The sequence below is a fragment of the Hemitrygon akajei genome, chromosome 4, assembly GCF_048418815.1.
Source record: "Hemitrygon akajei chromosome 4, sHemAka1.3, whole genome shotgun sequence".
Classification (NCBI taxonomy): Eukaryota; Metazoa; Chordata; class Chondrichthyes; order Myliobatiformes; family Dasyatidae; genus Hemitrygon; species Hemitrygon akajei.
The window spans coordinates 189,375,594-189,952,309 of record NC_133127.1 but is presented as its reverse complement, the minus strand read 5'-3'; the positions used below and the strand labels follow the sequence as shown (position 1 = coordinate 189,952,309).

General features: G+C 43.4%; 1 protein-coding gene and 1 non-coding gene across 5 annotated transcripts; both read left to right on the top strand.

Annotated features, from left to right (window-relative positions):
* The first annotated feature begins 7,860 nt into the window (after positions 1-7,860).
* On the top strand, positions 7,861-7,932 carry trnap-agg (transfer RNA proline (anticodon AGG)). The gene has a single exon. It is a non-coding gene; the product is annotated as a tRNA-Pro (tRNA).
* Positions 7,933-158,446: 150,514 nt separating this feature from the next.
* nlgn4xa (neuroligin 4 X-linked a) lies at positions 158,447-501,708 on the top strand. Of its 4 annotated transcripts, none has more exons than XM_073044237.1 (7): positions 158,447-158,468; positions 190,791-191,501; positions 317,856-317,915; positions 319,452-319,601; positions 423,504-423,689; positions 495,219-496,008; positions 498,597-501,708. In XM_073044237.1, exons 2-7 carry the CDS (start codon positions 191,042-191,044, stop codon positions 499,435-499,437), a joined length of 2,487 nt encoding a protein of 828 aa, XP_072900338.1. In that variant the 5' UTR covers positions 158,447-158,468; positions 190,791-191,041; the 3' UTR covers positions 499,438-501,708. The 4 variants fall into 4 exon arrangements, with proteins under 4 accessions (XP_072900338.1, XP_072900336.1, XP_072900339.1 ...); XM_073044235.1 differs by lacking the exon at positions 158,447-158,468 and adding an exon at positions 159,160-159,552 and having other exon boundaries at positions 190,795-191,501; XM_073044236.1 differs by lacking the exon at positions 158,447-158,468 and adding an exon at positions 161,201-161,609.
* Positions 501,709-576,716: the final 75,008 nt, after the last annotated feature.

The following is a 576,716-nucleotide window of genomic DNA, read 5'->3' as shown; positions in this document are numbered from 1 at the left end:
GGAAAGTTAAAATCACCCATCACAACAACTCTATTATTATTGCACCGTTCCAGAATCTGCCTCCCTATCTGCTCCTTGATGTCCCTGTTACTATTTAGGTGTCCATTGAAACACCCAGTAGAGCCATTGCCCCCTTCCTGTCTCTGATTCCACCCACACTGACTCAGTAGACAATTCCTCCATGACTTCCTCTTTTTCTGCAGCTGTGACACTATTCGTGATTAACATTGCCATGCCCCCACCTCTTTTGCCTCCCTCCTTGTCCTTTTTGAAATGTCTAATTTCATTGGCCACAACATCATAGTTCCACATATTGATCCATGCTCTAAGTTCTTTGCCTTGCTTATGATACTCCTTGCATCAAAATAGACACCTCTGAAACCATCTGGCTGAGTGCATCTTTGCTCTATCATCTGCTTATTCTTCCTCACAAATACCCTGCAAGCTGTCTTTACTTGCGCACCAACCATCCCGTTCTCTGCCTCTTCACTTTGGTTCCTACCCCCCTGCAAATCTAGTTTAAATCCTCCCCAACAGCGCTAGCAATCCTCCATCCCAGGATATTGGTTCCCCTCCAGCACAGGTGCAACCTGTCCTACTGGTACAGGTCATCCTTCCCCAAAAACGTTTCCAATGATTCAAGAACTTGAAACCCTGCCCCCTGCACCATCTCCTCAGCCACACATTCATCTGCGCTATCTTCCTGTTCTGTCCTTCCCTAACTTGTGGCACTGGTAGTAATCTGGAGATTACCACCTCGAAGGTCCTGCTCTTCAGCCTCCTTCCTATCTCCTTAAACTTACTTGCACAGGACCTCTACCCCTCTCCTGCCTATGTCATTGTTAACAACATGTACCACGACCTCTCCCCTTCAAGAATATTCTGCAACTGTTCAGAGACATCTTGGACCTAGAACTCAGGAGGCAACATATCATTCTGGTGTCTCCTTTGCTGCCACAGAATCCCCTATCTGTCCCCCTAATTATTGAGTCCCCATGACTATTGCCCTGCCTGATTTCACCCTACCCTTCTGAGGCTGAAAGCCGACCACGGTGCTATTGGTCTGGCTGCTGCTGCCCTGCCAGCTAGGTTATCCCCCTCAGCAGTGTCCAAACGGGCATACCTGTTGCTGAGGGGAATGGCCACATGCCTTTATCCCTCTCAGTGTTCACCCATCTACTCCCTGAATTCTGCATTCTGGATGTAACCACCTGCTTAAAAGTCTTATCTATCAATTGATCTGCCTCCTGGATGATCCTTAGTTCACCTAACTCCAGCTCCAGCTCCTTAATGTGGTCTTTCATGAGCTGGAGTTGTCCTGCAGGTGTAGTTGTCAGGGAGACTATCCAGTTCCATGAATTCCCTCATCCTGCAGGAGGAGCATTCCACTGCCATATCTGCCAGTTTGCCCGCAATCGAGACCAAATCAGCAATAACGAAAGGAGAAACCTACCCCTATCTGTTTCTTTGACCTCAGCCTCTTCTCATCGAAACCTCTAATTTCCCACTCTGGCTCTTGCCCCCACTCCAACGATGGCCACTCTATTGGACTCTGTAACTCTCACTTGGGGTAGCGGCTAAATATAGGGGGTGATAGCCCCCAGCCCGGCTAAACTTAAGAAATCTCATTTGTGTGGATGCTGCGCGATGTGTCCCCTGTTACAAATCAGTACCCCAAAATAACAAACAGTACACAATATGCGATTAAACGATTAAGCTATATAATTCTTACTTTGACTAGATGAAGAAAATGAAAAAAATGAAAAAGGGCCCAATCTGATGAAACAGACTACTGCGCAATGATGGAGCTCACTGATAGGCCGATTGTCCACCATCGACCTCCTCCTATCATCACTGCCCTTCGGACCCTCGCTGCAAGTTCACACCCTCCAGGGGTCCACCAACTCTCTCCATTCGCGTCTTCTCTCCTCATCTCTCCCCGGCAAAGACTGTGAAAACCTCTCTTCCAGATTCACAAGAAAGAACAACAGCATTCCAAACCCCGTTATCTCTCGTCATAACCCAAACATTGCTGCAACAGAGAAACCCTTACATTCGCAGTGAAACCCTACAGCATGTCACACTCTCCCCCACACCAAATTTAGTCATGTCCTCATGACGTTGAGATAATTTGCCAACACTTCCTGAAAAACACAAAGCCCAATTCAAGTGTAAAAGGCAGTGACATAGCTCCCCAACACGGTAGGGGTCACACTCTGTTTCCCTGGTGCTACATAGGCCAACCTATCTGGCAGTCTCCTAATTCTCTGAGATCTCTGCACCCCATCATCTAACTCTTCAGGTTCCGACTCTACTGGGGATACTTCCGGTCTACCTGGCGAGGCCTCCCCCTGACCTATCACTCGTGCCCATCTGCAACTCGGAGCCCTCTGCCCCGCTTCCTCCCCTGCAGAACCCCGCTGCAACCAAGGAACCCAGGCTGCCCATCGGACTGCCCCCCCACTTCACCTGACTCAATGGGAGAAGGGCCGGGAGTCTCTTCCTCAATCACCGGAGAGTTAGAGAAAGGCAGCATATACCACACATCCGGGTTCTCATCCTCCGAATCAGTATCCCTCTCAGGGGTGGGGGCCGGCCTAACCTCACCTGCTGGGGGCCCAGTAGTCACCCTGCGTTTCCCAAGAGTCCTCTCACTAGGTGTAGGCTCCAAGTCGGGCTCTGGGTCTACCTGCAGCTCTTGCCCCGGGGCAACAGGTGATTCCGATGGAGAATCTTGACAGGCCCATTCCCATCCTCTGGTTTCATCCGGAAAACTGGTAGGTTTGGCATCTGACTCTCCACCACATACAGCGTAGCCGCCCAGCGGTCAGCCAACTTATGCTTTCCAGGTAACCCCCAAATTCCTTATGAGGACTCTGTCTCCTGGCAGGAGGTGGGAGAACCTCACCTTTTGATCATATCTTCTCTTATTCCCTTGATTCTGCAGGGCAGCTGTGACCTCAGCTAATTCATAAGTCCTTTTCAACTCTCTTCTCATGTCAAACACGTACTTCATATAAGACTTCGGTGGTAAGTCACCCTTGTCAGTTCTAAAACAATGGGCAACCTTGCCTCCTGCCCAAACATCAGATAATATGGTGAGTACCCAGTAGCTTCAGTTCGTGTACAATTATAGCTGTGAACCAGATGCCCAATATGTTGGCTCCACTTGCTCTTCTTGCTGATCTCCAGGGTCCTGAGCATGTCTAGCAAGGCCTGATTACATCTCTCTGTGGATGATAGGACTCTGAACAGACGCACCGTCCCTGACCAGTATACTATCCTGAGGACTGAAGACGCGCTGGCCTGCCTGAGTGGTGCGAAGTGGTTCAGTGTGCTGGACTTGAGGAGTGGAAATTACCAGATCCCCATGAGTGAGGCCGACAAAGAGAAAATAGCATTTGCATGTCCCCTGGAATTTCTCCAGTTCGAAAGGATGCCCCAGGGCGTCTCGGGAGTTCCTGCAATTTCCAGCGGGTCATGGAGAAGACAGTGGGGGATGTGAACTGCCTTGAGGTATTGGTGTATCTGGATGACCTGATAGTATTTGGATCCACCTTGGAAGAACACGAAGTGAGGCTGCTGAAGGTGCTGGGCCGCCTGAAAGCTGAAGGGTTAAAACTTTCCCTGGACAAGTGCCAGTTCTGCCAAACATCTGTTAGCTATGTTGGGCACATAGTCTCATGACCGGAGTAGCTACAGACCCAGCTAAGATGGAGGCAGTTACCACTTAGCCAAGACCCCAGACGGTGAGCGCTCTGTGCTCATTCCTCGGGTTCTGTGGTTACTATCGGAGGTTTGTGAAAGGCTACGCAAAAGTGAGTCACCCTTTGAACCAGCTTCTGTGCGGTTACCCTCCCTTGGGGAAGAAAGGACAGGAAGATGGACAGTATCTTAGCCTGTCAGAGCCCTTTGGACTGAGGTGGGATGCAAACTGTGAGGAGGCCTTTCAGGTGCTGAAGGATCTGCTGACCCAGGCGCTCGTGCTGGCTTTTGCGGACCCCTGATTACCGTATATACTACACACGGATGCCAGCCGAGGGGGTTTAGGGGGCATCCTGTATCAGGATCATGGTTCTGGGCTGAGGCCCGTTGCATTTGTCAGCTGGAGTCTGTTACCCTCCAAGGAAAACTAACCCATGCACAAGTTGGAATTTCTGGTGTTGAAATGGGCAGTGGTGGATAAGTTGAATGACTACCTTTACGGGGTCAAGTTTGAGGTGCAGATAGACAACAACCACCAACTTACATCCTGACCTCGGCGAAACTGGATGCCACAAGCCATCAGTGGTTGGCGGCGTTGTCTGCCCATGATTTCAGCCTGAAGTCCCGGCCAGGAAGCAGGAAAGTTGATGCTGATGCTTTATCCTGGACAAGCCCCCACAGTTATAACTCTTGCTTCAGCTAGCAGCTTAATATATGTTGCCTCCTGAGTCCTAGGTCCGGCCAAACTTAAGAAATCTCATTTGGGTGGATGCTGCGCGATGTGCCCCCTGTTTCAAATCAGTACCCCAAAATAACAAACAGTACACAATACGTGATTAAATGATTAAGCTTCATCATTCTTACTTTGACGTTATGGTTGGTAAAGAAAATGAAGAAAAAGAAAAAGGGCCAACTTTCATGAAATAGTTTATTGTGCAATGTTGGAGCTCACTGATAAGCCGATCGTCCACCATCGACCTCCTCTGATCATCGCTGCCCTTCGGACCCTCGCTCCAAGTCCACCCGGTCCGGCGGTCTACCGGCTCTCTCCATTCGCGTCTTCTCTCCTCATCACTCCCCGGCAAAAGACCGCGAAAATCTCTCTTCCAGACTCACAAGAAAGAACAACAGCATTCCAAACTCCGTTATCTCTAGTCATAACCCAAACATTGCTGCTGCAGAGAAACCATTACATTATCAGTGAAACCCTACAGCTTGTTACAACTCTATCTCTCTTTTATGATTTAAAATTTTTTTAAAAAACCCACGCGAGGAGTAAGAACTCAGCATGTTTGGTGGTGCTCCACCTGCCTTCCACTGCCGCCGTTGCCTTTGTTCCCTCTTGCACCTGCACACTGTCTACTGTTTTTAAGGGAAAAAAACCCACGCAAGGAGAAAGAAGTCACTGTGTTCGGTGTTGCTCCGCCTGCCTTCCACTGCCGCTGATACCTCTGACGCTTCTCGAAAGATCATTACTAATCTCTCCATGATCTTTTCAGCCACCTCTCTCAGAAGTCTGGGTGTACACCATCTGGTCCAGGTGACTTACCTACCTTCGGACCTTTCAGTTTCCCAAGAACCTTCTCTCTAGTTAGGGTAACTTCACACTTCATGAGCCCTGACACCTGGAACTTTCACCATACTCTTAGTGTCTTCCACAGTGAGGACTGATGCAAAGTACTCATCCAGTTTGTCTGCTGTTTTATTGTCTCCCATTACTACCTCTCCAGACTCACTTTCCAGTGGTCCGATACCCACTCTCGCCTCTCTTTTATACTTTATGTATCCTGGACAGGCAATACAAACAACCATCAGCAAACACTCCAGGTCACTTCACGGTCAAGATATCCTGGAAACATTCGCTCACCCCATGTTAGGGCCATAGAGCCATAGAGCACAATAGCGTAGGAACAGGCCCTTCAGCCCATCCAGTCCTTGCTGACCCGTTTTCCTGTCTCAACCCATCTATATTCACCCAGACCATACCCCTGCATACTTCCGCCAACCATGTATCTACCCAAGCTTCTCTTAGATATTGCAGCTGAGTGCACATCTACCACTTTCACCGGCAGCTCGTTCTATGCTCTCACAACCCTCTGAGTGAGGATGTCCCCTCTCAGGTTCCCCTTAGACAGTTCACCTTTCACCCTTAACCTATGATGTCTAGGTCTAGTCTTACCCAACCACAGGGGTTAAAACCCGTATGCGTTCATCCTATCCATACCCCTCTTAACTAGCATGCCTTTATAAGATCACCCCTCGTTCTCCTGCACTCCAGGGAATAAAGTTTGAACCTGTTCAACCTTTCCCTATAACTCATGTCCTCAAGTTCCTGGTAAATTTTCCCTGCACTCTTGTGTGATCAAAGTCAGTGAAGGACTTTGGAGAGATCAAATGTGATCCAGTGAGCCATGTGAAGTATGAGTCTGCTGATGACACTAAACTGAGCGGAAAAGCAAATTGTACAGAGGATGTGGAGAGTTTACAGAGGGACATAGGTTAAGTGAGTGGGCCAAGGTCTGGCAGATGGAATACAATGTTGGAATACAATGTTGGTAAATGCGAGATCATCCACTTTGGAAGGAATAATAGAAGAGCAGATTATGATTTAAATGGTGAAAGATTGCAGCATGCTGTTGTGCAGAGGGACTTGGGAGTGCTTGTTCATGAATCGCAAAAAGTTGACTTGCAGGTACAACAGGTTATTAAGAAGGCAAACAGAACGTTGGCCCTCATTGTTAGAGGGATTGGATTCAAGAGCAGGGAGATCATGCTGCAACAATACAGGGTACAGGTGAGGCCACACCTGGAGTACTGTGTGCAGTTCTGGTCTCCATACTTGAGGAAGGATATACTGGCTTTGGAGGCGGTGCAGAGGAGGTTCACCAGGTTGATTCCAGGGTTGAAGGGGTTAACCTATGAGGAGAGATTGAGTATTATACTCAATCTATACTCTGGAGTTCAGAAGAATGAGAGGGGATCTTATAGAAACATACAAAATTTTGAAAGGGATAGAAAAGATAGAGGTAGGAAAGTTGTTTCCATTGGTAGTTGAGACTAGAACTAGGGGACATTGCCTCAAGATTCAGGGGAGAAGATTTAGGATGGAGATGAGGAGAAACTGTTTTTCCCAGAGAGTGGTGAATCTGTGGAATTCTCTGCCCAGGGAAGCAGTTGAGGCTTCCTCACTAAATATATTTAAGAAATAGTTAGATAGGGTTTTATAGTAAGGGCATTAAGGGTTATGGGGAAAAGGCGGGTAGATGGAACTGAGTTTATGGACAGATCAGCCAGGATCTTATTGAATAGTGGGGCAGGCTCGATGAACCGGATGGCCTACTCCTGCTCCTATTTTTTATGTTCGTATGAGCATTGGTTTATTTGTGTGGGGTGCACTGAGATACAGTAACAATTCTTTTGTTTGCATGCCATTCAGACACATCATTCCATACCACGAAGTTACAAAAGGAAAACAGAGTTCCGAATATGGAATTGCAGATACAGAGAAACTGCTGTGAAGGCAGACACATAAAGTGCAAGGGTCACAAAGAAGTAGATTGGAAGATCAAGAGTTCATCTTCAGCGCATGAGAAGTCCATTTAAGAGTCTAATAACAGTGGGATAGGAGCTGACCTTGAACTTGGTGGTACATGTCCTTAAGCTTCTGTACCTTCTGCTACAGAGTGGTAAACTCAGCCAGCTGCATCATGGACATTAGCCTCACAGCCATTGAGGGCCTATTCAAAAGACGATGCCTCAAGTAGATGGCATCCATCCTTAACATCCAGATCACAGGGGTTCTCAACCTTTTTTATGCCATGAACCCTTACCATTAACTGAGAAGTCTGCAGTTCTGAAGCTGGGAACCCTGATTCCAAGACATGCCTTCTTCTCATTGGTACCATCTGTGGGGAGGTGCAGGAGCCTGAGGATACACACCCAATGTTTCAGTAAGGCTCTGTCATCAGGTTCCTGAATGGTCCATCAGATATGAACACCACCTCACTATTTTGCTCTCTTTTTATTTATTTTTTATATTTCTTATTTTAATATAGTAATTATAAAATGCGTTACTCTCTACTGCTGGCACAAAGCAACAAATTTCACAATATATGAGTTAGTTTGTTGATCTAAGTTGGTCCATTGGTCTTAGTTGGCTCGTTGGTCTAGGGGTATGATTCTCACTTAGGGTGTGAGAGGTCCCGGGTTCAAATCCCGGACGAGCCCTTCCATATGGGTGTTTTTTATAAACCACCTAATAGTAACAGGGACATCGAGGAGCAGACAGGGAGACAGATTCAGGAAAGGTGTAAAAATAACAGGGTTGTCGTGGTGGGAGATTTTAATTTCCCAAATATTGATTAGCATGTCCCTAGAGCGAGGGGTTTAGATAGGGTGGAGTATGTTAGGTGTGCTCAAAAAGGTTTCTTGACACATTATGTAGATAAGCCTACAAGAGGAGAGGCTGTACTTGATCAGGTATTGGGAAATGAACCTGGTCAGGTGTCAGATCTCTCAGATTAGGAATAGTCAGCATGGCTTTGTTAAAGGCAGGTCGTGCCTTACGAGCCTGATTGAATTTTTTGAGGATGTGACTAAACACATTGATGAAGGTAGAGTAGTAGATGTAGTGTATATGGATTTCAGCAAGGCATTTGTCAAGGTACCCCATGCAAGGCTTATTGAGAAAGTAAGGAGGCATGGGTTCCAAGGAGATATTGCTTTGTGGATCCAGAACTGGCTTGCCCCACAGAAGGCAAAGAGTAGTTGTAGACAGGTCATATTCTGTATGGAGGTCAGTGACCAGTGTTGTGCCTCAGGGATCTGTTCTGGGACCCTTACTCTTCGTGATTTTTATAAATGACCTGGATGAGGAAGTGGAGGCATGGGTTAATAAGTTTGACACAAAGGTTGGGGCTGTTGTGGATAATGTGGAGGGCTGTCAGAGGTTACAGCAGACATTGATGGGATGCAAGACTGGGCTGAGAAGTGGCAGATGGAGTTCAACCCAGATAAGTGTGAGGTTGTTCATTTTGGTAGGTCAAATATGATGACAGAATGTAGTATTAATGGTAAGACACTTGACAGTGTGGAGGATCAGAGGGATCTTGGAATCTGAGTCCTTAGGACACTCAAAGCTGCTGCGCAGGTTGACTGTGTGGTTAAGAAAGTGTATGGTGCATTGGCCTTTATCAATTGTGGGATTGAGTTTAGGAGACAAGAGGTAATGTTGCAGCTATATAGGACCCTGGTCAGACCCCACTTGGAGTACTGTGCTCAGTTCTGGTCGCCTCACTACAGGAAGGATGTGGAAACCATAGAAAGGGTGCAGAGGAGATTTACAAGGATGTTGCCTGGATTGGAGAGCATGCTGTATGAGAATAGGTTGAGTGAACTTGGCCTTTTCTCCTTGGAGTGATGGAGGATGAGAGGTGACCTGATAGAGGTGTAAAAGATGATGAGAGGCATTAATAGTGTGGATAGTCAGAGGCTTTTTCCCAGGGCTGAAGTGTCTAGTATGAGAGAACACAGTTTTGGTACAGAGTAAGTTTTTTATGCAAAGGGTGGTGAGAGTGTGAGTGCGTCGACGGTGGTGGAGGTGGATACGATAGGGTCTTTTAAGAGACTCCTGGACATGTATATGGAGCTCAGAAAAATAGAGGGCTATGGGTAACCCTAGGTAATTTCTAGGGTAAGGACATATTCGACACAGCTTTCTGGGCCGAAGGGCCTGTATTGTGCTGTAGGTTTTCTATGTTTCTATATGTCAGTGATAATAAACCTGATTCTGATTCTGATGCTGTCTGATTGGAGGGGGCAGGTGAGGGAGAGAGAATGGCTGGGTGGGAGGGGTTCTTGATCGTGTTGGCAAGCAGTGGGAAGTGTGCTGTAGACGGAGTCAATAGACAGCAGGCTGGCTTGTGTGCTGAATGGGGCTGTGTTCATAACTCTCTGTGGTTTCTTGTATTCTGGGCAGAGCGGTTGCCATACCGAGCTGTGATGCATCCTGATAGGATGTTTTCGATGATCTATAGTGCAATCGATCACTTCTCCAGTTGAGAAACTCTCAGGCCCGGCTCTCACTGAAGCGGCTCGCTATTGTTGCCGGGATTACAACTGAGCTCGAATCCTCTCTCCCTTTCATCCTCGACATGGCTGCCCCCTCCATGACTGTGTGCTGAGCTCACAGCTGTACACTCTGTTCTCTCACTTCATAGCCAGACTCTTTACTCATCCAGACTGCTGTCCCACATCGTTCAAACCCACCACCATCATCCCTGTACCAAAGAACTCTACACTTTCAGAACTAAATAACTATTGCCCAGTAACAATGACATCAATCATCATGAAGAGCTTTGATAATGTCATATATCTCAAATTCCATTCCTGCCACATTGGACACTCATCAATACGCTTACCAGCAGAGCTACTCTATGACAGATGCCATAGCTTCTAACACACCTAGAAAACAAGGACACTTATGTCAGAATGTTGTTTCTGGATTTCAGTTTGGCATTCCCTCTTGTGAACTAACTCCTACTCCTTGGAATAAATACGCCATTGTTTAACTGGGTATTGGACAGATTTTAGATAGTCAGGATCTTCACCTGCTCCTTCCCTCCCCAATGTCCTCAACACGGTTGCCCTGGGGGAGCTGTGAGAGCTTGGAGGAGCTGAGCCCATTGGTGTACGCTCTGCTCACACATGACTGCACTGCCAAACACTCGAGTAATCCCATTGTCAAGTTTGCCAATGACACGACAATGGTGGGATCATTACCAACAATGATGAGACGACCTATATAGAAGAGCTTGAAGAGCTCGACACCTGGTTCCATGGAAGTAACCAACCAGAGGAAATCTGCAGACGCTGGAAATCCAAGCAACACACACAAAATGCTGGAGGAACTCAGCAGGCCAGGCAGCACCTGTGGAAAAAATTACAGTCGATGTTTCGGGGCCGAGACCCTTCAGCAGGACTGGAGAGAAAATAGATGAGGAGTCAGAGTTAGAAGATGGGGGAAGGGAGGAAGAAACACAAGGTGATAAGTGAGGCTGGGGAGGGGGAGGGATGAAGTAAAGAGCTGGGAAGTTGATTGGTGAAAGAGATACAGGGATGGAGAAGGGGGAATTTAATAGGAGAGGACAGGAGGCCATTGAAGAAAGAATAGGGGGATGGAGTACCAGAAGGAGACAATGGGTGGTCAAGGGGATAAGGTGAGGGAAGGAAAAGGGGATGGAGAATGATGAAGTGGGGAGGGGGCGGGTTGCATTACCGGAGATCCCACTTGTTCTGGTGGACGGAATGTAGATGCTCAGTAAAGCAATCTCCTAATCTATGTCACAGGTGAAATGTTGCCTCACCTGGAAGGTCTGTTTGGGGCCCTGAATATTAGTGAGGGAAGAGGTGTAGGGGCAGGTGTAGCACTTGTTCCGCTCGCGAGGATGTGCCAGGAGGGAGATCAGTGGGGAGGAATGAATGAACAAGGGAGTCGTGCAGGGAGCGATCTCTGTGGAAAGCAGGAAGTGGGGGGGGGGGGGTGGGATAAGGAAAGATATGCTTGGTGGTGGATATGTTGGAGATGGTGGCAGTTACAGAGAATTATGTGCTAAACGCAGAGACGAGTGGTGTGGTTGGTGAGGACAAGTGGAACCCTATCCCCGGAGGGGTGGCAGGCGAATGGGGTGAGGGCAGATGTGAGTGAAATGGAAGAGATATGGTTGAGAGCAGTGTTGATGGTGCCCTCATGGAAATAATATTTTCCTTAATGTCAGCAAGACAAAGGGGATGGTTATTGACTTTAGGAGAACTTACACCAGTCACACTCTCATTTATACCGGCAGCACATTGGTGGAACATGCGAGCAGTTTCAAACTCCTGTGAGTGCACATCATACACAACCTCTCATGGTCCCGGAAAATATCCTACACAGTCAAGAAAGGTCACTAACACCTCTGCATTGTGAGGAGGCTGAAAAGAGCCAGTCTTTGCACATCCATGCTCACATCATTCTACAGACGTGCAGCAGAAGGGATCCTAACAAGCTACATCACTGCTTGGTGCAGAAGCTGCTCTGTGGCAGACAGGAAGGCTCAACGACTGCTACTCAACACTACACAATGCATCACTGCCACCAGCCTACCCACCGTCAAGGATAGATATACAGGAAGGTGCTGGAAAGGGGCTAGTAAAATCATGAAAGATTCTACACACACTGCTCATGGACTGTTTGTCCCTCTCCCATCAGGGAGGAGGCTACGAAGTATCCACACCAGGACCACCAGACTCAAAAACAGTTACTTTCCCCGAGCAGTAAGACTGATTAACATCTCCACTCAGTAACTTCACCACAACTTTATTATTTCCTGTCAGTCACCTTATGTACAGCCTAGCGCCACTTTATAGACGTACAAAATAATCTATGTATATAATCTATCTTATGTGTTTATATTTAATGTGAGTTTTCAAATTATTATTATTGTGTTCTGTATCTTTTGTGCTTTTTTTGGTGCTGCATCAGAGTTGGAGTAACAATTATTTTGTTCTCCTTAGTCTTGTGTACAGGAAGTGACATCAAACAATCTTGAACTGATTACTAATTCACTTTAGAGCAGCAGAGGTCGGGTAAGGAGGTGTCTGTCACCTGTTCTTTCACTCACTAGAATCATGGCTGATATTTTATACCATTCCCAATTTTCTGTAGTAACCCATATCCCTTAAAATCTTAAAAAAAATATATCAAAGTCTGTCTTGAATAAATTTAGTTACTAAGTTTCCAACACACTCTGAACCAGAATTCCAAAGCTTCCTGGGTGAAGAACTTCCTCTTCTCGTTTCTACCATCATGAAGGAGGTACAGGAGCCTCAGGTCCCAGAACACCAGGTTCAGGAACAAATGTTACTGTTACAACCACCAGGCTCCTGAACCAAAGGTCAAAATTCAAAGTAAATTTATAATCAAGGTACACCATGTAGAACTGTGAGATTCATTTTCTTTCGGACATACTCAATAAATCCATAATAAAATAATAACTATGATAGAAACAATGGAAGAGCGCATATTCAAATATGAAAAAAGAAATAATAAATAAACAATAAATATCGAGAACATGAAATAAAGAGTCCGTAAGATGTGAGAACATTTTAATGATGGGGCAAGTGAAGTTGAGTGATGTTATCACCTTTGGTTCACTGGTGTGGATAACTTCACACACCTCAACGCTGAACTGACTTCACAACCGATGACTCACCTTCAAGGTCTCTACAACTCATATTGTCAATATTATTTATTTACCTTTTTTAATTAATTGTACGACTTGTCTTCTTTTGCACTTTGTTTGTGGTCTCTGTTGTTTATAGTTTTGCATAAATCCTACTATGTTTCTTTATTTTTTCTGTAAATGTCTGCAAGGAAATGAATCTTAAGGTAGTGTACGATGACAGTAATAAATTTAGTTTGACTTTGGCTTTCACGTTCCCAAACGGTCAGCCACAGAATAATACATCATTGAAACAGACCCTTCAGCCCATCTTGTCTGTGACAACCATGGTGCCCATCAAGCTCATTCTATTTGTCCATGTTTGGCCCATATTCCTCCAAATCTCTCCTGTCCATAAACTCCTCCAAATGTGTTATTGCACCAGCCTCAACCTCTTTCTCTGGCGACTCGTTCCATGTATGCAGCGACTTCTGTGTGAAGAGGTGCCCCCTCAGGTCAATCATTCTCCTCTCATCCAAATGTCTGCCATCTAGTTTTTAGCCCACTTTCCCTGGGGATAAAAGATTATGCGCATTCTATCTATATCCACCCCACTCCATGATTTTACCTGACAGGTGAGAATAAGAGTCTGCACGGGAGGTAAGAAGGGTTGTGGAACTCATTGCCAGGACAGAGAAATGCACTCACTTTGAGTGAAGGTCTATAAGATGATAAAACGCATAGATCGAGTGGACAGCCAGAGACTTTTATCCCAGGGCGGAAAAGACGAATATGAGGGGGCATCACTTTAAAGGGTTTGGAGGAACATTGAGGAGGGGAGTTAGAGGAAGGGCTTTTACACAGAGAACGATGGGTGTGTGGAACCTGCTCCCAGGGGTGGTGATAGAGGCAGATGTATTAAGGACATCAAGGAAACTCTTAGATAAGCACATGTATGAATGAAAAATGGAGGGTTGTGTAGGAGCGTAAGTTAGATTGATCTTCGAGTAGGTTAAAGGGTTGACACAACATTGTGGACTGAAGGGCCTGTACTGTGCTGTACTGTTCTAGAGCAGGGGGTCCCAATCTGGGGACCATGGACCCCCTGCTTAATGGTACTGGTCCATGGCATAAAAGAGTTTAGGAAACCTTGTTCCAGAGCAAAGAACACGACAGCACGTAAGACTATTACAACACGTAAGCCGCAAATCAGCGGGGGCAGACGGCATCCCAGGGCGAGTACTGAAAGCTTGCACGGCACAGCTGGTTGGTGTGCTCACAGTCATTTTTAACCTTTCCCTCTCCTGGAGCGTAGTGCCCTTCTACTTCAAACATTCACTATTGCCCCTGTGCCAAAGCAGACCAAGGTAGTGAGTCCAAACAATTGGCGCCTTGTATAATAATAAGCAAATGCTTTGAAAGACTGGTCAAGGACTACATCTGCAGCATGCTACCACCCAGACTGGAACCCCTACGATTCCCCTACGACACAACTAATCAACAGCCGATGCCGTAGCCACAGTACTACATACTGTCCTCACTCACCGGGAGAAGAGGGATGCTTATGTGAGAATGCTGTTCTTGGACTACAGTTCAGCGTTCAACACCCTAGTTCCCCATAGGCTCAACAAGAAGGCCAGAGACTTCAGCTTGCACCCTGTCTTGTGCTGTTGGATCCAGAACTTCCTGTTGGATAGCCAGCAGATGGTAAGGATGGGCACCCTCACCTCTGCCCCTCTGACCCTCAGCAAAGGAGCCCCACAGGGCTATGTCCTGAGCCCCCTCCTCTATCCCTACACATGCACGACTGTATTACCACACATAGCTCCAATCTTCCGATCAAATTTGCCGATGACACGACATTAATAGGCCTTATTTCCAACAACAATGAGACAGCCTACAGAAGACAAGCTAACGCCTTGACACACCGCTGTCAAGAAAACAACCTCTCCCTCAATGCCAAAGAAACAAAGGAGTTGATTGGGGAATACAGGAGGAATGCAGACAGGCTAACCCTATAGTCATCAATGGGACTGTAGTTGAGTGAGTGAGTGGTTTCAAGTTCCTCAGTGTACACATCACCGAGGATCTCACCTGAACTGTACATATCGCCGTGTGGTGAAACAAGTACAACAGCGCCTCTTTCATCTCAGATGGTTGAAGAAGTTTGGTATAGGCCCCCAAATCCTCAGGACTTCCTACAGGGGCACCATTGAGAGCATCCTGAGTGGCTCAATGATCGCCCAGAACGGGAACCGTACAGCCCTCGATCGCGGGGCACTACAGAGTGTGATGCAGGCAGCCCAGCACCATCTATAGATGTGAACTTCCTTCAATTCAGGACATCTACTGCAGCAGGTGTGTAAAAAGGGCCCTGAGGATCATCAGGGACTCCAGCCACCCCAACCACAAACTGCTTCTGTCTGGCAAACGGTACCGCAGCATTAACGCCAGGGCCAACAGGCTCCAGGACAGCTTCTTTCACCAGGCCATCAGATTTACCATTACACATTGATCTGATTGTATATCTGACTGTACATTGTATCTAATTGTACATACATGCATACAAACAATTATGTATACAATTTTTAGGCAATATCCTCCCATATTTCCCTTCCTTATTTTTTTTAATTAATTTATGGGATGTGGGCCTCGCCAGCTAAATATTTATTGCCCATCCCTGTTGCCCTTGAGAAGGTGGTGATGAGCTGCCTTCTTGAGCCGCTGCAGTCCCTGAGGTGTAGGCACCCCCACAGTGCTGTTAGGGAGGGAATTCTATGATTCTGACCCAGCGACAATGAAGGAACGGTGATATGTTTCCCAGTCAGGATGGTGAGTGACTTGGAGGGGGATTCCCAAGAGGGGTTGTTTCCAGGTATCTGCTGTTCTTTTCCTTCTAGATGATAGTGGCCGTGGGTCTGAAAGGTGCTGCATTAGGAACTTTGGTGTGCTGTTGGAGAGCATCTTGTAAATAGTACACACTGCTCCAACTGTTGGTCGATGATAGAGGGATTGGATGCTTGAGGAAGGGGTACCAATCAAATGGGCTGCCTTGTACTGGATGGTGTCAAGCTTCCTGAGTGTTGATGGAGCCACACTCATCCAGGCGAGTGGGTGAGTATTCCATTACACTCCTGACCTGAGCCTTGTAAATGGTGGACAGGCTTTGGGGAGTCAGGAGGTGAGTTACACGCTGCAGGGTTCCTAGCCTCTGACCTGCTCTGGTAGCCACAGTGTTTATTTGGCTAGACCAGTTCAGTTTCCTGTCAATGGTGACCCCAGGATGGTGATATAACCATATAACCATATAACAATCACAGCACGGAAACAGGCCATTCCGGCCCTCCTAGTCCGTGCCGAACTCTTAATCTCACCTAGTCCCACCTACCCGCACTCAGCCCATAACCCTCCACTCCTTTCCTATCCATATACCTATCCAATTTTACCTTAAATGACACAACTGAACTGGCCTCTACTACTTCTACAGGAAGCTCATTCCACACAGCTATCACTCTCTGAGTAAAGAAATACCCCCTCGTGTTTCCCTTAAACTTTTGCCCCCTAACTCTCAAATCATGTCCTCTCGTTTGAATCTCCCCTACTCTCAATGGAAACAGCCTATTCACGTCAACTCTATCTATCCCTCTCAACATTTTAAATACCTCGATCAAATCCCCCCTCAACCTTCTACGCTCCAATGAATAGAGACCTAACTTGTTCAACCTTTCTCTGTAACTTAAGTGCTGAAACCCTGGTAACATCCTAGTAAATCGATAGTAGGGGATTCAGTGATGGTGATGCCACTGAATGTTAAGGGATGCTTATTGCTTGTACGTAGTGATGGAGATGCAACATAAAGATTTTTACTCCCTCATGTTGTGAGATGGATGTAAGAAATAAAATTCTAATTCGAATGCTAATAGAGCAGTCTATGTTCTATGGTGTGCACTTGATGTGCCGGGATCCTCAGGCTATGGACCCTATGCTGGGTAGGGAATTTGAAGTGTATGGCTCTTTTTCAGCTGACATAGACATGACCTCCTTGAATGGCTTCCTCTCCCTACATAAATTTTACATCTGTGCTGCATTTCCTCTAAGGTTCCTCTGAATTTATGCTGCCGACCAGGAAATGCCCTCGTCATCGCTGAGCACAGCTTCAGGAGGCGCTGTCACTGGAAAGCAGCATCCTTCATCAAGGACCCCCAACATCCAGGCCATGCTCTCTTCTTGCTGCTGCCATCGGGAAGCAGGGATCAGAGCCTTAGGAACTCAGACCACCAGGTTCAGGAACAGTTATTACCCCTCAATCATCAGGCTCCTGAACCAGTGTGGATAACATTACGAACTTCAACTCTGAACCGATTCCGCAACCTATGGGCTCGTTATCAAGGACTCTGCAACTGATATTCTCTGTATTATTTATGACTTACTTATTTATTATTATTAGTATTTGCTATTTTTAGTATTTGCACAGTTTATCTTCTTTTACACATTAACTGTTTGTCCCTCTTTGTGTGTAGTTTTTCATTGATTCCATTGTGCTTCTTTGCATCTACTGTGAATGCCCACAAGAAAATGAACCTCAGGATTGCATTTTGGTGACATATACTTACTTTGATAATAAATTTGCTTTGAAGCTAGAAGGGCCAATTATTTTTCAAAACCAGGATTTGAACCCACATACTTACAGGCTCTCACACAAAATACCTCTCAGTTTATTGGTCAGGATTAGATTACCTTTATTTGTCGCATGCGCTTTGAAACATTGAAGCACACAGAGAAATGTGTCCTTTACGTCAACAACCACTGCAGTTCAAGGATGGCCTGGGAGGGTTGTGAGGCTTCAGGCACCAACATAGCATTCCCACAACTTACTAACCCTAACCTGTACATCTTGGGATGTAGGTGGAACCAGAACATCTAAAGAAAACTATTACAGGAAAGCTACTGGCATGGATAGAGCAATGGCTGATTGGTAGGAGGCAGCGACTGGGAATAAAAGGATCCTTTTCTAGTTGGCTGCCAGTGACTAGTGGTGTTACGCAGGGGTTGGTGTTGGGACCACCTCTTTTCATGCTATATATAAATGATTTAGATGATAGAATAGAAGGCTTTGTTGCCAAGTTTGCTGATGATGTGAAGATTGGTGGAAGGGCAGGTAGTGTTGAGGAAACAGGAAGGCTGCAGGAGGATTTAGATTAGGAGAAGGTGCAAGAAAGTGGCAAATTAAATATGATGGTGGAAAATGCATGGTTATGCACTTTTGTAGTAGAGATAAATGTGCAGACTATTTTCTAAATGTGGAGAAAATCCAAAAATCTGAGATGTAAATGGACTTGGGAGTCCATATCCTAAAGGTAGAGTCGGTGGTGAGGAAGGCAAATGCAATGTTAGCATTTGTTTCAAGAGGTCTAGAATACAAGAGAAGGGATGTGATGCTGAGCCTTTATAAAGCACTGGTGAGACCTCACTTTGAATATTATGAAAAGTTTTGGACATTGGAGAGGGTTCAGAGAAGATTCATAAGGATGATTCTGGGAATGAAAGTGTTGTCAAATGAGGAACATTTGATAGCTCTGGGTCTGTACTTGCTGGAATTTAGAAGGATGAGGGCGGATCTCATTAAAACCTATGTTTCCCATGGTACGGGAGTCAAAGAGAAGAGGGTACAGCCTCAGGTTAGAAGGGTGTCCATTTAAAACACAAATGCAGAGAAATGTCTTTAGCCAGAGGGTTGAATATTTGTGGAGTTTATTACCACAGCCAGCTGTGCAGGCCAGGTCATTGGGGGGATTTAAGACAGAGCTTAACAGGTTCTTGATTGGACATGACATCAAAGGTTATGCGGAGAAGGCTGGGGAATGGAGCTGAGGAGGGGAAAAAAGGATCAGTGATGATTCAATGGTGGAGCAGTCTTAATGGGCCAAATGGCACAATTCTGCTCCTATGTTTTATGCCCTTATGATCTAAAACTCACATGGTCACAAACTCCATACAGATAGCCGTGGGAATTGAAACCCAGTGGCTGGCATTGTAAAGCGTGTGCTACTGTAACACTATTGAGTCACCATTACGAATCTAATTGATGATAGCTTTCAGATGGTGTGCTAGATACTCACAAATTAAACTAATGCATGAAATTATTTAAAGATGCATGTCAATCCTTACGCCATTAGGCACCAGGACATTTTTGCAGGATTTTGTGGGTTTCTTTCAAGGAACCTTTACAACTCATGTTCTCGGTACTATTTTTATTTACATGGTTACTGTCACCTTCCTGTCGGCTTGAACCAGTCTGCCCATTCTCCTCTGACCTCCCTCATTAACAAGACATTTTCGCCCACAGAACTGATGCTCATTGGATGTTTTTGTTTTGTTTTTCACTCCATTCTTCGTCAACTTTAGAGACTGTTGTGTGTGAAAATCCCAGGAGATCAGCAGTTTCTGAGACACTCAAACCAGCTCGACAGGCACCAACAATCATTCCACAGATAAAGTCACTTAGGTCACATTTATTCCCATTCTGATGATTGGTCTGAACAACAACTGAACCCCTTGACCATGCCTACATGCTCTTATGCATTAAGTTGCTGCCTCATAATTAGATATTTGCATTCGCGAGCATGTGTACAGGTGTACCTGATAACGCGGCCGCTGACTGTACGTATTTTGATAATAAATTAATTGGAACATTGGGTTGTACAGTCCATAAGATTGTCTAGAGAATTTGAATATGTTACATGAATAAAATGCCTGGCTAAGGCTACATTTGTTATATATGTAATCTATGCTTGATTCCAAACGTAAAACTGGATAAGATTGTGTTAACGTATGGAACAAAAGGCCACAGTAGGTTAAAAGTCAAAATTAATGTTGGATTTTTTGTCTTATACTCAATACACACGTACTGAAATGCAATGGAAAGCCTTCACACTGCGGCATTATAGACACATCATCATTTTTATTATCTGCCATGTCAAATGCATGACATAGGCAGTCATGGTCTCATGACCACGGCTGTTCTAGGCAAATTTCTCTACAGAAGTGTTTGCCATTGCTTTCTCTTGGCAGTCCTTTACAGGAGCAGTGACCTGTATTGAATTCATGCTGCAACTGAATTGAATGATTGAATTCATACTGCAATTTGAGAGGGAGAAGCACAACTCACATGTATCAGTATCACAATGGAATAAAGGGAATTACGGAGGCATGAGAGAGGAGCTTGCCCAGGTGGATTGGAAGAGGATACTGGTGGGGATGACAGCAGAGCAGAGATGGCTGAAGTTTCTGGGATTAGCTCATGAGAGGCAGGATAGATAAGTTCCACAGAAGAAGAAGTTCCCAAATGGCAGGGCTGGGCAACCGTGGCTGACAAGGGGAGTTAAGGACTGCATAAAAGACAAGGAAGGGGCATATAAGGTAGCAAAAGTGAGTGGGAAGTTAGATATTTGGGAAGCTTTTAAAATCCAACAAAGGGCAACTAAGAAAGTGATAAGAAGGGAAATGACGAAATATGAGGGCAAACTAGCCAATAATATAAAGCAGGATACTATTAAGGATGATGATTTTGGGATGCTTGGAGACTAATGATAAAGTAAGTCAAAGTCAACATGGTTTCTGTGAAGGGAAATCTTCCCTGACAAACCTGCTAGAGTTCTTCAAGGAAGAAACAAGCAGGATGGACAAGCCAGAGGCAATGGATGTCATTTACTTGGATTTTCAGAAGGTGTTTGATAAGGTGCCAATCATGAGGCTGCTTAACAAGATAAAATCCTGTGGTGTTCCTTGAAAGATACTGACATGGATAGAGGAGAGGCTGACAGGCAGGAGGCAGTGAGTGGGTATAAAGGGAGCCTTCTTTGGTTGGCTGCCAGTGACAAGTAGTGTTTGTCAGGGGTCAATATTGGGACCACTACTTTTTCATTGTTTGTCAATGATTTGGACAATGGAATTGATGGCTTTGAGACAAAGTTTGTGAATGATATAAAGATAGGTGGAGGGGTAAGTAGTGTTGAGGAAGCAATGCGATTGCAGCAGGGGTTATATGGGCAAAAAGTGGCAGATGAAAAACATTGACTTCTCTAACTTCCATTAATGCCCCTCCTCCCCTTCTTACCCCATCCCTGATATATTTAGTTTTTTTCCCCCGTCTCCTTTTTTTTCTTTCTGTCTCTGCCCATCACTCTGCCTGTTCTCCATCTCCCGCTGGTGCTCCCCTCCCCCTTTCTTTCTCCCGAGGCCTCCCGTCCCATGATTCTTTCCTTTATCTAGCTCTGTATCACTTTCGCCAATCCCATTTCCGGCTCTCAGCTTCACCCCACTCCCTCCGGTCTTCTCCTATCATTTCACATTTTCCCCTCCCCTTCCTACTTTCAAATCTCTTACTATCTTTCCTTTCAGTTAGTCCTGACGAAGAGTCTCGGCCCGAAACGTCAACAGCGCTGCTCCCTATAGATGCTGCCTGGCCTGCTGTGTTCCATCAGCATTTTGTGTGTGTGTTGATGAAATATAGTGTTGGGAAATGTATGATAATGCATTTTAGTAAAAGGAACAATAGTGTGGACTATTATCTAAATGGGGAGAAGGTTCAAACATTAGAGGTGCAGAGGGACTTAGCAGCCCTTGTGCAAGGCTCTCAGAAGGTTAATTTGCAGGCTGAATCTGTGGGAAAGAAGGCAAATACAATGTTGGCATCTATTTCAAGGGTAATAGAATATAAAAGCAAGGAGATAATGCTGAAGCTTTATAGGGCACTCGTCAGGCTGCACTTGAGATATTGTCAACAGTTTTGGGCCCCATATCTCAGAAAGGATGTATTGTTATTGGAGAGAGTCCAGATGAGGTTCACAAGAACGATTCTGGGAATGAAGAGGTTAACATATGAGGACTGTTTGGCAGCTTTGGGCCTGTACTTAATGGAATTTAGAAGAATGCATGGGGATCACATTGAAACCTACCGAATGTTGAAAGGACTAGATAGGGTGGATGTGGAGAGGATGTTTCCTATGGTGGAGTATCCAGAACTAGAAGGCCATGGCCTCAAAATTGAGGGCAACCTTTTAAAACAGTGGTAAGGAGGAACTTTTTTCAGCTGGAGAGTAGTGAATCTGTGAAATGCTCTGCCACAGACTGCGGTAGAGGCCAAGTCCGTGATTATATTTAAAACAGAAGTTGATAGTTTCCTGATTGGTCAGGGCATCAAAGTATATGGTGAGAAGGCAGGTGTATGGAGTTGAGTGAGATCCGGGATTAGCCATGATGGAATGGTGGAGCAGACATGATGAGCTGAATGGCTTAATTCTTCTCCTATGTCTCATGGTCATATGGTCTTATGGACCCCAGCCATGATCAATACTCTTCAGAGATTGTCTGCCTGGCATCAGTGGTCACATAACCAGGACTTGTGATCTGCACCGGCTGCTCAAACGACCATCCACCACCTGCTCCCATGGCTTCACCTGGCCCTGTTTGGGGGTTGGGGTGTGGCTAAGCAGGTGCTACACCTTACCCAAAGGTGACCTGCGGGCTAGTGGAGAGAAGGAACGCCTTGTACTTCCTTTGATAGAGACGCGTCTCCACCCCGCCGCCCTTAAGTGTAGGCGGATGGTAGGATTGATGGGAATGTGAGGAGATTAGGTTACAGGAGAAGTAGTGGAGATTTAGATAGCCCTGAGAGGCAGCATAAATGGGCAAACTGACGCCCCACATCATAAGGATGTAGTTCAAGATATAGTGGACTTTGAAAGGTCTGCTAAAATTCAAGCTGTGTGTTTTGTTTCTATGAACCATTTGCATCATATAACCAGCGATAATCCAGTCCCTGAGGGCCATGTCACAATCAATTTAGAATGCATTTCTCATTGTTTTTTTTCAACACACCAATGCACTACACAATTCTGATGCTGATTGGGTGTTTCTAAGAAGGGTTCAAAACACAAGCTCTCTGCAGTTCATGATGCAATGGAAGACCTTTTGCCTTCTAGAATCTGTATTGGCTCCCTTCCTTAGACAATCCAAAACGAATGAACTGAACTATCTCCCTCACACACTATACTCTTCCTTGGTTCCCAAAACTGTACAGAGCTCTGGTCCTGTTCAAATGGCCATCATCATTGTTATGTGCTGTGTCATAGGATGTGGGCAATCATGGTGCTGACCAGATTGGCAAATTTTTCTGCAGAACTGGCTTGCCTTTGCTTTCTTCTGGGCAGTGTCTTTACCAGACAGGTTACCCCAGCCATTATCTATAGTCCTCAGAGATTGCCTGCTTGGCGTCAGTGGTCACACGACCAGGGTTTGTGATACGCACCAGCTGCTCATATGACCATCCACCACCTGCTCCCATGGTTTCACGTGACTCTCATCGGTGGGGTGGGGGGGTGCACCTGCAGGCTAGCAGAGTGAAGGAGTGTTGCACACCTCTTTTTGATATCCACTATTTATTAGCATTGTGTATTTTTTCTTGCAGTTCATGCTTCTTTTCGAACTCTGAAAATTGATATTTTTAAACAACTTTGGTCACACTTTCAGGTAAGTGAAAATTTCCACCATTAGCCTCCTGCACCTGTTGTTAACCCTTCTTTGACTAACTAAATAGTGAATCACTAAAGACATAGTACAACAATACTCAGCTGCTGACTTACAGGCGGCCAGGAAGATCATTGTACCATAATAAATGGAAAGGTTGGATAAGTTAAGACCTTATTCCCTAAAGCATAAGAAAATGAGGAGAGATTTGATAGAGGTATTAAAAATTATGAGTATAGATAAGGTAAATGCAAGCAAGCTTTTTTTAACTGAGGTTGTGTGAGATTAGAACTAGTGGTCAGGGTTAAAGTTGAAAGGTGAAATGTGTAAGGGGAACATGAGGGGGATTTTTTTTCACTTGGAGGGTGGTGAGAGTGTGGAACCAGTGCAAGTGGTGAATGCAGGATCAATTTCAACACTTGAGAGAATTTTTGGATCAGTACATGGATGGGAGGGTTATGGACGGCTATGGTCCTGGTGCAGGTTGAATAATAGTTGGACTAGGCAGAATAATAGTTCACCATGGACTAGATGGGCCAAACAGCCTGCTTCTGTGCCACAGAGTTCTATGACTCCATCATCTGTATGGATATCATGTTTAATAAAGTTTTTCACTGACCCTCAGTACAGATGACAATAATAAATCAATTTATCATGTACAAATTTAAATCTACACAGTCTTCACTTTCCTTAAGAAGCAATAATAAAGCAACAGACTTGCTAGAAAACATTGGAAACACTGAACAAGTCAGGCAACATCGGTGGAAAGAGACACTAGAAACTGCATCTACTGCAATCTGGAGCTACATGCAGATAATGAGTGACACAAAGAGCCAAGATGCACTCTTTACAGAGAGGGAATTTCTCTGCCCTGTAGTCCCTCTTCCACCTGCCAATCACACCTCCTCACCAGGATCCACCTATCACCTACTAGCTCTTATTCCATCTCTTCCCCTCACCTCTTTATCATTATTATTACTTTATTGTCACCAAACACTTGATACTAGAGCGTACAATCATCACAGCGATATTTGATTCTGCGCTTCGCGCTCCCTGGAGTACAAATCAATAGTAAATATAATAAAAATTAAAATTATAAATCATAAATAAAACCGAGAGACAGGTCCGGATATTTAGAAGATACGGCCCACTTCCGGGTCAGGATCCGTTCAGCAGGCTTATCACAGTTGGAAAGAAGCTGTTCCCAAATCTGACCATACGAGTGTGTTGGCTGGGTGGGTCGAGTCCTTGATTATCCTGGCAGCACTGCTCCGACAGCGTGCGGTGTAAAGTGAGTCCAAGGACAGAAGATTGGTTTGTGTGATGTGCTGGGCTGTTTTCACGATCTACTGCAGCTTCTTCCAGTCTTAGACAGGACAACTTCCATACCAGGTTGTGATGCACCCTAGAAGAATGCTTTCTACAGTGCATCTATAAAAATTAGTGAGGGTTTTAGGGGACAGGCCAAATTGCCATCATTTATACAATTCCAAATTTAAGGTCCTCAAGTCTCTCAACAGCAAAATTCATTGAGAAAACGTGACAGAAAATGACGGACATTCTATTAATTTGTTCCATCTGTTATGTGGAGAAAGCATGAGAGTGGGGTTGAGAGAGATAATAAATCAGCAGTGATGGAATGGCAGAGCAGACTTGATGGGCTGAATGGCCCGATGTTTTTCTGTTCAATTTTCTCTGCTATCTTTACCAGAAGCAGGGGACAAACCCAACGAGCTCGGCGGTGAAGGAGTGAGACAGACAAGATGTGATATGATGATTTATGCAGTCAGCAGTCAACCTGTCTACTCCACAACTAAAATAGATGATATCAGCCTTCAGGCGGTTCAATAACTAATTTAACCTTCAACCTGACGTTTTAAATTATACATCAGCTGGCCGCTTCCAGATTTGGAAGAATTTAAGCTCAGCTGCAGAATACAGTGATTTTCTATTTTCTATACACCAGCAGAATGTGAGTTGGATCAGTGTCAGCTTCTTAAAAGACCTCTGATCTACGTACTAATTGTGTGATATGGTATTATTTGCCCAGTCTTCTCAAAGGATCATCATCTTGTTGTGGGGGAGAGGCTTGTGAGCTCCTGAGAGTGACGCCGTTTGGTGTTTGGTCACCTGGTGCTCAGTTCCTGGTAGGGTCACCCATGGAGACAAGATCAAGGGTGGTGCTCCAGACAAAGAGCGATCGAACCAAGACCTCGATGGTGGAGCTGGTGGAAGATCACAGCACAGCAGAAGTGAAGGCAGAGGGAGGTTGCAGGAGTAAAGGGTTCAGATAGATGTGTAACCACCAGGAGAAGTAAGGGGAGTAAGCAGTCAGAGTGGAGTTCCCTTGACGCCATTCCCCTCAGCAACAAGTATACCCTTTGGATTCTGCTGAGGGATTGACCTATCAGCACACAACAGCAGCAGCCAGGCCAGAGGCACCGTGGCCAACTCTGAGGCTCAGCAAAGAAGGGTAAACTCAGGCAGGGTAGTTGATAGGAGACTCTATACTTAGGGCGATGGACAGAAGTTTCTGTGGCCACGAAAGAGAAGCCAAGATGATGTGTTGCCTCCCACGTGCTAGGGTCCAGGATACCTTAGAGTGGCTGCAGAAGATTCTTAAGAGGGAGGATGAGCAGTCAGAAGTCATGATGCACATTGGCACCAATGACATGGGTAAAAAGTGGGAAGAGGTCTGCACAGTAAGTACAGGGATTTCAGGAAAAGGCTGATGATCAAAACCTCCAAGGTAATAATCACTGGATCTCAAGAGAAGTAATTTGTAGAATACTTATGAGACAGTATTTTAAAGCAGCTTGTGACTGAACACACTAAGGGAAAGATAATTCTAGATTTAATTAGGGAGCTTAAGATAAAGGAACCATTAGAGAAACAGTGATCGTAATATGATCGAATTCACCCTACAATTTGAGAAGGAGAAGTATGAAGGAAAGTCAGATGTATCAGTGTTACTGTTTATTAAAGGGAATTACAGAGGCATGAAGAGGAGCTGGCCAAAATTGATTGGAAGGGGACATTAGCAGGGATGATGGCAGAAAAGCAATGACTGGAGTTTCTGGGGACAAATCAGATAGGATAGATACATCCCAAAGAAGAAGAAGTAGGATTCTAAAGGCAGGATGATACAACTATGGCTGAAAGGGGGAAATGAAACACAGCATAAAAGCAAAAGAGAGGACGCGTAATAGAGCAAAAATTAGTGGGAAGTTAGACTATTGAGAAACTTTTAAAAACCAACAGAAGGCAACTAAATATGGAGAGAAAAGATGAAATATGAAGGTAATGAGGCCAATAATATAAAAGAGGATACTAAAGATTTTTTTCAGTTATATAAAAAGTAAAAGCAAGTTGAAAGTGGATATTGGACCTATAGAGAATGACATTGGAGAGTTTTTAATGGGGGAACAAAGAAATGGTGGATGAACCTAATAAATATATTGCTTCGTCTTCATTGTGGAAGACACAAGCAGTCTGTCAGGGGACAGGTGTGAGTGTCATTGCTATTACAATGGAGAAAGAGCTTGAGAAGCTGAAAGTTACCTGGACCAGATGGATTACACTCCAGGGTTCTAAAAGAGGTAGCTGAAGATTTTGTGGAGGCATTAGAAATGATGTTTGAAGAATCACTGGATTCTGGAATGGTTCCAGAAGACTGGAAAATTACAAATGCCACTCCACTCTTTATGAAAGGAGGGAAGCAGAAGAAAGGAAATTATAGACCATTTAGTCTGACTTCAGTGGTTGGGAAGATGTTGGAATCGATTGTTAAGGATGAGGTTTTGAGGTACTTGGAGGCATTTGATAAGATAAGCCAAAAACAGCATGGTTTCCGTAAGGGGAAATCTTACCTGACAAATCTGTTGGAATTTTGAGAAAATGACAGGCAGGATAGGAAAAGCAGAAGAGGTTGCTTAACAAGATAAAGCCCATGGTAATCCAAACACAAACAAGAGAAAACCTGCAGATGTTGGAAATCCAAGCAACGCATACAAAATTCTGGAGGAGCTCAGCTGGCCTTCCAATCCTGATGAAGGGTCACAGCCTGAAACATCGACTGTTTACTCTTTCCCATAGGTGCTGCCTGGCTGGCTCAGTTCCTCCAGCATTTTGTGTGTGTTACAAAGCCCATGGTAACACAGGAAAGATACTAGCATGGGTAGAAGATTGGCTGATTGACAGAAGGCAAAGAGTGGGGATTAATGGGGTCTATTCTGGTTCACTGCCAGTGACAATCGGTGTTCCACAGGAGTTGATACTGAGACTGCTACTTTTCACAATATATATCAACAATTTGGAATGGGGAATTGATGGTTTGGGCCAAGTTTGCAGATGATACAACTATAGATGGAGGGGCAGATAGTGTTGAGGATGCAGACAGTTTGCAGAAAGACTTGGACAGATTATGAGAATGGGCAAAGAAGTGGCAGACAGAATATAGAGAAGAGAAATGTATGGTCATGCACTTTGGTAGAAGGAATAAAGGTGTAGACTATATTCCAAACAGGGAGAAAATTCAGAAATCAGAGGTGCAAAGGGACTTGGAATTTCTCATGCAGGATTCCCTGTAGGTTAACTTGGTGGTGGTGAGGAAGGCAAATGTAATGTTAGCATTCATTTTGAGAGCAGCAGAATATAAAAGCAAGGATATAATCCTGAAGTTTTATATGGCATGGTCAGACTAAGCTTGGAGAATTGTGAGAGGTTTTGGGCCTGGTATCTAAGTAAAGATAGGGTCTAGAGGAGATTCAAGAGAATGATTCTGGGATTGAAAGGATAATGTATGAGGAGCTTTTGATGGCTCTGGGTCTGTACTTGCTGAAGCTTAGAAGAATGAGGGGGGATCTCATTCAACCCTATTAAATATTGAAAGGCCTAGATAGAGTGGATGTGGAGAGGATGATTCCAATAGTGAGTCTTGGACCAGAGGCCACAGCCTCAGAAGAGAGAGACATCACTTTAGAAAGGGGATAGGGAGGAATTTCTTTAGTCAGAAGGTGGTGAATCTGGAATTCATTGCTATAGACAGCTGTGGAGGCCAGGCCACTGGGTAGAATTGAAGTGAAGGTTGATAGGTTCCTCATTAGTAAGGGTGGCAATGGTTACAGGGAGAAGGCAGGAAAACGGGGTTGTGAGGGATAATAAATCAACCATGATGGTATGGCAGAGTAGACTTGTTGGGTTGAGTAGCCTAATTCTGCTCCTATGTCTTATGGTCCCAGTCAACTTGTACACCATGCCACTGACCCGGATCTGTCAAGGACTGTGTGGTGGATGCCTGTGCAGCAGCCTTCCCAAAACAAATTCATGCATAGGAATTTCTCTACTAAGGGAACCCCCCCTAACAACCCAACCGTTGATCCACCAATTGGCAACCCCTTAGGAGGACATCATACTCGACTCGAATGATCACACTGGTATATTTTCCCAATGCAATTTAGTTTTGAAATTTGACTCTAATTGCTGATTGCCATAGCAGGAGCTGATGACCAACTTCAGGAGAAGGAAGTCAGAGGAAGTCATCCTCATTGGGGAATCAGAGGTGAAAAGGGTCAGAGATTTTAAATTCCTCAGTGTTATAATTTCAGAGGATCTATCCTGAGTCCAGCACGTAAGTGCCATTACGAAGAAAGCCCAGCAGTGCCTCTGCTTCCTTAGATGTTTGCAAAGATTCAGCATGATGTCCAAAACTTTGACAAACTTTATAGACGTGTCGTGGACTTTATATTGACTGGCTGATTTATCACCTGGTATGGAAACACCATTGCCCTTGAATGGAAAATCCAACAAAATGTAGTGATATGGCTCAGTCCATCACAGATAAAGCTCTCCCTGTCATTGAGTACATCTACACGGGCACTGTCAGAAGAAAGCAGCATCCATCATCTGGGACCCCCCTCTACCCAGGTTATGCTCTCTTCTTACTGTTGCCATCAGGAAGAAGGTACAAGAGACTCAGGACCCACACCACCAGGTTCAGGAACGGTTATTGCCCCTTGACTATCAGCTCTTGTACCAAAGGGGATAACTTCACTCCACTGCTCTCCCTCCATCACTGAACTATTTCCACATCCTGTGGACTCACTTTCAAGGACTCTTCATCTCACGTTCTCAATATTTGTTGCTTTTTTTTTGTTTTTCTTTTGTACTTGCACAATTTGTTGTTTGATGCACGTTAGTTTTTTTTATCTGTCTTGTTGGGTACGGTCTTTCACTGATTCTACTGTGTTTCTAGAATTTATGGTGTATGCCTGCAAGAAAACAAATCTCAGAATAGTACATGGTGAAATACATGTGAGAATAAATTTACTTTGAACTTTGAACCAAGTCTCTTACAAATTTCTATAGTTCTTTTATGTCAATGATTTGGAAAATGGTTTTGATGACTTTGTTGCAAAGTTTGCAGATGATATGAAGATAGGTGGAGGGGCAGGTAGTTTTGAGGAAGTAGAAAGACTAGAGAAGGACTTAGACAGATTAGGAGAATGGCCAAAGAAGTTACAAATGAAGTATAGTGTTGGGAAGCGTATGGTCATACACTTTGAAAGGGTTGACTATTTTTTAAATGGAGAGAAAATACAAAAATCTGAGGCGCAAAGGGACTTGGGAGTCCTTGTGCAGGATCCCCTAAAAGGTTAATTTACAGGTTGAATCTGTGGTGAGGAAGGAAAATGTGACATTAATATTCAATTCAAGAGGACTAGAATATAGTGTCTATAAAAATTATTCTTCTCCTCTTGGAAATTTTCATGTTCTATTGTTTTACAACATTGAATCACAGTGGATCTAATTTGGCTTTTTTTGACACTGATCAACAAAAAAAGACTCTTCTTGTATCAAAGTGAAAACAGATCTCTACAACGTAATCTAAATTAATTATAAATATAAAACACAAAATAAATGATTGCATAAGTATTCTCATATAATTGTAGTTAAATGGAGATCACTGCGTACAGTGAAGGTGTTTCAAGTGATTGTAGTTAATATACACCTGTATCAGGAAGGTCCAATTGCTGGTGATTCAGTATCCTGCAAAAACTACACCATAAAGACAAAAGGACACTCCAAGCAACTCTGCGAAAAGATTATTGAAAAGCACAAGTCAGGAGATGGATACAAGAAAATTTCCAAGTCACTGAAATTCCCTTGGAGTATAGTTAAGTCAAATATCAAGAAGTGGAAAGAATATGGCACAGCTGTATATCTGCCGAGTGCAGGCTGTCCTCAGAAACTGAGTGACTGTACAAGAAGGGGACTAGAGAGACAGGCCACTAAGAGACCTATGATATCTCTGGAAGAGTTAGAAGCTTCAGTGGCTGTGATGGGAGAGACTGCACATACAGCAAATGTTGCCTGGGTGCTTCACCAGTTGCAGCTTTATGGAAGAGTGGCAAAGAGAAAGCCACTTTTGAAAGAAACTTACATGAAATTTAGGCTAGAGTTTGCCAAGGCATGTGCGAGAATCTGAAGTCAGCTGGTAAAAGGTTCTATGGTCTGATGAAACCAAAATTGTGCTTTTTGGCCATCAGACTAAACACTATGTTTGATGTAAGTTAAACAATGCATGTGATCAAAAACACACTGTCCCTACCATGAAGCACGGTGATGGCTGCATCATACTGTGGGGATGCTTCACTGCAGCAGGCTTGTGAAGGTAAAAGGTAAAAATGAATGCAGCTAAATAGAGGGAAATCCTGCAGGAAATATTGACGCAGTCTGCAAGAGAATTGCAACTCGGGAGGAGATATGTTTTCCAGAAAGACAATAACCCCAAGCGTAAATCCAAAGGCTTAAAAACAACAAAGTTAATGTCCTGAAGTGGCCAAGTCAGAGTCCAGACCTCAATCCAATTAAGAACTTGTGGCTGAATTTGAAAAGGGTCGTCAGTCATGATCCCTATTCAATCTGATAGAGCTTAAACAGTTTTGTATAGAAGAATGGGGAAAAATTGCAGTGTCCAGATATGCAAAGCTGATAGAGACCTATCCACACAGACTCAAGGTTGCAATTGCTGTCAAAGGTGCACCTACTAAATACTGACTTGAAAGGGGTGAGTAATTATGCAATCAATTATTCTGCATTTAATAATTGTAATAAATTTAGACTAATTTGTAGAAATTTGTTTTTACTTTGACATGAAAGAGTCTTTTCTGTTGATCAGTGTGAACAAAGCCGAATTAAATCCACCATGATTCAATGTTGTAAAACAGTAAAACATGAAAACTTCGAAGTGGGTGAATACTTTTTATAGGCAGTGTAAATGCAAGGATGTAATATAAAGCACTGGTGAGGCCTCACTTGGAGTATTGTGTGCAGTTTTTGACATGTTATCTTAGAAAGGATGTGCTGACACTGGAAAGGTATCAAAGGACACTCACTAAAATGATTCCAAGATTGAACGGTTTGTCATATGACAAGCGTTTGATGGCTCTGGGCCTGTATTCACTGGAATTCAGACGAATGAGGAGTGACCTCATTGAAACCTTTTGAATGGTGAAAGGCCTTGATTGAATGCCTTTCTGACAGGTGCATCACTGTCTGGGATGGACGGGCTACTGCACAGGACTGAAAGAAGCTGCAGAAGGTTGTAAATCTAGTCAGCTCCATCTTGGGCACTTAGCCTACAAAGTACCCAGGACATCTTCAGGGAGCGGTGTCTCAGAAAGGCAGCGTCCATTATTAAGGACCTCCAGCACCCAGGGCATGCCCTTTTCTCACTGTTACCATCAGGTAGGAGGTACAGAAGCCTGAAGGCACACACTCAGTGATTCAGGAACAGCTTCTTCCCCTCCACCATCCGATTCCTAAATAGACATTGAAGCTTTGGACACTACCTCACTTTTTTAAAAATATAGAGTATTTCTGTTTTTGCACATTTAAAAATCTATTTGATATATCTAATTGATTTATTTGTTTATTATTATGTATTATTTTATTTATTATGATTTTTTTTCTCTGCTAGATTATGTATCGCATTGAACTGCTGCTGCTAAGTTAACAAATTTTACGTCACATGCCGATGATTATAAACGGGTCTTGGCCCGAAACGTTGACAGCGCTTCTCCCTATAAATGCTGCTTGGCCTGCTGTGTTCCACCAGCATTTTGTGTGTGTTGTTATTATAAACCTGATTCTGATTCTGAGAATGAATGTGGAGTGGATGTTTCTTATGGTGGGAGAGCATAAGACTAGAGGACACAGCCTCAGAATAGAGGGGCATACTATCAGAACGCAGATGAGGAGGAATTTCTTTAGCCAGAGAGTGGTAAGTCTGTGGAATTCTTTGCCACAGGCACATGTGGGGGCCAAGTCTTCATGTATATTTAAGACAGAGATTGCTATATTCTTGATTGGTCAGGGCATCAAGGGATATGGGGGGAAGACAGGAGTTTGGGGGCTGAGAGGAAAAATGGATCAGCCATGATGAAATAGTAGAGCAGACTCGATAGGCCGAGTGGCCTAATTCTGCTCCTATGTCTTATGGTCTTATGGTGTAAGTGCAGTGAAAAGCATTCTGACTGGAAGCATCACGGCCTGGATGTTGAGGCACAAATGCATGAGATAGCTGGTGGTCTCTAGAAATGGTGGACGCATTGGTAATCATTTTCCAATGTTCTATAGATTCAGGAACAGTTCCTGCTGATTGGAGGGTGGCTAATGTTGTCCCACTTTTCAAGAAAGGAGGGAGAGAGAAAACAGGGAATTATAGACCGGTTAGCCTGACATCAGTGGTGGGAAAGATGCTGGAGTCAATTATAAAAGAGGAAATTACGACACATTTGGATAGCAGTAGAAGGATCAGTCCGAGTCAGCATGGATTTATGAAGGGAAACTCATGATTGACTAATCTTCTGGAGTTTTTTGAGGGTGTAACTATGAAAATGGACAAGGGAGAGCCAGTGGATGTAGTGTACCTGGACTTCCAGAAAGCTTTTGATAAAGTCCCACATAGGAGATTAGTGGGCAAAATTAGGGCACATGGTATTGGGGGCAGAGTACTGACATGGATTGAAAATTGGCTGGCTGACAGGAAACAAAGAGTAGCGATTAATGGGTCCCTTTCGGAATGGCAGGCTGTGACCAGTGGGGTACCGCAAGGTTCGGTGCTGGGACCGCAGCTGTTTACAATATACATTAATGATTTAGATGAAGGGATTAAAAGTAACATTAGCAAATTTGCTGATGACACAAAGCTGGGTGGCAGTGTGAAATGTTGGGAGGATGTTATGAGAATGCAGGGTGACTTGGACAGGTTGGGTGAGTGGGCAAATGTATGGCAGATGCAGTTTAGTGTGGATAAATGTGAGGTTATCTACTTTGGTGGCAAGGACAGGAAGGCAGATTACTATCTAAATGGAGTCAAGTTAGGAAAAGGGGAAGTACAATGAGATCTAGGTGTTCTTGCAAACATGCAGGTACAGCAGGCAGTGAAGAAAGCTAATGGCATGCTGGCTTTTATAACAAGAGGAATTGAGTATAGGAGTAAAGAGGTCCTTCTGCAGCTGTACAGGGCCCTGGTGAGACCACACCTGGAATATTGTGTGCAGTTTTGGTCTCCAAATTTAAGGAAGGACATTCTTGCTATTGAGGGAGTGCAGCGTAGGTTCACAAGGTTAATTCCCGGAATGACAGGACTGTCATTTGATAAAAGATTGGAGCGACTGGGCTTGTATACACTGGAATTTAGAAGGATGAGAGAGGATCTGATTGAAACATATAAGATTATTAAGGGTTGGACACACTGGAGGCAGGAAGCATGTTCCTGCTGATGGGTGAGTCCAGAACTAGAGGCCACAGTTTAAGAATAAGGGGTAGGCCATTTAGAACTGAGATGCGGAAAAACTTTTTCACCCAGAGAGTGGTGGATATGTGGAATGCTTTGCCCCAGAAGGCAGTGGAGGCCAAGTCTCTGGATGCATTCAAGAGAGAGTTAGATAGAGCTCTTATAGATAGCGGAGTCAAGGGATATGGGGAGAGGGCAGGAACGGGGTACTGATTATGTATGATCAGCCATGATCACAGTGAATAGCGGTGCTGGCTAGAAGGGCCAAATGGCCTACTCCTGCACCTACTGTCTTTTGTCTATTGTCTATTGTCATGGTAAGAAGTTTGTACAGTACATTCTCCCCATGAGTGTGTGGGCTTCCTCCGGGTGCCCCTGTTTCCTCCCACGCTCCAAAGACGTACGGTTGGTAGGGTAATCGGTCACATGTGTGTAATTGGGCAGCAAAGGCTCACTGGGCCAGAAGGGCCTCGTACTGCGCTGCGCCTCTAAATAAAAACGGCAAGAGGCTGCAGAAATCTGTGGACTCGGCCAACTCCATCACGGGCACAACCCTCCCCATCGTCAACAGGCAGTGCCTCAAGAGTGTGACATCTATCAAAATTCTGAGTTAAAAGTTCAAAGTATATTCATCAAGGTACATATATGTCACCATAGACTACCCTGAGATTCATTTTCTTGGTGGCATTCACAGGAAATACAAAGAAATACAATAGAATCAATGAAAAACCATATGTCAGCAATAATGCACCTGATTCTGATTCTAATTCTGATCCTGACATAACTAACAGTTCCGTTGCTGAGCAAACTGTTGAATGACTCACCTTCCAACTTCCCAAATTCTTTGATATTGTCAAGGAACAAGCCAGGAGAGGGGTGAAATACTCTGCTTCCCTGGATCAGTGTAGACCTAACACAAAGCTCAATGCTCTCCAGACAAGTTACTCCTCCACAATGGCATCCAGTCCATCAATCCAAGCATTCACTCCCAACCCTCCCAGAATCATAATAACATTTATTATCACCGACACTTGTCACAAAATCTGTTGTTTTGCGGCAGCAGTACAATGCAATACATTAAAAAATCACTATAACTTACAATGAGACAGAAAAAAGATAAATAGGTAGTGCAAAAAGAGAGTGAAATAATGAGGTAGGGTTCATGTGTTCATTGTCCATTCAGAAATCTGATGGTGGAGGGGAAGAAGCTCTTCCTAAAATGTTGAGTGTGTGTCTTCAGGCTCACATACCTCGTCCCTGGGGACACATCCAGAAAAAGACACATCCTGGATGCCGTGGGTACTTAATGATCGATGTTTCCTTCTTGAGGCATTGGCATTTCAAGATGTCCTCCATGGTGGAGATGGCTGAGTCCACCATCTTCTGGAACTTTCTCCAAAGCTGTGCATTGATGCCTCTTCACCAGATGATGATGCAACCAGCCAGAATGCTCTCCATAGTTCACTTGTAGAAATTTGCTGGAGTCCTTGGTTAAAACCAAATCTTCTGAACCTTCTGGTGAAATATGTCCACTGGTGTTCATTCTTCATAACTGCATCAATATATTGGTCCCAGGATAAATATTCAGAGATGTTGACACCCAGGAACACGAAGCTGCTCTCTCTCTCCCCTGCAGACCCCTTGATGAGGACTGGTGTGTGTTCTCTCAACCTCTCCTTCTTGAAGTCCACAGTCTATTCCAGCACAAGGTACCTATCAGTTGCAAAATCCACTGCTTCAACTCAGCTAGGCTACCGTATCAGCAGATTAGACTATAAAAGGTAGAAGCAGAATTGGGCCATTCAGCCCACTGAGTCTGCTCTGTTGATTTATTAGCCCTCTCAGCCTCCTTCTCCTGCCTTCTCCCTGAATCATTTTGCCGCTTTACTAATCTTATCAATGTCCACTTTAAATATACCCACTGACTTTGCCTCTGTCATGGTCCGGTCCGTGAATTCCACGTTCCGGTTCACGGTCCGGTCTGTGGACTCCGGACTCCGGGTCTTCTGGCTGTCCGTTGTTTCAGTTGGGCTTAATCACAGGCACCTGATCCTCATATTGGGGCTGGAATATAAGTGGCCCTGGGTTTGAGTGTGGTTGCTGTTTGTCTTGTTGGTACCCTGTCCTTGCCTCTATGGGGGTAAGTTAGGCTGTTTTTTTTGCTGTTACCCTATGGTGGGATCTGTCCCTTCCTGCCCTTGCCTCTGTTGGGTAAGCCAGGCTGTCCTTGCTGTTACCCTATGGTGGGACCTGACCCTTCTTGTCCGTGCCTCTGTTGGGTAAGTCATACCCTAAGTCATACTCAGTTGGCTATTACCCTAAGGCTGGACTTTTCCCTTCCTTCCCTCTGAAGCCTGGCTTGTAGCCCTGCTGGCTACCCAGCCTATGTCCTTGCCTGTATCACTGTCAAGTTCAGCTGCTGGAGTGAGACCAGAGCTTTGCCATGCCAACAGAAGGAACTATCTATTGTTGAGCTTGGAACTGTCTCTTTGTGTCCCTGTGTTTAGTGTCTGTGATGAGTCCCAGCCCTTTGTCCAGTCCCCAAGGAGGGGTCCTGACTCTGTGTTCCTGTGCTCAAGTCCAAGGCCCCGAGGAGGTTCCAGTCCGTGTCCAAGGCCCCGAGGAGGTTCCAGTCCATGTCCAAGGCCCCGAGGAGGTTCCAGTCCGTGTCCAAGGCCCCGAGGAGGTTCCAGTCCGTGTCCAAGGCCCCGAGGAGGTTCCAGTCCGTGTCCAAGGCCCCGAGGAGGTTCCAGTCCGTGTCCAAGGCCCCGAGGAGGTTCCAGTCCGTGTCCAAGGCCCCGAGGAGGTTCCAGTCCGTGTCCAAGGCCCCGAGGAGGTTCCAGTCCGTGTCCAAGGCCCCGAGGAGGTTCCAGTCCGTGTCCAAGGCCCCGAGGAGGTTCCAGTCCGTGTCCAAGGCCCCGAGGAGGTTCCAGTCCGTGTCCAAGGCCCCGAGGAGGTTCCAGTCCGTGTCCAAGGCCCCGAGGAGGTTCCAGTCCGTGTCCAAGGCCCCGAGGAGGTTCCAGTCCGTGTCCAAGGCCCCGAGGAGGTTCCATTCCGTGTCCAAGTTGTAGCCTAGGCCCTGAGTCCTGGTCTCATCCAGGGCTAGTGTCCATGTCCAGCTACGCCTCTCCCTGCTTCTGCTTTGCTCTCCCTCGACCTAGGCTCTGCGTTCCTGCTCTCTCTCGATCAAGACCAAGTCTGAGCTTCATGTCCTTGTCCAAGTCTGTGTCCAATTGTTTAGTCAGGACATCAAAATGTACAGAGAGAAGGCAGGAGAATGGGGTTGAGAGGGAAGATAAATTAGCCGTGATCAAATGGTACAGCGAACTCAAAGGGCTGAATGGTGTTATAATGCAGCTGGTGGAGTTTCTATCTCACAAAGGCAGTGACCTGAGTATGGATAGATTGATATTGTTTGAGGAGCAGCCTGGAACAGGTCCTCCCAGCACTTTGAACTGTGCCACCCAGAAATCCCCAATTTTAAATCCTAGCCTAATCATGGGATAATTTACAATGATCAATTACCCTACCAATCAGTACGCCCTCGAGCTGTGTGGGCGGAAAGCGGAGCACCCGGAGGAAACTCTCAGTCGCACAGAGAACACACAAACTCCTTACAGGCAGCGGTGGGATTTGAACCCAGGTCGCCTGTACTGTAAAGCGTTGTGCGAACCACTGCACTACCGCACAGCCCCAGTGCTCGCCTGTGTGGAGTTTGCATGCTCTCCCTGTGACCACATTAGTCCACCCACATTGCAAAGATGAGCTGGTTGATATGTTAGTAGCATGGAGCTTCTGTGTGTCAGAAGAAACAATGGCAGACAATGACTCATGGACCGCTTAGACCCCTTGTCCAATGATTTATTATTGTCAAATGTACCATGGTTGGGAAATATATGATGTATTTTGGTAAAAGGAACAATAATGCAGACTATTATCTAAATGGGGAGAAGATTCTAACATTACAGGGGCAGAGGGACTTAGGAGTCCTTGTGCAAGACTCCTGGAAGGTTAATTTAAAAGGTTGAGCCTGTGGTAAAGAAGACAAATGCAATGTTGGCACTTGTTTCAAGGGGAATAGAATATCAAAACAAAGATAATGCTGGGGCTTTATAAGACACTAATCAGGCCTCACTTGGGGTATTGTCAACAGTTTTGTGCCCCATGTCTCAGAAAGGCTGTGTTGTCATTAGAGAGCGTCCAGGTGAGGTTCATAAGGACGATTCCGGGACTGATGGGGTTAAAATATGAGAAACGTTTGGCAGCTTTAGTCCTGTACTCACTGGAATTTAGAAGAATGCGGGAGTTGGGGGGGGGGGGGGGGTGGAATGGTGGAATGGTGGAACAGACTGGATAGGCCAAATGGCCTAAACTCTGCTCCTACCTCTTACTGTCAAAGGTACCTTTTTCAGCTGAAACATTAAATAAGCTAGATGCCAACGATGCTGCTTGTAGGGGAAAGGACAGTGAGAGCTAATAACTAGCAGATGGTGATATGGATTATGACCATGTGGAAACAGGGAACCATAGGCACAATTAGAGATGTGGAATGCAGCAGCAATGACACCCAAGTTTCAGGAACTTCACTAATGATGTTATACTGTGCGCCATTCTTGTATTGGAGAATTGTATTTATTTACTAATTTATTGAAATACTGCGCGTAACAGGCTTTTCCAGCTCTCAAGTCACGCCGCCCAGCAATCCCCAACTTAACCCCAGGCTAATCACGGCACAATTTACAATGACCAATTAACCTACCAATCGGTTTGTCTTTGGACTGCGGGAGGAAACCAGAGCATCTGGAGGAAGGTCACGGGGAGAATGTACAAACTCCTTACAGACAGCGGTGGAAATGAACCTGGGTCACTAGAACTGTAAAGCATTGTGCTAACTACTATTCTACCATCCTGTTAAGCATCAGAATCAGAATTAATATCACAGGCATATGTCGAGAAAGTTGTTAACTTTGCGGCAACAGCACAAAGGTGAGGTGAGGACCTCTGTCGGTCAGAATTGACCATGGATATTGTGTCCTAGCCGTCTAGTTACACAAGGCAGGGCAGTACGAATAGGAGAGCAAGATGTTGCCTATGTAGCAGGCTCCTCCTCCCAACGCAACTGATGAACCCAAAGGAACTTTACAGGTCGATACTGTTTGGTATCAGCAGAGTTACAGGAGCTGCCAGTCAGCATTGAACTCAATGTAGGACTGCCTTAGGGACTTCAGCTCCCGATTTTATTTATATATAAAAAAAATTCCCCCCTCTGGGTTTACTCCCCAAGCCTTCCCCATGAGTGGGTATAGCTGCAAAGCAGTGGAGGTTTGAGACCAGCGCTCCTTCTAGATGAGCTGCCAGCCATGGCTGACAAGCTCCGTCTGCCCAAAGTGACTGATTTTAAGGCACTGGTAATCCGCCTTTGCCCCTTCTCCTGTCAGTAAAATGGTTCGGCTGGGCTTAGTAGCTAAGCCACGCGTAAAGGTCCGGAGATGGAGTTGGTTGTCAGAGGCTATTTGAGTTGCACGCCATTGGGAGCATTTAATAGGTTGTGGGAGCTAATCCCCATTACTGCCCCCAGCTATAACAGTACAATGCAATACACAATAATAGAGGGGGGGGGGGGGGGGGGGGTGTGTGTGTGTGTGTGTGTGTGTGTGTGTGTGTGTGTGTGTGTGTGTGTGTGTGTGTGTGTGTGTGTGTGTGTGTGTGTGTGTGTGTGTGTGTGTGTGTGTGTGTGTGTGTGTGTGTGTGTCTCTCTCTCTCTCTCTCAAATGGGAGAGGGGAAGGAGCTGTTGCTGAGTTGTTGAGTGTGTGCCTTCAGGCTTCTGTGTCTCCTGTAACAGTGAGAAGAGGGCATGTGCAGGGTCTTCAATGATGGATGCTACATTTCTGAGTCACCGCTCCTTGACGGTATCCTGGAAACCTACGGCAACCAGAGCTCATGATGGAGCTGATTAATTTTCAACTCTCTGCAGCTTACTTTGATCCTGTACAGTAGCAACAACTACCCCCTGCCCCCACCCCGTGATGTGACCAGTTAGATGTCCATGGTACATCTGTAGAAATTTGTGTTTTTGGTGACTTCTCAGATCTCCTCAGACCCCTGATGAAATATATCTGCTGCCTTCTTTATAGCTGTATTGATATATTGGGTCCAGGTTAGGTCATCAGAGATATTGACACCCTGGAAGCTGAAGTTCTTGAGCCTGTAAATGATTTTATTCTGTAATCAGGACCTAGTCTACTACTTAATTCAGTTATCGGAATGTAGTTTTAATGGTAATCTCAGCACCTGAGAATGTTAACATTGAAACAAATTCATGCTTGGGTAGACCAGCTTTGGCTAGTCTGGTGCGCCCTAGTATTTAATGAATTGCCTATTATTTGAACACCAGCTCCGCATGTTCTTTCAGTCTGCTCCTGCGCTGCATTACTGCTTTAAGCAGCATTTTTCCAGTTTGATATTGATCCATCAACCAACAAATGATCTGGTCTCTTGGGGTGAACATGTTCTTTGCTCATTTGTAAGCTTAGAGCTACAGAAATGGGGAGAGGAGCTTCCATTTCAGTTTACACACAGCTATTAGGCAGCAAGATCCTTCTGAACAACTTTCACCACAACTACTGGCATTACTAATGAATTAAATCAGACATACAACTAACAACCCAATTACAGAGAAAGGATTCATGTTCTGGTACAGACTTGCACATTATGTTGGGAATTCAGTAAACACCGTGTCGTGTTCAATAATCTAATGGGTCCCTGTAGAAATGGACGGACCTAATACTAAAGAGAAAGAGAAAAGAATAAGATAAAGCTTATAAAATGAGAGATTCTGCAGATGCTGGAAATATGGAATAACATGCACAAAATGCTGGAGGAAATCAGCAGGTCAGGCAGCATCCAGGGAAAGGAATAAAGAGTCAATGTTTCGGGTGAGGACTGGAAAGGAACGGGGAATCAAGCTGAAGTAAGAAAGTGGGGAAGGAGTACAGGCTAGAAGGTGATAGGTGAAGCCAAGTGAGGTGGAAGGTAGGGGAGGGTATGAAGTGAGAAGCTGTGAGGTGATAGGTGGAAGAGGGGGGATGAAGTGAGAAGCTGGGAGGTGATAGGTGGAAGTGGGGGTAAAGTGAGAAGCTGGGAGGTGATAGGTGGAAGGGGGGGCAAAGTGAGAAGCTGGGAGGTGATAGGTGGAAGAGGGGGAACGAAGTGAGAAGCTGGGAGGTGATAGGTGGAAGAGGGGGGATGAAGTGAGAAGCTGGGAGGTGATAGGTGGAAGGAGGGGGAAAGTGAGAAGCTGGGAGGTGATAGGTGGAAGGGGGGGGGGCAAAGTGAGAAGCTGGGAGGTGATAGGTGGAAGAGGGGGGATGAAGTGAGAAGCTGGGAGGTGATAGGTGGAAGGGGGGGCAAAGTGAGAAGCTGGGAGGTGATAGGTGGAAGGGGGGGCAAAGTGAGAAGCTGGGAGGTGATAGGTGGAAGAGGGGGGATGAAGTGAGAAGCTGGGAGGTGATAGGTGGAAGGGGGGGACGAAGTGAGAAGCTGGGAGGTGATAGGTGGAAGAGGGGACGAAGTGAGAAGCTGGGAGGTGATAGGTGGAAGGGGGGACGAAGTGAGAAGCTGGGAGGTGATAGGTGGAAGGGGGGACGAAGTGAGAAGCTGGGAGGTGATAGGTGGAAGGGGGGGACGAAGTGAGAAGCTGGGAGGTGATAGGTGGAAGAGGGGGGATGAAGTGAGAAGCTGGGAGGTGATAGGTGGAAGGGGGGACGAAGTGAGAAGCTGGGAGGTGATAGGTGGAAGGGGGGGACGAAGTGAGAAGCTGGGAGGTGATAGGTGGAAGAGGGGGGACAAAGTGAGAAGCTGGGAGGCGATAGGTGGAAGAGGGGGGACGAAGTGAGAAGCTGGGAGGTGATAGGTGGAAGGGGGGATGAAGTGAGAAGCTGGGAGGTGATAGGTGGAAGAGGTAAAGTGCTGAAGAAGGAATCCGATAGGAAAGGAATGGACCATGGGAGAAAGGGATGAGGAGGGGCACCAGGAGGAAGTGATGGGCAGGTGAGGAGAAGAGAAAAGAGAGGAGCCAGAGTGGGAAATTACCAGAAGATAAAAAGATAGCTTTATTTGTCACACGTACATCAGAACATAAAAGCATATAGTGAAGTGCCTCACTTGTGTTGAACACCAACACACTCAGGATGTGCTGGGGTCAACCTGCAAGTGTCGACCTACTTCCTGCACCTACCTAGCACGCCAAGAAATGCCCTCAAGGGGTTATGGTTCAGGTCTAATCCTAACCCGTACATCTCTGGAAACTGGAACACCCAGAGGAAACCCATGCTGTGGTGGGAAATGAAACCTGATTTAATAGCAGGTGCTGTGAAGCGTTATGCTAATTGTGATGCTCAGGATCAGAACTGGAAATTCACTCACCCTCTGAAAGAGTGAGAAAAGTCAAGTGGGATGGAGTGACTGATAATGAGACAAATTAGAATACTTATAATAATAAATTGGGTGGTGGGCTGGAGATACATCTCTACCAAAGGAAGTGTAAGGTGCTCCTTCCCTTCACTAGCCTGCTGGTCACCTTTGGGCAAGGTGTAGCACCTGCTTAGCCCATGGTCACATGAAGCCACTGGAGCAGGTGGTGGATGATGCTGGCTATGAAGAGAGGGAGTTTGTATAATGTATATGAGGCTGAGGCCTGGAGTTTCTGGGGGATTTTTGGAGCAGCTTGTAGTTGAGCCCACTAGTGGGAAGGCAATTCTAGTTTGGCTGTTGGGTAATTAACCAGATTTGATTAAGGAACTTACCTTTTAGGAGGTAATGATAAAATTCATCCTGCAAGTTGAGAGAGAGAAGCTGAAATCAGATACATCAGTATTACGGTGGAGTAAAGAGAATTACTGAGGCCAACGTTGATTGGAAGGGGACACACGCAGGGATCGTGACAGAACAACAATGGCTGGATTTTCTGGGGATAATTTGGACGGTGCAGGAAAGACGTGCCTAAGGATGTTGGTAAGACCTCAGAGAAAGTTATGAAGCAAAAAGTTGAGCAAGGTGTAACTCATGTCCTGAGCTGCCTATATTTCAATGCAAGAAGTATCGTAGGAAAGATGAAGTTGAGGCAGCTGGTTTACTATCAGAGGCAATGTGCAGCGAGGAGAGGCTTTTGATTGGACAAAATTGCAGTCAACAGGATGAGTTGCAAGGTAAAAGGCAGAGAAAATCGAAAAGGGTGAATACAGGACTGAAGTTGTTGTATCTGAATGCGCAAAGTATAGAGAATAAGGTGGATGAACTTGAAGCACAGTTGCAGATTGGCAGGTATGATATTGTAGGCATCACTGAATCATGGCTGAAAGATTACAGCTGGGAACTTAATGTTCAAGGATATACTATCGAAAGATTAGGCAGGAAGGCTGAGGGGGCTATGTTGCTCTGTTAGTAAAAAAAATGAAATCAAATCATTAGAAGAAGGCTGGAAAATTGTAAATGTCACTCCACTCCTCAAGAATAAAGAAAGGTATAAACGAATAAAGGGAGAAGTTCATCTGACCTCAGTGGTCGGGAAGATGTTGGAGTCGATTTTTAAGGATGAAGTCTCAGAGTACTTGGAGGTAAAAGATAAAATAGGCCATATTCAGCATGGTTTCCTCAAAGGAAGATCTTCTCTGACAAATCTGTTGGAATTCTTGGAAGAAGTAACAAGCAGGATAGACAAAGGAGAGTCGGTTGATGTTGTGTACTTGGATTTTCAGAAGGTCTTTGACAAGGTGCCACACACGAGGCTGCTTAACAAGCTACGAGCCCATGGTATTACAGGAAAGATTCTAGCATGGATAAAGAAGTGACTGATTGGCAAGGGGTAAAGAGTGGGAATAAAGGGAGCCTTTTCTGGTTGGTTGCCGGTGACTGGTGGTGTTCCACATGAGTCTGTGTTGGTACTGAATCTTTTTACATTATATGTCAATATAGATGATGGAATTGATGGCTTTGTTACAAAATTTGTAGATAACATGAAGGTAGCTGGAGGGCAGGCAGTTTTGAGGAAGTAGAGAGGCTGCAAAAGGTCTTAGATTAGGAGTATGGGCAAAGAAATTGCTGTTGGAATACAGTGTCAGGAAGTGTGTGATCATGCACTTTGGTGGAAGAAATGAAAAGGTTGACTATTTTCTAAATGGAGAGAAAATACAAAAAAAAAGCAGAGGTACAAAGGGTCTTGGGAGTCCTTGTGCAGGATTTCCTAATGGTTAATTTGCAGGTTGAGTCTGTGGTGAGGAAGCCAAATGCCATTTCAAGAGAACTTGAATATAAAAGCAAGGATCTAATGTTGAAACTTTATAAAGCACTAGTGGGCCTCACTGGGAATATTGTGAGCAGGTTTGTGCCCCTTATCTTAGAAAGGATGTGTTGAAACTGGAGAGGATTCAAAGGAGATTTACGAAATGATTCCAGGATCGAATGGCTTGTCGCTTGATGGCTCTGGGCCTGTACTCACTGGAATTCAGAAGAATGAGGGGTGATCTCACTGAAACCTATCGAATGGTGAAAGGCTGTGATAGAGTGAATGTAGAGAGGATGTCAAGTCAAGTCAAATCCCTTTTATTGTCATTTTGACCATAAACTGCTGGTACAGTACACAGTAAAAATGAAACTATGTTCCTCCAGGACCATGATGCTACATGTAACAACACAAAACTACACTAGACTATGTGAGACAACTCAAGGCTACACTAGACTATGTAAAACAACACAAAAATGACACTAGACTACGTAAAGTGCACAAAACAGTACAGGGCAGTACAAGAATAAATAAATAAATAATAAACAAGAAAATAGGCACAGTAGAGGACAAATTTCAATATAATAAATGATGTAGAAGTCAGTCTAGACTCTGGGTATTGAGGATTCTGATGGCTTGGGGAAAAAACTGTTGCACAGTCTGGTCATGACAGCCTGAATGCTTGGGTACCTTTTGCCAGATGGCAGGAGGGAGAAGAGGGGTGCGTGGGGTCCTTTACAATGTTATTAGCTTTGCGGGTGCAGTGTGTGGTGTAAGTGTCTGTAATAGCAGGAAGAGAGACCCCGATCTTCTCAGCTGACCTCGCTATCCGCTGCAGAGTCTTACGATCCGAGATGGTGCAATTCCTGAATCAGGCAGTGATACAGCTGCTCAGGATAGTCTTGATACATCCTCTGTAGAAGGTGCTGAGGATGGGGGGTGGGAGATGGACTTTTCTTAGCCTTCGCAGAAAGGCAGAAAGTAGAGACGCTGCTGGGCTTTCTTTGCTATTGAGCTGGTGTTGAGGGACCAGGTGAGATTCTCCGCCAGGTAAACACCAAGAAATTTAGTGCTCTTAACAATCTCAATGGAGGAGCCATCAATGTTCAGCGGAGAGTGGTCATTCCGTACTCTCCTGAAGTCAACAACCATCTCTTCTGTTTTGTTCACATTCAGAGATGGGTTGTTGGCTCTGCACCAGTCCGTTAGCCGCTGCACCTCCTCTCTGTAAGCTGACTCGTCGTTCTTGCTGATGAGACCCACCACTGTCGTGTCATTGGCAAACTTGATGATGTGGTTCGAGCTGTGTGTTGCAGCACAGTCGTGGGTTAGCAGAGTGAACAGCAGTGGAGTGAGCACACAGCCCTGGGGGGCCCCCGTGCTCAGTGTGATGGTGTTGGAGATGCTGCTTCCGATCCGGACTGTCTGAGGTCTCCCAGTCAGGAAGTCCTATGGTGGAGAGTCAAAGATGAGAGGGCACAGCCTCAGAATTGAGGGGCATCCTTTTAGAACAGAGATGAGGAGGAATTTCTTGAGCCAGAGAGTGGTGAATCTGTTGAATTCTTTGCTACATGCAGCTGTGGACACCAAGTATTTATGTAATTTTAAAGCAGAGATTGATAGATTTTTGATTGGTCAGGGTTTGAAGGGATATGGGGAAAAGGCAGGAAATTGGGGCTGAGAGGAAAATTGGATCAGCCATGGTGAAATGGCGGAGCAGACATAGTGGGTCACATGACTTAATTCAACTCTTATATCTTATGGTCTTAGGAAGAAGTATTCTAAAGGAAGGATGAGGTAACTGTATGACTATATAGAACCATAGAACATTACAGCACAGAAACAGGCCTTTTGGCCCTTCTTGGCTGTGCCAAACCGTTTTTCTGCCTAGTCCCTCTGACCTACACCTGGCCCATATCCCTCCATACACCTCTCATCCATGTACCTGTCCAAGTTTTTCTTAGGTGTTAAAAGTGAGCCCACATTTAGAACTTCATCTGACAGCTCATTCCACAGTCCCACCACACTCTGTGTGAAGAACCCCCCCTCCCCATGTTCCCTTTAAACTTTTCCCCCTTTACCCTTAACTCATGTCCTCTGGTTTTTTTTCTCCCCTAGCCTCAGTAGAAAAAGCCTGCTTGCATTCACTCTATCTATACCCCTCATAATGTTATATACCTCTATCAAGTCTCCCCTCATTCTTCTACGCTCCAGGGAATAAAGTCCTAACCTATTTAACCTTCCTCTGTAACTCAGTTTCTCAAGTCCCGGCAACATCCTTGTAAATCTTCTCTGCACTCTTTCAACCTTATTAATATCCTTCCTGTAATTTGGTGACCAAAACTGTACACAATACTCCAAATTTGGCCTCTCCAATGCCTTATACAACCTCACCAAAGCATTCCAAATCTTATACTCAGTACTTTGATTTATAAAGGCCAATGTACCAAAAGCTCTCTTTACTACCCTATCTACCTGTGACACCACTTTTAAGGAATTTTGTATCCTTATTCCTAGATCCCTCTGTTCTACTGCACTCCTCAATGTCCTACCATTTACCTTGTATGTTCTACCTTGGTTTATGCTTCCAAAGTGCAATACCTCACACCTGTCTGTATTAAACTCCATCTGCCATTTTTCAGCCCACTTTTCCAGCTGGTCCAGATCCATCTGCAAGCTTTGAGAACCTTCCACACTGTCCACTACACCTCCAATCTTTGTATCATCAGCAAATTTGTTGATCCAATTTACCACATTATCATCCAGATCATTGATATAGATGACAAATAACAATGGACCCAGCACTGATCCCTGTGGCACACCACTAGTCACAGGCCTCCACTCAGAGAAGCAACACTCCACTACCACTCTCTGCCTTCTCTCATTGAGCCAATGTGTAATCCAATTTACTACCTCACCATGTATATCTAGCGACTGAATCTTCCTAACTAACCTCCCATGCGGGACCTTGTCAAAGGCCTTACTGAAGTCCATGTAGACAACATCCACTGCCTTCCCTTCATCCACTTTCCTGGTAACCTCCTCGAAAAACTCTAATAGATTGGTTAAACATGACCTACCACGCACAAAGCTGTGTTGACTCTCCCTAATAAGTCCCTGTCCATCCAAATACTTGTAGATCCTATATCTTAGTACTCCTTCCAATAATTTACCTACTACAGACATCAAACTTCCCGGCCTATAATTTCCTAGATTACTTTTTGAGCCTATTTTAAACAATGGAACAACATGAGCTATCCTCCAATACTCCAGCACCTCACCCGTAGATATAGACATTCCAAATATGGCCCCTGCAATTTCAACACTAGTCTCTTTCAAGGTCCGAGGGAATACCCTGTCAGGTCCTGGGGATTTATCTACTTTGATTTGCCTCAAGACAGCAAGCACCTCCTCCTCTTCAATCTGTATAGGTTCCTTGATCTCACTACTTGTTTGTCTCATTTCCATTGACTCCATGCCAGTTTCCTTACTAAATACAGACGCAAAAAAAAAAACCCATTTAAGATCTCTCCCATTTCTTTTGGTTCCATACATAGCCGACCACTCTGATCTTCAAGAGGACCAATTTTATCCCTTACTATCCTTTTGCTCTTAATATAACTGTAGAAACTCTTTGGATTATCCCTCACCTTGATTGCCAAAGCTACTGTATGTTAGAGATAACTCCGATTCTGATGGTGACGTAATGCTTTCTGCCTACAAAATGTCCATACCCAGGTTGTCAAGAGGGTCACGTTCAAGTATAAGGGTATAAATACAATGGAAGTTGCTCTTCTGCAGCAGCTACTCAGTATATTACAAACATAAACTTCAATTACACATTAACTTACACAATAAAATACACAATGACAAGTTGAGAGGAAAAGAAATGTGATCCAAGGTATAAGTACAATACATAAAGGAAATGTAATCTGAAGATGTACAGGTTAGTAGGTTAATTGGACACAGAATGGATGATCTCACCTGGTCCTTCAACACCAACTCTTTAGCCAAGAAAGCACAGCGGCGTCTTCATCTCCTGAGGAGATTACAGTGAGCAAGGGTTCCTCTCCCCCCTGTTACCCCCATTCTAAACTATTTTTACAGGAGCATTATTGAAAGTGTCCTGACCAGCTGCACCATCATCTGGTACAAGAATTGAAGACGCCTCAACACAACACCCTACAGAGGATTTTGAGGACTGCCGAGAGGATGATCACTGTCTCTCTTCCACACATGCAAGATGTTTATCAGGAGCCCTATGTATGTAGGGCCCTTAGCATTGTCAATGACCATTCCCAATCATCCAACAATCTCTTTGACCCTCCCTACCATCAGGTAGGAGGTACCGTAGCATTAGAGCAGGAACTGTTAGGATAGAAAACAGGTTTTTTCTCCTGTATCACCACCCAGGTCTCACCATGTATGAAGCACAGGTAGTGTATATTGTTCACTTTTTGACTTGTGTCATAAATACATCTTTTCCTTTTTACGAGAGGTCATTGATAAGTTTGTGACCTAAGGTAGAAGGAGTCAATTTTAGAAAACCTAGCACAATTATTTTTCCTACATTTACATGCTTAGTCCAGCGGTCGGGGAGCATACGAATCCTTCTTTGTAGAAGTCGACGTCTTGGACCTCCAGAAGTGGTCCACAGCATGGGGTGATTGATAAGTTTGTGGAGTAAGGTAGAAGGAGATGAGTTATTAACTTCAAACTTTCTGCATTTTCACTCAGAGTTTAACTGCACGTGCATGTAACAAAAGCTGTATAACTCATCTCCTTCTACCTTAGGCCACAAACTTATCAATCACCCCTGCTGTGGACCACTTGGAGGTCCAAGACAGTCTTGTTACATGCATGTGCAGTTCAACTCTTTGAGTGATAATGCAATAAGTTTGAAATTAATAACTCATCTCCTTCTACCTTAGGCCACAAACTTATCAATCAACCCTGCTGTGGACCACTTCTACAAAGAAGGGATCTGTATGCTCCACGACCGCTGGACTAAGTGTGTACATGTAGGAGGGGACTATGTCGAAAAATAAATGTGGTAGGTTTTCTAAAATTGACTCCTTCTACCTAACTGATCAATCACCCCCGTACTGTATTTGTGGTAGTAAGTTCTGTGTGAGTTATATATACTGTGTTATGCTCCTTGGTCTGGAGAAATGTTTTGTTTTGCAGTATACTTGTATGAAGGACAATTAACTTGAACTTGTATTCATAGTGTGTCAGGAGCTCGTCAGGCCAGAAGGGCGTATCACCATGCTGTATCTCTAAATAAAGTTTTTGAAATAGTGTTAGTGTTTCTCGGGGCACTTCAAGATGGCAGTGGGGAGGAAGGTATTACTGAACTCTGAAGTGTGGATCTTCAGGTTCCTGTACCTCCTGCCAAATGGCAGGATCTGTCTGCTGTAGTTTTCTCCTTGGGCTGTTTGTTGTAGAGTGTAAAGACTCTTAAATAGATTCTATAGACAGTGGCAATCATGTTTAAAGATGCTTAAGCAAGCTCTTTAAAGTATTTGCTCTGGTATATAGAGACTCGTTAAGTACACACAGTGGAATCTTTTCTATATTCCATGGAGAGTTTCTAAATAGCCCTGTATGCTGTTTGCTATGACGTGCAACACTACTTCAAATAAAATTTATCGTGCATGTAAGTAAGCTGAAGGTTGGGTGATGCAGTTTGATGTTCATTTACTGAATAGGTAGGTGTTGCTTGTTGTAATGTAAACTGTCACTGCACATCTGTCCCGCATCTCCCCTCGTCGACCATCAGAGTGAGTCAAACATAACGGTAATTGGTCGCTGGTTTATTATTGTCACATGTACTAGGACACAGTGAACAGCTTTTGCTGGCGTGCCATCCAGATGGATCAACCCATGCATCTCTACATTGTGATCTTTTCTGAGAATCATTACCGGAAGAATCTCAGGTGGTGTCGAGAGGATATACAGGAGTAAGATATTCTAACTAGTGGAATGGTGCCACAGCAACAACCTGGAACTCAATGTCAGTAAGATGAAAGAGCTGATTGTGGACTTCAGGAAGGGTAAGACGAAGGAACACATAGCAATCCTCATAGAGGGATCTGAAGTGGAAAGAGTGAGCAGCTTCAAGTTCCTCGGTGTCAAGATCATTGAGGATCTAACCTGGTCCCAACATATCAATGTATTTATAAAGAAGGCAAGACAACGGCTATATTTTAGGAGTTTGAAGAGATTTGGCATGTCAACAAATACACTCAAATACTTCTATAGATGTACCGTGGAAAACATTCTGAAAGGCTGCATCACTGTCTGATATGGAGGGGTTACTGCACAGGACTGAAAGAAGCTTCAGAAAGTTGTAAATCTAGTCACCTCCATCTTGGTTACTAGTCTACAAAGTACCCAGGACATCTTTAGGGAGCAGTGTCTCTGAAAGGCAGTATCCATTATTAAGTGCCTCCAGCACCCAGGGCATGCCCTTTTCTCACTGTTATCATCAGGTAGGAGGTACAGAAGCCTAAAGGCACACACTCAGCGATTCAGGAACAGCTTCTTCCCCTCTGCCATCCGATTCCTAAATGGACATTGAACCCTTGGACACTATCTCACTTTATTTTAATATACACAATTTCTGTTTTTGCATGTTTTTTAATCTATTCAATATACATATACTGTAATTTGTTTGTTTATTTATTTATTATTTTTTATCCTATTTATTTTTTCTCTCTCTGCTAAATTATGTATTGCATTGAACTGCTGATGCCAAGTTAACAAATTTCACGTCACCTGTCAGTGATAATAAGCCTGAGTCTGATTCTGATTCTGATCCTGATTGTTGTGGTGGAGAGGCTTGGGAGATCCTGAGAGCGATGTTGTCTGGAGTTTAGCTGCTGGCAGGGTCAAGAGGGGAGGTTCCAGACAAAGAGTGATCCAACATAGACCTCAACATTGGAGATAGCAGAAGATGATGACACATCATCTTCAAGAACAGATTCTACCTCCCTGTATTGAATTTCTGAATGGACATTGATCCCATGAACAATACCTCACTACTTCTTTGCACTACTTATTTAATTTAACTATTTAATATATATGTATTCACTGTAATTGATTTTTTTTATTATTATGTGTTGTATTGCTACGGCAAAAAAAAAACAAATTTCACAACATATGCCGGTGATATTAAACCTGATTCAGATTCAGGTTCACAACAGCAGTAAGGGTGGAGGAAGGCTGCAGCAGTGAAGAGTCCCCAGTCATCTCGCATTCCATGCCTCTGGACCCTGACCCTGATCTGTCGAGGACCATATGGTGGCTGCCTATGCATTAGCCATGCCACATTCAACAAAGTCAAGTACAGTCTCCCTCTATTGAGGGAAAAACCCCTTAGGAGAACATCATACTAGACTTGAGTGATCTCACTAGAGCATTGAGGTGGTAAAAAGAAAAAGCAAAAAGTGTAGAATAGTGTCACAATTGCAGCGAGAGTGCAGTGCAGGCAGGTATGAAGTACAAAGCTGGTAGACACTAAATTTCTCTTCCTTCCCTCTCCACCGTTTCTGTGTAACGGGAGTGGTCACCAGGCTGGGTTTTAACAGATTGTTCTGTATCCTTAACGAGTGGACTACCAGGAGACAGTACATAGGGTGTCCAGGAAGAGGTAGCGCCTCTGGTGAAGGGATTTGTAATGTCCTCCTGGTCCCCACATGACACTCAGCTCTCACCTGTGGCTCCAAATAACGGTGTGCATGTGACAGCAGCCACACCCCAATACACCGTTTCGACAGGCAGGCTACACCAAGTGAGGATAGCTGATGGTGCTCATGCCCCTGGGAGATAGGGCCATGCCAGTCCTAGCATGCAAGGACAGTTCGGGTGGACTGGGTGGATGAGATTAACAGAGCAATTCAATGGCCAGGAAGGGATTCTGCAATGCTTTGTGGAAAGTAGACGGCGTTATAAGGCACAAAAGTAGTCATGGTCATCCACGGCAACCAAGGAAGACCCCAGCTGTGATGACTACTCTTACCATTGAACCTCAATTTCCGAGGTCAAGAGGGTGGAACTGCCCCAGTGCAATGGCTTTTCCACTTTAAAAATGTCCTTTTGTGCAACTGTCCCTGTCGGATACGACGGCCAAAAAAAAATCACTGGGAGAAACTTAGACCAGATGGACCCAAGTTCAGAGAGGGCCATTGATGAGGAGTTAAACAAGGATTCTTCACTTGTGGATTGGTTAGTGGAGAATCACTACACACACATGATAGGTAAATCAAAATGAGCAAAGACGCAGAAAACAAATGGAACTTGAATAGAGAAGCAAAACGAAGCACAAATGCACTGATAACTAAAACAAGACAGAGGTGAAAATGTTCAACTAATAAGCAGGGGAGAAGAGCATCAGAGTTCTGAGTCACTGGTAACCACCAGTGGTCAGACTGAGGCATGATATTCTGAAATATGTTAACTAATCATTCAGTCACATGTCCGATACAGGATAATAAATCAGTTATTTTTGCCAATGTGATGTGAAAAAAAAACTTTGTTTTCCATGCTATCTTTATAGATAATTTCATCCCATCAGTGCATTGAGGTAGAACAAGGGGAAATGGAAAATGAAGTGTTACCATTTGTCGTCAGCATCATCATCACATGCCGTGTCATATGACATCATCATTATGTCATGTTGTATGACATGGGTGATCACGGTCTTGTGATCATGATTGTTCTTGGCAAATTTATCTACAGAAGTGGCTTGCCTTTGCCTTCTTCTGGGCAGTATCTTTACAAGATGGGTGATCACAGACATTATCAATACTGTACTCATCAGAGATTGCCTGCCCGACATCAGTGGTCACATAACCAGGACTTGTGATATGCACCAGCTGCTCATACAACCATCCATCATCAGCTCACATGGTTTCATGTGACCCTGATCGGGGGCTAAGTAGATGCTACACCTTGCCCAAGGGCAACCTGTAGGCTAGCAGAGGGAAGGAGCACCTTACACCTCCTTTTGTAGAGGCATATCTCCACCCTGTCACCTGAAGTCACAGAGTAACACAGAAAATGCTTCAGGAGTTTGGCCTGTCAGGCAGCATCAATAGAGAGGAATAAACAGTTGATGTTTAGTCTGCGACTCTCTTTCTGTTACAGAGAAAGTGCAGTGCAAGCAGGCAATAAGGTGTAAGGCCATTTCAAGGTAGATTGTGAGGTCACGAGCCTACCTTAACATGTTAGAGGACTGTTCTATAGTCCAATAACATCAGGATAGAAGCTGTCCTTGAGCCTGGTGGTATGCGTTTTCAAGATTGTGCATCTTCTACCTAATGGAAAGGAGAAGAGTTTCAGGTATGAAGTACAAAGCTGGCAAACAGAAAACCCTCCTCCTTCTCTTTGAACAGTTTCTGAAATGGGTTAAACAATCATTCAGTTAAATCTCCAATGCATTGTCAGGGAATGTAGAGGGGAGCATGACCCACAAGCAGAGCAGTGGAGATGATTTAGCAGTAAACAATATTTTACCAGCAAACCACAAAATAAGGGAGAACAGATTCTTAACATGACAAGGCAACAAGGATACAAGGCCAAGAGCAATTAGTTGAGGCTAGCTGGTTCAATGGGTGAAGAAAAGACAATGGATTATATCCGGGGTTAAGTAGACTGCTGGTGATGAGATGGAAACGAGTGTTAGGGAGATTGCTCCCTGTGCAGGCCTGACAGGCCTTTACATCTCCTGATAGTAACACACGTTGTTGGTCTGTATGTGGTCAGAACCCTATGCTGCCTTTAGAATCGGAATCAAGTTTAATATCACCTGCAGATGTTGTGAAATCTGTTGTTTTGTGGAGCAGTATATTGCAATACATAATAATAATAATATAAAAACATAACATTGATGGTGTAGTGGCATCAGTGCCAGGACTTCGGAGTGAAAGCTCCCGAGTTCGAATCCAGCCGACTCCAAAAACCTGGAGAGGGATGGGCTCCGTCAGGTTTCAGATGCCCAGGACACGCTGTACGATGAGCAATCACCAAAAAAGATCGGTGCAAAAAGCTTATGACGGCGCCCCAACGACTCCAACAGGAGTTGGGGCGTACACACACACGCACACACACACACACACACACACACACACACGCACACACGCGCACACACGCGCACACACACACAATAACAACTGCGAATTATAGTAAGAATCATATAACTATAATTCACACAGTCCTGGGTGTAGAGAGAGCAGAGCAGTGGACTAAGAACACATCCTTGAGGTGCGCTAGCGTTGATTATCAGCGAAGTGGAGATGTCATTTCTAATCTTCCAGTGAGGAAGTCAAGAATCCAGTTACAGAGGGAGGTACAAAGGCCCCGGTTTTGGAGCTTTTAGATCAGACTTGTACAAATGATTGTACAGCAGACAATTGCTTACTCAATTCAGTACAGAAGCAATCCTTCAAGCTTTTGGTAAAGTTCTTTCCCAACTGTTTACAAATACTGGAGCTTCCAGTTAAATCTTGTTTGATTTCCTCAATCTATAAACTGAATGAAGCGAAAGAACCAATGGAAAGCTATGCAATGACATTGCATGTCAGATAGTTTCTACACAGCAAACTGAAATCTAAGATTAAATGAGAGCAAATGCAGTTTTCTTTGTCAAATAATGTTACTCCTGACACAAAATGAGATTAAGATGGAGCACATCTGACTAAAATAACGTTTGAAGTCAATCTTCAGAGTCCTATAGAGACAGAAAAAGGATTTGACTGCTCCATCCCCAGAAGATTAATTGAAAGTTATCTTACACTGGTTATTATTAGACTATTTTATTGTCAAATCACCTGTGGGTTTTTATATAACAGATAAGGCAAGATCTATTGATTCTTGGATAACTAGCAGAGGCACTGTCAGCTTATTAATGATCAATGCTCCATGATTGAATCATTGCATAACCACTCAGTGGCCACTTTATTAGGTACCTCTTGTGCTTAATAAAGAGGCCACTGAGAGGATCCTCCGCTGCTGAAGCCCATCCACTTCGAGGGTCGATGTGTTGTGTGTACGGAGATGCTCTTCTGCACACCACTGTTGTAACACGTGGTCATTTGAGTTACTGTAGCCTTCCTGCCAGCCTGAACCACTCTGACTATTCCGCTCTGACCTCTCTCATTAACAAGGCAGTTTTGTCTACAGAACTTCTCTTACTGGTTGATTTTCTGCTCTCCGCACCTTACTCTGTAATCTCTAGCGACCGCTGTAGGAGGTGGGGAGGGCTGATGTAACATTAGGAGACAGGGGACCCAAAGGGCTGGGGTGGGTTGAGGACGAGGAAGAAACCGAGTGATGAGAAGCTTGGGTGAATGTAGCAGGAACTGGGTAGATCAGGAGGAGGGAGAAAAGGGCTCTCCTGAAATTGGAGAATTCAGTGTTCATGCTGTTGTGTTGCAGAACATTCTGGTAGAATATAAGATGCTCTTCCTCAAGTTTGCATTTAACCTTACCCCGGCAGTGGAGGAGGCCGAGGGTGGACATCTTGGTGAGGGAATGAGGAGGGTAATTAAACTGGCCAGCAAGTGGAAACTCCAGTTCTTGCACCAGCTAGTCTATGTCAAAGACACTGAAAGAAAAGAACAGCATCTCATCTTCTGATTTGCTCTTAGCAGCCGTTCAGTCTCAATGTGGAAAGAACAATTTCATATATTCATCTGACCCACTGCTGACCCCTCAATGAGGACTGGTGTGTGTTCTCCTGACATTCACTTCCTTGGTCTTGCTGAAGTTGAGTGTGAGGCTTTTGTTGTGAGATCCACTCACAGACTTCTACCAAGAACAGCGGTGTCACTAGCATGGGACTATACGTAAGACCATTTTGTATCAAGTCCAAGTTTCAACTTTCATAGAGTCACAGAACACTACAGCCCAGAAACAGGCCCTTCAGCCCATCTAGTCCATGCTGAATTATTATTCTGTCTAGTCCCATCAACCAGCACCCGGATCATAGGCCACTATACTCCTCCCATTCATATACTTCCAATCTTCTCTTAAATTTTGAAATCTAGCTGGCATTCATCACTTTCACTGGCAGCTCATTCCACACTTTCAACACCCTTTGAGTGAAGAAGCTCCCCCTCCTGTTCCCCTGAAATATTTCACTTTCACACTTAACCCATGACCTCTAGTTCTAGTTTCATCCAACCTCAGTGGGAAAAGCCTGTTTGCATTTACTCCATTTATATCCCTTATAATTTTATATCCTTCCATCAAGTTTATTGTTATAGGCATGCACAATCAGATTATTGGGGCAGCACCGTAGCGTAGTGGTTAGCACAACGTTTTACAGTGCCGGCAACCCGGGTTCAATTCCTGCCGCTGCCCGTAAGGAGTTTGTACATTCTTCCTAAGTCTGTGTGGGTTTCCTCTGGGTGTTCTGATTTCCTTCCACAGTCAAAAAACATAGCAGTTGATAGGTTAATGTGTCATTGTGAATTGTCACATGATTATTCTTGGATTAAACCAGGAGATTGCTGAGCAGTGTGGCTCGATGGGCTGAAAGGTCCTACGCTGAGCTGTATCACAATAAATAATACATAAATAAATAAATCATAACTCATGAAAATTAGTTTTTGCATTGGCAGCACAGTACATTTAAATCATGAAAAGCATAAATCATTTTAATGTAAAATATACATAACTCTCATGACAAAATAAATGAAATTTAAACACAATGACATTAGCAAAAGGGATTCTGCATTTGCTGTTAATCCAGGGCAGCAACACACAAAATGCTGGAGGAACACAGTTGGTCAGACAGCATCTATGGAAAGGAATAAACAGTTTATTGAACTTCATGAATGCTGTCTGATCTGCTAAGTTATTCCAGCATTTTGTGCATGTTTTTTAAAAATTTATTCATTTATGGCAATTGGGCATCAACGGCTAAGCTGGCATTTATTGCCCATCCCTAGGTGATGAGCTGCCTTCTTGAACCACTGCAGTCCCTGAGGTGTAGATACACACACAGTGCTGTCAGGGAGGGAATTCCATGATTCTGACCCAGCGACAACGAAGGAATGGCGATGTGTTTCCAAGTCAGGATGGTGAGTGACTTGGAGGGGATTTCCAAGTGGTGGTGTTCCCAGGTATCTGCTGTTCTCGTCCGTCTAGATTGTAGCAGTCATGGGTCTGGAAGGTGCTGCCTTAGGAACTTTGGTGTGTTGTTGCAGTGCATCTTGTAGATAGTACACACTGCTGCAACTGTTCATCGATGGTGGAGGGATTGCAATCTTGTGGAAGGGGTACCAGTCAAGGGGGCTGCCTTGTACTGGATGGTGTCAAACTTCTTGAGATTTGATGGAGCTGTACTCATCCAGGTGAGTGGTGAGTATTCCATTACACTCCTGACCTGAGCCTTGTAGATGCTGGACAGATGGGAGTCAGGAGGTGAGTTACAGTCTGCGGGATTTCTTGCCTTTGACTTGTTCTGGTAGCCACAGTGTTTATATGGCTAGACCAGTTCAGTTTCCTGTCAATGGTGACCCCAGGATATTGATAGTGAGGATTCAGTGATAGTGATGCCACTGAATGTCAAGGCACGATGGTTAGAGCCTGTCTTGTTGGAGATGGTCATTGCCTGGCACTTGCATACAATGACATTCGCATAAGTTGAGGGAAATATAGTCCAAGGTATAATTATGGATTCCCAGGTCAGCTGAAGAAACTGATGGCAGTGGAGAAGAAAATGCTGTTGAACCTTGAGATGTGGGTCTTCAGGCTCTGGTACCTCCTGCCTGAGAGCAGCTTTGAGAAGAGGGTACAGCCCAGCCAGTGGGGGCCCTTGATGGATGTCATCTCCCTGATGTATCACCTCTTGTAGATGACTTCAAAGGTGGGGAGACTGTACCCATGGTGGAACTGGCAGTTACTGATCAAACTCTTGTTAGCCTCCTGCATAGGTTTGAAGATAAATGTCATAAGAGAAAATTGGGGGTGAGTTGTGGGAAAGAAGGGTAAGAAGTGGAAATGTTTTATTGGTTGCCGTAAATTGCTTACGTAGTTTGGTGTGTTTGTTTCTGGAGGGAGAAACACTTGAACTGTTTTAAACTTTTTAATGCATTTAAACTATGCATTAAATCCAGCCTGTGGAGTGTTTTACCAATGTAAGCATTATTTCCCCCCCATACACATAGCTCGTGCAGCATTCCAACCCAAGAACCTAACCTGCTTCAATCACGGAGTGAACAGAGAGTCTGTAGTCTGTGATTATGTGGCAGGTCTCGAAGTTCAGGAGAGGGTGGGAGAGGGAGAGGGTGCAAGAGGGAGGGAGAGGGAGAGAGGGTGCAACGAGAATGAAAGAGAAAGAGAGGGAGAGATGATGAGAGAGGGAGTGCACGGGAGAAGGCAAGGGAGGGAGAGGGGATGAGAGAGAAGGTGCAAAGGAAAAGGCAACAGAAAGGGAAGGGGGAGAGAGGGTGATGGGATGAGAGAGAGGGTGGAATGGAAATGCAAGAGAAAGAGGGAGAGGGTGAGAGAGGGTGCAAGAGAGTGGGCAAGAGCAAGGGAAGGAGGGGAGGGAAAGAGGATGAGAGAGGGTGCAAGGGAAGGGAAAGGGAAAGAAAGAGAAAGCAAAGAGGGAATGAGAGGGTGCAAGGCAGAAGGCAAGAGAGAGGAAGAGGGGGAATGAGAGAGGGTGCAAGGGAGAAGGCGAGAGGGAGAGGGGATGAGAGAGAATGCAAGGGAGAAGACACGAAGGATAGAGAGTGAAAGGGAATGAGTGAGTGGGTGCAAAAGAGAAGGAAAGAGAAAGAGAGGGAGAGGTGATGAGAGAGAAGGCAAGGGAGATGAGAAGAGAAAGGGAAAGAAGAAGAAAGAGGAAGAGAAGTAGAGGGAGAGATTGAGGGAGACAGTGGGAATGAAGGGGGTGCAAGGCAAAAAGCAAATGAAAGAGGGGAGAGGGAGGGGATAGGGGATTGGAGGGATAGGGGATGAGAGAGGGTGCAAGGGAGAAGAAAAGAGAAATAGAGGGTGAGGGAGAGGCAGAAGGAGAGAGGATGAGAGAGAGTGCAAGGAAGAAGGTAAGAAAGGGAGAGGGGACAAGAAAGGGAAAGGGGATAACAGAGGGTGCAGAGAAGAGGTAGAGGGAGAGGGAATGTGAAAAAGGGTACAATGGGATGCAAGAGAAAAGGCAGAGGGACAGGGGATGAGAGAGAGTGCATGGGAGAGGGGATGAGAGAGATGCTAATGAGAAGGTAAGAAGGGGAGAAAGGACAAGGTAGAAAGGATAATAGAGGGTGCAAGGGAAAAGGCAAGAGAGGGTGAGGGAGAGGGATTGAGAGAGAGGGCGCAATGGAGAATGCCTCTCAACCCCATTCTCTGGCTTCTTCCCATAATCTTTGATGCCCTAACTATTCAAGAACGTATCAACCTCTACTTTAAATATACCTAGTGTATTTTATGGCTGAATTGAGCCTCCTCCTGTCAGTCCACATCTAGATGCATTGGTATTGTCCTCTATTCTCCTCTCTTTTAAGGTCCTTCCCTTAACTGCCTCTGTACTGTTCACCTTGACCACTCTCTGGTGGGAGAAGATTCCCACTTTCTCAGATCTCTGAAACACATGTTGCACTTTTGTTTCTAATGAACATCTCTTTCTCCACCCTCCAAAGAAAAGGCATGCTGCTCTCCTACAGGTACGTAGTTGCCTTGGGTTTGTTATGAAACTTCCTCATCACCACTGTTATGTTTTGTAACTCCATAAGTTAATTAAAAGAAAACATAGTTTCTTTTCTTTAGTGGAGGGGGGGTGGGGTTCTCATATATGACATGGTCATAGAGTCATAGAAAAGTACAGCATAGAAACAAGGTCCTTTGGCCCATCTAGTCTGTGCTGAACTATTTAAACTGCTTAGTCCCTTCTCTTAAACTTTGAAATCAAAATCGCATGTACCACTTACGCTTCCTCGTCACTACCTCCAAAAACTAATTGAAGGAAAACTTACTTTCATTTCTTTAGAGAAGTGCTCACATATGACATGGTGGCATAGCAACATATGCCATTCACACACTTCTTACAAATAACCTTTAATGTATTATGTAAACAGCAAAGAATGCTTATTCAAACAATATATTTACAATATTACACAAATATTACTGAAACATTAGATACACTACACTCCTCCCTGCTTAGCTGTGAACTCCAACTCAGTATAAAACACATCTCAACTCAAGTGGTTGTTGGAGTTGACTCCAAGACGTGAAGTGGTTCTAACAGATCTGGACACCCTTATTCTCTAACAATTGACTGTTCTCCTCAACTGATTGACGTGTTATCTCCAAGTAACATCAGACACAATGTCCACTGTGTAGGAGAATGGTCCATTTATGTCCTTAATTTTTCCCTGTACCCATTTTTGATCATCTTTGTGGTTCCTTGCCAGGACTGCTTATCCAGGGGTGAAATATCGAAACATTTTGTTTGAGGAGCCCTCATTTGTCTTGGCTGATTGTCATTCTGCTTCCAAGATTGGGTTTGAGGAGATCCAATTCTGAGTGCAAGGGACAGCCCAGGAACAGCGTAACCAGTGAGATGTTGGTTGTGGAGTGTGCTGCGGTATGATATGTAAGGAGGAAATCGGCAAGCTTCTGATTCAGTGTCTGCAGATATTACTCGCAGTGCATTCTTTACCAGTCCCTGAGAAGAGGCTTCTCAACACGTCAGTAGTGTGCAGGCTTGTATTCGAGGCTATTGGCCACTTTTGGCCACTTCGTAACTGTATCCATTGTTACCAAGAGATTTCTGCCCAATCCACATGAATGCTCTGCTGTGACAATGTAGGCCATTCCCAGGGATGGAGAGGCACTGCTCTTGGTAACTTTTGAATGTGTTGGCATCCCAAACAGTGCATGGCAAGCAGCTCAAACTTTTGATCTATCCAAGGCCACCAGACAAAGCTTTTAAGACAATTCTTTCATTTTGACCACAGCTAGATGACCAACATTTAGCTCCTCCAACACTTTAGCACTCAGCTTGGATGGTCTAATAACTCTCAATCATTCTTGGCTACTGGGACCATGGACTCCGCTCTATTGCTGGAGACGGTGGATGCATCCCCAATCAAGGTTTAGTTTTATTAGCCAATCACAGCCTCTCCATGCTGGCCCTCCACCTACAAGCCTAATGTGGCTTGTTGGTTGTTGTATTTCACTATTGTAAATGTCATTCCCACAGCAGTTATCTTTTCTCTAGTATAAGTTCTTAATTGGATATCTTGAGGCTTCAGTTCAGTATCTTTGAAATGCCATTCAAACTCATTTTGAGGAATGACTGAAACAGCTGAGCCAGTGTCCATTTTAATTAATTCGCCATTCACCTCTGCTGTAAGCCATATTGCTTGTCTGTTAGTTTGCACATTGTAAATCTTAATGCTACCTTGTCCAGTGTCACTCTTAACACATTTTTCATCAACAACATACAGCTCTTTTTGAACTGCAGCTGGATTTAAAAAAATCTTTTTTGCTTCCCTGTGCTCTTTATTTACTGTAACTTGAACCTCTCGCTCTCTCTCTCTCTCTCTTCTCCTTCCAAAGAAAAATGTGCTGCACTTCAAACAGGTAGACAGTTGCCTCAGGTTTGTTTTAAAACTTCCTCATCACCATTGTTATGCTTTGTAACTCCAGAAACTCATTGAAACAAACACACAGGAGCTGAGGTACTTGTCAACTTATTTTTTTCTTTAGGGAGGTGCTCACATATGACAGTGTGGCATAATGAGGAATGTACTCCTTGTATACAATGCATAATGAAATATGTAATCAAACAATGTATTTACAATAACACTCAAATATTAAATACATTACAAAGACAATATTCTAAGCTTGTCCCACTTGCCTGCATTTGGCTCATATCCCTCTAAACCTTTCCAATACATGTACCCATCCAAATGTTACCAGTCTACTGTATATTGTCACAACTAAAGCACAAGAGAAGGAAAGTAGAGGCTCTGTTTTGTCCTTAGTGATTCTTCCGTCAATCGCTAACATCACAATTAATCTGTGACTTCAAACCATAAGATATAGGAGCAGTATTAGGCCATTTGCCCATTGCGTTTTCTCCGCCATTTCATCATGGCTGATCATTTTTCCCTCTCAGTCTCAATCTCCTGCCTGCTCCCCATATCCCTTCACAGCTTGACTAATCAAAAATCTATCAATGACTTGGCCTCCACAGCTGTCTGTGGCAATGAATTCCACAGATTTACCACTCTCCGGCTAAAGAAATTCCTCCTGGTCTCCATTCTGAAAGGATGCTCTATTCTGAAGTTCTGTCCCAGAGGAAACATCCTCTACATCTACACGTCCACTCTATCAAGGCCTTTCACCATTCAACAAATTTCAATGAGTTTGAATTCTTCCGAATTCCAGGGACTACAGGCCAGAGTCATCAAATGTTCTTCATATGACATGTCTTTCAATCCTGGAATCATTTTTGTGAACCTCCTTTGAACCCTCTCCAGTGTCAGCACATTCTATCTTAAATCCGAGGCCCAAAACTGCTCACGATACTCTAAGTGAGGCCTCAACAGTGCTTTATAAAGCCTCAACATTACATCTTTGCTTTTGTATTCTAGTCCTCTCAAAATAAATACTAACATTGCATTTGCCTTCCTCACCACCAACTCAACCTGCAAATTAACCTCTAGGGAATCCTGCACAAGGAAGTTTCTCTTCATTTACAAAATTGTCTGCCCTTTTATTTCTTCTGCCGAAGTGCATGAGCATACATTTTCTGGCAGTGTGTTCCAACTGCCATTTCTTTGCCCATTCTTCTAATCTAAGTCCTTCTGCAACCACCCTACTTCTTCACAACTACCTGCCCCTCCACCAATCTTTGCATCATCTGCAAACTTTGCCACAAAGCCATCAATTCCATCATCCAAATCACTGACATGAAACAAAAAAAAAGAATCTGTCCCAACACAGATCCCTGTGGAACACCACTAGTCGCCAGCAGCCAACTAGAAAAGACTCCCTTTATTCCCACTCTTTGCCTCCTGCCAATCAGTCAATGCTCCATCCACGCCAGTATCTTTCCTGTAATACCATGGGCTCTTAACCTGCTAAGCAGCCTCATGTGTGACACCTTGTCAAAGGCCTTCTGAAAATCCGAGTACATAACATCCACAATTCTCCTTTGTCTATCCTGCTCCAAACAGATCCAACAGATTTGTCAAGCAAGGTTTTCCCTTCAGGAAACCATGCCGACTACCGCTGATTTTATCATGCGCCTCAAATACTCAAAACCACATCCTTAACAGTCGACTCCAACATCTTCCCAACCACAGAGGTCAGACTAACTGGCCTATAACTTCCTTTCTATTGCCTCTCTCCTTTCTTGAAGAGTGGAGTGACATTTGCAATTTTCCAGTCCTCTGGAACTATTCCAGAATCAATTGATTCTTGAAAGATCATTACTAATACCTCCACAATCTCTTCAGCCACTTCCTTCATAACCCTGGGGTGTACACCAGCTGGTTCAGATGACTTATCGGCCTTCAGACCTTCCAGTTTCCCAAGAACTTTCTCCATAGTAAAAGCAACCACATGCTTCTGCCCACCAACACTTTTGAACTTCTGACAAACTGTTCATGTCTTCCAGAGTGAAGACTAATACAAAATACTTATTCAGTTTGTCTGCCATTTCCTTGGCACCCATTATTACTGCTCCAGCATCATATTCCAGCAGTCCAATATCCATTCTCACCTCTCTTTTACACTTTATGTATCCGAGGAAGCATTTGGTTTCCCCTTTAACATTATTGTCTAACTTACCTTTGTATTCCATCTTTTCCTTCTTAATGACTATTTGGTTGCCTTCTGTTGATTTTTTAAAAGATGATTCAACACCTTCTGATCCTATTTCACCTCTTTCTAAAGATTTCATTCATTTTTTTTTACCAGCGGAGCTACGCCACCCCCTCTACCTACCTGCCTGTCCTTTTGATACGATATGTATCCTTGGATGTTAAATTCCCCGTTATAATCTTTCAGCCACAATTCAGTGATAATCACGACGGCATGCATGCTACTCAGTAAGTGTTACAAGTTCATCTACCTTATTCCATATACTGTGCACATTCAAATATAACACCTTCAGTCCTTCTGAATTTTGTCTGCTTTTTACATTGCAAATCATCCTGTGATTTTGCCTTATCATCAGTTCGTATAGCCCCACATAACGTTTGGCATGTTACTCTCAATTCTTTGCTTCTTGTAAGCAGACCAATTTCAATTAATATATCCAAGTTCCACTGTTAATAATTGTTAAAAGGATCTAACTCAAACTAAATAATAGTGGTAGCAACAAATTGCATGCTTAATTCATTCTTGGTTTCTGTATTGGATACTTCAAGACATTGAACTTAGAACTCAGAGTTTATATATAAACAGGTGTGGTCACAGAGGGTGATTGGATTTAGTCCTGATGAAAGGTCCTGGCCCGAAACATTGATTGTTTATTCATTTCCATGGATGCTGCCTGACCTGCTGAGTTCCTCCAGCATTTTGTGTGTGTTGCTCTGGTCCCTGCCTCAACTGCTCCCTCTGGCACCTCATTCCACACACTGACCACCTCCTGGGTGAAATAGTTACCCTTCAGATTCCTATTAAATCTTAACCATGAGAAATTCTGCAAATGCTGGAAATCCAAAGCAACACACACAAAGTGCTGGAGGAACTCAGCAGGTCAGGCAGCATCTATGGAAATGAACAAACAGTCGATATTTTGGGCCGAAACCCTTCAACAGGACTAAGTGCTATCATTCTCTGAGACCACACCTGTTTGTGTATAAACCCTTTGTTCTAAACTCAATGCCTTGATTAATAATTGTCATCAATAGGGAAACCAAGAATGAATTAATTAAGAACATATTACTATTACTTAGTTTGACTCAGATCTTATGAACATGTATTGGCGTGGAGATACATATCTATCAAAGCAGGTGAAAGGCACTCCTTCCCTTTGGGAGCCTGAAAATCACCCTTGGACAAGGTATAGCAACTGTTTAGCCCTCGACCCCCAACAACCCCATCAGGATCACATGAAGTCATGGGAGCAGGTATCAGATGGTCGTATGAGCAGCCGGTGCATATCACAAGTCCTGGTTATGCAACCACTGACACCAGGCAGGCAATCTCTAATGAGTATTGATAATGGTTGGGGTCACCCGTCTTGTAAAGACTCGGCCCAGAAGAAGGCAATGGCAAACCACTTCTGTAGAAAAAAAATTGCCAAGACCAATCATGGTCGTGGAAAGACCATGATTGCCTACATCATATGACATGGCACATAACAAACAAACGATGAACATGTATTAACAGTGGAACTTGGTTATACTATATTAATTGAAACTGATTTGCTTATGTGAAGTGAAGTATTGAGGTTAACATAACTAATGTAATGTGAGGTTAAGTCACACAGTAGTCGTGATGTCAGTGAATGGTGACATCATGGACAAAATAGAACTTCTACTCCCATTCTCTTCGACTTTAGCTGTAACGACATACAGAAGACATCAAACTCACTAATGAGTCCAATAGTGACACAGAGACACAGCGGGTAGAGCTGCTGTCTCACAATTCCACCAAGCTGGGCTCAATCTGTTACTCTCTGTGTGGAATTTGCAGGATTCCCTGAAGGTAAACTTGCAGGTTGAGTCAGCGGTAATGAAGGCAAATGCAATGTTAGCATTCGAGAGGGCTAGAAGATAAAAGTGAGGATGTAATGCTGAGGCTTTATAATGTATTAGTCAGGAGATTTACAAAAGTGATCCCAGGAATGAAAGAGTTAACATATGAAGTGCGTTGGATGGCTCTGGGCCTGTACTTACTGGAGCTTAGAAGCATGAGGAGGATCTCAATGAAACCTATTGAATGTTGAAAGGCCGAGATAGCGTGGATGTGGAGAGGATTTTTTCCTATAGAAGGGGAGTCTAGGTCTAGAGGGCACAGCTTCAGATTACGAGAATATACCTTTAGAGCAGAGATGAGGAGGAATTTCTTTAGGTGGTGAATCTGTGGAATTCATTGCCACAGATGGCTGTGGAGGCCATGTTATTGTGTATATTTATAGTGGAGATGGATAGGTTCTTGATTAGTAAGGATGTCAAAGCTTACGGGGAGAAGGCAGGAGAATGGGGTTGAGAGGGACAATAAATTAGCCATGATGGAATGCAGAGCAGACTCGATGGGCCAAACAGCCTAATACTTCTTTGTTTTATGATCTTATGGTCTTCTCCTTGTAACCATGTGGGTTTCTCTGGAATTAGCTTTATTTGTCACATGTACATTGAAACATGCAGTGAAATGCATCTTTTGCATCCAATCAAAACGACAATGCTGGGGAGCTTGCAAGTGTCTCCATACTTCCAGTGCCAACATAGCATGCTCACAGCTTACTAAGTGTAACTGTACGTATTTGGAATGTGAAGGAAACTTACACAGTCACGGGGGAGAATGCGCTACTCCTTCCAGTTGACACTCTGTGCCGTGACCCTTCATCAGGGGCAGAACAAAAAGATCAAATGAGGGGGTGGAGCACAAGATTGCAGGTGATAGATAAGACCAGGTGAGAAAGGACGGTGGGTGGGGGAAGGTAAAAGGGAATGATGTGAGAAAATCGGGGGTGATAAGTGGAAAGGTAAAGAGTTGAACGAGAAGGAGTCTTATCACTAACCAGCTTGTAGTCCTCCTCCTTTCCCCTACCTTTATATTCTTAAGTCTGCCCTCCTCCTTTCCACTCCTAATGAAGGATCTCAGTCAGAAATGTCAAATGTTCATTTCCCTCCATAGAAGCTGCCTGATTTGCCTAGAAATTCCACCAAAGATTACCAGTTGACACATGAGTAAAATGAGTGGGGGGAGAGAGTTTGGGAAATCTTTACCCCACTGTTTCGGTTGTGTTAACCTTCCTTCTTATCTTTTCTAATTAACCCAAAGCACATTTATCAATGAACCTAAATTCATCAAGTTAATTAACAAGGTAACCCTGGTTAATTAAAGAATGAAATTTTCCCAGAGTTTCACGCAGAATAAAGCTTACTGCAATCTAATAAATGGAAGCCTTTTCTGGAATTAATTTAATGAGACCTGTAGGCTTAACAAGGAGATAAACTCCATCAACCAAATTCTGCTGGACTCCATCCTCAACAACAAGAATATTCTGAATTTATGTAACATCCTTAAATGCAGAATCTGAAGTCATTTGTGATTCTGAGTAGCAGCCTTCATCCAAAAAAATCAGGTGCATGTCGGATACAGACCATAATCTCCTCTTTATTCTGCTCAGGAACCCACAGTAATCAAAATGCACAGTGCCAGGTGATCTAGTGGACAGCATGCTGAATTCTTCAATGCAGCAAAGAATGCAAACAAGGTCCATATAGGCAAAGTGGTACAGTCAGAATGCATACAAGCAATGCTGGACATGCATAGAACAATGAAAGGGTTTGAATATGGCACAGAACTGGCAAAATTCTGGCTTTTAGCACATGTAATTTGAGAGTTGGACTATTGATCTGTGAATGTGAGTTTGTATTCAACTGTGGAGAATGGGAAATCTAAATAAAAAGAAGAGTTCTGGTATTAAACGTAAGTCAGTAAGAGCAAGGACAAAAAAAAACACAATAGGATTTTCATTAACAACTCATCTGAGTATGATGGTGGAGTGATTAAATTATCAAACTAGCAATCTGGAGACTAACTGTCTAGACACCTTAAGTTCAAATGCCACGGTGGTAGCTGTGGAATTTAAATACAGTTACACATCAGGAATTCAGAAGAAGAAGAATTTGTTATCGCTTATTATCTGGATTGTTGTTAAAACTACGACTGGGTCACAGGAACAGAAGACATCTTGTATTCCCCTCAGGTTGTACACACTCGGTGGCCACTTTATTAGGTACACCTGCTCATTAATGCAAGTATCTAATCAGCCAATCATGTGGCCACAACTCAATGCATAAAAGCATGCAGACATGGTCAAGAGACCCAGTTGCTGTTCAGACCAAACATCAGAATGGGGAAGAAAGGTGATCTAAATGACTTTGACCGTGGGATGACTGTTGGTGTCACACGGGGTGATTTGAGTATCTCAGAAACTGCTGATTTCCTGGGATTATCACACACAACAGCCTGCAGAGTTTACAGAGAATGGTGAGAAAAGCAAAAAAAAAGCTTTCAGTGAGCAGCAGTTCTGTGGTGAAAATGCCTTGTTAATGAGAGAGGTCAGAGGAGAACGGCTGGACTGGGGACAGTAACTCAAATAACCACATATTACATCAGTGGTGTGCAGGTGAGTATCTCTGAGTGCAGAACATGTTGAACTTTGTAACGGATGGGCTCTAGCAGCAGAAAAATTTGAACATGCACTCAGTGGCCAGTTTATTAAGTACTGATAGTATCTAATAGAAATGAATTAACAGTCAACGTTTCAGGCCAAGACCCTTCTTCAGAACTGTAAAGGAAGGGGGAAGATGCCAGTATAAAAAAGTGGGAGGAAGGGAAGGAGGATGGCTGGAAGGTGATAGGTAAAGCCAGCTGGGTGGGAAACGTAATGGGCTGGAGAGGAAGGAATCTGATTATAGAGGAGAGTGGATCATAGGAGACAGGGAAGGAGGAGGGAACCCCAGGGGGAAGTTATAGGCAGGTGAGAAGAGGCTAGAGTGGGGAAAAGGATAAAACGGAAGGGAAAACATACTGGAAGGAGAAGTCAGTATTCATGCCATCAGGTTAGAGGCAACCCAAAACATAAGTTGTAAGAAGTAAAAGCACCCTTGTTAGCACACTTGACCATATTTTGTTTTGCAATAGATTTACCATTAGGGATTTGCAACCCTTCCTCCAGCTCCATCCGACCACTTGGTCGACATGGATAAGTTAAATATAAGAGCCTATCCCCTTAGTTCATTCTAGTCTTCTATCAAATTCCTCCTTCTTCTGCCTTCAACTATTGCACTTATCACCTCCCAGCATCTCGCCTCATCTCTCTCGAAGGTTCATTTTGTTGTCAAAACATGCAAGTGTAATACAATCTTCTGCCACCCACCCTATCTTTCCCCTTCCCTGCCTGCTTGTCCTTCTTCTCAACCCCCGTCTTGTTCTGGCTTCTTCTGACTCTGAAAAATCTTCTCCTGGTTTACAATGAGAATGTTTTAACGTGATCCCAATGAAGGGTTTCGGCCTAAAACATTGACTCAATATTCCTTTCCATAGACGCTGCCTGACTTGCTGAGTTCCTCCAGCATTCTGTGTTTCTTTTTAATGTGATTGGCTGTTTAGGCAGCTTGTGGTCTTTAGTCATCAGACGCAAGTATTCTTGTTGAAGGATGGAGATCTTGCAGGAAACCTTTAATTCTACTCCAGTGTCAATGACAATGCATTGGTGTCATTGTCCCTAAGCAGTGGAAGAAAGCACTGTCTAAAAATCACACAGCAGGAGGTTAGTTCAGTATCAATCAAGGAGGTAATAACAGTAAGCCATCTTTTATCTGATGAACAGAGTAGGAATTTATTTGTTATTTATTTTATTCAGCAAAACAGCGTGGAACAATCATCTGGCCCAACAAGCCACACCACCCAGCAATCTCCCAATTTTACCCAAGGCTCAATTTTACAATGACCAATTAGCCTACTCATCAGCATGCCTTTGGACTGTGCGGGGTAACCAGAGGACCCGGAGGAAATCCACACGGTCACAAGGAGAATGTACAAATTCCTTACGGTGGCACCAGAGTCGAACCCTTGAAAAACTCCGATTGGTCTGACCAGTAATGGCGTCACACCAACACGGTGAATTGTTCCTTGATGGGTTAAAAAGGAGAATTAACAAAATGCTGTCATCATTTTCTTTAGATAGAAGGAAATTCATATTTCTTGTGCACCGAGCTCTTCGTCAACAACTTTGATTTGGAAGCAAGAGGGGTTGATTATTACCAAAGTATTGACTGTTTTATTAGTGATGAATGGAATTATTGACCTGAAGAATTTCATGCTGGTGTTTCTTTTGATGTATATCCACACTGCTGGATATTAAGGTGTTATGAACAGCCATATAACAGTGTATGCAAGGCCTTATCAGTTAGCTAGGGATGTCTATCCTGAGGCAGAAGGATAGAAATTACTTTTATAGCTGTGACACATATCACTATTAGCAGTTCTTCTTTGAGGGTTTATTTTGTAACAATGTATCGGCATATGTCCTAAAAATTGTCAAGTTGAGCAGGTTATGTTGTGTAAGACCCTGGTGGGGAAAATCTAATGTACCGTGTGTACCTATGGCTGCCTAGGAACAGGAAAGATATCAATAAGATTGAAAAATTACAGTACAAAGTTCAAAGTAAATTTATTATCAAAGTACATATATGTCATAACGTACAACCTTGAGATTAATTTTCTTGGGGGCATACACAATGAATACAAAAAACCATAATAGAATCAATGAAAGACCGCATCAACAGGGCAGACAATCACTGTGCAAAAGGCAACACACTGCAAATACAAAAGAAAAACAATATTGAGAGCATGAGATAAAAAGTACTTGAATGCTAGTCCCTTGGTTGTGGGAAGAGTTCAGTTATGGGGTGAGTGAAGTTATCCCCTCTGTTTAAGAGCCTGATTGTTAAGGGGTAATAGCTATTCCTGAAACTGGTGGTGTGAGTCCTGAGGGACCTGTAACTTCTTCCTGATGGCAGCCACAAGAAGAGAGCATGGCGTGGGTGGTGGGACTCTCTGATGGTGATGATGCTTTCCTGTGACAACGCTCTATGTAGATGTGCTCAATAGTGGGGCGAGCTTTACCCGTGATGGACTGGACCATATCCACTACTTTTTGTCAGCTCTGACGTACAAGGGCATTGGTGTTTCCATACCAGGCTGTGATGCAACCAGTCAATATTCTCTCCACCACACATCTCTAGAAGTTTATCAAAGTTTTAGATGTCACCAAAAGATGATAAGACTGTAAGATACAGGAGCAGAAGTAGACCATTTGACTCATCGAGTTTGCTCTGCCATTCAGTCATGGACTAGTCCAATTCTTTCAGTCATCCCCACTCTCCTGCTTTTACCCTATACTCTTTGATGCCCTGGCTAATCAAGAACCTATCTACCTCTTCCTTAAAAACAAATTTCACAGCTTTGCCACCCCCTGACTAAAATAATTTCTCCGCATCTCAGTTCTAAATGGACATCCTTTAACCGTGGAGTCGTGCCCTCTTGTCCTAGAATCCCCTACCATGGGAAATAACTTTGCCATATCTAATCTGTTTAGGCTTTTTAACATTTGGAATGTTTCTATGAGACCCCCCCTCATTCTCCTGAATTCCAGGGTATACAGCCCAAGAGCTGCCAGACATTTCTCATACTGTAACCCTTTCATTCCTGGTTTCATTCTTGTGAATCTTCTCTGAACCCTCTCCAATGTCAGTATATCCTTTCTTAAATAAGGAGCCCAAAACTGCACACAATACTCCAAGTGTGGTCGCATGAGTGCCTTATAGAGCCTCAACATCACATCCCTGCTCTCATATTCTACACCAACATTGCATTTGCCTTCTTCACCACCGACTCAACCGAGAGGTTAACCTTCAGGGTATCCTGCAGAAAGACTCCCAAGTCCCTTTGCATCTCGGCATTTTGAATTCTCTCCCCATCTGAATACCAGTCTGCCCATTTATTTCTTCCGCCAAAGTGCATGACCATACACTTTCCAACATTGTGTTTCATTTGCCACTTCTTTGACCATTCCCCTAAACCATCTGAGTCTCTCTGCAGGCTCTCTGTTTCCTTAACACTACCTGCTCCTCCACCTATCTTCGTATCATCGGCAAATTTAGCCACAAATCCATTAATTCCATAGTCCAAATCATTGTCATACATCTTAAAAAGCCGTGGTCCCAACACTGACCCCTGTGGAACTCCACTGGTAACCGGTAGCCAGCCAGAATAGGATCCCTTTATTCCCACTCTTTGATATTAGTTGCCAGCTTCCTTTCATAATTCATCTTTTCCTTCCTAATGATCTTCTCAGTTTCATTCTGCAAGTTTTTAAAAGATTCCCAATCCTTTATCTTCCCACTAGCTTTGGATTCCTTGTATGCCTTCTCTTTTGCTTTTACTTTGGCTCTGACTTCACTTGTCAGCCACGGTGGTGTCCTTCTTCCATTTGAAAATTTCTTCTTATTTGGTATGTATCTGTCTTGCACTTACATCATTTTTTGCAGGAACTCCAGCCATTTCTGCTTTGTTGTCCTTCCTGCTAGAGTCCCTTTCCAGTCATCCTTGGTCAGTTCCCCTCTCATGCCATTGTAATTTCCTTTATTCCACTGAAATACCGACACATTGGAATTCAGTTTCTCCTTCTCAAATTTCAAGTGAACTTGATCATATTGTGATCACTGTTCCTTAAGGGTTCTTTAACCTTAAGCTCTCTTATCACCTCTGGATCATTGCACAACACCCAATCCAGCACAGCTGATCCCTTATTGAGTTCAACAACAAGCTGAATCTTGCCAAATCTTCACAGTTTCTAAGGAAGTATAGGTGCTGCCGTGCTTTCTTCGTAATTGCACTTGCTTGCTGGGCCCAGGACAGATCCTCAGAAGTGATAACACTGAAGAATTTATAGAGTATTATCAGAATCAAGTTTAATATCACTAGCATATGTAATGAAATTCAGAATCACAATCAAAACATATCGATGCAGCTATAATGAAGGCAAGACAGCGGCTATATTACATTAGGAGTTTGACGAGATTTGGTATGTCACATAAGACACTCGGCCACTTCTACAGATGTACCACGGAGAGGGTTCTGACAGGCTGAATCACCATCTGGTATGGGGAGGGGTTGTTACTGCACTGGATCAAAGGAAGCTGCAGAGAGTTGCACAATTAGTCAGCTCCATCATGGGCACTAGCCTCTGTAGTATCCAGGACATTTTCAAGGACCGGTCCCTCAAAAAGGTGGCATCCATCACCCAGGACAACCCCTCTTCACATTGTTATGATCAGGAAGGAGATACAGGAAATTGAAGGCACACACTCAGCAATTCAGGAACAGCTTCTTCCCTGCTGCCATCTGATTCCTAAATGGACAACAGTGAGCCCATGAACACTACCTCACTACTTTTTATATTTCTAGTTTTTGTACTACTTATTTAACTATTACATATATAATAGTTTATATATTTAATAGAAATAGTAATTACTGTATATATAATAGAAAAACACTAAGTTATTGCGTGTATATACTGTAACTTAGTTATTTTTCTCATTATTATATTATGACACTCTGGGGGGTATGGTCGACAGTCCAACTCTGAATTTCCAATGAGTAGCACTGTTAATTGTTCATGTGTTAAAATTCTTTTGTGGAATTATGGTGGGAAGTTCCAGTTCATTTATCACTATATTTTAGCTTGTGTAATACAGTTATTCACTTGTGTATTTGTGGGTCACCCTAACTGTAACCGGGGTGTGTTATGGTCACGTCCCCCGTCTGTATGAGACTGGCTGGGTTCAATCTCCGGGACATGGTGCCCAGTCTGTCTCGTGTTTATCACAGTAAAACGGACAGCAAAGGAGCTATATAAATGCAGGTGTCTCCATCAGTACACTCAAGCTTTTCTGAAGTACAGTACTGTGCAAAAATCTGGCAGGAGCAAAGGATGTTGGGAATGGTGAGGGTGGAGAGCCGTGGGAGGGGTGTGGGACAGGTGGCAGCAAAGGAGTGCCACGTTGAGAGGGGTGTGGTGTGGGTGCAGGCACACCCAGTCCTGAGATACCAGGCAAGGTCATTTGATTCCTAACAATTGGTTTCTGGATCATTATAGAATGTCTCTTTGGTGCTTCCTGCTCTCTCCCCTCTCCCTTTCCCTTTTCCCAATCATGATTCCCCTCTCCCTGCCCCCTTCCCACTCTCAGTCCACAATAGAGACCCATATCAGAATCAGGTTTATCATCACTCACATATGTCATGAAATTTGATTTTTTTTTTGTGGCAGCAGTACAGTGCAATACTTAGAATTACTATAGTACTGTCTTACGCTCCCTAGCTATAAATATCTGCCTCTTGCATGGTACTGTATGTAATTAGGGAGTTGAGTGTTCATTGCTCCTCAGGAGGAACAAGGCCATGTTGGAGCATCAGTTATAACCTCCTCCCTGTCTCTTCCCTACAGAAGACCACAATGTTAAACTTGGACTTTGATATTTACTAAAGTTGAGGAAGCGACTGAACAGCACCAAGCATCCAAATTTCAGCACTCCAGTTCCCTGAAGTATGGTTAGCTGCCTCTCTCCCTTTAAGACTCAGTCTGTACTTAAAGACTGAAGCAGTCGTAGGAGTTCTGTTTCTAGAACTACTATCTGTGATTTCACTTTTGGATTTTGTTTGTGTTGTCTTGTTAATTTCAAGTCTGAGTCTGCGACCTTACTCTGCACCTGGATTCATCAGACTTCCAATATAACTCGGAGTCCTGCCATGTGCAGAAGTTCGCTGATGACACGGCCATAGTGGGGTGTGTCAGGAATGGACAGGAGGAGGAGTATAGGAAACTGATACAGGACTTTGTGATATGGTGCAACTCAAACTACCTGCGTCTCAATATCACCAAGACCAAGGAGATGGTGGTGGACTTTAGGAGATCTAGGCCTCATATGGAGCCAGTGATCATTAATGGAGAATGTGTGGAGCAGGTTAAGACCTACAAGTATCTGGGAGTACAGTTAGACGAGAAGCTAGACTGGACTGCCAACACAGATGCCTTGTGCAGGAAGGCACAGAGTCGACTGTACCTCCTTAGAAGGTTGGCGTCATTCAATGTCTGTAGTGAGATGCTGAAGATGTTCTATAGGTCAGTTGTGGAGAGCGCCCTCTTCTTTGTGGTGGCGTGTTGGGGAGGAAGCATTAAGAAGAGGGACGCCTCACGTCTTAATAAGCTGGTAAGGAAGGCGGGCTCTGTCATGGGCAAAGTACTGGAGAGTTTAACATCGGTAGCTGAGCGAAGGGCGCTGAGTAGGCTACGGTCAATTATGGAAAACTCTGAACATCCTCTACATAGCACCATCCAGAGACAGAGAAGCAGTTTCAGCGACAGGTTAATATCGATGCAATGCTCCTCAGACAGGATGAAGAGGTCAATACTCCCCAATGCCATTAGGCTTTACAATTCAACCGCCAGGACTTAAGAACTTTTTAAAAGCTATTATTAATGCTTTTTGAGATAGTGATTTAGATGCATATCATATTTTTTACTGAGTTAAGTATTGTATGTAATTAGTTTTGCTACAACAAGTGTATGGGACATTGGAAAAAAAGTTGAATTTCCCCATGGGGATGAATAAAGTATCTATCTATCTATCTATCTATCTATCAATTCATCACCATCCACAGCGTGCGTGCGTGTGTCTGTCTGTGTGTGTGCGTGTGTGTGTGCGCGACATGGATAGGATAGATGCAGTTCTCTAATTAATTTTTTAAAGAAATTTTATTCATTTATTGCATGTGAATATTGTTGGCCAAACCCACCATTTCTTTGCACAGAATTAATTTCCCCCGAGATACCTGTATAGCTTGAGAGAAGGTGCAGAGGAGAACTTACCTGGATTAGAGACCATGTCTTATAAGGAAACATAGAAACATAGAAAATAGGTGCAGGAGTAGGCCATACAGCCCTTCAAGCCTGCACCGCCATTCAGTATGATCATGGTTGATCATCCAACTCAGAAACATGTACCTGCTTTCTCTCCACACCCCCTGATCCCTTTAGCCACAAGGGCCATATCTAACTTCCTCTTAAATATAGCCAATGAACCGGCCTCAACTGTTTCCTGTGGCAGAGAATTCCACAGATTCACCACTCTCTGTGTGAAGAAGTTTTTCCTCATCTCAGTCCTAAAAGGCTTCCCCTTTATCCTTAAACTGTGACCCCTCGTTCTGGACTTCCCCAACATCAGAAACAATCTTCCTGCATCTAGCCTGTCCAATCCCTTTAGAATTTTATACATTTCAATAAGATCCCCCCTCAATCTTCTAAATTCCAGTGAGTATAAGCCTAGTCGATCCAGTCTTTCTTCATATGAAAGTCCTGCCATCCCAGGAATCAATCTGGTGAACCTTCTCTGTACTCCCTCTATGGCAAGAATGTCTTTCCTCAGATTAGGGGACCAAAACTGCACACAATATTCTGGGTGCGGTCTCACCAAGGCCTTGTACAACTGCAGTAGAACCTCCCTGCTCCTACACTCAAATCCTTTTTTCTATGAATGCCAACATACCATTTGCCTTTTTCACCGCCTGCTGTACCTGCATGCCCACCTTCAATGACTGGTGTACAATGACACCCAGGTCTCGTTGCATCTCCCCTTTTCCTAATCGGCCACTGTTCAGATAATAATCTGTTTTCCTGTTCTTGCAACCAAAGTGGATAACCTCACATTTATCCACATTAAATTGCATCTGCCATGAATTTGCCCACTCACCTAACCTATCCAAGTCACCCTGCATCCTCTTAGCATCCTCCTCACAACTAACACCGCCGCCCAGCTTCGTGTCATTCACAAACTTGGAGATGTTGCATTTAATTCCCTCATCTAAATCATTAATATATATTGTAAACAACTGGGGTCCCAGCACTGAGCCTTGTGGTACCCCACTAGTCACTGCCTGCCATTCTGACAAGGTCCCGTTTACTCCCACTCTTTGCTTCCTGTCTGCCAACCAATTCTCTATCCACATCAATACCATACCCCCAATACCGTGTGCTTTAAGTTTGCACACTAATCTCCTGTGTGGGACCTTGTCAAAAGCCTTTTGAAAATCCAAATATACCACATCCACTGGCTCTCCCCTATCCACTCTACTAGTTACATCTTCAAAAAATTCTGTAAGATTCGTCAGACATGATTTTCCTTTCACAAATCCATGCTGACTTTGTCCGATGATTTCACCTTTTTCCAAATGTGCTGTTATCACATCTTTGATAACCGACTCTAGCATTTTCCCCACCACCGATGTCAGACTAATGGGTCTATAATTCCCCGGTTTCTCTCTCCCTCCTTTTTTAAAAAGTGGGGTTACATTAGCCACCCTCCAATCCTCAGGAACTAATCCAGAGTCTGAGGAGTTTTGAAAAATTATCACTAATGCATCCACTATTTCTTGGGCTACTTCCTTAAGCACTCTGGGATGCAGACCATCTGGCCCTGGGGATTTATCTGCCTTTAATCCCTTCAATTTACCTAACACCACTTCCCTACTAACATATATTTCCCTCAGTTCCTCCATCTCACTAGACCCTCGGTCCCTTACTATTTCCGGAAGATTATCTATGTCCTCCTTAGTGAAGACAGAACCAAAGTAGTTATTCAATTGGTCTGCCATGTCTTTGTTCCCTATGATCAATTCACCTGTTTCTGACTGTAAAGGACCTACATTTGTCTTGACCAATCTTTTTCTTTTCACATATCTATAAAAGCTTTTACAGTCAGTTTTTATGTTCCCTGCCAGCTTTCTCTCATAATCTTTTTTCCCTTTCCTAATTAAGCCCTTTGTCCTCCTCTGCTGGTGTCTGAATTTCTCCCAGTCCTCAGGTGTGCCGCTTTTTCTGGCTAATATATATGTTTCTTCTTTGGACTTGATACTATCCCTAATTTCCCTTGTCAGCCATGGGTGCACTACCTTCCCTGGTTTAATCTTTTGCAAAACTGGGATGAACAATTGTTGTAGTTCATCCATGTGATCTTTAAATGCTTGCCATTGCATATCCACCGTCAACCCTTTAAGTATCATTTGCCAGTCTATCTTAGCTAATTCATGTCTTGTACCTTCAAAGTTATCCTTCTTTAAGTTCAGAACCTTTGTTTCTGAGTTAACGATATCACTCTCCATCTTAATGAAGAATTCCACCATATTATGGTCACTCTTACCCAAGGGGCCTCGCACGACAAGATTGCTAACTAACCCTTCCTCATTGCTCAATACCCAATCTAGAATGGCCTGCTCTCTAGTTGGTTCCTTGACATGTTGGTTCAGAAAACCATCCCGCATACATTCCAAGAAATCCTCTTCCTCAGCACCCTTACCAATTTGGTTCACCCAATCTATATGTAGATTGAAGTCACCCATTATAACTACCGTTCCTTTATTGCACGAATTTCTAATTTCCTGTTTAATGCCATCCCCAACCTCACTACTACTGTTAGGTGGCCTGTGCACAACTCCCACCAGCGTTTTCTGCCCTTTAGTGTTATGCAGCTCTACCTCTATCGATTCCACATCCTCCAGGCTAATGTCCTTCCTTTCTATTGCGTTAATCTCCTCTCTAACCAGCAATGCTACCCCACCTCCTTTTCTTTCTTGTCTATCCCTCCTGAATATTGAATATCCCTGGATGTTGAGCTCCCATCCTTGGTCACCCTGGAGCCATGTCTCTGTGATCCCAACTATATCATATTCATTAATAACTATCTGCACATTCAATTCATCCACCTTGTTACGAATGCTCCTCACACTGACACACAAAGCCTTCAGGCTTGTTTTTTCAACACTCTTAGCCCTTATACAATTATGTTGAAAAGTGGCTCTTTCTGCTTTTTGCCCTGGATTTGCCTGCCTGCCACTTTTACTTTTCACCTTACTACTTTTTGCTTCTACCCTCATTTTACACCCCTCTGTCTCTCTGCACTTGTTCCCATCCCCCTGCCACATTAGTTTAAAGCCTCCTGAACAGCAGTAGCAAATGCTCCCCCTAGGACATTAGTTCCAGTCCAGCCCAGGTGCAGACTGTCCTGTTTATACCGGTCCCACCTCCCCCAGAACTGGTTCCAATGCCCCAGAAATTTGAATCCCTCCCCCTTGCGCCATTTTTCAAGCCACGTATTCATCTGAAATATCCTCCTATTTCTACTCTGACTAGCACGTGGCACTGGTAGTAATCCAGAGATTATTACCTTTGTGGTCCTACTTTTTAGTTTATCTCCTAACTCCCTAAATTCACCTTGTAGGACCTCATCCCGTTTTTTACCTATATCGTTGGTACCTATGTGCACCACGACCACTGGCTGTTCACCCTCCCATTCCAGAATGTCCTGCAGCCGCTCAGAGACATCCTTGACCCTTGCACCAGGGAGGCAACATACCATCCTGGAGTCTCGTTTGCGGCCGCAGAAACGCCTATCTATTTCCTTACAATCGAATCCCCTATCACTATAGCTCTCCCACTCCTTTTCCTTCCCTCCTGTGCCGCAGAGCCACCCATGGTGCCATGAACTCAGCTGCTGCTGCCTTCCCTTGATGAGACATCTCCCCCAACAGTATCCAAAACAGTGTATCTGCTTGAGTGAACCAGGGCTTTTCTCTTTGGAGTAAAGAACAATGAGAGGTAACTTGATAAGACCATAAGACATGGAGTATGGTCCGAGGAATGATAGAAGTGTATAAGATAAGAGGCAAAGATAGGGTGGATGGCCAACACCTTTTCGCTAGGGCAACAATGGGTAATACGAGGGGTCAAAATTTTAGGGTGATTCGAGGAAAGCATAAGGGGATGTCAGAAGTACGTTTTTTTTTTGCAGAGAGAGTCATATGTGTTTGCAGCTTGTAGTGCTCTTGGGCAGGGCAGTTACCATACCCAGCCGTGATGCATCTGGACAGAATGCTTTCTATAGTGCAGCAATGGAAATTGGTGTGGGTCAAAGGGGACATGCCAAATTTATTTAGCCTCCTGACGAAATGGAGATGTTGATGACATTTCATGGCAGTGGCTTCTACCTGATTGAAGCAGGGCCAAGTAATGCTGACGTGTGTCCCAAGAAGTTTCCTGGTTTGACATTAGCAAGGACATGCCAAAGGTGTACCACTCTTATGTGACCAGAGTAGTGTTGAGAAGAGATGATCTCTTGTGTTGCTAGAGGAGTTGGTTGGGGTGGGTACAACAGTATCACTTAAGAAGCACTTGGACATCTACAGGGATTTGGGTCTGATGCGAGAAAATGGGACAAGCTGGATCGCACCATGGTCAGTATGGACTGGTTGGAACGAATGGCCTGGATCCGTGGTGTATTGTTCTGTGAAACAGAATCCAATCCACCAGAGTCAGATTTATTCCACTGGATGTATATTATGAAATGTGCTGCTTTGTGGCAGCAGTATAGTGCAATACATAAAAGTTAACATAAACTATATTAAAAAAATATATTTAAAAAGTGCATCAGAGAACAAAATAATGAGGTTGCTTTCATGAATCATGGACCATTCAGAACTTGGATGGCAGAGGGGAAGAAGCTGTTCATAAAACATTGAATGTGTGTCTTCAGGCTTCTGTACCTCCTCCCTGATAGCAGCAATGGGAAGAGGGCATGTCTTGGGCAGGAGAAGATCCTTAAATATGGATGGTGCCTTCTTATGACATCACCTTTTGAAGATGTCCTTAGTGCTGAGCAGCTAGTGCCCATGATAGAGCAGGCTGAGTTTATAACTCTCTGCAGCTATTTTTCAATCCTGTGCAATGGCCCCTCCATACCAGATGCTGATGCACCCAGTCAGAATGCTCTCCATGGTACACCTGTAGAAATTTGCTGGAATCCTTGATCACATACAAATCTACATAAACTCCTAATGAAATATAACCATATAACAATTACAGCACGGAAACAGGCCATCTCGACCCTTCTAGTCCGTGCCGAACGCTTACTCTCACCTAGTCCCATCGACCTGCACTCAGACCATAACCCTACATTCCTTTCCTGTCCATATACTTATCCAATTTTACTTTAAATCACAATACCGAACCTGCCTCTACCACTTCTACTGGAAGCTCATTCCACACAGTTACCATTCTCTGAGTAAAGAAATTCCCCTTGTGTTACCCCTAAACTTCTGTCCCCTAACTCTCAACTCATGTCCTCTTGTTTGAATCTCCCCTACTCTCAATGGAAAAAGCCTATCCACGTCAACTCTATCTATTGCCCTCATAATTTTAAATACCTCTATCAAGTCCCCCCTCAACCTTCTACTCTCCAAAGAATAAAGACCTAACTTGTTCAACCTTTCTCTGTAACTTAGGTGCCGAAACCCAGGTAACATTCTAGTAAATCTTCTCTGTACTCTGCCTATTTTGTTGACATCTTTCCTATAATTCGGTAACCAGAACTGTACACAATAATCCAAATTCGGCATTACCAATGCTTTGTACAATTTTAACATTACATCCCAACTCCTATACTCAATGCTCTGATTTATAAAGGCCTGCATACCAAAAGCTTTCTTCACCACCCTATCCACATGAGATTTCACCTTCAGGGAACTATGCACCATTATTCCTAGGTCACTCTGTTCAACTGCATTCTTCAATGCCCTACCATTTACCATGTATATCCTATTTTGATTATTCCTACCAAAATGTAGCACCTCACACTTATCAGCATTAAACTCCATCTGCCATTTTTCAGCCCATTCTTCTAACTGGCCTAAATCTCTCTGCAAGCTTTGAAAATCTACTTCATTATCCACAACACCACCTATCTTAGTACCATCTGCATACTTACTAATCCAATTTACCACCCCATTATCCATATCATTAATGTATATGACAAACAACATTGACAAACTAGTATAGCTGCTGTCATGCCTTCTTTGTATGTATGCATCAGTATGTTGGGTCCAGGATAGCTGCTCAGAGATGTTGGCACACATGGATCTGAAATTGCTCCCCCTGTCCACAGCTGAGCCCTCAATAAGGACTGATGTTGTGCATTCCCTCAACTTCCCCTTCCTGAAATCCACAATCAATTCCTTGGTCTTTCGAGTGCAAGGTTGTTGTTGTGAAACCTTTCAACCAGGTGATCTACCTCACTTGTGTACGCCTCCTCATCACCGTTCAAGATTCTGCCAGCAATGGTTGTGCCATTGGTGAATTTATGGATGATGTTTGAGCTGAGTCTAGACACACAGTCGTGGGTGTAGAGAGAGGGTAGAGAGGTGGGCTAATCATTCATTCTGGATGTGCGTCTGTGTTGATGGTCAGTGAAGAGGAGATGTTATTACTGGTCTGTAGTGATTATCAATAAGGGACGTAGAGAGGTACAGAGCTCCAGGTTTCAGAGCTTGTTGATTAGTACTGAGAGGATGATGGTGTTGAACAATGAGCTGCGATCAATAAACAGCAGCCTGGCATAGGTATTGGTGTTATCTAGAGTGCCATAACCAATTTGTTTAGGGAGGTACTGGTGTTCAGTTGAGTCTTTATTGAGTTTCAGATCTTCACTGGAGAGACCAAGGGAGGATTATTCATAGGAATCATTAATCATCATAATGTTATATTGGGTGTGAAAGATCTGGAACCTGCCAAGCTACCCATGGACTCTAAGGACCATAAATGCACTACAGAGCACTGAATTATATATTTCTCCAAAACAGAATACATACTTGAGATCAAATCCATAAATCAGTGATGTGGAGTTGGCTGTGCATGACTTCGGAGAGATTTCCTTGTTCCACTAATCACCGCAGGTTCCTCTGTGGCAATTTATATCTGTATGTATCTGCTGGGTGGAAATCTTTCTTGTTATCCATTAATAGTGATTTTATCTATTCTGTTCTTTCATATTTATGCAGTTCTAAAGAGAGGTCAAACCAACAATGTTGCTGCAAGAGAATCTTGTTGGCAGCTAACCTGATCGTGTTAATGTGTATTCAGATGTTTCCCTTCTTGGGGCCAAGCAGTTGGCTCTGTATGTGCCAACAGAAATTCTTTCATCCATTTACACTTAACTGTTTCAGTGCTTAATCCACAGGCAACCAGTCAATGAAATGACCATAAAACATAGAAGCAGAATTTGGCCAATTGGCCCATCGAGTCTTCTCAGCTATTCAATCATGGCCGATGTATTATCCCTCTCAACCCCATTCTCCTGCCTTCTCCCCGTAACCTTTAACACCCTTACTAATCGAGAACCTATCAACCTCCACTTTAAATACACCCAATGACTTGACCTCCACTGCCATCTGTGGCAATGAATTCCACAGATTTTCCACCTTCTGTCTAAAATATTCTTCCTCATCTCTGTTCTAAAGGGACATCCTTCTACTCTGAGGCTGTGCCCTCTTGTCTTGCACTCCCTCACTATAGAAAACATCCTCTCCACATCCACTCTATTTAGGCATAGATGTCTTTTCACCCAGATCTGTAACCTCTCCTCACATGATAAATTCATGATTCAGGATTCAAGATCTGTGGCATTCAAGACCGGTGATCCAGAACTATACAAGAAGTCCAGGTATGACCTACAGAGGGCTAGTTTAAGAGTGTAAAAACAATTCCAATTGAAGTTAGAGATGGCAATGGAAGCATGTCAGCTCTGACAGAATTTGAAGGCCATTGTTTCCAAGAAGGGAAAATCTACCATTCTGAAGGGCTATGATGCTTCACTCCTGTATGAGCTCAGGATGTCTCATGCTCGATTTGAAAGGGAGAATAGAACTATGTCTTCGCGAATCCCTGCAGCACCTGGTGACTCTGTGATCTCTGCCTCGGAGATTGATGTTAGACCATCTTTCAAGTGGGTGGTGATTTACTGTACCTGGTAGGGCACTGAAACCTGGGCCAACTAACTGGCAGGAGTGTTCAAGGACATCTTCAATTTCTCACTGCTGCAGTTGAAGGTTCTCACCTGCTTCATAAAGGCGACAATCATTCCAGTGCCCAAGAGAAGCAGACTGAGCTGCCTCAAAAACTGCTGTCCGGTTGCATTCATAGCATCTGTGATGTGCTTTGAGAGGTTCATCACAGTGAATTTCTGCCTAACTGAGGACCCGGACTCGCTGCTATTTGCCTGTCACCGCAATAGATCTACAATGGATGCAATCTCACTGGTTCTCCACTTGGCCTTGGATCACCTGGATCATAGCAATACCTCCGTCAGGCTGCTTTTTAATCAAAAAGCTCCACACCTTGAGCCTCTCTACCTCCCTGTACAACTGGATCTTTGACTTCCTAATCGGCAGACCACAGTCAATGCAAATCACAAATAACATCTCCTCCTCACTCACAATCAACACTGGCGCACTTGAAGGATGTGTACTTAGCCCATTGCTTTACTCTTTCTAAGGCCACGATTGTGTGGCTAGGCACTAATCAAATGCCATTTATAAGTTTGCCGGCAATACAGCTATTGTTGGCAGAATTTCAGATGGTGATGAGGAGGCATACGAAGCGAAATAGATCAGTTACAAAAGCTGATGCCTCAAAAAGGCTCTGTCCATCATTAAAGACTCCCATCACCCAGGACATGCTCTTTTCTCATTGCTACCATCAGGGAGGAGGTACAGAACCCTGAAGACACACATTCAATGTTTTAGAAACAGCTTCTTCCCCTCTGCCATCAGATTTTTGAATGTACAATGAACCCACGTACACGACCTCACTATATTTTTCTTTTTCTTTTGCTCTCTTTTTGTACTTCTTATATACTGCATAAAATTAAATAAAATTTAATTTTATATAGGCTATATAGGACCCTGGTCAGACCCCACTTGGAGTACTGTGCTCAGTTTTGGTCGCCTCACTACAGGAAGGATGTGGAAGCCATAGAAAAGGTGCAGAGGAGATTTACAAAGATTTTGCCTGGATTGGGGAGCATGCCTTATGAGAATAGGTTGAGTGAACTCTGCTTTTTCTCCTTGAAGCGATGGAGGATGAGAGGTGACCTGGTAGAGATGTATAAGATGATGAGAGGCATTGATCGTGTGGATAGTCAGAGGCTTTTTCCCTTGGCTGAAATGGTTGCCACAAGAGGACACAGGCTTAAGGTGCTGGGGAGTAGGTACACAGGAGATGTCAGGGGTAAGTTTTTTATTCAGAGAGTGGTGAGTGCGTGGAATGGGCTGCCAGCAATGGTGGTGGAGACGGATATGATAGGGCCTTTTAAGAGGCTTTTAGATAGATACATGGAGCTTAGAAAAATAGAGGGTGATGGGTAAGCCTAGTAATTTCTAAGGTAAGGACATGTTCGGCACAACTTTGTGGGCCGAAGGGCCTGTATTGTGCTGTAGGTTTTCTACATTTCTAAGTTTTTAAAATCTTTTCTTTTTGTAATGTATGTTTTTTTATTATTATATTTTGCATTGTACTCTGCAAAAGAACAAATGTCATTACATATGCCAGTGATATTCAGATTTATTTTTGACATGTGCATCATTGTTTGTAATAACAACCAGCACATCCAGGTGTAGTGTATTCAATATTACTATAATATTTGAGTTATATTGTAAATATATTGTTTGATTAAGTATTTGTTTGGTTACATAATAATAAATTTACAAAAAGTAATCAGCAATGGCTGGCTACATCAAAAGGATAGGTGCATCATGGGATTGCACAATGGATAACTGGATGATATATACTGAATGGATTGAACAATATTTTGAAGCAAGTGAAGAAGCCAATGAAAAGCGAGTGCTAGCATTATTGAGTATAATAGGTGGAAACGCATACAGTTTTCTTAGAAGTTCAACTGCTCCAACTAAACCAGCAGAAATTAGCTTTCTCTGTTCGTCCATCGTCGTCGATGAAGACCTCGACACCACTAGTCACTTTGAGACTGGATGCGGTGTGTCCAAAGATAAGTGATCAGGCCAATTTGGGCACGGAATATCCTGGCACATGTTGGGCAGACGTGTGTAGGCACTGCAGTTGTTGCGCTGGTGGCTCCGGACTTGCGCAGCTCGCGCTTATGTTGTGCTTCAGCTGTGCGCCTTGCTTCGTAAGCTTGACAGCCCTTGTGGAGGAGACCACACCAGGTAGGGCAGTTTTGTGCCAGCATTTCCCAGGAGGTCATGTCTATGTCAAGCAACTTCATGGAGGCCTTTAGTGTATCTTTGTAGTGTTTCTTCTGCCCTCCATGCGAGCGTCTTCCAGCAGAGAGTTGCCCAAAAAGAGCTGCTTGGGTATGCGCTCGTCCAGCATGCAGATGACATGACCTGCCCACCGGGTCTGTGCTCTCATCAGCAGATGGTGGACTTGCTCTAGAGAGAAATTCAGTGTCTGGTACTTCGTTTTGCCATCTATGCCTAATAATCTGCAAAGACAAGACATGTGGAAATGGTTGAGCTGTCTTGCATGCCTTTGATACACAGTCCCCGTTTCACAGGCATACAGGAGGGTAGTGAGTATCACGGCTCAATGTAGACCTTCAGTTTTGTTGCTGGGCTGATTCCTCGATGTTCGCACGCGGTGGAGCGCAGTCTACTGAGAGCAGAACTTGCCTTTGCTATTCTGCAGTTAACTTCTGTAAAAATAGTCGCTGCTCAGGAGAGGGTGCTGCCAAGGTAAGTAAACTGGTCCACTGCCTGTAGTTTCTGGCCTTTGATTGTGATTTTGGGTTCTGTGTACAGTGCGTGTGTTGCAATGAGCGGCTAAAGTGAACCCAAGTGCAGGACACGGGCACGGAGATTCAGTTTGGATGTTTTACACGGGCATAACCGCTGAATAACAAGCAGGAGGGATCTTGACATGAAGCCCTGATATGGAACCTTGACATGGAGATTTTCACTCAGAGACTTGACACGGAGCCTTGACTCAGAGAAACAGAGTCTCATAGGTAACCCTTGCAACTTGGAGTTAAGCTTAGAACGAACGGTTTTAAGCAGTCGGGAAACGTTTACTCACAGGAAAAAAGACCAATGAACTGGTGACTAGTGATTATGACATAGGGGTTCTTATACTGAGTCTTTGATAGAAACCAGGTGTGCTATCATTAACGAGAATTGGAAGCAATTAGGGAAATTAACAATCGGGACCATGGCATAATCAAAGAAAATTAGGAGCAAGATAGGGAATTAACTATTGGGATCATGACAATACCCCCCTCCCCCCAACGGGAGCCTCCGGGCCAATCTTGTCCAGATGGTCCCGATGGAAATCACAAATGAGGGGAGGGTCTGAGATGAACGAGCGGGGAATCCAGGAACTGGCATACTATCTGAATGAATTTGGCGGGGCGGCCAAACTTTGACATGATCCCCCACAGGCCTTGTCGGCAGACAGTGTCGAAGGCTTTCGTGAGGTCACCAGAAGTTGTGTAGAGTTCGCACTTCTGCTCCTGACACCTCCCCTGAAGTTGGCGGGCAGCAAAAATCATGTCAATAGTCCCGCAACCTTTGTGAAAGTCACTCTGTGACTCTGGCAGTAGGCCCATCTCCAGATGAGTGACCAGACGATTTAGCAGGACTCTTGCAAGGGTTTTTCCTGCGATGGGGAGCAGCAAGATTCCTCGGTGGTTGTTGCATACCTGTCGATTGCCCTTCCTCCTGTAGAGGTGTACGAGGGATGCACCTTTAAGTTCCTGTGGAATGGATCCTTGCTTCCAAAAAGACTGGGACAACTCGGCAAGCTTCTCTAAAAGTACAGGACCACTGGCTTTGTGGATCTCTGCAGATATGGCGTCTGCCCCTGGGACTTTGCCACTGGATAGCTGGATGACAGCTTTCGTGGCTTCGGCTGCTACCGGTGGGTCACCATGGCACTGTTGATGTCAGCCTGGGGAATCCCGTCTATCGCCTCATCGTTAATGGATGACGGTCGGTTGAGGACGACTTCGAAGTGTTCAGCCCACCTCTGCAGGATCTGAGCCTTCTCTGTAATGAGAGTTGTACCATCTGTACTCAGGAGGGGGGAGTTCTGAGAGACAGAGGTCCGTAGAGAGTGTTGAGGGCTTCATAGAATCGTTTCAAGTCGTTTCTGTCAGCGTATTCCTGTATTTCATTTGCCTTGGCGCTCAGCCAGGCATCTTGCATTTTACGCGGTTTGTTCTGGACTGTCCTGCGAGCACTGGTAAAGGCGTTTTTCTTGGCAGCTGATGATGGGTTGTTCTGACCGGCACGATGAAGGCGGTGCTTTTCAACAAGTGGAACCTGTATCTCCTCATCATTCTCATCGAACCAGTCACGCTGCTCGCGGGTAGAGAAACCCAACATCTTCAGTGCAGGTGAATGGACAGCATCCCTGAAGCATTCCCAGTTGTCCACGGCGCTACCTGCAAGGCGTAGGTCAGCAAGCTTGGTTTCTAGGTCTTCAGCCAGTGCTGAAGCTATGCTGGGGTTCTTCAGCCTGGCCACACTGATTCTTTTCATGGCCTTGCCTCCTTGTGGTCGCCTCTTGAGTCTGATGCGGAGCTTCGTTTTGGAGACGATGAGCCTGTGATCTGTCCAGCAGTCAGCGCCACACACGGCCTTGGTCACTCTGACATCCTGCCTGTCTTTCCTCCTGACAATGACATAGTCGATAAGATGCCAATGCTTAGAGCGGGGGTGCATCCAGGAGGTCTTGTTACGGGTGGGCAGGCGGAAAGTTGTGTTGGTGATGAGGAGGTTGTGTGCTGCACAGGTCTTCAGTAAGAGTAGGATGTTACTGTTACATTTCCCACTCCATGACTCACAACGACTCCCTGCCAGACTGCAGTTTCGTACCCTACTCTTGCATTGACAAAATCAACTTGTCGGTGCTGCTCCCTGCTGATTGTAGAATAACCAGCCTCACTCCCTCTTCCCAATTCCCATCTGGATCTCGTGGCAAGACACAGTCGAGATGGCTGGAGATGGGACTAGGCGAAGTGGATGACCAGGACATCTTCTGTGTCTTGTCATGCTCTTCGCATTCCACGATGCTCGCAGAGACCGCCTTCTTGACCGTTGGACCTTCCATTGGTCTTGTCCGTTCAATCCACTGGAGTGTGTCTTCACATGCTGGGATAGACAACTCCCTATCTCACCGAGGGTTTGAGACCCGTCGGCTACCCTCACCTGGTTTAGCTGGCTTGTCGAAGCCGTTGCCCAGGGTGTGGCCGCTGTCGCATGCAAACAGGTACGAGGAGCCCCAGGTGAGAGCTGAGTGCCAGGTGGGGACCAAAGGTGGACAAACCACCTGAGAAGGACGCGACATGTTCCCCCACCAGAGGTGCTACCCCTCCCTGACACTCCATACACCCCAAAAAAAATAGCTTTACTGATATCATGAATGTAATGCAGGGACATTTAGAACCAAAACCATTGTTGATTGCAGAACTCTTTAGGTTTCATAAGCAGAGTCAAAAGGATGAGGAGTCTATTTCAACTTTCGTGGCTGTACTGAAGCAAGTGTCTGAGCACTGTCAGCTCAGTGATGGGCTTCATGATGCATTGAGAGATTGTTCAGTTTGTGGCATTTTACGAGAACGCATTCAAAAATGAGCTCACATTGAAATGAACAGTTGAAATCGCTGTATCAATGGAAACAGCATGGAGAGGCGAAATTGAGTTACAGTCAGGAATGAAAGTGAATGTGGACAATGTCTAACAGAAACCTACATGGCCAAACAAATTGTGCTGCCATTGTGGCAGTGATATGCATCACCAGATCAATGCAGATTTAAAGACAAAACTTGCAGAAAGTGCGACAAAAAAGGACACGTACAAAGAGCTTGTCAGGCAGACAAAAATAAATGGACTACACAGTGAAGGGAAAAAAAAACTCAAGTTACAGTTTCAAGAAGAGCATTAATCTGAATGCTATTAATGAAAAAAAATCTGACAATGACTCGAGTGACACGGGACTGAGTAGCCTTCAGCTTTACAATGTGAAAACTTAACAACAGACCAGCAAAGTGGCTTACCGCAGAAATGAATGGCAAATTAATTAAAATGGAATTGGGCATTGGCTCAGCTGTTTTCGACATTCCTCAAAATGAATTTGAATTTCATTTCGAAGATTCTGAACCGAAGCCTGCAGATAACCAACAAAGAACTTATACTAGAGGAAGGATAACACCTGTGGGAAAGAGATTCACAATAGTGAAATACAACAGCCAAAAGCCACATTAGCTTACAAACACACTGGAGGAACTCAGCAGGTCAGGCAGCATCCATGGAAACGAGCAGTCAATGTTTCGGGCCGAGAACCTTCATCAGAACTAAAGAGGGAGGGGGCAGGGGCCCTATAAAGAAGGTGGGTGGAGGGTGGGAAGGAGAAGGCTGGTAGGTTCCAGGTGAAAGACCAGTAAGGGGAAAGATCAAGGGGTGGGGGAGGGGAAGCAGGGAGGGGATAGGCAGGAAAGGTGAAGAAGGAATGTAAGGGGAAAGCACTATGGGTAGTAGAAGAAGGCAGAATTATGAGAGAGGTGATAGGCAGCTGGAAGAGGAGGCAAAGTGAAAGTGGGATGGGGGAAGGGAGAGGGAGGGAATTACCGGAAGTTGGAGAATTCGATGTTCATACCAAGGGGCTGGAGACTACCCAGACCTGTATATGAGGGGTACCATTGATTTGACCACAGCATCTGCAGTGTACTTTGTGGCCACATTAGGCTTGTATGTAGAAAAACAGGAGGCCAGCATTGTGGGGTTGTGATTGGCTGAGCCAACAGCAACTTGATTGGAGATCCATCCACCATTTGCATGCCACATCCCCTGTAACAGAGTCAACTGGAAGCAAATTAAGAAAGGTACTGGATGATACCACAGCAATATTCAAAAATGGCATTGGAAAACTCATACATATCAAAGGTAAAATAGTGATAAGTCAAAATCCCACACCAAAGTTTTACAAAGCCTGTCTGGTTCCTTACACCATCTGTGAGAAAGCAGCCAGAGATCTAGATCGCATGGAGGCTGAAGGAATTCACTATGGGTAATATGTAAGAAGTACGTGAATGTTGTACGTCATTACACCACCACTTCATATGTGAGCACCTTACTAAAGAAAAGAAATTAAGTACACACACATCCCCGCTTCTGTGTTTTGCTTTCAATTAGTTTTTTGGAATCACAAAACGTAACACCAAAGGCGTGCTGGGGGCAGCCCACAAGTGAAGAATCCAGAGAGCGAGTGGATGTTTGTAACCTGGATTTTCAGAAGGCCTTTGACAAGAGAATGAAGCTGAAGTTAAATTGGGGATTGCTGCGTGGCATAGCTCGAAATGGCTACCCTGAGCTGTATCCCTATGAATAAATAAGCAAGATAAGTGCCCATGGATAAGATACCAGAACGGATCAAAGATTGGCTAACTGGCAGGAGGCAAAGAATGGGAATAAAGGGGGCCTTCTCTGTTTAGCTGCCGGTGACTACTGGTGCTCCACAGAGATCTGTGTTGGGACCACTTCTTTTCACGTTATACTGTATGTCATTGATTTGGATGATGAAAGTGATGGCTTTGTGGCCAAGTTTATGAATGTTACGAAGATGGGTGGAGGGACAGGTAGTGTTAAGGAAGCGGGGAGTCTGTAGAAGGACTTAGATTAGGAGGATGGACAAGTACCGTAAGTGGCAAATGGAATATCGTGTGGGGCAGTGTACGGTCATGCACTTTGGTAGAAGGAATAAAGGTGTGAACTATTTTCTAAGCAGAGAGAAAATTCAGAAATCAGAGGTGCAAAGGGACTTGGGAGTACTCATTAACTCATTAAAGGCTTGCTTGCTGGTTGAATTGGTGGTGAGGAAGGCAAATGCAACGTTAGCATTCATTTCGAGGGGACTAGAATATAAAACTGACAGCAGAGGGAAAGAAGCTGTTCCTAAAATGTTGAGTGTCTGCCTTCAGGCTACTGCATCTCCTCCCTGATGGTAGCGTGACCTGGGTGATGAGGGTCCTTAAGGATGGATTCTGACTTCCTGAGGCATTTCCATCTGAAGCTGTCCTCAATTACAGGGATGCTGGTGCCCATGATGGAGTTGCCTGAGCCTGCAACCCTCCGCACCTTTTCTCTGATCCTGTGGTCTCTCCGTACCAGAAGGTGCTGCAGCTTGTTAGAATTCTCTCGAGGGCATATCCATAGAAATTAGCTAGAGTTTTTGGTCACATACCAAATCTCCTCAAACTCCTCAAGCAAGATAGTCACTGACATGACTTCTTCATAATTACGTCTACTGTGTTGGGCCCAGGATAGATCTTCATGGGACATAGACAGGCCGGTCTCTGTAATGGCTCCTAATGGAATAATGTTACCTACTGATCCCTAATAATACTCCTACACCCACCCTGTAAGCCTTCACATGTTACCTTGTTGCCTGAGGAATGTTTATCAACTTTACAGAATAAATGTTAGTCTCAGGAATCAGGTAGTTTCATTCTGACTGATTATAACAGTTTTAAATATTTCATAGGGAATATTATAAGACTTATAGCTCCATCATTTAAATCCCTGGAGTACAGTTCCTCATGTTCTGACTAATCTGTGCAGGCAAAAACGTAAAGGTTATGGAATTTATTTTAACATCGCATGGAAGTTATTAAATATGATCTTCTTTGTCCTTTCATTTTATTTCAGTTTTAAGAGCCTTTAACATCTCTCAATGGAGAGAGTGTCAAATGATGTTTCAAAGGAACTCATGTTTCAAACGTTCTATTCCAAGTTTAGTTCTTGAGTGAAGGCAAGATGCCGCAAAGTCCAGTACTGTGCAAAAGCCTCACATACACAGCTAGGGTGCCTAAGACTTTTGCACAGTGCTGTGTTTGTAAATGTGGAGTGGAGAGCGAGTTTGTAAATCTGGAAGGAGCAAAGGATGTTGGGAACGGTGAGGGTGGAGAGACATGGGAGAGGTGTGGGACAGGTGGCAGAGAAGGAGTGCCAGGTGTGGTGTGGTGGCATGGGTGCAGCCACACCCAGCCCTGAGTCACCAGGCAAAGTCATTTGATTCCAAACGATTGGTTTATTGATTATTACAGAATGTTTCTCTGGTGATTCCTGCTCCCTTCACCTTTTCCCAACCATGATTCCCCTCTTCCTGCCTCCTTTCCACTCTCAGTCCACAATAGAGACCCATATAAGAATCAGGTTTATCATCACCCAAATATGTTATGAAATTTGCTTTTTTTCTGGCAGCAGTACAGTACAATACATAAAATTGTTACAGAGCTCTGCACAAGTGTTAGGCACCCTAGATGTATGTATGTGCCTAACACTTTTGCATGGTACTGTAGAAACTTGGAGATTTGTTTGATTTGAAAAATTTTGATATCACAGCCATGGCTTGGTATATTGGATTCTTCATTCTGAGTCAGAGATAGTGGGTTCAAGAGACCCTGTTCAGACACTGCAGTGTCCAAAGGTCGTCACTTTGTCATAGGGGAGAAGCAAATTTTTCTACAGAAGTGGTTTGCCATTGCCTTCTTCTGAGCAGCATCTTTAAATGATGGGTGACCTCAGCCATTATCAATCCTCTTCAGCATTTTACCTGGCGTCAGTGGTCACATAACCTGGACGTGTGATGTACACCAGCTGCTCGTACGACCATCCACCACCTGCCCCCATGGCTTTACGTGACCCGGATCGGGGGGGGGGGGGGGGCTAAACACCTTACATCTTCTTATACTGTGTCTTTATAGGAAGGATGTGGAAGCTTTAGGGAGGGTGCAGGGGACGTTGACCAGGATGCTGTCTGGATTAGAGAGCATGTCTTATGAAGAGAGGTTCGGCTAGCTAGGGCTTTTCTAGTATAGAGATATAGAGGATGAAAAGAGACACAGTGGATAGCCAGAATTTTTTTTTTTCCCAGGCAGAAATGGCTAATACAAGGCGACATAATTCTAAGGTTTTGGAGGTAAGTATTGGCGATGTCAGAGATAAGTATTTTACACAGAGAATGATGGGTGGTTTCACACCCTGCTAGTGGTGGTGGTAGGGGCATTTAAGAAGCTATTATATAGGCATATGGAAGAAAAGAAATTTGGGACCTTGCAGGAGAGAAGGGTTAGATTGATCTTAGAATAGGTGAAAAGGTTGGCACAACATTGTGAGCCGAAGGGACTGCACTGTAATGTACAGCAAATACATTCTAAGCAAAGGTTTATATAGTTGCACTAAAATGTTATTGATATGCAGTTCTAGGTGGTCAAAAGAACATGAGCTATGTGTAAACAGAAGATGCTGGAAATTCAGAGCAAAACATACAATATGCTGGAGGAATTCAATAGATCAGGCAGCATCTATGAAGGGGAATAAACAGTCATCGTTTTGGGCTGAGATGGGGTCTTGGCCTGAAATGTTGACTGTTTATTCACTTGCATAGATTCAGCTGAACCTGTTGAGTTCCTCTAACATAGCTGCGTATATTTTCCCGCACTGGCTAGATGTACTCCCAGAGCCCGTGAAATGTGTTAGTGTGTATGGGTCATTGCGATCAGGGCCCTACTCAGTGAATTGTAACCTTCAGACAAACTACAACCTCACTGGTAACTCTAAACTCTTGAGCCTGCAGAGCCATTTGTATTTGGTGCTGGTAACATGTTTGGCACAGTCTTAAAATTTGTCACCAAGATTTCAACATTCCAGAATCAATATATTGCATCCTGTTCCATCCAGGAGTGGCAGATGGAGATACACCTCTTGCCATCTTGTCATCTCTCATCCTCCTTTGCTCCAAAGAGAAAAGCCCCAGCTCGCTCTACCTCTCTTCATAAGACATGCTCTCTAATCCAGGCAGTATCCTGGTAACCCTCCCATCCACCCTTTCTAAAGCTTCTACATCCTTCCTATTCTTTAGGGAAGTTTGCCAAGAACAATCGTGGTTATTGATAGAAAAAAAGAATAAGAAGAGAAAGACAGATGGAGGACCGTGACTGGCCACATCATACGACACGGCACATAATGATGATAATTGCTCACCGTGTAATGAGTACTGAGTGCAATTCTGGTTGTTGCTTTCCAGGAAGGATGTAAAACCTTTGAACAGGACACAGAAGATATTTACCAGGATGCTGCCTGGATTAGAGGGTATGATCTATAATGAGAGATTGTACAAAATTGAGTTGTTTTCTCTGGAGTGTCAGAGCGAGAAGGAAGACTTGAAATTCGAGGCAGAGGAGGGCAGATAGAATGTTTAGCATTGAGTAGAGATGTCATGCACTGGGGGATATGCATTTAAGGTGAGGGGGGGAGTTTAAGAAAGATGTGGAGGGCAAGTCCAGATCCAAAACTTTGACAAATTTCTATAGATGAGTAGTGGAGAGTATACTGACTAGCTGCATCACAGCCTGGTATGGAAACACCAATGCCCTTGAATGAAAGATCCTACAAAATGTAGTGGATATTCCCCAGTCCATCACAGATAAAGCACATCAGACCACTGTGCACATCTACGTGAAATGTTGTCACAGTAAAGCAGCATCCATCATCAGGGAGCCCACCACCCATGACATGTTCTCTTCTCACTGTTGCCATGAGGAAGAAGAAACAGGTTCAAGAGAAGTTATTACGTACACAACGCTGGAAGAACTCAGCAGGTCAGGCAGCATCCGTGAGAAAAGAGTAGCCAGCATTTCGGGCCGAGACCCTTCATCAGGAATGGGGGGGAAGAGAGGACCGAAGCCCAGTAATAGAGATAGGGGAGGGGGTAGGGCCTAGAGGCGCCAGGTGGAAAACCAATCAGAGGAAAGATAAAGGGGGGAGGAGGAGGGGATAAGCATGAAAGAACTGTAGAGATAAAGAAGCAGAAAGTTGAAAGGGGAGAGAGGCAGAGAGTGACCTGGGATAGGGGGAGGGGGAGTGGGAGGGAATTACCGGAAATTGGAGAATTCAATGTTTATACCACCAGGCTGGAGGCTACCCAGACGGTAGATGAGGTGTTGCTCCTCCAACCTGAGTTTGGGCTCATCATGGCAGTAGAGGAGGCCGTGCATGGACATATCTAGATGGGAATGAGAGGCAGAATTGAAGTGGGTGACAACCGGGAGATCCTGTCTTTTGTGGTGGACAGAGTGGAGGTGCTCGATGAAGCGGTCCCCCAATCTGTGTCGGGTCTCGCCGATGTAGAGGAGGCCGCACCAGGAGCACCGGATGCAATAGACGACTCCAGCAGACTCGCAGGTGAAGTGTTGCCTCACCTGAAAGGACTGTCTGGGGCCCGGAATGTCCCAGAACTCCAGCACAATCCACATGGCAAGGTAGATTGTGAGCTCCTGGAGGTCGGAAGATCACTTGACATTTTGTATATTTAAATGACTTTATTAATAATTTTATTCTGAGTCTTAGAACTTAGATTTTAAAGAGTAGTGTGTGTGGTAGTAGTGTGATCACTTGAAATGATTCCTCACCCGCATCTTCTTCACTTCCCACACTTCAGCCCTTAACCCATCCTCCCGTCACTACCCATTAACCATCAGGCTCTTGAACAAAAGGGGATAACTTCACTTGCAACATCATGGAAATGTTCCCACAACCAATTGACTCACTTTCCATTACTCTTCATCTCATGTTCTCAATATTATTGCTTATTTATTTATTATTATTATTTCTTTCCTTTTGTATTTTGCAGTCTGGTTGAACGCCCATGTAACTGGGCTTTTATTGATTCTGTTATGGTTATTATTCCATAGGTTTATTGAGCATGCCTGCAAGAAAATAAATCTCAGAGTTGTATATGATGACATACTTGTACTTTGGTAAAAAATTCACTTTGAAATTTGAAGTCTTTGACACAGAGAATGGTAGGTGCCTAGAAAGGGCTGCTAGGGGTGATGGCAGATCAAGACACAATAGTGATGTTTAAGAAGCTTTTAGATAGACACATGAATATGCAGGGAATGGAGGGAAATGGATCATGCAAAGGCAGAAGAGCGTTATTTTAATTTGGTACCATGATCATCGAGGGCTAAAGGACTTGTTCCAGCACTGCACTGTTCTATGCTCCATATTTTAGGCCATCAATGATGATCACATTTTTTGTTTGATTATCATTTCTTAGGACAGTGTCAAAGTTACTAATTAAGTGGGGTGTTATGGTAGTGTAGCAATTAGCATGATGCTATTACAGCTCAGGGCATCAGAGTCTGTAAGAAAGTTTATATTGTGTGTGTGTGTGTGTGCGCGCTCGCGCTTCTTCTGGGTGCTCCCAAAATTCAAAGATGTACTGGTTAGTAGGTTAATTGTTCATTGTAAATTGTCCTGTGATCAGGCTGGGGTTAAATAGGTGGGTTGCTGGGCAGCGTAGCACGTTGGGCTAGGAGTGCTGTATCTCAAAATAAAATTAAAACAAAAATATTTAAGTGGTTGTGTTGTAAATTGGTAAAATGGTTTATTATTGTCACATGTACCATTCTTGCATATCATTCAGCTCAGTGCAGTTCAACCTAGTGCCGTTGTCATTCGCTATCTGCACGCTGTCCTGACCAAAATCATCCAAAATAGCAGAAAATAGGAGCAGTCAGAAACCAGAAACACATTGTGGTGTGAACCAGCGTCCAGTCCATAAACCTGGTCAATTAAACCTTGCCCGATTCCCAGAACTCCAGCACAATCCACGTGGCAAGGTAAATTGTGAGCTCCTGTAGGTCGGAAGATCGCTTGACATTTTGTATATTTAAATGACTTTATTAGTAATTTTATTTTGAGTCTTAGAACTTAGATTTTAAAGAGTAGTGTGTGTGGTAGTAGTGTGATCACTTGAAATGAGTACTAAGTGCTTGTCTATTTGTGCGTCTTGAGATGACCATAGAGCCAATCCAGGATCCCCGTATTATGGTTGATTCCCTTAATGGAGAATATCTGTGCATGACTTTGTTTAACGTGGGGAGGCTGATTTAAGAGCAGCCATTACACGGTCCTTGACAGGTAAGGATCAGGATCCAGTGATGTGTCATGGTCTTCCACCAGCTCCGCTGTTGAGGTCTTGGTTGGATCGCTATTAACTGGAACTTATCCTTTGACCCTACCTCCATGGGTGACTTGACCAGGAGCTAAGCTCCAGATCCCGGGATCTCAGGAACTCACAAGCTTCTACATCAAAGGAAATGTCTATTGGTGGGTCTTCGGGTGGCTGTAGCAGCTGATCATGGATCATCATAACCGGGGTGCTAAGGTGGATTTCCGTAATGGAGAACGCCTGTGTGTGGCTTTGTTTAACACGGGGAGGCTGATGCAAGAAGGCAACCATAAGATCCTTGAGAGATCGGGTTCAGAGTCCAGTGACATGGAATGCAAGATGACTGGGGACTCTTCACTGCCATGGTGATGTATCATCATCTTCTGCCAACTCCACTCTTCTCGGTTGGATTGCTCTTTGTCTGGAACTTCCCCCATGACCTTACCATCATGGGTGACCCTAGCAAGAACTAAGCACCAGATTGCTAATCTCTAGACGGCATCAGTCTTGGTCTCAGGATCTCAAGAACTTCCAAGCCTCTCTACTACAACAAGGTGACGATCCATGGAGAAGATTGTATTGTAGTACTCTGTGACTAATTGTTCAGAACACAAGCGATAATTGAAGTGTCAACTCTAAATCAAAATGTTACATCACATGTTTTTATGTGTTGTATTTAATTGCTCACTCTATGAAACTTCTCTAAACAGAATTATCAAGTGGAATAGATGCTGCCAACACATTACCATGACCCAGCTGTTACAAAATGCTCCGACCACACCATCTTCCGGGGTGTAGTAACTCCAACTCTCCAGAATATGGATTTCTGGCATTGCCCCTTTGAAGACTCGGGCCCGTCCACTAAATGGCGGCCATGCTTTGGCACCAGGATTTAAATATTTAAAAAGCACCTGAACTGAAGATTGGTGCTCAGTTGTCAGCCCTACTTTGGACTCTTGTCTAGTGTCTAGTTTTGAACCCTGCCCTTGTTTTAGTCTCGGACCGTGCCTCGATTCTAGTCTCAGATACTCCAACACTTGGATCCTAACCACCCTTGTCAACTTGAGTCTTTAAAGGGGCCATGCCAGCTATCCATATTTCGGAGAGTTGGAGCGTCTAAACCCTGGAAGCTGGCGCGATCGGGTGTGTATCGTAACACCAACTTTGCATTATCACTTGGAAACCAAACTCCCTTGCCACTCATTGAGACCTTGATGACCTTGATAGCTCTAGTGAGGTCACTGAACTTTTTCCTGCATTCCAGCCAAGCTCTCGATATTGATCTGCTCACTGACAGCAAATTCCCCATACCCATTACCATCTTAAACAAAATAAAAACATTGAATTCAGACAATTGAAGTGGAGGGGATTTTGCCCTGCTGTGCTGGCATAAATATTTATCCTCAAACAAGTGGCACTAGCTACTTCAAGATATTCTGGGAGGGACAAGGAAGGTAGTATAAAGGTGTAATTTTTGTTTTCATTTTTCAGTCCTCAACAATTGTCTATCTTAGAAACATAGAATCATAGAAAAACCTACAGCACAATACAGGCCCTTTTGCCCACAAAACTGTGCTGAACATCTCCTTACCTTAGAAATTACCTAGGGTTACCCATAGCCTTCTATTTTTGTAAACTGCATGTACCTATCCAGCAGTCTCTTAAAAGACCCTATCGTATTCGCCTCCACCACCATCGCAGGCAGCCCATTCCATGCTCTCACCACTCTCTGCGTAAAAAAAAAAACTTACCCCTGACATCTCCTCTGCACCTACTTCCAAGCACCTTAAAACTACCCTCTTGTGCTAGCCACGTCAGCCCTGGGGAAAAGCCTCTGACTATCCACATGATCAATGCCTCTCTTTAGCTTGTACACCTCTATCAGGTTACCTCTCATCCACTGTCGCTCCAAAGAGAAAAGGCCGAGTTCACTCAACCTATTCCCATAAGGCATGCTCCCCAATCCAAGCAACATCCTTGTAAATCTCCTCTGCACCCTTTCTATGGCTTCCACATCCTTCCTGTAATGAGGCGACTAGAACCGAGCACAGTACTCCAAGTGGGGTCTGACCAGGTTCCTATATAGCTGCAACATTACCTCTCGGTTCTTAACCTCAATCCCACGATTGATGAAGGCCAATGCACCGTATGCCTTCTTAACCACAGAGTCAACCTGTGCAGCAGCTTTGAGAGTCCTATGGACTCATATCCCAAGATCCCTCTGATTCTCCACACTGCCAAGAGTCTTACCATTAATGCTATATTCTGCCATCATATTTGACCTACCAAAATGAACCACCTCACACTTATCTGGGTTGAACTCCATCTGCCACTTCTCAGGCCAGTTTTGGATCCTATCAATGTCCCACTGTAACCTCTGACAGCCCTCCACACTATCCACAACACCGCCAACCTTTGTGTCATCAGCAAATTTACTAACCCATCCCTCCACTTTCTCATCCAGGTCATTTATAAAAATCACGAAGAGTAAGGGTCCCAGAACAGATCCCTGAGGCACACCACTGGTCATCGACCTCCATGCAGAATATGCCCCGTCTACAACCGCTCTTTGTCTTCTGTGGGCAAGCCAGTTCTGGATCCACAAAGCAATGTCCCCTTGGATCCCATGTCTCCTTGCTTTCTCAATAAGCCTTGCATGGGGTACCTTATCAATTTCTTGGTGAAATCCATATACACTACATGTCATTTTGAAAAATGACATCAAAACTTTCATTAAGTTCTAGAGTCATAGAAGACTACAACACAGAAACAGGCCCTTCAGTCCATCTAGTCTGTGCTGAACCATTAATTGGCCTAGTCTCATCAACCTGCATCTGGACCATAGCCCTCCATAACACTCTCATGTATGTACCTATCCAAATTTCACTTAAATATTGAAATCAAACCCATCCCCACCACCTCTGCTAGCAGCTCGTTCCACACTCTCACCACCCTCTGAGTGAGGAAGTTCTCCCTTATGTTCCCCTTAAACATTTCATCTTTTACCATTGATCCATGACCTCTAGTTCTAGTCTGACCCAATCTCAGTGGGAAAAAAACTGCTTATTTTTACCCTAGCTATATCCCTCATAATGTTGAATACATCTATCAAATCTCCCCTCATTCTCCTACATTCCAGGGAATAAATACTCAACTTATATATAACTTTCCCTATAACTCAGCTCCTCAAATCCTGACAAAATCCTAGTAAATTTTCTCTGTACTGTTTCAATGTTATTGACAACTTTTCTGTTGATAGGTGACCAAAACTGGACACTATACTCTAAATTAGCTCTCACTAACATCTTGTACAGCTTCAACATGACATTCCAACTCCTGTACTCAATATCTTCAGTTAAGAAGACTAATGTGTCAAAAGCTATCTTGATGATCCTATCTATCTGTGACAACCTATTCTAGGAATTATGGATCTCCATTTCCAGATCCCTCTGTTCTACACACTCTCCAGTGTCCTACCGTTCACTATGTAATCTCACCCTAGTTTATCCTCACACTTGTCTGCATTAAATTCCATTTGCTATTTTTCAGCCCATTTTTCCAGCTGGTCCAGATCCCACTACAAACTTTGGTTGCCTTCCTTGCTGTCCACTACACACCCAGTCTTCGTGTCGTCCACAGGTTTGCTGATCCAGTTTACCACACGAGCATCTAAATCATTGATATAGATGACATACAAAAACAGGCCCAGCACTGATCCCTACAGCACACCGCTAGGCACAGGCCTCCAGTCAGAGAAGCAACCCTCTAATCCGGTGTACTATCTCACCTTGAATGCCAAGCGACTGGACCTTCTTGACCAACCTTCCATGCAAGATCTTGTCAAAGGCCTTGCTAAGGTCCATGTTGACGACATCCATTGCCTTGCCTTTATCACTTTTCCTGGTAACATCCTCAAAAAAATCCCTTAAGATTGGTTAGTTGCAACCTACCATGCACAAAGCCATGTTATCTATCCCTAATCAGTCCCTGTCTATCTAAGTACTCATACATCGTGCCACTTAGAATATCTTCTAATAACTTACCCACTACCGATGTCAGGCTCAATAGCCTATCATCTTTGGCTTATTCTTAGAGGCTTTCTTAACCAATGGAACAGCATTAGCTGTCCTTCAGTTTTCTGGCATCTTATCTGTGGCTAAGGATGTTTTCAATCTCTCTGCTAGCATCCCTACAATTACATCTCTAGCCTTCCGTAGGGTCTGAGGAAACACTTCGTCAGGACCTGGGGTTTTATCCACCCTAACTGGCTTCGAGACAGCAAACACTTCCTCCTCTGTAATCTGTATATAGTCCATGACCTCTCTGCTGCTTTGCCTCACTGCTGTAGACTTTGTGTGTCTTCAGACTAAATGCAGATGTTAAAAAATCCATTTAAGGTCTCTCCCACTGCCTTCAGTTCAATGCATCGATGACGACTCCATTCTTTCGGAGGACATATTTTCCCTTGCTCTCCTGTTGCTTTAAGTATAGCTACAGAAGCCCTTAGGATTTTCCTTCACCTTGTCTGCTAGAACAATGTCATGTCTTCTTTTAGCCCTTCTGTTTCCTTCTTAACTGCTCTCTTATATTCCTCAAGAACCTTATTAGTTCCTGCCTGCCTATCCCTGCTATGCACGTCTTTTTTTTAAACAAGGGTCTCAATATCTCTCAAAAACCAAGGTTCCCTAAACCTGTCTTTTATTCTGCCAGGAACACAACAAACTCTGCACTCTCAAAATTTCACTTTTGAAGGCCTCCCACTTACCAAGTACACCTTTGCCAGAAGACAGCCTAGCCCATTCCACACTTGCCAGATTCTTTCTGATACCATCAAAATTAGTCTTCCTCTAACTTAGAATCTCAACCTGAGGACCTGACCTGCCCTTTTCTTTAATTATCTTGAAAATTATGGCATTATGATCATTAGATGCATCGTGTTTTCATACACAAGCTTCTGTCACCTACCTTAGTTCATTCTCTATAAGAGGATCTAGAACCCCTATTGGGGAATGAAACAGGGCAGGTGACAGAAGTCTGTGTGTAGACATATTGATCCATGGCCTCCTCTTGTGCCAAGATGAGGCTGCCCTCAGGGTAGAGGGGCAGCACCTAGTATTCCATATAGATTCCCTCCAACCTGATGGCATAAATATCAATTTCTCCTTCTGGTAACACATCTCCCCACTCTGACCTTTCACTTCTTCTCATCTGCCTATTACTTCCCCCTGGGTCCCCTCCTCATTCCCTTTCTCCTATTGTTCACTTGCCTTTCCTCTCAGATTCTTGCTTCTCCATCCCTTGACCTTTCCCACCTAGTTGGCTTCACCTATCTCCTTCCAGTCAGTCTCTTCCCCCCACAGACACCTTTTTTATTCTGGTATCTTTCCCCTTCCTTCTCGGTCCTGAAGAAGGGACTCAGCCTGAAACATTGCTCATTTACTCTTTTCTATAGATCCACAGATGCTGCGTGACCTGCTGAGTTCCTCCGACATTCTGTGTGTGTTGATCTAGTATCTCAATCGCTCTTGTTGGGACTTCTATGTACTGATTAAGGGAACTTTCCCGAATATATTGGACAAACTCTATTGCATCCAGCTCTTTTACAGTTTAGGAGTCCTAGTCAACATGTGGAAATTTATCACAACCTTATGTTTCTCGCAACTCTCTGAGAACACTCTCTACAAGTCTGCTTCTCTAAATCCCGTGGACTGTTGTGTTGTCTATAATATAAACCTATCAACAAAGTCACCCCTTTCTTACTCCTCAGTTCCACCCATATATCCTCTGTGGATGGGCTCTCCTGTCTGTCCTATTTGAGCACCGCCGTGACATTTTCTCTGACAAGTAATGCCAATACTTCCTTTTCAATCCCTCCCACTCTATCATGTGCAGCCCCCTCACCGGGCTCGCATTGAAACTTGGCTCATAGCCGGCCTCACTAACAGCCATGGGACTCAGCGGTGAGGAGGCCACCTTTCGTAAACAATATATGTCTAGGGTCAGTATGATTTGGGGTTCAACCAGACAGGAACATTGTGATGCTCCTATTAAAGAGACCTCGATTTGAGCAAATGCTGCATAAATAGTGCATTTACACAATTGTCGGTTGTCAAGAAATAACAAATTGTACACCATGTCAGATTATAAAGAAAGTATATTTACAAATTTCAAGTTTATCAAACAGTTAGTAGGAAAAAGAAAAGAGAACAAAATAAAAGGGCCCATTACAGTCTCCCAGCCTAAATGTTCACGTCGTTAGAGCTCAATCTGAAGTCGTCTTTTACTCATGCAGTGGAGCCACGGTCTGCGTGAAAACACAAACCACATTCCAAACGTCGCTCAAAATCCATCTCGAACAAATTGGCCCTTCCTCCTTGGAGCCATTCACAACAACAAACCACCTTGTGCAAAAGGAACACTCCTTCCCACAGTATCCTCAGCCATCTTCCCTCCTGTCTTCTCTGCAGCTCCTGCCAAAAAGACCACAAACCCCACCAGTATTCATCACAAATCTCTCTCCACCCAGCTTTCTCTAGAACCTTCTCCCAATTCTACCATCCTGCTTGGATGACTCAACATTCCTAAGTTGAACATCACAGCCCCTTATCTTAACCCAAACCCCAAGCATTCTTTCAGGACACACTGCTTCTACAGAAAGCTACTAAATGAAATACCCTACAGCATTAGCAATAAAAGTCTTAACCAGGGCATCATATTCTCCTCCACACCAAAAATAATCATGTACTCATGACTTCAAAATTTATCAAGCCACTATTAATAGCACAGTATTCAAATGAATTTTGTTATTTCCGGATCTCCATTTGTAAATAGAAGTTGTATATCTTACCATGGGAATGGACATAATACTCTGTTTCCCAGGTGCATCCTCTGCCAGCCTATCTCGGGGTTTCCTGATTCTGAGACCTCCTTATCTCATCTTCACATTCTACCACTCCTTGTGACCCTTCCTGTCTACTAGTGGGTGCTTCCACCATCTATCATTTATATCTTCTGCTGGCTTAGGTCCACCTGCTCCACGACTGAACTTAGCTTCCATTAGTTTAAGCAGGTGTGGCTGAGCCTCTTCAACTTCTGCTGGTGCCAACCGGCGAAGCCTCTCTCAGAAAGGAGTGTCCTCATTCGCTCTAATAGTGTGGCAAGTACTCTTGGAGCAACCCCAACATCAGACTTGTCAGTAGAAAAGGCTTCTTCGCGTTCTGACATCTTCTCAGTTAATTTCCTTTTCCATTCCTCAGGCATCGGGTAGTCCCCAAAGTTGCACGACTTCAATGTCAACTTCTTTTATCCAGGAGACTGGTACTCTTCCGTTTCCCCTGGAAAGCTAGCCATTACCATCACCGAATAAAAAGGGGCAGTCAGCATCCCATGTCTGAGGGTAACCTCTCTCCCCAAGGTATTCCTGATAATCACTGTCATTCTATTTGCGAAGACAGCTGAAGATTCCTGCAGTTCTGGTTTCACCAGCGCTCCTGCAGGTAGGCGTCACTCTTTTTCCAGATCATCAGGAGCATCCACCTGGATGGTTGAGGCATTGGGCATTCCGTCAAATTAGGGGCTTCCTGCCACTCAAGCTATTCCTCCAGAATGTAGCATGACGGGTTTAGACTGGGTGTACAACACAGTTCCTCGTTTCTGCTCTTCGTCCTGCTTAGGAGAAACTTGCACCTTCTCAAGAGCAGCTCTGAACACAGGGTGAATCGACAAGGTTTTCAAAAAAGGTCTCTCCATTTCTCTCCTTAGCAAACTCCCTTGAGCCTTCTCACAACAGAAGTATTTGTTCCCACAAGAATGGAAGCTCCACCCTTTTCTACCGGATCTGGGCTGACCAACACAGGTGTGTCAATAGTCTCAGTTACTCCAAAAACTCCAGTTTCAGCGACAACTAGCCACTGAATACTCATCAGTACAAGCCCCTAAATCTCAGGAGCACTGAATGGCATCAATTGTAAATGTGTCAAATACCAGTTGTAAAAGGTCTATAAAGCAAAGTAACTTATGGCTGTAGTATAAACACCGTCAATCTATATGGATACATCAGAGCTTGGTCCCACTAAACCTTCAGGCAGGAATAATGTTTTGCACTTTATTTCTCTTGATACACACATTGGAACGTACGCTCTCTGAAATGCCAGCCTGTTCCTTTACTGGTGCCCTCCATAGTTTTGCCTCTTTTCATTCTGTTTGATCAACCACCGACTTATTTTTCGGAGATTTTCCTGTCCCTCACAGTCTCACTTGAAATATCCATTTTCTCCCCAGTTGTAACAGAAAATACCCTTTGCCTCTCTAGTCAAGAGTCTCTTTTCAGTGGCTGTCCTCTGTGTCGTAAGTCCTACAGGTAGGTTGGGTTTCCTAGTTGAAGTACCACGTATAGCTGAAACACGAGCAGACGTGCATCAAATCAGCTCATCTCGAAGGGTTTCTACCTCATTCCTCAAAAGCTCTATCTCCGGGGCATCTGGGGCCACCTTAGCAACAGAAGTTACCACCGAAGACCCTATCGGCTTTTGGAAATGTTCCACTTCTCAATCATGTTTTCCTCCTCTCTAACTTCTCTGTGTAACTCGGTAAAAGGAGGAGGAGGGTGCATCTTGCAGGTCATCTGAATGCATAGAGCGATCGCGTCATGTGAAAGTGCGCCTTTAACAACTTGCTCCATCCTCAAGCAATTTCTCTGAGATTGTTAGACCATAAGACCATAAAACATAGGTGCAGGATTAGACCATTTGGCCTATTGATTCAATCATGGCTGATCCTTTATCCTCTCCTCAGCCCCACTCCCCAGCCTTCTCCTTGTAACCTTTGATGCCATGGCCATTCAAAATCCTATTAAACTCTGCCTTAAATGCACCCAATAACCTGGCCTCCTCAGCTGCCTGTGGTAATAAATTCCACAAATTCACCACCCTCTGGCTAAAGGAGTTTCTCTGCATCTCTGTTTTAAATGAACACCTCTTGATCCTGACTTCCCCACCATGGGAAATATCCTTTCCACAACCACTCTGTCTAGGCCTCTCAACATTTGAAATGTTTCAATGAGATCCCATCCCATCCTTCTAAATTCCTGCGAGTACAGAGCCAGATCTATCCAATGTTCCTCGTATGATAATCCTTTCATTCCCAGAATCATCCTTGTGAACCTCCTCTGAACCCTCTCCAATGCCAACACATTTTTTCTTAGATGAGGGGCCCAAAACTGTTCACAATACTCAAGGTGAGGCCTCACCAGTGCCTTATAAAGCCTCAGCATCACATTCCTGCTCTTGTATTCTAGACCTCTTGAAATGAATGCTAACATTGCATTTACCTTCCTCACCATCAATTCTACCTGCAAGTTAACCTTTAGGTTGTTCTGCACAAGGAGTCCCAAGTCCCTTTGTATCTCAGATTTCTGGATTTTCTACCCACTTAGAAAATAGTCTGCACATTTATTTCTTCTGCCAAAGTGCATGACCAAGCATTTTTCAACATAGTATTTCATTTACCACTCTCTTGCCCATTCTCCTAATCTGCCTAAGTCCTTCTGCATCCTACCTGTTTCTTCAACACTACCTGCCCCTCCACCAATCTTCGCATCATCTGCAAAATTGGCAACAAAGCTATCATCTAAATCATTGTTATACAGCATAAAAAGAAGCGGTTCCAACACCGCTAGTTACTAGCTGCTAACCAGAAAAGGATCCTTTTATTCTCACTCGCTGCCTCCTACCAAACTGCCCATGCTCTAACCATGCCAATAACTTTCCTGTAATACCATGTGCTCTTAACTTGGTAAGCAGCCTCATGTGTGGCACTCTGTTAAAGGCCTTCTGAAAGTCCAAGTATACAACATCCACTACATCCCCTTTATCTATCCTAAATGTAATCTCCTCAAAGAATTCCAACAGGTTCGACAGGCAAGATTGTCCCTTAAGGAAACCATGCTGACTTTGTCCTTTCTTGTCCCGTGTCTCCAAGGAGTCCGTAACCTCATTCTTAACAATTGTCTCCAACATCTTCCCAACCACTGAGGTCAGGCTAACTGGTCTATAATCTCCTTTCTGCTGCCTCCCTCCTTTCTTAAAGAGGGCCCCTTTGTGGCATAAACAATGCAGCAGTTTCAGTTTCTCCAACATGAACATGTAAGCAGACAGCTTCTCTTCTTCCTCCTGAAATGTGTGCCTAAACTTCATCATCACTTCCAGCAGTGCCAAAAACATCTTCCAGAGCTTGCAGGTAATTAGCTGACATGGCTAATGGATTTTCAGCCTTGAACCTCACTGTATCAGCTGCCAGGCCCTTTAAACTCTCTACCAGTCTCTTTTTTTTTCATATTATCTGAGCCCTGCCATTCATCTAGTAACCCAGATGTCCGCTCAGCCCAAGTCTCATATTCTTCTTTCCCATCAAGTGTGGACTTGACCCCAGCCTACAATAACTTTGGCTTTCTGCAGATATACTTCTGCATTTATTAACCAATGGTGATTCCCACTCCCTCCCCTCTCCCTTCCCCTTTTCCCAACCGTGTTTCCCCTCTCCCTGCCTCCTTCCCACTCCCAATGAAAAGTCTCAGACCAAAATGTCGACTTCTTCGTAGAGGCTGCCTGATGTTCTGAGTCCCTCCTCCCCCAGCATTCTGTGATTACGAGGATGCTGCTGGGAAACGAGGGACTGAGTTATGGAGTGAGGTTGAGCAGGCTGCGACTTTATTGACTGGAGCCTATGAGAATGCTGGGTGAATTTGTGGACTGTGTAAAATCAGGACCAGCATACTTAGATAGTGTCAGTCTCCATAGACTTTTCCCCAAGCTTGGAGAAATCAGTAACTAGGGATCATAAGTTTAAGGTGCGGTCAGTTAGTTAAGATTTGATAAGAAGCTGAGGGGCAATTTCTTTATCCAGAGGGTGTTCTGTACATCGGAGCATATGCCAGAGTAAGTGGCTGTTCAAGTGTAGGACCCATGTATCTATTTCCTGCCTGTATTGTATTTTGTGTTGCGCGTTTATTAAGGGGTAATTTGTCTGGTGGGTGTGGGTGTGGTAAAAGCAAATGAGTGTAGTTACATATTCATGTTTTGTCATAGTTAGTTTAGTTTATTTGAGGGGGAGTCAGCAGGGAGGGGGGTGGATGGTATTTTTTGTTGACTGGTTAATTATGCTAATTTGAATGCTAATTATTCTTATTTCACTGTCACTAATTTAGTTTCATTAGTTTTATATTGCTATATAAGATGTTTCGTCTTTGCTGGTTTCATAATAAAGAATTGAACGTACTTTTTTCGACTTGGAACTCAGTTATTTGGAAGCACGTCACACAGTGTCAACTGCCGTAATCAGCCCTGTTTGGTTTGTTTTCAAGCAGTGACTGTAGCAAGTATATTAATAATATTTGAACGGGTACGTGGATAGGAAATGTTTAGCAGCAGGCAAATCAGACCAGGCAAAATGGGAGTCAAAGTTGAAAACAAATTTATTATCAATGTACATATATGTCACCATATACAACCCTGTGATTAAATCATTTTTCAGGCTACTCAATGATTCCATAGAATAATAACCATAACAGGATCAATGAAAAGCCACGGCAACTAGGGCGTTCAACCAGTGTGCAAAAGATAACAAACTGTGCAGAAACAAAATGGAAAAAAAAAGCAATAAATATCAGTCACATGAGATTGAAGAGTCCCTGAAAGTGAGTCCATTGGTTGTGGGAATATTTCAATGATGGGGAAAGTACAAGTTGAGTGAAGTCTTGGTCACCTTTGGGTCAAAGGGAATTTTTCTGTGCTGTATGACTCTGTGACTCTATGTCACCAGACAGCCTTGACTCTGCCCTATGACAGATGCCCATTCTCTTCATCACTCCTCGACACTGCAACTTTAAACACGATCCCTTTCTCACTTCGCCGGTTCTGATGGAGGGTCATTGACCTGAGAAATGCTGGCACGGTTTCCCTCTCCGCGGAACCATGCCCGACCTGCTGTGCGCTTCCAACATCCTTTGTGCGGGATTGAGACCCGGCCAGCATGTTGCATGAATTCATTGACACTTCCTTTTTTCCTTCGCGTTTTCGGTTTCTGTCTGAAACGCTGCAGCCCATCAAAGGCTGCCTCTCAGTGCAATATCTCAGGTTCAGCACATTCGGAGAGAGCCAACGCCTTGCCAAGTTCTGTCACAACACAACAGTGCACTTCACAAGAGCTCATGATTTTTGGGAGAAGCATTGTTTCTCACAGAAGTTTAACTCTGAGTTACAGTGGCTGAATTAATGACTCAATGGACTACGACAATAGGATCTGCATGACAACTTTTATCAAACAGTTTATGGAAAATCTTGATTCCAGTGCAGTTTTAAATTCAGTCCTTGGCAAAGAGGCTGCATGTTTATTGAGGCTGAACTGAATATTATCCGATAATATTAATTCCTCACAATTTACCAGTTTCTTAAAGGGTGTAATGCAGGCATCTGGGAGAGTCTTGCATTCGAGCAAAGGTTTTTAACTGTCAACTTACTTCAAAGCAAAAAAAAGCAGAATCAGCCCACATTTATATGGTTTTTGAATTTATACGTTGAATTCTTATATAATTATTAAATAATTTTCAGCAGGAAAGAACCCATGAATCTCAAAACAGTACAAACACACAGAAACAGACCCTTCAGCCCACCATCAGGTATGCATATATACTATCCCATTTACTAGACCATCGATGCTGCCCTCCAGTGTTTAATTGGTGGAATGACAGGCTGGATTTCTGGGAACTGTACCATCAATTGGTACCATCGCATGTCACTCAGGGTCTTGGACTATATATATGTTTTCTTTTGCTTGTTATGTTGAATGTGTTGTGTCTATTTTGCACCCTGGCCCCACAGGAATGCTGCTTCATTTAGCTGTATCCATGTATGATGAATGACAATTAAACTTGATTTGATCCATAGCCGTCTATAGATTAAAGATTAGCTTCATTTGTCACATGCATGCTGACACACTGAAATATACAAATGCATTGTTTTGCGTCAATAACCATCACAGTCTGAGGATTTGCTGGGGACAGCCCGCAAGTTCGAAACACTTCTGGTGCCCAACCTGGCATAACCACAACTCACTGACATGAACATCTTTGGAATGTGGTAGGATACCGGAGTTCCCCGAGGAAACACACACAATCACAGAGGGGAACATCCAAAATCTTTGCAGACTGTGATGGGAATTGAACCCTGATCACGGATCGCTGGCACTGTAAAGCGAGAGCACTAACTGCTACGCTATAGCTCGTGTAGATTGGGCAAATACACACCGAGAAAGGACACCAAAAACTACGGGGAGCTTGACACGCACAAAAAAAGCTGTAGGAACACGTTGGGTCAGGCAGCATCTATGGAGGGATTTAAACAATTGACATTTGGGGTGAGACCCTTTACCTTGGGTCAGATGCTCATGCCCCTCATTTGCATTGCTCCATGTTCCAGCACCTGCAATCTCTTGTGTCACCTCATCAAAACTAGGCAATAGGTTTAAGACCATAAGAGACAGGAGCAGAATTAGGCCATTTGGCCCATCATGTATGCTCTGCCGTTTCATCATGGCTGCTCCATTTTCCTCTCGACCTCATTCTCCTGCCTTCTCCCTGTAACTGTTCATGTCCTGTCTAATCAAGAACCTATCAATCTCCGCCTTAAATAGACCCAATAACTTGGCTTCCACAGCTGTCTATGGCAAGGAATTCCACAAGTTCACTCTCTCTGGCTAAAGAAATTCCTCCTTATCCCTGCTCTAAACTGACATCCTCTATTTTAAAGCTGTGTCCTCTGGTCCTAGACTTCCCCACCAAAGGAAAGTCCCCTTCACATCCACTCTATCTAGGCCTTTCAACATTCAGTGAAACCCCCCCTCATTCTTCTAAATTCCAGCAAATTTAAGGTGAGAAGGGAAAACTTTAAAAGGGATCGGAAGGCCAGCTTCATCGTGCATATATGAAAGAGTATTTCAACAGCACATTAGTATTGTGGTTTTCATAAGGCTATTACAGTGTCAGTGACCCAGGTTCAGTTCTGCCGCTATCTGTAAGGAGCTCGTATTTTCTCCCCATGTGTTTATTGTGTGTGAATTCTAATTCATTCTATTGGTATTACCTAGTATTTACTGTAAATGCCTGCAAGAACATGAATCTCAGATGACATATACAGTTCTCAGCAAAAGTCTTAAGCACATATATATAGCTAGGGTGCCTAAGATTTTTGCACTGTACTGTGGTAATTTTATGTATTACACTGTACCGCTGCCACAAAATATGTACGTGATGATAAACCTGATTCTGATATGGGTCTCTAGTGTGAACTGAGAGTAGGAAAAGGACACGGTTGGGTAAAGTGGAAAGGAGAGGGGAGGGAGTGAGGAAGCACCAGAGAGACATTCTGTAATGATCAATAAACCAATTGTTTGGAATCAAATGACCTTGCCTGGTGTCTCAGGGCTGGGTGTGATTACACCCACACCACCTCCCACCACTGGTATCCCTTCTCTGTCGCCTGTCCCACACCCCTCCCTTGGCATTCCCAGCATCCTTTGCTTCCACCAGATTTAGAAACTCACTCTCCACTCCACATTGACAAGTACAGTACTATGAGAAAGTCTTAGGTACCACAGCTATATGTTGTATCTCTAAATAATTTGAAACATAGCAGGTATATGGATTCAGAGGGATGCAGGCAAATGGAATCAGCTCCGGTGGGCACATTGGTAAGCATGGGCAAGTTGGGCTGATGGTTGTGTTTCGGTGCTGTGTGACTCCCTGACTCTAAATCTGGTGAAACTCTCAGTCTGCATCAGTCCCTCAGGCCGGATGTTATAGATTCCAACCACTCTCAGCGGGAAAGAAAAAACCTCCTCCCGCTAACTTTAAAGCTATGGACATGGAGATAATGGGTTACCAGGAAATTAGAGGGGGATTGGGATTACTTTGTGGTCTAGCATAGTCTTGATAGGCTGCATGGTCTTCCACACTAAATGAAAGTGCACCCAGTGACCACTTTCTTAATAGATAGATAGATAGATACTTTATTCATCCCCATGGGGAAATTCAACTTTTTTTCCAATGTCCCATACACTTGTTGTAGCAAAACTAATTACATACAATACTTAACTCAGTAAAAAATATGATATGCATCTAAATCACTATCTCAAAAAGCATTAATAATAGCTTTTAAAAAGTTCTTAAGTCCTGGCGGTTGAATTGTAAAGCCTAATGGCATTGGGGAGTATTGACCTCTTCATCCTGTCTGAGGAGCATTGCATCGATAGTAACCTGTCGCTGAAACTGCTTCTCTGTCTCTGGATGGTGCTATGTAGAGGATGTTCAGAGTTATCCATAATTGACCGTAGCCTACTCAGCGCCCTTCGCTCAGCTACCGATGTTAAACTCTCCAGTACTTTGCCCACGACAGAGCCCGCCTTCCTTACCAGCTTATTAAGACGTGAGGCGTCCCTCTTCTTAATGCTTCCTCCCCAACACGCCACCACGAAGAAGAGGGTGCTCTCCACAACTGACCTATAGAACATCTTCAGCATCTCACTACAGACATTGAATGACGCCAACCTTCTAAGGAAGTACAGTCGACTCTGTGCCTTCCTGCACAAGGCATCTGTGTTGGCAGTCCAGTCTAGCTTCTCGTCTAACTGTACTCCCAGATACTTGTAGGTCTTAACCTGCTCCACACATTCTCCATTAATGATCACTGGCTCCATATGAGGCCTAGATCTCCTAAAGTCCACCACCATCTCCTTGGTCTTGGTGATATTGAGACGCAGGTAGTTTGAGTTGCACCATATCACAAAGTCCTGTATCAGTTTCCTATACTCCTCCTGTCCATTCCTGACACACCCCACTATGGCCGTGTCATCAGCGAACTTCTGCACATGGCAGGACTCAGAGTTATATTGGAAGTCCGATGTGTACAGGGTGAACAGGACCGGAGAGAGCACAGTCCCCTGCGGCACTCCTGTGCTGCTGACCACCGTGTCAGACCTACAGTCTCCCAACCACACATACTGAGGTCTATCTGTCAAGTAGTCCACTATCCAATCCACCATGTGAGAGTCTACTCCCATCTCCGTTAGTTTGTGCCTTAAGATCTTGGGCTGGATGGTGTTAAAGGCACTAGAGAAGTCCAGGAATGTAATCCTCACAGCACCACTGACCCCATCTAGGTGAGAGAGGGATTTGTGCAGCAAATACGTGATAGCATCCTCCACTCCCACCTTCTTATACGCAAACTGAAGAGGATCCCGGGCGTGCCTGGTTTGTGGCCTCAGATTCTGTATTATCAGCCGCTCCATGGTCTTCATCACGTGCGATGTCAAGGCAACAGGTCTGAAGTCATTCAACTTCTTTGGTTGTGGTTTCTTCGGTACCGGGACAATACAGGATGTTTTCCACTGTCTGGGTACGCTTCTCTGCTCCAGGCTCATGTTGAAGATGCGCTGTAGTGGTTCTCCCAGCTCAGTCGCACAGGCCCTCAGTAATCATGGGGAAACTCCATCCGGTCCCGCCGCCTTGCTGGTACAGATCTTCCTCAGTTGACCTTCCACCTGTGCAGCCGTAATCCTGGGCGTGGGCAAGGTCTCCTGTGAGTGGCTATTTTCCTGTGAGGGAAGTAAGCCTGGCTACTGAGTGGATGTTCACGGTCTTCTGCTGCTGCAATCCATCCACTTCGAGGTTCACTATATTGTGCATTCAGAGATGCTTTTCTGCACACCACTATTGTAACGTGTGATTATGTGAGTCACTGTCGCCTTCCTGTCAGTTTAAACCAGTCTGGCCATTCTCCTCTGACCTCTCTCATTAACAAGGCATTTTTGCTCACAGAACTTCTGCTCATTGGATGATTTTTTTTTTGTTTATCGCACAATTCAACTAGAAACAGCTTGTGCATGAAAATCTCAGGAGATCAGCAGTTTTTGAGATATTCAGACCAACACATCAGGTTCCAACAATCATCCCATGACCAATGTTACCTGGATCACATTTCTTTTTCATTCTGATGTTGAGTTTGAACAACTGAACCTTACGACCATGTCTGTATGCTTTTATGCATTGAATTGCCACCACATGATTGACTGATTAGATATTTGCTTTGATGAGTAGGTGTACAGGTGTGAGGCCGTAGTTGACTTGAGTTCATGATTATACAAGGGAGGAATACTGAAGTGGTTTCCCGTTGCCTTCTTCAGTTGCAGAGTCCATACTGGACGGGTAACCCTGGCCATTGATCAGCAGATTCATCTGCCCAGCGTTTTTAGTTTTACAACCATAAATTCCAATTTGTAGAATCTGCTTGTAAAAACCATCCACCACCTGCAGACCATGGCTTCACGTGACCCTGATTGGGAGGCTAAACAGGTACTACACCTTGCCCAAGGGTGACAATCAATGCAGCAGAGATATGGTTCCTCAGAAGAATGCTATACGGACAGGATAACCAACGAAGAAGTTCTACGGAGAATGAAAACAAAATGTTACTTTAAAAAAAAATCAGAAAACAGCAATTAAAATTCTTTGGACACATCATGCAAAGAGAGACATTAGAACGTTTAGTTACAACTGAAAAGCTGGAAGGAAAAAGAAGCAGAGGCCGACAGAGAATGAAAATGAGAGATGGATTAACATCATGGTTAGAAACAGGGGAGGCAACAACTACAATTCGGAGGGTCAGGGACCGTGATGGATGGAGAGACATAAACGGCAAGGCACCTGAACCAGTTTAGGTGTACCTAATAAAGTGGCCACTGACTGTATATGTAAACCTTGTTCCAACTGACAAGATCAAGATCTAAGATTATCTTTATCTGTCGCAAGTACATTGAATGATCAAAACACTGAAAAATGCGCCATTGCATTAACAACCAACAGAGCCCGAGGATGTGTTGGGGGCAGCCCACAGGTGTCACCGTGCCTTATCACTGAACTAGCCCTGGACACACCTCACTAAAGCTAACCCCTAAATCAACTAACACAGTCCAAAAATGTGCCGGGGAGCAGCCAGCAAATGTTGCCTTGCTTCCAGTGCCAACATAGCATGCCCACAACTCACTAACGTTAACCCGTATGTGTTTGCAATGTGGGAAGAAACCAGAGCACCCGTGGGGTCACAGGCAGAACGTACAGCCCCCTGACAGACAGCGATGAGAATTGAACCCCCATCGCTGGTGCTGTAAAGTGGTTTGCTGGCAGATGTCGTCCCAAGGTAATGTGCCTTACTCCAAAGCCAGAAGTTTAAAATCCCACCACGGCAGCCAAAGAAAAGAGATCTAGGTGTCCTTGTTCATCAGTCACTGAAAGCAAGCATGCAGGTACAGCAGGCAGTGAAGAAAGCTAATGGCATGTTGGCTTTCATAACAAGGCAAGTTGAGTATAGGAGCAAAGAGGTCCTTCTGCAGCTGTACAGGGCCCTGGTGAGACCACACCTGGAGTATTGTGTTCAGTTTTGGTCTCCAAATCTGAGGAAGGACATTCTTGCTTTTGAGGGAGTGCAGCGTAGGTTCACGAGGTTGATTCCTGGGATGACGGGACTGTCATACGTTGAAATATTGGAGCGACTGGGCTTGTATACACTGGAATTTAGAAGGATGAGAGGGGATCTGATTGAAACATATAAGATTATTAAGGGATTGGACACGCTAGAGGCAGGAAATATGTTCCCGATGTTGGGGGAGTCCAGAACTAGAGGCCACAGTTTAAGAATAAGGGGTAGGCCTTTTAGAATGGAGTTGAGGAAAAACTTTTTCACCCAGAGAGTTGTGGATCTATGGAATGCTCTGCCTCAGAAGGCAGTGGAGGCCAATTCTCTGGATGCTTTCAAGAAAGAGTTAGATAGAGCTCTTAAAGATAGCGGAGTCAAGGGATATGGGGAGAAGGCAGGAACGGGGTTGTTGATTGTGGATGATCAGCCATGATTACACTGAATGGCGGTGCTGGCTCAAAGGGCCGAATGGCCTACTCCAGCACCTATTGTCTATTGTCAAAGAACTCCTCTCAGTGCATGAAATGAATTCCAGAATTTAAAAGGCAGTATCGGTAATGGAACTACCCACTAGTGTAAAAATTCCAGCTGACACCCAATAGGTTTAATGATTAGCTGTCATTATCTGCCATGTGAATGTTGGTGATGCTTAATTGCTCTCTGAAACTAATCAAAACTAATTAGGAAATAACAATAGATGGTGATCTTGTAACCAATTCTCACACCAAGTACATTTCTTTTTCTTTAAAATGCTTCTTTGAAACTCTTTGACTGAGCATTCTGTCAATTACCCATGTATTGCTTTGGAAATGCTATTGTCATCGTCAATTAACTGGACTCTGAAAGCTCACACTCGTTAATCAATCACACGTTATTTATTTATTTTGCGATACAGTGCAGTGCAGACCCTTCCGGCCTTTCGAAGGATGCTGTCCCAGCAACCGCCAACAATCCCGATTACACTTAATCACGGGACAATTTACAATGACCAATCAACCCTACCTGGTATGTCTTTGGACGGTGGGCAGAAACTGCTGCACCCGGGGAGGACATTCCTCAGGGAGGACATCCAGTCACACATTAACACTTCACTTGCTCACAAGGCCAACAGCGTGCCCCCCACCCCCAGCACCAAACATACATTAACATATTTTATATTTTGTTACTTTTGTTGAGTCACTAAGTTGAGTCTGACTCTTCGTAACCTCGTAAGGTTTTCATGGCCTTTCTTCCGTACAGATACTGCTGCTGCCCAGGTTGGGACCTGGCTGGGCTTGAACTCAGAACCATCTGCCTTGAAGTCCAGTGCTGATGCCACTACACCACCACTTGGCCCCATTACACTCATTCAAGAGATTTGGGCCTCACAGGTTGAGGCAACATTTAATTGCCTTTCCCGTGATGCCTTGAGAAGGTGGTGGTGAGTTGCCATCTTGAACTGTTACAGTCCTTCAGTGTGGGTACACCTGTTAGTGAGGTGACCTGTTCAGGAGGTAACATAGTGCAGTTAGGGAGGGAATTTCAGAGTTTCAACCCAGCCACAATGAAGGAACGGCAATATATTTCCAATTGGATTGGTGTGTTGCTTGGACAGTAACTTCCAAGTGGTGGTTCTTGTTGGTATTTAATATTTCAATAATATTTGAACTATCTTGTGTATATATTGGTTAATTAAGCTTTTCTGTTTATTTCAAAGATTCAAGGTACGTTTATTATCAAAGAATATATAAATTATACAACCTTGAGATTTGTTTGCCTACAGGCAGGCTCAAAGCAAGAAACCCGAAGAACCCAATAAAAAAAAAGTAAAACCAAGACCACTGTGCAGAGAAAGAGAGAAAAAAGCACGCACATCATGAAAACAATAGAAGCACATGACAGTATTGTGAACCAGACGGAGTCCATAGATCTACTCTCTGGAGCATCCGGACTGGGCTCAAGCCTTGGTCTCCGATCTTAAACCAGAAATCTTAAACCATAATAAATAGTTCATTACAGATTATATGTATTACTATATGATATGTGGCTGCCTCGCTTAAACACCAAGTTAGACCCACCCACTTTTTGGACTACTTTCAATTAGTTTGATGTTTTGAAGTTTCAAAACACAACAGACCAGTTTTTGGTGGTTAGTGGGCCTCTGAAAACACACACTTATTCCTCAATCATTCCTTATTTTCTTGTGCGCAAGAAGAACAGCGTGGCTCCTGTCACCAGACTGTTCTGAAGTTGGAGAGAAACAAAATGTCATTTTCATATCAAAATTGACTAGTTGGAGATAGATATCGACCAATTGGTGACCTTGTGGAAGCTCAAATTCCTTATTTTCATCATCAGTCACCAATCACACTACAATAATACAGGTATTAATAAGCAATAGAATCTAGATGAAAAGGCCAATGATGTTTTTGAATTAGTGAAGCAATTGGACAATATTAAGTGTCAGCTTAGAATCCATTGTTTGCATCTTTATCTTTTCTTCCCATACCAAATGGCTCTGGTCACCTGTTGTGCAAAGGGAAACTCTGCTCTTCAAAGGCCTCACTTGCCTGGCTGACTTCACACTGTCTGTAAACTATCCTTACCCGGACATTATCTTAACCCTTGCCTTGCTGCAACTTCAGTTCTCATAAAGGGTCCTCAACTTGAAATGCTAACTCTGTTTTTCTTCTCTCTCTCTCTACAGATGCTGCCCGATTTGCTGTGTGTTTCCAACCTTTTGTTCCTGTGCTCATGTTAAACATACAGAGGTTTAAGATGTAAAGTAAACTGGAATTGTACACAGTACCTTGCAACAGCCTTAAGCAATGAGGGCCCCTAAGAATTTTGCATAGTACTGTATTTGTTAATGAGCTGTGGAGAGTGAGTTTGTAAATCTAGCAGGAACAATGGAGTGCTGCAGGAGGGTTGTAGGACAGGAGGCAGAGAAGGAATGCCAGGGGGAGGGCGATGGCAGGGTGCAGATACACCCAGCCCTGAAACACCAGGCAAGATCATTTGGTTTCAAACAATTAGTGTATTGATCATTACAGAATGTCAAGTCAAGTCAATTTTATTGTCATTTCGACCATAAACTGCTGGTATGGTACACAGTAAAAACGAAGCAACGTTCCTCCAGGACCCTGGTGTTTCTCAGGTCTCTCTGGTGCTTCCCCTTTCCCAAACCATGATTCCCCTCTCCCTGCCCCTTCCCACTCTCAGTCCACAATAGAGACCCATATCAGAGTCAGGTTTATCATCACTCATACATGTCATAAAATTTCTTTTTAATGAGGCAGCAGTACAGTGCAATACATTAACTTACTACAGTACAATACAAAAGTTTTGGGTGCCCTAGCTATGTGCCTAAAACTTTTGTACAGTACAGAACTTCCTGGGTTAGTTGGGACAATCACAGATCAGACATTGCAGAGTAAATATTTTGATCTTTCTCTGATGTTGGGCTGAAATTGTTTGACGGTTAAAATCTATTCATGAGCAATGGCAGTCACACATATCTTCTGGTCCCTTAACAAAGGAGAATTGAAACTGGTTCATTATTATCAGTTACACTGAGGTACAATGTCAAGTTTACATACGGACAGATCAATTAGTCATATAATCATACAACAACTACAGCACGGAAACAGGCCATCTTGGCCCTTCTAGTCCGTGCTGAACGCTTACTCTCACCAAACATACAGTGCATTGAAGTAGAACAAGGTAAAACAATAACAGGATGCAGAATAAAGTGTAACAGCTACAAAGAAAATGCAGTGCAGGTAGTTAATAAAGTGCAAGATCATAGTACGACATAGAACAGTATAGTGCAGTATAGGCCTTTGGCCCATGATGTTGTGCCGACATTTTAACCTACTTCAAGATCAATCTAACCCTTCTCTCCCACATAACCATTCATTTTTACATCATTTATTTGCCTCATTGAGTCTTTTAAATGTCCCTAATGTATCTAACTCTTCCACTGCCTCTGTCAGCATGTTCCATACACCCACCGCTCTCTGTGGCTTCAAAGGAATTACCTCGGGCATCCCATCTATACTTTCCTCCAATCGCTTTAAAATTATGCTCTTTTGCATTCATTTCTGCTCTGGGAAAAAGGTGCTGGCAGCCTACTCGATCTACGCCTGTTATCTTATCGCTCGGTTGTTATGTGCTGTGTTGTATGATGTGGGTGATCATGGTCTTGCATGATTGTTCTTGGCAACTTTTCCTGTGGAAGTGGTTTGTCATTGCCTTATGGGCCTCTGTGGCTTGCCGTAGAGCATTGGGCTTCTTGGCTTCTTAAGCACCTGTATTTACTAATTGTAGTCTTATTGAGAGTCATTAAGCTCTTGTGCTTTATGTTTAATCTTGTCAAGTTCATTGTGACTGGCACGGGTTTTCCACATTCTATGATTATTTAAAGGGGACTCTCAGTTAGTGCTCTTTCAGAGTCCAGATGTTTGTGGAGAATGATTTGTCTTATGGAGCTGGCTGGTCGTGCCACTGATGCTCTGTTGGTACTCCTGTGTATAATCTCTTGATTTCCTCTCTTGACGGGGAGTCAGCCATTCTTCTGTTCCAGGGCTAAATCATTGCCAGTGCTCACCATGACAGAGTCCACTGTTGCTCCACTCTTGTGACACTTTTCTGTTTTAGTATCCTTAATAAAACCTTTTAATTAAGATCATAAGACATAGGAGCAGAATTTGGCCCATCAAGTCTGCTCTGCCATTCCATCACCCAGAAATCCATTCTCCTGCCTTCTCTCTGTAACCTTTGATACCCTTACTATCAACAAACTATCAACCTTCACTTTAACTATATCCAATGACTTGGCTTCCACAGAATCGACACCCCCTAGCTAAAGAAATTCCTCTTCAATTCTGTTCTAAAGGGTCATCCTTGCATTCTGAGGCTGTGTCTGTGGTCTTAGATGCCTCCACTATAGGAAACATCCTCTGTACCTGTACTCTATATAGGCCTTTCAGTATTTGATCAGTTTCAATGAGATCCCATCCCCCCTCATTCTTCTGAACTCCAGTGGGTATAGACCCAGAACCATCAAATACTCCTGATACATTAACTCTTTCAATTCTGGGATCATTCCGATGAACCTCCTTTGGACCCTCTCCAACACCAGCTCATCCGTTGTAGGCCCCAAAACTGCTCTCAATACTCCAAGAGCAGTCTGACCGATGTCTTATAAAACCTTTGCTAAAAATGAGGCTTCTTTGGTCGAGCACTAATTGCTGATGTTAAAGGGAACTCCTATATCTACAACACCTTCTATTTACAGAGTATCTTTCACAGGAACACTTTCAGAAAAAGAATTCACACCAAATCACTTGTGGCCTTAAGAAGGAACCCCTCATGACTCTGGACTTCGTGCTGTACTTTACAGCTGAAGATGTACTTGTTGAAGTGTCTATTCTGCTGGAACATCATAAAAAGAAGCAGGAAGCAAGCTCTCCCACTCAGCCATGTGATAGTAGTCTATTATCGTTCATAGAGTCATCCGGTACTGAAACAGGCTCTTTGACCCAAATGGTCCATGCTGACAAACACTCGCGTCCAAAGTATTCCCACTATCTATGTTTGGCCTGTATCCCTCTAAACCAGGGACTTCCAACCATTTTTATGCCATGGATCCCTACCATTAACTGAGGGGTCTGTGGACCCCAGGTTGGGAACCGCTGCTCTAAACCATTCCTATCCGTGTACCTATCTGACTGTCTTTTAAATGTTATTAATGTTCCAGCCTCAACAACTTCCCCGGCACCTCATTTCATATATGTCAGAGTGTCTACTGGCAAAGTTGGAACCGAAGTGCAGGTAAAAGATAGACTCCGATGTAGAGACGGCGACTAGAGATTATGCATAATAATTCCAACAGGGCATTGGTGGCTCGCCGAGCAACACCGTGAGAAGTAACATTCTCGAAACTAGGACCCTGTGATTAGCGCTGATTGATTAAGTAATACAATAACACGGAATTCCTGAGCCTATCAAAATAAACTGAACAAGTTGAAACAGAAGGGCACAGGAGACACTATTACAAAGACCAAGTTGCTTGAGAAAAACACAAGAAATTCTAAACGATTAATGAATCTCATTAAACAACAATTAACCAATTCAGGTTAATTGATTAATTAAAAAAAACTCAAAGCCCAACGTTCTCCAGCTCTCCGCATGGGCCTGATACAATATATGTATCATCATCACGTCTTAATAAGCTGGTAAGGAAGGCGGGCTCTGTTGTGGGCACAGAACTGGAGAGTATGACATCGGTAGCAGAGCGAAGGGCGCTGAGTAGGCTACGGTCAATCATGGAAAACCCTGAACATCCTCTGCATAGCACCATCCAGAGACAGAGAAGCAGCTTCAGCGGCAGGTTGCTATCGATGCAATGCTCCTCAGACAGGATGAAGAGATCATTACTCCCCAATGCCATTCGGCTTTACAATTCAACCGCCAGGGGTAAGATATGTTAAAGTGCCGGGGTTAGGACTGAGCTTAAGTTACCATTCAATGTATTTTAGTAAACTATTTAAGAACTTTTTAAAAGCTATTTATTAATGCTTTTTGAGAGGGTGATTTTAGATGCATATCATATTATACTGAGTTAAGTATTGTATGTAATTAGTTTTGCTACAATAAGTGTATGGGACATTGGAAAAAATGTTGAATTTCCCCATGGGGATGAATAAAGTATCTATCTATCATCTGTATGAAAAATATACCCCTCAGATTCCCTTTTAAATCCTCTCTCACCTTAAATCTGTTCTCTAGTTTTTGATTCCTTCTTGCTGCATTATGATGCTGATAATTTCTAGCAAAGTGGATAAAGTTATAGTGGCCTAGAGCACTACAGCACAGAAGCAGGACCTTTGGCTCATCTAGTCCATGCCAAAATATTATTCTGCCTAGTCTCATTGACCTTCACCCAGACCTCAGGCCTCCATACTCCTCACATCTAATCACCCAGCCAAATTTCTCTTAACTGCTGTAATCAAACCCAAACCCACTGGCAGCTCGATCCACAATGTCACCACCCATTGATTGAAGTTCCCCTTCATGCTCTCTTCAAACATTTCACTTCTCACCCTTAACCTATGACTTCTAGTTCTAGCCTCACCTAACCTCAGAGGAAAAAGGCTGCTTGCATTTACCTATCTATACCCCTCATAGTTTTGCATACCTCTATCAAATCTCCCCTCATTGTTCTACACTTCAGAGAAAAAAAGTTCCTAACCTATTCAACCTTTCCCCATAACTCAGATCCTGAAGTCCAAGCAATATCCTTGTAAATTTTCTTTGTATTCTGAGAATCTTTCTTGTAGGTAGGTGACCAGAACTGCACACAATACTCAAATTAAGGCTCTCCAACATATTTTACAACTTAAACGTAACATTCCAACTCATGTACTCAATACTATGAATTAGGAGTCATAGTATAATACAGCACAGAAGCAGGCCTTTCAGCACAGCTGGTCCATCCTCAATGCTAGTCCCAGATGCCTGTGTTCAGCCCTTAACCCTCCAAGCCCTTCCTTCCATGTACCCATCCAAATGCCTCTTAAATGCTGCAATGTACCTTCAACAACCATTTCCTCTAGCAACACATTCCAGGAACTCACTACCCTTTCTGTAAAGAAGTTACCTCTTGCATCTCTTTTAAATCTCTCCTCTCTTATCCTGTATCCATATCCTCCAGCTTTGGACTCCCCGGGGTTGTGAAAAGATTATGACCTTATCATGGTTTTATACACTTCTGTGAGGTTATTATCCTGAGCTCCAGGGAATAAAAATCCAGAATAACTCAGGCCTCCAGTCCGGGCAGCATCCTCGGAAATCTGTTCTGCATCCTCTGCAGAATCTTCAATTGAACCACAGAGGCTTTAGACCCCACTCCCCACTATTCTGCTGGCAAAAGTACAGTCTCTGCAAAATATAATCAAAGACCTCAGAGCAAGATTGCTGTATCAGAGGGACATCAGGGACTGCTATGTACTTTGCTTCATGGAAATATGGCTGTACATTGCCATTTCAGATGCAGCATCACAGTTCTCCACAAAGACAGGATAGCTGAGCCTTTTAAAGGTAGAGGAGGTGGGGTATGCTTCATGATTAACTCATCGTGGTTCACAGACCTCATGGTTCTGTCTCAGCCCTGCTCACCCAACCTGGAACATCTAGTGGTCAAATGTCATCCATTTTATCTGCTGAGGGAGCTTTCTGTCATCATCTGGTAGCAGTATACATTCCACCTCTTGCCAACGTCAGGCAGACACTGGAAGAACTCAGCAACATAATCAGCAGTCACGAGACTGTGAACCATGATGCTTTCCCTATCATAGCAGGGGTTTCAACCAGGCCAGTTTGAAGAAGTCCCTGAAAAACTACCACCAGTATATCATCTGTAGAACCAGAAGGACCAACACACTTGACCACTGATGTGCGACCATCCCATGTCTGCGCTTTGGAAAGTCAAATCACCTGGGTGTGCTTCTACTCGCAGCATACAGCCAGAGACTGAGGACCGCAGCACCAGTGGTGAGGACCAAGAAGATTCGGTCAAGAGACACGGAGGAGCACTTACGGGACTGCTTTGAGTCAGTGCACTAGACAATATTCAAGGATTCGTCTTCAAGTGTGAATAAGGATACCACAGTTGTCACCAACTTCATCAAGACCTCAGTGGATGAGTGTTTGCCATCAAGAACATACAGGACGTACCCAAGCCAAAAGCTGTGGATGAACCAGGAGATCTGTAGTCTGTTGAGGGCTAGGTCAGTGGCATTCAAAACCACTGATTCAGAACTACATGAGAAGTCCAGGTACGACATATGGAGGACTATTTTAAGGGCAACCAGTCAGTTCCGATTAGGTTAGAGTGGAATCAGATGCACATCAGGTCTGGCAGAATTAACAGGCAATTAATTCTTACAAAGTGAAACCTACCATCATGAGTGGTTGTGGTGCTTCACTCCCAGATGAGCTCAATGCCTTTAATGCATGCTTCGAAAGGGAGAATAAGATTACTGCTGTGTGAATCCCTGCAGCATCTGCTGACCTTGTGATCTCCTTTTCAGAGGCCTCAACCTGCTGCAATTTGTATATCGCAGCAATAGGTCTACAACAAGATAGAATCTCACTGGCTCTCCACTCTGCCTTGGATCCGCTGGACAATAGCAATACCTATATAAGGCAGCTTGTTTATTGAATACAACTCAGTATTCAACACAATAATACCCTCAGTTCTAATCAACAAACTCCAAAACCTGGGACTCTGCAATGGAATCTTTGACTTCCTGACCAGGAGACCACAGTCTGAGTGGATCGGAAATAACATTTCCACCCCACAGACAATCTACACTGGCGCACATCAAGGGTGTGTGCTTAGCCCACTGCTCTACTCCCTCTACACCCACGATTGTGTGGCAAGGCACAACTTAAATTTCATCTATAAATTTGCTGATGGCACAATTATAGTTGACAGAATTTCTGATGGTGCTGAGGAGGCGTACAGGAGCGAGATAAATCAGCTGGCTGAGTGGTGTCGCAGAAACAACCTTTGCACTCAATGTCAGTAAGACCGAGCAATTGATTGTGGACTTCAGGAAGGGGAAGTCGAGGGAGCACACATGAATCTTCATCAAGGGATCGGAAGTTGAAAGGGTGAGCAGTTTCGCGTTCCTGGGTGTCAACATCTGAAGATCTACAGGACTGTGCAAAAATCTTGGGCACTTATCTATAGTTTGGGTGCCTATGACTTTTGTAAAGTACTGTATCTGTCAGCATGGAACAGAGAACAAGCTTGGATATTTGGCAGGAAGAAGGAATGTTGGGAATGGTGAGGATGGAGGGCTATGGGACAGCTGGCAGAGAAGGAGTGCTGGGATGGTGGGGGCGGGGGGAGGGGAGTGGTGCGGGTGCAGACACACCCAGCTCTGAGACACCAGGCAAGGTAATCTGATTCCAAACAACTGGATTACTGATCATTATAGAATGTCTCTCTGGTGCTTCCCTCTCCCTCCCCTTTCCGTTCCCCTCTTCCCAACCATGATTCCCCTCTCCCTGCTCCCTTCCCACTCTCAGTCCACAATGGGGACCCGTATCAGAATCAGATGTATCATAACTCACATGTGTCATGCAATTTGTTTGCTTTTGTGGCAACAGGACAGTACATAAAATTACTACAGTACCGTGCAAAAGTCTTAGGCACCCTAGCAATAGATACTGTATGTGCCTAAGATGTTTGCACAATACTGTACCCTGGGGCCAGCATATTGATCCATACTACAAGAAAGGAACAACAGTAGCTATATTTCATTAGGAATATTGAGGAGAATTGGTAAGTCACATATATACAGTATTTCTACAGATGCACCATGGAGAGCATTCTAACCATCGGGTATGGAGGGGCCACAGCACAGGCTTGGGAAAAGCTGCAGAGGGTCGCAAACTCTGCCACCTCCATCATGGGAACTAGCCTTCCCAACAACCATGACACCTTCAAAATGCCATGCCTCATAAAGGCAGCAATGATCATGTAGGACCTACATCACCTGGAACAAGTCCTCTTCTCATCGCCACCCTCAAGGAGGTGGTACAGGAGCATGAAGACGCACCCTCAATGTTTCAGGAACAGGTTCTTCCCCTCCACCATCAGATTTCTGAATGGACAACGAACCCATGGACACTACCTCAGTAGGTTTTCCTCTCTTTTCGCACTACTTATTTAATTTAATTTCACTTTTTATATGTACTTCTCATTATAATTTATGCTTTTTATTATGATTTATTGCAATGTACTGCTGCTGCAAAAAACAAATTTCATGACATATACCAGTGATATTAAACCTGATTCTGATCCTGCTGCTGCTGCATTCTTTCCTTCATTGAATTCGAGTGTAAAATTTTGTTTTTCTCAGGGTTTACTTTATCCTATGCTTACTCGTGCTTTCATATAATCACCTATATACACACTCAGGGGCCACTTTATATTGGGTACACCTGTATACCTGCTTGTTAATGCAAATACAAGGGGTGAATGATAAGTCTGTGGCCTAAGGTAGAAGGAGTCAATTTTAGAAAACCTGGCACATTTATTTTTCAACAGTCCCCTCCTACGTTTACATGCTTAGTCCAGCGGTCGTGGAGCATACAGATCCCTTCTTTGTAGAAGTCGGCGTCTTGGACCTCCAGAAAGTGTCCACAGCAGGGGTGATTGATAACTTCGTAGCCTAAGGTGGAAGGAGATGAGTTATACAGCTCTCGTTACATGCATATGCAGTTCAACTCTTTGAGTGATTATGCAGAAAGTTTGAAGTTAATAACTCATCTCCTTCTACCTTAGGCCACTAGCTTATCAATCACCTTTGCTGCGAACCACTTCTACAAAGAAGGGATCTGTATGCTCCACGACCGCAAGACTAAGTGTGTAAATGTAGGAGGGGACTATGTTGAAAAATAAATGTGCTAGGTTTTCTAAAATTGACTGCTTTCTACCTTAGGCAATGAACTTATCAATCACCCCCATACTGTATTTATGGTAATAAGTTGCATGTGAGTTATATATACTGTGTTATGCTCCTTGGTCTGAAGAAATGTTTTGTTTTGCAGTATACATGTATGAAGGACAATTAACTTGGACTTGTATTAGTAGTGTGCCAGGAGCTCGTCAGGCCAGAAGGGCCTATCACCATACTGTATCTCTAAATAAAGTTCTTAAAATAGTGTTAGTGTTTCTCAGGGCACTCCAAGATGGCAGTGGGGAGGAAGGTATTACTGAACTCTGAAGTGTGGATCTTCAGGTTCCTGTACCTCCTGCCAAATGGCAGGATCTGTCTACCTTAGGCCACAAACTTATCAATCACCCCTCGTATCTAATCAGCAATCATGTGGCAGCAACTCAATGCATATAAGCATGCAAACATGGTCAAGAGGTTCAATTGTTCAGACTAGATATCAGAATGGGGAAGAAATGTGATCTAAGTGACTTTGACCGTGAAATGATTGTTGGTGCCAGATGGGATAGTTAGAGTATCTTAGAAATTGCTGATCTCCTGGGATTTTCATGCAGAACAATCCCTATTGTGAGAAACTAAAAACATCCAGTGAGTGGCTGTTCTGTGGGTGAAAACACATTGTTAATGAGAGAGGTCAGAGGAGAATGGCCAGGCTGGTTCAAGCTGATAGGAAAGTGACAGTAGCTCAAATTTTCACGCGCTACTACAATGATGCGTAAAAGAGCATCTCTGAATGAGCATGTCAAACCTTGAAGTGGATGGGCTACAGCAGGAGAGAACTGATTATAAATGTATGTACCCCTGCACTTAACATATACAGTGACATGCAAAAGTTTGGGCACCCCTGGTCAATATTTCTGTTACTGTGAATAGTTAAGTGAATAGAAGATGAACTGATCTCCAAAAGTCATAAAGTTAAAGATAAAAGATTCTTTTCAACATTTTAAGCAAGATTAGTGTATTATTTTTGTTTTGTACAATTTTTGAGTGAAAAGAAGAAAAGGAGCACCATGCAAGAGTTTGGGCACCCCAAGAGATTTGAGCTCTCAGATAACTTTTACCAAGGTCTCAGACCTTAATTAACTTGTTAGGGCTATGGCTTGTTCACAGTCATCGTTAGGAAAGGCCAGGTGATGCAAATTTCAAAGCTTTATAAACATCCTGTCTCCTCAAACCTTGTCCCAACAATCAGCAGCCATAGGCTCCTCTAAGCAGCTGCCTAGCACTCTGAAAATTAAAATATATGATGCCCGCAAAGCAGGAGAAGGCTATAAGAAGATAGTAAAGCGTTTTCAGGTAGCCGTTTCCTCAGTTCGTAATGTAATTAAGAAATGGCAGTTAACAGGAACGGTGGAGATCAAGTTGAGGTCTGGAAGACCAAGAAAACTTTCTGAGAGAATTGCTCATAGGATTGCTAGAAAGGCAAATCAAAACCCCTGTTTGACTGCAAAAGACCTTCAGGAAGATTTAGCAGACTCTGGAGTGGTGGTGCACTGTTCTACTGTGCAGCGACACCTGCACAAATATGACCTTCATGGAAGAGTCATCAGAAGAAAACCTTTCCTGCATCCTCACCACAAAATTCAGCATCAGAAGTTTGCAAAGGAACATCTAAACAAGCCTGATGCATTTTGGAAACAAATCCTGTGGACTGATGAAGTTAAAATAGAACATTTTGGTCGCAATGAGCAAAGGTATGTTTGGAGAAAAAGGGTGCAGAATTTCATGAAAAGAACACCTCTCCAACTGTTAAGCACGGGGGTGGATCGATCATGCTTTGGGCTTGTGTTGCAGCCAGTGGCACGGGGAACATTTCACTGGTAGAGGGAAGAATTAATTCAATTAAATACCAGCAAATTCTGTACGCAAACATCACACCCTCTGTAAAAAAGCTGAAGGTGAAAAGAGGATGGCTTCTACAACAGGATAATGATCCTAAACACACCTCAAAATCCACACTGGACTACCTCAAGAGGCGCAAGCTGAAGGTTTTGCCATGGCCCTCACAGTCTCCCAACTTAAACATCATCGAAAATCTGTGGATCGACCTCAAAAGAGCAGTGCATGCAAGATGGCTCAAGAATCTCACAGAACTAGAAGCCTTTTGCGAAGAAGTATGGGTGAAAGTCTCCCAAACAAGAATTGAAAGACCCTTAGCTGGCTACAGAAAGTGTTTACAAGCTGTGATACTTGCCAAAGGGGATGTTACTAAGTACAGACCATGCAGGGTGCCCAAACATTTGCTTCAGGCCCTTTTCCTTTTTGTTATTTTGAAACTGTAGAAGATGGAAATAAAAAAGTCATCTTGCTTAAAATATTAAAGAAATGTGTCATCTTTAACTTTATGCATTTTGGAAATCAGGTTATCTTTTACTCGCTTAGCTATTCACAGTAACAGAAATTTTGACCGGGGTGCCCAAACTTCTGCATGTCACTGTACATATATATAATAATTTAGAATAATTTTTAATCCTTGTACAGTACTCCTACCATAAAGCAACAAATTTCATGACATATTGTACTATACAGAAGTCTTAGGCACATATGGTGCCTAAGGCTTTTACACAGGACTGCAGTAATTTTATGTATTGTACTGTACTGCTGCCACAAAAGAAACAGATTTCATGACATATGTGAGAGATGATAAAAATGATTCTGATATGGATTTCTGCTGTGGACTGAGAGTAGGTAGGGGACAGGGAGAGTGGAATTATGGTTGGGTAAAGGGGAAAGGAGAGAGGAGAGAGTGGGTAACACCAGAAAGACATTCTGTAATGATCATAAAAACATAGAAAACCTACAGCACAATACAGGCCCTTCAGCCCACGAAGTTGTGCCAAACATGCCCTCTATTTTTCTAAGCTCCATGTACCTATCCAAAAGTCTCTTAAAAGACCCTATCGTATCCACCTCCACCACTGTTGCCAGTAGCCCATTCCACGCTCATCAATAATCCAGTTGTTTGAAATCAAATGACCTTGCCTGGCGTTTCAGGGCTGGTTGTGTCTTCACCCATGCCACTCCCCCACCCCCCTCCCCAGCACTCATTCTCTGCCAACTGTCCCACACCCCTCCTGCGGCACTTCATCCTCGTCATTCCGAACATCCTTTGCTCCCATCAGATTTACAAACTCGCCCTCCGCTCCACGTTGCCTAATACAGTACTGTGCAAAAGTCTACCCTGCCCAAGACATTTGCACAGTACTGAATTTCTGAGGTATTAATCCAGGTTCCGATTCTGATAATTCTTCATGGCTTGTCCATCCTGGTGTGACTTTTGTTTCAGAAGTCAGAAGCATTTGGTGGCATGGCTCAAAGGGCTAAAAAGGCCTGTTCCACAATATACCTCTAAAGAAGGAAATAATATTAAAGAAAAGGATTGTGAAAAGAACAGAATGAAATTGCTCTCTCATCATTTTAGACACTTAAGCTAGAAACCAGCCCCTCCCCATTCTCTGGAGCCGAGAGGCAGTGGGTAGCACACAGTTGCAGAATCTCACTCAGGAACCAATGCAAAATGCTGCAAAAATGCAAATTATTTACTCTTTAATTCTCTTTTTTTTCTCTCAAACTTTCTTCAAAAATGGATAACTAAATGTACCTTAACTGTGATGAATTTTCTCAGTGGAAGTCAGACAGGATGTTAGATCAGTTTTCCCAAAATTGCAATTACAGCCTTAATTATTACATTCATACATGCTTAATTATTTTCATAAATATTAATGAGTGTATTCCTATATCTGTTTATTAAATACAGATAAAAGGGTAGGTGGTTTATTTATTAATCATTACACTCTGTTTCTTTTGGTATCTAGGGTGATTCCAGGCCAGATTAATGGAGTAAAAGTCATTCATCACTGTCATCATGATTTAAAGAGGGGCCAATGTGGGATTTGTTCCATAATTCATGTATATTATAGTAACAGTCCTTCCATACCTCCCCTTTTCAGTAACCTCTCTGTTCCGACAATTCTTTGAGATCTCTGGAATTTCATTTGCAGTTCTCCCAGTATCCTACGGTCTGCCACTGATGGTCATGGACTCAGACTCTGTAATTCAAATCCTCTCCACCATTTGGGACGGCATGGTAGCGTAGTGGTTAGCACAACACTTTACTGTACAGGTTCAATTCCTGCCACTGCCCATGAGGAGTTCGTATGTTCTTCCCGCGATGTATCAGTTAGCAGGTTAAGTGGTCATTAGCAGGTTAAATTGTCCTGAGATTAGGCTCAGATTAAATTGGAGGATTGTTGGGCAGCGTGGCTTCAAGAGCAGGAAGGACCTGTTCCATGCCGGATCTCAATAAACAAATTAAATAAATAAATTTATTTTAGGAGCTCGGCGATGTTGAGGCAAAATTATCGGGTCAGGTGAGCCAGTGAATCCAAAGACCTCCCTTCCTACTGAAGAGTAGATACCCTGGTTTCCTCGCACATGGCAGGCGAGATACGTTTGCAGATGCGAATTGGCCAAGGTAAATTGCCTCTAGTGTGTGACTGAGTGGGAGTATCTGGAAGGGGGGTGTTATTGATGAGAATGTATGGGGAATAATTGACAATAGACGATAGATAATACACAATAGACAATAGACAGTAGGTGCAGGAGTAGACCATTCAGCCCTTCTAGCCAGCACCACCATTCACTGTGATCATGGCTGATCATACACAATCAGTACCCCGTTCCTGCCCTCTCCCCATGACCCCACTATCTATAAGAGCTCTATCTAACTCTCTCTTGAAAGCATCCAGAGACTTGGCCTCCACTGCCTTCTGGGGCAGAGCATTCCACATATCCACCACTCTCTGGGTGAAAAAGTTTTTCCGCATCTCTGTTCTAAATGGCCTACCCCTTATTCTTAAACTGTGGCCTCTAGTTCTGGACTCACCCATCAGCGGGAACATGCTTCCTGCCTCCAGCGTGTCCAATCCCTTAATAATCCTATATGTTTCAATCAGATCCCCTCTCATCCTTCTAAATTGAGATTAATGTGGGATTTGTATGAAGGCTGGTTAATGGTCAGTACACATAGTGTGCTAACAGATGATTGAACCCAGGTCTGGAGGAACAACAGACTCTTATGTAGAGACAGAAACAAAAGTTTATTCATAGGAATTCAAACAGAACATTGATGGCTTGACTGAGTGACACCACGAGACCAATCATTTGCAAAATACACAATGACCCTGCGATCAGTGCTAATTGGGAGTCCACTTTAAATAATTACAGTGTGCTGAAAACCCGTGCCAATCATAATAAGCTTGACAGTGTTAGACAAAAACAAGAAGGCCTTAAAAACTCTGGATAAGGCAATAATTAACAAGTACAAAGACCCACAGGGCTCCTGGCAGGAGACATTTGGTGAGTTGAAAGGACAACCTCTATGCTATATCTGTATGTCTCTTCATGTCTCCACTGGCTCTTCATTTGATCACGATGCTCAGAGAGTCGTGAATGCACTCAGGTTCATCACACAAACCAGCTTCCCCTCCATTGTCCCTCCATCTACATTGTTCCTTCAAGAAAGCAGCCAGTGTGAGGGCATATTCTGAAGTTGTGGTATATAGCAAATAATAATTTCAACAGCAACCAGTCTTCATATCCGAATGTGGACTGTCGATTGAATTTAAGATGCAGCTCAGAACAATGGTCTTCCTGGAGCTGCAGACTGGGGTTGATTACAAACCAGGAAAGGCCCATTCACTGGAGATGTCTGCATTTACATGAATACGGCTAAGAGACAATAGTGACTAACATTCAATTTTGGGGGTTTGCAGTGTTGGTGTGAAGATCTAGGTATTTGAAAATTATATGCAACTCATATGAAGCATTGTCAACCCAAAATATTGAAGTAAATGATGTCATTGTAACTAGTGAAACTGTCTTGAGTTACCATTGGTCTTAAGGGTAAAAAATGTGATGTACTTTAAGTTTTTGAGGCCTCTTCTTCCAAGAGTGTCTCCAGTATGATGCCAGCTTGTTTTGCTGAATAAAGACATCTATATCCACCGGCTTCAGTGTCTCTCTGGAGACTTGGTTCACAGTCTCAACTGTCAGCATAATCAAAGATCTCTCCCATCTTCTTCTCCTCCCTTCCCATTGGGCAGAAGATACACAAACCTGATAATATGTACCAGCAGGTTCAAGGACAGCTTCTATCCCACTGTCGTCAGGCTGTTGAGTTGCCCTCTCACATGATGGACATGAACTCTTGATTCCTCAGACTACCTCATGTTGACCCTTGCACTCTGTCTACCTGGACTGTACATTCTCTGGATCCGTAGCACTGTGCAAAATCTTAGGCACTAATACAGTACCGTGCAAAATCTTAGGCACATATATATAGCTAGGGTGCCTAAGACTTTTACACAGTACTGTAGTAATTTTATATATTGCACTGTACTGCTGCCATAAAAGGAAACAAATTTCACGACATATGTGAGTGATGATAAACCTGATCCTGATATGGGTCTCTGTTGTGGACTGAGAGTGGGAAGGGGGCAGGGGGAGAGGAGGGAGCAGGAAGGACCAGAGGGACATTCTGTTATGATCAGTAAGCCAATTGTTTGGAATGAAATTACCTTACCTGGTGTCTCAGGGCTGGGTGTGTCTGCACTTATGCCACCCTACCCCTATCCCTGGCACTCCTTCTCTGCCATCTGTCCCTCACCTCTTCTGCAGCAATCCATCCTCATCTTTCCCAACATCCTTTGTTTCCACAAACTCACTCTCCTCTCCATGTTGATAAATACAGTACTGTGCAAAGGTCTTATGCACCCTAGCTATATCTATGTGCCTAAAACTTCTGCACAGTACTGTTTGCTGCAATCTGATTTATTTGTTTACTGTAATATTCAATGTATATAAATATGGAAAGATTTGTCTGAATGGCATGTAAGCAAAATTAACTATCTTGGTACACGTGGCAATAATAAACAAATTACCATTTTGGCCAAGTGTGACATTGTACCTCATTGTCTGCGAGCCCTCCGCTCTTCCCATATGTCTGAGGAAGGCTTTCTAACCTGAGACGTCAGATCTGCTTATTGTTATGTACAGCAGGATGCAAAGAAGGCCCTTGATCACATTAAGATCACAGATGAAAGAGTGCACATGAATCAGTTGCCACGAACAATCATGGTCATGCAAAGAGCATGATCGCCCACGTCATACGACACGGCACATCGTGAACGAATCGTGAACATGTATCAGGTTTATTACCATTGATAAAGGTTATGGGATTTGTTGTTTTATGTGGCAGCAGTAGAAGTTGAATAGGTTTGGACTTTATTCCCTGGAGTGCAGGGAGAAATCAGAATGAGAACAAGGATCAGGTTTAATATCACTGGTATGTGTTGTGAAATTGGTTAACTTTGTGGCAGCAGTACAATGCAATACATGATAGTAGAGAGAAAGAAAACCGTGAATTGCAGTCAGTATATATACATATATCAAACAGTTAAATTAAATAAGTAGTGCAAAAATAGAAATAAAAAAGTAATGAGGTAGTTTTCCATGGTTTCTATGTCCATTCAGAAATTGGATGGTAGAGGGGAAGAAGCTGTTTCTGAGTCGCTGAGTGTGTGCTTTGGGGCTTCTGTACCTCCTTCCTGATAGTAACAGTGGGGAGAGGGCATGTCCTGGGTGGAAGGGGTCCTTAATGATGGACACCGTCTTTTAGAGGCACTGCTTTTGCCTACTACAGAGGCTAGTACCTATGATAGAGCTGACTAATAGAACTCTCCACAGCTTACTTCGATCCTGTGCAGTATCCCCCCCACACCCCCATACCAGAAATTGATAGAGGTAAACAAAATTTTGAAGGGTATAGATAGGGTAAATGTCAGTAACCTTTTTCCACTGAGGTTGTTCACAGGTTTAGGGTGAAAGATGAACTGTTTAAGGGGAACCACTTCACTGGAGGGTGGTGAGAGTGTGGAATGAGCTGCCAGTGGAAGTGATGTGTGCAAGTTCATTTTCAATATTTAAGAGAAATTTGGATAAGTACATGGATGGGCAGGGCATGGAGGACTATGATCCCGTTGCAAGCCTTTGGGACTAGGCGGAATAACAGGTCAGCGTGGACTAGATGGCCCAAGCAGCCTGTTTCTGAGCTGCAGTGTTCTATGAATCAATGATGTGTATGGTTAAGATATGCTTACTTTATGTCCTGCCAGAGAATCAGCCGCCAGCGCACCTGTTCACTCCTCTCCTCTCTTGCGTGCTTGATAGACAGATGCCTGCTGGATAATATTCAGCAGCTAAACTGAACGACCATGCACTGGGTCTGATGTTTGACAGGAGGTTGCCTAATGAGTAGGGGAACTGAAGAAAGCTCAGTACCTTGTCCCCGAGTATTCCCCAGCCGTCAAAAGCACGTGTCACAGAATTAGCACCCTAAGCACTTACAATAGATTGGATTTAATCCAAAGCACCTAACAGACAAGTGCATGGCTAGGAGTCTGAATATGAATTTAAATTTGTTGTTAAAAAAATATAGCATTGGATATGTGCCAATGTGTTGCCTGAGCAGGTATCTTAGCTGCTTGGAGCATTTTCAAGTTCTTCTGAGATGCTGGCAGAAGCCTGTTAATAAGCTAAATCCCTTAGACCAGTTTCCATTCCCCAAGCGCAATTTCTCAGGATACATGCTGTGCTCCAACACTGACTGGGATTTTAATCTGGCTTTTTGCCCAGAGAGCAACATGATTTCAGACAGAGTGAGGGACTATATAGAGTCGGGCCAGTGTTTATCTGATGTCCTTTCTCTATTTCTTCGAGCTTGGCGGCCATGGACTTACATGTCAGAATAGGAATGGGAAGTCAAACTGAAATGGGTGACTCCACCTTCTCCTCGTCTGCCCATCACCTTCCTCTGGTGCTCCTCCTCCTCCTTACCTTTCAGCCATGCTCCGCTGCCCTCTCCTTTCCTATCCCAGCTTGTCTCAAACGTTCCAATAATAATTTCATGTTGGGAGCGCTGGTGTCGTTTGGGAGATGCAGTAACCATTGCTCAATGCGAGGTCCCACCAAGTGATCAAGTCGTGCGTTTTTTTTAGATGTTGTGAAGGGAATGGTAGATGTTGGTAGGGGAATGGATATTGGCCGGTACATCGGAAAAGTTCTCCAAGGTGTTCAGGGTCCCATCATCAGCTATACCGAAGATCAGAGTCTGAAGGTTAACGGATAGCCCAGTGATCAATACCTGGACACTAAAGGCTGGAGGTCTGTCCTGGATTTGGAGGACTCTAATTCTAGAATTAGAGACCATGGGTTTAGGGCAGAAGCTGAAATAACTAAGGCACTGACCCCTCAGTTGATGGTAGGGGTCCATGGTATAAAAAAGATAGGGAATCCCTGGTCTAAGGGGATTCCAAGGGGAACCATCTTCATGCAATGGGTGGTGGGAGTGTGAAGCGAATGTGCTGCCAGTGGAAGAGGTGGATGCAGAATTGATTACAACATTTAAGAGGAGAGAAGTTTGGATAAGTACATGGATGGGAGGGGTTATGGTGGGCTATGACCCAGGTGCAGATTGATGTGAGTAGGCAGACCAACAGCTTGGCTTGGATAAGGTGAGCTGATGGGAGGGAGGAAAGGGGCTTGTATTGCTGATATTTTGATGCTTGCTGTGTTCTGTGTTGTTCTGCCAAGTATTGCGGGCGTGCTACGTTGGCGCCGGATTGTGTGGCGACACCTGCAGGCTGCCCCCCAACAAGTCCCTAGGTTATATTTCCTGTGAACTGAAACAGCACAGTTCACTCCACATGTGATAAATAATCTAAATCAGAATCGGAAAGTTTCCAACAGAGCAGGTTGATGGAAGACCTGGTTTACCCCACCCACTCCGGAAATTCTCCCCTCTCTCTCCTCCCTTCAGCCAGAAGATACAAAAGCCTGAGACCTCTCATGATTAAAAATGACCTCTTTATCTCCCAATTGAACTTGAAATGGCCCTTCTAATTGCACTGAACTCTCTCTGTAAATGTGACACTCTATTCTACTCTGTCTGCCATCTTAATAGATTGATGAATTTATGCAAGGCATGATCTGACTAGATGGCATGGAATCAAAGGTTTCTCACCTTATCTCTGTATATGCTAACTGGTAATTAGTTTATAATTTATTAATTCCAAGATATAGTGGGAAGCTCCTGTTTCCATGCCATCCAGATAGATTATTCTCTACATTATTAGACTGAGGTAATGCAGAAAGGAAACAAAGACAGGATGCAGAATACAGTGCTATAGAGAAAGTGCGGTGCAGGTAGATGTGCAAGGGCTACAACAAGATGCACGCAGTGACTACTTATTAGGTGCACCTGTACACCCGCTCGTTAATGCTGATCAGCCAATCATATGGCAGCAACTCAATGCATAAAAGCATGCAGACATGGTCAAGAGGTTCAGACCAAACATCAGAATGGGGAAGAGCTTAGGACGACGATGGCACCTAATGGCGACTCCTTTGCTTGCATCTTCGGAAACAGCCCTATTTTTATCTTTGATAGCTCTTTTTTTTTCCTTTTCAAACTTTTTTTTGAAGATTCTGACTTGGAGTTACACACTGACTTTGGCTCTTTGCAGAAATGGGACCTGCTCTTGGAGCCTCACGACCGGCTGCTTTTTGATATGCCAAGCACACGGCCTGGAAGACTACTGCGCCGTCAGGGTGCCAGGTTTTCTTGGGCCGATTCAAGGCCAGTGTTGCCGCCTGATGCATCGTGGGAGACGGAAGATCGTAAGCAGCGAGCTGGCTGCTGTCTCTGTGTGCCCAGAGACCCGAGTTCTTTGAACACAGAGCTCAGAAAAAGCGACGCTACAGACTCTTAACACCATAAATCAGCAAGTTGCTTTGTTATGTCTCCCCTTTTGCTGTGAAACAGTGACATCTCTTTTTCCTGTATTAGGGAGAGAGAGAGCCTGTGGTATGTTGAATACCGGGTGAACGAGTAGTCTTTGGGGTACTGCAAGTCTGTGTCTTTATTGATGCTTTGCTGCATGCTTGAGTGCTTTGTGGGGGGGGGAGGTGTTGATGCTTTTTTGCTGGTGGGGGAGGGCAGACGTCGCTTTTCTGCCGCTAATGCATGGGAGGGGGGAGTTGGGGGGGCTTTGGGGTTCTAACATTTAAATGTCATTCAATCTTTGGGGCACTCCTCTGTTTTTGTGGATGTTTGCGAAGAAAAAGAATTTCAGGATGTATATTGTATACATCAGTCTGACATTAAATGTACCTATTGAAACCTATTGAAATGTAGTCTAAGTGACTTTGACCGTGGGTAGATTGTTGGTGCCAGATGAGATAGTTTCAGTATCTCCAAAACTGATGAACTCCTGGGATTTTCACACACAATTGTCTCTAGAGCGGGAGTTTCCATCCTTTTTTATGCATGGACCCAGACTGGGAACCCCTGCTGTAGAGTTTGCAGAGAATGGCGCGAGAAACAAAATAAAGCATCCAGCGAGCAGTAGTTGTGTGATCAAAAATTCCTTGTTAATGAGAGAAGTCAGAGGAGAATGGCCAGACTGGTTCAAGCTAACAGGAGGGTGACACTAACTTAAATAATTATGCATTACAACAGTGATGAACAGGAAAACATCTCCAAATGTGCAACATGTCAAACCTTGAAGTGGATGGGCGACCATGAACATACACTCAGTGGCCAGTTTATCAGGTTCACGAGGTGTCTATTAAAGTGACCAGTGAGCGTATGTGAGAACAATAACCCAATACCAATACTAATTTTTATCTTTATTCAGAGATACAACATAGTATCAGGCCCTTCTGGCTTAAAGAGCCCGCGCTGCCCAATTACGCCCATGGGACCAATTAACCTGCTAATCCACGTGTTTGGAAGATAGGAGGAAACGAGGTACAGAGAGGAAGCAGAAACTCCTTACAGACAGTGGCAGAATTGTCTATGTTGCTGGTGCTCTAATAGTGATACACCAACATCTATGCCACCACGTCACCCTTGTAAGTTGATAAAACCCTACGACATGTTAGAATGTACTAGAATGTTACCTGTTTTCAGCACTTAAGTTACAGAGAAAGGTTGAACAAGTTAGGTCTTTATTCTTTAGAGCGTAGAAGGTTGACAGGGGACTTGATAGAGGTATTTAAAATTATGAGGGGGACAGATAGAGTTGACGTGGATAAGTTTTTTTCCATTGGGAGTAGGGGAGATTCAAACAAGAGGACATGAATTGAGAGTTGGGGTGGAAAGTTTAGGGGTAAAATGAGGGGGAACTTCTTTACTCAGAGAGTGGTAGCTCTGTGGAACGAGCTTCCAGTAGAAGTGGTAGAGGCAGGTTCGATTTTGTCATTTAAAAAAAAAAATTGGTTAGGTATATGAACAGGAAAGGAATGGAGGATTATGGGCTGAATGCAGGTTGGTGGGACTAGGCGAGAGTAAGTGTGTGCCACAGCCTGTTTCCGTGCTGTAATTGTTATATGGTTATACATAGAGCAGAACTGGGCCATTTGGCTATCTGAGTCTGCTTTGCCATTCCATCTTGGCTGATTTATTATCCTACTGAACCCCTTTCTCCTGCCTTCTCTCCGTAACCTTTGAGATCCTTGATAATGAAGAACCTATCAACGTCCACTTTAAATATACCCAATGACCTGGCCTCCACACCCATCTATGGCAAAGATTTCCAGACTCACCACCTCTGGCTAAAGAAATTCCTCCTTACCTCTGTTCTAAAGGGACGTCTCCCTACTCTGAGGCTATGGCCTCTGGTTTATGACTCCCCCACTATTGGAAACATCGTCTCCACATCCACCCTATTTAGGCCTTTCAATATTCAGTAGGTTTCAATGAGATCCCCTTTCATCTAAACCTCAGGGAGTGCAGGCCCAGAGCCATCAAACTGTCCCCACACGTTAACCCTTTCATCTCCAGAATAATTCTTGTGAACTTCCTCTGGAACCTATCCAATGCCAGCACATCTTTACTTAGATAAAGGGCCCAAAACTCCTCACAATACTTCTAATGCAGTCTGACCCATGCCTTAAAAAGCTTCAGCAATACATCCTCACTTTTGTCTTCTAGTGCTCTCAAAATGAATGCTAACATTGCATTTGCCTTCCTCACTACCAACTCAACCGGCAAGTTAACCTTTAGGGAATCCTGCATAAGAGCTCCCAAGTCTCTATGGACCTCTGATTTCTGAATTTTCTCCCCGTTTAGGAAGTAGTCTACATCTTTATTCCTTCCGTCAAAGTGCATGAGTATGGTCCCAACACCATATTCCATCTGCCACTTCTTTGCCCATTCTCTTAATCTGCCCAAATCCTAAAATATCTTTCTAAGAGATTATTTTCCAGGTTGCTGTCAACACACAGAGGAATAAGGTGGAGGTTGCTAGTTTTTTGATTAGCGAGGGTGTCAAATGTCACGAGGAAAAGACATGAGAATGGGATTGCGAGGGATAATAAATCAGCCATGGTGGAATAGCCGAGGAGACTTGATGGGTTGAGTGTCCTAATTCTGGACCTATGTCTACTCATCATATGGAGTCCTTTGAAGAAGTGGGCTAAATAGAAAAGGTGATTACATAGTCTGAGTATTGAAGAATGGTTGAAAGAAACAGAGAAGAAGGATGTGAGCTTCGACTGGGTGCAGCTGAGAAATGGCAAGAGGGAGAAAGGAATGAGGGGACAGGTTATTTTAGATCAAGTACCGAGTATTGAGGAAGACTTCTTTGAAGGCCTGCAGTGAAAGAACCTTTAAAAACAATGATCATAATATGATAGAATTTTGCATGAAGACTGAAAGTGATTTGGTTCATTTTGAAACCAGGGTCTCAAGTTTGAATAAAATAAACTTTGAGAGCACGAGTTATGAGTTGGGCATTGGGAGAGCAAGAAGCTACATGGCACTGGTGAATTTTTAAAACATGAATACACAGCCTGCAATATTATCCCTATTAGGCAAGATGTGCAACAGGAGAAATGGTCCAGCCTGAGCTAGCAAGAGAAATGAAAGAGAATATTACATCAAAGGAAAATGGTACTCCAAATGCGCCTCCTCTACAGTGGTGAGACCCTTTTCTAAACTGGGGACTGCTTCATCGAGCACCTCTGCTCCACCTGCCAAAAGCAAAGCTTCCCGGTGGCCAAACATTTTAATTCTGATTTCCATTCCTGTTCTGACATGTCATTCCATGGCCTCCTCTTGTGCCAAGATGAGGCTGCCCTCAGGGTGGAGGAACAACACCTTACCTCCAACATGATGGAGTAAATATCAATTTCACCTTCCGGTAAAAAAAATTCCCTTCCCCTCCCCTCTTTTATTCCCCACTTTTGGCCTTTTACCTCTTCTCACCTGCCTATCAACTCCCCCTGGGTCCCCTCCTCCTTCTCTTTCCCCTATGGTCCACTATCTCCTCCTGTCAGATTCCTTCCTCTCCAGCCTTTACCTTTCCTACCTACCTGGCTTCACCCATCACCTTTTAGCTATCCTCCTTCCCCCTCCCCCAACTTTTTATTGGGGTGCCTTCCCCTTCCTTTCCAATCCTGGAGAAGGGTCTTGGCCCAAAACGTCGACTGTTTATTCATTTCCATGGTAGCTGCCTGACCTGCTGAGTCCCTCCAGCATTTTGTGCGTGTTACTTTGGATTTCCAGCTTCTGCAGAATCTCTCGTGTATAGGATTATTATGCAGCATGTTTCCTGTTTCTGCATGGGTTTCCTCCGGGTGCTGTGATTTCCTCCCACAGTCCAAAGACGTACGGGTAATTGGTCACAGGGGGTAACTGGGCGGTGCATACTTGTTGGGCTGGAAGGCCTGTATCTCTAAATAAAAGTAAATATTACAAAATATACTGGCGTGGGTTATGGCTGGTAGGTTGTTGGAGTTGGAAGCACGGCAACATTTGTGGGATGTCCCAGCACATCCTCGGACTGTGCTGGTTGCTGACACAAACGATGCATTTCACTGTGTATTTTGATATCTCGCTGTACACTTGACACATAAAGCTGATCTATGTCAGCACGGTTATATAGCAGTTATTGTTACGCTCTACAGCGTCTGTGATTGGGCTTCAGTTCCCGCTTCAGCATCTTCCTAAGGCAGCACGTTCCAACCCACGACCACTACCATCTAGAAGGACGAGAACAGCAGATACCTGGGAACACCACCACTTGGAAATCCCCCTCCAAGTCACTCACCATCCTGACTGGGAAACATATCGCTGTTCCTTCATTGTCGCTGGGTCAGAATCATGGAATTCCCTCCCTAACAGCACCGTGGGTGTACCTACACCTCAGGGACTGCAGCGGCTCAAGAAGGCAGCTCATCACCACCTTCTCAAGGGCAACTAGGGATGGGCAATAAACACTAGTGACACCCACATCCCATAAATGAATAAATAAAAAACAACAATAATCCCCACCGCTGTCTGTAAGGAATTTGTACATCCCCCTGTGGCTGCGTGCGTTTGCTCCTCCAACAGAACAAAGGATGTACGGTTAGGGTTAGTAAGCTGTGGGCATGCCATGTTGGCATCAAATGCGTGACAACACTAACGGGCTGTCACCCCAGAATATCCCCGGACTGTGTTTGTCGTTGACAGAAACGACTCATTTCACTGCACTGCATGTCTCGATGTAACTGAGACAAATAAGGTTAATCCTTCTCTTTGAAGTTCAGAAGCCTGACACTTTAAAGCGTCAGGAGTTCACGAAAGGTGGATAAGAGATTGATAAGGAACGGGAAAGCGGAATCCGCGAGTGGGTGAAAGAGAAACATAAGACCAGTTTGTAAGCTTTGGTTGAAGTCGGGGGTGGGTGCTTAAGATTAGCTTTATTTGTCACACGTGGAAACATTGAAATGTTCAGTGAAATGTGTCGATTTGTGTCAATAACCAATACTGTTCAAGGAAGTGCTGGTGGCAGCCTGCAAGTTTTGTCATAATTCTGGCGCCAACACAGCATGTCAGACTATGTTAACACACTAATGTCTCATGACTCAGTTTCACAGAACTGCCGAGGATATGGACAAGGAAGGGTGAGACATGGAGGACTGGGAAGATAAGGACGTCAGGTGGTCACCAGTAAAGAGTAAACTCTGATATGGAATACTTAGGCCAAATGTTTGGGAGAAGTAGCAGATGGAGTTCAATCCAGTGAAGTCTGAGGTGAGTCACTTAGGAAAATTAAACCTAAAGACAGGACAGGTTTAATGGCAGGATTTCTTGTGGTGTGGAACAACAGAGGGTTCTTGGGGTCCACTGAACCCTCAAAGTTGCCTTGCAGGTTCATAGAATGGTTAATAAAGCATGTGGCGTGGTGGCCTTTATTAATTGGGGGATTGAGTTCAGGAGCCATGAGGTAACATTGCAGCTCTAGAAAGCCATGGCTAGACCACACTTGGAATATCAATCAAATCAAATCAAGTTTAATAATCGTTCAACCATACGTGGATACAGCTGAATGAAACAGGACCAAAGACCAAGGTGCAAAAGGTATACAGCGCATTCAAAATAGTGAACAAAAAAGAACATAGTCATGCAGAAAATATCACATATATATAGTCCAAGACCCTGAGCAACACGTCCCATAAATTGATGGTACAATTCCCAGCAATCAAGCCTGTCATTCCACTGATCGAACTCTGGAGGGCAGTGCCGACAGGAGAGGCCAGGCCCCAACTGAGCACAGACGCCATGTTACGCCGTCTCCAGCGTCTCCTCACCTGAACTGCAGCAACAGGTAAACCTGCAGCTTGAAGCCTGGTCCTTGCTACAAGCAGGGCTACGCAGCTCCCACGCCACCTACCTCACCACCAAACAAGGGAAGCAGGCCTGCAGCATCTTACATTTTCAGTAAGGGTCCAGCAGGGTCTTGCGATTGCAAGAGAAACTTTCAAGATAGTGGCTCACGGTTACGCTACACGCCGCGATCGCAGCGCCAGAACCGATGCCTTCGGATTGCAGGCAGCTACGTTGTCTGCACCCGGTCCAACTCCTCCGACATCCAGTCCAGCTCCTCCACTGACATGGCGGCCTGCAGATCACTGATGCGGTAGTCCTGCTGTACCCGAAATGTTCAGTTCTGGTCGTCTCATTATCAGAAGGATGTGGTGATATTAGAGAGGGTGCAGGGGAAATTTGCCAGGATGCTGCCTGGTTTAGAGAGGGTGCAGGGGAGATTTGCCAGGATGCTGCCTGGATTAGAGAGGGTGCAGGGGAGATTTGCCAGGATGCTGCCTGGTTTAGAGAGGGTGCAGGGGAGATTTGCCAGGATGCTGCCTGGTTTAGAGAGGGTGCAGGGGAGATTTGCCAGGATGCTGCCTGGATTAGAGAGGGTGCAGGGGAAATTTGCCAGGATGCTGCCTGGTTTAGAGAGGGTGCAGGGGAGATTTGCCAGGATGCTGCCTGGATTAGAGAGGGTGCAGGGGAGATTTGCCAGGATGCTGCCTGGTTTAGAGATTATGTTTTACGAGCCTTGGTTGAATGAGCTTTTCTCTTTGGAGCCAAAGGTTATGAAAGGTGACTTAATGGAGATGTTCAAGATGATAAGATGACTGCCCCTACCACTTTCTCTGGCATCTCTTTACACTTACCCGCCTTCTGTGTGAGAACCTGCACATCAGGCCCCTTTAACCTTTCCCCTTTCACCTGGGATTGTGACCATCCACTTTATCTACGCCCCTCATGATTTTATGAGCCTCTACGATGTCACCTCCCAGCCTCCATCACTCGAGGAGAATGAGCGAAGTGTACAAGGTGATAAGAGGCAAGGATTGAGTGGACAGCCAGGCCGGAAATGGCCAGTCCGAGGGGGTGTAGCTTTAGGATGTTTGGAGGAAAGTATGGTGGGGGGGGGGGTATGTCAGAGGTAGATTTTTTACACAGATTATTAGATATCTGGTGCCAGGGATGGTGGTAGAGGCAGAAAAATCAGGGGCAATTAAGAAACTCTTAGATAGGAACTCGGGTGATTGACAAATGGAGGGCACTGTGAGAGGCAAAGTTTAGATTGATTGCGGAGTAGGTTAAAGGGTGACACAACATTATGAGCTGAAGATCCTGTACTGGGGAATTTATTGAGATACAGGGCGGAAAAGGTCGATCCATGCCATCCAGTGACCCACTAATCTAATCACAAAACAGTTTACAATGACCAATCAACCTAACCGCTATGTCATTGTGGGAGGACACTGGAGCACCCGGAGGAAACCCATGTGGCAATGGGGAGAACATACAAACTCCTTACAAGACAGCAGCGGGAATTGAACTGCGGTCACTGGCGCTGTAAAGCGTTGTGCTAGCCGTTACACTACCGCGTCATACGTTCCACTGTATGTTCCATTTGTGTACTGTAACAGTCCAAATAAAGATAAGTAAATGAGAACTGCTCATAAATCCGATGAATATTAGAGCACTAAGGAGTACAAGTGTATAGTTTGTTAAAAAGCAGGGTAATGTGGTGACAGGGCTTTGAGAAAAGCATCTGGTGTACAGGCCTTCAACAGTTAGGGCAGCAGGGACTTCACGTTGCAGTTGTACAAGTCATCAGTGAGGCCACACTATCGTACAGGCTTGGTTGCCCTGTTATAGGAAAGATGTGGTTAAACTGGAAAGAGTGCAAGGAAGGTTTATGAGGATAATACCAGGACTAGAAGGTCTGTGTTATAAGGAGAGATTGGCCAAGCTAAATGTTTATTCCTTGGAATGAAGGAATACCCAGGTAGATGCGTTTAAAACAGTGAGAGATATAGATAAGGTGGGTGGCACCTGTTATTTCCATAGTGTAGGGGAGACACCAAAACTACTGGACATAGATTTAAGGTGAGAGGAGAAAGGTTTTAAAGTGACCTTTTCACACAGAGGGTGGTGAGTATATGGAATGAGCTGCCAGAGGAAGTGGCTGAGGCAGGTACAATAGTATCATTTAAATAAAAAACATTTGGATAGGTACATAGAGGGGCTGGTCTTGGAGAGATATGGGCTGAGTGCAAGAAATAGGGTGGACACTGTGGTTAGCAGTGACTGGTTGGGCAGAAGGGCCTGTATCCACAGATGGGAGGTAGGTTCATCTCCCATCAGTTCTCACTGTTGAATGAGCATATCCCTCTGCTTCCCTGTGCGTACGATATACTCTCAATCTCCCATCATTTCTCACCGTTGAATGAACATGTCTCTCTGGTTTCCTGTGCATATAATACTCTCAAGTTAAATACAAGATCGGCTTCTTTAGAATATAACTGATGATTAGTACACACAGTTACTGAAGTCAGAGCATTTAACTCTATTAAACATATCATCATTTTGCCAAGAATTGTTTGTGCCTCCACCAAAGTTATGCATGGCTCAGAAACTCTATTTACTGTTAGGGGAGTTTAACAAATATTTGTGTGAGTCAATTTAATTCTTTATGCAGGACTTCAATCAAATTAAACTGAGATACAACAGAATAAAAACCCTCTGAGCCAAAATGGTTTTCACAATGGAACATAAACCATAGAACGGTACAGCACAGTGCAAGCCCTTCAGCCCCCAATGTTGAGCCACCTGCTGTTAGATCAATCTAACCCTTCTCTCCCACATAGACTTCCATTTTTCTGTCATCCATCTAGGATGTCTCTTAAATGTCTCAAATGTACAGTACTGTGGAAAAGTCTTAGGCACATATATGTAGCTAGGGTGTCTAAGATTTTTGTGCAGTACTGTATTTGTCAAAATAGAGTGAATTTGTAAATCTGGTGGGAGCAAAGGATATTGGGAATGGCGAGGCTGGAGCATCGCGGGGTGGGGGATGTGGGACAGGTGGTAGAGAAGGAGTGCCAGGGGCAGGGGGTGGCGCGGGTGCAGGCATACCCAGTCCTGAGACACCAGGCAAGGTAATTTGATTCAAACAATTGGTTTATTGATCATTACAGAGTGTCTCTCTCTGGTGCTTCCTGCTCCCTCCCCTCTCTCTTCCTCTTTTCCCAACCGTGATTCCCCTCTCCCTGTCCCCTTTCCACTCTCAGCCCACAATAGAGACCCATATCAGAATCAGGTTTATCATCAGTCATAGATGACATAAAATTCATTTTTATTTGTGGCAGCAGTACAGTGCAATGCATAAAATTACTACAGTAAAGCATAGAAACATAGAAAATAGGTGCAGGAGTAGGCCATTCGGTCCTTCGAGCCTGCACCACCATTCAGTATGATCATGGCTGATCATCCTGCTCAGAACCCTGTACCTGCTTTCTCTCCATACCCCCTGATCCCTTTAGCCACAAGGGCCATATCTAACTTAACTGTAACTGTGCTGTGCAAAGGACTTGGGCTTCCTAGATATATATATATATATATACATATATAAATATATGCACAGTACACGTGCACAGACTTTTGCACAGTACTGTTCTTGCCTCTATCACCACCCCTGCAGTACATCCCAAGCACCCACTACTCTCTGTATAACAAAAATGACCTTTGACATCTCCCTTAAATCTTCCTCCAATCACCGTAAAATGATGTCCTCTGGTATTAGTCATTGTTCCTGCACTCTATCTGCTTCTTATAATCTCATACTGTATTGGGTGGCAAGATGGAGATTTGTCTCTTCAACTACAGCACAGAGTCTTGCCATCTTCAGAAGTTTTCCGATGACTCTGCCATAGTTGGATGCATCAGCAAGGGAGATGAGGCTGAGTACAGGGCTACGGTGGGAAACTTTGTCACATGGTGCGAGCAGAATCATCTGCAGCTTAATGTGAAAAAGACTAAGGAGCTGGTGGTGGACCTGAGGAGGGCTAAGGCACTGGTGACCCCTGTTTCCATCCAAAGGGTCAGTGTGGACACGGTGGAGGATTACAAATACCTGGGGATATGAATTGACAATAAACTGGACTGGTCAAAGAACACTGAGGCTGTCTATAAGAAGGGTCAGAGCCATCTCTACTTCCTGAGGAGACTGAGGTCCTTTAACATCTGCCGGACGATGCTGAGGATGTTCTACGAGTCTGTGGTGGCCAGTGCTATCATGTTTGCTGTTGTGTGCTGGGGCAGCAGGCTGAGGGTAGCAGACACCAACAATATCAACAAACTCATTCGTAAGGCCAGTGATGTTGTGGGGGTGGAACTGGACTCTCTGATGGTGGTGTCTGAAAGGAGGATGCTGTCCAAGTTGCATGCCATCTTGGACAATGTCTCCCATCCACTCCGTAATGTACTGGTTAGGCACAGGAGTACATTCAGCCAGGGACTCATTCCACCGAGATGTAACACTGAGCGTCATAGGAAGTCATTCCTACCCGTGGCCATCAAACTTTACAACTCCTCCCTCGGAGTGTCAGACACCCTGAGCCAATAGGCTGGTCCTGGACTTATTTCCACTTGGCATGATTACCTTATTATTATTTAATTATTTATGGTTTCATATTGCTACATTTCTACACTATTATGTGGCTGTAACGAAACCCAGTTTCCCTCGGCATCAATGAAGTATGTCTGTCTGTCTGTCTGTCTGTCTGTCTCTACCAAAGGAGGTGTAAGGCGCTTCATCCCTTCACTAGCCTGCAGGTCACCCTTGGGCAAAGTGTGGCATCTGCTTAGCCCCACACACCCTCTCGATCAGGGCCAGATGAAACTACGGGAGCAGGTGGTGGATGCTCACATGAGCAGCCGGTGTATATTGCAAGTCCTGGTTATGCGGCCACTGACACCAGGCAGGCAATCTCTGAAGAGTATGGACAATGGCTGGGATCACCCATCTTGAAAAGACACTGCCCAGAAGAAGGCAATGGCAAACCATTTTTGTAGAAAAATTTGCCCGGAATAATCATGGCCATAGACCATGATCTCTGACTTATTATGACATGCGCATAATGATGATGATGACATTTACCTCTATATTGTGACCTCTCACCTTCCATCACTCCAAAGAGCAAAGCCCTGGAATGCTCAACCTTTTCACATGTGCAGTACTGTGCAAAAGGTTCAGGTACATGTCAAAAAAATCAGTAAAGTGAAGACACTTTAAAAATAATGAAATGAAACGTTTTTAAATATGAAAAAAATACTATTCAGGCAGTCCCCGGGCTACGAACGAGTTCTGTTCCTGAGTCCGTCTTTAAGTCGGATTTGTACATAAGTCGGAACAAGTACATCCAGTATTATTTAGCGTCAGTTAGTCAAACGTTTGTCTTAGTATATAGTATATATTTTACCTTTTTATGCATATAAAACACTTAAGAAATGTATGTATTCCAATGATTAAACCACTGCGTGGCTTAGTAATAATTGTAGCTTTCATTGGGGCAGGGCCTTTCACATGTTCCATTATTCTCACTTTATCCTTTAAAATTGTTCTGATCGTTGACCGACTGTAGCCTAACGCTTTTCTAATGACCGATGGCGTTTCAACTCTTTTCGATTGCTTTATTATTTTCACTTTATTTTCAATCGTGATCACTTCCCGTCAATGGAACAGAAACACTGCTGGTGGTGGGTCCCGAGGTCCACTGGGTCCTAAGGACCACCGCACTGAATTCCCCGGGTTTGAAAGTCCATCGCATTGAGACAGGTTAAATGGGACAAGTGGGGGCTGTGCTGGGTTTGGGTATTTGATCCTCCACAATATTCCGCGTGAGAATTTAAACTGGAGATGGCAGTGATTTTTTTTTACGATGTCGAGTTGTGAGCTCGGCACAAACCCGGCACGGATGGTACGGGAGTCACTGGATCGACATCAACCCGGCACGGGAGCGGTCTGTCACTGGATCGAACTCGGGAACCTCCGTTCTCCAGCCCGGCGCTGATCTCGTGCCACAGGCCGACTGGAACCGGGGGGTGTGGGGGGGGCGGGGTCAGGGTGAATCTTGCTAAGAAAAATTTAAGCCAAATACAAAGTTACACATTCAACATGGTGTCAACGGTGAGGACTTAAAATGGGGGATGGCATCGCGATCTGACTTAAAATGGTGGACAGCGTTTTCCTTCCTTGGTTTGTAAGTACGAGTTGTCCGTAAGTTTGACGTTCGTAACCTGGGGACTTGTAAAGAGCAGTAAAGAGTAACAGAAAGAAAATCAAATCAATATCTGGTGTGACCACCCTTTGCCTTTAAAACTGCATCAGTTCTTTTACGTACACTGTTGTGTGGTTTTCTAAGAAGATTGGCTGGTAGGTTGTTCCAAACATCTTGGAGAACTTGCCACAGTTCTTCTCCAGACTTTGTCTATCTCATTTGCTTCTGTCTCTCCAGGTAATCCCCGACAGCCTCAACGATGTTGAAGTCAGGACTCTGTGGAGGCCATGCTATTTGTAACCATACACAAATCTAAACTGCCTAAGACTTTTGAACAATACTGTAAGCGGGCAGAAGAACAGTCCATCTGGTCCTTCAGTGCTCCTCTGTGATCCATCCAGATAATGGTGAGTTCAAGCTGAGAAATAGCTTGCCAAAGCATTTCAGAAACACAAACCTTTAGCTTGTATTCAGTCACAGCATGTATTAAAATGTTTCTGGGCCTGTGTGATATTGTGCTCTCAAAATTGCACTGGAGTTATCAGAGTTTCCATTAGATGGAACTGTCTCTCCAGTTGGGTACTATAAAGCAGATCCCATTGTAAATACGAGCCAGATGGCCTTGGAGAATGATGAACATAATTTTTGTACAGTTGCACCATCAGCCTTTCAGCTTGTCTGTGTGCTTTCAGGCTGCCATGGTAGCGTAGTGGCTAGCACGATTGCTTTACAATGCCAGCCATCACCGCTGCCTGTAAGGAGTTGGTACATTTTCCCTGTGACTGCGTTGATTTCCTTTGGCTGCTCTGGTTTCCTCCCACTTTTGAAAGATGTACGATCAGGGTTAGTACGTTGGTGCAGAAGCGTGGTGGGCTGATTTTCATTTGACGCGATCATAGCATTTCACTTCTGTTTTGATGTCCTGATGTACTGCATGTTTAACAACTGAAGCTGATCTCTACCTTTTCATAAACAGAAAGTGATTATTTAATATAAAATTGATTTCCCACTCTAACTCAATCATTATGAGCAAGAGAATGGTGTAAGGCTGCATTGTTTGAAATCAGGTCCGCGGGTTCAAGTGATTGGGGACAGAAGGTACTCACCACTAGTAAGTATGTTTACTATTTACTTCCAGGACAAAACAGCCACTAAACATTCAGTAAATTCTTTAAGTTACACTCAGTTACAAATACTTATCTAAAGTGTGCGCTCGAACTGGCAGGATAAGACAGGCACTAAACATGCACACAGCAGCAAATAATTATCTAAACTGAGCTCTTAAAGTGGCAGGGTGAAACAGACATTAAACTGCAGCAAATCCTTACCAAAAATGTGCACCCAGGCCCCCTTTACTGCAGCACACCTCCACTGTTACTGATTCCATGGCACTGGCCCGTGGTGACTCAGAAAGCGAATAGAGAATGCGTGCTAGATTTATACTCGATCAACCCTGTGACACTATAAACTGGCAGCTAGTGGAAGGGGCTGCAATGCTCCTTAAACAAGTAGCTAGTAGGGGGGAGTGGTTTTCGATGAACAGGTGAGATGGTCATCTGCTGCAAAAGGTCATTCCTGTCCTGTCCTGATTAATCTTGGTGAATGTTGCTGGAAAGCTAGTCAAAATGGCTCATACTTCTTTCATTAGCGTATCTGAATTAAACTCAACCAAGCTCCCCATACGCTGGTAAACACTGCAGAGGAAACTGGAGCAACACACGCACAAAGTGCTGGAGGTACTCAGCAGCCCGGGCAGCATCTGTAGAGAGACACTTTGACGTTTCAGTCCAAGACCCTGTGATGAAGGTTGACGATGACAGGAGTGGAGAAGAAGGGGAATGAAGTCAGAATAAGAAGGAGAGGGGAGGGGAAGGAGTACAAGCTAGAAGGTGATAGGTGAAACCAGGCGAGGGAGATGAATGATGTGAGAAGCTGGGAGGTGTTAGGTGGAAGAGGTAAATGGCAGAAAAAGAAGAATCTGATAAGAAGAGACAGTGGACCATGGAAGAGATAGAAGGAGGAGGAGCAACAGAGGAAGGTGATGGGCAGCCGAGGAGAAGACAGGATCTCCAGGTGGCTAGCCATTTCTATTTGACTTCCCATTCCCATTTCTCTCTATGGCCTTCTCTACTGCCAAGATGGGCCAGACTCAGGTTAGAGGAGCAACACCTCATTCCTTCAGGGTAGCCTCCAGCCTGGTGGCATGAGCATTGATTTCTCTAATTTCTGGTAATTCCTGCCCTTCTTCTCCTCTCCTTCCATTCCACATTCAGGCTCCCTTCTCCCCTGCCCATCACCTCCCTCTGGCACCCCTTCTCCTTCCCTCTCTCCTATCGTCCACTCTCCTCTCCAACAAATTCCTTCTTCTTCTTCAGTTTTCCACCTATCACCTCCCAGCTTCTCATTTCATCCCCCTTCCCTCACCCCCACCCACCTTCTCCCCTTCACCTGATCTCTCTCTCTCTCTCTCTCTCTCACACACACACACACACACACACACACACACACACACACACACACACACACACACACACACACACACACACACACACGAGACTCTGTAGATGCTGGAAATATTGAACAACACACACAAAATGCTGGAGGAAATCAACAAATGAGGCAAATTTAACCGTCAATGTTTCGTAACACACACAAAACGCAGGAGGAACTCAGGCACATATCACACCCACTTCTTATTCTGGCTTTTTACCTCTTCTTTTCCAGGACCCATGAATGTTCTCAGCCCAAAACGTCAACTATTTCTTCCCCTCCATAGGTGCTACCTGAACTGCTGAATTTTTCCAGCACTTCGTGTGTGTGTGTTGCTCAAACATCCGTCGCTGGCTCAAATGAGAGAGATCTCAAATGTGGAGGCTGTATTGTACAGATGGGTTTCCGTTTCAGTCTAATTGTTTTACACGTATCAGTACATGGGATGTTAACATCAGTTATGTTATTGTTATAAAGACAACTCAAGCTTGTTTTAAAAGACGGCTCAAATTACTACTGAGCACAAATTACAACTTATAAACACAAGAGATTCTGCAGATGCCGGAAATCTGGAGCAACACACACAAAATGCTGGAGAAACTCAACAGATCAGGCAGCATCTATGCAGGGGAAACAAACAATTGACATTTGCCGGCCAGGGAGTAGATGAAGTGTCTCGAACAGAAACGTCAGCTCTTTATTCCTCTCCATAGATGCTGGCTGACCTGCTGAGTTCCTCCAGCATTTTGTGTGTGTGTAGAAAATTTAAGATTCCTGAGCAACACTCACAAAATGCCAGAGGTTGGGCAGCAAGGCAAGTGGTAGAACTTGACGGCGAGAATAGGCGAGGACGCAGGTGAGGCTTCAGCCCAGGGCTACAGAAAGAAGGGGAAGGGAAGGGAACGGTCCTACCTCAGGGTAACGGTAAAGACAGCCTGGCTTACCGAACGGAGGCAAGGACAGGAAGGGACAGATCCAACCGCAGGGTAATGGCAAAGACAGCCTGACTTATCCCACAGAGGCGAGGACGGGATACCGACGAGATAGACCAGCCCCTACACCCGAACCCAGGGTCACTTATATTCCCAGCCCCAAGATGCGCATCAGGTGCCTATGATTAAGCCCAACAGAAACAAGGGACAGCCGGAAGACCCGGAGTCCGGAGTCCACGGATCAGACTGTGAACTGGAACGCGGACTTCACGGACCAGACCATGACAGGGGTGGGTGGGGTGTCAGTGCTTCTGCTGGTATGGGTGTTGTTGCCTTTGTCGCTGTTTGTGTGAAGGGAGGGGTGTGACTTCGGGGCTTTGATGTTTCTATTGTTCTAGGAATCTTTTAAATTTATTCATTTACGGGATGTGGGCATCACCAACTAAGCCAGCATTTATTGCCCCTCCCTAGTTGCCTCTGAGAAGGTGGTGATGAGCTGCCTTCTTGAGCCGCTGCAGTCCCTGAGGTGTAGGTACACCCACAGTGCTGTCAGGGAGGGAATTCCATGATTCTGACCCAGCGACAATGAAGGAACGGCGATATGTTTCCAAGTCAGGATGGTGAGTCACTTGGAGGGGGATTTCCAAGTGGTGGTGTTCCCAGGTATCTGCTGTTCTCGTCTGTCTAGATGGTAGCGGTCGTGGATCTGGAAGGTGCTGCCTTAGGAACTTTATTTCATGCATGTCTGTGAAGAGGATGAATCTTGAGTATACAGTCCTGAATGTGTACTTTATATATACTCTGATAGAAAATGTACTTTAAAGCTTTGAAACCTGTCCACGGTTTCTGGGGCAGCAGGGTAGTGTAGTGGTTAGCACAACGCTTTACAGTATCAGCAACCTGGGTTCAAATCATGCCGCTGCCTATAAGGAGTTGGTATGTTCTCCCTGTGACCACGTGGGCTGCCTCCAAGTGTTCCAATTTCCTCCCACAGTCCAGAGGTGTACCGGTTGCTAGGTTAAAACGTCATTGTGAGGACTGGAGGGGCCTACTCTGTGCTTCGTGCCAATAAAATACATGCCATTTAAATTTCACCGTTCTACCTACCTCGACTACTTCCTCTGGCAGCTCGCTCCATATACCCAACACTCTCTGTGTGAAAAAGTTGCCCTAAGGTTTCCCCTCTCACTTTGAAGCTTTGCCCTTTGGCCTTGGTCTCTCCCACCCTGGGTAAGGACTTTGACTGTTCACCTTACCAGTGCCCTCCTCATTTTTCTTATTTGGTTCCACGCTCCACTTTCCCCTCCAGTCAGATTCCACCACCCACGACCCTTAGTTGCCTCCAACCCACCCCACCCTTCTGTCCTACCACGCCTCCTTCCATCCACCTATCACTTGCCAGATCATGGAACATAGCACAGGCCCTTCAGCCCACAAGGGTGTGCAGATCATTTAAGGAACACCAAGATCAATCTGACCCTTACCTCCTACAGAGTCCTCCATTTTTCTTTCATCTATGTGCTTACCAAAGAGATCTCCCTAATGTATCCGCCTCTATCTACGTAATCTAGTAACCATCATTCTTATTGTAAAAACCTACCTCTGACACTCCCCTCCATATTTTCCTCCAATCACCTTAAAATTACTTTCCCTTGTATTAGCCATGCCCCGCCCCTCTTCCTCACCTCTTTATTCAGTCCAAGTGAAGGGTCTTGATCCGAAACGTTGACTGTTCATTTCCTTCCACGGATGCTGCCTGACCTGCTTAGTTCTTCCAGCAGCTCACGCTTTCCCACAGGTGAATAGCAACCCTGTTTAGCTCTGATCTAAAGGATGCGAAGTTCAAAGTTCAAAGTAAATTTATTATCAAAATACTTAAATGGCACTATATATAATAGTGAGATTCGTTTTCTTGTTGGCTCAATCAATCTATAATAGAATCATTAAGGAACGTCCAACAAGGGCATTCAACCAAAGTGCAGAAGACAACAAAATATTCAAATAAAAAAAGAAAAAATAAATAAATAAGTAATAAAAATCAAGAACATAAGGTGAAGAGTCCTTGAGAGTGAGTCCATAGATTGAATCACGTTATCTACTTTGGTTTATGGGCCTGGTCATTGAGGAGAGTAATTGTCCCTGAACCTGGTGATGTGAGTCCTGAGGCTCCTACCCCTTCTTCCTGATGTCAGCAGCGAGAAGAGAGCATGTCCTGGTTGGTGAGGGTCTCTGATGATAGATACTGCTTTCCTGCAAAAACGCTTCATGTAATTGTGCTTAATGATGGGGAGGGCTTTACCCATGATGGACTGGGCACCTCCCTCTGACTGACTTCATGCTCACTGTGTCCAAACCCAGCCCACACTGAAAGGGCTTTCTGATCTGTAGCGGGCTCCAATGTGCAGCACCATAGCATAATCGTTAGCACAGCGGTTTATAGTAGAGGTGACCTGGGTTCAATTCCTGACGCCGCCTGTAAGGAGTTTGTACGTTCTCCCATGTCTGCATGAGTTGCCTTCACAGTCCAAAGACACACTGGTTAGTAGCTTAATTGGTCATTGTAAATTACCCCGTGATTAGGCAAGAATTAATTTGGGGGTTTGCTGGGCAGCGCTGTATCTCAATAAATATAAGTAAGTAATCCACGAGTCTGATGTGCCAGGGAGGACTTTATAGAAACATTTATCCAAAATACAGATTAAAGAGAGGAAGCAAGGTCTGTGTGAACTCTACAGTAAGTCGGAGAGAACAGAGAGCTCGATAAAAGATTCAGGTAGATAGTGGAAAGATAAGAGTAGAGAGAGATAGGGATGGCATAGAACATAATGCAGATATTGCTCATAAATCTACAGAGTCACAGATACTAGCATGGCAGATAATAGACCGAGAGCAGTGGAGTGATAGATATAAGGAGAGAGGCTGATAATGAAATAAGAGTGGAGGTAATCAGCATGGATGAAGAGAGATACAACATAAGGATAGAAACTGATAATGATGGAGGTTGATAATACAGATTAACACAAGAGATTCTGCAGATGCTGGAAATCCACAGCAACACACACAAGATGCTGGAGGAACTCAGTAGGTCAGGCAGCATCCATGGAAATGACTAAACGGTCAACATTTTGGACTGAGTCCTGGCGAAGGGTCTTGGCCCCAGACATTTATTCTTTTCCAGAGACACTGAGCTCCTCTAGCATTTTGTGTAGATTAACAGATGCTCAGCGGCCAGTTTATTAGGTACACCTGTGCACTTGCTCGTTAACACAAATATCAAATCAGCCAGTCATGTGGCAACAACTCAATGCATAAACACACGCAGACGTGGTCAAGAGGTTCAGTCGTTGTTCAGATCAAACATCAGAATGGGAAAGAGATCTGATCTACATAACTTTGACTGTGGAATGATTGTTGGTGCCAGATGGGGTGGTTTGAGTATCTCAGAAACTTGCTGATCTCCCGGGGTTTTCACATACAACAGTCTCTAGAGTTTACAGAGAATGGTGTGTAAAACGCAAAAAAGAAAAATCCAGTGACGGCAGTTCTTTGGGCAAAAATGCCTTGTTAATGAGAGAGGTCAGAGATGAATGGGTAGACTGGTTCAGGAAAGGCGACAGTAACTCAAGTAACAACAGAGGTGGAGCGTGTGTAGAAGAGCATCCCTGAACTCACAACATATTGGACCTTGAAGTGGATGAGCTACAGCAGCAGAAATCCAGGAACAGACATTTAAAGGTCTTTTTATTTGGTGCAGGAGGTACCTAATAAAGTGGCCACTGAGTGTAGATGCTGATGGGAATATCTGGAGGGGAGGGCATGATAGGGGAACTGGGTAGATGCTGATAGACTGATGGAAAGCAGATAACTAGATGGACGGACGTTGACAGGTAGGCACGGTCTGGGGATGAGAGCCAGGTTTCTGGTCTCCGCTCCCTCGCTTACAGTCAGCGGCATCGGGAACAATCTGTTGGAAGGAACGATAACATCTATTGGCTGGCGTTTTGTAAAATTCTCCCTGCTGCTGTCCAATGGCTGAAAGCGTTGTGGAGGTGAGGGGGGTGGGTGGAAGAGGAGGTGGGGGGGGGAGTGGGGGTGTTGGAGGAGGAGGGAGGGAGAGAAATCTCCTCCCGGCTCGCAGGCTCCGTTCCTTTGATATCCTTGTGTTCCACTTAATCTTTCTCTCCCTGCCTCTCGCTCACTGCTCTGGGCCAGAAAGCTAACTAGACACCGTCTCTCTCTCTCTCTCCCTCTCTCTCACACACACACACACCGGCAGATACTCTCCCCCCCCCCACAACCCCTTGTGCAGTTGTCCATCCCCCCCACCCCCCGCAGCGTCCATGTCAACCTCGCGTACTGTATCTTGCTCCTCTCTCTCTCTCTCTCTCCCTCTCTCTCCCCCTGTCACAGTGTGGCCAGTGACAGATTACACGTTTCATTTTGGATGTGGAGCGGAGAGAGTGAGTGAGAGTGAGTGAGTGAGAAAGAGAGAGAGAGCGAGAGAGAGAGAGAGAGAGAGAGACCCAAGTGAGAAACAGTTCTCAGAGAGAGAGAGAGAGAGAGAGAGAGAGAGAGAGAGAGAGAGAGAGAGAGAGAGAGACGCAAGCGAGAAACAGATCTCGGACATCGAGAGAAAAAAAACGACAGAGAGAGAGAGAGAGAGAGAGAGAGAGAGAGAGAGAGAGAGAGAGAGAGAGAGAGAGAGAGAGAGAGAGAGAGAGAGAGAGAGAGAGAGAGAGAGATACATTCGGAGAAAGGGGATGAAGATATTTTCCTAACGCTTCAACTCGGCGCCGCTGCGAGTGTGCTGTTAATCTGCTCTCATCTTCCTGCTCTGAATTATTTTTGGAAGACTTGGGGGAGAAGAGAGTTGTGGAAAATAAACGACAAGCCAGCGTGCAAACGAGGATCCGGGGCAAGTACGGAATCAGAGGACCGATGCCATCAGTCCCTCCGCTCCAAGGAAGGTAGGTCCTCTCGCCAAATATTGTGTCTCTGGGACCGGACAACCTCCTTTGGACCCGGCGGACTGAAGATGGGAGATGTACTAGTTTTCCCGAAGACTTTTTTTTCTTAAAATTGGAAATGATATCTTAAAAACTGTCAAATTTCTGTCTGAATTTGTAATTAATGAAAAGTACTAAATTAGCCGGCTGGGGAGACTTACAGTAGAGCGACGGGGACAGTGTGTGTGTGTGTGTGGACGTGTGAGCGTGTTTTTCAGTGCGCTTATGCATGGTGTGTGTGTGTCTGTTGGAGTATAATTGTGAGTGGTTCCGTGTGTGTGTATATATACAAGTAAACATGATAGAAAAGCAGACGATGTTAAAACAAATAAGGAATGAGAAAGAAAAATTAGAGATAATTGTTGTCTGGAACGTGGCTGGGGAAGGAGTGACTATGTTGCTTTCAATATACTTTGTCCGTTTGCTTGCTAAATTATATTATGAAATCGATTTATATACTGCAATCTAAGATCTGTACTCCGTTTGTAACTAGGTGTTTGTGAAAAATTAAAATATGTAGCAATAGGTTTTCCCCAGCCTTCAGTCTGCTAGAGTTGGACTGATTCCCCATCCTATCCCTCGGTTACAGAGTCCGCCTGAAGACAGTGTCGGTGAAACAGCCAGGCTTATATCATATTAATGACAATGTGTTTGGAATAGGAATGTAGCGCGCCTCTGGTGCAGAAGCATCGCCTTCTCACTCCATGTCTCTCTGCGGTTCTTTCTCTCTCTCTCTCTCTCACCTTCCCTTTCCCTCTCTTTCTGCCTCTCGCTCCGCTCTGTCACTCTCTCCATTTCTCCCCTCTCTATCTCTCTTTCTTGCGTCTGTTACACTCACTCCCTCCCCGTCCCCTCTCTCTCCCCCTCCGTCCGTCTCTCTCACTCTCCTCCCCTCTCTTTCTCTATCCTCCTTTCCCCTCTCCCTCCTCTCTCCCTCCCACTCCCTCCTCTCGCTTCCCCTTTACCTCCTTTCTCTCCCCTCCTCTCCCTCGCTCTCCCCTCTTCTTTCTCTCTCTCCCCCGTTTGCTCTCTCTTTTTATTTTCCTGCCTCTGCCTCGTTCTTTGCGACTTTCTCTCCCTCTCTTTCTCACCCTCTCCGAGTATACCACCCTCTCGATCTTCCACCGTCTCTTTATAATATATGCCCCTCTCTCCGAGTGAGTTCCTAATTCCCCTCCGCTTGTCTTTCTCCCTACTGCCTCACGAAAACATGTCTTAGTCTCTCTCTCCCCACTCCTGTTCTGACTTGTGTACCTCTTTTTCGCTCTCTCTCTCTCCGCTTTTTCCCCGTCTGTGTCTCTTTCTCTCTGACTCGTCACCTCAACCGCTCGCGTTCTGACTTCTCTCTCTCTCTCTCTCTCTCTCTCTCTCTCTCTCTCTCTCTCTCTCTCTCTCTCTCCCTCTCTCCCTCTCTCTCTCTCTCTCTCTCTCTTTCTGGCTGCGTCTCTCTATCTCCCCCCCCCTCTCTGCCCCCCCCCCCCCCTCTCTCTCCTCGTTCCAATCTGCCTGGTTTGCCCTGTACCACTGCGGCACTCCAACCTCCACATGAAAGCAGTTTTGGTGGCGTGAAACCCGCTGAAAATAAAAAGCCGCGCCGAGCGTGGAGAGCGGTGACCTGCTTTTCCTGCACACAAATAAAATGTTCCTTTCGGTCTTAGCGAAAATGACGATAAAACTGTTCAAACTTCCTCCTGCCGAGATGTCTCACGGACGGGCAGGAGATTCAGGATATCAATAAAGGGTGAAAGCATCCCATTAAGTGGACCCACAGCCCTCGCAGGGACCCGCAGGGGAATGGTAGGGGGCGTCGATTGAGGAGGGGAGAGTGGCTGAGAGGGAAGAGACGAGCAAAGCAAGACAGCATTTTGGAAACCCGTCTCCGAACCGAAGCAGCAGCGTCGGCGCCCGGTGCTTCCCCACCATACTGCGGGCAAGTTTAACCGGCGGTTGTGACCTCTCTGCGTGCAGGAACCAGCCTTTCGGTACTTGGGCTGTAGCTGGGATCTTCATCCATACATACAAGTTAGTCAGTCAGTCATGAATGTGTACGTACTGTGTATGTGTGTGAAAGAGAGAGAGAGAGAGAGAGATACACGTATATATCGCTGTCAATAATGTATCCTTTTCAGTATGCGTGGAGATATATATATAGTGCATATAACGTATACGTGTGTCTTCTTATTCACCGCCTTTGAATTTGTAAGTTTGCCTATACTCATTATATATCCACTATTAAATGTCCCCCTATTAAGATAAATTTGGATAGGCACATGGATGGGTCGGTTATAGGGGGCTACGATACGGCTGCAGGTGAATGGGGACTAGGCAGGTTCATTGCCCGGCCCGAGTAGAATGGTCGAAGGACTTACTTCTGCGTTATAATGTTCTAAGACTCACTCTCTCTCTCTCCACAAGGCATCGGGTATATTTTAAGCGGAGGCTGATAGACTTTTGATTAGTCAGGGCGTCAAAGGTTATGGGGTGAAGGCAGGTGAGAGGGATAATAAATCAGCGTTGATGGGATGGTGGAACAGACTCGATGGGCAGAATGGCCTAATAGTGCTCTGTGTCTTATGTCTTATGCTCGCTCTCTCTCTATACATATATTATATAGTGAATAAATGAAATATGTATTATATGTGTTTATGTGGACGCGTGATGTATGCTTCCAGTTTGAATTTATATATACAGCTTTCCTATCCATTCACCATCTATTCGCCGTATGTCAGAGGCACTGTTGAAATTTACGTCTTGTTCGCAGTGCGTGCAATATTGAATGTTTGAATTTATTTATTCATAACTTTTATACATCTGCGTTATATATTCACTGTGTGTGATCGCTATGCTTGGATTTATTTGTATATGTGGTTTTGATGCATCTCTGTTTTGTATTCTTGGTATCATTAGAATGGAGATAATTGCAGCTCTTACAAATTTCCAGCTCTAGAACATAAGAACGTAACATATAGGTTAGGCGTAAGGTAAAGGAAGTGAGGGCAATAAGCGGTACAAAGTTCATCACGAAATTAAAGGCTTTCCTGTCTTTAACAGTTAATACCCAAGATTTTTTTTTGCCTCAGAATGTGACAGATGCATTTGTCAGAACGGGTTTTGTGTTTTCCAAAACCTGATGTTGCGCGGGAGCTCCGCGAGGTGGCAGCACCTTCACTGTGATGCCGCGATCTCTCGGAATGGCTTCGTTTTATTTTACGGGCTTTTTTTGGGGGATGCGATGTTTAAGTTAGTGGGACCAGGATTCATTGGCGAACGTGCTAGTGGTGTTTAATAGGGGTAACGATTAAACAAATATCCGTCCAAATGTTGCATCAGGAACAAATGCAACATATGTTGTGTAACGGATATGAAATGCTGGTGGAACTCAGCAGGTGAGGCAGCATCTATGGAGAGGGCCGAGAACCTTCATCAAGACTGGGCCGGTTGCTTGTCTGACCAGCTGAGTTCTTCCAACATTTTGCAGAATCTCTTGTGCTTATAACATATTTTGTCCTGTGTTACTAATTATGATTTTTAGCTCTCTGTGATCACGCTGCATTTAGGGAATGAATAACACAATTTATTATTGTACTTTAAATGCAAAATGGATTACGCTGGTTCGGAAGTCAGATCTCTGACACGTTACATGGCATGAAATCGTTGCCCAGTTAACACAACAAGCTTTGATATTATGGGAAGTATTATAACAGGAGAGTTTGAGGTGAGGTTTACTAGTTAAAGCATTCTTCCAAATGGAATTCCGTAAAAGCATTTCAGCATCTCAGAAGCAAACTACATTAACATTGGTTGTGAGATTTAGATGAAGCTTTTTAAAAAGAGATTAACAAAAGAATACTGGAACTTCTTATGGCAAGGGTTAAGAAATCTCTTCCCATAAAAGGAATTTTATACACACACACCTCAGAATCAGATTCAGGTTTAATATCATTAGCATATGTCATGAAATTTGTTAACTTTGGAACAGTACAATGCAATACATACTAATAGAGAGAAAAAGAAAACTGTGAATTACAGTAAGTATATATGTATATATTTTAAATAGTTAAATAATGTGGTGCGAACATATAAGAGAAAGTAGTAGTGAGGTTCATGAATGTCCATTCAGAAATCGGATGGCAGAGGGGAGGAAGCTGTTCCTGAATCGTTGAGCGTGTGGCTTCAGGATCCTGTGCCTCTTCCCCGATGGTAACAATGTGAAGAGGGTATGCCCTGGGTGATGGAGTTACTTCATGGACACCACCTTTCCGAGGCACTGCTCCTCGACAATGTCTTGGATACTATGGAGGCTAGTGGCCACGATGGAACTGACTAATTTTACAGCTCTCTGTAGCTTCCTTCCCCATACCAGATGGTCTCACGCCAGACACACACACACTCGTGCCTACATACACACTTAAAGATACGTACAAATGTACATACGAACTGATACATACACTCAAACACATACAAGCATCCACACGAAGATTAAACATACTCATATACTTAAACACAGGTACACACATAAACACACATACATACACACAAACATACTTACAGATATGCACACATATACACACATAGACACCATCAGTACTTACAGACACAAAACATACATCTGCTTAAACACACACAAGGATAAAAGCATAGTTAAGCACACAAATAAACACACACAAACGAGTCACAGTCAGAGTGAAGCAGGTCGTGAACATTCATATCTGTGAGAGTCTTCTTCATCTTCCTGAGAAAGATTCCCTTTCTCAAGTTCTGAAGGCCAGAATGGGGAATAGAAGAAGAGAGGGAGGGAATTTGTTTAACGGAAGGAGAAATCGATGCTCTTATTGAGTTGGAGGCTGCCTGGACAGAGTATAAGGTGTCGCTCTTCCACCGGGAGGGTCAACTCATCTTCCCGCTGAAGTGGTCATGGACTGACTGGGAATGGGAATGGGAATTAAAATGTTTGCCCACCGGGAAGTCCCATTTGTTGCAGATGGTGCAGAGGGGCTTGAAGAAACGATCCCCCAATTTACCATGAGTCTCACCAATGTAGAGGAGGCTGCATCGGGAGCATCAGGTACTGTAGACGACCTCAGCAGATACGCAGGTGAAGTGTTGCCTCACCTGGAAGGACTGCCTGGGGCTCTGAATGGAGGTGAGGGAGGAGGTGTAGCACTTTGGCCGCTGACAGGGTTAAGTGCCTGGAGGGAGATTAGTAAGGGAGGGACAAATAGACAAGGGAATCACGGATGGAGTGACCCCTGCAGGGAGCAGAGAGAGGAGGGAGATAAAGATATGCTTGGTGGTGGGATCCCTTTGCAGGTGGCGAAAGTTGCGATGGGGTGAGCGCGGAGGAGGAGATGTGGGCGAGGGCAGCACCTACGGTGGAGGAAGGAAAACCTTGTTCTTTGAAGAAAGAGGACATCTCTGATGTCCGGGAAAGGAAATATATAACAATGCTTTACCCTGTGAACTTCACTATGGTTACAATGTCTGTCCAATCAGATTAGCAACAGAGTAGCCTCTTCCCAGCACCCTTCTAAATGGCCTTCCTCCCTCTCCCCCTTCGCAAGCACATCGAAACATTGCTGCCATAATCCTAATTCACGACAAATCCTGTCCATTATTTCCTCAGTGTTTGTAACTTGCCCAGGAGTAATGGCGTTGATTTTGACATTGCATTGTCCAGAAGAGAGCAGCTTCAGAGAAAAGCAATGGGCCGAGAAGGTGTTCACGATGCCTCAGTGGCTGGCTCGGGCTAAAGAGATGGAGGACACATCATGTGTCTGTGCATCTGTGTGTGAGAGAATTATTTAATGAGTTAGTTTCCATTTTATTATTTATTGAGATACAGTGTGGAGGAGGCCTTTCTGGCCCTTTGAGCCGTGCTACCCAGCGATCCCCCAATTTAATCCTAGTCTAATCACAGGGACTATTTACAATGACCAACCACCCTACCAACCGGTACATTTTTGGATTGTGCAAGGAAACCCGCACAGTCACGGGGAGAGTGTACAGACTCCTCACAGGTAGCAGCGGGGAATTAAGGAGTAAGATTGAGAGTTTTAAACTTTGCCGACTTAGGTAACAGGCTCCAGTGATGGAACACAGAAACTGGAGGATAGAACACAGAACAGTACGGTACAGAGACAGGACCTGCAGCCCGCAAAGCGTCTGCTATACCCTGTCACGTGGATTTGAGAATTCTGTAGGTTATAAATTCACACAGTGTTAAATGCCCAACTTGTTCATATCCTGTACAAAAGCTGGATGAACTCAGCAGGTCGGGCAGCATCCGTTGAAATGAGCAGTCAATCGGTCTCGGCCTGAAATGTTGACTGCTCGTTTCAACGGATGCTGCCTGACCTGCTGAGTTCATGCAGCTTTTGTACATGTTGATTTGATCACAGCATCTGCAGTGTCCTTTGTGTTTATTGTTCATATCCTGACCTACCTACCTGTCTGAGCTAATCTCATTTGCCCGTGTTTGGAGCATATCCCTCTAAAAGGGAGCCTTTTCTGGCTGGCCGCTAGTGGTGTTCCACAGGGGTCTGTGCAGAGACTGCTTCTTTTCCCTTTATCTGTCAGTGATTTGGATGAAGGAATTGATGGCTTTGTGGCTGAAATTGTGGACAATACAAAGATAGGTGGAGGGCAGGTAGTGTTGAGGAAGCAGAAGGACTTAGACATATTAGGAGAATGGGCGGATCGGATAGAGTGTCGGGAAGTGTACGGTCATGCACTTTGGTAGAAGAAATAAAAGCATAGACTATTTTTGAAATGGAGAGAAAATTCAAAAGTTTGAGGGGTAAAAGGACTTGGGAGTCCTTGTGCAGGATTCCCTAAAGGTCAATTTGCTGGTTGAGTCTGTGGAGAGGAAGACAAATATGATGTTAGTATTCATTTCCAGAGGACTGGAATATAAAAGCAAGGATGTAATGTTAAGACTTTATAAAGCTCTGGTGAGGCCTCACTTGGAGTATTGTGAGCAGTTTTGGGCCCCTTATCTTAGAAAGGATGTGCTGACATTGGAGAGGTTTCAAAGGAAGTTCACAGAATTGATTCTGTGATTGAAAGGTTTATCAGATGAGGAGCTTTTGATGGCTGTGGGCCTGTACTCACTGAAATTCAGAAGAATGGGGGGGGGGGGGGAATCTCGTTGAAACCTATTGGAAATTGAAAGGCCGCAGAATAGAAGGACGTCAATTTGAAACGGAGATGAGCAGAAATTTCCTTCCAGCCAGAGAGTGGTGAATCTATAGAATTTGCTGCCACAAGTGGCCGTGGAAGCTAAATCATTGGGTATATTTAAGGCAGAGGTTGATAGATTCTTGATTAGTCAGGACGGGAAGGGATATGGGGAGAAGTGAAATGCATGTTGAAATGGTGGAGCAGACTCGATAGGCCGAAGAGCCTAATTCTGCTCCTACATCTTATGGTCCCATGGTCTAAAACGTTCCTATCCATGATCTTGTCTAAATGTCTCCTAAACATCGTTATTGTAGCTGCCTCTACCACTTCCGCTGGCAGCTCCTTTCAGCCTCCTGGTGAAGACATTGCCCTTCTGGTCTTTCTGCTTTCAGCTTGAACTTACGCCCTCTCACTTTATATTGCCCATCACCGGGGTCACCTTATCTGGAGATTAGCTTTATTCGTCACATGCTATTGTTCTGGAACCTGGCAGTGTGGGGCTTCAGGCTTCTGTACCTCCTGCCAGATGGATTCAGGATTGACTGGGATCTCAAGATTGGGAAAAAGAAGTGTATCTGATGAAAGAAACAGACAACTTTATACTTAAAGATATCTTTAAGGTATATTTAAAGATTAAAGATCTTTAAAAAAAATTAGCTTTGTTTATCACGTACATTGGAACATGCATTGACGTGCGTTGTTTAAGTCAAATCAAATCAGCGAGGGTTAAGCTGGGCAGCCCACAGTTGCCACCACGTTTCCGACGGCAACATAGAATACCCACAACTCACTAATCCTAACCGTACGTCTTAGCAATGTGGGAGGATACCAGAGAATGTGGAGAAACCCACGTGGTCACGTGGGAGAATGTCTAAACTCCTTCCAGACGGGGGTGGGAATTGAACCCCAAACGTACAGTTGGCCCTGTAATAGTGTTACGCCATGCCCCCCCTCACTTCATGCACCTGCATAGAGTCACCGTCAACCTCCTCTGCTCCTTTACAGAAGGTTGTTGAGTGGGTGAGGTCAAGCCCGTGCAAAGGCCTCTGACTCAGCATTTCGTTATCAATTCCCGCCTCTCCCCTCTTCCTCTCTGCAGAGAAAACCATATTTCAGTGTGTGGACGTTGATGAGCCAGTACTCAGTGTACTACCTGTCTCTTTGTCTTGGAATTGATTTATTATTGTCACACGTATCGAGATACAGTGGAAAACCTGTCTTGCACACTGTTCATACAGATCAGATCATTACACAGTGCACTGAGGTGGAACGGCGTAAAACAACAACAAAGCATGCAGAATAAAGTGTATCAGTTACAGAGAAAGTACAAGCTCATTACCATGTAGATTGCGAGGTCAAGGTTCCATTTTATCATACGAGAGATCTGCTCAAGAGTCTGATAACAGTGGGTTAGAAGCTGTGCTTGAGCCTGGTGTTATCCTGAGTTAGAACATACAACATAGAACATTATAGCACAGTATAGGCCCAAGATACTGTGCTGAACTTTTAAACTTTTAATGAATTTCCATTGGTCTGAGATGGGAGAAACTGCCTGACCTGCTGAGTATGCACATAGAACATAGAACACAGAAGATTACAGCACAATACAGACCCTTTGGCCTATGAAGCTGTGCTGATCTATTAACCTACTCTAAGATCAACCTTATGCTTTCTTCCTACATAGCCTTCCAGTTTTCTATCACCCATGTGCCTCTCTAAGAGTGTCTTAAATGTCCCTAATGTATCTGTCTCTCCCACCACCCCTGGCAGGGCATTCCATGTACACAAAGCTTTGTACGTGAAATAAAAACTTACTTCTGACATCTTTTTCTATACTTTCCTCCAATCACCTTAAAATTATGCCCCCACCTTGAGAAAAAATTCTCTGGCTTTCTACTCTATCTATGCATCATCTTGCACACCTCTATCAAGTCATAGGGTCATAGGGAAGTGAAGCACAGAAAGCGGCCCTTCGGCCCATCTAGTCTATGCCAAAATCATTTGTGTCAAATCAAATCAGCAAGGCTTGTGCTGGGCAGCCCACAAGTTTGTCCACCTTCCGGCACCAACGTAACATGTCCACAACTTACTATCCCAAACCATTTGTCTTTGGACTGTGGGAGGAAACCCACATGGTCACGGCGGTAAGGTGCAAACTCCTCACAAAGTAGCAGTGGGAATCAAAGACCCATCTCACTGCTGGTGATGTAAAGCAATTGTACTACCTGCTATTCCGCTGTACCGTCCCAAGTCACTGGGTGTATTTAATACAGAGATTGATAGGTAAGGGGTTGAAGTGTTATGGGGAAAGTGGGTTTGAAAATAAAATAAAATCAGACATGATCGTAGGGAAAAACAGACTTGATGGGCCAAATGGCCAAATTCCTCTCCTGTACCTCATGGAGGAATTCCTCACAATTAACTAGATGTCACTGGAATTTATTGTCCATCCCTACATGCTCTTGAACAGAGGGTGGTATGGAGTCATTCATGGCGTGGTAGTGCAATGGTTAGCACAACATTTTACAGTGCAGGAGCATGGGGTTCAATTCCACCACTGCCTGTAAGGGGTCTGTACATTCTCCCTGTGACTGCGTGGGTTTCCTCTGGCTGCTCTGATTTCCTCCCGTGTTCTAAAGATATACCGGTTGGAAGGTTAATTAGCCATTGTAGATTGCCCTGTGATTAGGCTAGGGTTAAATCGAGGGTTGCTGGTAACACGGCTTGTAGGGTCAGAATGGCCTGTTCTGCGCCGCATCTCAATGGACAAGCAAATAAATAAATAAATAAAAGAAACACGTTTCTTTGTGTAGAGTATTCCTGAACCAGATGACTTTTTCTTTTACAAAATTCCCGTAGCTTCTTGACTGCTGTGGCTCCTTATTAGAATCATTTTTAAAATGATGCCGTTAGTTTAATATAACTCCCGGGGTTGGGAGGTCCTTGATCTCCTGCTGATGGATTAGTGGCGAATCGGAATCAGGTTTAATATCACTGGCATTTGTCATGAAATTTGTTGTTTTTTGACAGCAGTACATTGCAGCACATAATAATTAAAAACTCTACATTACAAGAAGAAATATTTATAAACAAATATATATAACTCCGAGGCCTCCATTGGTCAGGGTCAACCATGGACATTGCATCCTAGCTGTTTAGATACACAAGCCTGGACAGTACAGTGGGGAGAGCAAGCTGTTGCTCACGCAGTGGGCTACCCCTCTCCACACATCTGATAAACCCAAAGGAATGGCAGAGACTGACACAGTTTGGCACTGGTAGCATCGCAGGAATTGCTAGTCAGCATTGAACTCGATGTAGGACCGCCTTAGGGAACCCTGCTCCGGATCTTCCCCTCAGAGTTTACTCCTGAAGCTTTCCCCTTCAGTGGGTGTAGCTGCAAGGCAGCGGAAGTTAGATAGATAGATAGATAGATAGATACTTTATTCATCCCCATGGGGAAATTCAACTTTTTTTTTCCAATGTCCCATACACTTGCTGTAGCAAAACTAATTACATACAATACTTAACTCAGTAAAAAAAAATATGATATGCATCTAAATCACCGTCTCAAAAAGCATTAATAGCTTTTAAAAAGTTCTTAAGTCCTGGAGGTAGAATTGTAAAGCCTAATGGCATTGGGGAGTATTGACCTCTTCATCCTGTCTGAGGAGCATTGCATCGATAGTAACCTGTCACTGAAACTGCTTCTCTGTCTCTGGATGGTGCTATGTAGAGGATGTTCAGAGTTATCCATAATTGACCGTAGCCTACTCAGCGCCCTTCGCTCAGCTACCGATGTTAAACTCTCCAGTCCTTTGCAAGTTTGAGATCAGAGTTTTCCTTCTCCTAGATGAGCTGCCAATCATGGCTGACAAGCCCCAGCTGCCTGAAGTGACCGGTTTTAAGGTGCCAGTAACCCACCTTTGCCTCTTCTCCTGTCAGTCAAAGTGGTTCTACCGGGTTTAGTCGCAAAGCCACATGTGAAGACCAGGAGATGGACTTGGTTGTCGGAGGCTGTTTGAGTTGCACACCATTGGGAGCATTTAATAGGTAGTGGGAGCTTGTCCCCACTATCAACCCCTCCCCTGGCTATAATAAATGTATATATGTAATTTATAATCATACATAAATTAAATTAAATAAGTAATGCAAAAAGATAACAAAAATTTAAAAAATAGTGAGGTAGAGTACATGGTGCATTGTCCATTCAGAAATGTGGTGGCAGTGCAGATCGACTCTATGTCCAGTGGTTCAGAACACAGCGTACCACAGCACAGTTTGACTCGCCTCAGCACTGTAGCATTTGGACTCACAGTCGGGCAGTCTGTAGCTCATGTGCTATCATTATTTGTGTACTTTAACTATTTGTCCTCTTTGCATAGGGGATGTCCGGCGGTCTTTGTTGTGTGGGTTTTTCGTGGATTCTATTGTGCTTAAGACCATAAGACAATAAGATACAGGAGCAGAATTAGGCCATTTAGCCCATCCAGTCTGCTCCGCCATTTCATCAGGGCTGATCCATTTTCCCTCTCAGCCCCAATCTCCTGCCTTCCCGCATCCCTTCATGCCCTGACTAATCAAGAATCTATCAACCTCTGCCTTAAATATACCCAAAGACTTGGCTTCCACAGCTGCCCGCGGCAACGAATTCCGCAGGTTCACCATTCTTTGGCTGAAGAAATTCCTCCTCATCTCTGTTCTAAATGCTTCTTTGTCCTGTGGCTGCCTGCAAGAAGATGAATCTGAAGGTTGTATACTTTGAGAATAAATGTGAACTCTGTACGAGCCCTTTGGCCCAAGAAGTCATGCCAGACTTTTAACCTACACCATGATCACGATCATTCTAACCCTTCCCTCCTATACAACCCAGACCCCTCCATTTTTCTACCATCTGTGTGTCTATCTAAGAGTCTCTTAAACGTCCCTAGTGTATCTGCCTCTCCCCCCACCCTCAGCAGCATTGTCCAAACACCTGCTACTCTGTGTAAAGAACCTAGCTCTGAGATCTCCCCTAAACCTTGCTCCACTCACCATTAAAAAATGACGCCTCAGGGAAGAGGTGCTGGCTCTATCTGCACCCGTTATCATTCTATTCACCTCTATCAAGTCAACTCTCATTCTGCATCGCACCAAATTTAACCAATATCCTACCCCATGTGGTGATTTAACTAGCACTCTACCACATACAGTAATTTAACCAGTATTTTACCTTGAAGAGTGATCTGACCATTAGCCTGTCACACTTCACCTGCTTGGCGCAGGATGTGAACGCAAACCTCAAAGTCTAAAGTCAAGGCCAAGTTTACTGTCAGACGCAAAAGTGCATGTATACACAGGTACAATGAAAAACATATAGCAGCAGCATCACAGGCACACTCGTATCAAAAGTAAACATACACCCAGTGGCCACTTTTTAGACACACCTGTGTGCAAGCTCGTGAATGGAAATATCCAATCAGCCAATCATGTGGCAGCAACTCAATCCATGAAAGTACAGGGACATGGTGAAAGAATTTAGTCGTTGTTCAGACTAAACATCAGGATGGGGAAGAAATGTGATCTAAGTGACCTTGACTGTGGAATGATTGTTGGTGTCACACTGGTTGGTTTGAGTATCTCAGAAACTGCTGATCTCCTGGGTTTTTCACGCACAACGGTCTCTGGAGTTTACAGAGAACGGTGCGAAAAACAATCCAGTGAGCGGCAGTTCTATGCGTGAAAATGTCTTATTAATGAGAGAGGTCAGAACAGAGTGGTTAGACTGGTTCAAGTAGACAGGAAGATTAAACTAGCTCGAATAACCAGGTGTTACACCAGTGACAGACAGACAGCCAGACATACTTTATTGAACCCGAGGGAAATTGGGTTTCGTTACTGCCGCACCAACCAAGAATAGTGAAGAAATATAGCAATATAAAACCATAAATAATTAAATAATAATAAGTTAATCATGCCAAGTGGAAATAAGTCCAGGACCAGCCTATTGGCTCAGGGTGTCTGACACTCCGAGGGAGGAGTTGTAAAGTTTGATGGCCACAGGCAGGAATGACTTCCTATGACGCTCAGCGTTACATCTCGGTGGAATGAGTCTCTGGCTGAATGTACTCCTGTGCCCAGTACATTATGGAGTGGATTGGAGTCATTGTCCAAGATGGCATGCAACTTGGACAGCATCCTCTTTTCAGACACCACCGTCAGAGAGTCCAGTTCCATCCCCACAACATCACTGGCCTTACGAATGAGTTTGTTGATTCTGTTGGTGTCTGCTACCCTCAGCCTGCTGCCCCAGCACACAACAGCAAACATGATAGCATTGGCCACCACAGACTCGTAGAACATCCTCAACATCTTCCAGCAGATGTTAAAGGACCTCAGTCTCCTCAGGAAATAGAGACGCTCTGACCCTTCTTGTAGACAGCCTCAGTGTTCTTTGACCAGTCCGGTTTATTGTCAATTCGTATCCCCAGGTATTTGTAATCCTCCACCATGTCCACACTGACCCCTTGGATGGAAACAGGGGCCACCGGTGACTTAGCCCTCCTCAGGTCCACCACCAGCTCCTTAGTCTTTTTCACATTAAGCTGCAGATGATTCTGCTCGCACCATGTGTGTGGTAAGCTATGTATACCTGTCTGGACACGCCCCTCTGCTGACTGCTCCTGTGGCTCCTCCCACAGACCCCTGTATAAAGGCGGTTGGAGGCACTGCTCCCCCATCAGTCTCCGAGATGCCGTCCTCCATTTTGTTGCTAATAAAAGCCTATCGTTCGCCTCCCGTCTCCGAGAGTTATTGATGGTGCATCAATGTGACAAAGTGGTGTGCAGAAAAGCATCTCTGAATGCACAATATGTCGAACCTCGAAGTGGATGGGCTTGCAGCAACAGAAGACCATGGATATACACTCAGTGGCCACTTTATTAGATCCATGAGGTACCCAATAAAGTGCACACTGATAATATCTCATGCACTGTTTTCAAGAAAGAATACAATTAGAGCTAAAAAAAAAAGTCAAATTCAATGCAAAATGAACAAAGTGGCCACCGACTGATTTTTCTGTTGCAATCTGGTGTTTGTTAGGTTGCAATCTATTGATTTTTCTGTTGCAATCTATTGATTTTTCTGTTGCAATCGGGAGATTTTTCATTTGCAACGTATTGATACATTGGTAGCGTTCACTAAATTGCACCCAAAGAATCACTAGTGATTAGGGTATGCAGGCTGGTTCAAGAATCGAATGGTTGAAGGGAAGTAGCTGTTGCTGAACCTGGTGGTGTGGGACCTCAGGCTTCTGTACCTTCTACATGATGGTAGCAATGAGAAGCTGACAGAATTCTCTGTGTAAAATAACTTGTTGAACTCTCTCCTCTCTTATCTTAAACACACGCCCTCTAGTATTAGACATTTCCACCCTGGCTGTGGACCACTGTTGTGTAAAGTGGTCAAAGTGGCTGTTGTGTTGCTACTTATACTGAGATAGTGATCAGAGTTGTGTAGTTTGCTTTACGGTCACATATTCTGACAAACAGTGTAAAGCCTGTTTGCGTACCATTGTGCCAAATTTTTCCACACATAACTACATTAAGCTATAGTCGTAAAAAGGTTCAAAGGTTCACTTATTATCCAAGTATACAACTCTGAAATTCCTCTTCTCCAGATAGCCACGAAGCCAAGAAAGAAAAGAACGGCACCAAGATAATCAACTCCTAAATCCCTTCTGCACGCACAAAAAATTAAACAATAGTGGATTAGGCACATTAACGCCCCCCAATCCCCCCTCCCCCACATAACAAAATGAGAAACATCGGGCGCAAAACACAGTATACAAAAAAACCCCCAGAAGACTGGAAAAAGTCCACATTGAAAAGTCATAGAGCACCACAGCTTGAGAAACTGGCCATTTGGCCCATCTAGGCCAAGCCAAGCCATTATTCTGCCTAGTCCCATTGACCTGCACCCAGACTGTGGCCCTCTGTATCCCTCCCTTTCGTGTACCTATTCAAATTTTGCTTAAATGTTGACATGGAATCTGAATCTACCACTTGCACTGGCAGCTCCTTTCACGCTCTCACCAGCCTCCTCATTGTCCCCTTAAATATTTCACCTTTCACCCTTAACCTATGGCATCTAGTTCTAATCTCGACTAGCCTCAGTGGAAAAAGCCTGCTTGTATTTACTGTATCTATACTCCTCCGAATTTTGTCTGCAGTAAAAAGGCAAATGGAATATGGAATATCGTGAAACAGCACTACAGAGCGACACAAGGTGCAAGGGCCACTACAGTGGAGATCAGGAGATCAAGAGGATTGAATACCAGCAGAAGAGGAGGTGGAATCCCAGCAGCTGAGAGGATTGAATTCCAGCAGCATAGATACCTGGGTCCCACTAACAGAGGGAACTGAATCCAGCAGTGGGGACTGACACCCAGCGGCAGTGGTGACAAAGTCCCAGCAGCAGAGGGGACTGAATCCCAGCAGCTAAAGGGACTGAATACCAGCAGCAGTAATAAATGAATTACAGCAGCACTGAGAAACGAACCCCCTCAGCAGCGGGGACTGAGTCCCAGCAGCAGTGTGAACTCAGTCCCAGCAGCATTGGGAAATAAATCCCAGCACTCGAGGCACTGAATTCCAGCAGCAGTGGGAACTGAATTCCAGCAGCAGTGAAAGTAAATCCCAGCAGTAGGGTGGACTGCATCCCAGCAGGAGAATAGACTGAAACCCACTCTTTCTGACACACTCTGTTCATCGAGGCATGCTGGCTTTATCCCAGACCTGATTGCCAATTAATTAACGCAAACACGGGAAAATCTGCAGATGCTGGAAATTCAAGCAACACACACCAGCATTTTGTGTGTGTTGCCAATTAATTAGTCCTCTCTCCCTTCATGATAGAACCATATAGAAAACCTACAGCACAATACAGACCCTTCGACCCACAGAGTTGTGCTGCACATGTCACTACTTTAGAAATTACTAGACTTCCCCATAGCCCTCTATTTTTCTAATCTCCATGTACCTCTCCAAAAGTCTCTTAAAAGACCCTATCATATTCACCTCCACCACCGTTGCTAGCAGCCCATTCCACACCACTCTCTGAGTAAAAAACTTACCCCTGATATCTCCTCTGTACCTACTCCCCAGCACCTTAAACCTGCATCCTTTTGTGGCGACCATTTCAGCCCTGGGAAAAAGCCTCTGACTATCCACACAATCAATGCCTCTCATCATCTTATACACCTCTATCAGGTCACCTCTCATCCTCTGTCGTTCCAAGGAGAAAAGGCAGAGTTCACTCAACCTATTCTCATAAGGCATGCTCCCCAATCCAGGCAACATCCTTGTAAATCTCCTCTGCACCCTTTCTATGGCTTCCACATCTTTCCTGTAGTGAGGCGACCAGAACTGAGCACAGTACTCCAAGTGGGGTCTGACCAGGGTCCTATATAGCTGCAACATTACCTCTTGGCTCCTAAATTTAATTCCATGATTAATGAAAGCCAATATCCCATATGCCTTCTTAACCACAACGTCAACCTGCGCAGCTGCTTGGAGAGTCCTATGGACCCAGACCCCAAGATCCCTCTGATCCTCCACACTGCCAAGAGTCTTACCATTAATACTATATTCTGCCAACATATTTGACCTACCAAAATGAACCACCTCATACTTATCTGGGTTGAACTCTATCTGCCACTTCTCAGCCCAGCTTTGCCTCCTATCAATGTCCCGCTGTAACTTCTCACAGCCCTCCACACTATCCACAACACCTCCAACCTTTGTGTCATCAGCAAACTTACTAACCCATCCCTCCACTTCCTCATCCAAGTCATTTATAAAAATCACGAAGAGTAAGGGTCCCAGAACAGATCACTGAGGCACTCCACTGGTGACCGACCTCCATGCAGAATATGACCCATCTACAACCACTCTTTGCCTTCTGTGGATAAGCCAGTTCTGGATCCACAAAGCAATGTCCCCTTGGATCCCATGCCTCCTTACTTTCTCAATAAGACTTGCATGGGGTACCTTAACAAATGCCTTGTTGAAATCCATATACACTACATCTACTGCTCTACCTTCATCAATGTGTTTAGTCACATCCTCAAAAAATTCAATTAGGCTCGTAAGGCACGGCCTGCCCTTGACAAAACCATGCTGACTATTCCTAATCATATTATACCTCTCCAAATGTTTATAAATCCTGCCTCTCAGGATCTTCTCCATCAACCTACCAACCACTGAAGTATGACTCACTGGTCTATAATTTCCTGGGCTATCTCCACTCCCTTTCTTGAATACAGGAACAACAACCGCAACCTTCCAATCCTCCAGAACCTCTCCCATCCCCACTGATGATGCAAAGATCATCGCCAGAGGCTCAGCAATCTCCTCCCTCACTTCCTACAGTACTCTGAGGTACATCTCATCCGGTCCCGGCGACTTATCCAACTTGATGCTTTCCAAAAACTCCAGCACATCCTCTTTCTTAATATCTACATGCTCAAGTTTTTCAGTCTACTGCAAGTCATCACTACAATCACTAAGATCCTTTTCCATAGTGAATACTGAAGTAAAGTATTCTTTAAGTACCTCTGCTATTTCCACAGGTTCCATGAACACTTGCCCACTGTCATACTTGATTGGTCCTATTCTTTCATGCCTTATCCTCTTGCTCTTCACATACTTGTAGAATGCCTTGGTGTTTTCCTTAATTCTGCCTGCCAAGAATTATGGCCCTTTCTGGCTCTCCTAATTTCCTTTTTAAGCTCCTTCCTGTTAGCCTTATAATCTTCTAGATCTCTAACATTACCTAGCTCTCTGAACCTTTTGTAAGCTTTTCTTTTCTTCTTGACTAGATTTATCACAGCCTTTGTACACCATGGTTCCTGTACCCTACCAAAACTTCCCTGTCTCATTGGAATGTACCTATGTAGAACTCCACACAAATATCCCCTGAACATTTGCCACCTTTCTTCCGTACTTTTCCTTGAGAACATCTGTTCCCAATTGAAGCTTCCAATTTCCTGCCTGATAGCCTCATAATTCCACTTACTCCAATTAAACTCTTCTCTAACTTGTCTGTTCCTATCTCTCTCCAATGCTGTTGTAAAGGAGATAGAATTATAATCACTATCTCCAAAATGTTCTGCCCTTGAAAGATCTGACACCTGACCAGGTTAATTTCCCAATACCAAATCAAGTACAGTCTCTCCTATTGTAGGCGTATCTACATATTGTGTCAAGAAACCTTCCTGAACACTCCTAACAAACTCCACCCCATCTAAACCACTTGATTGGGAGATGCCAATTGATACATGGGAAATTAAAATCTCCCATCATGACAACTTTGTTATTATTACACCTTTCCAGGATCTGTTTCCCTATCCGCTCCTCGATATCCCTGTTACTATTGGTTGGCCTATAAAAAACACCCAGTAAAGTTATTGACTCCTTCCTGTTCCTAACCTCCACCCACAGAGACTCGTAGATAATCCCTCCATGATGACCACCTTTTCTGTAGCCATGACACTATCTCTGATCAACAGTGCCACCCCCCCACTTCTTTTGCCTCCCTCCCTGTCCTTTCAGAAATATCTAAAACCTGCACTTGAAGTAACCATTCCTGTCCCTGAGCCATCAAAGTCTCTCTAATGGCCACCACATCATAGATCCAAGTACTGATCTGTGCTTTAAGCTCATCCGCTTTGTTCACAATACCCCTTGCGTTAAAATAGTCACACCTCAAACCGTCCATCTGAGTGCATCCCTTCTCTATCACCTGCCTATCCTCCCTTACACACTATCTCCAAGCTTTCTCTGTTTGTGAGCCAACCGCCTCTTCCCCAGTCTCTTCAGTTCAGTTCCCACCCCCCAACAATTCTAGTTTAAACTCTCGCCAGTAGCCTTAGCAAACCTCCCTGCCAGGATATTGGTCCCCCTGGGATTCAAGTGCAACCTGTCCTTTTTGTACAGGTTACACCTGCCCCAAAAGAGGTCCCAATGATCCAGAAATCTGAATCCCTGTCCCCTGCTCCAATCCCTCAGTCGTGCATTTATCCTCTACCTCATTCTATTCCTAAACTCACTGTCATATGGCACAGGCGGTAATCCTGAGATTACTACCTTTGCGGTGCTGTTTTTCAACTTCCTTCCAAACTCCCTGTAGTCTTTTTTCAGAACCTCTTCCCTTTTTCTACCTATGTCATTGGTACCAATATGTACCACGACCTCTGGCTGTTCTCCCTCCCACTGCAGGATATCTTGGATGCGATCTGAAACATCCTGGACCCTGGCACCTGGGAGGCAAACTCCCATTCAAGTTTCTTTCCTGTGTCCACAGATTCGCCTGTCTGATCTCCTAACTATAGAGTCGCCTATCACTGCTGCCTTCCTCTTCCTTTCCCTACCCTTCTGAGCCACAGGGCCGGACTCTGTGCCAGAGGCACGGCCACTGTTACTTCCCCCAGGTTGGCTGTCCCCCTCAACAGTTCTCAAACAGGAGTACTTATTGTCAAGGGGTACAGCCACTGGGGTACTCTCTAGTACCTGACTCCTCCCCTTCCCTCTCCTGACTGTTACCTACTTGTCTGTCTCCCATGGTCCTAGTGTGACCACCTGCCTATAACCTCCTTTCTATCACCTCCTGGCTCTCCCTGACCTCCAGTTCCCTAACGCGGTCCCTTAGGAGCTGCAGCTCGACACACCGGGTGCAGATATGGCCGTCCGGGAGGCTAGGAGACTCCAGAACTCCCCACATCTGACAGTGAGCACAGAAAACCAGCCTCACAGACATACTACTTCCTTTCCACAATTAACACAGGTAGATGTACCTCGCCTCATTACTGCCTAAGCCCGTTGAGCCAAAGCCCTATCACTCTGCTGCCTCTCTCTCTGCTGCTCGCTGGATATGGCGGTCTTCTTTTTAAACTTTTCCCGCTCTACTGGCTGACATCACATGCCTGCGCAGTCTTGCCTCTCTTTTACCCCAAGTAGTAAAACTGTCTTCACTCCGGAAATTTGCTCTGAATCTTAAGGGTAAGCAAATTACTGAGGCCATTTATCTTCCCTCACTAAACCTGTCTTGCTCCTTACCATTACTGTACTTACATTAATGCATTAATTAGTTGTGGCTGCCACTGTAGCATTCTGGTTAGATATTACATAGAAACATAGAAAACCTAAAGCACAATACAGGCCTTTCGGCCCACAAAGTTGTATTACAGCTCAGGGTGTCAGAGTTCAGAGTTCAATGTCAGTAAGATGAAAGAGCTGATTGTGGACTTCAGGAAGGGTAAGACAAAGGAACACACACCAATCCTCATAGAGGGATCAGAATTGGGGAGAGTGAGCAGTTTCAAGTTCCTGGGTGTCAAGATCTCTGAGGATCAGACTTGATCCCAACATATCGATATAGTCATAAAGAAGGCAAGACATTCAAGTCACTTTTTATTGTCATTTTGACCATAACTGCTGGTACAATACATAGTAAAAATGAGAAGTTTTTCAGGACCATGGTGTTACATGACACAGTACAAAAACTAGACTGAACTACGTAAAAAACAACACAGAAAAAAACTACACTAGACTACAGACCTACCCAGGACTGCATAAAGTGCACAAAACAGTGCAGGCATTACAATAAATAATAAACAAGACAATAGGGCAGTAAGGTGTTAGTCCAGGCTCTGGGTATTGAGGAGTCTGATAGCTTGGGGGAAGAAACTGTTACACAGTCTGGTTGTGAGAGCCCGAATGCTTCGGTGCCTTTTCCCAGACGGCAGGAGGGAGAAGAGTTTGTATGAGGGATGCCTGGGGTCCTTCATAATGCTGTTTACTTTGTGGATGCAGCGTGTAGTGCAAATGTCCATGATGGCGGGAAGAGAGACCCCGATGATCTTCTCAGCTGACCTCACTATCCGCTGCAGGGTCTTGCAATCTGAGATGGTGCAAGTTCTGAACCAGGCAGTGATGCGGCTGCTCAGGATGCTCTCAATACAACCCCTGTAGAATGTGATGAGGATGGGGGTGGGAGATGGACTTTCCTCAGCCTTCACAGAAAGTAGAGACAGTGGCTATACTTCATTAGGAGTTTGAAAAGATTTGGCATGGTCTACAAATACACAAAAACTTATATAGTAGTACTGTGGAGAGCTTTCTGACAGGCTTAATCACTGTCTGGGATGGAAGGGCTACTGAACAGGACCGAAAGAAGCTGCAGAAGGTTGTAAATCTAGTCAACTCCATCTTGGGCACTAACCTACAAGGTACCCAGGACTTCTTTAGGGAGCGGTGTCTCAGAAAGGCAGCATCCATTATTAAGAACCTCCAGCACCCAGGGCATGCCCGTTTCTCACTGTTACCATCAGGTAGGAGGTACAGAAGCTTGAAGGCACACACTCAGCGATTCAGGAACAGCTTCTTCCCCTCTGCCATCTGATTCCTAAATGGACATTGAATCTTTGGACACTACCTCACTTTAAAAAAAAATATACATTATTTCCACTTTTGCACGTTTTAAAAAATCTATTCAATATACGTCATTGATTTACTTTATTATTATTATTTTTATTTTATTTATTATTTTTCTCTCTCTCTGTGCTAGATTATGTATTGCATTGAACTGCTGCTGCTAAGTTAACAAATTTCACGTCACATGCCGGTGATAATAAACCTGACTCTGATTCTGGCACTTTCCGAAAGGGGTTTGTACATTCTCCCCGTGACTGTGTTGGTTTCCTCCGGGTGCTCCAGTTTCCTCCCACAGTCCAAAGACGTATCAGTTGGTAGCTTAATTGGCTAAATTGTCCTATGACTAGACTAGATTAAATAGGTGGGTTGCTGGGTGGTGTGGCTCATTAGGAGTGGAAATGCCTTTTCTGTGCTGTATCTTTAAATTAAAAACAATCCAATGATTGCCTTTCATAAAAGGCTCTTCCACAGTTCTATAATTAGACCACATTTGGAATATTGTGTTCAGTTCTAGTTGCCTCATTACAGGAAGGATATAAAAGATTTAGAGAGAGTGCAGAGGGAATTTCCCAGGATGTTTCTTGGATGTCTTATGAAAATGGTGTAGTTGGCCATTTGCTTCCTAATTTAATTGGTTTGGCACATTGTAGGGCTTGTTCCTCTGCTGGACCGTTTCTATGTTCTAAGATAGGTTGAATGAACTAAAGTTTTCCCCATTGGTGTGAAGGAGGGTGAGAGGTGATTTGATGGTGTTGTACAAGATGTTAAGAGGCATAAATCGACAGCCAGAGATTTTTTCCCAGAGGGGGCATAATTTTAAGGTGATAGGGGGATGTCAGAGGGGGATATTATTGAAATCTATCAAATATTGAAAGGCCTGAATAGAGTGGATGTGAAGAGGATGTTTCCTGTAATTGGGGAGTCTAGGACCAGAGGGCACAGCCTCAGAGTAGAAGGACATCCCTTTAGAACAGAGATGAGGAGGAATTTCTTCAGCCATAGGGTGGTGAATCTCTGAAATTCTTTGCCACAGATGGCTGTGGGGGCCAAGTCATTGAGTGTATTTAAACAGAGGTTGAGAGGTTCTTGATTAGTCAGGGCACCAGAGGTTGCAGCGAGAAGGCAGGAGAATGGGGTTGAGTGGGATAATAATACTCATCAGAGATCGTCTGCCTGGTGTCAGTTGGCGCCTAACCAGGACTTGTGATATGAACCAGCTGCTCGTGCGCCATCCACCACCTGCTACCCATGGCTTCACGTGATTCTGATCGAGGGGCTAAGCAGGTGCTACACCTTGCCCAAGGGTGACCTGCAGGCCAGCAAAGGGAAGGAGCACCTTGCCCTTCTATTGATCGAGACGCATCTCCACTCCGCTACACACTTGCTTATCAAGGGTGTTAAACGTTACAAGGAGAAGGCAAGAGAATGGGTTTGAGGGGGATAATGAATCAGTCACAATTGAATGGCGGAGCAGATTCGATGGTCAAATGGCCTAATTCTGCTAATATGGTCTTAATCATGATTCAAGATAGTTTCAGAGTCAGTATCAGAATCAGGTTTAATATCACCAGCATGTGGCGAAATTTGTTAACTTTGCAGCTGCAATACAATGAAATATACGATAATTGAGAGAAAAAAGTCTGTGAATTACTGTAAATATGTAATCCAAAAAATGGGAAATAAAAAGGTAGTGAGGAAGTGTTTGTGGGTTCAACGTCCGCTCAGAAATCGGATGGCAGAGGGGAAGAAGCTGTTCCTGAATCACTGAGTGTGTGCCTTCAGGCTTCTGCACCTCCTTCCTGATGTCAGCACTGAGAAGAGGGCATGTCCAGGGTGATTGTCATTTCTATGACAGGATATAGGAGTGCGCTGTAGTACAGCGGTTTGCGCGACACTGTTACAGCTGGAGGGGTTCTGGAGTTTGGAGTTCAATTCCGGCACCGTCTGTTCGATCTCCCTGTGAGTGCTTGAGTGTATTCCGGGTGCTCTGGTTTCCTCTGACAGTCCAAAGATGTACCGGTTAGTTATTAGGTTAATTGTTTCTTGTAAGTTGTCCTGTGATTAGGCTAGTGTTAAATAGTGGGTTGGTGAGCCAGACAGGCTTGTTCCACACTACCTCTAAATAAAAGTAAAGTATGGTCTTGTAATAAACCAGTTACCATTACCAGTTATTCGCAGTACTCCAGTGTTGTTGTAGACTGATCTGTCACCTTATTCCCTACATGAACCCTTGTCCATTCAAATAGGCAACCTCCAGTTTGTGTCTTGACCCATGTGACAACCTCCCTACAGGGATGGTCATTGACTCTAGCTTCCCTACCCCACACTGCTTCAGTTTTTAAATTTACGTTCTCACTGATCCCTCACTACAGCTCCTGACAGATTTTGGCATCTTTCATTTAAGTTATTCTTGACGTTATTCTCTCCTTGGCAGCCTCTTGCGATCCTGTTCTCTGGAGCCTCCATACCAGGCTGTGATGCAACCAGCATTTATGATGCTACCATAAATCTGCAGTTGGTATTGAAATTGGTTTATTATTGTCACATGTACCAAGATACAGTGAGCATACTGTTTAGCACAAAAAACACGCCAGAGGACCTCAGCAGGTCGGGCAGAATCTATAAGGAGAGGAATAAAGACTGCTCACAGAGGGGGAGCAGTGAGAGAGGGTCTCATTGAACTTCTGGTGAAGAGCAATTTAAGCTTCTTCAGCTAGGCATACCTTGAAGAGACGTCATAGTGGGGCAGCAAATCGTCAACGCAAGGGATTCCGCAGATGGTGGAACTTATGCAGATCAGATCATTACACAGTGCAGTGAGCTACAATAAATTAAAACAATAACAATGCAGAATAAAGTGTAAAAGCTACTGGAAAAGTACAGAGCAGGTAAACGATAAAGTGCAAGATCATAACGAAGTAGATTTTGAGGTCACCAGTCTATCTTATCGTGCAAGATGTCCGTCCAAGGGTCTGGTAACAGCAGCATAGAAGCTGTCCTAGAGCCTGCTGGTACATGCTTCCATATTAAACACTTTTGTAGATTCTGCACAATGGGAGAGGGAAGGATTTGCAAGAGTCTTTGGTACCAAATCTCCTCAAACTCTTAACAAAACAGAGCCATTGGCAGTCTTTCCAAATGTTTGCACTTCTGCTGCCTACGCTCCAGCATTGTCCTTGTTAACTTTCTCCAGCTCTGTCTCCCTCTTCCCCCCATCAGAAAGTTCTTCAAGTTACTTGGACAAACGTTCACTGATCCTCCTTGATATCCCCATGCTCTTATTGATTGGTGTAAACATTTGAATAACAAGCTCTGAGATAATCTTACTCAACATAAAACCATGGGAAATAGGACAAGTGAGTGTAACTGATTTACACAGAACATGGACCAGTACAAGTACAGCACAGACCCTTCAGCCCACGATATTGTGCTGACATTTTAACCTACTCCAAGAACTCTTCAACCTTTCTCTCCTACATAGGCCTCCTTTTTACTTTCATCCATATGCCTATCTAAGAGTTTCATAAATGCACAGTACTGTATTTGTCAATTTGGAGCTATGACAATCTTAAGGAACTAAAACCCTTCCACAATGTCCACAACAACACCAGCCTTTTTGTTACCTGCATCCTGTCATTTTGGGCCTTTCAGACAGTCCCACCATTCAATATGATTGTAGCTTCTCACCTATCTCCTCTACGAGGACTACAACCTTGTTGAGGTTTGGAGGATTCGTACCTCAATGACCTGGAGAGCTAGGCTGGCTGGAGGGTAGGGTCACCTATACCAAACAGATGAAAAAGTAGAGGTCAGGCTAAGAGTCCAGGTTCAGGGGTTCAGCTCAGAGCTAACAATTCTGACTATTCAAACAGTCAGAATCAGCAATGAAGAATTCTTTTTTTTTTAAAAGATTTTTTTTTATTAGTTTTTCAAAACATTTTACAAAATTAAAAACCCCAAATCCCAATGAGGAGCATTAATACAGTGCAAGATTAAGCATACAATAACAATAGGCTACAAAGGAAGAGAATTTAACAAAAAAGCACCTAAATTAAAGACAAGTGAGCTTGTTGTGACAAGCCCCACAACACAAAAAAAAAACAACAACAACTCCAGACCAACCACCACACAGTATAAAGAGTATAAGTCCGGACAGTCAAACTCCCAGACTGTGAATACACTTAGCAACAGAGGATAATAATGCCTGCTACCAGAAAAAAAAGGGAGCTGAAAGCAAGGGACCGAAAAGAAGAAAAAAAAAGAAAAAAAAAAACCCTAGTCAAGAGGAAGGTTATGAAAGTACTCGATAAAAGGTCCCCAGACCTTATGGAACTTTAGATCCGAATTAAGAACTGAATAATGAATTTTTTCGAGGTCCAAGCAGGCCATAATGTCGTTAAGCCATTGCGCATGAGTGGGCGGGGCAACATCTCTCCATCTAAGGAGGATCAAGCGTCTCGCCAGGAGAGAGGCAAAAGATAGTATTCGGCATTTGGTCAGACCCAGACATAAATCTGTCTTGCCCCAAAAACCGAACAGAGCAATTAAGGGGTTAGGTTCTAGGTGCTGATTCAGAATACCCAATAATGTAGTGAAGACATCTTTCCAGAATTTCTCCAAGCTAGGACAGAACCAGTACATATGGATGAGAGAGGCCACGCCCCTCTTGCATTTATCACAGAGCGGACTAATGCCAGGGTAGAATCGAGATAGTTTAGATTTAGACATATGGGCTCTATGAACAATCTTAAACTGTAAGAGGCAATGGCGAGCACAAAGGGAGGTTGAGTTAACCGATTTGAGAACTGAGTCCCAGCTCTCCTCGGATAAGAAGATATTTAAATCCTGCTCCCAGGCCGTTTTAATTTTATCCACAGGGGCCCGTCGGAAGGCTGCTAGTTTATCTCGGATAATTGAAATTAAACCTTTACCTAGTGGATTAATGGAAAGAAATAGGTCCATAGCATTTTTCGCAGGCATTTCAGGAAAGTTAGGAATTAAAGGAGCAGTAAAGTGTCGGATTTGGAGATATCTGAAAAAGTGAGCATTAGGCAGGTTGAACTTAACGGAGAGCTGCTGAAAAGAAGCGAAGCGATTATCAATGAAGAGATCTTCAAAATGTCTAATGCCCTTCCTGTACCAAACATGGAATGCTGAATCGTACGTAGTAGGTAAAAAAAGGTGATTATGTGCGACAGGGCTAGAAACGGAAAACCCCTGGAAACCATAGCATTTCCTGAACTGAGCCCATATACGCAAAGTGTGTCTAACCAGAGGATTAGCTATTGATCTGGGCAGACTGCTAGGGAGTGCAGAGCCAAGAAGTGCAGATATAGATAATTCTTTAGTGGAGCTCAACTCCATTGCCACCCAGTTAGGGCACTCGGGTTGGCCGTGGAAGAAAGACCAGAAGGCAGCACAACGTATATTAGCTGCCCAGTAATATAAGCGAAAGTTAGGTAAAGCCATGCCACCCTCTTTTTTAGATTTTTGGAGGTGGATTTTATTAATTCTAGAGCGCTTATTCTGCCACAGATATGACAAAATAATAGAGTCTAAGGAATCAAAAAAAGATTTAGGAATAAAAATTGGGATAGATTGAAATAAGTATAAAAATTTGGGGAGAACATACATTTTAACAACATTAATACGACCTACCAAGGACATAGATAGAGGTGACCATTGTACCAGACTCTGTTTTATAGCATATGAAAGATTGACAAAGTTTTCACAAAAGAGATCTTTAAACTTCCTTGTGACTGTAATTCCAAGATAAGTAAATTGATTATGGACTACTTTAAAAGGGAGATCACGAAATATTAGTTCTTGTGCTTAGCAATGAAGAATTCTACTTCTGAGTCGTCAAGGACAGACAGAGATGGATGACCTTCATTGCTGCCCTAAATGCTAGTCGTGTAATGGGCAGTAAGTAAGTAAAGAAAGGTATAACTTAACTCAATACCACATTCCTACTAACCCCACCTCCATTCCACTTTAAGTGCTTTGGGAGTAAATGGAGATAGTATCATGTCAAGGGTACTGTCAAGTGCACAAGTACAGTGAAGTGTAGTTACAATGAAAACTAGCTTTCAGCATCATCTACTTATCAGTACTGATAACACAAAACATTAATGATACATAAATTGTAGTAGGCAATAAAAAGAAAAAAATCCCCTGCAAAACAAGATTTTAGTGGCGGGGAGCCTTGGACCCGAGGGTACAGCCTCAGAACAGAGGGATGTCATTTAGAACAGAGGTGAGGAGGAATTTCTTTAGCTGGAGGGTGGTGAATCTGTGCAATTTGTTGCCCCAGATGGCTGTGGAGGCCAGGCCACTGCATATATTTAAGGCAGACGTTGGTAGATTCTTGATTTGTCAGGGCGTGAAAGGTTACAGGGAGAAGGCAGGAGAATGGGGTTGAGAGGGAAATAGATCAGATGTGATGAAATGGCAGACCAGACTTGACAGGCCAAATGGCCTAATTCTGCCCCTATGTCTTATGGTCATATGGTCTTAGTGAAAAGAACGCAATCAGAGACAAGTCCTTGGTCGTACAATGTGTCGTCCATAGTGTTCTGATGCTGAGGTAACGTTAGGGTTGTCTAGGTCATTTCAAGAACCTGATGGTCATAGGAATGGAGCTATTCCTGAACCTGGTTCTATGCAACTTCAGACTTCTGCACCTCCTGTCTGATGGAAGCAGTGAGAAGAGATCTTGGCCCAGATAATGCGTATCCTTAATGATAGACTCTTCTTTCTTGAGACAGTGTCTCCTGTAGATGCTGTCAGTAGTGGGGCAGTCGGGACCAAGTTACCTGACAGGATTAAATATATTAATATTTGATTTGAATGGACTGTAAACCACTGAAACCTTTATCTGTTGGTAAGCTAGTTACCCATTAAAATCTTTTAGCTGAAATACATCTACCAAAACCCAGTAACAGGTGTCTTCATGATGTTACTTATGAGACATCATGAATGTCAAATTCAAAGTCAAAGTCAGGTATATTGCCACGTGGACAAGTACATGTATGCATGGGTGCAATGAAAAGCTTTCTTGCAGCAGCATTATCAATGGCGCATATGGTAGCATTTGATAAGGACCATTCACAAGGAAAAGACAACGTAAGCATAAATTATACAGTGCATATTTTTCTTTTCTAAGAGGGAATAAAGTTAGAACAAAAATCTAAACACAAGGATTTTGCAGATGCTGGAAATTCAGAGTAACACATAAAATGATGGAGGAACTCATCAGCTCTGGTCGCAAAACATAGATTCCTTTTTTCCTTTCCATAGACGTTGCCTGGGCGGCTGGGTCCCTACAGCATTCTGTGTGAGTTGCTGACAAAAGATCTGAATCTGTAATACTGCAAAGTGATCAAAGTGGTCATGGTTTTGCTAAACTGCAGGGATTAGGGTTGTGCGGGTTGGTTCAAGAACTAGATGGTTGAAGGGAAGTAGCTGTTCTTGAACCTGGTGGTGTGGGAACTCAGGCTTCTGTACCTCCTGCCTGATGGTCACTCTGAGAAGGTGGCCTGGCGTGCGTGGTGCAGACCTGTGATGGTGGATGTTGCGTTCTTGAGATAGAACATCATATAGATACTGCTGATGTTTAAGGTAGGGCATCCTTCATCAAGGACCCCCAGCACCAAGGCCATGCCGTATTCTTCCTGCTGCCATCAAGAAGGTGATACAGGAGCCTCAGTACCCACACCACCAGGTTCAGAAACAGTTATTACCTTTCAATCATCAGCCTCTTGAACCAAAGGGAATAACTTCATTTAACTTCACTTGCCCCATCAGTGAACAAATCCCAGAACCTATGGACCCACTTTTAAGGACTCCATCTCATACTCTCAATATTTATTGCTTATTTATTTATTACATTATTTTTCTTCATTTATATTTGCACAGTTTGTTGTCTTTTGCACTTTGGTTTGTCCATCCTATTGGATGTGGTCTTCCATTGATTCTATTGTGTTTCCTGGATTTACTGTGTATGCCTGCAAGGAAATGAATCTCAAGCATGTAAATGGTGACATAAATCTTTAATAAATTTACCTTGAACTTTGAAAGTCTAGTTGGGTCTTTCTCCTTGATTCCTTGCCTGCTGTATCTTTACAGAGGGCATTACACGTTATCCAGCATGAATTAGGAATGGGGACAAAAGAAAGGCGGTCACAGGGGGAAGATGCAAACTCCATTCGAACCACAGTAGAGGTCTGCAGATGAGAGACTCTGCTGACACTGGAACTCTTGAGAAATGCAGACAAAATGCTGGAGGAACTCAGTATGTCAGGCAGGACCTATAGAGGGCTACAAGCATCGATGTTTTGGGCCAAGAATCTTCAGCAGGACTGGAACGAAGGGGTCAGAAGCCAGAATAAGGAGGTGGGGGGAGGGGGAGGAGTACAAGCTGAAGGGTCATCATTCAGCCCAGATGAGGACTTTTCATTTTACGGTTGGGTCACCCTTTCACCCTTTCTCTTCTCCTCATCTGCCCCTCGTCACTCTCTAGTTCCCTTCTTCCTTTGCTTTTTCACGGTCCACTGTCCTCTCCTAGCAGATTCATACTTCAGCTCTTCACCTCTTCCACCTATACCCTCACATCATTCACCCCCCCACCCCCCATGTCCTTACCCACTCATCCTCCTCACCTGCAAAGATAAATAAGGTAAGAGCCCATGGCATTACAGGAAAAATACTAGCCTGAATTGAAGGTAGGCTGACTGGCAGGGGACAAAGAGTGGGAATAAAAGGTTGTCTGCTGGTGACTTGTGTGTCTAGACCACTTCTTTTCATGTTTTATGTCAATGATTTGGATGGAATTAATGGCTTTCTGGCCAAGTTTTTAGATGATACAAAGATAGGTGGAGGGGCAGCTAGTGTTGAGGAAGCCCTAATTTTGGCTTCTTTCCCCTCACTTTCTAGCCCTGATGAAAGGTCTCGGTTAAAGGCTTGTGGTCATGGGGCATCTGCACCCACTGCTTCCGGATGCTTCCTCCCTAACAGAGAACAGGGTATATTCAATAGATATAGGACCATAAGACATAGAAGCAGAATTAGGCCATTCAACTCACCAAGTCAGCTTTGCCATTCAATCATGGCTGATTTATTATCCCTCTTGACCCCATTCTCCTTCCTTCTCCCCATAACCTTCGATGCCCTTTCTAATCAAGAACCTATTAACCTCCGCTTTATATATACCTGATGACTTGGCCTCTACATCTATCTGGTTAATCCGGAATCAGCCTCTGGTTAAAGAAATTCCTCCTCATCTCTGTTCTAATGGGATGTCCTTCTATTCTGAGGCTGTGCTCTCTGGTCCTAGACTCCCCCACTATCAGAAACATCCTCTCCACAGACACTCTATCTAGTACTTTCAATATTCGAAAGGATTCAATAAGATTCCCCTCATTCTTCTGAACTCCAATGAGTACAGGCCCAGAGTTATCAAACTCTTGTATATGTTAACCCTTTCATTTCATTTGCTTCTTTTTCTTCACATGCTGCGAACTTCAATAATCAACTTGTTTTTCTTGATTGTCAGGTAGGATTCATCAGCTGTCGAACTATCTCCTACTCGAGGTCCAGACCAAGTGGACGATCTACTGGCAACATGGTGTTCTTGAGATTGGGTGGACACCACCAGAGGGTCTAATGCGATCGATGTTTTTCCCTCGGTTTTAAATGGATCTTCTGAGTCTTCCACCTGTCACAGCAGATAAGATTCAGTACCACTGCTGGGCCTGAGATCGGCTACGATTTTCCCCATTGTGTGATTGCTTTGGATCATAAACAATGTCCAACCCAAATGGCCTACCTTGGCTCACATTTGTTCTTGCCCCTGCTTTGAATGTGAACAACCTGCTCTGGATAACGAGTGTCGTCGTACGCATCGCCTTTCTCAGCTGTCAGGAAAACTACCCCATTGTCACCACAAACTATGGGAAGCTAAGGGGAGTAAGAATACCGCTAGTCAATGATATCTTGGGCCCTGTTGACCAGTACCTCGGAATACCGTACGCCTCAGCTCCCACGGGTGAGAGGCGCTTCCAGCATCCTGAGTCTCCCTCCTCCTGGACCGGCGTCAGGAATGCCACTCATTTCGCCCCAGTCTGCCCACAAAACATTCTCGGGTTTTTGCCTGATGTCATGCTCCCTGTTTGGTTCACCTCCAACTTGGATAATGTGGCCAATTTCATCCAAGACCAGAGCGAGGACTGCCTTTACCTGAATGTCTATGTCCCAACTGAGAATGGTAAGTCACAGAGAGATTCTTCTAATTCCATAAAAGAGAGAGGGAAGTGGGGGAGAGAAGAGAGTAAGTCCATTTAGATCGAGGTCCATTCCTTCAGTTGCACAGATTACCTTTACCCCTCTTTGTTGGAATTTATTATTGGAAGGTTGTGAGAAGTTGAATTAGATTTTGCGGTTAATTTACATGTTGGATAAAAGATGTCTATTTTATAGAGATTCCTCAGGAGAACTTTGTTTGGAACGTAAGTAAAAATATGCATAGACCTGAAGCATGAACTGATAAGCAATTTCAATAACCAAATAGAATTAGTTCCAACACATTATTTTGTTACTTACCCTCCAGAGAGCAAGTAATAGTTCGGTGTAAGTTTCCTGGTTTTGCTTTGGTCTGAATCGTTGTCTGCAACTCTTTAAGTGCCACTGACTACGGAGACATGCACCTTATTTTGTCCAGCCTGTGATGTCATAATCTCTTTTACCCAGATGTGGTTATAGTCCCTCTGAAATGTTTTTCTATTCTTCTACCAGTTTTCAGCAGACACAAAGTTTCTGATAAATTAAGTCTACTTCTCAGTGATTTCTACCCAGAATTCGAACTCAGAAAGCACTGTGATGGTTTTGGGATCCCTGTCAGCAAAGCACCAAACTCAAAAGAAAATTTTAAGCCCTAACCGATTTAGATATCTACAGGTACCCTCACTATAGGAAGTTATACAGTATCCACCTACTCTTCAATGACTAGTTTACTTCCCTGTCTAGCCTCTGTGGCAAAGTTTAATGGCCAATATGCTTTGGTTGAGTGATGAATCCTCTCCCTACCAAGGAGGAGATACTTCCAGCCAACAGGATTTAAACACAATTATTTTATTTTAATGATACCTGTTTAAATTTAGACAAATAGTTCTTGACACTCATTTAGCACTCACAGAGGGTTTATAAAATTTTATTAAAAATATCTGAGTTTAAAAAAAAGATTTACAAATTACGTAGGATTTCCAAACACAGGTACAATTATAAAAAACTAGAACATTCCAACGAGAATCAGATGAATGAGTCCTCCATCGCAGAAAAAAAAGATTGAGGAATGAATTCCAGTTCCTCTTTCTGTAGCCACCACCTTTCTGTTGTTCTCATCATTCCTAACATTCCCGAAACTGTGATGGTATTTATACTATTTTTTATTAGATGACATCATCTGCATGCGATGTTTTCTAGATACCTTTGCTGGGACAAAGTAACTCACACAGATGGCCTTAAAAGCTTCTGGTGACAGGGATCCAAAACATCCACAATTAACATTGTGAGGGCTGACTCCCTGAGTGCACAAGCATCACAATTTGTAACCAAGCTTGATGGTTAGTGTATCAAGGTGCATAAACCCAATTGTCTTGTGTTTGGTTAATGGAGACAAGTCTCCTGGTCACTTCACTTTGAAAAACTGTGTCTCTGACTTCAAACAGATTTCTGCTTGCAAGTTACATCAAGAACCAGGCACTGGTTCTTGCCTACAAGAAAAAGTTAAGCAAAGAATATTTGTTAAAAGTTTAAATTTATGGCAAACAATTTTGATTGTGCTGGAAAGTAGAGTTTAGCATAGGTCTTCACAGCACATCTGGTGTTCTCTGATTGTCTCTGGGAGCCACTTATATAATGTGTTTTCAGTTGAGAGCCCTAGCTGACATACTCTACTTTTATCATGAACAATCATAACCTTTCAAACCCTTTCCCCACTGTTGAATGTATTCTGAAAAAACCCCAGAAAGTATTGGAAATACTCAGTACCTGTAGAGGGAGAAAAGCAAAGATAATATTTCAGGTTGATGACAGTGTTAGGTTTATAAAACATTAGTTCAAAATTCAAAGTAATCTTATTATCAAAGTACATATATGTCACCATTTACAGCCCTGAGATTCATTTTCCTGTGGGCATACTCAGTTAATCCAAAAAACATAATAGAATCAGTAGAAGACTACCTCCAAAAAGATGGATAAACAGCCAATGTGCGTAAGACAACAAACTGTGCAAATAAGAAAAGTTGTGCTGACATTGGAGAGGTTTCAGAGGAGGTTCACAAGAATGAATCCAAGAATGATATGGTTATCATTTGAGGAGCATTTAATGGCTCTGGGCCAGTACTCATTGGAATTTAGAAGAATGAGGGGAGTTCTCATTGAAACCTGTCAAATGTTGAGAGGAATTCAACATTCAAAGTTAGATTGGATGTGGAGAAGATGTTTCCTATAGTGGGGAAGTTCAGGTCTAGAGGCTCAGCATCAGGATAGAGGGATGTCCATTTAGAACAGAGATGAGGAGGAATTTCTTTAGTCAGATGGTGATAAATCTGTGGAATTTGTTGCCTCAAGCAGCTGTGGAGTCCAGGTCATTGGGTGTATTTAAGGTGGAAGTTGACAACTTCTTGATTAGTAAGGGATGGAAGGTTACAGGGAGAAGGCAGGAGAATGGGGTTGAGATGGAAATGGATCAGCCATGATGAATTGGCAGAGCAGACCTGGTGGTGTGGGTCCCAAGACTCCTGTATCTTCTTCTTGAGAGCATGGACTGGATGATGGGTGTCCTTGATGATAGATGCTACATTCCTGCAACATTACTCCATGTAGACGTGCTCAACACTGGGAAGGGCTCTGCCTGTCATGGACAGGGCCATAATCACTACTTGTTGTAGGATGCTCCGTTCAAGGACATTGGTGCTTCCATGCCAGGCTGTGATATATCCAGTCAATATACTCTCCACTACATGTCTATAGAATTGTGTCAAAGTTTTTGATGTCATGCCAAATCTCTGTATATTTCTAATGAAGTAGAGGTGCTGCCACACTTTTTTTTGTAATTGCACTTACACGCTGGGCCCAAGACAGATGCTCTGAAATAGTAACTCTGAGCAATTTAAAGTTGCTGATGCTCTACACCTCTAATCCCCCAATGAGGAGAGGCTATTGGACCTCCACTTTCCTCCTCCTGAAGTCAATAGTCATCTCCTTGGTCTTGCCGACATTGACTGAGAGGCGATTGTTGTGGCAACGCTTAGCCAAATTTTCATTTCCTTCCTGTCTGCTGATTCCTTACCACCTTCAATCAAGCCAACAACAGTGGTGTTGTCAGCAAATTAAATATAGTGCTGGAGATGTGCTTAGCCACACAGTCATAAATGTAAAGTGAATAGGGCGGGGCGGGGTGGGGGTGCTAGGATATAGCCTTGTGGTGCACCTTTGGAGATGTTGTTGCCAATCCGAACTGACTGGGGTCTGCAAGTGAGGTAATTGAGCATCCAATTGCACAAGGAGGTTTTGAGGTCTTGGAGTTTATTGATTAGTTTTGAGGGGATGAGAGTATTGATTGCAGAGCTGTAGTCGATAAAGAGCATCCTGATGTTTGCATCTTTGCTGTCCAGATGTTCCAGGGTTGAGTGAAGAGCCAGTGAAATGGCATCTGCTGTGGACCTGTTGCTTCAGAAGCAAACTGGAGTGGATCCAAGTTGCTTCTCGAGCAGGAGTTAATACGTTTCATCACCAACCTCTCAAAGCACTTCATCATGGTGGATGTAAGTGCTATTGTATGATAGTCATTAAAGCAGGTTACTCCATTCTTATTGGGCAATGGTATAATTGAAGTAGGTGGTACCTCAGACTGCTAGAGCTAGAGGTTAGGGATATCGGTAAACACTTCAGCCAGTTGATCAGCACAGGTCTTTAGTATTCGGCCAGGTATCCCATTTGTGTTAGATGCTTTATGTAAATTCACCCTCCTGAAGGATGCTCTCACGTCAGACTCAAAGCCTGAAATCACAGGGTTATCGGGGATGTGTGATGGTCAGTTCATATTTTGATGGTTCAAGCAAGCATAGAAGGCATTGAACTCATCTAGAAGTGAAGCCTTGGTGTCATTTATGTGTATAATTTATGGCTAATTTATGATTTTTTTTCTTGTGAATGCTGTTGGTCATTGTAAATTGTCCGGTGATTAGGCTGGGGTCGAATTGGTGGGTTGCTGGACAGTGCAAATCTTTGGGCTGTAAGTGTCGCTGCATCTGGAAATAAGTAAACAGATAGATAAATAGGCACAGAGAAAACAGAGAATAGAGGGAAATGGACCATGTTGAGGTAAATGTGATCAGATAATACACACAAAATGCTGGAGGAACTTAGCAGGTCAGGCAGTGCCTACAGGAATGAATAAAAATTTTGGGCCAAGACTCTTCATCAGGACTGGAAAGGAAGGGGGAAGATGCTGGTACAAAAAGGTGGTGGGAGGGGAAGGAGGATAACTACAAGCCAGGTCAGTAGGAAATGTAAAGGGCTGGAGAGGAAGGAATCTGATAGAAGAGGAGAGCAGACCACAGGAGAAAGGGCCAGAGTGGGGAGTGGAAGAAGAGCAGAAGGGGAGGGAAAATATTTTTACCAGAAGGAGAAAACAATATTACTGCCATCATAAGTATAATCATAATTATATTCATGTGATTAAGTGTTATTAGGATAATTAGTATGGCACAATATTGTGAGCTGAAGGGTCTGTTCCTGTGTTGTATTGCTCTGTGTTCTATGTTATAGTGCTGGCAGAGAGAGAAGTTTAATGAAGGTAACGCAGAAGAGAAGACAGGGACAGCAGAGTAGAAGATCTACGATAGTTTGGAAATGCAGGGAGATTAATGATTAAAGAAATACACGATATTCAGATATTGAAAATCTGAATTAAGAAAAAAAGAAAATGCTGGAATCCGTTGACATTTTTAGATACTAAAGCACACCAGAGGAAAGTGACAGTGGATTAACAATCAGTCATATTGAGTGAGAGAACAGGAACAAAGGGCAGAATGGTCCACTGAAAATTTAAATGAATTTCCATTGGTTGGGCAGCATCTGAGATTGCAGAAACTTCCAGACCTGCTGAGTATATACATAGAGCATAGAACATTACAGCACAATACACACCTTTGGCCAATGATGTGCTGACCTTTTAATTTACTCTAAGATCAATTGAACTTCTCTCCTAAATCGCCTTCCATTTTTCATTCTTAAATGAAACATCCTTAACTGTTCCTAATATATCTACCTCTACCACCACCTCTGGCAGGGTATTCCATGTACCAAACACTCTCTCATTAAAAAAATTACCTCCTTATGCTCCATCCACTCACCATCAAATGATGCCCCCTCATATTAACTATTTCTGCCTTGGGAAAAAGTCTCTGGCTGTCCACTCTAACTACATTTATTATTATCTTACACTCATCTACCAAGTCACCTCTTATCCTCTTATGCTCCAAAAGGGAAAGCCCTTGTTTGCTTAAACTACCTCCAGGAGATATGCTCTCCAATCCAGGCTGCATCCTGGTAAATCTCCTCTGTACCCTCTCTGAAGCTTCCACATCCTTCCTATACTGAGGCGACCAGAACTTAGCCTTGAAAGAAAAATTGGAAGTAATGGGAAGGGTTAGACTGATCACTGTGTAGGTTAAAAGGTTGCTACGACAATATACAGCATTTTCTGTTTTAAATCTAAATTATGTAGGGGGGTATTTGAGCCTATCTGAGAAGGAAGTCACTTAAACAATAAAAATTGATTCTGAAAGAGAAGATGAAACAGAAGCTTAATAGCAGAAAAGAGAGAGAAAAGATAAGTTAGTTTCTAAATGTAATTCAGCTGGATCTGTGTGATGTGCACTCAGTGACCACTTTATTAGGTACACCTGTACACCTGCTCATTAATGCAAACATCTAATCAACCAATCATGTGGCAGCAACTCAATGCACAAAAGACACAATCAAGAGGTTCAGTTGTTGTTCAGACCAAATATCAGAATGGAAAAGAATAGTGGTGATTTGAGTATTTCAGATCTTCTGGGATTTTCATGCACAACATTCTCTAGAGTTTGCAGAAAATACTATGAAAAACAAAAAAAAAATCATCCAGTGAGTGGCAGTTCTGTGGGTGAAAATGTCTTGTTAATGAGAGGGATCAGAGGAGAATGGTCAGACTAGTTCAAGCTGACAGGAAAGCGACAGTAACTCAAACAACCACATGTTACAACAGTGGTGTGCAGAAGAGCATCTCTGGGTTGAACCTTGAAGTAGTTGGGCTACAGCAGCAGGAGATCATGAACATACACTCAGTTGTCCCTATATTAGGCACAGGAGGTATCTAACAAAGTGCACACCCAGTTTACTTCTGTTTGATTTCTGCTTTGTGTCTGTTCCATTCCCTGCCCTCTCACCACTCAACTGGTTGAGTTGAAGTAGGGGAAGAAGATTATAAACATAAGAAAGAACCAACTTCAGGTTTTTAAGATAATGTAGACATTTAATAGGCTTGATTACAATGTTAGGCCTTGTGGAGCAATGCAAAACTAGATTTCAAAAGATGTAAGACAGACCTTAATTAGGTTTTCATGAATAACCTCTTCTATCAAAGCTGTGCAACTCCTACAAAATGCTCAGGGAGCTCAGTAGGTCAGGCAGCATCTATGGAAATGAATAAACAGTTGATGTTTCAGGCCAAGACCCTTCATCAGGACTGGAAAGAAAAGGGTAACGCAGCCAGAACAAAATAATGGGGGGAGGAGAAGGAATACAAGGTCGAAGGTGATGGGTCAAGCCAGGTGGGTGGGGGAGGGGGGAATGAAGTAAGAAGCTGAGGTGATTAGAGAAAATAAAGGGCTGAGAAGGAATCTGATAGGAGAGGAGAGTGGACCATGGGAGAAAGGGAAGGGGGAGGGTCACTGAGGGAGGTGATAGATGAGGAGAAGAGGAGAGGTAACAGGGGGCCAGAGTGAAGAATGGATAAGAGGGAGGGAGGTGGCAGTAAAATTACCAACAGTTACAGAGGTCAATGTTCATGCCATCAGGTTGGAGGCTGAGATAGTGCTCCTCCAGCTTCCCCCTGGCAGTAGAGGAGGCCGTGGACCAACATGTTGGAATGGAATGGGGATTGGAAGTATAACGGTTATCCACTGGGAAATCCTGTTTTTGCAGATGGTGTTCAGCAAAGTAGTTCCCAACCTACGTCAGTTCTCACCAAGTGTAGAGGAGATCACATTGGGAGCACCGTTGGTAGACTCACAAGTGGAAGTGGAAGTGTCTCCTGGCGGTACTGTTTTGGGCCCTGAATGGAGGTGAGGGAGGAGGTGAATTTGGCAGGTCTACCACCTCTTCTGCTTGCCGGGATAAGTGTCAGGTGGAAAATTAGTGGGGAGGGGCAAATGGACAAGGTAATCACAGAAGGAGAGATTCATGCTGAAAGCAGACAGTGGGGTGGAGGTAGAGATGCATTTGGTGGTAGGATCCCATTGAAGATGGCAGAAGTTCCTCCAGCATTTTGTTTGCGTTGCACTGGATTTCCAGCATCTGCAAAATCTCCTGTGTTTTATCAAAGTTATGTTAGATGTTGAGATGCTGTGATTTTAAAGAAGAAAATTTAGCTCTATTTGTACGTCAAAATGATCATGAAAACATACAATGAAACAAGTTGTTTGTGTCAAATCAAATCAGTGAGGATTGTGCTGGTTATCACTTTCCAGTGCCAACATAGCATATCACGTCTTACTAAACCCACACAGTCCCAGGGAGAATGTACAAACTTCTTACAGATAGCTGTGGAAAGGTATAGAAGTATATAAGGACAGGGATGTGATGTTGAGGCTCTATAAGGCACTTGTGAGACCGCACTTGGAGTATTGTGTGCAGTTTTGGGCTCCTTATTTTAGAAAGGATATACTGACATTGGACAGGGTTCAGAGAAGATTCATGAGAAGATTCCAGGAATGAAAGGATTACCGTATGAAGAACATCTGGCAGCTCTTGGGCTGTATTCCCTGGAGTTCAGGAGAATGAGGGGGGATCTCATAGAAACATTCCGAATGTTAGAAGGCCTGAGCAGATTAGACATGGCAAAGTTATTTCTCATGGTAAGGGAGTCTAGGACAAGAGGACATGACTTCAGGATTGAAGGACGTCCATTTAGAACAGAGATGCGGTGAAATTACTTTAGTCAGATGGTGGTAAATCTGTGGAATTTGTTGCCACAAGTGGCTGTGGAGGCCATGTCACTGGGTGTATTTAAGGCAGAGATAGATAGGTTCTTGATTAGCCAGGGCATCAAAGGGTATGGGGTGAAGGCAGGGGAGTGGGGATGACTGGAAGAATTGGATCAGCCCATGATTGAATGGCAGAGCAGACTCAATGGGCTGAATGGCCTATTTCTGCTCCTATATCTTATGGTCTTAAGAATCGAACCTGAATCTCAAACAGCTGGCTCTGTAAAGCATTGCACTAGCTGTTATGTTACTGTTAGGTCAGAGAGTATGGAACCAAGAGGCAGAGTTTCTGGAAAAAAGGATCATTTGTGATTCAGCTGAAAAGAGATTTCCACACACACAAGCTTCTTCCCCCTTTCTTTCCAGTCCTGATGAAGGGTCTTGGCCTGAAATTTCCATGGATGCTGTCTGACCTGCTGAGTTACTCCAGCACTTTGTGTGTGTGTTATTCTACACTCACAGACACAGAGGCTTTAGAATTCTGTCTCAGAGGCCTGAGACTGCTCAGTCATGAGTGTATTCAAGGGAGATACTGATGCCCCTTTTGACATCAATAAGAGGATATGATGGATACGATGTTTGGGCGAGACTATATATCCTGAGGTAAAGAATGAATCATGACTTTACTGTGGTGATGCAGCGACTATTGCTTCCATTTGAATCAAATTGCCTGTTCCTGTATTGTAAATTCACCTCCCTTTCCCGTCCACCATGGCACCAGGGTGGTGTAGTGGTTCGCATGATGCTATTACAGCTCGGGGCGTTCTGGAGTTTGGAGTTCAATTCCGGTGCCACCTGTAAGGAGTTCGTATGTTCGTCCACGTGAATGGTGTGGGTGCCCTCCCACCATATGGTCAGTAGGCTAATTAGTCATTGTAAATTCTCTTGTGATTAGGCTATTGTTAAGTAGGTGGGTTACTGGGTGTTATGGTCTGTTCGGCAGAAAGGACTTTTTCTGGGCTGCACTTCTAGATTGTACCTTCTGATACAAGGGAATTATTAGTTAATTGAAGTTTCCAATGCGCTTTCATCATGAACAATAAATTTCAGATCCAAATCCATGATATTTTTCTCAGGGCGGCAATGATTCATATGAGGGAGCATAGTTTTGAGGAGACTGAAGGAAAGTATAGGGATGTCGGGGTAATTTTTTTTTAACTGAGAGAGTGGTGCAGACAAGGAGTGTGTCGCCAGCGGTGATGGTAGAGGCAGATGTAACAGGAATATTTAGATAGGCACATGGATGGAAGTAAAATGGAGGGCTAGCTGGGAGGGGTGGGTTAGGTTAATCTTGGCACAATATCATGTACTGTGCTGTAGTTTTCAATGTTCTATGTAAAAGTCTAAATCATATTATATTTATCATCAAAATACGTATACCAGCATTTTCTTGCAGGTGTTTACATGAAAATAAAGGAATACACTGGAACTTATATTAAAACTATATAAACAATGACTGACAAATAAGCAATGCTCAAAAGAAGATAAATCATACAAATGATAAAAATAATATGACCATAAGACATTGGAGCAGAATTAGACCATTCAGCCCATCTAGTCTGTTCCACCATTTCATCATGGCTGATCCATTTCCCTCTCAACCCCATTTTCCTGCCTTCTTGCAGTAACCTTTCACATCTTGACCAGTCAAAAACCTGTCAACCTCCACCTTATATACACCTGGACTCCATAGCCACTTGTGGTAATGAGCCCCACAGATTCACTGCGCTCTGACTAAAGAAATTCCTCCTCATCTTCATTCTAAATGGACCTCCCTCCATTCTGAATCCGTGCCCTCTGGGCACAGCCTCGGAATAGAGGGATGTAAAATAACACTCAAAATAATACTGAGAACATAAATTGTAGGCTCATGGGTTGAAGGGCTTGCATCATGCAATACCTTTCTGTGTTCTATGCTCAGTCTCTCTGCTTTCCTTTGGCACTGTTCTACTCAAGGAAGAGCCTCTCAAAGGGTGTTGGTCATCATTGTCACAGAAGAGAAAGAGTGAAAGGCACATTACTAAAGGTCAGTCATTTATACAGACAGCACAGTGCTCTGGAAGCAATGTCACAGTTATATGGGGCACTCTCAGCCGGACTGCACATGATGAGGTCTGCCCCTTGAGGCCCTTTGTTAGTCGGGGTGGACCATAGATGTTGCGCCCAGCTGTCTGCGTGATATGCCAGTATGCAAGCCAGGGCAGTACGAAATGGAGCACAAGCTGTTGCCTGTTGCAGCAGGCTCCCTCTCTCCACGCAGCTGTTGATTCCAAAGGAACCGCAGAGACTGATGCAGTATGGCACCAGTGGTGTTGCAAGATTTAAACTCAACGTGAGACTGCCTTACGGACCTCATCTCTGGATTTTTCTTCGGGTTTACTCCTAGAAGTTCCCCGTGAGTGGGTGTAGCCGCAAGGCAGTGGAGGTTTGAGATCGGACTTCTCCTTCTCCTAGGTGAGGTGCTGATGATACCTATCTGCCCAAAGCGACCGAATTTAAGATGCCAGTAAACCTCCTTGGTCTCTTCTTCTGTCAGTAGAAATGGTTCTGCTGAGCTTAGCAGCTCAGCCACATGTGAAGGCCAGGAGCTGGACTTGGTTGTCAGAAGCTGTTTGAGAAGAATACCATTGGGAGCATCTAATAGGTAGTGGGAGCTTATCCCCACTAATACCCCTGCTGTCCCATGCAAAATGATAGTGAACGTATAACCCATTTGTCCTGATGAAGGGTCTCAGCCTGAAACACCGGCTCTCTATTTGTCCACATGGAACCTGCTGAGTTCCTTCGGCACTGTGTGTGTGTGTGTGTGTCCATCTTGGTAATATTGATTGAAGGATAATCATCAAGTTCAAATTTATTGTCATTCAGCTGCTGAAGTCTCAGGCACACTAGATTATTACATAAATTTTGTCTTAGATGTTTATCTTTTATTTTCTGCATTAGTGTGTCAGTAGAAAAGAGTAAATTTTAAGTTTCCAAACATTAATTTTCCAAAACATTAAATGTTACAGAGAATTTTTTGTATTTTGTAAAAGAATTAAGTAATATATTATATAAAATATAAAATAATAATTACAATATAATAATATATAATATGTAATTATAATATCATAATAATATACAATATATAATTATAATATCATAATAATATATAATTATAATATTATAATAATTATATATATAAAATATTAAGTAATAGACCACTTTTCAAATAAAAACTTGATTATTTTGTAGGTATATAGCCCAGTACAGGATTAAACAAAGATAACTAACAGATACTAATCAATGACAATGAGTTAAATGAACTAAACCGATTAGCTGAAACTGAAACAGGTACAGAGGGAATCAGACGAGGCAAAGGACAGCCGATCTAAAAGGTGAGAGTGTGGCAAATGTTTAACCTTCAAATTATCAATGTCAACACCATGGCAAGAGTGAGTATAGCAACAAGACACAAGGTGGTCATCCTGCATCAGCAAGGTCTCTCACAAGCAGAAATTTTGTGGCGGACAGAATTTCAAGATCTGTTCAAGCTCTTCTGAAGTAGCACAAAGAAACGGGCAAGGTTGAAGACCAGAAATGTAGTGGTCGGCCATGGAAATTAAGAGTAACAGATGAGAGATACATCAAACTGATGTCCCTTCCAAATTGGAAGTCCTGCACTGCTATCAGCTCTGAACTCATAGAAACCACTAGAATCCAAGTACACCCCTCTACAGTTCAGAGACTTCTTGTCAGAAGTGGTCTTCATGGAAGAGTTGCTGCCAAAAAGTGATCTCTCCAAAGTGGAAACAAAGCCAAGAGACTCCCCTACACACAAAAACACAAGGACTGGCATGCTGAACAATAGCAGCAAGTGCTCTGGACTGACGAGTCAAAATTTGACATTTTTGTCTCAAACAAGAGGCACAATATATTGTCTGCAGAAGAGTTGGAGAGTGCTACATGGATGAGTGTGTGCAGCACAGTGGAAGTTCCTTGCAGGTTTGGGCTGCATTTCTGCTAAAGGACTTAGTGATCCGGTCAGAATTAATGGCATCGTCAATGCAGAGAGGTACAAGCAGATTCTCATCCCTCATACAGTATCATCAGGGAGGCATCTGATTGGTTCCAGCTTCATTCTACAGCAGGACAATGACCCCAATCACACGGCCAAGGTCATAAAGAATTGTCTTCAGTGAAAAGATGAACAAGGAGTTCTGCAACAGATGGTATGGCCTCCACAGAGCCCTGATCTGAAAGTCGTCAAGGCTGCCTGGAATTAGCTGGAGTGACAGAAGCAAATGAGACAACCAAAGTCTGCAAAAAGATCTGTGGCAAGTTCTCCAATATGCTTGGAATAACCTACTAGCCAGTTCTCTTAGGTACACTGTCATGCACTTTTATAAGAAAATTGATGCAGTTACATGTGCTTAAGACTTCTGCGCAGCACTGTAGGTTAAAGTTCAGAGTAAATTTATTATCAAAGTATGTATATGTCACCATGTATCACTCTGAGATTTGTTTTCATTTTCTTCCAGGCATTCACAGTAGAACAAAGAAATGCAATAGAATTAATGAGACACTGCACACACAGACTGACTAACAACCAATACGTGAAAGAAGACAAACTGTGCAAATTCAAAAAAACTAGTAATAAAAAAATGAAACTCATAAAAGAAACCATACCTTACAAGCCTGATTCAGTTTTAAAGACAGAGTCCCACAAATTACATTACAATCGATCCATAATTACAGATGGGACAGTCCGTAATCAACGTCTGGATATAATAATACAGGGTAAACAAGAAAGAACAACATACCTAATTGATATAGCCATTCCAAACAGACATAACACACAGAAATCAATAAGTAAAACAATAAAAAAGTAAAAAAATATGCCAAATTTAAAGAGGAAGTTGAAAGACTCTGAAACATGAACAGGGAAAACATTGTCCCAATAGTAATATCTGCAACTGGTATCACCCCAAAGTCACTACACAATTAGGGCTACACAGCAATATCTAAGAAAATCTTCAGATTATACTAAACACCACTAGAATAAGCCCAAAAGTTTCTAACAATTGAGCAATAAGTGTGCTTGGCTACGCCTACACCTCAGGTTTTACCAGCTTGAGCTGGGAAAGAATATTTTAATATAATAATAATGGTAACCTGTGAGGGTTTTTCTGTGCTTCATCAGGTGGTGGATTGGGGAAAGCTCTACAGATATGTAGGGCAGGTGGGAAGTAAAATACCATCCACGGACCAAATCAGAAACAAATCCAGGCACCTCTGCACCCAAAAGAGGGAGTGCTCTGGTCAGCGTCTGTTCTTCATGTTAGGGACGGCTGAAACCAAAACCTGTTGGTATAGAAAGCAATACCTTTCCCTCTAGAAATGGAGAGATGTCTAGAGAATAGGGTGATATGGCCACTGCCCGGGGAATGGCAGGGCATGCCTGGAGCTAGCACTGGGTGACTGGGTGTGACAGTAAGCCAACCGGCCGTGTTGCACTATTGAATAAGTGGGCAGGCACCGGGATACCCGAAAAAGATGCTGCTAGATCTCAAAGTAGCCCACCAACAACACAGGCTGCGACTGCTGTGGGTGTTTCTCACGGGAGCAGTCCGCTTACAACTGAGACCGCTCAACCAGTCAAGAGAAGAAAGGGTCATTAGATGTAAACACATTCATAATGTTTGTATATTAACGAGTAATGGAACTTGTGACTGACATGACAGGACACAATGACAAACTTCTTCAGCAGTTTATAGCACAATATCCCTTCATCTAGGTAAGTGCACAACAAACAGCAGATCAACATGGAGTGATAATAATAAATAAATAGTAATTAAATAACACTGAGAACATGAGTTGTACAATCAGAATCAGAATCAGGGTCAGTATCACCAGCATGTCATGGAATTTGTTGTCTTTGTGGCGGTAGGACAATGCAATACATGATAAAAGAAAACAACCTTTGAATTGCATTATAGATACAGAAATATATTTATTTATACTTTTATATTTATAGAACTATATTTATATAGGTGTATAGGAAGTTTGTACATATAGTTAAATAAGTAGTGCAAGAAAAAGTGTTAACGGGTTCAAAGTCCATTCAGAAATTGGATGGCAGAGGGGAAGAAGCTGTTCCTGAATCGCTGAGTGTGTGCTTTAAGTCTTCTGTACCCCCTCCCTGGTGGTAGCAATGAGAAGAGAGCATGTTGTGGGTGATCGGGGTCCTTAATGACAGATGCTGCCTTTTTGAGGTATCACTCCTTGAAGATGTCCTGGATGCTACAGAGGCTAGTACTCATGATATAGCTGACTGAGTTTTGAGCTCACAACTTTCTTTTGATCCGGTGCAGTAGCCCTCCCCCACCCCCCAACCTCGTACCAGACGGTGATGCAGCCGGTCAGAATGCTCTCCATGGTGCATCTGTAGAAATTTATGAATGTCTTTGGTGACATACCAAATCTCCTCAAACTCCTAATGAAATATAACTGCTATCGTGCCTTCTTTGTAGCTGCATCGATATGTTGAATCCAGGATAGGTCCTCAGATATGTTGACACCCGGGAACTTGCAACTGCTCACTCTTTCCACTTCTGATCCCTCTATGAGGACTGGCATGTGTTCCCTCATCTTACCCTTTCTGAAGTCCACAATCAGCTCTTTCGTCTTACTGATGGTGAGTGCCAGGCTGTTGCTACGACACCACCTTTCTAGCTGATATATCTCACTCCTGTATGCCCTCTTGTCACCGTCTGAAATTCTGCCAACAATAGTTGTGTCGTCAGCAAATATATAGATTGCATTTGAGCTACGCCTAGCCACACAGTCATTGAAAGTGAGTCTGTAGGTTGTGGAATCAGTTCAGCATTGAGGTGAGTGAAGTTGTGTCAATAAAAAAATAATTCCAATTAATTGTGAGTGGTGGAATCTGGTGAGAGTTGATGGCAATGTGGGAGATTAAAAAAGGAAAATTTGGAAATGGGTGCTTGATGCTGGTACGGACTCCCTGTACCAGTCACTGTGCTGTATAAATCTATGACTCCATGAGATTTGAAAGTTACCAATGTTTTATGGAGAGCAGGTCCAGAGCTCATAAGTGTGGGAAGATTTAAAATGTTATTTCTTTCAAATGAAGGATGCAATAAGTCATGTGGTGAGTCAGTTCCAGGACTCAGCAATTAATTACATTGATGTTGGTGCAATAGCAAAAGAAAGCCATTGATTTTGCTTTAGTTAAAAGTTATTAGCATTTAACCTTCAAAATTCTGGTTATTGCACAAAAGATTTACTGATTTTGTTTTATAAATTGTGCCTGGCATTATCATATGATTGCGTGATCCAAGCGATGTCAGGTGTTAATCATAGCTAATTTGTTTGGAAAATATAGAGCACCCAACATGTGAATCATTATGTGCCGTGTTGTATGACATGACCATGATTGTTCTTGGCAAGTTATACAGAAGCGGTTTGCATTGCCTTCCTCTGGGCAGGGTTTTTACAAGATGGGTGACACCGGCCATTATCGATGCTCTTCAGGGACTGTTCACCAGGCCTCAGTGGTCGCACAGCCAGGAGCACCTGGAGAAAACTCACATGCCCAGAAGGAGAACGTAAGGACCGAGTTGAACTCCTATCTCTGACAAGCCAAGCTGTAATAGCAAAGCACTAACTGCTACAGTATTGTGATGCCCTTTGGGGCAATTTACAGCAGCCAGTTGAACCACATACCTTCGGGAACCCAATTCGCCCTGGGAAAATCCGCTCAGTCACAGGGAGAACATGCCAACTCCACCGAGACAGCACCTGAATTCTGGATTGATGGAGCTGTCAGGCAATCTTCGTGCTAGCTGCACCACAGCACCATTCACAGACCTTGGACTGGGTATCATATGGGAAGCATCAGTCTTTCATCAACGCATGGTCCACGCGATCACCTAACTGGTTTCAATTGTCCTAGTACAGAACAAGCTTCACTCATGTGTTTTTAGCCCTCTGCTTCTGGGAGGATTGTGTTGACTCTACATTTAGCAGCTTTTCAACATTCAGGTTCTTGGGCATCATTATTTTGCTGGACCTCCCTCCCGTAGGAGAACCATATCCCTGACATTAACATACAAGAACCTGCACTGATGGCAGACCGCAGACAACTGCCAAGGCATCCTATTCTGCTGACTTGACAGTTTGCTGTAGTTTTCATATAATGTGAGAGACGGTAATGGCTGATGTGAGTTTGCTCTCTACGATGGCAGTGTAAAATGCCATCATAGAGGATGTATTTCCCGTGGCAGTTGGTAAAATTCCATCCTCCCCAGAGCATACTGGTGCAATTTTACACTGCCATCGTAGAGAGCAAACTGACATCAGCCATTACCGTCTCTCACATTATATGAAAACTACAGCAAACCGTCAGGTCAGCAGAAAAGGAGGCCTTGGCAGTTGGCTGCAGTCTGCCATCAGTGCAGGTTCTTGCATGTTTCCAGGACAAAGAAGTGGGCAGGAAAAATCATTGCAGGCACTATCCACCCTGCAAACTGTCATTTCCGAAAGCTCCCTTCTGGAAATAGCCATAGGGCTATTAAAGCAAAAACTTCACACCATCTCAAAAGTTTCTTCCTGCAGGCAGTTAATATGATCATCCATTCTGGTTACCGTAGTTCCCTTCCCCAATCCCCTCTATCTATAACCTCAGTCTCTGCACTGTAAACACTTTTTATAATACAGTTTACATTTAAATGCATGCTGGTATTGATGTATTTATACACATATTATTCCAGATCTGTACTCTAACCTACGACTTTCTTCGTTCTTTATTATTGTTGTCTGTTCTGAAGGAGGGTTTCAGCTCAAAATGTTAGCTCTTTATTCCTCTCCATAGATGCTGCCTGGCCTACTGAGTTCTTCCAGCATTTTGTGTGTGTTGCTCTGGATTTTCAGCATCTGCAGAATCTCTTGTGTTGATTGTTGTATTTTGTTGTTTTTCTTGTTGTATGTTGTGGCCTGGCTAACACACCGCAGAACATTTCCAATGCTTTTAAATGTAAATGGTAAGCAAAGTTGACCCTTGAGAAGGAGAAAGGTTGACGCAAAACATTACAGACGAGAAGAAGGTGGACAAGCGTGCAGACCTGTGGATCTGTTCATGTCTGGCATTTGAAAGTCAGGTAACAACACTTGAACAGCAGAGGCAGAAAAGGTCATAAGACTGAACGTTGGACATCAATTCTAAACTATACAATCAGCAAGTCCTACCAGGTCTGAAGCTACACTAATCACAGCTCATTGGAAAATGCTTGGACAATGGGCTTGTGAGGAATGAAGCCAAGTTTGCTTTCCAAATGCAGATGCTCAATCGCCTACACAGCACCTTTGGAGAGAGAGAAGCACCAATAACATTATAATTTGATGACCAAAGAAAATTAAAGAAAGATAAAGGTTAGAGAATTAAAGATTAGAGAAAAAAATTAGATTAGCAAATTTAAATTTGGAGGATTAAAGATTTATCAAAAGATTTAAAGATTACATTAGTATTAAAGATTCAAGGATTAAAGATTTATTAGAAGGCTTAAAGATTACATTATAGAATTAAAGATTATAGAATTAGAGAAAAGATTAAAGAAAGATAAAGATTAAAGATTAGCTTTATTTGTCACGTACATTTAAACAACAAAATAATTACAGGTAATTTATCTTAACTTCAGCAATAGACAGCTTTTTTGGAATCTATTCTATGGCTTGCGTAAATCTTCATTTGCAAAAGACACAGACTAATTGAATACATTTGGCATAGATTTATTAACTGTAAGTTTTGTATGAATAATGATTGAACTAGTCATTTCATAAGGGTTGATGAGGGTGGTGTTGTTGATGTAGTATACGTGGATCTTAACAATGCTCTTCCCAAGGTCCAACTTTGCAGACTACACAGAAGAGAAAAATAAATCCAAGTTTGGCACCACGAGAGGAAGCAAAAGGTAATAACTTATGGATGTTGTATGATCAGATAACTGTGTTGAGTGGTATTCCAGAGAACTTGGTGGTTACTGCTTTACTTTTAGTAATCTACACTCAATGGCTGCTTTATTAATATCTGCAAAAAAGCATGCAGATGTGGTCAAGAGGTTCAATTCAGTTGTTGTTCAGACCAACTATCAGAATAGGGAAGAAATGTGATCTAAGTGACTTTGTGGAATGATTGTTGGTGTCAGATAGGGTAGTTTGAGTATCTTGGAAACTCCTGGGATTTCAATGCACAACAGTCACTGGAGTTTGCAGAGAATGGTGTGATAAGCTGAACACATCCTGTATGCAGCAGTTCTGTGGGTAAAAATGTCTCCTTAATAAGAGAGATTGGAGGAGATTGGCCAGATTGACTCAAGCTCACAGGCAGGCAGCAGTAACTCAAATAGCCAAGTGTTATTCGAGTGGTGTGCAGAAGAGCATCTCTGAATGCACAAAATATTGAACCGTAAAGTGAATAGGCTACAGCAGGAGAAGGCCATGAGCAGAAGGCACCTAACGGAGTGGCCACTGAGTGTACAGTACTGTGCAAAAGTCTCAGGCACATAGATATAATGAGGGTGCCTAAGACTTTTGCACAGTACTGTATTTGCGAATGTGGAGTGGAGAGTGAGTCTATAAATCTGCCGGGAGCCAGGGATAGTGGGAATGGTGAGGGTGGACCATTGTAGGAGGTGTATGGGACAGGTGGCAGAGAAGGAGTATCAGGGGCAGGGGTGGTGGTGTGGGTGCAGACACATCCATCCCTGAGACAACAGGGGAGATTATTTGATTCCAAACAACTGGTTTATTGATCATTACAAAATGTCTCTCTGGAGCTTCTGCACTCTTCCCTTTCCCTTCCACTTATCTCATCATGATCCCCCTTTCCCTGTCTCCTTCCCACTCCCAGTCCACAATGGAGACCCATATCAGAATCAGGTTTATCATCACTTACATACGTCATGAAATTTGTTTGGTCTTTTTGAGGCAGCCGTATAGTGCCATACATAAAATTACTACAGTACCTTGCAAAAGTCTGAGACACTCCAGCTACATATATATGTGCCCAAGACTTTTACACAGTATGGCAGATTAATGATTTAGATTGAAATGCACAGGACTTTCAAAAAGTTCGTGACTGTGAGAAGGAGTACTTCAGACTGTAGGAAGGGATACATAGCTTGGCCCATGGGTTAACTCCAGTAAAATGAAGGGTATTGAATCTGGGGAGATGCAAGCGGCCAAGAAAGTGTACATCGCAGAGCATTGTGGAATGAAGGAACAAAGTGACTTTGGAGTGTATGGCCAAATCAATAAAGGCAGCAAAACTAGCCAATGAATCAGTTAAAGAGATATATGTGGTGCAGTCCTTTATGAAAGGAGACATAAAAGCTGTGTGGTTATGTGGAAACTGTATACAATGTGGATTGGGTGTTGCATAGAGCTGTGGAATTATAACTCTATAGTCCAGAGGACCTGAGGACCCACCAATGGACAACTCCTCAGGAGAACATCCCACTTGACTCTAGTGATTGCATCACTATGACTATAGAGTCATAGAACCATACTGAGTTACAGCACAGAAACAGAACCTTTGGCGCACATTGTGTATGCTGAATGTTATTGTGCCTTGACCCATTGACCTGCACCTGGGCCTTGGCCCTCCATACCCCTCCTGCCCATGTGCTTCGCCAAACTTGTCTTTTATGTTGAAATCAAACCTGCATCCAGCACTCTCTCTGAAGCTCGTTCCACACTCACCTCACCCTCTGAGTGAAGACGTTTGCTCTCAGGTTCCCCTTAAATATTTCACCTTTCACACTTAGCTATTGATACCTAGTTCTAGTCTTACCCAACTTCAATGGAAAAAGCTTGTTTGCATTTACCCTATCAACCCCTCATAATTTTATATACCTCTATCAAGTCTCTCCTCATTCTCCTACACTATAGCAAATAAAATGCTAAAGTATTCAAGCTTTCCTTATAACTCTTCTGGTCATCTTTACAGAAGAAAGTCTTGACTGTGCTGGAAAGGATGCCGAGGAGGTTGTACGTGGACACTGAAAGAACTGGAATATTGTAGCCAGGAGGAGAGCTGGTTTTATTTTCTTCAGAACAGAGGAGGCTGTTGGGAAGTTTAATTGAGGTGTGTATAAATATATGAAAGGTTTAGAGCAGGGGTTCCCAACCTGGAATTCATGGACTCTTTGCTTAATGGTATTGGCCCATGGCATAAAAAAGGCTGAGAGAATAAACAAGAATCAGAAGAGCTTGCTGATGCTGGGACCTGGAGAAAAAATCCACCAGACCAGGGGTTCCCAACCTTTTTTAGCCATGAACCAATACCATTAAACAAGGGGTATGAGGAGTCCAGGTTGGCGACCCCTGCTCTAGAGGAACAATTGGGAAGGCCCTGTTCCTTCAGGCACCCATTGGGAATTGAACTCACGGACCTGAGGTATTCATCAGTCTGAAGATTTGGATTGGTCCGTCCGTTACTCACCAGTGTTCTACTCTCTGTAGTCTGCACCAGAATATGTGGATCCAGGATTGGCTTCTGCAGCCACCTGAGAACCCACTAATAGACAATCCCTGAGGAGAACATCATACTCAACTCGAGTGATTTCACTACTATAGTCTGTCAGTTGCTGGGGAGGGAAGAAGTACAGAGAATGGGATGTTACCTATGTTGAAGTTGTAGAAGACATTCGTGAGGCCTAGTCTGGACAATTGTGTGAAGTTCTGGTCACCTACCTACCAGAAAGATATCAATAAGATTGAACATAGAACATAGAAAAGCTACAGCACAATACAGGCCCTTAGGCCCACAAAGTTGTGCCGAACATGTCCCTACCTTAGAAATTACTAGGCTTACCTATAGCCCTCTATTTTTCTAAGCTCCATGTACCTATCCAAAAAAGATCCTATCGTATCCACCTCCACCACTGTTTCCAGCAGCCCATTCCACGCACTCACCACTCACTGAGTAAAAAACTTACCCCTGACATCTCCTCTGTACCTACTCCCCAGCACCTTAAACCTGTGCCCTCTTGTGGCAACCACTTCAGCCCTGGGAAAAAGCCTCTGACTATCCACACAATCAATGCCTCTCATCATCTTATACACCACTATCAGGTCACCTCTCATCCTCCGTCGTTCCAAGGAGAAAAGGCAGAGTTCACTCAACCTATTCTCATAAGGCATGCTCCCCAATCCAGGCAACATCCTTGTAAATCTCCTCTGCACCCTTTCTATGGCCTTCTATGAAAGAGTGCAGAGAGAAAATTTACAAGGATGTGCCAGCACTTGAGGACCTGAGTTATAAGGAAAGGCTGAATAGGTTAGGAGTGTCAGAGAATGAGGGGAGATTTGATAGAGGTAGTCACAATTATGAGGGGGTATAGATAGGGTAAATACAAACAAGCTTTCCCATTGGGACTAGAGCTACAGGCCATGGGTGAAAGGTGGAATGTTTAAGGGGAACAGGAGGGGGATTTTCTTCACTTAGAGCGTGGTAAGAGTGCGGAATGAGCTGCCAACGAAGTGGTGGGTGTGGATTTGAAGTTATTATTTCGGAGAAGTTTGGCTCGGTACATCGATGGGAGGGGATGGAGGGCTATTCTCTGGATGCAGACCAACGGGACTAGGCAGATAAATAGTTCAGCATGGGCTGAAGAACCTGTTTCTGTGCTGTGCTGCTCTACGACTCAATGAAGTAAAAATGGACAGTATGGGAATGTTCCAAAACATTTTGTGATAGAAGCCTGATCCTCAACATAATTAAAGCCCTTGGCTCCGACTTTACACTTTAATTACTTCTGCATTCCGCTGCTTCAGGCCAGAGCCCACTTGGTGAATGCATCACGGAATATTGACAAAGGCAGCATTAGATTATATTGGTGCTTTTTCAAGGCCAGTGCATTTTCCGCTTATACTCGCTCTCTCCAGGCCAGAGAATGAGATACTCAAAAAGAGAAGTCACTTAGCAACCAGTTGGCAAGCAAGGACTCTCTTCTAATTTTCTCACTGAAATAACTTAGCATTCTGTTTTTTTTTGTTTCCTGGGGGAACATTTCTTAACGGTGGCATGATTTTTCTGGTATGGAGGGGCCACTGCACACGATCGGAAAAGGCTGCAGGAAGTTGGAAACTCAGCCAGCTCCATTGTGGGCACTAGCCTCCCCAGCAGTGAGGACACCTTCAAAAAGGTGGTATCCGTCATTGAGGACCCCCATTGCCCAGGACATGCACTCTTGTCATTGCTACCATCAAGGAGGAGGGTCATGAGCCTGAAGACACTCAACTCAATATTTTAGGAACAGCTTCTTTCCCTCCACGAGCAGATTTCTGAATCGAAAATGAACCGATGTATAATACCTCACAATATTTTTTCTTTTTTTGCTCTCTTTTTGCACTATTTATTTAGTTATATATGTATTATATGTTTGTGATTGTAATTTATAATTTTTATTATTAAATACTGTTGCAAAACAACAAATTTCACGATATATGCCAATGATATCAAGTCTGATAATGATTTTGATGATCTGGCAAGAAATTAAAATTGGGAAAGCACAAAATTGGGATGAACTTGTTGGAAGAAGTTGACAGACATACTGGTGACAAAAAGAAGAGGAAATCTGCAGATGCTGGAAATCTGAGCAGCACACACAAAATGCTGGAGGAACTCAGCAGGCCAGGCAGCGTCTAGGAAAGGAGTACAGTCGAGATTTCGGGCTGAAGCTCTTCAGCAGGGACTGGAGAGAAAAAGCTGTGGAGTAGATTTCAAAGGTGGGCAGAGGGGAAAGAGAAACACAAGGTGATCGGTGAAACCTAGAGGATGAAGTAAAGAGTTGGGAATTTGATTGGTGAAAGAGACGGAAGGCCATGGAAGGAAGTAAAGGGGGTGGAACACCAGAGGGAGGTGATGGGCAGGCAAGGACATAAAGTGAGAGATGGAAAAGAGGATGGGAAATGGTGAAGGAGGGGAGTGGGGTGGCATTATCAGAAGTTTGAGAAGTTGATAGGGTTGGAGGCTACCAAAACAGAATATAGGATGTTTTTTCTCCAGCATAAGTGTGGCCTCATCACGACAGTGGAGGAGGCCATGGATGGACATATGGGAATGGGAAGTGGAATTAAAATGAGTGGCTACTGGGAGATCCTGCTTTTTCTGGCAGATGGAGCATAAGTCCTCAGTGAAGCGGTCTTCCAATTGATGACGGGTCCCACTGATATACAGGAGGCCACACCGAGAGCACTGGATACAGTAGATAACCCCAACAGACTCACAGGTGAAGTGTTTCCTCACATGGAAGGACTGTTTTGGGCAATGGATGGTAGTGAGGGAGGAGGTGTAGGGGCAGGTGCAGCCCTTGTTCCGCTTGCAAGGATAAGTGCCAGGAGGAAGATCAGTGAGGAGGGAGAAAAGGACAAGGGAGTTATGTAGGGAGTGATCCCTGCAGAAAGCAGAAAGTGGGGGTGAGGGGAAGATGTGCTTGGTGGTGGGATCCCGTTGGAAATGGTGGAAGTTTCGGAGTGCAGGCTTTATATGCTTTATTCTTTCATTCTCTTCCCTCTAGTTTGAGAATAAATAATTCTCAGGGTAACACACACAAGATGCTGAAAGAAATCAGCAAGTCAGGCAGCATGTATGGAGGGGAAGAAACAATCAACGTCTTGGGCCGAGTCCCTTCACTAGAACTGGAAAGGAAGGGGAAAGAATATTCATGCTGTCAGAAGAGTGAGAACCCTACCAAGCTGAAGGTTGCGTATGCTTGGCAGTCGACGAGGCCGTGGACCGGCGTGCAGAGTGAGAATTGGCCGCAGGAGTTCCTGCTTGTTAAGTGCTGAGCGAAGGTGCTCGACAAAGTGCTCCTCCAATCTACACGTGTTACACCAATGTAGAGAAGGTCACACTGGGAGCAGCAGATACAATAGACGACCCCGACAGACTCACAGATGAAGTTTGCCTGTCCCTGTGCAGTTCTTTAGGGTGTTTACTGTCCATCCATAGTCTCTCTTTTTGGCTCTCATTCCAAACCCCCTTTCCTCTTCACTTTGTACTGCCCGTTCTATCAGACCAGATGAAGGGTCTTGGCCAGAAACATTGACTCTCCACTTCCCTCCTGATGTCCCAGGTTCCTCCAGCATTTTGTGTGTCTCTCCATAATCTCTCCTCATCGGGTTTGAAATGATCAAAGTGCTGCAGTCCATGGGTAATAAAGGTACTCCCACAACTGTTAGATAGTGAGACTCCCAGTATTTCTTTCTTGTTATTCATTAGCTTCAGCTTACTTACTCTGATGTGGAGGCTGCTGGCATAAATCCCTATTGATTATCCATCCTGAATTCTTCCATCAAATCAATAGCTCATATAAAGTATTTCAGAAGGCATTTCTGTGGAGTCCAGTATTACATACAGTCTACTATCAGAGTAAAACAGATGAGCTTACATAGTAATCCTGTAGTTTTATTGATAATAACATTGGGCTGCCATGGTAGTGTAGTGGTTAGCATGACATTATTACAGTTCGGGGTGTTGGAGTTCAGAGTTCAATTCCAGCGCTGTCTGTAAGAAGTAGGTATGTTTTGCCTGGGGTGGTGAGGTGGAGATATGTCTCTACCAAATGAAGTGTAAGGCGCTCCTTCCCACCACTATCCTGTAGGTCACCTTTAGGCAAGGAATAGCACCTGCTTGGCCCCCTGAACAGGGTCACATAAAGCCAAGGGAGCAGGTGGTGGATGGTCATATGAGCAGCTGGTGCATATCACAAGTCCTGGTTATTGCGACCACTGACATCAGGCAGACAATTCCTGAAGAGTATTGATAATGGCTGGGGTCACCCGTCTTGTAAAGACACTGCCCAGAAGAAGACAATAGCAAACCACTTCTGTAGAAAAGTTTGCCAAGAACAATCATGGTCATGGATAAGATCATGATCAGCCATGTCAATACGACAAGGCACATAATGATGATGATGATGAGCAAGTCACCTCTCACCCTCCTTCATCGGGATATATTCAATGATCATTACTGAAATGTCTTCATTAGATAACTGGCCATGATGTTGAGGCTGATGATGAAAGGAAATCTATTTTATCAGTTCATTGTAAGTTGTAAGCAATGTGTTAAATGAAGCTGATTCAACAGGAACTTTTGGGAGAAGGATAGTTAAAAGATACCAAGGCAATTGTAATGAAGCAGTAACCTTTCAGATTGCGTTTTCAAACAGTCACCACAGGCACAATAAATGTAAGATTTTTTTGATTAATCCCATGAACTCTTAAAAATCAACGGCTAGGGTCCTGGAGAGCACCTTGACTCCTTGGTTTCCTGTACAAATAGAGAGAATCAGAAAAACATTAGTTGCTACAAGGAATAGAGATGACCAAATAGTTGTCATGATACGGGTGCAGTCAGCACTGATGAAGCTGTGGAAACTAGCCTTGGAAGGCCAAAGATAAGGGCAAGTTTACTGCTATATGCACAAGTACATGAACAGTCCTGTAGCTAATAAAGTGGCCACTGAGTGTATGTTTGTGGTCTTCTGCTTCTGTAGTCCATCCACTACAAAGTTCAAGGAGTTTTACGTTCAGAGATACTCTTCTGCACACCACCCTTGTAATATGTGGTTATTTGAGTTACTGTCACCTTCCTGTCAGCTTGAACCAGTCTGAACATTCTCCTCTGACCTCTCTCATTAACAAGCCATTTTCATTTTCACCCACAGAACTGCTGCTCACTGCATTTTTGTATTTGTTTCTTGCACGTTTCTCTGTAAACTCTAGAGATCATTGCGCATGAAAATCCTAGGAGATCAGTAATTTCTGAGATACTCAAACCACCCCATCTGGCACCAACAATCATTCCATGGACAAAGTCAATAAGAACACATTTCTTCCCCACTCTGATGTTTGGTCTGAACAACAACTGAACCTCTTGACCATGTCTGCGTGCTTTTATGCATCAAGTTGTTGCCACATGATTGGCTGATTAGATATTTGCATTAACAAGCAGGTGTACCTAATAAAGTGGCCACTGTGTGTCTGGACAGATGCAATGGAAATCTTACTATCAGCAGCATCACAGGCACCAAGCAACCCACAAACAGCATCCACAGGTGAAAAAACACAATTCAAGCAAAAATTATACAAATTTTTAATAATATGAAACATTATAATATAATATGAAATATCCATGGTATTTCTGTGTCTGGCCAACATGTCATTGCGTTTGTTACACTGATAGCTAGGAGGGCCATCTTGTTGAAATGGAAGGATATATCAGCCCCTACTTTGTCACAATGGTTCTCTCAAGTGATGCTGTGTCTCAGCTTGGAGAAAATTAGAAGTCGAACCTTTGAACCTTTATTTGATTTTGAGAAGAGATGGGGCTCATTTGCTCGTTATTATCATTTCAGTTAACTGATAGATTTCCTCCATGATCTAAGTGTAAATTTATTTTGATATATCTTTCTTTCTTGTTGGCGGTTTGATGTTTATTTTTGGAAGCTTTCTGTACGACGCATGGCTCCGGGGTTGTACCCCCAATGGGGTTTTTTTTTTCTCTCACTTTTCTTGCTTAGTAGGGTTTTTTTTTATTCACAAAATTTTCAATCTTTAAGATAATTTCTTTTTTTTGAGGCATTGTAGGTGTTGTTACTTCGATGTACCTGTGTTATTTTTGAATAATAACATTAATAAAAAGATTTGAAAAGAAAGAATATCAAACACAATCAGAACAATTAAAACAGCATCCATTTTAGTGCAAAATGACCCCAGTGGTCATAGTGTTGCTAAGGTGCAGTGACTAGGCTCATGCAGGTTGGTTCGAGATGTTCAAGGGGTCTAGCTATTCTTAAACCTGGTGGTGTGGGATTTCAAGCTTCCACACCTCAGGTTTGACTGGGATCCCAACGATGGATAAAGATGAAAGAAAAAAGACAATTTTGGGGTATTTTTACAGATAAAAGATTAGCTTTATTTGCCACATGTACATTGAAACATCAAAACACACAGTGAGATGCATCAATGACCAAAACAGTCAGAGGAGTCCAAGCTTTGCCATATTTCGGTCCCAATACAACATTCCCACAACTTACTAATCCAAAAGACCATAAGACCTAGGAGCAGAATTAGGCCATTTGGCCCATTGAGTCTGCTCCTAAATTTCATCATGGCTGATTTATTATCTCTCTCAACTCCATTCACCTGCCTTCTCCCCATAACCTTTGATGTCCCGATTAATCAAGAACCTATCCACCTCCACTTTAGGTATATACAATGGCTTGGCCTACACAGCCACCTGAGCAAAGAATTACAGAAATTTACCACCCTCTGGTTAAAGAAATTCCTCCTCAATTCTGTTCTAAAGCCTGCATTCTGAGGCCGTGCCTCTGGTCTTAGACTCCCCAACTATAGGAAGCATCATCTTCACATTCATTCTATCTAAACCTTTCAGTATTTGATGGTTTTTAATGAGATCCCCCCTCAATGAACTCTAGTACGTACAGGCCTAGAGCCATCAAACACTCCTCATCTGATAATCCTCTCACTGCTGGGATCATTCTTGTGAATCTCCTCTGGACACTTTCCAATGCCAGCACATCCTCTCTTAGAAACAAGAGAAAATCTGAAGATGCTCGAAATCCAAGCAACACACTCAAAATTCTGGGGAACATCTCTGGAGAAGAGTACAGTCGATATTTTGAGCCGAGACCCTTCATTGGGACTTCATCCTCTCTTAGATAAGGGGCCCGCAACTATTCACGATACTCCAAGTGCAGTCTGACCAATGCCTTATAGACCATAAACTATTTGTCATTGGATTGTGGGAGGTACCAGAGCACCCAGAGGAAACTCACGTGAGCATGGGAAGAACGTACAAACTCCTCACTGGCAGCGGTGGGAATTGAACTCCGGTGTGTGATCACTGGCACTGTAACAGCATTACACTAACTGTTATGTTACTGTGCTGTCCTATGTTAACATATAGAACAGGAACAGGCCCTTCAGCCCACAATGCTGTGCCCATTCAATTAAATTAGTAAACAAATGGGCACCCTAATTAATCCTCTCTGCCTATGCCAAATATATATCCTTCCATTTCCTCACATTCATGAGCCTATCAAAATGTCTCCTAAAAGTCTCTAATGTATCTGCCTCTACCACCACCCCAGGCAGTGAATTCCAGGCACCCGGCATTCTGTGTGTAAAAAAAACTTGCCCCTCACATCTCCTTTGAAATATTAATCTTTATCTTAGCCAGAGTGGGGGCAGGGTGAGTCTGTGGAATTCATTGCCATGGTCGCCTGTGGAGGCCAAGTCACTGAATATTTTTAAAGAGGAAGTTGATAGGTTCTTGATTAGTCAGGGCATCAAATATTACAGAGAAAAGGCAGGGGAATGGGGTTGAGAAGGATAATAAATTATCCATGATGGAATGGTGGAACAGACTTGATGGGCTGAATGGCCTAATTCTGCTCCTATGTCTAATGGTCATGACGTCATTGTCAGATTCTACCTTGTTCCCAAAGCAGCTAAGACTCTGAGAACCGGAGTTGGCTGTTTAGCATTATAATCCTGTTCTGCCATTTAAAAAGACTGAATCTGTGACTCACATCATACTGTACATCTTCTTTCCATATCCTTTAATTCCTGTGCTGAATGCCTTCTGGATTACTAAAAATAAAATTGCCCCACTTCACCATTCTGGTCACCTCTTCTAGAGATCTAATCAGGCTTGTCATGCATGACCTACCCTTAACAAGTCTGTGCTGGCTGCTTCTACCAAGCTGACAATCGTCAAGGTGTATCGTCACTCTGTCCTTAATCACAGACTCCAGCATTTTGCCAGCGACAGATGTTAGGCCAACTGGTTTATAATTCCCTAGCTTCCCTATATAACCTTACTTAAATAGCAGAGTAACAGGTAATTTTCCAATCTAGAGAAAAGGTTCCTACAATTGTAGGGGTCAGTTGGCTGAAAACTGCTCGCATTTTCATTATGGTGGCTTGGAAGATTTCTCCATACGTGTTTGTGGGTTTGATTGAGAGTTGAATGTACACTGAGAAATGGGTCTGAAGTCGGGTGATCACATGCACGGTGTCTTAAACTGCCGCAGAGAATTAATAATTTTAGGGTCTTCTGTGAGAGTTCAAAGCTTCAAATACTTTATAAGACACTGGTCAGACCACTCCTTGAAGTACTGTGAGCAGTTTGGGGCCCTTATCTAATAAAGTATGTGTCGACATTGGAGACAGTCCAGAGGAGGTTCAAGCAAATCATCCCAGGAATGAAATGGTTAATGTCTGAGGAGCATTTGAAGACTCTGGGCCTGTACTCACTGAGGTTTAGTAGAATGAGGAGCTATCTCTTTGAAACCTACCGAATGCTGAAAGGCTTTGATAGAGTGGACATGGAGAGGATGATTCCTATAGTGGAGGAGTCTTGGCCCAGAAAGCACGGCCTCAGAATACAAGGATGTCTCTTTAGAACAGAGATGTGGAGAATTTGTTTAGAAAGAAAATTGAGAATCAGTAGAATTCAGTGCCACAGATGCCCGTGGAGGCCAAATTATTGCGAATGTGTAAAGTGGAGTTTGAGAGATTCTTGATTAGTAAGGATGTAAAAAGATGTGGGGAGAAGGCAGGGGAATGGGGTTGAAGGGGATAATAAATCAGCCATGATAGAATGGCTGAGCAACCTTGATGGGCTGAATGGCCTAATCATGCTTCTATGTCTTATGGTCTAAAAGTAACTTACTGCTCTAACTCTCCATCTTCTGTTTAAGAGAGTTGTATGTAGTCTATCAACAAATAGGTGGAACAAACTGACCTAATATTTACACAGAACTTTAAACATTTGTTTTCTGGTATTTTTCCTTCAGCGCTAATTTTTGACACAATCTCATTTGGCCATATATGATATTTGCCCTTGTGCATTGAGGGGAACCTGCAAGAAAAATTCCACCAAGGAAAGAAAAAAATGTTTTTTGTTGCAGTAAACAAATTCTGATGCCAATAAAAAGACAGATGTTCAAAAATTGAAATAAAAGCTGGGAAAGAGAAAGGCTGTGATAAAATGATTCAAAGTGGCTTAAATGGGACAGTTAGTAGCATACTAACTTACTAGATCTGTGTAATAAGCTGATGTTATTGGGACTTGCCCAACAGGAATATAGGATAAGAAAAAAGACAGAAAATGGGGAAAAAACTGCAGAAGCTAAGCAGGTTAGGTGGAATATGTGAAAAGAGAGATAGATAATGTGTCAGACATGGAACCCTTTATCAGAATCTCTTAACCCAGTTGTGAAGAGGGTTATAGACCTGGAATGTTGACTGCATGTTTCAGTAGGAGGGGAAGAAGTTGTTGCTGAAACCAAATGCAGGTTAATGGGACTAGGCCAGGAGGACAACTTGAATTGAATTGACTTTTATTACTTATATCCTTCATATGTCTACGTCTAAGTGTGCAATGTGCAATTTACAATAATTTTTAATAAATAGTATGTACAACAGGACAGTCAATATAACATAGAAATACAATTGCCTCAGCATGAATTAAGCAGTCTGATGGCCTGGTGGAAGGAGCTGTCCCAGAGCCTGTTGGTCCTGGCTTTTATGCTATCGTTTCCTGGATGGTAGCAGCTGGAATAGATTGTGGCTGGAGTGATTTGGGTCCCTAATGATCTTTCAGGCCGTTTTTACACACCTGCCTTTGTAAGCGTCCTGAATAGTGGGAAGTTCACATCTACAGATGCGCTGGGCCATCCGCACCACTCTCTACAGAGTCCTGTGATTGAGGGTAGTACGGTTTCCATACCAGGCAGTGATGCAGCCAGTCAGGATGCTCTCAATTGTGCCCCTGTAGAAAGTTTTTAGGATTTGGGGGCCCATACCAAACCTCTTCAAGCATTTGATGTGAAAGAGGCGCTTTTGTGCTTTTTCCACCACACAGCCAGTATGTACAGACCACGTGGTGGTCATGGAGGAGTTGGGCCTGCTTCCAAACTCTAAGACTTTGTGATTCTAAGAGATATAATGAAAATATAGTGGAGCTGAGGTCGTTCAGATCAGCAATAGTGACACATAATGGTAGTGCAGACTTGAAGCACAAATGGGCTATCTGCTTTCCTATGGACTTTCCTATATATCAGAATATATAAGGCAGTTTAAGAGCTAATTATAAACAAAAGAGATTCTGCAGATGCCAGAAGTCTTGACTAACAAACACAAACTTTGGTACCATAGCCTTTTACCTACGTTTCAGAGATCCTGACCTGCATTCCTGTCTCCAGAATGCTGCCCTGCATTTCTAAAATTGGCTGCCTTTTATCTGTTTACAGAGATCATAATCCCTCTTTAATCCTCATCTGAGCAATTTCTTCTTGGCAGAGGAGCTATGTTTATCAGGATTATAGAATAAATTATTGGCCTTTGGATGGAGCCCTTCTGAAATCATTGATGCACAGTAATTTCCCTGCACCTGGCATTGGAGATGAACATGCTGACAGTCGCATTAATAAATTCCTCCAGTATTTAAAGTTTAAAGTGAATTTATTATCAAAGTACATACTGTATATGTCATCATATACAACCATTTTCTTTCGGGCACGCCCAATAAATCCAAGAACCATAATAAAATCAAAGAAAGTCTGACAGACAAACAACCAATGTGCAAAAGACAATGAACTATGCAAATGCAAATGAATAAAAAGCAATAAGTATGGAGAACATTAGATGAAGAGTTCTTGAACGTGAATCCATAGGTTGTGGGAACATTTCAGTGATGGGGCAAAGGCGGTTGAGTGAAGTTATTCCCACTGGTTCAAGAGCTTGATGGTTGAGGGGTAATAACTGTTCCAGAATCTGGTGGTGCGGGGCCTGAGGCTCCTGCGCCTTCTTCCTGACGACAGGAGTGAGAAGGGAGCATGGCCTGGGTGGCAGGGGGCCCTTGATGATGGATGCTGCTTTCCTGCAACAGTGTTTCATGTAAATATGTTCAATAGTATGGAGGGGTTTACCTGTGATGGACCGAGCCACATTCACCACTTTCAATTGCTATTGTAAAATGGGAAATGAGTCTGGGAGATGGAACGCAATTGTTATAGTCGGTCGCCCCATTACACGATGGAGGCTTTGGAGCTGGTGCATAAGATGTTGATCGGGAAATGAAACATCTTGCATGAAAATGAATTTCACAGCAGTATATGGTGACATAAAGATAGATAGTAAATTTACTTTGAACTCTGAGGATGCTGCCTGGATTAGAGCGCATGTGCGCTAAAGAGAGGTTGAACAAACTTGGCTCGTTTCCTCTGGAGCAGGAGTGGCTGAGGGAGACCTAATGTGTTTATAAAATTATGAGAGGCATTGATACAGTGAGCAACTGGTATCTTTTTCCCCCGAGGTTGAAATGTCTAATACCGGAAGTGAGATGGGATAAGTTCAAAGGAGAAGTGTGGGGCAAATTTTTTCACATAGGGAGCAGTAGGTGCCTGGAGTGGTGGTGGAGGCAAATATGATAACGTCGTTCAAGAGGCTAACACACCCCACCAGCCCACATATGCATCACTAAGCATCATTTTATATACAACTGGTCTATGTATGTAACTATTACTTGTATATAAGATTACTTTTCTTTATATTTATTGTGTGTTATTTTATTGTGTTATTTATGCTCATTGTGTTTATTTTTATGTTCTATTGATCCAGACGAGCAATCATTTTGCTCTCCTTTTCACTCGTGTACTGAAGAATGTCAATAAGCAATCTTGACTTTTTGAATCTTACGGCTGGCACTGTAAAAGCACTATGCCACTGCAAAATGAGTAATAAAATGTTTATAAAATCATGATTCAAAGATTAAAAGTGCATTTACTACCTGAGTATGTATGCAGTATACAACCCTGATGTTCGTCTTCCCACAGACGGTCACAGAACAAATAAACACCATGGAACCCATTCAAAGAAAACATCAAAATTTGAATCAGGTTTAATGTCACTGGCATATGTAATGGAATTTGTTATCTTTGTGGCAGCAGTACAATGCAATACATAATAATAGAAAAAGTGTACATTACAGTAAGTATATATATTAAATAAGTTAAATAAGCAGTGCAAAATAGAAATAAAAGAAAGTTGTGAGATAGTTTTCATGGGCTAAATGTCCATTCAGAAATTGGATGGCAGAGGGGAAGAACTGTTCCTGAATCATTGAGTGTGTGCTTTCAGGCTTCAGTACATCCTTCCTGATGGTAGCAATGGGAACGAAGACTGACCTGGGTGATTTGGGTCTTTAATGATGGACGCCACTGTTTTGAGGCATCGCTCCTTGGAGAAGTCCTCAGCATTGTGGAGGCCTGTGGCCACGATGGAGGTGAAGTTTACAACTCTCTGCAGTTGCACACCTATACCAGGTGGTGATGCAGCCAGTTAGAGTGCTGGCCACAGTGTATTTGTAGAAATTTGTGAGTGTCTTGTGCCATAGTAAATCTCCTCAAACTCCTAATGAAATATAGTCCAAGCACCGAAAGTGCAAAAAAAAAGAACAAATCACACAATTGAGCGAAAAACTAAGAATATGAAACATCGAACCACAGAACCATTGAAACAGTCTAGGAATGTTCATTATTAGATCGAGGTATTGAAAAGAAAACAGAAGACATGATATAGTATATGAGACGAAGGGTCATGGCCCAAAATGTCGACCAATAGATGCTGCCTGGCTTGCTGAGTTCCTCCAACATCTTTTGTGTGCTGACATGATATGGTGTTCTAGTTATGGGGTAAGTGCTGTGCAGTTCAATAATTAAGAGAAAAATAAAGATATTCAGCAATATGCTGGTCAGATTAAACCCGACTCTCATTGTGATTCTGATATTTATCCATCTGACCATATTTGAAAGATGGCTAGGTATCAGAATAAGGATCAGGGGTGATGTGGTAACGTAGTGGTTAGCACTACGCTTTCCAGTACCAGCGACCTGGGTCCAAATCCCGCTGCTGTCTGTAAGGAGTTTGAACGTTCACTCTGTGACTGTGTGAGGTTTCCTCCGGGTGCTCTGGTTTCCTCCCACATTCCAAAGACACGTTGGTTGGGAGGTTAATTAGTATATTGTCCTTTGATTAGGCTCAGATTAAATTGGGGGTTGCTGGGCCACATGGCTCTTCAGAGATGCTGCCTGATTTGCTGAGTTCCTCCAGCACTTTCTGCATTTTGCTCAAGGACAGCTTCTACCCGCTATTATAACACTATTAAAACGTTTCCTAGTATGATAAAATGGACTCTTAGCCTCACAATCTACCTCTTTATCATCTTTCTCCTTATTGTTTACGTGAATAACCTGCACAAAATGCTGGAGGAACTCAGCATGTCAGGCAGCATCTCTGAAGAGGAATAGGAAGTAACCATTTTAGGCTGAGACCCTTCATTAGGATGGATATGTCTTGGCCCAAGATATCAACTGTTTACTCCTTTCCACAGATGCTGCCCCATCTGCTGCATTCTTCCAGCATTTTTGTGTGTTGCTTTGGATTTCCAGCATCTGCAGAAGTTCTTGTGCTTATAGTTTATCTCTGTAGCTGTTACACTTTAGAACATAGAATACAGATATCGGCAGCACATTACCGGCTCTTTGGCCCACAATATTGTTTCGGCTATGTAACCTACTCTAGAAGCTGCCTAGAATTTCCCTAGCGCATGTCCCTATATTTTTCTACGCTCCATGTACCTACCTAAGGGTCTCTTAAAAGACCCTATTGTATCCACCTCCACCACCAGCAGTGCATTCCATGCACCCACCACTCTCCGTGTGAAAAAATTAACCTCTGACATCCCCCCTGTACCTACTTCCAAGCACCTTAAAACTATATGCTAGCCATTTCAGCCCTGGGAAAAAGCCTCTGGCTATCCACACAATCAATGCCCCTCATCATCTTATACACCTCTGTCAGGTCACCTCTCATCCTCCGTCACTCCAAGGAGAAAAGGCCTGGTTCACTCAACATATTCTCATAATGTATGCTCTCCGATCCAGGCGACATAAATCTAAATTTATTGTACATTGTTATTGTTTTACCTTGTTCTACCTCAATGCACTGTGTAATGATCTGATCTGTATGGACAGTGTGCAAGACAAACTTTTAACTGTATCTTGGTACATGTGGCAATAATAAATCAATTCCAAATAACTTGCTGTGTACAAGGTAGGTTCTCACTTCACTTCTTACACTACAAAAGCTACATTTCCAACGTAGCTCTTTGATTGTAAAGTGTTTGTAAAGGGTTATGAAGGATTCTATAGGAATTCAAGTTTCTTCTCCTTTATGCCTCTTACTGCTTTAATTTATGACTTCCCTTTGGAACATTGTGACTGTCAGGAGCAGATTCAGATTCAGATTAATTTTCCAGATGAACATCGAAACATGCAGTACTGTGCAAAGTACATAGGCACGTATATCTAGCTAGGGTGCCTGAGACTTCTGCACAGTACTGTATTTGTCAATGTGGATCAGAGAGCAAGTTTTAAAATCTGGCAGGTGCTAAGGATGTTGGGAATGGCGAGGGTGAAGGGGTGTGGGACAGGTGGTAGAGAAGGAGAGCCTGGGGCGGATGGTGGAGCAGGTGCAGATACACCCAGTCCTGGGGCAGAAAGCAAGGTCTTTTGATAACAAACAATTGGTTTACTGATCATTACAGAATGTCTCTCTGGTGCTTCCCTCTCCTTCCCCTCTCCCTTCCCCTTTTCCCTACTATGATTCCCCTCTCCTTGCCCCCTTCCCCCCCTCAGTCCACAATAGAGATCTATGTCAGAATCAGGTTTATCATCACTCATATATATCATGAAATTTGTTGTTTTTTTTGCATCAGTAGTACAGTGAAATACATAAAATTACTGCAGTACTGTTGAAAAGTCTTAGGCACACTAATTATATGCATGTGCTGAAGACTTTTGCACAGGACTGTTCAGTGAAGTGTGTTGTTTGTGCTAACAGACAACACAGCTAAGGATGTGCTGGGAGTAGCCCGAAAGTATAACCACACATTCCAATGCCAATATGGCACACCGTGTTCAAATGAACCACACTAAACACACACAAAATGCTGGAGAAACTCAGCAGGTCAGGCAGTATCTATGGAAAGGAGAAAAAAGAGCCGATGCTTCAGGTTGAGACTCTTCATTGGGGCAGAACATAACAAGCAGCAAGTGATGCTCTACTCACTCTACGCTGACAACCAGGCACAGCTCAAACAGCATCGATAAATCTGACAATGACGCAGCTATTTTTGGCAGAATTTCAGATCCTGATGAGGAGGCGTACAGGAGTGAGACAGATCAGCTGGTTGAGTGGTGTCGTAACAACAACCTTACATTCAGTGTCAATAAGACCAAGGAAATGATTGTGGACTTCAGGAAGGGGACGTCGAGGGAACACACCCTAGTCCTCAGTTTTAAGTTCATGGGTATCAACATTTCTAAAGATATATCCTGAGGCCAACATATTGATGCAAGTACAAAGAAGGCACCAAAATGGCGATATTTCATTATGAGTTTGAGGAGATTTAGTATGTCACCAAAGACACTGACAAATTTCTACAGACGGACTGTGAAGAGCATTCTAACTGGTTGCATCACCCTCTGGTATGGAGGGGCCACTGCTCAGGGTCAGAAAAAGCTGCAGAAAGTTACAAACTCAGCCCGATCCATCATGGGCTGTAGCCTCCCCAGCATCAAACACATCTTCAAAAAGTGACATCTGTCATTTTAAGAACGCCCATGCCCTCTTCTCATTGGCTCCACCAAAGAAGAGGTAGAGGAGTCTGAAGATACACACTCAACATTTTAGGAGCAACTTCTTCCCCACTACAATCAGATTTCAAAATGGACAATGAACCAATGACCACTACCTCACAATATTTTTTTTCATTTTTGCTTTCCTTTTGCACGACTTATAAAATATACTTATTGTAATTTATCAGTTTATTTTATTATGATGTATTCCAATGAACTGCTGCTGCTAAACAACATATTTCATGACATATGTCAGTGATAACAAAGCCGATTCAGATTCTGATTCTAACAATCTGCCCTCCAGCATCCTTGGGGCAGAGAATTCCAGAAATACGTCACCATCTGTGAGAAAAAAATGTCTACGCACCCTCAGTTCTAAAAGATCAGTCCTTCATTTTACAGCCACGTTCTCTCATTGGGGACTCTCCCACTTGTGAAAGCAGCCTCAGCGATGTGCGGAATGGGATTACCGTGGAAATTCTTTTACTTTCGTTGAACCATCTGAAGAAAACAGAATCAGAATCAAGTTTATTATCACCGACTTAAACGAGGTGAAATTTGTTGTTTAGCAGCAGCAGTAGAACACAAAGATATAAAATGACTGCAGATTACCAAGATGAATAAATAGTTCATGGGTCATTGAGAAATCTAATGGTGGAGAGGAAAAAGTCCTTGAATCATTGAAGTCACCTTGTCACTTGCCTGTCAGTCACCTTAGGTACAGATACTCCTACACCTATTGTCACTTTATGTACATACAATCAGCCTACGTATATACACTAATTTTATGTATGTATGACACGTTCAAGCAGTTAATTGTACATTGTGTTTTATAGATTTGCTTTTAGATTTATATTTATTTTTTAATTGACTTCCTTATGCTTATTGTGCTCTCTTATGCTGCATCAGGTCTGGGGTAACAGTCAGTTTGTTCTCCTTTACACAAATGTACTGAAGACTGACAAACAATCTTGACTTAACTTGAATGTCGTTCTTTATGCTCCTGTACGTCCTCCCTGATGGTAGCAAGTAGAAGAGGGCATGTGCCAGGTGGTGAGGGTCCTTTGTGATGTATGCTGCCCTCTTGAATCGGAATCAGAATCAGGTTTAATATCACTGGCCTATGTTGTGAATTTTTTTGTTTTGTGGCAGCAGTACATTGCAATACATAACATAAAACTATAATTACTCAGAGAGTGGTGAGTGCGTGGAATGGGCTGCCGGCGACGGTGGTGGAGGTGGATACGATAGGACTTTTAAGAGACTTTCGGATAGGTACATGGAACTTAGAAAAATAGAGGGTTATGGGGAAGTCTAGTAATTTCTAAGGTAGGGACATGTTCGGCACAACTTTGTGGGCCGAAGGGCCTGTATTGTGCTTTAGGTTTTCTATGTTTCTATATATGCAGTATATAAAAAGCTAAATTAAATAAGTAGTGCTAAAAGAGAGCAACAAAAGAAAAAATAGTGTACAGCACTGTGCAAAAGTCTTCAATACGTAAGTACAGCTAGGGTGCCCAAGACTTTTACACAGAACTGTATTTGTTAATGTAGAGTGGAGAGCAAGTTTGTAAATCTGTTGGAAGCAAAGGATGTTGGGACTGGTGGAGGTGGAGTGCTATGGGAGGGGTGTGGGAGAGAAGGAGTGCTAGGGGCAGGGGGTGGCATTGTGCAGACACACCCAGCCCTGAGACACCAGGAAAGGTCATTTGATTCTGAACAATTGGTTTATTGATCATTACAGAATGTTTCTCTGGTACTTCCTGCTCCCTCCATTCTCCCTTCCCCCTTTCCCAGCCATCATTCCCCTCTCCCTGCCCCTTTCCCACACTCAGTCCACAATAGGGACCCATATCAGAATCAAGTTCATCATCACTAACATACAGTCATGAAAATTGTATTTTTTTGCGGCAGCAGTACAGTGCAATACATAAAATTACTGCAGATGTTCAAAAGTCTTAGGCACCCTAGCTAAATATATAAGAAAATCTTCAGATGCTGGAAATTCAAGCAACACACACACAAAATGCTGCTGCGTTCCACCAGCATTTTGTGTGTGTAGCTAAATATATATGTGCCTAAGAATTTTGCGCAATACTGTACGTGGGTTTATTGTCCATTCAGAAAACTGATGGCAGAGATATCCTTGATGGTGGGAAGGATATAATGGAGCTGGCTGAGCCTACAACATTCTGCATCCTTTTATGATCCTGAATCACATCCAGCATCCGAATTATGTACATCTTCTGGCTGCCTCCATTTATAACTTTCCTTGCTGTCAATTTTCCTGCCAAACAACTCATCACTGTCACAAGTTGGGCAATAAAGTGGCAAATGAAGTTTAGTCAAATGCAAGATCATGGATTTGGGGAGGTGCATTTAATGGGAGAATAAAGAACAAACTTCATCATGAGAAAGTGTAGGAAATGTTGAAATTGTAGAGAATTGAGAAGAATGAAATAAAATTATCAGGATACTGATAACCATTACTAGTATAGCATAACACACACAAAATGCTGGAGAAACTCAGCAAGACAGGCAGCATCTATGGAAAAAAGAACAGTTGACGTTTCGGTTCAAAGCCCTTTGGCAGGACTAATAAAGTATCCTTAATTTTCAGGATTTAAGTTTCAAGATTGATAAATGCCATATCCAGTACACAAGTGTAAAGGAGAACAAAATAACTGTTACTCCGGATCCGATGTAAGATAAAGATCATCATCATTATGTGCCATATTGTATAATGTGCGATCATGGTCTTTCCTTGGCCATGATTGTTCTTGGCAAATTTTTCTCCAGTAGTGGCTTGCCGTTGCCTTCTTCTGGGCAGTGTCTTTACAAGGCAGGTGACCCCAGCCATTATCAGTACTCTTCAGAGTTTGTCTGTCTGATGTCAGTAGTTACATAACCAGGAGTTGTGACATGCACCAGCTGCTCAAACAACCATCCACCACCTGCTCCCATGGCTTCACTGTCCCTGATCAGTGGGTGGGTGCTACACCTTGCTGAAGGGTGACCTACAGGCTAGCGAAGAGAAGGAGCACCTTATACCTCCTTTGGTAGAGACGTATCTCCAACCTGCCACCCAGGATAAATAACACAATAAATATAAACACACAAGATAACTTCTATTTATAGATTTATTGTATGTCCATAAAGTGACTCCAAGCACAGAAGTGTCTGTACACAAGATGATTCTGACAGGAGATAATAAAATAGTGGTGGTGGGAGGTGTGGGTGGATGTGTTGATCAATTTTGCTTTCTGGAGAAAGTCACTGTTTTTGAGTCTGGTGGTCCTGGCGTGGATGCTACAGAGCCTCCTCCTTCTTGGGAGTGGGGCAAACAGTCAATGAGCAGGGTGGGTGGGATCCTTCATGATGTAACTGGCCCCTTTCCAGCACCTTCTTGTATATATGTCCTATTTAATATATTCACTCAGAGGCATTAACAATAAAAGCTATGAAAAATGTAGCTTGGAGGGTAGATCCAAAGATTACAGATAGGCAGAATAGATCAATAAAATGGTTAAAAAAGGGCTTATAGGATGGTTTACTAACTGAGGCAATCAATATAAGAACGTGAAGGTTATCCTGGATTTGTGTTTGGCTGCATACGGCTTCGGTCACCACATCACAGGAGAGATGTGACTACGTTGACAAAGAAGCAGAGAGGATTTAAGAGGACATTTCCCAGGAATCAAAAACTGCAGCTATGAGGGAAGGCCAGATAAAATGGGATTATTTTCACTAGGACAGAGGAGGCCGAGTGGGATGTGTAAAATCATGGAGGTCTGGTTAAAATATATTAAGAGATATTGCTGTATTTCTCAGCAGGGTGATCAAAAGCAGCCGACCCAGATTTAAAATACACAAAATGGATGAATGCAAGGTGTTGCATTGTGGGAAGACAAATGGCAGTAGTTCATTCACTGTTAATGGTAGGGCCTTGAGGCATTTTATAGAACAGAGGGACTTAGGAGTCCAAGAACAAGGTTTCTGAAAGTGACATTGCAGTTCGATCGGGTAGTAAAGAAGGCTTTTGACATGCTGACTTTCATCAGTGAAAGCACCAAGTTTAGAAGCTGGGATGTTAGGTTTCAGCTGCACAAGATATTGGTGAGGCCACAGTTGGAATATTGACATCAGTTTTGGTCATCCTCCTGTAGGAACAATGTCATTGGGCTGGGAAGAGGAGATTTATGAGCCATGTTGCCAGGATTGTAGGAAATGAGGGAGACTGAGCAGGTTGGGAATTCTTATTAATTGGAGTGTATGAGAATTAGGTGTGATCTTGAGGAGGTATGTAAAATCATGAGGGACATAGATTGGGTGAATACACACAGTCTTTATCCTAGGGTTGGGGAACCATAAATGAGGCGGCAGAGGTTTAAGGTGAGATGGGAGAAATTTAATAGGAGCCTACCTACCCAACCGATTAAGCTTCATTTGTAAATCTTAATATTAAATATCTTTATTGCCATTGCATAGTACAATTTGACATGCACCAATACAGCGAAGATGGGTTTGCAACTTTCATACTCAATGCTATAAAACAACAAATAAATAAACAATAAACAAAATCAAGTAACCAGCCTGTACAAGCAATGTCCGGCAGTACAACAGCGCAACTCAGATGCGTGACAGCCATAAAACCGATATTAAAAGTAGCAATATAACAAATTTATGGATGATGCTTGATCGATTAGTTCAGAGCAATTATAGCTCTGGGGAAAAAGCTATTTTTCGAAGTTCAGATGATTGCATGGGTGTGTATTGTCCTTACAGATGCTTGTAGCTTTCCTTAGGCAGTGTGAGCTGTAGGTGTCCTCCAGGGCTGGGAGCTGTGTCCCGATGATCTTCTGTGCGCTAGAGGCGACCCGCTGAAGTGCTTTCCTATCAGCTGCTGTACAACTGAGAGACCACACAGAGATGCAGTGTTAATAGCCATCTTCATGTTCAATAACATCACCAACTATAATATCGATCAGACAGCACTGTCTCTTAGGAACTCAGGCTAGTTTCACCACAGGAAGTCATTACAAACATGGCAGAGTAGTGATTAGCGCAATGCTTTCCGCCACCATCTTTAAGATTAGGGTTCAATGCCCACTGCTGCCTGGAAGAAGCTTGTACAACCTCCCCATGACCATGTGGGTTTCCTCCAGCTGCTCCGATTTCCTCCCACAGTCCAAAGATTGGTGAGTTAATTGGCCATTATCTATTGTCCTGTGATTAAACTAGGATTAAATCGAGGGATTGCTGGGCAGTGTGGCTTGAAGGGTCTGAAAGGCCTATTCCATGCTGTATGTCTGTCAATCAATCAATCAATCATTCAATCAATAAAACATTCTGCAGACATACAGTTAGTGTTAATATGTTGGAGCATGCTATGCTGGGGCTAGAAGAGTGGCGACATTGGCGGGCTGCCCCTTGCATGATCCTCACTGATTTGATTTGACACAAATAATGCAATTCACTGGATGTATTGATACACATGTAATGTATAAAACTAATCTTTTAAAATCTAATCTTTTAAGCAATGACTTCTATTGTTACTTCTAAAACTTTCTTTACCTTGCAGTAACAAAACAAAACACAAGTAATCAAAGCGCCGGAGATTCTGCAGGTGCAGGAAATCCAGAATAACACACTCAAAATGCTCGAGGAATTCAACAGGACAGGCAGCATCTATGGAGAGAAATAAAGAACTGATATTTTGGGTTGAGTCCCTTCCTGAACAGGTCCTGATGATGGGTCTTGGCCTAAAGTATTGGCTCTTTATTCCTTTCCATTAATGCTGCTTGTCCTGCTGAAGTCCTCCAGTACTTTGTGTGTTACCAATAAAAACAACTTCAGCTTTGAAAATCCTGTAGGAAAATAACTTTGCTATTGCAAGTCTGCCACTCTCTGTGCCTACAACCCCCCTTTCCCCATTGCCGTGTTTGTTTCTATTGCTCGATTTTCTCTAACGCAAGGTTTGTTGGGAACAGAACTGTCTTGCAGTAGCAGCAGTGCCTGTATGGTTAATTGTGCCATCTCTTGATTTTGCAAAGAATGGTATATATAGAAATGTCTACATATGTGAATAAAATATTGAAATAAATGCAAAATGTAAACAAAGAACTAGTTTACCAAGGAGAATGATTCAGGCTGCTGGTTCACAGCGGGAAGCCACTTAATGGATTTGCTTTGGAAACTGACAAGAAAATCTCTTGACTTTATTATTTAGTGAATAAAGTACCTATTTTTATAGTTTGCTTTATTTTTCTATATTTTCTTGTGATGTGGGAGATCATTCAGCCAATCAAGACAAGGCTAGCTTTTAAAACATTCCTATTCCTCCACTTTAACCTATACTTGCTGTAGCTCTTACTTGTGACAATTAACTGCCCCTATCACTTTGACTCTTCGCCCTAAGACTAAACAAAGTGTATTCAATGTCGTTAATTGCCCTACCACTCATCATTTTGTTGGGATTTGAAAGGAGCTTCAGCAGTTTGGGATGCGAGAGAATGCAAACTCCTTGCAGATGGCACCGGAGGCTGGGATCGAACGCAGGTTAACCAATCTAGTCCCACTACCTGCAGTGCCAGCATCTCTGAAAACATCTCCCACGGAAATATTTAAGATGGAGATAGGTAACTCTTTTGAAGATCGAAGAATCGAGGATTATAGTGAATTAGCTCAGAAGTGTTGAAGCCAGCGTGGTTCAGCCACGATCGTATTGAATGATGGGACAGGTCAGAGGGGCTGAGTGGCCTACTCATAGAACATAAGACATTACTGCAGAGTACAGGCCCCATGGCCCATGATGCTGTGCTGGCCTTGAACCTACTCCACGTCAATCATCTCCTGCTCGCACTATACCAAGGAAATGATTGGCTTGAATCGAGTGTCGTGCTCCGTGTAATTACCTTTGTTAGAACATTGAACAAGAAGGACATTAAAACACCACATTGCCTAATTTTGACAGGACAAGCCTATTGCCCCTGTCAGAGTGGTTTATGAATGACCAAAGGAATGAGTGAGCTATCTATACACACTTTTTTAGGTACACATGATACATCTGCTTTTTAATGTAACTCTCTAATCAACCAATCATGTGGTAGAAACTCAAAGCATAAAAACATGCAGATGTAGTCAAGAAGTTTATTTGTTGTTCAGATCAAATATCAGAATGGGGAAGAAATGTGATCTAAATGACTTTAACCATGAAATGATTGTTGGCGCCAGATGGGGTGGTTTGAGTATCTCAGAAACTACTGATCTCCTAGGATTTTCACACACAATAATCTCCAGACTTTACAGAGAATGGTGTGAAAAACAAAACAAGAACATCCAGTGAACAGCAGTTTCTGGGCAAAAACACCTTGTCAATGAGAGAGGTCAGAGGGGAATGGCCAGACTGGTTCAAGCTGACAGGAAAGTGACAGTAAGTCAAATAACCAGGTGTTACGTTAGTGGTGTGAGAAGAGCATCTCTGAACACACAATGCATCAAACCTTGAAGTGGATGGACTACAGCAGCAGAAGACCACAAACATACACTCCATGGCCACTTGATTAGGTAAAGGAAGTATCTAAGAAAATGGCCACTGAGTGTATATCTCCTGCTTCTATTTTTTTTGTTCTGTCTTAGTGTTCATCACTGTGCCGTGGAGATGATCAAAGTCTAGTGTTTGAGTGACAGAGTCGAGTGTTCTTGTACCAGTAATACTCATGTAATGATCTTCAATAAAATATTGACCAAAGAGGACATTAAAACACCAAATTATCTAATTTAACAGTATAACCCTATTGCCCCTAACAGAGTGGCTTATGAATGACCATGGGAGAAAAGGAGCTGGATATTTTCTGCACAAAACTTGTTCTAAATTGAAGATTTTAAAGCTGAGCAAAGTTTACTTAGTTCTGAAGAAGGCTCATTGACCTGAGCTGCTGACTACTGCAGGCACTGTCTCCTTTATCTCATATATTCCAGAGATTCACTTCCTTCTGGGAGAGGAAATTTCTACATTTGACAAAAAAAGTGAACAAGCACAAAATGTACACAGAGGACTGAACTCATTTAAGTTGGTTTACTATTGTCACATGTATTGAGGTACAATAAAAATGTTAATTTTGTATGCCAACCATACAGTTCATTTCATCAGATTGGCGCAGTGAGGTAATCCAAGGAAAAATCAATACCAGAATGTAGAATAACATGTCACAGTTACAGAAAAAGTGCAGTGCATGCAAACAATTAGCTGTAAGGGCCTGATGAGGAAGATTGTGAAGCTAGGAATTTATCTAGGGGATCTCACTAGTTTTATAACAGCAGGATAAAAGCTGTTCTTGAGTCTGGTGGGATGTGCTTTAAGGCTTTTGCATCTTTTGACTGAAGGGTTGGGGAGAAGGCAGAGTATCCGGGGTGATTATGCTGGTTTACATACCAAGGCAGTGAGAAGGGTAGGTAAAGTCCATGGAGGCGAGGCTGGTTTCTATGCGTGCTGAGCTGTGTTCAAATCTCTCTGCAGTTTCTTTCATTCACGGGCAGAGCTGTTGCCATACCAAGTGGTGATGTATCTGACAGGATGCTTTCTGTGGTGCATCAATAAAAATTGGCATGGGTCAAAGAGGAAACACCAAATTTCTTCAGCCTCCCGAGGAAGTAGAGGCGCTGGAGAGCTTTCTTGGTCGTGGCATCTTCCTAGTTGGACCAGGACAGTTGATGTTCACTTTTAGGATAGAAATCAATAATAGCAAGAGAACAAGAGATATGCTTTGAAGGCAGATTCTTCAGTTGATACATTGTTTTGATAAAGTATTGTACAATTATCATCATTTCTAGTTAAATAAAAATGTCATACCTTTCTCAGACCGTCAGAATTCCCTCACTTATAGATAACCCACCTGTGAAGGTATTACTATTGAGAAAAAAAGATTCCCAAAGGAATGCATCTCCATTTGGAACTTGGGATTTGATAGATGAACAAGGGTTCTTGTTATGGGAAATTGCAATACAGATAGTTTTCCTGGAGCACAACCTGTCCATAACCTGGGTGTACATTGCACCTCAATTTTAAATGACTTGTCTCTTATTTTGCAGTAATACCCTCTTGGGTAAGTCGGTAAATTAGGCTGTATTTACTGCTACAGCTGTACAGATATGAAATTTTCATCCTTGTCCAATGACCTTTAAAGAAAAACGATTGATCCAGTGAGGAGATTGCTAGGATGTAGACAACTAGGATACAACATAATGGTTGACCCTAACCAACTAAGGGCCTCCATAGACAGGGTTAATGCAAGCAAGCTTTTTTTCTTCTGAGGTTGAAACTATAACTAGAGGTCGTAGGTTAAGGGTGAAAGTTGAAATACTTAGCAGGATCTTCTCTGCTCAGAGGGTGGTGCGAATTTTCAGAGGAAGTGGTGGATGAAGTTTCGATTTTAGTATTTAAGAGAAGTTTGGATAAGTACATGGATGGGAGGGGTATGGAGGGCTATGGTCCTGGTGCTTATCAATAGGAATAGGCAGAATAAGAGGTTGGCATGGATGAGATGGGCTGAAGGGTTTTGTTTCTGTGCTGTAGTGCGCTATGACTCTATAAACACATGCTCTAAATCTGGGCAAATCCAACTTGCTGAGATTCTGACAATCACAACATATTCAGCCATATCTCTGAAGCTGCTTGAGGGAAATAATTATTGTGTGGTTACAGTATGTTATCAAACATTACTCTAGGAAAAGACAGCATATTAGCTACAGCACGGCTGGTAGTGAGTGAGCTTCACTAATCAGATTAACTTTGAGCTCTAATTAGTTCCTTGTGGAGTTTCTGTTTACAACTGCCTTGGGAATTCACGACCGAAGATGTATCTTCTTCAGTTCCTTATTTTTTAATTAGAAATCAAGATGCCACAGTAATGATGATAAGATATCAAGGGTAAGAATTTCAGAAAGCTTTTCAGCCCATCGTGCCTGGGTCAGTTCTCAAAAAGAGTTTGTTTGTTCGTTATGTGCTGTGTTGTATGACATCGGCGATCATGGTCTTTCCATGACCATGATTTTTCTTGGCAAATTTTTCTACAGACGTGGTTTGCCATTGCCCTCTTCTAGGAAGTGTCTTTACAAGACTGGTGACTCCAGCCATTATTCTTCAGAGATTGTCTGCCTGGAGTCAGAGGTCGTATAACCAAGGCTTGTGATATGCACCAGCTGCTTATACGACCATCCACCACCTGATCCCATGGCTTCACGTGACCCTGATCCAAGGGTCACCTTGTCCAAGGCTGACCTGCAGGCTAGCGGAGGGAAGGAGCACCTTACTCCTCCTTTGGCAGAGACGAATTTCCACTCCACCATCCAATTTAAAAGAGTATCATTATTAAATCCATTCATTTAACACTTCCAATGTGCTCATGAAATCATCCATAGGACATTGGAGCAGATGTAGGCCATTCAGCCCATTGAGTGCACCATTCCATTAGGACTGATTTATTATCCCTCAGCCCCTGCCTTTTCCCTGTAACAATTGACACCCTTACTAATAAAGAACCTATCAACCTCTGCTTTAAATATACTCAGTGACTTGGCTCCACAGCCATTTGTGACAATAAATTCCAGATTCATCACACTGACTGCAGAAATGTTCTCCTTATCTCTGTTCTAAAGGGACATCCTTCTATTCTGAGGCTCTGGTTCTAGAATCTCCCACTATAGGAAACATCCTCTCCACATCCTCTCTATCTAGGACTTCCAATATCTTATAGATGTCAGTGAGATCCTCCTTATTCTTCTAAACCCCATTGAGTACTGGCACAGAAGTATCAGGAGCTCCTCATACGTTAACCCCTTCCTTCCAAGAATCATTCTCATGAGCCTCCACTGGACCATCTCCAATGCCTGCAAAGCCTTTCTTAGAAAAGGGGCCCAAAACTGCTCACAGTACTCCAGGTGCGGTCAGAGCAAAGTCTTATAAGTCCTCAGCATTACATCCTTGCTTTTATATTCTGGCCGTCTTGAAATGAATGCTGACATTGCATTTGCCTTCCTCACCACAGACTCAACCTGCAAGTTATCCTTTAGGGAATCCTGCACAAGGACTCCCATGTTCCTTTGCACCATGAATTATACATCTAACTTTGCACCTCTGATTCCTTAATTACATATCTACAATTTTTTTGAATCTGCTTGCACAAGCCCTTCAGGCAATGCACACAGAATCACAGCAAATCGATGCACCAAAAAACAAATCTCCCTTTTAAAGGTTTTTCTTTTCTTAGATCAGTGCTCTTTGGTTAATGACAAGGCTACTAGTGGAAATGAGTGGCAGGATGGATCTTTACCAAAGGAGGTTTAAGGTGCCCTTTCCCTCAGTCAGCCTGCAGGTCAGCCTTGGGCAAGGTGTAGCACCTGCTTAGGCCCTCGACCAGGGTCACGTGAAGCCCTGGGAGCGGGTGGTGGATGGTCATATGATTGTTTGAAGGGGACGTGTGAGGCAATAATTCTTTTAAACAGAGTGTGATAGGTGCCTGGAATGCACTGTCAGGGATAGTAATGAAGACAGATATGATTATGACACTTTAAATCATCATCATCATCATTGTATGCCGTGTCATATGACATTGGTAATCATGGTCTCATGACTAATATTGTTTGTGGCAATTTTTTCTATAGAAGTGGTTTGCCATTGCCTTCTTCTGGGCAGTGTCTTTAAATGATGGGTGACCCCAGCCATTATCAATACTCTTCAGAGAGTGTCCCCCTGTTCTCAGTGGTCGAATAACCAGGACTTGTGATACGCACCAGCTGCTCATACAACCATCCACCACCTGCTCCCATGGCTTCGTGTGACCCTGATTTGGGAGTGAGGGGGTGCCAAGGGTGACGTGCAGGCCAGTGGAGGGAAGAAGAGCCTTGCACCTCCTTTGGTAGAGGTGTATCTCCACTCAGCCATCCAGACCCTTTAAATGAAAATGCGGAGAATGGAGGAATGTGAATAATGAGGAGGCAGAAGGGATTTGTTATTTTGACATGCTGCTTGGCACAGACATTATGGGCCGAATGAGCTGTCCCTGTGCTGTATGGTTCTATGTTCTGTCGCCCACTATCTGAAGTGCTTCAAGAGAACTCACAGGCTTGTCTATTCAAAAAAGATAGCAGCCACGTAGGTACCTCATTGAAATGCAGTCTCATGGGAGGGTCTGTTTACTAAATGTTGCTCTTCCTCTACAAGCACTTCAAATCATCATATTTTAGTACGTGTCCTATCTAATCTTACAGGAACAGTTCTCATCTCCTCCACCAGTGAATTGAAAGAGGAATAATTCCATATGAATTGACAATGACATATTAATTCTCGAGCCAGTGACAGCCCAGTTAAGGGGATGCCATAGATCATAGAGTCATGGAGTCCTACAGCACAGGAACAGGCCCTTCATCCCATCTAATCTCTTTGACCTGGACCATAGCCCTCCATACCCCTCCCATCCAGGTAGTTATCCAAACTTTTCTTGAATGTAGAAGTGGAATCCGCATCCAACAGTTCTGCTGGCAGTTCATTCCACACTCTCACCACCCTCTGAGTGAAAAAGGTTCCCCCTAAACATTTCGCCTTCCACCCTTAACCCATGTCCTCCTGTCTGCTAGCCCACTGGATCGAACTGTAAGTCACAGGCGCCAACAGATCTAAAAACAAAATTAAAATAAAAAGATTAAGCAGAAGATAGAGAACAATTGAAATTATTGACTATCTGGAAGATGCCACCCAAGGATGACTATTTTGCTGGAACCCTCTTGACTGGAAATAATGAAGGGTTTTGACCCCTAAAATTAACAGTTCCTTCCCTTCCCCCCATTCCCCCCCACATGCTGCTGACCTGTAGAGTTTTTCTAGCAACTTATTTGTATTAAATTTGAGCTGATACCAATGATGCTTGGATCTATAAATATGTGAGAATGTTTAAATAGAATCAAAAACGGGCCACCATCTCCTTCAAATTGACCCCGTCATTTAATAAGACCATAGGTGATCTGATGGTAAGTTTAATAGAACATTCAGAACTTCCCTCAGTAACACAGTATCTAACAGCATAGGGAAGAGGCTCAATGGTCAACACTGTTGTACCAGACTAATTCAGCTGATGATGCCCATGAAATCTAAAACTTTGACAAACTTCTATTGATATGTCGTGGAGAGTATATTGACAGGCTTCACCACAGCCTAGTATGGAAACACCAAAGCCCTTGAATGGAAAATCCTACAAAAAGTAATGGACACAGTTCAGTCCAGCACAGGTAAAGCAGTGAGCACATCTACATGTAACGCTGTCGCAGGAAAGCAGCATCCATCATCAGAGACCCCCGCTACCCAGGTTTTGCTCTCTTCTCACTGCTACCATCAGGAAGGTGGTACAGGAGCCTCAGGACCCAAACCCCCAGCTTCAGAAACAGTTAGTACTTCTCAACCTCCGGACTCTGGAACCAAAGGGGAAAACTTCACTCAACTTCATTTGCCCCATCATTGAAATGTTCCCACAACCAATGGACTCACTTTCAAGAACTCTTCATCTCATGTTCTCTGTATTTATTGCTCAGTTATTTATTATTGTCATTTCTTCTTTTTGTACCTGCACAGTTTGTAGTCTTTTGTACACTGGTTGAACAGCCAAGTTGGGCGGCCCTTCATTGATTCTGTTATGGTTATTATTCTATAGATTTATTGAGTATGCTCACAAGGAAATGAATCTCAGGATTGTGTAGGGTGACATAAATGTATTTTTAACTAATCCCTTGTGTCTGGAAATGGTCCCCATCCCTCCATTCTCTAAACATTCATTTGTCAATCTAAGAGCATCTGAAATGCCCCCACCATATTTGCACCCACCCCACTACAGCCCCTACAGGGATTTTACAGGCACCCACAACTTTCTGTGTAAAAACTCTTGCCCGATACATCTCCTTTGAATTTACCCATCTCACCATAAATGGCAGTTCTTTAGCATTAGGCATTTTGCCCCTGGGAAAAGGACACCAGCTATCTACTTTATCTATGTTTCTCACACAAACTTCTATTAGGTGTCACCTCAGCCTCTGCCATTCCAGAGAAAAATATGGAAGTTTTTATTGATGTGCTATGTTCAGTCAGCTCCATCGTGGGCACTAGCCTCCTCAGCATCCAGGACATCTTCCAGGAGCGAAGCCTGAAAAAGGTGGCATCCATTTTTAAGAATCCACATCACCCACGACATGCTCTCCTCTCGTTGCTACCATCAGGGAGGAAGTACAGGAGCCTGAAGGCACACACTCAACAATTCAGGAACAGCTTCTTCCCCACTGCCATCACATTTCTGAATGGACATTGAGCCCACGAACACTGCTTCATACTGTAATTTACAGTTTTTGTTATTATTTAGTGCAACGTACTGCTGTCACGTAACACCAAGTTTCACAACATGTGATTCTGGTTCTGATTCTAGCTTAGTATGTGAGCCAAGAAAGTGCAGAGAGTTGTGGAGATAGCTCAGCGCACTAAGTTTGTTCAAGCTTTTCATTTAGCACATGCCTTCTAATCCAGGCAGCATTCTTGGAAAACTCTTCTGCAGCCTTACCAAGGCCTCCACATCCTTCCTGCAATGGGATTACCAAAATGCACTTCTCCAGAGTTTTATAAAGCTGAAACCTACCTTCCTGACTCTTGAACTCAATGCCTTGACTAGGAAAAGCAAGCATGACTTTTGACTTCATTGCCACCATTTCAACTTCTGTGCCTACTTTCAGGAAGAACTTTTGATCTCCAACCTTTGTCCAGAATCTATCTCTGTCTTAAAAATACCTGAATCCTCTTTTTCCACCTTACCTTCAAGAAGAAACTTCCAAAGAGTCATGATATACTGAAAGAGGAAAATAATCCACCTTAAATCTGACTTAAATGGGTGACCCCTTGTTTGAAAACAGTGGCTTCCTGCGTAATAGCATTGTTACTAGTATTAGTTTATTTAGCGTGGTGGGGTGGAGATACATCTCTACCAAAGGAGATGTAAGACATTTCTTCCCTCTGCTAACACGCAGATAACCATTGGACAGGGTGTAGCACCTGCTTAGCTCTCTGATCAGGATCACATGAAGACATGGGAGCAGGTGGTGGATGGTCGTGTGAGCGAATGATGCACATCACAAGTCCTGGTTATGTGACCACTGACAGCAGGCAGACAATCTCTGAAGAGTATTGACAATGGCTGGGGTCACCCAATTGTAAAGATACTGCCCAGAAGAAGGCAATGGCAAACCACTTCTGTAGGAAAATTTGCCAAGAACAATCATGTTCATGGGAAGACCATGATCTCTCATGACACAGCATAAAGCTGATGATCACTGGTTTATTACTGTCATGTGTATGTATTATTAGAAAACATGTGACAATAATAAACTAATAAAACTAATAGAGATATAGTTAAAGTCTTGTCTTGGATATTGGTCATACAGATCAGATCATTACATAGTACACCGAGGCAGAACAAGGTAAAACAGTAACAATGCAGAATAAAGTGTAAAAGTTACAGAGGAAGTGCAGTGCAGGTAAACAATAAAGTGCAAGGTCATAATGAGGTAGATTCTCAGGTCAAGAGTCCATCTTATTGTATAAAAGGTCCATTCAGGAGTCTGATGTCCTTAAGCCTAGTGGTATATGTGTTCAGGCTTCTGTATCTTCTGCCCAGTGGGAGAGGTAGGGAAGATAAACTATCTGGAGTGTTGGGGTCTTTGAGTGAGACTTCATTGTCTTCCCCCGGTATATTCTCATAATGGGTTATAAACCAAGTTGTTGCACCGGGTTGGCTTTATGGTGCCTCCCCTGCCATACATGATAGAATATTCCATTTCTTCAGTAATGGAGATGTGTAAATGTGTTGTTTGTATACTGTCTTTAATGTGGATACATCTACTTATTTTGTGAGGTGATTGGAAATACATTGTAGGCTGCTCCCGATTCTACCTCATGTGTATTCTCAAGTTAACTTTGTTGGTAAGGTCCTATTGCCAAATAAAAAGAGGCTCATTGTCCTCAGTGAAAGTTAGAGGCCTCCAGGAGTTCACACTGGATAAGAATATAACAATGGAGCTATTTTATTTTTTTCTGGTAGATACCTTTTTATAAATATTGACAGTTTTCTTTTCACAGTTGTTGCTGTTTTTTGTAAGGTTGATCTTTGACACATCTAGTAAACACCCTCCCACTAAAGTGCCAAGTGACTTCAGCCATTCTTTCCATTGGGCATAACCCATGTCTCTAACAACGGGCATTGTAGGTTGGAACCAGAATGTGTGGTGCCACTTGCGGGCTGCCCCCAAGCACACCTTCGGGTGTGCTGGTTGTTACCACACGCGGTGCTTTACACTGTACTGTATGTTTCAGTGTACATGTGATAAAGAAATGAATCGGAATCTGTCTTGGAAGAGAACAGCGAGCTTATTGGACTGTCATTAAACACCCCTTTGATTCTTACGGCAATGAAAGGAAACCAACTTCTGTACCGGCCCTGACCTTTGTTGGGCGACCCAGTAATTTTTATTTTATTTAGAGGTACAGCACGGAACAGGCTCTTGCTCTACAGAGCTGCACCACCCAGCAACCCACCTATTTAACCTCAGCCTAATCATGGGACAATATACAATGACCAATTAACCTACTAACGGGTACATCGTTGGACTGTGGGAGGAAACCGGAGCATCTGGAGCAAACCCACGTGCTCATGAGGAGGATGTACTGATGGCACCAGAACTGAAATCCGAGCGCTGTTGAGTCGAGCTGTAATAGTGTCGCATAAACCACTATGCTACCATGTCGCCCCATGGTAATATGACCATCCTTTGAAATTCAAGGGCAATTTGTGACAATGAATCAAAGTTATCCTTGTCAGAGATGTCTGCAGCCTGTTAGACAGTACTTCACAGAATGAAATATTTTGATTTGTGTCCAGAAAGTAAAAGCCATAAATCCAAGTCTTTTATTAATAAATAATCAATATTTAGGGGATTAAATATTTAAAGTATCATGCTGGGATATTGGATTGGACAAAACAGGTGAATCAGTGCAAGCAGAACTGGCTAAAGATTTTAAAGGGAAACATTTCCCTCCCCTCCTCTCTTCATCTAGTCCCCATTCTGGGCTCTTACCTCTTATCCCCTGCCTATCACCTCCCACTGAGTCCCCTCCTCTTTCCCTTTCTCCTATGGTCAACTCTTCTCTCCTGTCAGATTCCTTCCTCTCCAGCCCTTTACCTTTCCTACTGACCTGGCTTCACCTATCACTTTCTAGCCAGCCTCCTTCCCCTCCACCGACCGTTTTATTTTGTTATCTTCCCCCCATCTTTTCAGTCCTGGCGGAGAGTTTCATCCTGAAACGTTGACTGCTTATTCATTTCCATAGATGCTGCCTGATCTGCTGAGTTCCTCCAGCATTTTGCGTGTTCTGCTTTGGCAAAAGCTTAGCTTTGTCTGTCACATGTACACCGAAACATCAAAACATACAGTGAAATGTATAATTTGCAATGAGGATGTGTTGTGAGCAGCCCGAATGAGTCACCCATGCTTCCAGCGCCAAGATAGCAATCCCACAGCTTACTAACCCTAACCCATACAACTTTGGGCAGTGGGAGGAAACTGGAGCACCCGGAAAAAAAACCCAGCCAGGCACAGGGTGAACATCCAGACTCCTTACAGACAGTGGATGGAAGTGTACCACAATCTTACAGCCAGTGCTGTGAAGTATTACACTAACCATTACATACGATGCCACCTCAGTTAAATGGCCCAATTAAAACTGGAAGTTTTTGTTATTCTTCAACTGGAAAATAAGGAGGAAATTCTCACTCATAGTCCTTGGAGTGTGAATGTCCGTATCACAGGAACTGGTTGAAACAATCGCACCGATGCTTTCATTTTGGAAATAGATGAGTCAGTGGTAAGGAAGGCAAATGTGATGTTAGTAACACACACAAAATGCTGGTGGAACACAGCAGGCCAGGCAGCATCTATAAGGAGAAGCACTGTCGACGTTTCGGGCCGAGACCCTTCGTCAGGACCAACTGAAAGGAAAGATAGTAAGAGATTTGAAAATAGAAGGGGGAGAGGAAAATGCGAAATGATAGGAGAAGACCGGAGGGGATGGGGTGAAGCTGAGAGCTGGAAAGGTGATTGGCAAAAGGGATACAGAGATGGAGAAGGGAAGGGATCATGGGACGGGAGGCCTAGGGAGAACAAAAGGGGAGGGGAGCACCAGAGGGAGATGGAGAACAGACAGGGTGATGGGCAGAGGGAGAAAAAAAACCTAAATATATCAGGGATGGGGTAAGAAGGGGAGGGGCATTAACGGAAGTTAAAGAAGTCAATGTTCATGCCATCAGGTTGGAGGCTCCTTATCTAAGAAAGACTGTGCTGGCATTGGAGAGGGTCCAAAGGAGAATGATCCCAGGAATGAAAGGGTTAACATATGAGGAGCATTTGATAGCTCTGGACCAATACTCACTGGAGTCTAGAAAAATAAGGGGGTTGGGTACTCACTTGAAATCTATAAAATATTGGAAGGCCTAGATAGAGTGGATGTGGAAAGAATGTTTCCAGTGGTGAGGAAATCTAAGACGAGAGGGCACAGCCTCAGAATTGAGGGGGGTCCACTTAGAACAGAGATGAGGAGAAATTTCTTTAGACAGAGGGTAGTGAATCTCTATGGTGGTGCAGGCCAAGTCATTGGATATACTTAAGGCTGAAATTGATAGGTTCTTGATTAATCAGGGCATCAAGGTTAGAGAAGAAGGCAGCAGAATGGAGTCGAGAAGATAAATACTTCAGCCATAATGGAACGGCAGAGGTCATTCGATAGGCTGAATTCTGCTCCTATGTCTTATGAATACTTTATAAATGATAGTGTGCATTAAAATATATTGTTTATAAATAACTTGAGTTATTACATTATATAAATAAGGAAGTTATAAGCGTAGAACACAGAAGCAAAAGAGTTAATAGAGACCAGAGAAGCAGAAGCAGGGTTTGGCAATGTTGCTGAATTTACTTTTGCCATGTAATGAAATAATGACAGATCTGATAATTGGTTCCCTGTAATTGATAATTAGACTTCCTGTCTAATCCCTATAACTCTAGCTTCCACCAGGATCTAAAAATGTATATTTCTCAGACTTAAGCATGTTTGATGACTCATCCTCCACACAGTCAAGAGAATTTCAAAAATTCATGACCTAACAACAAATTCCTCCTCACTTAATATAGCACCTTGTCCTGAATTAACCAGAGTGGTTGATCAGATTAACTGCCTGGAGAAAGATGCTGGCCTTTGTTTTAATAGTGCCACTAGAAGGAAGCTTTTCAAAAAGGCAAATTGCAGGGTGGGCAGTGCCCACAATGATATTTACTGCCCACTTCTTTGACCTGGACCCATACAAGTTCTGCAGTGATGGGAGACTGCAGCCAATGGCCTTCTTCTGCCAGCCTGACAGCTCACTAGTTTTTGTAAAATGTAAGAGGATGCTGTACCAAACAGACAGTAATGGCCAATGTGAAGACACTCTCTATGATGGCAGTGTAGAATTGCACCGGTATGTTCTGGGGAAGATGGAATAAGCACCCAAGGGGTAACTGTTTTACACAAAAGGTGGTGGATATATGAAAGCAGCTGCCAGAGGAAGTGGTTGAGGCAGGTCCATCAGATACATTTAAGAATGAAGTGACAGGTACAGTATATTGATAGTAAATGTTCAGGGGGATGTATGCCAAGTGCTGGGAAATGCAATAATCTTGAATATACATCGTTTTCAGCATACAGGGCCAAAGGCCCTTCTTCTATTGGCATTTGTATTTTCTTTTGCTATTAGTTAATTCTTGGCATCTCTGAGGCCTCTGTTGGTCAGGGTCGACCATGCATGTTACATTTTAGCTGCCAAGATACGCAAGCCAGGGCAGTACGATATGGAGAGCAAGCTGTTGCCCACGTAGCAAGCTCCCTCTCTACACGCAGCTGATGAACCCAAAGGAACGTCAGAGACGGTTACAGTTTGGCACCAGCAGTGTTGCAGGAGTTGCTAGTCAGCATTGAACTCGGTGTAGGACTGCCTTAGGGACTCCGGTCCTGGATTTTTCCCTCAAGATTTACTTCTAAAGCCTTCCCCGTGAGTGGGTGTAGCTGCAAGGCTGCGGAAGTTTAAGAGCGGAGCTTTCCTTCTCCTAGATGAGCTGGCAACCACAGCTGATGAGCCTCATCTGCCTGAAGCAACTGGTTTTAAGACGTCAGTTGCCCAAATTTGCCCCTTCTCCTGTCGGTAGAAAAGCTTCCATTGGGCTTGGTAGCTAAGCCAAACGTGAAGGCCAGGAGCTGGACTTGGTTGTCAGAGGCTACTTGAGGCACACGCCATTGGGAGCATTTAAAAGGTAGTGGGAGGGCATTTGTAATGACCCAAAGTCCTTGACAACCACAAGCTGGCAGTTCTTCAGATCGACCAGCAGTCCTTGGGCACGCAGGATATCTGCACTGAGCAGAGGTCTAGCCACTTTAGCCAGGACAAGATCCCATGTGTATTGTTGCCCACAGAAGCAGAGGGTCACCCATCACGTCCTGTAAATTGGATCTTGCTTCCACTGGTGGCTGCCAGCGAGGTTTCATTGCTCTTTGCCTCCCCATCAACGGGCGATGCTGGCAGCACACTCATTTGACCACCCGTGTCACACAGGAAGCATTGCCCTGAAAGGGTGTCCATAATGAGCAGTAGATGTCCCTGGCAGCTGGAACCCACGGTGTTCACAGTCCGCTGATGTCCCAATGTACTGGCGCTGTTGAAACTACAAAGCGATTGGCACTTCCTAGCATTCGTATCAAAGCGAGGGTGTAAATACACAAACCTGCCATTGTCCGTTTCGCAGCTGTGGGCGTCCTTATGTTGGGGGCCTTGCTGACCAGGCTTACTAGGGTAGAGAAAGGAGGAGGAATGATGTGCTGCTGCCCAGCTGAGTGTAGACTCTCAGCCAATTTAGCCAACTCCCTAGAGTCCTTCTCGGGTGCATTAGAGAGGGCAATGCGAACTTGATCAGGCATTTGCTGCATGAAGAGTTCTTTAAAAATAAATCAAGGATGGTGACCTCCCAAGAGAGACAGCATCTGGTCCATTAGCTCTGAAGGCTTACCATTGCCAAGGCCAGGCAAGGAGAGCAACTGTTTGGCCTGCTCAGACTCTGATAGTCCAGAAGTGTGTAAAAGGTGAGTTGTCAACGACTGGTATTTATCGTGTTCATGCGGGTTCAAGAAGACTCACCACTCTTGCAGCTGTGGAATTACTGAGCAACGTTACCACATAGAAACATTTGGTGTTGTCGTCTGGGCCGCAGCTTGTACACATCAAGCAATGCCATTTTGCTCCCAAAACTCTGGCAGTTTCACAGTGACTGCATTGACCGACATGTTCAATAACTCTGGAATCATCCTAGAGATCGGCGTCAACAAGGTAGGTTATTACAACTAAAATGGGGGTGAAGTTTTTATATTTCTGAAAAGCCATAGCAACTCATTTATTGAACACCAAAAGCTGAACACAAAGCTCGCTAAAAACCCTTTACGTAATGACATCATCACATCAGACCAGCCTCTTAAAGTGAAACCCCAACTCAATGTTGGGAAATATGTACATTTCTACCAATTATGTTACCCTACAATGTGACCTATTAGCCTACTGACCTGTACATCTTTGGAATGTGGGAGGAAACCAGAGCACCCAGAGGAAACCTACACAGCCATGGGAGGACATACAGCCAGCAGCACGAATGGAACTCTTGTTACTGATGCTGTAATAATGTTGCAGTAACTACTACACTATTGTGCAGCCCCAATGTTGCACTGAAGTATCTGTTAGACTCTCAGATCTTGGGAGTAGGAATTGACCCCAGGGAGGAACATACCATTGCATTCTCTTCATACAGATTAGTATCTGAATCAGAATCAGGTTTAATGTTGTCGGCATATGTTGTGAAATTTGTTAACTTTATGAGAGCAGTGCAATGAAATACATGATAAGTAAAGATAGAGGAAAAAAACTGAATTATATTAAGTATATACATGTCTATTAAATAGATTAAGTTAGAAAAGGTGGTGCAAAAAAGCAGAAATAAAAAAGCAGTGAGGTAGTGGTCATAGGTTCAATGTCCGTTTAGAAATCGTACGGCAGAGGAGGAGAAGCTGTTCCTGATTACTGAGCTTTTGTGCCTCCTTCCCGACAGTAACAGTGAAAAGCAGTTTTATCCTGGGTGGTGAGGGTCCTTAATGATGGATGCCGCCTTCCAAATGCACCATTCCTTGGAGATGTTTTGGATACTATGGAGGCTAGAACCCATGGTGGAGCTGACCAATTTTGCAAGCTTTTGCAACTTACTTGGATCCTGTGCAATAGCCCCCATACCATATGGTGATGGAGCCAGTCAGAATGCTCTAATGAATCTATTCTGATTCTGTTTGAGCCCTCTTGTCTATTCCGGCTTTCACTCGTCCTGCCTAAGGAGTTAAATTTCTCCTGAGAGAACATCAGGGATGTCCTCTTTCTGCCGACATACAACAGAGAACATTGAGGAGTACAGCTCAGTACAGGGCCTGAGTAGGAGAGCAGGTTCAAGGAGGCTGAATGGTCCAGCATGATTTTTTAAATGATTTTTCATTGGTCAGGTAGCATCTGCGATGGGAGAACCAGCCTGACCTGCTGAGTACGTACATAGACTGTAGAACATGCAAAACTGTGCAAAAGTCTTAGGCACATATGTATAGCTGGGGTGCATGAGGCTTTGGCATACTATTGTATTTGTCAAAGTGAAGCAAAGGATGTTGGGAATGGCGAGGTGGGAGTGCCGTGGAGGGGGTACAAGACAGCTGGTAGAGAAGGGGTGCCAAGGGTGGGAGGTGGTGAGGGTGCAGATGGACCCAACCCTCAGACACCAGGTAAGGTTATTTGATTCCAACCAATTGGATTATTGATCATTACAGAATGTCTCTCTGGTGACTCCTGCCCCTTTCCCTTTCCCTTTCCCTTTTCCCAACCATGATTTCCACTCTCAGTCCACAATGGAGACCCATATCAGAATCAGGTTTATCATCACTCACATATGTCATGAAATTTGTTTTTTTTTTGTGTGATAGCAGTACAATGCAATACATAAAATTACTACAGCAGTGTGCAAAAGTCTTAGTACCTGAGCTATCTATACTCTATGTGCCTAAGACTTTTGCACAGTACTGTAGATTACAGCAGAGCCCAGGCCCTTTGGCCCACGATGTTGTGCTGAAACTTTTAATCTCATCCAAATTAGATCTAACCCTTCCTGTCACATAGCTCCCCATTTTCCTTTCACTCAAGTGTCTATCGAGGTGTTTTTTAAGAGTGTCTCAAATGTATTTGCCTCTGCCACCACCCCAGCAGTGTGTTTCACACACCCACCGCTCGCTGTGTGAAAAGGAACTTACCTGCGATGTCCACTTATACTTTCCTCCAACCGCCATAAAATTATTCCCACTCAGATTAGCTATTGCTAATGGGAAAAAGGTGCTGGCTGTCCACTCTATCTATACCTCTTATCATCTACCTCAGCCTATCACTGATCTGACAAAACAGGTAGATGCAGTAGCAATCTTGAATCACGATTATATTCCCTGGTGGAGGGGTCTGCATGGAGGTTTTTCTAAGGGGGATAGTTTCCCTACAGAGGAAGTTATTTGATGTATTCAGTAAACTTGAAACTTCAGGGTGCCACAGTAACGTAGCAGTTAGCGCAACACTATTACAGCTTGGGACACTGGTGTTCAGACTTCAGAGAGTGGAGACTTTTTTATCACTGGTGAGAACACACTGCTATAGAGAGGGGAGGCTGTCTTTTTAATGCTGGTGATATCGCTCTGTTATAACCATATAACCATATAACAATCACAGCACGGAAACAGGCCATTCCGGCCCTCCTAGTCCGTGCCGAACTCTTAATCTCACCTAGTCCCACCTACCCGCACTCAGCCCATAACCCTCCACTCCTTTCCTATCCATATACCTATCCAATTTTACCTTAAATGACACAACTGAACTGGCCTCTACTACTTCTACAGGAAGCTCATTCCACACAGCTATCACTCTCTGAGTAAAGAAATACCCCCTCGTGTTTCCCTTAAACTTTTGCCCCCTAACTCTCAAATCATGTCCTCTCGTTTGAATCTCCCCTACTCTCAATGGAAACAGCCTATTCACGTCAACTCTATCTATCCCTCTCAACATTTTAAATACCTCGATCAAATCCCCCCTCAACCTTCTACGCTCCAATGAATAGAGACCTAACTTGTTCAACCTTTCTCTGTAACTTAAGTGCTGAAACCCAGGTAACATCCTAGTAAATCGTCTCTGCACTCTCTCTAATTTATTGATATCTTTCCTATAATTCGGTGACCAGAATTATGGAGAAGGGAGATTGCCTTTTTATTGCTGGTGACATCGCACTGCTATGGAGAGGGGAGACTGCCTTTTTATCACTGGTGAGATCGCTCTGCTACAGAGAGGGAGAATGTTGCCCAAGTTTTCTGTGTTTTGGATGTGGACTTGGACTGTGGTCTTTTTTTTTCAGTCTTAAGGTTTTTTTTTTTGCGTTGTGTGTTTCCATCTGATCTGGCTCATTTTTTTGTGTACTGGCCAAGAGGATTTGGGGGTTGATAACTGGGCTGCCATTGTTTTCTTCATGGGTTTGTGGCTATCTGGAGAAGAAGAATTTCAGAGTTTTATACTTTGATAATAATAAATGGGCCTTTGGTAGAACTCCAGCACTGTCCGTAAGAAGTTTGTACACCCTTCCCAAGAGTGTGTGGGTTTCCTCCGGGTGCTCTGGTTTCCTCCAACATTCCAAAGATGTACCGATTAATCATTTAACTGGTCTTTGTAAATTGTCCTGTGGTTAGACTGGGGGTATAAAGGTGGGTTGCTAGGCGGTGCGGCATGTTGGGCTGGAAGGCTTTGTTTTGCACTGAATACGCAAAGTAAAGTAAAAATAAGTTTCACCCACCCGTCCCAAATAATACTGGATTAACGAATCCCAGGTGCTGATGAATTCCACAGCAGTCTAGCCATGTCTGCGGTGGAACCCTTATTGCATATCTAACTTCAACAACACACAGAAAATGCTGGAGGAACTCAGCAAGTCAGGCAGCTTCAGTGGAGAGGAATAGATAGTCGACATTTTGGACCAAGACCCTTTCATCAGGGCTGGAAAGGAAGGGTGCAGATGCCAGAATAAGAAAGTGGAGTAGGGAAGGGAAGGAGTTTAAGCTGGCAGGTGATAGGTGAACCAGGTGAGTGGGAAGGTGGGTGGGTGGGGGAAGGGGAATGAACTGAGAAACTGGGATAGGTGGAAGAGGTAAAGGACTGAAGAAGGATCTAATATGAAGAATGTCTATTCTGAAGAAGAATTGGGATCTAGTAGGAGAGGGCAATTGACCATGGAAGAGAAGGAAGGAGGAGGGGAACAAAAGGGAGGTGATGTGCAGCTGAAGAGAAGAGAAGGATTAACAAGAGAGAAGATTGAAAAACCAGAGAAGGAGGGAAAGGGAAGAGATTACTGCAGGTTTGAGAAATTGATGTTCATGCCATCGGGTTGGTGGCTACCCGGAGGGAACATGAGGAGCTGCTCCTCTAAGCTAAGTTTGGTCTCATCGTGGCAGTAGAGGATGTCAGAATGGGAGCGGGAGGTCGAATTGAAACGGGTGGCCACCGGGAGAGCCTGCCTCTTGCGGGAGGTGCTCGGTAAAGCGTATCTGCCGTAGTGCTGCCTGGTGCTGAGGCTGCATCCATGGACTAATGCTGCACTGCCTCACTGCTGGGACCAGTAATTTGCTGCAGCGTTCGGGGTCGTTTGCCTTCTGAGCACCGCAGTGCTTGTTATTCTAGCACAGGCTGCTGAACAGAGGCTGTTCTACAGAGCAGCAAGCAGACTGCTGTCGATATATTTAATTTCTCAGCCAGCTGGTAAATTTTAGCACAGTGCTCTTACAGAACACAGAATATTACAGCACTGCACAGGCCCTTTGGCCCACGATGTTGCACCAATCAGGATGCCAATTTGTACTAAATATTCTCCTGTATATCGCTCACATCCCTGCATTCCTTTATATTCATGTGTCTATCCGAAAGCCTCCACCAAAATTGGGATGCAAGAGAAACTGCAGATGCTGAATTCTGAAGCAACACAGAAAAAAATCTGGGGGATCTCAGCAGTGTCCTTCTAAAGTGTCTCGGTTCCAAATGTCCTCTGTACATTTCCCTTGGTCGGTGCTGCCTGACCTGCTGAGTTCCTCCAGCATTTTATGTATGTTAAGCACCACTAATCAAATACTTTTGGCCTAAGTAGAGGAGACATGATAGAGGTGTCCAAAATCATTATGAGTATAGGTAAGGTGGATGACAGCTGCTGCTTCAAAATCAAACGATCAACGAGGACACGGGACCATGGTTGGAGACTGGTTCAAGGGAGATTTCAGACTAACATCAGGAAGCGTTTCTTTACACAGCGAGTTGTGGACACATGGGACAAACTACTTAGTCATTGAGAGTCGTACCTCAGAGGTCTTCAAATCTAAACTCTATAGTTATTTCAACACACTATGCAAATAGGAATTTGTCAAGTTTTGTTAGGCTGGATGGCCTGCTCTTGTCAAATATTTCTAATGTTCCAACGTTCTAACTATCTGCTTCCACTATAACCTCCTGGCAATCTACTGCAGGCATCTCCCACTCTCTGTGTAAAAAAAACTTCCTCCTCGTATTGCCTTTAAACTTCCTCCCCCTAACCTTAAAGGCATGCCCTCTGTGTCGTTTGCTCAGGGAAAAGATTCTGACTGTCTTACCTGTCTATGTCTCTCATCATTTTGACAATCTCTGCAAGGTCTCTCCGCTTCCGACTCTCTAGGGAGAACCAGGCAAGTTTGTCCAACCTTTCCTTATATAACATTTCATCTCATTACTCTTTGTATCTCCAAAATGATTGCCAATAATCCAAAGAAAGTAGTGGACACGGCCCAGTCCATCAAAGGCAAAGCCCTCCCCACCATTGAGCACATTTACAAGGAGCAGTGTTACAAGAAGGCAACATCCATCATCAAAGACCCTCAACATCCAGGCTGTGACCTCTTCTTGCTACTACCATTAGGCAAGAGGTACAGAAGCTTTAGGTCCTACACCAGAAACTGTTATTACCCATCAACCATCAGGCTTCTGAACCAGCACTCACCTCAATTCTGAACTGATTCTGTAATCTACAGACTCACTTTCAAGACCTCTACAACTCTATCTATCTATTTATTTATCTGCACAATTTGTCTTTTTTTGCACATTGCTTGTTTATGCAAAGGTGGTATGGCAGCACCTGTCACATGTACATTATAAAGATAAGGGACTCTTAATATTTACATCTGAACATACCATAAGATCCTAAGATCATAAGCCATCAGAGCAGAATTCGGCCATTCAGTCCATTGAGTCTGCTCTGCCATTCCATTGTGGCTGATTTGTTATCTCTTTCAACTCCATTCTCTATTTTTTTCCTCCTAACCTTTGATACCTTCACTAATGAAGAAACTATCAGTCTCTGCTTTAAATATACCCAGTGACTTGGTCTCCACAACTGTCTGTGACAATGAGTTCCACAGATTCACCACCCTCTGGCTAAATAAATTCCTCCTTATCTCTGTTCTAAATTGATGTTCTCCTATTCTGAGACTGTGCCCTTTCATCCTAAACTCTCCCACTACAGGAAACATCCTCCTGCACATCCACTTTATCTAACATCTCAATATTTGATAGGTTTCAATGAGGTTTCCCACCCCCTCACATTCCTAAAAACTCCAGCAAGTACAGGCTAGGAGCCATCAAAGACTTCTCATACGTTAATCCTTTCATTCCTGGGATAATTCTCGTGTACCTCCTCTGGACCATCTCCAGTGTCAGCACATCCTTTCTTAGATAAGGGGCCAGAAACTGCTCATAGTACAGGTCCTTTATTCTCCTCAAGAAAGAGTGCTGTGGATTGGCCTAATGGATTTATTTGCAATGCTTTGACAGAGTGTTACAGGGAGAATGTTTCCACCTGTAAGACTCACAGGGTTGTCCAACTAGAAAAAGCTTCGTTTGGCCCATCACTTCCATGCTGACTCCTTTTGTCCGTTTCCACTAATCCTATTTGTTCACATTAGGACTGTGTACCTCTATACCTTAACAATTTGTGTGAATCCCTCTTAAAGATAGCATTTATATCTGGTTTCCCAGCTCTTCTGGCAGCCCATTTCACATACCAACCATGCTCTGTGTTCAGGGACGCTATGGTAATATGTGGCTTGCGCGACGCTATTACAGCTCAGGGCATCAGAGTTTTGGAGTTCACATCCAGCGTCCTCTGTAAGAAGGTTCGTATGTTCTTCCCACGAGCATGTAGGTTTCCTTGGATGCTCCAGTTTCCTCCCATGGTCCAACAAGATTACTGGGCTGATTAGTCATTGTAAAATGCAAATTGTCCCATGATTAGGCAAAGGTTAAATAGGAGGCCTACTGGGTGGTGCGGCTTGTTGGGTTGAGTGGGCCTGTTCCACGATGTATCGCTGAATAATAAAAATAAATAAAATAACGATTAAAAAGTACCACTCAGCTTCCTGACAAAACTCCTTCCCCTCACTTTGAGCCATTTTGTTTTTATAGCTGCCTCAGGCAATTTCTCTGATGGTTCATTCCATATATGCACCAGCTGTTGCATGAGAAAGCTCATCTAGATACTTTGTGTTGTGGTTTCAGGCCTCCACAACCTTTCAGGCAATGAATTCCACCTCCACCACTCACTGAGTCAAGTATTTATCTCAGCTTTCTTCTAACCCTTTGACAAGTAAACTTAATTTTCTGAACTCTATGCTCCTATGTTGCTTTTCCTAATGGAAATGTATCTTCACTCTCACCCAGCCTATTCTTCTCATCATTTTATACCCTCAGTAGAATCTTCCTACAGCCAGGATATACCCTGTGGCCACTTTATTAGTACGACTGTACGCCTTGTAAATATCTGATCAGCCAATTGTATGGCAGCAACTCAATGTATAAAAGCATGCAGGCATGGTCAAGAGGTTCAGTTGTTCATCTTCAGAGCAAAGAAAAGAGCTGGAAAATTTACTGCTGACTCGACCCACCCTAGCAGTCACCTATTCATCAAATTGCCATCAGGGAGACACTACAAGTCCATCACCACAAGAACCACATGTCACCTCCGAAGTTTCTTTCCTGTAACCATCCAACTTTTCAACAAAATTCACTCAGGTGGAATACCCCAAGTGTCCCTGAACAATCTCCGTTAAATGGTCTTTCCTTCTCTCCTTATTCTGTTGATAATTATTGAGTCTGTTCATGCGTTTATTTCAGTTTGATTATTGATGTTTGTTGTGCTAATTGTTGTTTGCTCATGGCTGTTTGTACTATTGTCTTGTAAATTGTTTGTTGCTATTGTGTTGTCTGTTATGGTATTGTCCTGTGTTTTATGCTTGGCATCGAACCACAATCAGTTCTGGTATGTTTCATATACTGGGAATAAAGTGATTCTGACTCTGGGACCAAACATCAGAATGGGGAAGAAATGTGATCTAACTGACTCTGACCACAGAACGATAGTCGGTGCCAGATGGGCTGGTTTGAGTACCTCAGAAACTGCTGATCTCCTGGAACTTTCATGCACAAAACTTTAGAGTTTACAGAGAATGGTGTGAAAAACACACTGACAAGGGTTCCTCTTGTCCTCACCTATCACACCACCAGGTCCACATCCAGCATATAATTAACTTACGCCATCTCCAATGGGATCCCACCACTAAGAAAATCTTTCCCTCCCCCACTTTCTGCTTTCCAAAGGGATAGCTCCCTAAACGATTCCCTTGTCCATTTCCCTCCCCACTGATCTCCCTCTTGGCACTTGGAACAAGAGCTACACCTGCCCCTACACCTCCTCCAATGCCCCAAACAGTCCTTCCAGGTGAGGCAACTCTTAACCTGTGAGCCCGTGAGTTCATCTTCTGAATCCGGTGTTCCCGGTGTGGCCTCCTGTATATCGGAGAGACCCGTCGTAGATTGGGAGAGCGCTTCACCAAGCCCCTACGCTTCGTCAGCCAGAAAAAAGTGGAATCTCCCAGTGGCGCCCATTTTAATTCCACTTCCCATTTCCATTCCGATGCATCAGTCCTTGGTATCATTAACCGTCGCTACGAAGCCACACTCAGGTTCCATCTGGGTTGCCTCCAACCTGATGGCATGAAGATCGATATCTTGAACTTCCAGTAATGACCCTTCCCACCTTCACCATTCCCTATCCCCTTTTCCCTCTCTCACCTTACCTCCTTACCTGCCCATCACCTCCCTCTGGTTCTCCTCCCCATTTTCTTTCTTCCATGGCCTCCTATCGGATTCTCTCTCCTCCAGCCCTGCATCTCTTTCACCAGTCAACTTCCCAACACTTTACTTCATCCCACCCCCTCCCAGTTTCACCTATCACCTTGTGTTTCTTCCTCCCCCCCCCCAGCCACTTCTTAACTCTGACTCCTCAGCTTCTTGTCTCTAGTCCTGATGAAGGATTTTGCCCCGAAATATTGACGGTACTCTTTTCTATAGATGCTGCCTGGCCTGCTGAGTTCCTCCACCATTTTGTGTGTTTGTGTGTGTTGCTTGGATTTCCAGCATCTGCAGATTTTCTCTTGTCAGTATCTAATAAAGTGGCCACTGAGTGTGTATCTTCACTCTCGCTCTGCCTAGACTTCTTATCATTTTATATCCTCAATTAAATCTCCCCACTGCCAAGAGAGTCTCTCAAAAATAATTGATGCTATTGTTAGTGGTTTATTATTGTCACATCTGCCGAGATGCAATGTTAAAAAAAACACTTGTTTGCTTGCCATCCAGACAGATAATGCCATACATAATTTGAAGAACTAAAATTAAAACAGAATGCAGAATTGGAATTGGAATTGGTTTATTATTGTGATACAGTGAGAAGTTTGTGTTGCCTACTGTTCATACTGTTTAATCCATCACACAATGCATTGAAGTGGTACAAAGGAAAGCAATAACAGAATATAGAGTTACAACTTCAGAGAGAGTGCAGTGCAGGTAAACAGTAAAGTGTTTCCCACTGCGGCCTGTCCCCTAAAGCCCTCACTAATTTTTATAGGTACACCATAGAAAGCATTCTTCTAGGGTGCATCACAACCTGGTATGGAAGTTGTCCTGTCCAAGACCGGAAGAAGCTGCAGAAGATCGTGAACCTAGCCCAGCACATCACACAAACCAATCTTCCATCCTTGGACTCACTTTACACCGCACGCTGTCGGAGCAGTGCTGCTAGGATAATCAAGGACAAAAAACCCACCCAGCCAACACACTTTTTGTCCCACTTCCCTCCGGGAGAAGGTTCAGGAGCATGAAGATACGTACGGCCAGATTTGGGAACAGCTTCTTTCCAACTGTGATAAGACTGCTGAACGGATCCTGACCCGGATCTGGGCCGTACCTTCCAAATATCTGGACCTGACTTGCACTACCTTACTTTCCCTTTTCTGTTTTCTAATTATGATTTATAATTTAAATTTTTATTATATTTACTTCGATTTGTACTTCAGGGAGCACAAAGCACAGAAACAACTATCACTGTGATGATTGTACACTCTAGTATCAATTGTTTGGTGACAATAAAGTATTTGTATTTGTATTGTATTGTAAGAGGTTTGTACGTTCTGCCTGTGAACACATGGGTTTCCTCTGGGTGCTCCGGACTCCTCCCACAGTCCAAAATCATACTGGTTGGTAGGTTATTTGGTTATTGTAAATTGTCCCATGATAAAACCATAAGATCATAAGACAAAGCAGCAGAGTTTGGCCCATCGAGTCTGCTCCCCATTCAATCACGGATGATCCTTTTTCCCCTCCTCAGCCCCACTCCCCAGCCTTCTCCCCATTGCTTTTGATGCCAAGTCCAATCAGGAACCTATCAAGCTCTGCCTTAAATACACCCAGTGACTTGGCCCACACAGCTGCCCGTGATAACAAATTTCACAGATTCACCACTCTTTGGCTGAAGAAATTTCTTTGCACTCTCTGTTTTAACTAGACTCGGATTAATTAGGCGGTTTGTTGGGTGGCAAGTCTCACAATAAGTAAGTTTTAAAAATCATAATGAGATAGATTCTGAGTTTGAGTCCAACTCATCATACTGGAGAGCCATTCAATCGTCTTATAACAATGGGACAGAAGCTGTCCTTGAGCCCAGTGGCACATGCTTTCAGGCTTTTGTATCTTCTGCCAGATGGAAGTGGGGAGAGGACAGAATGCCTAATGCAGTTAAGGTACAGGGTGACACAAACTGACTAAAGAAAAGTGGAATTAAACTGGAAAAAGTGCAGGAAAGATTTACTAGTATGTTGCCAGGACTTGAGGCACTGAGTTATAGAGAGAAGTTGGACAGGCTAGGATCTGTTTCCTTAGAGTGCAGGAGACTGAAAGATGTATGAGATCATGAAGGGCATACAGTACTGTGCAAAATTCTTAGGCACATATATATAGCTAAGTTGCCTAAGACTTTTGCAAAGTACTGTGGTAATTTTATGTATTACACTGTAATGCTGCCACAAAAAAAAAACAAATTTCATGACATATGAGTGATGATAAACCTGATTCTGATATGGGTCTCTACTGTGGACTGAGAGTGGGAAGGGGGCAGGGAGAGGGGAATCATGGTTGGGAAAAGAGGAAGGGAAAGGGGAGAATTGGAAGCACCAGAGAGACATTCCCTAATGATCAATAGACCGATCGTTTGGAATCAGATGTCCTGAATCATATGACCTTTGCATAGTACTGTAGATAAGGTGAATGCACTCTTTCTCTTTCCCTAGGTTGTGGAATCGTGAACAAGAAGTCATAGGTTTAAGATGAGAGGGAAAGATTTTAAAAAGAACATGAGGAGTGTATTTTTCACCCTGAGTGTGCAAGATAGTGTATGTGGATTGAGCTGCCCGAGGAGGTAGTTAAGGGACCAGTGCTGTCTGTGGGCAGGCTGGGCCAAGATCTGGTACTTGAGTTTGGGCAGAGTTCTTTGGGCCTGTACTCACTGGAGTTCAGAAGAATGAGGGGGGATTTCATTGGAATCGATCGAATAATGAAAGGCCTAGACAGAGTGGGCATGGAGAGAAAGTTTCCTATAGTGAGGGAGTCTAGCACCAGAGGGCACAGATTCAGAATAGTAGGATATCCTTTTGAATTGAGATAAGGAAGAATTTCTTTAGCCAGAGAGTGGTGAATCTGCGGAATTCTTTGCCACAGGCAGCTGTGGAGGCCAAGTCAATGGGTATATTTGAAGTAGAGGCTGCTAGGTAATTGATTAGTAAGGGCATCCAAGGTTATGGGAAGAAAGCAGGAGAATGGGGTTAAGGGGGATCATAAATTGTCCATGATGGAATGATGGAGCAGGCTCGGTGGACCAAATGGGCCAATTATGCTCCTGTGTCTCATGATCTTTTAACAGATATTTTAATGCTCTGGTAATATCCTTAGCTTCCTCTGCCCCTCTTTGTCAGATACTTCCTATACGCTGTGCTCTAATTCAAAGTTCAAAACAACTTTATTATTAAAGTACGTACATATACAGTATGTCACCATTTTTTACCCTGATTCATTTTCTTGCAAGCATTCACAGTAGAATAAAGAATTACAATAGAATTAATGAAAAACTACACACAAAAACTGACCTATAATGTGCAAAAGTTCCAAGTTCAAGTTCAAAGTACACTTATTATTAAAGCGTGTATACATTATGCAACCTTACAGGCAGCCACGAAACAAGAAACCCGTAAAGAACCCATTTAAAAAGAGCAACAAGCATTCAAAGCATAGAGAGAGTGAACAAAAAACAAATTGTTCAAATGATAATAGCAAGCAAACAGCATTCAGAGTAACAGTGAGTCCATGGACGTGATGCCCAGAGAAGCCGGAGCAGGCCACAGCGCCAGCCTCAGTTCATCACACAGCGAAGCCAAAGGCCTCAGAGCTGCAGACGTGAAGCCCAGAGCAGCTGCCGCAGAAGAAGACTAAATACAAAAAAAACCACATAAAAGAATAATAATGAATAAGCAATAAATAAATAATACTGAGAACACGAGTTATCGATTTCTTGAAAAGGAGTGTACAGGTTGCTGAATCAGCTGAATTGAGGTAAGTGAAGTTATCCATGCTGGTTCAGAAGCCTAATGGTTGAGGTGTAATAACTGTTGCTGAACATGTTAATGTGGGACCTGAGACTCCGGAACCTCCTTCCTGATGGCTGAACAAGAAGAGAGCACGGCCTGGATCGTGGCTGTCCTTGATGACGCTGCTTTCTTGTGATGCCGCTCCTCGTGGATGGGCTCAATGGTGGGGAGGGATTTGCCTGCGATGGACTGGGCTGTATCCACCACTTTCTGTGGGCTAATTTGCTGGCTGAAAAGCACTCTAGGGCAGTCTGGGACTATGAAGGGTGCTATAAAGATGCAATACATTTCCTCTATTTCTCAATCTTGCCCCATAATTAAAATTGTATGAATATTAACATCCCAAAGCCAGTCCGTTGGTATTTAGTACCATTTTAACAGATGGATTAAGCAATTTGTTTTAAATTGGTTGACGCGTTTGTTCAAATAATGGACAGGGGAGTTATATGCAATCCTGTTAAATTTTAGAACAGTAATAATTGCGCAGCATTATGCCTGCCTTTCCTCCTCTCAGGATTTCAAGCCACATCTTAGCTGATAAGATGTAACCTAATTTGCATGCAAATTTATGACCTTTAATTACCGAGCATTGCAAGGGAATTTGTTTTAGTGTAATCAGGAAGTAATAAGCTTGCCTTTGCGTTGTGAGGGAAAGGCAGAAAGAAAACTTGCTGTTATAAAGCATCACGCACAAACTCAGGGCTTTACCGTGGTCAATGAAATGGATTTACCCAGTGGCTGTTGTTCAGGAGTCATACTGTGGCTCAGGGGGAGCCCTTGCTGGAGTCTTAGAGTCGTTGTGCAGTACAGCACAGAAAGAGGCCCTTTGGCCCATTTAGTCCATGCTCTCTTTCTCACTGCTGCCATTGGGAAGGAGGTACTGGAGCATAGGAACAACATCGCCAGGTTGAGGAACAATTAATACCCTTCAACATCCTGAATCAGCAATGTAACTTCCCCCCCCCCCCCCAGCACCTTTTTACTCTAGAATCTTCCCCCTTCCTTTTCAGTCCTGAGTAAGGGTGTTGGCCCGAAGCGTCGACTGTTTATTCACTTCCATAGGTACTCTCTGACCTGCTGAGCTCCTCCAGCATTTTGTGTGTGCATTGCTATGGATAAATTCAAGTCAAGTCAAATCAAGTCAAGTTTATTGTCATTTCGACCATAAACTGCTGGTACAGTACACAGTAAAAAATGAAACAACGTTCCTCCAGGACCCTGGTGCTACATGAAACACAAAACTACACTAGACTATATGAGACAGCACAAGGCTACACTAGACTACATAAAACAACACAAAAAACTGCACTAGACTACAGACCTACACAGGACTGCATAAAGTGCAGAAAACAATGCAGGGCAGTATAATAATTATATAAACAAGACAATAGGCACAGTAGAGGACAAATTACAATATAATAATAAATGATGTAGATGGTCAGTCTAGACTCTGAGTATTGAGGAGTCTGATAGCTTGGGGGAAGAACTATGGAATCACTCTGAACATATTCCACAATCTATTGACTCACTTTCAAGGACTCTACAGTTTGTGTTCTTGGTATCATTTGTTTATTCTTATTTCTTTATTTTTGTATTTGCAGTTTGTTTTCTTTTGCACACTGGTTGTTTGTCAGTCTCAGCGTGTAGTTTTTCATCGATTCTATTGCATTTTTTAGTTCCACCGTGAACGCTTGCAAGGAAATAAATCTCAGGGTAGCATACAGTGACTTTTTGCACTTTGATAATAAATTTGAATTTTGCATCTAGTCCGTGATGGCCTGGATTTCTGCCTAGTCCCATCAGCCTGCACTTGGACCATAGCCGTCACCCTACTCCCATCGACGAAGCTATCTGAACTTCTCTTAAATGTTAATTGAACCTGCAGATGCTGGAAGTTTGATATGCACTCATACCTCATTCTGAGTGAAGAGGTTCCCCCACAGATCTTCCCTTAAATATTTCACCTTTCATCCTCAACCTCTAGTTCTAGTCTCATGCGATCTCATCAGAAAATGCCTGCATGCATTCAACCTATCTATATCCCTTATTGACTAACAGATAAATGTTCAAAGTTCAAAATACATTTATTATCAAAGTGTGTATACAATCATGGAATTTGTCTCCTTACAAGCAGCCACAAAACTAAGAAACCCAATAGAACCCATTAAAAAAAAAGAAACTGTCAAACACTCAATGTGCAGAAAAAGAAACAAATCACACAAACAATAAAAGTAACTAACAGTATTCAGAACTGACATTCATGAAAGTGAGTCCACAGCCACTTCAGGGCCTCTTTAATTGAAAGCCACAGCCTCAGTTCTGCACAGATTTGAGTAAACCTCGTGGAGCTAAGAGCTGAACCGGCCTGTCCATTGCTTCCAGCATTGACACCCTTACTTTTTCAATCTGGCCTGGCACTTAAACTGTCCAAGCCTTGGGTCCTTCCTTGCTCTTGGATTCAGGCCTGCCTCCTCAATTTGGCCCGTACCCGACCTTTCCAATCTGGCCCGACACTCAAATCAATCGAACCTCGTCTTTCCTTGCTCTTGGGCTCTAGGGAATAGAATAATCAAATTGAACTGCATGGAAACAGGCCTTTCAGCCCAACAAGTGCATGCTGACCATGGTGCCCACCAAGCTCGTCTGATATGCCCATTTCCCTCTTAAACTCCAATCCATCTACCTATCAAAATGTCTCTACAACGTGTAATTGTGCCTGCCTTATCCTTTCCCAATTAGACATGCTCTCTAACCCAGGCAGCATGCTGGTAAATCCTCTCTGCACCCTCTTTTAAGCTTCCACATTCTTCCTTTAATGAGCGACCAGGTCTGAGCACAGTATTTCAAGTGTAGAGCTGCAACATTACTTTGACGGTCTTGAGCTCAATCCCCCAACTAATGAAGGCCAACACACCATATGCCTTTTTAACCACCTTACCAACTTGTGTAGCAACGTTGAGGGATCTACGGACCTGGACTCCAATTTCCCACTTTTCCTCCACACTGACAAAAATTCTGTCATTACCCCTGTATTCTGCCTTCAAATTTGACTTTTCTAAGTTCAAAATTCAAAGCAAATTTATTATCAAAGTATAAATATGTCACCATATACAAAGATTCAAAGAACATTTTTTATCAAAGCATGTATGCCGTATACAATCCTGAGATTCCCATAGACAGCCACTAAAGAAAGAAAACCCTGGAAACCTTTCAAAGAAAAACATTAATCACATCCTACCCCCATCCCACAAGCAAAAAAAAACCAAATTGCCTAATCGGCGAAAAAGAGACAAGCAAAAAACACAGAATATAAAACACAAAATCGAAAGGATCCAGACGTACTCAGTTCAGCCCTTTTATAAAGCCCTGAGATTCTTTTTCTTGCGGGCATTCATAGTAAATACAAGAAACACAACAGAATCAATGAAAGACTCACCCAACAAGACAGACAACCAATCTGCAAAGGAGAATAAACTGCAAATACAAAAGACCAAAAATAGTAATAGTAATAAATAAACAATAAATACTGAGAACATGAGATTTAGAGTCCTTGAAAGTTTAGTGTTGGGGTGTATGAAGTTGAGTGAAGTTATCACCGCTGGTTCAAGAGCCTCTGCTAGTTGAGGAGTAATAATTGTTACTGAACTTGGTGGCATGAGTCTGAGGCTCCTGTACCTTCTTCCTGATGACAGCAGAGCGAAGGCAGCATGACCTGGGTGGTAGGAGTCCCTGATGATGGATGCTGTTTCCCTGTGACAGCGCTTTGTGTAAATGTGCTCAATGGTTTGGAGGGCTTTACCCGTGATGGTCTAGTCTGTATCCACTACTTCTTCCGTACCAGGCCACAAAAATGAAAGCGAATCACTTCGTAATTTTCCGGACTGAAGTCCTTCTGCTGCTTTTCAGTCAGCTCTGCATCTTGTCCATGTGCCAATAACAAACCAATTCCAATTCCATTTCCAAAAGTACTTAATCTATGGGGCCATATGGTAACATAACAGTTAGCATAACATTTTAGAGTGCCACTAATTCAGATACAATTCCTATTTTTACCTGCAAGGATTTTGTATATTCTCCCTATGACCATGTGGGTTTCCTTTGGGTGCTCCAGTTTGCCCCACATGCCCAAGACGTATGGATTAGGGTTAATAAATTTTGGGCATGCTATGTTGGCACCAGAGGTGTGGCAGCACTTGCGGGCTGGCGTCAGCACATCCTCAGACTGTATTGGTTGTCGATGCAAATGACACATTTCACTAACAAGAGAAAATCTGCAGATGCTGGAAATCTGAGCAACACACACAAAACGCTGGAAGAAATTTGCATTCCTCCAGCATTTTGTGTGTGTTGGACACATTTCACTGTATGTTTCAATGTATGTGCGACAGATAAATCCAATCTTTAAAGCCTTTTTTTAAAATCTTGAATCGCATGTTCTTGCACTTGGACTGTATCTTTCTGCACTGTGATGTTTCAAGTGCATCTCTACATACATTTTGAATGCTGTTGGGAGTTGTGCCATTCTTCTCTGACTCAGGCAGTGTGTTCTAGATGCCAACCATCCTTTGGATGAAAACAAAACTCTCTTCAAATTCCATCTAAAATTATATACCCCTCCCAAAAATTTGGGTGGTGGAGTGGAGATACATCTCTATCAAAGGAGGTGTAAGGTGCTCCTTCTCTCTGATAGCCTGCAGGTCACCCTTGGGCAAAGAGTAGTAACTGCTGAGCCCCCCCGATCAGGGTCATGTGAAGCCATGGGAGAAGGTGATAGATGGTAGTATGAGCTTCTGGTGCATAACACAAGCCCTGGGTATGTGACCACTGACATCAGGCAGACAATCTCTGAAGAGTATTGACAATGGCTGGAGTCACCCGTCTTGCAAAGACACTGCCTAGAAGAAAGCATTGGCTAACCATTTCGGTAGAAAAATTTGCCAAGAACAATCATGGTCATGAGATCATGATCACCCATGTCATACGACATGGCACATAATGATGATGTTCCCAAAAATGATGCCCACTAGTTTATAGATGCTTCTGTTAATGGGGGCAGAATTTCAGTACTGTCTGTCTGGCATATTGGCGTATTGCTCATGTGGTTCCATTGTTTAAAAAGGGTTCTAAGAGTAAATCTAGCAATTATAAGCCTGTCAGTTTGACATCAGTGGTGGGTAAATTAATGGAAAGTATTCTTAGAGATGGTATATATAATTATCTGGATAGACAGGGTCTGATTAGGAACAATCAACATGGATTTGTGCGTGGAAGGTCATGTTTGACAAATCTTATTGGAATTTTTTGAAGAGCTTACTAGGAAAGTTGACGAGGGTGAAGCAGTGGATGTTGTCTCTATGGACTTCAGTAAGACCTTTGACAAGGTTCCACATAGAAGGTTAGTTAGGAAGGTTCAATCGTTAGCTATTAATATTGAAGTAGTAAAATGGATTCAACAGCGGCTGGATGGGAGATGCCAGAGAGTAGTGGTGGATAACTGTTTGTCAGGTTGGAGGCCAGTGACTAGTGGAGTGTCTCAGGGATCTGTACTGGGTCCAATGTCATTTGTAATATACATGAATGATCTGGATGATGGGCTGGTAAATGGGATTAGTAAGTATGCAGATGATACTAAGATAGGTGGTGTTGTGGGTAATGATGTAGGTTTTCAAAGTTTGCAGAGAGAATTAGGCCAGTTAGAAGAGTGGGCTGAACGATGGCAGATGGAGTTTAATGCTGATAAGTGTGAGGTGCTACATTTTGGTAGGAATAATCAAAATAGGACATACATGGTAAATGGTAGGGCATTGAAGAATGCAGTAGAACAGAGTGATCTAGGAATAATGGTGCATAGTTCCCTGAAGGTGGAATCTCATGTGGATAGGGTGGTGAAGAAAGCTTTTGGTATGCTGGCCTTTATAAATCAGAACATTGAGTATAGGAGTTGGGATGTAATGTTGAAATTGTACAAGGCATTGGTAAGGCCAAAGTTGGAGTATTGTGTACAGTTCTGGTCACCGAATTATAGGAAAGATGTCAACAAAATAGAGAGAGTACAGAGAAGATATACTAGAATGTTACCTGGGTTTCAGCACCTAAGTTACAGGGAAAGGTTGAACAAGTTAGGTCTTTCTTCTTTGGAGTGTAGAAGGTTGAGGGGGGACTTGATAGAGGTATTTAAAATTATGAGGGGGATAGATAGAGTTGATGTGGATAGGCTTTTTCCATTGAGAATAGGGGAGATTCAAACAAGAGGATATGAGTTGAGCGTTAGGGGGCAAAAGTTTAGGGGTAACACGAGGGGGAACTTCTTTACTCAGAGAGTGGTAGATGTGTGGAACGAGCTTCCAGTAGAAGTGGTAGAAGCAGGTTCAGTATTGTCATTTAAAGTAAAATTGGATAGGTATATGGACAGAAAAGGAATGGAGGGTTGTGGGCTGAGTGCAAGTTGGTGGGACTAACTGAGAGTAAGCGTTCGGCACGGACTAGAAGGGCCAAGATGGCCTGTTTCCGTGCTGTAATTGTTATATGGTTATATGATTTCCTATAATTTTGAACATCTCAGTCAGGGTATGCTATGCTGGAAGTGTGGCAACATTTGTGGGCTGCACCCAGTACAATCCTCAGACCATGTTGGTTATTGGCACAAAATAACATATATCACCATGTTTTGATGTACATGCGAGACAGCTTTAAAACTGCTAATCTTTAATCTTTAAACATCTATAACATCTTTAAAATCTAATTTCTAAAATCAGGTCTCCCCTCAGCTTCCTTTGCTCTGGGGTAGGTAAAGCCAATCTATCAAATCTCTCTGCATAGCTGAATTTCTCCAGCCAGACAACTTCCTAATGAATCTCCCCTTTACCCTCTCCATTTTAATCACATCCTTCCATAACCTCCTCACTATTAAATCTTGTGCCTCACCTCAGAAATTCTAATATTAAGACCATAATACCCAGGAGCAGAATCAGGCTATTCAACCCATTGAGTCTGCTCCACTATTCCATAATAGCTAATTTATCCCTCTCAACTCCATTCTCCTAGCTTCCCCCCATAACCTTTGACACTTACTACTCAAGAACCTTTCAAACTCCATTTTAAATGTTGCCCAATAACTTGGACTCCACAACCATCTGTAGCAATGAATTCCATGGATTCACCACCTTCTGTCTGTGGGGAATAAGTCATTGAGTATATTTAAAGCAGAGGTTGGTAGGTCAAGGTGTCAAAGGTTACAGTGTGAAGGTCGGAGAATGGGGTTTAGAGGGATAATAAATCAGCCACGATGGAGCACGTGGCTTAATTCTGCTCATATGTCTTTATTTGTGTGTAGTTTTTTTATTGGTTCTAGTATGTTTCCTTGTATTTACTGTGTATGCCTGTAAGAAGATGAAGTTCTTATATGGTGACATATATGTAGTTTCATTTATTTTGGACTTTGAACCTATTTTCACCAAGATCCCGCTGCAGAAAGGATTTATGTTGCCAGGACTTGAAGTCCTGAGTTATAGAGAGGTTGGACGGTATTTCTTGGACTGTAAGAGACTGAGATGAGATCTTTTAGAGGTATAAAAAATCATGAGGGTCAGAGATAGTCTGAATGCACACCATCTTTTTCTAAGGGTTGAGGATTTAAGATCTAGAAGGCACAGGTTTAAGGTGAAAGAGGGAAGATTTAGTAGGAACCTGAGAGGCAACTGTGCACTGCCAGAAGAGGCAGTTGAGGCAGGTACAACAATAGCATTGAACAGATAATTGGACAGGTATGTGAATTAGAAAGATTTAGAGAAGATGTTCCCAACCTGGGGTCCACTCAGTTAATGGTAAGGGTCCGTGGTATAAAAAAAGTTGGGAACCCCTGAATAAGAGGGTAGTTGATCAAATGGGACCAGCTACAATGAGGCACCTTGGTTAGGCTGATGCTTTATGCTTCTTACTGTTCTATCTCCGAACCTTATGAGTCCTACCAAAATATAATGCCTCACATTTTCAAGCTTAAATTCCACCAGCCGATGCTTTAGCAATAGAATCCAATCGGCTTTGTTAATTTTAAATTTCTTTTACCTACATAAAGTATTGTTCTAAATTCACTCCTGCAATCTTGGCTCTGATGAGCTTTTCGAATCGAGCGTCATCTGCACCCAAGAGACCACAGTGTGTTGCTATTTGAGGAACTGCTCGACCAGAATACATAACTTAACTAACCCATTTTTCAAATGCTTCTCTTCAACAATGTTCCATTATATTCTTTTCATGCAGGCAATTTCACTTTCTTTCTCCTCCTAAACGTCAGTCATACAGTGAACCAAAATAAACGTCTTAACTTATCTCAGCCAGAATATTGAAATGTCATGTTAGAATGCGATCAATTATTAAACCATTTTACTTCTGTGATGTGTAAGAATAGGAAGAGGTACTTAACCTCTTGGGCTCTTGAGAAAGATGCTATATACCCTCAGAGGCCACTTTATTAACTGCCTCCTGTACCTAATAAAGTGGCCACTGAGTGTATTTTCATGGTCTTCTGATGCTGTAGCCCATCCACTTCAAAGTCTGATATTTTGCACATTCAGGGATGCTCTTCTGCACACCACTGTTGCCACACCTGGTTATTTGAGTTACTGTCACCTTCCTGTCAGCTTGAACCAGTCTGGCCATTCTCCCCTTATCTCCTTCAGGGGTGCCCTCAGAACCACCACTCATTGGATTTTATTCTGCTTTTTGCACCATTCTCTGTAAACTCTAGAGGTGGTTGCAAAGTGAAAATCCCAGGAGATCAGCAGTTTCTGAGATACTCAAACCACCCTGTATGGCACCAACAATCATTCAAAGCCAAAGTAAATTTATTATCTAAGTACATAAATGTCACCATATACAACACTGAGATTCCACAGTCAATCACAGTAGATCACAGTTCTTCCCTATTCTGATATTTGAGCTGAATAACAACACAACCTCTTGAAAATGTCTATGTGCTTTTATGCATGGAGTTGATTGGCTGATTAGATATTTGCATTATCGAGCAGGTATACAGATTTCCCTAATAAAGTGGCCACTGAATATTACTGCAAAGCTCTTCATTCTGCCCAGAAATTATAAGAAATTAGCTTGTCATCCGAAATTCACCTCAAGTCATTCAAATAAACAGATATCTGCTTTATGCATGAATGGGCTGTGGGCTTCACTGATAAACTAAGTATTTAATGCCAGTCTGTAGTTGCCAACAAGAAAATGGTGGTGAACCAGCTTCTTGCAACCTGCCTGGTGAAGATGCACCCACAGTATTGTTGGGAAGGCACGAGGCAGCTATGAAACATTATCTGAGTGATGACGAAGGACTTGTATCCTGGTCTGGACAAAGTAAAGCTTGAAGTGAACTTGCAGGCTGTGGTGTTCCCCCATGATTACTGTCTTTGTTCTTCTTGGCAGCAGAGGCTGGGGTTTTAGGAGGTGTTTTCAGAATAGTCTAATTGCATTGCCTTTTGTGGTTGACACCACTGCTCCCTCTAAGCTGACGGGTGGGCGACCGCACAGTAACGGGAATGCTCCTGCGCACATAGCCTTTGCTGCCTTGCAGCCGGAAATCTCTTTTACATAATGTTAATTTAAAGTGTCGTGTAGTTTTCAAGCCGCGTAAACATTTCCTGCTCAGAGCCACGGTTGTTCTGCGCAGCTATAAAAAAAACTTAGAGGGAACATTGTTTGGCACGTGCAGAAGCCTTGTCCATCACAGACAAAGCCCACCCCACTACTGAGCACTGATACGGGAAAGCAGCATTCATCAACAAAGACACCCACCACCTAGGACATGCTCTCTTCTCGCTATTAGCGTTGGGCAGCAGGCATAGGAGCTTTAGGTACCACACCACTGGGTTCAGGGACAGTTACTACCCTGACTTGGGAGTACGTTTGTGGTCTTCTGCTGCTTAGCCCATCCACTTCAACTTTCAACATGTATGTACAGAGATGCTCTTTTGCACGCCACTGTGGTAACACTGGTTTATTTGAATTACTGTCACCTTCCTGTCAGCTTGAACCAGTCTGGCCATTCTCCTCTAACCTCTCTCATTAACAAGGTGTTTTCACCCACAGAGCTGCCACTCACTGGATTTCTTTTTAAAAATTGTTTTTACACCATTCTCTGTCAACTCCAGAGACTGTTGTATGTGAAAATCCCAGAAGATCAGCAGTTTCTGAGATACTCAAACCACCCCATCTGGCACCAACAATCATTCCATGGTCAAAGTCACATAGATTACATTTTTTCCCCATTCTGATGTTTGGTCTGAACAACAAATGCTGCAAAAAAAAAATCATGACATATGTGAGTGATGATAAACCTAATTCTGATGTGGGTCTCTATTGTGGACTGGTAGAAGACCCATAAGTGGGAAGGGGGAGTCATGGTTGGAAAAAGAGGAAAGGAGAGGGAGCAGGGAGCGCCAGAGAGACATTCTGATCCTGCTTGGTGTCTCAGGGCTGGGTGTGTCTGCACCAGTGCCACCCATTGCCCCAATAAAGGAGTATCTGCCTATCCCATTCTCCTCCCGCAGTTCTCCACCCTTGCCATTCCCAACATCCTTTGCTCCTGCTGGATTTACAGGATTCCTCTCCACTTTACCTTGACAAATACAGCATTGTACAAAATTCCTAGGCACCCTAGCTGTATATAAGTGCCTAAGACGTTTGCATGGTACAGTATATCCTGGCAAGTGGTCCATTCCTCCTGAAATTGTTGTCTTCCTGACTGGAGAAGGTGGAGATTTTTTGCCCTGAAGGATCAGAGATTGAGGAATGAACTTATAGACGTATATAAGATCATGAGAGGCATAGAGAAACTGCATGGTCACAAATTGAGTTTAAAGGTGGAGAGCGCAGGTTCCAGCAGACTGATGATAGAAAAATGGAGGGCTATGTGGGAGGGAAGGATTAGATTGATCTTAGAGTTGCTTAAAAAAAGTCAACACAATGTCATGAGCTGAAGGACCCGTAGTGTGCTGTAATGTTCTATGTTCTGTGATCAGAAGCAGAGGAGCACACTGTACCAATGCTAGAACTGAAATATAAAATAATTAAGAAGTTAATTATTGCATTAAGGATGGTAGTACAGGTGATGTGCCATGATTGTAGTATGTGATATTCTAGGTTGTTTAATGTCATTTCCCGTACACAAGTGTAAGGAGAACAGAATAGTTGTCACTCTGGATCCGAAACATTGCAAAAAAAAAAACCCCACAGAAATTAAAGAACAGAATAATAATAAACACACAATAAATATAAGTACATAAGATACCTTATATGAATTCAGTACTGTGCAAAAATCTTAGATATATATATACATACCTGACTTTATGGTGTCTAAGACTTTTGCACAGTACTGTAGTAATTTTATGTACTGCACTGTACAGCTGCCACAAAAATAAAATCATGACGTATGTGAGTGATGATAAACCTGATTCTGATATGGGTCTCTGTTGTGGACTGAAAGTGGGAAGGGGGCAGGAAGAGGGGAATCATGGTTGCGAAAAGGTGAAGGGAGAGAGGATGGAACAGGAAGCACCAGAGAGACATTCTTTAATGATCAATAAACCAATTGTTTGGAATTAAATGAACTTGCCTGGTGTTTCAGGGCTGGGTGCGTCTGCAGCTGCTTTAATGCCCCGCCCTGGCACTCTTCTCTGCCACTTGTCCCACACCCCTCCCGCAGAGCTCCACCCTCACCATACCCAACACCCTTTGCTGCACCAGATTTACAAACTCACTCTCTGCTCCATGTTGACAAATGCAGTACTGTGCACATTTCTTAGGCATCCTAGCTGTATATATATATGTGCTTAAGACTTCTGCACAATACTGTAGATTGATTGTCTGTCCATAAAGTGATATTGGGCTGTACATAAGGTGACTACTGTCTGCCAGTGAATTGCTGGATAAATGCATCTGTAGCAGGAACAGGTAGCTTGAGGAACCTTAATTCAAGTCAAGTCAAGTCACTTTTTATTGTCATTTCGACCGTAACTGCTGGTACAGTACACAGTAAAAATGAGACAATGTTTTTTAGGACCATGGTGTTACACGACACAGTACAAAAAACTAGACTGAACTATGTAAAAAACAACACAGAAAAAAAACTATACTAGACTCCAGACCTACCCAGGACCGCGTAAAGTGCACAAAACAGTGCAGGCATTACAATAAATAATAAACAGGACAATAGGGCAGTAAGGTGTCAGTCCAAGCTCTGGGTATTGAGGAGTCTGATAGCTTGGGGGAAGAAACTGTTACGTAGTCTGGTCGTGAGAGCTCGACTGCTTCGGTGCCTTTTCCCAGACGGCAGGAGGGAGAAGAGTTTATATGAGGGGTGCGTGGGGTCCTTCATAATGCTGCTTGCTTTGCGGATGCAGCGTGTAGTGTAAATGTCCATAATGGCGGGAAGAGAGACCCCAATGGTCTTCTCAGCTGACCTCACTATCCGCTGTGTCAGAATAAGAATCAGATTTATTACCAGTGATCAATACCATGAAATGTATTGCTTTATGTTATCAGTACATTGCAAGACATAAAAAAGTTACTATAAGTTACAATAAAAATCAATAGTGCAAAGGAGGAATTGCAAGGAGGTGTCCTTGGGTTCATGGACCATACGGAGATCTGATGGCAGAGGGGAAGAAGCTGTTCCTAAAACACTGTGCGTGGGTCTCCAGGCTTCTGTACCTTATCTGCGATGGTAGAAATGAGAAGAGGGCATCCTGGGTGGTGAGAGTTCTTAATGATGGATGCTGCACTTCCTTGTAAAGATGTCAATGTTGGCTGGGAAAGCTGTGTCCTTGATAGACCAGGCTGCATCTACAACCATCTTTCAATCATGTACATTGGAACCTCCAACCACGAAGAACGCTCTCCATGGAACACCTTTAGAATTGTCATGGGGCTGGAGTCTGTGTTGTGAACACTGCAGCTTATCAGAGAGAGGGATAAAGTGACCAGAATGCTTTGTATTGTGGAACTGGTCACAGCCCATAAAGTCGGGCATTCCAATTTAGTCGGGGACTTGAGAGCGTGATAGCAAGTCAGGCAGTTAAGGAGACCCAGAGGGAAGGACGATAGAATCATTGAATCATAACTAGAGGAGCAGAGAGGATATTAAACCACAGAGTGGGGATAAATCATAAAATACGGACGAAACTGGAGAGACAGATGGGACTAATAAAGAGACCATGACAAGTAGGGAAAGTGATTACCGATCTGAGGTAAATCAGTGGATAAGGCCGGAGGTGACAAAAATAATACAAGTTCATCACTAACTCTGTACAGAATATTTAAAACAGTACCGGTCAGCCAAGAGTACATGCAGAAATAGGTATGATCTCAGAGATATTAAGGAAACACAGCTGCTGAAGGGTATAACAAACAAGAGAAAATCTGTAGATGCTGAAAATCAAAGTAGTACACACAAAATGCTGGAGGAGCTCATCAGGACTGGCAGGCCAATTTGTCTCAGCCCAAATTGTCGACTGTTTACTCTTTCCCATACGTGCCGCCTGGCCTGTTGACTTCCTCCAGTATTTTGTGTGTATTGCTGGAGGGTACAAATTGGAACCTTAGTATAAAAGGGGCATGACTTGCATCTTGGTCTGGTAAGATGATTTGAATGCACAGAATTGAAGAAGCTGGATTTTTTTTCAGTAATGGATTCTGCCCAATATCTCACTGGCACAACTCTCCCCACCATCAGTAGTATGTACAGGAGATGTTTCCTCATGAAGGCAACATCCGTCATCGAAGATCCCAACCATCCAGTCTATTCCATCTTTTCACAACTGCTATTGGGCAGGAGGCAAGTTAGCCTGATATCTCACACCAGCGGGTTCAAGATCAGTTGCCTCCTTTCAGTCATTTGGTTCTTTAGCCAATTCATACCACCCTAATCATTGCAGTTTAGCAACACTGTGACCACTTTTGAGTGGCAGGATGGAGATACATCTCGACCAAAGGAGTTGTAAGGTGCTCCTTCCCTCCGCTAGCCTGCAAGGTGTACCACCTGCTGAGCAACCCCACTCAATCAGGGTCATGTGAATCCATGGGAACAGATGATGGTTGGTCATATGAGCAGCTGGCGCATATCATAATATGTGACCACTGATGCCAGGCAGACAATCTCTGAAGAGTATTGATAATGGCTGGGGTCACCTGTCTTGTAAAGACACTGCCCGGAAGAAGGCAATACAAACTACTTCTGTAGAAAAGTTTGACAAGAACAATCATGGTCATGGAACGACCATCATCGCCAATGTCATATGACACGCATATAATGATAATGATGACCATTTTGATCACTTTGCACATAAATGGGCATTTTCTTTTTGATCTGTTTGCATTTTTTTCTTGTAAATGTTGTGCTATGATCCAGCAACAATGAATATATAATTGAGACAGGTTTTTTTATAACAAATAAAACATTTATTAAACACTGCTTAAAAAAACCCCAAAAGTAAACAAACGACTAACTTAACCGGAAGTCAGCTGCGATACAGCAGCTCGAACAGCCCTTAAAGTGAGAAATGCGAACTCAGTTCTTTAAAATAGTATTGCAAAGAGTCCAAAATGATTTACAGTCAGTTAAAGGAGAGACTTTCCTTGAATTAAATCCTCTTTCACGACGTTACTGCTGATCCCAGCCAAAGTATGCTTTGCCAAGAGATTTACGATTGAAGGAAATAAAACGGCTTAAAGGCACTGACCTTTCCTTGGCGAAACTCTGCATCCAACTCTCTGCTCTTTTTTTGGCAAAACAGGAGTTAACACGGACACAGGTTACTAATTTCTCATGTGAAGATTAAATAAAGGTCGAACCTGCTTCACGGCCGAAATCAACTTTCTTCGATCTTTCAGCTTCCCGAACTTCGACGAATCTTCACTCTCCGACTAGATTTTAACTGGCAGTATTGTAGCAACACTGCCGGCAATAAACTTTGACTTAAGGCAGAAAGTAAAACTCCACTTTTAAACGAAACTGTGTCATAACATTGGAATACACAGCAACATGGAGTCACTGGCGAATTCAGCCACGAACTGCCCCACCTCACAGGGAGGGGTTCTCCTTTTATACCCGGTTTAAAAAAAAACTATCACATGACCTCTCACTGGCGGGAAAATGACGTCACTCCACCATCACAAGACCATTATCTCATGTCCAGCATAGCCTCAATTACATCATGGTCACGTGACAGGTACAAGATACCCACGGTAACAGTTGTGTATAATATATTTTTAGTTTATGTACTCTTGTGAACACTGCTTAGAGCTGCTGAGCACTGCAGCACAGAAACAGGCTCTTTGGCCCATTCAGTACGTGCTAAGCCAATATCCTGTCTTGTTTCATAGATCCAAATATCCACTATATTCTCCACACTCCTCACATTCATACACCAGTCTGAATTTCCCTTTAATGTTGAAATCAAACCCGCAAACACCACTTCCACTGCCAGCTTGTTCCACACTCTCACCACCCTCTGAGTTCCCCTTCCAGTTCCCCTTAAATATTTCACCCTTCCCCTTAATCCGTGACCTCCAGTTCTAATTTCACCCTACCTCAGTGGAAAAATCCTGTTTGCATGTACCCTATCTATACCCTCATAATTTTGTATACCTCTATATCAAATCTCCCCTCATTCTCCTATGCTCCAGGGAATAAATTCCACAAGACCATAAGACATAGGAGTAGAATTAGGCCATTTGGACCGTTGAGTCTACTCTGCCATTTTGTCATGGCTGATCCATTTCCCTCTCAGTCCTGTTTTCCTGCCTCTTCACAGTACCCTTATACTAATCAAGAACTGATCAAACCTTCACCTCAAATATAACCAATGACTTGGCCTCCACAGAATTCCACAGATTCACCACTCTTTCTCTGAGGGAATTCCTCCCCATCTCAATTTTACATGGAAGTCCCTCTATTCTGAAACTGTACCCTCTGGCCCGAGACTCCCCACCACAGGAAACATCCTTTCCACATTTACTCTATCTAGGCCTTTCAACATTCGATAGGTTTCAATGAGATCGCCTCTCATTCTTCTGAATACCAGCGAGTACAGGCAGGCCCAGAGCCTTCAGTTGTCTACTCATACATTAACCCATTCATTCTCTTTCACCTACACTGTCCTAACCTATTGAACCTTTAAGCTTACCTGATGCTGCGTGATGCTGCTGCATGAAAGTTTTTCATTGCCCCTGTGCATATATTTACTTGTGCAGATGACAATAAACTCAGCTTTTTTGACTTTGACCTCTCTACAGTTCTCAGCCCAAGAGGATGGAGGAGGTGAGATCATAAGAAACATTTAAGTGGAGGTAGGGAAGATAAAATCTGAAAGATCAAAGAGCCAAGGGCGATAGGGAGCTGGCATAGAATTAGAGGCCTGTGTGATACGAGCAATGATCAAACTGAAAGTGGAGTGATCTTCAGAGGCCAGCTGTCCTGTTGCTGATTTGTATAGATGAGAGGATGACAAAGAAATGGACAGGGCAACCACAGGAAAAGTTGGCACTCAGTTGGACATTGCAATGCCCGCCTGAAAATAAACAGACTTTTCTCAGGTGGTCCCATGATTGATTCCGGAAAATAGGTCTTGACCGATGATGAGGGTTTGATGTCTGTAGGCCTGGACTCAATGGAATTCAGAAGAATGAGGAGGAATGCCACTGAAATCTATCGGATACTGAAAGGCCTAGATAGAAAAGATGTGGAGAGCATATATCCATTCTAGGAGAGTCTGGGATCTGAGGGCACAGCCTCAAAATAAAAGGATGTCCATTTAAAACTGACATAAGGAGGAATTTATTTAGCTAGAGGGCAGTGAGTCTGGTGAATTTATTGCCACAGATGGCAGTGGAGACCAAGTCATTGAGTAGGCACGTAAACTTCTCTACTTTCTTAAAAGTTTAAGGAGGTTCAGCTCATCACTGAACACACTAAGAAACTTCTGCATATGTACTGTTGAAGTAACCTGATTGTATCATGGTCTGGTAGAGCAATTCCAATGCCACAGAAACATAAGAAGCTACAGAGAGTAGTTGACTCTGCCCATTACATCATAGGCACATCATCCCCACCATCATCACGGGACACATCCTCAATTAATTATCATCAACGATCTCCACCATCTGGGCTATGCCATCTTCTCACAGCTACTATTGACTAGGGGGTACAGAGCCCTGAAGTCTTACATCACCAGGTTCAAGGGCAACTATATCCCTTGAGTTATTTAGTTCTTGAAACAACCTGCACAACCCTAATCCCTACCTCAGCATAGCAACATTTTGGCCACTTTGCACAAATGACTTCAATTTTCGATTGCTCCAATTATGTTCTGTCTTGTATAATTTATGCTTTTCTTGTGAACGTTGTATATCAGTTGCCATGTGCCTGTGATGCTGTTGGATGATCCTCATTATGCCTGTGCATACATGTAAATAGGGAAATTGATTTACAATTGGCACTTGTATGCAGCACAGTAAAAAACTGGTCTTGCATAGTTTTCACACAGATCCACCTATGGCAACAGTGCATTGAGGTTGTACGAGATTAAACAATAACAAAATGCAGAATGAAGTACCACAGTTACAAAGAGTTTCAGAGTTGTTTTCTTTGATAATAAATGTATCTTAGCACATTTGAACCTTTTGAAAGAGCAGTGTAGATCAATAATGTGGTTCAAGGTGTCAATGAAGTAGGTTATGAGGTCAAGAGTCCATCTTATCATACTTGGAAGCCATTCAAAAGTCTTATAACAGAGCGCTAAAGCTGTGATTGAGCCTGGTAGTACATGTTTTCAAGTCTTTGCCCAATGAGAGAAGGGAGAACATCTGGGGTGGATGGGGTCTTTGATTATGCTGGCTGTTTTACTGAGGTGTTGAGAAGTATCAACCACTTCCATGAGGAGGGGGTTGTGGGAGGCTGGTTTCTGTGATGTGCTGAGCCGGGTCCACAGCTCTCTGCAGTTTCTTGCGGTCGTGGGCAGAGCAGTTACTAAATCAATGTTTGATGCATCTGGATCAGATGCTTTCTACGCTGCAGCAATAAAAAAAATGATGATTGTCACGGAGAACATGCTAAATTTCTTTAGCCTCCTGAGGAAGTAGAGTTGCTGGTGAGTTTTCTTGGCTATGGCATCAGTATAGTTGGATGAGAACAAGCTATTGGTAATGCTTACTCCTGGATAATTGAAGCTCTCAACCCTTTCAACCCCTACCTTGTTCATGTAAACAGGAGCACGCGCACAGACTTCACTCGTCAATGACCAGCTCTGCTTTTTTGACATTGAGGGGGACGGTTGCTGTCATGGGAATCATGTTTGGGAAAAGGGGAAGAGAGCAGGAAGTGCCAGAGACACATTCTGTAATGATCAATAAGCCAATGGTTTGGAATCAAATGACCTTGCTGGTGTGTCTCAGGGATACAGGTGTCTGCACCCGTCCCAGCTCCGCTTCTGGCACACCTTCTCCGCCACCTCTCTAACACTCCGTCCATTCCCAACATCCACTGTTCCCATTGACTTACAAATTTGCTGTCTGCTCCATGTTGACAATTAAGTACTGTGCAAAGTTGTTAGGCACCCTAGCTATATACTATATGTGCCTAAGACCCTACACAGAAGTGTAGAATGAGCTAGAGCAGAATCTGGCCATGCAGTCACAAGTGTACAGGGAGTAGAGTAGGGGGCTTGAGGACACAAACGTAGGGCAGCAGTGTTGATGACAATTGTAGCTGCATATCCTTATTGATCATGGGAATTAAAGGATCCGATTGCTAAAGGAAATGTTGTGTCCCAGCTCAAGGAGTTTGGAGATGAGTTTACTTGGAATTAAGGTACTGAAAGCAAAGATGCAGTCTATAAACAGTAGTCTAATGTAGGTGTTCTACAGTCCAGATGCTTCAGAGATAAGCCTGGGGTCAGGAAGATAGCATTGCTGAGTACAGATGCATATGACAATAAACTTGATTTTGACTTCTAATGGGGATGTCCTAAGGTTGTGAAATGCATGATACAAATGCAAGTTATTGCTTCCTTCAGCTACAGACCAACAGCAATAAGGATCAAGATTAAATTTTCTGCAAGATGTCCTTTTGCTCTGAATCTTGAAAAATCATTGAAGTACTTCCTGAATTTCAATCGGACTCTAATGTACAGAATAAAGGCTACCAGGAATAATTTTATTTCTGATATACTCAGAAATCTGCTCAGATTTGAAAAGCCATGAAAAGGAAGTAAGAAGAAAATAATTACAGATGGTTATTTATTTGCAACTCAGGCTGCAATTTGATTGCATATTTACCATTAACTTCACACTGGCTTCCAGCCAATCACAATTCACTCTGCAGCATGCAAAAGTCTTAATGAAAGGTAGAGAGTTATAAATTAAACTTAAAACCTTTGTCATCCTTAGCCTGATCCAGCCTCTAGTAGGTCCAAGTAATGGAAAAAGTTTGCCATTCTTGTCTCTAAATTAGGAAGGTGCTGATGAGCCAAACCAATACAATTTGGCACCATCGGTGTTGCAGGAGTTGCCAGTCAGCATTGAAATCAACATAGGACTGCCTTAGGGACTCCAAATCAGGAGTTTTCCTCAGGGTTTGCTTCTGAAGCTTTCCCATGAGTGGGTATAGCTGCAACGCAGTTGAGGTTTGAGATTAGAATTCTCCTAGATGAGCTGCCTACCACGTCTGATGAACTCCATCTGGCCAAAAATAAAGCTCTATAAAACTCTGGCTAGACCACACTTGGAATACTGTGTTCAGTTCTGTTTGCTTCATGATAAGAAGTATGTGGAAGCTTTAGAGAGGGTACAGAGGAGATTTACCAGGGTGCTGCCTGGATTAGTGAGCATGTCCTGTCGGGATAGATTGAGTGAGTTAGGGCTTTTCTCTTTGGAGCAAAGGTGGATGAGAGGTGACTCGATAGGGGTGTACAAGATGATGATGTATAGATTGAGTCAACTTTTTCCCAAAGTAGAATAGCTAATATGAGGGGCATAATTTGAAGATGTCTGGAGGAAAGGAGGATGTCCAAGGTAGGTTTTTCATACAATGGATGCATGGATCATGCTGCCGGAGGTGGTGGTAGAAGCAGATATATTGGAGACATTTAAGAAGATGGGCACATAGAAAAATTTAGAGCTACTGTATAATGGGGTGGAGATACATCTCTATCAAAGGAGGTGTAAGGCACTCCTTCCCTCCACTAGCCTGCACGTCACCCTTGGACAAGGTGTAGCACCTTCTTAGCCCCATGATCACGGTCACGTGAAGCAAAGAAAGCAGGTGGTGGATGGTTGTATGAGCTGCTGGTTCACATCACAAGTCCTAGTCGTGCGAAACTGACTCCGGGCAGACATTCTCTGAAGAGTATTGATAATGGCTGAGGTGTCACCCATCTTGTAAAGACACTGCACAGAGAAGGCAATGGCAAACCATATCTGTAGGAAAATTTGCCAAGAACAATTATTTTAATGGAAAGGCTATGGTTGCCCACATCATACGATTTGGCACATAATGAATGAATGAATGTAGATAGGCGGAAAGGGTTAGATTAATCATAGAGTAGGTTAAAAGGTTGGCACAACATTATGGCCTGAAGGGCCAGTACTGTGCTATAATGTTCTATAAGTTCTCTGACCCGAATGGGACAATAGAATTGGGGCACACTGTAATTTTCTCCGGGAACTAGAGCCGAAAGCAAGAGGGCCTGGTTCTTTCATTGGAAAGCTTGATATTGAGTACAGTGAGCAGAAAGGATCCAGACCCCTTCTCAGTAAAGGGTTGGAGGAAGTTGTGGCAGGATCCGAGGAGAATTGAGGAAAAGGCTCAATTTAACGCTCCAGAAGGGAAGTAGGTAGGGTCAATGCACATAGTTTTTTTTCTCTCTGGGAAAGGGAACCAATGACTAGAGGGCATTATCTTAAGGTGAGAAGGGAAAAAATTAAAACAGACCTGAAGGGCAGCTTTGTCACACTGAGTGTGGTGTATATCTGGAATGAGGTGCCAGAGATAATGGTTGAGGCAGGTAAAATAATGAGATTTAAATGCCATTTGGATAAGCACAGGAAAGCTTCAAAGAGATACCAGTTTAAAATGTGGATCCATCATCGGCAACAGTCTACCCACCATCAAAGACATTCATTTCTTTAATTGAGAATACAGTGAGGAACAGGCCCTTTTGCCCCAAAGAGCCGTACTGCCCAGCAAGTCACCTATTTAACCCTAGCCTGATCGCAGGACAACATACAGTGACCAATTAACCTACTAGCCGGTATACCTTTGGACCGTGGGAGGAAGCTGGAGGACCCGACGGAATGCGATGTACTCATGGGAAGAACATTGAAACTTTATACAGATGGCATCAGAATTGAACTCAAAACGTTGACACCATAAGCTGCAATAGGTTCACGCTAATTGCTATGCTACCGTGGCACTCTCCATACGCATAAGGATGTGGAAAAAGGCTAGTACCATCATAAAGGATCCCACCCATCCTGCTCATGGACTGTTTGACCCACTTTCATCTGGGAGGGGGCTATGTAGCATCCACGGCAGGACCACCAGACTCAAAAACAGTTACTTTCCCCAAGCAGTGAGGCTGATCAACACCTCCACCCACTAACCCATCCCACCACATCGCCCAAGCACTACTACTTTATCATTCCATTTCAGAGTCACCTTATGTTCAGTCACTTCTGTACCTAGCATCACTTTATAGACATACAATCAATTCATGTACATAAGCTATCTCATATATTGATATTTACTGTATTTTTTTATGCTTGTGGTCTTTATCCTATTTTTTAATAAATTCTGCATTGGAACCTTATAACAATTATTTTATTCTCCTTTTCACTTGACATTAAACAATCTTGCAATGGGACAAATCTAGGGAGGTTGTATGAGGAGGGGACCAAAGGGCTACTTACAATAGTTGCCTCTTGTTATGACTACCTTATAGTTTCTCTGTTATTTCCTTGCTTATTTGGCTGCTTAATAGATCAGTGTAGTCTAGAAGGGCTGAGGAGCCTGCTTCTGTGCTGTAGTGTTCCATGACTCTGTTTTGCTCCTTTGTATCTTTCCCACTGGTTGGTTGGTTTGTTCATTATGTGCCATGTCATATGACATGGTTGATCATGATCTTATCCATGACCATGATTGTTCTTGGCAAGTTTTTCTACAGAAGCGGTTTGCCATTGCTTTCTTCTGAGCAGTGACTACACAAAACGGTTGACCCCAGCCATTATCAATACTCTTCAGAGATTGTCAGTCTGGCATCAGTTGTTGCAAAACCAGGACTTCTGATATGAACCAGTGGCTCATATGACCATCCACCACATGCTCCCATGGCTTCATGTGACCCTGATCGGGATGGGGGGGCAAACAGGTGCTACACCTTGCCCAAGGGGGGACCTGCAGGCTAGCGGAGGGAAGGAGTGCCTTACATCTCCTTTGGTAGAGATGTATCCCCACCCTGCCACTGATTGGTAATGTGTACAATATCCCCCAGCAGTGTCCTGTCCACTCTACTGATAAACAGCTCTAACCAAACAGATTCTGCCATTGACTCCTCCTGCGAACCATCATTTCTCTTCAACACTATAATATTTTTTATATATACTGTGTCTGATCAACTATTCTAGATAGTCCCCCACCCCCATACTCGCATCAATCTATTGCTCCCGCCACCGCACTACACTGTAAACTACTTTTTATAATGCTAAATGTGTGAGATTCTACAGATGCTGGAAATCCAGAGAAACACACACAAAATTCTGAAGGAACTCAGCAGGTCAGACAGCATCTGTGGAAGAGAATAAACAGTCAACATTTCAGGCTGAGACCTTTCATCAGTACTCATTTTATAATGCTGTTTACATTGAAAACTCATGCTGGTTTTTATACACATTATATTCCATAGCTGTATTTCTAACATCTAACTTTATTTGTTTATAACTCTTTATTATTGCCCACCATTGAGAACATCAACCATAAACGCTGCCTGGGCAGGGCGAAGAGGATGCATCAAGGATGCATCTCACCTTAACCATGGACTTTTTACTGTCCTCCCATCCAGTAGGCACTACAGAAGCCTCCACTCCCGCACCAGCAGGCTCAGGAAGAACTTCTTCCCTGAGGCTGTGACCCTGCTGAACCTCACGTCACAGCGCTAAGCAGTATTGCACCCATATTGTACTGTCTCAGTACTTTTATAATTGTGTGCTGTAGCACTTTCTTTTTATTCACAGTACACTATTCTTTGCATTTCTGGTTAGATGCTAACTGCATTTCATTGACTTTGTATCTGTACTCGGCACAATGACAATAAAGTCGAATCTAAATCTAAAAAAAATTTATAATTGTTGAATGTTGTTGTTGCTGTGCCAATACACCACAGCAATTCTTAATCCATGTAAATGTATCTGGCAAATGAGGCTGGTGTTTGATTTTCTTTAATTAATACTGTTAATTTTTCACCTTCCCGATCACTTTATACCTGGAAATATTTAACAGAGTCCCTCTTCTTTGAACCAAGTTTCTGTTATTGGAACCGCATCATATTCCCGTGTGGCATCTATCATACGCTCAGGAGATCGGTGCTGGCAGACACTGACAGAGAGGGATTTGCTGCTATTTTATGAATGACATTTCTACTGTAAAGTGGTGGAACAAGATAATTTGCAACAGTTACTCAATGCAAGAAACATGAGATACAATGAGGTGTTACTGGGTCTGGGTGGCTTGAGTTAGAAGGAAAGGCTGGATAGGCTGGAATTGTTTTGCCTAGAGCATAGGATGCTGAGCAGTGGCCTATTAGAGGTTTGTAAAACTATGAAGGGTGCATTGACTTAGTGGTCACACCTGAATACCTCCTCATTAATGCAAATATCTTAGCCGGTAATGTAGCGGCACGGGGCAGTACGGTAGCGTAGTGGTCAGCATGACAGGTACAAATCCCCCCCGTTGTCTGTAACGGGTTTGCACTTTTACCCCGTGACCACATGGGTTTCATTAGGGTGCTTCGGTCTCTGGGAAGAGGCTGTTCCTAAAACGTTGAACGTGTTTCCTCAGGCTCCTGTGCCTCCCCCTGTCGGTAGCAATGTTGACTGCATGTCCTGGATGATGGGAGTCCTGAATGGTGGACGCCTTCTTTCTGAGGAATCACCTTTTGAAGATTTCCCTAATGCTGAAGGAGGCTAGTGCCCGTGGTGGAGCTGGCTGAGTTTACAGCCCTCTGCAGCTACTTCTGATCCTGTCCATAGAATTGACAAGCACAGAACGATGCATTTGCCAGTAAACATCAGGGCCTGTTTCAATGTTATATAACTCCATGTTTCATTGACAGTGCAGAAGAAGTGGGGCTGTGGAATTGGTGGGTTGGGTTTGTGAGGGTTGGTGAAATTGGTATATATATCAACAATAAACACAATACCTCTACTTCCTCAAGGAGGCTAAAGAATTTTGGCATGTCCCCTTTGACCCTTGCCAATTTTTACCAATACACCACAGAAAACATTCTTATTGGATGCAAAGCGGCTTGGCATGATAACTATACTGCGCATAACTATGCGAAACTACAGAGACTGGCAGACACAGCTCAGCATATCAGGAAACCAGGCTTCTCTCCATGGACTCCTGTGTCCTTCCCCCTCCCTCAGTAAAGCAGCCAGAATAATAAAGAACCCATTCACTCCAGGCATTCTCTCCTCTCCCATCAGACATGAACGCAGATACTGCCAGGCTCAAGGACAGCTTTAACCCTGCTGTTATAAGACTGTAAGGGTCCTCTAGTATGACAGGAAGGATTATTGACTTCACGGTCTACCTCATCATTAACCTGCACTTTTCCAGTAGCTTTTAGACTTTATTCTGCATTGTTATTGTTTTACCTAGTTCTAGCTGAATGGACTATGCAATGATCTGATCTGCATGAACAATGTGCAAGACAAGCCTTTCACTGTACAGTTGACAACAATAATCCAATACACACTGAGGACAATACACACAAAATGGTGGAGGAATTCAGGTCAAAGTCAAAAGCAAAGAAGTTTATTATCAAAGTGCATATACGTCACTAAATACTACCTCGAGATACATTTTCTTGCAAGCATTTATAGGAAAGTAAAGAAATAAAGAAGAATTTATAAAAATGTCTCTTCATAAACAATGTATAATAACTAATGTGCAAAAGAAGACAAAGTGTGCAAACAAAAAATAAATGATACTGAGACATGAGTTGTGGAGTCTGTGGGTGTGGAATCAGTTCAGAGTTGAGGCAGGTAGCATCTGTAGAGAGGAATAAACAGTCAACGTTTTGGGCCGAGACCCTTCATCAGGACTGGAAAGGAAGAGAAAAGAAACCAAAATAAGAAGGTAGGGAGAGGGGAATGAGTACAAATTGGCAGGTGATACGTGAAACCAGGTGAGGCTGAGATAGGTGGCTGGGGGAGGTGGGTGAAGTGAGAAGCTGGGAGGTGATAGGAGGAAGAGGTGAAGTAATCTGATAGAAGAGGACAGTGGACCTGGGAGAAAGGGGAGGAGGAGGGACACCAGACGGAGGTGATGGGTATGTGCAGAGAAGAGAACAACACAACTCAGGGCAACACACTTGGCCACACATTTTACATCCTTCTCCTTCATCCTTCTTTATTCCCTTCAACAACATTTAAAAGTGAACCTGGAGCAAAACTCACCTTCTGTCCTTCTCTTTACAAAACTACCAAAGTTTATTAGAACTATAGAACATTACAGCACAGAAACAGGCCTTTTGGCCCTTCTTGGCTGTGCTGAACCATTTTTCTGCCTAGTCCCACTGACCTGCACCTGTACCATATCCCTCCATACCCCTCTCATCCATATACCTGTCCAAGCTTTTCTTAAATGTTAAAAGTGAGCCCGCATTTACCACTTCATCTGACAGCTCATTCCACACTCCCACCACTCTCTGTGTGAAGAAGCCCCCCCTAATGTTCCCTTTAAACTTTTCCCCCTTCACCCTTAACCTATGTCCTCTTGTTTTTTTCTCCCCTAGCCTCAGTGGAAAAGGCCTGTTTGCATTCACTCTTTCTGTACCCATCATAATTTTATATACCTCTATCAAATCTCCCCTCATTCTTCTACGCTCCAGGGAATAAAGTCCTAACCTATTCAACCTTTCTCTGTAATTCTATTTCTCAAGTCCCGGCAACATCCTTGTAAACCTTTTCTGCACTCTTTCAACCTTATTAATATCCTTCCTGTAATTCGGTGACCAAAACTGCACACAATACTCCAAATTTGGCCTCACCAACGCCTTATACAACCTCACCATAACATCCCAGCTCTTATACTCAATACTTTGATTTATAAAGGCCAATATGCCAAAAGCTCTCTTTACTACCTTATCTACTTGTGACACCACTTATTTTGTATCTGTACTCCCAGATCCCTCTGTTCTACTACACTCCTCAGTGCCCTACCATTTACCTTGTATGTTCTACCTTGGTTTTTCCTTCCAAAGTGCAATACCTCACACTTGTCTGTATTAAACTCCACCTGCCATTTTTCAGCCCATTTCTCCAGCTGGTCCAAATCCCTCTGCAAGCTTTGAAAACCTTCCTCACTGTCCACTACACCTCCAATCTTTGTATCATCAGCAAATTTGCTGATCCAATTTACCACATTATCATCCAGATTATTGATATAGATGACAATTAACAATGGACCCAGCACTGATCCCTGTGGCACACCACAAGTCACAGGCCTCCACTCAGAGAAGCAATCCTCCACTACTACTCTCTGGCTTCTCCCACTGAGCCAATGTCTAATCCAATTTACTACCTCACTCACAAAAATACACAGAAGGACTGGGATTTACAAAATTACTTACAATTTCATATTAAAATATGGTTACTATCATCTACAAAGCACTCTATTCCTTGGGTGGACCACAATTCTCAGAACTACCCCACTGTGCCCATAGTAACTGTATGCTTCCTCACCAAGGACACTTGGGCTTGAACATAACCCTGCAAGAGGGGCAGGCAGTCGGCTCGGGCATATCCCTCGACTGTCCGCTGCCTTGATTTGTGAATGGTCATGCCCAGGAGCAAGTAGATCCACCATTAGGTCTTTCAGTGACCCAGCACCCCACCAGCAAATCCAATCTTCACCCCCAGTTCCTATGGGATTCCGTTAATGCCTTGGCCTGTATTTGGCAAAACCTTTCAAAAACAGAAATAAATGAATTTGATATACATTGTACCATTCTCCCACTGTCTATAGAAGCAAGAGATCAGTGCAAACTCTGTGAAAGTTAAATGATAAGATGTTTATATTGATAGATAGATAATCTACACTGCAGTGATAGTAGCAGTGCGATCACTGGAGTCGAGTATGATGTTTTCCGAAGGGGTTGTCTATTGGTGAGTCCCCAGGTGACTGTAGAGACCAAACCAGGACCATTGTGGGTGAGAGTAAGTGGTGGGTCATCTGGTTGTTCAGCCTCTCCTTTCACATCTGCTGTTTGTTCTCTGAGGTGCAGTGGCATTTGTTCTTATGTAGCACAGCTCCCTCTTGAACAGATTTCCTCCAGGTGTATCTATTGAGGACAATATCTTCCCACTTTTTAGATGTAATGTTGAATTTCTTCAGGCTGACTTTGATGTTAGCTTTAAAACGTTTTCCTTTGCCCACCTGGGACTTACCGACCTTCCTTCAACTGGAAGTAAAGTGTTTGTTTGAGGAGACACGGGTTATGCATCCAGATTACATGACTTATCCGCTGCATTTGCTGTACCAACGAAACGTATAAAATGTGTCCTGAAGAAGGGTCTCAGCACGAAACGGCAACTATTTATTCATTTTCATAGATGCTGCCTGACTTGCTGAGTTCCTCCAGCATTTTGTGACTGTTACTCTGGATTGCCAGCATCGCCAGACTTTCTCGTGTAGAAAGTCAATATTTTTATAGTTATTGTTGAATGTACACCAGTTATCAGTTTCAATTAGATTTTCCTTTTAATTTTACAAGTGATGGGTATACCGCATGTGGAAATAGTCCCTTTTATTAGGTAAAGATTAATTACTGCAGTCAACGTGAGGCACAGTCATGACATCTTCTGGTTTATGTCTCTGGGCTAATTTAATGAAAAGCCCAAAGAAAGTGTACCATGATGGAGATTTTAATTATCATAAAAACAATTACCAGCTCAATGCATTATCATTGTGACTGCATCATTGAATTAGATTTCTGTAAAAGAACAAAGGAAAATTTTTATTTAGAATGGAATGATATAGAATACCCAGACAACGTAAAGACATTATAAAAATAAAAATTAGCTTGATCTGTCACATGTATATCAGAATCAGAATCAGGTTTAATATCATCAGCATATGTTGTGAAATTTGTTAACTTTGTGGTGGCAGTAGGATGCATTACATGGTAACAGAAAAAAATGGAATTACAGTAAAAATATATATGTAATAGTTAAGTTAAATAATTAGTGCGAAAATAGAAATAAAAATGTAGGGAGATTATGTTCATGGGTTCAACGTCCATTCAGAAGTTGGATGGCAGAGGGAAAGAAGCTGTTCCTGAATCACTGAGTGTGTGCCTTCAGGCTTCTGTACCTCCTTCCTGATGTCAGCACTGAGAAGAGGGCATGTCCAGGGTGGTGGGGTCCTTAATGATGGACACCACCTTTTTGAGGCATTAAAAAGCTACTAAGTCCGACAGAACCCTTTCTACTGACAGGAGAAGGGACAAAGGCAGGTTACTGGTGCCTTAAAACTTGTCACTTCAGGCAGATGGGACTCATCAGCCATGGTTGACAGCGCATCTTGGATTAGAAAAATTCTGATTTCAAACCTCCACTGTCATGTGGCTATACCCACTCATGCAGAAGGCTTTAGGAGTAAACCCCATGGGAATAATCCAGAGCTGGAGTCCCTAAGGCAGTCCTAAGTTGAGTTCAACGTTGACTGGCAACTCCTGCGATGCTGCTGGTGCCAAACTGTATTGGTCTGTGCCGTTCCTTTGGGTTCATCAGTTGCATAGAGAAGGGCAACCGCTTGCTCTCCATATTGTACGACCCGGTCTTGTGTTTCCAGACAGCCAGGATGCAACATCCATGTCGACTCTGACCTACAGTGGCCTACCACTACTAAGGCATAACACTGACCATTACACTACTACCCTACCCATGCTATTAAACCAGTGATGCCAGAATATTGGATTGACACAGGAACATGGGAACAATGTAGTATCACAGATAATGAAGATCATTATCAAGAATTGCAGGAGGCTCTTAATCATAAACACGAAAAAGGATGTGGTCTACAAATTACAACAGGAGATAGAAAATGCATGCCAAAAGGACAATGTTACAATTGTCATGGTCATGGGGGTTTATGGGTCATGGTCATGGGGGTTTCAATATGCAGGTAGATTGGGAAAATCAGGTTGGCACAGGACCCAAGAGGGGAAATCTGTAAAGCAGTTCATGGTTGAGCACACTATAGAATCAACTATTTTGTATTGTGTGTTGTGAAATGAACCAGAATTGATCAGAGAACTCAAGGTAAAAGAACCCTGAAGTGATCACAATATGATTGAATTCACCCTAACATTTGAGAGGGAGAAACTAAAGTCAGATGTATCAGTATTTCAGTGGAGTAAAGCAAATTACAGGAGCATGAGAGAGGAGTTGGCCAGAATTGATTGGAAAAGAACACTGGCAGGGATGACGGCAGAGCAGCAATGGTTGGAATTTCTGGAAGCAATTTGGAAGGCACAGGATATATACATCCCAAAGAGGAAGAAGTATTCTAAAGGCAAGATGACACAATAATGGCTAACAAGAGAAGTCAAAGCCAAGATAAAAGCCAAAGAGAAAGCATATGATAGAGCAAAAATGAATAGGAAGTTAGAGGATTGGGAAGCTTAAAACTACCAACAGAAGGCAAGAAAAAAGTCATTAAGTAAGTAAAGATGGAATATGAAAGTAAGCTAGCCAATAATATTAAAAAGAATACCAAAGGTTTTTTCAGGTACATTAAGTGTAAAAGAGAGGTGACAGTGGATATTGGACCTCTGGAAAATGATGCTGGAGAGGTAGTAGTGGGGGACAAGGAAATGGTGGATGAACTGAATATGTATTCTGCATCTGTCTTCACCATGGAAGACCCAAGCAGTATGGTGGAAGTTCCGGGTGTCAGGGCTTATGAAGTATGTGAAGTTATCATTACTAGGGAGAAGGTTCATGGGAAACTGAAAGATCTGAAAGCACATAGTCACCTGGACCCAATGGTGTAAACCTAGAGTTCTGAAAGAGGTGGCTGAAGAGATTGTGGAGGCATTAGTAATGATCTTTCAAGAATCAGTAGATTCTGCAATGGTTCCAGAAGACTGGAAAATTGCAAATTCTCTCCACTCTTCAAGAAAGGAGAGACACAGAAGAAAGGAACTTAAAGACCAGTTAATCTGACATCAGTGTCTGGGAAGATGTTGGAATCGATTGTTAATTATTTGATTTTGGGGTACTTTCAGATACATGATCAAATAGGCCAGTCAGCATGGTTTCTTCAAGGGAAAATCTTGCCTAACCAATGTGTTGGAATTCTATGAAGAAATAATAAACAGGAAAGACAAAGGAGAATTGGTTTATATTGTGTACTTGGATTTTCAGAAGGCCTTTGACAAGGTGCCACACATGAGGCTGCTTAACAAGCTACGAGCCCATGGTATGACAGGAAATGATCTAACATGGATAATGCAGTGACTGACTGGTGGGAGTAAAGGGACCTGTTCCAGTGACTAGTAGTGTTCCACAGGACTGTTATATGTTGACTGTTTTATGTTATATGATGATATAGATGATGGAATTGATGGCTTTGTTACAAAATTTGCAGATAATATGAAGATAGGTAGAGGGGCAGGTAGCTTTGAGGAAGTAGAGATGCTACAGAAGGACTTAGTTTAGAAAAATGGCAAAGAATTGGCAGATGGAAAACAATGTCGGGAAGTGTATGGTCATTGTACTTTAGCAGAAAAAATGCAAGGGTTGACTATTTTCTAAATGGAGAGAAAATACAAAATAACTGAGGTACCAAAGGACCTGGGAGTCCTTGTGTAGGATTCCCTAAAGGTTAGTTTGCTGGTTGTTTCTGCGGTGATGTTAGCATTCATTTCAACAGGATAAGAATATAAAAACAAGGATGTAATATCTAGTCTTTATAAGGCACTGGTGAGGCCTCACTTAGAGTATTGCAAGCAGTTTTGGGCCCCTTCTTTTAGAAAGGATGTGTGGAAACTGGTGAGGGTTCAAAAGAGGTTTACAAAAATGACTCCAGGGTTGGATAGATTGTAATATGAAGAGTGTTTGATGGCTCTGGCCCTGTATTCACAAGATTTCAGAAGAATGAGAGGTGTCTTCATTGAAACCTATCGAATGGTAGAAGGCCTTGATAGAGAGGATGTGGAGAGGATGTTTCTTATGGTGGAGAAGTCTAAGACCAGAGCATACCACCTCAGAATAGAGGAGGGTCCTTTTAGAATGGAGATGAGGAGGAATTTCTTTAGCCAGAGCATGGAGAATCTGTAGAAATCTTTGCCACAGACTGCTGTAGAGTCCAAGTCTTTATGTATATTTAAGGCAGAGGTTGATAGATTATTGATTGCTCAGGGCATGAAGGGATATGGAGATTGGGGGGGGGGGGGGGAGGCAGGAGGTTGGGGCTAAGAGGAAAAATGGATCAGCCATGTTGAAATTGTGGACCCAACCTGATGGGCCAAATGGCCTAATTCTGCTTCTATATCTTATGGACTTGCACACAACGTATTGCACACAAAATGCTGGAGGAACTCAGCAGGCCAGGCAGCATCTTTGGAAATAACTAAACAGTCAACATTTCAGACCGAGATCCTTCTTCAGGACTGGAAAGGAAGGGTGCCAGATAAAAAGGTGGGGGTAGGGAAAAACGATTGCTAGAAAGTTATAGGAGAAGCCAGGGGCGGGGTGGGAAATGTACAAGGGCTGGAGAGGAAGGAATCTGATAGGAGAGGAGAGAGGACAACACAAGGAGGGGAAGGAGTAGGGGACAGTGGGGGTAATAGGCAGGTGAGAAGATGTAAGAGGCTAAAGTGGATAACAGAAGGGGGAGGGAACATTTTTGTTACTGGAAGGAGAAATCGATATTCATTTATCAGGTTTGAGGCTACCCAGACAGAATACAAGGTGTTGCTCCTCCACACTGACAGTGTACTCATCATGGCACAAGTGGAAGCCGTGGACCGACATATCGGAAATACCAATCAGCTGGTTAAGTGGGCTGAAGAATGGCAAATGGCGTTCAGTTCTGATAAATGCGAGAGTTGGCATTTGGCAAGTCAAACCAGCGTAGGAATCTCACAGTGAATGATAGAGCCCTAGGGAGAGTTATAGATCCCTGGAGTGCGTGGATGTAATTCCCTGAGTATGGTATCACAGGGAGGCAAAGTGGTGCAGCAGGTCCTTGATATGCTGAGCCTCCATCATTCAGGCACTGAACGTAAATCTTGGGTTATTATAGTGCATCATCCAGAACATGTCGACTTCTCGTTCCTACTGTTGGGGAGGATGTATAGGAGCATGAAGACCCACACTCAATAAAATTCAAAAATAACTTCTTCCTCTCAACCATGAATCAGCCATGAAAACACAAGAACTGCCTCGTTAGTCTTTTTTCTTTACACTATTTATTTATTTATGTAATTTATAGAATTTTATGTCTTTGTGTCATAGATGGCATTGCAGTGTAGCAGTTAGCTTAATGCCTTACAGCGCCAGCAGTAAGATCGGGGTTCAATTCTCATCACCGGCTGTAAGCATCGGTGGTGGGGTGGAGATACGTCTCTACCAAAGGAGGTGTAAGGTGCTCCTTCCATCTGGTAGCCTGAAGTTCACCCTTGGGCAAGGTGTAACACCTGCTTAGCCCCCAGATCAGGGTCACGTGAAGCCCTGGGAAAAGGTGGTGGATGGTCGTATGAGCAGCTGGTGCAGATCACAAGTTCTGGTTATGTGACCACTGATGCCAGGCAGACAATCTCTGAAGAGTATTGATCATGGCTGGGATCACCCATCTTGTAAAGACCTGCCCAGAAGAAGGCAATGGCAAACCACTTCTGTAGAAAAATTTGCCAAAATCATAGAAACATAGAAAACATACAGCACAATACAGGCCTTTTGGCATGTCCCTACCTTAGAACTACCTAAGCTTTACCCATAGCCCTCTAGTTTTCTAAGTTCCATGTACCTATCTAGGAGTCTCTTAAAAGACCCTATCGTATCTGCCTCCACCACCGTTGCCGGCAGCCCATTCCACACACTCACCACTCTCTAAGTAAAAAACTTACCCCAACATCTCCTTTACACCTACTCCCCAGCAACTTAAACCTGCGTCCTCTTGTGCTAGCCATTTCAGCCCTGGGAAGAAGTCTCTGACTATCCACATGATCAATGCCTCTCATTATCTTGTACACCTCTATCAAATCACCTCTCACCCTCCGTCACTCCAAGGAGAAAAGGCTGAGTTCACTCAACCTGTTCTCATAAGGCACGCTTCCCAATCCAGGCAACATCCTTGTAAATCTCCTCTGCACCTTTTCTATGGTTTCCATGTCCTTCCTATAGTGAAGTGACCAGAACTGAGCACAGTACTCCAAATGGGGTCTGTCCACGGTCCTATATAGCTTCAACATTACCTCAATTACCTCTTAACATTACCTCTTAACTTCAATCCCATGATTGATGAAGGCCAATGCACCATATGTCTTCTTAACCACATAGTCAACCTGCGCAGCAGCTTTGAGAATCCTATGGACTCAGACCCCAAGATCCCTCTGATCCTCCACACTGCCAAGAGTCTCACCATTAATGCAATATTCTACCATCATATTTGACCTACCAAAATGAGCCACTTCACACTTATCTGGGTTGAACTCCATCTGCCACTTCTCAACCCAGTTTTGCATCCTATCAATGTCCCGTTGTAACCTCTGACAGCCCTCCACACTATTCACAACACACCCAATCTTTGTGTCATCAGCAAATTTACTAACCCATCCTGCCACTTCCTCATCCAGGTCATTTATAAAAATCACAAAGAGTAGGGGTCCCAGAACAGATCCCTGAGGCACACCATTGGTCACTGGTCTCCATGCAGAATATGACTCATCTACAACTAAAATTGCTAAAATCCATATACTCTACATCTACAGCTCTACCTTCATCAATGTGCTTAGTCACATCCTCAAATAATTCAATCAGGCTCGTAAAGCAGGACCTGCCTTTAACAAAGCCTATTCCTAATCATATTATGCCTCCCCAAATGTTCACAAATCCTGCCCCTCAGGATCTTCTCCATCAACTTACCAATCACTGAAGTAAGATTCACTGGCCTAAAATTTCCTGGGCTATCCCTACTCCCTTTCTTGAATAAGGGAACAACATCTGCAACCCTCCAATCCTCCAGAACCTCTCCTGTCCTCATTGATGATACAATGATCATTGCCAGAGGCTTTGCAATCTTCTCCCTTGCCTCCCACAGTAGCCTGGGGTACATCTCGTCCAGTCCTAGTGACTTATCCAACTTGATGCTTTCCAAAAGCACCAGCACATCCTCTTTCTTAATATCTACATTCTCAAGCTTTTCAGTCCACTGCAAGTCATCTCTTCAATCGCCAAGATCCTTTTCCATAGTGAATACTGAAGCAAACAATTCATTAAGTACTTCCGCTATTTCCTCCGGTTCTATACACACTTTTCCATTGTCACACTTGATTGGTCCTATTCTCTCACGTCTTATCCTCTTGCTCTTCACATACTTGTAGAATGCCTTGGAGTTTTCCTTAATCCTGTCCGCCAAGGCCCTCTCATGGCCTCTTCTGGCTCTCCTAATTTTGTTTTTAAGCTATCTTCCTGCAAGCCTTATAATCTTCTAGATTCATATCGTTACCTAGTTTTTTGAACCTGTCGTAAGCTCTTCTTTTCATCTTGACTAGATTTACAACAGCCTTTGTACCCACAGATCTTGTACCCTACCACCCTTTCCATGTCTCATTGGAATGTACCTACTCAGAACCCCACGCAAATATCCCCTGAGCATTTGCCACATTTCTTCTGTGCGTTTCCCTGAGAACATCTGTTTCCAACTTATGCTTCCAAGTTCCTGCCTGATAGGCTCATAGTTCCCCTTACTCAAATTAAACATTTCCCTAACTCGTCTGTTCCTATCCCTGTCCAAAAGTATGGTAAAGGAGATAGAATTGTGATAACTATCTCCAAAACGCTCTCTCGCTGAGAGACCTGACACCTGGCCAGGTTCATTTCCCAATACCAGATCAAGTACAGCCTCTCCTCTTGTAGGCTTATCTATGTATTGGGTCAAGATACCTCCCTGAACACACCTAACAAACTACCCCATCTAAACCCCTCACTCTAGGGTTATGGATAGAGAAAAGAAAAAGAGCAACAGATGGAAGACCACGATTGCCCATGTCAGTGGACACAACACATAACGATGATGATGATTATTGTACGTTCTCACCATGACCATGTGTCTATCTTCCAGGTGCTCTCGTTTCCTCCCACGTTCCAAAGGGATCTAGTTAGGTTTAGGGTTAGGGTGTTGAGAGTATTTTATTTTGGCACCAGAGCATCGTGAAACTTCCAGGCAGCTTTCAACACAATCCTCAGACTGCCGTGGTCATTAATGCAAGATGGTGCATTTCACTGTATGTGGCGATGTTTCAATATACGTGTGACAGATAAAACCGAATCTAATTTAATCTAATTATACTGCTGCTGCAAAACTATAAATTTCATGTCATGTAAGTCAGAGGTAAAATATCGGATTTTAATTTCGATTCTGATTCTAATTTGTATGTACACGGCATCGGTGAGCGATTCTGATTCTGATTTGTCTGTACATGGCATCGGTGAGGCCGCACTTGTAGTATTGTGTACAATTTTTGCAACTCTCTTTTAGGAAGGATGTCATTATGTTGGGAAGAGTGCAAAGGAAGTTTACCAGCATGTTGCCAACACTCGAGGGCCTGAGTGACAGGAGAGGTTGGAGAATATAGGACTTGGAGTGTAGGAGACTGAGAGGTAAACTTATAGAGCTGTATAAAATCATGAGAGGCATGGATGGATAAAATGCCCACAGCCTTTTTCCTATGGAAAGGGAATCAAAAACTAGACAGCATAAGCTAAAGGTGAGAGAGTAAGGATTTGCACAGTTTGTCTTCTTTTGTACTCTGGTTATTTGTCAGTCTTTGTTTATATATAGTTATTCATAAATTCTATTGAATTTCTTTATCTTCCTGTAAAATAAATCTCAAGGTAGAAATTGCATGTATTTTGAAAAGAAATTTACTTTGACCCAGTGGGTGGATGAGCTGTCAAAGGAAGTAGTAGATAACAGAATCAGAACCTGATTGAATATCAATAACACAAGGAAACACAGGACTGAAGAAGGGTCTTGACCTGAAACGTTGACTGTTTACTCTTTTCCATAGATTCTGCCTGGCCTGCTGAGATTCTCCAATATCTTGTGTGTGTTAGATCACTGGCATATGTCATAAAATATGTTGCAATACATAATAAAAAATCTATAAATGACTATATGTATACACAGACACAGACACACACACACACACACACACACACATACATAAATATATATATATATCTACAAAATTATCTTATGCAAAAAGAGAGCAAAAATAAATAGTGAGGCAGTGTGCAGGAGTTCATTATCCATTCAGAAGTTTGGTGGCTGAGGGGAATAAGCTGTTCCGAAGGTATTGAGTGTGAACGTACAAGAGCCTCAGATCTCTCACCACCAGGTTCAGGGACAGTTTTTAACCCCTCAGTTATCAGATACTTGAACCAGAGGGAATAACCACTCAACTTCATTTGCCCCATCATTCTACTGTTCCCATAGCCTAGGACTCACTTTCAAGGACTCTTCATTTCATGTTCTTGGTATTTATTGTTTATATAATTATTATGATATTTATTTTTTTCTTTCTTTCTGTATTTGCACAGTTTGTTGTCTTTTACATACTGATTGCTTGTCTGTCCAGTTGGTTACGATCCTTCATTGTTTCTTGGACTTACTGTGAATGCCCGCAGGAAAATGAATCTCAGGGTTGTATGTGGTAACATATATGTACTTTGATAATAAATACACTTTAAACCGTGAAATTTTTACAACCTTCCGCACGAAAATAATTACATATTTTGCTCTCCATTTCTGTCTTCTGCATTGCTTGAGAACATGGGTCACCTCCAGGTTTCCTGCCACTTGTATATACCACTCTCCTGAGTCAAACCTCACCCGCATATGTGACTATGGGGCCATGGGAACTCCATGAAGGTACCTTTTCCACAGAGGCTGCCACAGTCTTCATTATCTGAGGCTGTAGAACAGAAACTTAACTGGATTGGCTAAAGAGGCAAGGTTGAGATTGGGTGCCCTACAGAGGGTTCCTCACCCATGCCTATCAATAAAGCACATTATGAGTGTGGAGGAGTGATCACTACTTGCCGGGCTGAGCTCAGAATCACCTTCTCAAGGGCAAATGGAAAGGCTTAATAATGGATAGACTAGCTGGTGACAGTCTTATCATGTGAATAACCAAACCCAGAGGAGTTGTGTTGCAAACCGGTGTCTGGGGCCATCACTGTTAGTCTGACAATTGGCCCCTGTAAGAAAGATTCCCTCCGTTATTGCAAGCAACAACTCATAGGCGGCATCACAAACAAAGCAGCGCACCTCCACCTCATCAAGGGCATCCAGGGAAGAGCAATAGCCAGCGGCCTGTTTGGGAATATCTGGTCATCAAACCAATATCCCTTCCTTGAGCTCAAAGCGATGAGCAGCTTATTTACTTCTGGACGCTTTTGATGAAATATTTTGGTTTGACTTAATGTGGCACTGTGTACGCTACAAGTTGGTGTGCTACTTGGTTTCGAGTCAGAAAAAACAACCGCACAGAAACAGACCCTTTGGCCCATCCAGTCCTTGCCAAACCATGGAACAGGGGAGAATGTTTCACGTCTGAAACAGTGTTACCGAATGCTTGGGGACCTAATCCACAGTTGTACCATCTTACTGTTCGTGTTTTTTCACTATTATTGGGCTTTATGATTCAGGTCAAAACACGTTACCCACTCATCTATGAACAAGAGTCTATTTCCAAGCCAGTAACAATGTGCTGTATAAGGAACTGTTTTCATATCAAGGGGCAGATCGTACAATGCATAAGGTGATGATATATTACTTTTGTTCAGAATTCACAGGTTTAATGGACATGGTGTGACTTTGCTTGCCTGAACGGTGATTCAATTTACAGATGGAATCTGCCAAGAAATGTCAAACTTTTCATTGTATTAAAACCATTTTATCCCTTGAGGCAGTGGGAAGCATTGGTATCCTAGTGACCTGGTGTTGTCCTTTAGCTCAGGGAGCCAACAGATAATGAAATTAAATGCATTCTCTGTACGATGCAGGTTCCCTAAATGAATTAAATCTGGGGATGCTCAAAGCCCGGAGTGGATTACAGTCACTTAGCTGTTCATCCAGAGTTGGTCATTCTGCGTTCACTGTATCACTGTGATCCGCCGGCATATAAGGAATTTATTTCAGAGACTGTGCACTACGAACAATACTAGTGCAAACGGTTAGCAGTTCCAGTCAGGAATGATTTTTGACTAATTAAGTCCACAGCACAGAAAAGGCATCATTCCGCCCAAATGCTTCAGAATTTAAAAGCAAGCATGGAATTCGGAGGCTTGATAAGGCCGCACTTGGGCTATTGTGAGCAGCTTTGGACCACTTATCTATGAAAGAATGTGTTGGAATTGGAGAGGGTCCCGAGCAGGTTCACGAGAGTTATCCCAGGAATGAAAGGGTTAATGTTTGAGGAGCATTTGATGGTTTGGGGCCTGTACTCACTGAGGTTTAGAAGAATGAGGGGGGAATCTCATTGAAACTTTTTGAATATTGATAGGCCCAGATAGAGTGGATGTGGATTCTTATAATGAGAGAGTTTGGGACTCGAGGGCAAAGCCTCAGAGTAGAAGGACACCGCTTAGGACAGAGATGAGGAAGAAATCCTTTAGCCAGAGGGTAGTGAATCTGTGGAATTCATTGATACATATGTCCTTGGGTATATTGGGTTTGGGTTTGGGTATTTGATCTCCGCGTGGGAATTTAAACTGGAGGTGGCAGTGTTTTTTTCTATGTGGTCGAGTTGCGAGCTCGACATCAACCCAGCACGGATGGAGAGCGCACTCGGGAGCGGTCTGTCACTGGATCGAACTCGGGAACCTCTGTTCAGGAGCCCGGCGCTCATTTCACTGCGCCGCCAGCCAAGCTATATTTAAAGCAGAGGTTGATAGACTCTCGATTAGTAAGAGTGTCAAAGGTTATGGAGAGAAGGCGGGGCAAAAGAGATGAGTGGAATAATAAATCAGCCATGATGGAACAGCAGAGCAGACTCGATGGGCTGAATGGTCTAATTCTGCTCCTATGTCTAATAGTCTAAAAGAGAATGCAGAATTTCGGGTTACAGTTACAGAGAAAGTACATTGCAAGTAGACAAAAAGTTCAAGGGTTATGTCGAGGTAGATTGGGAGATCAAGAGCCTTTTCCCTCCATTGGACTGGATTGGAATGAAATGGCTATTATTAACGCTTGTATTAAGATACACTGCAGTGATACACATGGCAGTAATAGCCACTTACAGAACCACAGAAACGTGCCCTTCAGCCAGTCTAGTCCATCCTGACCAAGATACACTTCCAAGCTAGTCCCATTTTCCAGTGTGTAATCAGTGACCTAAACCTTTCCTATCCAGATCTCTTTTAAAAGGCTGTTCTTAAAGACAAGAGATTCTGCAGATGCTGGATATCTTGAGTGACACACACAAAATGCAGGAAGAACTCAGCAGGTCAGGCAGCAACTACGGAGGGGAATGAACAGTCGACTTTTCAGGCCGATGTCCTTCATTGGGGGGTGAGTCGTCGACTGTTCATTCTGCTCCACAGATGTTGCCTGAACTGTTGAGTTCCTCCAGCATACTGTGGCTCTTTTCGAAGACTATGTTGTGTGCCAGCCGAACAGATTACAATGTCCGTAATTATATTGAGGTAGTAAAACGAAAATAGAATGCAGAATATAGTATTGTGGAGAAAGTGCAGTGCCAGTGGACAAACAAAGCGCAAGGGCCACAGTGACTGGGAGATCAGGAGTTCAAGACTTCATCTTTTAGCAGGTGGGAGGTTTGTTCAAGAGTTTGATAGTTGTGGGATATAATGTGAGCAAAATGGAAGGATGTGGACATTGTGCAGATAGAAGGCTTGAGTTTGGCGGTACAGTACGTGCTCTCAGAATTTTATATCTTCTGACCAATTGGAGAGGAGAGACAAGAAGGAGTCCTTAGTTACATAGGCTGTTTTCACAAGGCAGCGAGAAGTGTAGATGGAGTCAGTGGATAGCTTGCACGATGGAGTGGACTGTATTCATGACTCTCTGCAATTTCCATTACCACAACCCATTTCCTTCTCTCTCATGTGTTAATTCAGCTTCCACTTAACTGTATACTGAGCCACTGCAGTTTTTAACTTAACAATTGGAAAGCCTAATTTCAGGTCGGCAGAGGGGCTAAACCTTTCATTGATTCTTACCTAACAATGATGATTTAACTCGAGAGTGCAGCTTCCGGTGGTGACAAGGAGGGGAAATAGTGTTTTATTCCCCAGTATCTTCCCAAAGATAACAGCTAGGCAGAGAGCAAATCTGAGGTTGTCTGGCTAATGATGGGACACCAGGAGAACTGGATGTGAGCCACTCTTGCTCAGAGCCACGAGCTGACCTTGGCAAGTATTTGTGTTGCCAACTGACCTGCCAGCTTGGCTTATTAGCAGGAGTTAGTCACATCTAAAAGGAGATTCTTCAGATTGAGTAAGATAGAACAAAACAGCGACAGGCCCTTTCGCCTATAATGTTGTGCCAAACCAATCAAATTAGTAGTCAAATGAATAACTAGACTATTCTCTTTTGCCTACATAATGTCTACATCCTTCCATTTTCCTCAAACTGATATGCCTATCTAACAGCTCTTGAAAGTCCCTAACATTTCTGCTTCGACCAGCACCCCAGGCAGACCATTTCAGGCATCCACCACTCTCAATAACTTGCCCCCAACATCTAATTTGAAATTCCCCCCCCCCCCCCTTTCAACATAAATGCATGCCCTCTAGCGCTAGACATTTCAGCCCTGGGAAAAGGATATTGTCTGTCTACTCTATCTAAGACTCTCATAATCTTATAACCCTCTGTCAGATCTCCCCTCAGCTTCCACCACTCCAGAGAAAACCCAAATTTGTCCACCCTCTCCTTATAGGACATGCCTTCTAATCCAGGTAAACATCTCTGGCACCCTCAGCAACCTTCCTATAATGGGAATACTCCAGATGTAGCCTGGCCAGAGTTTTATAAAGCCGCAACTGAACTTCCTGACTTTTGAACTCAGGGTCTCGACTAATAAAGGCAAGCTTGTCATATGCCTTCTTCACCAGCCTATCAACCTAAATAGCCACTGTGAAGTTAGATCATTTCTGCATCTCCTCTTCTCTTCAGCAGTCTTTGTTCTGGATTCCCCAAGGTACTTGGTTGCTCCGTGGATCAGCGTCCTCCAGCGGTCTCTGTCACAAGCCAGCTGCTGCCACTTGTTCACCTCGATATTTGCCTGAGAGGGCTGCTGCTGAAGTTGGTCTTTGTACCTCTTGCGCGGGGCGCTGTGATCTCTCTTGCCGAGAGAGTTCTCCGCTGAGTCCTGCTTTCGGTAACCTGGTGTTGTCTGTGCGGGACATGTGGCCTGACCAGTGGAGCTGTTTGACCAGCCAAGTGGCTTCAACGCTTGGAGGTTGAGCCTCCTCCAAGACCTCATTGTTGGAGACACGATCCTGCCAGCTGATACCCACGATGGAGCGGAGGCAGTGCTTGAGCAACTGGATTTGCTTGCGGTACAAGACCCAGGCTTCGGAGCCGTAGAGCAGTGCTGTGACGGCGGCAGCCCTGTACTCCTGGATTTTTGTGTTCAGATGCAGCTACTGGTTCTTCCACACGTGTTTCTGGAGGTGCCCGAAGGCACTTCTGGCTCTGGCAAGTTGATTGTCAAAACCCCTTACTTCCATAGTGTCGTTGGAGATGACGCTGCTCAGATAGGTGAAGTGCAGAACTGCGGTGAGTGGGTGGTCATTAATGGTGATCTGAGGTGGGCTTCTGATGGAGGATTATTGTTTTCTTCAGACTGACCATTAACCCGAAAGCCCTTGCAGCCTTGGAAAACTGAGTGATTGCTGCCTGTAGTGTGTTATCTATGTGCGTGAGAAGAGCACAGTTGTCTATGTATAGTAGCTTGAGAATGGGAACGTGCACAGTATTTGTTCGGGTAAGAAGGCAGCGGAGGTTAAAGGTATATCCTTCAGTGTGGAACCGAATGTAGAGGCTCTCCGAGATGGTGAAAAGATGGCAAAGAGCGTTGGTGCCTTGTTTCACGCCGGGACTGATGGCGGAAGGGTCAGACAAGTTGCCATTGTGTTTAACCTGACCAGTTTGGCTTTCATGGAGCTGCTGCAGGATGGTGAGGAATTTCAGAGGACAGCCAAGCTTCGACAGAATCTTCCAGAGACCATCACAGCTGACTGTATCAAAGACCTTGGTCCGTTTAATGAATGGCGCATACAGTCATATGTTCTGTACATGACACTTCACTCACTTTTTTTTCTTGTCATTTGACCATACTGGTACAGTACACAGTAAAAATGAGACAATGTTTTTCAGGACCATGGTGCTACATGAAACTATACAAAACTACACTGTTAACTACGTAAAACAACACAAAAACTACACTAGGCTACAGACCTACACAGGACTGCATAAAGTGCAGAAAACAGTGCAGGGTGTACAATAAATAGTAGGCAGTACAATAAAGACAATAGGCACAGTAGAGGGCAGCAAGTTGGTGTCAGTCCAGACTCTGGGTTTTGAGGAGTCTGATGGCTTGGGGGAAGAAACTGTTACATAGTCTGGTCGTGAGAGACTGAATGCTTCGGTGCCTTTTCCCAGATGGCAGGAGGGAGAAGAGTCTGTATGAGGGGTGCGTGAGGTCCTTCATAATGCTGTTCACTTTGTGGATACAGTGTGTGGTGTAAATGTCTGTAATGGCGGACTTCTCCTGTATCTGTATATATATGTCACCATATACAACTCTGAGAATCATTTCCTTGCAGGCTTTCACAATAAATACGATCAAACACAACAGAATCGATGAAATACTTCCACCCAACAAAACCGACAAACAGCCAATGTGTAGAAGAAAACAAACAGTGCAAATACTAGAAGGAAAAAAAGAAAGAAAGAATAATATTAAATAAATAAGGAATGACATGAGAAGTCATTGAAAGTGAGTCCATAGGTTGTGGGAACAGTTCAGTGATGGAGTGAGAGAAGTTGAATGAAGTTGTCCCCATTGGTTCAGGAGCCTGATGGTTGAGGGGCAATAGCTGTTCCTGAACTTGGTGGTGTTGAACCTGAGGCTTCTGAACCTCCTTGAATCCAGCAGCAAGAAGAGAGCATGGCCAGGATGGTGGGGGTCCTTGATGACGGATGCTGTTTTCCTGCGACAAACAAGATATTTATTTAAGTGTAACGATTGTTTTAAATCCACAGGACGTATTTTTCAATGACAATGAGGGAATTTACTATCCCTCACAAATTTAGGATGGCACATTAGCGTAACAGTTCGCGTTTTTTAAAAATCTGCATATTATTTAAACGTACAGTGTGGAACAAAATGAGCTGCATTGCCCAGCAACCCACCTATTTAGCACTAACCAAATCACAGGACAATTTACAATGACCAATTAGCCTGCCAACTGGTTACAGCTTTGGACTGTGGGAGGAAACGCACGTGGTCAGAACATACAGACATACAGACTCCTTAGAGATGACGCTGGATTTGAACTGCGAGATCCAACATCCTGAGCATTAATAGCATCGCACTAACCGCTATGCTCCATTGTTCCGTGAGGGCTCCAGCAACACTGGTTCGGTGCTGTCTGTAAGGAGTCTGAATGGCCTCCACGTGGACATGTGCTTTCATTGGCTGCTCTGATTTCCTCCCACTTTCAAAAGACCTACGGGATAGAAGGTTAGTTAGTCACATGGATGTAATGGGTTGGTGCAGGCTTGTTGTCCAGGAGGGCCTGTTACCATGCTGTGTCTCTAAGTAAATGAAATTAAAATTCCCCTTGCACTGTTGGAAGTGATCAAAGCATGTCTTCTGTGTTGGGTCTAGCCTCTGTCGGCCGATTTTCTTCTCCATAAGATACTTGTAAACCAGTTTGTTTGTCCGTGGCTAGTTACTGAGTTTGGCTTCTGTTATAAATGCTAAATTTATTTTCATTACTTGAACTTAAATCTCCCAAAAAGAGCATGAAGAGATCACTAGAGCAACACAAAGATGCTGGAGGTCAGGCAGCATCTATGGAGAGGGATAAAAAATTCTACAATTCAGGCTGAGACCTATCATCAAGCTTGCAGGATCTCTTTCCTTTACAAGTAAATCCCATGTCCCTTTGAGAGATATCAAACTCTCTATTCAATAAAATCATGCCAGAGAACATTACAGCACAGTTCAGACCATTGTTTACATGGAATAAAGAACACGACAACACAGTACAGGCCCTTCAGCCCACAATGTTGTGCTGACCATTTCACCTCCTCTAAGATCAACCTTACCCTTCCCTCCTACACAACCCTCCATTTTTTCCTACCATCTATGTGTCCACCTAAGATTTCCTTAAATTGCATAATTTATCTGCCCTACCATCACCCCTGGCAGAGTGTTTCACACAATCACACCTCTCTGTGAAAAGAACTTACTTCTGACCTACCCTCTATACTTTCTGCCAACCACCTTAAACTTCTGTCCCAAAACGCTGACAGTTTATTTCCCTCCATGGATGCTGCCTGGCTTGCTGAGATCCTCCAGCATTTTGTGTTTACCGTTCAAGATTTCCAGCATCTGCGGATTTTCTCGTGTTTGTGGTTAGTTCTGGTTGTCATAGTTACTGCTGAAGAAATAGAACGTTACAGCACAGTACAGTCCATTCGGCCCATGAACTTGTGCCGTGCTTTTAAGCTGCACTAAAATCAGTCTAGCACTTCACTCCCACATAACTCTATTTTTTATCATCTATGTGCCTATATAAGTGTTTCTTAAATGTCCCTAATATACCTACCAGGTGCCACTTTCCTGCACTGACCCGTGTCCCTCAATTTCCTTACCATCTTCAAATCTTTACGTGGTAAAGATGGGGCTGCACATTAGCACTATCACAGTGCCAGTGTCATGGGTTCAACTTCGCCACAGTCTATAATGTATTTCTCCGTTCTCGCTGTGACCGTGCGGGTTTCTTCGAAGAGCCCCAGTTTGCTCCCATGAATAAAAAATACCTTCCTGCCGCTCAACCTGCCTTTCCTTTTCATTTTTATTCGAAGGGTCACGTGGCACATATCAATAAGCATTTGATTGACTGGAAGATGTAATCATTCAGAATATTACAGTAAAATGAAAATAAAAGGACTTGCAGAAACTGAAGCCTAATTTAAAAAACGGACGTTAATTGGTCACATGGGTGTAATTGGGCAGCGCAGGCTCGTTGGGCCAGAAAGGCCTGTTTCCGTGCTGCATCTCTAAATTCTCAACATCCTTTGCTCCCATCAGATATACCAACTTGCTCTCTGCTCCATGTTGACAAATACAGTACCGTGCAAAAGTCTTAGACACATATATATATAGCTAGAGTGCCTAAGATTTTTGCACAGTATTGAATTCATCAGTGTGGAGTGGAGAGCGAGTCTGTAAATCAAGCGGCATCATTCCTTGAAGATGTCCTGGATGTTACAGAGGCTAGTGTTCATGATGGAGCTGACTAAGTTCACAACTTTCTGCAGCTTCTTCCGATCCTGTGCAGTAGCCCCCCCCCCCCCCCCATACCACATGGTTTTGCAGCCAGTTAGAATGCTCTCCACCGAGCATCTGTAGAAATTAGCGAGTGTCTTTGGTGACGCACCAAATCCCCTCCAACTCCTGATGAAATATAGCCGCTAACATCCCTTCTTTGTTACTGCATCGATATGCTAGGCCCAAGATAGATTCTCAGAGCTGATGACACACAGGAACTTGAACTTGTGCCCTTTAAACTCAAGAGAATACCGGTGTAGGTGATTTGATATCTCCTCACACTGCAAACCTTTCATCCACAGAATCATCCTAGAACATCGAACTGCACAGCACTGATTGGGCTCTTGGTCCACAATATTATAATGATCTATTTAAACCCGCTTCACAATCAAACTAACTCCTCTCTCCTACATAATCCATAATGCTCCCAAACAGTCCACAACCCTCCATTTTTCTTTCAACCATATGGCTCTCTACGAGTCTCTTAAATGTCCAGAAGGCACCAGTTCCTAAAACCATCCTGAGCACCTACCATGCACTGTGTAAAAAACAAATTGTGTCTGACCTCTCCCTGAAATTTTCCTCAAGCAGATATCCTCTGGTCTTAGCCATTTCCACCATGAAGATAAAGAACTGGCTTTCCACTCTGCCTATGCCTCCAATCATCTTCCAAGTTGCCGCTCAACCTCCTATAAGAGAAAACCCCTAGCCCCCTCAACCTGTCCTCATGAAACACGCTCTCTAATCCAGGCAGCATCCTGGTAAATCTCCTCTGCACCCTCTCTAATCCAGGCAGCATCCTGGTAAATGTCCTCTGCACCCTCTCTAATCCAGGCAGCATCCTGGTAAATCTCCTCTGCACCCTGTCTAAAGCTTTCAAATCCTTCCTATAATGAAGCAACCAGGACGGGACACAAGATTCCAAGTGTGGTCTAACTAAGGTTTATAGAGTTGTATCAATCATTGCCACAGACAGCTGTGGGGGTCAGGTGACTTTGTGCACTTAAGGCAGAGATCGATAGGTTCTTGGTTGATGAAGGAGTGAAGAGTTTGGGGAAGAAGGTGGGAGAATGTGGTTGACAAAATGATTGGATGGCGGAGCACACTTGATGGGCCAAATGGCCTAATTCTACCCCTATGTCTGTTGATCTTATAAATGGCCAGTCAGGTCATGTGCCTTTCCTGATTATCAGCTCTATCAAGATGAAAGGGTTGTATCCATATGACCCCACACCTCAGCATCTCCATTCCCTTCTAAATGGAGAAATTCAGAATGTGGGCCAACATTTAACATCTACTCTCCGCACTAGCACTGACTCAGGCTGCAGAGGGATCTTGCTGGCGTGCTCTCTGGGCATGATGCCCAGGCAGCTATTTGTCATGTTCCAGTTCAGACAGAGACGGCTGGCCGTGTCGTGTTGCCAGGTGCTTTGAACCTGTTTCCATCCCGCCGAGACGCTCACACAATTAATTTTTCACTGGCAGCCTGGTAGGTTGCTGTAGCTGGATAGAAATCAGCTGCAGGGTCACTTTGAAGGCCTTTTCTCTCTCCAGCTCAGGGCAACTGAAGAACACAGAAACCCACCTCTCCATTGATTCAGCCTGTCAGTCTACAAGGTCTCCAACATGTCCATATATACACACACACACACATGCAACTTATACACATGCATACACGCATGCGCGCGCGCACACACACACACACACACACACACACACACACACACACACACACACACACACACTCACACACACACAGACACACACACACACACACACACACACACACACACACACACACACACTTGCATGCACGCGCACAAACGAGACTTTTAGATAGGCACATGGATGAAACAAAAATGGAAAGCAATGTGGGAGAGAAGGTTAGATTGATTTTAAAGTAGGATAAAAAGTTGGCACAAACATCTTGGGCTGAAGGGCCTGTACTGTGCTATATTCTATATCAATCCAGAGCAATGTTGCTTAACCTCCATTTTTATTATTTAATTGGATTGTGATTTGTCGGCAGCAGTGAGCTCCTGGCTCCCAGCTCTGCCTTTTGGGATTATTTCTTTGTTGGTGATACTTAATCCATGTGATCTTGAGAGGACCTCTCCCACACTGCGCTGTTCTATTGCACTGACACATTCAGGGGAATTAAAGTATTTCCAATCTATTAGATTTGAAAAATATACAGTGCTGGACAAGCTCAACAGGTTCAGCAGCGTCCGTGAAAGGAGAAACGGAGTTAATGTTCCATGTCTGGGACACTCCACAATCAGAATCAGAACCCGAATCAGGCTGAGAACACACATCAGAATCGGCTTTATCATCTCGGATGTGTGTTGTGAAATCTGTTGTTTTGCAGCAACAGTATAGTGAAATATATAAAAAAGATTACTATGTTACAATAAGAAATATCTATCTATCTATACTGTATATATGTGTGTGTAGTGCAAAATGAGAGCAAAATAGTGAGGTAGAAGTCAATGTCCATTCAAAAATCTGAAGGCAGAAGGGAAGAAACTGTTCCTAAAACATTGAGTGTGTGTCTTCAGGCTCCTGTATCTCCTCTCTGATGGTAGTAATGAGCAGGGTGGAGGGACTCCTTAATGATGGGTGCAGCATGTTAAGGCATTACCTTTTGACTGTGCCCTCGACAGTGGGGATTCCAGTGCCTCTGACAGAGCTGGCTGAGTTTACAACTCTCTGCAGATTTTTCTGATCGTGTGCAGTGGCCCCTCCATACCAGATGATGATACAACCAGTATATGTTGAGCCCAGGGTAGATCATCAGGGAGTGTGTTCTACACCACACCACCATCACCAGGTTCAGCAACAGTTATTACCCTTCAACCATCAGGCTCCTGAACCATTGTGAATAACTTCACTCACCTCATCACTAAACTGATTACACAAACTATGGACACACTTTCAAGGACTCTACAACTCACCTTCTCAGTAATATTTACTGACTAATTTATTATTACTGTATTCATTTTTGTTTCTTTTTGCATATGCACAGTTTGTCTTCTTTTGCACATCAATTATTTGCCAGTCCTTCTTTGTCTGCAGTTTTTATTGAGTCTATTGTATTTCTCTGTTCTACTGTGAATGCCTGCAAGAAAATGAAACTCAGAGTAGTACATGGTGACATATACTCAGTGGCCACTTTATCTGGTAACCCTGTACACCCATTCATTAATGTAAATATCTAATCAGCCAATCGCGTGGCAGCAACTCAATGCATAAAAGCATGCAGACATAGTCAAAAGTTCAGTTGTTATTCAGCCCAGACATTAGAATGGGGAGGAAATGTGATCTAAGTAACTTTGACCGTGCAATGATTTCTGGTGCCAGACAGAGTGGTTTGATTGTCTCAGAAACCTCTGATCTGGGATATTTACGCACAACCATATTGACAGTTTACAGAGAATGGCTCGAGAAGCAAAAAAGCATCCAGTGAGTGGCAGTTCTATGGGCAAAAATGCCTTGCTAATGAGATAGGTCAGAGGAGAATGGGCAGACTGGCTCAAGCTGACAGGAAGGCAATTGAGGTTAGATATGGAATTGGACGCACAGCAGCTCTGGCAGTGTTTACAGGCAATTACTTCCTATGAAGTGAAACCCAACATCATGAATGACAGTGATGCTTCACTCCCAGATGAGCTCAATACCTTTTATGCATGCTTTGAAAGGGAAAATAAAACTACACTATGCAAATCCCTGTAGCACTTGATGACCCTGTGATCTCTGTCTTGGCGGCCGACGTCAGAACATCTTTCAAGAGGGTGAACCCTTGCAAGGCTTCAGGATCTGACAGTGTACCTGGTAGGGCTTAAAGCCTGTGCCAACCATCTGGTTCAGGAGCCTGATCAATCTCTCACTGCTGCTGTCGGAGGTACCAAATTGCTTCAAAAGGTCAGCAATCATACCAGTGCTCAAGAAGAACAGGGTGTGTTGCCACGATGACTATGTCCAGCGGCACTCACGTCTACTGTGATGAAGTGCTTTGAGGGGCTGGTCATGGCCAGAATCTATTCCTGCCTAAGCAAGGGCCTGGATCCACTGCAATTTTCCTATCGCCACAATAGGTCTACAGTGGGTGTAATCACACCGGCTTTCCATTCAGCCTTGGATCATCGGAAGGCTGCTGTTTATTGATTACAGCTCAACGTTTAGCATAATCATACTCTTAGTTCTAACAAACAAGCTCTAAATCCTGGGTCTCTCTACCTTCCTCTGCAATTTGATTCTTGCCTTCCACACTCAGAGTCCAATGACTATGCGGATCAGAAATAACATCTCCTCCTCATTTATAATCAATACTGGCAAACCTCAAGGATGTGTTTTTAGTCCGTTGCTCTAGTCTCTCTACACCCACGACGGTGTAGCTTAAATGCCATCTATAAACTTGCCAATGACACAATTATTGTTGGCAGAATTTCGGATGGTGATGAGGAGGCGTACAGAATGAGATACATAAGGTGTTTGAGTGGTGTCGCAGGAACAGCCTTGCACTTGTAACTCTTGCTTCGGCTAGTGGCTAAATATCGGGAGTGATAGCCCCTGGCCCGGCCAAAGTTAAGAAAACTTGTTTGGGTGGATGCTGCGCGATGTGCCACCTGTTACAAATCAGTACCCCGAAATAACAAACAGTACACAATATGCAATTAAACGATTAAGCTTTATCATTCTTACTTAGACGATATGGTTAGTAGAGAAAATGAAAAAAAGAAGAAAAAGGGCCCAATCTGATGAAACAGACTAATGCACAATGTTGGAGCTCACTGATAAGCCGATCGTCCACCATCGACCTCCTTCGATCGTCGCTGCCCTTCGGACCTTCGCTCCAAGTCCACCCTGTCCGGCGGTCTACCAACTCTCTCCATTCGCGTCTTCTCTCCTCATCTCTCCCCGGCAAAAGACCGCGAAAATCTCTCTTCCAGACTCACAAGAAAAAACAACAGCGTGCCAAACCCTGTTATCTCCAGTCATAACCCAAACATTGCTGCTACAGAGAAACCATTACATTATCGGTGAAACCCTACAGCATGTTACACAGCAGTGAAACCTCACACACTTAACATCGTTAAGACCAGGGGATTGATTGTGGACTTCAGGAAGGGGAGGGTGAGGGAACACACACCAGTCCTCACCGAGGCTCTGCAGTGGAAAGGGTGAGCAGTTTCAAGTTCCTGGGTGTCAACACCTCTGAAGATCTATCCTGGGCCCAACATATTGATGCAGTTACAAAGAAGACACCACAACAGGTATATTTCATTAGGAGTTTGAAGATACATGGTATGTCACCAAAGACATCCACAAATTTCTAAACATGTACCGTGGAGAGTATTCAGTGACTCCTCCCCCATCCGATATGGAGGGGCCACAGCAGACGGTTGGAAAAAGCTGCAGGAAGTTGTAAACTCAATCAGCTCCATCAAAGGCACCATCCATCATTAAGGACCCCCATCAATAGGAGAGGAGGAGGTACAGGAGAATGAAGATACACACTCAACTTTCCAGGAACAGCTTCTTCCCCTCTGCCATCAGATTTCTGAATGGACACTGAACCCATGAACACGACCATACTATTATTTTTCTTCACTTTTTGCATTACTTATTTAATATAACCTTTAGATATACTTACTGGAATTTAAATATTTTTATGATTATGTGTTGCAATGTACTGCTGCCACAAAACAACAAATATCATGATATATGCCAGCGACATTAAACCTGATTCTGCTTCTTGTTCTGAAATATCCACACATTACAACAGTGGTGTGCAGATGAGCATCTCTGAACACACAACATGTCAAACCTCGAAGTGGATGGGCTGCAGTGGCAGAAGACCACAAACGTACCCTCAGCTGTCTCTTGTTTAGGTACTTGAGGGAGTTAATAAAATAGCCACTGTGTAAAGGTAATCTGATAATAACTTTACAGAACTATTGAAACATCTTAAGTACATACGTAATATATAGCTAGGGTGCCTAAGACTTTTGCACAGACCGTATATTACCTCAATGCATTTACCAAAAACAACTGAGCTAATACAAACCTAAGTGCTCTTATTTCTGCTTCCCAACTACTTTTCTATTTTAATCAATTTCAAGTGCAAAATTCTTAGTCACTCTAGCTATATACAGATACAGTATGTGCTAAGACTACTGCATAGCACTGTACTTTGATCTTTGAACTTTGAAATCAACCAATCTCTTCTTAGAAATTCTTCTGGAGACAAATTGACTACTGATACCTTTTATAAACTATTCACTCCCATGGCTATCTAGACTGTACCAATCCTGTAAAAATGCCACTCCCTTTTCTCAGTTCCTTTGTCTCTGCCACAGGATGAGGCTTTCCTTTCCGGGTCATCAGAGAAAGGGGTTTCACCTTCCTCCACCATTGATGCTGACCTCACCTGCATCTCGTCCATTTCCCAGATATCTGCATTCAACCCATCTTCCCGTCGCCTCAACAGTGACAGAGTTCCTTGTCCTCACCACCACCTCATGAGCCTCCAGATCCAGGACATCATTCTCCACAATTTCTGTCATCTTCAATGGAACCCGACCATCAAACACATCTTTACCTTCCTCCCACTCTCTGCTTTCTGCAGAGGTTGCTCCTCACCTGAATTCTCTCATCCATTTATTCCTCCCCACTAATTTCCCTCCTGACATTCATCCCTGCAAGTGGAAGAGGTAGTACACCTGCCCATTAATCTCTAGCCTCGCCTCCATTCAGGGCCCCAAACAGGCCTTCCAGAGGAGGCAACACTTCACCTGAGAATCTATTGGGGTTATCTATTGTATTGGTGAAGCATGTGTAGATTGGGGGAACACTTTGTTGAGGACCTGTGTTCCATCCATACAAAAACTCAAAAAATGTCTGGTGGCCAGACATTTTACTTCTAATCCCAATTCCCATTCTGACATCCGGTCCATAGCCTCTTCCCTTGCCACAATGAGGCCACTTTTAGGTTGGAACTGCAACACCTCCTATTCCGTCTGGGTAGCCTCCAATCTGATGGCATGAAAGTGGTTTCCCCAGCTTTTGGTAACTTTCGCCTTTCCCTTTTCAATTCCCCACTCTGCACCCCTGCCCCCCCACTCTACCCTTCTCTTCTCCTCACCTGCCTATCACCTTCCCTTTCTCCCATGGCCCATTCTCATCTCCTATCAGAGTCATCTCCCCTCCCCCACCCACCAGCCTTCACCTATCACCTTAGTCCTGACAAAGGGTCTCGGTCCGAAACGTCGACTGTACTTCCCCCTATAGACGCTGCCTGGCCTGCTGCGTTCCACCAGCATTTTGCGTGTGTTGCTTGAATTTCCAGCATCTGCAGATTTCCTCGTGTTTACCTATCACCTTCTACCTCCTTCCCTTCCCCATTCTTCTTATTTTGGCTTCTTCCCCATTCCTTTCCAGTATTGATGAAGGGTCTAAGTCTGAAACGTCAACTCTATATTCCTCTCCATAGATGCTGCCTGACCTGCTGAGTTCCTCCAGCATTTTGTGTGTGTTGCTTTGGCATTCCCAAATCTGTAGAATGGCTCATATCCTTAATAGATTTCTGAAGGGAAAAGACAAGGCAGGGAAATAAAACTGATGTGGAAGATCCTGGTGAGTGGTGGGGCAGACTCAATTGTTCAACTGACTTAGTCCTTATAGAGTGGACATGGAGAGGGTGGAGGAGTCTAGGACCAGAGGGCACAGCCTCAGAATGAAAGGAAGACCCTTTAGAACAGAGATGAGGAGGAATTGCTTTAGCCAGTGGGAGGTAAATCAGTGGAATTCATCGCCACTGATGGCTGTGAAGGCCAAATTATGGCCAACAGGTTGGTGAATGGAGTTGAGAGGGAATATAAATCAGCCATGATAGAATGGTGGAGCAGACTCAATGGGCTGAATGACCTAACCTGCTCCTGTGTTTTATAATCTTATGTGGTATGAGCTGCTTCCTTGATGTCTTACGGTTCTTTAGGTGATAGGGTGATAGCTCTCAAATAATGTTAGTGAGTAGAGAATTCCAAGGTTTAGACCTGTTTTAGGAAGCTTTTTAATGTAGATGTGGTCTTGACTGGTTATAAGAACAACCCACCGTGAACCCATATGACTGACCTCTTTGCCAAGACAGCACAGGAGAGGGCAGTGAGTGCCCCATTGCTTGAGATCTGACCCATGTTCTGCCATGAATTAAAATGGAATCCCAGACATAATGCATTCCCACATCTTGAGACAGAACAACGTAGACATTCTAATCTGTGAGAATTTTTCTCCAAGGCTTTATCAAAGCCAGACTAGTCCAATTGTTGGTCAACTTAGAATGTGATCGCTGCTAATTTTCCGTGAGGCTGACCATCCTTGGTTCCATCTGAGTACCACCCGCCGGTTTGCAGATGGGTGCCCTCCCCTGAGGTTCCTGCTTGCGGTGAGGTTTGTCAGCACAGCAGCGTAGTGGTTATCACAGTGCTTTACAGTACAGGCAACCCCGGTTCAATTCCCACCTGTAAGGCGTTCGTACACTCTCCCTGTGACCGTGCGGTTTCCTCCCACAGTCCGAGGATGTGCTGGTTGGTGGGTTAATTGGTCATTGTAAATTGTCCCCTGATTAGACAGGGTTAAATCCCATGCCGGGCAGCATGGTTCAGAGAGCCAGAAGGGCCTATTCCACGCTGTATTTCAATAAATAAACAAATACATTTTAAGGAGAAGGAACACCGATTGATCACTGTGAAGTTTTTAAAATTCCTTGACTTTCCTTTTTTTGGTGTCGTTCTGATTACTTGGTTGTTTTTGGAACCGTGTGCTTTAAAGACCAATTTTTGTTGTTGACTTTCTTGACATATTGGTGGGGAGGTTCACCTGGTTAACTTTTTTTCTGATTAAAGGATTGTTTTGCCATCTCAAAGCTTCTTCAACATCGACACAATATTAGTCTAATATGCTGGGTTCTGGTTTTTTGGAAGATTTTTTTCTCTCTCTCTTTAGATTAATGTTTGCTTCCTTTTGGCAAACCTGTGCTTGTCTTTTTTTTCTTCTTTGGAGTCTCTTTTTTCCCTTTGTTCTCCTCATCTCTTTTTTTGAACCTAGGAGCCAACACAAAGAAACCAGCTGATGATATAACCAGTAATGATGATGGTGAAGATGAAGGTATCTTTTTTTTGTGTGTGCTCGAACGCCTCCCCCCACAACCCAATGCATGAGAACCGAGGTTCTTCCAAGCCATCTTTTTTTCTTTCGTTCTTTACTTAAGTCGCGCACTTTTTGTGTGCATTGTGAATTTTTATTTTTTGCTCTATCTTTTCTTCATCCTGAATGCTGACATGCTTCAGAGATTAAACTTCTGTTGGGTGGGATATGTGGGAGTTAAGTGGGAATTTCTTTGTGTGAGATGATTTCTCCAGCCTTATGGTTCTTTGCCTTTTACCCTACTTTGCTGCAGCTCCTTTCCCTTTCAAAGACTAAACGACGAGGCCACAAGGATTGCAATTAAGTACTTTGATTTGTAGCCTCTCTCATCAACAGAGAGCCTACAGCTTAGTGTGCGGGTATCAATCCCACTTCGATGGCCACCCCTTTTGAATGAGTTCAATCCAATTTGGATGGGGGACGGTACTAGCGGCTCTGGGATTTAGGGATCAGACATGGATTTATCCTTGTCTTTCTGACTCAGTCCCAGCCCAGTTTAACTCTGTGGGATGGTTCCTCTATGAGGTGAACTATAAGGTTGTCCATAACCGCTATAGACCTTAAAAAGGCAATGCATCAAAGACTTTCAGGGTTGAATCAATTGGGTAGCTGAAGGGTTTGGGGCCAAAGGTGCAAAAGCAGCTGAGGGTGTTCTACCCATGGGCTTGGTCTGCGTGCAGCTGAACACTCTCACGTCAGAAATCAGGAGTGCCAGTGTGCGATTTGACCACAAGAAGATCATGGTTCAGTGTGCTCCATCCATCACGGCAGCTCAGCACAGATCAAAGCTCCAAAGAAATGGCACTTCATGCATGAACTTAATTTCAACCTTCCACATGTAAAATATGCATTGGAAGATGGAAAGTTCCTTGTTCTACCTGTAATGTATTGTAGCATGTTTGGAGCCCCAACCTTACAACGAATGCTGTGAATCCTATGAATGATGGCACTCTGACCCTGTTCCTGTTTTAACCATTCATATATCATTTCTAAACAGTGTGTGTGTGTGTGTGTGTGTGTGTGTGTGTGTGTGTGTGTGTGTGTGTGTGTGCACGCGCGCATCTGTGAATGTCTGTGTGTGTCTCTGTATCTGTGAGAATGTGTGTGTGGAGTATGTGGAGAACACATGTGTGTTCATGTGTGTTTGTGTATGTGTGTCTGTCTGTGTGTTTGTATGCATGAGTGTGTGTGTGTGTGTGTGTGTTTGTGTCTGTGAGAACATGTGTGTGTGTATGTATGTGTGACTGTGTGTGTGTGTATGTGTGTGTGAGTGCGTGTTTGTGGGTGAGTGTGTATGTGTGAGTGTGTGTTTGTATGTGTATATGTAGTGTGTGAGTGTGTGAATGTGCGTGTGTGCATGCATGCATCTTGGTATACTGTGCAGACAAGTTTGTGTTTGTGTGAGGGATCTTACCCTATTCTATGTGTGCCTGTGCATGGTTATACCCCATGTGCACTATATTAGTGGCTGAAAACAGACTTTTCATTTCCTTGCAGATATACATGACAGTGGTCCCAAGCCGGTGATGGTGTACATCCACGGTGGATCGTACATGGAGAGCACCGGTAACCTGATAGATGGCAGCGTCCTGGCAAGTTATGGCAACGTCATCGTGGTCACACTCAACTACAGGCTGGGAGTGTTAGGTGAGTGACGATGGATAAGACAGTTTTCACTGGCTCAGGCTTTTTGAAGCCTTGTTTTCTATGTTGTATTATATCAAATGTGTATCTCAGTCGGACAGTGGTAACTTATGACTTCAGAACAAAAGTAAACAAGTTGGCCCTGCTACCCTGTCGCCACTGAGGTCTTGCCAGCAGGCTGTTTACTGCTTACCTGTGCTGTGTAAAACTTGGATTTTATTAACTTATTTCTGGTAATATATTGTTTTATGTGCTGTGTGTCATATATGTTTTGTGGATGTACTGTGGCCTGGAGGATTGTTGTTTTGTTTGGTTGTATATATGTACAGTCAGACAATAATGAACTTGAACTTGAGATCTTTTGCACAAATACATTCTTGTTAACTTATAAGTTAGCACAAATTAACCTAAATTATACATGCCTTGTACATTTGCAAAATAACCAACACAATAAACAATGCCACTAGTGCAAGATTGAGAAAGAGATACAGTGTGGCGTGGTGTCAGAGTTTTTTCTTAGAGGTCATTTTGAGAAAGTGATAGCAATGGGGAAGAAGCTGTTGTTGAACGTTGAAGTGTGGGTTATCAGGCACCTGTACCACATGCCTGATGGCAACATTGTGAGTCACTTCCTGAGGTATCACTTCTAGTTGACACCCTCAATGGTGGGGAAAGCTGTATCCATGATGAAACTGGCTGAGTGCAGTCCACCACTCTCTGAAGCCTCTGACGTTTCTGTGCATTGGAGTTTTTCAATCATGCAGTCAGTCAGAATGCTTTCCATTGTGTATCAGTCTTCGATAACATGTTGAATTTCCTTAAATTTCTAAATAAGATGACCATTCCTGAACTTTGTCCACTTTCCCCCCTTTGATTTCCTTGTCCAAAAATCAAGCTCAGATTTGAACTGCAGAATTGATCATCCTTTGGAGTGGAGAAATTCAAAGCTTCCCAGCTCTGGAAGGACAAATCTCTCCTCTCTGTCGAATGCCTTTCTCAACAACCCACACTTGGATTCAGTGGTTGGGGTGGAGCGTATAAAAGCTGGGTAGACATGGTCCAGTGATATAAAACTTTGAAGGGCTATATTTGGAGTATTGTGTTCATTTCTGGTCACCCAGGAAGGATGTGAGGTTTTGCAGAGAGTGCAGATGAGGTTTACCAGAATGTTTCCTAGATTAGAGAGTACTAGCTATAAGGAGAGATTGTGCAATGTGCAGCGTGATGTGTGCTGTTGGAAATGTGTTCTGTACCTTGGCCCTGGAGGAATACTGTTTCATTTGGCTGTACTCGTGTATGGTTGAATGATAATTGTTAAACAATTTTTTTCTATGGAGCCTCTGACTTTCAAGGAGACCCGAAAGCAGTACATCAGAATATGAGAGGCAGAGATAAGTTAGACAGTCAGAGTCTTTTTTTATTCCATGATGAAAATAGCAAATACCACAAGGCATCAGTTTTAGTTGAGCGGGGAAAATTTTAAAGGAGATTTGACTGAGTCATTTGTCAACACAGAGGAATTTTTAGCTCAGCAAGTCTTTTGTATATGGTTTCTCAATTGAATTGTCCTGGAGAAGATTGTTGAACCAAACTGAATTGATGGGTTCAAAGGCTGATCTTCAGATTAATTTGGCCCCATTAGTAGAGATATTTTCCATTTCAATGCTTCGTTTTGTACTTCAGGCTTTAATACAGTCAATGAATCACCATCATCACTGTTATTACGAACGGGAACTTTGCCATCGGTTGCCTTCCCCAGAATAGAGTCAACAAAAATCCATCATGCCTTTATTCATTTCTATTCTGACAGCTTTTCCCTGTCCAATGAATATTTCATATTCATTAGACAGGGAACAGATTTTGACTGAAATTCCATACAGGGAAGTAATGTTGCAGCTCTGTAAAATTCTGGCTCAATCACATTTGGAGTATTGTGTTCAGTTCTGGTCGCTTCATTATAGGAAGGGTGTAGAAGCTTTAGAGATGGTGCAGGGGAGATTTACCAGGATGCTGCCTGGATTCAAGAGCATGAATCTGAGTGAGCGTTAGGGCCAAAGGAAAGTGAGAGGTGATTTGAAGGAGGTTCTACAAGGTGATAAGAGTCATTGATAGAGTGACAGTCAGTTCCTTTTTTCTCAGGGTTTCTCAAGAACGTATGGGGGGGGGGTGGAATATCAGAGGTAGGTTTCTTACAAAGAGAATGGTAGCTTTGTGGGACACAATGCCAAAGGTAGTGGAGGAGATGAAAACATTTGGGAGATGTAAGAGATCCTTAGGTAGGCACACGGATGCAAGAAAAATGGAGGGCTATGTAGGAGAGAAGTGTTAGATTAATGTTATGGTAGGTTAAAAGATTGACACAACAACGTGTGCTGAAGGACCTGTACTGTTCTGTACTGTATGATGTTCTATATTACAACAAATTTTATTACTTATTTGCAATATTTATTGAGATAGAGCACAGAATAGGCCCTTCCATCCCTTCGAGCCACACTGACAGCAGTACCCGATTTAAATCTAGCCTGATCATGGGACAATTTACATTGACCGATTAACCTACCAACCGATACATCTTTGTACTATGGGAGGAAACCCACAAGACCATGAGGAGAACGTACAAACTCCTTTCAGGCAGCAGCAGAAATTGAACTGTACTGTAAAGTGTTACGCTAGCCACCACGTTACCATGCCTCCCTTTATCAATAGGGAAATTCTTCCAACCTTCACAACAATGCTGACTGGATTAAACTGACATTGAATCCACAGCTCAGATCCTACTTGACAAGGAATTGGGGTTTAATACCCACCACTGTCTGCAACGAGTTTGTACATTCTCCCCATGACTTTGTAGATTTCCTACAGGTACTTTGGTTTCAAGATTGTTTACAATTCAAGATTCAAGATTGTTTAATGTCATTTCCCGTACACAAGTGTGAAGGAGAACAAAATAATTGTTACTTTGGATCCGATGCAACACATAAAAAACACAATAAGAAAAGAACACAATAATAATTTTTAAAAGACAATAAATATACTGTAAATGCATAAGATAGCTTATATCCACGGATTGATTGCATATCCATGAAGAGATGCTAGGTACAGGAGAGTACGTGCATAAGGTGACTGACAGGAAATGATAAAGTAGTGATGCTGGGGTGGGTTAGTGGGTGGAGGTGTTGACCAGCCTTACTGCTAGGAGAAAATAACTGTTTTTGAGTCTGGTGGTCCTGCTGTGCATGCTATGTAGTCTCCTTTCTTATGGGAGTCTGACCAACAGTCCATGAGCAGTACTACAAAAAGTAATGGATATGTCCCAGCCCATCACAACTGAGCACATATACATGAAATGCTCTTGCAAGAAAACAACATCCATTATCAGGGACCTCCACCACCCAGGCCATGCTTTCTTCTCACTGCTGCCATCAGGAAGAATGTACAGGAGCCTCAGGACTCACACTACCAGGTTAAGGAACAATTACTACCCCTCAACCATCAGTCTCTTGAACCAGAGCGGATAACTTCACTCAACTTCACTTGCCCCATCATTGAAATGTTCCCCAAACCACTGGACTCGCTTTCAAGGTCTCTTCATCTCATGTTCCTGACATTTATTGCTTCTTTATTTATTATTAGAATTTCTTTCTTTCTGTATTTGCATAACTGTTGTCTTTTCCACACTGGATGAACGCCCAAGTTGGTGCAGTCTTTCATTGGTTCTGTTATGGTTATTTTTCAAAGGATTTATTGAGTATGACTGCAAAAAAAAAAACGAATCTCAGGGTTGAATATGGTAGCATATATGTACGTGGATAGTAAATTTACTTTGACTTTGATATATCCTTGTCTTCGTCCATTCCAAGGATGTACGGTTAGGTTTAGTGAGTTGCAAGTATGTCAGAAACGTGGCGACACCTGTGGGCTCCCCAGCACAATCCCCTCTGATTTGGTTTGACACAAAAGGATGCATGTCACTGTAAGTTTTGATGTGCAGGTGTCAAATAAAGCTGATCTTTAAAATCATTAATTGTCTTTATTAAAGTATGTTTGCTTCCAGTGGTCAGAGCATTGAGAATAAGAATCAGGAAGTCAATTCACAGCTGTGTAAAACTGGTTGGGCCGCAATGAGAGTATTGTGTGCAATTCTGCTCACCCCATTACAGAGTCAAAAGTCAAAATCAAAGTAACTCTATCATTATAGGAAGGATGTAGTGGATTTGAAAAGGGTGCAGAAGACATTCAGATGGTGGGGTGGAGGTACGTCTCTACCAAAGGGGGTGTAAGGTCTCCTTTCCTCTGCTAGCCTGCAGGTCACCCTTGGGCAAAATGCAGCCCCTCGATTAGGATCATATGAAGTCATGGGAGCAGGTGGTGGATGATCGTATGAGCAGCTCGTGCATGTCACAAGTCCTGGTTATGTGACCACTGACACCAGGCAGACAATCTCTGAAGAGTGTTGATAATCACAACCAAGAGAAAATCTGCAGACGCTGTAAATCCAAGCAACACACACAAAATGCTGGAGGAACTCAGCAGGCCAGACAGCATCTATGGAGAAGAGAAAAGAATAATAAAGACAGACTGAAGGGGATCAAAAGACAGATGGAAGTCCATGATCATCTCCATCATATGACACATAGTAATGATGATGCAGAAGACATTTACCAGGATCTGCCTGGATTAGAGAGTATGAACCACAGGCAGAGTTTGGACAAACTTGTGTTGCTTTCTCTAGACCATTGGAGTTTAAACAGAGAGCTTATAGAAGTTTATAAGTTTATGAGAAGCCAAGAAATAGTAAACCGTGCCCAGGATAGAAATGTCACATATGAGAGGACATGCATTTAAGATGAGAGGAAGAAAGCTTAAAAGGGGCATGTGGGATAAGTTTTTAACAGAGAGTGATAAATGCCTGGAATGGACTGCTGGGATTTTGCAGGGAATTGGTACAACTTTGCTGTTTAAGAGGCTGTCGAACAGGCGCAATGATATGCAGGGAGTGGAAGAATATCAATCATGTGTGGGCAGAAGGGAGTAGTTTAATCTGGCTTCAAGTTCAGTGCAGACACCGCGTGCCTGAAGACCAGAAGAAAAAGGAGCATTATTAGGCCATTCAGCCCATCAATTCTGCACCAGCATTCCATCATGGCAGATTTATTATCTCTCAGAATCCCATTCTCCTGCCTTTTACTTGGAGGTAAAAGGTAAACTTCCAGAGGGATCTTGGGGTCCAAGCCCATAGGACGCTCAAAGCAGCTGCGCAGTTTGACTCTGTGGTTAAGAACGCATACGGTGTATTGGCCTTTATCAATCGTGGGATTGAGTTTAGGAGCCAAGAGGTAATGTTGCAGCTATATAGGACCCTGGTCAGACCCCACTTGGAGTACTGTGCTCAGTTCTGATCGCCTCACTACAGGAAGGATGTGGAAGCCATAGAAAGGGTGCAGAGGAGATTTACAAGGATGTTGCCTGGATTGGGGAGCATGCCTTATGAGATTAGGCTGAGTAAACTCGGTCTTTTCTCCTTGGGGCGACGGAGGATGAGAGGTGACCTGATAGAGGTGTAAAAGATAATGAGAGGTATTGATCGTGTGGATAGTCAGAGGCTTTTTCCCAGGGCTGAAATGGTTGCCACAAGAGGACGCAGGTTTAAGGTGCTGGGGAGTAGGTATAAAGGAGATGTCAGGGGTAAGTTTTTTACTTAGAGAGTGGTGAGTGCGTGGAATGGGCTGCCGGCAATGGTGGTGGAGGCGGATATGATAGGGTCTTTTAAGAGACTTTTGGATAGGTACATGGAGCTTAGAAATGTAGAGGGCAATGGGTAAGCTTAGTAATTTCTAAAGTGGGGACATGTTCGGCAGAACTTTGTGGGCTGAAGGGCCTGTATTGTGCTGTAGGTTTTCTATGTTTCTATGTTTCTACCTGTCACCTTTGACACCCTGTCTAATGAAGAACCCATCAATCTCTACTTAAAATAAACCCAATAACTTGGCCACCACAGCCACCTGTGGCAATCAGTTCCACAGTTTCACTCTCTGCCCAAAGAAATTCCTCCGCACTTCTGTCCTAAAGGGGTGTCCTATTATGAGGCTGTACCCTGTGATGGGAGACTCCCCCACTACAGGAAACACTCTCTACATTCACTCCTTTCAATATTTAATTGATTTCAATGAGATCACACCTCATTCTTATAATCTCCAGCAAATACAGGCCCAGAGACTTCAAACACTCTCATATGTTAACTAAGATAGGGAATGCCTACTGTTCCATGCCCAGGCCGCATTTTAGGAAATCGGATCACTTGGCTGCCCTTCTCTTACCTGCATACCCACAGAGGCTAAAGAGCACAGCTTCAGGGATTAGGACAACAAAGGGGTGGTCGTGAGAGAGAGAGAGGAGTGGCTATGTGATTGCTTCGAGTCACTGGACTCGGCCGTGTTCGAGGATTCATCTGTGGATCTGAATGAATGCGCCATGGTTGTAACTGACTTATTAAAACAGTTGTAGACGAATGTGTCCCCATAAAATCATTCAGAGTCTTCCACCATCAGAAGCCCTGAATGAACCTTGAAATCCACAATCTGATGAGGGCCAGGTCAGTCGCAAATTTAGTTGTTTGCCTGTTCTCCATCTCCCTCTGGTGCTCCCCCCTCCCCCTTTCTTTCTTCTGAGGCCTCCCGTCCCACGATCCTTTCCCTTCTCCAGCTCTGTATCACTTTCGCCAATCACCTTTCCAGCTCTTAGCTTCATCCCACCCCCTCCGGTCTTCTCCCATCATTTCGCATTTACCCCTCCCTCCACTACTTTCAAATCTCTTACTACCTTTCCTTTCAGTGGCAGGGCTTGAATACTGTCACCTCTTATAAATTAAATTAAGTGACATAGGCGGCAACAGCGCTTCGCTTCCAGATGAGTTCAGTGCCTTCTTTGTTCGCTTTGAACATCAAAACATGGAGGGACCATCACGAGCTCCCACAGCTCCCAATGATCCTGTCATTTCAGTCCCTGAGACTAACGCGTGAGCAGCCTTCAGGGGATGAACCCATGAACAGCATCTGGCCCATATGGAGAACGTGGACAAGTACTTAGGACCTGTGCTAGTCAAATGGCTGGAGTGTTCAATGAGGTTTTTAACCCCTGACCTCAGCAGTTCAAGCAGGCAACAATTATACCAGTGTGAAGAAAAAAGCAACGTAGTGGTATAATTATTGAAATACCTGTGACCTGTCTCTGTAACTGTCATCCAGTAGCACTTAGATCCACAGTGATGAAGTGCTTTGAGAGGTTGACCAGCAGGTCCACAGCAGATGCCATTTCACTGGCTCTTCACTCAACCCTGGAACATCTGGGCAGCAAGATGATACACCAGGATGCTCTTCATTGACTACAGCTCAGCATTCAATACCATCATCCCCTCAAAACTAATCAATATGCTTCAAGACCATGGACTCAATACCTTCTTGTGCAATTAGATCCTTGAGTTCCTCATTACTAGGTTAACTAGCTAGTGTACATTATCCCTTAATGCTGGTTAATGGAGAAAGAAATCAGGAGGAACTTAAGGCTTCCTTCTGTGTCATTTTAACCGTAACATATAAAAGTTGACACCAAGTCATGCAAATGGATATCAGGTCAAATGAGGGAGGGAATCAGAGCTTTGTTGTTTTGGAAGACAAAAAGGTAGAGGACCATTAACATGGAACAAAACATAAAAGAGTACAGCATAGAAACAGGCTCTTTGTCACACTTCAGCCGAGGATTTATAAGGCAATGGACAGACTGTACTTGGAACATTGTGAGCAGTTTTGTGCTGACGTTAGAGAGAGTCCAGAGGAGGTTCAAGAGATTGGTCCCAGGAATGAAAAGGTCAAAGTTCAAAGTACATTTATTATCAAAGTACATATATGTCACCATATGCAATCTTGAGATTATTTTTTTTGCGGGCATACTCAATAAATCTATAGAATAATAACTTTAACAGGTCAATGAAAGACCACACCAACTTGGGTATTGAAACTGTGTTCAAAAGACAACAACCTGTGCAAATACAAAAAGGAAGAAATAATAATAAATAAATCAGCAATAAATATCAAGAACATGAGATGAAGAGTCCTTGATAGTGAATGCATTGGTTGTGGGAACATTTCAATGATGGGGCAAGTGAAGTTGAGTGAAGTTTTCCCCTTTGGTTCAAGAGCCTGATGAATTGATGGTTCTAAGTTCTTTCCGCACTTTTTCAAGAGGTTATACTCTAATAAATAATATTGACTCAAATATTGATGGGGCAAAAGCACAGACAATGCAAAGCATTTAGAAAATCACTTTAAAAACTGTAGAAGTCAAAATAAGGTTTATCTGCATATGTATAACAGGTGTAATGAAAAACTCACCTGTAGTAGCATTACAGACATATAGCATCATGTAAGTAGCATTCACAAGGAAAACATGAATACAACATAACTGTTGCAAGAAAGAACACAATTAGAACAAAATTAAATATCTATTTTAGTGCAAAATGATCAAAGTGGTCACCAGTGATTAGGCAACCCAGACAAAACGCTGGACCAACTCAGAAAGTCAGGCAGCATCTATGGAAGCACTTTGTGTCAAAAATCAAGACTATTTCAGAACAGATGGCATTTGACTTGAAACATTGGCCATTCATCCCACAGATGCAGAGTGTTCATTGCTCCAGATTCCAGCATCTGCAGCGTTTTGTGACCCATTGAAGCAGGGTGCCAGTTCACATACAGTCCTCAGTTCTGGCCTCATTTAAGGGCTTTACTGTTACTGATCTGATCCCTTTTCACAGAAACTGGGCCACCTATAGAGGACTGAGACAATTAGGTGTGATGCTATTTGTATAATTGAGAATTATAGAGTAAGAATTCATAATACTGAATATTAAGTAAGAAAGAGGTACTCAGTTTTAATCATCTGTGCTTAACCATACAAGGCTATTTCCTTGTAATCTGCTTCTGAAATTCAGTTCCACTGAAGTTTTGAGAACAGAATTTGGAAGTGGATTACTACACACAGCTGGCACTATCAAATGCAAGTAACTGCAAAGGAGTTTCTACACACAAATTTCATATATGGTGGTGAGGAAGGTAAATGCAAATAAATATTAATATTCATTTCAAGAGGTCTAGCATTCAAAAGCAGGGATGTGATGCTGAGGCTTTATAAGGTAGTGGTGAGGCCTCACCTTGAGTATTGTGAACAGTTTTGGGATCCTCATCTTAAAAAAGATGAACTGGCTTTGGGGAGGGCTCAGAAGAGATTCAGAAGGATGATTCCAGGAATGAAAGGTTTATCATACGAGGAACGTTTGATGGCTCTGGGTCTGTAGTCGCTGGAATTCAGAAGGATGGGGGGGAGGGGAGATCTCATTAAAGCCTTTCGAATGTTGAAAGGCCAGGACAAGGTAGATGTGGAAAGGATGTTTCTCATGGTGGGGGAGACTAGGATACGAGGGCACAGCCTCAGGATAGAGGGGCATCCATTTAAAACAGAGATCCAGAGAAATTTCTTTAGCCAGACTGTAGTGAATTTGTAAAATTTTATTACCACAGACAGCTGTGGAGGTGAGGTCACTGGGTGTATTTAAGGCAGAGCTTGATAGGTTCTTGATTGGACTTGGCATCAAAGGCTATGGGGAGTAGGCTGGGGAGTGGGGCTGAGGAGGAGAAAAAAGATCAGCCATGATTGAATGATGGAACAGGCTCCTATGACTTATTAACAGAATTAGGCTGTTTGGCCCATCGAGTCTGCTCCACCATTCCTTCATAGCTGGTTGAATACCCCTCTCAACTCAGTTGTCCTGTCTTCTCCCCGAACCTTTGATACCCTTACTAATTAAGAAGTTATCAACCTCCACTTTAAATATACCCAATGGTTTGGCCTCCACAGCTGTCTGTGGCAATGAGTTCCACAAATTCACCTCTCTCTGGCTAAAGAGATTCCTGCTCATCTCTGTTCTAAGGGGAAGTCCAATTTTACTGCAAAGTGGACAAGGTGGTACTAGTGTTGCTATAATGAGCTAGTGATTAGGGTTATGTCAGTTGGCTATTGACCAAATGGATGAAGGGAATTAGCTGTTCCTGAACATGGTGGTGTGGGACTTCAGGCTTCTTTACCTCCTTCATGATGGTAGTTGTGAAAAGATGGCATGGCTTGGGTGGTAGGGACTTATGATGATGGATTTTACCTTCTTAAGGCAGTACCTCCAAGACAGACTACTGATGGTGGGAAGAGATTTAGTGGGTGGAGTCCACTCCTCATAACTGAGAGTCTCATAGGATCATACAGTCATAAACAGGCCCTTCCGCCCAACTCATCCATGCCAACCTTCTTGCCCATCAACACTCATCCCATTGACTGCATTAGGACAATGTCCTTCTCATGCCTTACCTATTTAAGTATGTTTTGAAATGTCTTCAGAACCTTATGTTGAAGTTTTATATGACGTTGAAGCTGTATAAGACATTGGCGAAGCCTAACCTGAGGGTATTGTGTGCAGTTTTGGTCGAAAGAAGAAAAAAGATTGAAAGGGTGCAGAGAAAATTTACAAAGATATTGTTGGGTCAGGAGTACCTGAGTTGTAAGGAAATACTGAATAGGTAAGGACTGTATTCCTTAGAACATAGAAGATTGAGAGGAGAGTTGATACAGGTATACAAAATTATGAGGTATAGGGTAAATGCAAACAGGTTGAGGTTGACTGGGATTACAACTAGAATTCATGGGTTAAAGTTGAAAGGTGAGATGTTTAAAGAGAACATGAGGGAAAGTTCTTCACTCAGAGGGTTGTGAGAGAGTGGAATGAGCTGCCAGCTCAAGTGGTGCATGCAAAATCAGTTTCAATGTTTAAGAGAAGTTTGGATAGAATCATGGGTGGTAGGAGTATGGAGGGCTATTGTCTTAGTACATGTCAATGGGTTGGCAATTTAAATAGTTTGGCACAGACTAGATGGTATGAAAGTCCTGTTTCTGTGCTATACTGTTCTATAACTCTAATGATTGTATTATTTTAAACATCTCTATCCTATCTGCCTCGATCACAATCCTGGTAGCATATTCCATGCACCCACCAATCTCTGTATTAAAAAAAAACCTGTCCTGTAAAATTATCCATCCAAATCTCTCCTGTCTATCTAAACCTCTTCTGTCCACCTAAACCCCTCTTCTACAGGCTCTTTCCAAACCCAATCATTCTAGCTCTCCAAGAAATCCCACTGTGCCGCCTCTTCCCCAGTAAATTATTTTCTTTCTCATGCTTGAATCTACCCACTTGTGCTTGGGGTCATTTACAGCTGCCAATTAAACGATCAACCCTTTAGGATGTGGAAGGTAACTGGAACACCAAGAGGAAGCCTACCCTATCACAGACACCCCCTCAACAACATCTGAGGTTCAGGATTGAACCCAGGTTGCTGGACCAGAATCAGATTTAATGTCACCTGCGTATGTCATGAGACTTATTGGTGTTGTGGCAGCAGTACAATGCAATGCATAATAATAGAGAAAGAAATGAACTACAGTAAGGATATACATGTTAAATAGTTAAACTAAATAAGTTGTGCAAAAATAGGTACATGGGTGTGGTGAACTACATATACCTGTCTGGACACGCCCCCCAGCTGACTGCTCCTGTGGCTCCTCCCACGAACCCCGGTATAAAGGCGATTGGGGACACCGTCCCGGCCTCAGTCTCCAGGATGTAGTGTGGTGGTCAATTGCTGCTTGTTCTTTCTTCCAGCCAGTAAAAGCCTATATCTCGCCTCACATCTCGGAGAGTTATTGATGGTGCATCAATGGGTCAATGTCAATTCATAAATCAGACGGCAGAGGTTAAGAAGCTCTTCCCGAATCATTGAGTGTGCCTCTTCAGGCTTCTGTACCACTTTCCTGATGGTAGTAATGAGAACAAGGCATGACCTGGGTGATGGGGTCCTTAAGAATGAATGTTGCCTTTTTGAGATATTGCTCTTTGAAGATTTCCTGGATACTACGAAGGCTAGTATCCATGATGGAGCTGACTAAGTTTACAACTCCCTGCACCTTACTTCGACTCTGTGCAGTAGCCACCCCACCCCCAATACCAGACAGTGATACAGCCAGTTGGAATGCTCACCATAGAACATTTGTAGAAATTTCCGAGTATTTTTGGTGACATACCAAATATTTTCAAACCCTTAATGAAATATAACGACTGTTGATCCTTCTTTGAGGCTGCATCGATATGTTGGGTCCAGGTTAGTTCCTCAGAGATCCTGATATTGAAATTACTTACTCTTTCCACTTCAGTTCTTTCTATGAGGACTGGTGTGTTCTCCCTTCCCACCCTTTCGGAAGTCCACATCACCTGGCATGTCTTTGTGAATCACAGACGGTTGCTGCTTCAGTGGTCTTTGTTGAGATTTGCAAGTTCCATATTCCTGCTGACTTTCTGCATTACCAAGATCACATATTAAAACCAGTTGGACAGGTAGCATTTCTTAGAACGTAGAACACTAGAGCACAGTAGAGGCCATTCAGCTCATGATGTTGTGCCTACCCTCTAACTTACGCCAAGATCAGTCTAACCCTTTCTCCCTACATATCTCTCCATTTTCCTTTGGTCCATGTGCCTGTCTAAGAGTCTTTTAAACGTCCCTAATGTATCTGGTTGTCCCACCACCTCTGGCAGTGTGTTCCATGCACCCAACACTCTCTGTGTAAAAACACTTACCTCTGATATCTCCCCCTATACTTTCCTTCAAATACCTTAAAGCCATTTCTGCTCAGGGAAACAGCCCCTGGCTGTCCAATGTATCTATGCCTCATCATCTTGTACACCTCTATCAAGTCATATCTCATCCTCCTTCACTCCAAAGAGAAAAACCCTAGCTCATTCAATCTTTCCTTGTAAGACATGCTGTCTAATCCAGGCAGCATCCTGGTAAATCTCCTCTGAACTCTCTCCAAAACTTCCATAGCCTTCCTATAATGAGATGACATAACTGAACACAATAATATGGATGGATGAAGAGTCCATCTGTATTACTTCTTAATTGCCTTTTTAGTTGCCTATCAAGCTACACACTTCAGGGGGAATTAGGGATTGGTAATAAATGTTGGCACTTACATCCCAAGGATAAGGAGGAAGAGATACACCTGTTTCAATAAGCTGTCAGGAACAAACAGATACCATTTAATCATAATCCAAATATGTACTTGCTGAAGTTTAGAAGATCAAAATGACTAGGGATTTCATTGAAATATATTAAATATTGAAAGGACTAGATAAACGTAGACATGGAGAGGATGTTTTCTATTGTGGGGAGTCAGAACACATTGGTCAGGCCACACTTAGAGCACTGTGAGCAGCTTTAGGCTCCTTATTTTAGAAAGGATGTGCTGGCATTGCAGAGGGTCCAGACGAGGTTCACAAGAATGAATCCAGGAATGAAAGGGTTAACGTATGAGTATTTGGTGGCTGTGGGCCTGATTTCACTGGAGTTTAGAAGAATGAGGGGAGATCTCATTGAGATCTATCGAGTATTGAAAGGCCTAGATAGAGTGGATGTTGAGAGTATGTTTTCTATAGTGGGGATGTCCAGGACCAAAGGGGCAGCCTTAGAATAGAAGGACGCCACTTTTGAACAGAGATGAGAAGGAATTTCTTTATCCAAAGGGTGGGGGATCTGTGGAATTCATTGCCACAAATGGTTGTGGAGGACAAATCATTGGGCATATTTAAAGCAGAAGTTATTAGGTTCTTGATTAGTAGGGGTGTCAGGTTACAGGGAGAAGGCAGAAGAATGGGGTTGAGAGGGATAATAAATCAGCCATGATGAATCGCGGAGCAGACCGAATGGCCTAATTCTGCGTTTACAGAATGTCAAATTGTTTTATGGTCTTATAACCATGTGTTACAACAGTGGTGTGCAGAAGAGCATCTCTGAATGCACAACAGATAGAACCTTGAAGTGGATGGACTACAGCAACGGAAGAGCACACTGGGTGTCACTCCTTTATCTAATAAGGCGGCCACTGAGTTTATATCCCATGAGTAAGGAGAAAGCAAGTGTCCAAGTGTCGCCTCACCTGGAGGTACTGTTTGGGGCCCTGAATGGTAGTGAGGGTAGGTGGTGTAGGGTCAGGTGTAGCACTTGTTCTGCTTGCAAGAGTAAGTGCCAGGAGGGAGATCAGAGGGGAGGGCTGAATGGACAAGGGAGTTGCGTAGGGAGCGATCCCTGCGGAAACCAGAAAGTGGTGGAGGGGAGGAGGGAAAGATGTGCTTGGTGATGGGATCCCATTGGAGATGGCGGAAGTTGCAGAGAATTACGTGCTGGACACGGAGGCTGGTGGGGTGGTAGGTGAGAACAAGAGGTACTCTATCCCTGGTAAGGTAGTCCTCTTCTATCAGATTCCCCCTTCTCCAGCCCTGTATCTCTTTCACCAATCAACTGTCTAGCTCTTTATTTCATCCCCTCCCCCCCCACCCCCGGATTCACCTATCACCTTGTGTTTCTCTCTCCCCTTCCTCCACTTTTAAATCTACTCCTCAGCTTTTTTCCCTCCAGTCCTGCCGAAAAGTCTCGGCCTGAAACATTGACTGTACTCTTTTGCTTAGATGCTGCCTGGCCTGCTGAGTTCCTCCATCATTTTGTGTGTTGGACCCCAATCTATGTTGGGTCTCACCGATGTTGAGGAGGCTGCATTGGCAGCATCATGTGCCGATAGACTTGCAGGTGAAGGTCCGCCTCAGCTGGGAGGACTGTTTGGAGCTCTGAATAGTTGTGAGGAATGGGGGTAAGTGCCAGAAGGGAGATCAGTGGGAAAGAATGGTCACATAGCGACCGATTCCTGCTGAAAACAGAGAGTGGGTCAGAGATAAATCTGTGTTTGTGGTAAGATCTCATTGAAGATCATGGTGAAGGATGTGCTGGGATGAGTGGTATGTGGCTTGGTAGTTATCCATCCCTGCTAACGGCAACGAGAAGATGACGTGAGGGCAGATGTGCAGGAAATGGAGGAGATGCAGGTGAGGGAAGCATCGAAGTTACACGAATGGAAACCACACTTGAATCATTAAGTTAGCATTCCTCTTTCTGCTACTCTCACAGTGAATTGTGTTAATCAGATAAGTATCGTTTATACAAGCTGAGATTGATTGATCAGTAGGTAAGAGGGTTCATCAGCATCATTATCTGCCACGTTGTACGATGGGGGTAATCATGGTCTCATGACCATGATTGTTGTTGGCAAATTCTACATAAGTGGGTTGCCATTGCCTTCTTCTAAGCAGTGTCTTTACAAGTTGGGTGACCGCATCCATTATCAAAACTCTTCAGAGATTGTCTGCCTGGTGTCAGTGGTCACATAACCAGGACTTGTGATATGCACCAGCTGCTCATATGACCATCCACCTCCTGCTCCCATGGCTTCATGTGACCCTGATCAGGGGGCTAAGCAGGTCTCACTCCTCGCCCAAAGGGAAGGAGCGCCTTACGCCTCCTATGGAAGAAATGTATCTGCACCGTCACCCAAGCAAGATTATTAAAGATCGCAAGAACAAGGAATGTGGATAGAATCAGCGAGCTGTGATCCAATTGTTTGAATCAATTAGGTTAGATTTTTATTATGTGGGAGGAAACAGAGCACCCGAAGGAAGGCCACAGGGAGAACGTGAAAATTCTACCCAAGTTCAAATAGTCAATATCATTGGCATGGTAGAGTAGCTGTTAGCATAACGTTATTACACCGTCTGCAACCTGGGTTCAATTGCCACTGCTGCGTGTAAGGAATTTGTACATTTTCCCATGACAGCGTCAGTTTGCTCCAGGTGCTCTGGTTTCCTCCCACTTTCCAAAGACGTACGGTTAGTGGGTTATTTAGTCACATGGGCATCATGGACTCATTATGACGGAAGGTCCTGTTACCGTGCTTGGTCTCAAAACAAAATGAAGTAAACTGATGTTCATTCAATTAATATCCCAAAAAATGGTCCTTCCCCAATTTGCTTCCTAGCTGAAGAGTGCTGAGGCTAATATCCACCGTTCTGCCTTCCCCATGCTAAGAGGAAAAGCATCTCACCTGAACCACACCCTATCTCAATCTTCTCATTGGAAACCAATAGGTAGAGATCATGAGCTTGTGTTATACATGCAGTCAGGTATTTCAGACCAATGAATTGGAAGAACTTTTTGGGTTTGAAGCTTTCCCATGTTGGTGGTCAATCCTCAGCTGGATGAATCCTCTACAGTAGAAATTAGTAGGGAACTAATGAGTGCAATGAAACAGGGAGGCGTAAGAGTACACGAGCATAGTCTATTGAAAGCAGTGTCACAGGTAGACAGGTTGGTGAAAAGGGTGTTTAGCACAGTTGTTTTAATCAGTCAGGGCACTGAGTCTAGGAGTAGAGCATTACAGTATGCCACATTTCTATAAGTCATTGGTGAGGCTGCACTTCAAGTTCTGTATGCAGTTTAGGTCACCGTGTTGTAGGAAATGGGTGGTGGGGTAGAGTTACATCTTCATCAAAGGAGGTGTAAGGTGCTCCTTCGCTCTGCTAGCCTGCCAGTCACCTTTGGACAAGGTGTAATACTTGTTTGGCCCCCTCCCTCCACCCACCCACCAATCAGGGCCATCTGAAGCCATGGGAGCAGGTGGTGGATGGTCATATGAACAAATGGTCCACATCACAAGTCCACGTTCTGTGACCACTGACACCAGGCAGACAATCTCCGAAGAGTATTGATAATGGATGGGATCACCCGTCTTGGAAAGACACTGCCCAGAAGAAGACAATGGCAAACCACTTGTGTAGAAGAAATTGCCAAGACCATGATCATCTACGACGTGGCATGTTTATGGCATGACACGTAATGAATGAATGAATGTGGAAGGAAAGATTTCATTAAAATGGAGAAAGTTCAGAAAAGATATATGAGAATGGTGCCTGGAAAAGAGGGTTTGAGTTACAGGGAGAAGTTGGCCTGACTGGGTCTTTATTCCTTAAAATTTAGGAGAATAAGAGGTGACCATGTAGAAAAGAAGCATAGATAAATTTGATGGTAACAATCTTTTCCCAAGGTCTGGAGTTTAAAACTAGAGGGCATAGATTAGGGGGAGATGGGGAAAGATTTGTAAGGACCTGAGGGACAACATTTCATGCAGAGGGCAGTGAGTATATGGAATGAGCTGCCAGAAAAGTGGATGAGCCTAGGACCAGAGGGCACGAACTCAGAATAAAGAATGGAGATGAGGAGGCATTTCTTTAGCCAGAGGGTTAATGAATCAGTGGAATTCATTGGCCCAAGTGGCTCTGGAGGCCAGGTCTTTGAGTGTATTTAAAATGGAGACTGATAGGCTCTTGACAAGTCAGGACATTAAAGGTTATGGGGGGAAGGCAGAGGAATGGGGTTGAAAGAGAAATGTATCAGCCATGATCAAATGACGGAGCAGACTTGATGCACTCCAATGTCTTATGGTCTTGTGGCTTTATAGTTGATGCAGTGGATAGACACTTTGATGGGTGGGGCATAGAGGGATATGGGCAGAATTCAGGAATATTCGGACTAGCTGGGTGGACATTGTGGTTGGCATGGATTTGTTGGACCGAATGGCCTGTATTGTATTGTATTGCTGTGTGAGTCTATGGGATCGCTTCTGCTAATCCAATTTTACAGGAGCTTGTTGACTCATTTGGAAGGGTTTCCAGAGAGCAAAGAGCAAAATAAAGGAACAATAAAAAATAAAATCCAAGGAATGTGTAGGTACACTAACGAAATTAGATCAAAGATCTTGGAGCAGAGTTAGGCCCTTTGGCCCATTGAGTCTGCTTTGGCTTCCATGATTGTGTATTTATGATTCAGGATGAGGTATGGATGATGAACATTCTGTAAACTAAGCAAAGCTGGGCTCCTAAGTAGATGGATAAGTTCAACAGAAAATAAAACATGTTGAGAAGTTCTCTGATTAGTCTGGTTCTCAGTTTTCCAAAAAAGGTCAAGAGTTTAATTTGTTCTCTCTGTCTAATGAATTGCTTCTATGTGATACAGAATAAAAGAATGCAGATGTTGGAAACCTGAAATAAAAGCAGAATATACTGGGAAAAAAAACTGAGTCAATGTTTCAGATCAGTGACTTTTTAAGCTGTAGTCTCTTATTTCGACAGAGGAGAGCTCTCTGACCTGCCAGGCAGTTCCAGGATTTCGCTAGTGACTTTAACTATATAAGGCACAGGAGCAAATTAGGCCATTCAGCCCTTTGAGTCTTGCCTGTCATTCCATCATGGCTGATTTATTATTCCTCTCAATCCCGTTCTCTTGCCTTCTCCCTGTAACCTTTGACGCCCTTACTAATTAAGAACCTATCAACCTTTGCTTTAAGTATACTCAGTGATTTGACCTCTGTGTCAATGAATTCTATAGATTCACCACTCTCTGGCTAAATAAATTCCTCCTCTATTCTGAGTCAGTGCCTTTTTGTCCTAGACTCTCCTACTATAGGAAACATCCTCTACACATTCATTCTATTTCAGTCTTTCAATTGGTTTCAATGAGTCCCACCCCCCCAATTCTTCTGAACTCCAGAGAGTTCAGGCCCAAAGCTATGAAACACTCCTCATAAGTTAACCTTTCATTCCCAGTGTCATGGCCAAACCAATCTCGAAAAACCTCCTCTGGATCCTCTCCAATGTCAGCACATCCTTCCTTAGATAAGGGGAAGCGTGGTCTGACCAATGTTTTATAAAGTCTCAGTGTTACACCCTTGCTTTTATATTCTCATCTGCTTGAAATGAATGCTGACATATTTGCATAATATTTGAGATGGCAATGGACAACATTTTTAAAATATCAGTTCAGATTCCCTATTCAAATATCGTTTGTCGGCTTTCATAGTCTGTCCAATGAGATTGTGCATTGAGCCTGTTTGTGAGCCAATTGAAATCTGGGATCAGTTGTTGGCATGGTAACACAGTAACCAATCACTTAGTAAGTAAAGAAGGGCATATTCCTCCCTCTTCTAGTACAGGAGTGGCCAAACACAATGCTTAATGTTTCCCTCATGATTAATAGGCACAGATTAGCCATGATAGCCATCAATCCACAGCCATTTGCAGTATTGACAGCAATGGTTTGACAGTGTCAGAGTGGTAATGTTACTGATAGGGTCACAGAAAGAGCAGCTTGTTGAATTGTTAATGGCCTCTGTATGTATACACAGCTCTGCTAGACCTTGAGTTACTGATATTATTGTAGATTTGAAGCTGGTTAAGACCCTGGTTCAGCTATTGTTTAGGGTACAACCATCTTTATTGTTATCAGTGTGTTAACACAATCTGAAAAGAAGCAAAATAAGAATCTTGTGCAACACACACAAATGCTGGGGGAACTCAGCAGGTCAGGCAGCATCTACGGAAAAGAGTAAACAGTCTACGTTAGGGCCAAGACTCTTCATTAGGACTGATGAGGTCCTGATTTGAGTCCCGATGAAAGGTCTCATTCTGAAACGTCGACTATTAACTCTTTTCCATAGGTATTGCCTGACCCACTGAGATCCTCCAGCAGTTTGTGTGTGTTGCTCGGATTTCCAGTGTCTGCAAATTTTCCCATGCTTGCGATTATTTTGTGCTTGGTTTTGACCAGAAATAAGAAAAACATAATTTCTGCAAGTCTCCTTAACCCTTTCTGCCCACTGAATCACTAGTGTTGCTGGATGTTTACAGTCAATTGATATTGACAGTACTGAAAGGCCTAGGTAGAGTGGATGTGGAGAGAATGTTTCCTATAGCTAGGGAGTCTAGGACCAGAAGGCACAGCCTCAGTATAGGGGGACATCCCATTAAAATGGAGGTAAGGAAGAATTTCTTTAGCCAGAAGGTGGTGAATTTGTGGAATTCATTGTCACAGATTGGCTGCAGAGGACAAATTTTTGAGTATATTTAAAGCAGAGATTGACACGTTCTTGATCAGTCAGGGCATCAAAGATTACGGGGAGAAGGCAGGAGGATGGGGTTGAGAGGGATAATAAATTAGCTATGATGGAATGGTGAAGTAGACTCGATGGATGGAATGGCCTAATTCTAAGAAATAAAATGGAGAATATGCAGTGCAGGGGTGGAAGAAGAAATAGGGTTAATATTTCAGTTTAATAATGTAATTGGTTTATTTTTGTTGTGTACTGAGATACAGTGAAAAACCGTTTGTTTTGCATACCATTCAAAGAGATCAAAGATCAGCTTACTTACTGTCCATTATGCTGCTACTGTTTAGGGCAGCAATGAAGCTCCTCCATCTTTGGTGATGTTCGGGGCTTCTTCCATTGTGCCAGGAGTTTCCTCTCGGTTTCCACTACTGTCAGTCTTGCAAGTGTCAGGTGGAGATTCAGGAATACCGTCGCACTCGGATGTAGAAGGATTTTTCATTGCTGTTTATTATAACAATTTTGATTTGTCAGTCAGGGTCGTTAGCCCTGAGCTGAAACCCTGAACCTGGAGGACCAGTGGAACATTCTGAGTCTGGCCTCTACCCTTTGACCTGTTCGGTATGGGTGACCCTACCAAGGGCCAAAACATAAAGCCCTGACTCCAGGCAACATAACTCTCTGAGTTATTGATGCATGCAAGCCTCCAAACCATGGCAGGTTTGTGGTCCTCAAGCTTTATTCACACTATACATTCACATGTATTAGAAATTTGCTGTGATGCGTTGATCAGGGTGCGACATACAACAAAAACCAACAAAATTGAACAATTATAAAGTTTATATAAAAATAAATTAGAAATTGAAGTATAGATGTAGAATAAAATGTGTATAAATACATAAATACCAGCATTACATTCAGTAGCCACTGTATCAGGTACAGGAGGTATATCCTGTAGCTAATAAAGTAGTCATTGAGCATTTGTTTGTGGTTTTCTGCTGCTATAGGCTGTCCACTTCAAGGTCTCACCTGTTGTACATTCAATTATTCTCTTCTGCATACCTCAGTTATAACGTGTGGTTATTTGAGTTACTGTTGCCTCCCTGTCAGCTTGAACCAGTCTGGCCATTCTCCTCTGACCTCTCTCATTAACAAGATGCCTTCACTCACAGAACTGCTGCTCACTGGATGTGTTTTGCTTTTCGCACCATTCTCTGTAAACTCCTCAGACAGTTTCTGAGATACTCAAATCACCCTGTCTGGCACCAACAATCATTCCACGGTCAAAGTCACTTAGGTCACATTTCTTTCCCAGCCCATTCTGATATTCCGTCTGAACCTCTTGACCATGTCTGCATGCTTTTATGCATTGTGTTGCTGCCACATGATTGGCTGATTATATATTTGTATTAAGGAGCAAGTGTACAAGTGTAACTAATAAAGTGCCACTGAGTGTATGCTTACAAATTATAGTAATTTGCTGTGGTGTGTTGGCATGGGAGGGGTATGGAGGATTATGTTTAATGGGACTAGACAAAATAACAATTTGACACAGACTAGATGGACTGAAAGGCCTGCTAGTGTGCTGTACTTTTCTATGACTCCCTATAACTCTAATAAGAAATGCAAACTGAAATTGTGTAAAAAAAACATCGTCTACTTCATGAATGTTATTCCAGATCTAGAAATGTATTGACTCTTTGCTGTGTGTGTCTTTGGTGCTGAAGTGGAGATGTTTGAGGTTTCAAGTTCCTGAGTGTTAATATCACAAGAAATTTGACCATCAAACAATCCAACCACATGTACGCAATGACCAAGAAAGTACACCGGCACATAAACTTCCTCCGGAAGTTCAGAAAATTCAACATATCCTTGAGACCCCTCACCAATTTTTACAGATCCACCATTTAGATACATCAAAGTTTGGTACGACAACTGCTCTGCCCAAGAGTGCAAGAAAATGCAGAGATGTAGACACAGCTCATCACATCACAAAAAAAAACAGCTTCCTCTCCTTTGACTAGAGCACCTGAGTTATAAGGAAAGATTGAATAGGGTAGGAATTAATTCATTCGAAAATAAAAGTTTGAGGAGAGATCAAGCAGGCTTTTTCCACTGAAATTGGGCAGGATGACAACTAGAGGTTGTGGGTTAAGGGTGAAAGGTGAAAAGTTTGAGGGGAAACTTCTTCACTCAGAGGGTCATGAGGCAGTGTGGAATGAGCAGAGAGTACAAGTGGTGCATGTGAGCTCAGTTTCAACGACCTGCACCAGGACCATAGCCTGCCATACCCCTACCCCTTCCATGTTTCCAAATTTCTCTTAAATATTGAAATCAAACCCACATTCACCACCTCCACTGGCAGCTCGTTCCACACACTCACCAATTTTCTGAGTGAAGGAATTCCCCTTCAGGTTCCCTTAAATATTTCACCTTTTACTCTTAACTCATGACCTCTAGTTCTAGTCTCATCCAATCTCAGTGGAAAAAGTCTGCTTTCATTTACCCTGTATATACCCCTCATAAATTAGTATGCCTCTATCAAATCACTCCTCATTCTCTCACATTCCAGGGAATCAAGTCCTAACCTATTTAACCTTTCCCTATAACTCGGGTCCTCAAGGCCCAGAGCCATTACTGAGACAAGCTTTCTTTTTTGCCTCTTGAAATTAATTTCCTCAGCTCTTAAAATGGAATTAGAACTCATGTCCCTAGATAAATGATACGATGTAGTCTTAGTCTAATCAATTAACCACTTTGCTATCATACTCTATCAGTCTTTACAAAGAGAAACATACCCCATGGATTCACCCTCTAATGCTGACAGGCCTGCCATGAGTAAGCACAATTACATGTTGTATAGGACAGTGATAACAAACCCCATTCTGATCCCGTATCATGTCCAAATCATTTACTTTCAGTGATAGTGTAATAAGGGAAATCAAAATGATTCATCTTTTCTAGATTGTTGGCAGGTATCTTCAGTAACGCTAGCACAAATACTGTGCTATTGCAAAGGGGATGTCAGCACAAGTTAAAACTTCACTTTGTTGCAATGAACATTACAAACTTTTCCAAAATGTCCCATTTTTCATGTTGTGTGGTTAATTGCGAACTGTGATTTAGTTCCAACTTTCAATCTAATTGATGCACCATCAATAACTCTCGGTGATGGGAGACAAACAATAGGCTTTTATTAGCTGCAAGGGACCACGATTAGCAACAAGAGACCACCACACAACATCCTGGAGACTGAGGGAGGAGCAGTGCCTCCAATTGCCTTTATACAGGGGTCTGTGGGAGGAGCCACAGGAGCAGTCAGCAGAGGGGCGCGTCCAGACAGGTATATGTAGTTCACCACACTAATATAGCATTAAATTAAACCCTTCTGGGAGGACACTTACAGCAAGTTCAAAGTATACCCTGAGTGTATGTTCATGGTCTTCTACTGCTGTAGCACATCTGCTTCAAGGTTCAACATGTTGTGGATTCAGAGATGTTCTCCTGCACACCGCAGCTGTAATACATGATTATTTGAGTTGCTATTGTCTTGTTGTCAGCTCGAACCAGTCTGGCCATTTTCCTTTGACCTCTCTCATTAACAAGATGTTTTCTCCCAAAGGACTACAAGACACTGGATTTTTTTTTTGTTTTTTTGCACCATTCTGCTAACTCTAGTATGCATGAAAATCCCAAGAAATCAGCAATTTCCGAGATACACAAACCATCCCGTCTGGCACCAACCGTCATTCCACGGTCAGTCACTTAAATTGCATTTCTTCTCTCATTCTAATGTTGGGTCTGAGCAACAACTGAACCCCTTGACCATGCCTCTATGCTTTTATGCATTGATGTTCTACCACATGATTTCCTGATTAGATATTTACATTAACAAGCAGGTGTACAGGTTTACCTGTTGAAGTGGCAACTGAGTGTAGTTGTTAAATGCATCAGGGTGAACAGTTTATTTGTCAGTAGGCACAAATCAATGATTCCTTCATTTAATTAAACTTACCCTTTGGCCATTCTGTGCTGTTATATGTCCGAGACAGGAGAAGGGACTCTAAATTAAAGGTCCATAACACCACAAGACATAGGAAGTGGAATTTGATTGGTTCTTGATTGGCAAGGCTGTTAAAGGTTACAGAGAGAAGGCAGGAGAATGGGGCTGAGAGGGATAATAAATCAGCCATGATGGAATAGCAGAGAAGACTCAATGGGCTGAATGGCCTAATTCTGCTCCTATGTCTAGTGGTCCTATGGTCATACCTTTGTCAGTGTACCGACACCACAAGGACCACAGCAGTTCAAGGAGTTAGTTAGTTAGTTCTTTACCACCTTCTTAATGGCAACTAGAGATCGGCAATTAAGTGGTGGCTTGGCCTGTGAAGGCCACATCCCTTGAAAGAATAGAGTTGTAAGAAAATACAGCACAGAAATAGGCCCTTTGGTCCATCCAGTCCATGCCAACCATTTAAACTGCCTATAATACAATGCATAGAATATAAAACAAAATACAGCATGTAGTTCCCTGACTCACTGTCCTCTGTGTAAAATACTTCTTCCACATCTCATAGCATCTGGCGGGCGGGGAGAGTAATTGGCTCCTGTTAGTTGCCCTATGATGTGGTGAGTGCGAGAATCTGGGGAAGTTGATGGTTATGGAAACATCAATGCCCAGGAATGGAGAAGACTATGAAAATTGTGGATACAGTCCTGTCCATCACAGGCAAAGCCCTCCCCACCATTGAGTACATTTACAAGGAGTGCTGTCACAAGAAAGCAGCATCCATCATCAAAAAGGCCCCCACCATCCAGGTCATGCTGTCTTCTCACTACTAAAATCAGGCTTAGTTCCAACACCACCAGGTTCAGAAATACTTATTACCCTACACCCATCAGGCAGGTTTTAAGATTAGTATATTTATTTATTGGGCATCCATGGTTGAAGAGGGATTTCTTCACCTGAATTTGAGGAATTCATCACCTCAGACAGCTGAGGAGGTCAAGTCATTTGGTTTATGTAAAGAGCAGGTTAATAAGTTCTTGAAAAGGGCATCAAAGGTTACAATACACCAAATGGAATAATTCTACTCCTATTTCTTATTTGTCACATATACATTGAAATATATTGTGAAACGCATAGGTTGCATCAAATCAAATCAGCGAGGGTTGTGCTGGGCAGTCTGCAAGTGTTTCTGGTGCCTCAGCTCAGTTGCCCTCACCGATATGTCTTTGGAATGGGGGAGGACACTGGATCTCTCGATGGAAATCCACATAGAACAAGCTCCTCACAGTTAGCAATGGGAATTATATCCTGATTAGTGATCACTGCCATTGTGAAGCATTGAGCTAACCGCTACACTAGCGTACCAGAAGGAGGAAGATGTTTTCAAGCATGTTCTAAACTCATTGCTGGGAGTTGGGGGGAATGATCTTAAAAGGAGTTTGAACTGACACTTGAGAGAGGCAATCACCAGCCCTGTAAAGTGTTATGCCAATTGTTACACTAACGTGCCAGCCTCTAAGGAGCACACGGCTGATTTTGCAGTCAATGACACACCTTTGAAATACAGCTATTATTACAATATAGGCAAGAGGCCAGGAAAACCTATGGTGCTGTAGTGGGAGGAGACAATTGTCTTGGGATACAGCAGGAGATTGATCAACTGGAAAGCTGGGGGGGAGGAGGGATGGCAGAAGTAGTTAATCCTGATAGGTGAAAAATGGTGCATTTTGGAAAGTCAAATGAAGGTAGGACATACACAGTAAATGGTAGACCACTAGGGAGTGTTGATGAATGGATGTTACAATGTTATAGAACATTGGTTAGGCAGAAAGCAGCATCCATCATCAAGGTCTCCCTCCATCCCAGACATGCTCTCTTCTTCCTAATATTCTTTATATTCCTCTTTGGCAGGTTCAGGAATAGTAACATATCCAGCAGACATCAATCTACTAAACTGATGTGGATAGCTTCACTCACCTCAATTCTAAACTGATTCCACAACCTATAGTACTGTGCAAAAGTCTTAGGCACCCTAGCGGTACTGTATGTATGTGACTGTGACTTTTGCACAGTACTGTATTTGCCAATGTGGAGTGGAGAGCGAGTTGAGAAATCTGGCAGGAGCAACAATGTTGGGAATGGGAGTGCCGTAGGAGGGCTGTGGGGCAGTTAGCAGAGAAGGAGTATTAGGGTCGGGGGTGGGGGGTGTGGTGAAGGCATGGGAGCAGACACATCCAGCCCTGAGACACCAGGCAAGGTCATTTGGTTGCAAATAATTGGTTTACTGATTATTTCAGAATGTTTCGCTGGTGATTCCTGCTCCTTTCCCCCTTTCCCTACCATGATTCCCATCTCCCTGCCCCTTTCCACTCTCAGTCCACAATAGAGAGTCTAATAGCCATATTAGAATCAGGGTTATCATCACTCACGGATATCATGGAATTTGATTTTTTTTTGCAGCAGTACAGTGCAATACATAAAATTACTGCTGTACTGTGTAACAGTCTTCCATGCAGTATATATGTGTGGGTATCTGGTGACGTGATAACTTTAATTTGATTTTTGACTGGACTTTGAGAGCTGGAAAATTGTATGTAATTCCAGTAACCACATGACAGGGAGTACACTCAGTGGCCACTTTATTAGTTGCACCTGTACATCTGCTCGTTAATGCAAATATCTAATCAGCCAATCATGTGGCAGCAATTCACTGCATAAGAGCATGCAGACATTGTCTAGAGGTTCAGCTGTTGTTCAGATCAAGTATCAGAAAGGGGAAGAAACTGACCTTGGATTTTCATGTGCAATGATCTCTAGTGTTTACATAGAGTGGTGTGAAAAACTAACAAAAAAAATCCAGTGAGTCACAGTTCTGTGGGTGTGCAGAGGAGGGAAATTTGGGGTCGATGTGCCTATTCCATTCTTTAGTTGCATTTTATTTTTGTGCGGTGAGAAAGAATTTTGGGGTTGATGATCGTGGTGCCGTTCCTTTCTTCTCTTTCTTTGTTTCGTGGCTAGCTGGAGAAGAAGAATTTCACAGTAGTATACTTTGAAAATAAATTAACCTTTGAACCATGGAAAGCACCTTACTAATGAGAGAGGTCAGGGGAGAATGCCCAGACTGTTCAATCTGACAGGAAGGCGACAATCATGTATTGCAACAGTAGTGTGCCGAAGAGCATCTCTGAATGCACAGCACATGGAACCTTGAAGTGGATGGGCTACAGCAGCAGAAAGCCAAACCTGGTTCCAATCTGGTACTTAATAAAGTGGCCATTGACTGTGAGTGATTGCAATGGACTGGGTACGGTGGACAGTCACACACACAACATGCCAGGGGAACTGAACAGGTCCAGCAGCATCTACGGAGGAAAATAAACAGTTGACATTTTGGGCTGTGACACTTCATCACGACTACAGCTCCTGACCTCAAGCCTCTCATACTCATTTTCCCAAAGAGAAATGTCCCAGCTTGCACAATCTGCCCTCATAAGACATGCTCTCTTATTCAGGCAATATCCTGCCAAATCTCCTTTTCACTCTCTCTAAAGCTTCCACATCATCTTACTGGGCATCGTTTGTGGCCACCTCCCAGATACTTCGTACCTATGAAAGGGGGAGCTGACTAACGTGTTGTTGGCAGAAATGAAAGATTACCTCCCCTTTTTCTGATTACCCTCTTTTCACCATAAATAACAAACGTTGCTCCTCCTTCCCTCCACTCCACCATAGAAGAGGATAGCTCAGAAGCAGGTCCTTCAACTCATCTCGACCATGCCAAAATGATTTAGATTGCCTACTCCCATTGACCTGGACTGGGACCATCACCCTCCATACCCTTACTATTTATTCGTGTACCTATCCAAACTTCACTTAAACATTGAAATCTAGCTTGCATGCTCCACTTGTGCAGGCAGCTCGTTCTACACTCTCATGACCTTGTGAGTGAAGAAGTTTCCACTCAAGTTCTGCTGAAACTTTTCTCCTTTCACCCTTAACCCATGATTTCTGGTTGTAGTCCCACACAACCTCAGTGGAAAAAGCCTGCTTGCATTTACCCTATCTATACCCCTCATAATTTTGTATACCTCCATCAAATCTCTCCTTAATCTTCTATGTTCCAAGGAATAAAGTCCTAACCTATTCAATCTTTCCTTATAACTCAGGTCCTCCTGACCCGGCAATATCCTTGTAAATATTCTTTATACTCTTTCATCCTTGTTTTGCATCTTTTCTACAGGCAAGTGACCATATCTGCATACAATACTTCAAATTAGGCCTCACCAACATCCTATACAACTTCAACATAACATCCCATCTCCTGTACTCAATGCATTGATTTATGAAGGCCAATGTGCCTAAAACTTTCTTTATGACCCTAGCTACCTGTGATGCCACTTGCAATGAATTATGGACCTGCATTCCAAGATCCCTTTGTTCTACTACACTGCTCAGTGTCCTGCCGTTCACTGTGTAAGACCTACCCCGTTTGGTTCTACTGAAGTGCAAAACCTTGCAATTGTCTGCATTAAGTTCCATCCAACTTTTCCAGCCCATTTTTCCGGCTGATCCAGGTCCCTCTGCAAGTCGTGATCGCTTTCTTCGTCGTCCATTGCCTGACCAAGCTTGGTGTCATCTGCAAATCTGCTGAGCCAGTTAAGCATGTCGTCATTCAGGATCCTTATTAAGGACCCATCTCTTGAGAGGGAAATCAGGTCATTGCAGTCTGTGAGACGTAACATTTATTCACGTGTAAGAAAAATCTGAATGTCTTGGTAACTCGAAGGATTCATATATATTAGTGAGACACAACATCTACAGGAAGGAGAGAGTGCAGAAAGACACAGGTAGCTAAATATGATTAATATATTGAAAGGAATTAGATTACCTTAAAGCAGCAGGCTACATCCTGCAATCACTGACCATCCTCACTGCTTAGTAAGCTTCTGAAAATCCCTTATTTTTACAATACTTGCTGAATTTAATGGATGTCATTACAGTGAGTCAATGTATTATGAGGAGGTCATTCTGTGTTCCTGCTTGACTATATCCTGTTTAATCCCGTTAGCTAACATGTATTAAGCCTAATACCCTCTTCATGTCAGATCCCATGTCAGCATTACTGATTTTGCTGCAGGTTTATTTTGAACCCTGTATCACCAAATCACATTTGATTAATCCCTTTCCATGACGACCCTGCTCTACCATGATTAAATGGCAAAGCAGACTTGATGGGCTGAATAGCCTACTTAAGGTCTAACAACAACTCTGTCGATTGTTCTTGCACGCACCCAATTTATAAGGTCATAAGTCATATGAGCAGAATTAGGCAAATCGGCCCACCAAGTTTGCTCTACGTTCAATCATGGTTGATTTTTGTCCCTCTCGACCCCATTCTCCTGCCTTTTCCCTGTAACGAATCAATAAGGTATCTACCTTTTCTTTAAATAAACCCAATGACTTGGCTTCCACAGCCATCTGTGGCAATGAATTCTACACATTTACTGCCCTCTGACTAAAGAAATTACTCCTCATTTCTGTTCTAAAGGGTTGTCCTTGTATTCTGAGGCTAGGTCCTCTGGTCCTAGGCTCCTTCACTGTAGGAAAAATCTTCTTCACATCCATTCTATCCAACCCTTTCAATTTTTGATAGGTTTCAATGAGATTCACCTCCCCATTCTTCTAAACTTCCAGTAAGTTCAGGCCCAGAGCTATCGAACACTCCTCATATGTTAACTATTTCATTTCTGAATCTTCTCTGCACTCTCTCCAGTGTCAACACATCATTTCTTAGATAAAGGGGTCAATGCTGCTCACAGTACTCCAAGTGCTGTCTGACCAACAAAGCCTCAGCATTACATCCTTGCTTTTATATCCTAGTCCTCTCGAAATGGTTGCTAACATTGCATTTACTTTCCTTACCAACAGCTCAACGTGCAAGTTCGCAGTCTTATTCTTTTACAATCTGTACCTGACGAACAGGTTAAGCAGCACTTTAAGCACCTGCTCATTATCTTTCACTCGTTCCTATCTCTGCAAGCTCCTCCAACCTTGTGGGAACTATGTGCTTCCCAGATTTTGTCTTCCTGACTATCCACAAATTTAATCCTGAACACCAGAGGAAGAAGGGCACTAAGAGAACCTTATCAGTTCTGGTGACCCACCTACAGGAAAGATATCCGAATTACTGGTAAAAACTGAATAGGTTAGGACTTTATTCCCTGCAGTATAGGAGAATGATTGGAGATTCGATAGAGATATATAAAATTATGAGGGGTATAGACAGGGTAAATGCAGGCAGGCTTTTTCCACTGAGGTTGGGTGAGACTAGAACTAGTGCTTATATAGTACTGTACAAAAGTGACAATAAATCTGATTCTGATTCTACATTCTGATGAGAAAGAGCGAAAGAAAATATATAATTACATAACACCTTCATAGTCATTTTAAATTAAATGGCCAGCTAATCTCTTTGGCAACACACAAAAGATGCTGGAGGATCTCAGTAGGTCAGGCAGCATCTTTGGAGAGGAATAAATGGTCGGCATTTCAGTCAAGGTCCTTCATTGGGATTGGAAAGGTAAGGGGTAGAAGCCAGAATAAAAAGGTGAGGGGAGGGGAAGGAGTACAAACTAGAAGGCGATGGGTGAAACCAGGTGGGTGGGCGAGGAGGGGGGGATGATATATGAAGCTGATAAGGGACAGGTGGAAAAAGTAAAAGTAAAAGGCCAACGAAGAAAGAATCGAAAGAATTGAGTTGCTTTCTCCGAGATGTAGTAAATGGATTTGCAAAGCTGAAAATAATTTTTAAAATGCTGGAAGGTGGTGTAAAATGCTAAGAGGTACTCAAAGGCAAGAGCTGCCAGAACTGGAAATATCTAGGGTGTGAACTCTTTGCGGCCCTCAAGCCTGAAGCACCAAGACCACGATGCATTAAGCAAGTTAAAAATGTAAAGCAGTGAAGAATGCACACTACTGTACTAAAGTGTCAGGCACTGAATATTTTTTTGCAGCAGTAGTACAGTGCAATACATAAGATTACTCCACTACTATAGCTGTAGTATTACATATATGTATATACATAAAACTTTTGCACAGTACTACAGGTTAAAGATGAAAGATAAAATGCTTAAGGGAAACACGAGAGGGAATGTTTTCACTCAGAGAGTGGTGAGAGTGTGGAATGAGCTACCTGTGGAAGCGCTGAGTGTAGGTTTGATTTCAACATATAACTGAAGTTTGGTAAGTACATGTTTGGGGAGAGTATCGAGGGCTTTGGTCCAGGTGCAAATTAATGGGATTAGATTAATAGTTTGGCATGGACTAGATGGACTGAAGGGCCTAGCTCCATGCTGTAGTGTTCTATGACTCTATGCTTCCATAAACCCAATCCCTTCAATGTAATCTGCCTTAGATTTTCATATTTTAGTTCCTTTTCAAAACCTCAGGGAACACAGGGCAGTAGTACCTCTACATAGATCAGGGCAGGCAACCATGTTCTGCACAAGCAGATATAATAAACACCAGTGAGATACGGAGATTTACGGCATTTAGAGAGTCCATTTGGCTGATCATCCCCCTATCAATTAATGAGTACTTTCAATGTATTTGGATGACACAGGGGTTTGGCCAGAACTCCTTGCACTTTTGAACGCTAGAGTAATAGAATTCCATTGTGTTGAAACAGGCCTTTCAGCCCAACTTGTCTTTGCTGAGTCCACACCGGCCATTAAACATACACTTTTATTGAACTACACTAGTCTCTTTTTATTGTCCGTTACATTCAAAGTTTTAAAGTTTCAAGTTAAAAAATAAACTTATTATCAAAGTATTTATATCTCATTATATACTACATTGAGATTAATTTACTTGCAGGCATTCACAGGAAAAGTAAAAGAACACATTACAGAGTCTATGAAAAACTATATGAACGATTAAAGACTGACAAACACCAGTGTGCAAAAGAAGACAAACAGTGGAACAGTAGAGTCTTTGAAAGTGAGTCTGTAGTTTGTGGAATCACTTCAGAGTTATGGTGATTGAAGTTGTCCATGCTGGTTCAGGAACCTGATGGTTTAAGTGTAACAATGCTTCCTGAGCCTGCTGCCTGATGGTAGTGTGAAAAGAGCATGCCTTGGATGGTGGAAGTGTTTGAGAACGATGCTGCTTTCTTGTGACAGCAGTTCATGCAGTTGTGCTCAATGGTGGGAAGGGTGTTGTCTCGGATGGACTGGGCTGTATGCGTCAATTTCTGTAGTCTTTTCTGTCCCTGGGCATTGATGCTTCCATAAGCATCACTCACCCAAACCACAGAGGCAATTCACGGTAGCCAATTAACACGCCCAATCGTAGGATGAGGAGTGAGATGTGGAGGAAGTATTTTACACAGCAGATTGTTAACCAGGGAGCTGAATACATTCAGAGGTTGAATTTTGTGTTATAATCATTCAAAGGACATGGGCTTCACCACTGAGCCACCACTTAATTGCCCGTATCTGGTTGCCATTAAGAACAAGGTGATGAGATGCCTTTTTGTACTGCTGCAGTCCTTGAAACGTGGGTACACCCACGATGGCAAGACCATTAGACCATGAGACATAGGAGCAGAATTAGGCCATTCAGTTCCACCAGTGCATAAAGGCTGATTTATTGTCCCTCTCAACCCCATTCTCCTGCCTTTTCCCCGTAACCTTTGACACTGTTACTAATCAAGGACCCATCAGCCTCTGCTGTAAATATACCCAATGACTTGGCCTCCACAGCCGTCCATGGCTATGAATTCCACAGATTCATCACCTTCTGGCTAAATTAATCCCTCGCCATCTCTGCTCTAAAGGGCTGTGTTCTATTTTGAGGCTGTGGGCCTAAACTCCCCCACTATGGAAAACATTCTCTCCACAATTCACTCTGTCTAAGCCTCACAATATTTAATTGCTTTCAGTGAGATTCACCCTCTAAACTCGAGTGAGTACAGACCCAGAACCATCAAAGGCTCCTCACGTGTTAACCCTTTCGTTCCTGGGATCATTCTCGTGAACCTCCTCTGAACCCTCTTCAATCTCAGCACATCTTTTCTTTAATAAAGGGCCCAAAGCAGCTGACAATACTCCAAGAGTGGTCTGACCAATCCCTTATAAAGCCTCAGCATGCTGGTAGACAGACAGCAAAGTTAACAAAGCTTTCAGACATTTGGGGGAGGAAGTGCCTGATTCATCGTGGATTAGCCATGAATTTGCAAACCCACATGGCACTGCGTGACCTAATTCTGTTCCCTTTTTTTAAATTGTCTTTATGCCTTTAATCATTGATGTCACTAAAGTCTCTGTTTCAAAGCATGGGAAACAAGCAATCGATTGTTATCGTTATGGATCTGAGTCGCTGGAGAACAGGAAATGTAATAAACGCCCCTCAACCATCAGGCTATTGAACCAGAGGGGATAACCTCACTCAACTTCACTTGCCCCATCACTGAACTGTTCTCACAATCTATGGACTCACTTTCAAAGACTCTTCAACTCATGTTCTGGATATTTATTGCTTATTTATTATTAATATTGTTATCTTTTATTTCCCTTTATATTTGCATGTTGGTTGTTTGTCTACCCTGTTGGGTGGGTTTCTCATTGGTTCTGTTGTGTTTGTTGTTTTTGCTGTGTACGTCTGCAAGAAAACAAATCTCAGCTTTGTGTATGGTGATATACAGGTATTGTACTTTGAGAGCAAATTTGATTTGGTCTTTAAAATAGAAAATTATATTATCTATGTCACACAGTTAAAAGCACCACTTTCCCTCTCACTTGTGGCTGATCTGCGTGTCGTTCTGGTTCTAAAAAGGTTTGCAAGGTATCTCAGCAGAGCAGACAGCATCAATGGAAATGAATAAACTGTTAATGTTTCGGGCTCAGGCACTTCATCAGGATGAATGATGAAGCCCTGAAGAAGGGTCTCAACCTGAAACATCGACTGTTTACTCATTTCTACAGTTGCTGCCTGACCTGCCGATTTCCTCCAGCATCTTGTGTGTGTTGCTCTGGATTTCCAGCGTCTGCAGAATCTCTTGTGTTCCAACTTATCTCAGTGAAAATCCCACATATGAAGGCTTCATACTGACCCAACACCCTGGTGACAGAAGTACAATTAAATTATGTCCTAAAGTGCCAGTCTGACAGCTCTTTGAGAGTTTCCCTGTGGCTTTGTTTAAGTAAGTGCTTTTCCACCTCTTTTTTCATTATTCCATCATCCCTCTCCATCACCTCCTTTCACTTGCTCACCTACTGCACTTTATTCCACTGTCGTCTCCAATCAGAATCTTCCTCCTCCAGCCCTTTTACCTCTTGCACCTGTCACCTCCCAGCTTCTCACATCATCTTCCTTCCCCTCTCACCTTTCCTCACACCTGGTCTCACTTATCACCCACCAGCTTGTACTCCCCCCACCCAATCTTCTTATTCTGACTTCTGCCTTGAAGAAAAGCTTTATTTTAACTGATAATATAGTATATTTATTATCAAGATGTATATATGTCACCATATAGAACCCTGAGATTTATTTTCTTGTGGGCATTTGCAGTAAATCCAAGGAACGCAATAGAGTGAATGAAATACTGCAGCCAACAGGATGGACAAACAGCCAATCTGCAAAGGATAATTCTAGTTACTTCATCAGATTCAGATTTATTTATCACACGCACGTGGAAACATACAGTGAAAAGCGTCATTAGTGTCAACAACCAACACTCCTAGGGATGTGCTGGGGGCAGTTTGTAAATGTCATCACACACTCTGGCGCCAACAATGCTCGGCAGAAAAACACAGATCCCAACAATACAGGACATGACAAGCAACAAAAGAACAGCAGCAAAACAGGCCCCATTCTCCCCTCCCATCCACCCACGTGCATACACAGTCCTGCAGCTTCAGGACAGGCCCCCGCATCTGCAGTCTCCAGTCTCCAGCCTCTGATCTCAAGGCTTTGGCCATCGGGCTTCTGATTATAAACAGAAGGATGTGGAGGCTTTGGGAAGGATACAGAAGAGATTTAGCAGAGTTCAGCCTGGATTAGTGGGTATGAGCTATAAGGAGAGATTGGGCAAACTTCGGTTGTTTTTTCTGGAACGACGGAAGCTGAGGGAGACCTGAAAGAAATTTATTTAAAAAATGAGAGATGTAGATTGGGTAGGCAGTCAGAATCTTTCTCCCAAGTTCGAAGTATCAAATTATAGAGGACTTCCATTTTAGGCAAAGGAAGTTTAAACTAACACACACAAAATGCTGAAGGAACTCAGCAGGCCAGGCAGCATCTAGAAAAAGTGTACAGATGATGTTTCGGGACTCATTGTAAAGTTGAAAGTAATGCTGCGGTGCATAATTTTAATGTGATTGGAGGCAAGTATAGGGAGGATGGCAGAGGTACGTGTTTCTCACAAAGAGTGGTAGTAGATAATTATCATCACTATGTGCCGGGCCGTATGACGTGGGCGATCATGGATTTGACCACGATTGTTCTTGGCAAATTTTTCTACAGAAGTGGTTTGCCATTGCTTTCTTCTGGGCAGTGTCTTTACAAGGTACGAGACACTATTCATTATCAATAATCTTCAGAGATGGTCCGTTAGGCTGGTCCTGGACTTATTTACACTTGGCATGATTAACTTATTATTATTTAATTATTTATGGTTTTATATTGCTATATTTCTACACTATTCTTGGTGCGGCTTTAATGAAACCCAATTTCCCTCAGGATTAATAAAGTATGTCTGTCTGTCTGTCTGTCTGTCTGTTTGGTGTCAGTGGTCACATAACCAGGACTTGTGATATGAATCAGCTGTTCATACGACCATCCACCACCTGCTCCCAGGGTAGAAAAATGGAGGGAAGAGTCAGAATGATATTAGAGTAGGCTAAAAGGTCAGCACAACATCGTAAGTCGACGTTCTTGTATTGTTCTATGTTATATGAGATACGAGAGACTGCAGATGCTGGAATCTGGAGAACAAACAGTTTACTGAAGGAACTCAGCAGATGCACAAGGCAGGATTTTTACACTGGAAGTGGTGGGTGCCTGAAACGTATTTCAAGGGGTGGATCTGCGGCGTGTTTAAGAGCATCTTAGACAGGCACAAAAATATGCTCAGAAATTAGGGATATGAAAGGATATATTTCATTAGGAGCTTGAGGAGATTTGGTATGTCACCAAAGACACTCGCAGATTTCTGCAGGTGAACCGTGGGCAGCACTCTAACTGGCTGCATCGCCGTCTGGTCTGGAGGGGCGACTGCACAGGATCGAAATAAGCTGCTGAAAGTTGTGAACTCAGCCAGCCCCTTCATCTGCACTAGCCTCCGGAGTATCGGGATATCTTCAAGGAGTGATACCTCAGAAAGCCACATCCATCATTAAGGATCCCCATCACCCAGGACATGCCCTCTTCTCATTACTACCATCAGGGAGGTGATGCAGGAGCCTGAAGGCACACTCTCAATGATTCAGGAGCTGCCATGCTGTTCCCCATCTCTACATTTGGGCTTGTTGTAACAGTGTAGGGCAACACAGGTAGATAGGTCTGATTGGGAGTGAGATGGACGAATAAAGTGGCACAGAAGAGGAGAAGACAGCACAGATCAGCCATGATCCCTTGACCTCAGTCTACCACGTCATGACCATGCACCTTGGTAAGGTGAAAGGCCTTCAAAGCTTATATGTGCCTGTGAGAATAAAAGGTAAATAACAGGTTTAGGGGACCTTGGTTTTCAAGATACACTGAGGCCCAGGTGAAGAACAAAAAGGTCGTGCATAGCAGGTAGAGGCAGGCAGAAGCAAATGAAGTGTTTATAGAGTAAAAACAATGCAAAGGAATACCAAAGAAAGAAATCAGGAAGGTAAAAAGAAGGCATGAGGTTGCCCTTGCAGACAAGTTGAAGGAGAATCTTGAGGGATTCTACAGATATGTTAAGAACAAATGGATTGCAAGGGGCAAAATTGGTCCTCTGGGAGATCAGAATTGTAATCCACGTGTTGAGCCAAAAGAGATGGGGGAGATCGCAAATAAAGTTTTTTGCATTACATTTACTCAGGAGACTAACATAGAGTCCACAGAAGTCAGGCAAAGTGGCATCAAGTTCATAGGGACTGTACAGATTACAGAGGAGGAGCTGTTTGCTGTCCTGAAGCAAATCCCCAAGATCTGACCAGGTGTTCCCTCGGACCCTATGGGAGGCAAGTGCAGAAACTGCCAGGGCCCTGGAGATATTTAAATCTCCCCTAGCAACAGGAGAGGTACCAGAGGATTGGAGGATAGCCAACGTTGATGCACTGCTTAAGAAAGGCTCTGAACATAAACCAGGACATTACAGGCCAGTGAATCTGACATCAGTGGTGAAAAGTTATTGGAATTTATTCCAAGGGACTGGATATATAAGTATTTGGATAGATATGGACTGATTAAAGATAGTCAGCATGGCTTTGTGCATGGTGTTGTTGCTGAGTGCCACTGAGTCATTATCAACTCATGGCGACCGTATGGATATCATAGTTGTCCATCAGGTTTTCATGGCAAGACACAGAAGTAGACTGCCAGGCCTTTCTTCCACACAGACACTGCTGCTGCCCAGGTTGGGAACCAGCTGAATTCAAACTCAGGACCATTCACCTCAAAGTCCAACGCTGATGCCACTACACCACCCGCTGGCCCTCGTGCATGTCCCCGTCACGGACAAACAATCTTATAGAGGTTTTTGAGGAAGTTACCAGGAAGGTGGATGAAAGCAAGGCATTGGATGTCGTCTACATGGACTTCATCAAAGCATTTACATAGAACATAGAATAGTACAGCACATTACAGGCCCTTTGGCCCACACTGTTGTGCCGACCCTTAACCCCTGCCTCCCATATATCCCCCCACCTTAAGTTCCTCCATATACCTATTTAACAAGGTCTCGCATGGGAGGCTTGTCAAGAAGGGGTCAGGTCGCTCAGCGTCCAAGATGAGGCAGTAAATTTGATTACATGTTTTTTTGGGAGAAGCCAGACATTGGTAGTAGATGGCTGCCACACTGACTGGAGCCCTGTGCAGTGCCACAGAAATCAGTGTTGGGTCCATTGTTTGTCATCTATATCAGTGATCTGAATGAAATCATGGTTAACTGAATCAGTAGATTTGTGGATGACACCAAGAGTGGAGAGCGAGGAAGGCTATCAGAGCTTGCAGTAGGATATGGATCAGCTGGAAAAATTAACTGAAAAATGTCAGACTGAATTTAATGCAGATAACTGTGAGGTTTTGCACTTTGGTAGGACCATCCAGGTTAGGTCTTACGAATGAACGGTAGGGCACTGAGGAGTGTGGTAGGACAAAGGGATCTGGGAATACAGGTCAATAATTTGTTGAAAGTGCTGTCGTGGGTAGATAGGGTCATAAAGAAAGTTATTGGCACGTTGGCCTTGATAAGTCGAAGTACTGAGTACAGGATATGGAATGTTATGTTGAAGTTGTATAAGATGTTGGTGAGACCTAATTTGGAGTATTGTATGCAGTTTTGGTCACACACCTACAGGAGAGATGTAAACACGGCTGAAAGAGTACAGAGAGAATTTACAAGGATGTTGCCGGGTCTGGCAGACCTGAGTTATAAGGAAAGATTCAAAAGGTTAGTACTTGATTCCTTATAATGTAGAAGATTGAGAGGAGATTTGATAGAGGTATACAAAATTATGAGGGGTATAGATAGGGTAAATGCAAGCAGGCTTTTATCCACTGAGGTTGGGTGGGACTACAGCCAGAGAACATGGTTTAAGGGTGAGAGGTGAAATGTTCAAGGGGAACGTGAGAGCAAACTTCTTCATTCAGAGGGTTGTGATGGTGTGGAATGAGCTGCCAGCACAAGTGGAGCATGTGAGCTCGATTTGAACACTTAAGTGAAAGTTTGGATAGGTACCTGGATGTCAGGGATATGGAGGGCTATAGTGGCGGTGCAGAAAGAAGCTGCTCCTAAAATGTTGAGTGCGTGTCTTCAGACTCCTGTACTTCCTCCCCGATAGTAAAAAGGAGGCATGTCCGGATGGTGAGGGTCCTTAATAATGGAACCTCATTATTATCAGATTATACTACCTCAATGTACAAATGTGAAATGATCTGTATGTCAGTATGCAAAGTGTACCTCGATATGCATGACAAAAGTATCCCAAAAAATTCTACCAATTGTTCCTCTTGATAGAGTTCATCTTGTCCTTACCTTCCACCACATGAGCCTCCACATCCACCACATCATTCTGTACAACTTCCTCCATCTCCATCACCGAACATACCTTTACCACCCCCTTCTCTCCATTTTCCACAGGGATCACTTCCTCCATGATTCCCCTGTCCATTTTTCCCTCCCCACGCATCTCCCTCCTGGCACCATCCCTGCAAACAGCCCTAATGCTCTTCCTGCCTATTCACCTCCACCCTCACCTCTATTCAACATCCCAAACAGTCCTTCCAGATGTGGAAACACTGCCTGCGAACCTGCTGGGTCGTCTATCGTGTCCAGTGCTCCCAATGTGGACTCCTCTACATTGGTGAGGCCCGTTGTAAATTGGAAGACTGCTTCACCGAGCACCTCCGCCCCAGTCACTCAAAGCAGAACATCCGGTGGCCAAAACGTTTTAATTATGATTCCCATTCCCATTCTGACATGTCAGTCCATGGCCTCCTCTTGTATCACAATGAAGCTACCCTCATGGTTGGACGAGCAGCACTTTATATTCCTTCTGGATAGTCTCCAACCTGATGACGTAAATATCGATATCTCTATCTGGTAGAAAAAAAATCCTAACCTTTCTCTCTTCTGTTCTCTACTCTGGCCTCTTACCTCTACTCACATATCTATCACCTCCCCCGGGTCCTCTCCTCCTTCCCTTTCTCCTATGGTCCACTCTCCTCTCCTATCAGATTCCTTCTTCTCCAACCTAGCTTCACCTATCACCTTCTAGCTATCCTCTTTCCTCTCACCCCACTTTCTTATTCTGGCAACTTCCACACCCCCCCCCCCCTTCCCTTCCAGTCCTGAAGAAGGATTTGGGCCCAAAACATTGACAGTTTATTCATTTCCACAAATGCTGCCTGACCTGCTGCATTTCTCCAGCATTTTGTGTCTGTTGCTTTGGATTTCCAGCATCTGCAGAACTTCTCTAGTTTATAATTTACCAATTTGCCTTTGATGTTGCTTAGGTGTCCCATTGATGTGATAAGTTTTAATTTCAGCTTCAGAACCATTTAAATGTTTCAAGTTCCATTTTCTTTGTAACTGTAACACTCCTTTCTGAATCCTGTTGTTGTTTCATCTTGTACTGCCTCGGTTTACAGTTGATCTGTATGGATGGCACACAAAGCAAAGATTTTCACTGCACCTTGGTACATGTGACAATCATAAACCAATTTACTGATTTCTGGAGGCTTTTGAGGAGGTTTAGTACATCACCAAACCTCTACAGATGTCCTGACTAGGGAGCATTCTAACTAGTCGCATCACCATCTGGTATGGAGGAGCCGCTGCACAGGATGGTAAAAAAGCTGCAGAGGGTTGTAAATTCTGCCAGCTTCATCATGGGCACTAGGCTCATCAGCATTAAGGACATCTTCCTGAGACTTCTTCCTTTCTCCCTTCCCCTTTTCCCAACCGTGATTCCCCTCTCCCTGTTCCCTTCCCACTCACAGTCCACAATAGAGACACGTATCAGAATCAATCACTGATATATTATCACTGACGTATGTCATGAAATTAGTTTTTTCTGTGGTAGCAGTACAGTGCGATATATAACGTTACTACTATAATCACTAGCTATATATTTGTGCCTAAGATTTTTTCACAGTACTCTACGTACTTCTTCTTTTAATGTATTGTTCTGTACCGCTGCCAGAAACAACACATTTCATGACGTATGCCAACGATGTTAAACCAGATTCTGATTCAGGTGCTGACATCATATTGAATGATGGGACAGATTTGAGACGCCGAGTAGCAAACTCCTGCTCTGATTTACTTGTGTGGCTCTGAGGGAGCTCCGAGGAATGTCTACGAGAAGGCACTTGACATCTCTGAGACAGACTTCAGAATCTCAAAGCACAGTGGCACAAAGGTCATGACAGGTTCCGAGAGAGTAAGTAAAGGGCAGTTCATCCGTTTAATATATGGTTCAGGGACCCGGGGAACTGAGATTTAAAATGTTGGCAGAAGATACAAGGGGAATATGAGGAAAAATGTCAGAGAGCAGCTGTTATGTTTTGTAACTTCAAAACGTTAAACTAATTCAAAGGAAGACACAGGAGTCCAAAATGGGAGCACAACTTTGTGTTTACTTTAATCGAGGTGCGCACATGGTAGCGTTCAATATGTATATATATACACACACAGGATAACGCAAATATTACTGAAATATTAAATACACATCAGCAACGATGATCAGAAACTCTTCATCTGTGGGAATGATGCAACGTCTTTAAAAGGAATTGAATGGGAATAACAGAGGGAATGATTTCAGGGCTCCGTTAAAGAGCAGAAATAGGAACTCGTGAGATTGCCCCACTAGGTGTCAAGCATTAACTCGATGGGCCAAGTATGCTTTGATAATTCTATGATTCCATAAACCCCATTTCTTACACTCTTTAAACTGATTAAGTTTTCAGCGGGGCAGTTTGCTTATTAAGGACCCTCGCTGTCCAGAACATGCCTTCTTCTAGTTCCTCCCATTGAGGAGGAGGTACAAGAGCCTTCTCCAAGAATCATCAACTTGTCATGGTGGAAAGGCTTGTGAGTTCCTGAGATCCCGGAAGCGAATCCATTTGGAGTTTAACCATCTGGTGATTAGCTCCTGGCAGGGTCGCCCACGGTGATAAGGTCAAGGGGGAGGTTCTAGGCAAAGAGCGATCCAACCATAACCACAACGGTGGAGCTGGTCGAAGATGATGACAACTCACAACAGCAGTGAAGATGGAGGAAGGCTGCAGCAGTGAAAGGTCCCCAGTTGTCTTGCACTTCATGCCACAGGACCCTGACCCTGGACTGTCAAGGATGGTGTGGTGGCTGCCCATGCATCAACCTCCCCGCATTAAACAAAGTCATGCACAAATGTTCTCTATGAAAGGAATCCACAACAACTGCTTAGGACAACATTGCATTTAATTTGAGTGATCTCACTACTACTGAAGACCCACCCTCAATGATTTAGAAATAGCTTCTTGTTCTCCACCATCAGATTTCTGAACCCGTGAACTGTACCTTGTTATTCCTTTCTTTTACGCTATTTCTTTATTTTTGTAACATTACAGATGATTATATCCTTACACGGTACCGCTGCCACAAAAGAACAAACCACGTCGAACGTCAGTGCTGATTCTGTTTGAAGCTCAGGCTAGCTCCACCCTGTAGCCAGCCCCTTAACTGACACAAGTCCCACCACTGCAGTACGAGAAGAAGCCTTTGGGTCCCACACAACCCAAGGCCAAAGGCAAGCAAAGACATTTACTGCAATGTCACCCTGGGCCTGCAGTTATATTTGCAAGCAACAGCTGCCTAGAGATGAGAAATGCTGGATGATCTGGAGCGTGAACGTTATAAATTTATGGGACTCTCACAGTTCATATTTTACGCAGGGTGACAAAGCACTTCACACATCACGGAGCACCCCAGCACTAAAATAGGTTGTGGTTTGATGGCAGTATCAGTGCAACCTGCTTCTTGGCCAAGGGTAGCCAGAATAATCAAGAATTACTCTGTATGTCATGAAGTTTGTTGTTTTGTGGCAACAGTAAAGTGCACTGCATACTATAAATAACAAAAAAAAATACAGTATATATAACAAGCAGTGCAAATAGAGATCAAAATAGCAAGATAGTGCCCATGGGTTCATTGTCCATTCAGAAATCATTACTACCATCAGGAAGGAGGTACAGAAGCCTGAAGGCACACACTCAACAAATCAGGAACAGCTTCTTCCCCTCTGCCGTCTGATTTCTGAATGGGCATTGAACCCTTGAACACTACCTCACCACTTTTTTATTTCTATTTTTGCACTGCTTTTTTAACTATTCTATATATATACTTAATATATTGCACAAGTTTTTTTCTCTCTATTATTATGTATTGCATTGTGCTGCTGCTGTCAAGTCAACAGATAACATAACACATGCTGATGATATTAAACCTGATCCTGATTCTCATCCAATTGACCTGCACTTGGATAGTTCCCACTGACCCGCACCTGGACCATAACACTCCACACACCTCCCCCGTACAAACTTCTCTTAAATGGTGAAACTGAGCCCACACCCACCACTTCCACTGGCAGCTCACGCCACACTCTCACCACCCTCTGACTGAAGAAGTCCCCATCTTGGATTCCTTTTTCAATATTTCACCTTTCACCCTTAACCTATGACCTCTAATTCTAGTCTAACCCAGCCTCAGTAAGAAGGGAAAATTATACCAGAATGTGAAAGGGAGTGTTGCAGCTACAGAGGAACTGCAGTGCAGGCAGACAAATAACGTGCAGGGGCCATAACAGGACAGACTGAGAGACTAAAGGGTTGACAGACAAGGGTTTTTCCTCTGGAGCTTTGAAGGCTAAGGGGAAACTTAATAGAAGCTCATAAAATTAGAAGAAGCATTGATGGAGAGCCAGTTTACTTGCTCAGGATAGTAATGTCTAATACTATAGATGGCCCATTCCAGGTAAAGACCTTCCCACCACTGAGCACATATACACAAATCATTGTTGCAGGAAAGCAACGTCCATCATCAAGGGCTCCCCACCATCTAGGCCATATTTCCTTCTGCTTTTGCTATCATGGAGAAGGTACAGGAGCCACAGGACTCACAGCATCAGTTACTACCCCTCAACCATTGGGCTCTTGAACCAGAGGGGATAACTTCACTCAGCTTCACTTGACCCATCATTGAAAGTTTTCCACAATCTGAGGACTCACTTTCCAGGGCTCCTTATTAAATGGTTTCAATATTTATTGCTTATTTATTCATTATTATTATTTCTTCCATTTTGTATTTGCACAGTTTGTTGTCTTTTGCACACTGGTAGAATGCCCGAGTTGGTGCAGACTTTCCTGGATTCTGTAATGGTTATTATTCTATTCAGGAATTATTGAGTACGCCCTCAAGAAAATGAATCTCAGGGTTGTATATGGTAATATACATGTACTTGGATAATAAATTTACTTTGAACTTTGAACAAGCACTAAGATGAGAGGAGGAAAGATCAAAAGAGATTTACAGAGCAAATTGTTTTGCACACAGAGAGTCTGGGATATACTGCTGGGGGGGTGATGGAGGCAGATATGATAGAGACATTTAAGAACCTTTTAGTTAGGGATATGGGTAGGATAGGTGGACTTTATTGAATTTAAGAGAATGAGGGGAGATTTGATAGATGTATAGAAAATTATGATGGGTATAGATCGGATAAATGGAAGCAGGCTTTTTCCACTGAGGTTGGGTGAGACTAGAACTGGAGGTCATGTGTTAAAAGTGAAAGGCGAAATGTTTAAGAAGAACATGAGGGGGAACTACTTCACTCGGAGGGTGGTGTGGGTGTGGAACAAGCTGCCAGAGTAAGCAGTGGATATGGATTTGATTGCAACATTTAAAAGAAATTTGGATAGGTATATGGATAGGAGGAATTTAGTGAGCTATGGTCCAGGGTGCAGGTCAATGGGACTAAGGAGATTAATAGTTTTGCACAAACTAGATGGGCCAAAGGGCCTGCTTCTATGTTGTAGTGCTCTATAACTATGAATACGCAGAGAACTGGGGGATAGGATCTACATTCAGGCAGAAGGGATTTGCATAATGGAGCATCATTAGCCTAATTAATTCAGTACAGCATCATGTTTTATGTTCTAAAAATTCGAAGTTATCCTATAAGAAGTCCATACTAGAGTTTTTTAGTGGTGGGATAGAAGCTGTACTTGAGCCTGCTTTCAGACTTTTGGATCTTCTGCCCAATGGAAAGAGGGAGAAGAAAGAATGATTGGGGTGCGAGGGGTCCTTGATTATGTTAAAGAAAAAAACTAGCTTTATTTGTCACATGTACATCGAAACACACAGTGACATGCGCCATTTTCATCAAACCAAAGCAGCAGGGATTTGGACAGGTTGCATGTGTCGCCACGTTTCCAGTGCTAACATAGCATGTCTGCCAGACACTTGCCTTAATTTGGAATGTGAGAGGAAACCAGAGCACCCAGAAGACATCCACACGATCATGGGGAGAATGCACAAACTCCTTACAGATGGCGGTGGGAACTGAGTCCCAATCTTACAGCTGGCACTGTAAACTGATTGCGCTGAGGCAGCAGGAAGTGGTGGATGGAGTCAATGTGTGATGGACTGCACTACATTCACAACTCTCTGCAGTTTCTTCCAGTCTTGGGGTAGTTGTGCGATCTCTCGAGTCGAGAATGAAGTTCTCCCAAGGGGTTGTCATCTGGGATGTTAGGGTGGTTTCCCTTAAAGGAGAATGTCTGTACATGATTATATTTAATGTAGGGAGGCCTGTGCATGTCCTGCCACCACATGATCCTTGACAATCAGGCCCATGGTCCAGTAGCATGGAGTGCAAGATGACTAGGGACCATTCACTGATACTGCCTTCTTCTGCCTTCACTTCCATTGTGATGTGTCATCTTGAGATCTTGGTTGGATTTCTCTTTGGCTGGAACCTCCCTTGACCTTACTGCCATGGGTGACCCTACCAGTAGCTACGCACCATATGGCTAAACTCAGGACAGTATCGCTCTTGGGATCTCAGGAACTCACAAGTCTCTCCACCACAAGTCGTCGATCCTTGGAGAGCCTTGGGGTATAGTCACTCACTTCAGCAATCTATGAAATACAGCAGTCAGTTTATGCACAGTAGGTTCCTGTGATGTGATAATCACCATATGTACTGTATTTTCAATTACACTCATTAAGGAATAAATATTGGCTGGGATACCCACCTTCTGGTGAAGGTGCTATCACAATACTAAAAAACAGAGAAAGTTCCAGAGTCCAAACCCAGCATCAGCGAAGGATCGGTTTTATATTTCCACGTTGTCTAAAACTTTGAGAAACCTGACCGGTTAAATCACGCCCTGGTATGGAAACACCAATGCTCAGGAACAGAAAAGCCTACGAAAAGTGATGGATAGAGCCCAGTTTTGAGGCCTTCCTAATGGGGGACAGAAGTGTATAGGAACTGAACATCCATAGTGAAGATTAGTTGGTCAGGGCCAGGGAATTGAAAGTTGCTGACGAGGTTGAGGGCATGAGAAGAGTCGCAGACGTAGTTGGGAAGGGACTGAACCAAGGGGAATAGAACGGAGATATGAGGCCACAAGTCCAGTAGAGTGGGAGCAGGCAGAGGAAATAGGCCTACCTGGACAGTCCGGTTTGAGGATCTTTGGTAGGAAGGAGATGCGAGCAAGAAGGGAACATTAAATTTAATCCCAAACCCTGTCCCTGACACAAACCAGAATCCTAAACATTAACATAAATCCAAATTTAAAACACAAACCCTAATTCCTGTTCCTGACCCAGACCTCAGGTTGCTATACACTAAACCCTAACCCTAAATCTTAAACCGGTAACCATCGTTCCAATCCTTAAGCACTAACCCTGTCTCTGACCAAAGCTTATTTTTCTAAAACTAACCAGAATCCCTAACTCTAAATACCATTCCTAACATTTAGTTCAACCTGTAGAAGTAATTTACCCTTAACTGTAAATGCTGACTTATACACCAATTTATCACACTCAACAATAGTTGAGTATGATTTCTCCTAAGGGGTTATTCCCTTCATGGAGAATGCCTGCCTGTGCTTCAGGAAGAATCAGAATCCAATTTATTGTCGCTGACATATGACATGAAATTTGTTGTTTTGTGGGAGTGGTATGGCGTAAAGATATAACAATCTATGAAGTTAAAAAACTAAAGAAATAGTCCAAAAGAAAGGAATAATGAGATAGTTTCCATGGGTTCAGAAATCTGATGGTGGAGGGCAAGAAGCTATTTCTAGATCATTGAGTGTGGGTCTTCAGTAGAGAAGTGCGATCTCTCAAGATGAATACGGTGTTGTCCTAAGGGTTGTTGTGGATTCCCTTCATGGAGAACATTTGTGCATGACTTTATTGAATGCAGGGCGGCCACCACACAGTCCTTGACTGTTCAGGATCAAGGTCCACAGAGGTAAAACAGAAAACTGGTATAGCCTTCCTCCGCCTTCAAAGCCATTGTCATGTGTCATCATCTTCCGCCAGCTGAACCGTTGACATCTTGGTGGATCACCCTGTATCTGAAACCCCCAACTTGATCTTACTGTCATGAGTGACTCTACCCAGAGCTAAGTGCCAGACAGCATCGCTCTCAAGATCTCAGGAACTCACAAGCCTCTCCACTACAACAAGGTGATGGTCCTCAGAGAAGATTATAACTCTAACCCTAAGCCCTTGTCCAAGGATAAAGTCATAGAGTACTTGGAGATCTATTATAAAATAGGCCACAGTCAGGAGAGTTTCCTTGAGGGAAAATCATGCCTGACAAATCTGTTGGAATTTTTTGAAGAAATAGCAAGCAGGATAAAAATTGGTTGATGTTGTGTACTTGGATTTTCAGAAGGCCTTTGACAAGGTGCCATACATGAGGCTGCTTAACAAGCTATGAGCCCATGGTATTACAGGAAAAATTCTAGCATGGACAAAGCATTGGCTGACTAGCAGGAGGTCAAGAGTGGGAATAAAGGGAGTCTTTTCTGGTTGGCTGCCAGTGACTGGTGGTGCTCCACAGGGGTCTGTGTTGGCACCCATTCTTTTTACATTATATGTCAATGATCTGGATGATGGAATTGATTTTTTTGTTGCAAAGTTTGCAGATGATATGAAGATAGGTGGAGGGGCAGGTAATTTTGAGGAAGTAGCGAGGCTACAGAAGGGCTTCAACAGATTAAGAGAATGGGCAAAGAAATGGCAGCAGGAATACGGTGTTGGGAAGTGTATGGTCATGCCCTTTGGTAGAAGAAATGAAAGGGTTGACTATTTTCTAAATGGAGAGAAAATACAAACAACTGAGGTGGAAAGGGACTTGGGAGTCCTTGTGCAGGTTGAGTCTGTGGTGAGGAAGGCAAATGCAGTGTTAACAATCATTTCAAGAGGACTAGAATATAAAAGCAAGGATGCAATATTGAGACTTTAAAGCAACTGTGGCCTCACTTGGAGTATTGTGTGCAGGTTTGGATCCCTTATCTTTGAAAGGATGTGCTGGAACTGGAGAGATTTTAAAGGAAGTTCACAAAAATGATTCCAGGATTGAATGGCTTGTCAGTTGAAGAGCTTCAGATGGCTCCGGGGCTGTATTCAGCAGAATTCAGAAGAAGGAGAGATTGACTTCATTGAAAACTATTGAATGGTGAAAGGCCTTGATAGAGTGGATGTGGAGAGGATGTTTCCTATGGTGGGAGAGTCTAAGACCAGAGAACACAGCCTCAGAATAGAGGGGTGTCATTTTAGAATGGAGATGAGAAGTTTCTTTAGGCAGAGAGCAGTGAATCTGTGGAATTCATTGCCACAGGCAGCTGTGGAGGTCAAGTCTATATTTATGGCAGAGGTTGACAGATTCTTGATTGTTTGGGGCTTTAAGGGATGGGGGGAGAAGACAGGAGCTGAGATGAAAATTGGATCAGCCGTGATGAAATGGCGGAGCTAATTCGATTAGCCAAATGGCCTAATTCTGCTCCTATATCTCATGGTCTTGTGTCTTTGGACTGTGGGCGGAAACTGGACCACCTGTAGAGTAAACCCTCATGGTCACAGGGTGAACATACAAACTCCTTACAGGTAACTATGGCAATCAAACCAAGGTTGTTAGACTGTAAAGTGTTGTGCTAACCATTATACTACCTTGTCTCCCTACTGTTCTACTGTCTGTATACTCATGTTAATATATGAGTATTCTAGGAATGAATGGGTTAATGTAAGACGAGCGTTTGATGTCTCTGGACTTGTACTTGCTGGGGTTTAAAGAATGGGGAGGGTCTCATTGGAATCTATCAAACATTGAACGTCCTAGGTAGAGTGGATGTTTTCTATAGTGGTGGAGTCTAGGATCGGAGGGCACAGCCTCAGAATATAAGGACATCCCTTTAGAACAGAGATGAGGAGGAATTTCTTTTGCCAGAGAGTGGTAAATCTGTGGAATTCATTGCCACAAACGACTGTGAACGGCAAATCTCTGGGAATATTTAAAGCAGAATTTGATACGTTCTTGAATAGTAAGGGCATCAAAAGTTATGGGGAGAAAACAGGAGATTGGGGTTGAGGAAGATGATAAGTCTGCCCATTCAGAATAGTGGAGCAGACACAATGGGTTGAATAGCCTAATTCTGCTTCTGTGCCTTATTGTCATATGGACCTTTTAAACTACTCTAAGATCAATTAAATCTTCCCCTCCTGAATAGCCCTCCATTTTTCTATCATCCACATGCCTATCTATAAATCTTAAATTCCTTTAATGTATCTGCCTCTACCACCATTCCTCAGAGAGTGAACTGACCACTCTCTGTGTAAACAACTTACTTCTGATATCCCACTATCCTTTTTTCCAATCACCTTAAAATTCTTCCCCCTTGTATTGGCCTTTTCTGCTCTGGGAAAAAGTCTGGCTATCGACTTGATCCTGGCCTGTAATCATCTTATACCCTTCTATCAGCTCACTTCTCATCCTCCTTCGCCCCAAAGAGAAAAGCTCCAGCTCATTCAACATATCCTCATAAGACATGCTCTTGAATCCAGGCAGCATCTTGGTAAATGTCCTCTGCAGTGCCTCTTTCTGTTCTTGGGCACTGGTGTCTCCATACTAGGCTGTGATGCAACCACTTAGGACTGTGCATTGATAGAGGATTGATGCAAACTTCAATGGGGTAATTCCAGCCTGCCCAGCCGGCACACAGTACTGATTTCAAAACCCATCAGAAACTCTGCCTCTCCAGCCAATCTGATATGTCAGCTCACTCAACCTGAAGCAATCATTCCGTCTGGCGCAACACAACACTGAAGGATTATAAGTGGCGTTGATAAATGATAGCCATATTTCGCTGAAACAAACATGTTGAATGTACCAAGCTGGCACGGAGACCAGAGCTCTTTAGGAAGAGCCTTTTATTCAGAGTTGTCATGTCTGCAGCTTGATTAGCACGTTGCTGGTGCACATCTCCAGTGAAGCATCCACTTGTGCACTAAGATATAATTGCTCTTCAGAAGAAGCCAAGGCAGTGGATTGACATTATTATAGAACGTACACTCAGTGGCCACTTTATTAGATACTAAAGTGGCCTCTGAGTGTATGCTCATGGTCTTTTGCTGCGGTAGCCCATCCACTTCAAAAGTTTGATGTATTGTGAGATGCTCTCTTGTACACCACTGTTGTAATACATGGTTATTTGAGTTGCTGTCAGCATGAACCAGTCTGGCCATTCTCCTCTGACCTCTCTCATTAACAAGGCGTTTTCACCCACAGAACTGCTGCTTACTGAATGTTTTTTTAAATTTCTCACAGCATTCTCTGTAAACTCTAGAGATTGTTGTGTGTGAAAATCCCAGGAGATCAGTAGTTTCTGAGATAATCAACCCACCCTGCCTGGCACTAACAATCACTCCACAGTTAAAGTCACTTAGATCAGATTTCTTCCCAATTCTGTTTGGTCTGAACAACAACTGAGCATCTTGACTGTGCCTGCATGCTTTCATGCATTGAATTGCTGCCACATGATTGGCTGAATAGATATTTGCATTAACGAGCAAGTGTTCAGATGTGCCTATTAAAGTGGCCACTGAATGTAGAATGTAGAACACAGTACAGCACAGTACAGGCCCTTCGTCCCCTTCTCTCTACCTTCTCTGAATCCAGGAACATGTTTCCCCTCTACCCCTGGTCAGTCCTAGTCTCACTGTAGTCATTATCCTGTTCTTCATAAGCATGTAGAACATCTTGGGGTGTTCCTTAATCCTTTTTGCCAAGGCCTTCTCATGCCCCCCTTTACCTCTCTTAAGTCCATTCTTCAGCTCCTTCCTGGTTGCCTGGTAACTCACTAGAGCCCTGTCTGATCATTGCACCTTCCTGGTTGCCCGGTAACTCACTAGAGCCCTGTCTGATCATTGCTTCCTAAACCCTAAGTAATTTTTCTTCTTCCTCTTGACAAGATGTTTCACATCTCTTGTCAACCATGGTTCCTTCACTCTACCATCCTTTCCCTGCCTCAACGGGGCAAACCTATCCAGAACCATCAGCAAATGCTCCTTCAACAACATCCACACTCCATTGTGCATTTCCCTTAGCACATCCTTTCCCAATTTATTGCCTAATAGAGATGCATAAAAATCAGGAGCAGGGATCAGCCATGTTGTCCTTTGATCTTGTCCATTATTTAATGTGGTCATGGCTAATTAGTATTGGATTTATGCTCACTAGCCCACCCTAGTACTACACAACCATGTTACCCGCTATGTCAAAGAACTTCTCAAGCATTGCCACAGTGTGCAGGTGTTCCCAGGTATCTGCTGGTCTCGTCTTTCTAGATGGTAGTGATCATGGGTCTGGAAGGTGCTGCCTTAGGAATTTTGGCGTGTTGTTGCAGTGCATTTTGTAGATAGTACGCAGTGCTGCAACTGGATAGTACACAGTGGATGCATGTGGAAGGGGTACTAATCAAGTGGGCTGCTTTGTACTGGATGGTGTTAAGCTCCTTGAGTGTTGATGGAGCTGCAATCATCCAAGAAAGTGTTGAGTATTCCATTAAACTCCTGACCTGAACCTTGTAGATGGTGGACAGGCTTTGGGGAGTCAGGAGGTAACTCACATGCCGCAGGTAGTCATAGTGCTTATACGGCTAGACTAGTTCAGTCTCCTGTCAATGTTAACCCCCAGGTTGTTGATAGTAGAGGATTCAGTGATGGTGATGCCGCTGAATGTCAAGGGATGATGGTGAGAGCCTCTCTTGTTGGAGATGGTCATTGCCTGGCACTTGCATGGCTTGAATGTTACTTGCCACGTTAGCCCAAGCCTGGATATTGCCCAGGTCCTGCTGCATTTGGGTATGAACTACTTCACTACCTGAAGAGTCACAAATGGTGCAGAACATTGTGCAGTCATCCCCACTTCTGTCCTTATGACAGAAAGAGGGTCTTTGATGAAGCAGCTGAAGATGGTTGGTCCTAGGACACTTTCCTGAGGAACTCCTACAATGATGTCCTGAGGATGAGATGATTGACCTCCAACCATCACAACCATCTTCCTTAGTGTCAGGTATGATTCCTACCAGTGGAGGATTTTCCCCCTGGTGCCCATTGACTCCATTTTAGCTTGGGCACCTTGATTCCATAATCGGTCAAATGCTACCTTGATGTTGAGAGCTATCACTCTCACCATACCTCTGGTATTTAGCTCTTTGGTCCATGTTTGGACCAAGGAGGTGATGGGGTCAGGAGCTGAGTGGCCTTGACAGAACCCAAACAGGGCATCCGTAAGCAGGTTATTGGCAAGTAGGTGCTGCACGATAGCACTGTTGATGACCCCTTCCATTAGTTTGCTGATGATTGAGAGTAAGCTGATGGGGCAGTAATTGGCTGGGTTGGACTTGTCCTGTTTCTTGTGTACAGCACATACCTGGGCAATTTTCCACATTGGCGGGTGGATGCCGGTGTTGTAGCTGTACTGGAACAGCCTGGCTAGTGGCATGGCAAGTTCTGGAGCACATGTCTTCAGGGCTATTGCCGGGATTTTATCTGGGCCCATAGCCTTCACAGTATCCAGTACTTTCAGCATATAAATAAATAATACAAATAATATAATATTTATAATATAATAAATTTAGCATAATATAATAAACCAGCATAATAAATTTACTTTGCATTTCAAGCATGTAGTCCCCTTAGTTAACCAGCAGCTTGAAGTTTGGATTATTCTCCTCTTTGTTAAAGGCACTTGGGGATATGTTGTGTTTATTTCAGAGCCACAAATGCAGCGAGGACGTTTACCTATTGTTTTCTAAATCTGGAGTGACACAGCCAGTAGAGCAAAAAACCAACAGTATAATGGAGCTGGAAAAATTGTACAAAAGACTCACAAAGATGTTACTTGGACTGAGGCCTCGAACTAAAAATTCATGTTCAAATTCAAGTTCGTAGTCATTCAAGCATACACATGTATACAGCTAAACAAAATATCACTCCTCTGGGGCCAAGGTGCCTAACACAGTAATACAGTTACACACAGCACATATAGTTATGATACAGTCACAAAATAATACTAGCATAAGTCCTGAGCGTCATGGCCTGAGGATTGACAGGTTGACATAGAGTGCGAGGTGCATGTTTATGTAAGACAGCATAATGTTCCTGACACTATTATAATAAAACTACAGCTACAAGATGGCAGATGGAATTTAATGCAGACAAGTGCAAGATTTGTACATTGGTGGGACCAATCAGGGTAGGTCTTACACAGTGAACGGTAGGGCACTGAGGAGTGCGGTAGAACAAAGGCATCTGGGAATACAGGTCCATCATTCATTGAAAGTGGGGACACAGGTAGATAGGGTTGTAGGGAAAGCTTGTGGCACATTGGCCTTCATGAATCAAAGTATTCTGTACAGGAGAAGGGAGGTTATGTTGAAGTTGAATGCAATGTTGATGAGGTCTAATTTACAGTACTGTGTGCAGTTTTGGTTACCGATCAACGGGAAAGCAGTAAATAGGTTAAAAGAGTACAGAGAAAATTTACAAGGGTGGTGCCAGGTCTGGAGGGCCTAAATTATTATGAAAGCTTGAATAGGTTAGGATTTTACTCCTTGGCACGTAGAAGACTGGAGGGTGATTTGAGAGAGGTAATCAAAATTATAAGGGGAATAGGGTCAATGCTAGCAGGTTTTCTTTCACTGTAGTTGTGTAGGGTTACACCTAGAGGTCATGGGTTAAGGGTGAAAGATGAAAAGGGGAACATGAGGGGAAACTTCTTCACTTGTGAGAGTGTGGAACAAGCTGCCAGTGCAAGTGGTGCTTGCAAGCTTGATTTCAACACTAAGGGAAATCCGGACAGGCACATGGATGGGAAGGGTATGGAGAGCTATGATCTGGCGCAGGTCGATGGGAGTAGGCACGTTAAATGATTTGGCAAAGACTGGATGGGCCAAAGGGCCTGTTTCTGTGCTGACCTTTTCTATGCCTCTATGACTGCACAAAAAGTGACCAGTGAAGGATGAGGGTGTGTCCGTAAGTTGGGAAGTAGAGCTGGGGCAGGGCGGGGTGGAGTTGATTGACTGGAGCTATTTGCCCTGGATCTAAGGAGGATTAGGAGTGACTTTACAGAGGTTCATAAAAATCCTGAAGGGCATAGATAGGGCAAACAGTCAGGTTGCACTTATGGAGAGGAAGAAATAGTTGTGTTTCAGTCAAACACCCTTCATCATTCTTCGAACGAGCTTCCAGTGGAAGTGATGCATGTGGGTTCAATTGCAACATTTAATTAGTCAAAGTCAAAGTAAAGTTATTATCAAACTAAGTATATGTCATCACATACAACCCTGTGATTAATTTTCTTGCAGGCATTTACAGGAAGTTAAAGGAATACAATATATTTTATGAAAGACACTGCCCATAAACAAAGTCTGACAAACAACCAATGTGCAAAAGACAAATTGTGCAAATAAATAAATAAATAAATAAATAATGAGAACATGAGTTATGGAGTCCTTGAAAGTCAGTCTGTAGCTTGTAGAATTTAAGAGAAGTTTGAGTAAGTAGTGGATGGGAGGGGTATGGAGGGCTATGTCTATGTGCAGGACGATGGGACAGGCAGAATAACAGTTTATCATGGACTAAATGGGCTTGAGGGCCTGTTTCTGTGAAGTAGTGCTCTATGACTCTCATCATCATCATTATGTGCCATGTCTGGATGATGGTCTCTCCATGACCATAAATAATCATGGTAAATTTTTCTTCAGGGCTGTGTCTTTACAAGACGGGTGACCCCAGCCATTGTCAATACTCTTCAGAGATTGTCTGCCTGGCATCAGTGATCGCATAACCAGGGCTTGTGATCTGCACCAACTGCTCGTACGACCATCCACCACCTGCTCCCATGGCTTCACATGACCCTGATCAGTGTGGTGGGGTTGTGGGGGGGAATGGTGGATGAAGTAGGTGCTAAACCTTAGCCAAGGGTGACCTGCAGGCTAGCGGAGAGAAAGAGTGCCTTACACCTCCTTTGGTAGAGATGTATCTCCGCCCTGCCACCCATTCTATGACAGTGTGCTCTGAATATTGCTGTCCAGCAAAGCCCTTTGCCTACGATCTGTAACATACCATTCTAACTGGAGTGGAAACAGCAGTTAGGGAGTCCCTGTAGAATGAGGAGTAAGATTTTATGGTCCCCTTGTTCCCTGGTAGGATCTGACTCTGCTCAACTACTCTCTGACTTGCTGAGTCAAAGCAGCTGATCTGGGAGAGAGGAAAGGGGCGTGTTTTGTTATTGTTGTTTTGTTGCTTGTTGTGTTCTGTGATGTTCTGCCGAGCATTGTGGCCATATTATGTCAGCACTGGAATGTGTGGCGACACTAGCGGACTGCCCCCCCTGCACATCCTTAATTGTGTTGGGTGTTAATGTAAACAATGCATTTCACTGTATGTTTCCATGTAGGTGTTCAAATAAATCTGAATCTGAATCTGTATCTGATCCGAACCTAAATCTTATTCGGAATCTGATCTGAATCTGAATCTGATCTAATCTGATCTGAATCTGAATTTGAACCCGAACCCGAACGGCAGTACTGAGCATTTAGTCCTTTGTGTTTAGTACTGGATATTAGAAGGTGGGATTAGGACTTTAAGGCATCATTAATTATTTACACAGAAAATGGAAGCACGGAAAGTTAATGTTCATTGCATTTTACTGATAAAGTGAGTGTTTTCAACGGCATCTTAAGTGAATGATTCCTTGAATAAAGACAATTTGTTTGTAATTATACCCTTTTCATGGAAACATCAGATAGGTGTTGGTATGTATGTTACTGTTTGATGAAATTATAGATTTTCATGTCAGCTGGTTGTGAGTCAAAAGTGGAATTAGAATTGTTATTGTTTGGTATTGTACCAAAATACAATGAAAGACATCTGTTTGTGCGCCATCTACACAGTTCATTCCATACTTGGGTAAATTGATTCCATACATATGTACTTTTTTTGCTCAGAGAGTGTAAAGTACATAGAGAGCACTGCCAGGGACAGTAGTAGAGGCAGATACAGTAGGGACATTTAAGAAACTCTTAGATAGGCACATGAATGATAGAAAAATGGAGGGCTATGTGGAAGGCATAGGTTAGATTGATCTTAGAGTAGGTTAAAAGGTTAGCACTGCATTGGGTCTAAGGGGCTTCTACTGCGCTGCAAAGCTCTATGTTCAATGGAACAAAAAGAAAACAGAATGCAGAATTGAGTTTAGTAGCCATAGAGAAATTGCAGTGCAGGTAGATGAATGAAGTGCTGGGGCTGCAATGACATAAACTGAGAAATCAAGAATTCATCTTTAACATATGAAACATCTCTTCAATGATCTGAGGGTTGGGCCGGTTCCGCTCCCTGTGCCGTCATGTTTACTCAGCTCTGCACTGAACTGAGACTGTGGCCTGCTCCAGCTGTAGTAATGCCTGGTTTCATGACTGTAAACTCGCTTTTGTTCTAAATGCTATTTGGTTTACTTCCTTTTTTTGCATGATTTGTTTTTCTTTCTCTCTGTACATTGGGTGTTTGATGATCTTTTATTAACAGATCCTTTTGGGTTTCTTTATTTTGTGGCAGCCTTTGAGGAGACGAATCTCAAGGTTTTATAATGCATACATACTTTGATAATAAATGTACTTTGGACTTTGAATTTTGTTAGCAGAGGGATAGAAACTGTTCTTGAGTCAGGTGGTACATGAATTCAAGCTTCAATTCCTTCTGCTCAACAGAAGATGGGAGAAGAGAGAATGATCAATCCACCATCAAATGATCAATCCACCATGTACAAGAGACTCAAACTCTTTGGATGCTGATTTATGATTTCATTGATTGATTGGTCATAAGGGTCTGATGGGAAGAAGCTGCCAACCAAGCAGATGACCAGTTTTTCCATCGCCAATTAAAATGTTATTGACCACATTCAAAGAAAGTGCCATCTCAATCTCCTACAAATCTCTGGCTGTGGAAAGAAATTGGCCAGAAGAACATCTCTTGAGGGAGGGCCACATAGAGTTGATCTTACCAAGACCAACCTCATGGCATTGCATCATATCTGGCAATGAACTATTGAAGGATCTATGAACTTGGTGGATATGGGGATTAGAGAAGGTGCTGGGCTGCACTTCAAACCACATTAAAGCATTAAGGCTTCAGAGTAGGGAACAAACCGATGTTAACCCCCACCGCTCCATGACAGCCAAGATCCCCCACCTGAATTTGACCCACCACCCTCTCTTCTCACTATTACCATCAGGTAGGCGGTATAGGATTCTTGGGTCCCATGCCGCCAAGTTCAGGAACACTTGCTGCCCCCTACATCCATCGGGCTCCTAGATTGGCATGGATGGCTTCAGTTGCCTCACCACTGAAATTACTACGCATCCTGTAGACTCACTTTCAGACACTCACCCTTTGTTTTGCAGGTATTTCATGGAATATAACATAAGAACATTAAAAAATAGGAGCAGGAGTAGGCCAACTGGCCCATTGAGCCTGCTCTGCCATTCAATATGGCTGATCTGGCCACAGACTCATCGCCACCTACCTGCCTTTTCCCCATAACTCTTAATTCCCCTGCTATGCAAAAATCTATTCAACCTTGTCTTAACTATATTTACTGAGGTAGCCTCCATTTCTTCATTGGGCAGATTCATCACTCTCTGGGAAAAGCAATTTCTCCTCATCTCCATCCTAAATCTACTCCCTCAAATTTTGAGGCTATGTCATCTAGTTCTGGTCTCACCAACCAGTGGGAACAACTTTCCTACCTTAATCTTATCTATTTCTTTCATAATTTTATATGTATCTATGAGATCTCCTCTCATCCTTCTGTATTCCATCAACTATAATCCAAGGTGACTTAATCTCTTCTCATAGTTTAAGCCTCTCATCTTTGGAATCAATCTGGTGAGCCTCCTCTGCACCAACTCCAAAACCAGTATATCTTTCTCAAGTAAGGAGACCAGAACTGCACACAGTACTCCAGGTGCAGCCTCACCAGTACCCTGTACAGTTACAGCATAACCGCCCTGCTCTTAAATTCAATCCCTCTAGCAATGAAGGTCAATATTCCATTTGCCTTCTTGATAGCCTGCTGCACCTGCAAACCAAACTTTTGTGATTCATGCACAAGCACTCCCAAGTCCCTCTGCACAGCAGCATGCCGCAATATTTTACCGTTTAAATAATGATCTGATCTTCCATTTTTTTCTTCCAAAGTGGATGATCTTGCATTTACCAACATTGTACTCCACCTGCCAGTCCCTTGCCCACTCACTTAACCTATCTATATCTCTCAGCAGACTCTCCATATCTCCTGCACAATTTGCCTTTCCACTCAATTTAGTATCATCAGCAAACTTGGATACACTACACTCAGTCCCCTCTTCCAGATCATTAATGATTATCGTGAACAGTTGCAGGTCCATCACCAACCCCTGCGGCACACCGCTCACCAGATTGCCAACCAGAGTAACACCCATGTATCCCAACTCTCTGCTTTCTATTAGTTAACCAATCCTCTATCCATGCTAATACATCACATCTAACTCTGTGCATTCTTATCTTATGGATAAGTCTTTTATGTGGCACCTTTTCGAATGTCTTCTGGAAATCCAAGTAAATAATGATAATCTGTTCCCCTCTATCCACTGCGCTCATTATATGCTCAAAGAACTCCAGGAAGTTTGTTAACAGGACTGGCCTTTGCTGAATTCATGCTGTATATGCCTGGTGGATCCATTTCCTTCCAGATGCCTCGTTATTTCTTCTTCAATGATAGCTTCAAGTATTTTCCCAACTACAGATGTTAAACTAACTGGCTTATAGTTACCTGCCTTTTGCCTACATGCTTTTTTAAACAGCGGTATGACATACATTGTCTTCCAATCCGCCAGGACCTGCCCAGAGTCCAGAGAATTTTGGTAAATCATCACCAAAGCCTCTACTATAACTCCTGTCATTTCTTTCAGTACCCTGGGATCTATTCCATCAGGATCTCACCTCCCATCACATCCATAGCATCTCTCTGGCTTGTTAGAGATGTCCTCCACTGAGAAGACTGACACAAAATAGTCATTTAATGCCTCTGCCATTCCTCATTACCAGACATCAATTCCCCCTTCTCGTCCTCCAATGAACCTACATTCACTTTAGCCACCCTTGTCTGCTTTATATAATTATAAAAACTTATCCTATCCATTTTTATATTTTGTACTAGTTTATTTTCATAATCTATCTTCCCTTTCTTTATCACTCACTTAGTGGTTCCTTGTTACTTTATAAAGATTTTGCAGTCTTCCCATTTCCCACTACCGTTGGTGACTTCATATGCACAAGCTTTTAGCTTGATGCCTTCCTTTATTTCCTTAGTTATCCAAGGCTGGCTCTCCCCACCCTTGCTGCCCTTACTTTTAACTGATGTATACTTTTGTTGAGCACCATGGAAAATCTCTTTGAAAGCCTTCCACTGTTCCTCAACCGTCCCACCATATAACGTGTGTTCCCAGTTTACACTAGACAATTCCTCCCTCATCCCATTGTAGTCTTCATTGTTTAGGCATAGTACACTGGTTTTTGACCGAACTATTGCACCCTCCATTTGTATGAGAAACTCAGCCATACTGTGATCACTGTTTCCAAGAGGATCCCTAACTACAAGATCACTAATTTTACCTGTCTCATTGCGCAGGACCAGATCTAAGATAACACGTTCCCCTGTAGGTTCAGTAACATGCTGTTCAAGAAAGCCATCATGAATGCATTCTATGAAGTTCTCTTCAAAATTGCCTTGACCAACTTGATTCACCAATCTATGTGCAATCTGAAGTCCCCCGTGATAATTGCTGTTCCATTCTTACATGTCTCAGATATTTCTCTGTTTATTGCCTGTGCCACTGTAATGTTCTTATTCGATGACCAACAGACAACTCCCACCAGTGATTTTTCCCTTTACTATTCCTAATCTCTACCCAGATGGATTAAATATTCTGCTCCTTAGATCTTATATCGTTCCTTACTATTGCCTTGATTTCATCTGTAATTACACCACCTCCCCTACCTTCCTGCCTATCTTTCCGTATTACCCGATATCCTTGGATATTTAATTCCCAATCCTCTCTCCACCCTGCAACCATATCTCTGTAATGGCCACTAAATCATACCTCTTTGTACTGATTTGTGCCCCAAGTTCACTGACCTTGTGTCAAATACTACGGGCATTCAGATAAAGTGCCTTTACACTCATTGTTCTTTTAAAATCTTATTATCTTTTACTCTTTTGCACTTGACTTTCCTTCACTCCACTCTTACCTCTTTTTTTTATCTTTTGCTTTTCTTTATCTCTATCCGCACTTTTCTTTTTTAACTTTATCCGTACTTCTCCAACCTATCAAACCCACCCCCTACTATTTCTGTCATATTTTCTGTTTCTATTTCTACTCTACTGTGTTTTCTTTATTTTCCTGTGGGTGCCTGCAAGAAAATGAATCTCAAGGTATGTAGTATACATATTTCAACAGTAAATTTGAACTTGGAGGTCCTCTTCCCTCAACACGTAGAACAACAATTCAGTGTACTCCAGAGCAGATGTGCGGAAGACTGACTGAAGATGCAAGTGGCCCAGATCACGGCATTAATGCCAAAGAGGCTCTTTTATTTGATGTCCTACATCACTAAGGTTATACAGACCCAATAATGAATTTCATATTCTAATCATCTATTAAAGTAAAAAACATGAAGAAGTTTATTTTAGTTTGTGAGGAAGGATAGGCAGATCATAGAGCAAAGATGCTTTAGATATTTCAAAAAGGACAGGGAGGGAGGCAAAAGAGGTGGGGGCATGGCAATGCTAATCAGGGATAGTGTCATAGCTGCAGAAAAGGAGGAACTCGTGGAGGGATGGTCTACTGAGTCAGTTTGGGCGGAAGTCAGAAACAGGAAAGGGGCAATAACTCCACTGACCCCCTAATAGTAGCAGGGACATTGAGGAGCAGATAGGGAGGCAGATCCTGGAATGGTGCAATAATAATACAGTTGTTGTGATGGGAAATTTTAACTTTCCTAATATTGGACTGGGATCTCCTTAAAGCAAGGGGTTTAGATGGGGTGGAGCTTGTTAGGTGTGTTCAGGAAATTTCCTGTACTTGATCTGGTATTGGGAAATGAACCTGGCCAGGTGTCAGATCTCTCAGTGGGAGAGCATTTTGGAGGTAGTGATCACAACTCTATCTCCTTTGCCATAGCACTGGAGGGGGATAGCAGCGGACAGTTTGGGAAAACATCTAAATTGGGGTAGGGGCAAATATGATACTATTAGGCAGGAACTTGAGAGCATAAATTAGGAGAGGATGTTCTGAGGGAAATGCATGGCAGACATGTGGCAAATGTTCAGGGAACATTTGCGTGGCGTTCTGCATAGGTATGTTCCATTGAGGCAGGGAAAGGATGGTAGGGTAAAAAATCATGGTGTACAAAGGATGTGGAAAATCTAGTTAAGAAGAAAAGAAAAGGATCTTTTAAGAGACATGGAGCTTAGAGAAATAGAGGGCTATTCTAGGCAGCTTCTACAGTAGGTTACATGGTCGACACAACATTGTGGGTTGAAGGGCCAAAATGTGCTGTAGATTTTCTGTGTTTCTATGTTTTTAAAAGCTTACGAAAGATTCAAGAAACTAGGTACTGATAGAGTTCTAGAATGTTACAAGGCTGCCAGGCAAGAGCTTAAGAATGAAATTAGGAGAGCTAAACGGGGCCATGAGAAGGGCTTGGTGAGAAGAATTAAGGAAAACCCCAAGGCATTCTATAAGTATGTGAAAAGCAAGAGGCTGAGACATGTGAGAATAGGACCAATCAGGTGTGATAATGGAAACGTGTGCGTGGAGTCGGAGCTTTTAGAAAGTTTTTAGAAAGGAGGAGGTAGTGGAGGTACTTAATGAATACCTCGCTTCAGTACTCACCAGAGAAAAAGACCTTGGCAATTGTGGGGATGACTTACAGTATATTGAAATGCTTGAATGTATAGACATTAAGAAAGAGGATGTCCTGGAGCTTTTAAAAAGCATTAAGTTAGATAAGTCACTGGGACTGGATGAGATATACCTCAGGATACTGTGGGAAGTAAGGGAGGAGATTACTGACCCTCTGACAATGATCTTTGCATCATCAGTAGGGACGGGAGAAGTACCGGAGGATTAGAGGGTTGCAAATGCTGTTCCCTTGTTCAAGAAAGGGAGTAGAGATAACCCAGGAAATTATAGACCAGTGAGTCTGACTTCAGTGGTGGGCAAGTTGTTGGAGAAGATCCTGAGAGGCAGGATTTATGGGCATTTGGAGAGACATAATCTGATTGGGGATAGTCTGTCACCGCGTTTGGGTATGGCCCGAGTGCAGAGCAGGAAACACTGAAGTGAGTCAATATTTCACAGATTTTAATGCGAAGAGAGTTAGAGGGAAAGGAAACAATAAACGCTGGGCCAAACAGGGCCATTAACTAAAACTCTCAAATGGAAAACAAAGCCAACTCTGCGGCTGAAAGGAAGAACTAAATACAAGATGAACACCACTAATCTTCAGAGTCAGTTGACTCGACAGTCCAATTTCCCAAGCAAGTCCAAATGCAAGCAGGAGGTGAAATGTTGCTGTGCTTTGCTCCAGTCTCTGCAAGTACTATGACAAAAGGAATGGAGTTAAATACCATCACAATGAAGTGGTATTAGTTGCCACATGCATATTCACGAGCGCAATTGCTGTATCCGCTGCGCTGCCGAATCTGTAGTTGTGACAGGGCCACCCTACCGCGACGCAGACCCGAGGTGCCACAGACCTGTGTCCGTTGGAAGTCCCGGATGAGTGACTTGTCATGCTGGACCCCTGCATTCAGTCCACATTGAAAAACAGTGGTGAGGGATCTCTCATTCCAACCCATCTCTACTGCACGCGTGCAGAATTTGACTGCAAAGGCCCTCACCATCTCTCTGCCTTGGCGCAGGTCTTGGAGTCAGTGAGCAGCCTCCTGACTCCATACTGGAAGGGACCAAACACACCTTAACTCTGCCACGAAATGTCAGAACAACTGGGCTGCCAGGCATCCTTGTTCCCATAAAGCATTGAACAGGCTGAGTGGAGGTCCATCAAGAAGATTGACCATGTACGTTAGTTTTCGTGCATCATCACCGAAGTGACCAGGCTGGGCTTGGAATGTCAGCTCGCATTGGGAAATAAAATTCCTGCAGCCATCGGGATCATCAAAATATCTGCCTGGTGGTGGAATACATGGTTCCTGAACGGTCGTAGGAGTTGGCTCTGGTCTAGGTGTGTGAGCGGAAGCATTAGTAGCAGGAATTATCAGGGCAGCAGAAAAGGAGGACCTGCAAGATTCTGGGAGTGGGACTGAGGCAGCCTGAAGCTGCCAAATCGAGCTGGCGAGGATGTTAATGGCTGTCAGCTGATGCTAACTGTTCACAGTAAGTTCATAGATGGCGACCGTGAGAACAGAAATCACAGACACTGGAGTCCGATTGTCTGCAGTGAGCTGTTCAACCGTTGCGGCTAGGGATGAATCCTGTTCCTCCAGATGAGACTGGGCTTGTCGGCATGAGATTACCTGCCTCATTGCCTCCGTAACTTCACTTAGGACAGATTCCACTGACTGAAGCTTGTCCCTACGTGAACAATGAATCTCAGGGTCATGGTCAGCTGCTCTCTGTCTGCAGAGTGGTCGGGACTTGCTGTCACTGTGTTTAGATGTGGCCCAAGTACGGAGCGAGATACACTGAAGTGGGTCGATAGTTCACAGATTTTAATGTGACGCGAGTTAGAGGGAAAGGAAACAATAAACGCTGGGCCAAACAGGGCCATTAGCTAAAACTCTCAAATGGAAAATGAAGCCAACACTGTGGCTGAAAGGAATAACTAAATACAAAATAAATATATCGCTAGTCTTCAGAGTCAGTTGACTCAACAGTCCAATTTCTCAGGCAAGGCTGAATGCAAGCGGGCAGCAAAACGTTGCTGTGCTTTGCTCAAGTCTCAAAAAGCACTATGATGAAAGAAATGGAGTTAAGTACCATCACAATGAAATAATAATTAGCGGACACATGCATATTCACGATCGCAATTGCTGCATCTGCTACACTTCCGAATCCATGGTTGTGATATAGTCAACATGGCTTTGTCAAGGGCACGGCGTGCCTTACAAACCTAATTGAATTCTTTGAGGATGTAACAAAACGCATTGATAAAGGTAGAGCAGTGGATGTAGTGTATATGGATTTTGACAAGAAATTTGATAAGGTTCCCCATGCAATAGACAATAGACAATAGACAATAGGTGCAGAAGTAGACCATTCGGCCCTTCGAGCCTGCACTGCCATTTTGAGATCATGGCTGATCAACTACTATCAATACCCGGTTCCTGCCTTGTCCCCATATCCCTTGATTCCCCTATCCATAAGATACCTATCTAGCTCCTTCTTGAAAGCATCCAGAGAATTGGCCTCCACTACCTTCCGAGGCAGTGCATTCCAGACCCCCACAACTCTCTGGGAGAAGAAATTTTTCCTTAACTCTGTCCTAAATGACCTACCCCTTATTCTCAAACCATGCCCTCTGGTACTGGACTGTCCCAGCATCTGGTACATATTTCCTGCCTCTTATCTTGTCCAATCCCTTAATAATCTTATATGTTTCAATCAGATCCCCTCTCAATCTCCTTAATTCCAGTGTGTACAAGCCCAGTCTCTCTAACCTCTCTGCGTAAGACAGTCCAGACATCCCAGGAATTAACCTCGTGAATCTACGCTGCACTTCCTCTACAGCCAGGATGTCCTTCCTTAACCCTGGAGACCAAAACTGTACACAATACTCCAGGTGTGGTCTCACCAGGGCTCTGTACAAATGCAAGAGGATTTCCTTGCTCTTGTACTCAATTCCCTTTGTAATAAAGGCCAACATTCCATTCGCCTTCTTCACTGCCTGCTGCACTTGCTCATTCACCTTCAGTAACTGATGAACAAGGACTCCGAGATCTCTTTGTATTTCTCCCTTACCCAACTCTACACCATTCAGATAATAACCTGCCTTCCTGTTCTTACTCCCAAAGTGGATAACCTCACACTTATTCACATTAAACGCCATCTGCCAAGTATCTGCCCACTCACCCAGCCTATCCAAGTCACCCTGAATTCTCCTAACATCCTCATCACATGTCACACTGCCACCCAGCTTAGTATCATCAGCAAACTTTCTGATGTTATTTTCTATGCCTTCATCCAAATTGTTAACGTAAATGTTAAACAGCTGTGGTCCCAATACCGAGCCCTGTGGCACCCCACTAGTCACCGCCTGCCATTCTGAGAAACACCCATTCACAGCTACCCTTTGCTTTCTATCTGCCAACCAGTTTTCTATCCATGTCAATGCCTTCCCCCCGATGCCCTGAGCTTTGATTTTACCCACCAATCTCCTATGTGGGACCTTATCAAATGCCTTCTGAAAATCGAGGTACACTACATCCACTGGATCTCCCCCATCTAACTTCCTGGTTGCATCCTCGAAAAACTCCAACAGATTAGTCAAGCATGATTTACCCTTGGTAAATCCATGCTGGCTTGGCCCAATCCTATCACTGCTATCTAGATATGCCACTATTTCATCCTTAATAATGGACTCTAGAATCTTTCCCACCACCGATGTCAGGCTGACAGGTCGATAGTTCTCTGTTTTCTCCCTCCCTCCTTTCTTAAAAAGTGGGATAACATTAGCCATTCTCCAATCCTCAGGAACTGATCCTGAATCTAAGGAACATTGAAAAATGATTACCAATGCATCCGCAATTTCCAGGGCCACCTCCTTTAGTATCCAAGGGTGCAGACCACCTGGACCTGGGGATTTGTCAGCCTTCAGTCCCATCAGTCTTCTCATCACCGTTTCCTTCCGAATGTCAATCTGTTTCATTTCCTCTGTTACCCTATGTCCTTGGCCCATCCATACATCTGGGAGATTGCTTGTGTCTTCCTTAGTGAAAACAGATCTAAAGTACTCATTAAATTCTTCTGCCATTTCTCTGTTTCCCATAACAATTTCACCCAATTCATTCTTCAAGGGCCCAACATTGTTCTTAACTATCTTCTTTCTCTTCACATACCTAAAAAAGCTTTTGCTATCTTCCTTTATATTCCTGGCTAGCTTGCATTCGTACCTCATTTTTTCTCCCAGTATTGTCTTTTTAATTAAGTTCTGTTGTTCCTTAAAAACTTCCCAATCATCTGTCCTCCCACTCACCTTAGCTCTGTCATATTTCCTTTTTTTTAATGCTATGCAATCTCTGACTTCCTTTGTCAACCACTGTGGCCCCTTTCCCCCCTTTGAATCCTTCCTTCTCTGGGGGATGAACTGATTTTGCACCTTATGCATTATTCCCAAGAATACCTGCCATTGCTGTTCCACTGTCTTTTCTGCTAGGCTATCCGTCCAGTCAACTTTGGCCATCTCCTCCCTCATGGCTCCATAGTTTCCCCTGTTCATCTGCAATACTGACACCTCCGATCTGCCCTTATCCTTCTCAAATTGCAGATAAAAACTTATCATATTATGATCACTACCTCCTAATGGCTGCTTTACTGCAAGATCACTTATCAAATCCTGTTCATTACATAACACTAAATCCAGAATAGTCTAGTCCCTGGTCGGCTCTCGTACAAGCTGTTCCAAGAATGCATCCCGTAGGCACTCTACAAACTCCCTATCCTGTGGTCCAGCACCAACCTGATTCTCCCAGTTCACCTGCATGTTGAAATCCCCCATAACTACTGCGACATTACCTTTGCCACATGCCGATGTTAACTCCCTATTCAACTTGCACCCAATATCCATGCCACTGTTTGGTGGCCTGTAGACAACACCCATTTGGGTCCTTTTGCCCTTACTGTTCCTCAGTTCTATCCACACAGACTCTACTTCTCCTGACCCTATGTCCCCCCTTGCAAAGGACTGAATCTCATTCCTCACCAACAGGGCCACCCCACCCCCTCAAGACACCTTCAGAAAGTAAGGAGGCATGGGATCCAAGGAGAATTTGCTTTGTGGATCCAGAATTGGCTTGCCTACAGAAGGCAAAGGGTGGTTGTAGATGGTTCGTATTCTGCATGGAGGACGGTGACCAGTGGTGTTCCGCAGGGATCTGTTCTGGGACCCCTCCTGTTTGTGATTTTTATAAATGACCTGGATGAGGAAATGGAGGGATGGGTTAGTAAATTTGCTAATGACACCAAGGTTGGGGGTGTTGTGGATAGTGTGGAGGGTTGTCTGAGGTTACAGCGGGACATCGATAGTATGCAGAACTGGGCTGAGGAGTTGCAGATGGAATTCAACCCAGATAAGTGTGAAGTGGTTCATTTTGGTAGGTCAAATTTGAAGACAGATTATAATATTAATGGTGAGACTCTAGGCAGTGTTGAGGATCAGAGAGATTTGGGGGATTGTGTCCATAGTACACTGAAAAGCTGCTGTGCAGGTTGGCAGTGTTGTTACGAAGACGTATGGTGTGATGGCATTCATCAACCATGGAATTAAGTTCAAGAGCTATGAGGTAATGTTACAGCTATATAGGACCTTGCTCAGACCCCATTTGGAGTACAGTGTTCAGTTCTGGTCACCTCACTACAGGAAGGATGTGGAAACTATAGAAAGAGTGCAGAGGAGATTTCCAATGATGTTACCTGGATTGGAGATCATGCCTTATGAGAATAGGTTGAGTGAACTTGGCCTTTTCTCCTTGGAGTGATGGGGACATGATAGAGGTGTATATAGTAAGAGGCATTGATCATATGTATAGCCAGAGGCTTTTTTCTGGGGCTGAAATGGCTGACACGAGGGGGCATTGTTTTAAGGTGCTTGTAACAGAGCAGATGTCAGGGGTACGTTTTTCATACAGAGAGTGGTGGTTGTGCAGAATGCACTGCCAGCGGCAGTGGTGGAGGCGGGTACAATAGAGTCTTCTAAGAGACTCTTAGATAGGTACATGGAGCTTAGAGAAAATAGAGGGCTATGTGGTAGAGTAATTCTTGGCAGGTTACATGGTCAGCACAAAATTGCGGGCCAAAGGGTTTGTAATGTGCTGTAGATTTCTATGTTCAAAATTCTAATAGAATTTGGAATTCCTTATCACAAGTAACTCTTGAAGCTGATTTATTCATTACATTTAAGAAGGAATTTAGAGAAGCAATTGACAAGGAATGAGATCATGGAAAGTCTGATGGGATTAGAGTTGTTTCTTCTGATGTTGACCTTGTACCAGACTGCCACAGAGTGCTAAATAATTCCTGTAATGATCCCATTGAGGGTCCAGAGGAGACTTGGGGCAGAGATGGAGGGACTTGGTGGTGAAGAGAGAATGGAGGGACATGATAGCCTGTAGATGTTGGAATTTTGAAGAAAAACAATCAACAAACTGACAGAAGAACTTAATGTGTCAAGGGAGAGAAATGGACAGTCAAGACTAGGCAGTCAAGTCCAGAAGAATGGCCTTGACTCAGAGAACATAGAAGACAGAACAGCACCTCTCTTTAGCTCATAAGTAAGAGCATGTAGAGTTATTGGGAGAAGGCAGGAGATTGGAGCTGAGAGAGAAAATGAATTATCCAAGATGAAATGGTGGAGCAGACTCAATGGACCAAATGACCTCATTCTGCTCCTAGACCATAAGGTCTTATAATGTTGTGCTGACCAGTATGAAGCAACTCAAGATACAAGATTGTTTATTGTTATTCTTCAGTATGTGAGTGTAAAGGAGAACAGTATGATTATTTCTCTAGATCTGATGTAGCATAAAACATAATAAGCATTAAAAGAAAATAAACATAAATATGAAAGCAATCCTGAATGTGGCCGTATATACATGATATTAGCTTATATACATAGACTAATTGCATGTGCATACGTAAAAGTGTTCAAAGTTCAAAGTCAATTTATTATCAAAGTACACGTATGTCATCATATACAACCCTGAGATTCATTTTCTTGAGGGCATACGCAATAAATCCAATAACCATAATAGAATCAATGAAAGACCACATCAACAGGGTGGACAACAGTCTGCAAAAGACAAACTCTGCATATAGAAACAGTAAAAAATAATAATACTATTAAAATAAACAAACAAATAAATAAATAAATAAATATCACAAATATGAGATGAATAGTCCTTGGAAGTGCATCTATAGGTTGCAATAACAATTCAGTTATGGGGTGGATGATGTTATCCCCTCTGGTTCAACAGCCTGATGGTTGAGGGGTAATAACTATTCTTAAACCTCATAGTGTGAGCTCTGAGGCTCCTGTTACCTTCTTCCTGATGCCAGCAGCAAAAAGAGAGCATAACCTGGGCTGTGGGGGTCCCAGATTTTGGATGCTGCCTTCCTGCGTTAATGCCTCATGTAGATGTGCTCAATGGTGGGGAGTGCTTTACCAGGGATGGACTGAGCAGTTTCCACTACTTTTTGTTGGATTTTCCATTAAAGAACAATGGTGTTTCCAAAAAATGCTGTGATGCAGCTAAGCAATATACTCTCCTCCACATATCTAAAGAAGTTTTTGTTAGAGACTTAGATGTCATGCCGAATCTTTGAAAACTCCTTAGGAAGTAGATGTGCTACTGTGCTTTTCCCATAATGTTGAATTTCCCCATGGGGATGAATAAAGTATCTATCTATCTATCTAATTGCATTGATGGTCTAGGCCTAGGACAGGTCCTCTGAAATGATAACTTTGAGGAATTTAAAGTTGCTGATCCTCTCCACCACTGATCCCTCGAAAAGGGCTGGCTCATGAAACCCCAGGTTCTTTTTCCTCAAGTTAGTAATCAGCTCCTTGGTCTTGCTGACATCGAGAGAGAGGTTGGTGTAGCGGTACCAGCCAGATTTTCAGTCTGCTTCCTCCTTATATGCTGATTTGTCATCACCTTTGATTCGGCCAAAAACAGTAGTGTTGTCAGCAAACTTACATATGGCATTAGAAATATGCTTAGCCACAGAATAATAAGTGTAAAGTGAGTAGAGCAGGGGGTAAGTACTCAGCCTTGTGGTGCATCTTTGCTGATGGAGATCATTGAGCAGATGTTGTTGCCAATCCAAATCGACTGGAGTCTGCAAGTGAGGAGATCCAGGATCCAATTGCACAAGGTAGTATTGAGACCCAGATTTTGCAGATTTACTGATTAGTTTTGATGGGATGATGCTATCAAATGCTGAGCTATAATCGATAAAGAGCATCCTGATGTATGCGTCTTTGCTGTCCAGATGTTCCATGGTTGAGTGAAGGGCCAAAGAGTTCCATCCGCTGTGGACCTGTCATGCTGGTAGGCAAACTGGAGTGGATCCAAGCTGCTTCTCATGCAGGAGTCCATATGTTTCATAACCAACTCACTATTGTGGATGTACTGTAAGCACTAAAGGACGATAGTCATTAAGACAGGTTTACCGCATTTTTCTTTGGTATAATTGAAGTCAGCTTGAAGCAGTTGGGTGCCTCAGACTGTCATTGCAAGAGGTTAAAAATCAGAATCACATTTAACACGTTGTGAAATTTGTTAAAAAGAAAATGGAATTAGAGTTCAGAGTGCAATAGTGCAAAAAATAGGAAATTTTTAAAAAAAAGAGTAGTTAGGAAGTGTTCATGAGTTCATTGTTCATTCAGAAAGCAGCTGGCAGAGGGGAAGAAGCTGAACCTGAATCATTGAGTGTGTGCCTTCAGGCTCCTGTACCTCCTCACTGATGGTAGCAATGAGAAGAGCGTATGTCCTGGGTAGTGGAGGTCCTCAATGATGGACGTTGTCTCACTGAGGCATCGCTCCTTGAAGATGTCTTAGACACTACGGAGGCTTGTACCCATGATGGAGCTGGCTAGTTTTACAAATCTCTGCAGTTTACTTTATTCCTGTGAAATGGCTCCCAAATCCCAACCCAGATGGTGAATCACCCAGTTCGAATGCTCTCCTCGGTACCTCTGTAGAAATTTGTGAGTGTTTTAGGTGACATACCAAATCTCCTCAAACCCCTGATGAAATATAGCTGCTGTCTTGCCTTCTCAGTGAACACTCCTGTTGATCAGCACAGAACTTCAGCACTGGGCCAGGTGCCACCTCTGGCCCGAATGCTTTTCCACGTGATTTATGCTAGGTGCAGGAGTATCTGAACATGAGGTGACCCTGACAGGAAATGATAAAGTGACAAAGTGACTCTTGACAAGCAGAAGTCTTTTGCTCCCATCTCTATCAATCTCCTTCAAAATACCTACCAAATTCTACGTGAAAAATTTGCCCATCAGGTCCCTCTCTCACCTTACACTCATGCCTTCTAGTTTTGGATTCCCCTACCCTTGAGAAAACACTTCAGCTATTGACTTTATCTGGGCCTGTCATGATTTTATAATACTCCTATTAGGTCACCCCTCAGTCTTTGTTGCAGGTAAAAAAGTTCCAGCCCTTCCCACACCTCCTTGGAGTCCTCCATTTCCTGTAATATCACCATAAATCTCTTTGCGCTCTCTCAAGATTAAATCCCCTATTATTACCCAAATGAGATCAATTTTGGATTAATGGTAATGGATTGATGATGGACTCAAGTTTATTGCCATTCAACCATACACATATATACAGCTAAACAAAACAGTGTTCCTCGGGGGCCAAGATGCAAAACACAGTATATGTAATCATACACAACACATATAGTTACGATCCAGCACATACCATCACAAAAGTCCCTGAGTGACATGGCCTGAAGACTGACAGGTTGACATAAAGTGGGAGGTGCATGTTTATGTAAGACAGTATACTGTTACTGACACCATTATAATAGAACGAGAGTGTTATAAGCATGTGAAACAGCAGCAATGAAAGCTGAAAAGTGACCAGTGCAGGATGAGAGTGTGTCTGTGAGTTGGGGAGTTGGAGGAGTGGGCAGCAGGGCATTCAGACAGGGTGTACGTGTGTGCTGGGTGGCAGCAGGGTGTTGAGAAGTCTAACAGCCTGGGAGAAGAAGCGGTTACTTAGCCTGACAGTTCTGTCTCTTGTACTGTGGTACCTTCGGTCTGACAGCAGCAGGTCAAGAAGATGATGGGTCTTTGACAATGCTGGAGGCACTGCATAAGCAGCACTTCTGGAATATATCCTGAATGGGGGAGAAGGAGGGAAAGAATCCCTGATGATATTTTCCAGCAGCCCTCACTATCCACTGCAGACTCGGTGGGCCGAAGAACCTATTCCCTTTGTGTCTGACTATAGTTTACAGCAAAAAGCAATAAGATGCAGGTGGTGTCCATCATTTTTCCGGGACTGTAGCTAGGGTGAGGGCCAGAGTTCATAGTTCAGATACAGACAGAGACATTTCAATTTGTTCAGGCGTGAAGCTGGACTTTTCCCCAATGCCAACACAGTTGTTGAAAATGTTTGCAATAGGTGTCCTGATTACTTTCATCTTCAAGGAAAAGAGAAATATTTATTACCACATCAGAAATAACCTTGGGGGTAATTCATATATCATGACTTCCACCGAGCTGCTGAAGTCTGTCAAATTCATTTACGTTCAGTCCAATTGACCTGAGGGCAGAGAGGATCTGGTCAACCAAACCTAACAGCACTTTCTTCAGTTGACTGGCTTTGTGACATTGAAAGAGACACCAATGAAGAACTCAAATGTCACAACAAGTAGTCACTTCAGTCACCACAAACGGCCTCAGTGGCTGGTCATTTTTCATTTTTTTTTCCATTCAGACATCGACATGCTTGTCCTTAAACTCTCCCACTGCCACAGTGAAGCTAATGACAAGTTAGAGAAAAAGCACCTAATATTCCTCCTGGATGGTCACTAACCCAATGGTATGAACACTGAATTCTCCAATTTCCAGTCCCCATTCTGTCTTCTCTAGAGCTACCCTGTCCTTCCTGTTCTTACATTCAACCCTCGCTCCTATCATCCTAACCCTTTCATCACCTTCACCCAGTTCCTCGGCCCATCACCCACTGGGTCTCATCACCCCCACACTTCCACCCATCACCCACAAACTCCTTCTACTGCCACCCCCTGCACTCTTCCCTTCTGCCCATCACCTACACAGTCTGATTGGGTCCCTTCCCCACCACTGATCCCATCAGCCCATCACCCACAAACTCCTCCCACTTCCGCTCCCCCACTCTTCCCATCTGTCCATCACCCTCAAACTCCCACCCCTCACCCTTCTTTAGTTTCATGCTCCACCTTCCTCTCCGTTCAGATTTCACCACTTTGACCCTTTGTCACCTGTGCCTATCGCCACCCAGCCTCTGTTGCTATTCCCGCTTCCCAGTCCCCATCTGCCAATCATCCCTGCTTGCCTGGATCCACCTATCACATCCAGCTCTTGCTCTGCCCTTTCCCCTTACCTCTTTATCCTGGCTATCTTCTCTTTCAGTCTCGGTGAAGGTTCTCATCCCAAAAGGCTGACTGTCCATTTCCCTCCACAGATACTGCTCCACCCATTCTGATCCTTCAGTATTTTGTGTGTTGCTTCGTTTTCCAGTATCTGAAGACTTGTGTGCCTGTCTGTGGCCATTACATGTCTCTAGTCCCTAATCTCCTTCGGTCTGCCATTGCTGGCCTTGAGAACGGTTAGAAAGACAGAAAGAAAGAGAGCCTTCAGATTTCTGAATGGTCTATTAACCCATGAACAATACCTTACTATTTCTCTTTGCAATAGTAATTTTTTTTTGGTAATTTTTGGTTATTTGTTATGCCTGTACTGTGGTGGCTGTCCATCGTGTCGAGAGTTTTTAAAGTGGAAAAGCCGTGGCACTGGGGCGGTTCCACTCTCTCGACCTCGGAAGTTTGGGTCCAGTGGAACGAACAAGCGTCACAAACTGAGGTCCTCCTTGGTTACAGTAGATGACCGTGGCATCTTCTGTGCCTTGTCATGCCCTTCGCTCTCCATGGAGCGTTGCAGAACTGCCTTCCTAGCCGTTGGATCTCACTGTAGATCTCATCAGCCCAGTGCACCAGAGCTGACTTCGCATTCTAGGACAGGCAAGTCCCTATCTCACTGGGGTTTGAGGCCGTTGGCGACCATCATGTGGTTTAGCCTGCCTGTTGAAGCAGTGTACTAGGGTGTGGCCTCTGTTGCATTCAGCTACTTGGAGCTACAGGTGAGAGATGAGCATCAGATGGGAACCAAAGATGAGTGAGCTGCCCCAGAATGGACAGGACAAGCCCTTCACCAGAGGTGCTACCCCTCCCTAGATTCCCCATACACCCTCTGTGCAGCTGCCACAAAACAACAAATTTCTCGATTTATATCAGTGACAATAAATCTGAATCTGATTCTATATTTTAATGAGAGAGGGAGCAAACAAACGTATATTTACATAAGACCTCTATAGTCACTTTAAATTAATCTCTTTGACGACATGCAAAAGATGCTGGAGAATTCAGCAGGTCGAGCAGTGACTAAGGAGAGGAATAAATAGTTGACGTTTCCGGCTGAGACCCTTCATCAAGACTGGAAAGGAAGGGAGGAGAAACCAGAATAAGAAGGGTGGGAGAGGGAAAGGAGTCAAAACTGGAATGTGATAAGAGAAACCAGGTGGGTGGGGGTGGGGGGGGATGATGCATGAAGCTGGGACAGGTAAAGGGACAAAGTAGAAGGAATAAAAGAAATTGAGATGCTTTCTAGTAAATGAGTCTACAAAGCTGAAAATAATCTTGAAAATGCTGGGAGGTAGTGTAAAATGTTAACAGACACTCTGAGGCAAGAGCTGTCCAAACAGAACAGATCCAGGGTGTGAACTCTTTGTGACCCTTATACCTGGAGCAATAAGACCATGGTGCATTAAGCAAGCTAAAAATGGCAATACAGTGAAGTGGTAAAGTGGCGTGAATATATTTTGCTCTGTTTCTCTCTTTCCTTTTTTTTCCCAAATGTTCATCTTTAACTCTTCCATTTTTGTATTCCTCTTTCTCTGTTTGACCATTCCATGCTGTTGTGACACAGAACTATAGAGTCAGAGAGCAGTCTAGCATAGAAACCAGACCTTTGGCCCATCCAGTCCATGTTGATCCATTATTCTTCCCGGTTTCATCAATCTGCACTTGGACCATGGCCTCCACACAACTCCCATCCATGTACCTATCTAAACTTCTCTTAACTGTTGAAATTGAACCCACATTGACCACTTCTGCTTGTATCTCATTCTACACTCGCCCCACCCTCTGATGGAAGATGTTCCCCTTAACCCTTCTTGATTAGTCAGGTCGACAATGGTTACAGGGGGTAAGCAGGAAAATAAGGTTGAGGAATAATAATAAGGCAGAGCAGACTCAATGGGCTGAATGGCCTAATGCTGCTTTGATGTCTTATGGTTGAATAAAGTAGTTTCCTTTCTTAAGAAGCTGAAGGAAGATTAAATTGATGTATACAAAATTATAGTACAAATGTCTTAGGAACCTAACCTATATATATGTGCATAGTACTGTAGTAATTTTATGTATTGCACTGTACTCCTGCAGCACAAAAATCAAATTTCATGTTGTATGTGAGTGATAATAAACCTGATTCTGATATGGGTCTCTATTGTGGATTGAGAGGGGGAATTATGGTTGGGAAAAGGAGAAGGGAGCTGGAAGCATCAGAGAGATAGTCTTTAATGATCAGTAAACCAACTGTTTGGAATCAAATGGCCTTGCCTTGCAACCACACCGCTTCCCACCCCTGGCACTCCTTCTCTGCCACCTGTCCCACACCCCCTCTTCTGTGGCATTCCACACTTGTCATTCCTGACATCTTTTGCTCCCGTCAGATTTAGAAACACGCTCTCCGCTCCTTGTTGGCAAAAACAGAACTGTGCAGAAGTCTTAGGCACACTAGCTACAGTACATATATGTGCCTTAGACTTTTGCAAAGTTCTGTAGGTGGGGCCAAAGTACAAACCCCATTTCCAGAAAAGTTGGGATATTTTCCAAAATGCAATAAAAACAAAAATCTGTGATATGTTAATTCATGTGAACCTTTATTTAACTGACAAAAGTACAAAGAAAAGATTTTCAATAGTTTTACTGACCAACTTAATTGTATTTTGTAAATATACACAAATTTAGAATTTGATGGCTTCAACACACTCAACAAAAGTTGGGACAGAGGCATGTTTACCATTGTGTTACATCACCTTTCCTTTTAATAACACTTTTTAATCGTTTTGGAACTGAGGATACTAATTGTAATAGATTTGCAATTGGAAATTTTGTCCATTCTTGCTTGATATAAGACTTTAGCTGCTCAACAGTCCGTGGTCTCCGTTGTCTGATTCTCCTCTTCATGATGCGCCATACATTTTCAATAGGAGATAGATCTGGACTGCCAGCAGGCCAGTCAAGCACACACACTCTGTGTCTACAAAGCCATGCTGTTGTAGCCCGTGCAGAATGTGGCCTGGCATTGTCCTACTGAAATAAGCATGGACGTCCCGGGAAGAGACGTCGCCTTGATGGCAACATATGTCTCTCTAAAATCCTAATATATGCCTCAGAGTCAATGGTACCTTCACATAAATACAACTCACCCATGCCGTGGGTACTGATGCACCCCCATACCATCACAGATGCTGGCTTTTGCACCTTTCGCTAATAACAATCAGGATGGTCGTTTTCATCTTTGGCACGGAGAACTCGACCCTCGTCTTTTCCGAAAACTAGCTGAAATGTGTACTCATCTGACCACAGCACACGGTTCCACAGTCTTTCGGTCCATCTGAGATGAGCTCGGGCCAAGAGAACTCGCTGACGTTTCTGCATAGAGTTGATGTATGGCTTCCTCCTTGCATAATACAGTTTCAAGTTGCATTTCTGGATGCAGCGACGGACTGTGTTCAGTGACAATGGTTTTCCGAAGTACTCCCGAGCCCAGGTAGCTATAATTGTCACAGTAGCTTGATGGTTTCTTAGGCAGTGCGCCTGAGGGCTCGAAGATCACGCACATTCAACAGTGGTTTCCGACCTTGCCCTTTACGCACTGAGATGTCTCTGAACTCTCTGAATCTTTTCACAATATTATGTACTGTATATGTTGAAAGACCTAAATTCTCTGCAATCTCACGTTGAGAAATGTTCCTTTTGAACTGACTAACAATTCTCACGAATTTTGGCACAAAGGGGTGAGCCACGACCCATCCTTGCTTGCAAAGACTGAGCCTTTGATGGACGCTACTTTTATACCCAGTCATGATACCTCACCTGCTACCAATTAGCCTGCTTAATGTGGAGTCTTCCAAACCGGTGTTACTTGAATATTCTGTGCACTTTTCAATCTTATTTTAACTCTGTCCCAACTTTTGTTGAGTGTGTTGCAGCCATCAAATTCTAAATTTGTGTATATTTACAAAATACAATTAAGTTGGTCAGTAAAACTATTGAAAATCTTTTCTTTGTACTTTTGACAGTTAAATAAGGGTTCACGTGAATTAACATATCACAAATTTTTGTTCTTATTGCATTTTGGAAAATATCCCAACTTTTCTGGAAATGGGGTTTGTAGATCGCTGTACCAGTCTGACTGGAGGAGAGAATAGAAATCTATGGGTGTTGGTGTAGAGGCAATGTCAGGAGAAATATTAAACTGTCAGAATGGTGGAGTCTGGAAGTGTGAGGCAGTAAGCACCACAGCTAATAGAGCTACTGTCTGAAAATTGTACTTGTGGTCTTAAGCATTCAGTTTCATTCCAGGTATTATTGAGTTTCTGTTCTCCAGATAATCCCTGATGACGTTCCCAGAATTCTGGAAAGAGCGCATTGATCCACATTATACGTGGGAAACGAAACAAGTCATCGTTCTGCTCTGTGTTGTCTGCAACTTTTGTTCTCTTTACCTTTGAAAAGCAACAGATAATGCCGGGGATTTGGCTTATTGTTGCAATTATTGACTATCCATTTATTTAGAGTTATGGAGTCATGGCGAAGTACAGCACAGAAATAGGCCCTTCAGCCCATCTAGTCCATGCTGAAACCATATAAAATGTCTACTCCCATCGAACTGCACTGGGACCATAGTCCTTCGTATCCCTACTATCCATGTATCTATATCAATTTCTCTTAAACGTTGAAATCGAGCTCACATGCACCCCTTACGCTGGCATCTCATTCCACACGCTCACAGCCCTCTGAGTGAAGAAGCTTCCCCTCATGTTCCCCTTTTACTTCCCATCTTTCATCCTTAACCCATGACCTCAGGTTGTAGTTTCACCCAACCTCAGTGGAAAAAGCCTGCTTGTTTTTACCCTATCTATACCCATCATAATTTATACCGTATATGCTGTCAAATATTCTTCAATCTTCTATATTCTCATGAGTACTAATCTATTCAGTCTTTCCTTATTTATTTACTTGTCTATTTATCTATTCATTTATCTAATTATTTAATTGGAGTTACAAAGTGGAACTGGTTCTTCTGGTCTAGTGAACTGCACTGCCCAGTAACCAACCTATTTAACACAGGAAAATTTACAGTGACCAATTTAATCTACTAAGTGGAATGCACTTGGACTGAGGAATGAAACTGGAGGAAGTCCAAGCATTTCACAGGAAGGATCTACAAACTTCTTACAGATAGTATTGGAATTGAACTCCAAATTTCAATGCCCTGAGCTGTAATGGCATCGGGCTAACTGCTACGCTAACTGATGGTGGTGTGGAGTCAGCCACATCGGACTTTGAGGCAAGTTGTGCCAGATTCAAATCTGGTTAGTTCCTTGCACACATTCCATCCGTGTTGGGTTGAGCATTGAGCTAGCAACTTGGCCTCGTAAGAATTAGGCCAATGCTAAAGAAATGGCAAGGTTGCTGCCCAATGCACCACAAGGCACAGAAAGGAACAACAAACCACAATGGCGTGACTAGAGGTGAAAGAAACAAATAGCAGTGTAAGATAGTGGGAAGGGAATTGTCCTCAGTTGCTTGCATTTGAATGTTTATAGAATTTCACCTCTGAAATTTTGACCATATTCTATAAGACATAGGAACAGAATTAGGCCAATCAGCCCATTAAGTATGCTTTGTTATTCAATCATGGCTGATTTATTATTTCTCTCAATGCCATTCTCCTGCCTTCTCCTTGTAACCTTTGACATTCTTACTAGTCAAGTTTAAGATTAAACTCTCTTCAAATATATCCAATGACTTGGCCTCCACAGCTGTCTGTGGCAATGAATTCCACAGATTCACTGATCTCTGGCTAAAGAAATTCCTCCTTATCCATGATCTACTGGGCCATCCTTCCAGTTTGAGGCTTTGCCCTCTTGGTCATAGAATTCTCCACTTTAGGAAACATTCTCTTCACTTCCACTCTATCTGGGCCTTTCAATATTCAATAGGTTTCAATGAGATCCTCCTACATTTAGTTCCATTTTGTACAATGGAACAGGATTTTAAGTGTTAATACTATCATGCATACAGTAGTAACTGAGGGCATTGTTGGGCCCCAATGATTTTAATTGTGCTTATGGACTTTAACCAGCTCTTAATACTGAAGTACTGATGTATCACGTTAGTGGTCATGCTGCCGAATCTATAATTGTCAAATTAATAATTCAGAAAATGTGATACCTACCATGGCTGCTTGAAAATTTGAATTACACTCAGTGGTCACTTTGTTTGGTGTCTCCTGTACCTAATAAAGTGGCCACTGAGTGTATGTTTGTGGGTCTTCTGCTGCTGTAGCCCATCCACTTCAAGGTTTGATGCGTTGTTGAAATATAGAAACATAGAAAACCTACAGCACAATGCAGGCCCTTCGGCTCACAAAGTTGTGCCGAACATGTCTGTACCTTAGAAATTACAAGGGTTACCCATAGCCCTCTATTTTACTAAGCTCCATGTACCTACCCAAAAGACTCTTAAAAGACCCTATCGTATCTGCCTCCACCACCGTTGCTGGCAGCCCATTCCACACCACTCTCTGAGTAAAAGACTTACCCCTAACATCTCCTCTGTACCTACTCCCCAGCACCTTAAACCTGTGCCCACTTGTGGCAGCCATTTCAGCCCTGGGGAAAAGCCTCTGACTATCCACACAATCAATGCCTCTCACCATCTTCTACACCTCTATCAGGTCACCTCTCATCCTCCATCGCTCCAAGGAGAAAAGGCCGAGTTTACTCAACCTGTTTTCATAAGGTATGCTCCCCAATCCAGGCAGCATCCTTTTAAATCTCCTCTGCACCCTTTCTATGGCTTCCACATCCTTCCTGTAGTGAGGCAACAAGAACTGAGCACAGTACTCCAAGTGGGATCTGACCACTGTCCTATATAGCTGCAACATTGCCTCTCGGCTCCCAAATTCAATCCCATGATTGATGAAGGCCAATACACCGTGTGCCTTCTTACCCACAGAGTCAACCTGCACAGCTACTTTGAGCATCCTATGGCTTGGACACCAAGATCCCTCTGATCCTCCACACTGCCGAGATGGATAGATAAATAGATCGATAGAGAGATAGATGGTTCCAAAGCAGAATAATGGGCTCATGGACCGTTCAGAATTCTGATGGCAGAGGGGAAGAAGCTGCTTCTCAAATGTTGAATTTCAGTCTTCAGGCTCCTGTACCTCCTCCCTGATAGCAGTAATGAGAAGAGGGCATGTCCCAGATAGTGTGGGTCCTAAATAAGACCATAAGATATAGAAGCAGGATTAGGCCATTCAGCTTATTGAGTCTGCTCTGCCATTTCATCATGGCTGACTCATTTCCCTTTCAGCCCCAATCTCCGGCCTTTTCACTGTATTCCTTCATGCCCTGACTAATCAAAAATCTATCAACCTCTGCCTTAAATATACCCAATAACTTGACTTCTGCAGCTGCCTGGGGCAATGAATTCCACAGATTCACCACTCCCTGGCAAAATAAATTCCTCCTCATTTCCAAAAAATTTTCCAACCAACTCTGTAAAAAGATGGATGCCACCTTCTTGAGTCCAAGTCTTTTCAAGATCTCCTCAGTGTTGGGAAGTGTTGTGTCCGTCATGGAGCTGGCTGAACCTACGACCCTTTGGGGCTACTTATGAATTGAAGCCTCCATACCAGACAGTGGTACAACCAGTCAGAATGATCTTTGGAAGTTTGCCTGAGATGGTCCAACATTCCATCTTATCAATGGAAGTGTTCAATGCCCGGTCCCCAATGCTCTCTGGATAGAATGGTGACCGACACAACATGTTTTTGTTTGACGTTTAGCTTCTGAATTTAAAAAAATACATCTCGCCTTGCGGACTCCTAGATGTTGCAGAAGTCTGAAGAGATGGGGAAAAAAAGGCGGTATTTCCCAAATGACATTTGTGACATTTAATCAACCCACATGACTGCTTGGAAAAATTATCCCTCTCCCAAAATAGAAACAAGGAAAATTCCACAAATATAATTAGCCTTGCACTCAGAGTTCCAGAAATGCGGACACTTCCCATTAGTGTGATTATTTTCGATAGTGCCAACACTTAGAGCATCATCAACAATCTCAGCTCGATTGCTGGCACTTATTTATTGGAATCTGGGCCTCAGTGACAATGTGAGTACTTCTTGTCCTTGTGAAGGTGGTGTGTCATTTTCTCGAAGCACTGCAGTTCTGGTGAATGTGCTCTCACTCTCATTGTGCTGACTGTAGAGTTCGGAGATTAGACACAGTGGTGATGAAGGAATATACACCCACTGGCCACTCTACTGGGTACCTCCTGTACCAAATATAGAGGCCACTGAATGTATATTCATGGTCTTTTGCTGCTGCAAGCAGTTTCTGGCCCCTTATCTTAGAAAGGATGTGCTGACACTGGAAAAGGTTCAAAGGAGGTTCAGAAAAATTATTCCAGGATTGTCATATGAAGAGCGTTTGATGACTCTGGGCCTATGTTCACTGGAATTCAGAAGAATGAAGGGTGACCTCATTGAAACCCATTGAATGTTGAAAGGTCTAGAGTGAATGGATGTGGAGAGGCTGTTTCCTATGGTGGAAGAGTCTAGGACCAGAGAGGACACCTCAGAATAGAGGGGCACAATTTTAAAAAGGAGATGAGGAGGAATTTCATCAACCAGAGAGTGGTAGCTCTGTGGAATTTATTGCCACAGGTTGCTGTAGAGGCCAAGTCTTCACATATATTTAAGGCAGAGATTGACAGATTCTTGACTGATCAGGGCATGAAGGGGTACAGGGAGAAGGCAGAAGATTGAGGCTGAGAGGGAAAATGAAAGAGCAGACTCGATAGGCCAAATGACCTAATTCTACTCCTATGCCTTATGATCTTATGGTCTATATTTTATGGTCGTCTGCTGCTGTAGCCCATGTACTTCAAGGTTCAAAGTGTTGTGCATTCAGACATGCTCTCCTCCACACTACCATTGTAACATGTGGCTATTTATATTACTGTCACCTTCCTGCCAGCTTGAACCTGTCTGGTTATTCTCCTCTGACCCCTTTCATTAACAAGGCATATTCACCCACTGAACTGCTGGTCACTGGATGTCTTTTGTTTCTTACACTATTCCCTGTAAACTTTGGAGAAATCTGTGGGTGAAAATCCCAGGAGAATGGCACTTTCTGAGATACTCAGACCGCCCCATCTGGCACCAACAATCATTGCAAAGTCAAAGTCATTTATGTCACTTGGAGCTGTACTTCGCCTCATGGTCATAAGTAGAAAGCAAGTAGAGGAGGATTCAATCCGACAGGAAGGCGACAGTAACTCAAATAACCACACATTACAACAGTGGTGAAAGTGAGAACGTAAGTGGTCTCATTGGAAAGTTTGCATACAACACAAACATTAGTGGAAATTTAAATAACAAAGAAGGAGGAGCAGCAGCAGAGGGAGATGATGGGCAGGTGAAAAGAGGAGAAGGGGTAACCGGTGAGACAGTAGGGAGATGCCCTCAGCCTGAAAGATCGACTGTTTAATCCTCTCCATAAATAGCTCCTGAACTGCTGAATTCCTACAGCAATTTTTGTGTGTTCCTCAAAATATCAAGTTCAGATTCAAGTTTATGGTCGTTCAACCATACACATGTATACAGCTAAAGAAAGCATCATTCCAAGTTGCAAACCGCAGTGCATAATACACACAGCATATTAGAATGAGCTCACAGGTCAGTGCAGGGAGTTGGAGAGCATCAGGCTCTGAGGTTTTTAGGGCTTTTTAAATGAGATCTGTGAATCATTTAGAGTTTCTTTTGTTTTTTCTTGAAAAGCTGCTCTCTGTAATGCGACCTCCTGGTGCTTTCTGCTTAAGCTTGTTAAATTTATTTTGATAGGCTCAGGGATTCTGCGTTTCTTGTATTATTTAAGCGGATGCCTGATTAGTGGTAATTGCAGGGCTCTACTTTTGAGGATGTTACTTCTTGCAGTGTCGCTCGCCTGAGCCACCGAGGTTCTTTTGGAATTATTATGAATAAACTCTCATCACCGTCTCTACATCAGAGTCTGTCTTTCCTCTGCACTTGGGCTCTGATATGGTCAGTGCACATTGTGACGCCATATGATCCGGCACATACAGTTACAAAATAATACTAGCACAAGTCCCTGAGTGGCACGGACATAAAGTGTGAAGTGTATGTTTATGTAAGACAGTATAATGTTACTGACACTGTTATAATAAAACAAGCAGTCATATAAATACCGTATGTGAAACAGCATCAATGAAAGCTGAAAAGCGACCAGTGCAGGATGAGAGTGTGTCTGTGAGTTGGGGAGTTTGTGGGGGTTGGGGGCAGCAGGGCATGTTTGAATGCCAGCGTGTACTTGTGTGCTGGGTGTAAAGAAGCCTAACGGCCCGGAGGAAGAAGCTGTTACCCAGCCTGACAGCTCTGCTTCTTATGCTGCAGAGTTTCTTGTGTTTCCAGCCAAAGTTCAAAGTAAATGTATTATCAAAGTACATATATGTCACCATGTTCAACCCTGTGATTCATTCTACATAGAAACATAGAAAATAGGTGCAGGAGTAGGCCATTCGGCCCTTTGAGCCTGCACCGCCATTCAGTATGATCATGGCTGATCATCCAACTCAGAACCCTGTACCTGCCTTCTCTCCATACCTCCTGATCCCTTTAGCCACAAGGGCCATATCTAACTTCCTCTTAAATATAGCCAATGAACCGGCCTCAACTGTTTCCTGTGGCAGAGAATTCCACAGATTTACCACTCTCTGTGTGAAGAAGTTTTTCCTCATCTCGGTCCTAAAAGGCTTCCCCTTTCTCCTTAAACTGTGACCCCTCATTCTGGACTTCCCCAACATCAGAAACAATCTTCCTGCATCTAGCCTGTCCAATCCCTTTAGAATTTTATACGTTTCAATAAGATGCCCACTCAATCTTCTAAATTCCAGTGAGTATAAGCCTAGTCGATCCAGTCTTTCTTCATATGAAAGTCCTGCCATCCCAGAAATCAATCTGGTGAACCTTCTCTGTACTCCCTCTATGGCAAGAATGTCTTTCCTCAGATTAGGGGACAAAAACTGCACACAATACTCTAGGTGCGGTCTCACCAAGGCCTTGTACAACTGCAGTAGAACCTCCCTGCTCCTGTACTCAAATCGTTTTGCTATGAATGCCAAAATACCATTAACCTTTTTCTCCGCCTGCTGTACCTGCATGACCACCTTCAATGACTGGTGTACAATGACACCCAGGTCGCGTTGCACCTCCCCTTTTCCTAATCAGCCACCGTTCAGATAATAATTTGTTTTCCTGTTCTTGTAACCAAAGTGGATAACCTCACAGTTATCCACATTAAATTGCATCTGCCATGAACTTGCCCACTCACCTAACCTATCCAAGTCACCCTGCATCCTCTTAGCATCCTGCTCACAGCTAACACCGCCGCCCAGCTTCGTGTCATCCGCAAACTTGGAGATGCTGCATTTAATTCCCTCGTCTAAATCATTAATATATATTGTAAACAACTGGGGTCCCAGCACTGAGCCTTGCGGTACCCCACTAGTCACTGCCTGCCATTCTGAAAAGGTCCCATTTACTCCCACTCTTTGCTTCCTGTCTGCCAACCAATTCTCTATCCACATCAATACCATACCCCCAATACCGTGTGCTTTAAGTCTGCACACTAATCTCCTGTGTGGGACCTTGTCAAAAGCCTTTTGAAAATCTAAATATACCACATCCACTGGCTCTCCCCTATCCACTCTACTAGTTACATCTTCAAAAAATTCTATAAGATTCGTCAGACATGATTTTCCTTTCACAAATCCATGCTGACTTTGTCCGATGATTTCACCTCTTTCCAAATGTGGTGAAAGATGTTATCACATCTTTGATAACCGACTCTAGCATTTTTCCCACTACCAATGTCAGACTAACCGGTCTATAATTCCTCGGTTTCTCTCTCCCTCCTTTTTTAAAAAGTGGGGTTACATTAGCCACCCTCCAATCCTCAGGAACTAATCCAGAATCTAAGGAGTTTTGAAAAATTATCACTAATGCATCCACTATTTCTTGGGCTACTTCCTTAAGCACTCTGGGATGCAGACCATCTGGCCCTGGGGATTTATCTGCCTTTAATCCCTTCAATTTACCTAACACCACTTCCCCACTAACATGTATTTCCCTCAGTTCCTCCATCTCACTAGACCCTTACTATTACTCGGTCCCTTACTATTTCCGGAAGATTATTTATGTCCTCCTTAGTGAAGACAGAACCAAAGTAGTTATTCAAATGGTCTGCCATGTCTTTGTTCCCTATGATCAATTCACCTGTTTCTGACTGTAAAGGACCTACATTTGTCTTGACCAATCTTTTTCTTTTCACGTATCTATAAAAGCTTTTACAGTCAGTTTTTATGTTCCCTGCCAGCTTTCTCTCATAATCTTTTTTCCCTTTCCTAATTAAGCCCTTTGTCCTCCTCTGCTGGTCTCTGAATTTCTCCCAGTCCTCAGGTGTGCCACTTTTTTTTTGCTAATTTATATGTTTCTTCTTTGGACTTGATACTATCCCTAATTTCCCTTGTCAGCCACGGGTGCACTACCTTCCCTGGTTTATTCTTTTGCCAAACTGGGATGAACAATTCTTGTAGTTCATCCATGTGATCTTTAAATGCTTGCCATTGCATATCCACCGTCAACCCTTTAGGTATCATTTGCCAGTCTATCTTAGCTAATTCACGTCTCATACCTTCAAAGTTACCCTTCTTTAAGTTCAGAACCTTTGTTTCTAAATTAACTATGTCACTCTCCATCTTAATGAAGAATTCCACCATATTATGGTCACTCTTACCCAAGGGGCCTCGCACGACAAGATTGCTAACTAATCCTTCCTCATTGCTCAATACCCAATCTAGAATGGCCTGCTCTCTAGTTGGTTCCTTGACATGTTGGTTCAGAAAACCATCCCGCATACGTTCCAAGAAATCCTCTTCCTCAGCACCCTTACCAATTTGGTTCACCCAATCTATATGTAGATTGAAGTCACCCATTATAACTACTGTTCCTTTATTGCACGCATTTCTAATTTCCTGTTTAATGCCATCCCCAACCTCACTACTACTGTTAGGTGGCCTGTACAGAACTCCCACCAGCGTTTTCTGCCCCTTAGTGTTATGCAACTCTACCCATATCGATTCCACATCCTCCAGGCTAATGTCCTTCCTTTCTGTTGCGTTAATCTCCTCTCTAACCAGCAATGCTACCCTACCTCCTTTTCTTTCCTGTCTATCCCTCCTGAATATTGAATATCCCTGGATGTTGAACTCCCATACTTGGTCTTGTGGGCATATTCAATAAATCTATAGAATAATAACTATAACAGGATCAATAAAGTCCTCCCAATTAGGACATTCAGAGTGCAGAAGACAACAATCTGTGCGAATAGAAAAAGGAACAATCATAATAAACGAAAAAGCAATAAATATCAAGAACACGAGATGAAGAGTCCTTGAAAGTGAATCCATTGGTTGTGGGGATATGTCAGTGATGGGGCAAGTGAAGTTGAGTGAAGTTATCCATTTTGGTTTAAGAGCCTGATGGTTGAGGGTAGTAACTGTTCCTGAACCTGGTTATATGAGTTCTGAGGCTTCTGTACCTTCTTCCTGATGGCAGCAGTGTTTTCCCTTTGGGGTTCCATGTTTTGGTAGGCTTCCTTGATCCCTCTTGCCCTCAAATGTTGGTGTGATGGCAAATGCAGTTACTCTCGCCTCAGGAGTTCAACTGTTTGCTCAATGCATCCACCAGGGTCTGAAACCAATTGGTCCTGACTAAATCCAATGTGAGCATCGATGAGCAGATTGTTGGTGTGTAACAAGACACAAGACACTGAAGCTATTCTGCAGCTCTATGGAGGGGAATAATCTCAACTCAAAACATCAGCTTTTATCCCTCTCCATCAATGCTGCCTGACCTGCTGAGTTCCTCCAGCATTTTGTGTGTGCCACTCAAGATTTCCAGCGTCTGCAGAATCTCTTGTGTAGGTAAGTAAATCTGATAGCTCTGTTGGCGCCAACGTCCATCACTCTGACTGAGAGTAGATTGGGCCATAACTAGCCAGTTTGGATTGGTCTTGCTCTACGTGACATGTCTGGGAAATTTTCCACACTGTTGGGTAGATGCCAGTGGTGCAACTGTACTGGAACAGCTTGGCTGGAGCTACAGCCAGTTTGGGTGCAGTCTAGTACAGTCTAGTTCCATAGCTCTACTGACTGTAATTAATCATGTCTTGATAGAAGACTGGACTGAATCAAATTGATTGAAGATTGGCATCTGTGCTGGTGAATGTCCAAGGTGTATTGTATCTTTTATTGAAGATAGTTGTGATTACTTCTGCCTTATTTTATCACTCACAGTGCCGTTACTGAACTTCGATGTAGAACAGGGTGGTGAATTTGTTGCCACCTGCAGCTGTGGAGGCCAGGTCGTTGTGTGTACTTAAGGCAGAGATTGACAGGTTCTTGATTGGACATGGCATCAAAAGTTACGGGGAGAAGGTCGGGAACTGGGGTTGAGGAGGAGATAAAAATAATCAGCCATGATTGAATGGCGGAGCAGACTCAATGGGCCAGATGGCCCAATTCTGCTCCTATGTCTTATGGTCATATGGTCTATAGTACAGCACAATAGGGTTAAGGTAGGAAGGGGTCATTTCAAAGGATAGGTGAGGGGCTGGTTTTTTATACAGACACTGGTGAGTGCCTGGAATTCACTGCTTAGGGTGGTGGTAGAGGCAGATACATTCATCATCATCATCATCATCATTATGTGCCATTTCACATTAGAGACTTTTAAGAGACATTTAGATAGGCACACGAATGTGAGGAAAATGGAAAGATAGGGACATTAGGCAGGCAGAAGGGATTAGTTTAGTTTGATTACTAATTAATTTGGTATGGCATAATATTTCAGACCAAAGTGTCTGTTCCTGTTCTAATACAGGCCCTTCAGCCTCAATACTGTGCTGGCCCTTCAAACTAATCCAAGATCAACCAAACTCTTTCCTCCCATATCATTATCATCAATATCATTATCTGCCATGTCACATGATGTAGACGATCATAGTCTCTTACCATGATTGTTCCTGGCAAATTTTTCTACAGAAGTGGTTTGCCATTGCCTTCTTCTGGGCAGTGTCTTTCCAAGATGGGTGACCCCAGCCATTACTAATCCTCATCTGCAGGCTAGTGGAAGGAAGGAGCACCTTACACCTCCTTTGGTGGAGACAGATCTCTGCCCTGCCTCCCACATAGCCCCCCATTTTTCTTTCTTCCCCATTCCTATCTAAGAGTTTCTTAAATGCCTGGAATGTATCTGTCTCTACCCATTACACTTGCCAACGTGTTCCTTACACCTACCACTCTCTGTGTAAAAAACCTATCTCTGATATCCCCCCCTAAACTTACCTCCAAACACTCCAAAATTATGCCTCCTTGTATTAGCCATTTCTGCCCTGGGAAAACGCCTTTACCTTTCCATTCTATCAATGCCTCTTATCATTTTGTTCACCCCAATCAAGTCACCTCTCATCCTGCTTCACTCCAAAGAGAAAAGCCCTAGCTTGTTACAGTCAATATCAATATCAACATACAATCACAATATTTAGGCCACGATCAACATCACTGAGAGATCATAAGAACAGGAGACTGAGCAGGCCGTCCAACCCTTCAAGTCCACCACGCTTGAGGATCAGCCCTGATTTCAGTGTTGTCACGCATGCCAAGATGCAGTGAAAAGCTTTGTGTGCCCTCCAGACAGATCATCCCACACATAGGTGCGTCAAGGATTGTAAACTCATCCAGCTCCCTCAGGGGCACTAGCCTCCCCTGCATCCAGGACATCTTCAAAAGGCAAGACCTCAAAAGCCGCAAGTAAGGACCCCCACCCCCAAGACATTCCTTCTTCTTATTGCTACCATCAGAGAGCAGGAACAGCAGCCTGAAGACAGACTATCACCATTTGAAGAACAGCTTCTTCCCCTCTGCCATCAGATTTCTGAATGGACAATGAACCCATGAACACAACGTCACTACTTTTGCTCTCTTTCTGCACTACTTGTTTAAATTTCTATATATTTCTTACGGTAACCTGTAGTAATTTTTATGTATTTGTTTGTACTGCTGCCACAAAACAACGAATTTCACGACATAGGTCAGTGATAATATACCTGATTGTGATCTGAAAGGCAAACTGCCAGGTGAGGCGACACTTCACCTGTGAGTCGGCTGGTGTGGTATACTGCGTCCGGTGCTCCCGGTGTGTCCTTTTATATATTGGTGAGACCCGACGCAGACCGGGAGACCGTTTCGCTGAACACCTACGCTCGGTCCGCCAGAAAAAGCAGGATCTCCCAGTGGCCACACATTTTAATTCCACATCCCATTCCCATTCTAATATGTCTATCCATGGCCTCCTCTACTGTCAAGATGAAACCACACTCAGGTTGGAGGAACAACACCTTATATACCGGCTGGGTAGCCTCCTGATGGCATAAACATTGACTTCTCTAACTTCCGTTAATGCCCCTGCTCCCCTTCTTACCCTATCCCTGATATATTTAGCTTTTTCCTCCCTCTTTATTTTCTCTCTTTCTGCCCATCACTCTGCCTGTTCTCCATCTCCCTCTGGTGCTCCCCTCCCCTTTCTTTCTCCCTAGGCCTCCTGTCCCATGATCCTTTCCCTTCTCCAGCTCTGTATCCCTTTTGCCAATCACCTTTCCGGCTCTCAGCTTCACCCCACCCCCTCCGGTCTTCTCCTATATCATTTCGCATTTCCCCCTCCCCCTACTACTTTCAAATCTCTTACTATCTTTCCTTTCAGTTAGTCCTGACGAAGGGTCTCGGCCCAAAACGTCGACAGCGCTTCTCCCTATAGATGCTGCCTGACCTGCTGCGTCCCACCAGCATTTTGTGTATGTTGATTGTGATTTGATTCCGTTTCTGAAAAGCAAGCAGAATACAGAATGTAGTATTACAGTGACAGAAAAAGTGCAGTGCAGATACACAGTAAAGTGCAAGGGCCACAATGAGGTAGATTGAGAGATCAAGAGTTCGTCTTTTAGTGATTAGTGAAATTTAACGTAGACAAGCGCGAGGGGTTGTACTTCGGTCGAAGCTACCAGGTTAAGTCTGACATAGTGAACGGCAGGGCACTGAAGAGTGCGGTAGAACAAAAGGATCTGTGAATACAGATCCATAATTCATTGAAAGTTGTGGCACAGATCCACAGGGTCATAAAGAAAGCTTTTGGCACATTGGCCTTCATAAATCGAAGTATTGAGTACAGGAGCTGGACGTTATATAAAAGTTGTATAAGATGTTGGTGTGACCTGATTTGGAGTATTGCGTGCAGTTTTGGTCACCTACTTATAGTACAGGAAAGATGTAATTAAGATTCACAGAGTGCAGAGAAAATTTTCAAAGATGTTCCGGGAAAGGAGGACCTGAGTTATAAGGAAAGGTTGAATAGGTTAGGACTTTATCCCTTGAAACATAGAAGATTGAGAGGAGATTTGATATTATGAGGGGGGTAGATAGGTAAATGCAAGCAGACTTTTTCCACTGAGATTGTGTGGGACTACAACAAGAGGTCATGGGCTAAGGTTGAAAGGTGAAAAGTTTAAGGGGAACATGAGGGGAAACTTCTTCACTCAGAAGATTGTGAAGGTATGGAAAGAGCTGCCAGCAAAAGTGGTGAATGCCAGCTCAATTTCAATACTTAAGAGAAGTTTGGATAAGCTTATGGATGGTAGGGCTATGGTCGGGGTGCAGGTTGATGGGAATAGGCAGCTTAAATGTTTGGCATGGACTAGATGGGATGAAGGGCCCGTTTCTGGGCTGTACTTTTCTATGACTTTAGTGTTTGAGAAGTCTGTTCAAGGGTCTGATAACAAGTCCCAAGCCTGGTGATCCATACTCTCGAGCTTTTTTTATCTTCAGCCTGGATGGAAAGGTGAGAAGAGAGAACGTCCATGGTGGGACACCTCAAGATGGGGACAAAGACACCATGACCTTGACCGTTTATTGTTCATCTCTGCTCACCAACCAAGGTCCATTTCAGAGAATTGTTAGAAATCACCACAATGCCCCAGAACTGCCACAAAGGATGCCTAATATCAATAGAATGAGAAAGTCTGCAGATGCTGGAAATCCAAAGCAACACACACAAAATGCTGGAGGATCTCAGTAAGTCAGGCAGCATCTATGAAAGTGAATAAACAGTTGGCATTTCGGGCCGATAACCCTCTTCAAGACTAATGTCATTCTCTGAAGTATAATAGTGAACCAGATGTGCTTTTATAGTGATTTACTAATTTCATGATCACCATTTTTTACTGTGAAAATTGTTGAATTACTTGAATTTTAATCCTCCAGCTGGTGTTGTGTGGGATTTAAGCCTGCGTCTCTGGATCAGTGATCCAGGGCTTTCGATGTTCACTTGTGACTTTAGCCCTGTGACGCTGAGCGACCTGTTTCTGCATGGTAATCGCTTTGCAATAAATTGTAAATTGGGATTATCTCAATATTTTCCAGAGCCACTTACGAAAATGTACACTTCATAGATGGATTAATGGATTTATCTGCAATTAGACTGGTTAAATGGCTCACAGCTGTCTGCGCAGCATTGAAATTTCCCCATTACAGCTGCATCCTAATTGTGTGCTTGTTTTCCCACTACTGTTCATGAATTCATTTTCTGAAATGACAAATATTTGGAAAGAACTACCATACATTTCTTCCATTATATTATTCTGTCACAAAATATTATCAGGAACAGGTTTCTAGTCAGCCAGAGCCAATATCTTAACCAGATCGAGAAGCCTGAACCTTGCTTCTTCCAGTTCTGTGATGGGATATTTCCAAGACGCATACATACCACGCTTGTTCCTAATTCAGAAGCTTGACGCTATATTGAATTTCTGGACTCTGATCAAGGACATACACTCAACCTGCTTGTTAATGCAATAATCTAATCAGCCAATCATGTCACAGCAACTCAATGAATAAAAGCATGAGAACATGGTCAGGAGGTTCAGTTGGTGTTCCGACCAAACATCAGAACGGAGGAAGAAATGTCATCTAAGTGACTTTGACCGTGGAATGATGACCGTGGTGCTAGACAGGGTGGTTTGCGTATCTCAGAAACTGTTGATCTCCTGGGATTTTTGTGAACAATAGTCCCTAGATTTTGAAGAGAATGGTGTGAAAAATGATATAACATCCAGTCAGTGACAGTTCTGTGGGCGAAAATGCCTTGTTAATGAGAGAGGTCAGAGGAGAATGGCCAGACTGGTTCAAGTTGACAGGGAGGTGACAGTGACTGAAATAACTACACATTACAACAGGCTGTGCACAAAAACATCTCTGAACACACAACATATTGAACCTTGAAGTGGATGGGCTTCAGTAGCAGAAGACCACAAACATACACAAAGTACCTAATAATGTGACCACTGACTATAATTCAAATTCTCAAGTAGCCATGGTGGGAATCACATTTTCTGAATTACTAAGTTGACAATTATAGATCTGGCAGCATCGCCACTAACATAATACATCAGTAATTCAGTATTAGTAACTAGTTAAGGTCAATAAACAAAATTAAAGTCATTGGGGCCTAACTATGCCCTCAATTACTAGTGATAAAGTATAAACCCTTAAGATCCTCTTTCACGCGTTACAACAGTGGGGTGTAGAAGAGCATCTCTGAACGAGCAACACTTTGAACCTTGAAGTGGATGGGGTACAGCAGCAGAAGACCACGAGCAGACACTCAGTGGCCACTTTATCAGGCTGAGGAGGTACCTAATACAGCGGCCACTGTGTCTATATACAGAAAGATCTGGAGAAAGGCCAGCAATATCATGAAGAATCCCACCTACCCTGCTCAGGGACTCTTTGTCCCACTCCCATCAGGGAGGAGGTTATGTAGCATCCATGCTAGGTTATGTAGCACCAGTCTCAAAAACTGTTATTTCCCCAAGCAGTAAGGCTGGCCAATATCTCCACCCAGTAACCCACTCACCACACCTCCAACCACCACTACTCTATCATTTCCTGTCACACACCTCATGTATAGACACTCACTCCTGTCACTTTATGGACATACAATCAACCTATTTATATAAGCCATCTTGTGTATTTATATTTATTGTGTTCTTTATCTGATTGTGTTTTTTCATGATGCAGTGAATCCAGAGTAACAATTACTTTATTTTCATTTACACTTGTGCACTGGAAATGACATTGGACAATCTTGAATCTTGAAAGTTACACCTTAGGCACCAAGTAGGTTGAGAAAAAGAAAGTAAATTCAATTCAATTCAAGTGAGGCAATAGCAAACATTGAACTTTGCTTTATGACAGGGATTTTCAACCCAGAGTCCACAGATCCCTCTGTTAATAGTAGGGGTCCATGGCATTAAAAAGGTTGGGAACCCATGCTTTATAGAGTAATACAGAAAGGAAATGGAGTTATCCCAGAAATGAAAGGGTTAATTCATGAGGAACATTTGATTGTTCTGGGCCTGTACTTGCTGTAGTTTTGAAGAATGGGGGGGGGGGGGGGAATCTCACTAAAAACTTTTGAATATTGACAGGTCTAGAGTAGATGTGGAGATAAGAGGATGTTTCCAATAATAGGAGAGTCTAAGACCAGAGAGCACAGACTCAGAATGGAAAGACATTGCTTTGGAGCAGTTTTAGAAGAATGAGGGGGGATCTTATTGAACTCTTTTGAATATAGACAGACCTAGAGTGGATCAGTAGAGGATGTATCCAGTAATGGAAGAGTCTAGGACCAGAGGGCACAGACTCAGAATGGAAAGACATTCCTTTAGAACAGTGATGAGGAGGAATTTATTTAACTAATTTATTTAACTTCACTTGCCCTGTCATTTAAATGTCCTTACAACCAATAGATGCACTTTCAAGGACTCTTTGTCTCATGTTCTCAATATTTAGTGCCTATTTATTTATTATTGTTCTTCCTTTTTCTTGTTTGCACAGTTTGTTGTCTTCTGCAGTCTGGTTGGATGGCCAAGTTCGGTGGTCTTTCATTGATTCTGTTCTGGTTATTATTGTACCAATTTATTAAGTATGCCTGCAAGAAAATTAATCTCATGGTTATATATGGTGACATACAGTATATGTACTTTGGTAATAAATGAACTTTGAAGCTGAATCTGTGGAATTCATTGCCACAGATATCTGTGAAGGCCAAGTCACTGGGCATATTTAAACCGGATGTTGGTAGGTTCTTGATTAGTAAGGGTGTCAAAGGTTACAAGGAGAGTTGTGACAATGGGGTTGAAAGGGATATTAAATCAGTCACGATTGAATAGCAGACCAGACTCCATGGGCTGAAGATCCTAATTCTGCTCCTATGTCTTATGAAACAGGGCATTCAGTCCAAATCTTCCATGCTGTCTCTGTTGCTTATTGAGTTAGTTCCACCTGCTCATGTTTGGCCCTCAACCTTTCCTATCCATGTACTTATATACATGGCTTTTTAACATGACTAATGAGAGATTTTCTGGGCAGTGGAGTAGAGTTAAGTCTCCAGCAAAGGAGGTCTAAAGTGCTCCTTCCTTCTGCTTGTCCGCAGGTCACCTTTGGGGAAGTTGTAGCACCTGCTTAGTTCTCCGATCAGGGTCACATGAAGCCATGGGAGCAGGTGGTGTATTGTTGTATGAGCAGCCGGTGCATATCACAAGTCCTGGTTATGTGACCACTAACACCAGGCAGACAATCTCTGAAGAGTATTGATAATGGCTGGGATCACCTGTCTTGTAAAGACATTGTCCAGAAGAAGACAATGACAAACCACTTCTGTGGAAAAATTGCCAAGAACAATCATGGTCATAGAAAGACCATGATCATCCAGATCACACGACACAGCACATAATGATGGTGCTGATAATGATGATGATAATGTGAGAATAATGGTTAGCTTTATTTGCCATGTGTGCATTGAAACATCAAAACAGTGAAATGTTTTATTTGCGTCAATGATCAACCAAGGTGATCATTGGCCAAGGTGCTGGGGTGCGGGCTGCAAGTGTCGTCATGCTTCCAGCATCAACATATGTACTTAGTTACTTACGTCCACTGTGCGTAAGCCACCGACAGCAGCTCGCCTGAATCCTCTGTTCAGGGCCAGTCTTTCATGTCGTCCCCAGGTGCAGCCCATCATCTTAGACCCTTCCTGTCCCAGGGCTGAGGCGTCTGAAGCTTCTGTTGGGATTGCTGTATCTCTGGGTTTTTTATGGGATGGCGTTGCCAGCCCCGTGCCCAACCCTTCTCCTTTTGCAGCCCGGCTTGGGAACAGTCATGATGGAGTTTGCATCCCATATGGCATGCCCACAACTTACTAACCCTAACCCATACATCTTTGAAATGTGGGAGGAAACTGGATCAACCAGAGGAAATCTGCACAGTCCCTGGGAGGGGGGGGGGGGATGTACAAACTCCTTACAGACAGTGGTGGGAATTGAAACCCGATATTCTGATCGTCGGTGCTGTAAAGCATTGCGCTAATTGCTACACTGCCGTGACACTCCAATCAATGTGCCTGCCTCTAGCAGATCATTCCAAATACTACTAAACTAGTTAGTCTTTGTATTTGCCTCCCCAAGTAGTTTCTTTTGTAGATTGTCAAACTGTAACTATTGATGTTTGAGTTTTCAGCACTTGGGACAACAATGGGAAGGGAAAGTGTAAGTTCTGTTTTTGAGGATGAAAGCCCAAACTAGGAAACCAATGGCAAGCTCCCTTTCCAGAAGCATCCTCAAAAATGCTCCCTGATTTCCTACTGACTTTTATTGGAACTGTTTTTGTTCCCATTACTTCTATTGTAAAGGAAAGCTGGATCGAAATCCTCAAGATTGCATGTGGTACAGTGTGTAATATTTATTTGCAGGATCTGGGCATTGTGCCAATATTTGTTGTCTTCTGGAGCATGCCGCAGGGAGCTGGCTTGAAAAATCCAAAAGACAACTAAGGCTCGTGGGGATGATTTTGTGGACAGAAGGGTGATCTAGGGGTCAGAATAGGGTTTAGGCACAGGGAAGTGTAGGAATTTGAAGTCAGGCCACTGTCTAGACCTCTGCTCTGCTGTCGATGGCAGGCAATGGACATGGAGAATCTGTGGCCAGATGTTGGGCTGGACTAATTGTTCCTCTTATGGTCTTAAAATTTCAGCTGGTCTAGGCCAGTCTAGATGCCTAGCTAAGCTGGTCCTATTGTCCAGTGTTTCACCCATATAGCTCTAAACCAGGGGTTCCCAACCTGGGGGCCCCTGGACCCTTTGCTCACTTGTCGTGGCCCATGGCATAAAAAAGGTTGGAAATCCCTGATCTAAACCTTTCCTATCTATGTACCTGTCCAAGTGTCTTTTAAATGCTTTAAATATACCTGACTCAACCACTCTAAATATGCACCACCTACTGGATGAAAAAGGTAATCCTCAATTTCCAACCAAATCTTTCTCTTCTCACACTAAACCCATATCTTCTAGCTCTTGATTCCCCAACCCAGGGAACACATCTGTACTCATTTCACCCTATCTGCTGCATACCTCGTGATTTTGGTATGTAATATCATCATTTACAAATTTACAGAGAAAACTTACAAGGATGTTGCTATGACTGGAGGACCCAAGTTATATGGAAAGATTGAACAGTGTGGGATTTTATTTCTGGAAACATAGAAGATTGAGAGGAGATTTGATAGTGGTATACAAAATTATGAGGGGTGTAGATGGGGTAAATGTAAGCAGGCTTCTGCCCACTGAGGTGGGATGAGATCAGAACTAGAGGTCATGGGTTATGGGTGGAAGGTGAAAAGTTTAAAGGGAACATGAGGGGAAACATCTTCACTCAGCGGGTCGTGGGAGTGTGGAATGAGCTGCCAGCGCAATGTGGTGCATGTGAGCTCAATTTCAACACTTAAGAGAATTTTGGATAGATACGTAGATAGTAAGGGTGTGGATGGCTATGGTCCTGGTGCGGATCAACGGAAATAGACAGTTTAAATGGGTCAGCATGGACTAGATGGACTGAATGGCCTATTTGTATGCTGTTCTTTTCTATGACTCTATGACTCTATTCATATCCCTATGCTCCAATGAATAAATGTCCCAACCTACTCAACCTCTCTCCTTAACTCAGTCCCCTTGAGTCCTAGTAGCCTCCTCGTAGTTCTTCTCTGCACCCTTTCCATCAAAAAGTCGTCTCATCATTCCTATAGCAACATGATCAAAACTGAATACAATATTCTAAATACAATCTCATCAAAGTTTTATATAGCTGGAACATAACATCCCAACACAGCGTCCTAACTAATGAGGACCAGCATGTCCAAAGCCTTCTTCTTCAGATTGCATTGTTCCTTATTCTGTAATGTTGTCCCTTGATTTGGACTGCCTCACTACTCCTCTTTTGCACAATTTATTAATTTCTGTTGTAACTTATGTTTTTTTTTAATGTCTTGCATTGTACTGCTGCCAGAGAGCAACAAATTTCAGTAACTACATCAGTGATACTAAACTGATTCTGGGTCCTCTGTTTCAGCCATCCCAACTTGTCCTAGTGGCTGTCGACACAACACTATGGGGTGTCAGAGGGGCCAAGGCACTTCTCATTGGGAATGGAGGCCATGCTTCAGGAATGGCTATTGGATCAAAGTTTCCAATCTACTGAGCTTCTCTTGCCCTTTGAGGAGTGAATCTTATCAGCAAACACTTCACGAGCCTACAACAGCTCTGCCTTTGAATCCATACTCCTGAGCCTTCAGTGCCAGTGGGCAGTGATAACTTTAATCAGAAACCAAGACCAACCATCACCTATCTTTCCACCCTAGAGCTTTGAAGTGTACAGACATCAAAAGCTAAATGCCTGCAGATGAGTGACAGATGACCTGGTTTTCCTTTTGCATCTCAGTGTTGATTTATTGGTGTGCCTTCCATGGAGAATATGTTCTGTGCTTCCTTCAAAACTAAACTATGTAGGAATTAATTTACGTCCAACACCAAATGCAGCACAAGGCACCAGGGAGACGGAGGCTGAGCATCAGCTTGTATTTACTTTCATTTACCTATCCTTTCCCAGTGGCTTTTAGAGTCATGGAGTCATAGAAAAGTACAGTATAGAAACAGGCCCTTTGGTCCATCAAATCCATACCAAACCATTTAAACTGCCTTCTCCCATTGACCTGCACTGGGGCCACAGCCCTCCATACTCCTAACATCCCTGTACCTATCGAAACTTCTCTTAAACTTTGAAATAAACCTTGAGCTTACGTTGAAATATATGCAGCTCAGGACATTAGGCTGGACCACGTTCAACCTTTTGATTCCTGATTTTGTCTGAGGTCTTTGCAACATCTGTCTCCACGTACATTGGTTCTGTCAAGCCTCAATTTCAAACTTCTTGTTTCTCCTACCCCAGATAGTGGGGTGCCGAGAATCCTCTGTAAGAAGTTTGAACTTTCTTCCCATGAGCACATGGGTTTACTCTGGGTGATCCAGTTTCCTCCCACGGTCCAAAGGTGTACCAGTTAGCAGGTTAATTGATCATTGTAAATTGTCCCGTGATCAAGTTAGGGTTAAGTAGGTGGAATGCTGAGTGGTACAGCTCATTGGGCTATAACTCAAAATAAATTTTTAAAAATTCAAGGATTCAAAAAATACAAAGTACATTTATTATCAAGGTTCATATGCAGGATTCATATATGCAGTATATGAAGCAAAAATTTGTCTTCCTGCCGGCAGTTATGAAACAAAGAAACACCATGGATCCTGCCTTCTACCCCCTCCCATAAGCAGAAGATTTAATGCACTCAAAGATTGTTTCTGTCCTGCTGATATAAGCAGGAATGGTCCTCCTGTATGATGAGATGGACTCTTGACCTCACAATCTTCTCAAACATGTTATTTACCTACTCTGCACTTTTTCTGCATCAGTGTGTGAGTGTGCCCTTAACTCATCGGGGCAGCGTCATTTTGCACCGATCTTTTTCATACGGCGTGGCTTGGGCATCTGAAACCTGGCGGAGCCCATCTCCCTCCAGGTTTTTCTTTACGAGGTTGAGGTGCTAGCTCGACACTCAACCCAGGCACTCAACCAAGGGAGCTGGCTGGAATCGAACTCGGGACCTCTCACCCCGAAGTCCAGCGCTGATGCCACTACGCCACCAGCCGGCCACAATATTCTACGTTCTGTTATTGTTTTTCCTTAGGTACAGGAGTACCGATGTTTTGAAATGATCTAGAGTAACACACACAAAATGCTGGAGGAACTAAGAGTGTCAGGCAGCATCTATGGAGAGGAATAAACAGTCAATGTTTTGGGCCTAGACACTTCATCACAGCTGATAAGGAAGGGGTAAGGGTCCAGAAGAAGAAGAAGAGCATAAGCCGGCAGGTGATAGGTGAAATCAGCTGAAGGGGAAGATGGGTGGGTGCGGGGAGGGGGTTGAAGTGAAAAGCTGGGGGGTGATAGGTGGAAAAGATAAAGGGCTGAGAAGAAGGCACCTGATAGGAGTGCAGAGTGGTCCATGGGAGAAAGGAAGGAGGAGGGGCAACAGAGGAAGGTGATAGGTGGGTGAGAAGACAAGGGGTAAGAGTGGAGCCAGAATAATGACTGGATAAAGAGAGAAATGGGAAGGGGAGGAACTGGAAATGATCTGTATGGATAACGTTCAAAGCAATGTCCCAAACTGTATCTCAGAATAAGTGACAATAATAAACCAATTTCAGCATTTCCACCTTGTTGTCTGCAATGAATTTCCCCAGTGATGGAAACGTAGATATACTCAGTGGGCACTTCATTGGATTCCTCCTGTGCCTAATAAAGTGCCCGCTGAGTGTATGTTCATGGTCTTCTGATGTTCTAGCATATCTGCTTCAAGGTTTGACGTGTTGTGTATTCAGAGATGCTCTTGTGCACACCACTGTTGTAACGTGTGGTTATTTGAGTTACTGTCACCTTTCTGTCAGCTTGAAGCAGCCTGGCCATTCTCCTCTGAGCTCTCTCATTAACAAGGCGTTTTTGCCTGCAAAACTGCCACTCATTAGATTTTTTTTTCATACCATTCTCTGTAAATTCTAGAGGATGCTGTGCGTGGATGTCCCAGTTTCCGAGATACTCAATCAACCCCGTCTGGCACAAATATTCATTTTCACAGTCAAAGTCACTTAGATCCCATTTTTTCCCCATTCTGATGTTTGGTCTGAACAACAACTGAACCTCTTGACCATGTCTGCGTGCTTTTATGCATTGAGTTGCTGCCATACGATTGGCTGATAAGATATTTGCAGTAACAAGCAAGTGTACAGGTGTACCTAATATAGTGACCACATTAGAGAAGGGAAGTACACAATTGATTCTAGTATGTTTCACATACTGGCAATAAAGTGAATCTGATTCTGATTAATTATGAGATGACACAATAGCACAGCAGTTACTGCAATTGCTTCACTGCACTGAACCTGCGATCACTGATCGGGGTTCGAATCCCATCACTGTCGGTAAGGAGTTTGTTCTTTCTCCCTGTGTCCATATGGGCTACTTTCAGCTGCTCGGGTTTCCTGCCAGATTCCAAAGACTTACGGGTTAGAGTTAATAGTTAGAGTTTCTATTTTGGCACCAGACGACTGGCAACATTTTCAGGCTTCCCTCGGATCATCCTCGGCCTATGTTAATCATTGAGCAAAATGACTCGTTTCAATGTATGTCTTGATGTCTTCATGTATGTATGATAAATACACCTAATATTTATTATTAATATACTGTTATTATTGTTGTAAAATATTTTTTATCAACACAAGCTGGTAAAACCTGAGGTAGGGGCATAGCCAAGCACACTGATTTCTCAATTGCGAGGAACATTTGGACTATTCTAGTGGTGTTTAATATCAGGATCAGGTTTATTATCACCTGCATTGACATGAAATTTGTTAACTTAGCAGCAGCAGTTCAATGCAATGCATAATACAAAAGAAAAAAAAATAAATAAATCAATTACAGTATATATATATATATTGAATAGATTAAAATCCTGCAAAAACAGAAATAATTTATATTGAAAAAAGTGAGTTAGTGTCTGAGGGTTCAATGTCCCTTTAGGAATCGGATGGCAGAGGGGAAGAAGCTGTTCCTTAATTCACTGAGTGTGTGCCTTCAGGCTTCTGTACCTCCTACCTGATGGTAACAGTGAGAAAAGGGCATACCCTGGGTGCTGGAGGTCCTTAATAATGGACGTTGCCTTTCTGAGACACTGCTCCCTGAAGATGTCCTGGGTACTTTGTAGGCTTGTACCCAAGATGGAGCTGACTAGATTTACAACCTTCTGCAGCTTCTTTCAGTCCAGTATTCCCCCCCCCCCCGCCCCATACCAGTCAGCGATGCAGCCTGTCAGAAAGCTCTCCACGGTACATCTGTAAAAGTTTTTAAGTGTGTTTGTTGACATACCAAATCTCCTCACACTCCTAATGAAGTATAGCCATTGTCTTGCCTTCTTTATAACTGCATCAATATGTTGGGACCAGGTTAGATCCTCAGAGATCTTGACACCCAGGAACTTGAATCTGCTCGCTCTCTCCACTTCTGATCCTTCTATGAGGATTGGTATGTGTTCCTTTGTCTTACCCTTCCTGAAGTCCACAATCGGCACTTTTGCCTTACTGATGTTGAGTGCCATGTTGTTGCTGTGATAACACTCCACTAGTTGGCATATCTTACTCCTGTACGCCCTCTCCTCTCCATCTGCAGATCTCCATCTAGTTGTATGATCAGCAGATTTATAGACGGCATTTGAGCTCCTGCGTAGCCACAGTCATGGGTATAGGGAGAATAGAGCAGTGGGCTAAGCACTGAGGTGCACCAATGTTGATTGTCAGCAAGGAGAAGATGTTATCACCAATCTGCACAGATTGTGGTCTTCTGGTTAGGAAGTCGAGGATCCAATTGCAGAGGGAGGTAAAGAAGCCCAGGCTCTGCAACTTCTTAAACAGGATTGTGAGAATAATGGTATTAAATGCTGAGCTATAGTCAATGAACAGCATCCTGACGTAAGTGTTTGTGTTGTCCAGGTTGTCTAAAGCCGTTGATGAGCCATTGAGATTGCAGCTGCCATTGACCTATTGTGGTGATAGACAAATTGCAATGGGTCCAGGTCCTTGCTGAGGCAGGTGTTCAGTCTAGTCATGACCAGCCGCTCAAAGCATTTCATCACTGTCGATGTGAGTGCAACAGGGCCTGGTATAATTGTTGCCTTTTTGAAGCAAGTCCGAACTTCCACCCGTAGCAGTGAGAGGTTGAACATGTCCTTGAATAGTCCCGCCAGTTGGTTCGCATAGGTTTTCAGAGCCTTACCAGGTACTCCACTGGGACCTTCCGCCTTGCGATGGTTCACTTTCTTTAAAGACAGCCTAACATTGGCCACTGAGACAGAGATCACATGGTCTGTCTATTGTGATTTTTTTCAAGATTTACGTAGATGTTGCTGTGTAGGTCTAATTGTTTAATGTTATTGTGTAGTGAATTTGGGATGATACCAGTTTTAGATATTACTATTGGGACAACGTATACCCTGTTCATGTTCCATAGTCTTTCAATTCAGCATATTTCTGGCGTTCTTCACTTACTGATTTCTGTATGTTATGTATGTTTGGAATAGCTATACCTATTTAGTAAGTTGTTCTTGCTTGTTTGTCCTGTGTTGTTATTATTATTATTATTTCTCCCCTTTCTCCAATAGTCCACTCTCTCCTGCCTTTACTTTTCCTGCCCTGCTGACTTCAACCATCACCTTCTAGCTATCCTCCTTCCCCTCCCTCCACCTTTTTTTTTCTGGTGCCTTTCCCAGTCCCTTTCCAATCCTGGAGAAGGGTTTTGGCCTGAAACATTGACTGTTTATACATTTCCATAGCTGGCGCCTGACCTGCTGAGTTCCTCCGGCATTTGGTGTGTAAGCAGTTAAATGGGTTCAGTGTAAAAAGGCATGCTGATCTGCACAGACCGACTGGGCCAAAAGGGACCATTTCTTGCTGTAGGATTCCATGATTCTATGAACACAGGGATTACTTGATCACTTAGAATCCAGAAACTCTTCTGTGGCACGATGGCCACTGGCTGGTGAATCAAACTATATAAATCGTTTATTTTTAACTTTGAGAAGTCTTTAACCTAAATCAATTATTTTGCTTTTCTTTCTAGGCTTTCTGAGCACAGGTGACCAAGCTGCCAAAGGGAATTATGGGTTGCTTGACCAGATCCAAGCACTGAGGTGGATTAGTGAAAATATCGGGGCATTTGGAGGAGACTCGATGCGAATTACTGTCTTTGGTTCCGGTGCTGGGGCCTCCTGTGTAAGCTTGTTGACCCTCTCCCATTATTCAGAAGGTAAGGACTTTAAAGGGACTTGAGAAATAAGTAAGATGATCGGGACTTCTGGAGATCATATACTTATGTATTAAAAACAAGTGTAATCTGGCTTGGACAACGGTCACCACACACAAATGAACTTTATGCCCCTCATCAGAGCAGATAATGATGGCACTTCATTGTGCTGTGAAATTGTTTATAACAAGGTCAATAGAACAAAGTTAAGAGACACTTGATAATGCTGCATGTAACCATGAATGGGGGATGGATTTCAGTGCTGCACCACAACGTCATGTACAGCCATTGACAGAGGATGAACTTCAGAGTTCCACCACAATATTATGCAGAGACACTGACAGGGGATGAACTGGGAGATGGACCACAATGCAATGTGCAGACATTGACCAGGGTTGTATTTCTTGTCTTCCACTATCCATAAATACTTGGTATGGAGTGCACACTTCATTTCCAGTGCAGGCATTAGTAATTTAAAGGGTTTTTACAATCGTTACTATTACTAATACAGGACACCATTGTGATATAGAGTGGTTGCATTTCTAGAAATCCAAATGTATCTCGATTCCTCATAATGTGTACCCTTGGCAAAACTTGACAATTTTTATTTGTTTTGTTCACATCTTTGTATTTATTTAGTTCATTTACCCACATAAGTTCAAAGGAATGAATTTTTATTCTGTATCTCAAAATTCTTGGCAGAGATTTGTGAATTCCATGAGCGTGAATTTCCATTACTCGAGCTGCTGTGAACGTTGTGTACGTTGCATTTGCTTTTCATTCCAATTTATTTCATGGACTGAACCAAAACATCATGGAGAGAATTGATTTTGTCTCCCCTGATGTTAGACTATGTTTCTGGTCCAGAACCATTAACCCTTCCAGGTAGTGCCCTTTTTTTCTGCTTCTGGGGAAGACTGAGGCTATCTTTTCAGATCCGCCCAAGAGTCTGTTTGAACTCAGATTTGTTTTCACGCTCACATCAAAGCACGCGGTGAAATGCCTCATTTGTGGCAACAACCAGCAGACCCCACAGTGTCACCGCAGATTCCAGTACCGTCATAGCATACCCACAATGCTGAGCAGGACACACAACACAAGTAGAACAAACAACAACAGCAAAACCAGCCACTTCCCCACCCTCCCAACCTGTGGAAGAAATCTTTGATTATAGGGTTAAAAGAGCTGTGTGTGTTGCGAAAGCTTTTTGACCTTGCATATGGCCTATCAGCCACGTCAACAGAGCTCTACCAAGAGGGATTTCTCGCAGGTCGGCAGCGGTTATTTAAAAAGGGAGGTGTGAAAGCGTTTCTCCATTGTACGTGGCCTATCAGCAGCATCAGCAGAGCTCTATAAACTAAATAAAAGTACATAAGGAATAAGTGGAGTGGCCATTGTCGGGAGTAGGCTAATAACGAGTGTAGAAGCGACAGGCTTTGGCTAGGAGGAGGCATCAGCTCTGTGTAGAGTGTCTGTTAAGGTTTCCTTTTTGTTTTTCTTCCGCTCTCTTGCTATACCATTTAAATGGCTGTGGTGTGCTCTTTGTGCCGGATGTTGGAGATCTGGGAGACCCAGAGTCTCCTGGGGAACTACATTACGTCCAGCTGCAGCTCCTTGAAGACCGTGTTAGGGATTTGGAGCAGCAACTGGATGACCTTTGGCTTGTATGGGAGAGCGAAGATGTAATTGATCAAAGTTACAGGGAGGTAGTCACCCCGAAGTTGCAGGAGGCGAGTAGCTGGGTCAGGAGAAATGGAAATAGGCAGTTAGAACAGAGCACCCCTGTGGCCATTCCCCTGAAAAACAAGTATGCCGCTTTGGATAATTTTGTGGGGATGACCTCCCGGGTGAATGCCACAATGATTGGTTTACAGGCACTGAGCATGGGTCTGTGGTGCAGAAGGGAAAGAGAGAGAAGAAGGGATCGGTAGTGATAGGGGACTCGATAGTGAGGGGAACAGGCAGGAGATTCTGTGGGTGTGAAAGGGACACCTGGATGGTATGTTGCCTCCCAGGTGCCAGGGTCAGGGATGACTTCATTCACATCCACAACATTTTGGCAAGGAAGGGGGAACTGTCAGATGTCTTGGTACATATTGGTACCAATGACATAGGAAGGAAAAGTAATGGGGACCTGAAAAGAGAATTTAGAAAGCCAGGTAGAAAGCTGAGAAGCAGGACCTCCCGGGTAGTAATTTCTGGATTGCTGCCTGTGCCACATGCCGGTGAGGGTAGAAACAGGATGATTTAGCAGATAAATGTGTGGCTAAGCAGCTGGTGCAAGGGGCAGGACTTCAGGTTCTTGGATAATTGGGATCTCTTCTGGGGGAGGTATGACCTGTTCAAAAGCGACGGGTTGTGATGCTGAGGCTTTATAAGGTACTGGTGAGGCCTCACCTTGAGTATTATGAACAGTTTTGGGCACCTCATTTTTGAAAAGATGTGCTGGCATTGGAGAAGATCCAGAGGAGGTTCACAAGATGATTCCAGGAATGAAAGGGTTATCATACAAGGAATATTTAATGCTTTGGGTCTTTACCCACTGGTATTCAGAAGGATGAAGGGAAATCTCATTGAAACTTTTCAAATGTTGAAAGGCCTAGACAGAGTAGATGTGGAAAGGGTGGGGGAGTCTAGGACAAGAGGGCACAGCCTCAGGATAGAGGGGCACCTTTTCAAAACAGAGATGTGGAGAAATTTCTTTAGCCAAAGGGTGGTGAATTTGCAGAATTTGTTGCCACACGCAGCTGTGGAGGCCAGGTCGTTGGGTGTATTTAAGGCAGAGATTGATGGGTTCTTGAATGGACATGGCATCAAAGGTTATAGGGAGAAGCCAGGGAACTGGGGTTGAGGAGGAGGTAGAAAAAAAAGGATCAGCCATGATTGAATGGCAGATCAGACTCGGTGGGCCAGAGGGCCTAATTCTGCTTCTATGTCTTATGGTCTTATGGTCTTCTCGTCCAGCTTTCCATGTGGGGCCTTGTCAAAATCCTTTCTAAAATTCATGTAGACAATATCCATTGCCTTACCTTCATCCACATTTTTGGTAACCTCCTGAAAAAGCTCTATGAATTTAGTTAGACATGCTGACTATCATTAAGCAGTCCATGTCTTTCCAAATACTCATATATCCAGTCCCTTAGAATGCCTTCCAATAACTTTCCCACAACTGATATCAAACTCACCAGCCTATAATTTCCTGGTTTACACTTAGAGCCTTTTTAAAACAGTGAAACAACATTGGCTATCCTCCAGTCCTCTAGTTCCTCATCCTGGCGTGAAGGGTGTTTTACGTGTCTCAGCTAAGGCTCTGGCAATTTCTGCTCTTGCCTCCTGTAGAGTCCAAGGGAGCACCTTGTCAGGTTCTGAGGATTTATCCACCCTGATTTGCCTCAGGGTAGCAAACACCTCCTCCTCTGTAATCTGTGGAGGTTCCATGAAGTTGATGCCACTTTGCCTCACTTCTATAGAGTCTGGGTCCATCTCCTGAGTAAATACAGATGTAAAGAATTCATTTAAGATCTGTTTTGGTTCCACATATAGATCATCATTCTGGTTTTCCAAATGACCAACTTTGTCACTTGCAATTCTTTTGCTCTCAACATATCCTCAGAATTCCCTAGGATTCTCCTTCAGATCTGCTAAAGCAACTTCATGCCTTCTTTTAACCATCCTGAATGTCCTCTTGCATTTCTTGTCCTCTATAAGTGCCTCTTTTGTTCCTACTTGCCTATACCTGCTTTGCATCTAATTTTCTCTCTTAGCCAGGGCCTCAGTATCTCTTGAAAACCAAAGTTCCCTACACTTGTTATCTTTACCTTTCATTCTGACAGGCACTTTAAAAATTTCATTTTTGAAGGCCTCCCACTTTTCAAGTACACCTTTGCCAGAAAAAAAATTGTTCCAATCCACATTTGTTATATTTGACACTATCAAAATTGTCCTAACTCCAATTTAGAATCTCAACCCATGGACCAGACCTATCTTCTTGCATTATTTACTTTAAAACTAATGGCATTGTGGTTACTGGATTCAAAGTGTTCCCCTATACAACTTCAGTCAGCTGCCCTGTCTTATTCCCTAACAGCAGATCCAATATCAGATGCTGTCTTATTTGGCCTCTACATACTTAAAAAAGAAAACTTTACGCACTTGAAAAACTCTATCCTATCTTGTCCTTTTATAGAATGGGATTCCCAGTCAATATGTGGAAAGTTAAAATCACCGACTATAACAACCTTTTGTTTCTTGCAGCAGTCTGCGATCTCTTTACTAATTTGTTCCTCTAAGTCCCAAGGACAGTTGGGTGGTGTGTAATATGGCCTCAATGACGTGATCATACCTTTCTTATTTCTCAGTTCCACCCATAACACCTCACTAGTCAAGTTCTCCAGTCTGTCCTGATGGAACAATAGTGTGACATTTTTCCTGGCTAGTAACGCCACTCCTACTTTAATTTCTCCCCCCCTGTCATATCTAAAACTATGTATCCCTGAGCTAATAGTCCTGCACTTCTGCAACCGTGTCTCACTCATGGCTACGGTGTCATAACTCCAGGTGTTGACCCATGCGCAGACTCATCCTCCTCTGTAACTTTCTCTGTAAAACATGATAGAAAAATGGAGGGCAAAATGGGAAGGAAGGAGCAAATGGACCTTAGAGTAGGTTTAACGATTGACTCAACATTGAGGCCTGTACTGCACTGTAATGGTCTATGTTCTAGGATTCTTCCAAAACTTCGACACATGAGAGGCAATTTACAGTGGGTAATCAATCTCCCAGACCCCACATATTTATGGGAAGTGGGAGGCAACAGGAGCACCTGGGTGAAACCCACAGGGTCACGGGGAGAACATGAAAACTCCACAAAGACAGTTCCCAAGATCAGAATCAAACCACCTGAGCTGGGTAGCAGCAGCTCCTTCCAGCTGACTGAGACTGCCACCATAATCGGTGGGGATTATTCAGAGGATCATGGGTAACTACAAGTGACCAGCCTACAGCTAGCATTACTCACTAATGTTCTTCAATCTAACTAACTCTCCTTAAACAGCACTCCACATTTGAAGTAGTGTTTGGATTTTCCCTGCTGATATGAATAAATGGTTGTTTTAAATTATTATTCAACCAGATTTAGAAAATGCACTCTAATATCTGTGAGTATACGAGACCACTGGAGGCTGGAGGTCTGGGGATGGTTTGCCATGGGGTTGGGAGACTATCTGTGTGTGTGAGAGAGGGTGGGTTTGGAACTGGTTGGAACTGGGCTTGTTTTGTTGTTGTTGCTGCTGCTTATACTGCTGAACATTGTAGGTATGCTGTGCTGATGATGGGTAGAGTCATAGTGAAGTACAGTGCATAAACAGTCTCCTCAGCCCATCTAGACCTTGCCAAGCCATTAAACTGCCCACTCCCATCAACCTGCACCAGTACCTTAGCCCTATATCATCCATGTCCCTATCCAAACTTCTCATCAATGTTGAAATCGAGCTCGCACGCACCACTTGCCCTGGCAGCTCTTTCCACACTCTCACACACCCTCTGAGTGAAGTAGTTTCCCCTTAAACTTTTCACCTTTCACTCTTAAGCCAAGACCTTTGCTCGTAGTCCCACTCAACCTCAGTGGAAGAAACCTGCTTGCATTTACCCTGTCTATACTCCTCATCATTTTGAATACCCTGATCAAATCTCCTTTCAGTCTTCTATGTTTCAAGGAATGAAGTCCTAACGTATTCGATCTTTGGCAAAACTTGCGGGCTGCCCTCAGTATGACTATCAACACAAATGATGCAGTTCACTGTGTGCTCCAATATATGTATGGTAAATAAATGAATCGGAATCCGTTTCTAAAATACACTTACACATGGATGCAGACTGACATGGGGTATATCAAATGTTGCTGATGTCCGTCATTAATTTCCTTGTGGACTGCCCTCAGTACATCCTCGGTTGTGTTGGTTGTTAATTCAAACAGTACATTTCACTGTGTGTTTTGATATCATCATCATCGTTACGTGCTGCGTCATATGATGTAGGCGATTGTGGTCCCATGGCCATGATTATTCTTGGCAATGTTTTCTATAGAAGTGACTTGCCATTACTTTCTTCTGGACACTGTCTTTCCAAGATGGGAGACCCCAGCCATGATCAATACTCTTCAGGGATTGTCTGCCTGGCGTTAGTTATCATGTAACCAGGACTTGTGATGTGCACCATCTACTCATATGACCATCCACCACCTGCTCCCATGGCTCCACATGACCTTAAATGGGGGCTAAGCAGGTGCCACACATAGCTCAAGGGTGACCTGCAGCCTAATGGAGGGAAGGAGTGCCTTACACCTCCTTTGGTAATGACGTATCTCCACCTTGCCACCAACATGTTTCGATTTACACGTGATAAATATCTGAATCTGAATACTATGAGCAATTTTAGGCCCTGTATGGACTTAATAACCACTCCTACGAGGCAGCCGGGACCACATTAATGCACAGAATGTGTGCTACAAACACCAGTAGTTGCTGCATCCTGTTCATATTTGAAAACGGGAACAATGATGCAATTGTTGGGGAAACATTAGCCGCTAGGAATTTCACCGCATTTTTTGGTAATCACTGTTGCTAAGACAACGGTGATGGGGAAGGAGCTAAAAATGTATCTCCGTATCCAGAAAAGGAAAATTGAGACTGCTCTCGTTAGGAAGAACAGGCAAATGCCGTTCAAAACATAGGACAGCTGAGAGGGCGGAGGTAAGGATGCGGTGATAAACGTCAACAGCAAAGTCAAATTAAAGTTATTATCAAATTATATGTTAGCATATACTACTCTGAGTATTATTAAGCAATGATTAACAAGCAACCAGTGTGCTAAAAGAGACAAAGCGTGCAAATAAAAAATATATAATTTTGAGAAGTTGGGTTGTAGACACTGTTCCCTCTAAGCTACGCGGGTGCGCAGTCGCACAGTAACTGAAATGCTCCTGTGCACATTGCCTTTGTTGCTACACAGCTGGAATCTCCTTTAATATAATGTTTTATTAAAACACCGCACGGTTTCCAGGCTGTGTTAAAAATTTCCTGCTAAGGGTAATGCTTGATCCGCACAGCTGCAAAAAAAAATAATTAGAGGGAACGTTGATGGAACAGTTCTTGAAAGTGAATCGGTAGGTTGTGGAATCAAGAGTACATTTCACTGGTGACTGAAATTATCCATGCCGGTTCAGGAGTCTTGATGGTTGAAGGAAAGTAGCTGTTCATGGATTTGGCAGCCTGGGACGTGTTGCTGTGTGATGGTAGTTGTGAGAAGAGAGTATGACCTTGATGGTGGGAGTTTCTTGATGGCATGTGCTGCTTTCTTGTGGCAGGGTCCTTGTAAATGTGCTCATTGATGGGAAAGATTTTGCCTGCGATGGACTGGGCTGTTTTGGAAGCTTTTCCGTTCCTGGTTGGTGTTTCCATACCAGTCCACTAAATAAAGAAAATTAAATATAAGAGATTTAGCAGCAGAAGGTGGGGGAGGAGAGGATTTGCTGTTCCCATCTAGGGTCAAGAGTTTGAGGAGATTTGGTATGATGCTGAAGACTTTTGCAGCTTTCTACAGATAAACTATGCACAACATTCTGACTGATTGCTTTGGAGGCACTGATGCACAGGATCAGAATACGGTGCAGACGGCTGTAAACTTAGCCAGCTCCATCACGGGCACCAACCTCCCCACCATGGAGGAAATCTTCAAGAAGGTAGCACCCATCATGAAGGATCCTCACTATCTGGGACATGCCCTCTTCTCATTACTATCACCAGAGAGCAGATACGGAGCTTGAAGATGCACATTCATCATTTTGGGAACAGCTTCTTCCCCTCTGCCATCAGATTTCTGACTTACAGCATTTTTTTAAACGTGTTCCTCCTGTAAAACACCAAATTTCATGATGCACGTCAATGACAATAAACCTGATTCTGATTCAGGTCAGAGTTCAAGGCAGTAACAGTGACACTGTTGTATCAGTTGGAAGGAAATAATAATTACTATTATTTTGTTTTATGAAATGTCATCTGCTGCTGTTGTCACAGGAAAAGAGCATCCATCATCAAGTGACCCTCACCACCCAGGACATGCTGTCTTCTCGCTGCTGCCATTAGTTAGAAGGTACAAGAGCCTCAGGGCTCCAGGTTCATGAACAGTTAGTATCTCAATCATTGGGCTCTTGAACCAGAAAGGTTAACGTCACTCAACTTCACTTGCCCCAACACTGAATTGTTCCCACAACTTATGGGCTCACTTTCAAGGACTCCTCATCTCATGTTCTCAATATTTATTTCCTATTTATTTGTTGTTGTTATTTTCTCTCTTTTGTATCTGCACTGTTTGTTGACCTTTGCATAATGCTTGTTTGTCTACCCTGCTGGGATTAATTCTGTTGTGCCTCTTGGATTTACTGTGTATGCCTGCAAGAAACCTAATCTCAGGGTTGTGTATGGTGACGTAAATGCCCTTTGATATATATTAACTTTGAACTTTGATCAGATATGCCAAGGCCAGCATTTATTGTCTATTCCTAACTCCCCCTGCATTGAGAGTCTCTGTGTGATATTTCAGAGTCAACTACGCTGGGGATTCTGGAGTCGCATATAGACCACTTGGATAAGATGTGCACATAGAATCATGTAGCCATAGAACACGACTGCACATACACATGTCATTTGGCCCACATCGACCTGTACCTGGACCACAGCCCTGCATACACCTCCCATCCATGTATTTAACCAAACTTCCCTTAAGTGTTGAAATCAAACATGAATCCATTACATCCACTGGCAGCTCATTCCTCACTCACACCATCTTCTGTGTGAAGTAGTTCCCCATAAATATTTTATCTTTCCTCGTTAACTTATGACCTCTAGTTCTAGTCTCACCTAACTTCAGTGGAGAAACTAATTACTTACTGCCTGTTACGCCGCTGGCTTTGGGCCACAACGAATCCTCCATCTCCGATGGCATTCAGGGTTTCCTGCATCGTGTCAGTAGCTTCCTCTCCATCTTCATTACTATCAGTCATGCAAGTCCGGGGAGGAGCCTCAGGAATACCATCAAACTCTAATGTAGGAGTCTTCATTGCTGTCTCCATGACAATTTTGTTTTACCAGTCAGGGTTGTTAGCCCTGAGCTGAACCCCTCCCCCACCCCCAAACCTGGAAGACTGGTAGACCACTCTTAGTCTGACCTCTACCTATTGACCTGTTTGGCATGGGTGACCCAACCAATAGCCAAAGCATAAAGCCCTGACTCTTGCCAAATTAGCTCTCTGGGCCATTGAGGCACACAAGCCTCCAAACCATGACAAGGTTGTGATCCTCTTGGAGGTTGGTGGACAAAGCCTGATTGATTTACCTTGTGGGAGATTTCCTTCTCTAAGTGACATTTGTGAAGAGGTCACAGGGTCTTCCTCTTTCTGTGATAACCTGATGCAGGTTTCGGCAGTGATATTGCCGATCAGTTCTCCTATTAAAGTCAAAGTCAAGGCCCAACATTTTATTGTTCTGTGTACAAGCAGCATTACAGACACATAATATAACCATATAACAATTACAGCATGGAAACAGGCCATCTCAGCCCTTCTAGTCCAGGCCGAATGCTTACTCTCACCTAGTCCCACCGACCTGCACTCAGCCCATAACCTTCCATTCCTTTCCTGTCCATATACCTATCCAATTTACTTTAAATGACAAAATCGAACCTGCCTCTACCACGCCTACTGGAAGCTTGTTCCACACAGCTACCACTCTCTGAGTAAAGAAGTTCCCCCTCGTGTTACCCCTAAACTTTTCCCCCTTAGCTTTCAACTCATGTCCTCTTGTTTGAATCTCCCCTACTCTCAATGGAAAAAGCCTATCAATGTCAATTCTATCTATCCCCCTCATAATTTTAAATACTTCTATCAAGTCCCCCCTCAGCCTTCTACGCTCCAAAGAATAAAGATCTAACTTGTTCAACTTTTCTCTGTAACTTAGGTGCTGAAACCCAGGTAACATTCTAGTAAATCTCTTCTGTACTCTCTCTATTTTGTTGACATCTTTCCTATAATTCAGTGACCAGAACTGTACACAATACTCCAAATTTGGCCTCACCAATGCCTTGTACAATTTTAACATTACATCCCAACTCCTATACTCAATGCTCTGATTTATAAAGGCCAACATACCAAAAGCTTTCTTCACCACCCTATCCACATGAGATTCCACCTTCAGGGAACTATGCACCATTATTCCTAGATCACTCTGGTCTTCTGCATTCTTCAATGCCCTACCATTTACCATGTATGTCCTACTTTGATTAGTCCTACCAAAATGTAGCACCTCATACTTGTCAGCATTAAACTCCATCTGCCATCTTTCAGCCCACTCTTCTAACTGGCCTAAATCTCTCTGCAAGCTTTGAAAACCTACTTCATTATCCACAACGCCACCTACCTTAGTATCATCTGCATACTTACTAATCCAATTTACCACTCCATCATCCAGATCATCATCCAGAATAATATATACACAACATTCACAAGAAAATCAAAGTAAACTTAAATTACACAAAAATGTACCAGAAATAACATAATTAGAACAAAAAGAAACAAATCCATTGTCGTTCAAAGTTGTCAATGTTCTGTTGCTGTAGTGATGTGGTATAAGGGTTGTGCCAGTAGGTTAACAAGCCAAATGGTTGATGGGAAGTAGCATTTTATGAACCTGGTGGTGTAGGACAACAGGCTTCTGCCCCTCCTGCCTGATGTAGCTGTGTGAAGGTGGTATTTTGTAGTCCTTTTATTTTGCAGATCAACAAAGGTTGGAAAGTATACTCAGTGGCTACTTTATTAGGTGTACCTACTAATTAATGCAAATATTTAATCAGCCAATCATGTGGCAGCAACTCAATGCATAAAAAGCATGCAGACATGGTCAAAGAGTTTAGTTGTTGTTTAGACAAAACATCAGAATGGGGAAGAAATGTGATCTAAGTGACTTTGGAATGATTATTGGGATGGTTTGAGTATCTCAGATATTGCTGATCTCCTGGGATTTTCAAACACAACAGTCTCTAGAGTTTACAGGGACTGGTGCGAAAAACAAATAAAAATCCAGCAAGTGGCAATTCTGAGGATTAAAAATACCTCGTCAATGAGAGAGGTCCGAGGAGAGTGGCCAGTCTGGTTCAAGCTGACAGGAAGGCGACAGTAACTCAGATAACCTGTGTTACCACAGTGGAGTGCAGGAAAGCATCTCTGAAGGCACAACATGGTGATCCTTGAAGTGGATGGGCTACAGCAGAAGAAGGCCACTGCATTTTCCACTCTGTCACTATTAAAGTGGCCTCTTAGCGTATGTTCCTTCAAATGGAACTTTAAGATTAGGCCCATCTACCCTCTCAGGTGGAAAGAGAAATCAAAAGGCACTATCTTATGAAGCCCTTCTCTGCCACATTTTTCCCTGGAGCAGTATTGAATTTGAGATTATATGTTGGGTCTTCATTACAGTTCAATAGCTTCATGGTTAATATTAATGGAACTAGTTTTCCATTGTTTAATTAGCTTAATTTACATGCCAGGAGTGAAATTATTCATGTCATTAGATTATGAGTACAGACTTCTTTTGCTGTCTAGTCCTGTAACATAATTACTATTCCACTGTTTGCATCTAGGCAGTAGGACAAGGAGAAGGTGATTGGAACGGAGAGAGAAGTTAAGGATCGGGCAGGCCTGACTGGTTCATTTCAGCCAGTATTTCTTATAGCTATCAATACAATGGGCAGGGATCTATAAGAAGATAAGATATAGGAGCAGAATTTGACCATTCAGCCCATCACATTTGCTCTGTCATTTCATCATGGCAGATTTATTATCTATCTCAACTCAATTCTCCTGCCTTCTCAACTTCATGATGGTTCCCTTCCAATCAATTTTGGCAGCTCCTCTCTCATGCCTCTGTATTTCCCTTTACTCCTGTAAAACTGGTACAACTGACTTTAGCTTCTTCATCTCAAACTGCAGGATGAATGCTATCATATTATGATCACTGTCTTCTAAGGAGTTTTTACCTTGAGCACAATCAAGTTTGGTTCATTAAACAACACCCAATCCAGAACTGCCTTTCCCCTAGTGTGCTCAACTACAAGCTGCACTAAAAAGCCCACTCTCACACATTCTACAAATGCTCTTTCATGACCAGTCTGATTTTCCTCAACACACACATACACGCACACACACACACACACTCACTCTCACATACACATGTGCATGTGTACACACCACATGCACACACACATGGGCACACACACTCACACATGTACTCACACTCACACACACACACACACTCACTCTCACATACACATGTGCATGTGTACACACCACATGCACACACACATGGGCACACACACTCACACATGTACTCACACACACACAAACACACACACAAACACACACACACACACTCACTCTCACATACACATGTGCACGTGCACACACCACATGCACACACACATACACGCACACACACACTCACTCTCACATACACATGTGCATGTGTACACACCACATGCACACACACATGGGCACACGCACTCACACACACATACACACTCAGACACGTAGCCACACATGCACTCACACTCACAAACATACACACGTGTATACACATAAACCTATTGATGCACCATCAGTAACTCTCGGAGACGGGAGGTGAACAATAGGCTTTTATTAACAGCAAAAGGGAGCACGGCATCTCGGAGACTGAGGGAGGAGCAGTGCCCCAATCGGCTTTATACAGGGGTCTGTGGGAGGAGTCAGCAGGGGTCTGTGGGAGGAGCCACAGGAGCAGTCAGCAGGGGTCTGTGGGAGGGGCCACAGGAGCAGTCAGCAGGGGTCTGTGGGAGGAGCCAGCGGAGCAGTCAGCAGGGGTCTGTGGGAGGAGTCAGCAGGGGTCTGTGGGAGGAGCCACAGGAGCAGTCAGCAGGGGTCTGTGGGAGGAGCCACAGGAGCAGTCAGCAGGGGGTCTGTGGGAGGAGCCACAGGAGCAGTCAGCGGGGGTCTGTGGGAGGAGCCACAGGAGCAGTCAGCAGGGGGGGGGTCTGTGGGAGGAGCCACAGGAGCAGTCAGCAGGGGGTCTGTGGGAGGAGCCACAGGAGCAGTCAGCAGAGGGGCGTGTCCAGACAGGTATACATAGCTTACCACACCTATACACTCACACACTCACATACCAATCCACATACACACACACTCATACACTCTTATATGCACACATACCTATACACTCACACGTATACACATAAACTCAACTCACTCACTCTCACACTCAGTCAATGGCACACACATACTGGCACACTCACACTCTCATTTTCACTCACTCTCACTCAGTCTCATTCATACGCTTACACTCACTCACACACCAACCCACCACATTCACTCACACATTTATATATACACAGACACATACTCATATATACACACTCACACACCAACCTATACACAGATACAGACTAATGTACTCATTCACTCTCACACTTACTCACACACTCACTCACTCACTCACACTCATACTCACTCACAATCTTATATACATACTCATGCATACACATACGCACTCTCTCTTTCACTCTCTCATACTCGAGTTCATTCTCTCTCACTCACACACACACATACACTTACACACACATACACACATACACACATATTCACTCACACTCACATGGCAACCTGTATACTCACACACCCATACACACACACATTCACACACACACTCAGTCACTCACACTCTAGATACACACTCACTCACACACATGCATACATAATTACCCATACACACACATGCTCACTCCCACACCAACCCACTTATATACACACACTCACACTCATGCACTAATCCTCACACTCACACACACACGCACAATCACACACATGTTCATGCTCACTCACATGTTCTTGCTCACTCACAGTCTTGCTCACGCTCACTCACACTCACACACACACAGTCCCCTCTCCACTTGGCTCCAATCCCACATTCCTCCCATTTCATTTCCTTGCCCCCTCCTGGCACCCTGTGGCAGGCTCTGCCATGCTAGTGAGCAGTGATGTGCGCTGCCCGACACCCATCGCTGGCAGCCAGCGCTCTTCCGAGAACACAGTCCCCTCTCTTTCTCAATTCAGCAACAAATGACGGCACATAGGCATCTCACTGTTCCCCCGGGACTGGAAGTGAATGAATGGAGCAACTCTCAATGCTAGTCTGACGGACCAACCCCTCCTGGTTGGCTCCAATCTCCTGTTTGAAGATTCTGTTCCAATTCAATACTTCATTCCCACTGTATACACCCCTCGTGTTTTCTCTGGCAGTGCAGCACTTTGAGAATGAAGTCTGTTCTGGTTTTGAATTCCTTTCTTCGTTCTGACATGGCTTGAGTAGGTTTGAACAAAGACTCCTCAGTAATCTATTCAGATCTTGGTAATGCAGCCTATCAGACAGAGGACTACATAGCCTCTTTTGTGTTCCACTTCCCAGAATAAAGCCATGAATTATGAAATCTCTGAGGCCTTACGTAACAGCCTATTTGTTGGGCCACAGATCATTTTTCCCTTTCCAAAAGGCCAAGTCATTGTGTGCTGTCAGTATATTATCTGCCCTTAAAAAAATTGAGATATCTGGGTGAAAGGGCAAAGTTCAACGTGTCAGCGTGACAAAGCTGAAGAAAGATGGCTAGTTACATCAGGAAGTTGTAATTCAGGTTTAAGAAGCCCACAGAAAAGAGCTTTAAGGGAATAATTATGAGGGCAAGACAAGCAGTATGGACGAAGAAGAGTTAAAATAAAGACAGCCATTCAAAAGGGCACTTCATTTTATTTCTTTCCTGAACTGTGGAGGGTCAGGACAAGGTATAAAATGTGTTCCCTGTTGAATAGAGAGCACCATAAGGAAATAAAATAGGCACAGTGCAAGCAGTTTGGGTTAAATGGTCCGGGCCTTCAGGCATCTTTAAAACTTAATCCTGTTAGAGAGTTCAATGATGACTTTGCCTCTCAGTTTTCTTAATTAACGCTGCAGGAAGTTTGGCCAACGATGGAAGTTCATTGTGTGCGAGAGAGTCATGAGTGTGTGTGTGTGTGTGTGTGTGTGTGTGTGTGTGTGTGTGTGTGTGTGTGTGTGTGTGTGTGTGTGTGTGTGTGTGTGTGTGTGTGTGTGTGTGTGTGTGTGTGTGTGTGTGTGTGTATGTGTGTGTATGAATTACACATACAGTATGTTCCTCCTCTGACTATGTCTTTTTAAAAATGATCTTCCTTGTTTCCAAGCCCCTCTCTTCCTCTCTGACTTTCCCCATCTCTACAGTTCCCCTTCTCCACTCAGCCTCGCCACTTTACCATCCCCAACTTTAATCATTCCATTGGCCGCCATATCTTCAGCTGCTTGACGTACCCCAGGCTTTCCTCCCTCTCTTCCTCAGTCTCCTCCCTAACTTCCAGCCCTGTGATTAATTCTGTGCTCTGAATTCTGCCCCATATTTATAAGACCATAAAATACAGGAGCAGAATTAGGCCGTTTGGCCCATTGAGTCTGCTCCACCATTTCATCATGGCTGATCCATTTTCCCTCTCAGCCCCAATCTCCTGCCTTCTCCCCGCATCCCTTCATGCCCTGACAAGTCAAGAATCTTATCAACCTCTGCCTCAAATATACATAAAGACTTGGCTTCTGCAGCTGCCTGTGGCAAAGAATTCAACAGATTCACCACTCTTGACTTAAGAAATTCCTCCTCTATTCTGAGGCTGTGTTCACTAATCTTAGACTCTCCCACCATCCTCTCCACATCTACTTTATCAAGGCCTTTCACCATTCGATTGGTTTCCATGAGGCCATTCCTCACTCGGTGTTCATTCTGTTCATCAAAATCAGAATTACTTCATTGCCAGTATGTGATAAATACCAGACATTCAAGAGTGTCAGGGAAGTGAAGTTTGTGCAGTGAAAATTATGACTGAGAAGGTGCTCAGGAAGCTTAATGGTCTAAGGGTGTATAAAACTCCTGGACCTAATGGATTGCACCCTTGGGTTCTGAAGGAAGTAGCTAGACAGATTGTGGAGGCATTAATGATTATCTTTCAAGAATCGATAGATTCTGGCATTGTACCGGATGACTGGAAAATTGTAAATGTTACTCCGCTATTTAAGAAGGGTGGGAGGTAGCAGAAAGGAAACTATAGACCTGTTAGTCTGACATCAATGGATGGGAAGTTGCTGAAATTGATTGTTAGGGATGAGGTTATGGAGGCACATGACAAGATAGGCCAAAGCCAGCATGGGTTTCTGAAAGGAAAATCCTTCCTGACAAACCTGCTGCAATTCTTTGAGGAAATTACAAGCAGGGCAGACAAAGGAGATGCAGTTGACGTGGTGTACTTGGATTTTTAGAAGGCCTTTGACAAGGTGCCACACATGAGGCTGCTTAGCAAGATAAGAGTCCATGGAATTACAGGAAAGTTACTAGCATGAGTGGAACATTGGCTGATTGGCAGAAAACAGAGTGGGAATAATGGGAGAGGGTTGAAGCTCTCTGATACCTCCTCTTACTTACCCTTGGAACAGGACCCAACCAAAAAACATCAAACCATTGTCTCCCATACCATCACTGCCCTTATCAACTCCGGAGACCTTCCATCCTCAGCCAAAAACCTCATAATTCCCACACCCCGCAATGCTCACTTTTACCTCCTCCCCAAGATCCATAAGCCTGACTGTCCTGGTAGGTCTATAGTTCCGGCCTGCTCCTGTCCCACCGAACTTGTATCTGCCTACCTCGGCTCCATTTTGTCACCCATAGTTCAGTCCCTCCCTGCCTACATCCGGGATACATCCCATGCCCTCCACCTCTTCAATAACTTCCAGTTCCCCGGTCCTGATCTTTTCATTTTCACAATAGATGTCCAATCCTTATACACTTCCATTCCCCATCCAGAAGGCCTCAAAGCCCTCTGCTACTTTCTGGACAATAGACCTCACCAGTTCCCCAACACCACCACACTCCTCAGGTTGGCGGAACTGGTACTCACACTTAATAACTTCTCTTTCAGCTCTTCTCACTTTCTCCAGAACAAGGGTGTAGCCATGGGCACTCGCATGGGCCCCAGCTATGCCTGCCTCTTCGTGGGTTATGTGGAACAGTCTATGCTCCAAATCTATACTGGTACTGCTCCCCAACTTTTCCTTCGCTACATTGACGACTACATTGGTGCTGCTTCCTGCACCCATGCTGAGCTCGTCAATTTCATTGACTTTGCCTCTAACTTTCACCCAGCCCTCAAATTCACTTGGTCCATCTCGGGCACTTCTCTCCCCTTTTCCGATCTCTCGGTCTCCATCTCTGGAGGTAGGCTGTCCACTGACATCTTCTATAAACCCACTGACTCCCATAACTACCTTGATTATACCTCTTCCCACCCTGCCAAATGCAAAAATTCTATTCCCTATTCCCAGTTCCTCCGTCTCCGCCGCATCTGCTCCAAGGATGAAACTTTCTGTTCCAGGACATCCCAAATGTCCTCTTTCTTTAAGAATCGTGGTTTCCCTTCTGCCGTCATCAATGATGCCCTCACCCGCATCTCCTCCATTTCCTGCACATTGGCCCTCACCCTATCCTCCCGTCACCACAACAGGGACCATGTTCCTCTTGTCCTCACCTATCACCCCACCAGCCTCCAGACCCAGCATATTATCGTCTGCAACTTCCGCCACCTTCAACAGGACCCCACCACTATGGACATCTTTCCCTCTCTACCCCTCTCTGCTTTTCGCAGGGATCATTCCCTCCGCAACTCCCTGGTCCACACGTCCCTCCCCACAGATCTCCCACCTGGCACTTATCCCTGCAAACGTAAGTGCTACACCTGTCCCTACACCTCATCTCTTACCACCATTCAGGGCCCCAAGTAGTCCTTCCAGGTGAGGCAACACTTCACTTGTGAGTCTGTTGGGGTAATGTATCCGGTGCTCCTGGTGTGGCCTCCTCTACATCGGCGAGACCCGACGCAGATTGGGGATGCTTCGTTGAGCACCTATGCTCCGTCCGCCACACAGACAGGATCTCCTGGTTGCCACTCACTTCAACTCTCCTTCACATTCCCATTCGGATATGTCCATACATGGCCTCCTCTACTGCCATGATGGGGCCAAACTTAGGTTGGAGGAACAACATCTCATATACGGTCTGGGTAGTCTCCAGCCCCTTGATATGAACATCGAATTCTCCAACTTCCAGTAATTCCCTCCCTCTCCCTTACCCCATCCCAGCTTCACTCTGTCTCCTCTTCTAGCTGCCTATCACCTCTCATGACTCTGCCTTCTTCTATTACTACCCATAGTGTTTTCCCCTTAGATTCCTTCTTCACCTCTCCTGCCTATCCCCTCCCTGCTTCCCCTCCCCCACCCCTTGATCTTTCTTCTGATTGGTTTTCCACCCTACCCCCACCTTCTTTATAGGGCCCCTGCCCCCTCCTTCTTTAGTCCTGAAGAAGGGTCTCGGCACGAAATGTTGACTGCTTCTTTCAACGGATGCTGCCTGACTTGCTGAGTTCATCCAGCTTTTTTGTACGTCTTGAGAGTGGGAATAAAGGGCTCCTATTCTGGCTGGCTGCTGGTTACCAGTGGAGTTCCACGGGTCGGTGTTGGGACCACCGCTTTTTAAAAATGTATGTCAATAATTTGGACTATGGTATTAATGGATCTGTGGCTAAATTTGCCGATGATACAAAAATAGTTGGAGGAGCGGGTAGTGTTGAGGAAACAGAGTCTGCAGAGAGACTTAGATAGTTTAGGGGAATGGGCAAAGAAGTGGAAAATGAAATACAATGTTGGAAAGTGTATGGCAATGCACTTTGGTGGAAGAAATAAATGGGCAGACTATTATTTAGATGGGGAGAGAATTCAAAATGCAGAGAAACAAAGCGACTTGGGAGTCCTCGTGCAAAATACCCTAAAGGTTAACCTTCAGGTTGAGTCGGTGATGAAGAAGGCAAATGTAATGTTGGCACTCATTTCTTGAGGTATAGAATATAAGAGCAGGGATGTGATGTTGAGGCTCTATAAGGCACACGTGAGACCACACTTGGAGCAGTTTTGGGCTCCTTATTTTAGAAAGGATATAGTGTCATTGGAGTGCCACAAGAATGATCCCAGGAATGAAAGGGTTACCTTGTGAGGAATGTCTGGCAACTCTTGGGTTGTATTCCCTGAAGTTCAGGAGAATGGGGGGGCGGGGGGGGGGGGGAATCTCAGAAACATTCCAAATGTTAAAAAAGGCCCCTATATCTTATGGTTTTAATTGATTGTGGTTCAGTGCCAAGCATAAAACATGGGACAATACCAGAACAAACAACACAATAGCAACAAACAATTAACAAGACAATCGTGCAACCAGCCATGAACAATCAGCAATTAGCAGAACAGTCATAGGTGCAAATGCCAATTATCAAACTTAAATAAAAGTGAACATATGAACAGGCTCAATAATTATCAACAGAATAAGGAGCGTAGAAAAGACCATTTAAGGATGTTGTGCAGGAACAGTTAGGGCTTTGCACCTGATTGAGTTTTGTCGAGAAGCTGGATAGCTACAGGAAAGAAGCTTTGGAGATGATGTGTAGTCCTGGTGGTGATGGACTTGTAGCGTCTCCCTGGTGGCAATTTGGTGAGTAGGTGAGAGCTAGGATGAGTGTAGTTAGCATAATTTTTTTCAGCTCTTTTCTTCTCTCTGGCGATGAACAGATCTTCTAATGTTTCTGGCAGACAGCCAATGATCTTCTCCGCTGAGTGGACCGCTTGCTTGAAGAGCAGTGATGACAGAGCAAAGAAGTCTGATGTACTTCAGTGTGAATAGAATGCTCCTTGATATCTTCAAACAGATGTGTAAGATGACAAAATAAATGTAAAGCCATTCTTCCCTTGTGTCTGTTGTCATGAACGGGCATTGTGTCATGGAGTGATACAAAGCAGAAACACTCCATGCACAACGCACCCATGGCAACCATCAAGTACCCATTTAAACCAATACTATTTACCAGTTGGAGTGCAGGAAGGATTTAGAGAACTTATGAAGGCTCTCAGCCTGGTACACCGGCTCTTCATTCCCCTCCATAGATACTCCCTGACGTGCTGAGTTCCTCCAGCACATTGTGTGTATTGCTAGAGAACAAAGCGACATGGTATCATGACCACTCAATGTCTTGGTATGGCAACCTTTCCTCATTATGATCTTGCACTTCATCATTTACCTGCACAGCCCTTTTGGTGGCTCTTACACTCCCAGTTACTACCCTTCAACCATCAGGCTCTTGGTCAAAAGGGGTAACTATTCTCACTTAAAGACTCTTTTATCTTGTTATTTATATCTGCATTTGCACAGTTTGTTGTCCATTGATCCTGTTTCGTTACTGTTCTATAGATTTGCCAAGTACGCCTGCAGTAAAAGAATCTGAGGGTTGTATGCGGTTTTGGCCCGAAACATCGACTGTACTCTTTCCTGAGTTCCTGAGTTCCTCCAGTATTTTGAGTGTGTTGCTCAGGGGTTGTATGTACTTTGAACTTCATTCTACATCATCATTTTACCTTGTTCTAGCTCAAATGCACTAAGTAATTATCTGATCTGTATAAACGGAATCCTTCCTTCCAGTCCTGATGAAGGGTCTCGTGCTGAAAAAATGGACTGTTTATTCACTTCCATGGATGCTGCCTGACCTGTCGATTTCCTCCTTGTGTGTGTTGTGTTTCGCTGTATCTTGGTACATGTGGCAATAATAAACAAATGCTAATGCCAGTGCCATCAAGGTTTAAGATGGCATGGTGACCCTCAGCAACTTCTGGCTGGTGGCTCGCAAAACAAGGAAGCAACTAAATACTTTCTTAATCACACTTTTTCTGGCAAAAAAGCATTGCCAGTGATAGTCTGTAACTTCCCTTAGACTTGGAGGCAATTTGATGTGGAATTCCCGAGGCAAGGCGAGGCAGCGGGCCCATAGCCGAGAGCGTGGAAGAGCGTGAAAGGTTCGGCACAGGCCTAATCGAAGCCATGGGGACAAGGTCCCAGAGTGTGGGTGTTCAGTTGGAGATTTACAGGCCAAATCAAGGCAGCGAAGTCCGGCATATCAGGCAGCAGAATCTATCAGTCGGACAGAGACTTAAGCGCTGGGCCAGAATAAAAAGATCAGGGTGTAGAGACCCAAGACGTGGTACAGGCCTGTTCAGTTCACTGCTCAAAGCGGCAGAACCTGGCGTTCAGACAGAGAGTTAAGCGCCGGGCAAGATTTAAAAAAATTAGGATGTAGAGGCCTGCGGTGAGGAGGAGGCCTGATCAGATCACTGCTCTGTGGTGTTGACTCGGCTCTGCGCTGAACTCTGGGGCTCTCTTCCGGACTCCAGTTTAGAAACACTAGTTACTGCAGTTACTGCTTGCATGATGTTTCTTTTCATTGCACACTGTATCAACAGTCTTTTATTTTATTCTTTTATTTTTGTGGATCTTTGTTTTCTGGACATGATGTGGTTTTCATTCTCTGCACACTGAGTGTGAGACAGTCTTTCTTTTATATACATACATATGGGTTCTTATTTTGGGTGTCATTGTTTCATGGCTGCCTGTAAGGAGAAAAATCTCAAGGTTGTATAATGTATATGTACTTTGAACTTTGAACACCTCTTTCACTTTCCACTGGTGTTGGATTTTGTGTTCCTGCTTATTTCTCAGCCGCAAGTTTTCTCAGTCTTACACTCCACTCACTTAAAATTATGCCCCCTCGTAGTAACCATTGCTGTCCTGGGAAAGAGGTGCTGGCTGCCCAATCTATCTATGCCTCTATCTAATTACTTAACCATACCTGTTCGCGTAAGAATTGAAACTGGTTTGTTATTGCTGCATATAGTGGGAATCTTCTGATTTCCATCACCAAAGGATTGGACAAGAGATTCAGCAGCGGATGAGCTGAGTAGCTGAAGCCAAGGACATGAAAGTTAGCCATCCAGTTGATGGTCAACAAATAGAATCAGAATCAGGTTTATTATCACAGGCATGTGTCATAAAATTTGTTAAATAATATCTGAAGTTTTGCTTGAGCACAAGAAATTTTGCAGATGCTGGAAGTGTTGATCAACACACACACACAGAATACTGGAGGAAGTCAGCAGGTCAGGCAGCATCTATGGAGAGGTCTACATGGTCAGTGGTTCAGGCCGAGACCCTTCATCAGGACTGGAAATAGAGAGGTGAGGGGGGAGACATATTCTGATATTATTTTGTGTGTGGTGCTCTGAAAATAAACCCATCTACACTTCATAATTTAAATATAATCCGTTTATCCAACATCTCCTTGCAGCTAATACACTCTAATCCATAAAGCCATAGAGAAATACAGCACAGAAACATGCCCTTTGACCTATCTAATCCATGCTAAAGCCATTTAAGCTGCCTTTCTCCCATTTACCTGCACTAGGACCATACCTCTACCATCCAAACTTCCCTGAAACTTTGAAATCAAGCTTGTATTCACCACTTGTGCTGCAGCTCATTCCACACTCTCATGACCCTCTGAGTGAAGACATTTCCCCTCATGTTCCCCTTTAACTTTTCACCTTTCACCATTAACCCATGACCTCTGGTTTTAGTCCCACCCAACCTGAGCGGAAAAAGCCTGCTGGCATTTACCCTATCAATACCCCTCAAAATTTTGTACACTGCTATCAAATCTCCTCTCAGTCTTCTACGTTTGAAGGAATATGGTCCTAACCTATTTAATCTTTCCTTATAACTCAGGTCCTCCAGACAACGCAACATCCTTGTTCATTCTCTCTGTACTCTCTCAACCTTGTTTGCACCTTTCCTGTAGGTAGGCGACCAAAATCTAGAAAACATTCTAAATGAACTTTTTCTGTTTATACACTTTCATAGATGCCACCTGACCTTCTGAGTTCCTTCCATATTTTGTTTATGAAACTTTGCTTCTGGTCAGATGGGATAGTGTACGGAGGTTGTGAGCGATATAATTCATCTTCAAATAATTACTGTTGGAGGAGAATAGAAGGAGATATATTTATAATTAATTAGTACTTATTATGAAGATCAGAATATTAAACTTTTAACTGTAGAGTGTGCAGATTTATTAAACAGGTTGAAATATTAAGTAGATTTAATATTAAAGTTTACATCTATTTTGGTTCCCACTAATCTAAGGAAAATCCAGTCCAAGAACAGGAGACTGTTATTTAATTTGGTGTCTTTGGGGATAGTCTTAAACCATTCCTTCAGTCTGAGAGTTTGATAAGTCTGGTTACTTATGGCTAACGGCAGGTGTGTCATAGACTGCACAGTTAGGGTCATGCTTGAGGTCAGATACATATCATTTGACCTCTCCCTTTGGCCCTAGACCCCATCTTGTTTTCAGGGTGCTCTATAAGTTGCTGAGAGCTCAAACCCACTTTATACTTACTTTCTCAGCACGTGCAACATTTTCCAGTAGCCGGCTCTAGGATCACGGTTCAACTCCCACCACGGTCTGTAAGGAGTCTGTACGTTCTCCCTGAGACGACTCGGGCTTCCTCTGGTTATTCCAGTTTCCTCTCACATTCCAAAGACCTACAGGTTCGGCTTATGAGTTGGGGGTGTGCTATGTTGATGCCAGAAGCGTTGTGTCACTCGCGGGATGCCCAGCACAATCCTTGCTGACTTGATTTGATACAAGTGATGAATTTCACTGTGTGTTTTAATGTACAATTGACAAATAAAGCAAATCTTTAGCATTGCCCCAATCATTTAACTTCTATTGATATAGGTTTATTATTGGCATTGCTTTATTATTGTCACATGTACCAAGATACAGTGAAATGCTTGTCTTAAACACTTCATACAGATCAAATCATTACACAGTGCACTGAGCTAGAATAATGTAAAACAATAACAATGCAGAATAAGCTATGACAGTCACAGAGAAAGTGCAGTGCCGGTAAACAATAAGGTGTAGAATCCTAATGGTATAGACTGTGAGATCAAGAGTTTATCTTATTTTATGAGAGGTCTTTTCAAGAGGCAGATTACAGAGGTATCGAAGTAGTACTGAAGGTAGCAGACAAGAGGTGTTTTTCTGACTGGAAACATGGTCCTTGAGCCAGTGTTGATAATTTCACTCACCATAAACTAAACTTATTCCTCACTTTCAAGAACTCGACAAACCACGTTCTCAGAAAAAAATTATTTATATTTTTATTTATTAGGTTTTATTTTGCATTTGCACAGTTAGTCCTCATTTGCTCTTTGGTTGTTTGCCAGACTCAGTGTGTAGTTTTTCATAGGTTCTGTTGTTTTTTTGTTCTACTGTGAATGCCTGCAAGAAAATGAATCTCAGAGTAGCATGTGGTGACATATACAAATGCTGAAAATATAGTAAAACCTTCTGACAAATCCATCCTGACAGATTATTCCTTTGATAAGCACACTGAGGTAGTATAAAGGAAAATGGAATGCAGAACAAAGTATAAACACAAGAGATTCTAGGGAAACTGGAAATGAAGGGTCTACATCAACTGTTTATTCCTTTCTATAGATGCTGCCTGACCTGCTGAGTTCCTCAAGCATTTTGTGTCTGTTCTGCAGAACAAAGTGCTAGGGAAAGTGCAGTGCAAGTAGACACTGAGTTAGACTGGCTGATTATAAACCATCCCCAACAAGACGGAGTCTGGCCACCCACCCTTGATATTCATTGTTGAGTCGCCATTGACCAGAAACTCAAATGGACCAACAAATAAGTACTGTAACTGCAAATACAGGTAAGAGACAGGGAATCATTGGTCAGTAACTCACCCTCTGACAGCCCAAGGCAATTGGATCATCAACAAGGCAAAAGTCAGCATTGTGCTGGAATACTGTCCACTTGCCTGATTAAAAGCAGTTCCAACAACCCCCAGAGAGCTTAACAACCTCCGCACCAAAGCAAGCAGTTTTCTTGAGACATTGTCTCCCAGCTGAGGAAGAGCAGTTTAAGATGGCTCTGGTGAATCTCATTGATTCTGGCTGGAGGCTAACAAAACAAGGAAAACAACCAATTACTTTGTTAATCACTCTTTCTCTGGTAAATGATCATCACAAAGAATAGCCTGTAACTTCCCTTTGGACTTGGAGGCTACTTGCAGCAGAACCAAGGCAAGGTTAGGCAGCCGTCGCCAAGAGCAAGGAAGACCCAAGGTTCGATTGATTTAAGCTCTGTGCCAAATCAGAAAGGCTGGATAAAGGCTGAACCAAGCCAGCATGGTCCAGGCCCCAGTGTGTATCAAAGCAAGAGAACCCGATGTTTGGATGATGATTTAGGCCCTGGGCCAGATTGAAAAGGTCAGGGTGTTAGGCCTGAGGTGAAGGACGGGCTGATTCAGCTCACTGCTCTGCACTGAATTAAGAGTCTGTAGACAGTCCCTGTGGACTTCAGTTCATAACGCTATTTGCTTGTGTTTATTGTTTGCACATTTTTCTCCTTTTCCCCTGCACATCAGGTCCTCTTCATTTTTTATTATGGGTTCTTTTGGGTTTCTTTGTTTCATGGCTCCCTGTTTAGAGATGAATCACAAGGTTGTATAACATATAAAAATACAACTGCCGATGCTGTGGATCAAAGAATACGAATTCCTGATGAAGGGTCCTGGCCTGAAACGTTGGCTACTCTTTTCTCATGGATGCTGCCTGACCTGCTGAGTTCTTCCAGCGTTGTGTACGTATTCTTGTATAACATATACATGCTTCAATGATAAATGTTCTTCAAGTTTTGAAGACTGTCAGAGCTTGCAGAAGGATCTAGTCCAGCTGGAAAAAATGGCAGATGGAATTTAATGCAGACAAGTGTGAGGTGTTTCTCATTTGAAGGACAAACTGAGAGGTTGGACTTGCACGGTGAGCAGCAAGTTGCTAAGGAGTGTGATAGAACAGAGGGATCTGGGAATACAGATCCATACTTCATTGAAAGTGGTGTCACAGGTAGAATGGGTCATAAAGAAAGCTTTTGGCACGTTGGCCTTCGTAAATCAAAGTATTGAGTACAGGAGTTAGGATGTTAAGTTGAAGTTGTATAGGATGGCGGTGAGGTCTAATTTAAGCTATCGTGTGTAGTTCTGGTCACTTATCTACAGGAAGGATACCATTTAGACTGAAAGTGCACAGAGAAATTTTACAAGGATTTGGCTGGGACTTAAGAACATGAGTTATTGGGAAAGGTTGAATAGGTTTGGACTTTATTCCTTGGAGCATAGGAGGATGAGGGGAGATTTGATGGAGGTATAGAAAATTATCTGACGTATAGATAGGGTAAAATCAAACAGGCCTTTTCCACTGAGGTTGGGTGAGACTAGAGCTAGAGATCATGGGTTAAGGGTGAAAGGTGAAATAGTGGGAACCAGAGAGGGAACTTCACTCAGCGAGTTCTGAGAACGTAGAATGAGCTGCCAGTGGATGTGGTGGATGTAGGTTCAAAATAAAATCGAAATAAGCTGCAGAAAATTAGTCATCTCTATCATGGGGCACCACCTTCCATAGTATCCAAGACATCTTTAAAGAGTGGTGCCTGAGGAAGGCGACGTCCATCATTCAAGATCCCCACCACCCAGGACATGCCCTCTTCACACTGTTACCGTCAGGAAGGATTTACAGAAGCCTGAAGGCACACACTCAGAGATTCAGGAACAGCTGCTTCCCCTCTGCCATCTGATTTTTAAATAGACATTGAACCCATGAACACTACCTCACTATATTTTATTTGTCTTTTTTGCACTACTAATTTTAACTTAACTATTTAATAGACATATGTATACAGTACTTAATGTAAGTCAGTTTTTTTTCTCTATATTTATTTATCATGTACTGCTGCTGTAAAGTTAACAAATTTCACAACGTATGCTGGTGATATAAAACCTGATTTTGATTCTATTTCAACATTCAAGAAAAATTCGGATAGTACCTGGATGGAAGGGGATGGAAGGGTATAGAAGGCTAGGGTCCTGGTGTGGGTCGATAGGACTTGGCAGTATAAGAGTTCAGTGTGGGCTAGATGGGCCAAAGAGTCTGTTTCTGTGCTCTTTCACTCTATGACTCTAACCTAAGCATTTACTACCTTCACCACAAATGCCCAGTGTCTACATAGTATATCATCTATGAAATGCATTGCAGTTACTTGCCTGGGCACTTTTGACAGCACTTTCTAAGCCCACAGCTTCTACTACCTAGATAGACAAGGACATCAGGTGTGTGGGATATCACCGTCTGCATGACTTCCACCAAGTCACACTCGTCCTCAACTTGGAAACACACTGTTCTGCAAAAGTCTTAAGCACATCTATATAGCTAGGTGTGCACGGGACAGTATTTGTCAATGTGGAGCAGAAAGTGAATCTGGCATGAGCAAAGGATGCTGGGAGAGTGGAGCGCTGTGGGAGATGTGGCAAAGTTGGAGTGCCAGGAGCAGGGAGATGACATGGGTACGACCACACCCAGCCCTGAGACACCAGGCAAGGTCATTTGATTCCAAACAATTGGTTTACTGATCATTACAGAATGTCTCTCTGGTGCTTCCCTCTCCTTCCCCTCACCCTTTGCCTTTTCCCAACCATGATTCCCCTCTCCCTTCCCCCTTCCCACTCTCAATCCACAATAGAGACCCATATCAGAATCAGGTTTATTATCACTCACATATGTCATGATTTTTTTTTGTGTGAGGGAGCAGTGCAGTACAATATATAAAATTACTATAATACTGTGCAAGTTATTAGGCACCTGAGCTCTATGTACAGTATGTGCCTAAGGCCTTTCCAGAGTACTGTATACTGTCCATCCTTCTTCATTACTGGACCCAAATCATGCACCTCCCATACAACATTACTGTGGGAGCAACTTCAAAATTACGTCAGAAGTTCACTATCACCTTCTCTTAGATGGGCGCATGGATGATAGAAAAATATTCCAGATAAAGACCTATTAAATAAACTTTGGCAATAAACTTTGATTTTGCCTGTGGTATCCAGATTTTGAAAAAGAATAGGTTTTACACAAGTGTTGCTTCATTTGATCCTCATGAAGGGTCTTGTCCCAAAAAGTTGCCTATTTATTCATTTCTATAAATGCTGCTGCGTTCCTCCGGCATTTTGTGTGTGTTGCTCTGGATTTCCAGCATCTAAAGAATCTCTTGAATCTCTGATTAGCTATATTTATCTGTATTTTGTATAAAGTGCATAGGAGTATTCTGAAATTGGGAAACACGCAATGTAGAAGTGAGCACTTTAGTGTGGTGCTGTTATCGTGTGTGTTTTTATTGGCCTCTATTTTGGTGAACAGTTATCTCCTTCATTATCCCATTTCATTCCTACACAATGACCTGTATGAGCATTGTTATCTGTCACTCCCTCACTAATATGTTGGCATAGTGTAACAAAAAGCTGACAAGTTTAATAAGCAGGGTACTGGATCAGATAACACATGGTTGGCTGGTTTCATTGCCATGGAGATGACTCGATCTCAGTGCTGTGAATAATTTCAATATTTGATTGAAGGTAATTGGCAAAAGAATGAAAGACAAGATGAAGAGGATTTTTTTTTTCCCAATTGGAGTGTTGCCATGTTCTGGAATTGACTACTTTGTTGTCCAAGAGTTTTCAAAACATAGTTGGGAAAATAGACATAGGTTGTCATCACAGGTAGATGGTGCCCTAAAGAGAACATTTGGCACGTTGGCCTTCATAAATCATGGTACTGAGTACAGGAGTTAGAATGTTCTGCTGAAGTTGTATAAAATATTGGTGAGGCTGGATATATTGTGTGCAGTTCTGGTCACCTGTTGAAGGATATCAATAAGATTGAAAGAGTCCAGAGAAAGTTTACAAGGATTTTGCCTGGAACTTAGGCCGTGGACCAACATTGCAGAATAATATGGGAAGTAAACCTGAAATTGGTGGTCACTGGGAAGTTTTAACTTTTGTGGTGAACAGAGCAAAGCTGCTCAACATAGCAGTCCACCAATCTGCATTGGGACTCTCCAATGTAGAGGAGTCCCAACCAAAATCACCAAATGTCAGTTGATCCCATCAAAGTTCAAAGTTCAAAGTGAATTTATTATTAACGTCAATATATGTCACCATATAAAACCCTGAGATTCATATTCTTGCAGGCATACTCAATGAATCCATAGCAGTGGCAGGTGAAGTTGAGTGAAATTATCTCCTTTAGTTCAACAGCCTGTGGTTGAGGGGTAATAACTGTTTCTGAACCTGGTGGTGTGAGTCTCGAGGCTCCTGTACCACCTTCCAGATGGCAGCAGCAAGAAGAGAGCGTGTCTGAAGTGGTGGCGGTCCCTGGTGCTGGATGCTCCTTTACTGCAACCGTGTTTCATGTAGATGTGCTCAATGGCGGGGAGGTCTTTACCTGTGATGGACTCACAGATAGTCAGAAAGGACTCTTCAGGGCCCTAAATGGTAGTGAAGGAGAACTTGTAGCAGGGATAAGATTTTCACAACTGCACTTGGGCACGTACCTTTTGCTATTGTGCCTAAGGCTTTTGCATAGTTCTCTAGTAATTTAATGTATTGCACTGTACTACTACCGCAAAAAAATCTAATTTCATGACACATATGAGTGATGGTAAACCTGATTCTGATATGGGTCCCTTTTATGGACTGATAGTGGAAAAGGGGCAGGGCAAGGGGAGAGAGCAGGAAGGACCAGAGAGACATTCTGTAATGATCAATAAGCCAATTGTTTGGAATCAAATAACCTTGCCTGGTGTCTCAGGGCTGGGTGTGTCTGCACCCCTGGCACTCCCCGTCCTCCGCACTCCTTCTCTGCCACCTGTCCCACAATCCTGCGGTGTCGCTCCACCCTCACCTTTCCCAACATCCTTTACTCCCACCAGATTTACAAACTCGCTCTCCACTCCACATTGATAAATACAGTACTGTGCAAATGTCTGAGACTTATATGTGCTTAAAACTTTTGCACAGTCCTGTAAGTCTGCTAACTGCTATATTTGTTCTTAGGCAATGTAATAATAGATTTGTTCCAAGACTCTGCAGTGGTAGATCTGTCCTTGGGCTTTCTAAGGGTAGTTTTGTACCATGATATTGCACAAGTGGCAGATACATTCTATGATTCTGATGATTGATACGACCCAGGAGAGATCTAAAGTAACTTTGTCCAAGGACTCTGTCCTGAGCAGTTTATTCAAGGACACTGTTATGACATATTTAGTCTAAAAGCTTGCTATGTACGATTTATTTTAGGCAACCTTAATTGTAGATTTGTCCCAGGACTCTGTAATGGTACATTTGTTCTGGGTCTTTATAACAGAAGATTTATTCTGGAGCTGTAGATATTCTCTAGGCAAGGATGGAAGAGGAGCATGGCTAGGAGTGTGCTGACAGACACGTCCAACAGTCTGGGCTCAACCCTCACCTCTAGTGCTCTGTGAGGAGTCTTTGTAATCTTCCAGAACACTGTGTGGATGACCTTCAGAGTTCTGGTTTCCTTTTACACCCTAAAGGATCAACTTGATTGGCCATACACAGTAGCTTTATCTGTATTAGGAATTTGTTATGGTGTGTTGGCACAACGTGCAACAAAAAAAGCAACATTCAACAGTTATGAAGAATAAAAACTAAACTTCGAGATTCTGGGCAAACTTGAATAAATGTTGTGGCAGATTGAAACAGCGAGCTGCTGATCTCCCTCTCATCTGTTGCAGGAGCGATATCTCACTCTCCCCCTTATTAGTGAGAGAGAGAGCCCATCTGGGATGTCAAAGTTTTGTGATGGACTCTAGTTTTTGACGGAGTCTAGATCATGGTCTCTGCAGGCTTTGCTATTGCTTGCATAGTGGGAGGTTGTGGACTGGAGGCTGACACTTTTGCTGGAGCAAGTGCAGTGGTGCCACAGCAACAACCTGGCACTCAGCAAGATGAAAGAGCTGATTGCGGACTTCAGGAAGGGTAAGACTGAGGAACACATACCAATCCTCATAGAGGCATCAGAAGTGGAGAGAATGAGCAGTTTCAAGTTGCTGGGTGTCAAGATCTCTGAAGATCTAACCTGGTCCCAACATATCGATGCAGTTATAAAGAAGGCAAGGCAGCGACTATACTTCATCAGGAGTTTGAAGAGATTTGGTATGTCAACAAATACACTCAAATACTTCTATAGATGTACCGTGGAAAGCATTCTGACAGGCTTGTGTCACTGGTATAGAGGGGCTACTGCACAGGACTGGAAGAAACTGCCGAGGGTTATAAATTTAGTCAGCTCCATCTTGGCTACTAGCCTACAAAGTACCCAGGACATCTTCAAGGAGCAGTGTCTCAGGAAGGCAGAGTCCATTATTAAGGACCTCCAGCACCCAGGGCATGCCCTTTTCTCACTGTTACCATCAGGTAGGAGGTACAGAAGCCTGAAGGCACGCACTCAGCGATTCAGGAACAGCTTCTTCCCCTCTGCCATCGGATTCCTAAATGGGCATTTAACCCTTGAACACTATCTCACTTTTTTAATATATATTTCAGTTTTTGCATGATTTTAATCTATTCAATATATGCAATATACTGTAATTGATTTCCTTATTTATTTATTATCATTATTTTTTTCTCTACTAGATTATGTATTGCCTTGAACTGCTGCTGCTAAGTTAACAAATTTCACGACACATGCCGGTGATAATAAACCCGATTCTGAATCTGATTCTGATTCTGAAGTGGGGGGAGGAGAGAGGGAGGGTTGATGCTTTTTCTGCTTGTACATCGGGGGCTGGGGGCTTTGGAGTTCTAACATTTTTTGTCATTCTTTCTTTGGGGTGTTTTCTTCTCTTTTGTGGATGTCTGTGAAGAGTAAGAATTTCAGGTTGTATACTGTACACATTCTCTGATATTAAATTGAACCATTGAACAATGCATATCGAATAAAATGCATATACGTAAGTACATAAATACCATTAGGCATTTACAATGTAAAGAGCATTTTAAAAAGTGGTTTAAAGTGTTTACAGTGCAATGACTGAGGTAATAGATGGGGGTGGTGGGGTGGCTAACTAGAATGATTGATCAGATTACTTTCCCAGACCACTTCTTTGTCCTGGGCACATACAAATCCTACAGTGATAGTGAAGTGCAGCCTGTGATCTTTTCAGCTGAACTGACAGTTCGCTGTAAGTTTTGCATACTTCGAGAGGGTGCTGCACCAAACTTGACAGTAATAGATAGACAGCAAAAGACTAATAAAGAAGCGCAGATTTATTGCAGATTTATAGGTTAATCTTTATCGTAAATGTGCACCTCATATGCAGAACCCCAGGGGAGGTGGTGGAAAGGTGGGGATGTAATGTTGAAGTTGTGTAAGATGAGGGTGAGGATTAATTTAGAGTACTGTGTTGATATCTTTCCTGTAGGAAAGTGACAAGAACTCAATAAACAGAGAAAATTTACAGGGGTGTTGCCGGGACCTGAGGACCTGAGTTATAGAAAATGGTTGTATAGGTTAGGAATTTATTCCCTGGAGTGTAGAACGAGGGGAGATTTGATAGCGATATACAAAATTATGAGGGATATAGACAGAGTAAATACAAGCAGGATTTTTCCACTGAGTTTGGGTGAGACTAGTACTAGAAGGGATGGGTAAGGAATGAAAAGTGAAATATTTAAGGGGAACATGAGTGGGAACAACTTCACTCAATTCAGTGAAAGAGTGGAACATTTAAAAGAAGCTTTGGAGAACTGCATGGTTAGGAGGGTTTTGGAAGGCTATGTTCAGATGTAGATCAATGGGACGAAGCAGAATAATAGTTTGACATGGCCTAGATGAGCTGAAGGGCCTGTTTCTGTGCTGTCGTGCTCTATGGCTCTAATAACATGGGGAAGTTAATAGAGACATGGGTTGGCCGAGATGGATCCAATCAGTTTGCCCTCTATATCAATTGACCAGCTGGACACTATAATGACAGATTTATCCTGAGTGCTATAATAGTATTTAACAAAAAGCTTTAAAACTTTCTGGTGGTAGTTTTCTTCAAAGACTTTGTAACAGTTTATCCACTGCAGGCCAATATCTATAATGTGTCCAAGGACTCTTTAACAATATATTTATTCCAAGACTCTATTACAGTTGTTCCTTCCAAAGACATTGCAATGGTACATTTATTCTGGGTGTCTCTGATAGTCAGTTTCTGCTCCAAATGTTGAACAGTAGATTTATCAGCAGATTATTATAGGATTCTGTAATGTTAGAATTATGCCAAGACTTAATAATTGTAAATTGTTAAAGGACCATGTAATAAATTTATTCCAATGTTCTGTAAAAGCAGATTTATTTCAGGAATCTCTTATCTTTGTTCTAGCACAAATAATGATAAAATTTTTCAAGGACTGTATCATTAAAGTTATTTAAGGACCATGATTTTTAAAATCTTTTCAAGGACAGTATTATAGTGGATTTGTTTTGGCGTGCTGTTTTGGTAGATATAATCAAGTGCCGTTATGGTGGAATTGCTCTACGACTCTTTAAGAGTACAATTCTTGTAGGACTCCTTAAAACTGGTGGACGGCTGTGTGGTGATAAACTTGTTTTAAAAAATGGCAGTCGTTGAGTTAGGTTTGGACTTTTAAATAGTAGAGATGTTTTAGGATTCTGAAACATTGAGACCTTTCTAAGATCCTTCGTCTAGATACTGTGTTGTGATGAAGGTTTACGGTCCAAAGCGTCGACAGTTTATTCATTTTCATAAATGCTGCCTGACCTGCTGAGCTCCTCCAGTATTTTCTGTGTGTTACTCTGGATTATCAGCATCAGCGGAATCTCTTGTGTTTCTGAAACATTTGCCACTCTATGGGCTGTAACAGTAGATTTGGCAAAGCACCTTCAATTTGTGCACTTGTTCTGGGATCCTGCTGTGGTAAATTTATTCTAGGGATCTGTAACAATAGGTATGTTCAAAGATGCTCTAAGGATAGAATAAACTTCAAAGTCAAATTTCAAATAGATTTTAATATCTCTCATTTTTTAGATTTTCCAACTTCCTCTAATTTTTCCCCTCTCCTCCTTCTCTCTTCTTTTCAGTTCTCCATTCTAACTCCCCTCTTCCTCTTTCCTTGTGTTTCCCTGCCCATCACCTCCCTCTGGATCCCCTCCTCCTTCCCTTTCTCCCACTCTCACTCTCCTCTCCTATCAGATCCCTTCTTCTTCAGCCCTTTACCTCTTCCACCTATCACCTCTCAGCTTCTTCTTTCATCTCATCTCCCCCCTCGCCTGGTCGCACCTATCACCTAGCAACTTGTGCTCCTTTCTCTCCCCCACCTTCTTATTCCGCCTTCTTCTCCCTTCCTTTCCAGTCCTGATGAAGGGTCTCGCCCCGAGAATTTCTCTTGTTTCTGTGTTATAATGAGCAGAATCCACCACTCTCTGCAGCATCCTGCATTCCTGTGCATTCAAGATGCAGCTAGTCAGGATTTTTCCAACAATGCATCTGTGGAAGTTTGTTAGAGGGTCCTTCAACAGTAAATTCATTCCAGAGCTCTCTTGAGGGCTCCACTGGCCGGGGTCTACCATGGGTGTTCTGTCCTAGCTGTCTAGATACACAAGCCAGGGCAGTAAGATTGGAGGGCAAGCGGTTGCCCATGCAGCAGGTTCCCTGTCTTCACACATCTAATGAGCTGAAAGGAACAGCAGAGACTGACACAGTTTGGCACTACTAGCATCATATGTGTTGTCAACCAACATTGGATTTAAGGTAGGACTACCTCTGGATTTTCCCCTCCGGGTGTTTACTCCTGAAGCCATCTCCATGAGTGGGTATACTCACAAGGCAGCAGAGGTCTGAGATCAGAGTTTCCCTTCTCCTAGATGAGCTGCCAACCACGGCAGTCGAGCCCCGTCTGCCCGAAGTGACTGGTTTTAAGGTGTCAGTAGCCTGCCTTTTGCCCCTTCTCCTGTCAGTAGAAACGGTTCTGCTGGATTTAGTAGCAAGCCAAACGTGAAGGCCAGGATCTCGACTTGGTTGTCAGAGGCTATTTGAGCCGCATGCTATTAGGAGCATTTAATAGGTAGTGGGAGCTTATCCCCATTACCACTCTGGGCTATAAAAACCAGAAAGAATCAGAGCTCTCTAAGTCTAGATTTATTGTAGGGATTTGTCGCAGGAGATTTTTACTTGGACCTTGTAGCAGTGGAATTTTGCTTAGATGCTGTAATGGTATAATTATTTTAGGGCTGTACAGTGGTGGCTTCCTTCAAGAGATGAAATATTCACTGTGGCATGTCATGAATATTAATTAATTAGTGCCAGCTCTTTCTCTGTGGAACAGATCATGTTGCATAAAACCTGACATAAAACCAATCAGGTGACAATGAAGTGAATTGCAACAAGGTATTATAGATCAGTCTTTTGCTTAATTATTCTCAGCTCTGAGAATCACTCTTGTATTAAATCAGCTCCTGTCTGAGTTAACACCATTAGAGAGTCAAACTGGGAATTAAAGAGATTGGAGAAAAGTTAAGGAATCCAGTTGAAATAGAAAAGTCTTTTCAAAATGCATCCGAAACTTATTCTTGTAGAATGCAGCAATGTGATCCCTCAAGTCGAGTATGATGTTCTCCCAAGGGGTTAGTCCCTTAATGGCGGATGCCGGTGCATGGCTTTATTTAACGTGGGGAGGCTGATGCATGGCCAGCCAGCACGTGGTCCTTGAGAGATCAGAGACGGGGTCCAGTAGCATGGCATCCAAGAGGACTGGGGACCCTTCACTGCTGCAACCTTCCTTCACCATCACTACTTGTCATGTGTCATCATCTTCCACCAGCTCTACTGCTGAGGTCTTGATTAGATCACTCTTTCTCTGGAGCCTCGCCCTTGACTTTACCTCTACGGGTGACCCTACTGGGAGTTAAGCTCCAGGCGTCATCCTCTCAGGATCTCAGGAACTCCCAATTCTCTCCACCTTGACGGGATCACGACTCTTGCAGAAACCTATATAGAATATATTTCACATTAGATTAGTATCTAACAACTAGAAGTTGGTAGACAGAGGAAATTCTCAACAGGTCAGATAGCATTCATGGCAGAGAAGCAAAGTTAGCCTTCCTTTAGAATTGAAGAAATTAAAATGGTGAGTTAAGAGCAAACTGGCCTCTGAGATTAAGATAGAGACTAATCAGCATGTGAAGCAGGAACTTAAGCACCACCCACCCTGCAAACTGCCCTTTCCAAGAGCTCTGCTCTCGAAAGTGCTCCAGGGCTATTGAAACAAAAACTTCACACCATTTTAAAAGTTTCTTCCCCAAGTCAATTAATCTGATCAACCATTCTAATTAGCTTCCCCCCCCCCATTCATTACCTCAATCACTGCAAACATCTTAAACCATTTTTATTATGCTGTTTACATTGTAAATACATGCTGGTATTCATGTACATTTTATTCCATATTCTCTCTTTAGCCTCTAACTTATTTGCATGTCATGCCAATACACCACAACAAATTCCTAATACATGTAAATGCATATGGCGAATAAAGTTCTATAGATGTACCGTGGAGTATATTCTGACAGGCTGCATCACTGTCTGGTATGGAGGGGCTACTGCACAGGACCGAAAGAAGCTGCAGAAGGTTGTAAATCTAGTCAGCTCCATCTTGGATGCTAGCCTACAAAGTACCCAGGACATCTCCAGGGAGCGGTGTCTCAGAAAGGCAGCTTCCATTGTTAAGGACCTCCAGCACCCATGGTGTCCTTTTCTCATTGTTACAATCAGGTAGGAGGTACAGAAGCCTGAAGGCACACTCTCAGCGATTCAGGAACAGCTTCTTCCCCGCTGCCATCCGATTCCTAAATGGACATTGAATCTTTGGACACTACCTCACATTTTTTTAATATCCAGTATTTCTGTTTTTCCCCATTTTAAAAAATCTATTCAATATGCGTATACTGTAATTGATTTAGTTATTTATTATTATTATTTTATTTATTATAATTTTTTTTCTCTGCTAGATTATGTATTGCATTGAACTGCTGCTGCTAAGTTAACAAATTTCACGTCACATGCCGGTGATAATAAACCTGATTCTGATTCTGATTCTGAAGTTGCTGAAGTTGATCCTTGATCCTGAGAGAGAGAGAGAGAGGGGGAGGGAGAGAGCACCTATCAATCATTCACCGAGAAAAGTCTCCACCTTTCTATTGAACAGAATCTCTTGTGTCTATTCATACCCTTTTTCTCAATATAAAGGGGTGATTGATAAGTTCATGGCCTGAGGTAGAAGGAGTCAATTTTATATAACCTAGCACATTTATTTTTCCTACACTTGACAGTGGTGTCTGAAAAGAGGATGCTGTCCAAATTGCATGCCATCTGGACAAAGACTCCCATCCGCTCCATAACATACTGGTTAGGCACAGGAGTACATTCAGCCAGAGACTCATTCCACCGAGATGTAACACAGAGCGTCATAGGAAGTCATTCCTGCCTGTGGCCATCAAACTTTACAACTCCTCCCTCGGAGTGTCAGACACCCTGAGCCAATAGGCTGGTCCAAATATTTCCACTTGGCATGATTAACTTATTATTATTTATTTATGGTTTTATATTGCTATATTTCTACAATATTCTTGGTTGGTGCAGCTGTAATGAAACCCATTTCCCTCGGGATCAATAAAATATGTCTGTCTGTCTGTCTGTTTACACACTTAGTCCAGCGGGTTTTGGAGCATACGCATCTCTTCTTTGTAGAAGTCGGCATCTTGGATCTCCCGAAGTGGTCCACAGCATAGGGTGATTGATAAGTTCGTGGACTAAGGTAGAAGGAGATGAGTTATTAACTTCAAATTTTCTGCATTTTCAGTCAAAGAGTTGAACGGTACGTGCATATAATGAGAGCTGTATAACTCATCTCCTTCTACCTTAGGCCACAAACTTATCAATCAGCCCTGCTGTGGACCACCTGGAGGTTCAAGACACTCTCGTTACACACACTTGCAGTTCGACGCTTTGAGTGGTAATGCAGAAAGTTTGAAGTTAATAACTCATCTCCTTTCTCCTTAGGCCACCAACTTATCATCAATCACCCTTGCTGTGGACCACTTCTACAAAGAAGGGATCCGTATGCTCCACGACCGTTGGACTAAGTGTGTACATGTAGGAGGGGACTATGTTGAGAAATGAATGTGCCAGGTTTTCTAAAATTGACTCCTTCTACCTTAGGCCACGAACTTATAAATCATCCCTCGTACAAAAACATCGTCTGGTTTCTTATTCAGACAACTTGTTAGAATCTCAGTAATATTACTTGGTTAGTGTCTCGATAACCTCAAGCGGATGTGGCGGGTGGTGCTGCTGCCTCACATCTTCAGTGATCTGAGTTCAATCCTGGCCCCTGATGTCATTCACCTGTGTCCACATAGGTTTCCTGAGTGCTCCAGTTTCCTCCCACATTTTCAAGATCAAATTCAAGTTCACGGTTATTGTCATCTGACTGTATGCAGATATATACAACCAAACGAAATAATGTTCCTCTGGGCTATGGTGCACTCACAATGCATATATCGTACACACCACGTAAAAGAAAATATTACCATAAATAAATTAATTACATATAATATAAATTGCATGTGAAGCGTGCAGTACAGGTAAACAGTAAAGAAGAAACAGCTAGCAACCAGACTTTGGTGGTGGCAGGGTATTCATTATTTATTCATTGAGTTACAGCGCGGAATAGGCCCTTCTGACACTTCACAATGCGCTACCCAGCAACCCTCGATTTAACCCTAGTCTAATCATGGGACAATTTACAATGACCAATTAACCTACCAACCAGTACAGCTTTGGAAAGTCGGAGGAAACCGGAGCAGCTGGAGGAAACCTAGGCATCATGGGGAGAAGATACAAACTCTGTACAGGGGTCTCCCAGCCGGAGGGGAGAAGCTGTTACCTAGTCTTGCAGTCCGGTACCACCTTTCTGACAGTAGTGAGTCATAGAGATTGAGGAAAGGATGGGAGGGAGGAATCCTCAACAAGGTTGGTAGACCTTTCGAATACAACACTCCTGGTAAACGTCACCAATATGGGGAGGAGATCCTGGTGATTCTCCCGGTAATTTTAGCTACATAAGTAGGTTAACTTGACGCTGATTTACACCCGAATGAAGGTAATTGTGGGATTGACATGCTTGTGAGAGAGGTTACAGGGAAATGTGGGGAATTGGAACTGAAGGAAGTGCTCTGAGAGCTGGCATGGACTCGTTGATCTGTCATGATAAGATAAGAATGTGATTTCCCTTTTGTCAATCCGTGTTAATCCTGCCCAGTCCTGATATGGTCTTCAGTTGCCATTATCATGTATTGAAATCTAGTTTACATCAATGTCTTGGGCCAAGCACAAAGATGCAATCACAAGGAAAGTGCATCAATGTCTTTATTTTCTTAGGAGGTAAAAGATTATCACTTCAAGATTACTCTCCAGATAACGATTAAAGCGTAGCTTTATTTGTCACATGTACATCAAAGCATACAGTGAAATGCTTCATTTGCATCAACGACCAATACAGTCTGAGGATGCGCTGGGGGCAGTCTGCAAGTGTCACCATGTTTCCAGCACCAACGTAGCATGCCCACAACTTACTTTGCATGTGGGAGGAAGCTGGAGCATCCAGAGGTCACTGAGAGATCATGCAAAGTCCTTATGGACCATGGAGGGAATAGAACCTCAATCTTCCAATCAATAGACAATAGACAGTAGGTGCAGGAGTAGGCCATTTGGCCCTTCTAGCCAGCACCGCCATTCACTGTGGTCATGGCTGATCATACACAATTAGTACCCTGTTCCTGCCCTCCCTCCATATCCCTTGACCCCACTATCTATAAGAGCTCTATCTAACTCTCTCTTGAATGCATCCAGAGACTTGGCCTCCACTGCCTTCTGGGGCAGAGCATTCTACATATCCACTACTCTCTGGGTGAAAAAGTTTTTCCGCATCACTGTTCTAAATGGCCTACCCCTTATTCTTAAACTGTGGCCTCTAGTTCTGGACTCACCCATCAGCGGGAACATGCTTCCTGCTTCCAGCGTGTCCAATCCCTTAATAATCTTATATGTTTCAATCAGATCCCTTCTCATCCTTCTAAATTCCAGTGTATACACGCCCAGTCGCTCCAATCTTTCAACATATGACAGTCCCGCCATTCTGGGAATTAACCTTGTGAACCTACGCTGCACTCCCTCAACAGCAAGAATGTCCTTCCTCAAATTTGGAGACCAAAACTGCACACAATACTCCAGGTGGGGTCTCACCAGGGCCCTGTACAGCTGCAGAAGGACCTCTTTACTCCTATACTCAATTCCTCTTGTGGCACAATAAAGTGTTATGCTAACCATTACACTACCGTGTACCAAGTGTACCTGTGTATAGAGTAATCCAACTGGATGATACCCAAGCAAAATATTTTCAAGTACCTCGGTACACACGACAATAATAAACCCTTGTCATTACCAGCTTTCTCACCCAGGTGTTACTTGCCACCTGTCAGCCATTTTCTTCTCCAGCTTCACTGAAATCCTTAATCCTCGTGATCTGTTGTCCTCCATTATTTCTTGGGAGTTTTCTTTGTCATTGGTGAATGAAAACTGAAAACAGTGACAGAAGCTCTGCCCCACTTCTCCAATGACTCACATTTACTCCTGCCAGTGTCCTCTGGTTGGAGTTTGCACTTTCTCCCTGTGACCTTGTGTGTTTCCTCAGGTACTCCACTTTCCTCCCACATGTCAAAGAAATGTGCATAGACCACTGTAAATAGTCCCAGTGTGTAGATGAATGGGCTAGTTGATGAGATGTGGGGAGAGTACACAGTGTCATTAGAACAAGAAATTCTGCAGAACAAGAGATAATGTAAATGGGTGGTTGATGGTCAGCATAGATTCAGTGGGCTGAAAAGCCTGCTCCTGTGCTCTGAATCTCTATGACTAAATAACAAAATATTTCCTTAATTTCTCTTCCATCCAGTCCTGATGAAGCACCTTGTCCTGAAACGTCGACTGTCTTCTCTTTTCCATTGATGCTGCTTGACCTGCAGAGTTCCTCCAGCACTTTTTGTCTGTTGCTTTGGATTTCCAGCATCTGCAGATCTTCTTGTGTTGGAGGCTCTGCAGATGCTGGAAATCCAGAGGAACACACACAAAATTCTGCAGGAACTCAGCAGGTCAAGCAGCATCAATGGAGAGGAAGTAGTCAGTGTTTCTGGATGAGATCCTTTCATCAGGACTGGAAAGGAATGAGGTAAGAAGACACAATAAGAAGGTGTTGGAAGGGGAAGGAGTACAAGCTGACAGGTTATAGGTGAAACCAGGTAAGGGGCAAGGAGGGTAGGTGAGGGACAAGTGATGAAGTGAGAAGCTGAGAGGTGGTAGGTGGAAGAGGTAAAGGGTTAAAGAAGAAGGAATCTGATTGGAGAGGACAATGGACCATGGCAGGAAGGGGAGATAGACCAGAGGGTGATGATAGGCTGGTGAGGAAAGAGAAAGGATAAGATTGGGAATGGAGAATGAAAGAATGGGGAGTGGGGAGAAATTACTGGAAATTGGAGAAATTGGTGTTTCTGCTGGTCTGAAATAAATATAGGTTTAGTGCAAATGAGTGGTTGATATACAGCGTATGTTCAGTAGGGCTGAGGGGCCTTCTCCTGTGCTCTGTCTCTATATGGCTGAATGACAAAATATATCCTTAATTTCTCTTCCTTTTCTTTATTCCCTAACCTAACTTCTCATCTCTTGGTCTATACAGAATCCACATTTTGCAAATAGTTTCAGTTTAACGTATCCCAAACAGGCACCATGAATTGCCAGCAACCCCAGGACACTATTGAAAGGTCGAATCACTGTATGGGGTGGTTATCGCCATGTCATTGGGGTTGGATGATCAAGGGTGAAAGGTCATGCCCTGGGTTTCCCTAGAGTTCTTAATATCAGAAGGAAATGCCCTGGATGAAGTGGATGTGTAGAGGATGTCTCTTGTAGTGATGATGGAGTCTAGCACCAGAGGGCAGAGACTCAAAGTAAAAGGATGTCCCTTTGGAATAGGGAGGAGGAGAAATTTAAGCAGAGAGTAGTGATTCTGTGCAATTCATTGTCAGGGAATTTAAAATGTTAAAATTAAAATCGTACAAGGCATTGGTAAAGCCAAATTGGGAGTATTGTGTACAGTTTTGGTCACCGAATTATAGGAAAGATGTCAACAAAATGGAGAGAGTACAGAGAAGATTTACTAGAATGTTACCTGGGTTTCAGCACCTAAGTTACAGAGAAAGGTTGAACAAGTTAGGTCTTTATTCTTTGGAGTGTAGAAGGTTGAGGGGGGACTTGATAGAGGTATTTAAAATTATGAGGGGGATAGATAGAGTTGACGTGGATAGGCTTTTTCCATTGAGAGTAGGGGAGATTCAAACAAGAGGACATGAGTTGAGAGTTAAGGGGAAAAAGTTTAGGGATAACACGAGGGGGAATTTCTTTACTCAGAGAGTGGTAGCTGTGTGGAATGAGCTTCCAGTAGAAGTGGTAGAGGCAGGTTCAATATTGTCATTTTAAAAAAATTGGATAGGTATGTGGACAAGAAAGGAATGGAGGGTTATGGGTTGAGTGCAGGTTGGTGGGACTAGGTGAGAGAAAGCGTTTGGCATGGACTAGAAGGGCCGAGATGGCCTGTTTCCGTGCTGTAATTGTTATATGGTTATATGGTGGAGCTCAAGGGATGGGGTAAAGCGGAGGCTAAAAGATTCTTAATTAGTAAGAATGTCAAAGGTTACAGGGAGAAATCAGGAAAATGGAGTTGAGAGGGATAATAAATCAGCCATGATGAAGAGGAGTAGACTCGATGGGCTGAATGGTCTAATTCTGCTCCTATGTCTTGTCATCTTATTTATTTATGGGATACATCATTGGCAGTGTTGTTTCTTTTCCTTTTTGTCTTCCTAAGACAAAGATCGTTAGGAAGGAAAACAGTTTCCTCCCTCAGGCTATGAGACTTGCCATCACCCTGCTCTCAGCACATATGAAATGCCAGTAGTGTTGAACCGATTACTTTTTAACTTTGTGTCATAAATGTACCTTTTGCCAAAGGTCAATCTTCTTGAATACATTTTATTATTCGTTAATTTATTTGCGGTAAGATTGCATTACATGTTGTGTGTGAGTTTTATGTACTGTGTTCTGCACTTTGGGTTGTCAGGGCATTGTTTCATTTGGCAGTATATGTGTATATGTTTGACTAACCATGAACTTGAATTTAAAACCCTTTTAACTGAGGATGCAGTTTAGTTCAATCAGTGGACATAGCCCAGTTCATCATGGGCACAGCCCTCCCCATCACTAACAACATCTACAGGACGCAATGCCTCAGGAAAACAGCAAGTTTCTTCAGGAACATAAATACAAGAGTTTCTTCAGATGGTGGAGATCTTGAGCAAAACACACCAAGTTCTGGAAGAACTCAATAGGTCACACAGCAACTAATTTGAAGGTATGAGACGTGATTTAGCTAAGATAGACTGGCAAATGATACTTAAAGGATTGACGGTGGATATGCAATGGCAAGCATTTAAAGATAGATAGATAGATAGATAGATAGATAGATACTTTATTCATCCCCATGGGGAAATTCAGCATTTTTTCCAATGTCCCGTACACTTGTTGTAGCAAAAACTCATTACATACAATACAATACTTAACTCAGTAATAATATGATATGCATCTAAATCACTAGCTCAAAAAGCATTAATAATAGCTTAAAAAAGTTCTTAAGTCCTGGCAGTTGAATTGTAAAGCCTAATGGCATTGGGGAGTATTGACCTCTTCATCCTGTCTGAGGAGCATTGCATCGACAGTAACCTGTCGCTGAAACTGCTTCTCTGTCTCTGGATGGTGCTATGTAGAGGATGTTCAGGGTTTTCCATAATTGACCGTAGCCTACTCAGCGCCCTTCGCTCAGCTACCGATGTTAAACTCTCCAGTACTTTGCCCACGACAGAGCCCGCCTTCCTTATCAGCTTATTAAGACGTGAGGCGTCCTTCTTCTTAATGCTTCCTCCCCAACACGCCACCACAAAGAAGAGGGCGCTCTCAACAACTGACCTATAGAACATCTTCAGCATCTCACTGCAGACATTGAATGACGCCAACCTTCTAAGGAAGTACAGTCGACTCTGTGCCTTCCTGCACAAGGCATCTGTGTTGGCAGTCCAGTCTAGCTTCTCGTCCAACTGTACTCCCAGATACTTGTAGGTCTTAACCTGCTCCACACACTCTCCATTAATGATCACTGGCTCCATGTGAGTCCTAGGTCTCCTAAAGTCCACCACCATCTCCTTGGTCTTGGTGACATTGAGACGCAGGTAGTTTGAGTTGCACCATATCACAAAGTCCTGTATCAGTTTCCTATACTCCTCCTCCTGTCCATTCCTGACACACCCCACTATGGCCGTGTCATCAGCGAACTTCTGCACATGGCAGGACTCCGAGTTATATTGGAAGTCAGATGTGTACAGGGTGAACAGGACCGGAGAGAGTACGGTTCCCTGTGGCGCTCCTGTGCTGCTGACCACTGTGTCAGACCTACAGTCTCCCAACCGCACATACTGAGGTCTATCTGTCAAGTAGTCCACTATCCAATCCACCATGTAAGAGTCTACTCCCATCTCCGTTAGTTTGTGCTTTAATATCTTGGGCTGGATGGTGTTAAAGGCCCAGTTTGGCAAAAGAATAAACCAGGGAAGGTAGTCATGGCTGACAAGGGAAATTAGGGATAGTATCAAGTCCAAAGAAGAAACTTAAATTAGCAAAATAAAGCAGCACACCTGAGGACTGGGAGAAATTCAGAGACCAACAGAGGAGGACAAAGGGCTTAATTAGGAAAAGGAAAAAAGATTATGAGAGAAAGCTGGCAGGGAACATAAAAACTGACTGTAAAAGCTTTTATAGATATTTGAAAAGAAAAAGATTGGTCAAGACAAATGTAGGTCCTTTACAGTCAGAAACAGGTGAATTGATCATAGGGAACAAGGACATGGCAGACCAATTGAATAACTACTTTGGTTCTGTCTTCACTAAGGAGGACATAAATAATCTTCTGCAAATAGTAGGGGACCGTGGGTCTAGTGAGAAGGAGGAACTGAGAGAAATACATGTTAATAGGGAAGTGGTGTTAGGTAAATTGAAGAGATTAAAGGTAGATAAATCTCCAGGGCCAGATGGTCTGCATCCCAGAGTGCTTAAGGAAGCAGCCCAAGAAATAGTGGATGCATTAGTGATAATTTTTCAAAACTCCTTAGATTCTGGATTAGTTCCTGAGGATTGGAGGGTGGCTAATGTAACCCCACTTTTTAAAAAAGGAGGGAGAGAAAAACCGGGGAATTATAGACCGGTTAGTCTGACATCGGTGGTGGGGAAAATGCTAGAGTCGGTTATCAATGATGTGATAACAGCACATTTGGAAAGCGGTGAAATCATTGGACAAAGTCAACATGGATTTGTGAAAGAAAAATTATGTCTGACGAATCTTATAGAATTTTTTGAAGATGTAACTAGTAGAGTGGATAGGGGAGAGACAGTGGATGTGGTATATTTAGATTTTCAAAAGGCTTTTGACAAGGTCCCACACAGGAGATTAGTGTGCAAACTTAAAGCACATGGTATTGGGGGTGTGGTATTGATGTGGATAGAGAATTGGTTGGCAGACAGGAAGCAAAGAGTGGGAGTAAACGGGACCTTTTCAGAATGGCAGGCAGTGACTAGTGGGGTACCGCAAGGCTCAGTGCTGGGACCGCAGTTGTTTACAATATATATTAATGATTTAGACAAGGGAATTAAATGCAGCATCTCCAAGTTTGCGGATGACACGAAGCTGGGCGGCGGTGTTAGCTGTGAGGAGGATGCTAAGAGGATGCAGGGTGACTTGAATAGGTTAGGTGAGTGGGCAAATTCATGGCAGATGCAATTTAATGTGGATAAATGTGAGGTTATCCACTTTGGTTGCAAGAACAGGAAAACAGATTATTATCTGAACGGTGGCCGATTAGGAAAAGGGGAGATGCAACAAGACCTGGGTGTCATTGTACACCAGTCATTGAAGATGGGCATGCAGGTACAGCAGGCGGTGAAAAAGGCAAATGGTATGTTGGCATTCATAGCAAAAGGATTTGAGTGTAGGAGCAGAGAGGTTCTACTGCAGTTGTACAAGGCCTTGGTGAGACCGCACCTAGAGTATTGTGTGCAGTTTTGGCTCCCTAATCTGAGGAAAGACATTCTTGCCATAGAGGGAGTACAAAGAAGGTTCACCAGATTGATTCCTGGGATGGCAGGACTTTCATATGAAGAAAGACTGGATCGACTAGGCTTATACTCACTGGAATTTAGAAGATTGAGGGGGGATCTTATTGAAACGTATAAAATTCTAAAGGGATCGGACAGGCTAGATGCAGGAAGATTGTTTCCGATGTTGGGGAAGTCCAGAACGGGGGTCACAATTTAAGGATAAAGGGGAAACCTTTTAGGACCGAGATGAGGAAAAACTTCTTCACACAGAGAGTGGTAAATCTGTGGAATTCTCTGCCACAGGAAACAGTTGAGGCCAGTTCATTGGCTATATTTAAGAGGAAGTTAGATATGGTCCTTGTGGCTAAAGGGATCGGGGGTATGGAGAGAAAGCAGTTACAGGGTTCTGAGTTGGATGATCAGCCATGATCATACTGAATGGCGGTGCAGGCTCGAAGGGCCAAATGGCCTACTCCTGCACCTATTTTCTATGTTTCTATGTTTCTAATGGAGAGGAAAAAGCAGTCAACGTTCCATCCTGATGAAGACCTCAGCTCAAAACATCAACTGTTTGTTCCTCTCCATCAATGCTGCCTGACCTGCTGAGATCCTCCAGCATTTTGTGTGTGGTGTATCAAGGATCATGCCTCCTTCTCACTGCTACTATCAGGCAGAAGGTACAGAAGCCTGAAGTCCCTCACCACCAGGTTCAGGAATAGCTAGTTTCTGCAGACATCAGGATCTTGAACTAACCCTACTGCAACAATTGAACACAATGGACGATCTCCAGCACGTGCCATAGAGTAATCAAGTCATAGAAAAGTACAGCCGAACCATTTAAACTGCTGATCCCATCAACCTGCAGCTGAACCATGGTCCTCCATACCTCTCTAATCCATGATTTTATTTAGACAATGTTCTTGCTTCTGCACAGTATCCCCTTTTCACTATGTGGTATAATTTTATGTATAACTTTTCTATAAATTATCTTCTGTGTGTTTTCTGTATCTCCGTGCTTGTGATAATGCTTCAAGCAGGTTTTTCATTCTACCTACATATTACCATAGTCGTGCACCTAACAATAAGTTAGACATAAAAATAAAGATCAGCTTTACTTGACAGATCTACGTTGAAGTTTGAAACATTCCCTCAGTGGCGACATTATTAGGAATGCCTGAACACCTGCTCCTTAATGCAAATATCTAATCAGCCGATTATGTTGTTATTCAGACTAAACATCAGGATGAGGAACAAATGTGATCTAAGTGACTTTGACCTGGAATGATTGTTGGTGCCAGACGGGGTGGTTTGAGTATCTCAGAAAATGCTGATCTTCTGGGATTTTAACGCACAACAATCTCTAGAGCTTACAGAGAATTGCGCAAAAAAAAAAAAATCCAGCGAATGGCAGTTCTGTTGTTGAAAACATCTTGCTAATGAGAGAGATCAGAGGAGAATGGCCAGACTGTTTCAAGTTGATGGGAAGGTGACAGACTCTCAAATAACAGTACGTTACTACAGTGATGTGCAAAAGAGTATCTCTGAATGCACAGCGCGTCAAACCTTGGAGTGGATGGACTACGGCAGCGGAAGAGCACAAACATATTCTCAGTGGCCACTTTATTAGGTACAGAAGGAAAATAATAAAGTTGCCACTAAATGTAGAATTGTATAATCCAGGAAAAGGCCCAGAATGCCTGAATCAAACCTGATGCCATATTAGACTGCGTACAGAGAAATTTTCATTTGTGTCAAGGATGTGTTGCGGGCTGCCCATACGTTTCACCATGTTTGCATCACCAACATAGCATGCCCATAAATCATTAACCCATACTTTACTGTGCAGAAGTCTTAGGCACACATATATATTGATAGACATTCCCAGTACTGTATTTGTCAATATGGAGTGGAGAGCGAGTTTGTAAATCTGGAAGGAGCAAAAGATATTGGGAATGGCTAGGTTGGAGGGCAGACACACCCAACATTAAGACACCAACAAGATCATTTGATTGTAAACAATTGGTTTATTGATCATTACAGAATGTCTCTCTTGCGCTTCCTGCCCCTGCCCTCTCCTTTCCCCTTTTCCCAACCATGACTCCCTTATCCCTGCCCCCTTCCCACACTCAGTGCACAACAGAGACCCATATCAGAATCAGGTTTATCATCACTCGCATATGACATGAAATTGTTTTTTTTGTGCAGCAGTACAGTGCAATACATAAAGTTACTACAGTACTGTGTGTCTTTTGAATGTGGGAGGAGACCGCAGCAGCCAGAGAAAACCCATGTGGTGACAAGGAGAGTATACAAATTCCTTACAGACAATGGTTTAAATTGAACCTCAGACTTATAGATGGTGATGTAAAGTGTTACACTATCTTCTGCACTACCGTGCGAGCTCACGGACTTGACCTGCGAGGGCCAGATTGCTGTGACCAGCACTTCATCTCTCTGGAGGGCAGTAATGAGACAGCTGCATTTCTAATGACAACATGGTTTTATGGTCAGCTTCTAATTGCCTATATATTTTAATAATTGCTTTTAAGTTCTCCAGCTGCCACAATGAGATTCAAGGAAAAAAGGCATAAGAGACAGATAGTAGTGCCAAGCAAGTAGTGAGCCCGAAGAGTGGAAAAAGTTCAACAAAGGAACGTTATGAATTGAGCCAGAATGAAAATGTGACCACGAAGGAGAAACACCAAAAGCCATAGGAGTAGAATTAGGCCATTCAGCCCATCAAATATGCTACACCATTCATGGCTTTTCTATCTCAGACCTATTCTCCTGCCAAACCCCAGAACCTTCGATATGCTTACTAATCAAGAACTTATCAACCTCTACTTTAAATATGCCCAATGACCTTGACTCCATGGTTGCCTGTGGCAGTGAATTCCACAGATTCGCCACTCTCTGGCTAAAAAAATTCCTCCTCATCTCTGTTCCAAAGGGACATCGTTCTATTCTGAGGCTGTGCCCTCTGGTCATACACAATGGGGAACATTCTCTCCACATCTTCTCTCTTTAGGCTTTTCAATGTTTGAGAGGCTTCAATGAGATTTCCCCCTCATTCTTCAAAACTCCTTGAGTGCAGGCCCAGAGCCAACAAACACTGCTCAGATATTAACCCTGTCATTCCCACAATCATTCTCATGAACCTCCTCTAACCGTTCCCAATGTCAGCACCTCCTTTCTTAGACAAGGGACCCAAAACTGACCAAGTGTGGTCTGACCAATACCTTTTAAAGCCTCAGCGTTACATCCAAAAAATAGAATGGTACAAAGATCTTAGGCACATCAGTACAGCAAGGGTGCCTTTTGCAGTATCTTTTGCACGGTACTGTATTTGTCGATGTGGAGTGGAGAGTGAGTCAGAAAATCTGGTAGGAGCAAAGGATGTTGGGAATGGCAACACCCTGAAGGTTAACTGCAGGTCAGTGGTGAGGAAGGGAAATGCCACGTTAGCATTCATTTCAAGAATACAAGAGCAAGGAGGTGATGCTGAGGCTTTATAAGACACTGGTGAGGCCTCACCTTGAGTATTGTGAACAGTGTTGGGCCCCTCATCCTAGGAAAGATGTGCTGGCATTGGAGAGGGTCCAGAAGAGGTTCACAAGGATGATTCCAGGAATGAGAGGGTTATTTTAAGAGGAATATTTGATGGCTCTGGGTCTGTAATCGCTGGAATTCAGAAGGATGAGGTGGGGGGATCTCATTGAAACATTTCGAATGTTGAAAGGCTTAGACAGAGTAGATGTGAAAAGGATGTTTCCCATGGTGGGAGAGTCTAGGTCAAGAGGGCACAGCCTCAGGATAGAGGGGCGCCCTTTCAAAACAGAGATACGGAGAAATTTCTTTAGCCAAAGGGTTTTTTGTGGAATTTGTTGCCACATGCAACTGTGGACTCCAGGTCGTTGGGTTTATTTAAGGCAGAGATTGATAGGTTCTTGATTGGACATGGCAACAAAGGCCGGGAACTGGGGTTGAGGAGGAGATACAAAAAAAGGATCAGCCATGATTGAATTGTGGAGTAGACTCGATGGGCCAGATGGCTTAATTCTGTTCCTCTGTCTTATGGTCTTATGGTCGAAGGTGGAAGGCCACAAGAGGGTATGAGACAGATGGCAGAGAAGGAGTGCCAGGGGCAGGGTCAGGCACACCCAGCCCTGAGACACCAGGCAAGGTTATTTGACTCCAAACAATTGATTTATTGATAATTACAGAATGTGTCTCTGATACTTCCTCTTTCCTTGCCCCCTTCCCATTCTCAGTCCACAATGGAGACCCATATGAGAATTATCACTCACATATTTCATGATTTTTTCACAGCAGAAGTACAGAGCAATACATAAAATTTCTTCAGTACTGTGCAAAAGTCTTAGGCACCCTAGCTATATATACAATATGTGCCCAAGATTTTTGAACAGTACTGTAAATAAAATGCAGTTTGACTGTGGAAAGAAGATTCAACCCATCTTCAGTACTAATGCTTTTATATCTTTGGAAGCCATTGAAGAACACAATAAGATAGGCTTGGATAGGCTGGGTGAGTGGGCAGATACTTGGCAGATGGCGTTTAATGTGAATAAGTATGAGGTTATCCACTTTGGGAGTAAGAACAGGAAGGCAGATTATTATCTGAACGGTGTAGAGTTGGATAAGGGAGAAATACAAAGAGATCTAGGAGTCCTTGTTCATCAGTCACTGAAGGTGAATGAGCAAGTGCAGCAGGCAGTGAAGAAGGCGATTGGAATGTTGGTCTTTATTACAAAGGGAATTGAGTACAAGAGCAAGGAAATCTTCTTGCATTTGTACAGAGCCCTGGTGAGACCACACCTGGAGTATTGTGTACAGTTTTGGTCTCCAGGGTTAAGGAAGGACATCCTGGCTGTAGAGGAAGTGCAGCGTAGATTCACGAGGTTAATTCCTGGGATGTCTGGACTGTCTTACGCAGAGAGGTTAGAGAGACTGGGCTTGTACACGCTGGAATTAAGGAGATTGAGAGGGGATCTGATTGAAACATATAAGATTATTAAGGGATTGGACAAGATAGAGGCAGGAAATATGTTCCAGATGCTGGGAGAGTCCAGTACCAGAGGGCATGGTTTGAGAATAAGGGGTAGGTCATTTAGGACAGAGTTAAGGAAAAACTTCTTCTCCTAGAGAGTTGTGGGGGTCTGGAATGCACTGCCTCGGAAAGTGGTGGAGGCCAATTCTCTGGATGCTTTCAAGAAGGAGCTAGATAGGTATCTTATGGATAGGGGAATCAAGGGATATGGGGTCAAGGCAGGAACCGGGTATTGATAGTAATTGATCAGCTATGATCTCAAAATGGCGGTGCAGGCTCGAAGGGCCGAATGGTCTACTTCTGCACCTATTGTCTATTGTCTATTGTCTATAAGATGGACCTTACACTTGAGAATTGCAAAGAAAATGTCCTCCGCCCGCTTCCCTCATCATACAACACTGTCTGACAATAAAGACTAAAGACAACACCTGGGATGACATGAACAACTTGTCACATCTCTAAGGAACCACTTCTTTTTTGTACCATCGCCCCATGACTGTGTGGGCAGATGTTTATGATTACAAATTACCATTGTCCTCAGTATGAAGCCACAACCCAGGCCTGTTTTTCATTGAGTGTGTGACTGTATTTTACTACTTTCTTACAAGGTATGTGTTATATGTGTCTTCTGCCGTGTATGGTTGTTGGTACTGTGTCAACACCTTGACCCCGGAGTGACCTCGTTTCATTTGGCTCTATACTATATGGATGAATGACAGTTAAACTTAAACTTGAGCTTGGTTGGGTGTTTGAAGAGACAGATCTCAAATCTTGTAGCAGGCTAGTATTATAACCATATCAAGTCAAGTCAAGTCAAGTCACTTTTATTGTCATTTCGACCATAACTGCTGGTATAGTACATAGTAAAAATGAGAGAATGTTTTTCAGGACCATGGTGTTACATGACACAGTACAAAAACAAGGCTGAACTACGTAAAAAAAACAACAGAGAGAAAAAAAAACACATAACAACTACACTAGTCTACAGACCTACCCAGGACTCCATAAAGTGCACAAGACAGTGCAGGCATTACAATAAATAATAAACAGGACAATAAGGCAAGGTGTCAGGCCAGGCTCTGGGTATCGAGGAGTCTGATAGCCTGGGGGAAGAAACTGTTACATAGTCTGGTTGTGAGAGCCCAAATGCTTCAGAGCCTTTTCCCAGATGGCAGGAGGGAGAAGAGATTGTATGAGGGGTGCATGGGGTCCTTCATAATGCTGTTTGCTTTGTCGTTGCAGCGTGTAGTGTGAATGTCCGTAATGACGGGCAGAGAGACCCCAATGATCTTCTCAGCTGACTTCACTATCCACTGCAGGGTCTTGCGATCCAAGATGGTGCAATTTCCGAACCAGGCAGTGATGCAGCTGCTCAGGATGCTTTCAATACAACCCCGTTAGAGTGTGATGAGGAAGGGGGTGGGAGATGCAATTACAGCATCTCGACCCTTCTAGTCCATGCCAAACACTTACTCTCACCTAGTCCCACCTACCTGCACTCAGCCCATAACCTTCCATTCCTTTCCTGTCCATATACCCATCCAATTTTTTTTTAACTGACAATATCGAACCTGCCTCTACCACTTCTACTGGAAGCTTGTTCCACACAGCTACCACTCTCTGAGTAAAGAAGTTCCCCCTCATGTTACCCCTAAACTTTTGCCCCTTAACTCTCAACTCATGTCCTCTTGTTTGAATCTCCCCTACTCTCAATGGAAAAAGCCTATCCACGTCAACTCTATCTATCCCCCTCATAATTTTAAATACCTCTATCAAGTCCCCCCTCAACCTTCTACACTCCAAAGAATAAAGACCTAACTTGTTCAACCTTTCCCTGTAACTTAGGTGCTGAAACCCAGGTAACATTCTAGTAAATCTTCTCTGTACTCTCTCTATTTTGTTGACATCTTTCCTATAATTTGGTGACCAGAACTGTACACAATACTCCAAATTTGGCCTCACCAATGCCTTTTACAATTTTAACATTACATCCCAACTCCTATATTCAATGCTCTGATTTATAAAGGCCAGCATACCAAAAGCTTTCTTCACCATCCTATCCACATGAGATTCCACCTTCAGGGAACTATGCACCATTATTCCTAGATCACTCTGTTCTACTGCATTCCTCAATGCCCTACCATTTACTATGTATGTCCTATTTTGATTATTCCTACCAAAACGTAGCCCCTCACACTTATCAGCATTAAACTCCATCTGCCATCTTTCATCCCACTCTTCTAACTGGCCTGAATCTCTTTGCAAGCTTTGAAACCTACTTCATTATCCACAACGCCACCTATCTTAGTATCATCTGCATACTTACTAATCCAATTTACCACCCCATCATCCAGATCATTAATATATATGACAAACATTGGACCCAGTACAGATCCCTGAGGCACACCACTAGTCACCAGCCTCCAACCTGATAATCTATCAGTATTCTATCAGTCAAAGAGACTCCTGCGCTCGCTCATGTTCCTGAGGTTTGTGCTTCCTACAGAAAGAACCTCAGGGCACTGGAGATAAGACCATGAGGCCATAAGATATAGGAGCAGAGTTAGGCCATTTGACCCACTGAGTCTGCTCTGCCATTTCATCATGGCTGATCCATTTCCCTCTCAGCCCCAATCTCCTGCCTTCTCCCTGTAACCCTAATGCCACAACACTGCTGTGTTCACAATATTATTCATGTTCTCAATATTATTTACTTACCTGTTTATTTCTAATTATTATTATTATTTTGTATTTGCACAGTTTGTCTTCTTAGCTTTGATTGAGTGTTGTTTCTCATTGAATCCATTGTATGTGTTATACTGTGAATGCCTACAAGAAATTTGATGGCAGATACATACTTTGATAAGAAATTTACTTTGAAGTTAAAACTTTGATCAGTGTCTTCTGGCAGATCAACATCACAGCAGTGAGGCCTGACTTACGTTAATGATGCTAGGCTACATCATTTGTATGCCCGAACCTCTGAAACAGTTATCTGTTATGAACACCATCATGGACGGGACTATTTAGTGCACAGAGGAAAATATTTAAGGATGTTTTTCAGGCCATCCATGAGAAAAAATGCGTCATTTACACCAAATTAGCAATCCTTGGCCCGTAAAGCGGTCATAATTTTACAGAGATTGGAGCAAAATAAAAGCGGGAGGTGAGGTAAGTTCTGTACACATAGAGTGGTGGGGGTTTGGGACACTTTGCCAGGGGCTGTGGTAGAGACATCTACCTTAGGGGAATTTAGGAAACTTTTAGATAGGCACATGAACTCTAGAAAAAGGGAGATCTAGTTAGGAGGGAAGGGTTAAATTGAGCTTAGAATAGGTTCGAAGGTCGGCACCAACATTGTGGCAAAAGGGTTTGTATTGTGCTGTATGTTCTATGTTGTAAGGTGGAGAAGGAGCAATTGAGGTGGTATTGAGAACCTGATGTACATCCTTCAGGAGCACAGGGGACCACAGTATAAGCAACAAAAGGTGTCCCTCACCTCACAGACCATCCACACACCCATCCGTCAGGCAACTCCTGCCTCATTTGCGGTAGTCACCTCAGAGCTGAAGCAGAAGAAGGTTATCCTTTAGAACAGGGACAAGGAGAAACCTCTTTAGCCAGTGGGTGAGAAATCACTGGAATTCATTACAACAGATGGCTTCGGAGGCAACGTCACTGGGTACATTTAAAGTGGAGGTCGATAGGGTTTTGATTAATAAGGGTGTCAAATGTGGAGCATACTCAATGGACTAAATGGCCTAATTCTGCTCCTACGGTACTGTACAAAAGTCTTAGGGACATATATAGCTAGGGTGCTTAACACTTCTGCACAGTACTGCAGTAATTTTATGAATTGCACTGTACTGCTGTCACACACAAGGAACAAATTTTATGACATATGTGAGTGATGATAAACCTGATTCTGATATGGGTCTCTTTTGTGGACTGAGAGTGGAAAGGGGACATAGTTGGGGAAAGGGGAAGGGAGAGGGGTGGGAGCAGAAAGCAACAGAGAGACATTCTGTAATGATTGATAAACCAATTGTTTGGAAACAAATGATCTTGCCTGGGGTCTCAGGGCTGGGTGTGCCTGCACCTGCACCATCCTCTGTCCCTGGCTCTCCTTCTCTGTTACCTGTCCCAAACCCCCCCTGCAGTGCTCCATCTTCACTATTCCCAACATCCTTTGCTCCTGCCAGATTTACAGACTAGCTTTCTGCTCCATGCTGCCAAACACAGTACTGTGCAAATGTCTTAGCACCCCAGCTATGTATATGCGCCTCAGAATATTTCACAGTACTGTCTGTCTTACGGTATTATTTCTTATCCTTGATCCTGTGGGACAGAAGAAGAAAGAGGATGAAAAGGAAAGAAGAAGGAAAGAAGAAAAAAGATGAACCAGCAGCATCAAGGCTGCATAGATCAATAAACAGAGGTCAAACTAATGCAAACCATGATATTTCAGTCAATGTTAAGATTGTGAGGAAGGACAGAAGTTAAGAAAGATGAAAGTGGCCAAAAGAACAGATGATAAAAAGATACCAAATGAAAGTGAACAGTGAGGCATTGCATATATATACATCAATAGAATAAAGGGGGGAAGATGCATAACTAAAAGGGAATTTGAACTGGTTGTTGTTGCCAGATAGAGTCATAGAAAATTACAGCACAGAAACAGGGCCTTCAGCTCATTTAGCCTGTGTGGCCCACTCCCATCGACCTATACAGGGTCCATAGACCTCCATACCCGTACCATCCACCTACCTATCCAAACTTCTCTTAAATATCGAAATCGAGCTCACATGCACCACTTGTGCTGGCAGCTCATTCCACACTCTCACGACCCTCTGAGTGAAGAAGTTTCCCCTCATGTTCCCCATAAACTTCTCACCTTTCACCATTAACCATGACCTCTAGTTGTACTCTCACCCAAACAAAGTGGAAAAAGTCTGCTTGTATTGACGCTATCTATATGTCTCATAATTGTGTATACCTCTATCACATCTCCCCTTAATCTTCTACATTCCAAAGAATAAAGTCCTAACCTATTTAATCTTTCCTTATAATGCAGGTCCTTCAGTCCCAGCACCGTCCTTGTAAATTTTCTCTGTACTCTTTCAACCTTATTTGTATCTTTCCTGCACGTAGTTAACCAAAAATGCACATCAAACTCCAAATTAGGCCTCACCAACATCTTATACAACTTCAACATAACATCCCAACTCCTGTACTCAGTACTTTGATTTCTGAAGGCCAATGTGACAGAAGCTTTCTTTACGACCCTATTTACCTGTGATGCCACCTTCGATGTATTATGAACCTGTATTCCCAGATCCTTTGCTCTACAGCACCCCTCAGTACCCTATCATTCATTGTTTAAGATATACTCTGGTTGGTCTTACCGAAGTACGATGCTTTACATTTACCTCCATTAAGTTCCATCTGCTATCTTTCAGCCCATTCTTCCAGCTTGTTCAAATCCTGCTCCAAGTTCTGATAGTCTTATTTACTGTCCACTACACCCTAATCTTGGTGTGATCTACAAATTTGCTTGATAGGCCAAAGGGCCTGTTTCTGTGCTGTACTTCCCTATGATTTCATGATCCAGTTAACCACATGATCATCCAGGTCATTGATATCCATGACAAACAGCAACAGACCTAGTACCAGCCCTTGTCGCACTCCACTAGTCACAGGCATCCAATCAGAAAGGCAACCACCCTCTGTCTTCTCCCACAAAGCCAAGATCTAATCCAATTTACTGACTCATCTGGAGTGCTAAGTGACTGAGCCTACTGAACTTCCTGCCACATCGTATTCAAAGTGTCATTGGTTAATCTGTTCCATACGTTACCATATTTAATTTATACATATTAGCTTCTAATTTATGCATGACTCATCTGTAGATTTTATCCTTATCTTTATAAGTTATCATGTGTAATGAGTGTTATGTGTATTACTGTGCTTTACATCCTGGGTTAGAGAAACGTGGTCCAATTTCTATATGGTTATATACAGTATATTGTTAACTAACAATAAACTTGGCCTGTCTTGACTTGACTAAACTCCCGTGCGGGACCGTGTCTAATGCCTTGCGAAAGTCCATGTAGACAACACCCAGTGCCTTGTCTTCAACAGCTTTCCTGCTAACTTCCTTGAAAAGTTCTCTAAGATTGGTTACAGATGACCTACCATGCACAAAGCCATGTGACAGTCCCTAACCATTCCTTGTCTATCCAAGTACTCAGATATCCATTCTCTAGAATACCTTTCAATAACTTTCCCACTACTGATGTCAGACTCATTGGTCTATAATTTCCTGGTTTATTTTTTGAGCCTTTCTTAAACAGTGGAACAATAGTAGTTATCCTCTAATCCTTCGATACCTCAACTGTTGCTAAGCGTGATTTAAATATCTTTGCTAGGGCTCCTGCAATTTCTGCATTTGCGCCCCACAGGGTCCGAGGGTACACCTTGTCAGTCCTTGGGGATTTATCCACCCTAATTGGCCTCAGGACAGCAAACACCTACTCCTCTGTAATCTGTAATCTGTATTGGGTCCATGAAGTAAATACTGCTTTGGCTCATTTCTATAGAACCCCTAACATCCATCTACCTATCCAACTTCTCTTAAACGTTGAAATCAGGCTCACATGCACCACATGGACAGGCAGCTCATCCTACAATCTCACGATGCTCTGAGTGAAGAAGCTTCCCCTCATGTTCTCCTTAAACTTTTCACCTTTCACCCTTAACTCAAGGCATCTAGTTGTAGTCCCACCCAATCTCAGTGGAAAAAGCCTGCTTGCATTTACCCTATCCATCCCCCTCATAATTTTGTGTATCTCTATCAGATCTCTTCTCAGTTTTCTGCATTCCAAGGAATAAAGTCTTAACCTATTTGGCCTTTCCATGTAATTCAGATCCTCCAGACCCAGCAAAATAGTTGTAAATTTTCAGCACCCTTTCAACCTTATTTGCATCTTTCCCGTCAGTTGGAGACCAAAATGCACGCAATTCTCTAAATTATGCCTCGCTAATGTTTTATACAATGTGTATTGCTTTGCATTTGCAGTATCTGCAGAATTTCTTGTGCTTATGACATGTAGTATGTTGTTTTGCAGCAGCAGTATAGGGCAACGATATAAAATTATACTCAATTTGTACCATACACAAATACAAAAGAAATAAATAGCACAAAGAAAAAAAGAAGAGTGAGTAGTGTTCATGGGTTCTTGTATCATTGAGTATGAGTCTTTAGACTCCTGTGCATAGGACAAAGGAATTTCTTCTGTCTTCTCCCTGTAACCCTTGGGATCCTTACCGATCAATTTCTGTTTTAGATATGCCCGATGGCCTGGCCTCCTGCTTGTAACAACGCTCTCCACAGATCCCCTCCCTCTAGCTAAGACAAATGCCTCATCAACTCTGTTCTAAAGGGACACACTTTTATTCTGAGGCTGTGTCCTGTATCCCTAGATTCTCCCACTATTGGAAACATCCTCTCTGCATCCACTTTGCATCCTCCCTGATGGTAGTAGTGGGAGAAAGGCATGTCCCAGATGGTGATGGTCCCTGACAATGGATGCTACCTTCTTGATGCATCACCTCCTGAAGATCTCCTCGGTGGTGGGAGGCTTGTGCCCATGATGGAGCTGCCTAAGTCTGCAACCTTATGCAGCCTCTTGCAGTTCTGCACATTGGAGACTGCATACCAGATGGTGTTGCAAATTAGTCTATCTTGGTAGAATTGTGTGGAGCATGTGAAGAATGTTACCTGGCCAAGGTGGCAAATAATATAATTAGTATCCCAATTATGGGATGCTGTCATAGGAATGGAAAGTAAATCCTGCGTACTGTAAACCTCACTAGGAGGGAACAGGTTATCCCCATCTATGTCCTGGAATGAAAATTAAAGTGAAAATTAGCTTTATTTGTCATATGCACATAGAAACATACAGTGAAGTGCATCATTTGCGTCAATGACCAATGTGATCCAAGAATACGCTGTAGGCAGCCCAGAAATGGCACCAAAATAGCATGCCCACAACTTACTAACCTGTAGGTCTTTGGAATGTGGGAGGAAACTAGAGCACCCAGAGGAGGCCCACACTGTGATGGGAACAACCTTATAGACAGCAGCGGGAATTGAATCCCACTATCGCTAACGGCAACAGTGTGGCACCACAAACAATCAGGTCAACTACTTCCATAGTTGTAAATACAAGAGTATCTGCAGATGCTAGAAATCCAGACTGATGGAGGGTCTTGCCCTGAAGTGCTGTCTCTTTGTTCCTCTTCTTAGTTGGTGCCTGACTGCTGAGTTCCTCCAGCATTTTATGTGTCTTACCTCTATAGTTGTGTCAGTTCATGCAATTTAATGGAGAATACATTGATCTTAAGTGAGTTGCTGTTTAATCTGCAAGTCATAAAACAGAAAATGCATTATTAAACACTGGGCAAATTTGTACTGACAGATGACAGACAATTCAGTGAAGCAACTCAAGACTCCATTCTTCTGAAGTAAGCTAAGCCCAACTTTGATTCATTTTGAACACGGATGACTATTACACTTTGAGGTTTCCGAGGTTATGCCAGTCCATTTACAGATACACCAGCTTTAATGTGTTTTGTGTGAAGCATCGGGCTCTGTGGCCTTTTGCTACTGCTGAAAGGTGAATAACTTCTTTCTAATCAGGAAAAGTACAAAGCAGTGTAAGATATTAGGAGCAGAAAAAAGGAATCGTGGAATGAGAGTTAAATACAATGCATGGATATCCAGCCATTGGTTTATGCTAGCTTATTTAAGACCTTCCAACACTCTTCCTCCTTCAACCTCATCAGCAGATCTTCACCCGTTTGTTTTTCTATGCTCTCGCAGTAAGGAAATAGACTCTCAGGCCCACCAGTTTGTGCTGACCCACAATCAAACAGAGAGCTTACAAAAACTGGTGGATATAGCCCAGCCCATCACAGATGAAGCCTTCCTCACTACTGAGCACATCTACAAAGTGTGCTTCCACAGGAAAGCAAAATCCATCATTAACGACTCCCACCATCCCAGTCACACCCTCTTCCCAGTGCTGCCTTCGGGAAGGAAGTGCAGGAGCCTCAGGACTCACACCACCAAGTTTAGGAACAGTTATTACCTTTCAACTATAAGGCTCTTGAACTGATTTCACAACCTATGGACTCACATTTAAAGAGTCTACAACTCATGTTCTCAAATTCTATTTATTTATTTATTTGTATTATTTTTTCATATGTTTGTTTAGTTATTTATAGAACATAGAACAATACAGCACAGTACAGGCCCTTTGGCCCACAATGTTGTGCCGACCCTCAAACCCTGCCTCCCATATAACCCCTCACCTTAAATTTCTCCATATACCTGTCTAGTAGTCTCTTAAACTTCACTAGTGTATCTGCCTTCACCACTGACTCAGGCAGTGCATTCCATGCACCAACCACTCTCTGAGTAAAATCCTTCCTCTAATATCCCCCTTGAACTATCCACCCCTACCTTAAAGCCATGTCCTCTTGTATTGAGCAGTCGTGCCCTAGGGAGGAGGCAGTGGCTGTCCACTCTATCTATTCCTCTTACTATCTTGTATATGTCTATCATGTCTCCTCTCATCCTCCTTCTCTCCAAAGAGTAAAGCCCTAGCTCCCTTAATCTCTGATCATAATCCATACTCTCTAAACCAGGCAGCATCCTGGTAAATCTCCTCTGTACCCTTTCTAATGCTTCCAGATCCTTCCTATACTGAGGCGACCAGAACTGGACACAGTATTTATTTATCCATCTATCTAGTTGTTGTTAATCTCCATGCCTTGTGGCACATTGGGTAGCAACCTTGCCATTTCTTTAGCATTTGTCTGTTTTTTATGAAGCCGAGATGCTGGCTTGTTGCACAACCCAGCACAGATGGAAAGTGTGCAAGGAGCCGGCCAGATTCAAATCGGGCCCACTCACCTCGAAGTCCGATGCGGATGCCACTACACCACTGGCAAGCTAATCGCGTTATCTGTTTTTATTTGCACAGTTGGTCTTCTTTTGCACATTGGTTGTTTGTCAGTCTTTGTGTGTAGTTTTTCATTGATTCTATTGTGTTTCTTTGCATCCATGTAAATGCCCAGAAGAAAATGAATCTCAAGATAGTATACACTGTCATATATAGAAACATAGAAAATAGGTGCAGGAGTAGGCCATTCAGCCCTTCGAGCCTGCACCGCCATTCAGTATGATCATGGCTGATCATCCAACTCAGAACCCTGTACCTGCTTTCTCTCCATACCCCCGATCCCTTTAGCCACAAGGGCCATATCTAACTTCCTCTTAAATATGGCCAATGAACCAGCCTCAACTGTTTCCTGTGGTAGAGAATTCCACAGATTCACCACTCTCTGTGTGAAGAAGTTTTTCCTCATCTCGGTCCTAAAAGGCTTCCCCTTTATCCTTAAACTGTGACTTCTCGTTCTGGACTTCCCCAACATCGGAAACAATCTTCCTGCATCTAGCCTGTCCAATCCCTTTAGAATTTTATACGTTTCAATAAGATCCCCCCTCAATCTTCTAAATTCCATCTTCTAAATAAATATATACTGGATAATAAATTAACTTTGAAATTTGAACTTTGAACACAATCCTGGACCAATCCCAATTCATTCTTCCCATGGTCCCATCAACTCCACCCCCCTCAGATTCCAACACTTTAGGGGTTAATCATTGCTGCAGATCTTTGGGATTTATTGATTTACTGAAGCACAGCATGGAACAGGCCCTTCCGGCCCTTCGAGTTCCACCGCCCATAACCTCAACTTAACCCTAGCCTTACCACGGGACAATTTACATTGACGAGTTAACCTACCAACCGGTACATCTTTGGACTGTGAGAGAAAACCAGAGCACCCTGAAGAAACTCATGCAGCAACAGGGAGAACGTACAAACTCCTTAAAGTCAGTGGTGGGAATCATACCCCAAATGCTGTTCACTGCCACTGTAAAGTGATTGCGCTAAGTGTGGATTTCCAAGTGCCGATTGTGTTTAAACTTTTTAAAATTGACAATGGGGGAAGTAATGTGTTTCTCATACTAATGATCTATTTTGGATCTACCATAGGTGGATTGGCTGTTGAGTTTCATTTGCTCTCACACCCTGAATAGGTTCAGCAAGTCTTACCCTAGAACATAGAAAATAGATCAGTGCAGTACAGGAACAAACACTCCTGCCCAAGTGTTGTGCCAAATTAATTAAATTAGTAATTAGAAGCCTATTAAAATAATCCCTTCATTCCCTTCATAATTATATCATCATTATTATGTATGCTGTGTCATATGACATGGGTGATCATGGTCTTTGACCATGATTGTTCTTGGCAAATTTCTCTACAGAAGTGGTTTACCATTGTCTTCTTCACAAGATGGGTGACCCCAGCCATTACCAATATCTTCAGAGGTTGTCTGCCTGGTGTCTGTGATCACGTAACCAGGACTTGAGATATGCACCAGCTGCTCCCATAGTTTCACATGACCCTGATCGGGAAGGGGGAGTTGTGGTCTAAGCAGGTGCTACACCTTTCCCAATGCAGGCTAGCAGAGGGAAAGAGTGCCTTAAAACTCCCTTGGTAGAGACATATTCTTCCCACCACCCATTATGTGTTTATCTTAGAACCTCCAAAATACTTCAATCGTATTTGCCTCCACTACCAGCACTAGCAGCACATTCCAGACACCCTCTGCTTTGCTACATTCCACTGAATTTCCATGAGAGAGAGAGAGAGACCCATTCATTCTACCGAGCTCAGACTGATTTACTGGACAATCCCATCAGTCCCATCTCCCACTTGTTTCCCCATAACATTGTCTCACACATGCGAATCAACACCTCATTCTTCAATCAGCCAGCCACATACTCCAGGGGCTATTTATAATATCCAAATAACCAAACCCTAGCATGGCTTTGGAACAAAAATCAAATGGCTGGAGGATCTTAGACCTTCAAACACCTTAATAGAAGTGTACAAGATCAGAATCAGTTTAATATCACCAGCATATGACATGAAATTTGTTGTCTTGGTAACAGTAGTACAATGCAATGCCTAATAATGGAAAAATGTGAATTACAGTGTGTGTGTGTATATATATATATAAAATGATCAATAAATATAAATCTATATATATTTAATACATTTATATAAAGTAAGTAGTGGAAACAATGGAAATAAAAAGGAGATAGATAGTGTTCTTGGGTTCAATGTCCATTCAGAAATCAAATTGCAGAGGGGATGATTGGAGGGAAATATAGGGGGAAATGTCTTTTACATAGAGAGTGGTGGGTTCATGGAGTACCCAGCTGGGGTAGTAGTAGAGGCAGGTACATTAGTGGCAATTAAGAAACGCTTAGATAGGCACATGGATGAAAGAGAAATAGAATTCGATGTGGGAAGGAAGGGTTAGATTGATTTTAAATTGATTTTTTATGTAACAGTTTCTTCCCCCAAGCTATCAGACTCCTCAATACCCGAAGCCTGGACCTTGCCCTATTGTCCTGTTTATTATTTATTGTAATACCTGCACTGTTTTTGTGCACTTTATGCAGTCCAGTGTAGATCTGTAGTTTAGTGTAGCTTTCTCTGTGTTGTTGTATTTTTTTATTACGTAGTTCAGTCTAGTTTTTTGTACACCATGGTCCTGAAAAACGTTGTCTCATTTTTACTATGCACTGTACCAGCAGTTATGGTCGAAATGACAATAAAAGTTGACTTGACTTGAGAATAGGTTAAAAGATCAGCACTACATCATGGACTGAATGACCTGTATTGTGCTTAGATCTATGTTCTATTTCATTGGGTCAGGCAGCATCTGTGGAGGGAAACGGACTGTAGTTGTTTCAATTCAAGATCCTTTGTGAGGGCAAGGGGTGGAGCAAGGGATGGCTAGTGATGGGTGGGCAATAAAATGGAGACACAAGAAACTGAAGATGCTAGAATGTGGAGCAAAGAAGAAACTGTTGGAGGAACTCAGTGGGTTAGGCAACATTGTTGAAGGAAAATGTGGTCTGGGAGGAAACTGATGTAGCCATAAGACAAACATGCAGACTCCTCAGAGACAGCATTGGAGGTCAGAATTGACCCGCACCCAGACCATATCCCTCCAAACCTCTTTCATCTTTGTTATCTTTAATATTACAATATACTAATCCAGACTTCTCTTAAATGTCACAATTGAGCTCCCATCCATAACTTCTGCTTGCAGTTCATTCCACAATCACTACACCTTAAATATTTCACCTTTCACACTAAACCTATGACCTCTAGTTCTAGTTTTAGCCAACCAGAGAGGGAAAAGTCTGCATGCATTCACCCTAACAGTACTCCTCTATCAAATCGCATTTCTTCCTCCAGTGCTCTATGGAATAAAGCCTTAACCTATTCAACCTTTCCCTATAACTCAGGTCCTCATGTCTCAGCAACATCCTCGTAAATTTTCTTTGCGTTCTTTCAAGCTAATTGATATCCTTTCCATAGGTAGCCGACCAAAACAGCACACGATATAGGCATCACCAACTTCAATATCCCAACTCCTGTACTCTGTACCCTGAGTTATTGAGTTCATTAATTGACTGTCAACATTCATTATCCCTAATACAGAATAGATCACATTAGGAGCATTAAGTACAATAAATTGAAAATAAATTATATTTCTCTGCTTCATTTGGGAAAATGGCTCTCAGAGCTGCACAGGAAAAGTACTGTTCTTTGCCAGTCTTTTTTATGGATGGCTTGGCAGTCTAACGGTTAGCATAGCACTGTTACAGTGCTACCAATCTGGGTTCAATTCCCACTGCAGTCTGTAAGGAATTTGTACAATTTCCCTGCGATCATGTGGGTTTCTTCCAAGTGCTCTGGTTTCCCTCCACGTTCCAAAGATGTACAGGTTAGTAGGTTAATTAGCCACATGGGTATAAATAAGCTCATTAGGCCAGGAGGGCTATACTGTGTTCTATCTCTAAATAAATAAATAAATAAATCTTCGTAAAAGGGACCCAACTAAATATAAACCTGAGAGAATGCACTTATGGAGTGAGAACAGTTAACATTGGAGATTAACTGTTGCTCCCAATTCAGGAGTGTCTTGTGCCTCTGTACCAGATATTCCCGATTTATATCTTCTCAACAGAACTGGGGGAAGCTGGAAAATTAGAAGCTAGAAAAGCAGAACAAAGTGAGATTTAGGATAGTCCTGATTTTTGTTTTCCCCCTTCTTCTTCCCTCTTCTTTAATAGCCTACTCTGGCCTAGCTCTTAACTCTTCTCATCTCCTCATCTGCCCATCACTTCCCTCTGGTGGTCCTCCTCCTGCTGTTGCTCTAATGGTCCACTTTCCTCTCCTATCAGATTCTTTCTTCTTCAGCCATTTACCTTTTCCACCTATCACCACCCATCTTCTCACTTCATCCCCACCTCCCCCATCCGCCTGGCTTCACCTATCGTCTTCGAGCTTGCATTCCTTCCCCTCCCTCACAACCTTTTATTCTGGCTTCTTCCCCTTCTTCCTTTCCAATCCTGATGAAGGGTCTTGGTCCAAAATATCAGCAGTTTATTCCCCTCCATAGATGCTGCCTGACCTGCTGAGTTCCTCCTGCATTTTGTGTGTATTACCTGAGATTCAAAATAGTCTGTGATTAGATAGAGACCACAAGTGATTGATGAGATGAGATGATGAGGCCTCTGTTAGACAGGGTCAGCCATGGATGGTGCATCCTAGCTGTCCAGATACAGAAGCCTGGGCAGTAAATATGGAGTGCAAGCTTCCCCTCTCCACACATCTGATCAACCCACATGAATGGCTGACACTGATACAATTTGGTACCTGCAGCATCGCAGGAGCTGCCAGTCAGTATTAAGCTTGACGTAGGACTGCCTTAAGGATTCCAGTTCCAGATTTTTGTGACGGGGTTTACTCCCGAAGCCTACCCCGTGAGCGAGTGCAGCTGCAAGGCAGCAGAGGTTTGAGATCAGAGTTTTTCTTCTCCTAGATGAGCTGCCAACCATAGCTGATAGGCCCCATCTGCCCGAAGCGAATAGTTTTAAGGTGCCAGTAACCTGACTTTGCCTCTTTTCCTGTCAGTAGAAATGGTTCTGTTCGGCTTAGTAGCTGAGCCACACATGAAGGCCAGGAGCCGGACTTGGTTGTCAGAGGCTATTTGAGGCGCACATCATTGTGAGCATTTAACAGGTGGTGGGAGCTTGTCGTCACCACCACCCCCGGCTAAAAGAACCTTAAGGTACAGGTGGTTGCATGGTCTGTAGACGGCAGTGCAGAGGTGAGAACAAAAATCAAGACCCACAATGGTATTGCGAGAGGTACTAGAAAACTGCAACTCCTGGAAATCTGAAATAAAGGACAGAGTTGGACAACCCACAAACACGCAGTGGAGCCAGAAGATTTCCCCGTTCTGATGATGCGCTGAATTGGGACGAGGAGCAGGCCAGTCCCATTTTGAGTTTGCTCTATCGTTTGAGATGATTGAGGATAATCTGACTATAATCTCAATCATACCTTCTCACGTACTCCTGGTAATTTCTCACTGCTCTCTTCTCAAGAATCTGTTAACCTCTGGATTCCTCCACCCTTTGAGGAAGAGAGTTCAAAATACTCAAGACTCACAGAGAGAAAAGCAAAAAAAAAGTCACGTATCTCAGGCAGCTGTGGAAGCCAAGTCATTGGGTATATTAAGTCAGAGGTTTGTAGATCCTTGATTAGTTAGGACATAAAGGATATGGGGAGAAGGTGAGAGGGAAATGGATTACCTGTGATGAAATGGTGGAGCAGACTTGATGGGCCAAATGGCCTAATTCTGCTCCTATAGCTAATGGTCTAATGGAAGACTGCATTTTTTAACAATGATCTTCAGCTCTAGATTCTCCAATGGATTAGCGGCCTCTCACATCCACCATGTCACGATCCCTCACCCATTGGGCAGAAGACACAAAAATCTGCCATAAAACCAGGCTTCTATCCCACTGTTATCAGACTCTTGAATGGACCGCTTGTGCAAGACGGACTCTGGGCTTCAAAATCTACCTCACTGCAATCTTGCACTCTATCGTATACCTGCACTGCACTCTTCCGACAGCCTTTACACTTTATTCTTCATTGCTATTGTTTTACCTTATGCTCCACATATTGTGTAATTATTTGATATGTATGAACGGTATCAAGTCAAGCTTTTCACATGTGACAGTAACAGACCAATATGAACGAGGTGAGAGTAGGCGTTCGGCACGGACTAGAAGGGCTGAGATGGCCTGTTTCCATGCTGTAATGGTTATATGGTTATATGAATAGCCCTGGTGTCTAAAACTAGAGGGCAAAATTAGAGGAAGGAGGTTTAAAGGGGTTGTAAGGGGTAATTCTTTCCTACAAAGAATACTTAATATCTGGAATGAACTGCCAGCGGAGGACGCAGGGGCAGGAACAGTAACAACGTTTAAGAGTCACTTGAACAGGTACTTAAATAAATAAGTCATAGAGGGATCAAAGTCAAAATGGCAGTCAGAGTCAAGGTGATTGTTATGGGCACAGAATATGTATGCAAAGGTGCAATGAAAAACTTACTAGGAGCATCACAGGAACAGAGCGTCAGAGAAACAGATTACCAATAAACATGCAAATTAAAATTAAATCATGAATATTTTTCAGAAGAAAGAACAATTAGAGCAAAGACAAGCATTGTAGTGCAAAGAAATCAATGTGAACAAAGGAGTACGCACAAAACTCAGGAGGAACTCAGCAGGTCGGGCAGCATCTATGGAAATGAGTAAGCAGATGTTGTTCCAGGCCGAGACCCTTCTCCAGTGTTCATAATGTTGTTCTACTAAGGTAGTGATCAGGGTTGTGTAAGTTGGTTCACGCACTGAATGGTTGAAGGGAAGTCGCTGTTCTTGAACCTGATAGTGTGGGAGTTTAGGCTGTATTTTATTTTATTTAGAGATACAGTATTGTAACAGACTATTCCAGCCTGATGAGCCTCTGTTGCACTGTTACACCCATGTGAACAATTGACCTACTAATCTACACGTCTTTGGACTGTGGGAGGAAACCAGAGCACCCGGAGGAAACCCATGCGGTCATGGAGTGAAAGTAAAAACACCATTTGGAATTGAACTGGTGTCGCTGGCACTGTAATAGTGTTACGCAAACCACTACACCACTGTGCCACCCCTGCCTGATGGTAGATGCGAGAAGATGACATGGCTCCAGTCGGAGTGGTATAGGTAAGTATGCAGATCATTTGAGCCACAGCTGGGATTTAGAGCAGTTAGCTACATGGTACAATCCTCATAAGAGTATTCTATCAATATTATATTGCAGAATCAGTATCAGAATCAGAATTATTATCACTGATATATATACAGTACCGTGCAAAACCCTTAGGTGCGCGCGCGCACACACACACACACACACACACACACACACACACACACACACACACACACACACACACACACACACACACACACACACACACACACACACACACACAGACACACGTGCCTGAGACTTTTGCACAGAACTGTATTTGTGAACGCGAAGCAGCAAGTGATTGTGTAAATCTGGCAGAAGCAAAGGATATCTGGAATGGTGAGGGTAGAGCACTGCAGGAGGGGTGTGGGACAGGTGGCAGATAAGGAACGCCAAGGGCAGGGTAATGGCAGTGGTGCAGACACACCCAGCCCTGAGACACCAGGCAAGGTTATTTGATTCCAAACAATTGCTTTATTGATCATTACAGAATGTCTTTCTGGTGCTTTCCACTCCCTCCCCTCTCCTTTCCCCTTTTCCCAACCATGACTTCCCTCTCCCTTCCCCCTTCCCACTCTCAGTCCACAAAAGAGACCCATATCAGAATCATGTTTATCATCACTCACATATGAGGGCTGATTGATAAGTTTGGGTCTAAGGTAGAAGGAGTCAATTTTAGAAAACCTAGCACATTCATTTCTCAACATAGCCCCTCCTACATGTACACACTTAGTCCAGCGGTCGTGGAGCATACGGATCCCTTCTTTGTAGAAGTCGGCGTTTTGGACCTCCAGAAGTGGTCCACAGCAGGGGTGATTGATAAGTTTGTGGCCTCACTTATTGATGAGTTATACAGCTCTCATTACATGCACGTGCAGTTCAACTCTGAGTAAAAATACAGAACGTTTGAAGTTAATAACTCATCTCCTTCTACCTTAGGCCACAAACTTATCAATCACCCTATGCTGTGGACCACTTTCTGGAGGTCCAAGGCGACAACTTCTACAAAGAAGGGATCCGTATGCTCCACGACCGCTGGACTAAGTGTGTAAATGTAGGAAAAATGAATGTGCTAGGCTTTCTAAAGTTGACGCCTTCTACCTTGGGCCACGGACTTATCAATCACCCCTCGCATGTCATGAAATGTGCTTTTGTGCAGCAGCGGTATCAGTGAAACACATGAAATTACTATAGCACCCTGCAAAATCTTAGCCCCTCTAACTACATATATGTGCCTTAGACTTTTGCCGAGTGCTGTATGGACTTCATAAATTGTCTTTGAACTTTGAACTTTGAACTTTAGTTTATTTTATGCATGGCACTGTTCTGCTGCAGCAAAACACCAAATTCCATGACATATGTCAGCGATAATAAACCTGACTCTGATGCCGATTTGACCTTGTTCTGCAGATACTAGAAATCCAGAGCAACAGACACAAAATTCTGGGGCTACTCGGCCAGTCAGGCAGCATCCACGGAAGTGAATAAACAGTCAACACTTCGAGCTGAGACTCTTCTTCAGGACTTAGTAACTGATGAAAGGAAGGGGGAAGACACCAGAATAAAAAATGTGGAGGAGAAGAAGGAGGACTAGAATAAAATCAATAAGTAGTGCAAAAAGAGAGCAAAGTAGTGAGGTAGTGTTCATAGTTCAATATCAATTTACTAATCTGATGGTGAAGGGGACAAACCAGTGAAGAAGCCTTAGGTTCATATACCTGATGGAAGTAATGAGAAGACAGTACGTCCTGGGTGTTGGAGTCCTTAATGATGGATGCTGTCTTTCTGACCCATCACCTCCTGAGGATGTCCTTCATACTGGGCATAGAGTGACTTGATGGGCTGAATGGTCTAATTCTTATGGTCTTATGGGAAAGAGATTTAGACAAAGAGAAAGAAAGTGAAAGATAGAAAGAAAAGAATAGAGAGAGAGATGAAGAGAGATAGACAGGGAGAAAGAAAGATAGAAAAACAGGCAGAGAGAGATAGAAAGGAACCATAATCAGGTTTAATATCAGCAGTATACATTGCAAAAATTGTTATGTGGCAGCTTCGTAATACTTCATAATAAATTAAATAAGAATTTCTGTTTCTTATGCCCACTATCAAACTAGTTCCAGTCAGTTCAACGTTTTCATTGTGAAAATAGAGAGCAGTGGTGTCATGGTTCACTTCTTAAAGGATACACTATCAGTATTACATTGCCGATCAACAGTCAGAGACCACGTTATTTGTACAAGAGGTACCGAATAAAGTGGCCACTGAGTGGTATTCTGTTGCTGTGGCCCATCCACTGTAAGGTTCAACATGTTGTGCATTCAGAGATTCTCTTCTGCACACCACTATTGTAACACGTGGTGATTTGAGTTACTGTCGTCTTCCTGTCAGTTTGAACCAGTCTGGCCATTCTCCTCTGACCTCTCTAATTAACAAGGCATTTTCACCCACAGATCTGCTCACTGGATGCACCATCCTCTGTAAACTCAGGAGACGGTTGTGCATGAAGATTCCAGGTGATTACCACCCAATCTGGCACCGATAATCATTCGGCGGTCAAAGTCACTCAGGTCACATTTCTTCCCCATTCTGATGTTTGGTCTGAAAAACAACCGAACCTCTTGACCATGTCTGTGTGCTTGACTGCATTGAGTTGCTGACACATGATTGCTGATTAGATATTTGCATTAACGAGCAGGTGTACAGGTGTATTTAATAAAGTGCCCACTGTAATAATGTGCTGGTGGATCCTCCTGTAGCCTGACCGAGGACAACCATTGATTGGCTTCTCTTCTTCAACCAACAGGTCTCTTCCAGAAGGCGATAATCCAGAGTGGGACAGCCTTGTCCAGCTGGGCAGTGAATTACCAGCCTGCCAAGTACACTCGACTGCTTGCCGAGAAGGTTGGCTGTAGCATGCTCGACACCATCAACCTGGTGGAGTGCCTACGGATGAAGACATACAAGGAACTGATCGAGCAGGACATCATGCCCGCCCGCTACCACATCGCCTTTGGGCCGGTCATTGATGGTGACGTCATCCCGGACGACCCCCAGATCCTGATGGAGCAGGGCGAGTTCCTCAACTATGACATCATGCTGGGCGTCAACCAAGGGGAGGGGCTGAAGTTTGTGGAGAACATGGTGGACAACGAGGATGGCATTTCGGCCAGTGACTTCGACTTTGCCGTCTCCAACTTTGTGGACAACCTCTATGGTTACCCAGAGGGGAAGGACACCCTGAGGGAGACCATCAAGTTCATGTACACGGACTGGGCAGACAAAGAGAACCCGGAGACCCGTCGCAAGACCCTGGTGGCTCTCTTCACCGACCACCAATGGGTGGCACCGGCGGTGGCGACGGCAGACCTACACGCTCAGTATGGTTCTCCCACCTACTTCTACGCCTTCTACCACCACTGCCAAAGTGACATGAAGCCCGGCTGGTCGGATGCTGCCCACGGAGACGAGGTCCCCTACGTCTTCGGTGTCCCTATGATTGGCCCCACTGACCTCTTCCCCTGCAACTTCTCCAAGAACGATGTTATGCTCAGCGCAGTGGTGATGACCTATTGGACCAACTTCGCCAAGACCGGGTGAGTGCAGCCCATGTAGAGTTTACCTTCGAAGTCGGGCTGATGCCTCAACATCATAGTAAAAACAATTATATCCACACCGTCACCCCCACCCCCAGTACCCTCCATGTGAAAAATATCCATTCTAATTCATAAAAAAGAACATAGAACATCCCATTGCTGTGGTCTCCTGATTTCCAGTCCATAGGTTAAAATGCTATCTGGGGTATGTGTTCGATCTACAGCACATTCCATTCAACCACACTTCACAAGCGCACAAGTTTCAGAGACTAAAGGGACACCTGATAGAAGTTTATGACATTATAGAGCGTAGAACCTAGAGCATAACAGCACATACAGGAACTTCCACCCACGATTTTCTGCTGACCTTCAGATCTAGTCGCCTCACTATAGGAAGGATGTGGAAACTGTAAAAAGGGTGCAGAGGAGATTTACAGAGACATTGCCTGGATTGCGGAGCACACCTTACAGGTTGAGTGAACTCAGCCTTTTCTCCTTGGAGCGACGGAGGATGAGAGGTGACCTGATCGAGGTGTAAAAGATGATGAGAGGCATTGATCATGTGGATAGTCAGAGGCTTTTTCCCAGGGCTGAAGTGGCTAGCACTGGAGGACACAGTTTTAAGGTGTTTGGATGTAGGTACAGAGGGGATGTCAGGAGTAAGATTTTTACGCAGAGAGTGGTGAGTGCGTGGAATGGGCTGCCTGCGACGGTAGTGGAGGTGTATACGATAGGGTTTTTTAAGAGACTCCTGGATAGGTACATGGAGCTTAGAAAAATAGAGGGCTATGGGTAACCCTAGGTAATTTCTAAGGTTAGCACATGACTAGCACAGCTTTGTGGACCGAAGGGACTGTATTGTGCTGTAGGTTTTCTATGTTTCTATGTCTCATTTCTAAGATGAATCTATCCTTTCCCTCAAGTTGAAGTTCAAGTTTAATTGCCATTCAACTGTACACAAAACTCCATTACTTCAGGGCTAACGTGAAAAACACTGTACCGACAGTCACACACGGTACAAGGCAGATGTAGCACATACTGTATAAGATAGCAAGCTATCAGTAAAATACAGTCACACAAAACACTACGTAGACATCCTATCTGAAAGGTTCTTAAATGCCCCTGATGTATCTGCCTCTACCACCATCCCTGGTAGTGTGTTCCACACGCGTACTACTCCGTAAAAAACTTATCTCTGACATCTCCCCTATATTTTCCTCCAATTAGCTAAAAAATTATGCCTCCTTGTATTAATCATTTCTGCCCTGGGAAGAAGTTTCTGGCTAACTATACAATCTGTCCCTCTTAGCAACTTGTACACCTTTATCAAGTTACCTCTTATCCTCCGCTCCAAAGAGAAAAACCCTTGCTAGCTCAAACTATCCTCCTAATACACATCCTCTAATGCAGGCAGCATCCTGGTAAATCTCCTCTGCAGCCTCTCTAAAGCTTCCAATATCCTTCCTATAATGAGGCGATCAGAACTGAGTACAGAATTCCAAATGTGATCTAACCAGGATTTTGTAGAGTTGTAACATTACCTCACAGCTCTTGAACGCAGTCCCCTGATTAATGAAAGTTAACTGTCCATACACCTTCTTAACCACCCTGTCAACTTGAGGGATCACTAGCCAAAGACACAGAGATCCCTCTCTTCCTTTATACTGTCGGGAGTCCTGCCAGGACTCCTGCATTCTGCCTTCAAATTCGACCTTCCAATGTGAATCACTTCATACTTTTCCAAGTTGGGCTCCTTATGAGAGGCTTAGATATGGCAGACAGATAGAATCTTCATTCCAGGGTGGAAATATCGAGAACAAGAGAACATACATTTGACGTGAGAGAGCGGCAATTTAAGGGAGAAATGTGGGGCAAGTTTTTTATACAGATTTTATTCCCTGGAGCACAGAAGAATGAGGAGAGATTGGATAGAGGCATACAAAATTATGAGGGGTATCGATAGGATAAACGTAAGCAGACTTTTTCTCGTGAGGTTGGATGAGAGTAGAACTAGAGGTCATGGTGAAGGGTGAAGGGTGAAATGTTTAAGGGGAACATGAGGGGAACTTCATCACTCAGACAGTGGTCCGAATGTGGAAGAAGCTGTCAATGGAAGTGGCGGATATGGGTTCATTTCAACATTTAAGAGAAATTGGGATAGATATATGGATAGGAAGGGTATGGTGTGGGTACAGGTCGATAGGACTAAGCAGGTTAATAGTGTAGCATATATACATGGGCTGAAGGCCCTGTTTCTGCGCTGTAGTGTTCTATAACTCCTTGGCTAGTGGTAGACACCTGGAACTGGCTGTCAGTGGTAGTGGTGGATGTGAAAAAGGAATCTCAGAGGCTGTTAAACAAATGGATGTGCAGGGAATGGAGGAATATGGATCAGATACAGGCAGAAAGGGATTAGCTTAACTTGACATCATGTCCAGCACTGGCATCACCTGTTCCTGCTCTGTCATGTTCCTCACACATATTTTGATTCCTTAATAACCCTCCCATGATGTCCCTTGGGACTTTTTTGGTACATTGGAAGTGCTACACTTCATCATCATTAAGCTCCTTTCCTGTTTGCCCCCTAGCGATCCGAATCAGCCCGTCCCGCAAGACACAAAGTTCATCCACACGAAGCCGAACCGGTTTGAGGAGGTCGCCTGGTCCAAGTACAACCCGAAGGACCAGCTTTACCTGCACATCGGACTGAAGCCAAGAGTGCGTGAGCACTACCGGGCCACCAAGGTGGCGTTCTGGTTGGAGCTGGTGCCTCACCTGCACAACCTGAACGAGATCTTCCAGTACGTCTCGACCACCACCAAGGTCCCGCAGACGGACTCCACCCCCTTCCCCTACGTGACCCGCAAGCTGTGGACCTCCACCACCAAGCGGCCCCCGCTGAGCCCCTCGCACAACCCCAAGCAGGCCAAGGAGACTCGCAAGTCCAACCCGGAGGAGACGACAGTGCTGATCGAGGACAAGCGGGATTACTCGACGGAACTGAGCGTGACCATTGCGGTGGGGGCCTCCTTGCTCTTTCTGAACATCCTGGCCTTCGCCGCCCTGTACTACAAGAAGGATAAGCGCCGCCACGAGACCCACCGGCGGCAGAGCCCACCGAGGGGGGCGGCCAATGACCTGGCCCACCTGCAGAACGAGGATATCATGTCGCTGCAGATGAAGCAGATGGAGCACGGGCACGAGTGCGAGTCGCTCCAGACCCACGACACCCTGAGGCTGACCTGCCCGCCCGACTACACGCTCACGCTCAGGAGGTCCCCGGACGACATTCCGCTCATGACGCCCAACACCATCACCATGATCCCCAACACCCTGGCAGGGATGCAGCCGTTGCACACGTTCAACACTTTCACCGGAGGCCAGAACAGTACAAACTTGCCCCACGCACATTCGACGACTCGAGTATAGCTCTCCGGGCAAGAGAGGTCCCCACACTGGTTGGGTAAGGGCGCCCCTTTTGGAAATGATTTTATCATGAGTTGAAGCACTGGAAAACTACTTGTGTCCCACAAGAAGAATATCAAGTAACCACTTCTTTCTATTTAGTAGGGGGGGAGGGGGAGTGTGTGTGTGTGTGTGTGTGTGTGTGTGTGTGTGTGTGTGTGTGTGTGTGTGTGTGTGTGTGTGTGTGTCAGGGGGGTGGGGGCTGGAGGTCCTGTATTCCTGTCTCCACTCAAATTGGTTCAACGCCAATCAATGTAAACAGGACGGAAGACTGTAACAAGAAGAATTCGCAAATGTCTTTTATAAATGATGAAAGCAAATTCAACTAATCCACTGTATCAGCTGGAACTCCTGATAACTCATGCTTAACTCATTGTCCAACAGCACATGAACCATGAATTCTATTAAATGGACACATACGGAGATAAAAACTGAAGTACTGTATGTTCAATAATGGACATTCCCAGTTTCAAAAGTAAGTGATTGTACGGTGTCCTTGGTGTGCCATTTTGTGTTATGCCCTTGTAACCGGGCCTGACGAACAAATAAGGGTGTTTACTTTTTTTTGTTTAGCTTGGGAAAGAGAAAAACGTGATGTAGTACATCTGACAAACATGGTATACCATCGATCAAAAGACAATTCAGTTGCCTGGATTCTAGATCCGCTTCAAGCAAGGCGGACTTGCATCTCTGAACTGTATATATGAAACTTTGTAAACAGTTGTAAATAGCAGTGGGTTAAAAAAAAGAGAAGCTTTTATTGTTCTGGTTTTATTTCAGTTTTGAAAGAATCAGCTTTTAGAGGGCTTGTGCTTTATATTCTGTTTCTTCTGTACATGCATCAGGTAAGCCATCTCCACCTGTGCTGATTACTTTCCATCGATAATAAGCCTTGGGAATCAATAACATCAAACTCCTAGAAGACATTGGTGCCTGCTTATGCTTTATTTCTTCTATGTATCTTAAGCTTATCTCTGTTTTAGATTCTGTTAGGTGCATGTTTAAGTATTGTAGCGAGCAATTGTGGATCTATAATTTCCTTTGGGTATGTTTAGTGGAGGAAGAGTTCACAAGGCATTAGGGGACTTGTAGAGAGGAGCAAAGAGTTCAGGGTGGGGTTAAAGTAAATGATATTGTTAATATTAAAAGCGGAGAGAGAAAAAAAATTCCTTCTCTCTCCATCCATCCTCTCTCACTACCACATATGAATTATTTGCTTTTGGCGGGAGGGATTTTGGAGAAAGGGTACAGAAGAGAGAGCAAGTGTCAACCTGATGATTGACTCAGCCAAGATAACAGGCCCGGGGTCTTGTGTCTGTGCAGAGGTAAGCCAGCAACATGCAGCAAAGCTCGGCTCACTTTGATCGATCACACAACAATTCTGGAAGGCACATATTAAATTTTATTGCATCACAAGATTTGCCGAGTTAATTGGATCCAAAGGCTTTTTGTTTTATTTATTTTACTGATGTGGGGTGTGGATATTGTTGGCAAGAACACAATTTGTTTCTTGGCCCTTGAGAAGTTGGGGTGAGCCATCTTCTTGAACTGCTGCAGTTCTTCAAGGGTAAATGCTCCCCAGTGCTGTTGGGTATTGAGGTCCAGGATTCAGACCCCATTAAGGATTAATAGCTGCTTCTGAGGAGAACTAACACACACAGACAGAAAGGGATATTTCATGGGGTAAATACTTACTTGCTTACTTAAGCCCATCACCCCTACTGGGGCAAAGGCAGCTTGCCAGGGTACTTCATCCAGGGCCAGTCTTTCAAGTTGTCCACAGGTGTAGCCCATCTTTGCAGATCCTTCCCTCTCCCAGGGGTGAGATCTTTGGAGCTTTTGTCGGTGCTTCTGTAGCTCTGGGTTTTTTTTACGGGATGGGGTTGCTAGCCCCATGCCCAACCCTCCTCCTTTCGCAGCCAGGCTTGGGGCCGTCCATGGCAGAGTTATTGGGTAAATACGCTTGCTGAAAAGGCGTTCTTAGACTAAGGATAATCTACCTTCATTTGAATCTTGTTAGCTTGTGTGTAGACTTTTCCACATCCTGTCCTAGGCGTTTTAAAGCAGGAAGATCATTAAATGTAGTATATCGATGTATATGTTTTTGTTCATTTATTGTTTGCGTTATCTTTCTTTTGCCTTAAGTGATAATAGACGATGATCTTTTGGCTGGACATGTATCTGTATAAAATTTTCAGCAGCTTTTTTAAATAAAACAATCACACTATTTTCTAATTCACTGCCTTTTTGTTATGAATGACTAAGCCAGTGGTTACCTTCAGCATAATGAGCCGTGTCGTATGACGTGGGTGATCGTAGTCTTTCCATGACCATGATTGTTCCTGGCAAAGTTTTCTCCAGAAGTGGTTTGCCATTGCCTTCTTCTGGGCAGTGTCTTTACAACACGGGTGACCCCAGCTAATATCAACACTCTTCAGAGATCATCTGCCTGGCGTCAGTAGGCTTGTGATGTCCAAAAGTTGCTCATACGACCATCTACCAGCTGCTCCCATGTCTTCACATGACCCTGATTGGAGGCTAAGCAGGTACCACACCTTGCCCAAGGGTGACCTCCAGGCTAGTGGAGGGAAAGGGTCCCTTACACCTCCTATGGTAGAGACATATCTCTACCCCACCACCCAGCTGTTAGGTACACTTGCTTGTAAATGCAACTATCTAATCAGCCAATCATGTGGCGGTAACTCAAGGCATAGAAGTATTAGACATGGTCAAGAGGTTCAGTTGTTGTTCAGACCAAACATCAGAATGGGGAAGAAATGTAATGTAAGTGACTATTAATGTTTGTTGGAGTCAGATGGAGTGGTTTGAGTATCATAGAGACTCAAAGGTTCAAAGGCTCATTTTATTATCAAAGTATGTATGCAGAATACAACTCTGCAATCTGTCTTCTCCCAGACAGCCATGGAATACAGAAAACCATAGTTGAATGAAAAAGAAACAAATCTCACAAACACCAAACACCCCAACCCTCCCTCACACAAAAACTAACAGATCACCCAAACCCCCAGCCCACCAATCAGCAATAAGAAAGAATGGGCGAGAACCCAAAAGAACATTGAACTGAAGAGGCCAATATGAACAACAGTTAGTTTGAACTATTGCAAAATCCATAAACCTCAGAATTTCAATAACATCTCCAAGAACATCAGGACCCAGTGGACTCGAATCAACGGCCTCTCCAACGCCAGCGACTCGAACCAGCAAACTCTCCAACATCGGGACTCATGCTATCAGCCTCTCCAACATCAGTACAGTACTCGAACCAGCAGCCACTCCAACAGCAGCAACTTGAATCAGCAGCCTCTCAGAGACCCGCTCGCTCTCCTCCGAATTTTCCTCGATGTTTCAAATTTCCTCAATGCTTTAGTCGGCGAGAAACGTAGTCATCTCATTTCTGAGCTTCTCCTCAAGGTAGCTTTTCTCTCTTGGAGTTTTTCAGGGACAGCAGAGCACTCGCTCACCTGATTGAACTACAGACTCCAACAGTTTGAAGAACTAAATTCAGATAGAAAGAATAAGTAGAAGGCATAGAAAAGCTGAAATGATTGACTTTCTGAAAGACATTGCCCAAGGAATCGACTGCTGATCTCCTGGGATTTTCACACACACAAGAGTCTCTAGAGCTTACAGAGAATGATGTGGAAAACAAAAAACCATCCAGCGAGCAGCAGTTCTGTGGGTGAGAATGCCTTGTTAATGAGAGAGGTCAGAGGAGAATGGCCAGACTGGTTCAAGCCGACAGGATGGCGACAGTAACTCAAATAATAACAGCGGTGTGCAGAAGAGCATGCCTGAACGTGCAACAGGTTGAACCCTGAAATGGATGAGCTGCAGCAGCAGAAAACCACAAACATACACTCGGTGTATATCTTGGGGCTTAACATTGCATTTCTAAAATGCTAAACTGGAGCCTCAGTCACTGAGGAGAAGCTGTTGCTTGAACTAATGACTGCTCTGTCATCATGTGCCTGAACATTAATGACTTGTGTGAGAATTTGAGACAAGAATCTGGCAGAGCAGGAAATGCCCTCTGCTGGCCTCAAGAGCAGCCTTGAGTTTCATTTGCCCACACAGTGCGGGAGGAACTCAGAAGTTCAGTCAGGATCTATGGGGAATAAACAGTTGACACTTCAGGCCAAGACTCTTTACCTTTTGTCTGAGTTTGTTTGCAGCTTGTAGAGAGTGGAACTCTGGAAGAACTTGTGGAAGGCTATTCTGCCCGTTAATGTTCTGCTGACTCAAGATTGTGTCTCCTCTGTGCCTCACCCATACTTAGCTGTCTGAAGTCCCAAATCCTTTGATAACCCTCGCCCAATAAAAACCCTATCAGCCTCTTCTTCAGTACATCTAAAGCACCCTACGTATGTATGGCTTTTGCATGAGAGAGCTTCAGTTTTCCAATACTCTTGTGGCTAGTCATCTCACCTGACTTCTTTCTGTGTAGCAAGGGCTTAATGAGATTTTCCATGGAGAACATGTCCCTTTAGAACAGAGATGAGGAGGTATTTATATAGCCAAAGGATGGTGAATCTGTGGAATTCATTGCCACGAATGGCTGTGGAGGCCAAGTCATTAGGTACATTTGAATCAGAAGGTGATAGATTCTTGATTAATATGGGTGAGAAAGGTTATGGGGAGAAGGCAGGAGAATGGGATTGAAAGGGATAATAAATTAGCCATGATTGAGTGGTAGGCCGGACTTGATGGGCCAAATAGCCTTGCTCTGCCTCTGTGTCATAGTTCTGATATTGATTATTTTTTTCTTTTAATTCTCCCTTACTATTACAAACGACCCACAGAAAATGCTGGGGATTTTCATTAAAAGATGAAAAAGCACAGTTGGACTCTATTTTAAGCCAATGGTTAATTTTAGGGAGGAGTATTAAAGTCGTCCTGGACTCTGACCAGGCTCACCCTGATTGTGTCTGCTTCTCTCTGAGACCCAAGGTAACTTGGAATAAGCACAGAGCCATGTAGTTGGTGTCTTATTTAAGGAATCTTATAAGGTAGAAAAATGTATTTCAAAGTGTTATCTGACCTGTTGAGTTCCTCCAGCATTTTGTGTGTATTGCTCTGGATTACCGGCATCTGCAGAATCTCTTGTGTTTAAAAGTGCTGTACTGTTTTTAAGGATGAAAGACTAGCTTTATTCGTCAAATGTACATCGAAAAATTCAGCAAAATTTGTCAAATCAAGTCAGCAAGAATTGTCCTGGGGGCACTGGAATTGAAATGGGGGCTCTGTGAGTATGCAATTCTGATCACCCCAGAGCTTTGGAAAGAGTACAGTTTTACAAAGATGCTTCCTGAATTAATGGGGATGAGCATTAGTGAGAAGAGAAGAGCATGGACAAACATAGGTTGCTTTTTCTAGAGTGTCAGAGGACTTGATAGAAGATTATAAAAGACAATAGACAATAGGTGCAGAAGTAGACCATTCGGCCCTTCGAACCTGCACCGCCATTTTGAGATCATGGCTGATCAATTACTATCAATACCCGGTTCCTGCCTTGTCCCCATATCCCTTGATTCCCCTATCCATAAGATACCTATCTAGCTCCTTCTTGAAAGCATCCAGAGAATTGGCCTCCACTACCTTCCGAGGCAGTGCATTCCAGACCCCCACAACACTCTGGGAGAAGAAGTTTTTCCTTAACTCTGTCCTAAATGACCTACCCCTTATTCTCAAACCATGCCCTCTGGTACTGGACTCTCCCAGCATCTGGAACATATTTCCTGCCTCTATCTTGTCCAATCCCTTAATAATCTTATATGTTTCAATCAGATCCCCTCTCAATCTCCTTAATTCCAGCGTGTACAAGCCCAGTCTCTCTAACCTCTCTGCGTAAGACAGTCCAGACATCCCAGGAATTAACCTTGTGAATCTACGCTGCACTTCCTCTACATCCAGGATGTCCTTCCTTAACCCTGGAGACCAAAACTGTACACAATACTCCAGGTGTGGTCTCACCAGGGCTCTGTACAAAAGGGGACTTGATAGAAGATTATAAAAGGGGACTTGATAGAAGATATCACAGGGGACTTGATAGAAGATATCACAGGGGACTTGATAGAAGATGATAAAAGTTAAGGTACACTCAGTGAGGTACAGGAGTGAAGCCCGGTGTGGTCTTCTGCAGCTGTAGCACAAGGTTCGGCATATTGTGTGCTCAGAGATGCTCCTCTACACATTACTGTAGTAGCATGTGATTGTTTGAGTTACTGTCACCTTCCTGTCAGCTGAAACTAGTCTGGCCAGTCTCCTGTGACCTCTTTCATTAACAAGGAATTTTTGCCCACAGAACTGCTGCTCACTGGATTTTTTTTGCACCGTTCTCTGTAAACTCTAGAGACTGTTGTGCGTGAAAACCCCAGGAGATCGGCTGTTTCTGAAATACCCAAACCAACCCATCTGACACCAACAATCATTTAACAGTCAAATTCTCTTAGATCACCTTTCTTCCTCATTTAGCTGTTTAGTCTGAACAACAACTGAATCTCTTGACCATGTTGCATGCTTTTATGCATTGAGTTGCTACCGCATGAATGGCTGATTAGGTATTTGCATTAATGAGCAGGTACACAGGTGTACCTAATAAAGTGGCCACTGAGTGTATACTGTAAATTCTTAGTTAGACCGTACATGGAGTATGCAAACATAATTAAAATTGGTTTATTATTGTCACATGTACCAAGGTACAATGAATAGCTCATTTGCCTACTGTGCATATAGATCAAATCATTGGACAATGCATTGAGGTAGTATCAAATAAAGCAACAATACAATGCAGAATAAAGTGCAACAGTTACAGAGAAACTACAGTGGAAGATCATATTGGAGCAGAGTGTGAAGTTTAGAGTCCGCTTATCACACCAAGGAACCATTTAATAGTCTTATTACAGCATGGTAGAACCTGTCCCTGAGACTATGTGCTTGCAAGGCTTTTGAACTACTGCCTGATAGGAGAAGCGAGAAGAGAGAACGTCTGGGGTGGGTGGGGTATTTGATAATGCTGGTAGCGAGAAGTATAGATGGAGTGCATGGAGGGAAGGCTGGTTTCCGTGATGAGCTGAGTTGTGTCCCCAGCTCTCTGCACTTTCACGGGCCAAGGAGCCTGGTTTACGTTCAAACTTCAGGACATTTATTACCAATCCCTTGAAGAGTTGATGTTTCTCCTTCTATAGAGGTGAAGCAAAGGAGACAAAGGGATGACATAATCAATGTTTATAAATTTATGAGGGGCATAATTTAACAATTTCTTTGAGAGTTTTAGATTTCCCTTGCCAGGGTAGGAGAGTCTAAACTTGATATTTGGAGTAAAGTAAGACAGAAAAGGGGATATGAAGAGAATCCTTTTATATTGGAGGTGATGTGTCTTTGCAATGAGTTGTCAGAGGAAATGCTATAGGCTGGTATAATCACAACATTTAAAAGAGATTTGGACAGGTTTATGGATTGGGAAAGTTTAGAGGAATACAGACCAAAAGCAGGCAGATGGGACGAGCTCATCTTGGTCAGCATGGACCAAATGGGCCGAAAGATCTCACTCCCTATGGTAGTCATGAGCAGAAGGCATGTCTTGGATGATGAGTGGCCTTAACGATGGATGCTCCCTTTTTGAATGTGTCCTCGATGGTGGGAAGGTGGTGCCTGTGTTGGAGCTGACTGAGTCTACAGCCTTCTGCGGACTCTTTCGTTCCTGCACATTGGACCCTTCCTACAGGGTGTGATGAACACAGTCAGAATGCTCTCCATGGTACATCTATCGGAAATGTGATGTACCTCCCCATGGACACTAGCTCCCCTAGCAACAAGGATACCTTCAAATGTGACGCCAAAAAAACATCCATAATTCAGGACCCTCACTACTTAGGGCATGCCCTTCTCTTAGTACTACCATCAGGGAGGAGGTATAGATGCCTGAAGACACACATCCAACCATTTAGCGACAGTTTCTTCCCCTACACCATCAATATCTTAATCCATGAAACCATGAACCCAACCTCACTATTTTTGCTTATTTTTGAACTACTTATTTACTTTGTGATACATTTCTTATTGTAACTTTAAGTAAATTTTATGTATTGTGCTGTTCTGATGCCGCAAAACAAATTTCATGAGATACGATGCTGTGCAAAACTCTTAGGCACATACATATAGCTAGGGTGCCGAAGAATTTTGCACAGTACTGTACTTGTCAACGTGGAGCGGAGCGCAACTTTGTAAATCTGGTGGGAGCAAAGGATATTAGGACTGGCAAAGGTGAAGTGCCCTGGCATGGGTTTTGGGCTGGTAACAGTATGCCTGGGCAGGAGCGGGGGTGATGTGGGTGCAGACCCTATCCCTGAGACCCCAGCAATATCATTTAATACAAACAATGGTCTTATTGATCGTTCTGGAACGTCTCTCTGGTGCTTCCCACTCACTCCCCTCGTCCTTTCCTGTTTGCCCAGCCATGATTCCACTCCCCCGTCCCCCTTCTCACTCTCAGTCCACAATAGGGACCCATTTCAGAATCAAGTTTATCATCACTCACGTATGTCATGATTTTTTTTGCAGCGGTACAGTACTGTTCAAGAGACTTAGGCGTCCTAGCTATAAATATGTGCCTAAGACTTCTGCAGAGTACTGTATGTTAGCAATAAGAAACCCACTTCTGTTACAAAACACTCTCTGACTCCTAACGCTGGTCTGCCTTCTTCATGACTGCATCAATAGGTTGGGCCTAGGGCAGACTTTCTAAGATGTTGACCCTCAAGAACATGGAAGCTGAACAGCAGTTAGAAAGTGAGAACATAGATAAAATAATGCAGAAGGTGCAAAATGTAGAGCAGGAAGATGTGCCTGGAAGGTCAGGCAGTACATGTCTTCCTGTTCCAGAGCAAAAAAAAAAGAAAAATAAGTTTTAAAAAATCAAACTGAGCCAATATCACAGAAGGATGATTGATCAAAGAAATCAAATTACCTGAAAGTGTTGAATCCAAAAGGCTGTTATAAGTAGAATTGGAAGGTCAAGTGCTGTTCCTCAAGCTTGTGATGGGCCTCATTACAACAGTGTAAGGCTGTAAGACATACGAGCAGAATTAGACAATTCAACCCATTGAGTCAGCTCCGCCATTCCATCATGGCTGATTTATTATCCCTCTCAACCCCATTCTCCTGCCTTCTTTGATACACTGCCTAATTATAAATCTATCTATCAACCTCTGCTTTAAATATACCCAATGACTTGGCCTCCACACCCATCTGTGATAAAGAATTCCACAGATTCATCACCCTCTGGCTAAAGAAATTCCCCCTCATCTCTGTTCTAAAGGAATGTCCTTCTATTCAGAATCAGAATAATAGAAACATAGAAACAGAAAATAGGTGCAGGAGTAGGCCATTCGGCCCTTCAAGCCTGCACCGCCATTCAGTATGATGATGGCTGATCATCCAACTCAGAACCCTGTACCTGCTTTCTCTCCATACCCCCTGATCCCTTTAGCCACAAGGGCCATATCTAACTTCCTCTTAAATATAGCCAATGAACCGGCCTCAACTGTTTCCTGTGGCAGAGAATTCCACAGATTCACCACTCCCTGTGTAAAGAAGTTTTTCCTCATCTCGGTCCTAAAAGGCTTCCCCTTTATCCTTAAACTGTGACCCCTCGTTCTGGACTTCCCAACATTGGAAACAATCTTCCTGCATCTAGCCTGTCCAATCCCTTTAGAATTTTATACGTTTCAATAAGATCCCCCCTCAATCTTCTAAATTCCAGTGAGTACAAGCCTAGTTGATCCAGTCTTTCTTCATATGAAAGTCCTGCCATCCCAGGAATCAATCTGGTGAACCTTCTTTGTACTCCCTCTATGGCAAGAATGTCTTTCCTCAGATTAGGGGACCAAAACTGCAGTTAGGGGATCAAAATCAGGTTTGATATCATCGGCACGTCATGAAATTTGTTAACTCATCAGGAGCAGTACAATGCAATATGTGATAAACATAGAAAATAAGTAAGTAAATCAATTAATGTAAGTATATAAATATGTATAATAAATAGTTAAATTAAAAATAGTGCAAATACAGAAATAATAAAAAAACGAGGTAGTGTTCATGGGTTTAATGTCCATTTAGGAATCGGATGGCACAGGGGAAGAAGCTGGTCTTGAATTACTGAGTGTGTACCTTCACACTTCTGTTCCTCTTTCCTGACGGTAATCATGAGAAGAGGGCATCTCCTGGGTGGTGGGGATCCTTAATAATGAACTCCGTCTTTCTGAGGCACCGCTCCTTGAAGATGTCCTGGATACTACGGAAACTAGTACCCATGATGGAAATAACTTCCTGTGACTTCTTTTGATCCTGTGCAGTAACTCTCCCCGTGCCAGACAGTGATGCAGCCTGCAAGAATACTCTCCACAGTATATCTGCAGAAGTTTTCGAGTGGTTTAACTGACAAATCAAATCTCCTTAAACTCCTAATGAAATATAGCCACTGTCTTGCCTTTTTATAGCCGCATCGATATGTCAGGACCAGGTTAAATCCTCAGAGATCTTGACACCCAGGAACTTGAAATTGCTCACTCTCTCCACTTCTGATCCCTGTTTGAGGATTGGTTCATATTCCAGGTTATTCCAGGGGTTCCCAACCCTTTTTTATGCCATGGATCAACACTATTAAGCAAGGGGTCCATGTATCCCAAGTTGGGAACCCTGTTCTATTCTGAGGCTGTGCTCTCCGGTCATAGACTCTCCCACTATAGGAAACATCCATTCTATGACTACTCTTAGGCCTTTCAATACTCGATAAGTTTCAATAAGATTCTCCCTCAATCTTCTAAACTCTGAGTACAGGCCCAGAGCCAACAAATGCCCTTAATTGTTAATTCTTTCATTCTTAGAATCATTCACATGAACCTAACCCAGACCCTGATAAGGGGCCCAAAATTGCTCACAATAGTCCAAGAGCAGTCTTGCAAATGCCTTATAAAGCCTCAGTCTAAAGGAGGACACCAACCACTGGGTCAGTATTGGAATGGGGTGGGGAGTTAAAGTGTCAGGCAAGAGGAAACTGAAGATTATTCCTGTAGACTGAATGAAGGTGCTCCACAAAGTGACAACACTCTCCAGCGCAGTGAAAATGGAGGGTATGTAGATTGAATAGTCTCAGGCCAGAATATTGAGTTCTGTGGATAGTGGGAATGGAGGAGGTCAAGGAGTGAGAATTGAAGAAAGTAAAATTGTCTTGTTAGCCATACAGTCTGTGAATCCATGTTGACTGAGTCAGTGGGCTAATTCTTCAACCAGAGGGTGGTATGCCTGTGGAACCTGGTGCCATAGAGGGCTGTACGGGCCAAATCATTGGTAGAGATTGATAGTTTCTTAATTGGTAAAAGGGTTAAGATAAGTGAAGGAAAAAGAATGGGGCTGAAGGAAAGATATCAGTCATGATTGAATGATGGAGCAGGACTGATGGGCTGAATGGCCTAATTGTGCTCCTATGTGCCATGGCCTCATGGAGAAATGACTGGAGAATGGAGTTGAGAAAAGAAACAATCAGCCATGACTGAATGGTGGAGCAGACCCGATGAGCCAAATGGCCTAATTCTACTCCTAGATCTTATGGCATTGTGGTCTTAATGGGGGGGTGTATCAGGGAGAGGATTGTTGGCACTATTAGTGGTAATGGATCTGTATGCCTGTTATTGGAGAAGTGGTCAGAAATGGCTCGCAGAGGAAATGCATTTCAGGAATAAAAGGCCAGTTCTGAAAAGGGCTCGATCTGGCTGGAGGTCCTGCTGTTCAAATTGACAGCTCATAACAGAGAGGCTTAATAGAGAGTCCGTAATCCATTTAAAAACAGGAGCAATAGATGGACACCAGGAACCTTTTGATATTGGCTCTTGAGAGATTACTCTGTGAAATATATTAGATAAGGTTTGAAGTAACAACTTTAATTCAAATATTAATTTATATTAATATCTGCCAAATCTAGTTTCCTTCAAGATAGTCAGGAAACTGTAAATGCCAAGAATTATTGATGTATCTGAGCTGCACTGAATTAAATGAGAAATTCTGAAGTACATGCTATTGTACGCAGATCTCTGCACCTTATCTCCTGGTAACTTCTGTCCCTGCTATGTATATATTTATTCCCTGCTTCTCTCCATAGTTGTACTAACAACATAAATGGTTTGTTGATTGTGAAGTCCTTAATACTGATTTATAAATCCAAATCTTCCTTTAATACTACCACCTTTATATGCACTCAGTGGCCACTTTATTAGGTACACCTTTACACCTGCTCGCTAATGGAAATATATAATCAGAAAATCATGTGACAGCAATTCAATGTATAAAAACATGCAGACTTGATCGAGAGGTTGAGTTGTTCAGACCAAGTACCAGAATGGCAAAGAAGTGTGATCTAAGTGACTTTGACCATGGAATGATTGTTGGTGCCAGACAGGGTGGTTTGAGTATCTCAGAAACTGCTGATTTCCAGGGATTTTCATGCACAATATTCAACATTCAAAGTTCTCTGGAGCGTACAGGGAATGGTACAAAAACAAACAAACACAATAAAACATCCAGTGAGCTGTGGTTCCGTGGACATAAATGAGAGAGGCCAGATTGGTACAAGCTGAAGAGGAGGAGACAGTAACTCAATTATAGCCACGTGTTACCACAGCAGTGTGCAGAAGAACATCTCTGAAAGCACAACAAATTGAACCTTCTACATTATTAAGTGGCCACCAAGTCTATATAAAGGTGGTGGTATTAAAGGAAGATTTGGATTTATAAATCAGAATTAAGGACTTCACGATCAACAAGTCCTTGATTCCTAATAAAGTAGCTACTGACTGTACATGTAATATCTCCAACAATACAACTGCTACCCAGGAGACCATGTTGCATATTCTTGTTTTGAGGTCTTAATGATCAAAACATTTTTCTTCTCTGATGGCCCAAAGCTTCGCTGATGCATAGAGAACAATGGTGAATCTTATCTTCTCTGAGTGGTGACTCATAGGATTTGGGAAGTGGTTCATGTTATACAAAGACTTGCCACAAAAATTGATATTGTTGGAGAGTGGTACTGTTCTCACCACTCCACATCAGATATCCATATCATGACCCGGTATGGAAGCACCAACACTCTTGAACAGAAAATCCTACAAGAAGTATTGGATAATGCCCAGTCCATCACAGGTAAAACCCTCCCCACCACTGAGCACATCTACATGGTGCGCTGTCACAAGAAAGCAGCATCCATCAGCAAGGAATCCCCACCCAGATCAAGTCATCAGCTTGCTGCTGCCATCAGGAAGAGGGTACAGAAGACTTGGATCCACACAGTTAAGTTCAGGAACAATCATTACCCCTCAGTCATCGGGTTCCTGAACTAGATGGGATAAACTAATCTCAGGCTTCTAGCTGGGTGTAAGTATCGATTTTAATCAATAACAAACTCTGCCATCTTCATCTCTGGAGATGGCAGAGTTTGTCACTGAAATGTCAGTTAAAATTGATACCTGTACCTCGAGAAGAGTTTGTTCATCACAAACACCAGGAAAACACTAAATCCTTTTTCAAAGGGGATAACTTCAGTTGTCCCATCAGTGAACTGTTCCCACAACCTGTGGATTCACTTTCAAGGACTATTCTCCTCATGTTCTGGATATTTATTGCTTATTTATTATTATTTTTATTTATATTTTTTACTTTCTGTATTTGCACAGTGTGTTTTCTTTTGAACATTGGTTGTTTGTTCATCCTGTTGGGTGTGGTTTCTCATTGATTCTACTGTGTTTACTGTGATTGCCTGCAAGAAAATGAATCTCAGAGTTGTATATGGTGACAGATATGTAAAATGATAATAAATTTACTTGGAACTTTGGCCTTTCTTCAGCTGGATCAGATTAGGGACCTAATGAAGAGTCCTGGCCCGAAATGTCGACTCTTTATTTACTACCATACATGCTGCCTGACCTGCTGAGTTCCTCCAGTACTTTGTGTGTGTTGCTCTGGATTTCCAACATCTGCAGAATCTCTTAGGTTCGGTTTAGTAGTGACTTTTTGTGTGTGTGAGCCATTTTGTTCTCCTTTACACTCGTGTTCTGAAGAATGGCAATAAACAATTCTGACTCCGAATTTGAATCTTGGGCAGTGGATGCAAACCATAAAAACAAGATATTCTTCAGATACTAGAAGTCCAGAGCAACACACATAAAATGCTGGAGGAACTCAGCGGGTTAGGCAGAATCCATGGAGAGGAATAAACAGTTGATTATTCAGGCTGAGATCCTTCATTGGGACTGGAAAGGAAGGGGGAAAAATCCAGAATAAGAAGGGAGGAAGAGTGAAGGGAGTATAAGGTGATAGGTGAAACCAGGTGAAGGGGAAGGTGGGTTCTCTATTCCTGGCAGCACCTTTCACACCCTCTCTAAAGCTTTCTGGTCCTTTCTATAATGAGATGACCAGAACTGAACATGCTACCGCAATGCTCCAAGTGTGGTCTGACCAGGGTTCCACAGAGTTGCAACATTACCTCACTGCTCTTGAATTCAACCCATCCAGTAATGAAAGCCAATGCGTTATATGTCTTCTTAGCCACACTATTAACTTTGAGGGATCTATGGACTTGAACCCCAATATCCCTCTGCTACTCTACACTGCTAAGAATCCTGCCATTAATCTTGTACAACCTTCAAGTTTGACCTTCCAAAATGTACCATCTCACATGGCTCTGGATTGAACACCATTTGCCATTTCAAAGTCCAAAGTGCATTTATTATCGAAGTATGTATACTATGTAAAACCCTGAGATTTGTCTCCATACAGGCAGCCACAAATCAAAGAAACCCAAGAAGAACCTATTAAAAAAGACCATCAAACACCCAATGCACAGAAAGAAAAAAAAACAAATCGAGTAAACAATAAAATTAAGCAAATAGCATTTTGAACTTAAGTTTTACAAGACACAAAGCCAGGTATCACTGCAGCTGGAGTAGGCCACAGCCTCAGTTCAATGCAGAGCCGAGTAAACATCGTGGAATAGCAAACAGAATTGGCCCATCCCTCGCCTCCGGTCCCAACAGCTTGGACCTTTAAAACCTAGACCGGTGCTTAAATCATCCAAACATTAGGTTTGGGGTCTGGGACCTCGATCCCACCACCACAATTCAGCCCATACCCAACCTTTCCAATTTAGCCTTGTGCTTAAATGGATCAGGCATCAGAACCTTCCTTGCTCCCATCTCCTCTTGCCTTCACCTCTGTCTGCAGCCTGTCTATGGCACAGGCATACATCGGTGACTCTCTGTGGACTGCAGGAAATTGTATCAGCTTTACTCTTAAATATAGTCCTTTTAAAATACTTTCATTGCAATCTGCAGCTTGTAAATTTCCTCTTAACAATAGACTATGAAATTACATCAATGATCTTCAGATTTCACGTTCAACGGTTAAATGTGGAGCAGCTAAGCGTGGCACCTTTAGGGGTCTTCCCATGGTTGAAAACGCAGCAGGAGAGGCAGGATTCAAGCCAGGCTGAAGTGCAGGGCGATGAGGCCTCCCCTACTGACCATCTTGTTGGCGAATGTACAGTCCCTTGAAAATAAGATTGATGATCTCAGGGCAAGGCTGCTGAATTAGAGGCAGATAAGGCAGATCTCATTTGTTTGTTGGATTGAGACCTGGTTAAGAGTGAACACACTAGATGCAGCTATCCGACCAGAAGGTTTTACAATTTTCAGAATGGATCAGAACTCAAATTCTGGTAAGGAGAAATGCTTTATAGTCAATTCTCGTTGGTGCATGGACGTTGGGGTCATGCCAACTTCTTGTTTCTCTGGCTTAGAACAACTAATCATTAAACGTAGACCATTCTATTTGCCTTGAGAGTTCTCATACACCAATGTCCGATTATAAGCAAGCACTCGCAAAACTGCACAATACTGTGTGTAAACAAGAAACAGCCCATCCTGATGCATTTCAAATTACTATCGATGACTTTATTCAGGCCTATTTGAAGAGAACTGTACCCAATTATTACCGGCATGTAACTAGAGGTCCCAAAACGTTAGACCACTATGACTCTTTGATAAAGATTACCCACCATTCCTTCCTGAGACCGCATTTTGGCAAGTCAGATCATTTGACTCTATTCCTGTTACTTGCACACAGACAGAGCCTAAAGAGCAAGGCTCCAGAGACAACCAAGAGGTGGTCACGGGAGGCTGAGGAACGGTTGCAAGATTGCCTTGAGTCAGTGGACTGGGTCATGTTCAAGAACCCATCTGAGAACCTGAATGACTACACCAGTGTCATTACAGACTTCATTAAAACAGCTGCAGATGAGTATGTCTCATGAAATAGTTCAAGGTCTTCCCCAGTCAAAAACCATGGATGAACAATGAAATGTAGAGCCTGCTGAGAGGCAGATCAGAACCATTCAAGTCTACAGATCAAGAATTCTACAAGAAGTGCAGTATGATCTTCGGAAAGCCACCTCTTGGGCAAAGTGGGGATTCCAGACTAGACTGAAATCATTGAGGGATGCTGGACAGATGTGGCAGGATTTGAATGCCATAGCCTCCTACAGAATTAAATCCTATAACATAGGAGATAGCAGATCTTCACTTCCAGATGAGCTCAATTCCATCGATGCTTCCTTTGATCACCAGAACAGGGAGGAACCATTGCGCACCCCCATGTCTCCCGATGATCCTTTGGTCTCAGTATCTCAAGATGACTTGTGGGCTGCCTTCAAAAGAGTGAATCCAAGGAAAGCATTTGGTCTGAATCCTTTCTGGCTGAATACTGTAGACCTGTGCCGACCAGCTGGCTGGTGTATTCATGGATATCTTCAACCTCTCGTTCCGGCAGTGTGTGGTACCCATCTGCTTCGAACAGGCTTCAATTGTACTAGTGCCCAGGAAGAGCATGTTTCAAGAGGTCTGGAATACAAGAGCAGGGATGTGATGCTGAGGCTTTACAAGGCACCGGAGAGGCCTCACCTTGAGTACTGTGAACAGTTTTGGGCTCCTCATCTAAGAAAAGATATGCTGGCATTGAAGAAGTTTCAGAAGAGCTCCACAAGGATAATTCCAGGAACGAAAGGGTTATCAGACAAGGAAAGTTTGATGGCTCTGGGACTGTACTGACTGGAATTTGGAAGGATGGGAGGGGGGATCTCATTAAAACCTTTCGATGTTGAAAAGCCAGGACAGAGTAGATGTGAAACGGATGTTTCCTGTGGTGGGGTAGTCTAGCACAAGAGGCCAAAGCCTTGGGATAGAGGGGCATCCATTTAAAACAGGGATGCTGAGAAATTTCTTTAGCCAGAGCATGGTGAATTTGTGGAATTTATTACCACAGTCAGTGGTGGAGGCCAGGTCCTTGGGTATATTTAAGGCAGAGCCTGATAGGTTCTTGATTGGCCATGACATCAATGGTTACATGGAGAGGTCTGGGGAGTTGGGCTGAGGAGGGAAAAAAAGATCAGCCATGATTGAATGGTGGAGCAGAGTCAATGGGCCAAATGGCCTAATTCTGCTCCTCTGTCTTATGATCTTACGGATTGTCAAAAACATATCCTTCACAATGTCCATCAGCACAGGAGCACCACAGGGACGTGCGTTTAGTTCCCTGCTCTACTCGCTTTACACTTATGACTGTGTAGGTAAGTACATCTCCAACAGCTTATATAAGTTTACCGATGACACCACTGTTGTGGGCTGTATCAAAGGTGTGATGAATCAGCATACAAGAGGGAGATTGTAAACTTGTCTGAGTGGTGTAATAACAACAACCTGCCGTTCGAGGTAAATAAGATCAAGGTACTCGGAGGATGAGAGGTGACCTAATAGAGGTGTATAAGATGATGAGAGGCATTGATCGTGTGGATAGTCAGAGGCTTTTTCCCAGGGCTGAAATGGCTAACACAAGAGGACACAGTTTTAAGGTGCTTGGAAATAGGTACAGAGGAGATGTCAGGGGTAAGTTTTTTATGCAGAATGTGGTGAGTAAATGGAATGGGCTGCCAGTGATGGTGGTGGAGGCGGATACAATAGGGTCTTTTAAGAGACTCCTGGATAGGTACATGGAGCTTAGAAAAATAGAGGGCTATGGGTAACCCTAGGTAATTTCTAAACTAAGTTCATGTTCGGCACAGCATTGTGGGATGAAGGGCCTGTACTGTGCTGTAGGTTTTCTATGTTTCTATGTTTTAACTGATTGTAGGCTTCAGGAGAGGGCCAAATGGGCCAGTAACCATTGGAGGATCAGAGGTGGAGAAGGTCAATAAATTTAAACTCCTTTGTGTCACTATCTCAGAGCATCTGTCCTAGAACCATCATATAACGATGGTTATTATGAAGAAAGCACAACAGGTCATCTGCTTCCTCAGGAGTCTGCAGAAGTTTGGCATGTCAGCAAAAACCTTGGCAAATGTATAGATTTGTGGTGGAAAGTGTACTGACTGGCTGCATTATGACTTAGTAGAGTAACCTAGGAGACTGAGGTCCTTTAACATCTGCCGGACGATGCTGAGGATGTTCTACGAGGCTGTGGTGGCCAGTGCTATCATGTTTGCTGTTGTGTGCTGGGGCAGCAGGCTGAGGGTAGCAGACACCAACAGAATCAACAAACTCATTCTTAAGGCCAGTGATGTTGTGGGGGTGGAACTGGACTTTCTGACGGTGGTGTCTGAAAAGAGGATGCTGTCCAAGTTGCATGCCATCTTGGACAATGCTCCCATCCACTCCATAATGTACTGGTTAGGCACAGGAGTACATTCAGCCAGAGACTCATTCCACTGAGATGTAACTCTGAGCATCATAGGAAGTCATTCCTATCTGTGGCCATCAAACTTTACAACTCCTCCCTAGGAGTGTCAGACCCCCTGAGCCAATAGGCTGGTCCTGGACTTATTTCCACTGGGCATGATTAACGTATTATTATTTAATTATTTATGGTTTTATATTGCTATATTTCTTCACTATTCTTGGTTGGTACGGCTATAACGAAACCCAATTGCCCTCGGGATCAATAAAGTATGTCTGTCTGTCTGTAGTACAGAAACATCAATGCCTTTGAGTGGAAAATCCAACAAAAGGTAATGGATCTGCCCAGTGCATCATGAGTAAAGCTGTCCCAACCATTGAGCACACCTACATGAAACGTTGCCTTAGAAAAGCAGCATTCATCATTAAAAATCCTCACCACCCTGGCTGTGCTCTTTTCTCACTGCTGCCATCAGGTAGAAGGTACAGGTGCCTCAGGACTCATACCACCAGCTTCAAGAACAGTTACCTCCCCTTAACCATCAGGCTCTTGAACAAAAGGGGATAGCTACACTCCTTTAAGGACTCTGTTATATTGTTATTTCATGCTTATTATTTATTGCAATTTATTTATACAATTTGTTTACGGTTAACAGTTGCTGATGTTTATAGGTTACAGTTACTGTTCTATAGATTTGCTAAGTATGCCCATAAAAGAAGAATCTCAGGATTGTATGTGGTGACATGTATGTATTTTGATAACGAATTTTACTATGAACCTTGAACTTCGACCCCGTTGTAACCTGCGAAAACTGTCTACACCAGTGGCTCTCAACATGAGCCATGCTAGAGGCCAAATGTAAAAAAAATCTAGAAACTGGGTCCACAGGAGTTTCTGACTGGGTCACGATAAGTTTACTGTTTTAATGTTATATTACTAAAGCATATAAATAAAAATAAATGAATATATGTAATTTAATTGGAATCCTGAATAAAATGAATGGGAAGGCATGCTAGATGATGCACGTGAGGCAGCAAGACACCTTCGCCTATAAGTGGCGAGCCAGTCCCGCTCCTCATCTAACCCCAAATCACAAACTGCAGATTGGCAGGGCTGTCTGTAGCAATGCCGATCAAAAATTATGCAACTGATTGTCCTATATTATTACCCAAAGAAACAATATTAAGTGCTTTTTCGTTGCTGGTTGGAAGAATATTATATATTATTAATATAGTATCTTATTCAGAAATTTGAAATAGTTTTTATTTTATTTAACATATAATAATACTGATCAGCAGCATCTATCCATCATTAGAGATCCCCACCACCCAGGTCACGCTCTCTTACTGCTTTCATCAGGAAGAAAGTACAGGACCCTCAGTACTCGTATCACCAGGTTCAAGATCAGTTACAGTGGCATGCAAAAGTTCGGGCACCCCTGGTCAAAATTTCTGTTACTGTATATAATTAAGTGAGTAGAAGATGAACTGATCTTCAAAAGTCATAAAGTTAAAGATGAAACATTCTTTTCAACATTTTAAGCAAGATTAGTGTATTATTTTTGTTTTGTACAATTTTAGAGTGAAATAAAGGAAAGGAGCACCATGCAAAACCCCAAGAGATTTGTGCTCTCAGATAACTTTTACCAAGGTCTCTGACTTTAATTAGCTTGTTAGGGCTATGGCTTGTTCACTGTCATCGTTAGGAAAGGCCAGGTGATGCAAATTTCAAAGCTTTATAAACACCCTGACTCATCAAACCTTGTCCCAACAATCAGCAGTACTGGGCTCTTCAAAGCAGCTGCCTAGCACTCAAAAAATTAAAATAAATGATGCCCACAAAGCAGGAGAAGGCTATAAGAAGATAGCAAAACGTTTTCAGGTAGCCATTTCCTCAGTTCATAATGGAATTAAGAAATGGCAGTTAACAGGAACGGTGAAAGTCAAGTTGAGGTCTGGAAGACCAAGAAAACTTTTTGGGAGAACTGCTCGTAGGATTGCTAGAAAGGCAAATCAAAACCCCCATTTTGATTTCAGGACCTTCAGGAAGATTTAGCAGACTGGAGTGGTGGTGCACTGTTCTACTGTGCAGCGACACCTGCACAAATATGATCTTCATGGAAGAGTCATCAGAAGAAAACCCTTCCTGCATCCTCACCACAAAATTCAGCATCAGAGGTTTGCAAAGGAACATCTAAACAAGCCTGATGCATTTTGGAAACAAGTCCTGTGGACTGATGAAGTTAAAATAGAACTTTTTGGCTGCAATGAGCAAAGGTATGTTTGGAGAAAAAAGGGTGCAGAATTTCATGAAAAGAACACCTCTCCAACTGTTAAGCACGGGGGTGGATTGATCATGGTTTGGGTTTGCGCTGCAGCCAGTAGCACGGGGAACATTTCACTGGTAGAGGGAAGAGTGAATTCAATTAAATACCAGCAAATTCTGGAAGCAAACATCACGCCGTCTGTAAAAAAGATGAAGATGAAAAGAAGATGACTTCTACAACAGGATAATGATCCTCAACACACCTCAAACACCACAATGTACTCCCTCCAGAGGCGCAAGCTGAAGGTTTTGCAGTCCCCCGACCTAAACATCATTGAAAATCTGTGGATAGACTTTAAAAGAGCAGTGCATGCAAGACAGCTCACAGAACGAGAAGCCTTTTGCAAGGAAGAATGGGTGAAAATCTCCCAAACAAGAATTGAAAGACTCTTAGCTGGCTACAGAAAGCGTTTACAAGCTGTGATACTTGCCAAAGGGGGTGTTACTAAGTACTGACCATGCAGTGTGCCCAAACTTTTGCTTCGGGCCCTTTTCCTTTTTTGTTATTTTGAAACTATAATAGATGGAAATAAAAAAGTAATCTTGTGTAAAATATTAAAGCAATGTGTCATCTTGAACTTTATGCCATCTTTTACTTGCTTAGCTATTCCCAGTAACAGAAATTTTGACCAGGGGTGCCCAAACATTTGCATGCCACTGTACTACACATCAGGCTCTTGATTAAAAGTAGACATCACTTGCTCCATCATTGAAATGTTCCCACAACCAGTGAACTCACTCTCAATGACATTTTATCTCAGGTTCTCATTATTTATTGCTATTTATTTATATTTGCATTTGCACAGTCTGTTATCTCCTCCACTCTGATTGACCTTTCATTGATCCTGTTATAGTTACTATTCTATTGATTTGCTGAGTATTCCCACAAGATGAATCTCAGGGTTGTATAATAAATATGCTATAAACTTTGAAATTTCAGCTTTGAACCTGTTAAAACATAAATATTGACTGTATATTGGACTCATTAGTACAGTTGACCAAACAAGAACCTTTAGCAACCAACAGAGACAATGGAGCAACCAAAAGCAAATCTGCAGATGCTTGAAATCTGGGCAAACACACAAAATACTGGAGGAACTCAGCAGATCAGGTAGCATCTATGGAGAGGAATATAGACCCGATGTTTCGGGCCAAGACCTATTGCCAGGACTAATTTTCGTTCAGAAACAAGAAAAAATCTGCAGATACCGGAAATCCGAGCAACACACACAAAATGCTAGAAAAACTCAGCAGGCTGGGCAGCAACTATGGGGAAAAGTACAGTCCATGATTTAGGCTGAAAACCTTCGGACAATGGAGGGTGGGGGAGCCACAGAGGTAAATAAAAGTCTCAAGTGCATCATGAGTGAACAAAGGTTGAGAAACACGACTCTATATTAACCACAATCTTTAAAGGGCATTTGGTCATACAGTTGAAGGGAGAATGGCCTAAAACAGGCACTTGGGCTTAGAGTAGACAGGCAATAAGGTTGGTCCGGACAAGTCAGAGTTCAAAATAAATTTATTCTCAAAGTACGTACGCTTCATGATATACTACCTTAAGATTCACTTTCTTGCAGGCATTTAAAGGAAAATAAAGAGATTCAATAGAGTTTATGAAAACCTATACATAACGAATACTGATAAACATCCAACATTGAAGCATAGAAAACCTACGGCACAATACAGGCACTTTGACCCATAAAGCTGTGCTGAACCTGTCCTTACCATAGAAATTACCTAGGTTTACCCATAGCCCTCTATTTTTCAGAGCTCCATGTACCTGTCCAGGAGTGTCTTAAAAGATCCTATCATATCCACCTCCACCACCGTCGCCGGCAGCTCATTCCCCACACTCACCACTCTCTGCGTAAAAAACTTATCCCTGACATCTCCTCTGTACCTACTTACAAGCACCTTAGAACTGTGCCCTCTCATGCTAGCCATTTCAGCCCTGGGAAAAAGCCTCTGACAATGCCTCTCATCATCTTATACACCTTTATCCGATCACCTCTCATTCTCCATCACTCCAAGGAGAAAAGGCTGAGTTCACTCAAACTATTCTCATAAGGCATGCTCTCCAATCCAGGCAACATCCTTGTAAATCTCCTCTGCACCCTTTCTATGGTTTCCACATCCTTCCTGTAGTGAGGCGACCAGAACTGAGCACAGTACTCCAAGTGGGGTCTGACCAGGGTCCTATATAGCTGCAACATTACCTCTCGGCTCCCAAATTCAATCCCATGATTGATGAAGGCCAATGCACCATTTGCTTTCTTAACCACAGGGTCAATCTGTGCAGCTGCTTGGAGCGTCCTATGGACTCGGACCCCAAGATCCCTTTGATCCTCCACACTGCCAAGAGTCTTACCATTAATACTATATTCTGCCATCATATTTGACCTACCAAAATGAACCACCTCACACTTATCTGGGTTGAACTCCATCTGGGTTGAACTTATCTGCCATTTCTCAGCCCAGTTTTGCATACTATCAACGTTCCGTTGTAACCTCTGACAGCCCTCCACACTATCCAGGTTTTGCGTCATCAGCAAATTTTCGACCCCATCCCTTCATTTCTTTATTCAGGTCATGTTTAAAAATCACGAAGGGTAGGGGTCCCAGGACAGATCCCTGAGGCACACTACTGGTCACCGACTTCCTGGCATAATATGACCTGTCTACAACCATTCTTTGCCTTCTGTGGGCAAGCCAATTCTGGATCCACAAAGCAAGGTCCCCTTGGATCCCATGCCTGCTTACTTTCTCAATAAGCCTTGCATGGGGTACCTTAACAAATGCCTTGTGGAAATCCATATACACTACATCGACTGCTCTACCTTCATCAACCTGTCTAGTCACATCCTCAAAAATTCAATCAGGCTCGTAAGGCACAACCTGCCTTTGTCAAAGCCATGCTGACTATTCCTGATCATATTATGTCTCCAAATGTTCATAACTCCTGCCTCTCAAGATCTTCTCCATCAACTTACCAACCCACTGAGCTAAGTCTCATTGGTCTATAATTTCCTGGGCCATCTCCACTCCCTTTCTTGAATAAAGGAACAAGATCCGCAACCCTCCAATCCTTTGGAACCTCTCCTGTCCTCATTGATGATGCAAAGATCATCGCCAGAGTCTCAGCAATCTCCTCCCTCGCCTCCCACAGTAGCCTGGGGGTACATCTCATCTGATCCTGGTGACTTATCCAACTTGATGATTTCCAAAATCTCCAGCACATCCTCTTTCTTAATATTTACGTGCTCAGGCTTTTCAGTCTACTGTAAGATATCCCTACAATTGCCAAGATCCTTTTCTGTAGTGAATACTGAAGTACTCATTAAGTACTTCTGCTATCTCCTCAAGTTCCATACACACTTTTCTACTGTCACACTTGATTGGTCCTATTCTCTCACGTCTTATCCTCTTGTTCTTCACATACTTGTAGAATGCCTTGGGGTTTTCCTTAATCCTACTTACCAGGGTCTTCTCATGGCCCCATCTGGCTCTCCTAATTTCTTTTTTACGCTCCTTCCTGCTAGCCTTATAATCTTCTAGATCTCTATCAATACTTAGTTTTTTGAACCTTTTGTAAGCTCTTCTTTTCTTTTTGACTAGATTTTCAACAGCCTTTGTACACCACAGTTCCTGTACCCTACCAGCCTTTCCCTGTTTCATTGGATTGTACCTAGGCAGAACTCCACACAAATATCCCCTAAACATTTGCTACATTTCTTCTGTACATTTCCTTGAGAACATCTGTTTCCAGTTTATGCTTCCAAGTTCCTGCCTGATGGCCTTATATTTCCCCTTACTCCAATTAAATGCTCTCCTTACTTTTCTGTTCCTATCCCTCTCCAATGCTATGGTAAAGGAGATAGAATTGTGATCACTATCTCCAAAATGCTCTCCCACTGAGAGATCTGACACCTGACCAGGTTCATTTCCCAATACCAGATCAAGTACAGCCTCTCCTCTTGTAGGCTTATCTACATATTGTGTCAAGAAACCTTCTTGAACACACCTAACAAACTCCACCCCATCTAAACTCCTCGCTCTAAGGACATGCCAATCAATACATGGGAAGGTAAAATCTCCCACCACGACAACCCTGTTATTATTACACCTGTTGGGCTCAGGTTATGCCCTGTGTTCGTTTGGAAGAGAGACAACCAACACCTGATTATAGTGAAACGTGGCTTTATTGCAGAATCGTAACTGGCACAGCGAGTACACGGCGTCGCTGGAGAAGGCGCGTTCTGCCTTCCCCTTACATTCTACTCTTATTTATACCCCTTTTCCCCATTCCAACCCCTCGCTACACATATTTGGTTAGGCCGAACTTTGTTGTACATATTAGGTAATATCGGGCACTTGTGTCCTCCTTATTGGCCCGATGCCATTCACTCACGAGTTACCTGTTTCTTTTGTTTATTGAATCGCGTGACACTAGCAGTTTCGGTGTAGCGGAATCCCCAGTTTCGCTTCCTCCCTCCCTTGTACTCCTGTCTCCTAATATCATGTGAGCCACTCCTGACCTGTAGTGGCAGTCTCAAATTAACCCTAACATTAACCCTAACACACCTTTCCAGAATCTGTCTCCCTACCTGTTTCTCGATGACCCTGTTACTATTGGGTGGTCTATAAAATACACCCAGTAGAGTTATTGACCCCTTCCTGTTCCTAACTTCCACCCACAGAGACTCCGTAGACAATCCCTCCATGCCTTCCTACTTTTCTGCAGCCGTGACACTATCTCTGATCAACGGTGCCATGCCCCCACCTCTTTTTCCTCCCTCCCTTTCCTTTCTGAAACATCTAAAGCCTGGCACTCGAAGTAACCATTCCTGTCCCTGAGCCATCCAAGTCTCTGTAATGGCTATAACATCATAGCTCCAAGTACTAAGCTCATCTGCTTTATTCATAATATTCCTCGTATTAAAATAGACACATCTCAAACCATCGGTCTGAGCGCATCCCTTCTCTATCACCTGCCTATCCTCCCTCTTGCACTGTCTCCAAGCTTTCTCTAAAAGTGAGCCAACCGCCTCTTGCTCCATCTCTTTAGTTTGGTTCCCACATGTAAAAGAGGACAAATCATACCAATGATAAATAAAAGAAGTAATAAAATAATATAGAGAACATGAGTTGTGGAGTCTTTAAAAGTGAATCTGTAGGTTGTGTAATCTGTTCAGAGTTGAGGTGAGTGAAGATATCAATGCTGGTTCAGGAACCTGATGGTTTAAGCATGATGATAGTTTTATTTATCTATCTACCTATCTGTCTGTCTATTTCTCTATCTATTGAGTTACTGTGGGGAATAGGCCTTTCCGGCCCCTTGAATCACGCTGCCTAACCCTGATCCTAGCCTAATCACGGGACAATTTACAAAGAGCAAGAAACCTACCAAAACAGTATGTCTTTGGACTGTGTGAGGAAACTGGAGCACCTGGAGGAAACCCATGTGGTCATGGGGAGAACATACAAACTTCTTACAGGCAGTTGTGGGAATTGAACCCAGCCTGCACTGTAAAGCATTGTGCTAACCACTCCGCTACCATGCCACACCAAGATCCTAAACATTCCTGAACCTGGTGGTGTGGGACCTAAGGCTCTTGTAGTAAAGGGAAGAGAGTATGGCTTGAATGATGGGGGGGGGGGGGGGGTGGGTCCTTGATGATGCATGTAACTTTCTTGTGGCAGTGCTCCTTGTAAATGTGCTCAGTGGTCGGATGGACTTTGTCTGTGATGGACTGGGCTGTGTCCACCACTCTCTATGGATTTTCCCATTCTTGGGCATTGGTGTTTCCATACCACACCATAATGCAGCTCTCCCCACTCTGCATCTATGGAAGGTGAACTCGAGGAAACCTTTAATCTATCAATGACTATTGGCACTGATCGTGAACTAGCCTAGATAAATTGAGTTAAACTCTTTACAGAGCTAGATTGCCCAGAGGTGAAAGCATTTGCCATTCTCTCTTTGATATATCCATTCATCACTATGCTCTGTAACATTGTACTTATGGACCTCAGTAGTCATTGGAAGCAGTTTATTTATTGATTTATTGAAATATAGCGCAGAACAGACCCTTCCAGCCGCACCAGCAGATCCCCAATTTAATCCAAGCCTAACACGGGACAATTTACAATGACCAATTAATCTATCAGCTGGTACATCTTCGGACTGTGGGAGGAAACCCGAGCACTCGGAGAAACCCACACATCATGGGGAGAACGTACAAACTCCTTACAGGCAGCGATGGGAATTGAACCCTGGTCACTGGTAATTTAAAGTGTTATCCCAGCTGCTGCACTACTGTGCCACACCTTAGGTTCCTATTGAGTCCTTTCCCTCTCACCTTAAACCCATCCACTCTAGTTTTAGATTCCCCCTTGCTGAGAAAACAAACAGTGTGCATTTACCCTATCTAAACATGTTAAGATGTTATGCACCTTCATAAGATCACTCCTCATTCTCCTATGTTCTAAGGAATAAAATCCTAGCCTGTCCACCCTCTGCTTATAATTCAGGGTCCTGACAGCATTGTTTCTGTCTAATCTTTCCAGTTTAATGTTGCATTCCCTATAACAGAGAACAAAGAGCATAGAACATGACAGTGTAGTGCAGCTCCTTCCGTCCACAATGTTGTCTTAACCTTTTAACTTACTCTAAGATAAATCTAACTATAGTTACCCTCCACTTTTCTATCATTCATGTGCATGTATAAGAGTTTTTTATATGTCCCTAATGTATCTCCCTCTGCCACCATCCTCTAGCAGGATGTTCCATGCACTCACCACTCCCTGTGTATGATAAAGCTTCCTCCGATATCCACTCAATTCTTTCCTCAAATTACCTTAGAATTATGCCCCCCTAGTATTAACTATTTCCACCCTGGAAAAAAGTCTCTGGCTGTCAACTCAGTCTGTCCCTCATTTCATCTTGTACACCTGAATTGTTATTCCTCATTCTCCATCACTCCAAAGAGAAAAGCCCTAGTTTTCTCAGCCTATCAAAACTGTAAACAATACTTGAAGGTGCGGTCTCACCAACGTCCTGTACAATGTTGCACTCCTTTCATCTATATCAATCCATTTATGGTGATCTGTCATCCTTCATTGCTTTTTCTTCTATTTCTGAGGGTCAGTGCTCCAAAAAGTCCATCAATATCTTGTCAATCACTTCAGTCGTTAACATTTTCTCTTGTAATATGTGAAGAGCAGATTATCCCATTAAATAAAGAGGACCCCAGAGAATAGGCTGAGTAAATCTATTCCCAGAGGACACATTTTAATGAAGCACATCACTTATGAGTGAAAGGATTATTTCTCATACACCCTTTCTAAATAAATGGGCCGGCACCTTTAGATGGGTCATAATTGTAATGTAGTGCTTAGGGCTATAGCAACAAATAGCCAGACTTTCTTCAGGAAGGTTGCTTCTCACATTCAAAGCAAATCATTGCTCTAATTAGCAATACTGGCCAAAATAGCAAAGTTTCTGTTCTAATTAGAAATTTTCATCTGCTGGTTGACTTACTAATTGCCCTGAAGTGCTGATCATACTTATGGGGCTCTGTTAGCATCTCAGCAACGGTTTCAGTCAATGGACAGCATCTGTACTGGTGTGACTCACAAGCGAGAGGAAATATTCAGATGCTGCAAATCAAAGCAACACGCACAAACCGCTGCAGGAACTCAACAGGCCAGGCGGCAGATATGGAAAAGGGTAAACAGTTTGCCGTTTCAAAACACTGACTGTTCACTCTTTCCCATTGATGCTGCCTGGCCTGCGGAGTTCCTCCAGCATTCTGCTGTGACTCGGTCAGTTTGACAGTGACTGTGCTGGCGTAACTCAGTCGATACCATCGTAATCATACGGGTCCTGTTCAGTCATTACTGTGGTATCTGTACTGGTGAGGTTCTGTCATTATCATAGTGACTGTACTGATGTTTCAATAAATGTCCTAGCAACTGGTATAATCCAGTTAATGCCATATTGAGATAGTTTACATTGCAGTAGGGAAGGTGCTGAATGCCTTAAAATGAATGAAGGAGCATAAGAGTAAGAAGTGAGAGTAAGCGTTCGGCATGGACTAGAAGGGCTGAGATGGCCTGTTTCCGTGCTGTAATTGTTATATGGTTATATGGTTAAGAGCTAGTTCAAATATTTCTAATAACACTGTGGGAATCTAGAGAAGAGATTTCAAGAGCCCTGACTGATACAAAGCCATCACCATTGGCAACAGGTGAGGCCCCAGAGAGCTTGAGGGTGTCCAATTATGTGTCTTTATTTAATGAGGGCTACAAAGAAAACTTGGGAGCTCTCCACCTGCAAGCCTACTATCTGTGGTAGGTAAGTTATGCGAGAGGATCTGAAGGAGAAAGAAACAGTCATTTGCCACTTTACTAGGTACACCTCTAAACCTGCGGAGAGCTAGATAATTGAATGCACAATCAGCTTGATGATTAATAGTGACGGTGGAATGTTGTTTCTGAAGTTTTGATGAAGGGTCTCAGCCTAAAATGTCAACTGTTTATTCTCCTCCATAGATGCAGCCTGGCCAGCTGAGTTCCTCCAGCATTTTATGTGTGTGTTACTCTGGATTTTCAGCATCTGTGCAATCTCCTGTGTTCATGATAAGTTACTCTCAATTTCATTAAAAAATATCAGTTATCTAATCGTTTTTTTATTGATCCAAAATTTTATATTTAGTCTAAATCTCAATTGCATCTCATGAAGTGGGGGGGGGGAAGTGTGGGTGCATTTTGGTTACAGCTTAGTGGTCTAAGTCTGCTCCTCCTATGGTCCTGGAGTGTGACAAGAGGCCTAGTGAGGATGGCAAGGTCTGAGGAAGTCAACACTTTATTCCTTTCCATAGATGCTGCTTGACTTGTTGAGTTCCTCCAGAATTTTGTATGTGTTGCTCTGAAATATTAAACTGTTTTTTTATTCAAAGGTTCTTAGACTTCATTATATTTTACTTATAATTTCCAACATTTTGCAGTGTTTTTCATACAATTCGAATAAATTCTCAGTTTACTTAAAGAAAATGTTCAGTCGAGCTGATTCCTTAAATGAAGTCATTACTCTTTTTCAGTTTGTACTCTGGAACAAAACTCTTGATTGCACATAAGTATGACTAAATGCCTAACTGACCTGCCCTGTGAGTCCCATAATGAACCAATTTTCTTCCACTCAGTACTTTGAATAGCCCTTCAATAGCTCAACTGGTAGAGTGGAGGACTCTGGAATGTACAGAGATATCCTTAGGTCAATCCAGCTCAAGTTACTTACTTTGAGGGTGCCAACAGTAGAGGAGCAGTTAGTTTCATCCTGATTGGGTAAGATCACCACCACTGTCTATAAGAAATTCATACGTTCTTCCAGAAATGCATGGGTTTCCTCAGGGTGCTCCGGTTTTCACCAACATCCAAAGATTTAAAGTACATTTATTAATTATGTATGCGGTATACAACCTTGAGATTCTCCCTGCAGACAGCCATGAAACAAAGAAAATCATCGAAACCCTAACACGCAAAAGAAAAAGAACAAATCGTGCAAATAGTGAAAAAACGAGCAAAAACACACGCAGAACATAAAACATCAAACCATAGAGTCCTTGAAACTGCCAAGGAGTGTTTAGTTTAGTTTCTGAAGGTTGTTCCAAAACAAAGTGTTAGGGTTAGTGAGTTGTGGGCATATTATATTAGCACTGTAAGCATGATGACGCTAGTCGGCTGTCCCCAGCATGTGGTCGATGCAAGCAATGCATTTCACTGTATTTTTCAGAGTTTCCGTGAACATCTGATAATTAAAGAAACAGAATAGAAACATAAATGGTACACTTGCATCCCTGCCCTACTTAATAAAGCATTTTGTAATTCAAAATTTGAATGAAGGTTGAAATAGATTGATCTGTATGTGTGACCATCTGGCCTCTGTGAGATATCGTGTTGCCCTCTCCCTGTAAATGAGACCCCGACTAATCTCTTGATATGAGTTCAAGTTCACATTATGACAATCAAATGCAGAGTCAGTTAATTAAATAATTTATTCTCAAATAGAAACATAGAGCTATACAGTGTGAAAACTGTTCTTTGGCTCCACTGAATCAGAATCAGAAACAGGTATATTATTATTGAAACATGTCATGAAATTTGTTGTTTTGTGGCAACAGTGCAGTACACAAGGAAATACTATTAGATACAGCAAGAAACATAGAAAAATAAATGACGTTGTCCATCATGTCCAATGCTGACAGGAAACCTGTGTGGGAGAGTTTTTAAAGTGGAAAAGCCTTTGCACTGGGGCAGTTTCACTCTCTCGACCTCAAAAATCCAGGTCCAGTTGCATGAACAAGCATCAGAAACTGGGGCCTTCCTTAGATGCAGTGGATGGACATGATGTCTTCTGTGCCTTGTCGTGCCCTTCGATCTCCATGAGACATTGCAGCGCCACCTTCCTGGCCATGGGTTCTCACTGTAGATCTCATCCGCCCAGTCTGCCGGAGCTGACTTTGTGTGCTGCGACAGACACGTCCCTATTTCACTGGGGCTTGAGGCCGACGGCCACCCTCCCTGGTTTAGCCCACCTGTCGAAGCAGTGTAGCGGGGTGTGACCGCTGTCGCCAGCAAACAGCCACTTGGAGCCACAGGTGAGAGCTGAGCATCCAGTGGGGACCACATGTGACTGATCTGCCCCAGACTGGACACATCAAGCTCCTTCACCAGACCATCTACCCCTCCCTGGAAACCCCAGAAAAAAAATAAGTATTGCAAAAAGGTAGCAAAAAGTGAGGTAGTGTTCATGGGTTCATGGTCCATTCAGAAATCTGACGATGGAGGGGAAGAAACTGTTGCTAAAAGGTTGAAATCATTCCTTTTGGCTCCTGTACCTTCTACCTGATGGTAGTAATGAGAAGAGAGCATGTTCTGTGTGGTGAGAGACCTTAATGATGAATGCTGTCTTCTTGGGACATCTCGTTTTGAAGATGTCCTCATTAGTAGGGAGTCTAGTGTCCATGATAGAGCTGGTTGATCTTGCATATTGGAGACTCCATACCAAACGGAGATGCAACCAGTCAGAAAGCTCCCCATGGTACATCTTTGATGACATACCAGATCTCTTAAAACTCCTAATGAAATATAGCCTCTGGCGTATTTTTCTGCCCTGCTGACCAAGGTGCCTATGGATCCAAGTCCCACTTGCCTGAACTTGACCCATTTCTCTCTAAACCTTCCTGTCCAAAATGCCTTTGTGATGTTTACCACTTGCTTCATGCATTCAAAAGGTCAAATTACATCTGTTATTTAAAGTATGCATGCGGTAAACAACCCTGAGATCTGTCTTCCTGCAGACAGCCATGAAACCAAGAATCAACTTTGAATTTCCCCACAGAAAATATCAAACACCCGACCTTACAAAAAAGTACAAATCACACAAATGAGAAAAAAAAATGAGTAACACACGGAATATTAAACATCAAACCGTGAAGTCTTTGAAACAATGTAGGAACGTTCAGTTTAGTTCAGTTCTGTTCGATTTAGGGCTGTGTCATTTGTTGACTGCAGGCTGCAAAGCCTGTCTGCCCTGATTAAAATTGCACAAAATAGCAATAAAAAGGTGTAACCAGGAACCAGAAACACGTCATTACATGATCAGCAGAGTCCTCTGAAATGAGTCCAATCCACCCTCTGTGTGGAAAGGTCAACTCTCAGATCCCTTTTAAATCTTTCCTCTCTGGCCTTATACCTTTGCACTCTTGTACCTTGGGGAGCAGGGCAGTGGAAGCATGGGAGACGAACGACAAACTTGATGCTATACTGTAGAGGCAGAAATGAGGACCCTGAACCTCACCTGGGGCACTATAGAGAAGATGACCGAAGACAGAGAGAGATGGAAGACCCTCATTGATGTCCTACCCACCAGTGGTGTAATGGGAAGTAAATACATACCCTGAGGAGAAGACCGGGCCTGTTCTCTTTATCTTGTTTTCAGACACTTCTGTAAGGTTGCTCTGCAGCCCCCTGCTCCAATCCTATCTTACATTTTGCACTGCAGGAAACAAAGGATTTGTTCTAAACTAAACACCTAGTTTATCACCTGCCAGCTCATCCTCCTCTCCTTCTCCCCACCTGCTTATTCTGACCTCTGTCCTTTTCTTTTCCAGTCCCATTGAAAGGCTTTGGCCCGAAATGTTGATGTTTATTCCCCTCCATCGATGATGCCTGATCCTCCAGCATTCTGTGAGTGCTTTGCTCAAGACTTTCAACAGCTGCAGAACCTCTTGTGCTTTGGACTTGCCGCTCCACTGAAACTTCTCTTCAATGAAGAGGTTTTCCTCTCTCTTTGGGGAGATATCAGTTCTCCTCCTCTGTGATTCCTGCTGCTCTCCATCCCTTTGACCACGAGTTTATTTAGATTTACTAATACAGTCATGTGTACCTCCCGGCTTCTCACATTATCCCCCCTCCCATACCTGGGCAGCCTCAAACCTGAGCGCATGAACATCCATAGAACCATAGAACATTACAGCACAGAAACAGGCCTTTCGGCCCTTCACGGCTGTGCCGAACCATTTTTCTGCCTAGTCCCACTGACCTGCACCCGGCCCATATCCCTCCATACACCTCTCATCCATGTACTTGTCCAAGTCTTTCTTAAACGTTAAAAGTGAGCTTGCATTTACAACTTCATCTGGCAGCTCATTCTACACTCCCACCACTCTCTGCGGGAAGAAGCCCCCCCCCAATGTTCCCTTTAAACTTTTTCCCCTTCATCCTTAACCCATGTCCTGCTTTTTTTCTCCCCTAGCCTCAGTGGAAAAAGCCTGCTTGCATTCACTCTATCTATACCCATCATAATTTTATATACCTCTATCAAATCTCCCCTCATTCTTCTACGCTCCAGGGAATAAAGTCCTAACCTATTCAACCTTTCTCTGTAACTCAGTTTCTCAAGTCCCGGCAACATCCTTGTAAACTTTCTCTGCACTCTTTCAACCTTATTAATATCCTTCTTGTAATTTGGTGACCAAAACTGCACACAATTTCTCTAACATGATAATTTTCTCCTCTCCCCCATCTTTCTTTTTCCATTCCCTATTCTGGTTCCCCTTCTCTTCTCCTCACCGTCCCACCATTCCTTTCCAGTGCACATCCAGCTTTACTTTCTCTCATGGTCCACTGCCCCTCCAATCAGATTCCTTCTTTTTCAGCCCTTCATGTCTGCCACCTATCGCCTTCCAGCTTCTTTCTCCATCCGCCCATCCCCCACCCACCCACCTTCCACCTCACCTGGACTCACCAATCATCTGCCATCTTGTGCTCCCCACCCCTCTCCCATCTTCTTATTCTGGTTTCTCTTCCTTCCATTCCAGTCCTGACGAAGGGTCTCAGCCCAAAATGTTTACTGTTTATTCTCCTCCATATATGCTGCCTGACCTGCTGAGTTCCTCCGGCACTTGCTCTGGATTTTCAGTATCTGCAGAACCTATTGTGTCTCTGGTTGACCAACAACAAGGAAAGCCCAGCAGCGTCTCTACTTTCTGTGAAGGCTGAGGAAAGTCCATCTCCCACCCCCCATCCTCATCACATTCTACAGGGGTTGTACTGAGAGCATCCTGAACAACTGCATCACTGCCTGGTTCGGAAATTGCACCATCTCGGATCGCAAGACCCTGCAGCGGATAGTGAGGTCAGCTGAGAAGATCATCGGGGTCTCTCTTCCCGCCATCACGGACATTTACACTACACACTGCATCTGCAAAGGAAACAGCATTATGAAGGACCCCATGCACCCCTCATACAATCTCTTCTCTCTCCTGCCGTCTGGGAAAAGGCTCCGAAGCATTCGGACTCTCACGACCAGACTATGTAACAGTTTCTTCCCCCAAGCTATCAGACTCCTCAATACCCGAAGCCTGGACTGACACCTTGCCCTACTGTCCTGTTTATTATTTTTTCTAATGCCTGCACTGTTTTTGTGCACTTTATGCAGTCTAGTGTAGCTTTCTTTGTGTTTTTTTCATTACGTAGTTCAGTCTAGTTTTTTTTGTACTGTGTCATGTAAACCATGGTCCTGAAAAACATTGTCTCATTTTTACTATGCACTGTACCAGCAGTTATGGTCGAAATGACAATAAAAGTTGACTTGACCATGCAGTGCTGTAAATATCCCCCTGGTCTACATGTGACTTCACACTCTCCAAAGTCATTACCTCAATTGTTTTCCAAAGGGGCTGCATTAGAACAATCCTCAAATACTCAGACCAGGATTGAATACAGTGCTCCAGGTGGTTTAAATTTTACCCCCAGTGGCCACTTTATTAGGTACACCTGCATATCAGAATCAGGTTTATTATCACCGGCATGTGACGTGAAATTTGTTAACTTAGCAGCAGCAGTTCAATGCAGCACATGATCTAGCTGATAAAAATAATAATAGTAATAAATAAACAAATAAATCAATTACATATATTGAATAGATTTTTAAAAAGTGCAAAAACAGAAAAACTGTAAATTTTTTAAAAAGTGAGGTTGTGTCCAAAGATTCAATGTCCATTTAGGAATCGGATAGCAGAGGGGATGAAGCTGTTTCTGAATTGCTGAGTGTGTGCCTTTAGGCTTCTGTACCTCTTACCTGAGGGTAACAGTGAGAAAAGGGCATGCCCTGGGTGCTGGAGGTCCTCAATAATGGATGCCGCCTACTGTTAATGCAAATATCTCATCGGTCAATCAAGTGTTACTAAATGAATGCATAAAAGCATGCAGACCTGGTCAAGAGGTTCATTTATTGTTCTGACCAAACATCAAAATGGAGAAGAAATTTAAACTAAGTAGCTTTGACTGTGGAATGATTGCTGGTGTCAAATGGGGTGGTTTGGGTATCTCAGAAACTGCTGATTTTCTGGGATTTTCATGCACAACAGTCTCTGGAGTTTATAGAGGATGGTGTGAAAAACAAAAAAAACATCTAGTGAGCAGCAGTTCTGTGGGTGAAAATGCCTTGGTAATGAGAGAGAGAACAGAGGAGAATGGCAGGACTGGTTCAAGCCTGACAGGAAAGCGACAGTAACTCAGATAACCACACATTACAACAGTGGTGTGCAGAAGAGCATCTCTGAATGCAAAACATGTCGAGCCTTGAAGAGGATGGGCTACAGCAGCAGAACACCACAAACACTCAGCGACCACTTCGTTAGGTAAAAGAGGTAGCGACTGAGTGTATATTCGTGCACTAGTGTAGGCCTGTCCAATTGTAACAAGACTTGCCTCCTACCACGGTTCAGTCCTTTTGCAGTAATGTCCACTGCTCAGTGTGCACACTTAATGGCTTGGAGCATTCACCCACCAACTTTGTGCTGTATTTTCCTCGTAGGAGGAGATGATGGGGGATGCTCGGCAGTGATTATTCATAATTCATAGCAACACAAACCTGGGCTGATCTGTTTCCATGGGGGAGTTTTGAAAGAGATGCAGTTGCACATCACATTCTGACTCAGACTATAAAGAGCTGCCCACTGAATGGATTAGTAGGAGTTGATGTGTTTGAAGTCATTTTAGGGTGGTGTAACCAATCTCATTACTAATACAATATCAACAGGGTGATGAGTAACCTTCACCACACTGTCTACAAGACAACAAGCCTGGTATTATATAGTAATGGAACAGTCAAGATTCATTACAGGAAAGCAGCATCCATCATCAAGGATCCCAACCATTCAGTCTTTGGTCTCTTCTCACTGCTGCCATCAGTAAAGAGGTACAGGAGCCTCAAGTCCAACACCACCGGGTTTAGGATCAGTTATTACCCTTCAGACATCAGGTTCATGAGCCAGAGGGGAGAATTTCACTCACCCCAACACTGATCTCTCCTAATGAAGGGTACAGGTTTGAAACGCTGACTGTTTACTCTTTTCCGTAGATGCTGTCTGGCCTGCTGAGTTCCTCCAGCAATTTGTGTGTGTTGGCACAGCATATGGTCTCATCTTCAAGCGATCTAAAAGGGGGGGGAGTGGATAATTTCACGGTGGTTGGAGTAAAGTTTAGGGGAGATGTCAGAGGTAAGTTTTCTACACTGAGAGTGGTAGGTGCATGGAACACACTGCTGGGGGTGGTAGCAGAGGCAGATACATTAGGGTTGTATAAATTATACAACCTTGAGATTTGTTTGCTTAACCGGCAGTCACAAAGCAAGGAGCCCGATAGAGGCCAATTAAAAAAATTGAGACCAACCCCCAGTGCCAACAACGAAAGAGAAAACATACGAAACAAATCATGCAAACAATAGAAAGGAGGAACTACAACAACAGCATTTCAAACCAAACTGAGTCCTTAGATCCAAATCCCCCAAGCACCTTCGAGCAGGCCCAAAACCTTGGTACTGAGTTCAGCACTTTAGTGGGGCAAATCACCGCAAAGTTCACAGACATGAAGCACAGCAGCCGGGGGGGGGGGGGGGGGGGCAGTCCCGCAGCCTTAGAATTGCAGAGAGAGGAGCCCCAGACTATTTAAATTGTCCGAACCTTGCACTAGGAACCTCTTAGTTGAAGAGATAGATTAGAGTCCTCGAGCAATACTTGACTAACGTTCTCTATGTTCTATGCCTCCAGATTGTTATCCCAGGCCTCTAGATAACAAATGGGTGGACATTTAATTGTTGTATCAATTGTTGTATCTGCATCACAGCCGCAAGTTAAGGCAACTGGAATCAATGAAGAGAACTTCTCTGCACTGTCTTCAAATTGAGACTTGCCAGTGAATGTCAGAAGTAGACTGATTAATATCTTGGGTGTGTGGGAAGAACAAACACAATGTGTAGGGCAAAGAGCAAAATTATGAGAAGATCTCATTGGATCAGGCTGCGCCTATGGAGGCAAAGGAATAGGCGACGTTTCGGGTTGAGATCCTGTGTCAGGTCTGAGATTGGAGACCAGAGGCAACCAGGGAAACATCTGTTGTAGGATTGGAGGAGATAAGGTTCCTTACTGATGTGTTAGCCATAAAATGTCTCACAGAAATGGACATGGAATAACATTAGAAGAGATTTTAGTGAGTGTCTTATGCTCTAGAATTCCCTCCTTAAACATTTTTACCCCTTGCCCCCTCTCACTTTCCTTGAATCGTCATGTTGAGATATGGAATGAAAACAGGCCCTCTGTTCCTCCATCTTCACGGATTCTCATTAATTCCACTTTCTCATCTCCCCACACTCACAGTAATTCCATTCAGATTCTACCACACACCTTACACACTGGGGCAAGTTTACAGCAACCAATTAACCCACCAGCCCAAACATCTTTGAGATGTGTGAGAGAATCAGAGGACCAGGGCGCAGTCACAGGGAGAAACATGCAAACTCCAGACAGCACCAGAGGTTAGGATTGATCCTGGGTTTCTGGCACAGTGACGCAGTGAATCCACCAGTTGCTCCTCGAGGATAATAAGCACGTGGAATGAGCTGTCAGATGAAAATGTTGAGAGGGGTGCAGCTGCAGCATTCAAGAATCATTTGGATAGGTAAAAGGAGGGAGGAGCTTGAATGGCTAGATCATAACACACACACACACACACACACACACACACACACACACACACACACACACACACACACACACACACACACACACACACACACCACTCTCTTTGCAATTTTTGCTCATTTCTTTCTCAATTGCAGCTAAAACATTGTTTACATTGTTTACATTTACATTTATATTTATTTTTACATTTACATCATTTATTATTATGTTGTAATTTGCCCTTTACTGTGTCTATGTTTATTAATTATTGTACTGTCTCCACTGTTTTGTGCACTTTATGTAGTCCCGTGTAGGTCTGAAGTCTAGTGTAGTTTTGTGTTGTTTCATGTAACACCAGGGTCCTGGAGGAACGTTGTTTCGTTTTTACTGTGTACTGTGCCAGCAGTTATGGTTGAAATGACAATAAAAGTGACTTGACTTGACTTGATAAGACATAGGAGTATAATTAGGCCATTCAGCACATCAAGTCTGCTTTGCCATTTCATCGTGTGATGTATGGGGGTGATTGACAAGTCTGTGGCCCAAGGTAGTGGCCCAAGGTAGAAGGAGTCAATTTTAGAAAACCTAGGACATTTACTTTTCAACACAGTCCCTGCCTACATTTACACACTTAGTCCAGCAGCCATGGAGCATACAGATCCCTTCTTTGTAGAAGTGGTCCGCAGCAGGGGTATTTGTAAGTTCATAGCCTAAGGTAGAAGGAGATGAGTTACTAATCTCAAACTTTCTGCATTATCACTCAAAGAGTTGAAATGCATGTGCATGTAACAAGAGTGTCTTGGACCTCCAGGTGGTCCACAGCATAGGGTGATTGATAAGTTTGTGGCCTCAGGTAGAAGGAGAAGAGTTATTACAGCTCTCATTGCATGCACGTTCAGTTCAACTCTTTGAGTGAAAATGCAGAAAGTTTGAAGTTAATAACTCATCTCCTTCTACCTTAGGCTATGAACTTATCAGTCACCCCTGCTGTGGACCACTTCTGGAGGTCCAAGACGCCGACTTCTACAAAGAAGGGATCCGTATGCTCCACGACCGCTGGACTAAGTGTGTAAATGTAGGAGGGGACTATGTTGAAAAATAAAAGTGCTAGGTTTTCTAAAATTGACTCCTTCTACCTTAGGCCACAAACTTATCAATCAGCCCTCGCATTTTCTCTCTTAACTCCATTATCCTGTCTTTTCCCCGTAACCTTTCACACCCTGACTAATGAAGACCCTAACAACCTCTGCCTTAAATGCACCCAGTGACTTGGCCTCCACAGCCACCTATGGCAATGAATTTCACAGCTTTGCTACCCTCTGCTGAAGAAATTCCTCCTGATCTCGGTTCTAAATGGAAGTCCCTCTATTTTGTGCCCTCTGATCTCAGATCCCCCACCAAAGAAAGCATCCCCTTCATATCCACTCTATCTAGGCCTTTAAACATTCTATAGGTTTATGAGACTCCCCCCTCATTCCTCTAAATTACAGTGAGTACAAGCCAAGAGCTTCAATCTCTACTTATATGATTACCCTTTCATTCTTGGAATGATTCTCGTGAACCTTCTCTGAACCCTCTCCAATATCAGCAGGTCATTTCTTAAGGAACCCAAAACTGCTCACAATACTCCAAGTGAGACCTCACCAGTGCCTTATACAGCCTCAGCATTACATCCTGGTTTTTATATTCTAGTCCTTTTGAAATGAATTTCTAATTTTGAAATGAAAATGAATTGCTTTCTTTGCGTGCAAATTAACCTTTAGGGAATCATGTACAAGGACTCCAAAACCTCTTTGCAACACAGATTTTTTAAATTTTCTCTCCAGTTAGAAAAGAGACTATGCTTTTATTCCTTCTACCAAAGTGTATGACCATACACTTTCTGAAACTATATTCCATCTGCCACTTCTTTGCCCATTCTCCTAATCTGTCTAAATCTTTCTGCAGCCTCCCTGCTTCCCCAAAACTACCTGCCCCTCAGGCTATCTTTGTATCATCTGTAAACTTGGCCACAAAACCATCAGTTATATCAACCAAACATTAGGAATTTGAACAACTGGGACTAGCAGGGAGGATGCTGTGTTTGGCATGGACAAGCTGGGCCACAGGGCTCTTTCCTGCTGTATTAGTCTATGACTCTAATGTCACTAACTAGACACTAAGTCAATTGAATAGCAGCTCATCCATTAGCACTGCCACTGGGGAGGGAAGTGGGAAATGGACTCAAGCTATGTCACGCAGATAAAATAAATTGCTGAAGCAAATGGCAGTAGTACTGTCATCCTTAATTGAAAGTGATAGTGATTGCAGAGAGCAACAAGTTCCATCAATTGGTGTTAAGTTTTCTGGAGACTACAGGAAATGTACTGTGGCTAACAAGAAGTTCTGTTGTTGGGGTTGGGCTCTGTCTCTAAGCGCATCACCAATGCTTCGTACTTGGTCCCCGCGTTACTCGATACTAAAGTTACTCGTTACTTTATACCGATGACTGCGTGGCTAAGAACACCTCCAATTTATGTTTGCTGACGACACCACCGCTGTTGGTCGAATCCGAAGGGGGTGACGAATCGGCACATACTAGAGCAATTGAAAATCTGGTTGAGTGGTGCCGCAGCTCAGCATCAGCAAAACCAAAGAGCTGATTAGGAAGAAGCTGGAGATCCATGAGTCGGTCCTCCTGAGGGGGAAAGAGGTGGAGAGCTTTAAATTCTCTGGTGTTAATATATCAGAAGTTTTAATTTATTTGTTTATTGAGATACAGCAGTGCGTAGGCCCTTCCAGCCCTTCAACCATGGCGATCTGTAATCCCCTGATTTAATCCTAGCCAAATCACGGGACAACTTACAATGACCAATTATCCTAACATCTGGTATGTCTTTAGACAGTGGGAGGAAACCGGAGCACCCAGAGGAAACCCACATGGTCACGGGGAGAACATACAAGCTCCTTACAAGCAGCGGCAGGAATTCAACATGCGTCTCCTGTACTATATAGTGTTGTGTTAACCACTATGCTATCGTGCCTAGGATCTTTCATGGGACTAGTGGTTAAGTGCCATCGCAAAGAAGGCATGACGGAGCCTCCTCTTAAATACTTATGTAGGCTCGATGTATCCTAATTGGTTTCATCAAAGCCTGGTATGAAACAGCAATACCCAGGAATGGAAAAGTCTACAGAAAATGGCGGATACAGCCTAGTTTATCACAGGAAAACCCCTCCCCACCATTGGACACGTTTAGATGCAGGGCTGCCATGAGAAAATAGCATCTATCATCAAATACCCCCGTCATCCAGGCCATTCACAAACAAGAGAAAATCTACAGATGCTGGAGATCTGAGCAACACACACAAAATGCTGGAGGAATTCAGCAGGCCAGGAAGAATACAGTCGGCGTCTGAAACATCTGAAATGTCAGCTGTATTGTTTTCCATAGATGCTTCCTGGCCTGCTGAGTTCCTCCAGCATTTAGTGTGTGATGCTCCATCCAGGCCATAGCTTCTTCTGGCTACTACAGTCGGGTAGGAGATGAAGGAGCCTTAGGTTCCACCCCACCAGGCTCAAGAACATACCCTATACCTACAAGGCTCCTGAACTAGCATGGATAACCTCACACACTGCAGCCCTGAGCTGATTCTTCAATCTACTGACTCCCTTTAAAGGAGTTTGTACAACTCATGTTCTCACTATTTGTATTGCTTTTATTATTTGCACAGTTCGTCTCTTTTGCACATTGGTTTTGGCCTGACTTTATGAATAGTTTCCAGAAATTCTCCTGCATTTCTTTATTTTTCCTGTGAACGCCTACAAGAAACAGGATCTCCCGATAGGATGTGGTAATGCACATGCGCTTTGATAATAAATTTACTTCGAACTTTTCATATTTTTCAATGCAGGCCTTGCCCCCTTCTCCAAGAATGTGTGGTGTGTTCTCACTCAGTCACAGAAGCAAACTCACTGGGACGTTGTCAAAGTGAATGTAAGTGTCATGTCACAGTGACATGATGACATGCTGTCACCACACTCACTCAGGCACTGTCACATACAGAATCCAATTAACGGAGAGCATCCAAAACAATATTGCTTTCCCAAACTTACAGGGGGGAGAAAAGTTCCCAGCGTCAGAATCAGGTTTATTGTCACTGACATGCCATCCATTAGGGACAGGAGGTACCGAATGAAGTGGCCATTGAGTGTATTTCTGAGTGTCCGTGATCTTCTGCTGCTGTAGCCCGTCCACTTCAAGGTTTGACATGTTGTGCATTCAGGGAGGCTCTTCCGCACACCACTGCTGTAACAGCCGGTTATCTGAGAGCGTGTCACCTTCCTGTCGGCCTGAACCACTCTGGCCATTCTTCTCTGACCTCTCCCATTAAAAAGATGTTTTCGCCCACACAATTGCTGCTCGCTGGATTCTTTTTCGCACCGTTCTGTTGTGCGTGAAGATCCCAGGAGGTCTGCAGTTTCTGAGATGCGCAAATCACCCCGACCGGCACCAACCATCATTTCACAGTCAAGGTCTCTCAGATCACATTTTTACCCCAGTCTGAGTAACAACTGAACCTCTTTACCCTGTCTGCATGCTTTTATGCATTGAGTGGCTGCTACACGATTGGCCGATTGGATACTTGTATTAACGAGCAGGTGTACCTAATAAAGTGGGCACTGAGTGTTTGTCATGACCCTTGTTCGGTGAGCAGTACAGTGCAAGATCTAAAAATTTACTCTAAGGTATAAGAAACGAGCAAGCAAACAAATAAATAAATAAATAGTGCAAAAGAGGTTCTGTTCATGGGTTCGCGGTCTGTTCAGAAATCTGCTGGTGGAAAAGAAGAAGCAGAACGGAACTAAATCATTGAGTGTGTGTCTTCAGGCTCCTGTACTTCTCCCTGATGGTAGCAGTGAGAAGAAGGCATTAGAGATATAGTAAACCAACAGGCTGTTCAGCCCATCAATTTCATACGAAACTTCAGTCATCCATTTGCTTTAGAACACAGTACAGTATAAATTAACCCTTAGGCTCATGATATTGTGTCAAACTAATTAAACTAAAAACTAAACAATCAAATAAACTAACTCCTTCTGCCTACACAATGTCCTTGCCTCTCCAGCCTTTGCTCATCCATGAGCTTATCTAAGAGCTTCTCAATAGCGTCTTATGGTAGGGTAACAGTTAGCACAACACTATTACAGCCCTGGCTGTCGGATTTTAAAGATCAACTCCAGCGTCCTCTGTGAGGAAGTTTGTACATTCTTCCTGTGAGTGCATGAGTTTCCTCTGGGTGCTCTGGTTTCCTCCTACAATCCAAAGATACCGGTTTCTAGGTTAGTTGTTCATTGTAAATTGTCCTGTGATTAGCCTAGGATTAAGTAGTTGGGTTGCTGGGTGCTATGGCTAATTGGGCAGGAAGGGCCTGTTACACACATTTTCTCTAAACAAACAAACAAACAATAAATAAATAAACAAACAAACAAATGCCTCTATCATATATTCATCCACAACCATCCCTGACTGTGCATTCCGGGAACCCACCATTCTGTGTAAATTAAAATACGTACCCCACACATCTCATTTGAACTTACCCTGTCTCAGCTTAAATGCATGCCCTCTCAGTATTGGGTATGTCAAAACAGGAAAATAGTACCAGCTACACACACAAAATGCTGGTGGAACGCAGCAGGCCAGGCAGCATCTATAGGAAGAAGCATTGTCGACATTTCGGGCCGAGACCCTTCATCAGGACTAACTGAAAGGAAAGATAGTAAGAGATTTGAAAGTAGGAGGCGGAGGGGAAAGTGCGAAATGATAGGAGAAGACCGGAGGGGGTGGGGTGAAGCTGAAAGCCAGAAAGGTGATTGACAAAAGGGATACAGAGCTGGAGAAGGGAAGGGATCATGGGACGGGAGGCCTAGGGAGAAAGAAAGGGGGAGGGGAGCACCAGAGGGAGATGGAGAACAGGCAGAGTGATGGGCAGAAAGAGAAAAAAAAGGAGGGGGAAAAAAACTAAAATATATCAGGGATGGGGTAAGAAGGGGAGGAGGGGCATTAATGGAAGTTAGAGAAGTCAATGTTCATGCCATGAACAACGTCGACAGTGCTTCTCCCTATAGATGCTGCCTGGCCTGCTGTGTTTCACCAGAATTTTGTGTGTGTTGCTTGTATTTCCAGCATCTGCAGATTTCCTCATGCTTGCTTTTTAAATGATACCAGCTGTCTACTTTATTCCTGCCTCTCATAATACGTAACTTCCATCAGGTCTTCCTTCAGCCTCCACCGAAAAAAAAACAGCCCAAGTTTGTCCAATCTCTCCTTACTCTTGTTTATAATTCTCGCACATTCTCATGAAATCCTCTCCAGTGTCCAACTAACCTCAAGAAGGCATTATCCATCAGCAAGGGGATACACCGTCCAGGCCATACCATCTTCTTACAGAGGCCTGAAGTCCCACACCACCAGCTTCAAGAACAGTTACTCTGTTCAACCACTCAGTTCCTGAACCAATTTGCATAGCCCTAAACACTATCTTAGTATAACAAGATTACGGCAATTTTTATTTGTTCCATTTGTATTCAATCTTCTATAATTTAGTGTAATCTATGTTTAATCGATGTTTCTCTTGTGAATGCCGTGTCTCTGATGCTTAGTACCTGTGCTGCTGCTCCAAGAAATCTTTTTCGTTGCACCTGTGTTTACATGCACTTGCCAAGTGACAACTTTACCTGACTTACATGTACAAAATTCTGGAGGAACTCAGCAGGTCAGGCATCATCCATAGAGAGGAATAAACAACAGGTGTTTTGGGATTCAGTTCTGATGAAGGATCTTGGCCAGAAACATTGAATATCTATTCCCCTCCTTAGATGCCTCCTGATCTGTCGAGTTCCTCCAGCATTTTGTGCGTGTTACTCGGCACTATGTTTTGTAACTCTAAAATATAAAATCAATTGAAAGAAAAACACGGAGCCAGGAGTAACTTGTGCGCTTCTTAGTTTTGTTTTTTACTTTTAGTGAGGTGTGCACTTACGACTTTGTGGCGTAGTGACGTTTGCCATTCATGTACCTTAACATTATGAGATGCATAAACAACTCAAATGCTTAATTAACCAATGTATTTACAATATTACTCAGATATCATTGAAATATTAAATACACAACACTTTGCAGAATGTCTTGAGCTTGAATACTTGACTTGGGGCCTTTGTGAAGAGGGAGGATACCAGAGCACCTGGAAAGAAATCGCCCAGCCACAGAAAGAACACACAAACTCCAGGCGCTGTCGAGCAGATTTCAATTTAGTAACCCTGGACAGAGTAATGCAGCTCAACCTTAGTTTCATTTGCTCGTGAACTATGGTCTATAGCACTACTTCTCATCCATGACTGCGATTCATGAAGATTTGCTGGGTGAGAACAAACCTGGTCACTTTCCTTAGAAGGAATTAAACAATCCAGAGAGAGTGCAGAAAAAAAATGGCAAAATTAATTCCAGAAATGGGGAAGTTCACTCAAGAAGTTAGTCCAGGATAAACTGAAGCAAATAAGGTTTAGGGAAGGTTTCACCAAAAAGGACAAATCATGACGCTGAAAGAGGGTAAATATTTAAGGGAACCTGAGGGCGAAACTTCATCACTCAGTAGGTGGTGCGAGCATGTCAAAGGTTATGGGAAGAAGGTAGGAAAACGAGTTGAGAGAGATAATAAATCAACCATGATGAAATGGTAGACCGGATGGGCAGAATGGCCTAATTCTGCTCCTATGTCTTATGGTCTTCTGATGTGGAATGAACAGCTAGAGAAAATGGTGGCTGTGGGTTTGATTGCAACATTTAAGAGAGAATTGGATAAGTACATGTGTGGGAGGGGTATGGAGAGCTTTGGCCCATATGGGGATCGATGGCCTGTTTCTGTGCTGTAGTGCTCTATGACTCAAATAGAGTGAAAACATTCCAATTAATAGAATAATGATAGTACTTTAAAGCAATAGTCAGAAGTTCCGGGGTAGCTATTAATAGAACAAACAGTCTTTTTAATAAATTACAAGATTAAGCGGATCAGGTGGCATCTGTGGAGGGAAAAGAACAGGACTCTGGACGAAGGGTTTCAACTGTCCACGTCCCACCACAGAGGCTGCCTGAACTGCCGAGATCCTCCAGCAACTTGCTCTTGAATTGCTCCAGATTCCAGCGTCTCCAGTATCTTGAGTCTCCAAACACCTGCAATGTTGTATGATTATCTCCGGTATACACTCTAGATAACTGTAGAGTTCAGAGAGAGGGTCTATTCTTTGTGTGACTGAGATGTGAGCCTCGCACTACCTTGATCCCACCACCAGCAGTGTTTACAGCTGTGATTTTTGAATATATCCTTCTCCACTGCCAAGTACACTTCCAGAGTTATATTATTATAATCCTGACAAAGGTAACGTTACAATAGAATATGCACCAGGTATGTAGACAGTATGAAGAAACTGAGATTATATTCCTTACTGTATTTACTTATAGCATACTCTATTCCTCCTAGCTCTATTATCTGCAAACACCCACCATTGAAGACATTTTAAAGAGGCAGTGCCTCAAGATGGGGGTGTCCAACATAAGCATCCTCACCATCCGGAACATGCTCTCTTCTCCTTACTACTATTGGGCAGGAGGTATGCGAGTCTGAAGGGCACCATCCATATTTTAGGAGCAGCTTCTAAGGCAGTACAGTAGTCTTAGGCCCGACTCCAGCAGATTTAGGAACAGGTATTAACCTTCAGATATCAGGCTTCTGAACCAGTCTGAACAGCACCACTTACACCAACTCCGAATTGATTCCACAACTTACGGATTCACTTTCAACAATTCTATGACTCAAGTTCTCAGCATTATTTATTTACTGATTTATTTATTATTAATATTATTTTTGTAGTATTTGCACAGTTTGTCTTCCTTTGCACGTTGGTTGTTTGTCAGTCTTTCTGTGTAGTTTTTCATTGGTTCTATTGTACATGTTTGTTCTACTGCGAATTCCTGAAAGAAAATTACTCTCAGGATAGTGTATGGTTACTTTGATAATAAGTTTTCTTTGTAATTTGAAGTTAAATCCAATCTCTTTTATCATGCATTTGGCTGTCGGTTCTGTAGTTTGGGGTTGAAGTCTACACAGAAAATAAAACATGGAACAGTGCAGTACAGGGTACTCTATGGCTGTTTGCAAACCTTTTTTTGTGTAAGGTTTTTCATTGCTTCTATTGTATTTCTTTGTTCTACTGTGAATGCCTGCAAGAAAATGAATCGTGGTATATGGTGACATACTGTATGTATGAACTTTGATAATAAATTTACTTTGAACTGAGCTTCTTCCCTTCTGCCGTCAGATTTCTGAATGGTTCACAAACCCATGAACATAAACGCGTTCTTTCCCTTTGCACTATTCACTCACTTTATGTAACTGAGAGTATTTTTTCTAATGTCTTGCACTGTACTGCTGCTGCAAAACACCTGATATCCTGACATACCTGTGTCTAAACCTGATACTGATTCTGGATGCATGAAATGAGATTTTATCAAAGTTTCAAAGCAATGCGATGTTTTGATAAAACGTAAAATATGTTTTATAACAGTATGTGTGGTACTCAGAGGAGAAATCTTATGTACAATGTTTTCTAAAGCTTCATGGCATCAGAAAGCATAATGTAATATTTAAGGAAGGGAGATTGGAAATAAGTACTTCTATTATTTTTTATTTAGAGATACAGGCCCTTCCAACCCAATGAGCCCACACTGCCAAATTACACCCCTTTGACCAATTAACCTACTAAATTGCATATCTTTGGAACGTGGGATGAAATTGGAGCACTTAGAGGTAACCTCACCCCTCCTACACTGCTCTACTCTCATTATTCCCAACATCCTCTGCTCCTGCCAGATTCACAAACTCCCTCTCTACTCCACATTGACAAATACAGTTCTCTTCAAAAGTCTTGGGCACTCTAGCGATATATATGTACCTGAGACTCTTGCACAGTACTATACGTACAGTCGGCCCTCCTTATCCGCGGGTTCAACCAACGGCGGATTGGGAAAACCCAGAAGTTCTCTCTCCAGCACTCGTTGTTTGAGCATTGTTCGCCTGGCGTCTTGTTCATTTGCTACTTGCTTTGTGAGCGAGAGGAAGGAGTTTAAGGCTGGCTAGCTATGTAAAGTGCTACACCCTCAAGAACTTAAAGACCACGGGAGAATTGGCATCGGCTGATGCCGAGGCGGCATCAGCATTCCCAGAAGAGCGACGATGAACATGTACAGACTTTTTTCTTGTCATTATTCCCTAAACAATACAGTATAACCACTACTTACATAGCATTTACATTGTATTAGGTATTGTAAGCAATCTAGAGATGATTTAAAGTATATGGGAGGATGTGTGTAGGTTATATGCAAATACTACGCCATTCTATATAAGGGAGTTGAGCATCCACATTTTTGGTATAGGCGGGGGTCCCAGAACCAATACCCCGTGGATGAGGAGGGCCGACTGTATATAGTTTTCCTGACATGAAGGTAGTTCTCAGTATAACAAATATACTAGGTCAGTTAAACCCAAAGACATGTGGATATCACAGCACCATAGACGCTATTGTCCCCCACCCACTCTCCCCTTACTATGACTGTATTCAGGGCTGCATTGGAGTGGCAGATAGTGTTGAGGAAGCACGGGGGACAGCAGAAGTACTTAAGCAAGTTAGGAGAATGGGAGAAGAAGCAACAGATGGAATATAATGGAGTGATGTGCATGATCCTGTACTTTGGCGGAAGGAATAAAGCTAAACAGGGATAAAATTCAAAAATCCGAGATGCAAAGGGACTTGCAGTTTTCCCAAAGGTTATCTTGCAGGTAGAGTTGGTGGTGGCGAGGAAGACAAATGCAATATTAGCATTCATTTCACAAGGACTAGAGCATAAATGTTGGGCACCGTGGTAGTGTAGTGTTAGTGTGACGCTATCACAGCTCGGGAAGTCGGAGTTTAGAGTTCAATCCCATTGTCCCCTGTAAGGATTTTGTACGTCCTCCCCATGGAATGCGTGGGTCTTTTCCCTGGGGCTGCAGTATCCCCACAGGGTCCAAAGGTGAATCGGTTAGTTGGTCATTGTAAATTGTTCTGTGATTAGGCTAGGGTTAAATCAGGGGTTGCTGTTGGCATGGCTCAAAGAGTCAGAAAGGCCTGTTCGGTGCTGTATCTCTAAATAATAAATAAATAAACAGACAAATAAATAAATGCAAGGATGTACTGTACTGTGCAAAGGTCTTAGGTACATATATATTGCTACAGTGCCTAAGACATTTGCACAGTTCTGTAGTTATTTTATGTATTGCACTGTACTGCTGCCACAAAAAAACAAATTACATCATATACGTGACTGATGATAAACCTGATTCTGATATGGGTCTCTATTGTGGACTGAGATTGGGAAGGAGCAGAGAGAGGGGAACCATATTTGGGATTAGGGAAAGGGAAAGGGGAGAGAGCAGGAAGCACCAGAGAGACATTCTGTAATGATTAATAAACTGATTTTTTTGGAATTAAATGCCCTTGACTGTTATCTCAGGGCTGAGTGTGTGCACCCATGCCACACCACGCCCCAGCACTCCTTCTCTGCTACCTGTCCCACATCTCTTGCAATCCCCATCATCTTAGCTCCCATCAGATTTGCAAACTCCCTTTCTGCTCCGATTTGACACCCTAGCTATGTACATGTGTCCAAGACTTTTGTACAGTGCTGTAATGCTGAGGCTTCATAAGGCACTGTTCAGACCACACTGGTAATAGTACGAACAGTTTTGATCCCCGTATCTAAGAAAAGATGTGCTGACATTGCAGAGGGCCCAAGAGGAGGTTCACCAGAATGATTCCAGAAATGAATTTGTTAATGTATGAGAAACGTTTGATGGCTCTGGGCTTGAGTACTCAATGGAGTTTAGAAGAATGAGGGAGGATATCATTGAAGCCTATGCTCCTGTGTCTTATGATCTGATAGCCTTATTGGTCTTGGGTTTTTTCTTGATATCACATGGACATTAGAAACATTCACAAGTAAGCAAAGAAAAAGCAGGACAAACGGGGATGAATAAAGTGTGTGGGAGTAATTGGTATCTTTCAACCAGACATCGGAAACAAATAAGCTTTGTGATTCAAAGAGTTTTTTATTCCTCCAAAATTGTTTCTCTGCTCAAATTCCAATATACTTCATATTCCTTGGTTAATTACTATGTTGACACATGAGAAAAGTTTGATGGCTTGCTGGAGTTTAGAAGAATGAGGGGGGATCTCACTGAAACCCATCGAATATTGAAAGCCCTAGATAGAGTGGATGTTTCTTACAGTGGAGGAGTCACATCCTCAGAACAGGAGGACATCCCTTTAGAACAGAGATTAGGAGAAATTTCTTTAGCCAGGGAGTCGTGAATCTGTGGAATCCAATGCCACAGACGGCTGTGGAGGCCAAGTCATTGGGTATATTTCAAGTGGAGGTTAATGGGTTCCCGATTAGCCATGGTTTCAAAGGTTACGGGGAGAAGGCAGGAGAATGGGGTTGAGAGAGATAGATCAGCCATGATGGAATGGCAGAGCAGACTCAATGGGCTGAATCACCAAATTCTGCTCCAATGTCTTAAGGTTTAATGGTCCTGAGAAAGGGAAGCAACAGAAAATTTGGGAAGCGGGCTAATAAATACTGATGGAAACAAATACAGTTAAATAAAAAATGTTTTCACTACATTTATTTCCGATGGGTCTGTAGTGTGAAAACTACTCACACAGCCTAAGCCAGTGCATAGAGTCATCATGTCATTGATCTCTGAGCACGGAAACGGGCCTTTCGGCCCAGATAGTCCGTGCTGACTAACACGCCCTACACAAACCAACTCTATTTTCCAGTGTTTGGCCCCTCACCTTCTAAGGATTTTCTAATCTTGTACCTATCAATCTTCCTTTCAAAAGCTGTTAGTGTACCTGCCTCAAACATTTCAAAGTAGATTTATTATGAAAGTACTTGTTTGTTACTATACAGTACCCTATACTGTGCTGAACTCTTCCATGCTCTATGTTCCATGTAGAATTCAAAACCCAAGCTACAGAACCAATAACCAAATGCTTGATAAAAGAGAAAGGCTTTAACTTCAAATCTCAAAGTAAGTGTATTATCAATGTACCTATATGTCACAATATACTACTCTGTGAATAATATTCTTCTGGGAGTTCACAGTAGAACAAAGAAACACAATAGAATCAATGAAAAACTGCACACAAAGATTGACCAACAACCAATGTGCAAAAGACAAACTGTTCAAATAGAAAAATTGTGACACGGACGTGGCAGGAAAACGAACCCAAGTGCAGGATTCCGACGCGTAGGCAGAATCAGGAGTCAGAATCTCCATAGTGAGTGTAGAATCGGTACCAGGCTGAGTCAGGACCTGGGAGACTTGGCTTACAGAGAGATAGGGAGTTGAAGACTTGGTGCAATCAATCAATCAATCAATCAATCAATCAATCAATCAATCAATCAATCAATCAATCAATCAATCAATCAATCAATCAATCAATCAATCTCCTCTCTCTCCTCTCCCTCCACCCCCCCAACAATCTGGCAAGGGCTGACTGGAGCTGTCGGAGTCTTATCCTCTGATGGCTAATGGAAACCAGGTGCTGGTGATTGAGAGGAATTGGAAAAGATTGGGAATCAAGTGTGGGAATTAAGGACCAATTAGGGAGGAAAGGGAAAAGGTGGGAAATGCCAGCCAGGACCATGACAAAAATATCAACAAATTGGAATAATAATAATAAATAATTACAGTACTGTGCAAAAGTATAACGCTCATATGTATAGCAAGTGTACCTATAACTTTCACACAGTACTGTTTTTGTCAACATGGTGTGGAGAGCAAATTTGTAAAGCTGGCGAGGACAAAGGATGTTGGGAATGGCGAGGATGGACCATCTCAGGAGTAGTGTGAGTCAGACAGGTGACAGAGAAAGAGTGCCAGGGGAAGAGGGGTGATGCGAGTGTACACACACCCAGTCCTGAGGCACCAGACAAGGTCATTTGATTCCAAACAATTGGTTTATTGATCATTACAGGAATGTCCCTTTGATTCTTCCCATTCCCTCCCTTCTCTCTTCCTCTCTTCCCCAGCCATGATTCTCCTTTCCTTGTCCCCTTCCATTCTCAGCCCACAAAAGAGACCCATATCAGAATCAGGTTTATCATTGTTCACATATATCGTGATGTTTGTTGTTTTTTTTTTTGTGGCAGCAGTACAATGCAAGACATAAAATCAGTACAGTACTGTGTAGAAGTCTTAGACACCCTAGCTATGTGCCAAAGACTTTTGCACAGTACTGTAAATAAATAAATATTCCATATGGATAAAATGTTGCCCTCAAGTTCTTATTAAATCTCTCCCCTCTCACCTTAAACTTATGCCCTCTAGCTCTTGATTTGCCACCCTGGGAAAAATGGCTGAATGGATTCTGCCTATCTACAGTATGTCCCTCATGATATGACAACCTCTCAGTCTCCTACACCCTAAGGAATAAAATCCCAGTCTATCCAAGCTCTCTCCCTGTAACTTATTCCCCCAAGTCCAGGCAACAACCTTGTAAATCTTTTCTGCACTCTTTCCAGTTGAACAGTATCTTTCCTATAGCAGGGTGACTAAAACTGAACACAAGTGCAACCTGACAAGAATTCTGTACAACCCCACCATGACCTTCCAACTCATATAATTAATGCTCTGACTTATTAAGGCCAAAGTGGCATCTTCACCCAGCCGCCTACCTGTAACTCTGCTTTCAGGAAACCATATACATGTACTCCAAGGTGTTGCCATCCCAACAGTCCCCAGGACCCCAATAGTCCCCAGGACCCTTACCACCAGGATTTGACTTTCCAGAGTGCAACACCCATGCCAATTACACTAAACTTCATTTGCCATCCCTCAGCCCACATACTCAGCTAAACAAGATCTCTGCTTAACTTTTCATAACCTTCTTCATTGTCCACTCTATCACTTATTTACAAAGCTCAAGGTTATAAGTAAACTTCTTATTAAAGTATGTTTATATGCCACCATATACTATCCCTGAGGTTTATTTTCATGCAAGCATTCACAGTAGAGCCAAGAAATACAACAGAATTAATGAAAAATTACACTCAAAGATTGACAAGAACCAAAGTGCAAAAGAAGACGAAGTGTGCAAATTCAGAAAAAGAACACAACCAATCAAAATATAAATAAATAAAATGGAGTACATGAGTTGTAGAGAGCTTGAAAGTAAGTCTATAGGTTGTGGAATCAGTTCAGACTTGTGTTCAGTGAAGTTACCCACACCAGTTCAGGAACCAGATGGTTGAAAGATAACTGTTCCTGAACCTGGCGGTGTGGGTTATAAGGCTCCTGTACCTTCTTCCTGATGGCAGCAACAAGAAGAGAACATGGCCTGGATGGTGGGTGTCCTTGATGATGGATGCTGCTTTCTTGTGGCAGCAGTCCTTGTAGATGTGGCCAATGGTGGGGAGGGCTTTTCCTGCGATGAACTGGGCTATATCCACCACTTCTTGTGCACTCTTCCAGTCTTGGGCATTGGTGTGTCCATACCAGGCCAAGATGCAACCAGTCAAGATACTTTCTACTGTGTACCTACAGATGTTTGTCGGAGTTTTAGAGGACATGCCAGATCTGTGCAAACTTCTATGGAAGCAAAGGCAGTGCTGTGTCTTTTTCAAGTGGCACTTACTTTTCCCAGAACAAATCCTACACCAAGGATTTACTTTCATCTGCTAACTTACTACCTCCACATCTACACCTACATGAAATGCTGTCATAGGAAAGCAGTATCCACCATCAGAGTTCCTCACCACCCAGGCCATGCTCATTTCTCACTGCTGCCGTCAAGAAGGTACAAGAGCCTCAGGACTCGCACCGCCAGGTTCAAGAACTGTTACTACCCCTCATTCATCAGGCTTTTGAACAAAGTTCAATAATTATGCTCATGAGGCCCTCAACTGAGATGATCCCACAACCAATGATCTCACTTGAAGGATTTTTTATCTTATTATTTCATGTTCTCATTATTTATTGCTATTTATTTATATTTGCACTTGCGCAGTTTGTTGTCTTCTACACTCTACTCAATCTTTCATTGACCTTGTTATAGGTACTATTCTATAGTATGCCTGGTTGTATATAGTGACATGCATGTATTCTGATAATAAAATTTACTTTGCACTTTTGAACTTTGAACTTCCTTTCCAAGAGGACCACAACCTTGTCATGTTTTGGAGGCTTGTGTGCCTCAATGACCCAGAGAGCTACGTTTGCTGGATTCAGGGCTTTATGCTTTGGCTGTTGGTAGGGTCACCCATGCCAAACAGGTCAAAGGGTAGAGGCCAGACAAAGAATTGTCCAATGATCCTCCAGATTTGGGGGTTCAGCTCAGGGCTAACAACCCTGACTGGTAAAACAAAATTGTTATGGAAACTTCAACGAAGAATTATTCTATATTTGTATGTGATGGTATTCCTGAGTCTCTGCGTGACTGACAGGAGTGAAAACCAAGAGGATGCTATTGACATGAAGGAAGCCCTGAGACACCATTAGAGTTGAAGACCTTCATTGCTGCCCGAAATACCAGAGGCGTAATGGGCAGTAAATGAGAAAACAAACTTACTATTCTCAGCCTTTGCTGATTAAGAAGACCAAGGACACCAGCTGCAGCACTTACACACAAACAGATTCCCATTAGAAATCAAAGCAGCGTTAAAAATATTGCTTTGCCAATGGCTCTCCTGAAAGTTGCAGGAAGCACAGTCCATTAACCATTCATCAATAATTTCAGTCCCTTTCTAGTGCCCTTTTAACGCTTCCATTAACACAACCACGTAAATGTTCACCTCAGTCCATTCAAGGAAAGTTCAAATTCACATTTATAGTCATGGTATAAATGCATGAAAATTAGTTCTGCAGCTGTACCACATGTGAAGAATAAACAAAATAAATATGGCAACATTTGTACAAGACTGAAAGTGCAAAAAAAATACACCCTGTGTCCACTACATAGGTACACCTGTATACCTGCTCAAAAATGCAAATATCTAATCAGCCAATCATGTGGTAGGAACTCACTACGTAAAAGCACACAGACATAGCCAAGAGGTTCAGTTGTTGCTCAGATCAAACTTCAGAATGGCGAAGAAATGTGGTGTAAGTGACTTTGACCATGGAACGATTGTTGTTGCAGACAACGTGGTTTGAGTATATAAGAAACTACTGATCTGGGATTGTTTTGTGGCTCCTTATAAGGAGGAGAATCTCAAGGTTGAATAAAGTGTACATATCTTAATAATAAATGTACTTTGAAGAAGCTATTGTTGAAATTTGATGTGTGGGCCTTCAAGTTCCTGTAGCTCCTGTCCAACGTCAGCATTGAGAAAGAGGACATAGACCGGATGTGGGAGCTCCAGATGATGGATGTCACCTTCCTGCCACATCAGATGTCATCAATGGTTGGGAGAGCTCTATCCATCGAGGAACTGGCTGTGTCCACCATGCTTGATGTCTTGTTGAAGGTGAATGTGTTAATATTTGCAGGCAGGAATTTATACTCAGTGGCTACTTTATTAGTTATTTCCTGTACCTAATAAAGTGGCCACTGAGTGCATGTTCATTGTCTTCTACAGCTGTAGCCCATCCACTTCAAAGTTTGATGTGTTGTGCATTCAAAAAGGCTTTTCTACACATTGTTGTATCATTTATTAAATAAGTTACTATCACCTTCCTGTCATATTGAATCAGTCTAGCAATCTGACTCTCCTCTGACCCATCTCATTAGCAGAACAGCTGCTCACTGGATGTCTTTTCTTTCTCACACCATTGTCTACAAGCCTAGAGACCATTGTGCTTGAAAATCCTAGGAGATCAGCGATTTTTGAGATACTCAAACCACCCTGTCTGGCACCAGCAATTATTCCACGGTCAAAGTAGCTTAAATCATATTTCTTCTTGATTCGGATATCTGATCTGAACAAGAACTGAACCTCATGACCATGGCTGTGTGCTTTCGTGTTTTGAGTTGCTGCCACATGATTGGCTGATTAGATGACAAGCAGGTGTAAAGGTAGGTGGCCAATGAGTGCATACAATTGTCTTTAATAATGCTTCATCCATACCACATAGAGAGCATTAAACCCAGCATATCATGTAATTGGTTTTTAATCTAGGGTTTATGTTGTATCCTATTTAATGGATTACTTAATAGCTTATTTTTAACATTATTTTAGAGAAGTGTATTATTTTAGATTATTGGTGACTGCTTCACAAATCCTATTAATTCTTTTTAGCTATAGATTAATTAAATTCAATGTTGTCTCCAACAGGGTGAAAACAGATCTATATTAAATATAAGTCTTTAATTTCTCCAGTTTTTCTGAAACCAAGTTACACATTTCTCAAGCGACATTTGGTGCAATTAGATGATTTATGAGAATTATAATTTATTAGATCATAAGACCATAAGACATAGGAGCAGAATTAGGCCATTCAACCCATCAAATCTGCTCCTCCATTCTATCATGGCTGATTTATTATCTATCTCAACCCCTTTCTCCTGCCTTATAACGCTACAAACTGATTTCCATTTGCAGGCCAACAACAGGGACCCAATTCTTCATGGTAACTGCTATGTGCATCCACTCTCAAGCTTTCACACATCAAATGGATACAGAAAGCAATTTCCACAAGCCCACTGTTGCACATTATTGAAATCCTGGTGTGAGTAATCCTAAGAATTAATATTAGATATAAATCTTACAAATGTGACACTCTAACACAAGCGAGACTTATTGATGAACATTACAATCACCTGAGCTATATATATTTCATAGTCATAGAATGCAGCACAGAAGCAGGCCTTTTGGCCCATCTAATCCATGCCAGACAGTATTCTGCTCAGTCCCATTGATCTGCAGCAGACCATAGAGCTCCCATCCAAATAGTTATACAAATTTCCCTTAAATGTTGAAATTGAAACTGCATCCACCACTTCTGGTAGCAGCTTTTTTTCACAGTCTCGCCACTCTAGAGTGAAGAAGTTACCCTTCAGGTTCCCATTAAATACTACACCTTCCACTCTTCGTCCATGACCTCTAGTTCTAGTCTCACCCAACCTCAGTTTAAAAAGGCAGCTTGCATTTACCCTATATACCCCTCATAATTTTATACACATCTATCAAATCTCCCTTCATTCACCTGCACTCTAAGGAGTAAAGGCCTAAGCCATTCAGCTCTTCAAGTCCCAGCAACACCCTTGTAAATTTTCTCTGTACTCTTTCAATTTTATGGATATCTTTCCTATAGGTAGGTGATCAGAACTGCACACAATACTCCTTGCAAGTTCTAAAGTTAAGCTTACAGGCCTGGACTTAAACATAGTGATCTACCTGAAAGTCTGGGCAACGTGATGTCTGCCTCTACCACTTTCTGTCCATCCCCACTTGATCTTTTGCCTTCTTGCTAGATGGGGTCAATGTCAATAGACAATAGACAGTAGGTGCAGGAGTAGGCCATTCGGCCCTTCTAGCCAGCACTGCCATTCACTGTGATCATAGCTGATCATACACAATCAGTACTCCATTCCTGCCCTCTCCCCATATCCCTTGACCCCATTATCTATAAGGGCTCTATCTAACTCTCTCTTGAATGCATCCAGAGACTTGGCCTCCACTGCCTTCTGGGGCAGAGCATTCCACATATCCACCACTCTCTGGGTGAAAAAGTTTTTCCGCATCTCTGTTCTAAATGGCCTCCCCTTATTCTTAAACTGTGGCCTCTAGTTCTGGACTCACCCATCAGCGGGAACTTTTAATCCCTTCATCTAAATCATTAATGTATATTGTAAACAGCTGCGGTCCCAGCACCGAACCTTGCAGTACCCCACTGGTCACAGCCTGCCATTCCGAAAGGGACCCGTTAATCACTACTCTTTGTTTCCTGTCAGCCAGCCAATTTTCAATCCATGTCAGTACTTTGCCCCCAATACCATGTGCCCTAATTTTGCCCACTAATCTCCTATGTGGGACTTTATCAAAAGCTTTCTGGAAGTCCAGGTACACTACATCCACTGGCTCTCCCTTGTCCATTTTCATAGTTACATCCTCAAAAAACTCCAGAAGATTAGTGAAGCATGATTTTCCCTTCATAAATCCATGCTGACTCAGACTGATTCTTCTACTGCTATCCAAATGTGTCGTAATTTCCTGTTTTATAATTGACTCCAGCATCTTTCCCACCACTGACACCAGGCTATCCGGTCTATAATTCCCTGTTTTCTCTCTCGCTCCTTTCTTGAAAAGTGGGACAACATTAGCCACCTTCCAATCAGCAGGAACTGTTCCTGAATCTATAGAACATTGGAAAATGATTACCAATGCATCCACGATTTCTAGAGCAACCTCTTTAAGTACCCTGGGATGCAGACCCTCGGGTCCCGGGGACTTAACAGCCTTCAGACTCAACAGTCTATCCAACACCGTTTCTTGCCGAATATAAATTTCCTTCAGTTCATCCTTTACCCTAGTTCCTTTGGCCACTATTACATCTGGGAGATTGTTTGTGTCTTCCCTAGTGAAGACAGATCCAAAGCACCTGTTTAACTCGTCTGCCATTTCCTTGTTCCCCATAATAAATTCACCCGTTTCTGTCTTCAATGGCCCAATTTTGGTCTTAACTATTTTTTTGCTATTCACACACCTAAAGAAGCTTTTACTATCCTCCTTTATATTCTTGGCTAGTTTACCTTCGTACCTCATTTTTTCTTGGCGTATTGCCTTTTTTGTTATCTTCTGTCATTTTTTGTATCCCAAACAACTACCCATTCACACAACATAATGCAGTGCTGGTATTAGAGACAAATTATACAGATAAAAAGGCCTTTTGTCCAGTAAAGTCTTCACCCAAGCATCCATTCACACCAGTCTCACTTTATGCTGCCCACGTTTCCTACTCGTTTCCTAAAAACCTTTTGTTTTTGAGATGCAGCATGGTAACCAGTCCTACTGGCCCAGTGAGGCCATGCCATTGAATTATATCATACCTGTGTGACCAAATAACCAAATGTCTCTGGAATGTGCTAAGAATCCAGAGCACTGCAAAGAACCCACATGGTCATGAGAAGAATGTACAATCTTCTTGCAGGGCGTGGCGGGAATTGTACTCGCATTCTTGGCCTTGCAATAGTGTCGTGTTAAATGCTACGCTACCATGCTGACCCTGATTCAACCAGTTATAGAGTAATACAACACAGAAATAGGCCCTTCAGCCCAACTTGACTGTGTTAACCAAGGCTTTCAACTAGAGAAAGCGATTAACGTTATTTGTGACATATACATTGAAACTTGAAAACTAACAAAAGGATAGTGAGGGATAAAATTGGAGCAAAATGATAGTGAGGGATAAAACTGGTTCCTTAGAGAATCAGAGTGGACAGCTATATGTGGAGCCAAAAGAGATGTGGGAGATTTTGAACAATTTCTTTTCTTCAGTATTCACTAAGGAGAAGGATATTGAATTGTGTAAGATAAGGGAAACAGTAGGGTAGTTATGGAAACTATGATGATTAAAGAAGAAGAAGTACTGGAGCTTTTAAAGAATATAAAAGTGGATAAGTCTCCAGATCTTGACAGGAATTTCCCTGGGACCTTGAGGGAAGTTAGTGTAGAAATAGCAGGGGCTCTGACAAAAATTTTTCAAATGTCATTAGAAACGGGGATGGTGCTGGGGGATTGGCATATTGCTCATGTGGTTCCATTGTTTAAAAAGGGTTCTAAGAGTAAACCTAGCAATTATCGGCCTGTAAGTTTAACGTCAGTGGTGGGTATATTAATGGAAAGTATTCTTATAGATGGTATATATAATTATCTGGATAGGCAGGGTATGATTAGGAATAGTTAACATGGATTTGTGCATGGAAGGTTATGTTTGACAAATCTTATTGAATTTTTTGAAGAGATTACTAGGAATGTTGATGAGGGTAAATCAGTGGATGTTGTCTATATGAACTTCAATTAAGGCCTTTGACAAGGTTTCACATGGAATGTTAGTTAGGAGGGTTCAATTGTTAGGTATTAATATTGAAGTAGTAAAATGGATTCAACAGTGGCTGGATGGGAGATGCCAGAGAGTAGTGGTGGATAACTGTTTGTCAGGTTGGAGGCCGGTGACTAGTGGTGTGCCTCAGGGATCTGTACTGGGTCCAATGTTGCTTGTCATATACATTAATGATCTGGATGATAGGGTGGTAAATTGGATTAGTAAGTATGCAGATGATACTAAGATAAGTGGCGTTGTGGATAATGAAGTAGGTTTTCAAAGCTTGCAGAGAGATTTAGGCCAGTTAGGAGAGTGGGCTGAAAGATGGCAGATGGAGTTTAATGCTGATAAGTGTGAGGTGTTACATTTTGGTAGGAATAATCAAAATAGGACATACATGGTAAATGGTAGGGCATTGAAGAATGCAGTAGAACAGAGTGATCTAGGAATAATGGAAGTGTCGCTAAACATTCCAGCGTCAACATTGCCTGCCCATAATGCTCAGCAGAAGCAGAGCAACACAGAACACAACAAGCAACAATACAACAAAAGAAAATCAAGCCACTTCCCCCCCTCCCTCCTCACCCACTCACACATAGACAGTTCTCCAATTCTAGGACAGACCTTTGGGCATCTAGCCTCTTGGCTGCTGTATTCAGCCATTGGTCTTTGGTCTTCAGGATCGACTCCTCAACCCCCACTGGACCAGCTGATAATGGGAGCCCATAACCTCCAGCAGCCTTTCCTGCCCTTGCAAAAGCCAAGTTTGTTTAACAGCCACAACATTGTGGTTCCATGTACTGAAACATATAACCATATAATAAGTACAGCACGGAAACAGGCCATCTCGGCCCTTCTAGTCTGCGCTGAATGCTTACTCTCACTTAGTCCCACGTACCTGCACTCAGCCCATAACCCTCCATTCCTTTCCATATACCTATCCAATTTTTTTTTAAATGACCATGCTCTAAGCTCATCACCTTTTTCCTGATGATTCAAAAGCACAAGAAAGTCTGCAAATGCTGGAAACCCAAAGCAACATACACAAAATGCTTCAGGAACTCAGCAGGCCAGGCAGCATCTATAGACATAAATAAGACCATAAGACCATAAGATATAGGAGCAGAAGCAGGCCATTCAGCCCATCAAGTCTGCTCCACCATTCAATCATGGCTGATCCAATTCTTCCAGTCATCCCCACTCCCCTGCCTTCACCCCATACCCTTTGATGCCCTAGCTAATCAAAAACCTATCTGTCTCTGCTGTAAATACACCCAATGACTTGGCCTCCACAGCTGCTCATGGCAACAAATTCCACAGATTTACCACCCTCTGATTAAAGTAATTTCTCCACATCTCTGTTCTAAATGGACGTCCTTCAATCCTGAAGTCATGTCCTCTTGTCCTCGACTCCCCTACCATGAGAAATAACTTTGCCATATCTAACCTGATCAGGGTTTTTAACATTTCTATGAGATCCCTCCCCCCATTTTCCTGAACTCCAGGGAATACAGCCCAAGAGCTGCCGGATGTTCCTCATATGGTAACCCTTTCATTCCTGGAATCATTCTCGTGAATCTTCTCTGAACGCTCTCCAATGTCAATATATCCTTTCTAAAATAGGGAGTCCAAAACTGTACACAATACTCCAAGTGTGGTCTCACGAGTGCCTTATAGAGCCTCAACATCACATCCCTGCTCTTATACGCTATACCTTTAGAAATGAGTGCCAACATTGCATCCGCCTTCTTTACCACCAACTCAGCCTGGAAGTTAACCTTTAGAGTATCCTGCACAAGGACTCCCAAGTCTCTTTGCTTCTCTGCATTTTTGAATTCTCTCTCCATCTAAATAATAGTCTGCCTGTTTATTCCTTCCACCAAAATGCATGATCATACAGTTTCTAACATTGTATTTAATTTGCCACTGCTTTGCCCATTCCCCTAAACTGTCTAAGTCTCTTTGCAGGCTCTTTGTTTCCTCAGCACTAACTGCTCCTCCACCTACCTGTGGTGAATTGCATATACCTGTCTGGACACGCTCCCCCCCGCTGAACACTGACTGTGGCTCCTCCCACAGACCCCGGTATAAAGGCGATTGAAGCCTGAGCCCTGCCCTCAGTCTCCAGGATGTAGTATGCTGACAGACCAGTGCTTGGTTGCGTTCATGTTCAGCAACCAACAGCGGGGCAAAATCAAAAATGATAAAATTTTGCGGTGGAGAATAGAACTCTCCACCTACAACTATAATATCCTGTACCGGCCTGGCAGACTCAATGAGCCCCCTGATGCCCTATCCCGGGGAACGTGTGCTAGTGCACAGCTCGACCAGCTATACGCCCTCCATGCACATCTTTGCCACCCGGGGGTCACCCGATTTTACCATTTTGTGAAAGCCCGGAACCTGCCGTACTCCCTTGAGGACATCAGGACGATGACCAGGGACTGCCAAGTCTGCGCTGAGTGCAAACCGCACTTCTACCGTCCTGAAAAGGCGCAACTTATAAAGGCCACCCGCCCCTTTGAGCGACTGAATGTTGACTTTAAGGGCCCCCTTCCCTCCACCGACTGCAATGTCTACTTTCTCAACATTATCGACGAATACTCGCGGTTCCCCTTTGCCATCCCCTGCCCCGACACCACTGCCACGTCCGTCATAAAAGCCCTGCACCAGCTCTTCACTCTGTTTGGATATCCCTGCTATATCCACAGTGATAGAGGGTCCTCCTTTATGAGTGACAAGCTGCGCTAGTACCTGCTGGCTAGGGGCATTGCTACTAGTTGGACCACGAGTTACAATCCCCGGGGAAATGGACAGGTGGAGAGGGAGAATGCCACAGTGTGGAAGGCCACACTTTTAGCCCTTAAGTCAAAAGGGTTGCCGGTCTCTCGATGGCAGGAGGTCCTCCCTGAGGCACTCCACTCTATCCGCTCCCTGTTATGTACGTCCACCAATGCCACCCCTCACGAGCGCCTATTCTCTTTTCCCAGGAAGTCTGCCACTGGGACCACCCTACCAGCTTGGCTGACATCCCCAGGGCCAGGGCCACCTTCTACATGCGAACCCCCAGTATGCTTACGTGGTCTTACCTGATGGGCGGGAGGACACGGTCTCCGTTCGCAACCTGGCGCCCACAGGAGCAGCAGACCACTACCCCGAACACTCCACGGTAACTATGAACCCTGTACCTGAGGTGACACTGTGCACACCGAGCCCTACACAGACTCCTCACGACACTCCTATACCGGGCGTCTCGCACGTGCATATACCAGGCGCCTCGCACACGCATGAGGGATCACTGACGCCTAGTGGGCTGACACCTCCAGTTAGGCCGGAACCAGCACAACCACCGGCACCTGTGCAATCACCACCACCGGCATCTGTGCAATCACCACCACCGGCACCTGTGCAATCACCACCGGCACCTGTGCAATCACCACCACCGGCACCTGTGCAATCACCACCACCGGCATCTGTGCAATCACCACCACCGACACCTGTGCAATCACCACCACCGGCACCTGTGCAATCACCACCGGCACCTGTGCAATCACCACCACCGGCATCTGTGCAATCACCACCGGCACCTGTGCAATCACCACCACCGGCATCTGTGCAATCACCACCGGCACCTGTGCAATCACCACCACCGGCACCTGTGCAATCACCACCGGCACCTGTGCAATCACCATCACCGGCATCTGTGCAATCGCAGCCGGAGCTACGTAGATCGCAGCGACATATTCGACCACCTGATAGACTTAACCTGTAAATATACTTGTAAGAACCTTCGCCACCTGGGGACTCTTTTTAAAACAAAGGGGGGGTGAATGTGGTGAATTGCATATACCTGTCTGGACACGCTCCCCCCCCGCTGACCACTGACCGTGGCTCCTCCCACAGACCCCGGTATAAAGGCGATTGAGGCCTGAGCCCTGCCCTCAGTCTCCAGGATGTAGTATGGTGATCACTCACTGCTTGTTCTTTCTTCCAGTCAATAAAAGCCGATATTTCGTCTCACGTCTCAGAGGGTTATTGATGGTGCATCACTACCTTTGTATCATTGTAAAAAGCAGCGGTCCCAACACTGACCCATGTGGAACTCCACTGGTAACCGGCAGCCAGCCAGAATAGGATCCCTTTATTCCCACTTTTTGCTTTCTGCCGATCAACCAATGCTCCACCCATGCTAGTAACTTTCCTGTAATTCCATGGGCTCTTATCTTGCTAAGCAGCCTCATGTGTGGCACCTTGTCAAAGGCCTTCTGAAAATCCAAGTACACAACATTTACTACATCTCCTTTGTCTACCCTGCTTGTAATTTCCTCAAAAAATTGCAGTAGATTTGTCAGGCAGGATTTTCCTTTCAGAAAACCATACTGGCTTTGGCCTCTCTTGTCATGTGCCTCCAAGTACTCTGTAATCTCATCCCTAACTATCAATTCCAACAACTTTACAACGACTGTTGTCAGGCTAACAGGTTTATAGCTTCCTCTCTGCTGCCTCCCACCCTCCTTAAATAGCAGAGTAACAACTGCAATTCTCCAGTCATCCAGTACAATACCAGAATCTTTCAATTCTTGAAAGATCATTGTTAATGCCTCTGCAATCTCTCTAGCTACATTCTTCAGAACAAGAGGGTGCATTCCATTAGGTCCAGGAGATCTATCCCCTCTCAAACCATTAAGCTTACTGAACACCTTCTCAATCATAATTTTCACTGCACATACTTCACTCCCTGACACTCTTGAATGTCTGGTATACTGCAGATGCCTTCCACTGTGAAGACTGATGCAAAATAAGTATTCAGTTCCTCTGCCATCTCTGCGTCTCTCATTATAATATCTCCAGTGACATTTTCTATTGGTCATATATATACCCTCAACTCTCTTTTACCCTTTATATACTTCGAAGAGTTTTTAGTATCTTCTTTGATATTAATCGCCAGCTTCTTTCATAATCCATGTTTTCCTTCCTAATGACTTTCTTAGTTTCCTTCTGCAAGTTTTTAAAAGCTCCCCAATCCTCTATCTTCCCACTAGCTTTGGCTTCATTGTATGCCTTCTCTTTTGCTTTTACTTTGGCTCTGACTTCACTTGTCAGCCATGGTAATGTCCTTCTTCCATTCGAAAATGTCTTCTTATTTGGAATATATTTGTCTTGCACTTCCCTTATTATTCACAGAAACTCCAGCCATTTCTGCTCTGCTGTCCTTCCTGATAGTGTCTCTTTCCAGTCAATCTTGGTCTATTCTTCTCTAATGCCTTTGTAATTTCCTTTATTCCACTGAAGTACCGACACATTGGAATTTACTTTCTTCTTCTGAAATTTCAAAGTGAACTTGATCAAATTGTGATCACTGTTCCCTAAGAGTTCCTTAACCTTAAGCTCTCTCATCACCTCTAGATCATTGCACAATACCCAATCCAGCATAGCCGATCCCCTAGTGGGCTCAACAACAAGCAGTTCTAAAATGCCATCCCTTAGACATTCTACAAATTCTCTCTCTTGATGTCCAGTACTAGCCTGGTTTTCCCAATCCACTTTCATGTTAAAATCCCCAACAATTATTATGACGTTGCCCTTCTGACACACCTTTTCTTCCTCCTGCTATAATTTGTAATCCACATCCTGGCTGCTGTTTGGAGGCCTGTATACAGCTGCCATTAGAGTTTTTTACCCTTGCTATTTCTTAGCTCAACCCATAGAGACTCTACACCTTCAAATCCTATGTCATCTCATATTATTTCTTATACACAGGGCCACACCACCCCTTCTGCCTACTAACCTATCTTTCCGATACACCATATATCCTTGGACATTCAGCTCTCAATGACAGCCATCCTTTAGCCAAATTTCAGAGATGGCCATAATGTCAGACTTGCCAATCTGTAGCTGAATTTCAAGACAGTTGATGTTTTGAGCTGAGGCATGTTTTGGAAAAGCAACATGTTGTCCTTTCAATTCTTTCCTTCCTTACAGCCTCTCTACAGACTGCATCTACCTGTAAACAGGCTTTGGTCTTCAATCTTTGGGATCGACCCCCATCTCTCCCAAACTCCAGGCTCACACTCTGAGCTCGTGGTTAAAGTCAGTATCAGCTTCTGTTTCAAAGGCAGTGGACTTCTTAAAGGCTTCTTGTGTAAAGTCTTCTTAAAGGACTTCTTATGAGGCTCTTGCCAAAAGTAAACTGTAATGTTGCAATCCTCCCCAAATTTGTAGGTTGAGGCTGAGAATACTCACTGAGAAGCACATCTATTTGTACGTCACCATAGACACTTGAAAATTTCTGCAATGTACCCTGGAGTGCATTCTAACTGGCTGCATCACCATCTGGTATGGTGGCAGGGTGGGGCGGGGGCAACGCACAGGATTGAAATAAGCTACAGAGAGTTGTCAGTTTAGTCAGCTCCATCCTGGGCACTAACCTTCGTAGCATCCAGGACATCTTCAAGGAGCGATGCCTCAAAAAGGTGGCGCCCGTCATTAAGGACCCCCAACACCCATGTCATGCCTTGTTCTCATTGCTACCATCAGGAAAGAGGTACAGAAGTGTGAAGAACAGCTTCTCCCCTCTGCCATTTGATTTCTAAATGGACATTGAATCCATGAACATTACTTCACTACCTTTTTTTTCTATTTTTGCACTACTTAACTTTATTTAGCTATTTAATATACATATATACCTACTGTAATTCATGTGTGTTTTTTCCATTATTATGTATAGCATTGTAATGCTGCCTGAAGGACAGCAAATTTCATGACATATACCAGTGATATTGAACCTGATTCTGATTTCTACTACAATCAAATTGCACACTGATGTTAAAGCTAGATTCCTTCACGGAAACCCTGTCACCGTTTAATTCAATTCAGAGCACTGATGATGAGTTAGTTGGGCGCACATTACTTGCTTGAGGGCCACACAAATGTGAAGCTCCTTCCAAATTAACAAACAGTTACTTAAATTTAATGCATGCACTCCACCACAACTAAAAAAAAGCTTAGGGTAAACTTATTTATAAGCCTGGTTCATTCAAACCTAAATGTTATCTGTAGCATTCTTAGAGGTTGCTCCGTCCTTCTCTTGAAGGTAATTGGGAAAGAATTACTAGACGACACAATGGTTTTAATTAGTTTCATACAAGGTTGTCAAACCAAGTATTTCTTCCACACAAGGCCACAATAATTTATAACCGCTGCACAACTGTTGTAAAAATGTCATCCCAAGACCACAAGAAATTGCACAAAATTGTAAAGACACCCTAGTTCATCAGGAAAAGCAGAATCACTTCCACCAAGCCACACACGGGGACGCTGGCAGAACTCAACAGGTCAGCCCGGCACTTAAAGAAGGAAGTGAACAGTAGATGTTTTGGGTCGAGATCATCTATTCCGTTCCAGATGAAGGATCTTGACCTGAAATGGCAACCGTCCATTTCCCTTCTTAGGTACCATCCAACCCATTGAATTCCTTCAGTGTTTTCTGTCTTGCTCCAAGTTTCCAGCATTTGCAGACCCTCTCATGTCTTGCCCCCATTGACACTGTTTACATTTTAAAAGCTGACTGCACTGTGGATAAATGGAAACTGCTGTTTTGCTGGCCCAGTGAGACTGAAGATCAGACTAGACACAAATTTGGATTGTTATTGACGTGATCTTTGAGTGTTTTACACTGGAAAAATGAAAATTATGCTGTTATGGAAACCAGCCTCCCCTCTACTGATTCTGTCAACACTTCCTGTCGCCTCAGGAAAGCAGCCAATGTAATCAATCATTTGTTCATCTCCCCAATCCCATTGGTCAGATGATGTAAAGGTGAGAAAATCTGCAGATGCTGGAAATCCAAAATGCTGGAGGAACTAAGGAGGCCAGGCAGCATCAATAAAAATGAATAAACAGTCGATATTTTGGGCCAAGACTCCTCTTCAGAACTGGTAAGGAAGGGGGAATAAGGGGGGAAAAGATGGAGGTATGGGGGAGATAAGAAGATAGTTAGAAGGTGATAGGTGAGGCCAGGTGGGTAGGAAAGGTAAAGGGCTGAAGAGGAAGGAATCTGATAGGAGAGTAGACTATAGGAGAAAGGGAAAGAGGAGGGAACCCCAGAGGTAGTGATAGGCAGTTGAGAAGAGGTAAGATGCCAGAGTGGAGAATAGAGCAAGAGTGGAGGGGCAGGGATTTTTTTTTACCAGAAGGAAAAATCAATATTCATGCCAGCAGGTTGGAGGCTAGTGAGAAGGAATATAAAGTGTGATGTAGTTGAGAGCTTCATCTCAGCACGAGAGAAGGTCATGGACCAACATGTCAGAATTGGAATAGGAAGTGGAATTAAAATGTTTGGCCTCTGAGAAGTTCCACTTTTGATGGATGGAGAGGAGGTAATCGATGAAGTGGTTACCCAATTTACAATGGGACCCACCAATATAGAGGAGGTCTATTCAGGAGCAATGGACACAATAGAACCTAAAGATTTGCAGGTGAAATGTTACCTCATCTCAAAGGACTTCTTGTGGCCCCTGAATTGAGGTAAGAGAGGAGGTGAATGGCCAGGTGTAGCACTCGGGCCTGAAACATGTACCATCAGGCTTAAGGATAGCTTTCATCCTACTGCTATAAGACTCTGAATGGATCTCTTGTATGATACAAACTCTTAATCAGTCTACCTCATCTTGGCTTTGGACCTTAGTATCTACCTGGCTGCAGTTTCTCCGCAACACATTTTTGCATATTGTTTTTTTTTATTCTACCTGGATATTTAGAACAATTTGTCCAGATGGCATCCAAACAGAAGCTTTCAAATTTTATCTCAGTGCATATGACAATAATAAACTGATTAACGATTACTTTAGTATTCATGCAATAAAGCATGTTTGTCTGCTCTTCAAAACTGAATTTTCTTAGTCACTGAGCAGATTGGAGTCAGAATCAGAACGAAAATCAGATTTATTATCACTGACATATGTCATGAAATTTGTTGTTCTGCATCTACAGTACAATGCAATGCTTAAAAAAATATATAAAAATAAATTTAGGGCGGCAGGGTAGCGACACCTCTGTACCAAAGGAGGTGTAAGGCATTTCTTTCCTCTGTTAGCCTGCAGGTCACCCTTGGGCAAGGTCTAGCACCTGCTTAGCTCCCTCACCCCCGCTCCCCCCGACCGATTAGGGTCATGTAAAGCCATGGGAGCAGGTGGTGGGTGGTCATGTGAGCTGTTGGTACACATCACAAGTCCTGGTTATGCGACCACTGGCGCCAGGCAGACAATCTCTAAAGAGTATTGATAATGGCTGTAGTCATCAAATTGTAAAGACACTGCCCAGAAGGCAATGGCAACCCATTTCTCTAGAAACCATGATCACCCACGTCATACGACATGGCACATAAAGATGATGATGGGCATTAGAGTATCAGAAAGTTTTTGACAAGAACAGGCCATTTGGTTCAACAAAGCCTGCCAAATTCATATATGTGTTGAAATAACAATTGAGTTTAGATTTAAAAGTCTATAAGTTACTACTCTCAACTACATCAGGTAATTTGTTCCATGTGTCCACAACTCACTGTGTAAAGAAAAACTTCTTGATGTTAGCCTGAAATCTGCCTTTAACCAGTCTCCACCCATGGCCCTGTGTTCTCATTGATGGATTAATTTTGAAGTAGCAGCTGGCATCCACCTTAGAACCATAGAACATCACAGTACAGAAACAGGCCTTTTGGCCCTTCTTGGCTGTGCCGAACCATTTTTCTGTCTAGTCCCACTGACCTGCACCCGGCCCATATCCCTCCATACACCTCTCATCCATGTACCTGTCCAAGTTTTTCTTAAATGTCAAAAGTGGACCCGCAGTTACCATTCATCTGGCAGCTCATTCCACACTCCCACCACTCTCTGTGTGAAGAAGCCCCCCCCCCCCCCAATGTTCCCTTTAAACTTTTCCCCTGTCATCCTTAATCCATGTCCTCTGGTATTTTTCCTCCCCTAGTCTCAGTGGAAAAAGCCTGCTTGCATTCACTCTATCTATACCCATCATAATTTTATATACCTCTCTCAAGTCTCCCCTCATTCTTCTACACTCCAGGGAATAAAGTCCTAACCTATTCAACCTTTCTCTGTAACTCAGTTTCTCAAGTCCCAGCAACATCCTTGTAAACCTTCTCTGCACTCTTTCAAACTTATTAATATCTTTCCTGTAATTTGGTGACCAAAACTGCACACAATACTCCAAATTCGGCCTCACCAATGCCTTATACAACCTCACCATAACATTCCAACTCTTGTACTCAATACTTTGATTTATAACGGCCAATGTATCAAAAATAAAGGCCAATGTACAAAAAACTTACATCCTTAATGATTTTGAGCACTTCTATCATGTCTCCTCTCATTCTACATCTTCTTAGGCTAAAAGGATTTAATTGTTTCAATCTTTCTTCACAGCTGTAGACCTGGAATGAGTCTACTCACCCTCTCTGCACTATCTCTGGTGCCTTCACATCCCTCACAAAATATGCAGACCAAAATTGTACACAGTACTCAAGATGTGGCCTTACAAGCACATTATACAGCTTAAGGAGAACATCTCCAGACCTTGAACTCCACTGAGTGCATTATGTAGCCCAACATTCTCCTAGCCTTCCTAATCGCTTCTGTGCATTGTCTAAATGTTCATAGCAATGAGTCTACCAGGATGCCCAAACCTTTCTCATACAGCGCCCTTTCTAACTCAAGACCCCCGCCATTGTATATTTATATTTAATATTTCTACTTCCTATATGTAATATTTTACATTTACTTGCATTAAATTTTATCTGCCATTTATCTGCCCACAGATGATATAAATATAAATAGTGAAAAAAGGAGAGCAAAATACTGAGATGGTGCTCATGGGTTCATTGTCCATTCAGAAATCTGATGGCAGAGGGGAAGAAGCGGTTCCAAATGTGTTGAATATGCATCTTCAAAGTAAAATTTATTATTGGAGACCATACTTGTCACCACATACAACCCTGAGATTCTTTTTCCTGTGGGCATACTCAGCAAAATCTATAGAACAGTAACTGTAAACAGGAAAAATGAACAACAAACTGTGCAAATGCAAATATAAATAAAGAACAATACATAGCAAGAGCATGAAATGGCAAGATAAAGAGGCCTTAAAGTGAGACCATCAGTTGTGGAAAAACCAAAAATAGGATGAGTGTAGTTATCCCCTTTTGTTCAAGAACCTGATGGCTTAGGGGATAGTAACCGTTCTTGAATGTGGTGATGCGAGTCCTGAGACTCTTGTACCTTCTACCTGATGGCAGCAGCGAGAAAAGGGCATGGCCTGGGAGGTGAGGATCTTTGATGATGGATGCAGCTTTTCTGCGGCAATGTTTCATGTAGATGTGCTCAATGGTTGGGAGGGTTTTACCCATGAAGCACTGGGCCGAATCCACTATTTTTTGGTGGAACAGAGAACCTCAGGTTCCTGTACCTCTTCCTTGATTGTAGTGATGAGAAGAGGACAAGTTCTGGAAGGTGACAGTCCTCTATAATGGAAACCGCCTTCCTGAGGCACTGACCTTTGCAGACGTCCTCCATGGTCTGGAGGCTAGTGCTCATGACAGAGCGAACTGAGCTTATAAACCTCTGGAATTTTTTGATTCTGTGCCTTGGTGGCTCCAGTCAGTGATACAACTAGTCAGACTGCTCCCTACAGATATATGCTAGATTCAAATTTCCTTAAAGTTTCAAGTTCAAAGCACATTTATTATCAAAGTATATATATTATATACAACCTTGAGATTCGTCTCCTTACAGGCAACCACAAAACAAAGAAACCCAACTGAACCCATTTAAGAAAGAAGACCGTCAAATGCCCAATATGCAGAAGAAAGCTAACTGTGTAAATGATTTAAAAAAAAAAGCAAATAACATTCAGAAATGAAGATCGGAGGCTTTTGTAACATAATCTCCACAAACATGCTCGTCTTACAGTGAAATATAGCCAGCATGTCTTGGTCCAGTCTACTCACTAACATTAACACCAAGAGTGCCTGCCCAAGTTGTTCTGAGGGTAGAAGGCCAGTCGTGATGAGTGGTCATGTGTTAGTTGTGACCAACGAGGTGGACTAAGCTCCGAGCTATTGTTCACCTCCCAGATCCCAAGGCGCCATCCCCACAGCACTCCTGTGCCCTTTATCAACAAGGCAGGTGAAGGTCTTTGGATCTCCTTCCCTGAAGGACGACAGGGAACCAGATGGACTTTTACAACAATTCAGTTGTCTCGCGGTCACCATTGCACACATTTTAATTCAGTTTTAATTATTCAAATAATTACCGCTTTAATAGAATTCAAACCCCGTCTCTAAATCAACTTTAGAGTCCTCTAGACATCAGTATGCAACAATCACCACAGATTCATGGTGAAGTTAGTTTACTCGATTATGCACTTAGTGGCCATTTTATTAGATACCAGCTGTCCCTAATATAGTGGCCACTGAGTATATGTTTGAGGTCATCTGCAGCTGTAGCCCATCCACTTCAAAGTTTAACATTTTATGTATTCAGAGAGATGCTCGCCCTGCACATCACTGTTGTAATGTGTGGTTATCTGAGTTACTGTTGCCTTCCTGTCTGCTTGAACCAGTATGGCCATTCTCCTCTGACCTCCCTCATGAGCAAGGCTCTTTCACCCACAGAAATGCCACTCATGGGATCATTTTTGCTTCTTGCACTATTCACTAGAGACTGTTGTGCGCGAAAATCCCAGGAGATCAGCAGTTTCTGAGATTTTCTAACCACTCGTCTGGTACTAACACAGTCAAAGTCACTTAGATCACATTTCTTCCTCATCCTGATACTTGGTCTGAACAACAGCAGAAATCTTTGATCACATCTTCACGCTTTTATGTATTGAATTGCTGCCACCTGACTGGCTGATTAGATATTTGCATTAACAGCAAGTGTACATGTGTACCTAATAAAGTGGCCACTGATAAATAGTAGGCTGTGGCCGGGCTAAAATGTTGAGTTATAAAGCAACTTCCATAACTTCCAGATGTCTCATTAGAGCTTACAACTGGCACCACAATACCAAAAGTGTTGTGTGATTGTTAACTAAGATGTTGTAGTTGCTATTTTGTGCACAGCTGTCACCAACTCTAATGAGCTAAAGAGTAAACAAGTTACCATCACCTGTGGCATTTACTTACCACTCACATCATTAGATTTCTCTTCCAGGAGTGATCTCCTTGAAGAAGTCCTCCTATACTCTTGGATAGGATTTCCACCCATCTCCTTTGCCCCATTCACACCTCATTTCTCTTTCTGTTCCTTCTATGCTTTGACACGATGTTGAACATAGAACAGCCCACTGCATGCCTTCTGTCCCCTAATATTGTGTCGGTATTTGCCTCTAATTTGTCAATTAAAGTTTCCATTGCTCTCCGATTAAAGTGACGAGGGAGATTGAAACATCGAGGCGAATGTGTTCCGAGAGCGGCGTCTGTCGCTGGGAATCACTCTCCTACCAGAGAGCTGAGAGCCTGCCGCTGTGCCCAGAGAATGTCATCCAGGTTTCCTGTGTTTTTGATATGGACTTGGACTATAGACTTTGTTTTCAGTCTTATAATTTGTTATAGTAGGCAGCCGTTGATCCAGGGGGATCATGGGTTTGCGTCTCTGGTGGACTGTGTCTTCTCCAAGGTGCAAGCCCCCGGGTGGGGAGATTTGAAGAACCGGCTGTTGCCCATGCAGCAGGTTCCCCCTCTCCACGTCACTGATGTAGTCCAAGGGAAGGGCAAGCACCGATACAGCTTGGCACCAGTGTCATTGCAGAGGTCGTCAGAGTGAAGCTGTAAACAACATCAAACTGCCTGAGGGATCCCGGCTCTGGATTTCTTCCTCAGGGTTTACTCCCGAAGCCTTTCCCACGGGTGGGTATGGCCGCAAGGCAGCAGAGGCTTAAAATCAGTCTTTTCCTTCTCCTAGGCGGGCTGCCATCCAAAGCTGATAAGCCCCATCCACCCGAAGCAGCTGGTTTTGAGGCACCAGTGGTCCACCTTTGCCCCTTCTCTTCTCAGTAGAAACAGCTCTGCCGGGCCTAGTAGCTAAGCCACATATGAAGGCCAGGAGTTGGAATTGGTTGCCAGAGGCTGTTACAGTCACACACCATTTGGAGCACTTTATATGTAGTGGGAGCTTATCCCCTCTACCACCCCCGGCTATGACAACCTTAGGAAACTTAGTTTGCCGTATTCTGTGTTTTTCACCTGATCTTTCTCTTTTATTTTTGTGGGGGGGGGGTGGAATTTGGGGGGTCAATGTGCCTGTTCTGATTTAGTTCATTTTTTTGTCCGGGGAGGAGGGATTTCGAGGGAGGGGGGTTGATGATCATGCTACTGTTCTTTCCCTTGCTGGTCTCATGGCTATCTGGTGGAGAAGAATTTCAGAGTTGTATACTTTGATAATAAATGAACCTTTGAACCTTTTTGAACCTTCGATCTGACTCTAAGATCAATCTAACCCTTCCTTCGCACTTAGCCACAATTTTTCTATCATCCATGTGCTTATCAGAGAGCCTCTTAAATGCCCCTAATCTATCTGGTTCTACCACCATCCCTGGCAGCACATTCCACGTACTGAACACTCACTGTTCGCCAAGCATACTTCCGACATCCTCTCTATACTTTCCCTCAATCTTGGTAAAATTATGCCCCCTCGTATGAGCCATTTCTCCCTGGGATAAATGTCTCTAACTGTCCATTTAATCTATGCCTCTTATTATCTTGTATACCTCTATCAAATTACCTCTCATTCTCCTTCACTCCAAAGAGATAAAAACCCTAGCTCACACAGCCTTATCTCATAAGACATGCTCTCTAATCCTGCCAGCAGCCTGTTAATTTCTTCTGCACCCTCTCTAAAGCTTCTATATCCTTCCTATAAAGCCAAACAAGGCACACTTCTGCAACCACGTTTTCTGCCTTCTCTGTCTCCCTTCTTTTCTTGTGTCTTGCCTCAGTCTTGTTATGCTTGTCCTTGCAAGTCTGCCTGTACAGCATTATCCTTATCTTACAACATTAGGAACACTTTATACATTTAATGGAGCTTGCCTGCCTCTTTACCCATTCACTATTTCACCCTGTTACAACCATTCCCTCTGTTTCACCCATTGCCCTCTCCCATCTTCTCTGCTAACCTGTTCTGTGATGACTCTATTAAACAGGAGCAGGAGCAGGGCATCAAGTCCTTCAAATCTATGTCAGCATTCTATATGACCATAGTTGAAATACGACGGTCTCAATTCTGTTTTTTTTCTGACACCTCTCTGTTCCTCTCTACTCCTCAACCTTTCAAACATTTATTTCCCCCCACCCCACCACCACCTTAAATACTTCTACTGATTCAGCTTCATCCCATCCCTGAGACAGAGATTTCCAGAGATTTATCAGCATCTACAAAAAGAAATTTCTACGTGCCTCAGTTGTAGATGATTGGCCCCTGATCTTATTGTTATACCTCTTGACTGGGACTCTCATATGAGTGAAAACAATTTCTGTTATAAGGCATTTGAAACTTGTGGAATTCATTGCCTCAGGCAGTTGTGGAAGCCAAGTCACTGGGTATATTTAAGACAGGTGTTGATAGATTCTTGATTTGTCAGGGAATGAAGGGTTACGGGGAGAAGGCAGAAGATTGGGGCGAGAGAAAAATGGATCAGCTGAAAAAATGATGGGCCAAATGGCCTAATTCTACTCCCATATATTATGGTCTTATCTATCCTTTCCATAGATCTTTTGTACAATATTACACAGGGTCCAATGAATTGTTACTGTGAGCTTGAGAAGTGAGATCAGTGAACAAGGGAACTGTGGAGAATATTTAACAGTGAGCCGCTGTGAGTCTCTGGGCAAGTCAAGAGCTGTAGGGCATGACTGGTGCAGACAAGGGGCCCGCCCAGCCAGTGACTATCCCTGAGCTCCCAGAGAGGGGCAAGGTGGCTGATGGAAGACAGGGTCCGAGATGCACAGGGACTCCAATAAATAGTCAAACTAAAGGGCAATAACCCTGTACAATAAAGATGGCCTCTTGATCTTCAGTTTACCTTGTCATAGCTCTTGCACTTTAGTTGTCTATCTGCACTGCACTTTCTCAGTAGCTGTAAGACTATATTCTGTATTGTATTCTGTATTTCTCTTGTGCACGTCCACATCCATTTAGGATGATCTGTCAGGATGGCAAGCAAACTGAAGATTTTCATTGTATCTCGGTAGAAGTGATAACAATAAACTTATTACTCACTGTGTAAAAAAATCTAACTCTGACATCTCCCCCAATAATCTTAAAAGAATGTCCTCTGATGTTAATAATTGCCGCCCTGGGAAAAGGGCACTCGCTGTCCATCTTTATTCTACAAAATGTTCGGTGTTGAGCAACATGATGATTTTAAAGGTCCTTGCAAAATGGCCCAAATGGCCTGTTTCCAAGC

Bases quoted from the DNA above. Each gene is read 5' to 3' on its own strand.
- nlgn4xa (XM_073044237.1), top strand. From the start codon at position 191,042: ATGTCCAACCCAAATGGCCTACCTTGGCTCACATTTGTTCTTGCCCCT. The intron at 317,916-319,451 runs GTATCTTTTTTT...ATTTCCTTGCAG, and splicing joins TGATGATGGTGAAGATGAAG to ATATACATGACAGTGGTCCC. The intron at 423,690-495,218 runs GTAAGGACTTTA...TTCAACCAACAG, and splicing joins CCTCTCCCATTATTCAGAAG to GTCTCTTCCAGAAGGCGATA.